At 46.3% G+C, this 576,716-nt stretch overlaps 3 protein-coding genes, 1 long non-coding RNA gene and 1 pseudogene across 4 annotated transcripts in view; 4 read left to right on the top strand and 1 right to left on the bottom strand.

Annotated features, from left to right (window-relative positions):
• Nucleotides 1-1,137, top strand: part of EDA25 (CCAAT-binding factor) — a 10,953-nt gene extending 9,816 nt beyond the window's left edge. The window contains exon 16 of the mRNA XM_048677827.2: nucleotides 95-1,137. Within this exon, the coding sequence (XP_048533784.2) occupies nucleotides 95-775 (681 nt within the window). The 3' untranslated portion in view covers nucleotides 776-1,137. The remainder of the gene's footprint in view (nucleotides 1-94) is intronic.
• An 87,772-nt stretch (nucleotides 1,138-88,909) lies between these two features.
• Nucleotides 88,910-89,242, top strand: LOC147965310 (uncharacterized). Its single transcript, XM_087530403.1, has one exon. The coding sequence runs from the start codon at nucleotides 88,910-88,912 to the stop codon at nucleotides 89,240-89,242; it is 333 nt and encodes a 110-aa protein (XP_087386529.1).
• A 235,802-nt stretch (nucleotides 89,243-325,044) lies between these two features.
• Nucleotides 325,045-334,715, bottom strand: LOC125512742 (uncharacterized). Its single transcript, XM_048677831.2, has 2 exons — nucleotides 334,443-334,715; nucleotides 325,045-325,496 (listed from the first exon to the last, which is right to left on the bottom strand). Exons 1-2 carry the CDS (start codon nucleotides 334,602-334,604, stop codon nucleotides 325,413-325,415), a joined length of 246 nt encoding a protein of 81 aa, XP_048533788.1. The 5' UTR covers nucleotides 334,605-334,715; the 3' UTR covers nucleotides 325,045-325,412.
• On the top strand, nucleotides 329,633-330,661 carry LOC147965309 (protein FAR1-RELATED SEQUENCE 5-like; annotated as a pseudogene).
• A 6,070-nt stretch (nucleotides 334,716-340,785) lies between the features above and the next one.
• On the top strand, nucleotides 340,786-344,131 carry LOC147965308 (uncharacterized). Its single transcript, XR_015608258.1, has 3 exons — nucleotides 340,786-341,721; nucleotides 342,525-342,615; nucleotides 343,845-344,131. It is a non-coding gene; the product is annotated as an uncharacterized LOC147965308 (long non-coding RNA).
• The last annotated feature ends 232,585 nt before the right edge of the window (nucleotides 344,132-576,716 follow it).

Raw genomic sequence — 576,716 nt, 5'->3', positions numbered from 1 at the left:
ACATGTGGCACTCCCTCTTCATATATACGAGTTGTCACTGCCGCAATTCTGTTGGCTGATCTATGTACGTCTGTGTGTGTGTTTGTGTCTGCAGCTTGACCTGAATCATCATCTCATTGGACAAGATCTGCTAGAATTGGCAGAAAATGAAGTTCCTCCAGAAGATGTTGTTTTCCATCGCTTCTACATGAACAAGACAGGCCCTATTAAGCCCAAGGCAAAGAAGAAAGCTTCAGTTCTGGATGAAGATACTGGAGAGCTCTTAGCTGATGACGTTGATGATGTCAGTGATGAAAGTGATGACGAGATGCAGGAGGTGGATGAAAGTGATGACGAGATGCAGGAGCTGGAAGATGAGTCTGCGGAGGATGGAGAATATGACTACGACAATCTGGACGCCAAGGCATTTGAGGAGGAAGGGGATTTGCTTAGAGATGACAGTGATGCTGATGTGTTGGATGACATTTCAGATGACGAGGATGATGATGATGAAGATGATGGTCTTAACATGTCATATGTGGACGAGAGTGCTGACGATTCAGATGATGATGTTACCGATGTAAAGGCTGCAGCTGCAGCCTGTGGGCAAAAGCGAAAGAGCCGCTCAACTCCATTTGCAAGTCTAGAAGAGTACGAACATCTCATGGAGGGGGAGGCTGAGAAGTCTACTTTGAAGAAGCAGCGGAAGCACAAGGAAGCTGGGGACAGTGTGGGCCGTAAGGAGAGAGGACAGAAACAGTCGGGATCACGAAGGAGGTCCAAGAGATCTGAATGAGAATGAGCTTATACCATGTTGGAAAATGTTTGTGGCGATGTTGCTCGCTAAAGTTTTGTAGTTTTGGAAGACGCAAGCGGCTGGCAACATGTTGGTCTTACCTTCTGGCACTCGCCGCCACCAGTTCCTCTCCGCCCGTCCTTTTGCCGGTGTGGACGCGCTAGCTCTTGCAGGAAGAAAGACCGGCGTGTGATCAGGCTCGGAGAATTAACCAATCAGTCATCATCTCGTCTAGGCGTGTAACAGCTTGGATTCTCTAATTTTGACATTTTTTGTATGTTGCATACATTTTTTTCCTACATTATGTAAACCGGGTGCATGAAGAAGCTATATCCACCTAAATTTGTTATTGTTTCATAAAATATCTGGGAAATATCTGCGCTAAACATATAATAAGAACATCCACAGCATGGATAAAATGGGTATCCTTAAATCCGAGAGCCATAATAGACATGGAGATTATTATTGTTACTAGGAAAACCCTCCGAGAAAACTGCCAAGATCTCCCACCCTTAGCATGGAAAACTGGCAAGCAATATTCAACATGTCACACTGCACATTAGAGGCCTCTATCTGACAGAGGGGCACGCCCAATGTAAATGCAAAATGTTTAGGGTCTGTCTATATTACATCTGGAGTAGATGATTATCTCACATCTAACATGATGCTACACCCTTTTTGTGGCCCTCTCATTGACAACTTCCTCTCGCTGGTTTGTTATTTTCTGTTTGTTTGATGGTTGTCCAGCTTTTTTTTTTGAGGGGATGATGGTTGTCCAGCTAAGTTTATCCTTTGATGCTAAACAAGCTAACTGCGTCAACGATTGGGCCGGTACACAGCTACGCACCGAGGTGTGCTGGTTTGTAGCACACGAGAAAAACTCGTAAGTGTGCCTGTTTCCTCTAAAATAAAACGAGAAAAAGTTATCGAAAGGATAAGGGCAGTTAAGCAGGAATCGAACTCCCAAGCTACGACTCTTAACATGTCTTATAGCCTCTAGAACAAATGGATGTTTGTGACAACTGATCAGCGCAAATATTTGACAACTCACTGCAACGATCAGATTTGAAGCCTTTTTTGAACATTTATTGAAAATTCGTGAAACATTTATAAATGACGAATATTTTTTTAAGTGTGATCAATATTTGTAATTCCAAACATTTTTTGAAAACACATTTTTTAAAACGTGATTTTTTCTTGAAATCTCGAAAAGTTCCGTGTACGACGAACCTTTTTAGTTTTCTACTCCCTTTGTTCCTAAATATTTGTCTTTTTAGAGATTTCAAATGGACTACCACATATGAATGTATATAGACATATTTTAGAGTGTAGATTTACTCATTTTGATCCGTATGTAGTCACTTGTTCAAATCTCTAGAAAGACAAATATTTTAAAACGGAGGGAGTAGTACGTATTTGTATGCACGGATCATTGTGCATGCCTTTTACCGGCCCTGCCACCTCCGCCCCCGGGGCTACCGCCGGCTGGCGCGGTCCGTGTTGGCGTTCCTTGGAGCCAGGTGGTGAGCGCCGGGTCTGTGGCTGGCGTGGCCGGTCCAGGCTTCTCGGTCCCCTTTGCACCGGTGGAGTCACTGTCGGTGTCAAAACCGACAGATCTCGGGTAGGGGGTCCCGAACTGTGCGTCTAAGGATCGAAGGTAACAGGAGGCAAGGGACACGATGTTTACCCAGGTTCGGGCCCTCTTGATGGAGGTAAAACCCTACGTCCTACTTGATTGACTTTGATGAGTATAGCGATTACAAGAGTTGATCTATCATGAGATCGTAATGGCCAAATCCTAGATGTCTAGCCTGTATGATTTATGACTACCTCTACGGACTAAACCCTCCGGTTTATATAGATACCGGAGGGGGCTAGGGTTTGTACAAAGTCGGTTTACAGAGAAAGAAATCTTCATATCCGAACGTCAAGCTTGCCTTCCACGCCAAGGAGAGTCCCATCCGGCCCATCAGTCTGGCCCACGTCACATAGTCCGGACGCCCGGGGACCCCCTAATCCAGGACTCCCTCAGTAACCCCTGAACCAGACTTCAATGACGATGTGTCCGGCGCCCAGATTGTCTTCGGCATTGGAAGGCGGGTTCCTCCTCCGAATACTCCAAAGTAGCTCGACCAAGAAAACTATATCCGGCTCTGTACAATAGTCACAACCCTGAACCACAAAGGCAAAATACTTAAGCAAAAAATAGGTCATGTCTTTTGACAACTTTTTTGGCGAGGCATTGAATCCCGGCCTCATTATTATTTTGAACCATTTTTTCAGCCTCCTGTTTCGCGTTTCGAGACGCAACTCCCAGTGACACGTCTTGTCAAAGTAAAGATCGCGTCCCCTTATTGCGGGATTTTCATCAATGAGGGTTTGGGTAATCCAACCGCGCCATCCGCTCGACCCCTTGGGAATAGGCAAATTTTAAGGCTTTTGCGGGGTCGCTTGACATTCGTTACCTTTATAAAGGGATAATGACCCATCTTTTACCCCACGCCTTCTCCTTCCTCAGCCTTCCCATCCTTGAGCTCCAGCGCCCAAGTCTCAATCCTTATCCATTGCCACCACGCTCTCTGACCATGTCCGGATCTGGTTCGCAAGGAAAGTGGGTGGCCTCTTCCGTGACAAAGAAGGATATCCAAGGACTCCGTGAGGCGAGGTACTTAACCGCGGAAATCGCACACAGACTTCCGATGAAGGGGCAAGTCATCCCTACTCCGGAGCCTGGCGAAAGGGTCGTGTTCATCCCCCACTTCCTCCGCGGGTTAGGGTTTCCCCTTCACCCCTTTGTTCGCGGCCTCATGTTCTACTATGGGCTAGATTTTCATGATCTAGCCCGTAACTCCTTCCTCCATATCTCGGCGTTCATCATCATGTGCGAGGCATTTCTCCGCATCCCCCCACACTTCGGCCTGTGGCTCAAGACCTTCAACGTGAAGCCGAAGATGGTCGACGGGGAGCACGCGGACTGCGGCGGAGCCATGGTGAGCAAGCTCCCTCACACTATCTGGTCTAAAGGGGCCTTTGTGGATACCGTCAAGACATGGCAGCATGAGTGGTTTTTGAAAGTTCTAGTTATCGACTAGAGGGGAGGGGGGGGGTGAATAGGCGTTTTTTTATGAAAGTCTTCAAAACACGGGGGCTTTGAAGACAAACGATAGAAATGAACCTATTGATATGCAGCAGAAGGTAGACTACACTAGACAAGCCATAGTCAAATAAGCAATGAAGTGAAACCACGAAGACTATCAGCAGCTAGGTAGTATGGCTCAGGATGGAAGATCGTATGAAGCCAAACAGTAAAGAGTCTTCACTTAGTGAAGTCAATCAGATCATACATGCATGCAATGACTTCACGAAGACAGTCTGTAAAGTAAAGGAAAGTGAAGGATAGAACCAGTAGCTTGATGAAAACAAGGATTTGGTAGACCAGTTCCAGTTGCTGTGACAACTGTACGTCTAGTTAGGGAGGCTGAGATTCAACTCAGAAGACCGCGTCTTCACCTTATTCCCCTTGAGCTAAGGACACACAGTCCTCGCCCAATCACTCTAGTAAGTCTTCAAGGTAGATTTCCAAACCTTCATAGACTTCGTTCACCGGCGATCCACAATGACTCTTGGACGCTCAGAATGTGACGCCTAACCGGCTGGAGGATTCACAGTCCTCAAGTGTAACAAGTCTTCAGATCACGCAGACAGAAAGACTTCAATCATGCCTAACACTCTTTGGCTCTAGGTGTTTAGGGCTTTGTCCTCGCAAGGATCTCTCTCTCTCTCAAATGCTTCGGAGGTGGGTTGCTCTCAAACGACAAAAGCCATGCACTAACTCTGAGCAACCACCAATTTATGGTGTAGGGGTGGGCTATTTATAGCCAGGAGGCAACCTGACCTGATTTGTCCGAAATGGCCCTGGATCACTAAGGAACTAACACGTGTCCAAACGGTCAGATTTCAAACACTCACGGCAGCTTGACTTGGGCTACAAGTAAAGCTGACTCATCCATCTCTGGATAAGATTTGCACTCATTGTCTTCGCTCAAAGACATAGGATTTGGTTGAGCATCACATCAGTCACTCTGACTTTGTTCACTTGGACCCCACTTAATAGTACAGTGGTTCCTATGACTCAACAAAGAAGAAAAGGAAACTACGAAACAACTATGTCTTCGTACTCCATAGTCTTCACGTGAATGTCTTCTCAAGTCATAATCTTTGTTGTGAATATCTTCACAGATCCCCATTTGTCTTCAATGTCTTCACACATTTTAGGGTCATCTTTGGTAGGTAAACCGAATCAATTAGGGACTTCTACCTGTGTTATCCTGCAATTCTCACAAACACATTAGTCCCTCAACCACGTTTGTCGTCAATACTCCAAAACCAACTAGGGGTGGCACTAGATGCACTTACAATCTCCTCCTTTTTGGTGATTGATGACAAACTGGTTGAAGTTTTCAACGGGGATAAAAGTATGTGAAAGTTTGAGAATTAAGGCATTGTATTCATAAGTAGTAAAAGGCTCCCCCTGAAGATATGCATATAAGTAGTTTGCCTTTGAATGCAAATGCACATGGCAGGTTTTACTTTGTGGAGATCCTCTTCACGTATGAAGACAATTCATCATGCATATAAAAATATAACGAAGATAATGACATGCATAATGAAAAATGGACGTCTGCAAAATGACTTCATGCGGAATTTATCATTGCATCACAGAGTATCAGAAAAAGTAGCAGACGACCATCGAGTTTAAGTGTTACAACCCCAAAGAACCAAATGTATCAAAAGACGAGAGTTGTAAACACTTGGCAAAAAAGTAGTGCAACCACCCATAAGGACCCGCTTGAAGACTATCAACTCATACGCTTCTCCCCCTTTTGTCAGTAAGGACCAAAAAGGTTTGAAGACATAGAGTATCTACTCGTTCCCATCAGGAGTAGAAGCAGGTGCAGGGTCGACGTTGGAGTTCGGTGGTGTAGAAGGGCCTGGTGCAATGTCGAGATGCATTGAAGCCATGGTTGGTGAAGTGGCATCGTCTTCTTCATCGACGACTCTCACAACAACAGTTGCAGCCGAAGATGAATACTCAGAATCTACAATGGATGGAGTGTGGCACCAGCTTGCATTGCGTGGAGGAGTGGAATCAAATTTGAAACCCTCAGCGAAGCCATCTTCGCGAAGATCTTCTCCAGGCATAGTAGTGTGAGACTCTTCCAGGACCTCCGACAGGCTTCATGGGCAACAAATGAGTTCTTGGTGGCCAAGTTTCTGATGTGATTGACGTCCACCAAGATACCCTGCATCTGACGCTTTAGCCAGTCCTGATGCTTATCCTGCTTCTGATGTAGGGCCACAAGAAGCTCTCAGTCATTGAGTGCACGAGAACGCTTGCGAGGCCTTTGAGAAATTGTACTCTCAGTGGCTTCAGTGTTTGCATGATGGGGCACACGCATATTGCCAGCCAGAGGATAAGAAGGAGTTGCAGCATTTGGAACATGAATCCCTTCCATTGGTTGCGTGAAGCTTTGATGATCAGCATTGTGAAGATATAGCGGCTCCTTGGCAGGCTCTGGGTAGATGGCTTCGATGGACAAATCAACCTCAGGCAGAAAGACAAGATGGTTGCGCGTTGAGGGCTGATAGTCAACAGTAGAGTGAAGCTTGATCAGGCGCATCATCCATGGAGCATAAAACTTCAGGACAAACAGATCAATCCCAGATGCAGCAAGTTGTCTGATGAAGAAATCCCGGGTGTTGAATCTGATGCCATTGATGATGTAAAACACCAAAGTCTTCATGGCTCCTTCAAGTTTGGCTTCAATAGTGTATCCCTTGATCGGCCATAGAGTACGCCATAGAATGTGATAGACTGTGCGGGGTAAGTACTCGAGGTCCTTGACAAAGAATTCCTTGGGATATTCAGCATCTTGAGGCAATGGCTTCATCATGCTGAGCATCTGACTCATATTTGGTTCAGGCCGCTGAAAGATACTCTGCAGTTCATTATTGTGAAGCTAACAACCAGGCTCATACAAGTCACCTGGAGTGGGCAGGGAAGTAAGCTCATAATGTCTTGAGCTTTGGCTTCATGGTGCACATTGCCTGACATCCACTCAAGGATCCATGTCTTCGGATCCCTGTTGTAGACACGAATGTGAAGAGTGGCATAGAACTGCAACAAGAGGTCTTCATTCCAGTGCTCCTTGTCAGTGACGAACTATAGAAGACCAACCTCCCTGAAGCGATCAAGGGCTTCTTCCAGACAGGGCAGCCCAACAATGGCTTCACAATCAAGATGCATGTGTTGAAAGATTCGCTCTTGATTGTATAGGATGCATGAGTACTAGCTGCGCTGCTGATAGCTCCAGAAGCGATCAGAAGAGATCTTGGGCTTCGAGTATGGATTCTTGGCACTGTCAAAGAAGGTATTGTGTGCCCTGAAGCTGTTCACGGTGAACGATCCTGGGGAGGTTTCAACTCCTGGAAGCCTTGGCAGCCTGGGCTTTGGCTTCTGAACTTGTGGCCTCTGCTCCACATGATAGTCATATTGAGGTCCGGGAGCAGTGGGAGGCACCATGACGGGCCATTTCACAGTGACCAGCTCAATCTTGTGAAGATAAACATGAAACCAAATCAGTGTTGAAGACAAACCAAATGCGAAGACTATGCAATCAGGACGCCATTGAAACACACCAAACAAGAATTTGGTGGTGGGGTTACCCACCGTATAGGAAGTATTAGACCCAGACACGGCGCACAATTATCGTGGTGCTCCAAAGTCAAATTCTGCATTAATGTATTCACACTTAGAGTGTATGTCTTCATTGATTGAAGATATACGTTACTTCGCGTGTTGCATATCTAAGTCATCAACATGCATAAGCATTAGGATGTGTGTCCAATCACACGACATTTGAGGATTCTAAGATATTTAGCTCACACCGCAACTTGCAAAACCTTTTCTCATCCAAGGGCTTTGTGAAGATATCTGCTAATTGCTCTTCAATGAATGATATCAATATCTTCCTTCATGACATGAACTCTGAGAAAGTGATGACGGATCTGAATGTGCTTTGTCTTCGAGTGCTGGACTGGGTTGTTGGCAATCTTGATGGCGCTTTCATTGTCGCAGTAAAGTGGCACTTGCTTCAGGTGGATGCCATAGTCCTTGAGAGTTTGCTTCATCCATAGAAGCTGAGCTCAGCAAGATCCAGCAGCAATGGTTCAGATTCAGCAGTGGAGAGAGATACACAGTTCTGCTTCTTTGAAGACCAACAAACAAGAGATCGTCCAAGAAAATGACATGTGCCTGATGTGGACTTGCGATCAACCTTATCACCAGCATAATCAGCATTTGAGAATCCAACTAGATCAAACTCTGAGCCCTTTGGATACCATAATCCTGGTGTTGGGGTGTAAGCCAAATATCCAAGAATTCGCTTCACTGCTAAGTGATGTGATTCCTTTGGTGCCGCTTGGAATCGGGCACACATGCAAATGCTAAGCATTATATCTGGCCTAGATGCACATAAATAGAGTAAAGAACCAATCATGGAGCGGTATACCTTTTGATCAAACTCTTTACCATTGTCGTCGGGGCCCAGATGACTTTTGGTTGGCATTGGCGTCGTGTATCCTTTGCAGTCTTGCATTCCAAACTTCTTCAGGCAATCTTTGAGGTATTTCTCTTGAGATATGAAGATGCCATTGCTCTACTAACGAATTTGAAGACCGGGGAAGAATTTCAGCTCAGCTATCATGGACATATGATATTGCTCTTGCATCATGCCCAAACTCATCACTGTATTTCTTGTCAGTGCAGTCGAAGATAATGCCATCCACATAGATCTGGCACACAAACAGTTCACCATCGTATGTCTTCGTGAAGAGAGTGGGATCCAGGGAACTGGGTTTGAAGCCTTTGCTCTTCAGGAAGTCTTTGAGTGTGTCATACCAAGCGCGAGGGGCTTGTTTGAGGCCATACAATGCCTTATTGAGCTTGTATACCATGTCAGGATGTTTTGGGTGTTCAAAGCCTGGTAGTTGTGCAACATACACTTCTTCTTCAATCTTGCCATTGAGAAAAGCACTCTTCACATCCATTTGGTACAGGAGGATGTTGTGATGGTTGGCATAGGCTAGTAGTATGCGAATGGCTTCAAGCCTAGCCACCGGAGCAAATGTTTCATCGAAGTCAATCCCTTCAACTTGAGTGTATCCTTGAGCAACGAGACGAGCGTTGTTTCTGACAACTTGACCCTGCTCATCTTGTTTGTTGCGATAGATCCACTTGGTGCCTATGATATTGTGCTTGCGAGGATCAGGACGCTTGACCAGTTCCCACACATTGTTCAGCTCAAATTGTTGAAGCTCTTCTTGCATAGCTTGAATCCATTCAGGTTCCATGAAGGCTTCAACAGCTTTCTTTGGCTTAGATATAGAGACAAATGCAAAGTGCCCACATAAATTTGCTAGCTGTGTTGCTCTTGAACGAGTGAGTGGACCAGATGCATTGATGCTATCAATTATCTTGTCAATCTGTACTTCATTTGCAACACGAGGATGTACTGGACGAAGACTTTGCTCTGGCTGATCATTGTCTTCATCATCAGTATTGACTTCGGGCTGAGCAGTGTCTTTGGGTTGATTAGGTGCAGAAATGATGAGTTCTTCTTCAGCCTGTGCCTCTGAAGGTATGATTTCTCCAGTACCCATAAGCTTGATGGATTCACTTCATGAGACTTCATCTAGCACATTTGGCAGGTGCTCTCTTTGCGAGCTGTTAGTTTCATCGAACTGCACATCCACAGTTTCAACCACTTTATAGTGAAAGAAGTTGAAGAATCTATAGGAGTGTGAATCCTTTCCATAACCAAGCATAAAACCTTCATGTGCTTTCGGTGCAAATTTTGAAGTGTGATGCGGATCCTTGATCCAACACCTAGCACCAAATACTCTGAAGTAGCTTACGTTTGGCTTCTTACCAGTTAGTAGCTCATATGATGTCTTCTTTAGAAGCTTGTGAAGATAAACACAGTTGATGACGTGGCATGCAGTATCAATGGCTTCAGGCCAGAACTTCCTTGGAGTCTTGTACTCGTCAAGCATCGTCCGAGCCATCTCAATGAGGGTTCTATTCTTGCGCTCCATGATGCCATTCTGCTGAGGTGTGTATGGAGCTGAGAACTCATGAGTGATGCCCAACGTATCAAGATAGGTCTCGAGGCCAGTGTTCTTGAACTATGTGCCATTGTCACTTCTGATGTGCTTGATCTTGATGCCATAGTTCGTCATGGCATGATTGGAAAATCGTTTGAAGACATCCGACACTTCAATCTTGTAGAGAATTATATGCACCCATGTATATCTTGAGTAATCATCAACAATAATGAAGCCATAGAGACAACCAGTGGTAGTAAGAGTAGAGTAATGAGTAGGGCCGAATAGGTCCATGTGAAGCAGCTCGAAGGGACGTGATGTCGTCATGATTGTCTTCGAGGGATGCTTGGCCCTCGTCATCTTTCCAGCTTCTCAGGCACCACACAGATGATCCTTCTTGAACTTGATGCCCTCGATGCCTACGACATGCTTCTTCTTCGCGAGAGTGTACAAGTTCCTCATGCCAGCATGCCCTAGCCTACGATGCCAGAGCCAGCATTCTGAAGCTTTTGCTAGAAGACATACGACCAACTGTGGTCCTGCTGAGAACTCTACCATATACAAACCTTCCTTTCGATACCCTTCAAATACTAGAGATTTGTCAGATTCCATAAGCACAAGGCAACGATATTTTCCAAATATCACAATCATGTTCAAGTCACAAAGCATTGAGACATACATTAAGTTGAAACCAAGGGATTCAACAAGCATCACTTTATCCATGTGCTGATCCTTTCAGATTGCAACTCTACCTAGACCCAATACCTTTCTTTTACCAGTGTCAGCAAATGTGATGTGACTCTTGTCAGATGGTCGTAGGGTTGAGTCCATGAGAAGACTCGGATCACCAGTCATGTGGTTAGTGCATCCACTGTCCATAATCCACTCAGAAGCCTTTGGTGTCGTACCCTACAGTGCAGTTTGGGGGATAGGCTTCACAAAGGGAAGTGTGAAGCATAAACATTTGTCGAACAAGAATATTATCAAAGTTCAGATCACGTTTAGGATAAGTAGGATGTATGTCAAGGAATCCTGGGACGAAATACATAATAAGACCATTTGGGCATTTTATCTTGTGCCCCACAAGATGTTTAAGGTCCCCAGCATAAGCATTAGATGCCTTTGATTTCAGGATGGAGACCTTTCCCTGCAAAAGAGAGTTAATTTTTATTAGCCACCCACATCCTCAGGGGTGGCTTCGAAGCAATAAGTCTAAGTGCAGCATTTGAGAACTTTGGCTTTGGAGCCCTAGCAAATATCCTTGCAAGAGGTGAATAATACTCATAAGAATAAGCAGAGTAGTTCTTGGTCTTATGAACATGGCGGTTTGATGAAACACGCTCATATTCATAGGCCTGAGTATGGTTTCCCTGCAAAACATTGGTGTTAGTGTGACTCTGGTGAGTCCTCTGTCTGTATGAAGCCTTTGGACCATATGAAGCCTTTGGTCTGGGGTTTGTCTTCTTCCCAGGTGGTGTCATGATGACATTCACCTGAAGATTCTCAAGACAACTTTTGGGTACCCAGATCTTCTTCAAAGGTGGTCCATTCCTGCAGTTAGTACCAATATACCTGGCAAACACTTCACCATTCTGATTCTTAAACAGTTTATAGTTTGCATCGAAGGATTCATCAATGATAATCAGGTTAGCACAAGTGAAACCAGATAAGGTAGATGGATCCACTGAAGGTCCCTTTGCAACAACCCATGTGGTTTTGGGGTACTGCTCAGGCTTCTAGTAAGAACCATCAACATTCATTTTCCTCTCGAACCCTACACCCTCTTTCCTAGGGTTTTGGTTCAGAATCTGTTTCTTGAGTACATCACATAGTGTCTGATGCCATTTGAGACTTTTGTACATTCCTGTCTCAAGCAATGTCTTCAACCTGGCATTCTCATTAGCAATAGTTGTGGTATCCTTAGTAGAGGGGTTAGTTACCACATCAGCAGTTGAAGATATTGCAATAGTAGCAGCAATAGAACATCCAGCAACAGAGACAACATTATCACAGTCAAGACATTTTAGACATGGTGGTTCAAATCCTTCCTGAGCAGAACTGATCTGTTGAGCGCGGAGTGACTCGTTCTCCTTTTGAAGATCTTCATGAGACAATCTCAAGTTCTCAAGCTCTTGCTTCCTTTGAAGATAATCATAGGAGAGCTTTTCATGAGTAGTTGAGAGCGTTTCATGACGACTTTCAAGTTCTTCGTACTTAACATGAAGATTTTTAATGTCTTCTATTAAGGACTGAGATCGGGTCATTTCCACGTCCAACAGGTCATCGTTTTTGTCTAGCAATTTTTGAATATGTCCCATAGCATTCTATTGCTTAGTTGCAATTTTAGCAAGTGTTTTGTAGCTAGGTTTAGATTCACATTCAGAGTCATCTTCACTTGATGTTTGAAAGTAAGCATCGCGTGAGTTTACCTTGGCACCACGTGCCATGAAGCAGTAGGTGGGAGCAGAGTCATCCTCATCATCAGCATCAGCGTTGGTGTCGAGGCCATTGTGTAAGTGCATCTAGTGCCACCCCTAGTTGGTTTTGGAGTATTGACGACAAACCTAGTTGAGGGACTAATGTGTTTGTGAGAATTGCAGGATAACACAGGTAGAAGTCCCTCATTGATTCGGTTTTCCTACCAGAGATGACCCCTAAAAATGTATGAAGACATTGAAGTCAAAGGTGGTATATGAAGATATTCACATTGAAGACTATGACAAGAGAAGACACCACATGAAGCCTATGGAGCTCGAAGACTTAGATCTTTCGTAGTTCTTTTTCTTTTGTGTTGAGTCATAGGAACCACTGTACTGTTAAGTGGGGTCCAAGAGAACCAGTCAGAATGACTGAAGTGATGCCTAACCAAAAACCTATGTCTTCGAGTGAAGACTATGAGAGCGAATCTTGTCCAAAGTCGGACAAGTCAGCTTTGCCTGTAGCCCAAGTAAAGTTGCCGTTTGAGTTTGAAATCTGACCGTTGGAACACGTGTCAGTTCCTTAGTGACCCAGGGTCATTTCGGACAAATCAGGTCGGGTTGCCAAGTGGCTATACATAGCCCACCCCCTACAACCATAAACGGTTGGCTGCTCAAATTGAGAGTATGACTTTTGTCGTTTGAGAGAAACCCACCTCGAAGCCTTTGAGAGAGAATTCCCTGCGAGGATAAAGCCCTAACCACACAGAGCCAAAGAGAATTAGGCATCACTTAAGTCTTCTTGTCTGTGTGATCTGAAGACTTATTACACTTGAGGACTGTGCATCCTCCAGCCGGTTAGGCGTCGCGTTCTGAGCATCCAAGAGACTTTGTGGATTGTCGGTGAACAAAGTCTGTGAAGGTTTGGGAGTCTACCTTGAAGACTTACCAGAGTGATTGGGCGAGGTCTGTGTGACCTTAGCTCAAGGGGAATATGGTGAGGACTGGGTGTCCTGAGCTGCGTGTTCAGGACTGGGTGTCCGGGACTGTGTGTCCTAAGGTTTAAATACCTAGCCGCCCTAACCAGACGTACAGTTGTCACAGCAACTGGAACTGGTCCAACAAATCATTGTCTTCAGCGTGTCACTGGTTTCATCTTCCCTTCCCTTTACTTACTGTTACTCCTTGTGAAGTCATTGTATGTTCGCACTATCTTTTGTCTTCACTGAGTGACTGTGTGTTCTGTGTGGCCTCATAATATCTTCCTACCTGATCCTTACTACATTGCTGCTATTAAGTCATTGTGCTTTCACTCTATTGAATACTTGACTATGGCTTGCCTAGTGTAGTCTACCTTCCGCTGCAGGGTAATAGTTTATTTCTATCGTTTGTCTTCATAACTTCCATGTTTTGAAGACTTTCATAAAAATCGCCTATTCACCCCCCTCTAGTCGATATAACGCACTTTCAATTGGTATCAGAGCAAGGTGCTCCCTTATTCTGTGTGATTCGGTTTAACCACCTGGAGTTTTAGCTATGTCGACTGCAGGGATAATTAAAGTCTCCGCTGCGTGCCCCGTCTTCGATGGAACTGAATATCCCTACTGGAAGAATAAGATGCGCATGCATCTTGAAGCCATTGACGTCGACCTATGGTATGTCGTCGAAAACGGTGTTCCCAAGGCTGGAGAAGGTGTCACTGCTGCTGATGTTAAGAAATTCGTTCAACTGGACTCTACTGCCAAGAATATCATCTGTGGTCATCTGACCAAAGGACAGTATGGCCGTGTGAGTGCTTTGAAGACATCTAAGCTGGTCTGGGACTGGCTCTCCAAGGTCAATGAAGGCATCTCAACCCAGAGAGATCAGAGAATCAGTGTCCTTCGCAACCTCTTCAACTGCTTCAAGCGAAATGACAATGAGAATGTCCAGCACACATTTGACCGACTCACTGACATCACAAATGAGCTTCAAGCCCTCGGCGCTACTGAGATCACCAAACATGAAGTCGTCAAGACACTACTGAGATCACTTGATAGTTCGTTTGACATCCTAGCCCTGATGATTCAAGAACGTCCTGATTTCAAGACACTCGATCCGTCTGACATACTTGAGAGGCTCAACACACATGAGTTTCAGCTTTCTGAGAAAAGAGATATCTACGGTCCAAACTATGGGCGAACTCGTGCCTTGAAGGCAAAAGCTGTCTCCTCATCTGAATAAGAATCTGACAGCATTTCTGATGATCCTGAAGACATTGGAAGGGAACTTGCTATGCTTGTTAAGAAGTTCCAAAAATTCACCAAGAAGAAAGGCTTTAGAAAGTCTTCCCGATCAAGCTCAAGGAATGATGAAGCTTGTGCTCATGACTACAAGAAGAAACCATGTCACAAGTGCAAGAAACTTGGCCACTTCATCTCTGAGTGTCCACAGTGGGACAATGAGAACAAAAAGAAGAAGAAGAGCAAGGAATATGACTCTGACGACAACAAGAAGAAGAAATACTCAAAGTCTTCTTCCAAGTCTTCCTCAAAGTCTTCATCACACAAGAAGAGCTCATCTGGCAAGGCACGTGCGTTTGTTGGCAAGGAAATGGATTCAGAGGAGGAGACTACTTTTGAGGAGGCGGAGGTGGAGTCTGAGGAGGAGTCCGATTCAGGCGTCGCAAGTCTGGCTACAGCATACGTTGCCAAGTCCATCTTCAGCACTGAAGACAATGACTTCATCACCGACACCGATGCAAATGACAAGGACTACTCCGCTTCTACCTACTGCTTCATGGCACACGGTGCCAAAGTAAACACACGCACTGCTCACTATCAAACATCTAGTGACGATGACTCTGATTGTGGTTCAAAACCCAGCTACAAAACACTTGCTAAAATTGCAACTGAACAACAGAAAGCTATGGAACATATTCAAAAACTGTTAGACAGAAGCGATGATCTGTTAGGTGCTGAAATGACTCGATCGGAATCCTTAATTGAAGACATAAAAAATCTTCACGTTAAGTATCAGGAACTTGAAAGTCGTCATGAAACTCTCTCAACAACTCATGAAAAGCTTTCCTATGATTATCTTCAAAGGAAGCAAGATCTTGAGAAATTGAGAGCGGCTCATGAAGATCTTCAAAAGGAAAGCGAGTCACTTTGCGCCAAACAGACCAGTTCCGCTCAGGAAGGATTTGAACCACCATGTCTTAAATGCATTGAGCGTGATAATGCTACTTCTGTTGCTGAATGTTCTACTGCTACTACTGTTGCAATATCTTCAACTGTTGATGTGGTAACTAACCCCTCTGCTGAGGATACCACCGCTATTGCTGATGAGAATGCTAGGTTGAAGACATTGCTTGAAACAGGGATGTACAAAAGTCTTAAAGGGCATCAGACACTATGTGATGTCCTCAAAAAGCAGATTCTGAACCGAAACCCGAGGAAAGAGGGTGTTGGGTTCGTAAGGAAAATGAATGCTGATGGCTCTTACTGGAAACCTGAGCAGTACCCCAAAACCATGTGGGTTGCTGCAAAGGAACCTTCAGCAGATCCATCCAATCTATCTGGCTTCACTTGTGCTAACCCCATTATCATTTATGAATCCTTTGATGCAAACTATATACTGTTTAAGAATCAGAATGGTGAAGTGTTTGCCAGGTACATTGGTACTAACTGCAGGAATGGACCGCCTATGAAGAAAATCTGGGTTCCGAAAAGGTGTCTGGAGAATCTTCCTATGAATGTCATCATGATACCTCACGTGAAGAAGACAAACCTCAGACCAAAGGCTTCATATGGTCCAAAGGCTTCATACGGACAGAGGACTCACCTGAGTCGCACTAACGCAAATGTTTTGCAGGGAAACCATACTCAGGCATATGAATATGAGAGCGGTTCATCAAACCGCCATGTTCATAAGACCAAGAACTATTCTGCTTATTCTTATGAGTACTATTGTCCGCCTGCAAGACTGTTTGCTAGGGCTCCAAAGCCAAAATTCTCAGATACTGCACTTAGACTTATTGCTTCTAAGCCACCCTTCAAGATGTGGGTGGCTAAGGAAGCTTAACTCTCTTTTGCAGGGAAAGGTCTCCAGCAGAAAACCAAAATCTTCTGACGCTATTGCTGGGGACCTTAAACATCTTGTAGGGCGCAAGATCAAATGCCCGAATGGTCTTACTATGTACTTCGTTCCTGAATCGCTTGCTACTCTCCCTATTAGTCCTAATCTGGATCTAAGCTTTCATAAACCATTGGTTCATCAAATGTTTTTGCTTCACAATGCTCTTGGTGAAGCCTATCCCCCTAACTGCACTGTAGGGTACGACACCAGCGTCTTCAGAATGGATTATTGATAGTGGGTGTATAAATCACATGATTGGAAAAATAAGCCTTCTTATGGACTCAACCTTACGTCCATCCGACAAGAGCCACATCACATTTGCTGACACTGGTAAAAGTAAGGTATTGGGTCTAGGTAGAGTTGCAATCTCAAGGGATCAACACATGGATAAAGTCATGCTTGTTGAATCCCTTGGCTTCAACTTAATGTCTGTCTCAATGCTTTGCGATTTGAACATGATCGTAATATTTGGAAAATATCGTTGCCTTGTACTAATGGAATCTGACAAGTCTCTAGTATTTGAAGGGTATCAAAAAGATGATTTGTACGTGGTAGATTCCTCAGCAGGACCACAGCTTGCCGTATGTCTCCTAGCAAAAGCTTCAGAATGCTGGCTCTGGCATCGGAGGCTTGGGCATGCTGGCATGAGGAACATCCACACCCTGGCAAAGAAGAAGCATGTCATAGGCATCGAGGGCGTCAAGTTCAAGAAAGATCACTTATGCGGTGCCTGTGAAGCAGGGAAGATGACGAGGGCCAAACATCCCTCGAAGACAATCATGACCACTACTTGACCCTTCGAACTGCTTCACATGGATCTTTTCGGTCCCACTCATTACTCAACTCTTACTACTACTGCTTGTCTCTATGGCTTTGTCATTGTTGATGATTATTCTAGATATACTTGGGTGCACATAATCCTTTACAAGACTGAAGTGCAGGATGTCTTCAGACGCTTCGCCAATTGAGCTATGAACAATTATGGCGCCAAGATAAAGCACATCAGAAGTGACAATGGCACTGAATTCAAGAACACTGGCCTTGATACATATCTTGATACCTTGGGCATCACACATGAATTCTCAGCCCCGTACACGCCACAGCAGAATGGCGTCGTCGAACGCAAGAATAGAACACTCATTGAGATGGCCAGAACGATGCTAGATGAATACAAGACCCCAAGAAAATTCTGGCCTGAAGCCATTGACACTGCATGCCATACAATCAATCGTGTTTATATTCACAAGCTTCTGAACAAGACATCTTATGAGCTCCTTACTGGCAAGAAGCCAAATGTCAGTTACTTCAGAGTATTTGGCGCAAGGTGCTGGATCAAGGACCCACATCACACCTCAAAGTTTGCACCAAAAGCACATGAAGGTTTTATGCTTGGATATGGAAAGGATTCGCACTCCTACAGAGTCTTCAATCTCTTTCATTACAAAGTGGTTGAAACAGTGGATGTGCGGTTCGATGAGACCAACGGTTCACAAAGAGAGCAACTGCCAAATGTGCTAGATGAAGTTCCATCCAGTGAATCAATCAAGCTAATGGGAACTGGAGAAATTATACCTTCTGAAGCCCATCCTGAAGAAGAACTTATCATCTCAGCACCTGATCAACATGAAGACAATACTCAGCCTGAAGACATTCCTTCTAACAACGACAATGATCAGCAAGAGCAAAGTCTTCGCCCTGTACATCCTCGCGTTGCAAATGAAGTGCAGATTGAAAGAATAATTGATAGCATCAATGCACCCGGTCCACTCACTCGTTCAAGGGCAACTCAGCTAGCAAATTTCTGTGGGCACTTCGCATTCGTCTCAATAACATAACCCAAGAAAGTTGAAGAAGCCTTCATGGAACCTGAATGGATTCAAGCTATGCAAGAAGAGCTTCAACAGTTTGAGCTGAATAATGTATGGGAACTGGTTAAGCGTCCTGATCCACGGAAGCACAATATAATAGGCACCAAATGGATATACCGCAACAAACAAGATGAGCATGGTCAAGTTGTTAGAAACAAAGCTCGTCTCGTTGCTCAAGGATATACTCAAGTGGAAGGCATTGACTTCGATGAAACATTTGCTCCTGTGGCTAGACTTGAAGCCATACGCATACTGCTGGCCTATGAAAATCATCATAACATACTTCTATATCAAATGGATGTGAAGAGTGCTTTTCTCAATGGCAAGATTGAAGAAGAAGTGTATGTTGCACAACCGCCTGGCTTTGAAGATCCAAAACATCCTGACATGGTATACAAGTTCAACAAGGCACTGTATGGCCTCAAACAAGCCCCTTGGGCCTGGTATGACACACTCAAATACTTCCTAAAGAGCAAAGGCTTCATACCTGGTTCCCTAGACCCCACTCTCTTCACGAAGACATATGATGGTGAACTGTTTGTGTGCCAAATATACGTGGATGACATTATCTTCGGCTGCACCAATCAGAAGTACAGTGAAGAGTTTGGATATATGATGCAAGAGCAATATCAGATGTCCATGATGGGGGAGCTGAAGTTCTTCCTCGGTCTTCAAATACGACAACAACGCAACGGCATCTTCATATCTCAAGAGAAGTATCTTAAAGATTGCCTGAAGAAGTTTGGTATGCAAGACTGCAAAGGCTTCACAACACCAATGCCAGCCAAACATCATCTAGGTCCCGACGACAATGGTAAAGAGTTCGATCAAAATGTATACCGCTCCATGATTGGTTCTTTACTTTATCTATGTGCATCTAGGCCAGATATTATGCTTAGTGTTTGCATGTGTGCTCGATTTCAAGCGGCACCAAAGGAGTCGCATCACTTAGCTGTGAAGCAAATTCTTCGATATTTGGCTCACACCCCAACTCTAGGATTATGGTATCCAAAGGGCTCAGAGTTTGATCTGGTTGGATTCTCGGATGCTGATTATGCTGGTGACAAAGTTGATCGCAAGTCTACATCAGGCACATGTCACTTTCTGGGACGATCACTTGTATGTTGGTCTTCAAAGAAGCAGAACTGTGTATCTCTCTCCACTGCTGAATCTGAATACATTGCTGCTGGTTCTTGCTGCGCTCAGCTTCTGTGGATGAAGCAAACACTCAAGGACTATGGCATTCATCTGAAGCAAGTGCCACTTTACTGCGACAACGAAAGCGCTATCAAGATTGCCAACAACCCAGTTCAGCACTCGAAGACAAAGCACATTGAAATTCGTCATCACTTTCTCAGAGATCATGTTGTGAAGGAAGATATTGATATCATACATGTCAACACTGAAGAGCAATTGGCAGATATCTTCAACAAGCCCTTAGATGAGAAGAGATTTTGCAAGTTACGGTGTGAGTTAAATATCCTGGAATCCTCAAATGTCCTGTGATCAGGCACACATCCTAACCCTTACGCATATTGATGACTTAGATGTGCAACACACGACGTGAAGTATATCTTCAATCAATGAAGACATACATTCTAAGTGTGAATACATTAATGTGGAATTTGACTTCGGAGCGCCATGATAATTGTGCGCCGTGTCTGGGTCTAATACTTCCTATACGGTGGGTAACGCCACCACCAAACGTTCTATTTTGAAGTGTTTCACTCATGGCGTTACCTTTCAATGTCTTCACATTTGGTTTGGCTTCGATCTCAACATATCTTCATGATTATCTTCACTATGTTGATTATATATATATATATATATATATATTAGTGTTCTGTCCTCTACAGCATTCACTTATAGCTATGTCTTCTTGTTGAATCTTTTGAATTAAGTGAATGTGATCGGACCCTAACCTCTCTATGCTTCCTATCTCAAATTCTATCTCTCCAAATCATATGCATTCTATTGAAACTGTCGAATGTCTTCTCCGCGTCCTTGTCAGCAGAAGATACAGAGACAACCATCAAGTCCGTTTTCAATGCTCATTCCTTCACATGAAACCCAGAGAAGTAGGAACGACCACCCGACAATCAAGGCGTGCGTGGGACGTGGAACAAACCCCAAAATTCCGCACAATGGCCACGTGTTCCTCAGATGTGAATCGCCAGGGGCACCTGTGTAATAGCGCAGTGCCGCCCCTGTACCTATAAATACACACTTCACAGCGGTCATTATCTCTTCTTCCACTCTCGCACGAACCCTAGCGCCACCGCTAGCCCTCGACGACGCCGGCGACGAAGCGCTTCGCTGCCGCAACCTCTCCGACGCCGTCTTCACGCCGACCGCGGACATCGTCCTCTCCGCCGTCGCCGTAGGCGTCCTCCGTCGCCAAGTTAGGGCACGGAAGATCGAACTGCTTGGCCTCATCTTCCACTCCGTCTAGCAGTTCTTAGTGTGGTAAATAAAACTTCCTTTTTACAGCACCGTTGATCCTATGGATTTGTCACTTTCTACCACAAGCAGTTTCTATTCACACAAGTTAGATCTCTCTCATACTGCATCTCATGACATGCCTAGTATATTCACTTGTGCTTCACAAAGTAGTTAGATTCCTCACTTGTACTGATCTGTGGATTCGTACAAATCTGGAACCAACTCCTTATCTATGAGTGAATGTCTTCGCACGATGAGGTCAATGTCTTCTAAAATGATTTATCTTCAAAATCTTCTGAGAATGCATATGACCTCTTCCCCTTCCCTCGCACCTTAATGCTGTCACAGGTACATGTCCGTGGGAGAATCCTTTGGTTCTCATAGTCTGCATTCATTTGCAGAATTCTTACAGCATCACATAAATTCTCCTGAAGCCAGTTCCTATTGGTCCAGCAAGCGAAAACCTTTGAAGCCTTTGAACGTGTTGAAGCCTTTCAGTTTAAAGTTTATGGCTTCAGAGAAAACAGCAAGGAAGGGTGGCAGAAAGCGTCGTGGAGAAACATCCAGAGATCTGCCAGATGACCTCTCAGAACTGTACAAGACAGATCCTAAAGAGGATTACAATCAGCGCAAGACCCGAATCCAATGGATTCGAAGATATTGGGCAGAACAATGGTTCAAATACCGATTTGTAACCCAGGAATATGCTGAGAAAAATGCCATCAAGAGACCATGGGGAGACATCCTATACAAGAATCTTCTATCCAGGTCCAGAGATGAAGCCATTGCACAAGGCTTCTATCCCTGCATGGTCCGTGGGCCACAGCCTGCTGATGCACACCCATCGTCACTACTATGGTGTCATGACGACAATCTATTCAAGCGCAACTTCCAGTTTGCCCAGAACTCAGCGAAGCAGAACAAGAAGACTTTGGGGTTAGACTTCAACCCCGGTCCCTCAGCTCCAAGGGCTGATGGCACACGACATGCAGAACCCAATGTCATCGGTCCTTTCTACAACCTTGAAGGCCTCATCACCCACATCTTGGTTCAAGGGACTGCAGTGAATGAGCCTGCAGCTGACGCTGAATCAGAAGAAGCGCCTGCAGTGCCGAAGCCAAAGCAGTTGAAGAAGCCTAAAGCTTCAAAACCTGCCCCTTCACCAAAAATTTCACGGGCGAAGCCACTGGCAACTACACCTCCTGAAGACAGTGTGCAGTCTGAAGACTTATCACGCATCTCCAAGCCCCAGAAGGTCAAGATGCCTCTGCCACACACCGGCCAAGAGCTAACTGTTGCTGCCATTCTGCGCAATGACGCCATTGATCTGTCAAGTGATGAAGATCTAGCAGATGACGCTCTTGAGCAACTCATCAAGAGCAAAGAAGAAGCAGAAATCTTCAATGATCTGCCTCTCTTTGATGTGACCATTATCCACAACTTCATTGACGAGTGGTTTGACACGCCAAACATCAGCTTTGAAGATCTGCAGCTACCCATTGGCCTCAGTGTCGCCTTCCAAGGCGCCATTGCTTCAGAACTAGCTGTCGCCCAGCGCATTGTTGAACTGAAGCAAAAGATTGACTATGAAAAGGCTCAGTTCAAGAAGCACATGGCCAAGCTCAGTGTGCAAGAAGTGAAGAACTTCAAGATCATGATGCACGAGCTCAAGGAAGCCTTTCTGAAGAAACGTGCAGAAGCTCAGGGTTCGCGTGAGCGCATGAAGACTCTGGCTGACAGATGTGTGCAAGCCTACAATGAGGCTGAGAAGCGCAAGGCCCTTGGGCATCCTGGCATCGACCCCAGGATGGCCGCAAAGAAGAAGAAGAAGCCTGCTACGGCTGAACCCGACACACCAAGGCAGGAAGCAGTTCCGATTGTCTTCCCAACTAGACTGACTGGCTCGAAGCCAAAAAGCCGATCAACTGCTTCAGAGCTCAAGAAGACAAGGACTGCTGAGGCTGAAGCTAGGAAGAGGAAACATTCTGAAGCCTCTCCAACTGCCCCCTCCAAGAAGAAGAGGAAGACCAAGAAAGATCGGGCTGCTCCCACAGAGCCTTTGATAGTTGAACCTATTTCGATGGTCTATCCTGAAGCTGAACGACAACTGACAATCCATGAGCCTGCTTCCACAGAGGCTCATGAAGCTGAAGATTTTCCAGCAGCTGATCCCACCGCTGCTGAAGACATTGGTCAACAGGACCATGTAGAAGATGGTGCAGTCCTTCCTCAGCTTGAGAACATCGAACTCATCAGCATTGGTCGTCCACTGACGCCAATTGCACAGGATGCTTCATGGGCGGATCGCCCACAAGAGGAAGAAGACTATGAGGCCCAGCCCACTCAAACTCCACAGGCGTCGCCCGCGTTGCGCAGGCTTCGCAAAGGTCCAAGGCCTCAAGTCTCTACTGAAGACAATCCGGCTGCATCAGCCGCGGAAGAAGAAGTCCCACAAGTTCCCACTCCCCTGTCCCAACAAGAAGCAGTTCTCAAGGAGAACGTGCTTGTGACCGACGCTCTAACTCGTCAAATGGAGGATGAAAATCTTGAGGCTGCCACAACCACCAATGAAGCTAATGTGGAGCCCTCCCCAACGGAAGAAGAAGACAGCGAAGCCACTGATCCCGTCACTTCTATTCCTGAGTCTGCTGCCGGTCCCCAGTTCGACTATCATGTTGAGCACAGGCCTCAGGTACAGAAGCCAATCCCAAGATTGCCAAGGTTCCCAGGTCCTGCATCAGCACCTGGATCCTTCAATATCAATGGCTTCAGGGCAGACAACACATTCTTTGATAGCTCCAGGAACCCCTACTCAAGGGAAAGGATATCATCTGATCGGTTCTGGAGCTATCCTTAGCGAAGCTATTACTCATGCATTCTTTACAACCAAGGTCGCATCTTCCCACACAAGCGCCTTGACATTGAAGCTATAGCTGGTCTGCCCTGTCTAGAAGAAGCTTTGGATTGCTTCAAGGAAGTTGGACTACTGCCGTTCGTTACTGACCAAGAGCATTGGAATGAAGAGCTGCTGCTCCAATTCTATGCCACACTTCACATCCGCGGGTACAGCAGAGATTCGAAGACTTGGGTCCTGGAGTGGATGACTGGAAACGTTCATCACGAAGCCAATGCATTTGACATCATTGAGCTCACTGGTTTGCCCACTCCTGGCGATCTCTACGAGCATGGCTGTCAGCTGCATAGTGAAGCTATTGAGAGCATCTTTCAGAGGCCTGAACCTGATATGAGTCAGATGCTCAGCATGATGAAGCCATTGCCCCAAGATGCTGCTTATCCCACGGAGTTCTTCGTTGAAGACCTTGAGTATCTGCCAAGAACCATCTATCACATCATCAGGCGAACTCTCTGGCCCATCAAGGGGCACTCTCCAAATGCCAAGCTTGAGGGTGCAATGAAGACTTTGGTCTTCTATATACTTCATGGAAAATGCTTCAATGCATAGGACTTCTTCATTCGCCAACTTGCTGCATCAGGCTCTGATTTGTTTGGCTTGAAGTTCTACGCCCCATGGGTAATGTGGCTAATTAAACTTCACTCCGACATCTCATATCAGCCATCTGCTCGCAATCATAGGATTTTTCTGCCTGATGTGGATATCTCTATTGAAGCCATCTATCCTGAGCCTACAAAGGAACCTCTAAGTCTTCAGAATACAGAGCATCAGAGTTTCTCACAGAACATTGAAGGAGTTGAAGCAGTCACTCGGGTGTATCCTTGGCACTACACGTGCACCACACCCTGCTTCCACTGAAGCCACTGATAGTACAACTGCTCCAAGACCCAAGAAGCGCACTCGTGTTCTCAACGACCGAGAGCTTCTTGTGGCTCTTCATCAGAAACAGGATAGGCATCATGACTGGCTGAAGCGTCAGATGAAAAGCCTCTTGGTGGATGTTAATCGCGTTTGCAATCTTGCCACCAAGAATGCTTTCGTTGCCCATGAAACCTGTCGCCGCACATGGAAAGGGCTGACGATGATGTGTTCTGAAGATGATCTTCAAGAGGATGGCTTCACTGAGCGATTCAAGTTTGACTCCACACCTCCTCGAAGGGCTGTGCTGCTAGGAACTCCATCCCTTGAAGACTCTGAGTTCTCTTCCTCTGCTGCAACAGTGACTGCCAGAGTTATCGAGGATGAAGACGATGCTACTTCACCGCCACCTCCTTCAGCATGCTTCAACTCTGCGCCAAGCTCTTCAGCACCGCCAAACACCACCAACGACCCGGCTACTTCACCTACTCCTCATGGGAACGAGTAGATGCTCTATGTCTACAAACCTTTTTGGTCCTTACTGACAAAAGGGGGAGAAGCATATAAGGTTGATAGTCTTCAAGCGGGTCCATATGGGCGGGTGCTTTATATTTTGCTTCGTGCTTACAACTCTCGTTTTGCTACATTTGGTTCTTTGAGTTGTAACACTTAAACTCGATGGTCGTCTGCTACTTATCTGCCACCTTGTTTTGCGGCGATAAATTCCGCACTTAGATCATTCTGCAGACATCCATTTTCCATTATGCATTGTCATTATCTTCATATACTTTCACATGCATAGCGGATTGTCATCATAAGTTGAAGTGCATCTCCACAAGTACAACCTGCCATGTGCATTTGCATTCCAAAAGCAAATTACTTATATGCACATCTTCAGGGGGAGCCCTTGCAACTTATGAAGACAATTCCTTATCCTTTACAATTTCACAGATTATATTCCCCGTTGAAAACTTCAACTAGTTTGTCATCAATCACCAAAAAGGGGGAGATTGTAAGTGCATCTAGTGCCACCCCTAGTTGGTTTTGGAGTATTGACGACAAACCTAGTTGAGGGACTAATGTGTTTGTGAGAATTGCAGGATAACACAGGTAGAAGTCCCTCATTGATTCGGTTTTCCTACCAGAGATGACCCCTAAAAATGTATGAAGACATTGAAGTCAAAGGTGGTATATGAACATATTCACATTGAAGACTATGACAAGAGAAGACACCACATGAAGCCTATGGAGCTCGAAGACTTAGATCTTTCGTATTTCTTTTTCTTTTGTGTTGAGTCATAGGAACCACCGTACTGTTAAGTGGGGTCCAAGAGAACCAGTCAGAATGACTGAAGTGATGCCTAACCAAAAACCTATGTCTTCGAGTGAAGACTATGAGAGCGAATCTTGTCCAGATTCGGACGAGTCAGCTTTGCTTGTAGCCCAAGTAAAGTTGCCGTGTGAGTTTGAAATCTGACCGTTGGAACACGTGTCAGTTCCTTAGTGACCTAGGGTCATTTCAGACAAATCAAGTCGGCTTGCCAAGTGGCTATAAATAGCCCACCCCCTACAACCATAAATGGTTGGCTGCTCAGATTGAGAGTACGACTTTTGTCGTTTGAGAGCAACCCACCTCGAAGCCTTTGAGAGAGAATTCCTTGCGAGGATAAAGCCCTAACCACCCAGAGCCAAAGAGAATTAGGCATCACTTAAGTCTTCTTGTCTGTGTGATCTGAAGACTTATTACACTTGAGGACTGTGCATCCTCCAGCCGGTTAGGCGTCGCGTTCTGAGCATCCAAGAGACTTTGTGGATTGCCGGTGAACGAAGTCTGTGAAGGTTTGGGAGTCTACCTTGAAGACTTACCAGAGTGATTGGGCGAGGTCTGTGTGACCTTAGCTCAAGGGGAATACGGTGAGGACTGGGTGTCCTGAGCTGCGTGTTCAGGACTGGGTGTCCGGGACTGTGTGTCCTAAGGTTTAAATACCTAGCCGCCCTAACCAGACGTACAGTTGTCATAGCAACTGGAACTGATCCAACAAATCATTGTCTTCAGCGTGTCACTGGTTTCATCTTCCCTTCCCTTTACTTACTGTTACTCCTTGTGAAGTCATTGTATGTTCGCACTATCTTTTGTCTTCACTGAGTGACTGCGTGTTCTGTGTGGCCTCATAATATCTTCCTACCTGATCCTTACTACATTGCTGCTATTAAGTCATTGTGCTTTCACTCTATTGAATACTTGACTATGGCTTGCCTAGTGTAGTCTACCTTCCGCTGCAGGGTAATAGTTTATTTCTATCGTTTGTCTTCATAACTTCCACGTTTTGAAGACTTTCATAAAAATCGCCTATTCACCCCCTCTAGTCGATATAACGCACTTTCACATTGTCTTCAGTGTTGAAAATGGACTTGGCGACATATGCTGAAGCTAGAGCCAGGCTTGCCACGCCTGAATCAGATTCCTCTTCAGACTCCACCTCTGCCTCCTCAGATGCAGACTCCTCCATTGAATCCATCTCCTTGCCAACAAACGCACGAGTCTTGCTTGATGAGCTCTTCTTGTGTGATGAAGACTTCGACGAAGACTTGGAAGAAGACTTTGAGAATTTCTTCTTCTTCTTCTTCTTCTTCTTCTTGTCATCAGAATCATATTCCTTGCTCTTCTTCTTCTTCTTGTTCTCATTGTCCCACTGTGGACATTCAGAGATGTAGTGACCAGGTTTCTTGCACTTGTGGCACGTTCTCTTCTTGTAGTCACGGGAGGAAGCTTCATCATTTCTTGAGCTGGATCTCGAAGACTGTCTGAAGCCTTTCTTCTTGGTGAACCTCTGGAACTTGTTCACCAGCATGACAAGTTCCTTTCCAATGTCTTCAGGATCCTCATAAATGCAGTCAGACTCTTATTCAGATGAGGAAACAACCTTTGCCTTCAAAGCGCGAGTTCGGCCATAGTTGGGACCATAGATATCTCTTTTCTCAGATTGCTGAAACTCATGTGTGTTGAGCCTTTCAAGTATGTCAAACGGATCGAGAGTCTTGAAGTCAGGGCATTCTTGAATCATCAGGGCCAGGGTGTCGAATGAGCTGTCAAGCAATCTCAGAAGTGTTTTGGCGATTTCGTGCTTGGTGATCTTAGTGGCATCGAGTGCACGAAGCTCATTTGTGATATAAGTGAGGCGATCGAATGTGAGCTGGACATTCTCATTGTCATTTTGTAAGTGCATCTAGTGCCCCTTAGTGATTTTGGTGTATTGAAGACTTATAGGTTAAGGGACTAATGCGTGTGTGAGTGTACACAGGTCTATAAGTCTATGAGGAGTTTGATATTTACAGGAAAAGTCGACCCCTAAAAATGAATATCTTCGACTAAAGATTTTGGTATTTCTGAGGACTTTCATGAAGACTTTGAAAGTGAAGAAATTGGTGTGTCTGTGAAGACTTGATATTCATGCGAGGAATATGAATCTTGAAGACTTTCGTTTTCATAGTTTTGTTTTTCTCTTTCTTGAGTCATAGGAAACATCGTACTATTAAAGGGGGTCGAGGAAATACTAAGGAAAAATTTCCATGTGATGCTCAACTCAAAATCCTACACCTACCAATCCCTTCGAGTGAAGCCATTGGAAATCTCATACAGTTCAGTCAATTTCTTTAGTGACAGAGACGAAGTTCTTCTGGTCTCTGAGGAATTTGTCCTGACTGAGGAGTTAGGAATTCGCCAGTGCGGATTGCCTACACAGTGAGGAACATGATAGCCCTGAGGATTTTGGTACTCAAAATTCCGACCGTTGCTGTGCTATGCGCCAGCTGTTCCAAAATATATATCCACCTAACGGTCATATCATTGAAGGGAATTTATGTCTTATCATGTCGGGCTGTTCCCTAGGCTATAAATAACCGCCCCCTACAACCACTAGCTGGTAGAGGCTGCTCTGAGAGAAACCGACACTTGTCATTTGAGAGCAACCCATCCTCCGAGGACTTTGAGCGAAAATCATCAAGTGAGGAAAAACCAAAAACCCAAACACCTACAAACCCCAAGTGATTGAGCATCACTGAAGAGATTGATCCTGAGTGGATCCGACGCTTGTTACCTTTGAAGACTGTGCTTCTTCCAGACGGTTAGGCGTCATGGTCTAGAGCATCCAAGAGGAATTGTGGATCGCCGGGTGACCAAGTTTGTGAAGGTTTGGAAGTCGCCTGAAGACTTACCATGAGTGATTGGATGAGGTCTATTTAACCTTAGTTCAAGGAGAATATGGTGAGGACTGGGTGTCTTGGACTAAGTGTCCTTGACTGGGTGTCCAGGACCGAGTGTCCTCGAGTTTAAATACTCAGCCGCTCCAACCAGACGTACAACTGAGGCTACAGTTTGAACTGGTCTACCAAATCATTGTCTTCACCGAGCTTACTGGTTCTATTTCCTCAACTCTTTCATTTCCTCATAACTGTGCTGTATGTTTGTTCATATCTGTGTTTGAAGACATTGACTGAAGACTTTCCCAATTTCCTCAGATTCAATTTCTTTAGTCTATTTGTCTTCATCCTGTGTTATCCTGTGATTACGCTTCCCGTACTCTGTGCCTGTCTTCAATTCATCATGATGACTATGCTTGTATTCTGTTATGTTTACCTTTGAGTACTTATTCCGCTGCTAGTAGTTCTTCGCTAAGAAATTTCCTCACCGGCAAATTACTCAGTGAAGAATTTCATAAAAATTGCCTATTCACCCCCCTTCTAGTCGATATAACGCACTTTAAATTGGTATCAGAGCAAGGTCTCCCTTGTTCTGTGTGATTTTGGTTTAACCGCCTGGAGTTTTAGTTATGTCGACCGCAGGTATGATCAAGGTCTCTGCTCGGTGTCCTACCTTCGATGGGACGGACTACCCCTACTGGAAGAATAAGATGTGAATGCATCTTGAAGCAATTGATAATGATCTCTGGTATGTTGTGGAAAATGGTGTTCCCTCAGTCACACCTTCTCTGAATGCTGCCGATGTGAAGAGATTCAAGCAACTCGTCTCTCAAGCGAAGAATATCATATGTGGCCATCTGAGCAAAGGACAGTATGGCAGAGTGAGTGCTTTGGAAATAGCGAAGCTTATCTGGGATAGGTTGTCCAAAGTGAATGAAGGAGTCTCAACTCAGCGTGACTCTCGAGTTGATGTTCTTCGCAATATCTTCAACCGCTTCAAAAGACTTGACAATGAAAATGTTCAACAAACCTTCGATCGCCTCACTGACATCTCAAATGAGCTTCAAGCACTTGGTGCCACTGACATCACCGACCATGAGGTGGTGAAGAAATTGCTGAGATCGCTTGATTCTTCATTTGACACTCTGGCATTGATGATACAAGAATGTGCTGAATACAAGTCACTTGATCCCGCTGATATTCTCGAGAGGCTAAATACTCATGAGTTCCAACTTGCTGAAAAGAGAGATCTCTATGGTTCAAGCTATGGCAGAACACGTGCACTGAAGGCCAAGGCAGTATCTGAGTCCGAAGATGAAGACTCTGGTAGCAGCCTTGGTGATCCTGAAGAACTGAGCCATGATCTGGCTCTGCTCGTGAAGAAGTTTCAAAAGTTCTCAAGACGTGGTCACCTTGGAAGATCCTCAAGGAGCAATGATTCCTCATCCAGTGACTACAAGAAGAGGCTCTGTCACAAGTGCAAGAAACCTGGACATTTCATTCAAGATTGTCCTCAGTGGGAAAAGGAATCAAAGAAGAAGAAATACAAGGATTACAGTTCTGATGATGCAAAGAAAAAGAAGAAATCCACAAAATCCTCATCATCAAAATCCTCAAAGCCTTCATATCACAAGAAGAGCAGCTCCAAGAAGGCCAGGGCATTCATTGGCAAGGAAATGGACTCTGAGACTGAATCTGAAGAAAATGAGGAAGAGGAGTCATCTGAGGAGTCCGAATCCAGAGTGGCGAGCCTTGCTCTCGCTACTGCATTCGTCAGCAAGTCTATCTTCAACATTGAGGAAAATGACCTCACCAACAAGGCTGATGAAGGGGATGATGACTACGCTCCCACCTATTGCTTCATGGCAAAGGGTGCCAAGGTACTCAAATATACCTCCTCTGAATCAAGTGAGAATGAATCTGATGAAAACCTTAAGCCCAGCTATTCTAAACTTGCTAAGATTGCTATAAAACAACAAAGGGCTTTAGAAAAGGTTCAAAACATGATAAATAAAAGTGATGATATGTTGGGTGAAGAAATGGATCGCACTGAAAGTTTGACTGCAAATCTTCAGAGACTTCAGTCCAAGCTTGACAAACTTCAAAGTCATCATAACACTCTCTTATCGGATCATGAGAAGCTTTCTTATGAATTTCTTCAAAGAAAGCAAGACCTTGAGAAGCTAAGAGTGAGTTATGAAGATCTTCAGAAGGAGCGCGATTCATTACTTGCTCAACAAATCAGCGCATCTCAGGAAGAATTGGTTCCTCCATGCTTGAAGTGCATTGAACGTGAATCTGCTAATTCTTTAACTAAATGTTCAAATGCTGCTAATGTTTCAAATTCTTCACATGCCTCTGCTATCACTAATTCCTCATCTGAGGACATTGCTAGTATCACTGACGATGCAGGGCTGAAGGAATTGTACACGACAGGAATGTACAAAAGCCTCAAAGGGCATCAGGCTCTTTGTGATGTGCTTAAAAAACAAATCCTCAACAGGAACCCTGGGAAAGAGGGTATCGCCTTTGAGAGGAAACTCAATGCTGATGGTACATATTGGAAGCCTGAGCAGTACCCCAAAACTACATGGGTTGCTGCGAAGGGACCTCTAGTTGATCCATCTAACTTATCTGGATTTGCATGTGAATCTCCTCATTCTGATGATGAGTCAATTGACTCCAACTATAAGCTATTCAAAAATCAGAATGGTGAAGTATTTGCTAGATATGTTGGCACTAACTGCAGGAATGGCTCCCCTGTGAAGAAAATCTGGGTTCCCAAAAGATGCCTTGAAAATCTTCAGGTGAATGTCATCATGATGCCACCTGTGAAGAATAGGAACCCTAGATCAAATTCTTCATATGGACCAAATTCTTCATATGGATCAAAGTCCTCATATGAACATCATCGTGCTAACCCGTCTGTTTCGCAGGGAAGATCTAAGGATTATGGATATGTGCATTATTCTTCAAATCATTATGTCCATAAGTCCTCAAAGAATTTCTCTGCTTACTCTTATGCTTACTCTAACCCCTCTTATGTGAAACGAAATGGACTGGCTTCTATGCCATCCTTCTCGTATGGAGCTCGCAGAGTGATGAACTCTTTGCCACCCCTTCAGATGTGGGTGGTGAAGAAAAAGAACTAATCTCTTCTGCAGGGTCAGGTCTCCAGACGCACGTAATCGTCTGAAGAATTTGCTGGAGACCTGAGCATGCCTGAAAGGACGCAGGCTAATCATGAAGAAATGAACTTTCATTTCTCACGTCCTCATATTGCTTTATCAATTCTTTTACTTGATGAAATTGATGTGATGAATTGATGTCATATTCTTCACTGATGAAGTATATGAGTTTGTAAGCTGCACTAATTCATCTGCATGATGATCAACCCAAAGCCACTGAGTGGGTCCTCGATAGTGGATGTACAAACCACATGACTGGTGACAAAAATCTATTGATGGATGCTCCATTATCACCGTCGCATCTGAAGCATATCATCTTTGCTGACAAAGGCAAAAGTCAGGTATTGGGTCTAGGTAAGGTTGCGATTACAAAGGATCGACACATGGACAAAGTCATGCTTGTTGAGTCCTTAGGATGCAACCTTATGTCTGTCTCAATGCTTTGTGATCTTGATATGGTTGTTGTCTTCGGCAAGTACCGTTGTGTTGTGGTTATGGAAGCTGACAATTCCAAAGTCTTCGAAGGCTTTAGGAGAGGAGACCTGTATATTGTTGATTTCTCTACAGGACCACAACCAGCCGTGTGCTTACTTGCAAAAGCTTCAGAAGGCTGCCTCTGGCATCGACGACTTGGTCATGCAGGCATGAGGAATTTGCACACGCTTGCGAAGAAGAAGCATGTCATTGGCATCGAGAATGTCAAATTCCTCAAGGATCACCTATGCGGAGCCTGTGAAGCTGGGAAGATGACCAAGGCCAAGCATCCAGCGAAGACTATCATGACCACCACTCGCCCATTTGAATTGCTTCACATGGATCTCTTTGGTCCTAATCATTATTCTGCTATCTCAAATGAAGCATCTCAATATGGCTTTGTTATTGTTGATGATTATTCTCGTTACACATGGGTACACCTTGTTACTTACAAACATGAAGTGCAGGAAGTCTTCAAACGATTTTCCTCGAGGGCTTCAACCAACTTTGGTGTGAAGATCAAGCACATCAGAAGTGACAATGGCACTGAGTTCAAGAATTCTGGTCTCGATGACTATCTTGATGAACTTGGTATTACTCATGAGTTATCTGCTCCTTACACTCCTCAGCAGAACGGCGTCGTGGAGCGCAAGAACAGGACTCTTGCTGAGATGGCTCGCACTATGCTTGATGAATACAAAACGCCTCGTCGTTTTTGGACTGAGGCAATTGATACTGCGTGCCACATCATCAACAGAGTATATCTTCACAAATTCTTCAAAAAGACTGCCTATGAACTCCTCACTGATAAGAAACCCAATGTAAGTTATTTCAAAGTCTTCGGTGCTAAATGTTGGATTAGAGATCCTCATCACAACTCAAAATTTGCACCAAAAGCACATGAAGGTTTTATGCTTGGTTACGGAAAGGACTCACACACCTACAGAGTCTTCAACAACGTTCTTCACAAAGTTGTTGAAACTGTAGATGTGCGGTTCGATGAAACTAATGGCTCGCAAAGAGAGCACCTACCTACTGTGATTGATGAACCAGCCCTGAGGAAACTATCAAGTTCAAGGCTACTGAGGATGTCATTCCTACTAAAGAATCTGCTGAAGAATTCATTCCAGAACATGAAGAACATCGAGCTAATGCACCTGAAGAAAATGGTGCTGAAGAAAACGCTGATCAAACTCTTCAACGACAACCAACTCATCCTCGCATTGCAAAAGAAGTGCAAGTTGAAAAGATCATCAATGACATCAAAGCGCCAGGTCCTCTCACACGCTCAAAAGCTTCACATTTGTCTAACTTTTGTGGGCAGTATGCTTTTGTCTCTATTACATAGCCCACTAAGGTAGATGAAGCATTTCTGGAGCCTGAGTGGATTCAGGCCATGCAAGAAGAATTATATTAGTTCGAGCTCAACAATGTCTGGGAACTGGTCAAACGTCCAGATCCTTGCAAGCACAATATCATCGGCACAAAGTGGATCTACCGCAACAAGCAAGATGAAAATGGCCTTGTTGTGAGGAATAAGGCACGGCTTGTAGCTCAAGGCTACACACAGGTTAAAGGAATTGATTTCAATGAAACTTTTGCACCTGTTGCTAGACTTGAGGCTATTCTCATATTACTTGCTTGTGCTAACCATCATGATATCACTCTATATCAAATGGATGTGAAAAGTGCATTCTTCAATGGTAAGCTTGAGGAAGAAGTATATGTTGCTCAACCCCCAGGTTTTGAAGATCCAAAGAATCCTGACAAAGTCTTCAGACTCAACAAGGCCCTCTATGGCCTCAAGCAGGCCCCACGGGCTTGGTATGATACTTTGAAGGAACTCTTCATGAAGAAAGACTTCAAACCTGGTTCACTCGACCCTACTCTTTTCACTAAATCTTATGATGGTGAAATGTTTGTGTGCCAAGTATATGTTGATGATATTATCTTTGGCTGTACTGACCAATGTTATAGTGATGAATTTGCCTATATGATGAGTGAAGAATATCAAATGTCTAGTATGGGAGAGTTGAAATTTTTCTTAGGTCTTCAAATTCGTCAACAACACAATGGCATATTCATATCTCAGGAGAAATACCTCAAGGATGTACTGAGGAAATTCGGCATGCAAGATTGCAAAGGCGTCAAAATTCCTATGCCCACAAATGGCCATCTGTGCACTGATGAAAATGGTATTGACTTCGATCATAAGGTATACCGCTCCATGATAGGTTCCTTATTATACTTATGTGCATCTAGGCCAAATATAATGCTTAGTGTTTGCATGTGTGCCCGATTTCAAGCTGCACCGAAGGAATCACACCATAAGGCTGTGAAGCATATTCTTCGATATCTAGCTCACACACCAACACTTGGATTATGGTACCCCAAGGGCTCGGCTTTTGATCTTGTTGGATATTCTGACTCTGACTATGCTGGTGATCGTGTGGATCGCAAGTCAACATCTGGTACATGTCATTTCCTCGGACGATCTTTGGTCCGTTGGTCCTCGAAGAAACAGAACTGCGTATCACTATCTACTACTGAAGCTGAGTACATTGCCGCTGGTTCTTGCTGTGCCCAATTGCTATGGATGAAGCAAACTCTCAAGGACTACGGCGTCAACATGAAGAATGTACCTCTCTTCTGTGATAATGAGAGTGCCATCAAGATTGCTCACAACCCAGTTCAGCACTCGAAGACAAAGCACATTCAGATTCGTCATCATTTTCTTCGTGATCATGTGTTGAAGGGCGACATTTCTATTGAGCATGTGAAGATTGAAGAACAACTAGCTGATATCTTCACAAAGCCCTTGGATGAGAAGAGATTTAGCAAGTTGCGGTGTGAGCTACATATCCTAGAATCTTCGAATGTTCTTTGAAAAGGACACTCATCCTAACACTTATGCAAAATTGATGACTTAGATGTGCAACACATGAAGAAACGTTTTACTTCAATCAATGAAGAATAACACTCTTAGTGTGAAGAAATTAATGAAGAATTTGATTCTCAGAACCCTATGATAATTGTACGCGGTGTCTGAAATCATCATTCTTATACGGTGGGTCACGCCACCACCAAAAGTTGAAATTCCTCAAATTATTCATATTCTTCAACTTTGCATAGTCTTCACTGGTTCCGTTGTTTTTCTTCATTGGCTATATATATATATATATGAGTTTATGTCCTCTACAACATTCACTTATTGCTATTTCTTCAAGTTGGTTTTCTGCTAAGTGAATGTGATCGGACCCTTCCCCTCTATGCTATACTCAACCCAATCTGTTCACAAATTCTTCATGTGCGTTCTATTTGATACTCGTTCAAAATCTTCACTGTGTCCTTGTCAGCTGAAGAAATTGAGAATGGAACTTTAAAACTAATCTTATCCAAATTTTCGGTTTTGCCGCTCAAATCGTTCCGCATCCCATGATAATTTTTTTAATTGACCCACGATCTTACACAATCTCCACTACACAGTACATGGGTGACACATGTCGTGCGAAGGAGAAGGGTCAGGGGCACGTTCGTCCCAAATCTTCGGGCGAACAGTTTTTCTCTGCTACTATAAATACCCCCTCATCCCTTCCTCACTTCCTTTACTCCGCTCGATCTCTCTCTCTCCCACTCGAGCTTCCCAAACCCTAGCGCTGCCGCTACTCCATCGTCGCCGGTGAGGAAGAGCTTCACTGCCTCGACCTCGTCGTCGTCGTACTCGCGCCGACCGCGGAAATCTTCACCTCCGCCGCCGCCGTAGACGTCTTCCTCCGCCAAGTTAGGGCGTGGAAGATCTACACCGATGAACTCCACTGTTTCACCTCACTGTTCGTCGTGTTCTTCATTCAGGGTAATTAAAAGTTACTTTTACTGCCCTCTTTGATTCGAAGTTTCTTTATAAAATCTTCAAAGGTGTTTTATTCTTCAAATCTTCACACACTAAACACCTCACATGTCATCTGTTCTTGATTCGTTTCTCTAAGCATCATTTTTCTTCAAGATTCCTCAATTGTGTGGATCTTCGATCTATACAACTCTGGAACCTAAGACAAAGAACGCTTAGTGAAAATCTTCAAGACTCATCTGGTCAAATTCCTCAAACTTGTTCTTTTTGAAAAACCTTCTGAGAACACATATGACCTCTCCAAATTCCTCGCAACTATACTCTATTCGCAGGTACACATGTCAGCTGCTGAATCACTAGGTTCTCATCAACTTAACTCATTTGTAGCGTTCCTCGAAGAAAAGTTGCATACTTCTTCAGAGAATTCAATTGTTCAAATTCCTCAACTGAAGAAAATGGCTGATGGTAAAAGGCCACAGAAGGGAGGAAAGAGGCCTGAGGTAAATACAGCGTTTGAGATCCCTGATGACATATATGCCGGGTACTGCACACCTACTGAGGAAACCAAGAATGAGCGCAAAGTGTGCAAACAGAGGATAGAGAGGAGATGGGCAAGAGAATGGAGGGAGTACAGATATGTCACTCCTAAGTACATGAAGAAATTGGCACTCAATCCTCCATGCCCAAGAGCTCCATTGGCACCTGGCCAAGTAGCAGATCCCACCAGCCTCAAGCGCGGTGAGGACTATCCTGATGAATGGGCCAAGCGCCAAGGCAAGTTGGCCAAGCAAGCCAGAGAAGCAGTGAGGAAATTCAATGAAGACTCTGCTGTGGCTGCTGCTGCCTCTGCTGAGGCCTCTGTCAAGCCGAGGAAATCGATGCCTAAGAAGCCTGCTCGTAAGCCAAGTGCTTCACCAACAGTGCCCTCACGGCCAAGTTCCTCAGCTGCGCCCTCACGACCAGACTCTTCAAGGTCCTCACGACCAATCCCTCAAGCTGCTCCTTCAAAATCCTCAACACCTCCTCCAAAGTCCTCAGCTGTTCCGACAAAGTCCTCAGCACCTGCGCATCTGGCCTCGTGCCAAAGGACTACGGGCATCTCCATTGCCTCTGATGTCTCAGCAAGCTCCTCAACTGCACCAAATTCTTCATCTGGCCCCACTCTGATGAAGACCAAGGCAACTGCTGGACGAGGTCCTCGGCCAAGTCCTCAAAAGAAGCAAGTCGTTTTCCAAGTGCCACCTGAAGAAGATGAAGCTGATGATGATGAACTTGCAGAAATCATCAGAGACAGACAAGTTAGGGCCGGTAGAGCCAAAGGCACACCTGTGCCACTGCTTTTGGATCCCAAGCTGATCCTCGACTACATTGATCTCTGGCACAAGGACCCAAATACTCCTATGCCCGACTTCAAGCTGACGCCTGGTCGAAATCACATGCTGACTCATTTCATCCAAGAGGAGAAATGGAAATATGATCAGGCCAGGCAGATCAAGAAGGCCCAGTACAGAAAGGAGAAATACCTGAAGAACAACGTTGTTACTATTACCACTGATGAACTTGTAAAAATCCAATCTGAAATCAAAACCCTCAGCAATGACTTCCAAGCCTACTATGCTGATTGGCAAGGAGCCAAAGTTAGATTTGTAAAGATAACTGAACAGTTCACTTCAAATGTTGTTGCCCAAATGCAACAGGAAATTCCTCAGGCTGAAGCATCTGCTCAGCCGACTGAAGAACATGCCAGCACCGCTGATGACAATCAGGCTGCTGAAGAAAATGTGAGTTCCAGGGCTGATGACTGCACTTCAGCCACTGAAGAAATTGCCAGGGCACCCACTAGTGGTGTGCCTGAAGAAACTGAAGAACTCAGGACAACTACATCAGTTGTGCCTGAAGAAAATCAACCAGATTCCTCAGCTGCTCCTGCACCAACTTCAACTCCAATCCTTCCATCTGCATCAGATGTGAAGAAGACCAAGGCTGCAGAGCATGCTGCAGTGAAGAAAAGGAAAGCATCAGCTACTTCAGATTCTTCAGCTTCGAAGAAAATGAAGCCTATGACAAGCTCATTTGCACATCCGATTGATGCTGTTCCCATCTCAACCAGGCCATCAAAGGACCTTGTTCCTTTTGATGAAGAATATGTGATTCCCAGCGAATCTGATGAAGAAACTCCTTATGCTGCTTCGTCTGAACCGTTGGATGAAGAAATTGAAGTGGATGCGATCCCTTCAACACCTATCATCTCCTCGCCAATGCCTTAGTTCACAGCTGAAGAGGCTGGTGTTAAAGAAATGGAAGATGAAGATGTGGACATTGGCTGCTCCAGACCCGTAATCAGTGATGAATTCTGGGAAAGTCAGCATCCAAACTCTCCAATGTTCACCCCTCTACAGCAAATTCCTCAGTCCCCCACACAAACTGTTCACATGGGCTCTGAAGTAAACTCATCCCACTGCATCTGTCCATGAGGAAATTCCAGCCACTAGCGCTGAAGAAACTGCTGCTGCTGAACAACCAACTACGCAGACTGCCACTGAGGAAGAACCAGAAATTCCTTAGCCTGAAGAACCTGCGATTGAGATTCCTGAGGTCGTGATGCAACTCATTGACACTCCTCTGCCAAAGCCAAAGGATCCATTCTCACGCAAGCAAAAGTTCAAGGCTGATGATTTCTTCGGCGAGCACGTATTCTTCGAAGATTATAACCCATATGACTCTGCTCGCATTAGGAAGAGGCGTTTCTGGACTGCTAGTCAAGCCAATTTCTATTCCTCAGTGCTGTTCAACAAGGAGAAGATTTTCTACCATGAGCATATTCCTCACGTGGATATGGAATCTCTGCCGTGCTTCGCACCAGTCCTCAGTGTTCTTCACGACGCTGGACTGCTCAATTTTTGCTCTGACATCTGTGATTGGAATGAAGAACTGATTCTTCAATTCTATGCAATGCAGCACATCACCGGAAATGCTGAAGATGTGAATTCATGGGCGCTGGACTGGATGTCTGAAAACACTCACTACACTGCACCAACCTCTGAATTGCTTCATGCTCTACCACTCGGTCCTCCCCTTGAAGAAGCTCGCTGCATCTACGGTGAACCTGAGCTCACACATCATTGCATGCAAGTGCTGATGAAGCCTTTGAAACCAGGTCAGGCACCACGAACAAAATTCCTCATGAAGGAATTGCTGTACGTGCCCAGAACTGTCTATCGTATTCTTACGAGGACAATCAGTCCTATCAAAGGCCACGACTCATCTGATGAGGAAATTGTTGGCATCATGAAGAATCTGGTATTCAACATCGTTCATGGCATTCCTGTCAACTATCACGATTTCTTCATGAGGACTATGGCCAATGTTGCACTGTCTCCGTTTGAGCTAAAGCCTTATGCACCTTGGATCATGAGATTCCTCAGGACAAGGTCTTCACTCAACTATAAAGCTGATTTCCAGAATCATCTCAGCTACTTGCCCCCAATTGAAGTCCTCAAGCAGACATATTCCTCAGTTGATGGAAAGGGCAAGGCACCAGCTGTAATTGATGAAGGCATTCGTCCATTGGATGGTCAGTTTTGCAAAGCTGCATCTTATTCCACCAATGATGACTCTACCACACATGACTCTGCCAATGCTCCCAAGTCCACTCCTCAAGCCACTGCTCCGCGCGCGATGACTGACCGTGAACTTCTGCTTAGTCTTCACCAGAAGGTGGATCGAAATCACAAATGGGTTAAGCGTCAGTTTGGTTCACTTCTTTACAATATGACTGCCACACACAATGCAGTGAAGAAAAACCACTACTACCTCCATCAAGTCTTCGGTCGCACCTGGGCAATCCTGTCACATCTGTATGGTGAAGAAGATCTGAAGAGCATGGGTCTTAATGAAGATTTTGACTGGTCTGCACCTCCACCGAAGAAATTCAAGAAGGTCAAGGTTCCTTCTCTAGTGGCCAGCTCATATTCTTCATCGCGCGACACGGATGAACATGAAGATTTAGACGACACTGCGGCAGGCCCTACATCAACCAACGACCCCAACAACGCTGGCGCTCCTTCATCAACTTGATTATCTTCAGGGGCATTAGTCCTCAGTTTCGACCCTTTTGGTCATTTGATGACAAAGGGGGAGAAATTTGAGTTAGTCTTCAAGCGGGTCTATTTTATCGCCCATATACAACGTTTTTTTTGCTAAGTTACAACTCTTTTGAAACTTTATTGGATTGAGTTGTAATCTTAAACCCGATGGTGCTCTGATACTTTTGATGTACTATGCTCTGATACTCTTTTCTGCATGCTTATTCCTCGTTAATATTATTGCACGCATGCTGAATTTCATCAGGCACCTTATTTCATCATGCATTTCAAATTCTTCATATTATATGTTAAATGCGTGTATGAATTACAAGATATAGGGGGAGATCTCCATGATTCAACTCATCAAGTGTGCATTGCTTCAAAAGCAAATTCCTCACTATGCACATCTTCAGGGGGAGTTCTTCTATATCTTGCAATCAAATTCCTCAATATTAGTATTTACACTTCATATGTTTATCCCCGTTGAAAACTTAACCTATATTGTCATCAATCACCAAAAAGGGGGAGATTGTAAGTGCATCTAGTGCCCCTTAGTGATTTTGGTGTATTGAAGACTTATAGGTTAAGGGACTAATGCGTGTGTGAGTGTACACAGGTCTATAAGTCTATGAGGAGTTTGATATTTACAGGAAAAGTCGACCCCTAAAAATGAATATCTTCGACTGAAGATTTTGGTATTTCTGAGGACTTTCATGAAGACTTTGAAAGTGAAGAAATTGGTGTGTCCGTGAAGACTTGATATTCATGCGAGGAATATGAAGCTTGAAGACTTTCGTTTTCATAGTTTTGTTTTTCTCTTTCTTGAGTCATAGGAAACATCGTACTATTAAAGGGGGTCGAGGAAATACTAAGGAAAAATTTCCATGTGATGCTCAACTCAAAATCCTACACGTACCAATCCCTTCGAGTGACGCCATTGGAAATCTCATACAGTTCAGTCAATTTCTTTAGTGACAGAGACGAAGTTCTTCTGGTCTCTGAGGAATTTGTCCTGACTGAGGAGTTAGGAATTCGCCAGTGCGGATTGCCTACACAGTGAGGAACATGATAGCCCTGAGGATTTTGGTACTCAAAATTCCGACCGTTGCTGTGCTATGCGCCAGCTGTTCCAAAATATATATCCACCTAACGGTCATATCATTGAAGGGAATTTATGTCTTATCATGTCGGGCTGTTCCCTAGGCTATAAATAACCGCCCCCTACAACCACTAGCTGGTAGAGGCTGCTCTGAGAGAAACCGACACTTGTCATTTGAGAGCAACCCATCCTCCGAGGACTTTGAGCGAAAATCATCAAGTGAGGAAAAACCGAAAACCCAAACACCTACAAACCCCAAGTGATTGAGCATCACTGAAGAGATTGATCCTGAGTGGATCCGACGCTTGTTACCTTTGAAGACTGTGCTTCTTCCAGACGGTTAGGCGTCATGGTCTAGAGCATCCAAGAGGAATTGTGGATCGCCGGGTGACCAAGTTTGTGAAGGTTTGGAAGTCGCCTGAAGACTTACCATGAGTGATTGGACGAGGTCTATTTAACCTTAGTTCAAGGAGAATATGGTGAGGAATGGGTGTCTTGGACTAAGTGTCCTTGACTGGGTGTCCAGGACCGTGTGTCCTCGAGTTTAAATACTCAGCCGCTCCAACCAGACGTACAACTAAGACTACAGTTGGAACTGGTCTACCAAATCATTGTCTTCACCGAGCTTACTGGTTCTATTTCCTCAACTCTTTCATTTCCTCATAACTGTGCTATTTGTTTGTTCATATCTGTGTTTGAAGACTTTGACTGAAGACTTTCTCAATTTCCTCAGATTCAATTTCTTCAGTCTGTTTGTCTTCATCCTGTGTTATCCTGTGATTACGCTTCCTGTACTCTGTGCCTGTCTTCAATTCATCATGATGACTATGCTTGTATTCTGTTATGTTTACCTTTGAGTACTTATTCCGCTGCTAGTAGTTCTTCGCTAAGAAATTTCCTCACCGGCAAATTCCTCAGTGAAGAATTTCATAAAAATCGCCTATTCGCCCCCCCTCTAGTCGATATAACACACTTTCACATTTCTCTTGAAGCGGTTGAAGAGGTTGCGGAGAACACTGATCCTTGAGTCTCTCTGGGTCGAGACGCCTTCGTTGACCTTGGAGAGCCAGTCCCAGACTAGCTTCATAGTTTCCAGAGCGCTCACACGACCATACTATCCTTTGGTCAGATGACCACATATGATGTTCTTGGCAGTCGAGTCCAGTTGGATGAACCTCTTGACATCAGCAGCAATGACACCTTCACCGACCTTGGGAGCGCTGTTCTTCATGACATACCATAGGTTGATGTCAATGGATTCAAGATGCATGCGCATCTTATTCTTCCAGTAGGGGTAATCAGTGCCATCGAAGACCGGGCAAGCAGCGGAGACTTTGATTATCCCTGCAGTCGACATAGCTAAAACTCCAGGTGGTTAAACCGAATCACACAGAACAAGGGAGCACCTTGCTCTCATACCAATTGAAAGTGCTAGTTATCGACTAGAGGGGAGGGGGGTGAATAGGCGATTGTTATGAAAGTCTTCAAAACACGGGGGCTTTGAAGACAAACGATAGAAATGAACCTATTGATATGCAGCGGAAGGTAGACTACACTAGACAACCCATAGTCAAGTAAGCAATGAAGTGAAACCACGAAGACTATCAGCAGCTAGGTAGTATGGCTCAGGATGGAAGATAGTATGAAGCCAAACAATAAAGAGTCTTCACTTAGTGAAGTCAATCAGATCATACATGCATGCAATGACTTCATGAAGACCGATTGTAAAGTAAAGGAAAGTGAAGGATAGAACTAGTAGCTTCATGAAGACAAGGATTTGGTAGACCAGTTCCAGTTGTTGTGACAACTGTACGTCTGGTTAGGGAGGCTGAGATTCAACTCAGAAGACCGCATCTTCACCTTATTCCCCTTGAACTAAGGACACACAATCCTCGCCCAATCACTCTGGTAAGTCTTCAAGGTAGACTTCCAAACCTTCACAGACTTCGTTCACCGGCGATCCACAATGACTCTTGGATTGGACGCTCAGAATGCGACGCCTAACCGGCTAGCTGATTCAAAGTCCTCAAGTGTAACAAGTCTTCAGATCACGCAGACAGAAAGACTTCAGTGATGCCTAACACTCTTTGGCTCTGGGTGTTTAGGGCTTTGTCCTCGCAAGGATCTCTCTCTCAAATGCTTCGGAGGTGGGTTGCTCTCAAACGACAAAAGCCGTGCACTAACTCTGAGCAGCCACCAATTTATGGTGTAGGGGGTGGGCTATTTATAGCCAGGAGGCAACCCGACCTGATTTGTCTGAAATGACCCTGGATCACTAAGGAACTAACACGTGTCCAACTGTCAGATTTCAAACACACGCGACAACTTGACTTGGGCTACAAGTAAAGCTGACTCATCCAGCTCTGGATAAGATTTGCTCTCATTGTCTTCACTCAAAGACATAGGATTTGGTTGAGCATCACATCAGTCACTCTGACTTTGTTCACTTGGACCCCACTTAACAGTACGGTGGTTCCTATGACTCAACAAATAAGAAAAGGAAACTACGAAACAACTATGTCTTTGTACTCCATAGTCTTCACGTGAATGTCTTCTCAAGTCATAATCTTCATTGTGAATATCTTCAGAGACCACCATTGTCTTCAATATCTTCACACATTTTTAGGGGTCATCTCTGGTAGGTAAACCAAATCAATGAGGGACTTCTACCTGTGTTATCCCGCAATTATCACAAACACATTAGTCCCTCAACCACGTTTGTTGTCAATACTCCAAAACCAACAAGGGGTGGCACTGGATGCACTTATAGTTTTATATCACCGAACCCCGTGGCACCAAGTGGGCGACCGCTCCTGCATTCAGATCCGGACCCCATCTGCGACTTGCTTCATGGACCAACAAGGGTCCAGATTGGGGATCGACCGATGAGGTGCTGATGCTGCAAAAGCGCATCAAAAGTATCATAGAGAAGAACACCCCCTCACTGACGTGATTCTGGTGATGCTTATTCGCCGAACCCTTCCCTGCCAGCGACGACCTCTCTGTTTATGGGAGTTTAATCCGGAAGGGACGCAAACTCTGCAACAATTCTTCAGCACGATGCACAAAGAGATCTGGAAATTTCTCTTTAAATCTCAAAAGTCGTGTCTGGAGACGTCCGAAGACGTTGGCCTTGACTGCAACCATCCGCCCCCCTGTAAGGGCTAAGCTTCTGCCTATAGCTTGGTTTGTTAATCCAGGGGATATACTCACCATTCCATCCTTTAAACAGGCTTGGACGAAGAAGGCAGAGCGTATCAGGTGTCGGGCCCCTCTTCCTGAAGGCTCAGCTGATTCCCTCCTAATGAGGATGCTGGTCCCGGCGCCATACCAGGTGCCGGCAAAGAAGGACAAGAAGAAGAACAAGGATGCCGAAAGTGGCCTCCACCACGAAGGTACCTCGGACGCTATGTTCGGAGGGACCGAGGCTCTCTTCTCTCACGAGGGAGACAAAAATGAGGACGAGGAGGAGGAAGAAGAAGATAGCCCTCCTCCCGAAGGGAAAAAGAGGGCGGCCTCCGCTGACCCGGAGGTGAGGGTGTCCAAAAGGGGAAAGTTATCCCTTTCGGATGACTCGGATTCAGACATCGAGGATATCCCCAAGCCCCGCCCCCGGACCAAGCCCCTTGCTGAATCGTAAGTTCCTGAGGACGCTTTACATATATCCGCTCCTTTATGAATTGTGAGAATAATCATTAAATCCTGTGTTTCAGTCCGGCCCGCGATCTCCCTCAACAATCCTCCTCGTCAGGGAATTTTCCGTCGGAGACGATGGAGAGCGAAACGCCTTCGCAAGTTTCCTCTCCCCGTAGGGCGGATGACATTGAGGTGTCATCGCAGAGGATTTATCCGGATCGTCGAGAGGTGCAGGAAACCATCAAGACGACACCGGAGGGTAATACGTCGACCGTTGAGGACACGGGGGACGCGACCCCCATGAAGACCGAGGATGGGGGCCCTAGATTGTTCGGCCCCCAACCGAATACTGCTCCGGAGATGGACCCAGAGTCGAGTGAGCGGCCCCCTTCAAGGGAGGGGGGAGCGCCTATTCTTGCAGCGACCTCCATGGATCCGGAGGCGCCGAACATGCTGAGGGACGAACTGCGAAGTGCGTCCGTCTCGGAGGAGCACCGTACCTTGATGGGTACGGTGGCTGAGAAGATTCAATCTGCTAAAAGCAGGCTGCATGGAGCCTTTACGAGCCTGCTAACAGGCTTCGAGGTATGCGATGTAATGTCTTTAGCCACTTTCCTATGGAAGATATGTCTGTATATGGATAGTAGCCCTTGAGGCTCTGGTCGGCCTAGGAAGAAGGGCGAACAGAGGATCTATATATATCTGCAAGAAATAACATACTTATTTGGCTGGAAAAACAGGCTTCACTATTAGCGGCAATCGCCCAGGCCGCGGAGGTTTCTGAACTAAAACGGCAACTGAAGCAGGCTGATGAGGACATCGTTCTTGTTAGCAAGCGGCTCGACGAGGCACAAGGTATGCTGCGAACCTCCCATTTGTGCCTATATGAATGTGCGAATGCCAAGTTGAAACTTGGACTTTGTTATGTGTGAAATTACAGATGGTGCTGCTGAGGTCGAAACCCTCAGGGGTGAACTTGCCCGGGCCAAGGAGCAGGTGAGAGTGAGCAATGCGACTGCTACTAAAGCGGCTGCAGATTTGAAGGCCGAACAGGCCACTCGACGCCAGGTCGAGGAGCGGGTATCTGTAGTAGAGCAAGAGCTCAAGGACGCCGCCCGCAAATGCAAGTCCCTCATGGAGGAGAATAAAGCCAAGGCGACCGAGCTCGCCAAGGCCCTTCAGGAGGCCAAAGAGGCACAGTCCGAATCTAGGGCGACTTGCGAGAAGATCTGGCATGCCGGACAGATAGCGGCTGGTAAGCCCTTTCTTTTACATACTGAGTTTGGTGATCAGAGATATGCCTTGCTTAATCGACTGTGGAGTTCTCCAGACGCTTTTACCGATCTTCCGAAGAGTGCCCCCGACGCCGCACAATTATTCGAGTCTCAGGAGGGGCATGCGACGGAGAAGCTGTTTTGGTCAGAGTTCGCGGTGCGGGAGCGCCCAACGTTACTGAACGACCAAATGGCGCAATGGGCCGAACTGCATAAGATCTCCAGAGCAGTCATGAAGAACGTCATAGTTCGGCTATGACCAGCCGAACCCATTCTGAGAAGCTATTTCGTCTTGGCGCGGCGACTCGTCGATGCAGTGCCCCGAATCGACACAATCAAGCGGTCGGTGTGCATAGAAGGTGCATGGATGGCATTTGCCTGCGTCAAGATGCACTGGGCGAAGATGAAGGCTGCCAAAGTGGTTGTCGAGGGCCCTCCCGGAGGCAAGAACCACTGCACGCCAGAGCGCTATTTAGAGGACGTCCTAGAGGGTGCCCACTTGATAGAGGGTCAATGCTCCAAGGACATTATGTTTGAATAAATGTACCCGAATTGTCCGGACTTCTTATTATATATGAAGTATTTGTAATATATTTGTGCCTTTGTCTGAAAGTTCTTCCCTCCTATGCGGCCGTTTTGTATTCTTAAGAGTTTTCCAGTTGTCGACTTCAGCCCCCACATAGATACTACGGGGGTGTTCGGAATAGCACATGATCACACTTGACCCAATGTCTTGGTCCGTGAAGGAGGTGTCAGTGCGGCGAACTAGACAATCAGACTATGTGGCTTTACCACTCTCACTTAGCCATAGGAGTTAGATGATGGTGCTAGAAGATAGCCCCTGGTATGTACGCGGCTGTCCGGATGTGGATGCGTTACGTATGTGACCGGAAAAGTGGTCCTTCGTGTAATACGGAAACAATCGCTAAAGATTTTAAAAGTTGCCGAGTGGCTGACCAGCTCTCGCCGCATCATGACAGTCAGTTTTCGGTTTTCTCTACTGAGGTGCTTGACCGGACGAACCAGAAACACAATTGCACTAGTCCCCCCTTTACTACCCTAGCCGAACAAACGGAATGTAAGGTAGCAAACACAGGAGCCGGGAAACCCAACTATTGACCAAAGACATGATTCAGAGCCGATGCATATAATGCCGAGCTCGGGACGCCGAATTGTGTTGTAAAGCTATTCGGGCTTTTGTTTGGCGACATATGTGTGGCCCTATAGAGCCCCTGGGAATTTGTGCCGAGGTGAGTGAGACAACTGAGAAGGCGGTATACAGTCTATAAATAAAGGTGATACCGAATAAAAATTATTTTCACTGAAATCTGATTGATACGTCAAAACGTGATCTTACAGAGGGCACCATAATCACCAAGGCCATTTTATATGCCAGGGGTCTAAGGAGAAGGGGAAAAGCTCTATGCACGTTCTTGAATAAAGTTTTGGTCTACAAAATTATTTGGACCTCCTGCCACACGTTTGCGCCGCTTTCGCCTTGAAGGGAGGGGTTCCTTAAGAGGAATGTTCTTCGGCCATTTGTATGAAATCGGGCTCAAAAAGAGTCCTTTAAAGTTTGTAGGATGAATAGGTTTTAATTCACCTGTGGTAAAAGAGAAAAAATAATTAAGGAAAAGGGGAAGGCCATATAGGGTCGAACCGTACTATGGGCCTATCCGTATTGTGCCTCCGCCGATGCCCAAGGTATTTTAAGTGCATAATTATGCATGCGCGGTACAAAGTTCGCGGATGTGTGCGGCGACCGGTGGATGCGAAACTGTAGTCCAGATCTGGAATTATTGAGCTGTCGGCAGGCGGAACTGATCGGTCTTGTTTAATGAAGGCCGACGGCTTGACGACTAATGAGGTGTGCGGCTTGACCAAGCCGCTCTGTACTTCGGCCGTGATGGCTGGAGTATGCTCCTCAGTATGAAGGGATCGTTCCGTGTTTCCATTGATTGTAATGACGCCACGTGGGCCGGGCATTTTGAGCTTTAAATAAGCGTAGTGCGGGACCGCGTTAAAACGGGCGAAAGCGGTTCATTCGAGAAGTGCGTGATATCCACTGCGGAAGGGGGCGATATCGAAGATCAAGTCTTCACTTTGGAAGTTGTCCGGCGAACCAAAGACGACTTCCAATGTTACTGAGCCCGTACAGCGGGCCTCTACACCGGGTATTACTCCTTTAAAGGTAGTTTTAGTGGGTTTGATTCTTGACGAATCAATGCCCATTTTGCGGACAGTTTCCTGATAAAGCAGGTTGAGACCGCTGCCGCTGTCCATGAGGACTCGCGTAAGGTGGAATCCGTCGATGATTGGATCAAGGACCAGAGCTACCGAACCTCCATGACGGATACTGGTTGGGTGGTCCTTTTGATCGAAGGTGATCGGACAAGCCGACCATGGGTTGAATTTTGGGGCGACCGGCTCGACGGCATAGATGTCCCTTAACGCGCGCTTGCGCTCCCGCTTGAGGATATGTGTGACATATATCATATTCACTGTTTTTACCTCGGGGGAAAATTTATTCTGTCCCCCCGTGTTTGGTGGGTGAGGCTCTTCATCGTCGTCCTTGCTGGGTGGCCCTTTCCCTTTATGTTAGGCGTTAAGCTTGCCGGCCTACTTAAAGACCCAACGGTTTCTGTTGGCATGATTGGCAGGCTTATCGGGGGTGCCGTGGATCTGGCAAGGCTGATCGAGTATTCTGTCCAAGCTAGATGGACCATCTCTATTTCCTTTGAATGGCTTCTTCTGTTGACCAGATTTAGAGTCGCTGAATCCAGCGTTGACCGCTGTGTCTTCGGTATTTTCGTTATTGACTCGACGCTTGTGCTTGTTGCGTCGTGGTTTGCCATTGCCTTCCCTAGCTTCAGAGGTGCCGGGGTTGCTGGTGCTATTGCTTCTACATGCAAGCCAGCTGTCTTCTCCTGCACAAAAGCAAATCATTAGTGCGGTAAGGGCTGCCATGGACTTCGGCTATTCTTGGTCGAGGTGTCGGGCGAGCCATTCGTCGCGGACGGTTTGTTTAAAGGCCGCGAGGGCTTCAGCGTCCGGGCAATCAATGATTTGGTTCTTTTTAATTAAGAACCTTGTCCAGAGTTTCTGGGCCGACTCTCCGGGTTCCTGGACTATGTGATTGAGGTCATCAACGTCCGGGGGCCGTACATAGGTACCTTGTAAGTTGTCTCTAAAGGCGTCTTCCAAGTCTTCCCAGCTGCCGATAGAATTTTCTGGGAGGCTGTTTAACCAGTGCCGTGCTGGTCCCTTAAGTTTCAAGGGGAGATATTTTATGGCATGTAGGTCGTCACCGCGAGCCATGTGTATGTGGAGAAGAAAATCTTCAATCCAGACTGCGGGGTCCGTCGTGCCGTCATATGAGTCGATGTTTACGGGTTTAAACCCTTTTGGGAACTGGTGCTCCATTACCTCGTCGGTGAAGTATAGAGGGTGTGTGTCGCCTCTATATCGGGCAATGTCGCGACGCAGTTCAGATGAAGTCCGTATGCGATTTTCGGCCCGAGTGAGGTTGTGCTTGTCGCGCCAGGCCTGACGGCCATCCTCTCACGCTAGGGCACGTCCCCTTGATCCATATATTGATCTAGTTTGACTGGCTCAATTGTCCAGGTCTTGTCGTAGATCTTATGTATATTCTGGATCCGCCGTTCCCTTGCTTTTATGGCGAGGTGGTGCGGGCTGGTGCTTGGCTTGAGTTGCCGTTCTGTCCCGACCACGCTACGGTCGGTTAGGTATGTTAGCAGCGTTACGCGTTGGTGGTATGGGCTCTAGGGCCTCATCATCAAATTGGGGTAGCAGCTTGCGCTTCAGGTAGCTCTTTGTTGGGCGTTCGAGGCCGTCTTCCTCGGCTGCTAGGACGTTAGTACATCCGTCATTGAGTAAGTCCTGATCAGCTTGAAGCTGCTGCTGCTTCTTTTTCAGGCTTCTTGCGGTGGCGATTAGCCGGCGCTTAAAGCGCTCTTGTTCGAGGGGTTCCTCTGGCACGATCAAAATCTTCGTCACCGAGGCTCACATCTTCTTCGGAGGTTGGTAGGTAGTTACTATCCTCCGAGCCCTCATTCTCGACAAGATCGTCGGGGTTTACCTGCCCATCCTCCCAATCATCTTGTTCGGATGTTGGCTCTATTGGGGCTTCAAGGTCTTCGGCATTCTCCGAAGTATTATTGTCTTCGGTGCCGGTATTGCCGTCTTTGTCGCGACGCGATTTTGAGCGGCGCCGCTGATGTCGACGCTTCGGAGGGGCTTCAGCAGGCTTGTCCTCAACCTGATTCTCCTTCCTGGTGTCACCATCCTCTTTAGGTGTGTCCACCATGTACATGTCATATGTGGATGTGGCCTTCCATCGTCCGGTAAACGGAGGGTTTTGGCCTTGTTCGTCTCTGGTATTGTCGTCCGTACCGTCGATGTCTTTGGATGCGTAATCCAACATGTCAGTTAAATCTTTGACAATGGCCATGAAGTGGGTGGTGGGTGGGATGCAAAATTCCCCACTCTCAGCCCCTAGTTTGGGCTGGGCATAGTTCGGAAGCGATCCTTCCATAATGGCGAGTGATCGCATTAAGTCCAGGGCCTCGTTTAAAGGTGAGGGTTGGACTGAGAAATGAGAGTCCTTGGGGCTGTCCGAAGTCGGAGTCTCCTGGCGTCGCCCACTTGACATGGACCTCGATAGTTCGGACCTAGAGTCCGGCGGAGTGTCCGGTGCTTCTCTAGAAGCAAGCTCCATAAGTGCAGAGAGTCCGGCGGGCTCTATACTCCCGTCTTTGGACCTGTTGGCCTGCTCCGGATCTAAGGCCAGAGCGGTAATTGGGGCCGCGAACCCCTCGAAGATCAAATCTCCTCGGATATTAGCGACATAGTTTAAGTTCCCGAAACTGATCTGATGACCAGGGGCGTAGCTGTCGATCTGCTTGAGGTGGCCAATCAAGTTGGCACGCAGTGCGAAGCCGCCGAATACGAAAATTTGGCCCGGGGGAAAAATCTCCCCCGAAACAGTATCATTTTTGATCGAAAGAGCCATCGAATCCTTTGCCGGCAGCACAGAGGAACTCTCAATGAAAGCACCAATGTTGGTGTCAAAACCAGCAGATCTCAGGTAGGGGTCCCGAACTGTGCGTCTAAGGATCGAAGGTAACAGGAGGCAGGGGACACGATGTTTACCCAGGTTTGGGCCCTCTTGATGGAGGTAAAACCCTACGTCCTGCTTGATTGACTTTGATGAGTATAGGGGTTACAAGAGTTGATCTACCATGAGATCGTAATGGCTAAACCCTAGATGTATAGCCTGTATGATTTATGACTGCCTCTATGGACTAAACCCTCCGGTTTATATAGATACCGGAGGGGGCTAGGGTTTGTACAGAGTTGGTTTACAGAGAAAGGAATCTTCATATCCGAACGCCAAGCTTGCCTTTCATGCCAAGGAGAGTCCCATCCGGACACGGGGGAAGCCTTCTATCTTGTATCTTCACGGCCCACGAGTCCGGCCCACATCACATAGCCCGGATGCCCGGGGACCCCCTAATCTAGGACTCGCTCAGTCGCCGCGGGCTTTGCCTGCGTTGGTGGATGATCAGGTGGATGTCGTTTTCTTGGAGTCAGGCCCTGGCTTGTGTGCGCTCGAGGAGGAGCTCACCAGAGCGGTGGTGGTGACCGTTGTGGGAGAGCGTGGCACAGCGGATCTGGCCTCGGTCGCCAGTGTCATTGCGCATGAGCTTGAGTTGGAGTCGTTCGACATGTCCATCAGAGAGTACATCCCGGAGGATTTCCTTGTTCTCTGTCAATTGCCGGAGATTAGGAGCAGTCTGCTCTGGCGCGGGCGCGCGGGAAACAAGCACTTCGACCTTGTTTTCGCGCCCTGGTCCCGTCACTCGCATGCTACGACCATCTCCATGCCATTCCTTGTGCCGCTGGTGCTGCGTGGGGTTCCGGGAACGCATGGACGAGGCGTACTGCGGAGGCGCTCCTGCTGGGGCTGGGGATCGTCGTCAAGATCGGGATGGCCACGGAGGCGCCCAACGACATGGCTAGATTCTTGGTGTGGCTGCGTATGGATGACCCGGCTCGCATTCCCTCGCGACAGATTCTTGTGGTGGAGGAGCCGAACAGGCAAAGCCGACACGCGGTGCAGGCTGATGGTGGAGTTGATGCTCTCTGGTACCCGATCGACATCCGGCTGGCTGCGGCGCCGGTGCAGCTCGGGCCGCAGGCGGGGTTGCCGCCGCCGCCACCGTCGCCTTCCCCGCCGTCTGGAGGCCATTCAGATGGTGACTCGCGCTTCGGAGGCAGGAATGGCCTGCCGTCGCCGCCGCACTCGTCGACGCGCTCGTGGGGTTCCTCGTCGGCGTCGGTGCCATGCCCAACCCCGGTGCGGTCCAACGGTCGGTTGAAACTGGAGCCGGTCAACATGTGCTGGCTGGTGACGCGTCTTCGGCCTCGGCTGTCAGGATTGGGCCTAATCCGGTCGGGCGGACAGGTACGGAATGTGTGGAGGGCCAGACGTCAGCTTCTTGTCGTGGTATGGTTGTGGTGGACAGCAGAGCAGCCAGGGCGCGGGGCATGCATCCTGCGGGCCATGTAGGGATCGACTCGAGACAGGTGGAGGCCCCGCAACCGTGTCTGGCGGATTCACCGCGTTCGGTGAACCAGATACCAGCCGGGTCACGTCCGCAGGAGGTTGGTGGGTTGGTCAGGGCTCCACAGTTTGTACCTGCCGCGGGGGACAACCTGCCGGTAGCTCGGGATTGGAGGATGAGAGGATCAGGTTGGATCGAGTGATCCACTCGGCTCCCCAGGCTCGGGTGATACGCTCGGCTCCCCAGGCTCGGTGCAGGATGAGATTCGTACGCAACCCGAGGCGGATGGTGCCAGTTTGGAAGGGAGTGCGCGGCCCAATCAGAGCTCGCGTGGAGATCTTCCGGGACCCACCCTGCATGGTGATGGGACGCAGCCATGCACGTCGCCCGGTCAGTGGTTTGTGGTGAGACTTTCTCAGGAGAAGGAAAGCAACACTCTGGCCCAGGGTCTCATGGAGACACCCTAGCAGTAGCTGCATGTGGGGTCACCCGTTCGGACCTCACCCCAGGACCAGGTCTCGCAGCTATGCACCGAGCTGCGCCAGGCCCTCTCACCGTTGTTGGCTCATTGTAGGGACCCGACCTCAGACGGTCAAGTGTCTGTGTTTAAGTGTCATCCCTAGATCTGTATTGCTGACACACAGTACTCGAGGATTTATAACAGAGTTAAATCACACACTTATTACATCGAATGTCTCAAAATAGAACTTTTTACAATAATATGGCTGAAGGCCATCTAAATAAGTTAACAACGGAAGCTTCGAAGGTAGTAGAGTCCATCCAACTCCATGGCAAAACTAAGTGCATGACAATGACCTAGCGCACCTTACTCTTCGTCTAAAAACTCTGCAACATAATACGTTGCAGCCTGTGTAGGTCAGCACATGGAATATGCTGGCAAGATAACACTATAGAGCAATGAATCGATAACAACTATCACTACATGCATATATGGCTGGTGGAGGCTCTATGGTTATCATTTGCATAAAGCTAATTTTTCCCTAAAACAAAGGAATAAATTTTATTTAACTACAACGTTTGTTGAAAATTATTGAGAAGGTTCCTCCAACTCAATCCCAAAATAATAATTATAACCCAACAAATTAATTAAGTAAAGTGATGAGATCGAATCAATAATTCAAGTACTAGATACTCAAGATGTCCATAACCGGGGACACGGCTAACCATGATTAGTTTGTACACTCTGTAGAGGTTTGCACACTTTTCCCCACAAGACCCGATCTCCTCCGTTGTATTTCTCGCACTGCATGGTGTTTGAGAAATGGATGACCGAGACACAGTCTTTCCGAAGAGGTCCCCTTAACCGATAGATAGGCCGATACACCTACAATCCCCTACATCTTCTAGCCCATCATGGAAAGGTTTCCCACAACATACTCAACTATGCCAGAGCCCATAATGGCATGTGGCTGCACACGAAAGTTTCTAGCATGAATAATCTTATGATCCCTTTGAGCCTGGGTGGCAAACCATAGGATGATCACACGGGTACTCCGGGATATCCTAGGACAACACTGGATTGCTCCAGGTGCCCGGACAACCAATGGGTGCTCCAGGGTGCCCCAACCAATCCACCCAGTTGTGTATTAAAGTATCCTCCTTAAGTTTAACCATTAATTAATAATAAATCTCATATCTGGCATGGATCACTCAAACCAAACCACGTCTACGAGCATAGCATGGCAATATAAGCATAACGTAGTAACACCCAAGGGTTTGAATAAAAAAGGGCAATAGGTTCTACCTCTTCAACTACTTCCCAAAACCCACATGTTAATAGATCCTACTCATGCAATGTTTTAGGGTTGAAACTAATGCATAAAAATTGGGTATTAAAGGGATATGATCAAAGTGTTACTTGCCTTGCCAACGGTCAGAAAACCCTAGAGATTCGTAGTAGCAAGCCTCGCACTCCGGAAACTCTATCGTGAACAAATAATAGCATACATAAGCACTCAAGCATAAGATGCAAGGGTAAAACCCAAAAGAAAAGATCCAAACTGAAAGTTCAAGTGAAGAGCTTCGATTTGCAAAAAGAGTCAATCAAATCGGTGTCATGAAACTCAAACTACGATCAAAAAAAGTTCGAACACAAATCTACTTGAAACCAAATTTTAAATTGTCAAAACCATGTTAAAGTTGATTATCTGGAAAGAGGGGAACAAGACGAAGATTTTGGCGTTGGTTTTACAAAAGTAACGAGGGTTTGAAGTTCAGGGACTAATCTGTGATAAAAGTATTCGTGGATAGGTCCCTGGCAGAAAAATTAAAAATAAAAGAAAAAATCTATCGGAGGAACGTTGCTAACAGAGGCTAACGAACGAATTCGTTCTTTAATAAAGAAGATTGGGTGAACGTTCGCTAATTAGGTCGAACCGAAAATAAAAACAAAAAACCAAAAATAAACCAACGAAACCCTAAAAAACCGATCTAGGTTTTTACCTAGTAAACCGACGAAAATCGGCGAGAGGCAGCGGCGGCTTCGGCGAGTCCGGCGACAGGCGGCGATGAGGTGGGGTGGTAGTGCGGGGCGGCGTCGACGGCTATTTAAGAGGGGGGAGGGTGGCGGCCGACTTGGGGAGGGGGTCGGGCGCGGCGGCGTGGCGCGAGCGGACTCCGGCGAGTCCGGATCCGGGACGGAGGCGGGTGGTGGTGGCGCGAGCGGCGGCGGCGGCTACTGCGGCGGCTTGGCGGCGGCGGCTCGAGGTGAGGAGGAGAGGGTGGCGGGGCGGCTATTTAAGAAAGAGAAGGGCGGCGGTGACTTGGAGACGGGGTCGGGCAAGGCGGCGGCGGTCGCAGAGTCCGGCTCAGACTTTGCCAGCGGCAGCGGGCGGGAGTCCGCGCGGGGAGGCGGCGGCGACGGCTGGGCCGACCCAGGATTTTTTTAAAACACAATTTCGTCCCGAAAGAAAAATCCTAAAAAAATTCTAAAAAAATTCTAAAAATCCCAGAAACAATTTTCACCGTCCCAACCTAATATTTAGGACAAGATGAACATTTTTCTGGACTAAAAGCAATTTTTCAAAAATGCAAGTTTTTCTCTAATTCAAATAAAATAACAAATAAAATAATAATTTGATTTTAAAATTTCTTATGCAATATTTCTCTCTTGTTGAAGAAGTCATTTTATCTTCTCTCCTTTATTTTTGTTATTGGAAATAATTGGAGAGAAAATATTAAAATCAAATTGATCCTTTCTTCAAATTTGAATTAAATTCAATTATGAAAAATTTGTGAAACCTCCAACTCTCTCCTTGGGTCCTTGAGTTTCTTAAGATTTCTAGGATCACAACCAAATGCAAATAAAAATATGATATGCATATGATGACCTATGTACAACATCCAAATTGAAAAATTGGGATGTTACAAACCTACCCTCCTTAAGATGACCTATGTGTAACTTGCTTGGCAAACTCGAGAATCCTGACAAGTTTTTCCTCATAGGTTAGGTCACTTTCCAATTGAATGCTTCCAGGGGCACTGTATCTCTCAGAGGAATTTCGGCCATCTCTGCATGACACTTCTTCAACTAGGAAACGTGAAATACATCGTGAACTCCTGACAGTCCTTCGGGTAACTCCAACTTGTAGGCCACTTCTCCCATACGTTCCAAAACTCGGCATGGTCCTAAAAATCTTGGGGCTAACTTTCCTTTAACTCCAAATTGTTTAACTCCTCGCAGTGGTGACACACGAAGATACACCCTGTCTCCAATTTCATAGACTACCTCCTTGCGTTTCATATCAGCATAACTTTTCTACCTGGACTGAGCTATCTTCAGTCTATCGCGAATCAACTTAACCCTCTCTTCAGACTCTTTGATTAAATCTGGTCCGAATAGCCGACGGTCTCCAACTTCATCCCACATCAATGGTGTCATGCACCTTCTTCCATACAAAGCTTCGAAAGGGGCCATCTTCAAACTAGCCTGGTAACTGTTGTTGTATGAGAACTCTGCGTATGGAAAATTATCATCCCAACTAGATCCATAATCTAGAGCATAAGCTCTCAACATGTTCTCCAGAATATGATTGACTCTTTCAGTCTGTCCATCTGTCTGCGGATGAAAGGCTGTATTGAACTCTAGCCTGGTACCCAAAGTCTGGTGCAACTGATTCCAAAACTTCAACGTAAACTGTGTTCCTCTATCTGATATGATGGTCCTCGGAACTCCATGCAGACATACGATCCTGGTCATATATATCTTGGCAAACTTCGCACTCGTATAAGTGGTTTTCACAGGGATAAAGTGAGCCGTCAAGCGATCAACTACTACCCAGATGGAGTCATATCCTGATCTTGTCCTGGGTAATCCGGTGATAAAGTCCATGCCAAGTTTGTCCCACTTCCATTCGGGTATCAGCATAGGCTGAAGTAAACCTGCTGGCTTCTAATGTTCTGCCTTAACTCTCTGACATACATCACATACTACTACATACTCGGCAATATCCTTCTTCATACCGGTCCACCAGAAATGTTCCTTCAAATCCAAATACATCTTGGTGTTTCCGGGTGAATCGAGTATGGCAAGTCACGAGCCTCCTGTAGTATTAACTTCCTGATCTCTGCATCATTGGCCACATAAATACGATCCTCAAACCATAAAGTTTCGTGTTCATCCTCACGAAAACCTTTGGCCTTTCCTTTGCTCATCTTTTCCTTTATCTCATCAATTTCCTTATCATCCTTCTGAGCTTCTCAAATCCTTCCCAATAACGTAGACTGAACCTCCATTGCTGCAACAAATCCTCTTGGAACATCTCCAAATGAAGTTCCTTGAGACCGTCGACTAACTTCTACGGTAATCCTCCACTTACGAGGGTACTGGCATAACTCTTGCGGCTCAAAGCGTCTGCTACAACATTGGCTTTTCCTGGATGGTAATGCAGCTTCATATCATAATCCTTTATGAGCTCCAACCATCTCCTTTGCCTGAGATTCAACTCCTTCTGTGTGAAAATATACATCAAACTCTTGTGATCCGTGTATACATCGCAACGGTTTCCAATAAGAAAATGTCTCCAGGTTTTGAGTGCATGCACTACGGCTGCTAACTCCAAATCATGCGTGGCATAATTCAACTCATGAGGTCGAAGCTAACGTGAGGCATATGAAACAACTCTTCCGTCTTGCATAAGTACACCTCCAAGTACCAAGCGAGAAGCATCGCAATAAACTTGGAAATCCTTGCGTATATCCGGAAGGATCAACACTGAGGCTGTAACCAAACGTTTCTTCAACTCCTGAAAACTGGCCTCACATTCCTCCATCCATTTGAACTTGGTGTCCTTCTTCAACAATTCTGTCATGGGTTCGCAATCTTGGAAAAATTCTCAATGAACCTCCTGTAGTATCCTACGGGTCCTAGAAAACTGTGGATCTCCTCAACTGAGGTGGGTGCCAACCACTCAGTGATAGACTGAACCTTGGTAGGGTCTACTGCTATACCTTCTCCTGATATAACATGTCCAAGAAATCCAACTTCCTTCAACCAAAATTCACACTTGCTGAACTTGGCATATAGCTGGTGTTCTCTGAGCTTCTCGAGAACTAAGCGCAAATGTTCTTTGTGTTCCTCTTCATTCTTCGAGTACACCAATATGTCATCAATGAACACTACAACAAACTTATCCAAGAACTCCATGAACACCTTATTCATCATACTCATAAAATAAGCCGGGGCGTTAGTCAATCCAAAAGACATGACCGTGTACTCATATAGCCCATACCTTGTGGTAAAGGCTGTCTTAGGTATATCCTGTTCTCGGATCTTCAACTGGTGGTATCTTGATCGAAGATCGATCTTGGAGAATACTTTAGCTCCCTACAGCTGGTCAAACAAATCATTGATCATCGGTAGTGGGTACTTGTTCTTGATCGCCACTTCATTCAATGCCTGATAATCAACAACCATTCTCAAAGATCCATCCTTCTTCTCAACTAAGAGCACTCGGGCTCCCCACGGTGATGAACTTGGTCGAATGTAACCTTTCTCCAATAACTCCTTAATCTGCTTCTTAATTTCCTCCAGATAATTTGCGGGCATCCGATACAGTCTCTTTGATATAGGTCCGGTGCCTGGCAACAACTCTATTAAACCTATGCGTCCAATGGCGATGTGGGCGGCCATGCTCTTTCCTAGACTCCATATTGGTGCATCAAAGGAAAACTCTATGGGCTCAGTAACTGGTGTGAATGTCCTTCCTGGAACATGTACTCGAATTGTCCAACACTGTTCTTCAGGTAGAGTGGCGGTGTAGGTCCCGGTGAAGCTTGGTATTCCGATGCTCAGGTACCTAGTGACTTCCTTTAAATGTCGTCCGAAAGGGGTGTCATCATCCGGTTGAGCAAACTTGTTCCTTGGGTCTGCCATCTATAGAGTAGAAAATGGAGAAGAGTCAAAAATGAGTAGAGAAGAGTATTGAGGGAGTCCTGGATTAGGGGGTCTCCGGACAGCTGGACTATATCCTTTGGCTGGACTGTTGGACTATGAAGATACAAGATTGAAGACTTCGTCTCGTGTCCGGATGGGACTCTACTTGGCGTGGAAGGCAAGCTAGGCAGTACGGATATGGATATCTCCGCCTTTGTAACCGACCTTGTGTAACCTAACCCTCTTCCGTGTCTATATAAACTGGAGGGTTTTAGTCCATAGGACACAATAACATACAATCATACCATAGGATAGCTTTTAGGGTTTAGCCTCTCTGATCTCGTGGTAGATCTACTCTTGTACTACCCATATCATCAATATTAATCAAGTAGGACGTAGGGTTTTACCTCCATCAAGAGGGCTCGAACCTGGGTAAAACATCGTGTTCCCTGCCTCCTGTTACCATCCGCCTTAGACGCACAGTTCAGGACCCCCTACCCGAGATCCGCCGGTTTTGACACCGACATTGGTGATTTCATTGAGAGTTCCTCTGGGTCGTCGCCGTTAGGCTTGATGGCTCCTTCTATCATCGATAGCGATGCAGTCTAGGGTGAGACTTTTCTCCCCAGACAGATCTTTGTGTTCGGCGGCTCCGCACTGCGGGCCAACTCGCTTGGCCATCTGGAGCAGATCGAAAGTTACGCCCCTGGCCACCAGGTCAGGTTTGGAAGCTTAAACTACACGGCCGATATCCGCGGAGACTTGATCTTCGACGGATTCGAGCCTTTGCCTTGTGCGTCACGCAGTCACGATGAGTACGATTTAGCTCTACCATCAGACAGTGTTCAGGAGATCGCACCGGCAGCCGCTCTGACCCTCAATTTGGAGCCAGTTGCGCCGTCCATGTGTCAGGACCCCGATCCCCAGTCACATCGATCTAGCCGGTAACACCTCATATCACTTTGCGGCCTCACGCACGGTATCCCACGGGTGTCGCCTTACCATGGCCCGGGACCGTTTGCGCCTTTTGGCTCACGTATATGATAGTGTCGCTAGCATCCATATGACAGAGAACCCGGGCCGACATGGCTAGTCGTGAACCCAAAGCGGCATAGACCTATGGAGACAGGCATACATGAATCACATCGAGCATGTCGGTCATCAGCGAGTGATTTCGGGCTGTAGCACTGGGCTAACAGGACTCCGGGGAACCCGGGCTGTAGCAGGCTAGGAAGGACTCCGGATATCACCGCGTGACATTTCCCCGAAGGGACAGACATAGGAACGAAGTGAAACACATGCCGGCCAGTCAAGTGTCCTGAACAGTAGTGCTGGGCTAGCAGGACTCCGGTGAACCGGGCTGTAGCGGACTACTATGGCTCGAGGAACACTAGACTACATTTCCCCATAAGAAAGGCTGCCAAGGATAAACAACTAGATTGTCGGATCCCACTCATACCAAGCATTTAAATCATACACACAATATGCCCGATATGAGTACATACAACATGGCATCAGAACAAAACTCTACAACTCAAGTACTTTATTTAAAGGCTCCAGGGAGCCATACATAACATGTTCATACAGATAGGGGTCACATGACCCGACACTCAAGTCATACAATCATACAAGCACATGCGGAAGCAACTAGTCTGAGTACAGACTCTAGAAAGAAAGAAGGATTCTTGAAGCCTGTCTAACTACATAGGGCCCTCCATGGCCAGGATCACCACCTGAGTGGCTAGTCACTCGTCGACGTCAAGTTCTATGTAGAACCCATCGGAGGGAGCGGTCTTGTCTTCTGAAAACAGTAATTGAGCAAACATGAGTACAAAGGTACTCAGCAAGTCTTACAACAGAACCTAATATACATGCTCATTCTCAAGAAGGTGGTGGGGTTATTGCAGCAAGCCAGCTTTGACTCTTGGCTAAGCTATCCTACGGAACTTCACTAGTAAAATAGTTTTCGCACACGAGTCCACTACTCACCAACACAATACTCCACCGTGGATCCTCCCTCGTCATCCTACGAGAGGGCCATCCTCGGTACTCACACTTATCTTGAGTCTTTTAGTAGTATCCATTAACTTGTCTATGAACTGTATAGGCAACCAAGTAGTCCTTTACCGCGGACGCGGCTATTCGAATAGTTTTATACCCTGCAGGGGTGTACTTCGTCACACATGTTTCCACCACTTAGCGTCTGCACACGACATGTGCTCGGCAGACTTCAAGCGAAAACCGACGTGGGTGTAGACCACGACCTGACTAACCTCACAAGTCTCTAGTCCAGGTTTATCACCTATTCGGGTTCCATCCGCAAGTAAATCCGGCTGGGGTGTCCTCAACGGCCCCAAACGATGTGTACAGGGTCCCGAGACACCAAACGGGCGCCCGGCATACCCGGCCACAGTGTACCTACCGCATCATAGCCCACCCCTAGGGTCAGCGCTACGCACGGCCGCCAACACATGTCCTACAAACACCAGAAACTAGTTGCAACTCCTGGACAGAGGGCGAGAGGGGTCAGTAAGTCGAGCGGGGTCATATTTCAGGGCCCAATGTGTGGTAGTAGCTGAATCTTAAATCACGCATACAGATCTCAGTTCTTATGGACGGTCTCAATGAAACAACCCACCATGTAATCCTACATGGCCTCTCATCGATACCTTTACCAAAACATGTTCAACACATTCCTCACATTACTGACATATCATATCACTCTAGCCCATCACCCAGATGAACCAGACCTGACACAACTCTAAGCATAGTAGGCATAGCAAGGTAGGAATCACATACATGGCTCAATCAACTCCTACACATGCTAGTGGGTTTCATCTAGTTACTGTGGCAATGACAGGTCATGCAGAGGATAAGGGTTCAACTACCGTAGCACACAGCAGTTTGAATCGCGTTGTCTTAATGCTGTAAACAAGAGCAGAAGCGAGAACATGGGTTTGTATCGGAATGATCAATGGGTTGCTTGCCTGATGGAGTGGTAGTGGGATACTGTCCTTCAGTTGGATACTCGTGAATATCCTCGAAGGCAGAACCTACCACGAAGAACACATCGGAACACAATCAACACATGACGATATGCAACAATATGATGCATGCTATGACATGGCAATATGAATGTGTCTTGGCCTAATGCAAGCTAAAACAGAAGGGTATGAACTCATTTGAATCAAAGATTCAAATATTAGCTCATTAAACATGGCCTTAATAGTGCATTACCTTATTCTGCTTAAACAGCAAGGTAAACTTGTTTTGTCATGCATGAAACCATTACAGATGGATAGATTGAATTTTTCTGATCATTTTTCATATATAAATCTTTGCATTTGGAGCTATGGTTGATTTTCTATGATTTTTAGAAGTTTTGACTATTTTCTGGAATTTCCTGTATAAGAATAATTCCAGTAATTAATTACTGCGTCAGCATTACGTCAGGGTGACGTCAGTGGTCAACGGGGACGTCCAGGTCAAACCTGACTGGTGGGTCCTGCATGTCAGTAGTTAATTAAACTAATTATTTTTAGTTAAAACTAATTTGATTTAGTTAGCAGAGGGGGGCCCACTTGTCATTGACTCAGGGGAGTCAAACTGGGGTCAAACCCCTGGTCAGCGGGGCTAATCCCGCTGGCGTTGAGTCGCCGGTGAGGCCGAGACGGCGGAGGGCTTCGTATTTGGTCCTCCGATGACCAAATCGACCGCGGTTTGGTCCTACGCGTAGCTGGGGCTCGCGCGCATCTAGTGGGGCAAGTGGGAGGAGCTGGGGTGGAGCGAGCTCGCCGGAATCGAGCTCGTGGCAGCGGCCGGAGTTCCGACGGGGTTGGATTCGACGCTACGGTGCACATGAGAAGGAGCTGGTGGTGGCTACGGGCTCCTGGTGCTGCGCTGAGCACAACGGTGAGCTTGGCTTCGAGCCACTGTGGCTCTGGCCACGACGGCGCCATGGCCGGCGGCGGGGAGCTTTCGGGTGCGGTGGAAATGGCGACTACAGGGGCCAAACGAGCACGGAAGCTAGGGGAAGAGGAAGAGGAGCTCACAGCGGGGTCGGAGAGGGGGTCAGCGAGCTCGGGGAGGTCCTGGCGGCGGCGAATCGACCGGAGACGGCTCGGGTGCCCAAGGTTGAAGACGAGGGCGAAGACGGCGTTCGACGGCGTTTGGAGTCGCGTGGGTCAGCGGAGAGGTCCAGGGCGACGAGGCGGAGCTATTGGGCTCGTCGGAGGGGCGAGGGGGTGGCTCTGGTGGCGTCTACGGCGAACGGCGGCGAGGAACGCGCTCGGCCATCGCGGGGGAGAGTGAGGGAGACGAGGGGGAGAGTGAGGGAGGATGAGAGGGGGACGTGGGGGTCGCGTGGCATCCCTGGACGTCTCCAGGGCGTCGGCAGAAGCAGGAGGTGGCCGGCGTGTGGCCGCGGGCGCCGGCCACGCGCTCCTCGTCCTTCTGGCGGGAGGAGGACGACGACTGGCAAGGCCAGTCGGCTGGGCCAAGCCAGGTGGGCTGGGCCAGCACAGGTAAGGCCCAGGTGGGCTTCCCTCTCTCTCTTTTTTTCTGATTGTTTTCTTTTTCTATTAAACTGCAACTGTTGGCCTTTATTAAAAATACTAAAACGTTTCCAAAAATCCTGAAAATAATTGTGGGCTCTGTTTAGAATATTTCCAACAGCAAACATTTATTTCCAGAATTATTTGAGCATTTAAATTATTTTATAGAATTTAAATGCCCAAATTCAAATACTTATGATTTAATTCAATGACCTTCTGTTGACCTAGAAAATTGTGCACCAATTTTGCCAGAGGTTCTAACCCAAGACAAAGAGGGTGAACTTTTTAGAAGGGCATTTCAGGTTCATTGAAAATAATTTTAGTAAACCCTAGTTGTTTCCAGGGGGGGTGTTGGGGGTTTCTGACTTCCCCATTTCAAATTTAAGAGGAAATTAAACATGATGCACACTCTAATGCTTGAACTAGCTAGGGTGTGACACCATGGACAGGTGGATGGACCCTGCCACGGAGGCCTTACCCTCAGCGGCGATCGAGCCGAACATAGACCTTACCCTGCACGAGAGCCGTGTTGTCAGACTGCCGGATCCTTCTCCGGCCACGGACTCCGAACCGCCTGCGCCCGTTCCCAGCGAATCCGATTGGGCGCCGATCATGGAGTTTACCTCCGCGGATATTTTTCAGCACTCGCCCTTTGGCGACATACTGAAATCATTAAGGTATCTCTCCTTGTCAGGAGGATCCTGGCCGAACTATGTCCGGCAGGATTGGGATGCGGATGACGAAGAAATTCGCTGTCCACCCACCACCCACTTAGTAGCCACTGTCGATGATTTAACCGACATGCTCGACTTCGACTCCGAAGACATCGACGGTATGGACGACGAAGCGGGAGATAAAGAGGAACCACTGCCCACAGGGCACTAGACAACCACCTCATCATACGATATATACATGGTGGACACACCCAAAGAAGGCAATGGCGACGAGACAGCGGAGGATGACCCCTCCAAGAAGCAACCCAAGCGCCGACGTTAGCGGCGCCACTCTAAGTCCCGCCAAAGCAAAAGTGGTGATACCGGCACAGGAGATAATAACACTCTAGATAGTGCCGAAGATGGCAACAATCCCCTCCAGCACGATCTAGGACAGGAGGATGGAGAGGCCAGCCCTCCAGAGAGAGCGGCAGATGGAGAGGCGGAGGATGATAATTACATGCCCCCCTCCGAAGACGAGGCAAGCCTCAACGATGACGAATTCGTCGTGCTAGGGGATCCCGTCGAACAAGAGCGCTTCAAGCGCCGGCTTATAGCCACGGCAAATAGCCTTAAGAAAAAGCAGCAGCAGCTTCAAGCTGATCAAGATCTGCTAGCTGACAGATGGACTGAAGTCCTCACGGCCGAGGAATATGAACTCGAACGCCCCTCCAAGAGTTACCCAAAATGCAGGTTGCTACCCCGACTGGAGGAAGAAGCGTATGACGCGGCTGATCGGCCACCTCGTGGCCGCGATAGAGAGGCATTCCAGCCAAAAGCTCAACCTGCACCCCGGCACCATTCAAATAAAAAGGCTTGGGGAAACACGCCAGACCTGCCAGACGTATTGGAGGACAAAGCAAAACATGCAAGATCGATCTACGGATCACGAGGGCGCGCCACTATGCGAGACGATAAACGTCACGCCAGATAAGTAAAAGTAAATCCGGCCGGGCCGGACACAGCGGGCAAGACTCATTGGAGCTGCGTCACGATATAGCCCAATACAGAGGCGCCGCACACCCCTTATGCTTCACAGACGAAGTAATGGATCATCAAATCCCAGAGGGTTTCAAACCAGTAAATATAGAATCATACGACGGCACAACAGATCCCGCGATATGGATCGAGGATTTCCTCCTGCATATCCACATGGCACGTGGTGATGATCTACACGCCATTAAATAGCTCCCACTCAAACTCAAAGGACCAGCTCGGCATTGGCTCAATAGCTTGCCAGCAGAGTGCATTGGCTGTTGGGAAGATTTGGAAACCGCATTCCTCGACAATTTTCAGGGCACTTATGTGCGACCACCAGATGCCGATGACTTGAGCCACATAATTCAGCAGCCAGAGGAATCGGCCAGGCAATTCTGGACATGGTTCCTAACAAAGAAAAATCAAATTGTCGACTATCCGGATGCAGAGGCTCTAGCAGCTTTCAAGCACAACATCCGCGACGAATGGCTAGCCCGGCACCTTGGTCAGGAAAAGCCGAAATCTATGGCAGCCCTCACGACCCTCATGACCCGCTTTTGTGCGGGAGAAGACAGCTGGCTGGTTCGCAGTAATAACATATCAAAGAACCATGGTACTTCGGATACCAAGGACGGCAACGGCAGGTCACGTCGCAACAAACATAAGCGCCGCATTAACAGCGACAATACCGAGGATACGGCAGTCAATGCCGGATTCAAAGGCTCTAAACCCGGTCAGCGGAAAAAGCCATTCAAAAGAAGCACTCCGGGCCCGTCCAGTTTGGACCGTATACTCGATCGCTCGTGTCAAATACACGACACCCCCGATAAGCCAGCCAACCACACCAATAGGGATTGTTGGGTGTTCAAGTAGGCCAGCAAGTTAATTGCCGAAAACAAAGATAAAGGGCCACATAGCGATGATGAGGAGGAGCCCCGGCAGCCGAATACCGGAGGACAGAAGAGGTTCCCCCCACAAGTACGGACGGTGAACATGATATACGCAACCCACATCCCCAAAAGGGAGCGGAAGCGTGCGCTCAGGGACATATATGCGTTTGAGCCAGTCACCCCAAAGTTCAACCCATGGTCCTCCTGTCTGATCACCTTCGATCGCAGGGACCACCCTGCTAGTATCCGTCATGGCGGATTCACCGCATTGGTCTTAGACCCAATTATTGACGGATTTCACCTCACTCGAGTCCTTATGGATGGCGGCAGCAGCCTGAACCTGCTTTACCAGGACACGGTGCGCAAAATGGGTATAGACCCCTCAAGGATCAAACCCACGAAAACGACCTTTAAAGGCGTCATACCAGGTGTAGAGGCCCATTGCACAGGCTCAGTCACACTGGAAGTGGTCTTCGGATCCCCGGATAACTTCCGAAGCGAAGAGTTAATCTTCGATATAGTCCCATTCCGCAGTGGTTATCATGCACTGCTCGGGCGAACCGCATTTGCGAGATTCAATGCGGTACCGCATTATGCATACCTCAAGCTCAAGACGCCAGGACCTCAGGGGGTCATTACAGTTAATGGAAACACAGAGCGCTCTCTCCGAACGGAGGAGCACACTACGGCCCTCGTAGCGGAAGCGCAAAGCAGCCTCTTAAGGCAATCCACTAGTTCGGTGTTTAAGGATCCGAACACCTTCAAGCGCGCCCGGAGTAATCGGCAACAGGACCGCCTGGCACGTTCCGAGCTCGCATAGCAATGCGGACCCCACCCCGGCCCAAGCCAAACGGCAAAACTCGTGCCACGTGTACATAATTACACATTAAAAATACCATGGGCACAGGTAGGGAGGGGGCACGACTACGGCACGCCCCAAGACGCGGATTAAACCGCACTAGGGGCTTCCCGCTTTGTTATTTTTCTCTCTCTTTCAGGACATTAATCTCTAGAAACCCTGTCCGGCAGCATGATTGCTGAACACATGATACAGCAACCAAGGAGGCAGAAAGCTACATCACACCACAGAACTCCCAGGTGGATTACGATAACGAGTGAAATACTTACTTTAATATTATTCCTCAGCCTGCCCTTGGAGGGGACATAGTCCTACTTTTTGCTTATCGCACTACCTGTATCATTCTGCTCTAACACACGTTTTTAATAAACAATGCATTGCATTAAGGCTTTTATTGCATTCTTCTTTATATATATATGTTCATTGTTGACACCTTGCAACCGTACACTTTGGTAAGGACAATACACCAGGGGCTTAAGTACCCCACAATATGGTGTGAGAAGTCCGAACACTTTCACAAGTGCGGCACCCCAAACTTATAGCATTATATGCATCAGCTCCGAATCATGTCTTTGGTCAATAGTTGGGTTTGCCCGGCTCCCATGTTTTGGTACCTTACGTTCCGCTATATCGGCTAAGGTAGCACCGGGAGAACTACTGCGATTGTGCCCCGGTTCAGCTGGGCTAAGCACCTCAGTAGAGAAAGCTAAAACCGACTGTCATGATAAGGCAAGAGACTGGTCACTGTTCGAGAGGTTTTCGAGTCCCTAAAGACTTATGCCGCTTAGAGCGAGGAATCGGCCCTGTCCGGCTTAAGGCGTGTATCGCGCCCCGAATTCGGCCTTCCGAATAGTAGGGGCTTCGCCGAAATTTAAAATTATAGAATTCTATGGCTAAGTGAGAGTGATAACGCATTATAGTCCGATTGCCTTGTTCATTGTGCTGAGCACCTCCCTCGAAGGACCCAACAATGGGAACAAGAGTGCTCAGGTTTATCCCGAACACCCCAGCACTCGTGGCATGGGGGCAGAAGCCGACGACTAGCCATCTCTCAGATTTGATAAACATCCAAACAGAAGGTAATATTTTAAATTCAAACAAGCATTGCATAGCACATATGAACAAGTTTTCATAGATACAGGATTACACGAGCGAGTATACTCAAATATTATATCTTTCGTACACTCATCCGCTACGAGATGAGCACCCTTCAGGACACCCTCATAGTACATCTCGGGGTGGCAATGCTCCTTGCCCTCCGGCGGCCCTTCCTTGATCATCTTCACGGCGTCTAGCTTGGCCCATTGCACCCTCACACGGGCGAAAGCCCGGCGTGCACCTTCGATGCAGACGGACCGCTTGATGACTTCCAGCCGTGGGCAGACATCCACAAGCTGCCTCACCAGGCCGAAGTAGCTGTTCGGAAGGGCGTCACCAGGCCACAGCCGGACTATAAAGCCCTTCATGGCCTGTTCGGCCGCCTTGTGTAGCTCGACCAGCTGCTTTAGCTGGTCGCTCTCCGTTGAGCTTCCCTCCTCGGCCTGGTAAAACGTTGCGGCATCCGACACGCCACGGGGCAAATCTGCGAATGCTCCTGGAGAGCTCTGGATTCGGGTAAGTAACAAGTAATTTACTTTCACATGCTTGCTTTGCATATAGAATGCCTTACCCGCCGCTATTTTCTTCATTGCCTCAATCTCCTGGAGGGCTCTTTGGGCTTCCGCCTTGGCATTTTTCGCACTTTCAAGGGCCGCGGCAAGCTCGGACTCTCGAGTCTCCGAGTCACGCTCCAACGCCTCATGCTTCGACACGAGAGCTTGGAGCTCTTGCTGCACCTCGCCCACCCATGCCTCCTGCCTTTCACGCTCGGTGCGCTCCTTGGCCGCTTTATCTTCGGCCTTGGATAGCGCTTACTTCAGGGTCGCCACCTCGGTCGTGGCCCCTGGCAAATTTACGATGATCCTATCATTTTGCAATCGCGTCTTCTTTTATATATACATATCTATAGACAGGGTATTACTTACCCTTGTTCTCCTCGAGCTGCCTCTTGGCAAGGCCGAGCTCTTTCTTGGACCCCTCGAGGTCCTGCTTCAATGCGGCAACCTCCGCAGTCTGTGCAGCCGAGGCCAGCAGTGAAGCCTACATACGCATATAGACATACTTATATTAGACTCCTGCGATATTGTTTGATCCTCTGTTCGGCTTTTCTTCGTGAACACCGAACAGAGCATCAGGGGCTACTGCCTATGCGGTAATATTTTTCCCATATTTCTAAAACTTACCTCAAAGCCTGTTAGAAGGCTGGCACAAGCTTCAGTCAGTCCGCTCTTGGCGGACTGAACCTTCTGGACCACCGCACTCATAATAGTGTGGTGCTCTTCGTCGATGGAAGCGTTGCGAAGTGCTCCCAGCAGATTGTCCGGTGCCTCTGGATGGGCAGAGGTCACCGGCACAGGCGTCTTGCCCCTCTTGGAAGAAGGCCGCCTGCTCGAGTCCGGAACCACTGGAGGTTCCGGCGCGGTGTTCGGCTTAGGGCCGAACTCGGAACCCTCGGGGGCTTTGCTCCCCTGCTCCCGGAGTCCGTAAGGTCGCTTTGAGGCGCCTCCGAGATTGTCTCCCCTCGACCCAGTGCCTCTTCAGACAACACCTCGGCGTTGTCCGTAGGGCAAGGGGAGGTGGCGGTCGGAAGCAGATCGCTATCCATATCCGACGAGCCCAGGGAGCCGTCCGACGAGGATACGTCGATACGGGTTCGGGGCGGTCTGCACAATCATAATTCGGCGTTAGGAGAAGCAGTGCGACAAAGGAATGCTATGAGTTACTCTGGTATTCAAATACTTATGACTTTGCCAGGGGCTTGGCCCTGAGCAGCCACTCGTCTTCGCCTTCGGCGGCAGTGGTGGGGTAGTCCGGAAGGAGAGTCCTTCCCTTCTTGGACCCTTCGCCCCTCGGTTGGGGCGGCCTTCCTTTTCTTGTCTCCCCCGACTGGAGGGGGAGCATCTTCATCTTCCTCCTCGTCTTCAGGGGAGGAGTGCGTCACGGAGTTATCGGACGATAAGTCCGATAACGCCTGGCGTCGGGAACTCTTTCGGGTTCCCTTGGCCTTCTTGGTCTTCTCCGGCACCTTGTAAGGAGCTGGAGTCAGCATCTCCATCAGGAGAGCGTCTGCAGTGTCTTCGGGCACAGGGGCCGGACAGTTAATCTGCCCCGACGTCTCCACCCAGTCCTGTCAAAGGCATGGAGATCAGACCCCGCACATGGTTAAGCTAGGGGAAATGGATATCCTACCAGATGTATGGAACTCACCGAATGCGCTCGGCGCTTCGCGCTTAACCCGCGGTCCTCGGTGGGAGAGGGAGGGACCTCTGCGCCCTTGAACAGCACCTTCCAGACGTCCTTGTGCGTCGTGTCGAAGAGCTCGCTCAGAGTCTGGTGCTGGGCCGGGTCAAACTCCCACAAGTTGAAGTCCCGTTGTTGGCATGGGAGGATCCGGCGGACGAGCATGACCTGGACTATGTTGACAAGCTTGAGCTTCTTGCTTGCCATGTTCAGGATACATTTCTGGAGTCCATCCAGCTCCACCGATGAACCCCACGACAAGCCCTTCTCTTTCTAGGAAGTGAGCCGCGTGGGGAATCCGGATCAAAACTTGGGGGCAGCCACCCATTTGGTGTCACGTGGCTCGGTGATGTAGAACCATGCTGATTTCCACCCCTTTATGGTCTCCATGAAGGAGCCTTCAAGCCATATAACATTGGGCATCTTGCCCACCATGGCTCCACCGCATTCTGCTTGTTGGCCACCCACCATCTTCGGCTTGATATTGAAGGTCTTTAACCACAGGCCGAAGTGGGGCCGGATGCGGAGGAAAGCCTCACACACGACGATGAACGCCGAAATGTTGAGGACGAAGTTCGGGGCCAGATCATGAAAGTCCAGCCTGTAGTAGAACATGAGACCACAGACGAATGGATGGAGGGGAAACCCCAGTCCGTGAAGGAAGTGGTGGAGGAAAACTACCCTCTCATGAGGTTCCGGGGTAGGAACGATCTGCCCCGCAGCGGGCAGCCGATGCCCGATATTCGCGGCTAAGTATCCGGTGCCGCGCAGCTTTTTGATGTGCCCCTCCGTAACGGAGGAAGCCATCCATTTGCCCCCCGCTCCAGACATGTTTGGAGAAGGTTGAGGGGAAGGATGTGGACTTGGGCGTTGGAGCTCGAGTGCGCAAGAGTGGATGAGCAAGGAGGAAGAAGGCGTGGGTAGAAAAAAGGTTAAACCTTGTCCCTTTATAAGGGCGGCCGAAACTATGTGCCCCCACTAGCCTGGTAAAACTCACTTATCCCCCAAGCGCCGTAATCATGGCGCGGTTGGGTTACCCATGCCCGTATTGATGAGAATCCCGTAATTAGGGGAACACGATATCTGGTTTGACAAGACGTGTCAAGAAACCGCCTCACGTTATGTGTGGAGCTGGTTCGAATAATCACCAGGCCATGGCTTAATGTCAAGTTGCCAAAACAAGTCAGCAGATTAGATTTGTGGAAATATTATTCTCTCTACGGTGGTATGTGGACCTTATTTTGCAGGGCCGGACACTATCCTTGTATTCAAATTCTTCCATGGTGTATTCGGAGGAGGAACCCGCCTTGCAATGCCGAAGACAATACTGCGCGCCGGACTCATCGTCATTGAAGCCTGGTTCAGGGGCTACTGAGGGAGTCCTGGATTAGGGGCTCTCCGGACAGCCGGACTATATCCTTTGGCCGGACTGTTGGACTATGAAGATACAAGATTGAATACTTCGTCTCGTGTTCGGATGGGACTCTACTTGGCGTGGAAGGCAAGCTAGGCAATACAGATATGGATATCTCCTCCTTTGTAACCGACCTTGTGTAATCCTAACCCTCTCTGGTGTCTATATAAACCGGAGGGTTTTAGTCCGTAGGACACAATAACATACAATCATACCATAGGCTAGCTTTTAGGGTTTAGCCTCTCTGATCTCGTGGTAGATCTACTCTTGTACTACCCATATCATCAATATTAATCAAGCAGGACGTAGGGTTTTACCTCCATCAAGAGGGCCCGAACCTGGTGAAAGTGCAACTATCCCTAGGTGGTTTTGGTAATTCATAACAACATATAGCTCATTGAGCTAATGCTATTCCAAGATGATTATTTCAGGAAAGCTCAATGATTGGCATGGCATGGATGTGAAAGTGGAACCCTCAAAATGCTAAGGACAAAGGATTGGCTCAAGCTCAAAAGCTCAAGACTCTTCATTTTATATTTTAGTGATCCAAGATCACATTGAGTCTTTAGGAAAAGCCAATACTATTAAGGAGGGATGAGGTGTTGCTTAATGAGCCTCTTGCTTCATGTGCTTAGTGATATGCTCCAAAACCCTCAACTACTTTCCCATATCCACATATGACCTAAACCCTAAGCCAAACTCGGTCCTACCAATTCTTCCTATCCGGCGCCACCGAGTTTCACTTGTCATAAGCCACTGCCAAACCCTAGAAATTCGGTTCTACCGATAAGGATCTCGGTCTCACCGACATGGGGTTGCAAACTCTCTATTTCCCTTTCGTAACTTTTTGGTCTCACCAAAAGAGCGAATTGGTCCCACCGAGATTGCAATGTAAACTCAGTGTTTCCCCTTTGTAACTTTTCGGTCTCACCGAGTTCCACTCGGTCTCACCGAAAGAGCAAATCGGTCCCACTGAGTTTGCCTGACCAACTCTCTGGTTAGCTAATTACCAAATTCGGTCTCACCGAGTTTGTGTAATCGGTCTCACCGAGATTACGTTATGCCCAAACCCTAACCATATCGGTCCTACCGAGTTGCATGTCAGTCCCACCGAAAATCACTAACGGTCACTAGGTTTACATTTTCGGTCCGACCGAGTTTTGATTCGGTCCCACCGAGATTGGAAAACTGTGTAACGGTTGGATTTTGTGTGGAGGCTATATATACCCCTCCACCTCCTCCTCATTCGAGAGAGAGCCATCAGAACGCACACACCATTCCAACTCATATGTTCTGAGAGAGAACCACCTACTCATGTGTTGAGACCAAGATATTCCATTCCTACCATATGAATCTTGATCTCTAGCCTTCCCAAGTTGCTTTCCACTCAAATCTTCTTTCCACCAAATCCAAATCCTATGAGAGAGAGTTGAGTGTTGGGGAGACTATCATTTGAAGCACAAGAGCAAGGAGTTCATTACCTACACACCATTTGTTACTTCTTGGAGAGTGGTGTCTCCTAGATTGGCTAGGTGTCACTTGGGAGCCTCCGACAAGATTGTGGAGTTGAACCAAGGAGTTTGTAAGGGCAAGGAGATCGCCTACCTCGTGAAGATCTACCTCTAGTGAGGCAAGTCCTGTGTGGGCGATGGCCATGGTGGGATAGACAAGGTTGCTTCTTCGTGGACCCTTTGTGGGTGGTTGCTTCTTCGTGGACCCTTCGTGGGTGGAGCCCTGTGTGGACTCGCGCAACCGTTACCCTTGGGTGGAGCCCTGTGTGGACTCGCGCAACCGTTACCCTTCGTGGGTTGAAGTCTCCATCAACGTGGATGTAGGATAGCACCACCTATCCGAACCACGGGAAAAACATCCGTGTCTCCAATAGCGTTTGAATTCTCCAAACCCTTCCCTTTACATTCTTGCAAGTTGCATGCCTTACTTTCCGCTGCCAATATACTCTTTGCATGCTTGCTTGAATTGTGTGATGATTGCTTGACTTGTCCTAAAATAGCTAAAATCTGCCAATAACTAAAATTGGGAAAAGGTTAAGTTTTTATTTGGTTAAGTAGTCTAATCACCCCCCTCTAGACATACTTTCGATCCTACAAGTGGTATCAGAGCTTTGGTCTCCATTTTCTTGATCTCCATAGATTTTGGTGGTCATAGCCTTGGTTTCACAACCTAGGAGAGTATGGCGTCTAGCGAGGGAAATTATCACCATAGAGGTCCTTACTTTGATGGTACTAATTTTGCTAGTTGGAAGCATAAAATGAAAATGCATATTCTTGGACATAACCCCGCCGTTTGGGCTATTGTGTGTGTTGGTTTGCAAGGTGACTTCTTTGATGGGAGAGAACCAAACCGTGAAGCTACCGCGGATGAGTTGAAGATGTTGCAATACAATGCTCAAGCTTGTGATATTCTCTTCAACGGATTGTGCCCCGAAGAATTCAACAAAATCAGCCGTCTTGAGAATGCAAAGGAAATTTGGGACACTTTGATTGATATGCACGAAGGTAGCGACTCCGTCAAGGAATCCAAGTTGGATGTGCTTCAAAGCCAACTTGACAAGTTCAAGATGAAGGATGGTGAAGGTGTCGCTGAAATGTACTCTAGGCTTGCTCTCATCACAAATGAGATTGCCGGCTTAGGAAGTGAAGAGATGACCAACAGATTCATCATCAAGAAGATTCTAAGAGCCTTGGATGGAAAATATGATACCGTGTGCACATTGATCCAAATGATGCCCAATTACAAAGATCTCAAGCCAACGGAGGTGATTGGAAGAATTGTTGCTCATGAGATGTCACTTAAGGATAAAGAGGAACTTCACAACAAATCAAGTGGTGCCTATAAAGCTTCATGTGAAGCCCCTACATCATCAAGTGAGAAACAAGACTTCAATGAAGAATTGAGCTTAATGGTGAAGAACTTCAACAAGTTCCACAAGAGTAGAAGCAAAGATAGAAGCTTCAAGTCAAGGTCCTACAATGACAAAAGATCTTCTAGTCGAGAGCGAAACTGCTACAATTGTGGAAGACCCGGACACTATTCCAATGAGTGTACGGCTCCCTACAAGAGAAGAGAAGATTCTCCAAGAAGAAGAAGCAAAGAATCACCACCAAGAGAGAGAAGTAGTAGAGATGATCGTTATGAACGAAGATACTCACGGAGAAGCAAGGATTCGGAAAGGAAGGAAAAATCATCAAGGAGCTACACAAGAAGAAGACATCAAGCTCATGTTGGTGAATGGGTATCCGGCTCTGACTCCGACAGCCACTCCGAGAGAAGTTATCACTCCGACTCCGAAGATACTCAAGATGAAGGTGTTGCCGGTCTAGCACTTGTGTCAACCAACTCCTACGATATATTTGACTCACCAAATGAAGGAATTGGAAGATGCTTCATGGCCAAAGGTCCTAAGGTAACACACCCCGAGTATGTTGATTTCAATAGTGATGAAGATGACTTGTTAGGTGATGATTTGCTTGTTGACAACTCTAGTGATGAATACTATGATGAAAGACCAATTAATCATGCTAATCAAGATAAAACGAATGACAATGATAAGGAGAAGATTGAGGCTCTAACTAAAGAACTAAAAACTCTTAAGTTAGCTCATGACACTATCTTCGAAGATCATCGAGAACTTTTAAGAGCTCATGAGAAATTACGCTTTGAAAAGCTCAATCTTGAGCAAGAGCATGAGTTCTTAAAGGCAATCAATGATGATCTCCGCAAGAAAAGTTCTTCTCACATTGCCAAGCGTTTACTCTTATCTACTTACATGCCTCAAGTCAAGTCTAGTAACAAGAAAGATTCTTCCTCTAGCAGTAACAATGATCATGTTAAATCCAATATTGTTGCTTCTAGTAGTTCTCTTGATTCCACTAATGATTCTCTTAGCCAAGTTACACTTGAGCAAGAAAATAGTTTATTGAAGGGAATTATAGAGAAAGGAGTGTACAAAAGCCTTGCCGGGAGTAAGCAATTCGAGGAAATTGTGCGCAAGCAAGGAATGCACCGGAAGAATCAAGGTGTTGGTTTTGAACGAAAGTTCAATGCCGATGGAGTTGAGTGGGAAGAAGATCAATACCCCAAGACAAAGTTTGTCCCTCAATAAGAGAAGTATGATGCTTCTTTCAAGGGAACACAAGCTCAAGATGATCTTCCACCACAAGACTACAAGCAAAAAGGCAAGGACAAGCTTCAAGAGGAAATTGATGCATTTGAAGAAGCTCCTAAGACCTTAGTCAAGTGGATTCCCAAGACTACTTCAAGTTCCACTTCATCAAGTACGACTACAACTCCAAGGATTCCCATCAAGATGATGTGGATCCAAAAGAAGAAGAACTAGAGAGTTCTTGAGGGTGACTCCGCCAACATACTTCACTCTTATCATTTTGGCAAGAACAAGTGCAATCAACTTCCACATCGTGCACTAGTTCAAGGAGTCACAAACCCTCTTGTTGGTAAGACAAGGGACAAGGTAACCTAAAAGTTTTCATGGACATCATCTTTTGTGTGCATCACTCTATGTCTATGGATATCCTTGTTTGTTCCTTGTGGGACTAACCCATGTAGGTATTGAAAGTGCAATTCACTCAAACGGATAGCTCCAAGTGATCTACATCAACATTGAGCATCCACATCTTCAACATCTACATGAAGTCATCATCGACAAAACCCAAGGTTAGTTCATCCCTCTTAGGGGGGGGGTATCACATCTAGGGGGAGCTTTACTCTAAGACTTGAGCTAAAGCAACTCTAAAGATGTGAACACAACAATGCTTTATGTAAAAGTGGTAATCCCACTTGAGCTTAAACGATGAGTATGACCTATGATCAAGTGCTCTCACTTGACTCCTGAGTCAATATACTCATATATAGATGACCTAGTCATCGCAAATTGCTTGATAGATTCTAGAATTGGTTGTGCATGCCTTGTCACATATTTCATTTGCCATCTTATTGTGTGAGCATGCTGGTTGCATATTTTACTCATTCGAGGACATCCACTTGTTGTTTTGATTGTTCGGCTTTATTTCTTTTTGCCAAGTGGATGGACAAGAATGCCTAAGAACCTCCTCTAGCTATCTATGCTTTTCTCGTCTCAAACTCTATTCATGCTGCATCACAAAATTTGATCAAGTCAGATTCGAACCACTCTGTGTGAGGAGCGCTCGGAGTCCCCGATTCGTCATAGACTTAAACTTCCAAAACCTCTTTATGATTCTCGGTCTGACCGATACTCCACTTTTGATCCTACCGAGATCATTAAGTTGATCTAGGTTTTCGATCTCGGTGCAACCGATTTGAACATTTCGGTCACACCGAGTTTCAGTAACTGCACGCAGTTATGAATCTCGGTGCCACCGAGTTGTTCCACTCGGTCACACCGACAGGGTCGGGCTATATATAGTCACGGGCAAAATTTTGGAAATTTCTCCGAACCCCTTCGCCCGCGCGATAGCCTGCTCTGCCAACGTGGTCTCCGGATCACCTTCTCGCCGCCAGCCGCCTCCAGTCGCTGGTCTCCGTCGCCGTCAACGGGAATTCTGCCCCGCCGTTGGCGCCGTAGCAAGTCCCCGCCGAACTAGGGTATGGACTTGATCTTTGTGCTATTCTCCAATCTGATTCCTAGCACATTGTGTTCTTCATGATTCTTGCCACGATTGAAACACTCCTATCCAGTCAAAACGCTCATAGATTAGGTTTGATTCGAAAATTCTAGGTTTAGGTTTCCGCCGAAACCATCTCGGACCCACCGAGTTGAAAAACCCGGTCCCACCGATTTGGCTTATGCCATTGCACTAGTGAGACTCGGTCTGACCGAGAATTACTTATCGGTGTGACCGATTTTGGAACTCTGTGAAACCCTAGTAATCTTGGTGCCACCGAACTGTGACTCGGTCCAACCGAGTTCACTAGTTTAGGTTCCAAAACTGCTTCGGTATCACCGAGTTTGAAAATCGGTAGATCCGAGATGATTTCAGTGGGAAACTAAAACTAAGTTTTTGGATCATTCTTTTTGCAAAAATCTCTGCATTTTGTGATGCTCATCCTTTCTACCTCATCTATAATCTGTTCACAGGGTCAGCAGTCAGAGCTTGCAGCATGTCAGACCAGAGCGATAGCCAGAATCTGTCAGAACAACAAGTGGTGATGAGTGAGGGCACTAGTCCCTCCAGCTCTTCTAATGAAGGCAGCAGGAGCACCCCTAGCAACTTGCCAAAGGCTGCCACGAGACAGAGGAAGAAGAGGACTTCAGATTCCGAAGATGAAGACTATGTGGCAGAGGAAGAGGCCACTTCGAAGAGAGTTGAGCCAGCTCAAGGCACTAAGCCAGGCCTGAAAATCAAAAGGCCAGCAGGCAGGCAGCCAATGTCAAAGGCCAGAATGTCAACTGAGAAGCCCATAGAGCCAGTTGCAGCTGAGAGCAAGAAAAGAAAGGAAAGAGTGAAGAAGACTGTGGCTAGAGTGCTTGGCAAAGCTTCCATCATGGAAGAGGAAGAAGAAGAAGAGGTAGCTGCACCAGCACCCAAGGCACCCAAGCTAATGGGAGATGCCATAAAATCAGGGGGAGCTGCTTCCAAGGCCAAGCCAGCTCCAAAGCCAAAGCCAAAGAGGAACACAAGAAGCATCCCTGCAGCTGAGAAGAACAAGGCCCCAGTGCCTGAGACTGTTGCTGAAGAAGAGGAAGAGAATGTCCTAAGGAAGCTAAAGCCCAAGATCCCAGACCACAACGATGCTCATCCTGTGGCTGAGGACATGAAGCTCAGGAGAGATTCAGGGCTGAGGAAGTGGAGAGAAGCAGACCCATATGCTTCAAGGAGAAGGACTGCCGTGGACTACAGGTTTCACACCAAGGAGCAGCAGGATTTTTATGAGACAGTGCTGCTAGATAAGAAGCCCATTGTCTGTGATATGCGATGGGTTGATTGGACATACATCAAGGACAATGAGGAGCACTATCCTGGAGTGCAAGACAGCTTCATAGCTTGTGGAGTAGCTGACTTTGTTGGGCAGAAGCTCACAAAGTGGAACGAGGAACTCATCATGCAGTTCTACTCCACAGCACATTTTTATCCAGATGGGAGGATCACATGGATGTCTGAGGGTACAAGGTACCAATCCACAGTTGCTGAGTGGGCACAGATCATTAATGCCCCAGAGGAGCAAGATGATGACTTGGATATCTATGCCAAGAAGAAAATGGACCACAACTCAATGTCAAATATGTACAAGGAGATCCCAAATGAAGCACTTGATACCTTCAAGTTTGGCTCAGTACATTACCTTCTGTCAGGGCTCCCGACGATCAATTGGATACTAAGGCACACCTTACTGCCCAAGTCTGGAGATCACAAGATGATCAGAGGCCATGCTATCAACTTTCTACATGTGTTTGATGTGCCTCAGAAGTTCAAGGTGATGAGCCTCATAGTGTAAACAATCAAGAGGACTGTAGCAGACCAGAAGAGGAGCTGCGGATATGCCCCTCAGATTCAGGAGCTCATCAACTCCAAGATGGGCACGGGCATATATTTATTGGACAAGGAACATTTGCCAATCCGTCCAGATTTTGAGAACAATGAAGTTGTGATGACTGAGAATGAGCCATCATCTGCACAAGCTTATGCAAAGAAGGAGAAGGCGAGGAAGGAGAAAGCTGCCAAGATGCCTACTCAAGAGGAGGCATCTGAATATTTCTTAAAGACCAAACAAGAGCAGCTTGGTTACTTGATTGCATCCACGCTGAGGATTGAGCAAAGTCTGGCCACCCTCACTCAAAATCAGCAGAGCCTAGAGAGAATCATGGAACAGAAGTTCTATGACTTGGATGTCAAAGTAACGGAAGTTCAGTCTGCAGTGGAGCAGCTCCAGGAGGACATGCAGGAGAGGAGAGGCAGGACTACTACTCATGCCATTGCCAGAGTGCCAAGAGGTCCGAGGGCCTCCGACAAGATTGTGGAGTTGAACCAAGGATTTTGTAAGGGCAAGGAGATCGCCTACTTCGTGAAGATCTACCGCTAGTGAGGCAAGTCCTGTGTGGGCGATGGCCATGGTGGGATAGACAAGGTTGCTTCTTCGTGGACCCTTTGTGGGTGGTTGCTTCTTCGTGGACCCTTCATGGGTGGAGCCCTGTGTGGACTCGCGCAACCGTTACCCTTCGTGGGTTGAAGTCTCCATCAACGTGGATGTAGGATAGCACCACCTATCCGAACCACGGGAAAAACATCCGTGTCTCCAATAGCGTTTGAATTCTCCAAACCCTTCCGTGCCAGTTGCTGACACAAGAGCCACCACCTCAGCACCAGCCACAGCCTCAGTTCCACCAGCTCCAGCATCTACTTCAGCTCCAACCCCAGCGTCTACTTCAGCATCTACCGAAGCCTTCGTCCTTGGAGTGACCCGGACTCCACCACCACCTGAAGATCAAGCCTGAGCGTCGATCTAGTGCTATGCATTTTCTAGGAACTTTTTGGTAACTTGTTGCCAAAGGGGGAGAAGATGTATAGATCATAGGCTTCGAGAGAGAGAGTGTTGCTTTTCTCTCTTGCTTTATTTGGTTTTTTTTTTCAAACTTGTTTGCTTTTGAGTGCTTGAGATACTATGCTTGTGAGACATTGATGATCATGTGTTTGATCATAAGCTACACTTAATGCTTGCTTAATGCTATTATCTTATCTATCTTATGTGATCATTCATTATTCTTGGTGATGAGTGCATGTATTTCATTCTTATCATTTTAAGCACTCCACCAAGATGTATGTGACATGGAAGAGTAACCCATGACTCTAACTCCTTGTGCATTTGCAATCCAAAGCAAATTTTAAATATGCACAAATTTAGGGGGAGCTCTTACTTATCACATACTTCTCAAAGCGACGATATATTTCATGCTTATTATCATTTGTCGAAGCTTTGATCTATATGTTGTCATCAGTTACCAAAAAGGGGGAGATTGAAAGTGCAACTATCCCTAGGTGGTTTTGGTAATTCATAACAACATATAGCTCATTGAGCTAATGCTATTCCAAGATGATTATTTCAGGAAAGCTCAATGATTGGCATGGCATGGATGTGAAAGTGGAACCCTCAAAATGCTAAGGACAAAGGATTGGCTCAAGCTCAAAAGCTCAAGACTCTTCATTTTATATTTTAGTGATCCAAGATCACATTGAGTCTTTAGGAAAAGCCAATACTATTAAGGAGGGATGAGGTGTTGCTTAATGAGCCTCTTGCTTCATGTGCTTAGTGATATGCTCCAAAACCCTCAACTACTTTCCCATATCCACATATGACCTAAACCCTAAGCCAAACTCGGTCCTACCAATTCTTCCTATCCGGCGCCACCGAGTTTCACTTGTCATAAGCCACTGCCAAACCCTAGCAATTCGGTTCTACCGATAAGGATCTCGGTCTCACCGAGATGGGGTTGCAAACTCTCTATTTCCCTTTCGTAACTTTTCGGTCTCACCGAAAGAGCGAATCGGTCCCACCGAGATTGCAATGTAAACTCAGTGTTTCCCCTTTGTAACTTTTCGGTCTCACCGAGTTCCACTCGGTCTCACCGAAAGAGCAAATCGGTCCCACTGAGTTTGCCTGACCAACTCTCTGGTTAGCTAATTACCAAATTCGGTCTCACCGAGTTTGTGTAATCGGTCTCACCGAGATTACGTTATGCCCAAACCCTAACCATATCGGTCCTACCGAGTTGCATGTCAGTCCCACCGAAAATCACTAACGGTCACTAGGTTTACATTTTCGGTCCGACCGAGTTTTGATTCGGTCCCACCGAGATTGGAAAACTGTGTAACGGTTGGATTTTGTGTGGAGGCTATATATACCCCTCCACCTCCTCCTCATTCGAGAGAGAGCCATCAGAACGCACACACCATTCCAACTCATATGTTCTGAGAGAGAACCACCTACTCATGTGTTGAGACCAAGATATTCCATTCCTACCATATGAATCTTGATCTCTAGCCTTCCCAAGTTGCTTTCCACTCAAATCTTCTTTCCACCAAATCCAAATCCTATGAGAGAGAGTTGAGTGTTGGGGAGACTATCATTTGAAGCACAAGAGCAAGGAGTTCATTACCTACACACCATTTGTTACTTCTTGGAGAGTGGTGTCTCCTAGATTGGCTAGGTAGCCTCCGACAAGATTGTGGAGTTGAACCAAGGAGTTTGTAAGGGCAAGGAGATCGCCTACTTCGTGAAGATCTACCGCTAGTGAGGCAAGTCCTGTGTGGGCGATGGCCATGGTGGGATAGACAAGGTTGCTTCTTCGTGGACCCTTTGTGGGTGGTTGCTTCTTCGTGGACCCTTCGTGGGTGGAGCCCTGTGTGGACTCGCGCAACCGTTACCCTTGGGTGGAGCCCTGTGTGGACTCGTGCAACCGTTACCCTTCGTGGGTTGAAGTCTCCATCAACGTGGATGTAGGATAGCACCACCTATCCGAACCACGGGAAAAACATCCGTGTCTCCAATAGCGTTTGAATTCTCCAAACCCTTCCCTTTACATTCTTGCAAGTTGCATGCCTTACTTTCCGCTGCCAATATACTCTTTGCATGCTTGCTTGAATTGTGTGATGATTGCTTGACTTGTCCTAAAATAGCTAAAATCTGCCAAGAACTAAAATTGGGAAAAGGTTAAGTTTTTATTTGGTCAAGTAGTCTAATCACCCCCCTCTAGACATACTTTCGATCCTACACCTGGGTAAAACATCATGTTCCCTGCCTCCTGTTACCATCCGCCTTAGACGCACAGTTCGGGACACCCTACCTGAGATCCGCCGGTTTTGACACCGACAAGTATCCTATGGCTTTGTCCTAGTGGTCACGTCCTGCAGTCAGTGTGTGCACTGATACCATCTTGTAGCGACCCGACCTCAGAAGGTCAAGTCTCTGTGTTTAAGTGCCATCCCTGGATCGATATTGCTGACACACACAGTACTCGAGGATTTATAACAGAGTTCATTCACACACTTATTACATCGAATTTCTCAAAAGAGAACTTATTACAATAATATGGCTGAAGGCCATCTAAATAAGATAACAGCGGAAGCTTCGAAGGTAGTAGAGTCCATCCAACTCCATGACAAAACTGAGTGCATGACAACGACCTAGTGCACCATACTCTTCGTCTGAAAACTCTGCAACATAATGCGTTGCAACCTGTGTAGGTCAGCACATGGAATATGCTGGCAAGATAACACTATAGAGCAATGAACAGATAACAACTATCACTACATGCATATATGGTTGGTGGAGGCTCTATGGTTATCATTTGCATAAAGCTAATTTTTTCCTACAACAAAGGAATAAATTTTATTTAACTACAAAGTTTGTTGAAAATTATTGAGAAGGTTCCTCCAACTCAATACCAAAATAATAATTATAACCCAACAAATTAATTAAGTAAAGTGATGAGATCGAATCAATAATTCAAGTACTAGATACTCAAGATGTCCTTAACCGGGGACACGGCTAACCATGATTAGTTTGTACACTCTGCAGAGGTTTGCGCACTTTTCCCCACAAGACTCGATCTCCTCCGTTGTATTTCTCGCACTACATGGTGTTTGAGAAACGGATGACCGAGACACAGTCTTTCCGAAGAGGCCCCCTTAACCGATAGATAGGTCGGTACACCTACAATCCCCTACATCTGCTAGCCCATCATGGAAAGGTTTCCCACAACATACTCAACTATGCCAGAGCCCATAATGGCATGTGGCTGCACACGGAAGTTTCTAGCATGAATAATCTTATGATCCTGCCTGTGTGGCAAACCATAAGATGATCACACGGGTACTCCGGGATATCCTAGGACAACACTGGATTGCTCCAGGTGCCCGGACAACCACTAGGTGCTCCAGGGTGCCCTAACCAATCAATCTAGATGTGTATTAAAGTAGCCACCTCAAGTTTAACCATTAATTAATAATAACTCTCACATATGTCATGGATCACTCAAACCAAACCACGTCTACGAGCATAGCATGGCAATATAAGCACAACGTAGTAACACCTAGGGGTTTGAATATAAAAGGGCAATAGGTTCTACCTCTTCAACTACATCCCAAACCCACATGTTGACAGATCCTACTCATGCAATGTTTGAGGGTTGAAACTAATGCATAAAAACTGTGTATTAAAGGGATATGATCAAAGTGTTACTTGCCTTGCTGATGATCAGAAAACCCTAGAGATTCGTAGTAGCAAGCCTCGCACTCCGAAAACTCTATCGTGAACAAACAATAGCATACATAAGCACTCAAGCATAAGATGCAAAGGTAACACTCAAAAGAAAAGATCCAAACTGAAAGTTCAAGTGAAGAGTTTCGATTTGCAAAAAGAGTCAATCGAATCGGTGTCATGAAACTCAAACTACGATCAAAAGAAGTCCGAACACAAATATGCTTGAAACCAAATTTTAAATTGTCAAAACCATGTTCAAGTTGATTATCTGGAAAGAGGGGAACAAGACGAAGATTTTGGCATTGGTTTCACTAGATTTGGATAAACGAGCAAAAAGTAATGAGGGTTTGAAGTTCAGGGACTAATCTGTGATAAAAGTATTCACGGATAGGTCCTTGGCCGAAAAATTAAAAATAAAAGAAAAATCTATCGGATGAACGTCCGCTAACAGAGGCTAACGAAGGGATTCATTTGTTAACAGAGAAGATTGGGTGAACGTTCGCTAATTAGGTCGAACCGAAAATAAAAACAGAAAACCAAAACTAACCGAAAATAAACCACGAAACCCTAAAAACCGATGTAGGTTTTTACGTAGTAAACCGACGAAAACTAGCAAGAGGCGGCGGCTGCTCCGGAGAGAGGCGGCGACGAGGCGGGGTGGCAGTGCGGGGCAGCGGCGGCGGGTATTTAAGAGGGGGGAGGGTGGCGGCCGACTTGGGGAGGGGGTCGGGCATGGCGGGGTGGCGTGAGCGGACTCCAGCGAGTCCGGATCCGGGACAACGGCGGGAGGCGGTGGCGCGAGTGGCGGCGGTTGCTGCTACGGCTTGGTGGCAGCGGCTCGAGGTGAGGAGGAGAGGGCGGCGGGGCGGCTATTTAAGAGAGGGAGGGGCGGCGGTGACTTGGAGAGGGGGTCGAGCGAGGCGGTGGCGGTGGCGGTCGCAGAGTCCAGCTCGGACTCTGCCGGCGGCGGCGGTCGGGGCTCCGCGGGGGAGGCGGCGGCGGCGGCTGGGCCGGCCCAGGACTTTTTCTTAAAAAAGAGACAATTTCGTCCCGGAAGAAAAATCCTAAAAATATATTTTTTTCTAAAAATCCCAGAAACAATTTTCACCGTCCCAACATAATATTTAGGACAAGATGAACATTTTTCTGGACTAAAAGACATTTTTCAAAAATGGAAGTTTTTCTCTAATTCCAATAAAATAGCAAATAAAATACGAATAAAATAATAATTTGATTTAAAATTTTTTTCGCCAATATTTCTCTCTTGTTGAAGAAGTCATTTTATCTTCTCTCCTTTATTTTTGTTATTAGAAATAATTGGAGAGAAAATATTAAAATCGAATCGATCCTTTCTTCAAATTTGAATTAAATTCAAATATGAAAAATTTGTGAAACCTCCAACTCTCTCCTTGGGTCCTTGAGTTGATTAAGGTTTCTAGGATCACAACCAAATGCAAATAAAAATATGATATGCATATGATGACCTATGTATAACATCCAAATCAAAAAATTGGGATGTTACACTCAACCCAAGGCGTGGGGTGTGCCAAAGCAGCAACGTAGGCCGAGGCAGAAGAGGCCAATGGTATCTTCTCCACGTAGGAGTGTGAGGCTGGCCAAAAGTGGGCGCGACTCCAAAGCCATGAAGCAGCAGGCGGTCCTTGTCAAGAAGCTGTGTTTGGCAAATGAGGGCAACCGGATCGATGATGAGGCACTTCAAGCTTATGTCAAGCTCTTCGACAAACCGCTCATGGACTGTCACGTGTAGGCTATCTTGGCCTTGTTTGGTTGGGACAGCTCTGTCCTTCCCTTGCAGTGTGAAGAAGAGGTGCAGGCTGATGCCAGGTAGGGCCATGGGGTCGGTGGTGGTTCATGTGGGTCTTCCAAATGACATCTCATCCACCCAAAGTCCTTGTGTGGAATGTTAGAGGGCTAAACTCGCCTGCTTGGAGAAGTGAGGTATACCAAGTAGTACTAGCAGCCAATGTGAGCATTGTATGCCTCCAGGAAACCAAGATGGAGGTGATCTCGAATGAAGTGGTTAGGCAATATCTTGGTGATAAATTTGGGAACTTTTATTATGCCCCTACGACCGACACGCGTGGTGGAATCCTAATTGCTTGGGACAACTCGGTGGTCTCGCTATCCAATTGGTACATGACGGCAAACACGCACTAGTGTCCCAAGAGGGTGTGCCGCACTGGTGGCTGACCGGAGTATATGGTCCTCAAAGTGATGCGGACAAAGTGGAATTTCTCACAGAGATCTCTGACATCCGAGACTTGCATGTAGGGCCACGGGCCTTGTTGGGAGATTTCAACCTTTTGGTAACTGCGGATGACAAGAATAGGCCTAATGCCAATAGGAGGATGATGGCGCGTTTTCGTGCTATGCTTAATAGGGCTGGAACTAAAGGAGATGTATCTAAATGGTCGATGATACACGTGGAGCAATGAGCAAAGGGACCCCACCCTTGAGAAGATAGACCATGTGTTTGTTACAAACACTTGGGAGGATATTTACCCGCGGAGCTTGCTCACGGCCATGGGCTCTGTGGTATCTGATCATTGCCCACTCCTGGTGGATCCGGACGCGGAATTGCACCTTGGCAAGCAATTCAAATTTGAGAGCTTTTGGCCCAAGGTGGAGGGCTTTTTGGAGACGGTGATGAAAGCTTGCGATTCGGTGGCCGCAGTTGGAAACCCGTTCTTAGTGCTCGACAACAAACTACACGCCACGGCAAAGGCTTTGCAATCATGGAGCGACCGGTGGATCGGCAACACACGCTTGCAAATCTCCATTGCCATGGAGATTATTGCTTGGTTGGATGTGGCCGCGGAAACACGGGCGTTGGAAAACCAGGAGCATGATCTGCGCAAGCTGCTCAAGCGGAAGCTTCTGGGTCTTTGTTCATTGGAGAGGACTATTGCGCAACATAGATCACGACTTCTAAAGTTGCGAGAACGAGATGCAAACACGAGATTCTTCCAGAGGTAGGCGGCTCATAGACATCAAAAGAACATAATCATGAGGATGCAGCACAACGGTGCAATGCACACGGGCCAGGAGGAAGTTGCAAAGGTTGTCGACGAGTACTATGGACAACTATTTGGCTCGGCCAGGGCCCGAGAGGCCACGATTGACCTGGATATGCTGAACCTGCCTTGCCTTGACTTGGCCCGGTTGGAGGTGCCATTTGATGAGGAGGAAGTACTTAGAGTAATCAAAGAAATGCCATTGGACAAGGCGCCTGGCCCGGACGAATTTACATGTAGATTTTATGCCACTTGCTGGCATGTCATCAAGGAGGATTTTATGAGGGCACTTGATCAATTCTATACAGGAGATGTGAGGGGCATGGCTGCGATAAATAAGGCAATTGTGACCTTGCTTCCGAAGAAGGAATGAGCGGTGGATGTCAGAGACTTTAGACCGGCCAACCTAGTATGTGGGCCGATCAAGATCTTTGACAAGATTTTAGCTACAAGGCTGGCAGAGGAGCTTCCGAAGTTGGTGGGGCTGCATCAGAGTGCGTTTTTGAGAGGACTATCGTTGCATGACAATTTCATGCTTGTACAATGCACAACTCGAAGGCTACATGCACCGAGGAGCCCAACGGTTATGCTAAAGCTAGACATAACTAAGGTATTTGATACGATACAATGGCCTTTCATTTTGGAGGTATTGAGGAGAATGGGACTCGGATACAGATGGATCTCTTGGATATGTGATTTTTTGGCAACATCTTCTATGCAGATTATGGTTAATGGCATGCCTGGCAAGCCAATCCTCCCTTGCCAGGGATTCCGTCAGGGTGACCTGCTGTCACCTATGCTATTTATACTCTGTATGGAGCCCTTACGAGCCCTTTTTGAGCTTGCGACGAGCAAATGTTTGCCTGTGCAGCTGGCGAGAAATGGGCTGCGGCAAAGAACTTCGATGTTTGCTGACGATGTGGTCGTCTTCTTCAAACCAACGACGTTGGAAGCTACGACATGTGTTGCACTATTGCAGGTCTTTGCGTAGGCCTCGGGCTTGGTGGTCAATATGAACAAAAGTGCTATCTGGCCGATTAGATGTTCGCAGGAAGAAGTGGATTTGGTGAAGACGATTCTGGGATGTTCGACGTCGGCCTTCCCGGGCACCTACTTGGGTCTACCCTTAGCACTCAGAAAGCAATCAGCGGCGTAGTTGCAAGGCCTAGTGGACAAGGTTCGAGATTGTTTGCCACATTGGAAAGCGGACCTCATTCTGAAGAGTGGGCGGCTGATCTTGATACAATCGGTGCTATGTGCTATACCCGTCCACTCCATGCTTGCTCCGAGTCTCCCAGCTAAAACCCTCTCAGCGTTGGCGAAGATTTGTCGGGGATTTCTGTGGTGCGGCAAGAGTGAGGCAAAAGGTGGCATTTGCTCGGTGGCTTGGGACGAGGTATGTATGCCCAAATGGGCTGGTGGCCTGGGGATTCCAGATTTGAGATGGATGAACAAAGCACTGCAAGCTCGCTGGCCATGGCTCCAGAGGGCTAACAAAGAGAGATCTTGGGAAGAGTTTTACATCCCTGTGCCCCCGGAATCGGTGGCCTTGGCTCAGACAGCAATATGTACGATGGTGGGAGATGGAAGTGCAACTAGGTTCTGGGAGGACTGCTGGGTGGACGGAGCAAGGATATGTGAGCTAGCACCGACGCTGTACAACAGTGTACCAAATCAGATCAGGACAACGAGGATGGTCTCAGATGCGCTCTGCAATGGGGCTTGGGCTGGTGATGTTGGCCCCAACCTCACGGGACCAGAGCTGGAGGAGTACTTGTGGCTATGGACGAGGCTCGCAGACTTTGAGTTGACAGAGGGTGTGGATGACAAGGTTCAGTGCTCCTGGGAAGCAAATGGCATGTACTCTGCGACGTCGGCATACGCGGCAAAATTCATGGACCGATAGCTATCCTCGACGGAGATGTTTACTTGGAAATCTAGGGCTACGTTGAGATGATGTTTCTTCTCCTGGCTTGCCCTCAGGAACCGTCATTGGACCTCGGACCAGCTGGCACGACGAGGGCTACCACACCAAGACGCTTTCCCTTTCTGCAACCAACACGACGAGACCATGCTACACCTACTCATTGGATGCGTCTTTGCACGGCAGGTATGGCATTGGTGCCCCTCGTTGGCTGGAAGGAAGTGATAACCCACAAGTATTGGGGATCGCAATAGTTTCCGAGGGTAGAGTATTCAACCTAAATTTATTGATTCAACACAAGGGGAGCCAAAGAATACTCTTAAGTATTAGCAGCCGAGTTGTCAATTCAACCACACCTGGAAACTTAATATCTGCAGCGAAGTATTTAGTAGCAAAGTAATATGATAGTAGTGGTAAAAGTAACGGTAGCAGTTTTGGTTTTATAGTGATTGTAACAGTAGCAACGAAAAAGTAAATAAGCGAAGAACAATATATGAAAAGCTCATAGGCAATGGATCAGTGATGGATAATTATGTCGGATGTGATCAATCATGCAACAATTATAACATAGGGGGACACAGAACTAGCTCCAGTTCATCAATGTAATGTAGGCATGTATTTCGAATATAGTCATACGTGCTTATGGAAAAGAACTTGCATGACATCTTTTGTCCTACGCTCCCGTGGCAGCGGGGTCCTATTGGAAACTAAGGGCTATTAAGGCCTCCTTTTAATAGAGTACCGGACCAAAGCATTAACACATAGTGAATACATGAACTCCTCAAACTACGGTCATCACTGGTAAGTATCCCGATTATTGTCACTTCAGGGTTAATGGATCATAAAACATAATAGGTGACTATAGACTTGCAAGATAGGATCAAGAACTCACATATATTCATGAAAACATAATAGGTTCAGATCTGAAATCATGGCACTCGGGCCCTAGTGGCAAGCATTAAGCATAGCAAAGTCATAGAAACATCAATCTCCGAACATAATGGATACTAGGGATCAAACCCTAACAAAACTAACTTGATTACATGATAAATATCATCCAACCCATCACCGTCCAGCAAGCCTATGATGGAATTACTCACGCACGGCGGTGAGCATCATGAAATTGGTGATGGAGGAAGGTTGATGATGACGATGGCGACAGATTCCCCTCTCCGGAGCCCCGAACGGACTCCAGATCAGCCCTCCCGAGAGAGATTAGGGCTTGGCGGCGGTTTCGTATCGTAAAACACGATGAATCCTCCTTTTTGATTTTTTCTCCCCGAACACGAATATATAGAGTTGGAGTTGAGGTCGGAGGAGCACCAGGGGGGCCCACGAGGCAGGGGGCGCGCCTAGGGGGGTAGGCGCGCCCCCACCCTCGTGGACAGGGTGTGGGCCCCCTGGCCTTGATTCTTTCGCCAGTATTTTTTATATATTCCAAAAATAATCTCCGTTGATTTTCAGGTCATTCCAAGAACTTTTATTTTTGCACAAAAATAACACCATGGCAATTCTGCTGAAAACAGCGTCAGTCCGGGTTAGTTCCATTCAAATCATGCAAGTTAGAGTCCAAAACAAGGGCAAAAGTGTTTGGAAAAGTAGATACGACGGAGACGTATCAACTCCCCCAAGCTTAAACCTTTGCTTGTCCTCAAGCAATTCAGTTGATAAATTGAAAGTGATAAAGGAAAACTTTTACAAACTCTGTTTGCTCTTGTTGTTGTAAATATGTAAAGCCAGCATTCAAGTTTTTAGCAAAGATTATGAACTAGCCATATTCACAATAACATTTAGGTCTCATGTTTACTCATATCAATGGCATAATCAACTAGTGAGCAATAATAATAAATCTCGGATGACAACACTTTCTCAAAACAATCATAATATGATACAACAAGATGGTATCTCGCTAGCCCTTTCTGAGACTGCAAAACATATATGGAGAGCACCTTTAAAGATCAAGGACTGACTAGACGTTGCAATTCATGGTAAAAGAGATCCAGTCAAGTCATACTCAATGTAAACTAACGATAATACATGCAAATGACAACGGTGCTCTCCAACTGGTGCTTTTTAATAAGAGGATGATGACTCAACATAAAAGTAAATAGATAGGCCCTTCGCAGAGGGAAGCAGGGATTTGTAGAGGTGCCAGAGCTCGGTTTTGAAATAGAGATGAATAATATTTTGAGCGGTATACTTTCATTGTCAACATAACAACCGAGAGATCTCGATATCTTCCAGGCTACACACATTATAGGTGGTTCCCAAGCAGAATGGTAAAGTTTATACTCCCCCACCACAAACAAGCATCAAACCATGGCTTGCCCGAAACAACGGGTGCCTCCAACTAACAACAATCCTGGGGGAGTTTTGTTTGCAATTATTTTGATTTGATTTGAGCATGGGACTGGGCATCCCGGTGACCAGCCATTTTCTCTTGAGAATAACCCGCCTAGCATGGAGGATACAGACAACCCTAGTTGATACATGAGCTATTCGAGCATACAAAACAAAATGTTTATTTGAAGGTTTAGAGTTTGGCCATACAAATTTACTTGGAACGGCAGGTAGGTACCGTATATAGGAAGGTATGGTGGACTCATGTGGAATAACTTTCGGGTTTATGGAATTGGATGCACAAGCAGTATTCCCGCTTAGTACAAGTGAAGGCTAGAAAGAGACTGGGAAGCGACCAGCTAGAGAGCGACAACAGTCATGAACATGCACTAAAATTAATCAACACCGAATGCAAGCATGAGTAGGATATAATTCACCATGAACATAAATATCGTAGAGGCTATGTTGATTTTGTTTCAACTACATGCGTGAACATGTGCCAAGTCAAGCCACTCGAATCGTTCAAAGGAGGATACCACCCTATCATACCACATCACAACCATTTTAATAGCATGTTGGCATGCAAGGTAAACCATTATAAACTCCTAGCAAATTAAGCATGACATAAGCAACTATAATCTCTAATTGTCATTGCAAACATGTTTCATTCATAATAGGCCGAATCAAGAACGATGACTAATCATATTTACAAAAACAAGAGAGGTTGAGTTCATACCAGCTTTTCTCATCTCAATCAGTTCATCATATATCGTCATTATTGCCTTTCACTTGCACGACCGAACGGTGTGGATAACAATAATAGTGCACGTGCATTGGACTAAGCTGGAATCTGCAAGCATTCAATACATGGGAGAAGACAAGGTAATATGGGCTCTTTGTTAGATCAACAATAATGCATATGAGAGCCACCCAACATTTTCATCATGGTATTCTCCCCTCGACCCCCAAAGAAAAGAAATAAAACTATTTACACGGGAAAGCTCCCAACAAGCAAAAGAAGAACGATAAATCTTTGGGGTTTTCTATTAATTACTACCACTACAGGCATGGAAAGTAAACTAGTTAAAAGCTACAACTAATTTTTTGGTTTTTCTTAAGGTTTTTCAAACACACAAGAAGAAAGCTTAAAAAGAAAATAAACTAGCATGGATGATACAATGAAAAAGTATGAGCTCCGACAACTGGCATGAGTGTGTGAACATGAATGTCATGTCGGTGAGAAATACGTACTCCCCCAAGCTTAGGCTTTTGGCCTAAGTTGGTCTATGCCCATGGATGGCCTGGTGGATATCCGAAGTTGAAGCTGGGGTCATACTGAGATGCATCAGCTACTTCCTGAAGGGCCGCAGCTTGGAGGTGGGCTGCCTCTGTCCTCCTCTCGCACTCGTTTGCCTCCTCCCTGGTTATAACATATATCCCTTTTGCCTGAAAGTCAAAGAAAGTAGGAGCAAGGAGAGCGACATGATAGGTACATCGTATGTCAAAGATTAGTCGGTACTGGAGGGACTGATCATTCCTCTCAACAAACTGATGACGAACCATAGCATTATAATATAAATAAGCAGGAGGAAACTCAATATCATCTCCACGTAGGGGTATCTCAAGAAAATCAGCTAAACGGGTTGCATAAATTCCACCAAAGAAATCTCCATTAATACTATTATTATGCAACCTACGTGCAACAATGTCCCCCAAGTTATATTGCCTATCTCCTAATACAACACTCTTGAGAACACTAAGATCGGGAACACACGTGTGACATGCCTCGTCCTTACCGTTAATGCATCTACCTATAAAGAGAGCAAAATAATGTATGTCAGGGAAATGAATGCTCCCTATGGTAGCTTGCGTGATCTCCCTAGATTCCCCCACAGTTATACTAGCAAGAAAGTCTTTATATTCAGATTTGCGAGGATCACTAGCACTACCCCACTGAGGGAGTTTATAAGCAGTATTAAAATCTTTTAAGTCCATGGTATAAGATTTATCATAAAGATCAAACAAGACAGTTTGAGAATTGTGTGATGATGTAAATTTAAACCTTCTCACAAATGAATCAGTTAAATAGAGGTACTGACGACACTTATCTGACTCGAAGCTCTCAAGATCAGCGTTACGCACATATGCTTCAAATTCCTCCTTAATTCCTGCCTAGACCATGAAATTTTCTGATGGCTATTCACAAGGCCACACTTGAGCTTCTCTTGGTAGTTCATGGTCCGGCTCATGTATCGCGAGCCTTGGTCCTTGCTTCCTTGAGGAACCACCTTGGTACATTTTCCTAAACATATTTCTTCCTCTGAAAAATTTCTGAAATTTTTAGTAACTCAAAAATAAAGTGAACCAAACTCAACAAAGTTGATAGCTACTACTCCCATAAGTGCCTAGAGGCAATATCATGCATTAGAACTACTTAGAACCATATAAATTTGACATGCAAGCTCAAGAACAGGGTCACCTAAGCAGCAAAAATTTGCAATAAATAAAACACTAGAACAAAAACTAATTGGACCATTAGAGGAGTCACATACCAAAGAACAATCCCCCAAAGCAGTTTTGTGAATGGAGCTTTGAGCAAGGAGATCAAAAATGGCAGCAAGATGAGCAAGCACTCGTGTTTGAGCTAGTGTATGATTTTTTCTAGAGCAATACGAAGTGTGTGGGTGCAAGGATAAGTGGAGGGGACCCACGTGGGGTCCACGAGGCAGGGGGCGCGCCCAGGGGTGTGGGCGCACCCTCCACCCTCGTGGGCACGTGGTGGGTCCCCCTGGTGTGTTCTTAGTGCCAGATATTCTCAAATATTATAGAAAAAAACATATTAAATTTTCAGGGCATTTGGAGAACTTTTATTTTCGGGGTATTTTTTATTGCATGGATAATTTAGAAAACAGACAGAAAATACTATTTTTTTCTTTATTTAATATAAATAACAGAAAGTAAAAAGAGGGTACAGAGAGTTGTGTTTTCTAAATTCATCCATCTCATGCTCATCAAAAGGAATCCACTAACAAGGTTGATCAAGTATTGTTAACAAACTCTTATCGAATAATATGAAACCGGAGAATTTTCGAATAACACTAGGTTACCTCAACGGGGATATGCATGTCCCCAACCATAATAATATCATATTTCTTCTTGATAGTAGGAAGAGGAAATTCAAAACCTCCAATAGTAATCGTTGAAAATTTTCCAATAGAATTGATATTGTGGACTTGAGGTTGTTTCCTCGGAAAGTGTACCGTATGCTCATTACCATTAACATGAAAAGTGACATTGCCTTTGTTGCAATCAATAACAGCCTCTGCAGTATTAAAAAAGGGTCTACCAATGATAATCGACATACTATCGTCCTCGGGAATATCAAGAATAACAAAGTCCGTTAAAATAGTAACGTTTGCAACCACAACAGGCACATCCTCACAAATACCGACAGGTATAGCAGTTGATTTATCGGCCATTTGCAAAATATTTCAGTGGGTGTCAACTTATTCAAATCAAGTCTATGATATAAAGAGAGAAGCATAACACTAACACCGGCTCCAAGACCACTTAAAGCAGTTTTAACATAGTTTCTTTTAATGGAGCATGGTATAGTTGGTACTCCTGGATCTCCAAGTTTCTTTGGTATTCCACCCTTAAAAGTGTAATTAGCAAGCATGGTGGAAATTTCAGCTTCCGGTATCTTTCTTTTATTAGTAACAATATCCTTCATGTATTTAGCATAAGGATTCATTTTAAGCATATCAGTCAAACGCATACGCAAAAAGATAGGTCTAATAATTTCAGCAAAGCACTCAAAATCCTCATCATCCTTTTTCTTGGATGGTTTAGGAGGGAAAGGCATGGGTTTCTGAACCCATGGTTCTCTTTCCTTACCGTGCTTCCTAGCAACAAATTCTCTCTTATCATAACGTTGACTCTTTGATTGTGGGTTATCAAGACCAACAACAGGTTCAATCTCTACATCATTGTCATTGCTAGGTTGAGCATCAACATGAACATCATCATTAACATTATCACTAGGTTCATGTTCATTACCAGATTGTGTTTCAGCATCAGAAATAGAAATATCATTGGGATTCTCAGGTGTGTCAACAACAGGTTCACTAGAAGCATGCAAAGTCCTATCATTTTTCTTTTTCTTCCTCTTATAAGGACTAGGTGTATCAACATTAGCTCTATGAGAATCTTGCTCAATTCTCTTGGGGTGGCCCTCAGGATACAAAGGTTCCTAAGTCATTTTACCTCCTCTAGTCATAACTCTAACAACATTATCATTCTTCTTATTATTTAATTCATTGAGAAAATCATTCTGAGCTTTAAGCACTTGTTCTACTTGAGTGGTAACCATAGAAGCATGTTTACTAATAAGTTTAAGTTCACCTTTAACTCTAGACATATAATCACTCAAGTGTTCAAGCATATCAACATTGCATTTCAATTGTCTACCAACATAAGCACTGAAGTTTTCTTGTTTAACAATAAAATTATCAAACTCATCTAAGCATTGGCTAGCAAACTTATAACGAGGAATATCACCTTCATCAAATCTATAGAGAGAATTTACCTTTACTACCTGTGTCGGGTTATCAAGACCATGTATTTCTTCAATAGGTGGTAAATTCTTAACATCTTCAGCTTTAATACCTTTTTCTTTCATAGATTTCTTTGCCTCTTGCATATCTTCAGGACTGAGAAATAGAATACCCCTTTTCTTCGGAGTTGGCTTAGGAATTGGTTCAGGAAGTGTCCAATTATTTTCATTAGTCAACATATTATTCAATAGCAATTCAGCTTGATCAATAGTTCTTTCCCTGAAAACACAACCAGCACAACTATCCAGGTAATCTCTGGAAGCATCGGTTAGTCCATTATAAAAGATGTCAAGTATTTCATTTTTCTTGAGAGGATCATCAGGCAAAGCATTAAGTAATTGGAGAAGCCTCCCCCAAGCTTGTGGGAGACTCTCTTCTTCAATTTGCACAAAATTATATATTTCCTTTAAAGCATCTTGTTTCTTATGAGCGGGGAAATATTTAGCAGAGAAGTAATAAATCATGTCCTGGGGACTACGCACACAACCAGGATCAAGAGAATTAAACCATGTTTTAGCATCACCCTTTAATGAGAATGGAAACAACTTAAGGATACAATAATAGCGAGTTTTCTCATCATGAGTAAACAGGGTGGCTATATCATTTAATTTAGTAAGATGTGCCACAACAGTTTCAGATTCATAGTCATAGAAAGGATCAGATTCAACCAAAGTAATTAACTCAGGATCGACAGAGAAATCATAATCCTTATCAATAATAAAGATAGGTGAAGTAGCAAAAGCAGGATAATATTTCATTCTAGCATTCAAAGACTTTTCTTTAAGCTTAGCTAATAATTTCTTAAGGTCAGATCTATCATTTGTAAGTGCATGTAGTGCCCCTTAGTGATTTTGGTGTATTGAAGACTTATAGGTTAAGGGACTAATGCGTGTGTGAGTGTACACAGGTTTATAAGTCTATGAGGAGTTTGATATTTATAGGAAAAGTCGACCCCTAAAAATGAATATCTTTGACTGAAGATTTTGGTATTTCTGAAGACTTTCCTGAAGACTTTGAAAGTGAAGAAATTGGTGTGTCCGTGAAGACTTGATATTCATGCGAGGAATATGAAGCTTGAAGACTTTCGTTTTCATAGTTTTGTTTTTATCTTTCTTGAGTCATAGGAAACACCGTACTGTTAAAGGGGGTCGAGGAAATACTAAGGAAAAAATTTCCATGTGATGCTCAACTCAAAATCCTACACCTACCAATCCCTTCGAGTGAAGCCATTGGAAATCTCATACAGTTCAGTCAATTTCTTCAGTGACAGAGACGAAGTCCTTCTGGTCTCTGAGGAATTTGTCCTGACTGAGGAGTTAGGAATTCGCCAGTGCGGATTGTCTACACAGTGAGGAACATGATAGCCCTGAGGATTTTGGTACTCAAAATTCCGATCGTTGCTGTGCTATGCGCCAACTATTCCAAAATATCTATCCACCTAACGGTCATATCATTGAAGGGCATTTATGTCTTATCATGTCGGGCTGCTCCCTAGGCTATAAATAGCCGCCCCCTACAACCACTAGTTGGTTGAGGCTGCTCCGAGAGAAACCGACACTTGTCATTTGAGAGCAACCCATCCTCCGAGGACTTTGAGCAAAAATCATCAAGTGAGGAAAAACCAAAAACCCAAAACCCAAACACCTACAAACCCCAAGTGATTGAGCATCAATGAAGAGATTGATCCTGAGTGGATCCGACGCTTGTTACCTTTGAAGACTGTGCTTCTTCCATACGGTTAGGCGTCATGGTCTAGAGCATCCAAGAGGAATTGTGGATCGCCGAGTGACCAAGTTTGTGAAGGTTTGGAAGTCGCCTGAAGACATACCACGAGTGATTGGACGAGGTCTGTGTGACCTTAGTTCAAGGATAATACAGTGAGGACTGGGTGTCTTGGACTAAGTGTCCTTGACTGGGTGTCCGGGACTGTGTGTCCTCGAGTTTAAATACTCAGCCGCTCCAACCAGACGTACAACTGAGACAACAGTTGGAACTGGTCTACCAAATCTTTGTCTTCACCAAGCTTACTGGTTCTATTTCCTCAACTCTTTCATTTCCTCATAACTGTGCTGTATGTTTGTTCATATCTGTGTTTGAAGACTTTGACTGAAGACCTTCTCAATTTCCTCAGTTCAGTTTCTTTAGTCTGTTTGTCTTCATCTTCCTGTACTCTTTTCCTGTCTTCATTTCATCATGATGACTATGCTTGCATTCTGTTATGTTTACCTTTGAGTACTTATTCCGCTACTAGTAGTTCTTCACTAAGGAATTTCCTCACCGGCAAATTCCTCAGTGAAGAATCTCATAAAAATTGCCTATTCACCCCCCTCTAGTCGATATAACGCACTTTCAGTTGGTATCAGAGCAAGGTACTCTCTTGTTCTATGTGATTTTGGTTTAACCGCCTGGAGTTTTAGTTATGTCGACCGCAGGTATGATCAAGGTCTCTGCTGGGTGTCCTACCTTCGATGGGACGGACTACCCCTACTGGAAGAATAAGATGCGAATGCATCTTGAAGCAATTGATAACGATCTCTGGTATGTTGTGGAAAATGGTGTTTCCTCAGTCACACCTTCTCTGAATGCTACCGATGTGAAGAGATTCAAGCAACTCGACTCTCAAGCGAAGAATATCATATGTGGCCATCTGAGCAAAGGGCAGTATGGCAGAGTGAGTGCTTTGGAAACAGCGAAGCTTATCTGGGATAGGTTGTCCAAAGTGAATGAAGGAGTCTCAACTCAGTGTGACTCTCGAGTTGATGTTCTTCGCAATCTCTTCAACCGCTTCAAAAGACTCGACAATGAAAATGTTTAACAAACCTTCGATCGCCTCACTGACATCTCAAATGAGCTTCAAGCACTTGGTGCCACTGACATCACCGACCATGAGGTGGTGAAGAAATTGCTGAGATCGCTTGATTCTTCATTTGACACTCTGGCATTGATGATACAAGAACGTGCTGATTACAAGTCACTTGATCCCACTGATATTCTCGAGAGGCTAAATACTCATGAGTTCCAACTTGCTGAAAAGAGAGATCTCTATGGTTCAAGCTATGGCAGAACACGTGCACTGAAGGCCAAGGCAGTATCTGAGTCCGAAGATGAAGACTCTGGTAGCAGCCTTGGTGATCCTGAAGAACTGAGCCATGATCTGGCTCTGCTCGTGAAGAAGTTCCAAAAGTTCTCAAGACGTGGTCGCCTTGGAAGATCCTCAAGGAGCAATGATTCCTCATCAAGTGACAACAAGAAGAGGCTCTGTCACAAGTGCAAGAAACCTGGACATTTCATTCAAGATTGTCCTCAGTGGGAAAAGGAATCAAAGAAGAAGAAATATAAGGATTACAATTCTGATGATGCAAAGAAAAAGAAGAAATCCACAAAATCCTCATCATCAAAATCCTCAAAGCCTTCATATCACAAGAAGAGCAGCTCCAAGAAGGCCAGGGCATTCATTGGCAAGGAAATGGACTCTAAGGCTGAATCTGAAGAAAATGAGGAAGAGGAGTCATCTGAGGAGTCCGAATCCGGAGTGGCGAGCCTTGCTCTCGCTACTGCATTCGTCAGCAAGTCTATCTTCAACATTGAGGAAAATGACCTCACCAACAAGGCTGATGAAGGGGATGATGACTACGCTCCCACCTATTGCTTCATGGCAAAGGGTGCCAAGGTACTCAAATATACCTCCTCAGAATCAAGTGAGAATGAATCTGATGAAAACCTTAAGCCCAACTATTCTAAACTTGCTAAGATTGCTATAAAACAACAAAGGGCTTTAGAAAAGGTTCAAAACATGCTAAATAAAAGTGATGATATGTTGGGTGAAGAAATGGATCGCACTGAAACTTTGACTGAAAATCTTCAGAGACTTCAGTCCAAGCTTGACAAACTTCAAAGTCATCATAACACTCTCTTATCGGATCATGAGAAGCTTTATTATGAATTTCTTCAAAGAAAGCAAGACCTTGAGAAGCTAAGAGTGAGTTATGAAGATCTTCAGAAGGAGCGCGATTCATTACTTGCTCAACAAATCAGCGCATCTCAGGAAGAATTTGTTCCTCCATGCTTGAAGTGCATTGAACGTGAATCTGCTAATTCTTCACCTGAATGTTCAAATGCTGCTAATGTTTCAAATTCTTCACATGCCTCTGCTATCACTAATTCCTCATCTGAGGACATTGCTAGTATCACTGACGATGCAGGGCTGAAGGAATTGTACACGACAGGCATGTACAAAAGCCTCAAAGGGCATCAGGCTCTTTGTGATGTGCTTAAAAAGCAAATCCTCAACAAGAACCCTAGGAAAGAGGGTATCGCCTTTGAGAGGAAACTCAATGCTGATGGTACATATTAGAAGCCCGAGTAGTACCCCAAAACTACATGGGTTGCTGCAAAGGGGCCTCCAGTTGATCCATCTAACTTATTTGGATTTGCATGTGAATCTCCTCATTCTGATGATGAGTCAATTGACTCCAACTATAAGCTATTCAAAAATCAGAATGGTGAAGTATTTGCTAGATATGTTGGCACTAACTGCAGGAACGGCTCCCCTGTGAAGAAAATCTGGGTTCCCAAAAGATGCCTTGAAAATCTTCGGGTGAATGTCATCATGACGCCACCTGTGAAGAATAGGAACCCCAGATCAAATTCTTCATATGGACGAAATTCTTCATATGGATCAAAGTCCTCATATGAACATCATCGTGCTAACCCGTCTGTTTCGCAGGGAAGATCTAAGGACTATGGATATGTGCATTATTCTTCAAATCATTATGTCCATAAGTCCTCGAAGAATTTCTCTGCTTACTCTTATGCTTACTCTAACCCCTCTTATGTGAAACGAAATGGACTGGCTTCTATGCCATCCTTCTCGTATGGAGCTCGCAGAATGATGAACTCTTTGCCACCCCTTAAGATGTGGGTGGTGAAGAAAAAGAACTAATCTCTTCTGCAGGGTTAGGTCTCCAGACGCACGTAATCATATGAAGAATTTGCTGGAGACCTGAGCATGCCTGAAAGGACGCAGACTAATCATGAAGAAATGAACTTTCATTTCTCACGTCCTCATATTGCTTTATCAGTTCTTTTACTTGATGAAATTGATCTGATGAATTGATGTCTTATTCTTCATTGATGAAGTATATGAGTTTGTAAGCTGCACTAATTCATCTACAGGATGATCAACCCAAAGCCACTGAGTGGGTCCTCGATAGTGGATGTACAAACCACATGACTGGTGACAAGAATCTATTGATGGATGCTCCATTATCACCGTCGCATCTGAAGCATATCATCTTTGCTGACAAAGGCAAAAGTCAGGTATTGGGTCTAGGTAAGGTTGCGATTACAAAGGATCGACACATGGACAAAGTCATGCTTGTTGAGTCCTTAGGATACAACCTTATGTCCGTCTCAATGCTTTGTGATCTTGATATGGTTGTTGTCTTCGGCAAGTACCGTTGTGTTGTGGTTATGGAAGCTGACAATTCCAAAGTCTTCGAAGGCTTTAGGAGAGGAGACCTGTATATTGTTGATTTCTCTACAGGACCACAACCAGCCGTGTGCTTACTTGCAAAAGCTTCAGAAGGCTGGCTCTGGCATCGATGACTTGGTCATGCAGGCATGAGGAATTTGCACACGCTTGTGAAGAAGAAGCATGTCATTGGCATCGAGAATGTCAAATTCCTCAAGGATCACCTATGCGGAGCCTGTGAAGCTAGGAAGATGACCAAGGCCAAGCATCCAGCGAAGACTATCATGACCACCACTCGCCCATTTGAATTGCTTCACATGGATCTCTTTGGTCCTAATCATTATTCTGCTATCTCAAATGAAGCATCTCAATATGGCTTTGTTATTGTTGATGATTATTCTCGTTACACATGGGTACACCTTGTTACTTACAAACATGAAGTGCAGGAAGTCTTCAAACGATTTTCCTCGAGGGCTTCAACCAACTTTGGTGTGAAGATCAAGCACATCAAAAGTGACAATGGCACTGAGTTCAAGAATTCTGGTCTCGATGACTATCTTGATGAACTTGGTAGTACTCATGAGTTATCTGCTCCTTACACTCCTCAGCAGAACGGCGTCGTGGAGTGCAAGAACAGGACTCTTGCTGAGATGGCTTGCACTATGCTTGATGAATACAAAACGCCTCGTCGTTTCTGGATTGAGGCAATTGATACTGCGTGCCACATCATCAACATAGTATATCTTCACAAATTCTTCAAAAAGACTGCCTATGAACTCCTCACTGATAAGAAACCCAATGTAAGTTATTTCAAAGTCTTCGGTGCTAAATGTTGGATTACAGATCCTCATCACAACTCAAAATTTGCACCGAAAGCACATGAAGGTTTTATGCTTGGTTACGAAAAGGACTCACACACCTACAGAGTCTTCAACAACGTTCTTCACAAAGTTGTTGAAACTGTAGATGTGCGGTTCGATGAAACTAATGGCTCGCAAAGAGAGCACCTACCTACTGTGATAGATGAACCAGCACCTGAGGAAACTATCAAGTTCAAGGCTACGGGGGATGTCATTCCTACTGAAGAATCTGCTGAAGAATTCATTCTAGAACATGAAGAACATCGAGCTAATGCACCTGAAGAAAATGGTGCTGAAGAAAACGCTGATCAAACTCTTCAACGACAACCAGCTCATCCTCGCATTGCAAAAGAAGTGCAAGTTGAAAAGATCATCAATGACATCAAAGCACCAGGTCCTCTCACACGCTCAAAAGCTTCACATTTGTCTAACTTTTGTGGGCAGTATGCTTTTGTCTCTATTACAGAGCCCACTAAGGTAGATGAAGCATTTCTGGAGCCTGAGTGGATTCAGGCCATGCAAGAAGAATTATATCAGTTCGAGCTCAACAATGTCTGGGAACTGGTCAAACGTCCAGATCCTCGCAAGCACAATATCATCGGCACAAAGTGGATCTACCGCAACAAGCAAGATGAAAATGGCCTTGTTGTGAGGAATAAGGCATGGCTTGTAGCTCAAGGCTACACACAGGTTGAAGGAATTGATTTTGATGAAACTTTTGCGCATGTTGCTAGACTTGAGGCTATTCGCATATTACTTGCTTATGCTAACCATCATGATATCACTCTATATCAAATGGATGTGAAAAGTGCATTCCTCAATGGTAAGCTTGAGGAAGAAGTATATGTTGCTCAACCCCCAGGTTTTGAAGATCCAAAGAATCCTGACAAAGTCTTCAGACTCAACAAGGCCCTCTATGGCCTCAAGCAGGCCCCACGGGCTTGGTATGATACATTGAAGGAACTCTTCATGAAGAAAGGCTTCAAACCCGGTTCACTCGACCCTACTCTTTTCACTAAATCTTATGATGGTGAATTGTTTGTGTGCCAAGTATATGTTGATGATATTATCTTTGGCTGTACTGACCAACGTTATAGTGATGAATTTGCCTATATGATGAGTGAAGAATATCAAATGTCTAGTATGGGAGAGTTGAAATTCTTCTTAGGTCTTCAAATTCGTCAACAACACAATGGCATATTCATATCTCAGGAGAAATACCTCAAGGATGTACTGAGGAAATTCGGCATGCAAGATTGCAAAGGCGTCAAAATTCCTATGCCCACAAATGTCCATCTGTGCACTGATGAAAATGGTATTGACTTTGATCATAAGGTATACCGCTCCATGATAGGTTCCTTATTATACTTATGTGCATCTAGGCCAGATATAATGCTTAGTATTTGCATGTGTGCCCAATTTCAAGCTGCACCGAAGGAATCACACCATAAGGATGTGAAGCATATTCTTCGATATCTAGCTCACACACCAACACTTGGATTATGGTACCCCAAGGGCTTGGCTTTTGATCTTGTTGGATATTCTGACTCTGACTATGCTGGTGATCGTGTGGATCGCAAGTCAACATCTGGTACATGTCATTTCCTCGGACGATCTTTGGTCCGTTGGTCCTCGAAGAAACAGAACTGCGTATCACTATCTACTACTGAAGCTGAGTACATTGCCGCTGGTTCTTGCTGTGCCCAATTGCTATGGATGAAGCAAACTCTCAAGGACTACGGCGTCAACATGAAGAATGTACCTCTCTTCTGTGATAATGAGAGTGCCATCAAGATTGCTCACAACCCAGTTCAGCACTCGAAGACAAAGCACATTCAGATTCGTCATCATTTTCTTCGTGATCATGTGTTGAAGGGCGACATTTCTATTGAGCATGTGAAGATTGAAGAACAACTAGCCGATATCTTCACAAAGCCCTTGGATGAGAAGAGATTTAGCAAGTTTTGGTGTGAGCTAAATATCCTAGAATCTTCGAATGTTCTTTGAAAAGGACACTCATCCTAACACTTATGCAAAATTGATGACTTAGATGTGCAACACATGAAGAAACGTTTTACTTCAATCAATGAAGAATAACACTCTTAGTGTGAAGAAATTAGTGAAGAATTTGATTCTCAGAACCCTATGATAATTGTACGCGGTGTCTGAAATCATCATTCTTATACGGTGGGTCACGCCACCACCAAAAGTTGAAATTCCTCAAATTATTCAAATTCTTCAACTTTGCATAGTCTTCACTGGTTCCGTTGTTTTTCTTCATTGGCTATATATATATATATGAGTTTATGTCCTCTACAACATTCACTTATTGCTATTTCTTCAAGTTGGTTTTCTGCTAAGTGAATGTGATCGGACCCTTCCCCTCTATGCTATACTCAACCCAATCTGTTCACAAATTCTTCATGTTCGTTCTATCTGAAACTCGTTCAAAATCTTCACTGTGTCCTTGTCAGCTGAAGAAATTGAGAACAGAACTTTAAAACTAATCTTATCCAATTTTTCGGTTTTGCTGCTCAAATCGTTCCGCATCCCATGATAAATTTTTTAATTCACCCACGATCTTACATGATCTCCACTACATAGTATGTGGGTGACACATGTCGTGCGAAGGAGAAGGGTCAGGGGCACGTTCGTCCCAAATCTTCGGGCGAACCGTTTTTCACTGCTACTATAAATACCCCCTCATCCCTTCCTCACTTCCTTTACTCCGCTCGATCTCTCTCTCCCACTCGAGCTTCCCAAACCCTAGCGTCGCCGCTACTCCATCGTCGCCGGTGAGGAAGAGCTTCACTGCCTCGACCTCGTCGTCGTCGTACTCGCGCCGACCGCGGAAATCTTCACCTCCGCCGCCGCCGTAGACATCTTCCTCCGCCAAGTTAGGGCGTGGAAGATCTACACCGACGAACTCCATTGTTTCACCTCACTGTTCGTCGTGTTCTTCATTTAGGGTAATTAAAAGTTACTTTTACTGCCCTCTTTGATTTGAAGTTTCTCTATAAAATCTTCAAAGGTGTTTTATTCTTCAAATCTTCACACACTAAACACCTCACATGTCATCTGTTCTTGATTCGTTTCTCTAAGCATCATTTTTCTTCAAGATTCCTCAATTGTGTGGATATTCGATCTGTACAACTCTGGAACCTAAGACAAAGAACGCTTAGTGAAAATCTTCAAGACTCATCTGGTCAAATTCCTCAAACTTGTTCTTTTTGAAAAACCTTTTGAGAATGCATATGACCTCTCCAAATTCCTCGCAACTATACTCTGTTCACAGGTACACATGTCAGCTGCTGAATCACTGGGTTCTCATCAACTTAACTCATTTGCAGCGTTCCTCGAAGAAAAATTGCATACTTCTTCAGAGAATTCGATCGTTCAAATTCCTCAACTGAAGAAAATGGCTGATGGTAAAAGGCCACAGAAGGGAGGAAAGAGGCCTGAGGTAAATACATCATTTGAGATCCCTGATGACATATATGCTGGGTACTGCACACCTACTGAGGAAACCAAGAATGAGCGCAAAGTGCGCAAACAGAGGATAGAGAGTAGATGGGCAAGAGAATGGAGGGAGTACAGATATGTCACTCCTAAGTACATGAAGAAATTCGCACTCAATCCTCCATGCCCAAGAGCTCGATTGGCACCTGGCCAAGTAGCAGATCCCACCAGCCTCAAGCACGGTGAGGACTATCCTGATGAATGGGCCAAGCACCAAGGCAAGTTGGCCAAGCAAGCAAGAGAAGCAATGAGGAAATTCAATGAAGACTCTGCTGTGGCTGCTGCTGCCTCTGCTGAGGCCTCTTTCAAGCCGAGGAAATCCATGTCTAAGAAGCCTGCTCCTAAGCCGCGTGCTTCACCAATAGTGCCCTCATGGCCAAGTTCCTCAGCTGCGCCCTCACGGCCAGACTCTTCAAGGTCCTCATGACCAATCCCTCAAGCTGCTCCTTCAAAATCCTCAGCACTTCCTCCAAAGTCCTCAGCTGTTCTGACAAAGTCCTCAACACCTGCGCATCTGGCCTCGTGCCAAAGGACTACGGGCATCTCCATTGCCTCTGGTGTCTCAGCAAGCTCCTCAACTACACCAAATTCTTCATCTGGCCCCACTCTGATGAAGACCAAGGCAACTGCTGGACAAGGTCCTCGGCCAAGTCCTCAAAAGAAGCAAGTCTCTTTCCAAGTGCCACCTGAAGAAGATGAAGCTGATGATGATGAACTTGCAAAAATCATCAGAGACAGACAAGTTAGGGCCGCTAGAGCCAAAGGCACACCTGTGCCACTGCTTTTGGATCCCAAGTTGATCCTCTACTACATTGATCTCTCGCACAAGGACCCAAATACTCCTATGCCTGACTTCAAGCTGACGCCTGGTCAAAATTACATGCTGACTCATTTCATCCAAGAGGAGAAATGGAAATATGATCAGGCCAGGCAGATCAAGAAGGCCCAGTACAGAAAGGAGAAATACCTGAAGAACAACGTTGTCACTATGACCACTGATGAACTTGTAAAAATCCAATCTGAAATCAAAACCCTCAGCAATGACTTCCAAGCCTACTATGCTGATTGGCAAGGAGCCAAAGTTAGATTTGTAAAGACAACTGAACAGTTCACTTCAAATGTTGCTGCCCCAACGCAACAGGAAATTCCTCAGGCTGAAGGATCTGCTCAGCCGACTGAAGAGCATGCCAGCACCGCTGATGACAACCAGGCTACTGAAGAAAATGTGAGTTCCAGGGCTGATGACTGCATTCCAGCCACTGAAGAAATTGCCAGGGCACCCACTAGTGGTGTGCCTAAAGAAACTGAAGAACTCAAGGCAACTGCATCAGTTGTGCCTGAAGAAAATCAACCAGATTCCTCAACTGCTCCTGCACCAACTTCAACTCCAATCCTTCCATCTACATCAGATGTGAAGAAGACCAAGGCTGCAGAGTGTGCTGCAGTGAAGAAAAGGAAAGCATCAGCTGCTTCAGATTCTTCAGCTCCGAAGAAAATGAAGCCTATGACAAGCTCATTTGCACGTCCGATTGATGCTGTTCCCATCTCAACCAGGCCATCAGAGGACCTTGTTCCTTTCGATGAAGAATATGTGATTCCCAGTGGATCTGATGAAGAAACTCCTTCTGCTGCTTCATCTAAACCGTTGGATGAAGAAATTGAAGTGGATGCGATCCCTTCAACACCTATCATCTCCTCACCTATGCCTCAGTTCACAGCTGAAGAGGCTGGCGTTGAAGAAATGGAAGATGAAGATGTGGACATTGGCTGCTCCACACCCGTAATCAGTGATGAATTCTGGGAAAGTCAGCATCCAAACTCTCCAATGTTCACCCCTCTACAGCAAATTCCTCAGTCCCCCATACAAACTGTTCACATGGGCTCTGAAGAAACTCATCCCACTGCATCTGTCCATGAGGAAATTCCAGCCACTAGCGCTGAAGAAACTGCTGCTGCTGAACAACCAACTACGCAGACTACCACTGAGGAAGAACCAAAAATTCCTCAGCCTGAAGAACCTGCGATTGAGATTCCTAAGGTCGTGATGCAACTCACTGACACTCCTCTGCCAAAGCCAAAGGATCCATTCTCACGCAAGCAAAAGTTCAAGGCTGATGATTTCTTCGGTGAGCACGTATTCTTCGAAGATTATAACCCATATGACTCTGCTCGCATTAGGAAGAGGTGTTTCTGGACTGCTAGTCAAGCCAATTTCTATTCCTTAGTGCTGTTCAACAAGGAGAAGATTTTCTACCATGAGCATATTCCTCACGTGGATATGGAATCTCTGCCGTGCTTCGCACCAGTCCTTAGTGTTCTTCACGATGCTGGACTGCTCAATTTTTGCTCTGACATCTGCGATTGGAATGAAGAACTGATTCTTCAATTCTATGCAACGCTGCACATCACCGAAAATGCTGAAGATGTGAATTCATGGGTGCTGGACTGGATGTCTGAAAACACTCACTACACTGCACCAGCCTCTGAATTGCTTCGTGCTCTACCACTCAGTCCTCCCCTTGAAGAAGCTCGCTGCATCTACAGTGAACCTAAGCTCACACATCATTACATGCAAGTGCTGATGAAGCCTTTGAAACCAAGTCAGGCACCACGAACAAAATTCCTCGTGAAGGAATTGCTGTACGTGCCCAGAACTGTCTATCGTATTCTTACGAGGACAATCAGTCCTATCAAAGGCCACGACTCATCTGATGAGGAAATTGTTGGCATCATGAAGAATCTGGTATTCAACATCGTTCATGGCATTCCTGTCAACTATCACGATTTCTTCATGAGGACTATGGCCAATGTTGCACTCTCTCCGTTTGAGCTGAAGCCTTATGCACCTTGGATCATGAGATTCCTCAGGACAAGGTCTTCACTCAACTACAAAGCTGATTTCCAGAATCATCTCAGCTACTTGCCCCCAATTGATGTCCTCAAGCAGACATATTCCTCAGTTGATGGAAAGGGCAAGGCACCAGCTGTAATTGATGAAGGCATTCGTCCATTGGATGGTTAGTTTCGCAAAGTTGCATCTTATTCCACCAATGATGACTCTGCCACACATGACTCTGCCAATGCTCCCAAGTCCACTCCTCAAGCCACTGCTCCGCACGTGATGACTGACCGTTAACTTCTGCTTAGTCTTCACCAGAAGGTGGATCGAAATCACAAATGGGTTAAGCGTCAGTTTGGTTCACTTCTTCACAACATGACTGCCACACACAATGCAGTGAAGAAAAACCACTACTACCTCCATCAAGTCTTCGGTCGCACCTGGCAATCCTGTCACATCTGTATGGTGAAGAAGATCTGAAGAACATGGGTCTTAATGAAGATTTTAACTGGTCTGCACCTCCACCGAAGAAATCCAAGAAGGTCAAGGTTCCTTCTCTGGTGGCCAGCTCATATTCTTCATCGCGCGACACTGATGAACATGAAGATTTAGACGACACTGTGGCAGGCCCTACATCAACCAACGACCCCAACAACGCTGGCGCTCCTTCATCAACTTGATTATCTTCAGGGGCGTTAGTTCTCAGTTTCGATCCTTTTGGTCATTTGATGACAAAGGGGGAGAAATTTGAGTTAGTCTTCAAGTGGGTCTATTTTATCGCCCATATACAACGTTTTTTTTGCTAAGTTACAACTCTCGTTCTTTTGAAACTTTATTGGATTGAGTTGTAATCTTAAACCCGATGGTGCTCTGATACTTTTGATGCACTATGCTCTGATACTCTTTTCTGCATGCTTATTCCTCGTTAATATTATTGCACGAATGCTGAATTTCATCAGGCACCATATTTCATCATGCATTTCAAATTCTTCATATTATATGTTAAATGCGTGTATGAATTACAAGATATAGGGGGAGATATCCATGATTCAACTCTTCAAGTGTGCATTGCTTCAAAAGCAAATTCCTCACTATGCACATCTTCAGGGGGAGTTCTTCTATATCTTGCAATCAAATTCCTCAATATCAGTATTTACACTTCATATGTTTATCCCCGTTGAAAACTTAACCTATATTGTCATCAATCACCAAAAAGGGGGAGATTGTAAGTGCATCTAGTGCCCCTTAGTGATTTTGGTGTATTGAAGACTTATAGGTTAAGGGACTAATGCGTGTGTGAGTGTACACAGGTCTATAAGTCTATGAGGAGTTTGATATTTACAGGAAAAGTCGACCCCTAAAAATGAATATCTTCGACTGAAGATTTTGGTATTTCTAAGGACTTTCATGAAGACTTTGAAAGTGAAGAAATTGGTGTGTCCGTGAAGACTAGATATTCATGCGAGGAATATGAAGCTTGAAGACTTTCGTTTTCATAGTTTTGTTTTTATCTTTCTTGAGTCATAGGAAATACCGTACTGTTAAAGGGGGTCGAGGAAATACTAAGGAAAAATTTCCATGTGATGCTCAACTCAAAATCCTTGACCTACCAATCCCTTCGAGTGAAGCCATTGGAAATCTCATACAGTTCAGTCAATTTCTTCAGTGACAGAGACGAAGTTCCTCTGGTCTCTGAGGAATTTGTCCTGACTAAGGAGTTAGGAATTCGCCAGTGTGTTTTGTCTACACAGTGAGGAACATGATAGCCCTGAGGATTTTGGTACTCAAAATTCCGACCGTTGCTGTGCTATGCGCCAGCTGTTCCAAAATATCTATCCACCTAACGGTCATATCATTGAAGGGCATTTATGTCTTATCATGTCGGGCTGCTCCCTAGGCTATAAATAGCCGCCCCCTACAACCACTAGCTGGTTGAGACTGCTCCGAGAGAAACCGACACTTGTCATTTGAGAGCAACCCATCCTCCGAGGACTTTGAGCGAAAATCATCAAGTGAGGAAAAACCAAAAACCCAAAACCCAAACACCTACAAACCCCAAGTGATTGAGCATCAATGAAGAGATTGATCCTGAGTGGATCCGACGCTTGTTACCTTTGAAGACTGTGCTTCTTCCATACGGTTAGGCGTCATGGTCTAGAGCATCCAAGAGGAATTGTGGATCGCCGAGTGACCAAGTTTGTGAAGGTTTGGAAGTCGCCTGAAGACATACCACGAGTGATTGGACGAGGTCTGTGTGACCTTAGTTCAAGGATAATACAGTGAGGACTGGGTGTCTTGGACTAAGTGTCCTTGACTGGGTGTCCGGGACTGTGTGTCCTCGAGTTTAAATACTCAGCCGCTCCAACCAGACGTACAACTGAGACAACAGTTGGAACTGGTCTACCAAATCTTTGTCTTCACCAAGCTTACTGGTTCTATTTCCTCAACTCTTTCATTTCCTCATAACTGTGCTGTATGTTTGTTCATATCTGTGTTTGAAGACTTTGACTGAAGACCTTCTCAATTTCCTCAGTTCAGTTTCTTTAGTCTGTTTGTCTTCATCCTGTGTTATCCTGTGATTACGCTTCCTGTACTTTGTGCCTGTCTTCATTTCATCATGATGACTATGCTTGTATTCTGTTATGTTTACCTTTGAGTACTTATTCCGCTGGTCGTAGTTCTTCACTAAGGAATTTCCTCACCGGCAAATTCCTCGGTGAAGAATCTCATAAAAATTGCCTATTCACCCCCCCTCTAGTCGATATAACGCACTTTCATCATTGCAAGCTGAGAAGTCTCTAGCAGTTTCTTCATCCATAACATAACCCTCAGGCACAACAAGCAATTCATCTCTAGGGGGAGAATCTTCATCATCACTTTCATCAATATTATCAGTTTCAATAATTTCATTCTCTCAAACCCTAGCAAGTTGTTCATCAAGAAATTCACCTAGTGGCACAGTATTATCAAGCATAGAAGTAGTTTCATCATAAGAATCATGCATAGCAGAAGTGGCATCATCAATAACATGCGACCTATCAGAATCAATAGCATGTGTAGGTGCCGCAAGTTTACTCAAAATAGAAGGTGAATCAAGTGCAGAGCTAGATGACAGTTCGTTACCTCCCCTCATAGTTGAGGGAAAAAATCTTGGTTCTTTTATCTTTCAGGTTCTTCATAGTGATCAACAGATATAAATCCCAAGTGACTCAAAGAATAGAGCTATGCTCCCTGGCAACGGCGCCAGAAAATAGTCTTGATAACCCACAAGTATAGGGGATCACAACAGTTTTCGAGGGTAGAGTATTTAACCCAAATTTATTGATTCGACACAAGGGGAGCCAAAGAATACTCTTAAGTATTAGCAGCTGAGTTGTCAATTCAACCACACCGGAAACTTAATATCTGCAGCAAAGTATTTAGTAGCAAAGTAATATGATAGTAGTGGTAAAAGTAACGGTAGCAGTTTTGGTTTTATAGTGATTGTAACAGTAGCAACGGAAAAGTAAATAAGCGAAGAACAATATATGAAAATCTCGTAGGCAATGGATCAGTGATGGATAATTATGTCGGATGCGATCAATCATGCAACAGTTATAACATAGGGTGACACAGAACTAGCTCCAGTTCATCAATGTAATGTAGGCATGTATTCCGAATATAGTCATACGTGCTTATGGAAAAGAACTTGCATGCCATCCTTTGTCCTACCCTCCCGTGGCAGCGGGGTCCTATTGGAAACTAAGGGATATCAAGGCCTCCTTTTAATAGAGTACCTGACCAAAGCATTAACACATAGTGAATACATGAACTCCTCAAACTACGGTCATCACCGGTAAGTATCCCGATTATTGTCACTTCGGGGTTAACGGATCATAACACATAATAGGTGACTATAGACTTGCAAGATGGGATCAAGAACTCACATATATTCATGAAAACATAATAGGTTCAGATCTGAAATCATGGCACTCGGGCCCTAGTGGCAAGCATTAAGCATAGCAAAGTCATAGCAACATCAATCTCAGAATATAGTGGATACTAGGGATCAAACCCTAACAAAACTAACTCGATTACATGATAAATCTCATCCAACCCATCACCGCCCAGCAAGCCTACGATGGAAATACTCACGCATGGCGGTGAGCATCATGAAATTGGTGATGGAGGAAGGTTGATGATGACGATGGTGACAGATTCCCCTCTCCGGAGCCCCGAACGGACTCCAGATCAGCCCTCCCGAGAGAGATTAGGGCTTGGCGGCGGTTTCGTATCGTAAAACACGATGAATCATCCTTTTTGATTTTTTCTCCCCGAACACGAATATATAGAGTTGGAGTTGAGGTCGGAGGAGCACCAGGGGGCCCATGAGGCAGGGGCACGCCTAGGGGGCTAGGCGCGCCCCCACCCTCATGGACAGGGTGTGGCCCCCTGGCCTTGATTCTTTCGCCAGTATTTTTTATATATTCCAAAAATAATCTCTGTTGATTTTCAGGTCATTCCAAGAAATTTTATTTCTGCACAAAAATAACACCATGGAAATTCTGCTGAAAACAGCATCAGTCCGGGTTAGTTCCATTCAAATCATGCAAGTTAGAGTCCAAAACAAGGGCAAAAGTGTTTGGAAAAGTAGATACGACGGAGACGTATCAGGATGGATTACCTGCCCCTGCCAGGTGAGACTTTGGGCGAGTGGTGCAAGAGGTAGGAGGAGAGCATGGAGCATCGGAAGTCCACACATGCATTTTGCTTATTGGCAATGTGGACGATATGGAAACATATGAATGATACTGTGTTCGAGGGCGAGACACCATCTCTGTCAGGTGTGTTGCAAAAGATACAAGCGGAGGGAGCTATCCGGGCAAGGGCAGGCCTGATTAACGGTGAGGTCTTAGGGCAGGAGACACCTAGGGTGGAGCGGATAGGGCACGAGTAGTTGGCCTTAGGTGAGTAGCGGGTAGGTCGGATAAAATCCACATGTAAATAGACAGGCGGTTGTATTGGTGGATTGGGGCTCCCCACCCCCTCTTCTTTAATGAATGATACACACACCCGTGCGTATTCCCGAAAAAATATGCATGTACTATTACATACCTTGAGACGCATGCACATGCAACACTATCGAAGCATGAACTAATGTACGCACCGTTGTGATGACATGTTTTCTTCCCTGTGAATTGTAGGGCTTAGTCATGCAAGTGAGAGAAAAAAGGTTGAAGCATATATTTCTTACTTTTTCTAGTACTAACAAAAGTATTTAACCTTTCTTGTTTGGCAAAAAGCGTGTGTCGAACATGTGTGTACAAAACAAGCTTGCAACTAGGTCGACACATTTGTGTGTCAAAAAGGACATGCAACTGGGTAAGAGGGTCGAGAACAAGTTGCAAACTAATGATGAACATGCAACAACGACCCCCTCCCCCCCAAAAAGATAGTTCCCAAACACACGTATAACATAACATGGTTCGATATTTATCATCACAAAACACAATCTCCCCCCCCCCCCAACCAGTTGTGTCTTGAGGGTGTACTTGTAACTAGGACAAAAAAATAGGTCATCCCCAGTTGCCTGTCGAGCGTTGACTTGCAACTGAGAGAAAAAATAGATGGGGCCGAGTTGCGCATCGAGAGTTGAGTTGCAACTATGACAAGAAGCCCCTAGTTGCGCGTCGAGGTGGACTTGCAATTGGGACAAAAATGCATCAAGCCTAGTTGTATGTCGAGGGTGGACTTGCAACTGGGACAAAAATAGATTATGCCTAGTCGTATGTTGAGGGTGGTCGTGCAACTGGTACAAAATTAGGACGGGCCCAAGTTGTGCATCGAGGATGGAGTTGCAAATAGTACAAAAAGGGGCTCCCCTCCAAGTTGTGTGTCGAGGGTGGAATTAAAGATGTCATAAAAATGGATTGGGCCATGGTTGCGTGTAGAGGGTGGACTTGCAACTACAATTACAATAGCGCTCCTAGTTGCAAATCGAGGGTTGACTTGCAACTGGGAAACCTAAAACTACAAAAAATAACTAGTTGCGAGTCGAGTGTAGACTTGCAACTGGGGCAACGACAACTAAAATACCCCTCCTCCTTAGTTGCGAATCAAGAGTTGACTAAAAAAAGTTGCACGTTGAGGGTTGACTTGCTCCTCGTCTTCCTTGACATTGGCTCATATCATGGCAATCTCTATTTCTTGATAGTAGTCTTCAATCGAATTTGTGCCTTGCTTGAGGAGTTGTAATTTCTTAAAGAGATCACAGTTGTAGTGAGTAGGCACGAAGCAAGCTCTCATGATTTCCTTCATTTGGTTACAAGTCGTGACCGGTGGCTCGCCTTTTTCCCTTCGTCGCTCAACCACTTGTTCCCACCGAATGATAACATAATATTGGAACTCAAGGGAGGCCATTGTGATCTTATTTTCCTCTTCATAATTGTGAAACAGTAATATCTTGTCAACTTCTAAGTCCCATGAGAGATAGTCTTCGGGATCGGTGCTTCCGGAGAACTTGGGCATGGTGAACTTGAGCTTGCCATAGTGTTGCTCCTCATTATAGTTGTCTCGATGGTGATATTGTTCTTGGTGTGGAGGAGGGTCTTCATTGCCTTACTCGTCATGATTGGCTTAAGGTCATGGGGAGGGACTCGGGCTTGGTTCCTCCTTTCTTGGCGCTCCTCAATGCGATTGACTTCATCTTGTTGCTCTTGTCGAAGCACTTCTTCTTGTTCGCACACTTGTGCTACTTGTGAGATGGGTTGGGATTTTTCCTGAAGAGGAGAGGAGATGCAACACAGTAGAGATAATTTTTTCCCTCAGTGAGAACCAAGGTATCAATCCAGTAGGAGAATCACGCAAAGCCTCGTGAACAACACCTACACACACAAAAGCAAATACTTGCATCCAACGCGGGGAAGAGGGTCGTCAATCCCCTTGAATTCGTTACTTGCAAGGATTAAATCTTGTAGTGATAGATATATAAATTACAAAACAAAATAAGATAAATAAAATTGCAGCAAGGATATTTTGGTTTTTTTATATATGATAAAAGTAGATCCGGGGCCATAGTTTTCACTAGAGGCTTCTCTCTCGAACACATAGCATACGGTGGGTGTGTTGGGGAACGTTGCATGGAAAACAAAAAATTTCTATGCACACACAAGATCTATCCATGGAGATTCATAGCTACGAGAGGGGGGGAGCATCTTCAAACCCTTGAAGAATGCTAAGTGGAAGTGTTTATCACGCAGTTGATGTAGTCATACTCTTCACTATCCGATCATGATCCAACCGATCTAGTGCCAAACGGACGGCACCTCCGAGTTTAGCACACGTGCGGCTCAATGAGATCTCCTCCTTGATCCAGAAAGTGGGAGAGGAGAAGTAGATGGGATCACAACCAACACGACGACGTGGTGGTGATGGTGGTGGTGGAGCACCGACAGCGCTTCGCTGAGCGTCGCCGGGACGAGGCGGTGGAACTACAGAGTAACGGGAGAGAGAGGGGCGCCAAGGGCTTGGTCTATACTCTTGGGGCGCCCCTACCCTCTATATATAGGTGGAGGGGCGTGGGAAACAGCCCCTCCAAGCCCTAGGGCTCAGCTAAGGGGAGAGGACTTGGACTCCAAGTCCAATCCTGTTCCTACTAGGGCTCCTTCCTTTTTTCGCCTTCCCTAGCCACATGTGCTTTTGAGGACTTGGTGCGCCTAGCCAAATAAGGCCAGGGGGCCTACCCGCAGCCCATGCTAGCCTTTGGGTCATGGTGAACCGACTTGTGTACTTCCGGAATCCTTCGGAACCTTCTGGAAGCTTCCCGGTACAATACCGAAAAAACTGCACCTTTTTCCGGAACCCAAAATATGACTTCCCATATATAAATCTTTACCTCCCGACCATTCCGAGACTCCTCGTGATGTCCAGGATCTCATCCGGGACTCCTAACAACATTTGGTTACCACTCATCAAATATCCCAATACTACTCTAGCATCAACGAACGTTAACGTGCGACCCTAGGGGTTCGGGAATTATGTAGTCATGACCGAGACACCTCTCCAGTCAATAACCAATAGCGGGACCTGGATGCCCATATTGATTCCTACATATTCCACAATGATATTTTATCGGTTGAACCTTTATGACAACATACGTAATTCCCTTTGTCTGTCAGTATGTTACTTGCCCGAGATTCAATCATCGGTATCTCTATAGCATGATTAAATCTTGCAAGAGGGTCGTCGGTATCTCTATAACGCGGGCCAGAGGGTCATCAATCCCCTTGATTTCGTTACTTGCAAGGATTAAATCTTGTAGTGACAGATATATAAATTGCAAAACAAAATAAGAGAAATAAAATTGCAGCAATGATATTTTGTTTATATATATATATGATAAAAGTAGACCCAGGGCCATAGTTTTCACTAGAGGCTTCTCTCTCAAACACATAGCATATGGTGGGTGTGTTGGGGAATGTTGCATGGAAAACAAAAAATTTCTACGCACACGCAAGATCTATCCATGGAGATGCATAGCTAGGAGAGGGGGAGAGCATCTTCATACCCTTGAAGATCGCTAAATGGAAGCGTTTATCACGAGTTGATGTAGTCATACTCTTTGCGATCCGATCACGATCCAACCAATCTAGTGCCGAACGGACGACACCTCCGAGTTTAGCACACGTGCAGCTCGATGAAGTCTCCTCCTTCTTGATCCAGCAAGTGGGAGAGGAGAAGTAGATGGGATCACAACCAACACGATGATGTGGTGGTGATGGTGGTGGTGGAGCACCGACAGCGCTTCGCTAAGCGTCACCGGAACAAGGCGGTGGAACTACGGAGTAACGGGAGAGAGAGGGGTGACAAGGGCTTGGTATATCCTCTTGGGGCGCCCCTCCCCTCTGTATATAGGTGGATGGGCGTGGGAAACAGCCCCTCCAAGCCCTAGGGCGCAGCTAAGGGGGAGAGCACTTGGACTCCAAGTCCAATCCTATTCCTACTAGGACTCCTTCCTTTTTTGCCTTCCCTAGCCACATGGGCTTTTGAGGACTTGGTGCGCCTAGCCCAATAAGGCCAGGGCACCTCCCCACAGCCCATAATAGCCCTTGGGTCGTGGGGAACCCAATTGTGAACTTCCGGACCCCTCTAGAATCCTCCGGAACCTTCTGGAAACTTCTCGTTACAATACCGAAAAAATTGCACCTTTTTCCGGAACCCAAAACATGACTTCCCATAGGGACTCCTCGTGATGTCCAGGATCTCATCCGGGACTCTGAACAACATTTGGTTACCACTCATCAAATATCTCAATACCACTCTAGCGTCAACGAACGTTAAGCGTGCGACCCTACGGGTTCGGGAATTATGTAGTCATGACCGAGACACCTCTCCAGTCAATAACCAATAGCGGGACCTGGATGCCCATATTGATTCCTACATATTCCACAAAGATCTTTTATTGGTTGAACCTTTATGACAACATACGTAATTCCCTTTGTCTGTCGGCATGTTACTTGCCCGAGATTCGATCATCGGTATCTCTATACCTAGTTCGATCTCGGTACCGGCAAGTCTCTTTACTCGTTCCGTAATACATCATCTTGCAACTAACTCCTTAGTCACTTTTCTTGCAAGCTTCTTGTGATATGTATTACCGAGAGGGCCCAGAGATACCTCTTCGATACACTGAGTGACAAATCTCAATCTCGATTCACACCAACTCAACAGACACCTTCAGAGATACCTGTAGAGCATCTTTATGATCACCCAGTTACGTTGTGACGTTTGATAGCACACAAGGTATTCCTTCGGTATCCGGGAGTTGCATGATCTCATGGTTGAAGGAACATGTATTTGACATTAATAAAGCAGTAGCAATAAGCTAAACGATCATATGCTATGCTAACGGTTGGGTCTTGTCCATCACATCATTCTCCTAATGATGTGATCCCGTTATCAAATGACAACTCATGTCTATGGTTAGGAAACCTTAACCATCTTTGATCAACGAGCTAGCTAGTAGAGGCTCACTAGGGACATGGTATTTGTTTATGTATCCACACATGTATTTAAGTTTCTGGTCAATACAATTCTAGCATGAATAATAAACCCTTATCATGATTAAGGAAATATAATAATAATCATTTTATTATTTCCTCCAGGGCATATTTTCATCAGTCTCCCACTTGCACTAGAGTCAATAATCTAGTTCACATCGCCATGTGATTAACACCCAAAGAGTTCACTAGAGTCAATAATCTAGTTCACATCGCCATGTGATTAACACCCAAAGAGTGTTGGGAAACATAGCATGCAATTTCAAAAAAATTCCAACGCTCACGCAAGATATATCTAGGAGATGCATATCACCGAGAGGGGGAGAGTGTGTCTATGTACCCTCGTAGACCAAAAGCGGAAGCGTTTGACAACGCGGTTGATGTAGTCGAACTTCTTCTTGTTCCGACCAATCAAGCACCGAACATACGGTACCTCCGAGTTCTGCACACGTTCAGCTCGTTGACGTCCCTCGACCTCTTGATCCAGTAAAGTGTCAAGGAAGTAGATGAGTTCCGTCAGCATGACGGCCTGGTGACGCTGATGGTGATGTGATCCACACAGGGCTTCGCCTAAGCACTATGAGAATATGACCGAGGGTCTAACCTGTGGAGGGAGGCACCGTACACGGCTAACAGAAGTTGATGTGTGTTCTAGGCGCCCCCTCATATATATAGGTGGGAGGGAGAGGGAGCAGCCAAGGGGGCGCCCCAAGTAGGAGGAACCCTACTTGGGGGCCTTGTCCAATTCGCCCCCCTTACCATAATTTCCGGAGGGGGAAGGAAGGAGGAGGGAGGAGGGAAGGAAGGGGAAGGCCAAATCCCTCCCCTTCCTTCTCTCTTCTCCTCTTTCCTTCCCCTTCTCATTGCTGGCTGCTGCGTTTCCCCTCTTAGCCCATTAGGCCCATATCTTTTCCGGGGGGGGGGGGGGGGTGCCCGGAACCCCTTCCGATGACCCGATATGTACCTGATACTCTCCAGAACACTTCCGGTGTCTGAATACTATCGTCATATATATCAATATTTACCTCTTGACCATTTTGAGGCTCCTCTTCATGTCCGTGATCTCATCCAGGACTCTGAGCAACATTCGGTCACCAAATCACATAACTCATATAATACAAAATCGTCATTGAATGTTAAGCGTGCGGACCCTACGGGTTCGAGAACTATGTAGACATGACCGAGGCACCTCTCCGGTCAATAACCAATAGAGGAACCTGGATGCTCATATTGACTCCTACATATTCTGCGAAGATCTTTATCGGTCGAACCGTAATGACAACATACGTTATTCCCTTTCTCATGGGTATGTTACTTGCTCGAGATTCGATCGTCTGTATCTTCATACCTAGTTCAATCTCGTTACCGGCAAGTCTCTATACTTGTTCCGTAATGGTCATCCCGCAAATAACTCATTAGTCACATTGCTTGCAAGGCTTCTTATGATGTGCATTACCGAGAGGGCCCAGAGATACCTCTCCGATACTCGGAGTGACAAATCCTAATCTCGATCTATGCCAACCCAACAAACACCTTCAGAGATACCCGTAGAGCATATTTATAATCACCCAGTTACGTTGTGACGTTTGATAGCACACAAGGTATTCCTCCGATATCCAGGGGTTGCATAATCTCATAGTGTCGGTGTTCTGGGAACGGGGGTCCCCAGACTTGCCCGCGTGCGGCCCGCGGCGTGGCGGAGCCAGCAGGCCGTACGGCCCATCTACACCAACAAGGCACCCAAGACCCTCGCGAGGGGCCAAGCCTCGCGAGGCGGACGACGCAAGACCCCCTCAAGAGTGGCCTGGTCAGGCAGGCTCGCGAGGAGCGGAGATATCAAGGCGAGGCAAACCTCACGAGGCTCTCGTGACGTGAGCCATGACGATCGACACTAGGCGGGCGCCAGCGCGCGCAACGTCCTTGTTTCCTCTTTGGTGCAAAGGAGACAAGCGTAATCATGGAGTACCGAGGCCTCGGGCAAAGGTTGCCATTTCGGTGCAACAATACCAAGACCAGGAGGTCTGCAAGACGGAGGTCATTGTGGAGCCCAAGACGGTGTCATCACCACAGCTTTGCGTAGGCGAAGACTACTTTTGTCAGGACGGCTCGTACTAGCTGGCCCCCTTCAAATTTGCTCGCCATTGTTGGCTCCCTTCCCGCTCGATATTTGGGAAGAGGACCAGGGCCTCTATAAATAGGACTAGCCACAATAGTAGGGGGCGGGACTCATCGAATCCTGGCACTACAAGTTCATACGCACAAGAACACCTCAACCTCAGGAGGCTATTCTTCCCTTGTACTGTTCATCTTCAGCCCAAGAGGCAATCCACCACCACACCGGAGTAGGGTATTACACCACAACGGTGGCCTGAACTAGTATAAACTCCGTGTCTTTCTGTGTTGTGAGTTCGTCGAGTTCGTCCGCAAGATCTTAGCAAGCTAGAGCATAGATTGGTAGAAGGGAAAGACTTCGTGCACACCCAGTGTTCGAACCTTAAGGGTTAGCCGGAACCCCACATCCGACGTTTGGCATGCCAGGTAGGGGTGCGCCGGGGCTTCTCTCCACCAACCAACACCCCACACCACTGCACTACGCTCCCATGGCAGGCGCCCCGCCACCAACCTCCACGGCCAGCACCAACAACAGGGAGTCTGGGTACCGAGCCTTGGCCCCCGCTCTGTGGCAAGTGCAGTGGCCAGCCAAGTTTAGGCCGGAGATGCCGCCGTGTTACAATGGCGCGACAGACTCGGCGCTGTTCCTGCTAGCATACGAGGAGTTCATCCTCGAAGCCGGAGGAGATGACAAGATCATGGCAAACTTGTTCCCCCTGGCGCTCGCCGGCGAGCCGCGCGCCTGGCTGCTCAACCTCCCGGGATCAACGGTGACGTCCTGGGGGGAACTCCGTGACCTCTTCACTGCGTGTTATGCAGCGCCGGCACACCACGCAGTCGCGGCACTACTGGGTGGCTCCCAAGCACCTCCTTCAGATCGCCACGTCAAGCCTTTCTTCCGTCAGATTGGGGCAGCCTGCAAGCGCCCGGGGGCTCCGCCGGGTTGGGCTGTGCCGGAGGCCGACCTCACCTTCGACTCAGAAGACCACCCTGGCTCCACCGCCGGCTCTGGGAGGCTCCCGATGCTCTGCACGCCCACCATCTGCAACGTGGCCATCACCAAGGCCCTCATCGACAGCGGCGCCGACCTCAACTTGCTCTCCGTGGAAGCCTCCAGCCTTCTTCATGTGCCGCTTGAACAGCTTGGCCTCAGCAAGCCCTTCACAGGAGTGGGTGGTGGAGCTGCTCACCCTCTGGGGCAGATCCGCCTCCCTGTCACCTTTGGCATGCGAGACAACTACCACACCGAGCTCATCGACTTTGACGTCGCGCACATCCTCCTACCGTACAACGCCATCCTCGGGTACTGGCTCTCGCTCAGTTCATGGCGGCGACTCACCCGGCCTACAACCTCATGAAGATGCCAGGGTGCAAGGGCGTCCTGACCATCAAGGGGGACACTAAGGAGGCCGTGACGGTGCTCAGGCTCTCCTTCAAGACCGCGGTAGCGGCACAGCCTGCCGGCGCCGGTGCGCCCGAGGCCAAGGAGACCGTGCCCACCAAGAAGAGGCAGTTGTTCACCCAAGACAAGGCGGAGACCAAGCAGGTGCCGGTCAACGAGGACGGGTCTTTAGGAGCCACCTTCACTATAGGAACCGGCCTTGGTCCGGGACAAGAAGAAGCTTTGGTGAGGCTTTTGCGCGCGAACAAGGAGATATTCATGTGGGAGCCCAATCAGCTGGTAGGGGTCCCGAGAGAGGTAATCCAGCATCATCTAAGGGTATGCCCCAACGTACGCCCCGTGAAGCAGCAAGCAAGATGGAAGTCCACTGAGAAGCAGGCCTTCATCGTCCAAGAGACACGCAAACTGGAGGCGGCAGGCACCATCCGAGAAGTTCGATACCCCGAATGGCTGGCGAATCCCGTCGTAGTACTGAAGAAAGGTGGGAAGGAACGGATGTGCGTTGACTTCACCAACCTCAACAAAGCCTGCCCCCAAGATCCGTTCCCCCTTCCGCGCATCGATCAAATCGTCGACTCCACTGTTGAGTGCGATTTTTTATGTTTCCTGGATGCGTTCTCTCGATACCATCAGATCAAGATGGCGGTGGAGGATGTGGAGAAGACAGCCTTCTTGACACCATGTGGGGTGTATTGCTACACCTGCATGCCTTTCGGCCTTCGCAACGCGGGCGCAACCTTTCAGCGGCTGATGCACATCGCCTTGGGGTGGCAGCTCGGCAGGAGCACAGAGGCCTACGTTGATGACATAGTGGTCAAATCTCGCGAGGCGAGGACGTTGATTCAAGACTTGGAGGAGACCTTTGAGAGTTTGCGCCGGGTGAACTTGAGGCTTAACCCGGAGAAGTGCATGTTTGGCGTCCCCTTTGGCAAGCTGCTAGGGTTTCTCGTATCCCACAAAGGGATCGAGGCGAACCCGGAGAAGATCAAGGCCATCGAAGACATGAGCCCACCACAGACCCTCAAGGAGATGCAAAAGCTGGCAGGACAGGTGACCACGTTAGGGCGCTTCATCTCTAAGCTAGGCGAGCGCGCCTTACCCTTCTTCAAGCTCATGAAGAAGAAAGGCCCCTTCGAGTGGACCCCGAAGGCCGACCGGGCCTTCCAAGACCTCAAGAAATACCGCACCAGCCCCTCGGTGATGGTGGCGCCGCGACCTCTTGAGCCTCTGGTACTCTACCTCGCCGCCACCCCGTACTCTGCTAGCGCGGCACTGGTGGCAGTTCGGGAGGAGCACAGAGACAAAGGTGTGCTGCGCCAAGCCAGAGCTGATGCAGCGCAGGGTCAGGAAGGCACACCAGAGCCATCAGCGGCGGAAGATCAAGCTCGGCAGGGCAGCATCGCGCAAACTCCTGAGGATGGCCAAGTCTTAGGAAACCCTCCACCTCAGAATACGCCACAATCTCCGCAAGACCCGAGCCTTAACAGTGTGCCAGCCCTCGTCGAGCACCTAGTGTACTTCGTCAGCACCGTACTGCGGGACACAAGGGCACGCTACCCCATGCCGCAAAAGCTCCTGCTCGCACTCTTGGTGGCCTCGCGCAAGCTGCGACACTACTTCCAGGGGCACCCCATCAAGGTCGTCTCATCTTACCCATTGGAGAAGGTACTCAGGAGCCCAAACTCAGCCGGAAGGGTCGCTGAATGGAACATCGAGCTGCAAGCATAACAGCTGGAGTTCAGCACCACGAGGGTCATCAAGGGAGCCGCGCTCGCCGATTTTGTGGCGGAATGGACAGATGCCCCGGCTCTTGAGGAAGGAGAAGACTGGTCCACCTCCCCAGGAAGTGAGGCACCAAACGGCTGGGTCATGTATTTTGATGGCGCCTTTGCGCACCAGGGCGCGGGGGTTGGAGCAGTGCTCAGCTCGCCCACTCAGGACAAGCTTTACTACGCCGTGCAACTCTGTTTCCAGCACGGCGAGAAGGTCTCCAACAATATCGCATAATACAAAGGCCTCATAGCCGGCCTAAAGGCTGCGGCGGCTCTGGGGGTGAGGCGCCTTACCGTCAAGGGCGACTCGCAGCTCCTCGCCAGCTTCTCCAACAAAGTGTACGAGCCAAAGGACGAGCACATGGAGGACTACCTTGCGGAGGTGCGCAAGATGGAAAAGCAGTTCTCAGGCTTGGAGCTGCAGCACGTGCCTCGGGGCACCAACAAGGAAGCCGACGACATCGCCAAGAGAGCATCCAAGCGGCAACTGCAAGAGCCCGACATCTTTGAAGAGCGGCTCTTCAAGCCGTCAGCTACGCCACCTCTCTCAAGCACGACTCGGCCTCGGGAGGATCTCCCATAGCCCCCAGCCACGGGAGCACCAGCTTGCGGCCCAACCTCAGGAGCTCGACTACTCTTGGCACTCGAATCTCAGGAGGAGTGCTGGACCAAGGAGTTTAAGGAGTACCTGATGCACGGGGCATTGCCGGAGAAGGAAGAGGACGCGGAGCGCGTGGCCCGACAGGCCACGGCATACTGCATTCAAGACGGCGAGTTGTACAGGAAACGGCCGAACGATGTCACACTGCGCTGCATCTCCAGCGATCAAGGGAGGGAGCTGCTGACTAACATACACGGCGGGGACTGTGGACATCACTCATCATCACGGACCCTCGTCGGCAAAGCCTTTCATAGCGGATTCTATTGGTCCATAGCACTCAACGATGCAGCCGAGCTAGTGAAATCCTGCGTAGCTTGCCAACTCCACGCCAAGCAAATCCATCAGCCTACTCAGGGCCTCCAAACCATCCCGCTCACATGGCCGTTCGCGGTCTGGGGGCTGGACATCCTAGGCCCGTTCCCACGAGCGCCAGGGGGCTACCATTATCTCTACGTCGCCATCGATAAGTTAACCAAGTGGGCGGAAGTGGAAGCCGTCCGAACCATTCCAGCCGGCTCTGCTGTCAAGTTCATCAAGGGCTTCATGAGCCGCTTCAGGGTCCCCAACTGCATCATCACAGATAATGGCTCACAGTTTACTAGTAACCTCTTTAAAACCTACTGTACTGACCTTGGAACGCAGATCTGCTACGCTTCAGTGGCCCACCCCAGGAGCAATGGTCAGGCTGAGCGCGCCAATGCTGAGGTCCTGAGGGGCCTCAAGACCAGGACCTTCAAGAAGAAGCTGGAGGCCTGCGGCAAGGGCTGGAATGACGAGCTCTAGTCCATGCTGTGGTCCATCCGCACCACCGCTACCAAGCCAACGGGCGATACTCCGTTCTTCCTCGTCTACGGAGTTGAAGCAGTCCTCCCTCACGAGGTCAAGCATCGCTCCACGCGGGTTCTGGCGTTCGACGAAACGCAGCAGGACGCCATGCGGGGGATGGACCTCGTGCTGGGGGAGGAACGTCGTCGCGAATCTTCATTAAGGGCGGCAAGGTACTAGCAAGCGCTGCGGCGTTACCACTGCTGCGACATTCGCTTCATGACGCTCGAGACGGGTGACCTGGTCCTGAGGTGGGTCCTCTCCAGGGAAGGGTTGCACAAGCTTTCACCCATGTGGGAGGGCCCGTTCAGGGTTGTCCACGTCTCCAGGCCTAGCTCCGTGCGCCTGGAGACGCAAGAAGGGACACCTATCCAAAACGCCTGGAACATCCAACACCTCCAGAAATTCTACCCATGAAGCAAGGCCCAGAGCCTGTGAAGCAGGGCCCAAAGCCTGTGAAGCAGGGCCCAAAGCCTGTGAAGCAGGGCCTAGATCCTATGAAGCAGGGCCCAGAGCCTATGAAGCAAGGCCCAGAGCCTGTGAAGCAAGGCCCGGTGCCTGTGAAGAATCGCCGCCCGTGACACTCTCACGTAATAATGAGTTGGGGCTGTACACGCCCCGGAGTCTCAGGAGCGCCGGCCTCAGGCCCTGGGGCTCCCTCCCATGCCTAGTGGACAACACTTAGCTCCGTGCTGGTGAGAAGACTTGAAGACTAGATTAGGTGCTGGACGCGGCTTTTCATTTGCTTTCCGCAGTTGGTTCGCTTCTCCTTAATCAAAGTTTGCCTTTGGCGTTCCTTGCTGATTTGGTTCCTTCGCCTTTTACCGCGTTTTTCAGCTTTGGTTTGCTCATGATCTCTCTCTCGCATACCTCGCGAGGGGGCTAGGCAGGTGCCCTCACGAGCATTTTTCTTCTGCCCTCGCGAGCATTTTTCTTCTCTCTGCCTTCTCGCGAGTCACCCTCGTTCGAGCCTGAAAGCTGGCACACCTTTCCTAATCCGTGCCCCTCGGGTACCGCGATACAAAGCGCCAAGTCAATGTTGGGGTGAACGGCAAACCCTCTAGCGCACCCTCTAACAAATTTTTTGCAGTTTCTGAGCAAACGCAGACATCTCGTGAAGGAAAGGGCGTCCCAAACACGCCAAGTTAAGTTATCTTCGCGCAAAATAACAACACAACATGGGAATAACACGCACGTTGCATTAACCAAGAACCACAGTTTGATACACGCCCCTATGGGCCCATATTGATTTCATTTTCTAATGCAGGAAGAAAGGAAAAATCTAAACAAAGCGGCGTTTCAGCAATCCGCGGAGGCAGGCCCTTGGCGATGCCCGGCGCCTAGCCAGACCCCTCCTCGCGCTTCATGGAGGCGCGGCGACAAGATGACCCGCTGCCTCCTTCGAAGCAGGCGCGGCGGCTGGTCGTAGCCATCGTTGCTGGAGCTGTCACCAGAGGAAGAGCTGCCGTAGCTGGAAGAGACGCGGTCGCCGTAGAGGGCAGGCTTGTCCTCATCCTCGTCACGACCGTCACCAAGGCCGAGCACCTCCTCACTGTCGTTCGTCTCGGGGCAGCACCCGGCGCGGCGACCATCTTCCCCGAACACCCTCACATAGAGGGTCGATTCACCGTCATACTTGAAGTGGAGCATGCACGGCCTGCCTAGGCCGCGCGCGCGGGCGAACGTCTGCCAACCTAGGGCCAGGGCAATGTTGCCCACGGTGGAAGTCTCGAACGCAACCCAGGAGGCCCTGCTGCAGCAACCATCCCCCTGCAACCAGAGCCCGCCAAGACCAGGGGCCGACAGTTCATCGACAAGGAAGCACGGAAGCTGGAGCCAGTTGCCGGTCGGGTTCTCCGACCAGACAACGAACTCCGGCGACACCTCCGCTGAATGAAAGCGTGGGCGGGGAGGCCGCGCCACCATCGCGCGCCTCCCCTTGTCAGCTGGGCCGCCATGGTTGGGACGTTCCCCTTCGCGTGTCGCGGCGCCGCCCTGACAGTGGGCCACGGCGGGGGTCGCAGCGTGCTTGCGCGGACGGCCGCGACCGTGGTTGGGCATCGGGGAACTGGGGCCCTCACGAGGGGCCTTCCCCTTCTCGGTGGCAGTGAACTTCCTTCGTGGCGCCATCGGAGGCACTGTAAGCAACGAAGCAAAGAAGAATCAAGCAAGCGAGGAAGAGATGGGCGACGAGGGATCCTCCCCCCTCTCCATTTATAGCGTAAGAAGGCCAACCGACACCTCCCATGATTACAGGTAATGATGGTTTCCCTTGCATGTCGCAGGGCTTGTCAAGTCGTGCAGTCGCCGAGGCAGCATGGGGAAGCAGAGGTGCCCACGTCCAATCAACCGCCACGCGTCAACCAAGGCCGTAGGCTTTGGGGGCCCGCGGTGCTCCGAACTTGACCCTTGGCTTCGCCGCGAAGCCAAGCCCGCGCGCACCTTGGGCCCAGGGGCTACTGTCAGCGTTCTGGGAACGGGGGTCCCCAGACTTGCCTGCATGCGGCCCGTGGCGTGGCGGAGCCAGCAGACCGTACGGCCCATCTACACCAACAAGGCACCCAAGACCCTCGCGAGGGGCCAAGCCTCGTGAGGCGGACGACGCAAGACCCCCTCAGGAGTGGCCTGGTCAGGCAGGCTCGCGAGGAGCGGAGATATCAAGGCGAGGCGAACCTCACGAGGCTCTCGTGATGTGAGCCATGACGATCGACACCAGGCGGGCGCCAGCGTGCGCAGCGTCCTTGTTTCCTCTTTGGTGCAAAGGAGACAAGCGCAGCCGCGGAGTACCGAGGCCTCAGGAAAAGGTTGCCATTTCGGTGCAACAAGACCAAGACCAGGAGGTCTGCAAGATGGAGGTCATTGTGGAGCCCAAGATAGCGTCATCACTAGAGCTTTGCGCAGGCGAAGACTACTTTTGTCAGGACGGCTCGTACTAGCTGCCCCCCTTCAAATTTGCCCGCCATTTTTGGCTCCCTTCCCGCTCGATATTTGGGAAGAGGACCAGGGCCTCTATAAATAGGACTAGCCACCATAGTAGGGGGCGGGACTCATCGAATCCTGGCACTACAAGTTCATACGCACAAGAACACCTCAACCTTAGGAGGTTGTTCTTCCCTTGTACTGTTCATCTTCAGCCCGAGAGTCAATCCACGACCACACTAGAGTAGGGTATTACACCACAACGGTGGCCCAAACCAGTATAAACCCCGTGTCTTTATGTGTTGTGAGTTTGTCGATTTCGTCCACAAGATCTTAGCAAGCTAGAGCGTAGATTGGTAGAAGGGAAAGACTTCGCGCGCACCCAAGTGTTCGAACCTTAAGGGTTAGCCGGAACCCCACATCCGACACATAGTCAAAGAATCTGTATTTGACATGAAGAAAGCAATATCAATAAAACTGAACGATCATTATGCTAAGCTAACGGATGGGTCTTGTCCATCACATCATTCTCCTAATGTTGTGATCCCGTTATCAAATGACAACTCATGTCAATGGTTAGGAAACCTTAACCATCTTTGATCAATGAGCTAGTCAAGTAGAGGCTCACTAGGGACACAGTGTTTGTTTATGTATTCACACATGTATTAAGGTTTCCGATCAATACAATTCTACCATGAATAATAAACCTTTATCATGAATAAGGAAATATAAAATAACAACTTTACTATTGCCACTAGGGCATATTTCCTTCAGTCTCGCACTTGCACTAGAGTCAATAATCTAGTTCACATCACGATGTGATTTAACACCCATAGTTCACATCGCTATATGACCAACACCCAAAGAGTTTACTGGAGTCAATATTCTATTTCACATCGATATGTGATTAACACCCTAAGAGTACTAAGGTGTGATCATGTTTTGCTTGTGAGAGAATTTTTGTCAATGGGTCTGCCACATTCAGATCTATATGTATTTTGCAAATTTCTATGTCTACAATGCTCTGCATGAAGCTACTCTAGCTAATTGCTCTCACTTTCAATATGTGTCCAGATTGAGACTCTGAGTCATCCGGATCAGTGTCAAAGCTTGCATCGACGTAACCTTTTACGCCGAACTCTTTGTCACCTCCATAACCGAGAAACATTTCCTTAGTCCTTTTTAAGGCACCTAAAGATAATTTTGACCGCTGTCCAATGGTCCACTCCTGGATCACTCTTGTACCATATTTGCTAGATAAGTGGCAAGAGACACATTAGGTGTGGTACACAACATGGCATATCGTATAGAACCTATGGTCGAGGCATAGGGAATGACTTTAATTCTCTCTCTATCTTTTGTCGTGGTCGGGTTTTGAGTCTTACTCAACTTCACACCTTGCAACACAGGCAAGAACCCTTTCTTTGAGTGATCAATTTTGAACTTCTTCAAAATCTTGTCAAGGTATGTTGATACGTCTGCAACGTATCCATAATTTTTGATTGTTCCATGCTGTTATATTATCATTCTTGGATGTTTTATAATCATTTTATATCATTTTTGGTACTCATAGTGCTAAGTGCCAGTTGCTGTTTTTTTGCATGTTTTTTACATCGCAGGAAATCAATATCAAACGGAGTCCAAACGCAGCGGAACTTTTTGTGGGTTTTTTTGGGACCAAAAGCCATCCAATGGGCCAGAGAAGCGCCTGGGGTGCTCCGAGGGGAGCACAACCCACCAGGGTATGCCTAGGGGCCCAGGTGCACCCTGGTGGGTTGTGCCCACCTGGGTGCCCCTCGGACCGCCTCTTTGCTCTATAAATACCCCAATATTCCAAAAACCCTAGGGGAGTTGACAAAAATCAATTCTAGCCGCCGCAGAGTCCAGAACCACCAGACCCAATCTAGACACCATGGGTTCACCACTTCCATTGGTGCCTATCCGATGATGCATGAGTAGTTCTTTGTAGACCTTCGGGGCCGTAGTTAGTAGCTAGATTGCTTCCTCTCTCTCGTCTGATTCTCAATACAATGGTCTCTTGGAGATCCATATGATGTAACTCTTTCGCGGTGTGTTTGTTGGGATCCGATGAACTTTGAGTTTATGATCCGATCTATCTCTTTTTATCCGTGAAAGTTATTTGAGTTTCTTTTATCTCTTATATGCATGATTGTTTATAGCCTCATATTTCTTCTCTGATATTTGGGTTTTGTTTGGCCAACTTGATCTATTTATCTTGCAATGGGAAGAGGCGCTTTGTAGTGGGTTCGATCTTATTGTGCTTGATCCCAGTGATAGAAGGGGAACCGACACATATGTATCGTTGCTACTAAGGATAAAATGATGGGGGTCTATTTCTACATAAATAGATCTTGTCTACATCATGTCATCGTTCTTATTGCATTACTTCGTTTCTCCATGAACTTAATACACTAGATGCATGCTGGATAGCGGTCGATGTGTGGAGTAATAGTAGTAGATGCAGGCAGGAGTCGGTCTAGAAATCTTGGACATGATGCCTATGTAATGACCATTGCCTGGATATCATCATGAGTATTTGAAGTTCTATCAATTTCCCAACAGTAATTTATTTACCCACCGTTTGCTATTTTTCTCGAGAGAAGCCACTAGTGAAATCTACGCCCCCCGGGTCTCTTTCTCATATTATTTGCCTTTGCGATCTATTTTATTTGCCTTTTATTTTCAGATCTATTAAACCAAAAATACAAAAATACCTTGCTGCAATTTATTTTATTTGGCGTTCAATCTATCAATATTTACAACTCTCTCACGTCCGTTTGCCAATTTGTGGCACCGTTACCGAAAGGGGTTGACAACCCCTTTAACACGTCGGGTTGCGAGTATTTGTTATTTGTGCGCAAGTGCTCTTTACGTAGTGTTGCTTAGTTCTCCTACTAGTTCGATAATCTTGGTTTCATCACTAAGGGAAATACCTTCCGTCGCTGTGCTGCATTATCCCTTCCTATTTGGGGAAATACCGATGTCGGGGGTTGGGTGCGACATATGCCAAAGGATGGCTTATCATGGTGGGGGCGAGTAGAATATAGCTGGTGCCTGGAAATGGGATAAGGCGAAGACATGCACGCCGGCGAATCTTACCCAGCTTCAGGGCTCTCCGGGGAGATAATACCCCTACTGCTGCTCTACGGAGTCTCCGCATGATCACTATGGTAAAGTGTTTACACAGTTGCTCCTTGAGCTGTTTCCTAGAGGTATGAGAAGGCAAGGCTAGCTCTCTCCTTCCTATATGACCTGATCTAGTGCTAATGGATTCCAACCCTTTGCATGGATGCCCTGGGGGGTTTATATAGGCCTACCCCCCAGGGGTACAATGGTAATCCGGCTGGGCGCGGGCCCAGCCGTCAGTCCCTCTGGCCACCGTCTTATCCGCCGACTCCTGGGGCCCGCCGACTGGTGGGCCCCCCGACTGGCTTGGTGTGGGGCCGACAGGCCGCGTCCGCCGCGGGCGGGTCTTTGTCGGCTGCAGATTACTGTAGCTGTGCCTCTGATGACGCAAGCTCGATCATGAGGTCGTGGCGACAGCCCCACCGTCTGGCGGGCGATCACTGTGGCCACTACTTGTCGTGTCTGATTAATGGCACGTGGGGCCCGTGGGAGGGGCCGGCCGACTTCTGGTGGCCGACTCCCATCCGGGCCGACTGGTGGTGCTTTCGCCGTCTTTCGTACGCCCGCCGACTAGTGGGACCCATCATCCCTGGGTCGTACCAGCAGGCCGTCGTGGGCACAGGGCTCCGCCCCCTGGGGCTGACGTCAAGGCCGGCATGGCAACAGTGTCGCACCGCGCGGAAATCTTCGTGGGTACGGCATACTGTAGCCACGCCTGCCCATGGAAAAAGGGGTGGGAGTGGTCCTCACTATGGCCACTCCCCGTCCCGTCCCTCTTTATGAGGGCATGGGGGTTGTTAGCGTCGCGGGCCGACTCCCCAAGGCTGGCTTCTCTGGAAGTCGCCGGTCAGGAGTCGGCTTATCCTGAAGTCGTCCCTGGGACTCGGCCGCGAGTGAGCAGCCGGCCGCCTCGCACCGACTCTCAGAAGGCGGCTCTTCGTCCTGGGGCCTCGAGGGGCGCAGTCTACCCGATGTCTTGAAAGGTTCTGGGCCTGGGTTGCCTACCCGTGGCCCATTACTCCGACAGTAGTCCTCGATTTGGTGAGGCTCCGAGGGCGACATGTCATGGAGCCTCAACATTTTCTTCTTTCCGGCGGTCGGATCTGGGCTTTGCTAGTCGTCTTATGTCAAGCCGACTAGTCGGAGTCGGACTTGCTCAAGGCTGACTCGCCCCTAAAAAGTTTGAACGCTGCGGCGTAGTTCAGGTGGCGTGCCTGATAAGCTTTCGGGCCCGCCACTACCGCGCCTCGGCATGCGAACGGATCCATTGCGGCCGTGCGGACGGTTGGGGTTCCCACGCGGTTATTGCGCGTGGTAACTTCGTGTGGTAAATCGTGGGGGTTGTGGGGTCCCGGGCGCAGTTAATCCCGCGTCCGCCCCTCGAATTCTCAGCCCACGAGCCTACAAGTAGGCGGGGGGAGGGGGGCGGCGAAGCGCGCGCGCCCATTCTCCCCACTTCCTTTCGCTCCTTCTTGCTTCTTCTTCTTCTTCTTGCCGCTGCTGCTCCGAACCATGCCGTGCTCGTAGAGATGAGCTCCTCCTCTGCTGCCACGCCTCCTGCTGTTCGCTCCGGAGTGTGGGACGGCTCCGAGGTTGACGACGACAACATCGAGATCCTCTGCCAGACATGGCGGCTGCCTGGCAGGGACTTAGTGCGGGTCCGCCTCGCGCCGGAGGGAGAGATATCGCCGGCGCCGGAGGAGGGCAAGCGGGTCATATTCCGCTCGCACCTCATGCGCGGCCTGGGACTACCGGCGAGCGGCTTCTTCCGCTCCTTCTTGGAGTTCCACGGGCTCCAGCCGCACCACCTTACTCCGAACACCGTGGTGCTGCTGGCTGCCTTTGCCACCCTGTGCGAAGGCTTCCTCGCTGTTCTCCCCACCATCAAGCTCTGGGGGGAGTTCTTCCAATCCAATCTTGGCACACACGTTGCCGGCGTGCCGGCCTAGTGCGGTGCATTCATCGCGATGCGGAGATCAGTGGCCGACAATCCGTTTCCCACCATCGCACTGATTAAGTCGGTGAAGATGTGGCAGCGGTCATATTTTTATGTGAAGAACGTCGCCCCAGAAGGCGACTGGGTCAACCTGCCGGCTTACGAAGCAGGAGCGCCGACTGGAAGGATCCCCAGCTGGTCACACCAAGCCAGGATGCTGTCTCCCGCTGGTGCCGCCGCCGTCGCGCGACTCCGAGTGCTGGCGCAGTCGGAGGGCCTGACTGGGGCCGACTTGCTGGCCGCCTTCGTGGCACGTCGAGTCCTCCCACTCCAAGGCCGACCTCACCTGATCTGCCAGATGAGCGATCATCGGGACCAGAGTCAAATGTGCTCCAAGGACATGCCTCACGCGGAGGTGGCGAACACGGTGAACTACATTGCGAACTGCGGTCTCTCGGTGGACTGGCGGTTCTGCAAGGAGCCGTATTCGCACGCCAACCCCCCGCCTCTTGTAAGTCGTCTTCCTTCTTCTTATGTTTCTTTTGCTGCCGAGTTCGACTTGTCAAGTCTGACCGTTTTTGTTTTGAATCAGAATCCTCTCGTCCCTCCCTCGGCCGGCACCGCGGGGCCGGCTCGTCAGTTTGTCCCCGATCGGGCGGAGAGCGACGTCGACGATCCCGACTTGGGGGCGGCAGCCATGGAAGCCGACGCCGAGGGAGGAGGAGGAGAGGCAGGCGGCTCCAGGCCTTCGGCCACTTTCGCCGACTGGCCTGACGACGAGGCCGAGGGATTAGTCGCCCCGCGTCACCAGCCAAAAGCTGGCCAGCCAAGCGCGAGTTCCTCCGCCGGCTTGGACACTCAAGGCGGTGCAAAGAAGCGCCGGGCCGGGCCGAGTACGCTTGGTGGCCGATCGAAGAAGTTCAAGGGAGCGGCCGCCATGACCAAGCGGGAAGAGGCGGCCGCGAAAGCCAACCGCTTCCGCAAGGAGGTGAAGAAGCCGCCGCTGGTCTCTGCGTAAGCGCCTCCGTCCCTTATCTTTATTTTCTCTTTGTTAATCTTGTCTGAGTTTTCCATATGTTTTTCTCGCCTCAGGGCTCCCCTCACTCGTGAGAGGGTTGCCGCCGCCTCCGTCATGGGGTCGGTGGAGACGTCTGCCACCACTCGGCGGATTGACCCCGCCGTCGACCTTCGGGAGGCGACAAAGCGGAACGCGCGGGAGAAGCGCGAGGAGGACGAGGCCGCCCGCCGGGAGAAAGCGGAGGCCGAGAAGGCGGAGGCCTCCGCCCTGAAGAAGCTAGAGGCAGCCGAGGCCGCCGTTGCGGCAAAGCAGCCGGCTAAGGAAGTCACGTCCCAGCGGTCGGCGGTGTTCGTCACCCCTTTGAACTCCGCGCTGCCGCCCCCAGAGTTCACGGGGTAGTCGGGGGAAGCCGACGGCAAGTTCCCGATCGTGGAGAGAGGCGGCGGCGATGCCCCCGTGCCGGACGTGGTCGCGCCGCCACAGCTGCCCCTGCGGCCGTCTAGAGGCGCGCCAGGCAAACAGCTGGCGGATCTGCCCTTGCCGCCGACTGAAGACGAGGCCGTGGCGAGGCTACTCCTCCAAGTCGGCTCGCCAACGCGCCGCCGTCTTGGGAAGGCGACTTCGGCGCCACGCCCCTTGGAGACCGGTACCGCCAGCTCGACGATTCCGGACGCCTAGGCGACGAGTGCTGCGCCCATTGGGTGGGTGCGAGGAGGCGGCACAGGCCCGCTGAACCAGGCGCTTCTGCATGTCCAGACAAAGCTGCGAGCCGAGAGCGACGCCATCCAGAATTGCACCAAGGCGCACCTGGCGTCGCGGGCAGCCATCCGGGTATGCTTTCTCCTTTGTCCATGTTTTCTTGTTTCTCTCTGTGGGGGCACGCCAGCGCACCCACTGGGTGTAGTCCCCGAGTTCTGGGCCGGCTGCAGAGCAGGCGGCCCAGAACTCCAATTGGTAAGTTCAGGGTACTAACCTTTGTTCTGAAATACTTGTTGCAGGACTATCACAACCTCTGTGTCACCGCCTTCAACCGCAACGTTGAAGAGCTGGGGAAACGGACTGCCGACTTGTCGGAGAGCCGGAGTGAGTCCTTTTTCTTCTTTGCGGTGGCGCGCTGGCGCACCCGCGGGCTGTAGTCCCCGAGATTCGGGCCGACTGCTGAGCAGTCGGGCCGGATCTCCCCGGCGACCTTCTTCGTTGATGACTTAATGCCTTCTTTCTTCTTTCTCTTCAGAGGCCAACGCCGCTCTTCAACAGCAGCTGAGCGAAGCCAACTCCGTGTTGCGCGCAAAGGGGGAGGAGTGCAGCAAGCTCGCCATCGAGCGCGATCTGCTCGGCGCACAATTGGCAGAGCAGAAGGAGCTGCTTACGAAGATGCAGAAGGAGGCGGAAGAGGCGGAAGCCACCGTCCTGGCCGAGTTCGCGAGCGAGCGCTCCTCCTGGACCAACATGGAGGCAATGCTGGTCTCCGGCTTCCACGAGATCGAGGACTGAGGGAGTCCTGGATTAGGGGGTGTTCGGATAGCTGGACTATACCTTCAGCCGGACTCCTGGACTATGAAGATACAAGATTGAAGACTCTGTCCCGTGTCCGGAAGGAACTTTCCTTGGCGTGGAAGGCAACCTTGGCGATACGAATATGAAGATCTCCTACCATTGTAACCGACTTTGTGTAACCCTAACCCTCTCTGGTGTCTATATAAACCGGAGGGTTTTAGTCTGTAGGACAATGTACACATCAACAACCATACCATAGGCTAGCTTCTAGGATTTAGCCTCCTCGATCTCGTGGCAGATCTACTCTTGTACTACCCATATCATCAATATTAATCAAGCAGGACGTAGGGTTTTACCTCAATCGAGAGGGCCCGAACCTGGGTAAAACTTCGTGTCCCTTGTCTCCTGTTACCATCCGGCCTAGACACACAGTTCGGGACCCCCTACCGGAGATCCGCCGGTTTTGACACCGACATTTGTGCTTTCATTGAGAGTTCCTCTGTGTCATCGCCATCAGGCTCGATGGCTCCTACGATCATCAATAGCGATGTAGTCCAGGGTGAGACCTTCCTCCCCGGACAGATCTTCGTCCTTGGCGGCTTCGCACTGCGGGCCAATTCGCTTGGCCGTCTGGAGCAGATCGAAAGCTATGCCCCCGGCCGTCAGGTCAGATTTGGAAGTTTAAACTACACAGCTGACATCCGCGGGGACTTGATCTTCGACGGATTTGAGCCACTGCCGAGCGCGCCGCACTGTCACGACGAGCATGATTTAGCTCGGCCACCGAACAGTGCCTTGGAGGCTGCACCCGCGTCAGCTTCGACCCTTAATTCGGAGCCAACTGCGCCGATCGAGGATGCGCGGTTGGACGGCACCTCGGGGGCTGCGACCCCAACGGCGATTGAGCCGAACACCACCCCTGTACTCTACGAGACCCGTGACTCCAAGGAGCCGGACTCCTCTCCGAACTCCGAACCCTCCGCGCCCCTGCCGATCGAATCCGATTGGCGCTGATCATGGAGTTCACTACCGCAGACATCTTTTAGCACTCGCCTCTCGGCGATATCTTAAAGTCACTGAAGTCTCTCTCTTTATCAGGAGAGCCCTGGCCGGACTACGGTCAGCAAGGTTGGGGTACGGACAATGAAGAAATTCAAAGCCCACCCACCACCCACATTGTAGCCACTGTCGACGACTTAACCGGCATGCTCGACTTCGACTCCGAAGACATCGACGGTATGGACGCCGATGAAGGAGATGATGAAGAACCAGTGCCTACTAGGCCCTGGAAAGCCACCTTGTCGTATGACATATACATGGTGGACACCCAAAAAGAGGGAGATGGCGATAGAACAGCGGAGGATGACCCCTCCAAGAAACAGCCTAAGCGCTGGTGTCAGCGGCGCCGCTCAAAATCCCGCCAAAACAAACAAGGTGATTCCAGCACGGGAGATAATAATACTCCGGAAAGCGCTGAAGAAAACCCCCTCCAGCAAGATTTAGGGCAGGAGGATGGAGAAACCAGCCCTCATGAGAGAGCGGCAGACAGAGAGGTCGAGGACGATAATTATATGCCTCCCTCCGAAGACGAGGCAAGCCTCAACGACGACGAATTCGTCGTGCCAGAGGATCCCGTCGAGCAAGAGCGTTTTCAACGCAGGCTTATGGCCATGGCAAGAAGCCTCAAGAAAAACCAACAAAAGCTTAGAGCTGATCAAGATTTGCTAGTCGATAGATGGACTGAAGTCCTTGCGGCCGAAGAGCATAAACACGAACGCCCCTCCAAGAGCTACCCAAAGCGCAGGTTGCTACCCCGATTAGAGGAGGAAGCACTTGACGCGGCCGACCGGCCACCTCGTGGTCACGACAGAGAGGCCTCTCGGCCCTCCACTCAAGCCGCACCCCATACCAAGGCATGGGAATATGCGACGGACTTACGAGACATGTTGGAGGACAAGGCAAGGCAAACAAGATCGATCTACGGATCGCGTGGGCGCCCCAGCTCGAGACGGTAACCGTCACACCGGCCACAAATTCGGCGGGGCCGAACACAGTAAACAAGGCTCATTGGAGCTACGTCATGATATAGCCCAGTACAGAGGCGCCGCACACCCACTCTGCTTTACAGATGAAATAATGGATCATCAAATCCCCGATGGTTTCAAACCCGTAAACATCGAATCATATGATGGCACAACAGATCCTGCGGTATGGATCGAGGATTATCTCCTTCATATCCACATGGCCCGCGTCGATGATTTCCACGCCATCAAATACCTCCCACTCAAGCTTAAAGGACCAGCTCGGCATTGGCTTAACAGCTTGCCAACAGGATCAATCAGTTGTTGGGAGGACCTGGAAGCCGCATTCCTCGTCAATTTCCAGGGCACTTACGTGCGACCCCCAGACGCCGATGACCTAAGTCACGTAATTCAGCAGCCAGAGGAATCGGCCAGGCAATTCTGGACACGGTTCCTAACAAAGGAAAACTAGATAGTCGACTGTCCGGACGCAGAGGCCCTAGCAGCCTTCAAGCATAACATCCGCGATGAGTGGCTTGCCCGGCACCTGGGACAGGAAAAGCCGAAATCTATGGCAGCCCTCACGACACTCATGACCCGCTTTTGCGCGGGAGAAGACAGCTGGCTAGCTCGCAGTAACAACTTATCAAAGAACCCTGGTAATTCGGATACCAAGGACAAAAGTGGCAGGACACGTCGGAATAAGCAAAAACGCCGCGTCAGCAGCGACAGCAATGAAGACACGGCAGTCAATGCCGGATTCAGAGGCTATAAATCCGGTCAGCAGAAAAAGCCATCCAAAAAGCATACTCAGGGCCCGTCCAGTTTGGACCGAATACTCGACCGCTTGTGCCAGATACATGGCACCCCCGAAAGGCTAGCCAATCACACTAACAGGGATTGTTGGATGTTCAAGCAGGAAGGCAAGTTAAGAGCCGAAAACAAAGACAAGGGGCTGCACAGCGACGACGAGGAGGAGCCCCGGCTGCCGAACAACAGTGGACAGAAGGGTTTTCCCCCACAAGTGCGGATGGTGAACATGATATACGCAACCTACGTTCCCAAGAGGGAGCGGAAGCGTGCGCTACGGGACGTATACGCGATGGAGCCAGTCGCCCCAAAGTTCAACCCATGGTCCTCCTGCCCGATCACTTTTGATCGAAGGGACCATCCCACTAGCATCCGTCATGGCGGCTTTGCCGCATTGGTTCTCGACCCAATCATCGACGGATTTCATCTCACAAGAGTCCTCATGGACGGCGGCAGTAGCCTGAACCTGCTTTACCAGGATACAGTGCGGAAAATGGGCATAGATCCCTCAAGGATTAAGCCCACAAAAACGACCTTTAAAGGCGTTATACCAGGTGTAGAAGCCAACTTTAAAGGCTCAGTAACACTTGACGTGGTCTTCGGATCCCCGGACAATTTCCAAAGTGAAGAGTTAATCTTCGATATAGTCCCGTTTCGCAGTGGCTATCACGCCCTGCTCGGACGAACCACATTCGCAGAGTTCAATGTGGTACCGTACTACGCATATCTCAAGCTCAAGATGCCAGGCCCTCGAGGAGTAATCACGGTCAACGGAAACACCGAACGCTCCCTCCGTATGGAGGAGCACACGGCGGCTCTCGCGGCGGAAGTACAAAGTAGCCTTCTTAGGCAATTCTCTAGTCCGGCCGTTAAAAAGCCAGACACTGCCAAGCGCGCCCGGAGTAACCCACAGCAGGACCGCCTGGCATGCTCTGAGCAAGCGTAGCAATGCGGCCCCAACCCCAGCTCTCGCGACATAGCGAAACCAGTGCCGCGCGTACATAACTACACCCTTGAAATACCATGGGCACAAGGGAAGGGGCACAATAATGGCACGCCCAAAATATGGCTTAAAACGTACTAGGGGCTGCCGGATTCTTTTTTTTAAATTTTTTTTCTTACTTTCAGGACTCCATACTTCGGACGACCTGTTCGGCAATTCAACGGCCGCACAAACGATGCAAGATCCAGGGAGGCAGACAAGCCATGCCGCATTATGGAACTCCCAGGTGGTCTCTGTTACGAGCAGTATACCTGTTTTGAATACAATTCCGCGGCCTGCCCCTGGTCAGGACATGTTAAATAGTCCAATATCTTTTTGCTTATCGCACTATTTGTATCGTTCGGCTTTGATAAGTAGCCCCTCTATAAACAATGCATAGCTTTTTGTCTATTTTTTGCATTATCTTATTTTCACATATATGTTTATTAAATGACATGATGGCACCCGTACACCATGGTACGGCGAACACGCCAGGGACTTCAGTACCCCTCATTATGGTGTGAGAAGTCCGTACACTTTCACAAGTGCGGCACCCCGAACTTATAGCACTATATGCATCGGCTCCGAATCATGATTTGGGTCAATAGTTGGGTTTGCCCGGCTCCTATGTTTTGGTGCCTTACGTTCCGCTATATCGGCTAAGGTAGCACTAGGAGAACCACTGCGATTGTGCCCCGGTTCAGCTGGGTTAAGCACCTCACTGGAGAAAGCTAAAACTGACTGTCATGATGAGGCGAGAGACCGGTCGCTGTTTGAGAGGTTTTTCGAGTCCCTAAAGACTTATGCCGCTTCGAGCGAGGATCTGGCTTTGTCCGGCCAAGGCATGGATAGCGCCCCGAACTCGGTCTTCCGAACTAGGGGCTTCGCCGAAATTTAAAATTATAGAGTTCTACGGCTAAGTGAGAGTGTTCAAGCATTATAGTCCGATTGCCTGGTTCGTTGTGCTAAGCGCCTCCGTCGAAGGACCCAACTATGGGAAAAAGAGCGCTCAGGTTTATCCCGAACACCCCAGCACTAGTGGCATGGGGGCAGAAGCCGACGACTGGCCATCTCTCAATTTTTTGATAAACGGCTGCACAGAAAGTAATATTTTAAATTCAATAAGCATTGCTTAGCACATATGAACAAGTTTTCAGCGCACAGGATAAACATGAGCGGGTTCATTCAAAAATCACATCCTTGGTACATTCATCCGCCACAAGGCAGGCACCTGCAAGAACATCCTTGTAGTAGTTCTCGGGCTTGTGATGCTCCTTCCCCGGCGGCGGCCCATCCTTCACAAGATTCTCACCGTCCAGCTTACCCCAGTGCACCTTTGCACGGGCAAGGGCCCGACGGGCACCTTCAATGCAGACGGAGCGCTTGATGACCTCGAGCCTTGGACAGGCCTCCACCAGCCGCGGCACCAGCCCGAAATAGCTCCCAGGCAGGGCCTCTCCGGGCCACAGCCGAACTATGAAGCCCTTCATGGCCTGTTCGGCCGCCTTGTGGAGCTCGACCAGCTGTTTCAGCTGGTCGCTCAAAGGCACAGGGTGTCCGGCCTTAGAATACTGAGACCAGAACACCTTCTCCGTCGAGCTGCCCTCTTCTGCTCGGTAGAATGCGGCGGCGTCGGATTCGCTGCGGGGAAGATCTGCGAACGCCCCTGGAGAGCTCCGGATTCGGGTAAGTAACAAGTAGTTTACTTTTATATTTCTGCTTTGCATAAAGAATGCCTTACCCGCTGCTATCTTCCTCATCTCCTCCAACTCTTGGAGGGCCTTCTGGGCTTCGGCCTTGGCAGACTTGGCAGTCTCAAGGGCCGTCGCGAGCTCGGATGCTTGCGCCTTTGACTCAAGCTCCAAACTCTCATGTTTTTTCATGAGAGCCTTAAGCTCTTGCTGCACCTCGCCGACCTGAGCCCCAAGTCTGTCTCGCTCGGTGCGCTCCGCGGCTGTTTTCTTTTCGGCCTCAGACAGCGCCTGCTTAAGGGTTGCGACCTCAGTCGTGGCCCCTACAATAAGCAGTACAATCCTGTTATTTTTTTGCAATCACGCCTTTTTATAGGCACTTTTTCTGTAAGGTATTTCTTACCTTCTTTCTCCTCGAGCCGCCGCTTGGTAAGGCCGAGCTCTTGCTCGGTCCGCTCGAGGTCCTGCTTCAGGACACCCACCTCCGCAGTCAGTGCAGCGGTGGATAGCAGCGAAGCCTGCATACGCATATTGACTCTTTTTTTGTTAGACTCCTGCGAAATTTAATAGATCCTCTATTCGGCTTTTCTTTCCGAACGCCAAACAGAGCATCAGGGGCTACTGTCTATGCGGTAATATTTTTACATATCTTTACTTACCTCGAAGCCTGTTAGAAGGCTAGCGCAAGCTTCAGTCAGTCCGCTCTTGGCGGACTGAACCTTCTGGATCACCATACTCATAATAGTACGGTGCCCCTCGTCGATGGAGGCGCCGTCAAGCACCTCCAGCAGATTGTCCGGCACCTCCGGTTGGACGGAGGCCGCCGGCTCAGAAGGCTTGCTCCTCTTGGAAGGAGTTTGCCTACCGCGGTCCGGAACTGTGGAAGATTCCGGCGCGGTGCCCGGCATAAAGCCGGACTTGGAGCCCTGGGGGGCCTTATCCCCTTCACTCCTGGAGTCCGGGAGGTTGCCTTGCGGGTCCTTCGGGACCACCTCCTCCTGCCCCGGAGCTTGTCGCAACGCCACTTCGGCGTCGTCTGTAGTGCGGGGGGAGACAGCGGGCGGAACTGAGTTCACGTCCGATGAGTCCAGGGAGCCGCCCGACGATTAGTTGAATTCGGCCCGGGGCGGGCTGCATAATTACGTTCGACATTAGGGAAAGGTGTTCAACAAAGGAACATCATGAGTTACTCTGATATCCGAACTTACGATTTCGCCGGACGCTTGGCCCTGTTTGGCCACTCCTCTTCGCCCTCTTCGGCGTCGGGGGAATAGTCCGGCGGAGGGGTCTTCCTTTTCCTAGACCACTCGGCCTCCCCCGTTGGGGCGGCCTTCCTCTTCTCTCCTCCCTCCGCTGGGGGGAGAGTTTTCTTCTTCCTCCTCCTCGTTTTCATGGGAAGAGGGCGTCTCGGACTCGTCGGATGACGAGTCCGACACCACCACATTACGGGCACTCTTTCGAGTCCCCGTGGTCTTCTTCTTCTTGGCCTTCTTCTCCGGCACCACATAAGGCGCCGGAACCAGCAGCTTCACTAGTAGAGCTGGGGCTGGGTCTTCAGGCAGCGGAGCCGGGAAGTTAATCGGTCCGGATATCGCCTGCCAAGCCTGTCAAAGGTAAGGGAGTTTAGATCCCGCATAGAGTCAAACTATGAAAAAAGCTTAACATCCTATAAAAGGTGAAGATAGCTTACCTCGCTAGCGTGATGCTGCGAGCTGTATCCGCGGTCCTCGGAAGCGGATGCGGGAGCCTCGGCACCCTTGAATAGCACCTTCCAGGCATCTTCGTACGTCGTGTCGAAGAGCCTGCTAAGGGTTTGGTGCTGCGCCGGGTCGAACTCCCACAGATTAAAATCCCGTTGTTGGCACGGGAGGATCCGGCGGACAAGCATAACCTGGATTACATTAACAAGCCGGATTGGCTTGTTCACCAGGGACTGGATGCATGTTTGCAATCCGGTCACCTCTTTTTCGTCACCCCACGACAGGCCAGTCTCTTTCCAGGACATAAGCCGCATGGGGGGTCCGGATCGGAACTCGGGGGCTGCGATCCATTTCGGATCGCGTGGCTCGGTGATGTAAAACCACCCGGATTGCCACCCCTTTAAGGTCTCCACAAAAGAGCCCTCGAACCATAGGACGTTGGCTATCTTGCCCGCCATGGCGCCTCTGCACTCCGCCTGGCTGCCGCGCACCACCTTGGGCTTGACGTTGAAGGTCTTGAGCCAGAGGCCGAAATGAGGGCGGACGCGGAGGAAAGCCTCGCACACGACGATAAACGCCGAGATGTTGAGGATGAAGTTCGGGGCCAGATCGTGGAAATCCAGGCCATAGTAGAACATGAGCCCCCGTACAAATGGGTGGAGTGGAAAACCCAGTCCGCGGAGGAAGTGGGGAAGAAATACTACCCTCTCATGGGGCCTCGGGGTGGGGAGAAGCTGCCCCTTTTCGGGAAGCCGGTGCTGATGTCCTTAGACAGGTATCCGGCCTTCCTTAGCTTCTTGACTTGGCCCTCCGTAGCGGAGGAGACCATCCACTTGCCTCCCGCTCCGGACATTGCTGGAGAAGGTTGAGGTGGGAAGTGCGGGCTTGGGCGCTGGAGCTCAAGCGCGCAGGAGATGGATAGGCAAAGGAGGAAGAAGGTGTAGGTAAAAAGGTGGATCCTTATCCCCTTATATGGGTAGATGCGGTTGTGCGTCCCCACCAGCCTGGTAAAACTTGCTTGCCTCCCAAGCGCCGTGATAAATGGCGCGGTTGGGTTACCCATGTCTGTATTGATGAGAATCCCGTAAAAGGGGTACACGATCTCTGCTTTGACAAGACGTGCCAAGGAAACCGCCTCGCAAAACGTGCTGAGGTGGAAAAGTAAAAACGATTCGAGTAAAGGACTTGGCCGTAGTGTGATGACGCACTGCGGAATACGTCGGCAGATTTGATTTGTGTTAATATTATTCTCTCTATGGCAATATGTGGAAACTTATTTTGCAGAGCCGGACACTACTCTTGGTGTTTACAATCTTCTATGAAGGACTTGGAGGAGGAACCTGCCTTGCAATGCCGAAGACAATCTGCGCGCCGGACTCATCGTCATTGAAGCCTGGTTCAGGGGCTACTGAGGGAGTCCTGGATTAGGGGGTGTTCGGGTAGCTGGACTATACCTTCAGCCGGACTCCAGGACTATGAAGATACAAGATTGAAGGCTTCGTCCCGTGTCCGGATGGGACTTTCCTTGGCGTGGAAGGCAAGCTTGGCGATGCGGATATTCAAGATCTCCTACCATTGTAACCGACTCTGTGTAACCCTAACCCTATCCGGTGTCTATATAAACCGGAGGGTGGTAGTCCGTAGGACATCAACTCCATATACAACAATCATACCATAGGCTAGCTTCTAGGGTTTAGCCTCCTTGATCTCGTGGTAGATCTACTCTTATACTACCCATATCATCAATATTAATCAAGCAGGAGTAGGGTATTACCTCCATCGAGAGGGCCCGAACCTGGGTAAAAACATCGTGTCCCTTGTCTCCTGTTACCATTCGGCCTTGACGCACAGTTCGGGACCCCGTACCCGAGATCCGCCGGTTTTGACACCGACAGGGGTGTTCGGATAGCTGGACTATACCTTCAGCCGGACTCCTAGACTATGAAGATACAAGATTGAAGACTCCGTACCGTGTCCGGAAGGGACTTTCCTTGGCGTGGAAGGCAAGCTTGGCGATACGGATATGAAGATCTCCTACCATTGTAACCGACTTTGTGTAACCCTAACCCTCTCTGGTGTCTATATAAACCGGAGGGTTTTAGTCCGTAGGACAACGTACACATCAACAACCATACCATAGGGTAGCTTCTAGGGTTTAGCCTCCTCGATCTCGTGGTAGATCTACTCTTGTACTACCCATATCATCAATATTAATCAAGCAGGACGTAGGGTTTTACCTCCATCGAGAGGGCCCGAACCTGGGTAAAACTTCGTGTCCCTTGTCTCCTGTTACCATCCGGCCTAGACGCACAGTTCGGGACCCCCTACCCGAGATCCGCCGGTATTGACACCGACAAGGACCTTATCGACGGTGAGATTCTTTGCTTTCCTTTTTCGAACCGCTGACTATAGGTCGAGCCGACTTCTGGGTTTTTTTTGACTTGCTCTTCGTTCTTTCCGTCTTGGCACACTTCTTCCCCGACCACTCGCAGGCCGCCATTCAAGCTATCGAGGCCAACCGCGAGGAGTGGAGGGCAGGTGGCACGGAGATCGCCGCTGATGCCCCTCGGACTCTTGACGAGCATATTCTGAGCATTGGGGCTCGCCTGCGGCCGGCCCACCAGATGCTGCGCCGGCTTCCCCGGGCCGACTCCCGTTGGGTCCGACTGGCGGTGCTCCCGCCGTCTCTCGAGGTCTCGCTGGCTGGTGGGCCCTGCTGCCTCCAGGCCGTACAAACAAGCCGTCGTGGGCGCAGGACCAGGTACAGCGGTGCTGATGTCAGGGCCGGCTGGGCAATAGTGCCACACCGCAGGGAGATCCTCCAAAGTACGGCGCGTTGTAGCCATGCCTGCACTTGGTAAGGGGCGGGGAGTAGGCTTCATTGTAGCCACGCCCCTGCCCCGTCCCCCTTGATGAGGTCACGGTTTGTTGGAGTCGCCGGCCGACTCCCCAAAGCCGGCTTCTCTGGAAGTCGTCCCTGGGACTCGGCCGTGAGCGGGCAGTCGGCCGCCTTGCCGTAGACTCCCTAGGAGGCGGCTCTTCGCCCTGTGGTCTTGAGGGGCGCAGCCTGCCCCGATGTCTTGAAAGGTCATGGGGCTCGGGTTGGCCTACCTGTGGCCCATTACTCCGACAGTAGTCCCCGAAGCTGGTGAGGCGCCGCGGTCGATCGGCCGAGAAGCCTCAGCAGTTTCTTTCTCCGGATGCTCGACACATGGTCTTGATTGACTTCCGCCGGGCCGACTAGACGGAGTCGGACTCGCCCGACTCGGGCTCACTCTATTCTGACTTGCTCAGTAGTTCGAACGTCGCAGTGGGATTTCAAGTGGCGTGGTAGCTAAGCTTCCAGGCCGCCGCCCGTTCTTGGCCTGCCACGCGGGGCACGTGGCTAGGCCGTCCTGCCAGCCCACGCGCGCGACGGGATAGACCCGTAGGCGGGGCCCGCCACTACTGCGCCTCGGCGCCCGAGCGGATCCGCTGTGGCCCCGGTGGATAGTTAGGATTCCTGTGGAGTTACTGCGCGCAGTAAATTTGCAGGGATCGTGGGGGGTGTGGGGTTGTGGGCGCAGTAAATCCCCACGCCCGCCCCCTCGGCTTCGCAGCCCCGAGGGCTATAAGTAGGGGGAAGAGGGGAGCATGCGCGCCCCTCCTTCCTACTGCCCCTTGCTTTCTTCCTCCTCGCAGCTCCTGCTTCCTCCTTCTCTCTCTCGCTCGCTCCGTCGCACGCCCAAGCTCCGGCGCACGCTGCGGTGACAGCTCGCGACGATGAGCTCTTCCTCTGCTGCCGCGCCTCCCCCGGTACGCTCCGGTACCTGGGACGGCTCCGAAGTCCATGAAGACCATATCGAGTTCCTCCGCCGGACCCGTCGTCTTCCCGGCGAGGATCGCGTGCAGGTGCACCTTGCGCCGGAGGGGGAGATTTCCCCCGCCCTGCAGGAGGGCGAGCGGGTCATCTTCCGCTCGCACTGCCTGCGCGGGCTGGGGCTGCCGGCGAGCAGCTTCTTCCGGTCTTTCATGGAGTTCTACGGACTCCAGCCGCACCACCTCACCCCCAACACAGTGGTGCTGCTGTCCGCCTTCGTGGCTCTGTGCGAGGGCTTCCTGGGAGTCCTCCCCACCCTCGAGCTCTGGGGGGAGTTCTTCTTCTCCAAGCTCGGCACCCAGGCGGCGGGCGTGCCGGCTCAGTGCGGCGCCTTCATCGCCGTGCGAAGGACAGGAGCCGACAACCACTTCCCCTCCATCGCGCTGCTGAAGGCGGTGAAGATGTGGCAGTGCTCCTACTTCTACGTCAGGAACGTCGCCATGTGGGGCGACTGGGTCAACCTGCCGTCTTTCAAAGCTGGCCTGCCGGCTGGCAGACTGCCCAACTGGTCGTACCGGGCCAGGTCGCTGACGCCTGCGGGAGCCGGCGCCATCACGCGACTCTGAGTGCTGACGCAGTCGGAGGGTCTGACTGGCCCGGACCTGCTGGCCGCCTTCGTCTCGCGCCGAGTTCTCCCACTCCAAGGCCGCCCTCACCTGATATGCCAGATGAGCGGGGGTCGCGACCCGAGTCAGATGTGCACCAAGGACATGCCTCACGAAGAGGTGGCCCTGAGGGTGAACTACCTCTCAGACAGCAGGCTCCCGGAGGACTAGCGATTCGGCAAGGAGCCATACTCCCGCGCCAACCCCCCGCCCGTGGTGAGTCACCTTTCTTTTCTTTAGATTGTCTTCTTCTTGCCGAGTCTTGTTCTAATCAGTCTGCTTTTTGGTTAGAATCCCCTTCTTCACACACCAGCCGGCACCTCGGGGCCGGCCCGTGAGTTCGCTGCCGACCGGGCGGAGAGCGACGTCGAGGACCCCGATCTGGGGGCGGCGGCTCTGGAAGACGAAGCCGAGGGAGGAGGAGGGATGACATGCGACTTCAGGCCCTCGGCCACCTTTGCCGACTGGCTTGAAGACGACGTCGAGGAAGGAGTCGCCCCTCGCCATCGGCCAGGAGCCAGCCAGCCGGGTGCGGGCTCTTCTGCTGCGTTGGGCACTCTAGGCGGCGGGAAGAAGCGCCGGGCTGCACCGACTTTGTTCGGCAGCCGGCCGAAGAAGCCCAAGGGCTCGACTGCGGCGACCCAGCGGGACGAGGCGGCCTCAAAGGCCATCCGCTTCCGTAAGGAAGTCAAGAAGCCGCCGGTTGTCTCTGCCTAAGTATTCTGTCTTCAAAGTTCGTTCTTTCTTCGTGCTTTGTCTGAGTCTCTGCTCGCCCCCTTTCTTCAGGGCTCCCCTCTCTCTGGAGCGGGTTGCCACCGCCTCCGTCATGGGGTCAGCGGAGACGCCCGCCACCACTCGGCGGATAGACCCTGCTGCCGACCTCCGGGAGGCGACGGAGCGGAATGCGCAGGAGAAGCGCAATGAAGAAGAAGCCCTCCGCCTGGAGAAGGCGGAGGCCTCCGCCAAGAAAAAACTAGCAGAGGCCGAAGCCGCCTCCGCGGCGAAGCAGCAGGCTGAGGAAGCCGCACGCCGCCAGGCGGCCTTGCTTGTTACCCCGCTGAACTCTGCGCCGCCGCGGCCGGAGTTCACGGGGCAGACTGGAGGAGCCGGCGGGGAAAACCTCGCCGAGGAGAGGGAAGGCGACGAGCCCTCTATTCCGGGCGCGAATGTTCCGCCGCCGCCTCCGCCGCCGTCTGAAGGTGTGCGAGGCGAGCGGCCAGCGGACCCTCCGGTGCCACCGACCGAAGACGAGGCCGTGGCGAGGCTACTCCTCCAGGTCGGCTCGCCAGCGCGCCGTCTTCGGGAGAAGGCGACTTCGGCACCCCGCCCCCTGGAAGCCGGCACCGCCAGCTCGGCGGCTCCAGACGGCGAGGCGACGAGCGCCGCACCCATTGGGTGGGTGCGGGGAGGCGGCACAGGGCCGCTGAACTGGGCGCTCCTGGACGTCCAGGCGAAGCTCCGCGCTGAGGGCGACACCCTCCAGAGCTGCACCAAGGCGTTACAGGCGTCGCGGGCGGCCGTCCGGGTATGTTTTTTTCTTTGGGCCTTTATTTTTCTTGTTCCTCTCTTCGGGGGCGCGCCAGCGCACCCACTAGGTGTAGTCTCCGAGTTTCGGGTCGGCTGCTGAGCAGGCGGCCCGAAACTCCAATTTGATGGACTTCTGGGTACTAACTTTGTCTGAAATGCTTGTTGCAGGACTACCAGAACCTCCGCGTCACCGCCTTCAACCGTAATGTTGAAGAGTTGGGCAAGCGGACCGCCGACTTGGCGGAGAGCCAGAGTAAGTCCTTCTCCTTTTTCTCTTTTCTGCGAGGGCGCGCTAGCGCACCCGCGGGCTGTAGTCCCTGAGATTCAGGCCGACTGCTGAGCAGTCGGTCCGGATCTCCCCGGTGACCTACTTTATTGACGACTGCTGTCTTTCTTTCTTTCCTTCAGGGGCCAACGCTGCTCTTCAACAGCAGCTGAGCGAAGCCAACTCCGCCCTGCTCGTCAAAGGGGAGGAGTGCAGCAAGCTCGCCGCGGAGCGCGATCTGCTGGCCACTCAGTTGGCAGAGCAGAAGGGGCTGCTCGCGAAGTCGCAGAGGGAGGCAGAGGAGACGGAGGCCGCCTTCCTGGCCGAGTTCGCGAGCGAGCGCTCTTCCTGGTCTGACAAGGAGGCGTTGCTATCCTGCGGCTTCCACGAGATCGAAGACATCGTTGATGGTGAGTCTCTTTGTTTTCTTTCTTTGAGCTGCCGACCTAGGTCGTGCCGACTCCTGGTTTTTGACTCGCTTTTTTGTTTCTTCGTGTCTTCTGCAGACTTCTTCCCTGGGCAGTCTCAGGCCGCTATCCAAGCCATCGAGGCCGATCGTGCAAGTCGGAGGGCGGAGGGCGCAGAGATCGCCGCTGATGCCCCTTGAACTCTTGATGAGCACATATTGAGTATCGAGGCTCGCTTCTGGCCGGCTCACCGGGTGCTGCGCCGGCTTCAGCGCGTCGGCGCCCAGGCGATCTCTGCCCTTTGGCCGGATATGCAGGCTCCGCGCACCCCCAGCCTGACGGCCAACTGGTTGGAGGTCGCGGCTGGTCGCCTCGAGGCTTGGAAGGGCTCTTCGGCCCGGGCTGGAGCGCGTCGGGCCTTAGAGTTCGTCAAGGCGTGGTACCCGGGTCTGGATGTAGACCGGTTGGCCATGCTTCGGTCGGAGGCCCAGCCGGAGCTGGCGGCTGCGGAAGACGCCCTTGTAAAGCGTGTTGCGGCGATCGCCGAGTACACCGATACGAGCATCTTCGTCCCCGAGCGGTCTGAAGACGGCGAGGAGGTCCCGCCGGAGTGGTTTGGGATGAACCCAGACTGCGGCGAAGACTCGGTGGAGGTGATCGGCTCCAGCCTCGAGGAGGAGGACGAGGCGGAGGATGAGGGCGAGGCGGAGGCACCATAAGACGGAGCAGACGGCCAGCCTCAGCCCGACCGCGCCTCCAGCAACGAGCCGCGTGCGACCGATCCGACTGCTGCCGGAGGCGATCAAGCCGAGACTAGCCGGCCGACTGCCCCGACGACTGATGCTGGCGCCTCCTCCGACCCCCGATTCCGTCTGCTGCCTCCTAAACCGTCGTTGTGTCTTTTGTTTTATCTGCTTCAGTAGTCTTTTGAAGAACTTGTTAATTTGCACAATTCCACCCGTGGGGTGTATTTTGAACCTCTGCTTGACAATTCGGCCAAGGGCCTATGTTATGTAAATTTATATATCTATCCTTTCTTGCTCATTGTTCTTTTGGCTGTTTTCCTTTGCCGCTTTCCCCTAGTTGCCCGCCTTGCCAATCGGACAGCCGCTCTGCAGACTGTTGCTGGATCAAGTGCTAGGCTACTTTGGGAAAGCAAGTACTTAGCCGATTTCAAGATTCTTTGAGCAAGTTGGATAGAAAACGACAATCTGACTATCCGAGAATCAGTTTGCGAGAAAGGCTGGAAGCCATCTTGAGCTATGTTTTATGCTTTGAGTCCTTAGCCATTTTTCGTGCGAGCACCCGTTCTACCTTACCTCTGCCCACCGTATAGTCGCTCTGCGAGCTGCGGCTTCTGACAGAAGACGGCTTAGATGCTACACACTACTTGTCCAGCTGCAGGAAGCATTTCATAGTGCGAGGCGGCAAGTCCCCGGGCCGACTTGTCGAGCCCGGTGCCAAACAGTATAACAAAGAGTAATCATACTTGTAGGCATAATTTTTATCATACAGACAAAAGAGGGCAGTCCCCGAGCTCGTCTCGGGGGCCCCGAAGTCTTGGTACTTTAATACAAAAGGTAGCATGGTACATACTGCATCAACTGTAAAATCTTCGGAGAAGATTTGCATTCCATGGCCGCTCTGTCTCCTTGCCGGAGTCGTCCCTCTTGCGTGCTCGGGCTTCTAAGCCTCGATCAGGTAGTAGGAGTCGTTGCCTAGTACTTTGCTGATGATGAAAGGGCCCTCCAAAGGCGGCGACAGCTTGTGCTGGCCGGCTGTTCGCTGGATCAGCCGGAGCACAAGGTCGCCTTCTTGGAAAGATCTTGGCCTGACCTTGCTGTTGTGGTATCGGCACAGGCTCTGCTGGTAGATGCTGGACCGGCTGAGTGCCAGCAGCCGACCCTCTTCCAGCAGATCAACGCCGTCTTGCCGTGCTTCTTCTACTTCCTCCTCGGTGTAGATGGTGACTCGTGGGGAGTCAAACTCTATGTCCATTGGGATGACGGCTTCGGCACCGTAGACGAGGAAGAAGGGCGTGAAGCCAGTTGACTTATTTGGAGTCGTGCGCAGACTCCAGAGGACGGCTGGTAGCTCGTCGAGCCAGCAGCCAGCCGAGCGCTCCAGAGGCTCGATCAACAGAGGCTTGATGCCGGACAGGATGAGGCCGTTTGCTCGCTCCACTTGGCCGTTTGACTGCGGGTGGGCGACGGACACTAGGTCCAGTCGGATGCCCTGTGTTGCGCAAAAACGGGCCAAGGCGCCTTTGGCAAAATTTATGCAGTTGTCGGTGATGATGCTGTGTGGTATGCCGTACCGAATTGTGCTATCGGTGATGAAGGTCACGGCAGTCGGACCGTTCAGTTTCTTAATTGGCTTTACTTCCACCCACTTGGTGAACTTGTCCACTGTGACAAGTAGGTGAGTTAAACCACCTCGTGCTGTTTTGAATGGCCCCACCATGTCTAGACCCCAAACTGCGAAAGGCCAAGCAATGGGGATGGTCTTGAGCGCGGAAGCCGGCTGGTGTGGCTTGGAGCTGAACTTCTGGCACCCTTTGCATTTTTGGACCAACTCCTTGGCCTCTTCCAAGGCAGTCGGCCAAAAGAAACCATGCCGAAAAGCTTTGGCGACGAGTGCTCTTGAAGCCGCATGGTGGCCACATTCGCCTTGATGGATGTCTTTGAGGATCGCCTGGCCTTGCTCTGGCTCTACGCAGCGCTGGTAGACACCAGTGATGCTGCGCCTGACCAGCTCTCTATTGATTATGGTATAGGCTGCTGCCCGGCGTTGTACTTGCCGAGCTGAGGTCTCATCAGTTGGTAGCTCTTTGTTCACCAGAAATTTGAGGATGGGCTGGGCCCATGAGGGTGCTGCTATTTCGTCGACTATCAGAACTGCAACTTGGACGAGGGCGGCTGGGCTGGGAGGCGGCGGGCTGGAGTCAACAGCCGCTTGTTGGGCTGATGAAGTCCCCAGGCTGACTGGCTTGTTCCTTGGGCCGAGTTCTGGAATCTTTGAGTCCGTCGCCGCAGTCCCCGGGCCGGGCTCGACTGTGGCAGCTTTGGAGTCACCTGCCAAAGTCCCCGTTCTGACTATCGGAGCTCTGGAGTTGGATCCGCCATCTTCGGGAGGAGCCGGCACAAAGATGGAGTCTGATTCTGGTGAAGGCTTGACAGACGGCTTGAGGAGGCGTTGAAGGGCGACGCCAGATAGTATTGCTTGGCGGGTAGAGCCGATTCATGCCAAGGCGTCTGCTTGGTCGTTGTCGTTTCTTGGTACATGGAGGAACTCGCACCCTTCGAAATACCCGCTGAGTTGCTGCACGAGGAAATGGTAGCTCGCCATGTTTGCATCTTTTGTGTCCCAATGTCCAAACGACTGCTGAACCACTAAGTCCGAGTCGCCATAACACAAGATCCGGCGGATGCCAAGTTCTTTGGCAAGCCGGAGCCTGTGAATGAGCGCCTCGTACTCGGCCACGTTGTTGGAGGCGGAAAAATGGATTTGCAGTGCATATTTGAGCTTGTCGCCTTTGGGAGAGGTGAGGACGACGCCGGCTCCCAAGCCGGTGCGCATCTTGGAGCCGTCGAAGTGCATCCGCCAATGGGTGGAGTCAGGCGCTGGAGGCAGGTACTGGGTCTCGGCCCAGTCGACGAGGAAGTCGGCCAGTGCTTGTGATTTGATAGCGGTGCGGGGCTGGTAGTAGATGGTGTAAGGAGCCAGCTCTATGGCCCACTTTGCCACTCGACCAGAGGCATCTCGGCTACCGATGATCTCGGCAAGTGGAGCCGTGCAAACCACCGTGATTGGATGTTCTTGAAAGTAAGGCTTCAATTTCTTGGCGGCAAAGTGCACGCCATAGCACATCTTCTGGTAGTGGGGGTAGTTCTGCTTGGAGGTCGACAGTACCTCGCTCAGGTAATATACTGGTCTTTGGACAGGTAGCGCCTTGCCTTCCTCCTTGCACTCTACTACAATGACTGTGCTGACTACTCGGCTGGTGGCGGCGATGTACAGGAGCATAGGTTCCTTGGGAGCCGGACTCGCCAGGATGGGTGGAGTAGTCAGCATCTTCTTCAACTGGTGGAAAGCTTCGTCCGCCTTATGGTTCCACTCGAAAAAAGTGGTCTTCTTCATGAGTTGGTATAAGGGGAGAGCTTTCTCGCCCAGCCGACTGATGAATCGGCTGATGGACGCCAAGCAGCCGGTGAACTTCTGCACATCCAGCAGTCGGCTAGGTACCTACATTCTCTCGATGGCCTTGATTTTTACTGGGTTGCATTCTATGCCGCGTTCAGAGACCAGGAAACCTAGCAGCTGGCCAGCTGGTACTTCGAGGACACATTTCTCGAGGTTGAGCTTGATCTGGAACCGGCGCAGGTTCTCAAAGGTCTCCTTGAGGTCTTCCAGCAATGTTCCTCGCTTTTCCGTCTTCACCACCACGTCGTCCACGTAAACATGGGCATTCCTGCCGAGCTGCTTGAGGAGGCACTTCTACATGCAACGCTGAAAGGTGGCGCCGGCATTCCTCAAGCCGAACGTCATGGTGAGGTAGCAGAATGCTCCAAACGGCGTGATGAAGGTGGTCTTCAATCTGTCGGCCGGGCTCAGCTTGATCTGATGATATCCTGAGTACGCATCCAAGAAACTCAACAGCTCGCATCCGGCTGTGGAGTCTATCACCTGATCAATTCTTGGCAGAGCAAACGGGTCCTTGGGGCAGGCCTTGTTGAGGCTCATGTAGTCAATACACATTCGCCATTGCTTGTTCTTCTTTAGCACCAGGACCGGGTTTGCCAGCCACTCCGGGAAGAAAACTTCCATAATAAAGCCGGCTGCTAGGAGTCGGGCTATCTCTTCTCCGACAACTCTTCTCTTCTCTTCTGATAAGCGGCGCAGGGGCTGCCTGACCGGCTTTGCATCAGACCGGACGTGTAACTTGTGCTCGGCGAATTCCGTCGGCACACCTGGCATGTCTTTGGGAGACCATGCGAAGATGTCCCGATTCTCATGGAGGAAATCGACGAGCTCGCCTTCCTATTTGCTGTCGAGGTTTGCACCTACGACAACGTACCTCTTTGGGTGCTCCGGATCCAAGGGTATCTTCTTTGTCTCTTTGGCCGGCTTGAACGAACCTTCGGCTTCCGACTCCTTCGGGTCGAGCGATATCTCTGGCTGCTTGCCGGCCATCGCCACAGCTCGCTCAAGGAGTCGCTTCTCGGCCGCAATCACCAGGGACTCGGCCAGCCGACTGCTCTCGGCCGCGCAGGCGGACGACTTCCGGTAGTCGCCGGCCACAGTCAGAATTCCCCTGGAACTGGGCATCTTCATCTTGAGGTAGGCGTAGTGGGGGACCGCCATGAACTTGGCCAAGGCGGGCCGGCCAAGCAACGCATGGTATGGGCTCTCAAGGTCCACCACCTCAAACCAAACAGACTCTCTTCGGAAGTGATCTTTGTCCCCAAAGAGGACGTCAATCAGGATCTTGCCGATTGGTGAACAGGAAAGCCCAGGAACAATGCCGTGGAACACGGTCCGGCTGTTCTGAAGCTGTCTCTGCTTGATTCCTAACTTCTCCATGGTGTCCTTGTACAGGATGTTGATTACGCTGCCCCCATCTATCAGGACTCGCGAGAAACGCGCGGCCCGTTTGTCCGTGGCAAAGGTGGCGTCCAGGACCAAGGCGTAGGAGCCCGGACTCGGCATCACTTCTGGGTGGTCAGCCCTACTCCAGCTGATGGGCCTCTCTGACCAGTGCATGAACTCTGGCATCTCTGACGCTACTGCGTTCACCTCCTGTCGCTGCAGCTGCCTGTTGCGTCGATCATCAACCACACTAGTGAACACCACGTAGGCTCTGTGCTCTTCAGGGTACTCGTCTTGTACTGCGCCGACTGGCCTGACTGCCGGCTGCTGGGGCGGAGGCGGCTGCCCAGCAGGCGGGGGTGGCAGGAGGCCGTCTCCCTTGGCGATCCTGGTGAGCCAGTGGCACTTCCGGGTGGTGTTATTCGATGGCTTCGCGCCACTGTGGAACTTGCAAGGTCCATCCAAGGTCTGCTCGTAGGAGAAGGCCGGCAACCAGTTCGGCTTGCCGCCTTTCTGTCGCTTGGGCGGAGGCTGCTCTTCTGGCTGCTGGGCTTCGAGGGTCGCGACCTGCCGGCTGCTGGAAGCCGGCTGTGGGGCCTTGCGCTTGTTGTCGCCCTGCTGTTGTCGCCGGCCGGCGTCTGTTGCCGGAGTTCTTGGAGCCTGAGGAGCTACTTTACCAGTCGTGCTGATTTGAATCTCCGTCTTCATGGAGGAGTCGGCCGTAGTGTACTTGTCCGCTATGATCAGCAGCTCGTCGAGGGTTTCTGGCTCGTCGCAGAGGAGCTTGTGCTTGAGGAGGGTGCCTTCTTGGCACCCGGCTGTGAAGTACTCGATGGCCTGCACCTCGTGCACGCCCTCGCAGGAGTTCCGGAGCTCGGCCCAACGCGTGAGGTAGTCGCGAGTCGACTCGTCAGGACCTTGCACGCACAAGGAGAGCTGACGAGGCTTGGGAGGACGCTTGTACGTGCTGGTGAAGTTGCGGACGAATGCTTCGGTGAAGTCGACCCAGCTGTTGATGTTGCGGGGCTTCAGGCTGTTCAACCACGTCGGGACCGTGCCCTGGAGCATGAGCGGAACGTACTTTACGGCGACACGCTTGTTGCCATTTGCTATGCTGACAGCCGTGGAGTAGTCGACTAGCCAGTCTTCCGGCTTCACGGAGCCGGTATACTTGGGCGTGTCTCTTGGGAGCGTGAACCCTCTGGGAAAGGGCTCGTCCCGAATGCGGGGCCCGAAACAAGGCGGACCCAGCTCGTCTTCTTCTTCCAGCACCAGGGATCGGTGAAGTCGGTCGATTCGGTGGCGGGCGTCATTCTCCCCAACTCCCTCTCGGCGGCCAAGGCGGTCTCCGAGAGTCGGATGGTCAACAGGCGGTAGGGAGACTCGCCTCTCCTTGCGAGGAGGGGGAGGCGGACAGTCATCCCGTCGTTCCACTGCTCTTGGGCGGCCATCTCGGTCGCGCTCTATGGTAATCCGAGTCCGACTAAGGCTGACAGCCGGCTCCTTGTCCTTTCTTCCTCGGGCACCTCCAGTCGGCGTCCGAGACGTCGCGCCTTGATCTCGATGCGGGTCGTCGTTTGGCCGCTGCGGCAGCCGGCCTCGTTCTGCGTGGCGGCCGCGTCGAGGAGCCGCTGGACTCGCTCCATCATGAGGCGGTGCTCTTCGCCCTCGAAATTGTCCAGCTCATCCGCCGCTGCCTGGGCGGCTCGGATGTTCTCCGCTGGCGTGGCATACACGGGGCGGCTAGCCCCAAACAGGCTGGCGATGGCTACGCCGCGCTGCTGAACCGCACCAAGGCGGCTGGGCCCTTCCGGAGCCGGCGAGCCGCCAACAGCGCCATCCATCTCCCGCTGGTAAGCTTCTGACAAGTGTCTCATGCTGGCTAGCTTCTTCGCTTCTTCAACAAGCTGAAGGCGGCGCGCTTCTAACGTCTCTGCGTCAGCATCTTTCGAGATGGGCGCAGCTAGGTCTTGCAGCGCTGCGCCGAGTGAGTCGGGCGCCCTTCCACCAGGGAACTCGTCATGACTGATGACCAGCACCTCAGTGATGGTGCTCCCGTCGCTCTCCGCGTGGGGGAGAGGCTCGTCTTAGACCACCACGTTGGAGGGGAACGCGTCGACCGATGCGGTGTCGGAGTCGACCAGCATTGGGTCGGTGGAGCCTACAGACTCCAAGTCTATGGCAGGCTCGCCGGGAACGTGGAGTTGATCGAGGAGGCCCGCGAGGAGGTTTTTGGGGCCTCCTACGCCTGCGTCGGACGCAGGCTCGTCGGAGAGGCGGACCTCGCCGACAAGTTTGGCCAAGGAGCTGGCTGCGCAGGCGATCTCCACGCCGCGCAGCGCGTCGACGCAAACTTCGTCTGGCGTGCCTGGCTGGCTGCGCTCGCCAGGGAGGAAAAGGGTTCCCGTCCAGAACAGATCTCCGGACGGCGGTGCACCAGGCCCCACGGTGGGCGCCAAACGTCGGGGGTTTGGTGCGACATATGCAAACGGATGGCTTATCATGGTGGGGGCGAGTAGAACGTTGCCGGTGCCTAGAAACGGGATGAGGCGAAGACATGCACGCCGGCGAACCTTACCCAGCTTCGGGGCTCTCCGGGGAGATAATACCCCTACTACTGCTCTGCGGGGTCACCGCATGATCACTATAGTCAAGGGCTTACACGGTTGCTCCTTGAGCTGTGTATGGTGGTAGGAGAGGGCAAGGCTAGCTCTCTCCCTCTATCTGGTGAGGTATAGAACTTCTGGGATCCAACCCTTTGCATGGGTGCCCTGGGGGGTTTATATAGGCCTACCCCCAGGGGTACAATGGTAATGTGACTGGGCGCGGGCCCAGCCGTTAGTGTCTCCGACCTCCGACTTCTCCGCCGGCTGCTGGGGCCTGCCGACTGGTCTGGTACGGAGCCGACAGGCCGCGTCCGCCGCGGGCGGGTCTTGCCGGCTGCTGATTACTGTAGCAGTGCTCCTGATGATGCTAGCTTGGTCATGGGGGCATGGCAACAGCCCCGCCGCCTGGCGAGCGATCACTGTGGCCACTCCCCATCTCTTCTTGACTAATGGCGCATGGGCCCCGAGGGAGGGCTCGGCTGACTCCCCAGGGCCGACTCCCGTTGGGTCCGACTGGCGGTGCTCCCGCCGTCTCCCGAGGTCTCGCTGGCTGGTGGGCCCTGCTGCCTCCAGGCCGTACAGACAAGCCGTCGTGGTCCTGAGGGGCGCAGCCTGCCCCGATGTCTTGAAAGGTCATGGGGCTCGGGTTGGCCTACCCGTGGCCCATTACTCCGACAGAATCAAACTATGAAAAACTGATACCATGTAAAAGGAAAAGAACAGCTTACCGCGAGAGCATGACGCTGCGCACTGAATCCGCGATCCTCGGTAGCAGATGCGGGAGCCTCGGCGCCCTTGAAAAGCACCTTCCAGGCATCTTCGTACGTCGTGTCGAAGAGCCTGCTCAGAGTTTGGTGCCGCGCTGGGTCGAACTCCCACAGGTTGAAAGCTCGTTGTTGACACGGGAGGATCAAGCGGATGAGCATAACCTGGACTACGTTGACAAGTTTGAGCTTCTTGTCCACGAGGGTTTGGACGCATGTTTGGAGTCCAGTCAGCTCTCCCTTCTTACCCCACGATAGGCCTGTCTCCTTCTAGGAGGTGAGCCGCGTACAGGGTCTGGATCGAAACTCAGGGGGTGCGACCCATTCTGCGTCGCGCGGCTCGGTGATGTAAAACCACCCCGATTGCCACCCCTTCAGGGTCTTCACAAAGGAGCCGTCGATCCATAGGACGTTGGCCATCTTGCCCACCATGGCGCCTCCGCACTCCGCCTGGTTGCCGCGCACCACCTTCGGCTTGACATTGAAAGTCTTGAGCCATAGGCCGAAATGGGGGCGGATGCGGAGGAAGGCCTCGCACACGACGATAAACACCAAGATGTTGAGGACGAAGTTCGGGGCCAGATCGTGGAAATCCAGGATGTAGTAGAACATGAGCCCCCGGACAAATGGGTGGAGAGGGAAGCCCAGTCCGCGGAGGAAATGGGGGAGGAACACCACCCTCTCATGGAGCCTAGGGGTGGGGATGAGCTGCCCCTTTTCGGGAAGCCGGTACGCAATGTTGTTAGACAGGTATCCGGCTTTCCTCAGCTTTTTGATGTGTCCCTCCGTGACGGAGGAGACCATCCACTTGCCTCCCGCTCCGGACATGGCTGGAGAAGGTTGAGGTGGGGAGTGCGGACTTGGGCACTGGAGCTCGAGTGCGCAAGAATGGATAGGAAAAGGAGGAAGAAGGCGTAGGTGAAAAGGTGGATCCTTATCCCCTTATATGGGTGGACGCAACTACATGTCCCCACCAGCCTGGTAAAACTCGCTTATCTCCAAGCGCCGTAATCAATGGCGCGGTTGGGTTACCCAAGCCCATATTGATGAGAATCCCGGGATAAGGGGACACGATCTCTACTTTAACAAGACGTGCCAAGGAAACCGCCTCGCATGATGCGCTGAGGTGGGATAATGAAACGACTCGGATAAAGGCTTGGTCGTGGTGTGACACGCTACGGAATACGTCAGCAGATTAGATTAGTGTAAATATTATTCTCTCTATGGCAATATGTGGAAACTTATTTTGCAAAGCCGGACACTATCTTTGTGTTCAAAATCTTCTATGAAGTACTTGGAGGAGGAACCCGCCTTGCAATGCCGAAGACAATCTGCGCGCCGGACTCGTTGTCATTGAAGCCTGGTTCAGGGGCTACTGAGGGAGTCCTGGATTAGGGGGTGTTCGGATAGCTGGACTATACCTTCAACCGGACTCCTGGACTATGAAGATACAAGATTGAAGACTCCGTCCCATGTCTGGAAGGGACTTTCCTTGGCGTGGAAGGAAAGCTTCGCGATACGGATATGAAGATCTCCTACCATTGTAACCGACTTTGTGTAACCCTAACCCTCTCCGGTGTCTATATAAACCGGAGGGTTTTAGTCCGTAGGACAACATACACATCAACAACCATACCATAGGGTAGCTTCTAGGGTTTAGCCTCCTTGATCTCATGGTAGATCTACTCTTGTACTACCCATATCATCAATATTAATCAAGCAGGACGTAGGGTTTTACCTTCATCGAGAGGGCCCGAACCTGGGTAAAACTTCGTGTCCCTTGTCTCCTGTTACCATCCGGCCTAGACGCACAGTTCGGGACCCCCTACCCGAGATCCGCCGGTTTTGACACCGACAAGGACCTTATCGACGGTGAGCTTCTTTGCTTTCCTTCTTCGAACCGCTGACTATAGGTCAAGCCGACTTCTGGTTTTTTTTTGACTTGCTCTTTGTTCTTTCCGTCTTGGCACACTTCTTCCCCGGCCACTCGCAGGCCGCCATTCAAGCTATCGAGGCCGACCACGAGGAGCGGAGGGCGGGTGGCACAGAGATCGCCGCTGATGCCCCTTGGACTCTTGATGAGCATATTCTGAGCATTGGGGCTCGCCTGTGGCCGGCCCACCAGATGCTGCGCCGGCTTCACGTGTCGGCGCCCAAGCGATCGCCGCCTTGTGGCCAGACGTGCAGGCTCCGTGCACCCCCAGTCGGACTGCCGACTGGCTGGAGGTCGCGGCTGGCCGACTTGAGGCCTGGAAGGGTTCCTCGGCCTAGGCCGAAGCACGCCGAGCCTTGGAATTCGTCAAGGCATGGTACCCGGGGCTGGACCTAGACTGGCTGGCCACACTCTGGTCAGAGGCCCAGCCGGAGCTGGCAGCCACGGAAGATGCCCTTGTCAAGCGTGCGGCAGCGATCGCCGAGTACACCGACACCAGCATCTTTGTCCCTGAGCGGGCTGAAGACAGCGAGGAGGTGCTGCCGGAGTGGTTTAGGCTGAACCCCGACTACGGCGAGGACTCGGCAGAGGTGATTGACTCCAGCATCAAGGAGGAAGACGAGGCGGAGGACGGGAGGGAGACGGAGGCATCGGAAGACGGAGCGGACGGCCAGCCTCAGCTCGACCGCGCCTCCAGCAATGAGCCGTGCCCGCCCGAGCCGACTACTGCCGGAGGTGATCAAGCCGAGACCGCCTAGCCGACCGCCCCAACATCCAACACCGCCGTCTCCTCCGATCCTCCAAACCCGTCTGCCGCCCCCTAGGCTGCCACCTTGTCTTTGTTTTATCTATTCTAATTGTTTTTGAAGAACTTGTTAATTTGCACAATTCCACCCACGGGGTGTATTTTGAAATTCTGCTCGAAGATTCGGCCAAGGGCCTTTGTTATGTAAATATTCATCCGACTTCTATCCTTCTTGCTCATTGTTCTTTTGGCTTTTTCCTTTGCCGCCTTCCCTTAGTTGTCGTCTTTGTCAGTCAGACAGCCGCTTCGCGAACTGCTGCTGGATCAAATTCTTGGTCACTTTGGGAAGGCAAGTACTTAGCCGTTTTTAGGGTTGTTTTAACAAGTCGGATAGAAGGCGGCAAGCCGACTATTCAAGAGTCGGTTTGCGAAAAAAAGGCTGGAATCCGACTTTAAGCTATGTTTGTGCTTTGAGTCCTTAGCCATTTTTCATGTGGACGCCCATTCTTCCTCACTCCTGCCCACCAGACAGTTGCTCTCCGAGCTGCGACTTCTGGCAGGAGACGGTTTAGACGCCACACACTACTTGTCCGGTTGCAGGAAGCATTTGATAGCGCAGGTCGGCAAGTCCCTGAGCCGACTAGTCGAACCCGGTGCCAAACGGCATAACAAAGAGTAATATACTTGAAGGCATATTTCTTATCATATAGATAAAAGAGGGCAGTCCCCGAGCTCTTCTCGGGGGGCCCGAAGTCTTGGTACTTTTAATACAAAAGGTAGTATGATACATACTGCGTTTAACTGTAAAATTTTCGGAGGAGATTTGCATTCCATGGCCGCTCTGTCTCTTTGCCGGAGTCATCCCTCTTGCGTGCTCGAGGCTTCTGAGCGTTGATCAGGTAGTAGGAGTCGTTGCCCAGCACTTTGCTGATGATGAAGGGGCCTTCCCATGGTGCCGACAGCTTGTGCTGGCCGGCTGTTCACTGGATTAATCGGAGCACGAGGTCGCCCTCCTGGAAAGATCTCGGCCTGACCTTCCTGTTGTAGTATCTGCGCAGGCTCTGCTGGTAGATGCTGGACTAGCTGAGTGCCAACAGCCGGCCCTCTTCCAGCAGGTCGACGCCGTCTTGCCGTGCTTCTTCTGCTTCTTCCTCGGTGTACATGGTGACTCGCGGGGAATCGAACTCTATGTCCGTTGGGATGACGGCTTCAGCACCGTAGACGAGGAAGAAAGGCGTGAAGCCAGTTGACTTGTTTGGAGTCGTGCGCAGACTCTAGAGGATGGCTGGCAACTCGTCGAGCCAGCAGCCAGCCGAGCGCTCCAGAGGCTCGATCAGTTGGGGCTTGATGCCGGACAGGATGAGGCCGTTTGCTCGCTCCACCTGGCCGTTTGACTGTGGATGGGGGATAGATGCTAGGTCTAGTCGGATGCCCTGTGTCGCACAGAAACGGGCCAAGGCGCCTTTGGCAAAATTCGTGCCATTGTCGGTGATGATGCTGTGTGGTATGCCGTACCGAATTGTGATGTCGGAGATGAAAGTCACGGCAGTCGGACCGTTCAGTTTCTTGATTGGCTTCGCTTCTATCCACTTGGTGAACTTGTCCACCGCGACAAGTAAGTGAGTTAAGCCACCTCGTGCCGTCTTGAATGTTCCCACCATGTCTAGACCCCAAACTGCGAAAGGCCAGGCAATGGGGATGGTCTTGAGTGCAGAAGCTGGCTGATGCGGCTTGGAGCGGAACTTCTGGCACCCTTTGCATTTTTGGACCAATTCCTTGGCCTCTTCTAAGGCCGTTGGCCAAAAGAAACCGTGTCGGAAAGCTTTGGCGACGAGTGCTCTTGAAGCCGCATGGTGGCCGCACTCGCCTTGATGGATGTCTTTGAGAATTGCTTGGCCTTGCTCTGGCTCTACGCAGCGCTGGTAGACACCAGTGACGTTGCGCCTGACCAGCTCTCTGTTAACTATGGTGTAGGCTGCCGCTCGGCGTTGTACTTGCCGAGCTAAGGTCTCATCAGTCGGCAGCTCTTTGCTCACCAGAAATTTGAGGATGGGCTGAGCCCATGAGGGTGCTGCTATTTCTTCTACTGCCAGAACTGTGACTTGGACGAGGGCGGCTGGGCTGGGAGGCGGCGGGTTGGAGTCAACAACCACTTGCTGGATTAATGAAGTCCCCGGGCCGACTGGCGCGGCTCTTGGGCCGAGTTCTGGAGTCTTCGGGCCGGCCGCCGCAGTCCCCGGGCCGGGTTCTGCAGTCCCTGGGCCGGCCTCGACTGTGGCGGCTTTGGAGCCATCTGCCAAAATCCCCGTACCGTCTGCCGGGGCTCTGGAGTCAGATCCGACTTCTTCGGGAGGAGCCGGCACGAAGATGGAGTCTGATTCTAGTGAAGGCTTGACAGACGGCTTGAGGAGGCGTTGAAGGGCGACGCCGGATGGTATTGCTTGGCGGGTAGAGCCGATTCTTGCCAAGGCGTCTGCTTGGTCATTGTCGTTTCTTGGCACATGGAGGAACTCGCAACCCTCGAAATACCCACTGAGTTGCTGCATGAGGAAACGGTAACTTGCCATGTTTGCATCTTTGGAGTCCCAGTCGCCAGACGACTGCTGGACTACTAAGTCCGAGTCGCCATAACACAGGATCCGGCGAATGCCAAGTTCTTTGGCAAGCCGGAGCCCATGAATGAGCGCCTCGTACTCGACGACGTTGTTGGAGGCAGCAAAATGGATTTGCAGCGCGTATCTGAGCTTGTCGCCTTTAGGAGAAGTGAGGACAACGCCGGCTCCCAAGCCGATGCGCATCTTGGAGCCGTCAAAATGCATCCGCCAATGGGTGGAGTCTGGCGCTGGAGGTAGGTACTGGGTCTCGTCCCAGTCGACGAGAAAGTCGGCCAGTGCTTGTGACTTGATGGCGGTGCAGGGCTGGTAGTGGATGGTGTAGGGAGCCAGCTCTTTGGCCCACTTGGCCACTCGGCAGAAGCATCTCGGCTTCCGATGATCTCGGCAAGTGGGGCCGTGCAGACCACGGTGATTGGATATTCTTGGAAGTAAGGCTTCAATTTCTTGGCGGCAAAGTGCACGCCATAGCACATCTTCTGGTAGTGGGGGTAGTTCTGCTTGGAGGCTGACAGTACTTCGCTCAGGTAATATACCGGTCTCTGGACAGGTAGTGCCTTGCCTTTCTCCTTGCGTTCCACTACGATGACTGTGCTGACTACCCGGCTGGTGGTGGCGATGTACAGGAGCATAGGTTCCTTAGGAGTCGGAGCCGCCAGAACGGGTGGAGTAGTCAGGATCTTCTTCAATTGGAGAAAAGCTTCGTCAGCCTTGTGGTTCCACTCGAAAAAAGTGGTCTTCTTCATGAGTTGGTATAAGGGGAGAGCTTTCTCGCCTAGCCGACTGATGAATCGGCTGATGGACGCCAAGCAGCCGGTGAACTTTTGCACGTCCAGCAGTCGGCTGGGTACCTCCATCCTCTCAATGGCCTTGATCTTTACAGGGTTGCACTCTATGCCGTGTTCGGAGACCAGGAAGCCAAGGAGTTGGCCGGCTGGTACTCCAAAGACGCACTTCTCAGGGTTGAGCTTGACCTGGAGTCGGCGCAAGTTCTCAAAGGTCTCCTTGAGGTCTTCCAGCAGTGTTCCACGCTTTTCCGTCTTCACCACCACATCGTCCACGTAGATGTGGGCGTTTCTGCCGAGTTTCTTGAGGAGGCACCTCTGCATGCAACGCTGGAAGGTGGCGCCGGCATTCCTCAAGCCGAACGTCATGGTGAGGTAGCAGAAGGCTCCAAACGGCGTGATGAAGGCGGTCTTCAGTCTGTCAGCCGGGTTCAGCTTGATCTGGTGATATCCTGAATATGCGTCCAAAAAGCTCAACAGCTCGCATCCGGCAGTGGAGTCTATCACCTGATCAATTCTTGGTAGAGCAAACGGGTCCTTGGGGCAGGCCTTGTTGAGGCTTGTGTAGTCAATACACATTCACCACTGCTTGTTCTTCTTCAGTACCAGGACCGGGTTGGCTAGCCATTCTGGAAAGAATACTTCCATAATGAAGTCGGCTGCTAGGAGTCGGGCTATCTCTTCTCCGACAACTCTTCTCTTTTCTTTTGACAGGCGGCGCAAGGGCTGCCTGACCGGCTTTGCATCAGATCGGACATGTAACTTGTGCTCGACAAATTCCGTCGGTACACCTGGCATGTCTTTGGGGGACCATGCGAAGATGTCCCGATTCTCACGGAGGAAATCGACGAGCTCGCCTTCCTATTTGCCGTCGAGGTTTGCGCCTACGATAGCGTACCTCTCTGGGTGCTCCGGATCCAAGGGTATCTTCTTTGTCTCCTTGGCCGGCTTGAACGAACCCTCAGCCTCCGACTCCTTTGGGTTAGGTGACACCTCTAGATGCTTGCCGGCCATCGCCACAACCCGGTCAAGGAGCCGCTTCTCACCCGCGATCACCAGGGACTCGGCCAGCCGACTACTCTCAGTCGCACAGGCAGACGACTTCCGGTAATCGCCGGCTACGGTCAGGATCCCCCTGGAACTGGGCATCTTCATTTTGAGGTAGGCATAGTGGGGGACAGCCATGAACTTGGCCAGGGCGGGTCGGCCAAGTAGTGCATGGTATGGGCTCTCGAGGTCCACCACCTCGAACCAAACTGACTCTCGGCGGAAGTGATCTTTGTCTCCAAAGAGGACGTCCATCAGGATCTTGCCGATTGGTGAGCAGGAAAGCCCAGGAACAATGCCGTGGAACACAGTCCGGCTGTTCTGAAGCTGTCTTTCTTGATTCCAAATTTCTCCATGGTGTCCTTGTACAGGATGTTGATGTTGCTGCCTCCGTCTATCAGAACTCGCGAGAAACGAGCAGCTCGTCTATCCGTGGCAAAGGTGGCATCCAAGACCAAGGCATAAGAGCCCGGGCATCACCTCTGGGTGATCAGCCCTGCTCCAGCTGATAGGCTTCTCGGACCAGTGCATGAACTCTGGCATCTCTGACGCTACGGCATTCACCTCTTGTCGCTACAGCCGCTTGCTACGTCGATCATCAGCCATGCTGGTAAATATTATGTAGGCTCCATGCTCTTCGGGGTACTCTTCTTGTACTGCGCCGATTGGCCTGACAGCCGGCTGCTGGGGCGGGGGCGGAGGCTGCTGCCCAGCAGGCGGGGGAGGTAGGAGGCCATCTCCTTTGGCGATCCTGGTGAGCCCGTGGCACTTCCGGGTGGTGTGATTCGACGGCTTCGCGCCGCTATGGAACTTGCAGGGACCATCCAGAGTCTGCTCGTTTGAGAAAGCCGGCAACCAGTTGGGCTTGCCACCTTTCTGTCGCTTGGGTGGAGGCTGCCCATCCGGCTGCTGGCCTTCAACTGTCGCGACCTGCCGGCTGCTGGAAGCCGGCTACGGGGCCTTGCGCTTGTGGTCGTTCTGCTGTTGCTGTCGACTGGCGTCTCTTGCCGGAGTTCTTGGAGCCTGAGGGGCCACTTTACCAGTTGCGCTAACTTGAATCTCCGCCTTCATGGAGGAGTCGGCCGTGGCATACTTGTCTGCTATGATCAGCAGCTCGTCGAGGGTTTCTGGCTCATCGCAGAGGAGCTTATGCTTGAGGAGGGTGCCTTCTCTGCACCCGGCGGTGAAATATTCGATAGCCTGCACCTCGTGCACGCCCTCGCAGGAGTTCTGAAGCTCGGCCCAATGCGTGAGGTAGTCGCGGGTCGACTCGTTGGGGCCTTGCATGCACAAGGAAAGCTGACGAGGCTTGGGAGGACGCTTGTATGTGCTTGTGAAGTTGCGGACGAATGCTTCGGTGAAGTCGACCCAGCTGTTCATGCTCCGGGGCTTCAGGCTGTTCATCCATGTCCGGGCCGTGCCCTGGAGCATGAGCGGAACGTATTATACGGCGACACGCTTGTTGCCGTTCGCTATGTTGACAGCCGTGGAGTAGTCAACCAGCCAGTCCTCCGGCTTCACGGAGCTGGTGTACTTGGGCGTGTCTCTTGGGAGCGTGAACCCTTTGGGAAAGGGCTCGTCTCGAATCCGGGGCCCGAAACAAGGCGGACCCAACTCGTCTTCTTCTTCCAGCGCCAGTGATCGGTGAAGTCGATCGATCCGGTGGCGGGCGTCGTTTTCCCCGACTCCCTCTCAGCGGCCAAGGCGGTCGCCGAGAGTCGGATGGTCAACAGGCGGCGGGGAGACTCGCCTTTCCTTGCGAGGAGGAGGAGGCGGACAGTCGTCCCGTCGTTCTACTGCTCTCGGGCGGCCGTCTTGGTCGCGCTCTATGGTAATGTGAGTCCGACTGTGGCTGACAGTCGGATCCTTGTCTTTCCTTCCTCGGGCGCCGCCAGTCGGCGTCCGAGACGTCGTGCCTTGATCTCTGCGAAGGTCATCGTTTTGCCGCTGCGGCGCCTCCGTGCAACAGCCGGCCTCGTTCTGCGCGGCAGCCGCGTCGAGGAGCCGCTGGACTCGCTCCATCATCAGGCAGCGCTCTTCGCCCTCGAAATTGTCCAGCTCGTCCGCCGCCGCCTGGGCGGCTCGAATGTTCTCCGCAGGCGTGGCGTACACAGGGAGACTTGCCCCGAACAGGTTGGCGATGGCCACGCCGTGCTGCTGGACCGTACCTAGGCGGCTGGGCCCAGCTGGGGCCGGCGAGCCACCAACAGCGCGATCTATCTCATGCTGGTAGGCTTCTGACAAGCGTCTCATGCTAGCCAGCTTCTTCGCGCCTTCAACGAGCTGAAGGCGGCGCGCCTCCAACGTCTCCGCGTTAGCGTCTTCCGGAATGGGCGCAGTCAGGTCTTGTAGTGCCGCGCCAAGTGGGTCATGCGCTCCTCCGCCGGGAGGCTCGTCATGACCGATGACGAGCACCTCGGTGACGGTGCTTCCGTCGCTCTCCGCGCGAGGAAGATGTTCGTCGTAGACCACCACGTTGGTGGGGAACGCGTCGAGCGACGCGGTGTCGGAGTCGACCAGCATTGGGTCGGTGGAACCTACAGACACCAAGTCCACGGCAGGCTCGCCGGCGACGTGGAGTTGGTCGAGGAGGCCCGCGAGGAGGCTCTCGGGGCCGCCTGTGCCTGCGTTGGATGCAGGTTCGTCGGAGAGGCGAACCTCGCCGACAAGTTCGGCGAGGCAGCTGGCTGCGCAGGCGCTCTCAACGCCGTGCAGCGCGTCAGTGCAAACTCCGTCTGGCGTGCCTGGCTGGCTGCGCTCGCCAGGGAGGAAAAGGGTTCCCGTCCAGAGCAGGTCTCCGGACAACGGTGCACCATGCCCCACGGTGGGTGCCAAATGTCGGGGGTTGGGTGCGACATATGCCAAAGGATGGCTTATCATGGTGGGGGCGAGTAGAACGTCGCCGGTGCCTGGAAACGGGATAAGGCGAAGACATGCACGCCGACGAATCTTACCCAGCTTCAGGGCTCTCCGGGGAGATAATACCCCTACTGCTGCTCTACGGGGTCTCCGCATGATCACTATGGTAAAGTGTTTACACAGTTGCTCCTTCAGTTGTTTCCTGCTAGCTCTCTCCTTCCTATATGATCTGGTCTAGTGCTAATGGATTCCAACCCTTTGCATGGATGCCCTGGGGGGTTTATATAGGCCTACCCCCAGGGGTACAATGGTAATCCGGCTAGGCACGGGCCCAGCCGTCAGTCCCTCTGGCCGCCGTCTTATCCGCCGACTCTTGGGGCCCGCCGACTGGTGGGCCCCGCCGACTGGCTTGGTGTGGGGCCGACAGGCCGCGTCCACCGCGGGCGGGTCTTTGCCGACTGCAGATTACTGTAGCCGTGCCTCTGATGACGCGGGCTCGGTCATGAGGTCGTGGCGATACGCCCGCCGTGTGGCGGGCGATCACTGTGGCCACTACTTGTCGTGTCTGATTAATGGCGTGTGGGGCCCGTGGGAGGGGCCGGCCGACTTCTGGTGGCCGACTCCCATCCGGGCCGACTGGTGGTGCTTTCACCGTCTTTCGTACGCCCGCCGACTGGTGGGACCCATCATCCCTAGGTCGTACCAGCAGGCCGTCGTGGGCACAGGGCTCCGCCCCCTGGGGCTGACGTCAGGGCCGGCATGGCAACAGTGTCGCGCCGCATGGAAATCTTCGCGGGTACGGCGTACTGTAGCCACGCCTGCCCTTGGAAAAAGGGGAGGGAGTGGTCCTCACTGTGGCCACTCCCCGTCCCGTCCCTCTTTATGAGGGCATGGGGGTTGTTGGCGTCGCGGGCCGACTCCCCAAGGCTGGCTTCTCTGGAAGTCACCGGTCAGGAGTCGGCTTATCCTGAAGTCGTCCCTGGGACTCGACCGAGAGTGAGCAGCCGACCGCCTCGCCGCCGACTCTCAGAAGGTGGCTCTTCGTCCTGGGGCCTCGAGGGGCGCAGTCTGCCCTGATGTCTTGAAAGGTTCTGGGCCTGGGTTGCCTACCCGTTGGCCATTACTTCGACAACCGACATAGTTTAAAGTCGCATTAAAAAGAATTTCTAGCACCGTTGTCGGGAGGATCATCTACATCTACCAGGTTCCTAATCACATATCTCATCTCCTCGCAATTTACATTATTTGCCATTTTCCTCTCCCCCACTTCACAATTTTTTATATTCGCCCTTTTTTCGTTCGTCGTTTTCTTGCCAGGTCTATCCGTGTTCTTGCTTTCTAGCCATAATGAATAGCGTGCCTACCCCTCCTTTGTCACCAAATTTTGAAGTTCTTTACTTCAAGCAAAGACAAGGAGAAAATTTGAAAGATGCTTGGTATAGGCTTATGGAATCTTATCGTATTTGCAATTTAAAGGGGGACGTAAGATCTTGCTTCGTAATTTTTACATAGGATTGGCTTTGCATCATAGACAACTCCAAGATTTTTCCGCTAAAGGGAATTTTATTGAGCTTGATGCCAATGTTGCCTATGAAATTTTAGAAGGAATTTTGGGTTTTCCACCTCAAAAGAAGGGGTTTTCTTTCACCCAGAGGGAGTTCAAATGTTGGAGAAACTTGGTGATTTGCATAAACACATGGTTGAATTACAAAAATATAATGAACCCCTCAAACATCTCAATGGTAGTATAAATCACATGAATACCTTGATTACTCTTTGCAACAAGCGATTGTATAGATTGCAATTGCTCACATCAGTGCTTACTTCAATGCCCATATACTTCCTCTATAGTTTGCATATTCCACCTGGTATTATCAAGTAGATGGATAGGATATTCAGGCAATGCCTATGGAGGGGAAGCTCTGATGTACCAAAACAATCTTTAGCTACCTGGGATTTAGTTTGCAGACCTAAGGATAAGGGAGGCCTAGGATTCTCAACCTGACTATTCAGAACCAAGACCTGCTTCTCAAGCATTTGCATAAATTTTATAATAAACAGTAGGTACCATGGGTCCAGTTGATATGGGACAGTTACTATGCTGGAGTTGTGCCACATGCAACAGTACTCACTGGCTCATTCTGGTGGAAGGATATCCTCAAGCTTGCTGACCATTATAGGTCAATTGATTCAGTGCAAGTCAATATGGGTGATTCTGCTCTTTTCTGGCTTGATGCCTGGCATGTGGGTGGTTCTTCTTGGCCCCTAAACCTGAGGCTGCCAAGGCTCTTCTCTTTTGTTTTGGATAACAAGGTTTCTGTCAGGGACATCATACAGAATCAGGATTTTTTCTCCATGTTTCACCTGCCAATCTCCCAGGAGGCAGCAGCTGAACTAGAAACTTTGGAAGGACGGTTGTTCCATCTACAGAGAGACCCCTCATTGCCTGATGTTTGGATTTGGCCTCGAAAGTCTGGACAATTTACAGCAAAGAGCTTTTATGACATCATGCATACACACCTGCCAACTGTTCAACCCTGTAAGTGGCTTTGCCAGAGCAGATGTACAATGAAAATTAAAGTCTTTGGCTGGCTTCTCTTCTTTGATAGGCTCAACACAAAGGACATGTTGGTCCGCAGGCATTGGAGGTCCCCTGCAGATGATAATGTATGTGTCATCTGTAATGCCTATGTTTTTGAAGATAGAGCTCATCTATTTTTTGAATGTGACTTCAGTTGCAGGGTGTGGAATTATCTACAAATTTATTGGACTCATGGCTCAAATATTCAGCAATGTATATTTTAGGCAAGGCAAAGATTTGGTCATCCATTCTTCTTTGAAGTGATACTCACAGCTGCTTGGAATATATGGATTCTGAGAAATGGGAGAACATTTAGGGGGACAAGGGCTACTTTTGTTGTTTGGAGGTGTAGCTTTGTACATGATATCCTTCTGCTGTCTCATAGGCTTAAAGATAGTATTAGGTTTAGGCTTGTTGATTGGGTTAACTCCCTCATGTAATTGTAAGTTTTCTTTCCTTCTTAGGTTAGGTTTGTAACTTTAAACTTCCTCTGTACAGTTTGTTCTTTGTTTGATGCAATAAAGGGCTGTGGGTTTTTTACACTGCAGTAAATATTAAAAAAACAAGCGATTGGATATTTTGGATCTAAAGATGGTTTCTTTTTCTGAGAATTTAGGGAAGCGTAAAGAGCCTCCCGGGTTTGAGAAAACCCGTACCAAAGTAGCCAAAACCACGGATGACAAAACTTAGATCATTGCTTTATGCCTAGCTAGGGGCGTGAAACAATAGCGCTTGTTGGAAGGCAACCCAATGAATAAAATTTATTTTTGCTTTTTTCTTTCTGTTCTTGAGTGTTAGCACAATTATGCTACTGTTATGATTGTGTTTTCTGTGTTTTAATTAGTGTTTGTGCCAAGTAAAGCCTTTAGGATCTTCTTGGTTGATAGTTGTTTGATCTTGCTGAAAAAACAGAAACTTTCATGCTCGTGATAATAATTTTTATTTTTAACCAGAGAGCGATAAAATACCAATTCCTTTTGCAGAAGATTAATATACAAATTTCCCAGGTCGTCCTAATCTTTCGGAGTATTTGGCGTTACAGAAGTATTCAAAATATCCAGATTGCTACGGACTGTTCTGTTTTTGACAGATTCTGTTTTCTTTGCGTTGTGTGCTTGTTTTGATGATTCTATGGTTTTATTTGATGAGTTTTTGCCATAGAAAAGTTGGAATACATTAGATATAATGCAAGAATAAAATAAGAATTGGTTTTCTACAATACTTATAGTAGTGATTTGTTTTCTTATACTAACGGATCTCACAAAGGCTTTGTTGAGTTTTGTGTGATTGTAGTTTTCAAGTTTTGGGTTATCTTACGGCGGATGAAGGAATAAGGAGTAAGAAGAGCCTAAGTTTGGGGATTCCCATGGCACCAAGTTATTATCCAAAGAGAAGTAAGCAAATAAGCTTGGGGATGTTGGCATCCCCTATTTCTTCTAACGACCGTCGGTATTTTACTCAAAGCTATAATTTTATCCATCACATACTATGTGTTTTGATTGGAGCGTCTTGTATGATATGAGTCTTTTCTTGTTTTGCTTTCTGTTTTTAGTCTTGTTCCCTTGCTGGACACACCTATTTGAGAGAGCCAAAATTATGTCATGACTTGTTAGAATTGCTCTCTATGCTTCACTTAAATATTTATGAGCTATGGACTTGCTCCAAGTGCTTCACTTATATCTTTTTGAGCACGGTGTGCTTTAGTATTTTTCAAGAAATTCTCTCTTGCTTCACTTAAATTAATTTGAGAGAAAGCAATATTATGCTCATGATCTTCACTTATATTTGTTTGAGCTTATCAAAAGCAACACATGAAAATTAGTTCCAAAGTGATAGATATCCAAGAAGGATATAATAAAAACTTTCATGAATATCATTGGACAAAATAAACTTGATTCTTAGTAATAGTTTTGAGATATGATGATGTGATATGTGAGTCATGTTGATGAGTAATTATGCTTTAGTAAAAATATTGGTGTTAAGGTTTGTGATTCCCTATGCAAGCACGAAAGTCAATAATTGTGCAATGAAATTACATCCTACTTGTGGTGCATTATTCATTGTTAATTATGCTTAATGCTCGCTTATGAGATTATTCGTTTCTTGGTTGGTCGTTTATCAATCTTTTGCTAGCCTTCATTTTGCACTAAGTATGATCACTACTTGTGCATCAAAAATCCTCTAAACCAATTTTGCCATATGAGTCCACTATATCTACCTATGAGGTATTCTTTTTCTGTTCTAAGCAAATTTGTATGTACCATCTCTAATATTCAAAATAAATTTCTCTTTTGTGTGCTCGTACCGCTCGCGAGGAGGTGAGGGGTGGCTAATATTTTCCGTGCTAGATGTGTTATTCTCACGATGAGTGTTTATTCACTTGTGATTGCACGGGAGTAAGGAAAATGTATTAGGGATGCCCAGTCCCGAAATGAAAAATGAATTTACTTTATGTTGTCAGATAATAAATTCCTTGGAAAGTGTTGGTATGGAAGGCGCCCGTGGATACGGTTAGCCATGGAAAGTGAAAGTATGGTGGAAAAAGGAATACACTTTAATTTCTGTTTGGGAACCGCCTATGATATATCTAGCATGGAAAGTGTTGGGAACTCTAAGTCGTTTTTGTTGGTGGGAAAAGTATGCCTCTCCAAATGTTTTTATCTCTCAATTTTTTGCTTTGAGCTCTGGCACCTCCATGAATCCCTGCTTCCCTCCGCGAAGTTCCTTTCCTTTACTTTATGAAATTTTTATTTTGAATTTGAGTCTCCATCTTCTCTTATAAAGCACCAACTAGGGGGCACTATGATCATACTTGAGCATTGGGTGTAGCTAATATGCGAGTGTGTTTCATGAATGGATCAATGATTGAGCATGATGGGCTAGGGATAACTTATTTTAGTGTTGATATTTTGAAAGACATGGTTGCTTGTTGGTATGCTTGAGTATTTAAGTTATCATGTCAAAACTAGATTATTTCTTTGAACAATATAAAAGAACAAATGTCCATGCTATAAAGAAAAGAATATGAGATGACATGTTAGGCAACATTCCACATCAAAAAAAATTGTTTTTATCATTTACCTACTCGAGGACGAGCATGAATTAAGTTTGGGGATGCTGATACGTCTCCAACGTATCTATGATTTTTTATTGTTCCATGCTGTTATATTATCATTCTTGGATGTTTTATAATCATTTTATATCATTTTTGGTACTAACCTATTGACATAGTGCCAAGTGCCAGTTGCTGTGTTTTGCATGTTTTTTACATCGCACGGAGTCCAAACGCAGCGAAACTTTTTGTGGATTTTTTGGACCAGAAGACATCCAATGGGCCGGAGAAGCGCCTGGGGGGTGCTCCGAGGGGAGCACAACCCACCAGGGCGCGCTTGGGGGCCCAGGCGCTCCCTGGTGGGTTGTGCCCACCTCGGGTGCCCCCCGGACCGCCTCTTTGCTCTATAAATATGCCAATATTCCAGAAACCCTAGGGGACTCAACGAAAATCAATTCCAGCCGCTGCAGAGTCCAAAACCACTAGATCCAATCTAGACACAATCCAAGAGGGGTTCATCACTTCCATTGGTGCCTCTCCGATGATGCGTGAGTAGTTCTTTGCAGACCTTCGGGTCCATAGTTACTAGCTAGATGGCTTCCTCTCTCTCGTTTGATTCTCAATACAATGGTCTCTTGGAGATCCATATAATGTAACTCTTTTACGGTGTGTTTGTTGGGATCCCATGAACTTTGAGTTTATGATCAGATCTATCTCTTTTTATCCATGAAAGTTATTTGAGTTTCTTTGATCTCTTATATGCATGATTTCTTATAGCCTCGTATTTCTTCTTCGATATTTGGGTTTTGTTTGGCCAACATGATCTATTTATCTTGCAATGGGAAGAGGTGCTTTGTAGTGGGTTCGATCTTACGGTGCTTGATCCCAGTGATAGAAGGGGAACCGACACGTATGTATCGTTGCTACTAAGGATAAAATGATGGGGGTATATTTCTACATAAGTAGATCTTGTCTACATCATGTCATCGTTCTTACTGCATTACTCCGTTTCTCCATGAACTTAATACACTAGATGCATGCTGGATAGCGGTCGATGCGTGGAGTAATAGTAGTAGATGCAGGCAGGAGTCGGTCTACTAATCTTGGACGTGATGCCTATGTAATGATAATTGCTTGGATATCCTCATGAGTATTTGAAGTTATATCAATTTCCCAACCGTAATTCATTTACCCACCATTTGCTATTTTTCTCGAGAGAAGACACTAGTGAAATCTACGACCCCCTGGTCTCTTTCTCATATTATCTGCCTTTGCGATCTATTTTCTTTGCCTTTTATTTTCAGATCTATTAAACCAAAAATACAAAAATACCTTCCTACAATTTATTTTATTTGGCGTTCGATCTATCAATATTTACAACTCTCTCACGTCTGTTTGCGAATTTGTGGCACTGTTACTCGAAAGGGATTGACAACCCCTTTAGCACGTCGGGTTGTGAGTATTTGTTATTTGTGCGCAGGTGTTGTTTACATAGTGTTGGTTGGTTCTCCTACTGGTTCGATAACCTTGGTTTCATCACTCGGGAAATACCTACTGTCACTGTGCTGCATCATCCCTTCCTCTTTGGGGAAATACCAACGTAGCTTCAAGCCGCATCATATGTGCTTTGTGAAAGTCCTATTAAGCGTCTCGATCTATCCCTATAGATCTTGATGCTCAATATATAAGTAGCTTCACCGAGGTCTTTCATTGAAAAATTCTTATTCAAGTATCCTTTTATGCTATCCAGAAATTCTATATCATTTCCAATCAATAATATATCATCCACATATAATATCAGAAATGCTACAGAGCTCCCACTCACTTTCTTGTAAATACAGGATTCACCATAAGTCTGTATAAACCATATGCTGTAATCACTTCATAGCGTATATTCCAACTCTGAGATGTTTTCACCAATCCATTGATGGATCGATGGAGCTTGCACACTTTGTTAGCACCTTTAGGATCGACAAAACCTTCTGGTTCCATCCTATACAACTCTTCTTTAAGATATCCATTAAGGAATGCAGTTTTGACATCCATTTGCCAGATTTCATAAAAATGTGGCAATTGCTAACATGATTCGGACAGACTTAAGCATTGCTATGAGTGAGAAGGTCTCATCGTAGTCAACTCCTTGAACTTGTTGAAAACCTTTTGCGACAAGTCGAGCTTTGTAGACAATAATATTACCATCAGCGTTAGTCTTCTTCTTGAAGATCCATTTATTCTCTATGGCTCACTGATCATCGGGAAAGTCAACAAAAGTCCACACTTTGTTCTCATACATGGATCCTATCTCAGATTTCATGGCCTCAAACCATTTACCGGAATCTAGGCTCATCATCACTTCTTCATAGTTCGTAGGTTTGTCATGGTCTAGTAACATGACTTCCAGAACAGGGTTACTAAAGGAAATATGCCCTAGAGGCAATAATAAAGTTATTTATTTCCTTATTTCATGATAAACGTTTATTATTCATGCTATAATTGTATTAACTGGAAATTTAGGACATGTGTGAATACATAGACAAAACAAAGTGTCCATAGTATGCCTCTACTTGACTAGTTCATTTATCAAAGATGGTTATGTTTCCTAACCATAGACATGTGTTGCCATTTGATGAACGGGATCACATCATTAGGAGAATGATGTGATGGACAAGACCCATTCGTTAGCTTAGCATTATGATCGTTACAGTTTCATTGCTACTGCTTTCTTCATGACTTATACATGTTCCTCAGACTATGATATTATGCAACTACCGAATACCAGAGGAACACCTTATGTGCTATCAAACGTCACAACGTAACTAGGTGATTATAAAGATGCTCTACAGGTGTCTCCAATGGTGTTGGTTGAGTTGGCATAGGTCGAGATTAGGATTTGTCACTCCGTGTATCGGAGAGGTATCTCTAGGCCCTCTCGGTAATGCACATCACTATAAGCCTTGAAAGCAATGTGACTGATGAGTTAGTTGCGGGATGATTCATTACGAAACGAGTAAAGAGACTTGCCGGTAACGAGATTGAACTTGGTATTGAGATACCGACGATCGAATCTCGGGCAAGTAACATACTGATGACAAAGGGAACAACGTATACCGTTATGCGGTTTGACCGATAAAGATCTTCGTAGAATATGTAGGAGCCAATATGAGCATCCAGGTTCCGCTATTGGTTATTGACCGGAGACATGTCTCGGTCATGTCTACATAGTTCTTGAACCCATAGGGTCCACTCGCTTAATGTTTGGTGATGATCGGTAATATGAGTTTATGTGTTTTGATGTACCGAAGGTAGTTCGGAGTCCCGGATGAGATCGGGGACATGACGAGGAATCTCGAAATGGTTGAGACGTAAAGATCAATTATTGGACAACTATATTCAGACATCGGAAAGGTTCCGAGTGATTCGGGTATTTTTCGGAGTACCGGAGAGTTACGAGAATTCGCTGGGGAGTATATGGGCCTTATTGGGCTTTAGGGGAAAGAGAGATGGGAGGCTGCGCCTCGCCAAGGCTTAGTCTGAATTGGACTAGGGGGAGGGGTGGCGCCCCCTCCTTCCCTCTCTTCTCTTTTCCCTTTCCTTCACTCCTACTCCTACTACATGGAAGGGGGGAATCCTACTCCCGGTGGGAGTAGGACTCCCCAGGGCATGCCATAGTAGAGGGCCGGCCCTCCCCCTACTCCACTCCTTTATATACGGGGGAGGGGGGCACCCCATGGACACACAAGTTGATCATTGATCTTTTAGCCGTGTGTGGTGCCCCCCTCCACCATAATCCACCTCGATCATATCGTAGTGGTGCTTAGGCGAAGCCCTGTTCCAGTAGCATCTTCATCACCATCATCACGCCGTCGTGCTGACGAAACTCTCCCTCGAAGCTCTATTGGATCATGAGTTTGCGGGACATCACTGAGCAGAACGTGTGCAGATCCCGGATGTGCCGTACGTTCGGTACTAGGGATCGGTCGATCGTGAAGACGTACGACTACATCAACCGCGTTGTCATAACGCTTTCGCTTACGGTCTATGAGGGTACGTAGACGATACTCTCCCCTCTCGTTGCTATGCATCACCATGATCTTGGGTGTGCATAGGAATTTTTTTGAAAGTACTGTGTTCCCCAACAGTTACCGTACCACTCTGGTGCGGAACGTGCTTTGTTCGACCTATGAGGTCCTATAGTAATTTGATCTGATGTTTCATGATCTTTATCATTAGCTTCCTCTCTAGTTGGTATAGGCATCACGGGAACGGTTTTCTGTGATGAGCTACTTTCCAATTTGAGAGAAGGTACAATTACCTCATCAAGTTGTACTTTCCTCCCACTTACTTCTTTCGAGAGAAACTCCTTCTCTAGAAAGGATCCATTCTTAGCAACAAAGATCTTGCCTTCAGATGTGTGGTAGAAGGTGTACCCAACAGTTTATTTTGGGTATCCTGTGAAGACGCACTTCTACGATTTGGGTTCGAGCTTATCAGGCTGTAGCTTTTTCACATAAGATTCGCAACCCCAAACTTTAAGAAATGACAGCTTAGGTTTCTTGCCAAACCACAGTTCATACTGTGTTGTCTCAACGGATTTAGACGATGCCCTATTTTAACGTGAATGCAGCTGTCTCTAATGCATAACCCCAAAACGATAGTGGTAAATCGGTAAGAGACATCATAGATCGCACCATATCTAATAAAGTACGGTTACGACGTTTGGACACACCATTACGCAGTGATGTTCCAGGTGGCGTGAGTTGTGAAACTATTCCACATTGTTTTAAATGAAGGCCAAACTCGTAACTCAAATATTCGCCTCCGCGATCAGATTGTAGAAACTTTATTTTCTTGTTACAATGATTCTCCAGTTTCACTCTGAAATTATTTGAACTTTTCAAATGTCTCAAACTTTTGTTTCATTAAGTAGATATACCCATATCTTATTAAATCATCTGTGAAGGTCAGAAAATAACGATACCCGCCTCAAACCTCAACACTCATTGGACCGCATACATCGGTATATATTATTTCCAATAAGTCATTAGCTCACTCCATTGTTCCAGAGAACGGAGTTTTAGTCATCTTGCCCATGAGGCATGATTCGCAAGTATCTAATGATTCATAATAAAGTGATTCCAAAAGCCCATCTTCATGGAGTTTCTTCATGCGCTTTACACCAATATGACCTAAACGGCAGTGCCACAAATATGTTGCACTATCATTATCAACTTTGCATCTTTTGGCATCAATATTATAAATATGTGTATCACTATGATCGAGACTCAATAAAACATTTACACTGGGTGTATGACCATAGAAGGTTTTATTCATGTAAGTAGAACAACGATTATTCTCTGACTTAAATGAATAACCGTATTGCAATAAATATGATCCAATCATATTCATGCTCAACGCAAACACCCAATAACATTTATTTAGGTTCAACACTAATCCCGAAGGTAGAGGGAGTGTGTGATGGTGATCTTATCAAACTTGGAATCACTTCCAACACACATTATCACCTCGCTCTTAACTAGTCTTTGTTCACTCTGTAACTCCTATTTCGAGTTACTAATCTTAGCAACTGAACTAGTATCAAATACCCAGGTGCTACTATGAACACTAGTAAGGTACACATCAATAATCTATATATCAAACATACTTTGTTCACTTTGTCATCCTTCCTATCCGCCAAATGTTTGGGGCAGTTCCACTTCCAGTGGCCATTTCCTTCGCATTAGAAGCACTCAGTTTCAGGCTTGGGTCCAACTTTGGGCTTCTTCACGGGAGTGGCAACTTGCTTGCCATTCTTATTGAAGTTCCCTCTCTTTCCCTTGCCCTTTTTCTTGAAACTAGTGATCTTGTTAAACATCAACACTTGATACTCTTTCTTGATTTCTACCTTCACCGATTTCAGCATCGCGAAGAGCTTGGGAATCATTTTCGTCATCCCTTCCATATTATAGGTCATCACGAAGTTGTAGTAACTTGGTGATGGTGACTAGAGAACTCTGTCAATCACTATCTTATCTGGAAGATTAACTCCCATTTGATTCAAGCGATTTTAGTACCCAGACATTCTGAGCACATGCTCACTAGCTGAGCTATTCTCCTCCATCTTGTAGGCAAAGTATTTGTCAGAGGTCTCATACCTGTCGACATGGGCATGTGTCTGAAATACCAATTTCAGCTCTTGGAACATCTCATATGTTCTGTGGCGTTCTAAACATTTTTGAAGTCCTGGTTCTAAGCCGTAAAGCATGGTGCACTAAACTATTTAGTAATCATCATATCGAGCTTGCCAAATGTTCATAGCGTCTGCATCTTCTCCTGCAATAGGTTTGTCACCTAGCGGTGCATCTAGGACATAATTCTTTTGTGCAGCAATGAGGATAATCCTCAGATCACGGACCCAGTCCGCATCGTTGCTACTATCATCTTTCAACTTATTTTTCTCTAGGAACAAATCAAAATTAGGAGAGCTATATCGCGAGCTATTAATCTACAACATAGATATGCAAATACTATCAGGACTAAGTTCATGATAAATTAAGTTCAATTAATCATATTGCTTAAGAACTCCCACTTAGATTGACATCCCTTAAGTCATCTAAATGATACATGATCCAAATCAACTAAACCATGTCTGATCATCACGTGATATGGAGTAGTCATCAATGGTGAACATCTTTATGTTGATCATATCTACTATATGATTCACATTCGACCTTTCGGTCTCCCGTGTTCCGAGGCCATGTCTGTACATGCTAGGCCCGTCAAGTTTAACCCGAGTATTCCGCATGTGCAAAACTGTCGTGCACCCGTCGTATGTGAACATAGAGCCTATCACACCCGATCATCACGTGGTGTCTCAGCACGATGAACTGTCGCAACGGTGCATACTCAGGGAGAACACTTATGCCTTGAAATTTTAGTGAGGGGTCATCTTATAATGCTACTGCCATACTAAGCAAAATAAGATGCATAAAAGATAAACAACACATGCAATCAAAATATGTGACATGATATGGCCATCATCATCTTGTGCTTCTGATCTCCATCTCCAAAGCGTCGTCATGATCTCCATCGTCACTGGCTTGACACCTTGGTCTCCATTGTAACGTCGTGGTCGTCTCACCAACTGTTGCTTCTAGAACTATCGCTAACGCATAGTGATAAAGTAAAGCAATTACATGGTGTTTGCATTTCATACAATAAAGAGACAACCATAAGGCTCCTACCGGTTGCCAGTAACTTTTACAAAACATGATCATCTCATACAATAACGTATATCTCATCATGTCTTGACCATATCACATGACAACATGCCCTGCGAAAACAAGTTAGACGTCCTCTACTTTGTTGTTGCAAGTTTTACGTGGCTGCTACGGGCTTCTAGCAAGAACCGTTCGTACCTACACATCAAAACCACAATGGTGATTTATCAAGTTCGTTGTTTTAACCTTCAACAAGGACCGGCCATAGTCAAATTTGATTCAACTAAAGTTGGAGAAACAGACACCCGCCAGCCACCTATATCCAAAACTAGTTGCATGTCTGCCGGTGGAACCGGTCTCATGAACGTGGACATGTAAGGTTGGTCTGGGCCGCTTCATCCAACAATATCGCCAAATCAAAATAAGACGTTGGTGGTAAGAAGTATGACTATCACCGCCAACAACTCTTTGTGTTCTACTCATGCATATCATCTACGCATAGACCTGGCTCGGATGCCACTGTTGGGAAACGTAGCATGCAATTTCAAAAAAAAAATCCTACGCTCACGCAAGATCTATCTAGGAGATGCATAACAACAAGAGGGGGAGAGTGTGTCTACGTACCCTCGTAGACCGAAAACAGAAGCATTTGACAATGCGGTTGATGTAGTTGAACTTCTTCTCGTTCCGACCGATCAAGCACCAAACGTACGGTACCTCCAAGTTTTGCACACGTTCAGCTCGATGACATCCCTCGAACTCTTGATCCAGCAAAGTGTTGAGGAAGTATATGAGTTCCATCAGCATGACGGCATGGTGACGGTGATGGTGATGTGATCCGTGTAGGGCTTCGCCTAAGCACTACGAGAATATGACCGAGGGTCTAATTTGTGGAGGGAGGCGCCACACATGGCTAACAGAAGTTGATGTGTGTTCTAGGCACCTCCCCCTTCATATATATTGGTGGGAGGGAGAGGGAGAAGCCAAGGGGGCACCCCAAGTAGGAGGAATCCTACTTGGGGGCCTTGTCCAATTCACCCCCTGCTTACCATAATTTCTGGAGGGGGGGGAGGAGGAGGGAAGGAAGGGGAAGGCCGAATCCCTCCCCTTCCTTCTCTCTTCTCCTCTTTCCTTCCCCTTCTGGTTCAGCCTATTTGGGGGGCGCAGAAGCCCATGTTGGCTGCTGCGTTTCCCCTCTTGGCCCATTAGGCCCATATCTTTGCCGGGGGTGTCCGGAACCCCTTCCGGTGACCCGATATGTACCCGATACTCTCCGGAACACTTTCGGTGTCCGAATACTATTGTCCTATATATCAATCTTTACCTCTCGACCATTTTGAGACTCCTCGTCATGTCCGTGATCTCATCCGGGACTCTAAACAACATTCGGTCACCAAATCATATAACTCATATAATATAAAATCATCATCAAACATTAAGCATGCGGACCCTACGAGTTCGAGAACTATGTAGACATGACCGAGACACCTCTCCGGTTAATAACCAATAGCAGAACATGGATGCTCATATTGGCTTCTACATATTCTATGAAGATCTTTATCGGTCGAACCGTAATGACAACATACGTTATTACCTTTGTCATCAGTATGTTACTTGCCCGAGATTCGATCATTAGTATCTCATACCTAGTTCAATCTCGTTACCGGCAAGTCGCTTTACTCGTTGCGTAATACATCATCCCGCAACTAACGCACCAGAGATACCTCTCCGATACTCGGAGTGACAAATCCTAATCTCGATCTATGCCAGCCCAACAAACACCTTCAGAGATACCTGTAGAGCATCTTTATAATCACCTAGTTACGTTGTGACGTTTGATAGCACACAAGGTATTCCTCCGGTATCCGGGAGTTTCATAATCTCATAGTCAAATTAATATGTATTTGACATGAAGAAAGCAATATCAATAAAACTAAATGACCATTATGCTAAGCTAACGAATGTGTCTTGTCCATCACATCATTCTCCTAATGATGTGATCCCGACTCATGTCTATGGTTAGGAAACCTTAACCATCTTTGATCAACGATCTAGTCAAGTAGAGGCTCACTAGGGAGATAATGTTTGTCTATGTATTCACACATGTATTGAGGTTTCCGATCAATATAATTCTAGCATGAATAATAAACCTTTATCATGAATAAGGAAATATAAAATAACAAATTTATTATTGCCCATAGGGCATATTTCCTTCAAAGAGTTCTAAGGTGTGATCATGTTTTGCTTGTGAGAAAGGTTTTTAGTCAACGGTTCTACAACATTCAGATTCGTGTGTACTTTGCAAATATCTATGTCTACAATGCTCTGCATAGAGCTACTCTAGCTGATTTCTCCCATGTTCAATATTTATCTAGATTGAGACTCAGAGTCATTCAGATCAGTGTCGAAGCTTGCATCGACATAACCCTTTACGATGAAATCTTTATCACCTCCATAACCAAGAAACATTTCCTTAATACTCTTTAGGTACCTAAGGATAATTTTGACTGCTGTCTAGTGATCCACTCTTGGATCACTATTGTTCCCCCTTGCTAGACTCATGGCAAGGCACACAACATGTCTGGTACACAACATGGCATGCTTTATAGAACCTATGGCCCAGGCATAGGGAATGACTTTCATTCTCTCTCTATCTTCTGGTGTGGCCGGGCTTTGAGTCTTACTCAACTTCACACCTTGAATACTGGAAAGAACCCTTTCTTTGACTAATCCATTTTGAACTCCTTCAAAACTTTGTCAAGGTATGTGCTTTGTGAAAGTCCTATTAAGCGTCTTCATCTATCTCTATAGATTTTCATGCCCAACATGTAAGTAGCTTCACCGAGGTCTTTCATCGAACAATTCTTATTCAAGAAATACTTTTATGCTATCCAGAAATTCAATATCGTTTCGAATCAACAATATGTGATCCACATATAATATCAGAAATGCTAGAGAGCTCCCACTCACTTTCTTGTAAATACAGGCTTCACCATAAGTCTATATAAAACCATATGCTTTGATCACCTCATCAAAGCGTATGTTCCAACTCCAAGTTGCTTGCACCAGTCCATAGATAGATTGCTGGAGCTTGCGCACTTTGTTATCACCTTTAGGATCGACAAAAACTTCTGGTTGCATCGTATACAATTCTTCCTCAAGAAACCCATTAAGGAGTGCAAGTTTTTGACATCCATTTGCCAGATTTCATAATCATAAAATGCGGCAATTGCTAACATGATTCGGATAGACTTAAGCATCGCTACGAGTGAGAAAGTCTCATCGTAGTTAACCCCTTTAACTTGTCAAAAACCTTTTGCAACAAGTCGAGCTTTGTAGACACTGATATTACCGTCAGCGTCCGTCTTCCTCTTAAAGATCCATTTATTCTTTATGGCTTGCCGATCATCGAGCAAATCCACCAAAGTCCACACTTTGTTCTCATACATGGATCCTATCTCAGATTTCATGGCCTCAAGACATTTTTTGGAATCTGGGTTCCTCATAGTTTCTTCATAGTTTGTAGGTTCGTTGTTGTCCAACAACATGACATCCAGGATAGGATTGTCGTACCACTCTAGTGCAGAACATGTTCTGGTTGGCCTACGAGGTTCAGTAGTAACTTGATCTGAAGTTTCATGATAATCATCATTTGCTTCCTCTCTGGTTGGTGTAGGCATCATGGGAATGGCTTTCTCTGATGTACTACTTGTTGGGAAACATTGCATGGAAAAACAAAAAAAAAATCTATGCACACGCAATGGTCTATCCATGGAGATGCATAGCAACGCAGGGAGAGTGTGTCTACGTATCCTCATAGACCGAAAGCGGAAGCATTTGACAACGCGGCTGATGTAGTCGAACTTCTTCTAGCTCCGACCGATCAAGCACCGAACATACGGCACCTCCGAGTTCTGCACATGTTCAGCTCGGTGATGTCTCTGGTCATCTTTATCCAGCAATACGTCAAGGAAGTAGATGAGTTCCTTCAGCACGACGGCATGGTGACGGTGATGGTGAAGTGATCCGCGCAGGGCTTTGCCTAAGCACCGCGAGAATATGACCGGGGGTGTAAACTGCGGAGGGGGCGCCGCACATGGCTAACAATTGATGTTGTGTGTTCTAGGTGCCCCCCTCCCCACATATATATAGGTGGGAGGGGAGGAGAGGCAACCAAGGGGCATCCCAAGTAGGATTCGAATCCTACTTGGGGTTTCCCCAAGTGGCTCCCCCCTTTCCTTTTTTCACCGGAGAAGAAAGGGAAGGGGGAAGAGAGAAATGAAGGGGGGGGGGACGAACCCCCTTTTTTCTTCTCCAATTCAGCCACATGCCATAGGGGGGGCGCCACCCCTTGTGGCCTGGTGTGCTCCCTTCTCATGGCCCATATGGCCCATATATTCCCCCCGAGGGTTCCAGTAACCCCTCCGGTACTCCGATAAATACCCGATACACTCCGGAACACTTCCGGTGTCCGAATACTATCGTCCTATATATCAATTTTTACCTCCCGAACATTTTGAGACTCCTCATCATGTCCGTGATCTCATCCGAGACTCCGAACAACATTCGGTCACCAAATCACATAACTCATATAATACAATATCGTCATCGAATGTTAAGCGAGTGGACCATACGGGTTTGAGAACTATGTAGACATGACCGAGACACCTCTCCGGTCAATAACCAATAGCGGAACCTAGATGCTCACATTGGCTCCTACATATTCTATGAAGATCTTTATCGATCGAACTGTTATGACAACATACGTTATTCCCTTTGTCTATCGGTATGCTACTTGCCCGAGATTCGATCGTCGGTATCTGCATACCTAGTTCAATCTCGTTACCGGCAAGTCTCTTTACTCGTTCTATAATACATCACCTCATGACCAAATGCTTAGTCGTTTTCTTGCAAGCTTATGATGTATTATCGAGAGGGCCCAGAGATACCTCTCTGATATTCAGAGTGAAAAATCCTGTAGAGCATCTTTGGAGATACCTGTAGAGCATCTTTATGATCACCCAGTTACGTTGTTATGTTTGATAGCGGCACAAGGTATTCCTCCGGTATCCGGGACTTGCATAATCTCATAGTCAAATGAATATGTATTTGACATGAAGAGGCTCTCTAGGGACATAGTGTTTGTCTATGTATTCACACATGTATCAAGGTTTATGATCAATACAATTCTAGCATGAATGATAAACATTTATCATGAATAAGGAATTATAAAATAACAACTTTATTACTGCCTCTAGGGCATATTTCCTTCAGTCTCCCACTTGCACTAGAGTTAATAATCTAGATTGTTATGATTCTAACACCCATGGAGTCTTGGTGTTGATCATGTTTTGCTCGTGGAAGAGGCTTAGTCAACGGGTCTACTATATTCAGATCCATATGTATTTTACAAATCTCTATGTTCCCCTCCTTGACTTGATCACAGATGGAGTTGAAACGTCTCTTGATGTGTTTGGTTCTTTTGTGAAATCTAGATTCCTTCACAAAGGCAATTTCTCTAGTATTGTCACAAGAGATTTTCATTGGACCCGATGGATTAGGTATTACACCTAGATCGGATATGAACTCCTTCATCCAGACTCCTTCATTTGTTGCTTCCGAAGCAGCTATGTACTCTGCTTCACACGCAGATCCCGCCACAACGCTCTACTTGGAACTGCATGAACTGTCAACTCCACCATTCAAAATAAATATGTATCCGGTTTGTGACTTAGAGTCATTCAGATCAATGTCAAAGCTAGCATCGACGTAACCATTTATGACGAGCTCTTTGTCACCTCCATAAACGAGAAACATATCCTTGGTCCTTTTCAGGTACTTCAGGATGTTCTTGACCGCTGTCCAGTGACCCACTCCTGGATTACTTTGGTACCTCGTTGCTAGATTATGGCAAGGCACACATCAGGTCTGGTACACAACATAGCATACATGATAGAACCTATGGCTGAGGGAATGACTTTCATTTTCTCTCTATATTCTACAGTGGTCGGGCATTGAGTCTGACTCAATTTCACACCTTGGAACACAGGAAAGAACCCTTTCTTTGTCTGATCCATTTTGAACTTCTTCAAAACTTTGTTAAGGTATGTGCTTTGTGAAAGTCCTATTAAGCGTCTTGATTTATCTTTATAGATCTTGATGCCTAATATATAAGCAGCTTCACCGAGGTCTTTCGTTGAAAAACTCTTATTCAAGTATCCTTTTATGCTATCCAGAAATTCTACATCATTTCCAATCAACAATATGTCATCCACTATTAGAAATTCTACAGAGCTCCCACTCACTTTCTTGTAAATACAGGCTTCTCCGAAAGTCTGTATAAAACCATATGCTTTGATCACCTCATCAAAGCTTATATTCCAACTCCGAGATGCTTGCAACAGTCCATAGATGGATCGCTGGAGCTTGCACACTTTGTTAGCAACTTTAGGATCGACAAAACCTTCTGGTTGCATCATATACAGATCTTCTTTAAGAAATCCATTAAGGAATGCAGTTTTGACATCCATTTGCCAGATTTCATAATCATAAAATGCGGCAATTACTAACATGATTTGGACAGACTTAAGCATCGCTACGGGTGAGAAAGTCTCATCGTAGCCAACACCTTGAACTTGACGAAAATCATTCGCGACAAGTCAAGCTTTGTAGATAGTAACATTACCATCAATGTCAGTCTTCTTCTTGAAGATCCATTTATTCTCTATGGCTCGCCGATCATCGGGCAAGTCCACCAAAGTCCACACTTTGTTCTCATACATGGATCCTATCTCAGATTTCATGGCCTCAAGCCATTTATCGGAATCTGGGCTCATCATAGCTTCTTCATAGTTCGTAGGTTCATCATGGTCTAGTAACATGACTTCCATAATAGGATTACTGTACCACTCTGGTGCGGATCATGCTCTGGTTGACCTATGAGGTTCAATAGTAACTTGATCTGAAGTTTCACGATCATCATCATTAGCTTCCTCTCTAGTTGGTGTAGGCATCACGGGAACAGATTTCTCGGATGAGCTACTTTCCAAATTGAGAGAAGGTACAACTAACTCATCAACTTCTACTTTCCTCCCACTCACTTCTTTCGAGAGAAACTCCTTCTCTAGAAAGGTTCCATTCTTGGCAACAAAAATCTTGCCTTCGGATCTGTGGTAGAAGGTGTACCCAATTGTTTCCTTAGGGTATCCTATGAAGATGCACTTCTCCGATTTGGGTTCGAGCTTATCAGGCTGAAGCCTTTTGACATAAGTGTTGCAACCCCAAACTTTAAGAAATGACAACTTAGGTTTCTTGCCAAACCATAGTTCATATAGTGTCGTCTCAATGGATTTAGACGATTCCCTATTTAACGGGAATGCAACTGTCTCTAATGCATAACCCCAAAACTATAGTGGTAAATTGGTAAGAGACATCATAGATCGCATCATATCTAATAAAGTACGGTTACAACGTTCAGACACACCATTTCGTTGTGGTGTTCCAGGTGGCGTGAGTTGTGAAACTATTCCACATTGTTTTAAATGAAGGTCAAACTTGTAACTCAAATATTCTCCTCCACGATCAGATCGTAGAAACTTTATTTTCTTGTACAATGATTCTCCACTTCACTTTGAAATTCTTTGAACTTTTCAAATGTTCCAGACTTGTGTATCATTATGTAGATATACCCATATCTTATCAAATCATCTGTGAAGGTCAGAAAATAACGATACCCGCCGCGTGCTTCAACACTCATCGGACCGCATACATCGGTATGTATTATTTCCAATAAGTCATTGGCTCACTCCATTGTTCCGGTGAATGGAGTTTTAGTCATCTTGGCCATGAGGCATGGTTCTCAAGTATCAAATGATTCATAATCAAGTGATTCCAAAAGCCCATCTGCATGGAGTTTCTTCATGCGCTTTACACCAATATGACCTAAACGACAGTGCCACAAATATGTTGCACTATAATTATCAACTTTGCATCTTTTAGCATCAATATTATGAATGTGTGTATCACCACAATCGAGATTCGACAAAAATAGAACACTCTTCACAGGTGCATGACCATAAAAGATATTACTCATATAAATAGAACAACCATTATTCTCTGATTTAAATGAATAACCGTCTCGCACTAAACAAGATCCATACATAATGTTCATGCTCAACGTTGGCACCAAATAACAATTATTTAGGTCTAAAACTAATCCCGAAGGTAGATGTAGAGGTAGCTTGCCGACGGTGATCACATCGACCTTGGAACCATTCCCGACGTGCATCGTCACCTCGTCTTTAGCCAATCTTCGTTTAATCCGTAGCTCCTTTTTGAGTTACAAATATGAGCAACCGAACCAGTATCAAATACCCAGACGCTACTATGAGCATTAGTAAGGTACACATCAATAACATGTATATCAAATATACCTTTGTTCACTTTGCCATCCTTCTTATTCGCCAAATACTTGGGGCGGTTCTGCTTCCAATGTCCAGTCCCTTTGTAGTAGAAGCACTCAGTTTCAGGCTTAGGTCTAGCTTTGGGTTTCTTCCCGGGAGTGGCAACTTGCTTGCCATTCTCATTGAAGTTCCCCTTCTTTCCCTTGCCCTTTTTCTTGAAACTAGGGGTCTTTTTAACCATCAACACTTGATGCTCCTTCTTGATTTCTACCTCCGCGGCTTTGAGCATTGTGAAGAGCTCGGGAATTGTCTTCTCCATCCCTTGCATATTATAGTTCATCACGATGCTTTTGTAGCTTGGTGGCAGTGATTGGAGAGAACTCTGTCAATAACACTATCATCTGGAAGATTAACTCCCAGCTGAGTCAAGTGATTATGATATCCAGACATTCTGAGTATGTGTTCACTGACAGAACTATTCTCCTCCATCCAGACATTTTGTAGCTTGGTGGCAGTGATTGGAGACTTCATATCTCTCAACTCGGGCATTTGCTTGAAATATTAACTTCAACTCCTGGAACATCTCTTATGCTCCATGACATTCAAAATGTCTTTGAAGTCCTGATTCTAAGCCGTAAAGCATGGCACACAGAACTATCGAGTAGTCATCAGATCAAGCTTGCCAGATGTTCAAAACATCAGCATCTGCTCCTGCAGCAGGCCTTTCACCTAGCAGTGCATCAAGTACATAATTCTTCTGTGCAGCAATGAGGATAATCCTCAAGTTACGGACCCAGTCCATGTAGTTGCTACCATCATCTTTCAACTTAGCTTTCTCTAGGAACGCATTAAAATTTAGGGGAACGGTAGCACGGGCCATTAATCTACAACATAGATATGCAAATACTATCAGGACTAAGTTCATGATAAATTAAGTTCAATTAATCAAATTACTTAATAACTCCCACTTAGATAGACATCCCTCAAGTCATCTAAATGATACGTGATCCAAATCAACTAAACCATGTCCGATCATCACGTGAGATGGACTAGTCATCAATGGTGAACATATCTATGTTGATCATATCTACTATATGATTCACGTCTGAACTTTCGGTCTCCAGTGTTCCGAGGCCATGTCTGTACATGCTAGGCTCGTCAAGTTTATCCCGAGTATTCTGCATGTGCAAAACTGTCTTGCACCCGTTGTATGTGAACGTAGAGTCTATCACACCCGATCATCATGTGGTGTCTCAACACGATGAACTGTCGCAACAGTGCATACTCAGGGAGAACACTTATACCTTGAAATTTAGTTAAGGGATCATCTTATAATGCTACTGTCGTACTAAGCAAAATAAGATGCGTAAAAGATAAATATCACATGCAATCAAAATATGTGACAGGATATGGCCATCATCATCATCTTATGCTTTTGATCTCCATCTCCAAAGCATCGTCATGATCCCCATCGTCACCGGCTTGACACCTTGATCTCCATCGTAGCATCATGGTTGTCTCGCCAACTATTGCTTCTACAACTATCGCTAACGTATAGTGATAAAGTAAAGCAATTACATGACGTTTGCATTTCATACAATAAAGAGACAACCATAAGGCTCCTGTTGGTTGTCAGATATCTTACAAAACATGATCATCTCATACAATAATGTTTATCACATCATGTCTTGACCATATCACATCACAACATACCCTGCAAAAACAAGTGAGACGTCCTCTATTTTGTTGTTGCAAGTTTTACGTGGCTGCTACGGGCTTCTAGCAAGAACCGTTCTTACCTACGCATAAAACCACAATGGTGTTTCATCAAGTTTGTTCATTCTTCAAGGACCGGCCGCAGTCAAATTTGATTCAACTAAAGTAGGATAAACAGACACTCGTTAGCCACCTTTATGCAAAACTAGTTGCATGTCTGTCGGTGGAACTGATCTCATGTGCATGGACATGTAAGGTTGGTCCGGGCCGCTTCATCCCACAATACCGCCGAATCAAAATAATACGTTTGTGGTAAGCAGTATGACTATCACCGCCCACAACTCTTTGTGTTCTACTCGTGCATATCGTCTACGCATAGACCTGGCTCATGATGCCATTGTTGGGAATCATTGCATGGAAAACAAAGAAATTCTATGCACACGCAATGATCTATCACTACTGCAGGATGCTGCTAACGCGACACTACGATCAGAGACCCTTCGACGAAACTGTGTGCGATGCAATAATCTCAATGGTGGTGTAAAAAACCATCAAAAAAGGTGCAAAACGTTTGCGATGGAGGATGCATCTAACACAGTTCAGATTTTAGTTGCATGTGCGATGCAGGGCATATGGTTCAGTTCAATTAGCTGTTTGCGATGAGGAGGAACAAAAGAAACGGGCGGCCAGATGGAGGTGTGTGCGATATACAACATACGGTTCACTCTGATGAACTGTTTGTGATTAGGCAACACAAAAGAAATGGCCAGCCAGATCAAGGTGTGTGCGATATACGGCATGCGGTTCACTCGGATGAACTGTTTGTGTTGAGACAAGAGAACAGAAATGGCTCAATATAACAAGATGTGTGTGATACGCGGCAAACAGGTTTATAATCAGAAATGTGTCCATCTCGTCGTCCTCCTCCTCCTCTGCCTCTTACTGAGTGTGCTCAGCAGAGGAGAGGCTGCCAGAAGTAGCACAAAGCTCCTCTGTAGTATTAGTATTTAGGGGCTATTTTGTTCAGTTCATCTGACTATAGATGTGTGGTGGAACTGTACAACGTACTTAAAATTAGCTAGTATATATAGTTGAACTAGCTATTTCAATACGTGGTTGGCAACAATTTGGAAAAAGTTTGGTCGGTTTAGCTGTCGAGTTGAACTGTTTGTACAAATTAAGAATGACTACTTAATCTATGAATGAAATCTATGCTTAATTACTTAATTTTAGTTGCAAAAATAAGATAGTGCTAGTGATTTCTAGCTGCATATTTTGACAAATCGCAGTGTTACAAGGATTGACAAATGGCAATGTTACTAGATCAACAAATGTCAATCTTTTCAGTTTGACAAATGGCAACATACCCAATATGACAGATGCAAATCTTACCGAATTGTTTGTACGTGGTTGCACATGGGTCATCCAAAACAACCGTTTGCGTTGAAGGGATGACCATAGCTCTCACTTTGCATACGGGTGTTCTATCTAAAATGTTTGCGATCAAGAGCTACAGAAATCCTGCTCGGCACATTTTCTCTTGGCTTCCTAGGGAAGCTGTTGGTTTGCATACGGGTGTTCTAACTAAAACATTTGTGATCAAGAGCTACACAAATCCTGCTAGGCACATTTTCCCTTGGCTTCCTAGGGAAGTTGTCGATTTTGCATACGGGTGTTCTAACTAAAACATTTGCGATGAGTGTTTTATATTTAAAACCCATATTAAAATGCGGCTTGGGCGCCATTAATGTAGAGGATGCGAGCAAGGCGGGTAGCCATGGAAGTCAAAGGGCTCGGTTCCCGGTGAGCCTGCGCGGTGTACAGCTCACACGCTTCCCGGTGAGCCTCCGCATTGGAGTAGAGCTCGCACGCCTCCCGTTTAGTCAAGCACTCAAGCACCTATCCGCACGGCACCTCCTAGCCATTAAAAGAGCGAGGCGTGGCGTCACGTGAATGGTTAACAGAACGGACACAATTTAAATTATACAAAATGTTTGAGATGTTATAGTGGCAGCTATTTGTTTCAAAATGCCTTTGTTGGCTGTTATTCGAGTGCGCCTTCTCTCAAAATGGAAACGAAAAATACCACAACATATCAGATGCCATTCCATTATAGCATTCCAAGTTTCATGAATTTCAGATGAGTTTTGGATTTACTAGAATTTAAAAACAAAGTATCTCAACGTTTTGCCGGCAATCAACAGTGCCCTGGTGTTTGAAATTCATTCCCATTTCTTGCATGGGACCTAAGCATGCACCGAAGGACACATACTTGATTTTTCAACCAATTTATATGCACTTGAGCATGTGCATGTAGTTCAAATGTGAATTATGCACATAAAATGCCTACAAAACCCAGTTAATGTATAAAAATGTCCAAACAAACCCCGAAAAATTCCAAAATTAAACACAACACTCCTGTTATTCTATGTTGACACTAGAATTTTTTTGAAAGTAATAAGAGGCAATGGATATCGTTTCGTCACCAAAGGTGGCATGTTCCCTACCGAAACCATCACGCTTATTGTGAGAAGCTCTGGTTTGTGAGAAGCTTATACGCAAACCTGCCCCAAATGGGACAAAAATTTTACCACGGCATGGTGATGCCGCTCCATGATAGCATGACAGGTTTCATGAATTTCGGATGAGTTTTGGATTTACTAGAATTTAAAACCAGGTATCTCAATGTTTGCGGCCGAGTGACGGTGGTAGGATTTTTGAAATTCATTCCCATTTCTTGCATGGAACCAAAGCATACAACCAAAGACACAGATTTGATTTTTCAACTAGTTTATATGCACTGGAGCATGTGCATGTAGTTCAAATTTGAATTATGTAGATAAAATGCCTGGAAGACCCAGTTAATGTATAAAAATGTCCAAACGAACCCCGAAAAATTCCAAAATTAAAGACAACACTCCTTTTGTTCTATCAAGACACTCAATTTTTTTGAAAGCTATAAGAGGCAACAGATATCGTTTCGTACCCAAAGGTGGCACGTTCCCTACCGAAACCATCACGCTTATTGTGAGAAGCTCTGGTTTGTGAGAAGCTTATACCCAAACCTGCCCCAAATGGGACAAAAAATTTACCACGACATGTTGATGCCGCTCCATGATAGCATGCCAGGTTTCATGAATTTCAGATGAGTTTTGGATTTACTAGAATTTAAAAACCAGGGATCTCAATGTTTGCGGCCGAGTGACGGTGGTAGGGTTTTTGAAATTCATTCCCATTTCTTGCATGGGACCTAAGCATACAACCAAAGACACAGATTTGATTTTTCAACTAGTTTATATGCACTGGAGCATGTGCATGTAGTTCAAATTTGAATTATGCAGATAAAATGCCTGGAAAACCCAGTTAATGTATAAAAATGTCCAATGGAACCCCGAAAAATTCCAAAATTAAAGACAACACTCCTTTTGTTCTATGAAGACACTCAATTTTTTTGAATGCTATAAGAGGCAACAGATATCGTTTCGTACCCAAAGGTGGCACGTTCCCTACCGAAACCATCACGCTTGTTGTGAGAAGCTTATACCCAAACCTGCCCCCAAATGGGACAAAAATTTTACCACGACATGTTGATGCCGCTCCATGATAGCATGCCAAGTTTCATGGATTTCAAATGAGTTTTGGATTTACTAGAATTTAAAAACCAGGTATCTCAATGTTTGCGGCCAAGTGACGGTGGCAGGTGTTTGAAATTTATTCCCATTTCTTGCATGGGACCTAAGCATGCAACCAAGGACACAGATTTGATTTTTCAACCAATTTATATGCACTTGAGAATGTGCATGTAGTTCAAATTTAATTATGCACATAAAATGCCTGGAAAACCTAGTTTATGTATAAAAATTTCCAAACGAACCATGAAAAATTCCAAAATTAAACACAACACTCGTGTTGTTCTATGTTGACACTTGATTTTTTTCGAAAGCAATAAAACGCAACGGATATCGATTCGTCCCCAAAGGTGGCACGTTCCCTACTGAAACCATCACGCTTGTTGTGAGAAGCTTATACCCAAACCTGTCCCAAATGAGACAATTTTTTTACCACGGCATGTTGATGCCGCTCCATGATAGCATGCCAAGTTTCATGAATTTCAGACGAGTTTTGGATTTACTAGAATTTAAAAACCAGGTATCTCAATGTTTGCGGCCGAGTGACGGTGGCAGGGTGTTTGAAATTCATTCCCATTTCTTGCATGGGACCTAAGCATGCAACCAAGGACACATATTTGTTTTTTCAACCTGTTTATATGCACTGGAGGATGTGCATGTAGTTCAAATTTGAATTATGCACCTAAAATGCCTACAAAACTAAGTTAATGTATAAAAACGTCCAAACGAACCCTGAATAATTCCAATATTTTTGACAACACACCTATAGTTGCATGTTCACTGTAGATAAAAGTTCTAGCAATTCAAACACCATCCTTTGCAGCTGTGACCCCATTACGTAATTCAAATCAAGACAATAAATCAAGTAGATCACACACAGTTTATTATCACCAACCGTGTGAGATGCAACACAAAATATCTTGGAGCACCGTCTGTGTATAGTATGCCTATGGCTTACGCGAGAAGGTGCGTCGGCTACAGTCCATAGCCGGCATGTCAAGCACACTAGCTCACTCGCCAAATATCATTTCATTGTTCATTCGTCACCGGTGAAAGATGGGGACGTAGACTCGCATCGTGAGGGCAACTTCGGCGGCCCACTCCGACGAGAGCACGGCCGCAACCGCTAGGCATGTGTTAACAAGCTTCGTGAGGGTGACCACAGTCTGTGTCCGGGCGGCCAAGGCAGCCCAAACGGCCATTGTTGCTTCTCAAGCGGCGGCGGCAGCATCTGCCTCGGGGATAGCAACTGGCGAGAGCGGCACAGCAGCTGTCCGTTCCGCAGTGGTGGCTGAGGGAGTCCTGGATTAAGGGGTCCTCAGGCGTCTGGCCTGTGTGACGTGGGCAGGATGGGACTCTCCTTTGCATAGAAGGTAAGCTAGGCGGCCGGATGTATTATTTCCTTTCTATGTAACCGACTTTCTACGACCCTAGGCCCCTCCGGTGTCTATAAAAACCAGAGGGTTTAGTCCGTAGAGGCAATCATAATCTGACAGGCTAGACTTCTAAGGTTTTAGCCATTACGATCTCGTGGTAGATCAACTCTTGTAAGCCCCATACTCATCAATATCAATCAAGCAGGATGTAGGGTATTACCTCCATCAAGAGGGCCCGAACCTGGGTAAAACTTTGTGTCCCCTGTCTCCTGTTACCATCAACCTTAGACGCACAGTTCGGGACCCTCTACCCAAGATCCGCCGGTTTTGACACCGACATTAGTGCTTTCATTGAGAGTTCCTCTGTGATGTCGAAGATAGGATTGATGGCTCGCCTTGTTATCAAGGACAGTATCACCTCCAGAGGAGCCCTGGCCTCAGGCCAAACCCTCCGGGTGGGCAGCTTTACCATGACCACCCGTCCGGCCGTTAAGCCGACGATGACTTCTCGGGTCATCGAAAATCGCCTTCGTGTTGACCCGAATACTCCAAACGGATGGATCCGACAGAGTTGTCGTCTTTAAACGAGCTCATGGATCGCATCGCTGCCTTGGGGGTCACTACAAACTATGATCGGATTGGGCTTAAACTCGATCAAAGAGAAATCAAATCTCCGCTGATCACCCATCAGATAGCGGTAGTAGAGGAGCAAATGAACAACTCTTCATCTATATTGAGGACGAACTATGTTCGGATTTCCGAGCTCAAAGAGCCGGATACCTGTCCGTGGAACAACACACCCCGTCCTACGAACCTAGAATCGGACGGCGGACCTGAAAAATCGGTTGATATCCCGGAGCCCAAACTGTTAAGCTCGGAAGTTCCTCAAACTCCGGATCCCAAATTGGGTCTGGGTTCGGATCTAAAGCCACCCACCCACCCAGATATGCGCGGTCTCACATGCATATGACAACAGTCTCCGGAAACAGTCCATCACTTTTGGGCCAGATTCCTCCTTGTCAAAGACAAGATTAAAGATTGCCGCGATGAAGACGCGATCTCATTATTCTGCAATAATTGCACAGACGAAGGAATCCTCAATGCCATTAACCGCCGTCACGTATTACACTTCCCTGACTTGGCAACCATAGTACAGAAGTACTGCGCAATGGAAAGCGCCTGGAAAGCTCAGGCAACTCGCTGGGAACCACCAGTTTCCACTCAACCCCTCGTCCGGGCAAAATGGATGCACCCTCGCGGGACGCCCGACCCAATAGTAAAGAAATCTAAGACCATCACGGGGCGCAGAACCGTTCTGGAGGGATGGCTCAATAGGCCATGCAAAATACACACAACACCAGATACCATACCAACCCACAACCTTAGAGCATGTTGGATACTCCGGCAAGTGGCCAAGAGCGGCGAGGATATCCTCACCAAAAACACCGCGAAGCAACTCCCCCCGGAACACGATGACCACAGAGTATTGACAGTCTTCGAGACTTTCACTTCAAACAATCGGCGCAAGAGGGCACTCCGCGACCTCGCCGAAGTCTGCCAAGTCGCAACAATAAATCCTTGGAATAGCACGACCATAACTTTCAACGCCAGTGACGAACCAAAAATCCTGTCAGTCCGGGAACCAGCCGCCTTGGTCCTGAACCCAATTGTGGATGGCTTTCGGCTCACTAAAGTGCTCATGGACGGTGGCAGCGGACTAAACCTCATCTACGAGGACACACTGAATAAAATGGAAATAGACAGGAGCCACATCGAGTATAGTAATACAACCTTCCGAGGGATCATTCCCAGCCGGGAGGCATGATGTGCAGGGAAAATTACACTCGATGTGGTATTCGACATGCCGTAGAACTATCGGTCCGAAGAGATAACCTTCCAAGTGGCCCCTTTCAACAGTGGATATCATGCCCTGTTGGGGTGAGATGCATTCACATGCTTTCAAGCTATACCTCCTTACGGGTATATGAAGCTCAAGATGCCCGGGCCCAACGGTATTATCACTCTTGCTAGTGATCCGGACATAGCCCTCCATGCCGAAAACAAAACAACATCCATAGCCCTCGAGGCACTATCTGAAGCCCTCGTGGCCAAAGAGTTAGCCGCACTACACTCCAGGGTGGATAGGGACGACGTAATCCTTGACAAACGTCCCAAATCCACCTCCTTCAAACCAACAGATGAAATAGTCAAATTTCAAGTCCACCCGAGGGACCCCAAGAAGATAGCTTCCATCAGGACACAACTGGACCCAACGGTTGACACCTCACTATGAACGTTCCTGCACGGGAACTGGGATATATTCGCCTGGCACCCTTCTGATATGCCAGGAATCCCACATAGGCTGGCCGAACACAGCCTTAATGTATTGAAGGGATATAAGCCGGTCAAGCAAATGCTGCGACGCTTTTCCGAACCCAAACGACAAGCCATGGGGGAGGAGCTAGCCAAGTTAATCGAGGCCGGATTCATCAGAGAAATAAAACACCCGGACTGGTTAGCAAACCTGGTGATGGTAACAAAGAAGGACAAATCCTGGCGCCTGTGCGTCGACTTCAAAGACCTCAATAAGGCTTGCCCTAAGGATCCCTTCCCCCTCCCCCGAATCGATCAGATCATTGATGCCACTGCAGGAAATGACTCACTGTGTTTCCTCGACGCATACTCTGGATACCATCAAATTAAAATGAAGGAATCCGATCAAGCCGCAATGGAATTCATCACCCCATACGGGCCTTTCTGCTTCAACACTATGCCCTTTGGGCTTAAAAACGCCGGCGCCACCTACCAACGCATGATTCAAACATGCCTGGAAAAGCAAATCGGCAAGACAGTGGAAGCATATGTGGATGACGTCGTCATGAAGACTAAACATGTCGAGACATTAATAGACGACTTGCGTCTCACATTCGACAACCTCCGGACATATGACATTAAGCTCAATCCGGAAAAGTGTGTCTTCGGCGTGCCCGCCTGAAAGCTACTGGGCTTCATCGTTTCCAATAGAGGAATTGAAGCAAATCCAGCCAAAATCCGAGCTTTGTCACAATTGGCTACACCAACCGACCTTAAAGAGGTCCAAAAACTAGCTGGATGCGTGGCAGCTTTAAGCCGCTTTATCTCCAGACTAGGAGAAAAAGCATTACCACTTTATCGACTTCTCCGACGTACCGACCACTTCGAGTGGACGGAAGCGGCAACGACCAGACTGGAGGAAATAAAGGCTCTTTTAGCAAGCAGCCCAATCCTGGCCACGCCAAACGTCGGTGAACCGGTGTTATTATACATCTCTGCAACGCACCAGGTGGTGAGGGCAGTGCTCGTCGTTGAGCGAGAGGAGGACGGACACAAGTTCCCACTCCAGAAACCGGTATACTACGTATCCACTGTCCTTACACCATGCAAATCCCGGTACCCTCATTACCAAAAGATAGCATATGCGGTATTCATGGCATCCCAAAAGCTACGACACTACTTCCAAGAGTGCTCGATTATAGTGGATTCTGAAGTACCACTTAATGACATAATAAATAACCACGACGCTACAGGCCGGATTTTCATGTGGGCTATTGAGCTCCTACCATTTAACATAACATACAAACCACACCGAGCCATTAAATCCCAAGTATTGGCCGACTTCGTCGCCGAATGGACAGAGGCCGAACTCCCTAAAGAGTACGGTACATATTGCAACTGGGCCATGTACTTCGATGGCTCTAAAATGCTGGATGGTTTAGGAGTAGGCGTCGTGTTAACGTCCCCCACTGGAGACACAGTCCAGTATGTACTCCAAATATTATACATAGACTCCAACAATGCAGCCAAATACGAGGCCTTATTGCACGGTCTTTGGATGGCCACCTCCATGGGCATACAATGCCTGGAGGTGCGCGGGGATTCAAACCTCGCAATACCCCAAATAAATGGAGACTTCGATGCCAAGGATCCGAAGATGGAGGCCTATCGTAACGTCGTACTCAAAATATCAGTGCGGTTCGAGGGAGTTGAGTTCCATCATGTGGCTCGAAAAAGTAATCAAGCGGCGGACGTCCTCGCTCGCATGGGCGCCAAGCACGACCCTGTCCCTCCTAACATTTTTTTGGAAAGGCTCTTCAAGCCATCCGTGGTATGGCAGGATGAGACCGGTAATACTAGTACGGATCTGACTATACCCCCAGATTCCGAACACAATACCGATATCATCGGGGGCTCGGCCACCGAAATAATACCATCGACCCATCTAACAATGGTAGTAACTGCCCCATGGACCGAACCATTCTTGGCCTACCTTAATAGGCAAGAGCTCCCTGTGGACCAGAATGAGGCTCGCCGCATTGTTCAACGCTCGAAGGCCTACAAGGTCCATGAAGGAGAGCTCTACAAGAAAAGTGCTACCGAAGTCCTTCAAAGATGTATCTCTGAAGAAGAAGGACGACAACTGCTGGCTGAAATTCATGCTGGACTAGGCGGTCACCACGCCGCGGCTCGGGCCCTTGTAAGTAAGGCCTTCCGTACAGGTTTCTTCTGGCCGACGGCCCGAGCAGACGCACATGACTTGGTCGAACATTGTGTCGAATGCCAGCTCTTCGCCAATCAAAGCCATAAGCCACCTACTGCACTGCAAACAATCCCCATTACTTGGCCTTTTGCGGTATGGGGGCTTGACATGGTGGGACCCCTTAAAGGAGGGAGCCATAAGAAAAAATATATGCTAGTCATGGTAGATAAATTCACCAAGTGGATAGAGGCCAAACCAGTGAAAACGGCCGAAGCTGGACCGGTGATAGACTTTATATCCGGTGTCGTGCACCGTTATGGTGTCCCACACAGCATCATCACCGATAACGGCTCCAATTTCACAGCCGATGAAGTGAAATCCTGGTGTGCTAAATTGGGCATTAAACTCGATTACGCCTCGGTTTATCATCCACAAACAAACGGTCAAGTCAAACGAGCTAATGGTCTTATTATGAGTAGCATTAAGCCTAGACTAGTGCGGTCTTTGAAAGAATCAGACAAGCACTAGGTTGAGGAGCTCGACTCCGTACTTTGGGGGTTGCGGACCACACTCAATTGCACTACCGGATATACACCCTTCTTCATGGTGTACGGCGCAGAAGGTATGTTGCCCTGCGACATTATTCATGACTCACCTCGAGTGCGCATGTATGAAGAGAGAGAGGCCGAGCTTGATCGGCAAGATGGCTTAGATGCCCTGGAGGAGCGCGACATCGCAAAAGCCCGTTCCACATTTTATCAACAGCAGGCTCGCAGATATCAAAGCAGAGAAGTGCGGGCCAAGAGTTATAACATTGGTGAACTCGTTCTACACTTACCAGAGAAGAAAAGGACAAACTCAAGACCGAGTGGGAGGGTCCCTTCATCATCGATGAAGTTCTCATTGGAGGAGCATACCGCCTGCGTGACGCACCGGACAACCGCTTAGAGCCGAACCCGTGGAATGCCGCCAGACTCCGAAGATTCTACACCTAGAGACGGACTCTTTGTTTGTCTTCTTCTCCCTTTGTTTCCATTATTTTCTTTTTCCTCTCTTTAACTTTTAGTTTAGCTCTTTAGCTCTTGTGCAGCTAAATCGCACACCTGTGATGTACACATCCTTAAAATGTATACACTCATAATACCTGGGGGCTTCTTTTACAGAAGCTATTATTATTTTCCAAGCATCAAGCTCAACACATATGTGTCCTCTTCCGCATATGTACCTTTTCTTCGCCATTATATGCATCATTATGACTTAAGTTTTGGCCAAACTGGGTTGCCTGGCTCCAGTGTTTATGCCCTACGTTCCCGTTTGTTCGGCTATGGCATAAAGGGAGCACCTCTGCGATTGTTACTGCCGGGTCATCCAGATGTGTACCTCAGACTGGGTGAAGCCGAAAGCTAGCATTCTTAAGGGAATATTCGGTCAGCGAACTGAAGACGTTTTACCTTCGTCACACCATGAACCCCCAGATGTTACGTACACTGTGACTCTTCAATCACAGTTCGGACATGCATACTAACGCATATCCACCCAGGGAAAGGAACCCTTAACGGAAGTATTCTCCCTGGAGGATGTTTCTTACAATCAACATGTAATATAACATAGCTAGCCGGATACAACTTGTATGTTCAAGCAACTATGACCCCTACACCTGGTTTCCACGCATGCTCCGGTTTCTGTTACTGAGTCGGTATTCGGAAACACTCTGAGCCTTCGGGTCCAGAGGTCAAAGCGAAAAGGTATGCCATGACGATCGTTTTACAATCCGGCTACGGACAAATTTGTCAATTGAAGTACATAGTCATTTGGACTCAAAAACTTCTTCCTCTATGCCGTCTAACAGGTTGTCTAGCTTACAATCCTGCAGGGAATATTTGGCGGCTACCTTTACTTGGTCGTATACCAAACTAACTGGAATTTCTTTTCCATCTGACCCCTTAGGCCCGACCCGGGCCATATGATTCAGATCGATCTTGGTGTACCGTGTTTTTATCATGGCCCAGGCCTCTCGCGCACCTTCTCGGCAGGCTGATATCTTCCATAATCGGAAGTGCCGCCGAGCTCCCTGGAATAGCTTCATAAGCTCCTCCATACTCCCTGGAGGAGAGGCGGACGACCATGAAGCTTTGGCAATGCTCTGCATTGCTTGCCGAGCTCCCCCGTGCAATTGGGACAACTCTTGCAGAAGGTCGCCTTGAGAGTCGGACATTTCCTCTTCAGGACGGTCAGTCAACATACCTGCGGACATAAATCTGTTAGATCATTTCTTTGCCAAATTACATAAAGGTAAAGTCAAATGCATACTGAATATGCCGCCATGTAGCCTCCTATTCTCTTTGACGGCATCAGCTAGCTGGGCTCGCGCATCTTTTAGTTCTTCGCCCAACAGGGTATTGGAATCCTGCAGCTTGTTCTTTTCATCCCTGACCCGCGTCAGCACACGCTCGCCTGCTGCATGTTGCCTTTTGGCCTCCTGTTCACCAGTCTGGGCGATTTTTAGTTTTTCCCTCAGTTGATCTACTGATCCTGTCAGCATAAACACAATAATATTAATATTACTGGCATATGATTATACTTTTTCTGATGCGGGGAAACATTACCCGGCAATGCCCCCTTGGATTTCTCCAATTCGGCGGTAGCCGCAGCCAGCTGGGTCTGACACTTTTCCAGCTCTTGAGACAGCAGGTTGTTCTTCTCCGTGAGTACATGATTATACAATGATCCTTAAATTAGTTGTATCAACTGCTTCAAGTCTCGGGGGTACTGGTGTATGATTGTCAAATCTACACTTACCTACATATCTTTTAAATGCTGGTTCGTGGCTCTGGCAAGTCCATCCCGAGCAGCTCAGATGTATGCATCGGCCGAGCTGAAGGCATTGAATGCCTCTTTTGAAAAGCTGGGGTCGCGGAGAGCAGCCCTCCGGCGCCGATGATTCATGCCGCTCTCCACTTCAGAGTTTGTGATGGACATATCATCTGAATCCTCTGCGGAAGGGCAGTCCGGCGCCACTCCCGTGTCTGCCCCTGTCCTTAGGGAAGGGTCTGGAATCTAACTAGTGGAGGCATGGCCAGCAGGGTCCCCGAACATAGTCCGGTGAACGCTTTTCCTGATAAGACACAACAGATAATGTCATAATTTGATGTGAGTGCCAGGAGGCATGATTAAAAAATCATACCTCTTTGATGAAGGTTCCGCCGTATGGTCGTTCGCCTTTCTCTTCGAAGATTTGCTCGGCGCGGGCACCGCTCTCCTAGGAGATACCTCTGGTGCATGTTGTGGTGTCGAGCGCCTCCCCTTTGGAGCACGAAATAGTGTGGTGGGTGAGGCGTAATGAGGAAGCTCTTTCGAAGAAGGTGTCTCTTGATTACTTACATGTGAGGCAGGAAGGAGGCCGGGATAGTCAGCCACGATTGGCATTACTGTGCCATTGTAGCTCGCCTGGTAGAATACTCCATCCTCAAGCTCCGCAAATATGTCCGGATCCTCTTCGAATCCGGGGTCTAGGTCCCGGTTGGGATCCTCTGGCTGTGGGGCGGGGCTATAAATCCCCTCGATGACCTTTCGCCATTCTTGTTACGAATAGATGGGTTAATGTCCACTAAAAGTGATTCAGGGAGAGGATTGAGTAAAGTGGTGGGATTAGAGCTCACCCAGCTCGGAGGATTGTACATGGAAAATCCATCTTGACGTTTAAGACGAGTGAACTCCTCTTTCTCCCCTTTGTATAGTTCGGCCAATATTTTGACCAAAGCGGCGGGGGTTTCCGGACCCTTCCGACCGCAGTGTGAGGCGTCATCCTCCCCATTATAGTGCCACATGGGAAGCCCTCTATATTGAAGTGGCTGGACCCCCCACACTATGGAAGTCTCCATCACCTCGATTATTGATAATCTGGACTGGGCAAGTGTCCTTATCTTGCCCATCAACTAACGGACTTCCGCGCTATCTTCCTCCTCGAGGCTCCGGGGGCGCCAGCTTTGGCGTTTCTTCAACGGAGCACTTGAAAATTAGGGAAGACCCCTTCGAACTGGGTCGGGGAGAGCAGCATCCTCAATATAGAACCATTCTAAGGGCCATTCCTCAGGCACCTTCTTCGGCGTGCCAGACAGGTATCCGGTCCTGGCTCGAATATCGACCCCTCTCGGTTGCGAGGGACGAGGTAGAATAGCTTCCTCCTCAAATCAAAGTGGGCTTCACAGCCCAGGAAAAGCTCACACAAGGCAAGAAAACCCGTGATGTGCAGGATAGAGGCCGGCATGAGGTTGTGCAGTTGGAGGCCGTAATACTCCAGGAGTCCATGGAGGAAAGGGTGGATTGGAAACCCGACGCCTCTCAACAAGTAAGATACAAAGCACGCCCGTTCCCCCCAGGTTGGATTGGGGAAATTCTCCGCCAGAAATTCACATGTGAAGGATGTCAATCCTGCTCGAACAGGGACTAGATCAGCGGGGGGGGGGGGGGAATCCCTGTGTTTGGAGCATAACTAACTGCTCATGGGATACAGAACATCTCTCCCAGTCGCCTTTTTCGGAGCCGTGAGGGCGGGAGGATGAACTAGAGACGCTAGCCATGTTGAATGGTTTCCCCTGGCAAGACTCTAAGTATTTCCCGCTGGGTGTGGAAGGGATCTGAGATCCAATCCCTTTAAATAGAGGCCCTTCTTATATGGCCGGGGGGGGGGGGGTAATGTGCAAAAAATACCCCGACCTCTCGTATTCGCTCGACACGTGGAAGCAGGAGATGTGGAGGCATAGAAGCCGATGGGTGCGACATTAAATGAAAGGCCGAATACAACTCTTTAAGTTAGGTACTTTGAAATGATCGGAGGAGGAACCCGCCTTGCAATGCCGAAGACAATCTGCGCTCTGGACACCTCGTCATTGAAGCCTGGTTCGGGGGCTACTGAGGGAGTCCTGGATTAAGGGGTCCTCGGGCGTCTGTCCTATGTGACGTGGGCCGGACTATTGGGCCATGAAGATACAAGATAGGAGACTTCCTCCCGTGTCTGGATGGGACTCTCCTTTGCATAGAAGGCAAGCTAGGCGGCCGGATGTATTATTTTCTTTCTATGTAACTGACTTTTTACAACCGTAGGCCCCTCTGGTGTCTATATAAACCCGAGGGTTTAGTCCGTAGAGGCAATCATAATCTGACAAGCTAGACTTCTAGGGTTTTGGCCATTACGATCTCGTGGTAGATCAACTCTTGTAACCCCCATACTCATCAATATCAATCAAGCAGGACATAGGGTATTACCTCTGTAACATCCCAAAATTCTAAATTTTGGAATGTTATTATAAATAGATAGGTTTGATTGATTGTTTGATTGACTGTCTGAAAATGAGTGAATTCGAAACTTTTGAAAGTTAAATGAGTGGGAATAAAAGGACTTTCCCAAACTTTCATCTTTGATATCTGATCTCCGTAAATTCAACTTCTTTTCACCACAAAACCCTGGAGAGAAGATGACATGACTTCTTCCATTTAAATAAATGAAAAGGGTTTTGAAAAGATTTGAATTTCATTTGGAAATATTCTTTTTTTATTCAGAAACTTCACGCAACTCAATGATTTTCACGAGAGAAGATAAAATGACTTCTTCAAATTATATGAAATATGAGTTGGGAGTTTCAAAGAAACTCAAATTTAAAATCCAGTTGAAATTATTTTTTTAATTTGGAGTTATTTGAGTTTTATTCAAATTATTTTTCTCCAAAAACAAAATACATGGAAAATAGGGTAACATGATTCCCTACAATAGAAAATTGGAGAAAAATTAATTTGAAATCATTTTGGTATTTTTTTAAAAATGATTTTTATTGGATTTTACTAGACCAGTAGCACTATTTGAATTATCTAAATTTGTGTGGATTTTATTTGGCATTATAAAAATGTCCATGTTGTAGAAAATCTTTTTCTGCACATTTTGGTATATTATATGCCTATGTAAAATTTTTATTTATTTTGTTTTATTTATTTTATGTTTTCTGGAAAATCTTTTAAAAAAATCCGCCGACTGGGCCGGCCCAGCTCCCAGGCGAGACCACGGCCGAGCCCAAGCCGCCAACCGCCATCACCCCAACTCCAGGAGGGAGTCCGCCGCCCGTACGACGCCGTCCGCCGCCGCCGTACTCCGCCCTGCCTCTCCTCGCCTTTGCCCCCTACTCCACGCAACCCCTCGCCCCCCCCTCCATATAAGCTCACGCCGCCGCCCGCCTTCTCTCTGCCGCGCCGCGCCGCCTCTCCCGCGTCTCGGCGAGCCGCCAGAGCCTGCTGCATCTCGCTGCACCAGCCGTTGCCGCCGACGAGCTGCACCCGCCCCACCGCCTCTCGCCTCGCGCCGCCACCGCACCTCCGCCCGTTGCCGCACCGCTGACGCCACCGCCGCTGCTGCCGCTTCTCGTCGCCGGAACCCGCCGCCATCGCCGTTGCCGTTGACCCACTGTTGACCGGTAAAAAAACCGCCCAGTCCGATCCGGTTTATTTTTTTCAGTTTCGTTTTTTTTGTTAAACCCAGTTTTGTTTTTATTAACCTAGTTATTTAGTGGATGTTCGCTAGGTTAGAATTGTTAGTTAACGCTTTTGTTCGTTAGGTCTCTATAGCGAGCGTTCGCTCGATAGTTTTTTTTCTTTTCTGTTTATTTTTCTGCCAGGGACTCATTTGTGAGTTTTTATTTACAGATCAGCCCCTGGTTTTCAAACGACTATAACTTTTTACTCGTTAGTCCAAATTCAACGAAACCAACGCCCACTTCTTCGTTATGATCCCCTCTATCCATTAACCCAACTTAAACATGTTTTTGAAAGTTTTAAAATTTGAATTAGATCAGATTTGTACTCAAACTTCGTTTGTTCATAACTTGAGTTTTGTAGCTCCGTTTGAGTTGATTCTTTTTGCAAATCGAAGCTCTTGACCTAAACTTTCTGATAAGGCCAAATTCACCTAATTTTGGTACCATTAGAAATTGTTTTATGTTGCAGGAGTTATTTGCTTGGTTTTGGCGTTTTCCGAATTGTTTTCTTTGTTCTCTCCGATCTTTGAGTGATTGCTTATGTGTGGTTACTATTGCTTGCTTATGATAGATTGACCGGAGTGTGACGAGTAGATCTATCAAGAGTTTTGAGTGCGAATCATCTTCATCAACATTGCAGGCAAGTTCACACTTTGATCATATCCCTTTCCTACCCAGTTTTTATGCATTAGTTTCACCCTCAAACATTGCATGAGTAGGATTGATAACATGTGGGTATTAGGAAGTAGTTGATGAGGTAGGAACCTATTGCCCTGCATTCAAACCTTGGGAGTTACTATTACGTTATGCTTATATTGCCATGCTATGCTTGTAGATGTGGATTGGGTTGAGAGTAATTCATGACAGATGTGAGATTGTTAATTAATGGTTTACTTCAGGCGGCAACTTTAACACGCATCTGGGTGGATTGAGGCACCTGGGTATTCCAGCGATTGCCTGTCTAGGCACCTGGGTATTCCAGGATTGCCTATTTTTTTGGACCGCCATCCAGGCTCAAAGGGATCATGAGATTATTCATACTAGAAACTTCCGTGTGCAGCCACAAGCTATTATGGGCTCTAGCATAGTTAATTAAGTCGTGTGAACTCTTACAGTGGTAGACTAGCAGATGTAGGGGTTGTAGGTGGTACGGTCTACTCATCGTAAGGTGCAAACGCTTTTGAAAGACTATGTCTCGGTCATCCCTTTCTCAAACACCATGTAGTGCGAAAAATCCAACGGAGGAGATCGAGTCTTGTGGGGAAAAGTGCGCAAACCTCTGCAGAGTGTATAAACTAATCATGATTAGCCATGTCCCCGGTTATGGACATCTTGAGTATCTAGTACTTGGATTATCATGTGAATCTCATCATGTTACTTTAAATTAATTTTGTTGGGTTTAATGATGTTACTTAATTGGGATTGAGAATGTTGTCAACCATTCTCAATGGTTAACAACCACCATGATAGTTAAATAAAATTTATTCCTTTGCAGTAGGGAAAAATTGGCTTTTCGCAAAAACTATAACCATAAAGCTTTTTCCACCAGCCAAATATGCATGTAGTGATAGCCTTTATTCATCATCCTCTATGGTGTGAATTTGCCAGTACATTCAATGTACTGACCCTTTGTGGCTGCAACGTCTCATGTTGCAGGATTATCTTACGACGAGTAAGTGATACGTTAGGGTTACGATTTCTACACTCAACTTTGCCGTTGGTGTTGATGGGAATCCACAACCTTGTTACTTCCGCTATTTGGATTGAGGTAATAGTATTTGTGTTACTTTTTACATGTGATTTACCTATGTTATAAATCCTCGAGTACTGTGTGTGTCAGCATACCGATCCAGGGATGACACTTAAGCACAGAGACTTGATCCATTCATGTCGGGTCGCTACAAGATGGTATCAGAGCACATGTTGACTGTAGGACGTGACCCTAGAAATTTGCAAGCCCATAGAAATGATTTTCTCTAAAACTTTCTTTTTCAAAAGGATCTTTACCTCTCTTCTCTTCTAAGCTTATTCAAATATTCCTTTTAGTGAGACCATACCCCTTTTACCCTTTTGACCACTCGAAGAATTCGACTGATGAGACCACTCCAAGAAGTACAAGATATTGGACAACTAAGACCACTTTGGAATGAAGAGGATTTTATCGTGCATTATAATAATGGAAACTACAACGGGTGAAGACTCCGAAGACTAGGAGAATTTGAAGGCTCTGAAGAATCCCTAGATTTGTATGACCTAGGAAGGCTACCCTTATGGAACTTGATAGATTATGGAAGTTGTCAATGCCCGAGATCAGGGTGTATCGGAGAAAGACTGGAGCATGGAGAGTTAAAAACCTCAAAGTTTTGTCAAGAAAACCCTAAGGCAGGAGATATCAACTATGGGAGATAGCTCATGGAAATGACAAGAGCAGAAACACAGCTATCCATGATGTCATCGCCACTGATACTATGGTCACCGAGCTGAGTTAAGCATGCATATGCATGGGAGGATTGGATGGTAGAAGGCTGATGGAGCATCTATCAGCAAAGGATGCAGTTTTAACCTTAGCTGGTGTATCACCAGGATCTGGAGTGTTATATCAAGAAGTTAAGATGGACCTACAAGATGCAGTATTTTGACAAGGAGGCCATTCGTGAAGAACTTAGGACCCAAAAACTAAAAGTAGCCAAGATAGAGGAGCAAAACCTTGAGATACCGGAGATTCGTCAGGAACTAAAGGACAGTAGGACATGGTTCATGCCAAGGATGTTGAAACCTAGAAGTTGGAATGAAACTACAGAATATTAAAGGATTTCATGAGAGACTTCGCATCAATAGAGATGATCTGGCAGAAGGATTTGAGAAAGACAAGCATGATCGAAAGAAGCCATCAAAGACAGGAACAAGACTTGAAGAGTTTGGCGACGTTGACGTTTAGAAGACCAAACCCCTGTTATATACCTACGTTAGATGCGACGATTGTGAGCTGTCATTTGTTTGATGTTTTCCGACAGCCACAATAAAATCTACCTTTACAAAACTTTTGTTTGCATTGTGTGTATCCCTCTCTATCTCTCTTATCTCACCCCAAACCCTTGGACCCAATAGAGGATGAATGGAGATGAGCTTTCTGGACCGATGAGTCAGTTGGAGACAAACCGATGGATTCAGAACATGGAGGATCACATGGAGAATAACCCTATAGTTGGACATGATATGACCCAGCATGCTCTTCGGTGCTTTGAAAGAGGTGCTGCTACTTGGTGGAGGATGTACCAAACCATCAATGGATGGCAAGGAGTAACCACTTGGAAAGAATTTAAGTTGACTTTGCTAAAGTCTCGGCTTGTGTCCCAGGAGATGAAGCCTTATGGAAGTCATATGAAGAAACTCTGTGCATGCAAGATTTGTGGAGAAATAGGACACACCCATAAAGAATACAAGGATGAATGCCCTAATTGTGAAGGAAGTCACCCAGTTAAAGAATGCCCAACTAGGCAGATTACTTGTTTCTTGTGTGAAGGGACTACCCACTATCCTGCTCAGTGTCACATTTACCCCATGGTACGAAGAACCGTACAACAGAAGAAAGAAGTAAAGAAAGGAGCCCTTATGGAAATTTTAGAAGAACCCGTGATGAAGGAAGATGTCGGGGACACACCTAAAGAACACCCGAGAAAACCCTACACTAAGTCTTGCTATTCATGTGGAGAAGAAGGACACATCTCCCAAAATTTTTTTGAATGGGGATCTAGTAGAATTCCCGACAGAGGAAGTAGAATATGACCCACAGGAAATAGAAACCTTGATTGGAATGGAAAAGTCCAGGAAGAGAAACCGATTGGAGCCCAGGAGGGACCTGAGTCATATCACCTATTGCAGGTTCAAGGAGTCAGGGCACTACCTCAATAGTTGTCCAAAAAGGAAACCTCGATACTTGTCAGAAGTAATATGTTTTAGTTGTAATGAAGCAGGGCACTTTGCCAGAGAATGCCCCAAGGAGAAGGAAACTTGTGCTAGATAGTTGAGTTTGCAACAAAATAAATGGAGTAGTAGAAGTGAGAACATTTTCTTTTATATTGAGGTGTTGAGTTGAGACATGTAATGGAAAAGCGAGAGATTGTAATAAATTGAGAGTGAATAAAGTTAGCATCGTTGGTACTGATATGGATTTTATGAGTTGTTACTCTATGAAGAAGGATTTTGACCATTTCTGAAGATATGAGAAATATGGTCTATGGAATATTTGTGCATTTTAAGGGTGGTAGTACCCTGTAAGAACCCTTGACCCCTGGAAAAGATAAGGATACTCCACTAAGTGGATTTCGGACAAAATGAATACGAGTTTTGTCTCGATATGTGTGATACCCCAAGAGTATGTGGGATGAAGTTGGAGACCGTCAGTTGTTTGGACCAACTGTGATCAAGGAGTCAGAAGAGAATGTTATGTTGATTCGAGATAGACTGAAGGTAGCTCAGTCTAGACAGAAGAGTTATACAGACTCAAAAACGCAAGGAGGTAGTCTATGAAATTGGAGACAGAGCATGTCTTCGTGTGCCCCCTCTGCGAGGAGTTAAACGATTTGGAGTTAAGGGAAAGTTAGCCCCGATATTTGTAGGACCATACCGAGTTTTGGAGCATATGGGAGAAGTGGCCAACAAGTTGGAGTCATCCAAAGGACCGTCAGGAGTTCATGATGTGTTTCGCGTTTCCCAGTTGAAGAAGTGCCATGCAGAGATGGCCAATATTCCCTTGTAAGGATGCTTGACCCTGGAAAGGATAATGATATTCCACGATGTAGAATATGGACTTCATAAGTATAAGTTTTAACTCGGTATGTGGGATATCCCACGAGGATGAAGAGATGAATTACTATTGGATATAAAGGATGTATGATGTCGGAAATATGGATCAATGGAAACTCCATGATGAGTCTGAGTAATCGTGTCCTAGTCTGGTGCCAATAGAAGGAAGGAAGACAGTACAATTGGATGGATTTAAGAATACTAGGAAGTCGGAAGTTGGAATAATGATCAGTTTCCCGATGATAAGTTCAAGGACTACAAGTGATGAGATGGGCCATATCCCACAGGCCCCAGGACCTACCAAGAAGCAAGCACATTCTTGATGAAGGAAAAACCCGAAGGAAGATACGACGTTTATCGGCAGACGATTTTATAAGAGTAACGCAAAACCTGCGAGTTGTGAAGAAACGATAGATAATTGTCTGGCTTGCAGAATCTATGGATATATCCGAACTTCGTTCGTCGACAAGAGAAATTCTGCAATGCTTGTGAGGATGACTGAGTGTTAGTATGCAAGATTCGCTAAACTGTATACATGGTAATGATTTGGGTGTGGGATGGATTGATCACCATACCGACTTACTCTTATTATTAGCCTTGCTATATGGGATGGTAAATCTGAGTGACTTACCTATAGTAGAGAGACGGTGATATTAAACCTTGTTTAAGCCTTAGAATGGTATAGGTATTTTTCCCTTGTACAAGGCAGCTTTGCCAACCGTAGGTTATACGGTGAGGATCAACAAACCCATTTCCTGCAAAAGGAACCATGAATTGTTAATCACCATGAGATAATGATAGTTAGTTAGTATTGGCACCAGACCCATCAGCTAAGAAGACCAGTCATGGAAGAACCTTACCAAGATGAAAGGACAGAAGACTTGTGGTAAAGGTTATGCCACCACCGGAAGAGCTCAGAGAAGGAATTTTCATGAGGATCTGAGAAGACCGACACTGTCAAGAAGAAGGATGGAGTATATGAGTTTTGACGGAACAGTGACCATGCTTCTAAGGGTGGTAGCACCCCAGACCCCTGTGATGATCGATGGATTTTGATAAGACCCAAAACCCTAACCTTTTCTTGCTAGCCTCTCCGAATCTCGAGGACGAGATTCATTTTAAGGGTGGTAGGTTTGTAACATCCCAAAATTCTAAATTTTGGAATGTTATTATAAATAGATAGGTTTGATTGATTGTTTGATTGACTGTCTAAAAATGAGTGAATTCGAAACTTTTGAAAGTTAAATGAGAGGGAATAAAAGGACTTTCCCAAACTTTCATCTTTGCTATCTGATCTCTGTAAATTCAACTTCTTTTCACCACAAAACCCTGGAGAGAAGATGGCATGACTTCTTCCATTTAAATAAATGAAAAGGGTTTTGAAAAGATTTGAATTTCATTTGGAAATTTTATTTTTTTATTCAGAAACTTCATGCAACTCAATGATTTTCACGAGAGAAGATAAAATGACTTCTTCAAATTATATGAAATATGAGTTGGGAGTTTCAAAGAAACTGAAATTTAAAATCCAGTTGAAATTATTTTTTTAATTTGGAGTTATTTGAGTTTTATTCAAATTATTTTTCTCCAAAAACAAAATACATGGAAAATAGGGTAACATGATTCCCTACAATAGAAAATTGGAGAAAAATTAATTTGAAATCATTTTGGTATTTTTTTAAATGATTTTTATTGGATTTTACTAGACCAGTAGCACTCTTTGAATTATCTAAATTTGTGTGGGTTTTATTTGGCATTATAAAAATGTCCATGTTGTAGAAAATCTTTTTCTGCAAATTTTGGTATATTATATGCCTATATAAAATTTTTATTTATTTTTCTGTTGTTTGGAAAATCTTTTTAAAAAAATCCGCCGACTGGGCCGGCCCAGCCCAAGGCGCCAACCGCCATCGCCCCAACTCCAGGCGGGAGTCCGCCGCCCGTACGACGCCGTCCGCCGCCGCCGTGCTCCGCCCTGCCTCTCCTCGCCACCTTTGCCCCCTACTCCACGCAACCCCTCGCCCCCCCTCCATATAAGCTCGCCCGCCGCCCGCCTTCTCTCTGCCGCGCCGGGCCGCCTCTCCGGCGTCTCGGCGAGCCGCCGGAGCCCGCTGCATCTCGCCGCACCTGCCGCTGCCACCGACGAGCTGCACCGCCCCGCCGCCTCTCGCCTCGCGCCGCCACCGCACCTCCGCCCGTTGCCGCACCGCTGACGCTGCCGCCGCCGCTGCTGCTTCTCGTCGCCGGAACCCGCCGCCGTCGCCGTTGCCGTTGACCCGCTGTGGACCACTAAAAAACCGCCCAGTCCGATCCGGTTTATTTTTTTCAGTTTTGTTTTTTTTGTTAAACCCAGTTTTGTTTTTATTAACCTAGTTATTTAGTGGATGTTCACTAGGTTAGAACTGTTAGTAAATGCTTTTGTTCGTTAGGTCTCTATAGCGAGCGTTCGCTCGATAGTTTTTTTTCTTTTCTGTTTAGTTTTCTGCCAGGGTCTCATTTGTGAGTTTTTATTTACAAATCAGCCCCTGGTTTTCAAACGACTATAACTTTTTACTCGTTAGTCCAAATTCAACGGAACCAACGCCCACATCTTCGTTATGATCCGCTCTATCCATTAATCCAACTTAAACGTGTTTTCGAAAGTTTTAAAATATGAATTAGATCAGATTTGTATTCAAACTTCGTTTGTTCATAACTTGAGTTTCGTAGCTCCGTTTGAGTTGATTCTTTTTGCAAATCGAAGCTCTTGACCTAAACTTTCTGATAAGGCCAAATTCACCTAATTTTGGTACTGTTAGAAATTGTTTTATGTTGCAAGAGTTATTTGCTTGGTTTTGGCGTTTTCCGAATTGTTTTCTTTGTTCTCTCCGATCTTTGAGTGATTGCTTATGTGTGGTTACTATTGCTTGCTTACGATAGATTGACCGGAGTGTGACGAGTAGATCTATCAAGAGTTTTGAGTGCGAATCATCTTCATCAACATTGCAGGCAAGTTCACACTTTGATCATATCCCTTTCATACCCAGTTTTTATGCATTAGTTTCACCCTCAAACATTGCATGAGTAGGATTGATAACATGTGGGTATTGGGAAGTAGTTGATGAGGTAGGAATCTATTGCCCTGCATTCAAACCTTGGGAGTTACTATTACGTTATGCTTATATTGCCATGCTATGCTCGTAGACGTGGATTGGGTTTGAGAGTATTTCATGACAGATGTGAGATTGTTAATTAATGGTTTACTTAAGGCGGCAACTTTAACACACATCTGGGTGGATTGAGGAACCTGGGTATTCCAGGATTGCCTGTTTTTTTGGACCGCCACCCAGGCTCAAAGGGATCATGAGATTATTCATACTAGAAACTTCCGTGTGCAGCCACAAGCTATTATGGGATCTAGCATAGTTGATTAAGTCATGTGAACTCTTATAGTGGTAGACTAGCAGATGTAGGGGTTGTAGGTGGTACGGTCTACTCATCATAAGGTGCAAACGCTTCTGAAAGACTATGTCTCGGTCATCCATTTCTCAAACACCATGTAGTGCGAGAAATCCAACGGAGGAGATCGAGTCTTGTGGGGAAAAGTGCGCAAACCTCTGCAGAGTGTATAAACTAATCATGATTAGCTGTGTCCCCAGTTATGGACATCTTGAGTATCTAGTACTTGGATTATCATGTGAATCTCATCATGTTACTTTAAATTAATTTTGTTGGGTTTAATGATGTTACTTAATTGGGATTGAGAATGCTATCAACCATTCTCAATGGTTAACAACCACCATGATAGTTAAATAAAATTTATTCCTTTGCAGTAGGGAAAAATTGGCTTTTCGCAAAAACTATAACCATAGAGCCTTTTCCACCATCCAAATATGCATGTAGTGATAGCCTTTATTCATCATCCTCTATGGTGTGAATTTGCCAGTACATTCAATGTACTGACCCTTTGTGGCTGCAACGTCTCATGTTGTAGGATTATCTTACGACGAGTAAGTGATACGTTAGGGTTATGATTTCTACACTCAACTTTGCCGATGGTGTTGATGGGAATCCACAACCTTGTTACTTCCGTTGTTTGGATTGAGGTAATAGTATTTGTGTTACTTTTTACATGTGATTTACCTCTGGTATAAATCCTCGAGTACTGTGTGTGTCAGCATACCGATCCAGGGATGACACTTAAGCACAGAGACTTGATCCATTCGGGTCGGGTCGCTACAACCTCCATCAAGAGGGCCTGGACCTGGGTAAAACTTCGTGTCCCCTATCTCCTGTTACCATCAACCTTAGACGCACAGTTTGAGGCCCCCTACCCGAGATCCGCCGGTTTTGACACCGGCAGTGACCTTAGCCCTGATGGAGGCCGCCCACTACCATGTCGAGGCCGTCCATGCCCAGCTCGTGGCGGTCACCGCACAAATCGAATGAAGCTTCTCCGATAACGGTCAGCAACCCACAGCCGAAGAGTTGGCAATCGCCGAGAGAGTTCGAGCAGCCGTCCATTCCTACACGGCATACCTTGCCACGACAGAGCCTGCCAAAGCCCAGATCGCGGCCGTCCACGCCCAGCTTGTGGCGGCCTATTCCAAAGATATGGCGAATGCGAATGGCGAGATGCTTGCCAAGTATGGTGCAATTGATGTCATGGAGCCCCTTCCCCAGGAGACCGTCGGGCACGAGCTAGACATGGAGGCGGCGGCGGAGATTGACGAGCACCATCCATAGTAGTACTCTTTGTTTTGTTTAATGAAGAGCGCCAGTCTTTAATTTGTTAGAGTAATGTTTAGGTTAGCTAGCTCTGTTTAATTGCTAAACTTGCTCGATTAAGAAGTGTGGGTGTGCTGTAGTCTCCTTTGTGTACCCAAATTATGAAATGACGTGGATGACCACTGTAACCAGGGAAATTCAAACCAAATTTTTTGATGTTCAAACTCATCACACACGGGTTAAGCTATCTGAATCATTTGTGATGTTCACATATCGTACACAATTCTAAATAAAGGACCGTGTCTGATGACAGTTTGCGCGCTAGTTTTTTCGCTGAAGCGATTCCAAATTTTTGGCTTTCGCGGAAATATCTACCTCCCCTCCCCCTCCCCCTTACCAAAAGCTACATTTCTCCTGTTTCCACCTTCCTTTCCAAGTTGAAACCTTCACCCCTTACTTGCAGCGCCGCCTCCTCGCCTGTGACCCTCCTCCACGCTGCTCGGTCTCGCCTATCCAGGTAGGTAATCCACACCCGACCCCCATCCTCCTCCTCCTTACACATCCCACATGCCCCGACCGTCGGTGCGACACCTTCCACCCAAATCACTGACCCCTCCACCAAATAAGCGTCGCCCTAAGCCATGGTGCGGGCGGTATAGCCAGGATCTCAAGGACCATTTGGCAGTGGAGAAGAAAATCGCGGCCGCATGCGTGGATGAGGTTGCGATGGCTGCCATTCGTGTTGACCCCCAGATCTTGGAGGAGCACCTCGCCGTCGAGGCCACCGTCAACGCCTCGCGCGCCAACGACGCGACGTGGTTGACTATTTGGTTCAATTCTGAAATGCAATGTTCAATTGTTGTGGGTGCATTATGTTATTGTATACCATGTGAGAAATAAATCGAATTTGGCTGGACTAAATGCATGAGAAACAAATACAATTGCTATATTTCCAAGTTGTTAAGCATGCTTGGTTTAGTTAACTGTCTGATCTTCTATTAGGAGTATGTTATATTGTGCAATGTGGTGCTCAGTTAACGTTTGGTTCATTTGTTGTGGTGTTTAGTTAACTATTTTGTTTGGTTCAATTCTGCAATGCAATGTTCAATTGTTGTGGGTGCATTCTGTTATTGTATACCATGTGAGGAATAAACTGAATTTGGTTGTACTAAATACATGAGAAACAAATACAATTGCTATATTTTCAAGTTGTTAAGCATGCTTGGTTTGGTTAACTGTCTGATCTTCTATTAGGAGTATGTTATATTGTGCAATGTGGTGCTCAGTTAACGTTTGGTTCATTTGTTGTGGTTTTAGTTAACTGTTTTTTGGTTCAATTCTACAATGTGATGTTCAATTGTTGTGGGTGCATTCTGTTATTGTATACCATGTGAGGAATAAATTGAATTTGGCTATACTAAATACATGAGAAACAAATACAATTGCTATATTTCCAAGTTGTTAAGCATGCTTGGTTTGGTTAACCGTCTGATCTTCTATTAGGAGTATGTTATATTGTGCAATGTGGTGCTCAGTTAATGTTTGGTTCATTTGTTTTGGTGTTTAGTTAACTGCTTGGTTCAATTCTGCAATGTGATGTCCAATTATTGTGGTTGCATTCTGTTATTGTATACCATGTGAGGAATAAATCGAATTTGTCTACACTTAATACATGATAACATTTCTAATATTAGAATGGATAAATGAATGGTTCCTGCAATCTGTCTATGTACCGTCTATGATGCTAATTTCGAAAGGTTATAGATGTTGCATGTGAAACTTGGTGCTGGTGTAGTTGTGTAAAGGGGTAGCTGAGTGGTGAAGCTATATGATGTTGTACTCTGATGTATTTCAATTACAAAAATGAAATATATTGTGTGCTTAATATGAAATGTCAATTGGATTAATAAATGGATTATTAATAATCAGATAATTAGCCTGCTAATTGGGATATTCGATTGCAAACGGTAATTGAGAAAACACCATGTGTGATGCATTCAATAACACACACCGTTTCTAGGAATAAACCGTGTTAGAATAATGAACAATCACACACGACCTTCTCTTGAAAACTGTTTGCGTTAGGCCACCTTGCGAAACGTTTACCACATAAAAACTGTGTGTGATGGACAGCCTTTGCCACACAGTTTCTTCTACGCACCGTGTGTGATGCATTCAATAATGCAAACGATAAAATTGTTAATATCATGCGCAATGGCAACACTATCACAAACGATTTAACGGGAAAATTGTGTGTGATGTACCTGTGAACGGAAACGTTTTCCTTGGAGCGACTGTGTGGGATGTACATACGAACGGAAACGTTTAGCAAGGACGGACTGTGTGGGATGTACTTGCGACCGGAAACAATTTCGCATGTATAATTGTATTTTTTTAGCTCTACTGTACGTATTTCCTTATTTGAGCGCTCGCCAATCGGACAAGAACCTATTTTGCCGAGCGTGTGTGCCAGGAGGGCATATCCCTGATGGTTTCTGAGTCATGTGGGAAGGACCCCCCCTATCGCCGTCACTCACTAGGCGACGGTTCCAAATGTCGTCGCGGAAAGGGGTTAAAAACCGTTTGTATAGCACCTCGTTGTACTAGTGTATCCATGGAGATGCATAGCAACGAGTGGGAGAGTGTGTCTACGTAACCTCATAGACCATAAGCGGAAGCGTTTCCTAACGTGGTTGATGTAGTCGAACTTCTTCGCGCTTCAGCCGATCAAGTACCGAACGCACGGCACCTCCGCGTTCTACACACGTTCAGCTCGGTGACGTCCCTCGCCTTCTTGATCCAGCAAGATGCCGAGGTAGTAGATGAGTTCCGTCAGCACAAACGTGTGGTGATGGCGATGGTGAAGCGATCCTTGCAAGGCTTTGCCTAAGCACTACGAAAATATGAACGGGGGAGTAAACGGTGGAGACGGGCGCCGCACACGGGTAAACAATTGTCTGGGGTGTGCTAGGGCACCCCCCCCCCCCCACACACACACACATATATGTGGGAGGGAGAGGGGAGGCAGCCAGGAGGCACCCAAGTAGGACGAATCCTACTTGGTGTCCTCCCAAGTGGTGCGCCCCGCTGCCTTATTTGTCGGAGGGGGAAGGAAAGAGGCGGAGGGGGAAAGGAAGGGGAATATTATTCCCTTTCTTTCCTTTCCTCCTTCCACTTTCCTTCTCCACCTTGGCCGGCCCATATGGGGGCGCACTAGCCCCTTGTGGCTGGTGTGTTTCCCCTCTTGGCCCATAAGGGCCATATCTTTTGCCGGGGGTGCTCGGAACCCCTTCCGGTGACCCGATAAGTACCCGGTACCCCCCGAAACACTTCTGGTGTCCAAATACTATCGTCCTATATATCAGTATTTACCTATCGGCCATTTCAAGACTCCTTGTCATGTCCGTGATCTCATCCGGGACTCTGAACAACATTCGGTCACCAAATCACCACTACAAAAAATACACTTCCGTGATGATACGTGTTTGTCATAGTAGGTCATGTCATGCATGTACATCCATGACGATTTTATGACAGAATCAAGATAGTCATACCTATGTTGTCATAGAAGTGTTCCATGACATTACCAAAATTATCATCACAAAAGTGTTCACTTCCATGACGATAAATGTCGCGTCATGGAAGTGCTTTTGTCAAGGGTGACCGACACATGGCATCCACCATAACGGGTCGCCGTTAACCTATCGGGTCCGGTTTTGGATCCGATAACCCGCTAACAGCCACGACCAATGCTGATTTTCCATATGTAAAATTCTCATTGGCTGACGGAACCACGTGTCAGCTCCGCGTTGGCACAGGTGTCACTCATCCAATGGGCGAGATGCGCCTATGATATGTCGACATGTGGACCGGCCCAATAGTGGCCCATTCAGGTTAAAAGGCCGGGCCTATCAAAATAAGCGAGCCGACCCATTAGCGGCCTACTTGTCAGGCCCATTTACAAGCATGGCCCATACAAGTTACACAGAATCGGGCCATCAAAGGCCCATTCTACATTTGACAATTTCCAGCCCATCATCAGTTTTAGCCCGTTAACGACCCGCTAGATCTTTCGGCCCAATTGAGGCCCGAGCTTATTTTGACCTATTAGCGGCCCATCGTCAGTTCCAGCCCGTTAAAGGCCCGGAACGTCTTTCGGCCTTTTCTCGGTCCATTCTGCAGTTGGGCCAATTCTAGCTCGCTGTGACTTTAGGCATGTTCTTGGCCCATTCAGTAAATGGGCCAACTCCTAGCCCATTTTGTCCCTCGGCGTGTTAACGGCTCGCACAACAGTTGGGCCTTTGACTTTAGGTCCATTAGGGGCCCACCTTCCGCAGGGCATCATTTCAGCCCAGCGCAACTTTCATCCTATTAAAAGCCTAGTGTAACATACCAATTTTTCAATTTGGAATGTTATACATAGATTATTCATGCATATCATATTTTATTGCATTTCATTTTGCGATCCTCGAATTGCTAAGCAACTCAAGGACCCTCGGAGAGAGTTGGGGATTTCCCAGTTTTCATATTTGAGTTTTATCAAATATTGAAACGAGGATTTTGGTTTTAATTATTTTTCTCCGAAAATATTTCATATTAAAATACATGAGAGGAGATAATATGACTTCTCCAAAATAAATTAAATATTGGAGGAAAAAAGATTAAAATCAAATATTTGATTTTATCCAGAGTTTATTGCTATTTTATTTGAATTAGAAAAATTGCACATTTTTCAAAGTTGCATTTTAGGGCCAAGAAAATGTTCATCTTGTTCTAAATATTTTATTTAGACAGTGAAATTTTGTTTTGGCATTTTTAGAATTTTCTTTTTACTTTCTAGGATTTTATAGTTTCGGCGGAATTATTTAAAAAAAGTGCACACTGGCTAACTAGGTCGAAGCCCAGCCAACGGCCCGCTTCCCCCGCGCCGCCGTCTCCCTCCAGGAGACCGCCGCCGCCGCCTCAAACCGGGAGTCCGGCCGGGACTCCTCCCCACCGCCCTTGCCCCTCCTCCAAGCCACCACCCCCTCTCCTTAAATACCCCAACCCCGCCGCCGCCACCACCCAACCCAGCCGCCGCAGCCCGCCCACCGCAGCGCCGCCGCCGCACTTGCCACGCCTCGCTGCCGCGCAGCGCCGCCGCCCGCCGCCGCATCCCCGCCGCCGCAGCCCCGCCTCGCAGGGGCCTCGCCGAGGGTAACGCGCCGTTGCCGCCGCCGGTTTAAAAAAAACCGATCCATTTTTTAGAAACCCTAGTTCGGTTTTTTAATGGGTTCACCGGTTTTTCTCAATTTAGTTACTTTGCGGACGTTCGTCCGTACGTTCGTTTTAACGAATGGAGTTCACTCATTAGTAATAGACAACAAACGCTCGTTCGTTAGCTTGTTCGTCAGTTTTCTTTTCTCAGATTTTTCCGCGATTATTTTCAACAGCGATTTCTGGTCTGATTTTCGTTCTAGTTTATCTTTTTGCTCGTTTGTCGGAATCAGGCGATTCAAGCACCTAGATCTTCGTCTCGAAACCCTCTTTCAGTTTAACCAACTTGAACAAGCTTTTGCTACTGTAAAATTTGACCTTAGTCCAGATTAGTAAACGGATCTTGTTTCTTTCACAGTTTGAGTTTCGTTGCTCCGTTTGATTCGATTCTTTTCACAAACCGGAGTTCTTAAGTTGAACTTTCTGGTTAGATCTTCTTGTTTGAGATTTACCCGTTGCTACCTCTTGAGCACTGCGTTGGATTTCCCGAAGAGGAAGGGATGATGCAGCAAAGTAGCGTAAGTATTTCCCTTAGTTTTTTAGAACCAAGGTATCAATCCAGTAGGAGGCTACGCTCGAGTCCCTCATACCTACACAAAAACAATAGCTCAACGCAACCAACGCGCTTAGGGGTTTTCAATCCCTTCACGGTCACTTACAAAAGTGAGATCTGATAGAGATGATAAATAATATTTTTGGCATAGAGATGCAAAGTAAAAAGTAAAAGCAAAGCAATAATAAAGTGATGGAGATTAATATGATGATAAAGAGACCCGGGGGCCATAGGTTTCACTAGTGGCTTCTCTCAAGAGCATAAGTATTCTATGGTGGGTGAACAAATTACTGTTGAGAAATTGATAGAATTGAGCATAGTTATGAGAATATCTAGGAATGATCATGTATATAGGCATCACGTCCGAGACAAGTAGACCGAAACGATTCTGCATCTACTACTATTACTCCACTCATCGACCGCTATCCAGCATGCATCTAGAGTATTATGTTAAAAACAGAGTAATGCCTTAAGCAAGATGACATGATGTAGAAGGATAGTTTCATGCAATATGATAAAAAAACCCATCTTGTTATCCTTGATGGCAACGATACAATACGTGCCTTGCTGCCGCTTCTGTCACTGGGAAAGGACACCGCAAGATCGAACCCAAAGCTAAGCACTTCTCCCATGGCAAGAACAACCAATCTAGTAGGCCAAACCAAACTGATAATTCAAAGAGACTTGCAAAGATAACCAATCATACATAAAAGAATTCAGATAAGATTCAAATGTTATTCATAGATAGACTGGATCATAAACCCACAATTCATCGGTCTCAACAAACACACCGCAAAAAGAAGATTACATCGAATAGATCTCCATGAGAGAGGGGGAAAACATTGTATTGAGATCCAAAAAGAGAGAAGAAGCCATCTAGCTACTAGCTATGGACCCGTAGGTCTGAAGTAAACTACTCACACTTCATCGGAGGGGCTTGGATGATGATGTAGAAGCCCTCCGTGATCGATGCCCCCTCCGGCGGAGCTCTGGAATAGGCCCCAAGATGGGATCTCGTGGATACAAAAAGTTGCGGCGGTGGAATTAGGTTTTTGGCTCCGGTTCTGATTGTTTGGGGGTATGTGGATATATAGGAGGAAGAAGTACGTCGGTGTAGCTTCGAGGGGCCCACGAGGCAGGGGGCGTGCCTAGGGGGGCGTGCCCTCCACCCTCATGACCGCCCCGTGGCTTTCTTGACGGAGGGTCCAAGTCTCCTGGGTCTTATCTGATGAGAAAATCATGTTCCCGAAGGTTTCATTCCGTTTGGACTCCGTTTGATATTCCTTTTCTTCGAAACCCTAAAACAAGCAAAAAACACCAATTCTGGGCTGGGCCTCCGGTTAATAGGTTAGTCCCAAAAATAATGTAAAAGTGGAAAATAAAGCCCAATAATGTCCAAAATAGTAGATAATAAAGCATGGAGCAATCAAAAAATTTAGATACGTTGGAGACGTATCAAGCATCCCCAAGCTTAATTCCTGCTCGTCCTCGAGTAGGTAAATGATAAAAACAGAATTTTTGATGCGGAGTGCTACTTGGCATAATTTTACTGTAATACTTCTTAATTGTGGTATGAATATTCAGATCCGAAAGATTCAAGACAAAATTTCATGTTGACATAAAAATGAGAATACTTCAAGTATACTAACTAAGCAATTATGTCTTCTCAAAATAACATGGCCAAAGAAAGTTCATCCCTACAAAATCATATAGTTTAGTCATATTTCATTCCGTTTGGACTCCGTTTGATATTCCGTTTCTTCGAAACACTGAAATAGGCAAAAAACAGCAATTCTGGCCCGGGCCTCCGGTTAATAGGTTAGTCCCAAAAATGTTATAAAAGTGGAAAATAAAGCCCAATATAGTCCAAAACAGTAGATAATATAGCATGGAGCAATCAAAAATTATAGATACGTTGGAGACGTATCACTACTTGGCATAATTTCAATGTAATTCTTCTTAATTGTGGCATGAATATTCAGATCCGAAAGATTCAAGATAAACATTCATATTGACATAAAAATAATAATACTTCAAGCATACTAACTAAGCAATTATGTCCTCTCGAAATAACATGGCCAAAGAAAGTTCATCCCTACAAAATCATATAGTTTAGTCATGCTCCATTTTCGTCACACAAGAATGCTCTCATCATGCACAACCCCGATGATAAGCCAAGCAATTGTTTCATACTTTAGTAATCTCAAACCTATAAACTTTCACGCAATATATGAGCGCGAGCCATGGACATAGCACTATGGGTGGAATAGAATATAATGAGGGGGGTTATGTGGAGAAGACAAAAAAGGAGAAAGTCTCACATCAACGAGGCTAATCAATGGGCTATTTAGATGCCCACCGGTTGATGTTAATGCAAGGAGTAGGGATTGCCATGCAACGGATGCACTAGAGCTATAAATGTATGAAAGCTCAACAAAAGAAACTAAGTGGGTGTGCATCCAACTTGTTTGCTCACGAAGACCTAGGGCACTTGAGGAGGCCCATTGTTGGAATATACAAGCCAAGTTCTATAATGAAAATTTCCCACTAGTATATGAAAGTGATAACATGAGAGACTCTCTACTATGAAGATCATGGTGCTACTTTGAAGCACAAGTGTGGTAAAAGGATAGTAACATTGTCCCTTCTCTCTTTTTCTCTCATTTTTTTGGGCCTTTTCTTTTTTATGGACTTTTTTGGGCCTTCCCTTTTTTTGGCCTTTTTTTATATTCCTCACTTGGGACAATGCTCTAATACTGATGATCATCACACTTCTATTTATTTACAACTCAATGATTACAACTCGATACTAGAACAAAGATTACTCTATATGAATGCCTCCGGCGGTGTACCGGGATATGCAATGAACCAAGAGTGACATGTATGAAAGAATTATGAACGGTGGCTTTGCCACAAATACTATGTCAACTACATGATCATGCTAAGCAATATGACAATGATGAATGTGTCATGATGAACGGAATGATGGAAAGTTGCATGGAAATATATCTCGGAATGGCTATGGAAATGCCATAATAGGTAGGTATGCTGGCTGTTTTGAGGAAGATATAAGGAGGTTTATGTGTGAAAGAGCGTATCATATCACGGGGTTTGGATGCACCGGCGAAGTTTGCGCCAACTCTCAATGTGAGAAAGGGCAATGCATGGTACTTAAGAGGCTAGCAAGGACGGAAGGGTGAGAGTGCATATAATCCATGGACTCAACATTAGTCATAAAGAACTCACATACTTATTGCAAAAATCTACAAGTCATCAAAAACCTCGGCACTACGCGCATGCTCCTAGGGGGATAGATTGGTAGGAAAAGACCATCGCTCGTCCCCGACCGCCACTCATAAGGAAGACAATCAAATAACACATCATGTTTCAAATTTGTTGCATAACGTTTACCATACGTGCATGCTACGGGACTTGCAAACTTCAACACAAGTATTTCTCAATTTCACAACTACTCAACTAGCATGACTTTGATATTATTACCTCCATATCTCAAAACAATCATCAAGCATCAAACTTTTCTTAGTATTCAACACACTCATATGAAAGTTTTATTATTAATCTTGCATACCAAGCATATTAGGATTTTAAGAAAATTACCATGCCAATAAGACTCTCAAAATAATCTAAGTGAAGCATGAGAGATCATATAGTTTCTATAAAACAAATCCACCACAGTGCTCTAAAAGATATAAGTGAAGCACTAGAGCAAAATTATAAAGCTCAAAAGATATAAGTGAAGCACATAGAGTATTGTATCAAATTACAAATCATGTATGGCTCTCTCAAAAGGTGTGTACAGCAAGTATGATTGTGGTAAACTAACAAGCAAAGACTCAAATCATAAAAGAAGCTCCAAGCAAAACACATATCATGTGGTGAATAAAAATATAGCTCCAAGTAAAGTTACCGATAGAAGTAGACGAAAAAGAGGGGATGCCTTCCGGGGCATCCCCAAGCTTTGGCTTTAGGTGTCCTTAGATTATCTTGGGGGTGCCTTGGGCATCCCCAAGCTTAGGCTCTTGCCACTCCTTGTTCCATAATCCATCAAATCTTTACCCAAAACTTGAAAATTTCACAACACAAAACTTAAAGTAGAAAACTCGTGAGCTCCGTTAGCGAAAGAAAACAAAAGACCACTTCAAGGTACTGTAATGAACTCATTCTTTATTTATATTTGTGTTATACCTACTTTATTCCAACTTCTCTATGGATTATAAACTATTTTACTAGCCATAGATTCATCAAAATAAGCAAACAACACACGAAAAACAGAATCTGTCAAAAACAGAACAGTCTGTAGTAATCTGTAGCTAGCGCAAGATCTGGAACCCCAAAAATTCTAAAATAAATTGATGGACGTGAGGAATTTATATATTAATCTTCAAAAATAATTAACTAAATAGCACTTTCCAAATACAAATGTTAGAAGTTCTCATGAGCGCTAAAGATTCTGTTTTTTACAGCAAGTTCAACAAGACTTCCCCCAAGTCTTCCCAACGGTTCTACTTGGCACAAACACTAATTAAACACAAAAAACACAACCAAAACAGAGGCTAAATAATTTATTTATTACTAAAAAGGAGCAAAAATCAAGGAATAAAAATAAAATTGGGTTGCCTCCCAACAAGCGCTATCGTTTAACGCCCCTAGCTAGGCATAACAAGCAAGAATAGATCTAGGTATTGCCATCTTTGGTAGGCAATCCATAAATGGCTCTCATGATAGATTCATATGGTAATTTTATTTTATTTCTAGGGAAGTGTTCCATGCCATTTTTTAATGGAAATTGAAATCTAATATTCCCTTCCTTCATATCAATAATTGCACCAACTGTTCTAAGGAAAGGTCTACCGAGAATAATAGGGCAAGAAGGATTGCAATCTATATCAAGAACGATAAAATCTATGAGCACATAATTCCTATTTGCAACAGTAAGAACATAATTAATTCTTCCCATAGGTTTCTTAATAGTGGAATCCGCAAGATGCAAGTTTAGAGAGCAATCATCAAAATCACGGAAATCTAGTAAATCACACAAAGTTTTGGGAATAGTAGAGACACTAGAACCCAAATCACACAAAGCATAAAACTCATAATTTTTAATTTTAATTTTAATAGTAGGTTCCCACTCATCATAAAGTTTTCTAGGGATAGAAACTTCCAATTCAAGTTTTTCTTCATAAGATTGCATCAAGGCATCAACGATATGTTTAGTAAACGCTTTATTTTGACTATAAGCGTGAGGAGATTTTAGCACGGATTGCAACAAGGAAATACAATCAATTAAAGAGCAATTTTCATAATTAAATTCCTTCAAATCCAATATAGTGGGTTTAGCAACATCTAGGGTTTTAATTTCTTCAATACCACTTTTATCAAATTTAACATCAAGATCAACAAATTCCGAATTCTTAGAACGCCTTCTAAGTAAAGGTGGATCATATTCAGTCCCATCATTATCAAGATTCATATTGCAAAACAAAGATTTAATAGGGGACACATCAATAACTTTTATATCTTCATCATTATTTTCATAGGAACTAGAAGAACACGCTTTTATAAAGGCATCTTTCTTAGCACGCATCCTAGCGGTTCTTTCTTTGCACTCGTCAATGGAAATTCTCATGGCTTTGAGAGACTCATTGATATCATGCTTAGGTGGAATAGATCTAAGTTTCAAAGAATCAACATCAAGAGCAATTCTATCAACGTTCCTAGCCAAATCATCAATCTTAAGCAATTTTTCTTCAATCATAGCATTAAAATTCTTTTGCGAAGAAATAAATTCTTTAATATTAGATTCAAAATCAGAGGGCATCTTATTATAATTTCCATAAGAATTGTTGTAGGAATTACCATAATTATTAGAGGGATTACTAGTATAAGGCCTAGGATTGAAATTTCCTCTATACACGTTGTTACCAAAATTGTTCCTACCAACAAAATTCACATCCATAGATTCATTATTATTCTCAATCAAAGTAGACAAGGGCATATCATTAGGATCAGAAGAAACACTCTTATTAGCAAATAATTTCATAAGTTCATCCATCTTTCCACTCAAAACATTAATTTCTTCTATCGCATGCACCTTTTTAGTAGATCTTTCAGTATGCCATTGAGAATAATTAACCATAATATTATCTAGGAGTTTAGTAGCTTCTCCTAAAGTGATTTCCATAAAAGTGCCTCCCATGGCCGAATCTAAAAGATTTCTAGAAGCAAAATTCAATTCGGCATAAATTTTTTTATAATTATCCACAAATTCAAACCATGAGTAGGGCAATTACGTATCATTAATTTCATTCTCTCCCAAGCTTGTGCAACATGTTCATGATCAAGTTGCTTAAAATTCATAATATCGTTTCTAAGAGAGTTGATCTTAGCGGGAGGAAAATACTTAAAGATAAAAGCATCTTTGCACTAGTTCCATGAATCAATACTATTTTTAGGCAAAGATGAAAACCAAGCTTTAGCACGATCCCAGAGTGAAAAAGGAAATAGCTTCAATTTAACAATATCATTATCGACATCTTTCTTCTTTTGCATGTCACACAAATCAACGAAGCTATTAAGATGGGTAGCGGCATCTTCACTAGGAAGGCCGGAGAATGGATCTTTCATGACAAGATTCAGCAAAGCAGTATTAATTTCACAAGATTCATCATCGGTAAGAGGAGCAATCGAATTGCTAAGGAAATCATTATTGTTGGTATTGGTGAAGTCACACAATTTAGTATTATCTTGAGCCATCGCGACAAACAAGCAATCCAACACACGAGCAAACAAAAAGTAAACAGGCAAAAGAGGCAAATAGAGAGAGAGAGGGAGGATAGAGAGAGAGAGGGCGAATAAAACGGCAAGGGTGAAGTGGGGGAGAGGAAAACGAGAGGCAAATGGCAAATAATGTAATGCGGGAGATAGGGATTGTGATGCGTACTTGGTATGTTGACTTTTGCGCAGACTCCCCAGCAACGGCGCCAGAAATTCTTCTTCCTACCTCTTGAGCACTGCGTTGGATTTCCCCGAAGAGGAAGGGATGATGCAGCAAAGTAGCGTAAGTATTTCCCTCAGTTTTTTAGAACCAAGGTATCAATCCAGTAGGAGGCTACGCTCGAGTCCCTCGTACCTACACAAAAACAATAGGTCAACGCAACCAACGCGCTTAGGGGTTTTCAATCCCTTCACGGTCACTTAAGAAAGTGAGATCTGATAGAGATGATAAATAATATTTTTGGTATAGAGATGCAAAGTAAAAAGTAAAAGCAAAGTAAAAGCAAAGCAATAATAAAGTGATGGAGATTAATATGATGATAAAGAGACCCGGGGGCCATAGGTTTCACTAGTGGCTTCTCTCAAGAGCATAAGTATTCTACGGTGGGTGAACAAATTACTATTGAGCAATTGATAGAATTGAGCATAGTTATGAGAATATATAGGTATGATCATGTATTTAGGCATCATGTCCGAGACAAGTAGACCGAAACGATTCTGCATCTACTACTATTACTCTACTCATCGACCGCTATCCAGCATGCATCTAGAGTATTAAGTTAAAAACAGAGTGACGCCTTAAGCAAGATGACATGATGTAGAGGGATAGTTTCATGCAATATTATAAAAACCCCATCTTGTTATCCTCGATGGCAACGATACAATACGTTCCTTGCCGCCCCTTCTGTCACTGGGAAGGACACCACAAGATCGAACCCAAAGCTAAGCACTTCTCCCATGGAAAGAACAACCAATCTAGTAGGCCAAACCAAACTGATAATTCGAAGAGACTTGCAAAGATAACCAATCATACATAAAAGAATTCAGAGAATATTCAAATATTATTCATAGATAGACTGGATCATAAACCCACAATTCATCGGTCTCAACAAACACACCACAAAAAGAAGATTACATCGAATAGATCTCCACGAGAGAGGGGGAGAACATTGTATTGAGATCCAAAAAGAGAGAAGAAGCCATCTAGCTACTAGCTATGGACCCGTAGGTCTGAAGTAAACTACTCACACTTCATCGGATGGGCTTGGATGATGATGTAGAAGCCCTCCATGATCGATGCCCCCTCCGGCGGAGCTCCGGAACATGCCCCAAGATGGGATCTCGTGGATACAGAAAGTTGCGGCGGTGGAATTAGGTTTTTGGCTCCTGCTCTGATAGTTTGGGGGTACGTGGATATATATAGGAGGAAGAAGTACGTCAGTGGAGCTTCAAGGGGCCCACGAGGCAGCGGGGCGCGCCCTCCACCCTTGTGACCGCCTCGTGGCTTTCTTGACGGAGGGTCCAAGTCTCTTGGGTCTTATCTGATGAGAAAATCACGTTCCCAAAGGTTTCATTCGTTTGGACTCCGTTTGATATTCCTTTTCTTCGAAACTCTAAAACAGGCAAAAAACAACAATTCTGGGCTGGGCCTCCGGTTAATAGGTTAGTCCCAAAAATAATATAAAAGTGGAAAATAAAGCCCAATAATGTCCAAAATAGTAGATAATAAAGCATGGAGCAATCAAAAATTATAGATACATTGGAGATGTATCACCCGTGTTTCTTTGCTTGATTGCTTATGTATGCTTTTGTTTGTTTGTGATAGAACACCCGGAGTGCGAAGCGTGCTACTACGAATCCCTAGGTTTTGCGGATCATCAGCAAGGCCAGTAACACTTTGATCATACCCTTTATCACCCAGTTTTTATGCATTAGTCCCAATCCTCAAACATTGCATGGTTAGGATGTGATTAATATGTGGGTTGGGAAGTAGTTGATGAGGTAGAACCTATTGCCCTGTTATATTCAAACCCTTGGGAGTTACTTCTACGTATTGCTTATATTGCTATGCTATGCTCGTAGATGTGGTTTGGGTGAGTGAAATCCATGACAGATGTGAGATTGTTAATTAATGGTTTAACTTAAGGTGGCAACTTGAATACACATCTGGGTGGATTGTTTGTTGGGCACCTGGAGAATCCAGTGTTGTCCTAGGATATCCCGGAGTACCCGTGTGATAATCCTATGGTCCGCCACCCAGGTTTAAAGGGAACTGAGATATTTTCATGCTAGAAACTTCCGTGTGCAGCCACAAGCTATTATGGGCTCTAGCATAGTTGAGTAAGTTGCGTGAAGCTTCCGAAGAGGTGGATCAGCAGGTAGTGGGATGTAGGTTTGGTATGGTCTGCCCGGAGTAAGGAGTTAATGCTTCTGAAAGACTGTGCCTCGGTCATCCGTTTCTCAAACACCCTGTAGTGTGAGAAATCCAACGGAGGAGATCGGGTCTTGTGGGGAAAAGTGCGCAAAGCTCTGCAGAGTGTATAAACTAATCATGGTTAGCCGTGTCCCCGGTTATGGACATCTTGAGTATCTAGTACTTGGAGTATCCTAAGTATCTCATCACTCTAAACTAATATTGTTGGGTTGTTAATTACTTTAATTGGGATTGAGTTGGAGGAACCTTCTCAATGATGTTTCAACTACCATGATAGTTAAATAAAATATATTCCTTTGTTGTAGGGAAAAATTGGCTTTTTGCAAAAACTGTAACCATATAGCTTTCCACCAGCCAAATATGCATGTAGTGATAGCATTATCCTGTTCTTGCTCTACTATGTTATCTTGCCAGCATATTCCATGTGCTGGCCCGTTTTCGGGCTGCAACGTATTATGTTGCACACTTTTCAAACGAGGAGTAAGGTTCGTTAGGTCGTTGCCGTGCAGCTCAGCTATACCGTTGGAGTTGATGGACTCACTTTATCTTCCAAGCTTTCCGCTGTTATCGTATTAGATGGCCTTAAGCCATATTTATTGTAATAAGTTCTCTTTTGAGACATTCAATGTAATAAGTGTGTGATTGCTACTCTGTTATAAATCCTCAAGTACTGTGTGTGTCAGCATTACCGATCCAAGGATGACACTGAAGCACAGAGACTTGACCGATTGAGGTCGGGTCGCTACACCTAGTTTGCAAATTGGGCCTCCTCTACCCCATAACACTTTTCGGCCTCTTACTAGCTCGTAAAGTAAAAGGGCCGGGACAAAATTGACATCTATTTCCGCCTGCTAGAGGCCCATGGGCCATTTCCATTTATACGACCCTATTGAGCTTTTGGCCTGTTAACGGCCTGCTAAGAGTCGTTGTTCCGGTGGGCCACATCAATTGGGATCCACTTAATATTATTTTGACCAGCCCAATTAAAGCCCGCTTTGACTACACATGTTTGTTCGTTTGTATGGCGTCCAAGAAATGTTTGGGCATGTTGGCCCCCGTTTCAACGATATAGCATATTCAAGAATTATCCTACTCTATACTATTGCCTCTAAAAAACATACACTATACAATAAAAGACTAAGGCATAGAAATGTAGAATAATCCTACACTATACAATAAAGAAATTACAGCCGAATATACCCACTAGGAATTATAGTTCGGCACTAGTGATAATAAAGCATACACAAACAGCAAATTACATACACTAGACAAATAAAGCTCATACATCATGGACACGCATCAACAGAACTTACCATTTGAACTATAATCTCTTCAGAAAATAGGATTGGCCGGATTCAGATAGCACAAATTTCAGTCTGCTGAATCTCCAATTCCTTTGTGGTTACCTCAGTGTCTTGTTTCATTTTTTTGACTCCTACATCTAATACCTGCATGTCCAGTCTCAACTTGTTGATTGTACGTTGAGAATCATGTACACGTTGTCTTGCCACCTCTAGTTGATGCTCGAGAACATCAGCACATTCCAATTCCAATCCATAATCATTCGGTAACGGCCATGCCGCACTGATCGTAGATCTTTGTGTTGATGTCACTTCATCTTGAAATGTTTCTGTAAGTACACATGCCTAGGGCAAAAATATAGTTACAACAGTGAAGCGAGCAAGACAGACTATTTTGTACATGGCAAAATAGGACTAACAATAATGTTACACATCATGAAGCATAAGCAGGTGATATTTTAAAATTTATAAAAATGGTAGTCTGTGCAGCCTGCATACAGAAATCTCTCTTAGCTCACCAGAGGAGCATGATGTTGGGGCCAAATCCAAAACACATACATGTTACAAATTTAGACAGCATGTTGTGTATAAGTAAGCAAGCAGTTGGCCATTCTGTAGCTCAATTAAAGTCTTAGGGAGCATAATGAACAACAGAGGGATTCATACAAACCTACTACAGCAAGCAAAGCTATGCAATCATTAGCCTAGTATAAACTAGATTGTGAGCCTCATGCAGTAATAGTTGGTTAATATACTTCAAAGCTTCAGGCACACTTCGCCAGAGTAATTAAATGGTAAGGCCTTTAATTATGTCAACTAATAGTTATACAAGTACCCAACATCAGGCATCATTATTTGGGCATCTCATTAAGTGAGGACAAATAAAGCAATTGAAAAGAGAAAAATTAACTATGCCTAAAACAAACAAGGAATTGAACCGTTGAGTTGGATACAATGACTTACCTTAACTAGTTGAACAGGCTCAGCGCTGCTCCTACTTCTCTAGCAAGGCTCCTTCCTAACATCTTGTACTTGGAAATTCTCAATCTTATCTTCATTGCACCCCCTCAGCAAGGTGACACAAACTAGTTACTCGTCTCCTTGGAAGATAAATATGCATACTTTCCAGTCTGTGAACAACACAAAAGGATGAGATTATAACAAAACAACACCACATAATGAAACATGCCACATTTCTTGCACTTGCACACAATGAAATGAGCATTTATTATGTGTGCACTATGTAAAAACTAGGCATACCTTTGAACTCGATCTCGAGGTACTCTTGGAGAGCCTACTTTAGTGCACATCCAAACCTTTATGTCACCTATGAGTTAGACAAGCCCCCACTACAGCAGCCCTTGGTGTTTAAATCGTTGGCAAGCTCTGTTAGAGTGTTAGGTCAAGAACAACGTTCTTCATGAAAATGTGGGTCATGCGTTCTTCGTTTAAATTAGGCAATGGGATCTCTATGGAAGACATTGACCAAAGTAGATTGTGCCAAGTAGATGGTATCTTTGTATTTGCATTTTGATCAAATAGTGATGGTCTATTTTCCTATCATATTAATTACTGCAGTGGGTTCAATTTGTGATGTTTGCAAGTCAAATTAATTTTCATATGGGCAGAAAATTGACAAAATATAATGCAATCTAGACTTTCCACTGATCATACCAAAGATAAGCTGAAAAGGAAGGCAATGAAAAGAACGGGTTGGCTTATTACCCTGAGCTTATATTCACATGTGCTTATTTTCTTAGGATAACTCAAAATAATTGTCCTAAGAAACTTGGCCAATAGAACTGACAAACAAATAACATGTCATGATGATTGCAATGGAGGAGTGACCTACCATAGCACACTGTATAGGCTCACCGATGCCTCTCCTTTTTTGCGATGTTCTATGAAATTGCCACATACATCTTGTACTTTTTCATTGGGTAACCCTATCTGCAAGTTGACACGGCTAATTTCAGACATCTCTACATGATAATACATTGCATATCCCTTGCGCATATTTAAACCACCAATTAACGATTGTGTGCGTAGCATAAACTAGCCATGACTCTATGTGATGGACTAGCAGGCACGCTAAGGGAGCCTAATGTAGTGCACTGGAATTCCTACATGCCACCTACGATTTTGTGTAATGTACTACCTATGTTCCTAAATATATGTCTTTGTAGAGATTCCAGTATGGACCACATACAGATGTATATAGATGCATTTTCGAGTGTAGATTCACTCATTCTTCTCCGTGTGTAGCCTATAGTGGAATCTCTAGAAAGACTTATATTTAGGAACGGAGGTACGAGGTAGTATCATGTATGACATCTACATATCTAATTTAGCCAGTAGTAGAAATCATTGTCTGCACAAAGGGATTACTAGTCGAAAATCCTAGCAAAGCACGCTGGCAGGCACACAACAATACGAGAGAGAGAGACGCACTTACAAGATCATAGCAATGCCTCAGTCCAGGATCTTGGTTGGCCAAGCTATTAGATCCAGAAGAAACATCGTCCTTGTAGTTTTTGCCAGCTGCATAATAGGTAACATCGACATGTTAGTATATTTGAAGTACATCGGGCAGGTGATGTTGGACGGGTTTAAAGGTGAAGTACCTAGGCCGTGGCGGGTGCTTGGCATCTTGCCAGACGGTGGGAATCAGGTTAGAAATGTCAAGGGTGATGACGTTGCATTGGCTGTCAGGGTCCGGTAAGGAGATATAGAACCGTCGAGTAGGGTGTTTGTGGAGCGGCTCCGTTAGGGTGGGCTATGGTGTGGGCGAAGCGGATCTGTGGCCGTGGACGAGGGCGTTGGTGAAGCTGCTTTGGTGGCTGGGTTAAGTATGGTGTCGACGATGTGGATCTGCGCCCGTGGCAGGGGCGTCAGAAGCTGCTCCAGTAGGTTGGATGATGGTGCGACTAAGCGGATCTGTGGTCGTGGACTTGTGAGTTGGCAAAGTGGCCCGGTAGGGTTGAGAATGGTATGGGCGAAGCTACTCCGGTAGGGTTGACGATGGTGTTGGTGAAGCAGCTCCGGTAGGGTTGAGGAAGGTGTCAGCGAAAAGGAGCAGAGGCCGTCGACGGGGGTGTCGGTGGGGCGGCTCCGGGGGTGTGTGGACGAAGCGTCTCCGGTGGGGAGTACAAATGAGCCGCTGCAGATGTGCTGCGGTTAACGAGAGTACCGGCGAAACAGATCCGGCGCCATGGACAAGACCGGCACTGAATGGGCTATGGTAAAGTGGTGTATGAGCAGTCTACTTGTTTCTAGCGGAGGTGGGAGGGGTAGATGCGGCCGAAGAAGCAGATCCGGTGAGGTGGACGCCGCTGGCAGTGAATGGGCTCTGGTACGCCGGTGGATGAGCAATCTAGGGTTTCAAGAGGGGAGGGGTAGAAAGGCCGATGAAGTACAGACGGCGTGATGTAAGATGCTCTGGTGCTGTGGAGTTAGTTGTTTTTGCGGGAGGGGGGGGAGAGGAAATGGGGGTGTCATGTGGTGGGGGGAACTGGAAGTTACCAAAGCAGCCCCGACCTATTATGTAGATGAGGGCGGTATTGTAAGTGTTGTTCTCCGTGCACCAAGGACAAAAGGGGAATTTTGCATGCTAAAGACTAGGTGTCGGAAATTTTAGAAGGAGGCGGGAGATTTTGCCACTCGCGGATCGTTTGTATCCAGTTACAACTAATTTTGGACCGTGCTAGCGGGAAGGTCATGCGAGACTGTGTACACGGGGCATGCGTCAGCAGTTAATAACTGGTGTGAAGTCCACCCCAGAAAAATGACAATAACTCGGGATGATGCGCCGATAACTTGGACGTTCACACGGGCGTGGCCAATCGTACGGGTGTAGAGGCGCATTCACAAAAAAAAGGGGATCAAATTCTCAGCCTATGTATTTCTCGTGTAAATAGATAATTTAGTGTCATTGGTTATTTACTTTAAACATATTGCATTGACGTGTTAATGTAGAGGCGCACAAAAAGAAATGGATATTGTAGTTCCACAAAAGAAATGAATATTGTAGTTTGCTACTTAAAAGTGTTCCCTTATATGATTACATAGCCTCCATTTCATAAATTGCATACCCGTTGAATTCATATGTGAATATTACATATACTATTTCATAATAGAACCTTAAATCATCCAAGACTAATGAATTTGAATGTAAGAGTAACAATGGTGCATGTACATGATAGCTACATTGGTTGTTGAAGAAACATCACTGTAACTTTGACATGCACAATTGAAAAGGTGTATTTAGATAGAAAAAAATGTGATATGTGAGTGTCCAATCTTTATAGCATTGAATCGATATTGTACCTTTGGCCACGATATCAAGTAGATATTGATTTATGTTCAAGCAATGCGCGCCCACGATCGCTAGATAGTGATACGTGAATGAATTGTACAATCTCTCCCACACGCATACATATCTCATTTCCTCGTGGGCATCGGAATCACACACACGCACTTCGTGTATTTATCTCCCTCCGTCAAGGTTAGAATTCATCTTTCTACCCTGTCCTACAAGTTTCTCACACACAAACACACACGCTCTCTCTGTCAAACACGCCCACCCCTTTAATTCCGCCCACCCACAGCCACTAATGTCTCAAAGTATAATTATGTCTCTCACACATATGCCTAAGGTTAACTCAAGTTCTGGAACCATATGAATACATAGAATGGGATTCCAGCAGGGCACCTTTTGTTTTGAGATTTCACTCTCACTCTCTCTCCCTCCCTCTCTCTCACACACACACACGCGTGCGCGTAGACATTGTTTATCAATTCATTTTTTCCAACACTTGCATGCACACCGTTTGTTTATCTCCGTGATGCTTCAAGTATGCCTCGCACACATGCTATCTGCCTATCCCTTAATATAGATACTAGTTGACCCGTTGCGCCAAATGGCGCAGAGACCTGCTGAAGACATGTTGTCGATGAAAATAGTTTCATGCCGCAAGAACCTTCAACTAAATCATGCTATTTTTTAAACATGTTTATTACGTTGTTAAATAATAGTCTGGGAAAAGGGGAACTTTGCATAATATGAATATGTTTAGTTTGAAAATATGGGCACTATGATGAGAGAGTAAAGTTGGCATGGTTGTATTTTTTAGCAAGTTTTAAAACATGGTTATCATGATGAGAAACCTGGCCATGTATATTTTTCCTGCAAAAAAGAGGGAAAAGGATAAGAAACCTAAGGAAAAAAACATGGTTTAGTTGATTTTGTTATGCCAAATGGCGCAGAGACCTGTTGATTCCATGTTAGCGATGAAAAGAAATACATGGTTTAGTTGATTTTGTTACGGGCAAGCACATATGACAACAAATTTAATCTCTCTTAGTTGCAAACTTCACAAAAATCATAGAGTGCTCACTAAATTAGCAGAGGCACGCTAAAGCCATGTCCACGACGAAAACCAATTGCATGGTTTAATCCCCTTTAATAGGAAACACGATGGATTGTTATGTAAGAGATGAATGTACACATTTTAACTTGATAGTATAGAGTCTCATTTAAAAAAATATGTTTGGGCAAGCACGTGTGATAATAAATAAAATATTCTTTAGCCCCATAAATGGTGTGTTGCTATGTACAATGAGATATATATATATATGCACATTCTTATTTGGTTGTATAAAGTCTTAGATGGCGCAGACACCCATTGAATCCATGTGGACATTGAAAAGAAAATCCATAGTTTGTTGGTTTAGTTGTGGGCAAGCACATATGGCAACAATTTTAATCTCCTTCAAGAAAAAAACGGTGGCTTCTATCTACAATGAGACGTATATGCACATTTTAATTTGGTAGCACAAAGTTGCATCCGAAACAAAATCCATGATTTAGTTGGCTTATTAGTTGTGGGTAGGCATATATTGAGCAAATTTAATTTCCTTTAATAGAATAAAAAATGGTGGCTTGTCGTCTACCTGAGTTGTATCTACACCTTTTAATTTGGTAGCACAGAGCCCCATTCAAAATTATGCCACCTTGAAAATAGGTGTATTTTTTTAGTAATCTTGTGTTTGAGCTAATACCGACACTAAGAATTTAGATCCTTATGCGTGAAAAAACATATACTTTGGTGTGTGTTCACAAAAGTGTTTAAAAACACATATTCTAGTCCTAAAAATATACATATACCTAACAGCATGTGTAGACCAGTTAAGAGGCCTTTAATTTTTTTTAAAGTAGTGTTTCTATAAACCTTTTATTGTGCCTACATGCAAAAAGAACATAGGAAGTTGCTGAAATGTTTGGAGGATTGCCGTCTTGGTTCCTAATGAATGCTAATTGTAGAACGTAATAAACCTTAGAACTCTTCTATTATCAATTAGTCATTTATAATATATCAATAATTTTAAGGACTCTTCAGATTATAAGATAAAAGCCATATAGGTCATAAAAGCATAGGCATTCCAAAAAAGGCCCAAAATTGAGCTAGAAGGTATGTATAAATTCATGTGAAACTGAGACATAGGCAAGCATACATAGGAATTTTGCAGGATCATTCCTACAATCTGGAGGGCCATTATAGCCAGATTTACCTAACGTCTCTAAGAAAATCTTTTGAAACTCGGACCATCCAGATATATCAACATGGAAAAGCCTTCTGAAAGAAACTTTTGCAGCTGAAGATGCCTGATTATACTTCCTATGGGCTTGTTTTGAAAAGAATTTTTCCTATCATGCCAAGAAAAGATCATGCAAGCTACTGTACATGAGTCCAAGAAATTATCCAATGCAGACATACAGTTACAGTTAAAACTTCAAGCAGATTTTGTACATATAATTTTTTATCAAAGAAAATAAGCATGACATTAGCACCATTGGTGCCTTCCATGCTGGAAAAAATAACATGCAAATCAAAATCTGTATAAATTTACTCCTGATCATGGCCAGCACTAATTAGCATGGTCCTATGGGCCACAATTGCAAAATCTAAGTATGATCCATGAGAAGATGCGCACAAATTTAACTACCTGTCATAAAATAGCATAAGTTCATCATCTAACAACAGTAGACTAAAGAGGTAAACAATCATAGAATAGATTATGTGTGTAGATATGATGATATATAAGCCTATTTGATTATTCCATTCGATGTGACGATATGAAGCGCACATTGAACCGTCTCTTTCTTTTCTGAAAGCAAATGACACTGGGATAATCTTCAGTAAGAAGTGCACACAACAATCATGCCAGAGAATATATAAAAAACTCGACTCAGAGAGCATTGTATTGGATTCTTTAACCTGCCCTACAAAACATGCACTATAATTCTTAGAGAGATGGGTTGAAAGAAGAAGGCAAGTAACCTGAGAACAAATAAGAAGGTGACATAATTGCTACTGAGGCCTGAGGGTTATATAATTGCTAGTCAGGATTCAACAGCAACAAATGTGAAAAGCTCTTTTTTCTATCTCAAGGTTTCAAGATCAATATTAATTTTCTACCCCAAGACACTACTCTTTTGCACATCTAAAATACTTTGCTGGACCAGAACATTGTGAAAACTATATGTATGATGCTACCACCAAGCTAGTCACAAAAATCATGCACGCAGCAGCAAGCCAGCAAAAAATACAATGGGTGCCTGGACACACACATCACTAAGCCAGCAAGCACACACACAACAAGAACTCGTGGCAATCAAGCACGAGGCTAGGAGAACAGCTGGGACCGGAACGGAACTACCTTGCTAGAGACGGGATGCCCAGGAGTAAGCGACTGGAGGCAGCAGCGGTGAATCCAGGCAGCAGCTGCGCAAACACGAGACATGCATTTCATCAGTTGGCAATGGAAGCATCCATCATATTCATACATACCTGAGCACTCCACTTCTCCGCCTCACACCGTTGACCTCCACCTCAATAACCTGGTTAATCAACAACACATGATCCATGGGGTGATGATAAACCTTGTATATATATATATATGAAAATTGATGGGAGGCAGTGTGGAGTATTAGATCTCTGACCTCTGATGGGCCGATGAGCCAATGGAAGAAGGGGATGGTGAGGGCGGCGTTGAACACCTAGGCCCAATGCCGGAAGGGAGCATCCAGAGGAGCACCTCACGGACGGCCTCCTGCTGCTGCGCGTGCAAGCACCTCGCATCCCGCCTTCTCATCCTCGCCGGCCAGCTCTTCTTCCTTCTGGCGAACTTCAGCATCTTGCGCGCGAACATCCCATGAACACGTGCTCCAGCGGCTCGTCCCTGTAGTCTGTCTTCTCCACCATTGGCCGAGGCCTGATTTGTGCTAGCAAAAGAAATCACATCATGAGCAAAAGAATGAACTCGCAACTAACATTTCAAATAGAGATTTATCCATTAGCAATCCCAAAATATATAAATAAAGGGTCTTCTAATTGACCACCTGAGTATTTCGAGTTGTGCCAGAATCCATGGGTAGAGCACCAGCTGCAAGTGTCGTCGACCACCCGCTGAGGCCGCCGTCGGCCGCACGACCGCAAGAGCCGCCGTCCGCAGCACCACGAGGAAGAGGTGGAGTGCAGCCTCCGGTGCAACGCGCCCGAACCCCAGCTTCGTCGCAGCTCCTGATCCAAGAGCGGATCGAGCAGCGGCCAACCTCCAGGTCGCGCCCGTCCTCGCCGGCGCAGGCCGACACCGGTCATTCTCTCTCCCTCCCTCTCATCTTCCTCTCTCTCTCGTAGGGTTCGCGCAGGAGGAGGGGACTGGGTGGCACCTGCCCTGGCGTCATAGACAGAGAAGCCGTCCACGCCTTGGAACCGAACCCCCAGACCTGTTCCTAGGGTTCGCAACTCGATGCCGCCACTGGAGCGTCTCCGCCACCGCCGCTCCTCTCGCATTCCGGCTGCTGCAGAGATCAGGAAGGAGGAGGAAGCTAGAAGAGAGAGAGAGAGAGAGAGAGAGAGAGAGGAGACGAGTGGGTGGCTAGAGGAACAAGCTCGGCGGGGAAGGGTGGGGTGCGGGGGGAGTGGAGGAGGGAGGTGTGCCGGGCGCGGCGGCTGTGGGGATTGGGAGAAAGAGGGCCGGTGTTTGACTAACGCGGCGTGAGAAGTGCATGGGACGCATGTCGTGCCGTGCAGCACGGGACAATTTTTATCTCCCGCTGGATGACCCGGTCAATAGGCACGCGGAAGAAAACAAGCCCAGCGACCATTGTGTGGGACCATCAGCCAACAAGGCCCACCCGTCATAGTTCGCGGGGCGGGTTCGTACGCGGCAGTCCATCCTCTATCTCCCTCTAGCCAATTGCAAATGAGCTCGCCCACTCCGCACGACACGGAGGGCGCGGCGCGTGTGGAGAGGCGCGCGTACACCCAGAAAATTTTGACCCAACCAATCGGATCTAGCCCGAGCCCACACGCCATACAATGTCTAGATTTCACCACGCGGTCAAAACAACAGGAGTCAATTCCCAGCGAGATCCAATGGACGGCAGGCAAAAAAAGACTCGGTCAACCATGATCTAACGGCCAGCGAAGGAAGCGATCGAGGGAGCCTTCTCCATGCGAGTTGCCCAGCCTCATTATTGTTTTAAATGTGTCACACAAACTCCTTCTCCCTACTAGCAAGATGCACATGCATTGCACGGCATCAAGATGCATTTGTATGAGTAGTTTATCTTGTGGGAGAAAAGGATGAACGAGGGAATGCCTTATTTGCAAATGTGGAGAGGGGTGTGGGTATCTTTTTGCAAAATTGCCATAGTTTCCTTCCTATCTGTCAGATATAAATCGGATAGCCTATATTGCAGGATGGCAGGAACACCATCATCGCCAACTCTATTTTTTATAAGAGTAGAGATATGTAAGTGTCACTGCCCCCCCCATCCACCCACACACACACTTCCCCACACCGAAGGAGTAGGGTGACACCTCGATCTTGATACTAATCTATCGACTGGCTTCTCTCTCTCTCTCTCACACACACACTACCCGACACCGAAGGAGTAGGGTGGCACCTCGATCTTAATAGTAGTCTATCTACTCCTCTTTCAAACACACACATACACACACACACTCGCTAGTTGTGCCTCTGTGCCTACTGCGCACACTCTCGATACGTCTTTCTCTCCCTTCCCCTCCCCACCCTCCCCCCAACCCCAACAATGATAGCAGAAGGGTGATAACTCGATCTGATGTTAATCTGTCAATTGGTTTCTCTCTCAAACATTGTGTCTCTGTGCCTTGCTCAAACACACTCGATATGTCTTTTTCTCTGTAGCCCCCTCGATATGTGGACTTCTCGCGCGCGCACAACTGTAGTGACGATGATGCTGAACCCAGTGTGCCTTGTTTTTACCGGCCTCATGTGATAGTTTTCACCATGTTTTCTCTTAATTAATAAGACAACCTTTTCTTTGTTACTACTAGTGAATCTAAAATCATTCAGGGCAGACATAAAACATATCACTTCAACCCAATTATCGGGGTAACTATTTTAAAAGAAACTAGCTAGATGCCTGTGCGTTGCACGGAACATCAAGATGCATTTGTATGAGTAGTTTATCTTGTGAGAGACTAGCAAGATGCCCATGCGTTGCACGAAACACCAAGATGCATTTATATGAGTAGTTTATCTTGTGAGAGAAAAGGATGAACGAGGGAAGGCCTTATTTGCAAATGTGGAGAGGGGTGTGGGTATCTTTTTGCAAAATTGCCATAGTTTCCTTCTTATCCATCAGATATAAATCGAACGGCCTATACTGCGGGATGGCAGGCACACCATCATCGCCAACTCTATTTTTTATCTCTAACTCTTATAGAAGACTCAGTTGGTGATGATGGTGTGTCTGCCATCCGTCATTTCTGACCATCAGATCTGCATCTAACGACTATGATGTAAGTCGTCGCATTTTTGCAACAAGACCCCACTTTTCTGATCCAATTTGCAGAAACCCCTTAGTATCTTGAAACCAACCACATCCCACCCCCACCTCATCAAAACAGCCACAAGGAATATATTTTGAGTGAAACCTAATACGAGTATATTTTTAGTGATATATACACCAAACTAGAGTGTTTTTCTTTCAAGTTTGTGAACATGTATTATTCTATTTTGGATCCGTTGCAACGCACGGGCACATTGCTAGTAAGAGTAGAGAAAAGGATGAACAAGGGAAGGCCTTATTTGCAAATATGGAGAGGGGTGTGGCTATCTTTTTGCAAAATTGCCATAGTTTCCTTCCTATCCGTTAGATATAAATCCGACGGCCTATATTGCAGGATGGCACGCACACCATCATCACCAACTCTGTTTTCTACTCCCTCCGTTCCTAAATATTTGTCTTTTTAGAGATTTCAACAAGTGACTACATACAGACCAAAATGAGTGAATCTACACTCTAAAATATGTCTACATACACATTCGTATGTGGTAGTTCATTTGAAATCTGAAAAAGACAAATATTTAGCAATGGATGGAGTATAAGAGTAGACATGGAGATATATCTTCAGCATGGTATACAACAAAATGTGCTAGACTGGTTAGCGACGGATGCTCGCAATGCGATGACTTGAGTTTGAATTCTGTCTTTAACTTTAGATTTTTATATTATATAGTACTTATTTAATATATACTTCTTTCTCTACTATACTAACAGTGGAACCCACAGAGTACTTAGAATACAAGATTAAGGATGGACTTGTTTCTTTTTAACTTTCTGTACGAAGTTGTAGCCACCCTGCAAGTCACGTGTACATTGTACATGCAATTAAATTTTTATAGAGGGAGAATCATACACGCAATTAACTCAAATGGATTGGATGTGACTCTATTATTTCCAGCATAAGATCATCTCCAACGGCAGCGGGCAAATTTCCTCCCGCTTCGTTCCGCGGAGGACGACATCAAACGCCAGTGGCATACATTTTCACAACTATAACCAACCAGATGAAATTCGTGCAAACACAGACTATTTTCATATAAGCATGAAGGTTTTCGTATAAAAAAGGCGGATCTTCATATAAACATGATGGATTTCACTACATTTACATGAACTAAGCGGTGCTAATCCAGCTTTCTTGGTATAATTAATACTCCTTCCGTCCGGAAATACTTGTCCTAGAAATGGATGTATCTAGACTTATTTTAGTTATAGATACATCCAATTTATCCATTATTAGAACAAATATTTCCCGCCAGCCGAAGAGGGAGTACCTAATCTAAATGGCCACCCGCGGATCCCTTTGTCTTCCTCATGTCCGCCAGACACTTGCGGGGTCGACGAAGGTCCTCGGAAGAGACGAAGCAGCAAAGAAACCACCTGAATGCGTAGTCGTCGCCTCGACGGTGGCCTTCATGGGACCCAAGTGGCGGCGGCCTCCCATGTTCTACTTCTCCTCAATGATGGCGGCGGACACGGAGAAGTTGGCCACCGACTTGTCTCTCTCCACGCACCCGGCTTCCGTCTCTGCCTGCATGGCGTTGCTGCAGGCACGGGAGGCGCGGCCGCAGGCACGGGAGGTACGCCCACAGACATGGGAGGCGCGGCCACCGCAGACAGTGGTGGCACGGTACGGTGCAGCAGCGATGACCCCCGTACCGGCGTGCTCGCCGCCGTGCCGGCGTGGAGCAACTCGCCACTCCTCATCGAGCTGAACTAGAGCGGCGAGTTGCTGAACCATCGCTGGATTGGGGCGGCAACTAGCTCTATCGGGCCAAGCGAGGTTGGTGAAGCACCGAGCGGCCTCGCCCGATCCGGAGGGCTTGGCGGGCCACCCAACCGGGTAGTATGCGGGAGAACGACTCCTAGGAAGCCATCGGAAGGGTGGAGAAAATGGTGAAGGAAGAGATAGGGGAGCAGCGGAGCGGTGCGGTTCTTGCCCGCTGTCTGTCTAGCCTCGTTTAAATAGAGGCGGAGGGTAGGAGCTTGGCTGGCATTTGGCCTCGTTTAAACTGAGGATGGATGAGAGGAGCTCGGCCGGTGTTGCGTTTAATTCTGGCCCGCTCATGAACGGACGTGTGGCCGAAGTAGGTTTCTCGGTTTGCATGCGGGTTTAACGGAGGGGTTTGATGGAGGCGAGGAGGCGTGTTCAGCCGGGCGTGCAGCAGGCGGCGCAGTACTGTTCGATTTGACAGCGGGCGGTGCAGTTCCCGATACGGCTTTAATGCAGACGAGGGAGGGGTAGCGGTTCCCGAAATGTTGAACGGCCAATGATGCATCCTCCTTCAATTAGCATCGTGCATGCATGAGGGAAGTAATGGGAGGAGGACCGGGAAAAGAGGCTGCACGATGTGAATGCAACGCAGTTTGCACTCATATAAAGGCGCCCGTCCATTCCAATGCATCTACCACATCGTACGCACCTAAGCATTTGCCTAAGCACCTACACTAAGCACAAAAGTGCTCACTCCAGACCCATGGCGGCGATGCGCGCGAGCGGCCAGTGGCTATGCCAGATGGTCCACGACGTCGGCCTGCGGCATGGTGCCGAGGATCGTCTCTAGACGGTGTTCGCGACCGGCTGGTGGATGGCCGCCATCGACGCCAACTACGACTCTCAGATGGACCAGATGATCGTTGCCACCACCAACAAGTTCACCGTCCTCGAGAAGCCCGGGGACGACATCACCATACTCCTCCAGCCCGCGCACCCGGGCTCCTCATTGCCTGCCACCCTAATCGGCCTCCATGGCCGGAACCTATTTCAAGCATGGGTGGCCCTGCGACTGCCCGCCGACGCCACAACGAATTTCCACATGGAGGTCGCGCTCGCCGTGAGGCACCTCGCCTTGCAAGAATTCGGCGACCTACACATCCACATGTACGAGCAAATCGTGTACATAGGTATCTACAAGACCATTGAGGATGCTACGACGTTGGGCTTCCTCAACCGGCTGGAAGCCTTGGATGCCTTTGCTGAGAAGCACCTTGACCTCGACACAAAATTCGCCGCTCCTTAGCCGCCGGTCAGTGGCCCAGTGCACTAAGTTGAGGAGGACGAGGTCGTACGTTGATGGATGCATCTTTCTTCTTGCCTCCTGTAACCACCACTGCGATCGCATCATCGTGGGCTTAATTCTTATTGTGCTATTGCATTCTCGTTCTAGTTAATACGGACATGTGTGATCCCTTTGCTTAATTATATGCATCACTATAACTAGTACTCCATCCGTCAATTTATAAGTTGTGCTTACCTTTTCCATCAACTTCATGCAACGCACGGGCATCTTGCTAGAAACACTAGAACATGTCGGACCGCATGTGACCAAACCGACGATGCGCCAACCTAGCTACTACGTACCCTGCTTATCTGGCGGAAATAGCCCCGCCCTAGCATTTCCAATCGTTATTTCTATCTATTGATCGTGCCAAGGAGCAGAACCAAATGTTACAATTTATACATTTTTCTCTACTCCTACACCTATAAAAGACTCAATTGGTGATGGTGGTGTGTCTGCCATCCGCCGTTTCTGACCATTAGATCTGCATCTAACGGCTGTGAGGTAAGTTGTGGCATTTTTGCAACAATAGCCCACTTCTCTGCTCCAATTTGCAGAAAACCCCTTATTATATTGAAAGCAACCACATCCCTCCCTCACCTCATCAAAACAGCCTGAGAAATATATTTTGAGTGAAAAGTAATATATTAGGAGTATATCAAAACAAGAGTGATTTATTTCAAGTTTGTGAACAAGTACTACTATTCTACTACTTTGGATCTATCGCAACGCACGGGCACATTGACAATAAAAGGAAAAGGCCTGCTGCATTCGCGTCGCACCCCCACACGCCCGGGAATCCGGCACGCCACATAGCTAGGGAAGGCGTGTTGCCTAGCATTTTCACTTTCATGTGGGACCGTCGTTGAGCAAACCGACTATTGGCAAACCGCACCCCGCCCGCCGCTGGGTTGGAAAATAGAAACAAGGGGAAGATCTAGCTGTAGCACGGAAGCCAAGAAATTTGGTGTCTGATGGGACTCGTGATAGAGTGTTATTTATTCATAACTAGCAAGATGCCCATGCATTGCACAGAAAATCAAGATGCATTTATATGAGTAGTTTATGATGTGGGAGAAAAGGATGAACAAGAGAAGGCCTTATTTACAAATGTGGAGAGGGGTGTGGGTATATTTTTGCAAAATTGCCATAGTTTCTTATAAATCGGACGACCTATATTGGAGGATGGCAGGCACACCATCATCACCAACTCTGTATTTTATATACTAGTTTATCTTGTGTGAGAAAAGGATGAACGAGGGAAGGCCTTATTTGCAAATGTGGAGAGGTGTGTGGGTACCTTTTTGCAAAATTGCCATAGTTTCCTTCCTATACGTCGGATAAGAGTAGAGATTTGGTTACCAAATCTCATGCGTGCAATGCACGTGTACCTTACTACTTGGTAGTAGTAAGAAACAAATTCCGGGTTTGGCACGAGCTCGTACTATGGGAGCACCACAAGGCCTGCCGCAAGAGTTACATTTCCCTCTCGGGGCCCACGGGACTGAGCTTCAGTGCTTTAGTGCACCGACCTATGAGTCAATGACATGCGGACCTTAAATGCGGTTGGCCCACATGTCATTCTCATGGTGGTGGCGTGGTTCGCGACTCACTCGTTTGAGATGAATAGGCTGGTGGTGGCATGGCCGTGGTGAGGGTGCCACAGCTGGGTGTCGAGGCGTTACGAGGCGTAGATGGCCACACCGACGGGTACTACCTGTAGTAAAGAAGTACTCCTGAGGATTGATGCCCGGGACAAAATGTGTCACAGCCGTTGGATGAAAATTCGATGCTGCGGGAGTACGGATCAGAGCACAGGAGCGGAGCACTCAAACCGCGTCCAATCGGGTGTGGCTGTGGTAGAAAGTTGATGGTCGCCGCAGTTCAGCTGGCCCGCATGTCATGCACACAAAGGTAGAGGAGCGGTGGGGCCGAGAGGGATGAGGCGCACATCAGGGGACGTCATGCCGTGGGTTGGAGCGGCGTCGTGGGAATCGCGTGTGGGTGTGGCAGTGGTAGAAACAAGAAACGGGATGGTCGCCGTGGTTCAACTTCCATGGACAAGCTGTAATGTCTGCTGGCACATGCATTGCATACCGCTCACTGCAAGGAGCAGTAGTAGAGAAAACTTGTTCCAAAGATACCATTTTTCTGATAAAATTCTTGAGATAGCACTAGTTTTTACACATGGGATTACTCCTGCAAGGGTCAATCACAACAGGTGTTTTGTAAAAAAATGCATCTTGATGTTCCCTGCAATGCACAGGCATCTTGCTAGTTATAGAAGAAGCCCACATGGGCATCTTGCCGCAGGGTGTGCCACCGACCCAAACTCATTTTTTCAGACGCTTAGGTGCACCAGATGCCGTGCCACGCTACAAAATGTAAAAAAAATAACTCCAATTTTTTTAAAACATGTTATCTTCAAACCATCAAAACAGACTGAGGAATATATTTTGAGTGAAGCATGATTTACTTTCACTGATATATGTATATCAAAACTAGGTGTTTATATTTCAAGCCCGTGAACAAGTATTATTCTACTACTTTGGAACCATTGCAACGCACTGGCCAGCACATTGGTAGTAGTAGTCTCTATCTCTATCTCTACTCTACTCTTATAAAAATGGAGTTGTTGATGATGGTGTGCCTGCCATCCTGCAGTATAGGCCGTCCGATTTATATTTGACAGATAGGAAGGAAACTATGGCAATTTTGCAAAAAAAATACCCACACCCCTCTCCACATTTGCAAACAAGGCCTTCCCTCGTTCATCCTTTTCTCCCACAAGATAAACTACTCATACAAATGCATCTTGATGTTCCATGCAACACACGGGCATCTTGCTAGATCTTATAAAAAGCAGAGTTGGTGATGATGGTGTGCCTGCCATCCTACAATATAGGTCGTCCGATCTATATCTAACGGATAGGAAGGAAAATATGACAATTTACCTGCACTCATCTCCACATTTGCAGATAAGGCCTTCCCTCGTTCATCCTTTTCTCCCGCAAGATCTTGATGTTCCGTGCAATGCACGGGCATCTTGCTAGTCTCTACTCGTATAAAAAAATAGAGTTGGTGATGATGGTATGCCTACCATCCTGCAATATAGGCCGTCTGATTTATATTTGACGTATAGGAAGAAAACTGTGGCTATTTTGCAAAAAGAAACCTACACCCCTCTCCACATTTGCAAATAAGGCCTTCCCTCGTTCATCCTTTTATCTCACAAGATAAACTACTCATACAAATGCATCTTGATGTTCCGTGCAACGCACGAGGATGTTTCCTTGGGGGTCTCTCCAGCGCGGCGTGGCCGTAGTTGCAAGTTGACGCCCCTTGAGATGCCGACATTGAGGGGCACTCGGGTTTTGTCCGATGAGCAGGTAAGATGAGTTTGATCATGTAGTAAATGCATTCTAAAGACTACTTCCGTGTCCATTTCCTAATTCTCCCCCTGGCCACTGTTTCACAGGTTAGGCTCGGTGCGAGTGGAGATTGGCTTGCATATGTATGGGAGGGTACCAACATCAATTTGCACAACATCTACAACGGTGACACCGTTCCCGTAGAACCATTGTCCAACATTGGGATCAGCCATGCAATGGGCCACCGCCTGAATTGGTAGGATGGAACCACGGTGAGATTGAAGAAGATAGCACGAACCTTCCACATGGCGGTTAAAGGTGGCCGATGTTGTCTACGGCTGATTTGTTGTCGTACGAGTACGAAGATGCTGTGCTCCTTTCTAACCACATCTTCACGGTGACAAACCAGGGGACTTGTTTCGTATGGGACACATCCTACGGTATACTCCCTCTCTCCCAGTTTATGTGTTTTGAATTTTTCCGTTTTATAAGTTTCAAATTCAAAATTAGAGCTCCCCATCACATGTTGAGATTACAATGTCCATTAAATCGTTGGTGCATGTATAGTAAAGAAACAAATCTCGACTTTGGCACGAGTTCGTGGAGTGGTAGCACCACAAGACCTTGCACGGGAGTTACATTTACCTTTCGGGGCCCTCGGGACTGAGCTTCAGTGTCTTACTACACCTTCCTTTGAGTCAATAACATGTGGACCCGATAGGTGGCTGGTCCACATGTAATGCTCCCAAAGGAAGAGGGGCAGTGGGGCCGAGAGGGGTGAGACACAGGTCGGGGGCCGTGTGGTGTCATGGGTTCGAGCGGCGTCATGGGAATCGCGTGTGGCTGTGGTAGAAACTTAATGCTCGCTGCATTTCTGTTGGCCCACATGTCATGCACACAAAGGAAGAGGGGCGTTGGGTGAGGTGCACGTCGGGGGACGTGGTGCCGTTGGTTGGAGCGGCGTCGTGGGAATCGTGAGTGGCAGTGGATGAAACATGATGGTCGATGTAGTTGAACTTCCATGGACAAGCTGTCATGTCTATGGACACATGCATTGCATACCGATCACTGGAAGGAGTAGTACAGAAAGCTAGGCGGATAAATAGTTCCGTATAGTCAAGCGGACCCACGCTACTACTTGTTCCAAAGACATGCACACCATCGAAATAGTCCATCTATATCAATATACACTGAGAGGGAATAATTTTTTTACAAGAGAGGAAATAGTTCATCCATCCATAATGCACTGCTGCTGGTGCAGCATCTTCTTCTTGTTGTTTTTGTTCTCATTTTCTATGGGAGACGGCTTCGCAACAAGCTCTCTGGACCTTGAAGCTATCTCAAAACTCACACGGGCATCGAGGGCAGCATATTTTATCCGCTCGTACATAAAGGGATAATTCTCCCATCCAGATGACCTTAATGCCAGTGTCTTGTCACCCTTGTGAAGATTTGTTTCGAGCACAAATTTTGCTACGTCGAATAGGGATGGTGTCGGTTTATCACAATCTTCTACATGAATTTTTATTTTGGTTTGTACGTCAGCGATGCTTTTCAAATCAAGGTTGTACGGCTCCAACTTGTGTTTGCCCCCTGCGATGGCTGCCCCACAGAAGTATATGTCCTCCTGAGACAAGAAATCGTGAAGCTCACCTGGTATGGAGGGCGCTTGTATGATGTGGTACACCTAAACATCATCTTCGAGGCACAGCTGAAGGACGGCGATGCATTGGATCTTCCCAGTGGCACGCTCCGTGTACTCTGCATCGAGACCGATGACCTTCATCTCCACCTTTTGGAGGGAGTTGGATACATTGTTGATCCACTTCTGAACAACCCTTGGGTGGTCGGTGACTGTGGCAACTATGCTCAACGAGCCTTCGACGAGGACATGTTCATCTCGATCTCTTTCGCCATTTGGAACCGCTGGACCGGAGGGCTATGGTTTGGAGAATTAGGATTAGATGGCTAGTCTAACTGAAGAAGATGATTATTTATAGGGGCTTCGGAATTACTCCAGGAGGATGTGAAGAGGTTAAAACAATGTGAATGCAGTGTGGTTTGGATGCAAATGAAGATGAAGGAGCAGTGAAGAAGCCGAGGAAAATCGGTTCCCGATGGAGAAGTAAATGGGAGAAGTGGCATGCAGGCAGTTGATTAGACAGCTAGGTAGACTAAACAAAAAGGCTACGCAGGTAGACTGAGGAGTGGGGCCAGTCCCTGTACGTGCCCATCCTTCAAGCGCTACATGTGCCGCTGGCTAGTTGAGGTCACTCTTTCGAATCACCATGGCGAGACATTTTATGATTCCTTTTTATTTCTACACCCCTCCTGACATGTGGGACCTACGCAAACGGATTAAAAAATGTGTCGTAGCTGGTTCGGATGGATATTGGCGCATGCGTGGGAAACACAACATTCTCTAGTTAAGGAATATGTGGTTATCCTCAAAAAAGGAAAGTCCTTCTTCGCGCTTCTGCATGCACGAGAATTTGGTTTTGCTCACAATATGGATGATACCTGGAGGATGAAGTGAACCGAGAGGCATGCTAGCACGGGAGTAGTACTCATGTTCCTACTACTACTACTACTACTACTACTACTACTACTACTACTACTACTACTACTACTACTACTATTACTACTAGTAGTAGTAGTAGTAGTAGTAGTAGTAGTAGTAGTAGTAGTAGTAGTACAACTATGGTACACTTGATGGTCAAAATACTATTATTCATCCGGTCCTCGTAGTGAAGTGACAAGACCCTGCGCCTGAGGTGACACAAGTCCAGGCGGCGTGTTCGGTTTACCAAAGTCAGCCTCACCTTGTGCATTGTGCAGTCACTGTCACCGCCGCTGTATAGCAAGCCTCGCCTCGTCTCCCTCTCCCCTAGAACCACTCGATCTCCATCTTCGTCTCCATCTCGCTGGAGATCCTGAGGTCACTCTTCATCATCTCACTTTACCCCCGCGTACCCTCGCCTCGCTCGCCTCCCCCGGTACCACTATTCCCTCGCTAGCCGCTCCAGCACCGAGAGCCTTCTCCCCCGTAAATCAAGCCCCCCAAAACCCCACCTTCCAAACTCCACCATGGCCGAACGCGAACCACGCAGCATCCATATGAGTCGCGATTGGAGCAATCTCCCCAGTGACGTCCTCGACCTCTGTTGTTCATATATGGATATATTGAGTGCCCTACGGCTGGCTACATGCTCGAGGGGCATGCACACGGCCATCATCGAAGCGAGGCCTAAGCTTTTCAAGACACCCTGCTTGCTGCTATCTGGTCTTGCGAGATTTTCTCACCATGATACGGAGGCGTACATGATGCCCCTCGACTTCAATCCGACCTCCATTAGCCAAAACTTCTTTGTAGGTATGTAGTGGGTCGCCGTACATCATTTCCCTCGACTTCGATCAGATCACCATCGCCCAAAACTTCTTGCAGGTGTGTACTGGGTCGGCATGAACTCCCAATGGATGGCTGCCATCAGAGAAGACAGGAAAAGTTGGTGCTCGTGAACTTCCAGACGTCCCATGAGATTATCCTTCCTTCGCTGGATGATATAGAGTTTTACCGCCCCGGTCCAAGTCATCGAGATTACGCCGTCAGTTGGACGCACCATGTTTTGCAGAAGATTGTAATCTGCCAAGTGCCCACACGACATGCGGATTACGCAGACTTCAAGCTAATTTCCTTGTTCGACAAGGGACTCGCCTATCTTTCCGTCGGTGCCTTCGTTAGCTGGAGACAGCTCAACTCGCAGTGGATCGCCGTCAAAGCTGATACACACTTCTGTGATGCTATTGAACACAATGGCATCATCTATGCAATCGACAAAGCAGATGGCACCATGTATTGTTGGGATGGCGCGTGTAAGTTGTTTCCATCTGATGTTAATGATGACGCCATGACACTATTTGAACTTTTTGTGATGATTGACATATCCCTGTTTGAGCAGAATTTGAGTAGAACTATGGCAATGTATTAGAGACGTCATAAATCAGCTATATTTGGAATGAGTTAATTCATGCGATTGTGACCATGTCGTTACAGCCAATTTGTACCCCTGAATAATCAAACGGTTAGGAAGATATTGATATTCTCCTTATTTTATAGTAATCTATATACTACTAAATATGAGTGTGTATCAATGGCCATGTTAGTTTCCTCATTTTCATGATGTAGAAACATGCATCACACTGTTGGTTTCATCTAACCATACATTAGGGAAGTAAATGTGCATATGGAGAACTCTATATTTGGAAATAGTGAAATCTTGTAATGCTTACCATGTGTACATACCTATGTTCGCCCTTCAGCAATCAATGGCTAGAATAATATGCTCACAAATTTTTTTCCCACGGAACATGACTATATAACAATGCATGGTCTGTTAGTTTCCTTGAAGAATTTGTTTGTGAGGACGGAACATGATTAATGCATGACATGGTAGTTTCCTGTGAAGAATCGATTGTGAGATAACATGAGTATAACCATGCATGGCACTTCTATATTTTCGAACCCAGTATACATTTCCCTGTATTTTCCTCCCAGTTCCAACAGGGACATATCAATGTTGTTTCTTGCATTATCCTACTCATACTCTGAATAATGCTGATCTTACATTAACAATGCATGTCCTTTTTGATATGATGTAGTGTCCCTACAGCTACTGCCCTTTGTAATCGCACCACCTTTGCCAACAGGGAAGCACAACCGGTTCCTCGCTCGGTCAGACAACGGCAAAAGACTGGTGATCATTCGGACACATGAGCCGCAAAAAACCCACTGTATGCAAGCACCATGAAATACGTGAGTATCTGGACAGTGGCTGTTACGTCTATGAGCAGGATACCAGCTTGTTGGGGCCTTCAGGATTTTTGAGTTGGAGGTGGGTAAACAGCGTTGGTTCACACTCTCTGTTTCTCGGACTCAGTTATCCGATTAACTAGGAGATAACCATTGGCAAGGACCTTGATGGCAGAGAGGCTATGTTTGCTATGGAAAACTGTATCTACATGGAGAGCCCTAGGAGTTCGGGAGCAAACTCCCCTGATTGTGAACGATACAGCATGTGGCCAAAATAAGGTGAGAATGACAAAGGCATCTGGATTAACTTTGATCCATGGATGTGTCGAGTCCGACAAGCAGTGATGTGGTTCAAGCCTTCACGTTGATATGTAATTGGCCTGTTCTGTCGAAAGGGTGGAGTACTGGTGTCTCCGGATCACTGGTGGCTGAACTGGGGCTGCAAATTATGATGGTGTTGGATCATCCCTCTTTGAATGACTTGTTGTCTTTGCTGCTTGTTCTGGATGGGTAGTTCTCTCTTTTGTTATGCATATTCCTTGTCATTTGGTCATCCTCATCTATGTCACTCTTACTATGTAATAGTTGCCTCTATTTAGAATGTAATTCTCGTCTGGATCACGGGAGTCTGAGCGCTGCAGATGGGTGCGTTTTGGTTGTGTAGCAAGACTTCTTATGAACTATCATGTCTTGCTGTTTATGTTAGTAGTAGTCACTAGTCAGTGTTTGAATGTTGTATATACCATTGTTTTGAACTGTTTATTGTCTCGAACTGCTGGTGGGCTAAATGAGGGCATCACCATTCTCCGGTGTTCAGAGTATATCTCCTTTTTTTCATGTTATAATTTGATCTCAGTGTCTTTTCGATGATGTACACTTGTTTGGGCCAGTGAGGTGTCGTTGAATATGGGCCGAGTAGTAACACAATGCCAAATAGGTCAATTATGACTCTCAGGCCGGGCTCTCAAAAGATCCTAAAAAGGCCGGGCTCTCAAAAAAAGAAAGAATAGCGACTCTTAGGCCGACATGTGGGCGCCACCAGTGTTTTCGTGCGCTTGCGCGCCGAGAGCATATTGGCGCGTGTTCAAAATTCATGCTACCTTTTCATCCCCAATCTCCCACCCCTCCCCCACCTCTGGAATCTCGATTCCTACTCCGGTTCCCCCAAATCCCCCTCCTATAATCAAGCGCACTATCATGTCGCCGGTCAACGCGGATCTCCGAGTCGGAGATCTTGAGGTCCGTCCTGCCTTCGGGCGCTGCGTGCTATCGTTCAATAGTGGCATGGCGGCGCTTGACGACCAGTTTGCCGGCAAAGTGCTGATGGTGACCATCAATGGCGACCGGCCTCCTATCTCACCGGACGACCTTGTCAAAGCTCTTGGCAGTGCGCACGACATCCAAATAAGTGACTTGCTTGTCGAAGTCTATCCACCACCGACTGATTTCTTCGTCAGGTTCCAGACAACTTTCGACAGCAGTCGTGTGTTCGAATCTTCCTGGCATTTGTTCTACGATGGCGCACTGGTGAGCTTTGATCGGTGGCACCCAGGATGGGGCTCGGTGCCCTCTGAGCTTGAGTTTTTAACAAAGCTTACCTTCCACAGCATGCCTCGACGTGCTTCGAATAGCGAGTCCATGAATGAGCTTATCAACAACCTTGGAGGTGAGCTCGTAAGTATGTTTGTTCCTTCAGACAGCTGGGCTCTGACGGTTATGGCATGGATGAAGAAGCCATCCACCATATCGAAGGTGATTGGTGTTGAGATACCGGTGCAGGAACCGGGGTTGTACTATTCATCGCCACCAAGGCCGCCGCGGACCATGTTAGGGATGTACCTGTATCCAGTGTTCGTGCATGTCGAAGAAGTGGTCAATCCATCAATCGAAGTCCTGTCGCCACCGCTGGTGCCCGGGTCCATCGACGACGTCCGTTACAGGAGTCAACGTCGGACTTTCCCCGTGTTGCTCGGAATGATGGATGGCATAGGGCCTACTCCATCGCGCGACAGAGGCCACTGCTTCTTTGGGAGAAGAGGTAGGGCTGGCTGCCTGGATGTGCTCTAATTTGAGGTAACAACTGAATCTTATCAGATACTGTACTAGTTAAATCCGAGCTATGGGTGTGAAGCACTGATGTGCCGGTACATTTGATTGTGACATGTTCTATTTTTTACCTGAACTTTTTTTAGAAAGGGTTGTACATCAACTTAATGTTCTAGCAGAACTTATATATTGAGTTGTTTGTCTGTTTTCTTTGCACAACATTCAAGATATTTCCCCGTCATTGATAAAGCCGATGAACCATTATGTACGAGTTCGTTGGTTTCAACATAGCCCTACCCGTAGCGATACACTGCTTCCACCATGATTGTGCCGCCTGCGTGAAATTTTTGTATGCAAGTTCAGTGTGCTATGATGTTCTATATGATTGTGTCAACTATATAAGTTTTTACTGAGCATCATCAATGCATATGGCTAAAAGATGTATTTACAAGCATCGACCAATGGGTTTCTCTCTCTCTCTCCCACACACACACGCGCACAGACACACACACAAACACACACACACAAGTGGGCCCCGTTGAATTATTTCTTCGCTCGTGACAGCTTTTAATTAGGTTCCACTGTACTCTAACTTTTTTCTTAAGTTATTAATTGAGCTCAGTGATTTCAAAAAGTTGTACAGAAGCCTGTTTGGGCCTTTCCGGCGTCGCTGAATGTGGGCTGAGTAGTCATGTAAGGTTGTACTGTACTACATAGGCCTTTTTTTAACATCAGCAATGCAACTGGGCCGATAGTTGTACACAATCCGGGTCAACTTGTTATTCTCTTCCCCGCTGGGCTGCAAATCTTTCCTAGGAGGGATGCATTAGGCTTAACAAGAAATGGGCTTTAATAAATAATAAATTGGATGTAATTATAAAAACTAGGCAGTAACTATAAAAAATGCACCAAACACGTAATTAGTTTATAAAATATTACTTTTGGATTTTGAAAATTTTAATTTCATTAATTGTTGCGCGCGCAATGTTTCATTGGATTCTTACGTAATACAAATTTATATTGAAATTGTATTTAATCTGACTAGAAATTTCGGGATAAAAATATTTCGGATCCCATCAAAATGTGGGAAATTTTATTGAATTCTGTTTTGAACGGTTGGTTGAAACTATTAATCGTTGTCCTAGCTAGAAAATGGGTTATACTTTTAACAAACTGTAAATGGGTTGTAGTGAATTCCATTAGAATTCAAAAATGGGATGTACATTCTTACAAATCGCAAATGGGCTATAAGTTCTTTGCCACACACTTGTGGGCCTACTAAGTTGACACGTCCCCTCAAAAAAAAGTAAGCTGGCGTGTATGCAAGGCTTTGTCAACTTATAGTCAACACAGGGTTCTAGCAGCTGTGGCCGTTGGATGTCCATCCAATGGATGTCGTGCTTCTTCTTCAATCTCGTATATTCTAGCTGCAGCCGCCCAAAAAATGATTCCTCCCCCTGACATCTAGGGCGCACCATTTCGGAGGCTGACCTATGGGCCTACTAAGTTGATGTGTACCAAGGGCCTTGTCAACTTAGTCAATATAAACGATTCTAGCTGCAGAGACCATACAATGTCCAACCAATGGACGTAGTGCTTCTTCAACCTCTGGTCTTCTTGCTCCAGCCCCCCAAACCAGCGCCGGTGGGACTGCCTACTCCCGCCTCCCGTGGCCGGCTGTGCTGCCGCACAGACCGCACCACCCCACCCTACTCCATTGCTGGCCAGGCCATTCCTCTACTCACTCACACCTCCTGTTATTTTCCGGTGACGGCAGCCGGACCAGTAAACCCTCGTACTCCCCACCGCGTGGGCTTCCACTGTCGTGTCTTCCCCGGCTCCGTGTCATTCCCTTCCTAGGCCTCGCCGTCGTCCACCTCCCTGGTGCTCTCGGTGCGGCGTGGTCAAAATGGTCAAGGAACGACATCCATCGGACGTGGACTGTACGTGGAGAGGCTGACAGTTGGGTCCACGACCGCACACAAGGAAATGCCTCCTTATTATGCGCAAAGCAATGATTCCTCCACCTGACAGCAGGGACCCACTGGATGGACCACCGTATTTCGTGAAAAAAAACGTATCCCCCTGACTGCTGGGACCCACCAGCTACATCTTGGCACGCAAGGAAGTGCGTCCATATTACGGGCAAAAAAATGATTCGCCCCCCTGACTGCTGGGACCCACCATCTACATCTTCGCATGCAAGGAAGTGTCTGGCGGTCGGGACCCACCTGGTTGAAGCATCCGTAGCATTGCCATTCTGGTCGCGAACGTGTACGTACATACGATCGGTCTGTCTGCAGGCTGCAGCAATAAACCGTGGCCGTGTAAGGAAGGGCACGTGTCGTAGTAGAGGCGCGCACGTAGCATGTACATGTACGTACAGTGGCCAAGGTGCAAGAAAGTAAATACGGCCAAGTACGTACATACGGGCCGGGTCTCGAACGCCTACTCGTGCATACGTATGGCCATGGCTCGTGTACATGGCTGGGTTGGAACGGAGAAACTGTGTCGTCATTGTGTTCATGGGGAGGCAACGGAATGCGTCGTGTTCATCAGGAGGCAACGGAACGCATGCTGTTCATCGGGAGCCAACCGGCTTGGATGAAATAGCCGATGGAAACGAGGCATGGCGTACCGCAGAACGGAGGAAACGGCCTTGTGTTCGACTGGCCACGGTCGAAACGGGATCCTGTTCATCAGGAGGGATCTGGCGTACCACAAAACAGAGGAAACGGACTTCTCTTGGACCTCCTACGGTGGAAACGGGGTCCTGTTGATCGGGATGGGTGTTGCATACCGCAAAACGGAGGAAACGGACTTGTGTTGGAGCGCTACGGTCGAAACGGGGGTCCTGTTCATCGGGAGGGGTGTGGCATACCGCAAAACGGGAATCCACGGGATAATGTTCATCTCCACCATCGACTGCCTCCACGGGCTACTGTTCATCCATCGTCGACCTCCTCCAGCCTCCACATGCGACTGTTCATCCACGGGCTCCTATTCATCCAGCCTCCACCGCGCGCTCCTCCATCGGCTACTATTCAACCAGCCCTCTCCACGGGGTCCTGTTCAACCACCCCTCCACGAGCTACTGTTCATCCAGCCCTCCACCGGCTACTGTTCAACCAGCCCTCCACGGGGTCCTATTCATCCAGCCTTCCACAGGGTCCTTTTCATCCACCCCCCAACCGGCTCGATCGATCGGGGTCCTGTTCATCCAGCAGCAACGGCCTCTACTACCACGGGGTCCTGTTCATCCAACCCCCCACCGGGAACTGTTCATCCAACCCCCCCCCCCCCACAACACTCACTGTTCATCCAGGGAAGGAGGCAGCAGGGTTTGATCGGCTCCAGTTAGCAACAGTAGCAAACGAATCACTCGGGTTCAATTAACAGCAAGGGATCGATCGATCACTCGGGTTCAATAACGCGTAGCCTTTAGTGCAATCGCTCGGGTTCAGTTAGAGCCCAACACCTCGCTCGGGTTAAATTAGAGCCCAACGACTCGCACACACGCGCGTATGTACGAGAGAAACGCGCATCACTCGGCCCCCAACCACCCACCGTAACCGGGAACTCCACCGATATTTTCCTCGCCCTCGCTTCTACCACGGTTTTTCCTGTCATGGACGGCCCAAAGAATGTCATGTAGCTGTGACTCCGGCCCGCCCAGGACGAAAAGCCCATTTTCTGTCATGATTTTTTGTCATAGAAGTAGGACCCCACCACATCTATGATGATACCGGGTTTTTTCACAATTATCGTCATAGAAGTGTCATAAGCATGACAGAAAAAAATTTGTTTGGCCCAAAATGTCACGGATGTGTCTTTTTCTGTAGTGCACATAACTCATATAATATTATATCATCATCGAACGTTAAGCGTGCGGACCCTATGGGTTCGAGAACTATGTAGGCATGACTGACACACCTCTCCGATCAATAACCAATAGTGGAACCTGGATGACCACATTGGCTCCTAAATATTCTACGAAGATCTTTATCGGTCGAACCGTTATGAAAACATATGTAATTCCTTTTGTCCATCGGTATGTTACTTGTCCGAGATTCGATCATCGGTATCTTCATACTTAGTTCAATCTCGTTACCAGCAAGTCTCTTTACTTGTCCTGTAATACATCACCTTGTGACTAACTCCTTAGTTGTTTGCTTGCAAGCTTATGATGTGTATTACCGAGAGTGCCCAGAGATACCTCTTCGATACACGGAGTGACAAATCCCAATCTCGATTTATGCCAACTCAAAAAACACCTTCGGAGATACCTGTAGAGTATCTTTATAATCACCCAGTTATGTTGTGACGTTTGATAAAACACAAGGCATTCCTCCGGTATCCGGGAGTTGCATAATCTCATAGTTGAAGGAGTATATATTTGACATGAAGAAAGCAATAGCAATAAAACTGAACAATCATTATGCTAAGCTAATGGACGGTCTTGTCCATCACATCATTCTCCTAATGATGTGATCCTGTTATCAAATGACAACTCATGTCCATGGTTAGGAAACCTTAACCATATTTGATCAACGAGCTACTCTAGTATAGGCTCACTAGGGAAACGGTGTTTATTTATGTATTCACACATCTATTAAGGTTTTTGATCAATACAATTCTAGCATGAATAATAAACCTTTATCGTGAATAAGGAAATATAAAATAACAACTTTATTATCGCCTCTAGAGCATATTTCCTTCAGCGACAAGTACAAGGTGAGCGGTATCTTCAACGTCAAGGATCTCTCTCCCTACCATGGTGATGAGGTTTTCGATCCGAGGTCGGATCTTTCCCAAGGGGGGATGATGTGGAGCATCCTACGGTCATCCCCATGGACCTACCTACGTCTACCCAAGTTCCTACTGGACCAATGACAAGAGCACATGCAAGAGCTCTCGAAATCGAGGTGACATCTCTCTTTTGTGATATTCCATATGACCCATATGAGACATGGCTACTACCTAAGTTTGCAATGTTGTGTGTGACCAAGCATCAAGAAGACCCTCTCGGAGATCCTCGTGAAGACGAACAAGTCCCCAAGTGCACGGATGAAGAAGACCAACGGAAGGAACCGGAGAAGTCTTCAGGACCCGGACATCCGGCCCAAGACACGAACATCCGGCCCCTAGATAGTGCAGCCCAGCCACAGGCCAGGGGCCAAGGCTACGGGGCCTGGACATCCAGCCCGACTTGCCAGGACATCCGGCGCCAGCCCAGAAATTCGGCCTGTCCATCACAGAACACATCCGAGCCGGCAGAAGACCGGCCCCGGACACCCGGCCCCCCTCGAAGGCTCAGACATTCGGCCTGACGCCCGGACATACGGCTCCCCTGTCTATGCATAGTAATGGGTCGCATCCCATGTATCACTTCACCCCCTAGACTATATATACTCATCCACCTACGTTTTAGGGTCACCCTTGTGATAGCTCATTTTGGAGATAGAGCTTTCCTCATCCACTTGTACCCCTACTCCATTGGAGGCCAAGACCTCCATCTAGGAGAAGATCCCCCAAGTGGATTCAAGACCCCTCTTGAGGGAAGATCCCCTGGTGGATTCAATACCTCAACTCCTTCAAGGATTGGGATGAACTAGCTAGCGTGTATCCTCCTTTGTTGTCCTTAGATCTTTGTGACCTCTTTATGTATGTGGATCTAGCACATGTGTGATTGGATCAAGTCAATTTGAGTGTTTCCTCTCATTTTCTCCCTTGTGTTCGTCGTGTGTTCCTCGTGTTCTTCACGGGATCTGCTCCAATCGTGAAACATCGGCCCCACTCCATATCAACATAGATCACTAGGCTAGAACACGAGGCCTTCAAATCTCTGAATCAGGGTGCAACATATATGTTGTAGGGTGAAACCCTAGAGGGGATCATTTCACACTTGGAGGGGGGAAATTGCTGAACACACAAGAACACAAGGTGGAAATCACTCAAACAAACCCAAATAACGCATCCACTAGAGTAGCATACATGAGATCCACAAGCATACAAGAACAATTCATGGAAAATAGCACCAGGGTAAAGTTCTTCCCACTCCAAAGGAGGTGAGCTCTTGATGATGATCTTCTCCAAGAGGAGGCCTTGAATCCATAAGAGGATCTTCTCCAAGAGGAGGCCTTGATCTCCCAGAGGAGCTTCTCCAAGAGGAGGCCTAGATCTCCAAGAGGAGGAAGATGAGCAAAGCTCTCTCTTTGTCTATCTAATACTTTGCTAACCTCCCCAACAAGCTAGGTGAGGAGTATATATAAGCTAGGGATGAATTAGGGGTAAAACAAGGGTACATAGGTAAATTATCCCAAAATACGCGTAGCCATGGTGGAGGGTCCGGGCACACGGGGTCAAGGGGTCTGGGAACCCGGGGTCACCTGGAGACGGAGGTCCGGGCACCCGGGGGTGAAGTCTGGGCACCTGGGGTGCGGCTGGGGAGGTGAAAGTGCAACTATCCCCGGGTGGTTTTGGTAATTCCTAACAACATATGGATCATTGAGCTAACATTATTCCAAGATTAATATTTCAGGAAAAGCTCAATGAATGGCATGGCATGGATGAGGAAAGTGGATCCCTCAAAATTCTAAGGACAAAAAGCTTGTCTCAAGCTTCAAGATCAAGACTCTACATTTTATATTTTAAAGTGATCCAAGATCACATTGAGTCTATAGGAAAAACCAATACTATAAAGGAGGGATGAGGTGTTGCTTAATGGCTTGCTTGCTCAAAGTGCTTAGTGATATGCTCCAAAACCCTTAACTACCTTCCCACATCCACATATGACCTAAACCAAAACTCAAACTCGGCCCCACCCATTCTTTCTATCCAGCGCCACCGAGTTTCAAATGCCATAGCCACTGCCACAAACCCTAGGCAAATCGGTTTCACCGATAGGGATCTCGGTCTCACCGAGATGGGATTGTAATCTCTCTATTTCCCTTCGTAACATTTCGGTCTTACCGAGATGAGCGATTGGTCCCACCGACATTGCAATGTAAACTCTCTGTTTCCCTTTTGTAACATTTCGGTCTCACCGAGATGAGCGAATCGGTCCCACGAGTTTACCTGACCAACTCTCTGATTAGCTTATTACCAAAATCGGTCCCACCGAGTTTGTGTAATCGGTCACACCGAGATTACGTTATGCCCTAACCCTAACCATATCGGTCCTACCGAGTTGCATCTCAGTCCCACCGAAAATCCGAACGGTCACTAGGTTTGCTGAATCGGTCCGACCGAGTTTAACCATTCGGTCCCACCGAGTTTGGCAAATTGTGTGTAACGGTTAGATTCTGTGTGGAGGCTATATATACCCCTCCACCCACTCTTCATTTTTGGAGAGAGCCATCAGAACATACCTACACTTCCAATACACATTTTCTGAGAGAGAACCACCTACACTTGTGTTGAGGTCAAGATATTCCATTCCAACCATATGATTCTTGATCTCTAGCCTTCCCCAAGTTGCTTTCCACTCAAATCTTATTTCCACCAAATCCAAATCATGTGAGAGAGAGTTGAGTGCTGGGGAGACTATCATTTGAAGCACAAGAGCAAGGAGTTCATCATCAACACACCATTTGTTACTTCTTGGAGAGTGGTGTCTCCTGGATTGGCTAGGTGTCACTTGGGAGCCTCCGACAAGATTGTGGAGTTGAACCAAGGAGTTTGTAAGGGCAAGGAGATCGCCTACTTCGTGAAGATCTACCGCTAGTGAGGCAAGTCCTTCGTGGGCGACGGCCATGATGGAATAGACAAGGTTGCTTCTTCGTGGACCCTTCGTGGGTGGAGCCCTCCGTGGACTCGCGTGACCGTTACCCTCCGTGGGTTGAAGTCTCCATCAACATGGATGTACGATAGCACCACCTATCGGAACCACGACAAAAACATCCGTGTCTCCAATTGCGTTTGAATCCTCCAAACTCTTCCCTTTACATTCTTGCAAGTTGCATGCTTTACTTTCCGCTGCTCATATACTCTTTTGCATGCTTGCTTGAATTGTGTGGAGATTGCTTGACTTGTGCTAAGATAGCTAAAATCTGCCAAGAACTAAAATTGGAAAAAGGCTAGATTTTTATTTGGTCAAGTAGTCTAATCACCCCCCCCCTCTAGACATACTTTCGATCCTACAAGTGGTATCAGAGCTTTGGTCTCCATTTGCTTTGATTTCCATAGCTTTTGGTGGTCATAGCCTTGGTTTCACAACCTAGGAGAGTATGGCGTCTAGCGAGGGAAATTATCACCATAGAGGTCCTTACTTTGATGGTACTAATTTTGCTAGTTGGAAGCATAAGATGAAAATGCATATTCTTGGACATAACCCCGCCATTTGGGCTATTGTGTGTGTTGGCTTGCAAGGTGAATTCTTTGATGGGAAAGAACCGAATCGTGAAGCTACCACGGATGAGTTGAAGATGCTACAATACAACGCTCAAGCTTGTGATATCCTCTTCAACGGATTATGCCCCTAAGAATTCAACAAAATCAGCCGTCTTGAGAATACAAAGGAAATTTGGGATACTTTGATTGATATGCACGAAGGTACCGACTCCGTCAAGGAATCCAAATTGGATGTGCTTCAAAGTCAAGTTGACAAGTTCAAAATGAAGGATGGTGAAGGTGTCGCTGAAATGTACTCTAGGCTTGCTCTTATCACAAATGAGATTGCCGGCTTAGGGAGTGAAGAGATGACCGATAGATTCATCATCAAGAAGATCCTAAGAGCCTTGGATGGAAAATATGATACCGTGTGCACATTGATCCAAATGATGCCCAATTACAAAGGTCTCAAGCCAACGGAAGTCATCGGAAGAATTGTTGCTCATGAGATGTCACTCAAGGATAAAGAGGAACTTCACAACAAATCAAGTGGTGCTTACAAAGCCTCATGTGAAGCCCCCACATCATCGAGTGAGAAACAAACCTTCAATGAAGAATTGAGCTTAATGGTGAAGAAATTCAACAAGTTCTACAAGAGTAGAAGCAAAGAGAGAAGCTCCAAGTCAAGGTCCTACAATGACAAAAGATCTTCTAGTCGAGAGCGAAACTGCTAAAATTGTGGAAGGCCCGGACACTATTCCAATGAGTGTACGGCCCCCTACAAGAGAAGAGAAGATTCTCCCAAGAGAAGAAGTAGAAGAGGAGAATCACCATCTAGAGAAAGAAGGAGTAGAGATGATCGTTATGAACGAAGACCCTCACGAAGAAGCAAGGATTCATAAAGAAAGGACAAGTCATCAAGGAGCTACACAAAATGAAGACATCAAGCTCATGTTGGTGAATGGGTATCCGGCTCCGACTCCGACAACCACTCCGAGAGAAGCTATCACTCTGACTCCGAATATACTCAAGATGAAGGTGTTGCCGGTCTAGCACTTGTGACAACCAACTCCTACGACATATTTGACTCACCAAATGAAGGAGTTGGAACATGCTTCATGGCTAAAGGCCCAAAGGTATCACACCCCGAGTATGTTGATTTCAATAGTGATGAAGATGACTTGTTAGGTGATGATGATTTACTTGTTGACAACTCTAGTGATGAATACTATGATGAAACGTTAATTAATCATGCTAATCAAGATAAAACGAATGACAATGATAAGGAGAAGATTGAGTCTCTAACTAAAGAACTAAATACTCTTAAGTTAGCTCATGAAACTATCTTAGGAGATCATCAAGAACTTTTAAGGACTCATGAGAAATTACGCTTTGAAAAGCTCAACCTTGAGCAATAGCATGAGTTCTTAAAAGCAATCAATGATGATCTTCGTAAGAAAAGTTCTTCTTACATTGCCAAGCATTTACTCTTATCCACTTACATGCCTCAATTCAAGTCTAGTAACAAGAACAAGAAAGATTTTTCCTCTAGTAGTAACAATAATCATGCTAAATCCAATATTGTTGCTTCTAGTAGTTCTCTTGATTCCACTAATGATTCTCTTAGCCAAGTTACACTTGAGCAAGAAAATAGCTTATTGAAGGGAATTATAGAGAAAGGTGTTTACAAGAGCCTTGCCGGAAGTAAGCAATTCGAGGAAATTGTACGCAAGCAAGGAAGGCACCGGAAGAATCAAGGTGTTGGTTTTGAATGAAAGTTCAATGCCAATGGAGTTGAGTGGGAAGAAGATCAATACCCCAAGACGAAGTTTGTTCCTCAACAAGAGAAGTATGATCCTACTTCTCTCAAAGGGACACAAGCTCAAGATGATCTTCCACCACAAGACCACAAGCAAAAAGGCAAGGACAAGCTTCAAGAGGAAATTGATGCATTTGAAGAAGCTCCTAAGGCCTTGGTCAAGTGGTTTCCCAAGACTACTTCAAGTTCCACTTCATCAAGTACAACTACAACACCGAGGATTCCCATCAAGATGGTGTGGATCTCGAAGAAGAAGAAGAACTAGAGAGTTCTTGAGGGTGACTCCGCCAACATACTTCACTCTTATCATCTTGGCAAGAACAAGTGCAATCAACTTCCACATCTTGCACTAGTTCAAGGAGTCACAAACCCTCTTGTTGGTAAGACAAGGGACAAGGTAACCTAAAAGCTTTCATAGACATCATCTTGTGTGTGCATCACTCTATGTCTATGGATATCCTTGTTTGTTCCTTGTGGGACTAACCCATGTAGGTATTGAAAGTGCAACTCACTCCAATGGATAGCTCCAAATGATCTACATCAACATTGAGCATCCACATCTTCAACATCTACATGAAGTCATCATCGAAAAAACCCAAGGTTAGTTCATCCCTCTTAGGGGGGATCTCACATCTAGGGGGAGCTTTACTCTAAGAATTGAGCTAAAGCAACTCTAATGGTGTGAACACAACAATGCTTTATGTAAAAGTGGTAACCCCACTTGTGCTTAAACGATGAGTATGACCTATGATCAAATGTTCTCATTTGACTCCTAAGTCAATATACTAATATATAGATGACCTAGTCATCGCCAATTGTTTGATAGATGCTAGAATTGGTTGTGCATGCTTTGCCACATATTTCAATTGCCATTTTATTGTGTGAGCATGTTGATTGCATATTTTACTCATTCGAGGACATCCACTTGTTGTTTTGATTGATTGGTTTTCTTTTCTTTTGCCAAGTGGATGGACAAGAATGCCTAAGAACCCTCTCTAGCTATCTATGCTTTTCTCGTCTCAAACTCTGTTCATGCTACATCACAAAATTTGATCAAGTCAGATTCAAACCACTCTGTGTGAGGAGCACTCGGAGTCCCCGATTCGTCATAGACTTAAACTTCCAAAACTTCTTTGTGTGTTTCAGTCTGACCGATTCATCCATTTCGGTCATACCGAGATCACTAAGTCGATCTAGGTTTTCAATCTCGGTGCAACCGATTTGAACTTTTCGGTCACACCGAGTTGCTGTAACTGTCAACAGTTATGCATCTCGGTGCCACCGAGTTGTTCCACTCGGTCACACCGACAGGGTCGGGCTATATATACTCACGGGCAAAATTTTGGAAATTTCTCCGAAACCCCTTCGCCCGCGCATAGCTCGCTTTGCCTCCTGGGTCTCCGGATCGTCCTCCTCGTCGCCAGCCGCCTCTTGTCGCTGGTCTCCACCGCCGTCAACGGAATTCTTCCCCGCCGTTGCCGCCGTAGCGAGTTCATCGCCAAACTAGGGTATGGACTCGATCATCGTGCTATCCCCGTCTGATTCCTAGCACATTGTGTTCATTATGATTCTTACCACGATTGAAATGCTTCTATCCAGTCAAAACACTCCGTAGATTAGAGTTGAATCAAAAATTTAGGGTTAGGTTTCCGTCGAAACCATCTCGGACCCACCGGGTTGCAGAACTCGGTTCCACCGATTCGGCCAAGGCCATTGCACATGTGGTTCTCGGTCTGACCGAGAATTGCAAATCGATGTGACCGAGTTCAGGACTTTGTGAAACCCTAGCAGTCTCGGTGCCACCAAACTATGACTCGGTCTGACCGAGTTCACTAGTTTAGGTTCCAACAGCTGCTTCGGTATCATCGAGTTTGCAAATCGGTTGATCCAAAATGCTTTCTGTGGAAAACTAAAACTAAGTTTTTGACTCATTCTTTTGCAAAAACCTCTGCATTTTGTGATGCTCATCCACTCTATCTCATCTGTATCTATTCACAGGGTCTATTGTCAGTGTTTGCAACATGTCTGACCAGAGTGACAGCTAGAACAAGTCAGAGGAGCAGGTTCACATGAGTGAGGGCACTAGTCCATCTAGCAGTTCAGATGATGGTAGCAGGAGCACCCCAAGCAATTTGCCAAAGGCTGCCACTAGAGCAAGCAAGAAGAAAACTTCAGAGTCTGAGGATGAAGACTATGTGGCCACTGAGGATGAGGCCACATCAAAGAATAAAGTGGTTAAGAAGGAGTATAGCTCAGCTGCAGTTAAGCCAGGGATGAAGATCAAAAGGCCAGCGGGAAGACAACCAATGTCTAAGGCCAGAGCATCCTCTCAAGCATCTTTGGAATCTCAACCCAAAGAGCCTTCTGCAAAAGGAAAGAAAAGGAAGGAAAGGGTCAAGAAGACCATGGCCAGAGTGATTGGAAAGGCTTCCATGATGGAAGAAGAAGAGGAAGAAGAGGTTGATGCACCAGCACCCAAGGCACAGAAGCTTATGGGTGATGCTATCAGGAAAGGGGTTGCATCATCAAAGCCCAAAGAAGCACCCAAAGCTGCCTCCAAGCCCAAGACTGCACCAAAGAGAAATACCAGAAACATACCAGCTGCTGAGAAGAACAAGGCCCCAGTGTCTGGGACTGTTGCTGAAGAAGAAGATGAAGAGCATGTTCTGAGAAAATTGAAGCCAAAAATTCTAGACCACAATGATGCTCATCCTGTGGCTGAGAACATGAAGATCAGGAGAGACTCTGGACTGAGGAAATGGAGAGAGACAGATCCATATGCTACCAGGAGAAGGACTGTTGTTGATTACAGGTTCCACACAAAGGAACAGCAGGATTTCTATGAGACAGTGTTGTTGGACAAGAAGCCTATAGTGTGTGATATGAGGTGGGTCAACTGGACCTACATGAAGGAAAATGAGGAACACTATCCTGGTGTGTTTGACAGCTTCAGTGCTTGTGGAGTTGCAGACTTTGTTGGGCAGAAGCTCACAAAGTGGAATGAGGAGCTCATAATGCAATTCTACTCCACAACACACTTCTATCCAGATGGCAGGATAGTATGGATGTCTGAAGGTACAAGGTACCACTCAACTATTGAGGAATGGGCAAATCTGATCAATGCTCCTAAGGAAGAAGAACATGACTTGGATGTCTATGCCAAGAAGAAGATGGATCACAACTCTATGGCAAACATGTACAAGGAGATTCCTGAAGAAGATCTTGAGACTCACCAGTTTGGGTCAGTAAAACACTTGTTGTCAGGGCTACCTACAATCAATTGGATCCTTAGGCACACTCTCTTGTGCAAGTCTGGTGATCACAGAATGATCAGAGCCACGCAATTAACTTGCTACATATATTTGATGTGCCATAGAAGTTCAAGGTCATGAGCCTTATAGTTGAGACTATCAAGAGGACTGCAGCTGACCAGAAAAGAAGTTGTGGATATGCCCCACAGATCCAGGAGTTGATAAACTCAAAGATGGGCACAGGCACATACTTGTTGGATAAGGAACACTTGCCTATATATCCTGACTTCGAGGACAACCAAGTTGTGATGAATGAAGATGAACCCTCCTCAGTGCAAGCACAAGCAAAGAAGGAGAAGGCAAAGATGGAGAAGGCTGCCAAGATGCCAACTCAAGAGGAGGCATCTGAGTACTTTTTGAAACGCAAGCAGGACCATCTTGGTTACTTGATAGCATCATCTCTGAGGATTGAGAAGGGGTTGGCCACCCTAACTCAAAACCAGGAGAGCCTGGAAAGAATCGTGGAACAAAAATTCTATGATTTAGATGTCAAAGTAACTGAGATTCAGTCTGTTGTGGAGCAGCTACAGGATGACATGCAGGATAGGAAGGGTAAGACAACCACTGATGCATTTGCCAGAGTGCCTCAAGCTCAGAGATCTGCTGCAGTGCCTGTACCAGACACTAGAGCCACTTCATCTGCACCAGCTATAGCTTCAGTGCCACCAGCTCCAGCACCTACCCCATCAGCTCCGTCTACTTCGACTGAAGCCTTCATCCTTGGAGTTCTCCAGACACCACCACCTGAAGACCAAGCCTGAGAGACATTCTAGTGCTATGCATTTTCTATGAACTTTTTGCTAACTTGTTGCCAAAGGGGGAGAAAAATGTATAGATCATAGGCTTCGAGAGAGAGAGTTTGCTTTTGTTCTCTCTTGTCTTCTTGGTTGAACTTTGTTTGTCTTTTGATTGATTGAGATACTATGCTATTATCTGTGAGACATTGATGATCATGTGGTTGATCATAAGCTACACTTATGCTTATTAGATGATATTATCTTACTTATCCTTATATGATCATTCACTTTGCTTGGTGATGAGTGCATGTATTTAATTCTTATCATTTTGAGCGCTCCACCAAGATGTATGTGACATGGAAGAGTAACCCATGATCCTAACTCATTGTGCATTTGCAGTCCAAAGCAAAACTTAAGATATGCACAAATTTAGGGGGAGCTCTTGCTTTTCACATACTTCTCAAAGCGACAATAGCTTTCACTCTTATTATCATTTGTCGAAGCTTTGATCCATATGTTGTCATCAATTACCAAAAAGGGGGAGATTGAAAGTGCAACTATCCCCGGGTGGTTTTGGTAATTCCTAACAATATATAGCTCATTGAGCTAACATTATTCCAAGATTAATATTTCAGGAAAAGCTCAATGAATGGCATGGCATGGATGAGGAAAGTGGATCCCTCAAAATTCTAAGGACAAAAAGCTTGGCTCAAGCTTCAAGATCAAGACTCTACATTTTATATTTTAAAGTGATCCAAGATCACATTGAGTCTATAGGAAAAGCCAATACTATCGATGAGGGATGAGGTGTTGCTTAATGGCTTGCTTGCTCAAAGTGCTTAGTGATATGCTCCAAAACCCTCAACTACCTTCCCACATCCACATATGACCTAAACCAAAACTCAAACTCGGCCCCACCGATTCTTTCTATCCAGCGCCACCGAGTTTCAAATGTCATAGCCACTGCCACAAACCCTAGGCAAATCGGTTTCACTGATAGGGATCTCGGTCTCACCGAGATGGGACTGTAATCTCTCTGTTTCCCTTCGTAACGTTTCGGTCTTACCGAGATAAGCGATCGGTCCCACCGAGATTGCAATGTAAACTCTCTGTTTCCCTTTTGTAACATCTCGGTCTCACCGAGATGAGCGAATCGGTCCCACCGAGTTTACCTGACCAACTCTCTGATTAGCTTATTACCAAAATCGGTCCCACTGAGTTTGTGTAATCGGTCACACCGAGATTACGTTATGCCCTAACCCTAACCATATCGGTCCTACCGAGTTGCATCTCAGTCCCACCGAAAATCCTAACGGTCACTAGGTTTGCTGAATCGGTCCGACCGAGTTTAACCATTCGGTCCCACCGAGTTTGGAAAATTGTGTGTAACGGTTAGATTCTATGTGGAGGCTATATATACCCCTCCACCCACTCTTCATTTGTGGAGAGAGCCATTAGAACATACCTACACTTCCAATACACATTTTCTGAGAGAGAACCACCTACACTTGTGTTGAGGTCAAGATATTCCATTCCAACCATATGATTCTTGATCTCTAGCCTTCCCCAAGTTGCTTTCCACTCAAATCTTCTTTCCACCAAATCCAAATCCTGTGAGAGAGAGTTGAGTGTTGGGGAGACTATCATTTGAAGCACAAGAGCAAGGAGTTCATCATCAACACACCATTTGTTACTTCTTGGAGACTGGTGTCTCCTAGATTGGCTAGGTGTCACTTGGGAGCCTCCGACAAGATTGTGGAGTTGAACCAAGGAGTTTGTAAGGGCAAGAAGATCGCCTACTTCGTGAAGATCTACCGTTAGTGAGGCAAGTCCTTCATGGGCGACGGCCATGATGGAATAGACAAGGTTGCTTCTTCGTGGACCCTTCGTGGGTGGAGCCCTCCGTGGACTCGCACGACCATTACCCTCCGTGGGTTGAAGTCTCCATCAACGTGGATGTACGATAGCACCACCTATCGGAACCACGACAAAAACATCCGTGTCTCCAATTGCGTTTGAATCCTCCAAACCCTTCCCTTTACATTCTTGCAAGTTGCATGCTTTACTTTCTGCTGCTCATATACTCTTTTGCATGCTTGCTTGAATTGTGTGGAGATTGCTTGACTTGTGCTAAGATAGCTAAAATCTGCCAAGAACTAAAATTGGGAAAAGGCTAGATTTTTATTTGGTCAAGTAGTCTAATCACCCCCCCTCTAGACATACTTTCGATCCTACAGGAGGGCAAAGGAAATATGCCCTATAGGCAATAATAAAGTTGTTATTTATATTTCCTTATATCATGATAAATGTTTATTATTCATGCTAGAACTGTATTAACCGGAAACTTAGTACATGTGTGAATACATAGACAAATAGAGTATCCCTAGTATGCATCTACTTGTCTAGCTCGTTAATCAAAGATGGTTAAGTTTCCTAGCCATAGACATGTGTTGTCATTTGATGAATGGGATCACATCATTAGAGAATGATGTGATGGACAAGACCCATCCGTTAGCTTAGCATAATGATCGTTTAGTTTTTCTGCTATAGCTTTCTTCATAACTTATACATGTTCCTCAAACTATGAGATTATGCAACTCCCGAATACCGGAGTGATGTCTACTACGCAACTCTATTCTTGTAGACACGTGTTGGGCCTCCAAGCGCAGAGTTTTGTAGGATAGTAGCAATTTTCCCTCAAGTGGATGACCAAGTACAAGAAATCTCTTGTGTCCCCAACACACCCAATACAATGGCAAATTGTATAGGTGCACTAGTTCGGCGAAGAGATAGTGATAAAAGTGTAATATGGATGGTAGAAATATATTTTTATAATCTGAATAAATAAAAACAGCAAGGTAGCAAATAGTAAACGGGCACAAAAACGGTGTTGCAATGCTTAAAAACAAGGCATAGGGTTCGTACTTTCGCTAGTGCAATCTCCCAACAGTGCTAACATAGTTGGATCATATGATTATCCCTCAAAGTATAGCAAAGAATCACTCCCGAGTTCCTATTAGAGGAGAACAAAAGGTAGAAATTGTTTGTAGGGTGTGAAGCCACCTCAAAGCTATTCTTTCCGATCGATCTATTCAAGAGTTCATACTAAAATAACACAAAGCTATTGTTTCCGTTCGATCTATCCTAGAGTTCGTACTAAAATAACACCAAAGCATATTCATATTCATACTACCCAATCCACACAAAGAACTATAACGAAACCCCGAAGTTTCCATCGGAGAAAAACGTGCATCAACCCCTATGCATAGATTACCCCAATATCACCGCGGGAATCCGCAAGTTGAATGCCATAACATATATCAAGTGACTGAATAAGATACCCCAATTGTCACCTCAAGTATTCATACCGCAAGACAATATATCATGTGTTCTCATCTCTGAATATTCAATCTCACAAGATAAAACTTCAAAGGGTAAAGATTCAATTCATCACAACGAGAGTATAGAGGGGAGAAACATCATATGATCTGACTATATTAACAAAGCCCATGATATAGATCACGAGAGAGAGAGAGAGATAAAACACATAGCTACTAGTACAAACCCTCAGCCCCGAGGGTGGACTACTACCTCCTCATTGTGGTGGTCGTCGGGATGATGGAGATGGCCACCGGAGATGATCCCCCCTCCGGTAGGGTGCCGAAATGGGTCTAGATTGGTTTTTGATGGCTACGGAGCCCTGCGGCGGCGGAACTTCTGATCTAGGTTAACCCCGAGGGGTTTCGGAATATTCGGGAATTTATAGTGCAAAGAAGGGGTGCGGGAGGCCACCAAGGTGGGCACGACCCGCCTGGGCGCGCCAGGGGGCCTGGCGCGCCCTGGTGGGTTGTGCCCCCCTCGGGGCACCCCCCAGGTGAAGTTGTGGCCCATTGGGTTCCTTCTGGTCCAAAAAAATCTCCGTAAAGTCTCGCGGTGTTTGGACTCTTTTTTATAATGATTTCCTGCGATGTAAAAAACAAGCAAAAAAACATCAACTGGCACTGGGCACTGGGTCAATAGGTTAGTCCCAAAAATGATATTAAGTTGCTATAAAATGATTGTAAAACACCCAAGAACGATAAAATAACAGCATGAATACTTCATAAATTATAGATACGTTGGAGACGTATCAGCATCCTCAAGCTTAATTCCTACTCGCCCTCGAATAGGTAAATGTTAAAATAAATAATTTATGAAGTGTGAATGCTAGCAAAGTGCACAAGTTTGATCAATGATAATTTCAATCACTTTTCCTAGCATCGTAACAACAACTCTTTCTTATAAAACTTCTCATGTTATAGTAGCAACCAATTCACATGTTAAGGTTCAAACAATGAATTCTCTTGAAACTCAACGACCTATGTTCTTAGTCACCAAGCAATTGCAATTCAACTTATTCAACAGAGTTTAACTAAGAGCTCCACATACTCAACCATCATATAGTATTCTATGATTGCTAACACTCACCTTGTACACATGAGAAAAACGTTTCAACTGGACACATAGAAAGATAGGGGCTTATTGTTTTGCCTCCCAACGTATTCACCTCAAGGGTGATGTCAACAATAATAACTCATGCCACCCATTTTCAACTGGACATATGTGCCTAGATCTTTCCTCACCACATGATGCTTGCCAAAAGAGGAAATAAAAAGGAATGGAGAGAAATACTTTGACGCTTTGCATAAAAGTAAATACTAAAAAGTAAAGGATAGGCCCTTTGTAGAGGGAAGCAGAGGTTGCCATGCGCTTATTTCTTTGTATGCTCAATCCCTTAGTGCAAAAGAACATCATGTTATATTGCCCGTTGTGATAGCAACCTTTATTATGCAGTCGGTCGCTTTTATTATTTTACTATCACAAGTTCGTACAACACTAAATTTTCTCTTACACTAAATGATCTTAAACTTTTAGAAGCAATTTTTATTGCCTTATTGCACCGATGACAACTTACTTGAAGAATCTTGCTCAATCCTTAGGTAGGTATGGTGGACTCTTGAAAATAAGATTTGGGTTTAAGGTTTTTTGGATGCACAAGTAGTATCTCTACTTGGTGCGGAATTTTTGGCTAGCAAAGATGGGGGGCAAGCACCACATGTTGAAGGATCTATGAGAATATAACTTCTATGTGAATATGAACAAACATAAACCATTACGTTGTCTTCCTTGTCCAACGTCAACAATTTTGGCATATAATATTTTGATGGGGGCACACAATCACAAAAGATTTCCATGATAGTGTATTTGCATGTGAAAGTTCTCTTCCTTATACTAATTCTTCGTGAATTACTTGTATGACCAATATTGTGATTGTCAAGCCTCAAAAGATTTCACTTTATAAACCCAATGTGAAGCTACCACTAGGGATGATAGGATTTAAACTTCATGACATTCAATTTATTCAACAATTTACTCATAGGATATAAGTGAAGCACAAGAGTAAATGACAAGCTACTCCAAAAAGATATTAGTGAAGATCAAGCGAGCAATTATGTAAATGGGTAGCTATTTGAGGACTCTCTCTTATTTAAAAGTTTAAGATCTAAGTATTTTATTAAAACAACAAGCAAAACAAAACAAAATGGCATTCCAAGCATAGCACAACTCATGTGAAGAAGCAAAACCTTAGGCTCAACCGATACTAACCGATAATTGTTGAAGAAGAAAGGTGGGATGCCTACCAGGGCATCCCAAAGCTTAGATGCTTGAGACGTATTGAAATATTATTTTGGGGTGCCTTGGGCATCCCCAAGCTCGAGCTTTTGTGTCTCCTTAATTCCTCTCATATCATGGTTTTCCTAAATCTCAAAAGCTTCATCCACACAAAACTCAACAAGAACTTGTGAGATAACTTAGTATAAATCAATGCAAAACCTTATCATTCACTACTGTAGAAAATCACTAAAATTATTATTCAACATTGTATACTAAATGCCTCTGCATATTTAATACTCCTATCCTTAAATAGAATCATTAAACAAACAAACATATGCAAACAGTGCAAACATAACAGCAATCTGCCAAAACAGTACAGTATGTAAAGAATGCAAGAGTATCAATACTTATTCAACTCCAAACATTATGAAAATTTAGCACACTGTATAAAATTTATCAGATCTAATATGCAAAAAGTTTCAACATTTTATCACATACTGATTTTTCCAGGGAATTTTTGCAACAGCGGTAAATTTCTGTTTTCAAACAGCAACATGTATACTTACAAAATAAGCATGGCAAAGGCTATCATTTCCACTTTTGTTGAAATAAAGGATGCAAAACATTATTATAAATAACATCAAGCAAATCCTAACAAAATAAAATGATGCTCCAAGTAAAACTCATATCATGTGACGAATGAAAACATAGCTCCAAGTGAGGTTACCGATAATGTTGGAGACGAAGGAGGGGATGCCTTCCGGGGCATCCCCAAGCTTAGTTGCTTGGATCTTCCTTGAATATTTCCTTGGGGGTGCCTTGGGAATCCCCAATATTAGTTTCTTGTCACTCCTTATTCTCCTCATATCGACATCTCACCCAAAACTTGAAAACTTCAATCGCACAAAACATAACGGAACTTTGTGAGATAGGTTAGTATGATAAAGAGCAAACCATTCCACTTTTGGTACTGCCAAATACAAGATTCATAATTGTTATCACACAATGCCTACTGTATCATATCATTTCTACAATTTATATTGAGCAATATAAGCCATAGAAACTAGAAAACAAGCAAACTATGCATTGAAAACAGAATCTGTCAAAAACAGAACAGTCTGTAGTAATCTGTACTCAAACCATACTTATACTAATCCAAAAATTATGAAACAATTAGGACCACGTTATAAATTTGTATATTAATCTTCTGCAAAAAGAATCAACTCAATATCACTCTTCTGTTAAAAACTAGAATTATTTTCATGATCCCAAAAGTTTCTGTTTTTCAGCAAGATGAAAGCAACTAACACCCAACAAGATCCTAAAGGCTTTACTTGGCACTTTATTGAAACAAAATCTATAAAAAATGATTAATACAGTAGCATAATCATGTTAACAGACAAAAACAGTAGGTAAAAGTGCTGGGTTGTTTTCCAACAAGCGCTTTTCTTCAATGCCTTTATGCTAGGCATGATGATTTCAATGATGCTCGCATAAAAGATAAGAATTGAAACATGAAGAGAGCATCATGAAACATCTGACAAGCACATTTAATTCTAACCCACTTCCTATGCATAGGTATTTTTTTAGCAAACAATTTATGGGAACAAGAATCAACTAGCATAGGAAGGCAAAACAAGCATAACTTCAAGATTTTCAACATAAAGAGAGGGAACTTGATATTAGTGCAATTCCTACAAGCATATGTTCCTCCCTCACAATAATTTTCAGTAGCATCATGAATGAATTCAACAATATATCTATAACATAAATCATTATTTTCATGATGCATAAGCATAGAAATTTTCTCACTCTCCACACAGGCAAATTTATTCTCATGAATAGTAGTGGGAGCAAACTCAACAAAATAACTATCATGAGAGTGAAAATTAAAATCATGCTGACAAGTTTCATGGTTATAATTATTCTTTATAGCATACATGTCATCACCATAATCATCATAGATAGCAACTTTTTTATCATAGTCAATTGAAGCCTCATCCAAAATGGTGGATTCATCACTAAACAAAGTCATGACCTCTCCAAATGCACTTTCATCATTATAATCATCATAAATAGGAGGCATGCAATCATTATAACAAATTTGCACATCAAATCTTGGGGGACTAAAAATATCATATTCATCAAACATAGCATCCCCAAGCTTATGGCTTTGCATATCATTAGCATCATGGATATGCAAAGAATTCACACTAATAACATTGCAATAATTCTCAACATTTATGCCAAACATTTTATAGAATTCTTTTTCTATCAATTGAGCACAATTTTCCTTTCCATCATTTTCACGAAAGACATTATAAAGATGAACAATATGATGCAACCTCAATTCCATCTTTTTGTAGTTTTCTTTTTATAAACCAAACTAGTGATAAAACAAGAAACTAAAAGATTCAATTGCAAGATCTAAAGATATACCTTCAAGCACTCACCTCCCCGGCAATGGCGCCAGAAAAGATCTTGATGTCTACTACGCAACTTTATTCTTGTAGACACGTGTTGGGCCTCCAAGCGCAGAGTTTTGTAGGACAGTGGCAATTTTCCCTCAAGTGGATGACCTAAGGTTTATCAATCCATGAGAGGTGTAGGATGAAGATGGTCTCTCTCAAACTACCCTGCAACCAAATACAAGAAATCTCTTGTGTCCCCAACACACCCAATACAATGGCAAATTGTATAGGTGCACTAGTTCGGCGAAGAGATGGTGATAAAAGTGTAATATGGATGATAGAAATATATTTTTATAATTTGAATAAATAAAAACAGCAAGGTAGAAAATAGTAAACGGGCACAAAAACGGTGTTGCAATGCTTAAAAACAAGGCCTAGGGTCCGTACTTTCACTAGTGCAATCTTCCAACAGTGCTAACATAGTTGGATCATATGATTATCCCTCAAAGTACAACAAATAATCACTCTCGAGTTCCTATTAGCGGAGAACAAAAGGTAGGAATTGTTTCTAGGGTGCGAAGCCACCTCAAAGCTATTCCTTCCGATCGATCTATTCAAGAGTTCGTACTAAAATAACACAAAGCTATTGTTTCCGTTCGATCTATCCTAGAGTTCATACTAGAATAACACCAAAGCATATTCATATACATAATACTCAATCCACACAAAGAACTATAAAGAGACCCCGAAGTTTCCGTCGGAGAAAAACATGCATCAACCCCTATGCATAGATTAACCCAATATCACTGCGGGAATCCACGAGTTGAATGCCATAACATATATCAAGTGAATCAATAAGATAGCCCAATCGTCACCTCAAGTATTCATACCGCAAGACATATATCATGTGTTCTCATCTCTGAATATTCAATCGGACAAGATAAAACTTCAAAGGGTACAGATTCAATTCATCACAGCGAGAGTATAGAGGGGAGAAACATCATATGATCCGACTATATTAACAAAGCCCATAATATAGATCATGAGAGAGATAAAACACATAGCTACTGGTACAAACCCTTAGCCCCGAGGGTATACTACTCCCTCCTCATTGTGGTGGTCGCCCGGATGATGGAGATGGCCACCGGAGATGATTCCCCCTCCGGCAGGGTGTCGGAATGGGTCTAGATTCGTTTTCGGTGGCTACGGATCCCTGCGGCGGCGGAACTTCTGATCTAGGTTAACCCCGAGGGTTTTCAGAATATTTGGGAATTTATAGTGCAAAGAAGGGGTGTGGGAGGCCACCGAGGTGGGCACAACCCACCTAGGCACGCCAGGGGGCCCTGGCGTGCCCTGGTGGGTTGTGCCCCCCTCGGGGCACCCCCAGGTGCAGCTCTGGCCCATTGGGTTCCTTCTGGTCCAAAAAAATCTCCGTAAAGTTTCGCAGTGTTTGAACTCCATTTGATAATGATTTCCCGCGATGTAAAAAACAAGCAAAAAATAGCAACTGGCACTAGGCACTGGATCAATAGGTTAGTCCCAAAAAATGATATAAAGTTGCTATAAAATGATTGTAAAACACCCAAGAATGATAGAATAACAGCATGAATACTTCATAAATTATAGATACATTGGAGACGTATCACGGAGGAACACCTTGAGTGCTATCAAACATCACAACGTAACTGGGTGATTATAAAGATACTCTACAGGTGTCTCCGATGGTGTTTGTTGAGTTGGCATAGATCGAGATTAGGATTTGTCACTCGTGTATCGGAGAGGTATCTCCGGGCCCTCTTGGTAATGCACATCACCATGAGCCTTGCAAGCAATGTGTCTAATGAGTTAGCCACGGGATGATGCATTACGGATAGAGTAAACAGACTTGCCCATGATGAGATTGAACTAGGTATGATGATACCGACGATCGAATCTTGGGCAAGTAACATACCGATGACAAAGGGAACACTGTATGTTGTTATGCGGTTTGACCGATAAAGATCTTCGTAGAATATAGGAGCCAATATGAGCATCCAGCTTCCGGTATTGGTTATTGACCGGAGATATGTCTCGGTCATGTCTACATAGTTCTCGAACCCGTAGGGTCCGCACGCTTAACGTTCGATGATGATTTGTATTATGAGTTATGTGATTTGATGTACCGAAGTTTGTTCGGAGTCCCGGATGAGATGACGGACATGACGAGGAGTCTCGAAATGGTCGATACATAAAGATTGATATATTGGACCGTGTTATTCAAACACCGGAAGTGTTCCGAATAGTTTCGGGTAAAAACGGAGTGCCGGAGGGGTTATCGGAACCCCCCGGGGGAACTAATGGGCCACCATGGGCCTTATTGGAGAGAGAGGAGGGCCGCTAGGGCAGGCCACCCCCCCTAGTAGTCCGAATTGGACAAGGGAAGGGGGCGGCGCCCCCTTTTCTACTCCCTCTCCCTCTCCTTCCTTCCCCCTCTCTCCCTTTTGGTGGAATCCTACTAGGACTAGGAGTCCTAGTAGGAATCCCCTCTTGGGTGCGCCCTAGGGGCCGGTCGGCCCTCCCCTCCTCCTTCCTTTATATACGTGGGGAAGGGGGCACCCTAGAACACACAAGTTGATCTTTTAGCCATGTGCGGTGCCCCCTCCACAGTTACACACCTCGGTCATATCGTTGTAGTGCTTAGGCGAAGCCCTACGTCGGTAACTACATCTTCACCGTTGCCACGCCGTCGTACTGACGGAACTCTCCCTCGGCCTCAACTAGATCAAGAGATCGAGGGACGTCATCAAGCTGAACATGTGCTGATCGTAGAGGTGTCGTGCGTTCGGTACTAGGATCCGTTGGATCGCGAAGACGTTCGACTACATCAACCGCGTTACTAAACGCTTCCGCTTTCGGTCTACGAGGGTACGTAGACACACTCTCCCCTCTCGTTTCTATGCATCTCCTAGATAGATCTTGCGTGATCATAGGTAAAAAAATTGAAATACTACGTTCCCCAACAGTGGCATCCGAGCTAGGTCTATGCGTAGATGTTATATGCACAAGTAGAACACAAAGAGTTGTGGGCGATAATAGTCATACTGCTTACCAGCAATGTCTTGCTTGGATTCAGCGGTACTGTTGGATGAAGCGGCCCAGACCGACACTACATGACCGCGTTCATGAGACTGGTTCTATCGACGTGATTCGCACATAGGTGGCTAGTGGGTGTTTGTTTCTCTAGCTTTAGTTTAATCGAGTTTGACTATGCTCGGTCCTTGTTGAAGGTTAAAACAGCACACTTGACGAAAAATCGTTGTGGTTTTGATGCGTAGGTAAGAACGGTTCTTGCTAGAAGCCCATACCAGCCATGTAAAACTTGCAACAACAAAGTAGAGGACATCTAACTTGTTTTTGCAGGGCATGTTGTGATGTGATATGGTCAAGACGTGACGATATATAAATTGTTGTATGATATGATCATCTTTTGTTAAAGTTATCGGCAACTGGTAGGAGCCATATGGTTGTCGCTTTATTGTATGAAATGCAATCACCATGTAATTGCTTTACTTTATCACTAAGCGGTAGCGATAGTCGTAGAAGCAATAGTTGGCGAGACGACAACGATGCTACGATGGGGATCAAGGTGTCAAGCCAGTGACAATGGTGATCATGACGGTGCTTTGGAGATGGAGATCAAAGGCACAAGATGATGATGGCCATATCACATCACTTATTTTGATTGCATGTGATGTTTATCCTTTATGCATCTTATTTTTCTTAGTACGACGGTAGCATTATAAGGTGATCTCTCACTAAATTTCAAGGTATAAGTGTTCTCCCTGAGTATGCATTGTTGCTACAATTCGTCGTGCCGAGACACCACGTGATGATCAGGTGTGATAAGCTCTACGTTCACATACAACTGGTGCAAGGTAGTTTTGCACAAGCAGAATACTCAGGTTAAACTTGACAAGCCTAGCATATGCAGATATGGCCTCGGAACACTGAGACCAAAAGGTCAAGCCTGAATCATATAGTAGATATGATCAACATAGTGATGTTCACCATTGAAAATTTCTCCATCTCATGTGATCATCGTACATGGTTTAGTTGATATGGATCACGTGATCATTTAGATGACCAGAGAGATGTCTATCTAGGTGGGCGTTCTTAAGTAATATGATTAATTGAACTTTAATTTATCATGAACTTAGTACCTGATAGTATTTTGCATGTCTATGTTGTTGTAGATAAATGGCCCGTGCTACTATACCTTTGAATTTTAATGCGTTCCTAGAGAAAGCTAAGTTAAAAGATGATGGTAGCAACTACACGGACTGGGTCCGTAACTAGAGGATTATCCTCATTGCTGCACAGAAGAATTACGTCCTAGAAGCACCGCTAGGTGCAAATCCTGAAGGAAATATGCCCTAGAGGCAATAATAATGTTATTATTTTATTTCCTTATATCATGATAAATGTTTATTATTCATGCTAGAATTGTATTATCCGGAAACATAATACTTGTGTGAATACATAGACAAACTAAAACGTCACTAGTATGCCTCTACTTGACTAGCTTGTTAATCAAAGATGGTTATGTTTCCTAACCATAGACATGTGTTGTCATTTGATTAACGGGATCACATTATTAGGAGAATGATGTGATTGACATGACCCATTCCATTAGCTTAGCACCTGATCGTTTAGTATGTTGCTATTGCTTTCTTCATGACTTATACATGTTCCTATGACTATGAGATTATGCAACTCCCGTTTGCCGGAGGAACACTTTGTGTGCTACCAAACGTCACAACATAACTGGGTGATTATAAAGGAGCTCTACAGGTGTCTCCAAAGGTAAACGTTGGGTTGGCGTATTTCGAGATTAGGATTTGTCACTCCGATTGTCGGAGAGGTATCTCTGGTCCCTCTCGGTAATGCACATCACATAAGCCTTGCAAGCATTGCAACTAATGAGTTAGTTGCGAGATGATGTATTACGAAACGAGTAAAGAGACTTGCCGGTAATGAGATTGAACTAGGTATTGAGATACCGATGATCGAATCTCGGGCAAGTAACATACCGATGACAAAGGGAACAACGTATGTTGTTATGCGGTCTGGCCGATAAAGATCTTCATAGAATATGTGGGAGCCAATATGAGCATCCAGGTTCCGCTATTGGTTATTGACCGGAGACATGTCTCGGTCATGTCTACATTGTTCTCGAACCCGTAGGGTCCGCACGCTTAAGGTTTCGATGACAGTTATATTATGAGTTTATGAGTTTTGATGTACCGAAGTTAGTTCAGAGTCCCGGATGTGATCACGGACATGACGAGGAGTCTCGAAATGGTCGAGACATAAAGATTGATATATTGGACGGCTATATTCGGACACCGGAAGTGTTCCGCGTGATTTCGGAGAAAACTAGAGTGCCGGAGGGTTACCGGAACCCCCCCGGGAGAAGTAATGGGCCGTATGGGCCTTAGTGGAGAGAGAGAGGAGCAGCCAGGGTGGGCCGCGCGCCTCCTCCCCCCTGGTCCGAATTGGACTAGAAGAGGGGGGTGGCGCCCCCCTTTCCTTCTCCCCCCCCCCTTCCTTTCCCCCTCCTAGTAGGAGTAGGAAAGAGGGGAGTCCTACTCCTACTAGGAGGAGGACTCATCCTCCTTGGCGCGCCATAGGGCCGGCCGGCCTCCTCCCCTTGCTCCTTTATATACGGGGGCAGGGGCACCCCTAGACACACAAGTTGATCCACATGATCGTTTTCTTAGCCGTGTGCGATGCCCCCTTCCACCATAATCCTCGATAATATTGTAGCGGTGCTTAGGTGAAGCCCTGCGACGGTAGAACATCAAGATCGTCACCACGCCGTCGTGCTGACGGAACTCTTCCCCGACACTTTGCTGGATCAGAGTCCGGGGATCGTCATCGAGCTGAACGTGTGCTAAAACTCGGAGGTGCCGTAGTTTCGGTGCTTGATCGGTAGGGCCGTGAAGACGTACGACTACAACAACCGCGTTGTCATAACGCTTCCGCTGTTGGTCTACAAGGGTACGTAGATCACACTCTCCCCTCTCGTTGCTATGCATCACCATGATCTTGCGTGTGCGTAGGATTTTTTTTGAAATTACTACGTTCCCCAACAGTGGTATCAGAGCCAGGTTTTATGTGTTGATGTTATATGCACAAGTAGAACACAAGTGAGTTGTGGGCGATATAAGTCATACTGCTTACCAGCATGTCATACTTTGGTTCGGCGGTATTGTTGGACGAAGCGGCCCGGACCGACATTACGCGTACGCTTACGCGAGACCGGTTCTCCTGACATGCTTTGCACAAAGGTGGCTAGCGGGTGTCAGTTTCTCCAACTTTAGTTGAACCGAGTGTGGCTACACCCGGTCCTTGCGAAGGTTAAAACAGCACCAACTTGACAAACTATCGTTGTGGTTTTGATGCGTAGGTAAGATTGGTTCTTACTTAAGCCCGTAGCAGCCACGTAAAACTTGCAACAACAAAGTAGAGAACGTCTAACTTGTTTTTGCAGGGCATGTTGTGATGTGATATGGTCAAGACATGATGCTAAATTTCATTGTATGAGATGATCATGTTTTGTAACCGAGTTATCGGCAACTGGCAGGAGCCATATGGTTGTCGCTTTATTGTATGCAATGCAACTGCGATGTAATGCTTTACTTTATCACTAAGCGGTAGCGATAGTCGTGGAAGCATAAGATTGGCGAGACAACAACGATGCTACGATGGTGATCAAGGTGTCGCGCCGGTGACGATGGTGATCATGACGGTGTTTCGAAGATGGAGATCACAAGCACAAGATGATGATGGCCATCTCATATCACTTATATTGATTGCATGTGATGTTTATCTTTTATGCATCTTATCTTGCTTTGATTGACGGTGGCATTTTAAGATGATCTCTCACTAATTATCAAGAAGTGTTCTCCCTGAGTATGCACCGTTGCGAAAGTTCTTCGTCCTGAGACACCACGTGATGATCGGGTGTGATAGGCTCTACGTTCAAATACAACGGGTGCAAAACAGTTGCACACGCGGAATACTCAGGTTATACTTGACGAGCAAAGCATATACAGATATGGCCTCGGAACACGGAGACCGAAAGGTCGAGCGTGAATCATATAGTAGATATGATCAACATAGTGATGTTCACCAATGAAACTACTCCATCTCACGTGATGATCGGACATGGTTTAGTTGATTTGGATCATGTAATCACTTAGAGGATTAGAGGGATGTCTATCTAAGTGGGAGTTCTTTAGTAATATGATTAAATGAACCTAAATTTATCATGAACTTAGTACCTGATAGTATCTTGCTCGTTTATGTTTGGTTGTAGATAGATGGCCCGTGCTGTTGTTCCGTTGAATTTTAATGCGTTCCTTGAGAAAGCAAAGTTGAAAGATGATGGTAGCAATTACACGGACTAGGTCCGTAACTTGAGGATTATCCTCATTGCTGCATAGAAGAATTATGTCCTGGAAGCACCGCTAGGTGCCAGGCCTGCTGCTGGAGCAACACCAGATGTTATGAACGTCTGGCAGAGCAAAGCTGATGACTACTCGATAGTTCAGTGTGCCATGCTTTATGGCTTAGAATCGGGACATCAACGATGTTTTGAACGTCATGGAGCATATGAGATGTTCCAGGAGTTGAAGTTAATATTTCAAGAAAATGCCCGGATTGAGAGATATGAAGTCTCCAATAAGTTCTATAGCTGCAAGATGGAGGAGAACAGTTCTGTCAGTGAGCATATACTCAAAATGTCTGGGTATAATAATCACTTGATTCAATTGGGAGTTAATCTTCTAGATGATTGCGTCATTGACAGAATTCTCCAATCACTGCCACCTAGCTACAAGAGCTTCGTGATGAACTATAATATGCAAGGGATGAATAAGACTATTCCCGAGCTCTTCGCAATGCTGAAAGCTGCGGAGGTAGAAATCAAGAAGGAGCATCAAGTGTTGATGGTCAACAAGACCATTAGTTTCAAGAAAAAAGGGCAAAGGGAAGAAGAAGGGGAACTTCAAAAAGAACAGCAAGCAAGTTGCTGCTCAAGAGAAGAAACCCAAACCTGGACCTAAGCCTGAAACTGAGTGCTTCTACTGCAAGCAGACTGGTCACTGGAAGCGGAACTGCCCCAAATATTTGGCGGATAAGAAGGATGGCAAGGTGAACAAAGGTATATGTGATATACATGTTATTGATGTGTACCTTACTAATGCTCACAGTATCACCTGGGTATTTGATACTGGTTCTATTGCTAACATTTGCAACTCGAAACAGGGACTACGGATTAAGCGAAGATTGGCTAAGGATGAGGTGACGATGCGCATGGGAAATGGTTCCAAAGTCGATATGATCACGGTCGGCACGCTACCTCTACATCTACCTTCGAGATTAGTATTAGACCTAAATAATTGTTATTTGGTGCCAGCGTTGAGCATGAACATTATATCTGGATCTTGTTTGATGTGAGACGGTTATTCATTTAAATCAGAGAATAATGGTTGTTCTATTTATATGAGTAATATCTTTTATGGTCATGCACCCTTAAAGAGTGGTCTATTCATATTAAATCTCGATAGTAGTGACACACATATTCATAATGTTGAAGCCAAAAGATGCAGAGTTGATAATGATAGTGCAACTTATTTGTGGCACTGCCGTTTGGGTCATATCGGTGTAAAGCGCATGAAGAAACTCCATACTGATGGACTTTTGGAACCACTTGATTATGAATCACTTGGTACTTGTGAACCGTGCCTTATGGGTAAGATGACAAAAACACCGTTCTCCGGTACTATGGAGAGAGCAACAGATTTGTTGGAAATCATACATACAGATGTATGTGGTCCGATGAATGTTGAGGCTCGTGGTGGATATCGTTATTTTCTCACCTTCACAGATGACTTAAGCAGATATGGGTATATCTACTTAATGAAACATAAGTCTGAAACATTTGAAAAGTTCAAAGAATTTCAGAGTGAAGTTGAAAATCATCGTAACAAGAAAATAAAATTCCTACGATCTGATCGTGGAGGAGAATATTTGAGTTACGAGTTTGGTGTACATTTGAAACAATGCGGAATATTTTCGCAACTCACGCCACCCGGAACACCACAGCGTAATGGTCTATCCGAACGTCGTAATCGTACTTTACTTGATATGGTGCGATCTATGATGTCTCTTACTGATTTACCGCTATCTTTTTGGGGTTATGCTCTAGAGACGGCCGCATTCACGTTAAATAGGGCACCATCAAAATCCGTTGAGACGACGCCTTATGAACTATGGTTTGGCAAGAAACCAAAGTTGTCGTTTCTAAAAGTTTGGGGCTGCGATGCTTATGTGAAAAAGCTTCAACCCAATAAGCTCGAACCCAAATCGGAGAAATGTGTCTTCATAGGATATCTAAAGGAAACTATTGGATACACCTTCTATCATAGATCCGAAGGCAAGACTTTTGTTGCTAAATTTGGAAATTTTCTAGAGAAGGATTTTCTCTCGAAAGAAGTGAGTGGGAGGAAAGTAGAACTTGACGAGGTAACTATACCTGCTCCCTTATTGGAAAGTAGCACATCACAGAAACCAGTTTCTGTGACACCTACACCAATTAGTGAGGAAGCTAATGATGATGATCATGAAACTTCAGAACAAGATACTACTGAACCTCGTAGATCAACCAGAGTAAGATCCGCACCAGAGTGGTACGGTAATCCTGTTCTGGAAATCATGCTACTAGATCATGATGAACCTACGAACTATGGAGAAGCGATGGTGAGCCCAGATTCCGCAAAATGGCTTGAAGCCATGAAATCTGAGATGGGATCCATGTATGAGAACAAAGTATGGACTTTGGTTGACTTGCCCAAAGATCGGCAAGCAATTGAGAATAAATGGATCTTCAAGAAGAAGACTGACGCTGACGGTAATGTTACTGTCTACAAAGCTTGACTTGTCGCAAAATGTTTTCGACAAGTTCAAGGGATTGACTACGATGAGACCTTCTCACCCGTAGCGATTCTTAAGTGTGTCCGAATCATGTTAGCAATTGCCGCATTTTATAATTATGAAATTTGGCAGATGGATGTCAAAACTGCATTCCTGAATGGATTTCTGGAAGAAGAGTTGTATATGATGCAACCGGAAGGTTTTGTCGATCCAAAGGGAGCTAACAAAGTGTGCAAGCTCCAGCGATCCATTTATGGACTGGTGCAAGCTTCTCGGAGTTGGAATAAACGCTTTGATAGTGTGATCAAAGCATTTGGTTTTTTACAGACTTTTGGAGAAGCCTGTATTTACAATAAAGTGAGTGGGAGCTCTGTAGCATTTCTGATATTATATGTAGATGACATATTACTAATCGGAATGATATAGAATTTCTGGATAGCATAAAGGGATACTTGAATAAGAGTTTTTCAATGAAAGACCTCGGTGAAGCTGCTTACATATTGGGCATTAAGATCTATAGAGATAGATCAAGAGGCTTAATTGGACTTTCACAAAGCACATACCTAGACAAAATTTTGAAGAAGTTCAAAATGGATCAAGCAAAGAAAGGATTCTTGCCTGTGTTACAAGGTGTGAAATTGAGTAAGACTCAATGCCCGACCAATGCAGAAGATAGAGAGAAAATGAAAGATGTTCCCTATGCTTCAGCCATAGGATCTATCATGTATGCAATGTTGTGTACCAAACCTGATGTGTGTCTTGCTATAAGTCTAGCAAGGAGGTACCAAAGTAATCCAGGAGTGGATCACTGGACAGCGGTCAAGAACATCCTGAAATACCTGAAAAGGACTAAGGATATGTTTCTCATATATGGAGGTGACAAAGAGCTCATCGTAAATGGTTACGTTGATGCAAGCTTTGACATTGATCCGGACGATTCTAAATCGTAAACCAGATACGTGTTTACATTAAACGGTGGAGCTGTCAGTTGGTGCAGTTCTAAACAAAGCGTTGTGGCGGGATCTACATGTGAAGCGGAGTACATAGCTGCTTCGGAAGTAGCAAACGAAGGAGTCTGGATGAAGGAGTTCATATCCGATCTAGGTGTCATACCTAGTGCATCGGGTCCAATGAAAATCTTTTGTGACAATACTGGTGCAATTGCCTTGGCAAAGGAATCCAGATTTCACAAGAGAACCAAGCACATCAAGAGACGCTTCAATTCCATTCGGGATCTAGTCCAGGTGGGAGACATAGAGATTTGCAAGATACATACAGATCTGAATGTTGCAGACCCGTTGACTAAGCCTCTTCCATGAGCAAAACATGATCATCACCAAAGCTCCATGGGTGTTAGAATCATTACTGTGTAATCTAGATTATTGACTCTAGTGCAAGTGGGAGACTGAAGGAAATATGCCCTAGAGGCAATAATAATGTTATTATTTTATTTCCTTATATCATGATAAATGTTTATTATTCATGCTAGAATTGTATTATCCGGAAACATAATACTTGTGTGAATACATAGACAAACTAAAACGTCACTAGTATGCATCTACTTGACTAGCTTGTTAATCAAAGATGGTTATGTTTCCTAACCATAGACATGTGTTGTCATTTGATTAACGGGATCACATTATTAGGAGAATGATGTGATTGACATGACCCATTCCATTAGCTTGGCACCCGATCGTTTAGTATGTTGCTATTGCTTTCTTCATGACTTATACATGTTCCTATGACTATGAGATTATGCAACTCCCATTTGCCGGAGGAACACTTTGTGTGCTACCAAACGTCACAACATAACTGGGTGATTATAAAGGAGCTCTACAGGTGTCTCCAAAGGTAAATGTTGGGTTGGCGTATTTCGAGATTAGGATTTGTCACTCCAATTGTCGGAGAGGTATCTCTGGGCCCTCTCGATAATGCACATCACATAAGCCTTGCAAGCATTGCAACTAATGAGTTAGTTGCGAGATGATGTATTACGAAACGAGTAAAGAGACTTGCCGGTAACGAGATTGAACTAGGTATTGAGATACCGACGATCGAATCTCGGGCAAGTAACATACCGATGACAAAGGGAACAACGTATGTTGTTATGCGGTCTGACCGATAAAGATCTTCATAGAATATGTGGGAGCCAATATGAGCATCCAGGTTCCGCTATTGGTTATTGACCGGAGACATGTCTCGGTCATGTCTACATTGTTCTCGAACCCGTAGGGTCCGCGCGCTTAAGGTTTCGATGACAGTTATATTATGAGTTTATGAGTTTTGATGAACCGAAGTTAGTTCGGAGTCCCGGATGTGATCACGGACATGACGAGGAGTCTCGAAATGGTCGAGACATAAAGATTGATATATTGGACGGCTATATTCGGACACCGGAAGTGTTCCGGGTGATTTCAGAGAAAACCGGAGTGCCGGAGGGTTACCAGAACCCCCCCTCCCCACCCCGGGAGAAGTAATGGGCCGTATGGGCCTTAGTGGACAGAGAGAGGAGCAGCCAGGGTGGGCCGCGCGCCTCCTCCCCCTGGTCCGAATTGGACTAGGAGAGGGGGGGCGGCGCCCCCCTTTCCTTCTCCCTCCCCCCTTCCTTTCCCCCTCCTAGTAGGAGTAGGAAAGAGGGGAGTCCTACTCCTACTACTAGGAGGACTCCTCCTCCTTGGCGCGCCATAGGGCCGGCCGGCCTCCTCCCCTTGCTCCTTTATATACGGGGGCAGGGGGCACCCCTAGACACACAAGTTGATCCACGTGATCGTTTTCTTAGCCGTGTGCGGTGCCCCCTTCCACCATAATCCTCGATAATATTGTAGCGGTGCTTAGGCGAATCCCTGCAACGGTAGAACATCAGGATCGTCACCACGCCGTCGTGCTGACGGAACTCTTCCCCGACACTTTGCTGGATCGGAGTCCGGGGATCGTCATCGAGCTGAACGTGTGCTAAAACTCGGAGGTGCCGTAGTTTCGGTGCTTGATCGGTCGGGCCGTGAAGACGTACGACTACATCAACCGCGTTGTCATAACGCTTCCGCTGTCGGTCTACAAGGGTACGTAGATCACACTCTCCCCTCTCGTTGCTATGCATCACCATGATCTTGCGTGTGCGTAGGAATTTTTTTGAAATTACTATGTTCCCCAACAAAGCCCGCTACAGGAGCAACACCAGATGTTATGAACGTCTGGCAGAGCAAAGTTGATGACTACTCGATAGTTCAGTATGTCATGCTTTACGGCTTAGAATCGGGACTTCGACAACGTTTTGAACGTCATGGAGCATATGATGTTCTAGGAGTTGAAGTTAATATTTCAAGCAAATGCCTGAATTGAGAGATATGAAGTCTCCGATAAGTTCTGTAGCTGCAAGATGGAGGAGAATAGTTCTGTCAGTGAACATATACTCAGAATGTCTGGGTACCACAACCACTTGACTCAACTGGGAGTTAATCTTCCTGATGATAGTGTCATTGGCAGAGTTCTTCAATCACTGCCACCAAGCTACAAAAGCTTCATGATGAACTATAATATGCAAGGGATGGATAAGACAATTCCCGAGCTATTCGCAATGCTAAAGGCAACGGAGGTAGAAATCAAGAAGGAGCATCAGGTGTTGATGGTCAACAAGACCAGTAGTTTCAAGAAGAAGGGGAAAGGGAAGAACGGGAACTTCAAGAAGAACGGCAAGCAAGTTGCTCCTCAAGTGAAGAAACCCAAGTGTGGACCAGGGGCGGAGCTAGGATTTTGATATAGGAGGGGGCCAAGCCTAGTATAGATAAAAAATCTAGTGTAGAAAATAATCGTATATAACAAAGTTTGCTTCGGCAATAGTATTAATTTAAATTTACCTCTAAGATTAAGTTTCCCTTCAATGGTTAAACGGTAATCTCGAATTAACTATATTGTATAAGTTTAAAGTAGGTAAAAATTGCATCACAAATAGGAACTTGTACAAGGACTCACATCATGATCACGATAATTTATACGGCAATCACAAGATATAAACTCTTCATAAAATCACAGCGTCACAAATCACACAACCAAACACAACAGAAAACAGATGTATAAGTACAATAAAGAAATAAAGATGATAATTTAGAGTTAGAAAGATTAGTAGATAGTGTGATGTGTTAAACCTCGACTAGTTCGTTGAGTCGAGTCAGAAAAATTGACAAGTGGAGCTGGATGTGTCACACCGCCCCGCCATATGAACCATATCGAGGTAGGGAGAGCAGATGCGATTGGGTGGCAAAGGGGAACGGCGGCGACTAATTCTATGCGCACTAATCCCACGTACAGCTAATTACCGGAGAACACAGTGGCCAGGCCGTGAGATTAGAGCCAACTGCCCAATCTGGCCACTAGTGGGCTCCATATGGGCCTTTTTTCCTTCTTCCAAAGTTCACGTTGAGGAGATAGGGGGGGCCTAGTATGTGTGACATGAGATTGTTACGCTAATTCTATATTACCGGCTGCATGTTCGCTCAATGGTTGGGGGACCAGGCCCCTGCTCGTCCCCCTGGCTCCGCCACTGGTCTGGACCTAACCCTGAGACTGGGTGCTTCTATTGCAAAGGGACTGGTCACTGGAAGCGGAACTGCCCCAAGTATTTGGTAGATAAGAAGGATGGCAAAGTGAAAAGTATATTTGATATACATGTTATTGATGTGTACCTTACTAATGCTCATAGTAGCGCCTGGGTATTTGATACTGGTTCTATTGCTCATATTTGCAACTCGAAACAGGGGCTACGGATTAAACGAAGATTGGCTAAGGACGAGGTGACGATGCGCCCGGGAAATGGTTCCAAAGTCGATGTGATTGCCGTCGGCACGCTACCTCTACATCTACCTTCGGGATTAGTATTAGACCTGAATAATTGTTATTTGGTGCCAACGTTAAGCATGAACATTATATCTGGATCTTGTTTGATGTGAGACAGTTATTCATTTAAATCAGAGAATAATGTTTGTTCTATTTATATGAGTAATATCTTTTATGGTCATGCACCCTTGATGAGTGGTGTGTTTTTATTGAATCTCAATAGTAGTGATACACATATTCATAGTATTGAAGCCAAAAGATATAAGTTTAATAATGATAGTGCAACTTATTTGTGGCACTGCCATTTAGGTCATATTGGTGTAAAGCGCATGAAGAAACTCCATGCTGATGGGCTTCTGGTATCACTTGATTATGAATCACTTGATGCTTGCGAACCATGCCTCATGGGCAAGATGACTAAGATTCCGTTCTCCGAAACAATGGAGCGAGCAACAGACTTATTGAAAATAATACATACTGATGTATGTGGTCCGACGAGTGTTGATGCTCGCGGCGGGTATCGTTATTTTCTGACCTTCACACATGATTTGAGCATATATGGGTATATCTACTTAATGAAACATAAGTCTGAAACATTTGAAAAGTTCAAAGAATTTCAGAGTGAAGTGGAAAATCATCGTAACAAGAAAATAAAAATTTCTACGATCTGATCGTGGAGGTGAATATTTGAGTTATGAGTTTGGTCTTCATTTGAAACAATGCGGAATAGTTTCGCAACTCACGCCACCTGGAACACCACAGCGTAATGGTGTGTCCGAACATCGTAACCGCACTTTATTATATGTGGTGCGATCTATGATGTCTCTTACTGATTTACCGCTATCGTTTTGGGGTTATGCTTTAGAGATGGCTGCATTCACATTAAATAGGGCACCATCGAAATCCGTTGAGATGACACCATATGAACTGTGGTTTGGCAAGAAACCCAAGTTGTCGTTTCTTAAAGTTTGGGGCTGCGATGCTTATGTGAAAAAGCTTCAACCTGATAAGCTCGAACCCAAATCGGAGAAATGTGTCTTCATAGGATACCCAAAGGAGACTGTTGGGTACACCTTCTATCACAGATCCTAAGGCAAGATATTCGTTGCTAAGAATGGATCCATTCTAGAGAAGGAGTTTCTCTCGAAAGAAGTGAGTGGGAGGAAAGTAGAATTTGATGAGGTAACTGTACCTTCTCCCTTATTGGAAAGTAGTTCATCACAGAAATTAGTTCCAGTGATTCCTACACTAATTAGTGAGGAAGCTAATGATGATGATCATGAAACTTCAGATCAAGTTACTACCGAACCTCGTAGGTCAACCAAAGTAAGATACGCACCAGAGTGGTACGATAATCCTGTTCTGGAGGTCATGTTACTTGACCATGACGAACCTACGAACTATGAGGAAGCAATGATGAGCCCAGATTCCGTGAAATGGCTTGAAGCCATGAAATCTGAGATGGGATCCATGTATGAGAACAAAGTGTGGACTTTGGTTGACTTGCCCGATGATCGGCAAGCAATAGAGAATAAATGGATCTTCAAGAATAAGACTGACGCTGACGGTAATGTTATTGTCTACAAAGCTCGACTTGTTGCGAAAGGTTTTTGGCAAGTTTAAGGAGTTGACTATGATGAGACCTTCTCACCCGTAGCGATGCTTAAGTCTGTCTGAATCATGTTAGCAATTGTAGCATTTTATGATTATGAAATTTGGCAAATGGATGTCAAAACTGCATTCCTTAATGGATATCTTAAAGAAGAGTTGTATATGATGCAACCAGAAGGTTTTGTCGATCCAAAAGGTGCTGACAAAGTGTGCAAGCTCCAGCGATCCATTTATGGACTGGTGCAAGCCTCTCAGAGTTGGAATATACGCTTTGATAGTGTGATCAAAGCATATGGTTTTATACAGACTTTTGGAGAAGCCTGTATTTACAAGAAAGTGAGTGGGATCTCTGTAGCATTTCTGATATTATATGTGGATGACATATTGTTGATCGGAAATGATACTGAATTTCTGAATAGCATAAAAGGATACTTGAATAAGAATTTTTCAATGAAAGACCTCGGTGAAGCTGCTTATATATTGGGCATCAATATCTATAGAGATAGATCAAGACGCTTAATTGGACTTTCACAAAGCACATACCTTGATAAAGTTTTGAAGAAGTTCAAAATGGATCAGTCAAAGAAAGGGTTCTTACCTGTGTTGCAAGGTGTGAAGTTGAGTTAGACTCAATGCCCGACCACTGCAGAAGATAGAGAGAAAATGAGAGTCATTCCCTATGCCTCAGCCATAGGTTCTATCATGTATGAAATGATGTGTACCATACTTGATGTGTGCCTTGCTATTAGTTTACCAGGGAGGTACCAAAGTAATCTAGGAGTGGATCACTGGACAGCGGTCAAGAACATCCTGAAATACCTAAAAAGGACTAAGGATATGTTTCTCGTTTATGGAGGTGACAAATATCTCGTCGTAAACGGTTACGTCGATGCAAGCTTTGACACTAATCGGGATGACTCTAAGTCACAAACCGGATACGTGCATTTTGTTGAATGGTGGAGCTGTTAGTTGGTACAGTTCTAAGCAGAGTGTCATGGCGGGATCTACGTGTGAAGTGGAGTACATAGCTGCTTTGGAAGCAGCAAATGAAGGAGTTTGGATGAAGGAGTTCATATACGATCTAGGTGTAATACCTAGTGCATCGGTTCCAATGAAAATCATTTGTGACAATACTGGTGCAATTGCCTTGGTAAAGGAATCCAGATTTCACAAGAGAACCAAGCACATCAAGAGAGGCTTCAATTCCATCTGCGATCAAGTCAAGGAGGGAGACATAGAGATTTGCAAGATACATGCGGATCTGAATGTTGCAGACCCGTTGACTAAGCCTCTCTTGCAAGCAAAACATGATCAGCACCAAGACTCCATGGGTGTTAGAATCATTACTATGTAATCTAGATTATTGACTCTAGTGCAAGTGGGAGACTGAAGGAAGTATGCCCTAGAGGCAATAATAAAGTTGTTATTTATATTTCCTTATATCATGATAAATGTTTATTATTCATGCTAGAATTGTATTAACCAGAAACTTAGTACATGTGTGAATACATGGACAAACATAGTATCCCTAGTATGCCTCTACTTGACTAGCTCGTTAATCAAAGATGGTTAAGTTTCCTAGCCATAGACATGTGTTGTCATTTGATGAACGGGATCACATCATTAGAGAATGATGTGATGGACAAGACCCATCCGTTAGCTTAGCATAATGATCGTTTAGTTTTTCAACTATTGCTTTCTTCATAACTTATACATGTTCCTCAGGCTATGAGATTATGCAACTCCCGAATACCGGAGGAACACCTTGTGTGCTATCAAACGTCACAATGTAACTGGGTGATTATAAAGATGCTCTACAGGTGTCTCCGATGGTGTTTGTTGAGTTGGCATAGATTGAGATTAGGATTTTTCACTCTGTGTATCGGAGAGGTATCTCTGGGCCCTCTTGGTAATGCACATCACTATGAGCCTTGCAAGTAATGTGTCTAATGAGTTAGCCACAGGATGATGCATTACGGAACGAGTAAAGAGACTTGCCGGTGATGAGATTGAACTAGGTATGATGATACCGACGATCGAATCTCGGGCAAGTAACATACCGATGACAAAGGGAACAACATTTGTTGTTATGCGGTTTGACCGATAAAGATCTTCATAGAATATGTAGGAGCCAATATGAGCATCCAGGTTCTGCTATTGGTTATTGACCGGAGATATGTCTCGGTCATGTCTACATAGTTTTTGAACCTGTAGGGTCCACACGCTTAACGTTCGATGACGATTTGTATTATGAGTTATGTGATTTGATGTACTTAAGTTTGTTCAGAGTCCCGGATGAGATCACGGACATGACGAGGAGTCTCGAAATGGTCGAGACATAAATATTGATATATTGGACCATGTTATTCGGACACCGGAAGTGTTCCGGATAGTTTCGGGTAAAAAGGAGTGCCGGAGGGGTTACCGGAACCCCCCGGGGGAACTAATGGGCCACCATGGGCCTTATTGGAGAGAGAGGAGGGACGCCAGGGCAGGCCGCCCCCCCTTAGCAGTCCAAATTGGACAAGGGAAGGGGGGCACCCCCTTTCCTACTCCCTCTCCCTCTCCTTCCTCCCCCCTCTCTCCCTTTTGGTGGAATCCTACTAGGACTAGGAGTCCTAGTAGGACTCCCCTCTTGGGCGCACCCTAGGGGCCGGCCGGTCCTCCCCTCCTCCCTCCTTTATATAAATGGGGAAGGGGGCACCCTAGAACACATAAGTTGATCTTTTAGCCGTGTGCGGTGCCCCCCTCCAAAGTTACACACCTCGGTCATATCGTTCTAGTGCTTAGGCGAAGCCCTGCGTCGGTAACTACATCATCACCGTCGCCACGCCGTCATGCTGACGTAACTCTCCCTCTGCCTCAACTGGATCAAGAGATCGAGGGACGTCATTGATCTGAACGTGTGCTGATCACGAAGGTGTCGTGCATTCGATACTTGGATCGGTTGGATCGCGAAGACGTTCGACTACATCAACCGCGTTACTAAACGCTTCCGCTTTCGGTCTACGAGGGTACGTAGACACACTCTCCCCTCTCGTTGCTATGCATGTCCTAGATAGATCTTGCATGATCGTAGGTAAATTTTTTGAAATACTGTGTTCCCCAACAGAGGGGGGCGGGCACCCGGGGGTCACCTAGAGACGCAGGGACGGGCACCCGGGGGTGAAGTCTAGGCACCCGGGGCGCGCCTAGGGAGGGGGCGGGCACCCGGGGCATCCAGGGGGCCGCGCCCTTGGCGGCTAGTGGGGCCGGGCACCCGGCGGTGGCGGTGCGGGCACCCAGGGGTGGATGGTGCGGGCACCCGGGGTGTCTAGAGAGCTTCCGGTGCTTTGTGCTTTTCGTGACTTCCATCCTCTTCCTTCCTCCATGGTTGCTTGTATCCTTGTCCTAGCTTCTTCACGGTCTTCTTCTTGGTAACTAAGAGTGCATAGATTTCCATTTGAGGTAGAATCTGACTCTCATGTGAATCCGAATGAAATTCACAGAGGAAAGAGCTAACCTCGGTTTCGATGACACATGTGTGTGCTCTTGTTATTGGTTCCCTTCGTGCTTGCGGTGGTGACGGAACGCCCATGGGGATGGTCGAAGGATGCTCCACATCATCTTCCCCCTTGGGAGAGATCCGTCTGCGGATCGTGAACTTCATCATAATGGTAAAGAGAGGGCGTCGTCGTGTAGAAGTGGACGGCCACCAAGAACTTGTCATGTTGAAGCTCAAAATGGGAACTCTCCAATGTCGCACCATCTTGTGATTCCTTCAAAAGGAGCAAGTACAACAAACACGTGGAAAAACAAATTTGGTTAGCGTTAGTGCAAAACCAAGCTTTCAAGAGGTAATTCACCAACAAGTGTCGTCATCAAGCATAGCATATGGTGTGACAAGGGATTGTGACATGTCATGTAAGCACATAACTTGATCAAAATCAAGGACATCATGGAAATAAGAATGTAAATGTGAGGTAGCGATGCAAATATGTGTGACAAGAGAATAAGCATCTACTTCAAGCTCATAGCAAGCATGCATAAGGCGCTCAACAAATGGTCTATGGTATGAATATGAAGTATTCACAACACCAAAATAAAAGAAGTGTCTAAAGTGCAAGACAATACAAGCGTAACGTGCATGGGGTGTAGTGAATATGGTGTGGCACTCAACACAATAGAAAGAGCAATTGTTCATCATGTGTGAGGCAATCAAGGCAAGCATGTAGCAATCAATGGGACATGGCATATGTGAAGAAATGACATTGTTGCAACCAATCACATGATAGGAGTAAGAACTCAACAAGTTGGATGCAACACACAAGGTATATATGTCATGAGGCATGGCAATGTGGCAATGACAAGTCGAAGCAAGATCTCTAACATGTGTGCAATATGTCAAGGTGCAAGCACCACATGAAGTAGGATCCACAATATTCATGCTCATGGTTTTGGTGTCCTCAAAAGAGAAGGATATCACCTTTAAAGCATGTCCTTGTGCGTCCTTCACAATGCCGAAACACAAGCAAGTGCGATGTAGGATCATCGTGGTAGAAGGTGGTTCGCTCTCAAGAGCTCAGATTGTCAACTCACGTGACGTGGAAGTTGACACGAAGTCCAAGTTTCTTACACATGCGCAAAAGAAAACAAACAATGTATGTGCATGGTAGATAAACACATCATACATCATGATGGTTCTCTTCTCTTGCGCATAACCACTAAAGCACAAGTGCATGAATAATATGATGAAACAATGGCAATATTCATGGCACTAGGCATATGGTGCAAAGAGGTAAGACAAGCATGCTTCACAAGGAATCTACTATATCTAAATAGGAGCACCCCACTATGTGATTTCTCTCTACATGCAGGCTATCCACGTCAGCCTGCCACCTGTCATCAGTTCTCCACCCATCTAGCCGTACGTGAGAAATGCAGCCTATCCATCTTCTATGGCGAGCGTGATCTTCGGTAGACTCCAATCAATATAGAATCGCATGCACCCTTTCCACGGAGAGCCATTAATGTAAAATCACACGTGCATGCAGCCGTTCCACGGATAGCCATTAACACGAGATGCAAAAAAGCAAACTGCTTTGATTAATACTTGGACGATTTGGTTCCTTCATCTCATCAGGAATAAATCTCCAGCGATTTCCCTAAAAGAAATCATCACCGAGTCTTCTCATCTTCCCTATGCTGTCTCTACCCCCCCCCCCTCTCTATCTTGCGCCGCTGTCGCCATGGGTCCATCGCCATTAGAGTCCCGAGCACTACTCCCATAATACTTAATTTCTTAGGACATGGCAAGCGGCGTCGCTGCCTGACCAACGTCCTTCTGGCCGGTCAGTTCTCCGATGAGCACTACTCTATCGACAAGTCGTTGACCCTTGCCCGAGATATATTCCAGCTCGTGGCTGCTGCCCTCCACAAGAAAGGCTCCATCGTGGTGGTGGTCACGGACCATTACTTGGTCGTCAAGTGCTTCTGCAGCGCGCTTCAGCCTCCACGACGCAGATGCCGGCACCGGGAACGCCTACGCATGGGTGCGCGACGCAGAGGCGCGAGGGTACGGCCCGATAGTATATGTACTGATTTTATGCTTCACTGAAAGAGGGTTAGGTTTTCTCACCTTTTTCTCATCTGCTCATGTATTTGTATGCAATGGAAAGCATAGAGATTTCTTATTCAGTATTCCGGGTGCATGCCATAATTCAATTTCGGTTCGTTAAATACTAACATGATATTTTAGAGATTTATCTTATCTTCCTAATTGGCTTGCAGCTAGCAATGCTAGATTGGCACACCTTATTTGTAATGGGGTAACTTTACGCTTACCCTTTTTATATGATCGTTTGCTATACACTCATTCTAGATTGATTGTTTTCTGCCATATGATGTTGTTTGTTTGCTAGACATTTCTACGGTGGAGCACCTTCAGTCATTTGTGTACCTACAGGTGTGTAATCCGGATTACATATGTTTTACATTTTTCTTCAAAATTGTAATCTTCATTTTGAGTGACACCATTAATTCAATGCCAAAATCTGTCTCAGCACTTTTATATGCCTTTAGAGTTTAGACATTGTGATAGGATTAATTTAAATACTTTTTCTTTTCTTGAATCTTGATAGGGCTCTTAAATCACCACATTAGTTCTAATGATGACCAGTGACATATCATTGCAGAAGTTGCTCATATTACAGAACAATCTTGCATTAGTACACCGGTGAAGCATCACTCTGATAGTACCTTGCATCCTCATAGTTGGTCAACTGAAACGCAGTTGCTATGAAAGAACGGTAGCATCGGATTTGTGTATTCCATGAGTTATATTGTTATGCTTAGGTATTTGGTAGTTTATACTCGCTAAAACTCCGCCCGTTGTGAGTAGAAAATAATAATTCATGCATTGAGGTCTTGATGTTTGTGAACCTGAACCTACATATTTTTTTCTATAATTATATTTATTTTTTAGCAATTGCTTCCGCTTAAGATTTTTTTTGTGCATTATATTCACTTTCTACAAATTCCCGCAACAACGCGTGGGGTATCTTCTAGTATGTCAAAATCTCCAAATATATGTGAGAATGCTATGGGGGCGAACTCATTATCAAGACTAAAGGCATTGTTGCACTCAATACATGGCAAATCTAGCATGAGAGAGGCAACATATGGAGATATGTGACAAGAAGCAATAGCAATCATGTGCAAAGCATGGCAATAGTGGCTATCAACCGCATGGAATGAACAAGTATGAATCATCGGTGATGCGACAAGGCAAGCAATCCTAGTAATCAAGTTGTGTAAGCTAGTAGTGCGAAGATGCAACATACTAGAGGAAATCATGGCAATCATGTCATGTGAGCAAATAATAGGCCTAGGCAATGCACATGACATATCACAAGCATGAAAATAAGATATGAGCAAAGTAGAATTATTGTATTGGCAAGAAGTCCTAGGTAAATAGCAATGGCACACCATGACTCTCCCAACACAAGAGTCAACAATAGCATGTGTAACATGGTCAACATGGCAATAACAACTAGTATCTCCACCAAGCATGCAAATACACATAGAGGTAGTATAATGGTAAATCATGGGTAAATGCAAGAAACGGTCACAATTGCATGGCAAAGGCATAGAAAGAGGTATAACATGCAAAGTGAACATGATACAGTGGGCATAAAGTAACAAGTGGTATATAGCCCATAGCCATGTGAGAGCCAAGTAAAAGAGATGTGTGTAGTCCTTGCGCGAAGGGAACGGTAGTAAGGATACTCCACGGGATCCCAAATGATCGTTGCTCTCAAGATCTCGTTTCGTAAACATCATGGGATTGTGAGGTTGACGAGTATTCGTGGGTACCTACACAAAACAAAGCCAAAGGGAAAATTGTGTGTGCGTGGTATATGTACACATCATCCATTATGATGCACATGTGTATGTGTTGGTTAGCACAAAATATACAATGCTCAAATAAATGAGTAGCATGATATAGAAACATGTCATCCATCATGCAATGATAATTGTTGTGTTCAACGTGATTGGGACACAAATTATAGCAAGTGTGTGGCACAACACAACAATAGCATTTTGATTCATGGGATGCATATGGTGCACACAATCATGAGGATCATGCAATTCATAGGATGTAGCAAAATATTCTAATTGGTATGAGGGAACTATGGGGGTCTCCTCATGAGCAATAGCGGAAGCATAATATGGAGAAAAGTGATAACATGGCAAACAATGCATGTCCGAAGCTAGGTGGTCATGGCATGGCATACGAGATAAATGATGCAAAGGAAGCATATCAATATCATCACAAGAAAAACAAGTGACAATAACCATGGGCATGTCATCTATGCCATATGTGCAAATTGGGTTTATTTTAATGGCATGCGCATAGTCACTATGATGAGATTGCAAATAAGACATATAATTGATCTCATGCATAGTATATGACAAGTCAAGCGGATTGTCAAACATGATGTGACCAAGAGAATTATCACAAGGAATCCTATGTAACATGGCATCACAACTAATAGGCTCCACATGGAAATCATCAAACTCATCATAAATGGGTAAATCATCGCATGGGGAAAACATACTAGCATGAAGCATGGTAATAGGTGGATCAATATCATGCAAGCAATCAATGTCAAGAATGTCCACTGGTGGGATTATAGCATCACCAACACCTATGTTACCTTTATCATTCCACTCATGAGTTGTAGGTGAGGTTTCAATGACCAAATCATGGTCAACGTCATCAACGTGATGGAACCATGTGGGGGTGCATCATAGTCCACCATGGCCATCGTCTTGTCCAAAGGAAGAACGAAGTCGTCAAGGATCGGCGCGTCATTATATATGGGACCTAGCACCAAATGAGAAGACACAATAGAGGTAGAGGTTAAGTTGTTAGAAATCGAAATGGACTCACATGCCCTATCAACTACCTCACTCACTCTATGTGGTGGTGGCTCACTCACTCCCTCGAGGTAGGTGCACTCAATGTCACATATGGTGGAGTCACTCAAATAACTCAAGTGGTGGTGGTGGTGGTGGTGGCTCTCCTGATCACATGGGAATTGGGGCAACTTTTCATATATGGGGCTAGTGGTGAAGTCACTCTCACTCTCAATATGGTGGCATATGTCACTCAACTCATCACCATGCGCCTCCTCGGTCGAAGGGAATGGCCCTTGGTCGACCGTCTTGTCGTCGTCTTGTATGAGGCCCATATGATGTGGCACCTCGTAGCTCTTCTCCATGATCGAAGGGAATTTCCCATGCTCGGTCCTCCTTCTTGAGAGGCTTCCGAAGATGGAAGTGTTGCCCTCACTTGTAGGTGGTCGCCTTGGACTTGATGATGTCGATGTAGGCGTACTAGTGGGAAGTAGGCGAAGATGCCGTACGTCCAAAGGCAAAGATGCCTTGATAACACTTGGCGAAGATGCCGAAGTGGTGATCGTAGTCGTTGCTTCCACTTGGTGGTGACGTTGTCGTGCTTGAACTTGTAGTCGATGGCGCTCTTCGTCGCCATGCACATGTGGCTTGTCGGTTTCTTGGCGGTCATCTCAAAGATGATGACGGTGCCACTTGGTACTTTCATCGGATGGTCGCGTTGAAGATTTGCCACTTGAGCGTCTCCGGCTTGAAGATGATGAAGGGGAAGAAGACTTGTAGTTGGTCCACACATGTCAGATGTCATCCATGTGAAGGAAATATGCCCTAGAGGCAATAATAAAGTTATTATTTATTTCCTTATTTCATGACAAATGTTTATTATTCATGCTAGAATTGTATTAACCGGAAACATAATACATGTGTGAATACATAGACAAACAGAGTGTCACTAGTATGCCTCTACTTGACTAGCTCGTTGATCAAAGATGGTTATGTTTCCTAACCATAGATATGAGTTTTCATTTGATTAACGGGATCACATCATTAGGAGAATGATGTGATTGACTTGACCCATTCCGTTAGCTTAGCACACGATCATTTAGTTTGTTGCTATTGCTTTCTTCATGACTTATACATGTTCCTATGACTATGAGATTATGCAACTCCCGTTTACTGGAGGAACACTTTGTGTGCCACCAAACGTCACAACATAATTGGGTGATTATAAAGGTGCTCTACAGGTGTCTCCGAAGGTACTTGTTGGGTTGGCGTATTTCGAGATTAGGACTTTTCACTCCGATTGTCGGAGGGGTATCTCTGTGCCCACTCGGTAATGCACATCTCTATAAGCCTTGCAAGCATTGCAACTAATGAGTTAGTTGCAGGATGATGTATTACGGAACGAGTAAAGAGACTTGCCGGTAACGAGATTGAACTAGGTATTGAGATATCGACGATCGAATCTCGGGCAAGTAACATACTGATGACAAAGGGAACAACGTATGTTGTTATGCGGTTTGATCGATAAAGATCTTCATAGAATATGTGGGAGCCAATATGAGCATCCAGGTTCCGCTATTTGTTATTGGCCGGAGACGTGTCTCGGTCATGTCTACATAGTTCTCAAACCCGTAGGGTCCGCACGCTTAAAGTTTCGGTGATGATTATATTATGAGTTTGTAACGCCCCGAGACCGATGTGCCAGGTGTCGTCCAGTTATTCGCTGTTGTTGCGTTGTCATTGCTTGCGTGTCATGCATTGCATATCATGTCATCATGTGCATTTCTTTTGCATACGTGTTCGTCTCATGCATCCGAGCATTTTCCCCGTTGTCCGTTTTGCATTCCGGCGCTTCGTTCTCCTCCGGTGGTCATTTCTACTTTTCTTTCGTGTGTGGGGATTAAACATTTCCGGATTGGACCGAGACTTTCCAAGCGGCCTTGGTTTACTACCCGTAGACCGCCTGTCAAGTTTCGTACCATTTGGACTTCGTTTGATACTCCAACGGTTAACCGAGGGACCGAGAAGGCCTCGTGTGTGTTGCAGCCCAACACCCCTCCAATTTGTCCCAAAACCCACCAAAACCTGCTCCATCATCTAGAGCGTTCGATCACGATCGCGTGGCCGAAAACCGCACCTCATTTGGACTCTCCTAGCTCCCTCTACCTATATATATGTGATCCCCTCCGAAATTTTCGCGGATGAACCCTAAAAACTCCTCCTCTCGTCGCCGCCGGACGCGTCCACGCCGCGCCGGACGTGTCCATCTCGCCGGCCACCTCACTCCCTCCAATAGGAGCCCGCCACCTCAGCTCCACCGCTCCGCTCGACCACTCCCCTCGCGCCACCTCAGCCCCGCCTCCCTCTCTCTCCTCAGCGCGCCGCCGCGGCCCGCGGGGCCCGAGGCAGGCCCGCCCGGGCCCGGAGCCGCCCGCCGCCGCACTCGCGCGCCCGCCGGATCCCGTGCATCGCCGGAGTTCCACGCGCTCACCGGACCTTCGCCGCCGCCGCCGCGCATCTCCGTCGCCGCCTGGCCTGCGCCTCACCGGCTTCCGCCTCCGCGCCGCCCTGGCTCCGGTCGCCAGACCGCGCCACGCCCGAGGCGTTCGCCCCAGATCCCGCGCCGCCGCCGCCCGGACGTCGCCACCTCCGCCGGCGCCGCCTCGCCACTGCCGTCCATCGTCGGAGTTCGCGCCATCTCGCCGGAATCCGCTCCGATCAGATCCGGGCGGGTGGATGAGATCCACCGGTCCCCGATCCAAACGCCCTCGCCCGTCCCCGCACCGCTCCATCCTGGATATCCCCGTCCGCCGTTGACTTTTTCCGCGGGGTAAATTCCTCTAAGTCCCGAAAATCCCAGATCCAAGTGCTCCTGTTCATAGCCTCGTAACTTTGCATCAGTAGCTCCGATTCATGCATATAGCGTATCAAAATGTTCATCTCAGAGAGTACATCATTTCATTCCATTGCATCATTTTCATTTGAGCTCATCTTGATGCCCGAAATGCTGTTAGAAGAGGGCTACTTGAGATAATTGTCAGATCTGCTACTCCATTTAGGTTTTTGTCATTTTTGCCATGATTAATGTGTGCATGATATGCCCTGATGCTATACATATGTTTTGTTAAGGGTTTTTTCATCTTTCCAGAGGTGCAACCCATGTATTTTTGTGATGTGTGAGGTGAATAGTGCAAGCTTGCAAAGTGGTGCACTTAGTAATTCTGTTTTCAGGGACTTAGCAATTCCACTAAGTCCTTGAGCTGTTTATCTCATGTTGCCATATGTTCATGTTGTTTCCTAGCGATCCGTGCCTCTTTTGAGGATGATCAGTAAGGATGTTTTGTTAATATTGTAGTGCTCTATCCATCCATGTCTTTGTTTTCAATTATGGAGCACCCTAGCTTGAGTCAATCGAGCTCTACTTTTGCTACTTTGTGAATCTGGGCAGATTGTCAACTTGTTTGCAATTTTGCCGGTGATGTTGTAGTTGATCCGTGCATGCTATGCTATTGTTCTTGCCATGTTTAGCTTGCATTTTGTGCCTTATTGATGGTTGTATGCTTGTCTTGCCATGACTTGCACCGTAGTGAGTGCATCGAGCTCGTAAACATGCCTGCTTGAGTTATATTTCCGCATGTGTCAGTTTTCACCAAGTCTGAAAACTGATTATGTTTTTGCTATGTTCACATGCTTGCAATTGTATTTTCTGATCCCTTTTGGCTCAAGGTCAGTAAGGGACTTTTGTTAAGCTCTTTGAGTAGCTCCATGCCATGCTTTACTTTGCCATGTTCAGGTCCTTTAGCATGTAGTTTTGTTGCTCCGAAGAGGGCTACCTGATCTGAAATTCCAGACAAGTGTTAATTTCATAAGTCTGAGATCTGTTTGCCATATGCATTTTGCCATGCTTGTTTGAACCTGTTAATGGATGATTTGGCCGTAGCTCAGTGCTAGACTTTTGTTAAGCATATTGAATTCATCCCTGTCATGTATTTTGTTGTCATGTTTGGGTGATGTAGCATGTTCATCTCATTGCATTTAGATGGCTACTTGCTGTAAATCGCAGACCGGTGTCATTTTTGAAACGCTTGCCATTTCCAAACCGTAACTCTGATTCCGCTGTTCTTTATATCATTTTCAAGCGATTTCATCTCATCTTTCCAGTGGCACACTTGGATTCCAAGTTGAGTCCAGGTTCATGCATTCCTTGTCAATTCATGCATATGCATCGCATACCGCATCCCGCATATCATATCATGTTCATGTGTTGGTTGTTTACTATGTTGTGTGCTTTCTTTTCCGGTGTTTGCTTCTTCGGGTTGGTTCCGGTAACGTCGCGTTTGTGAGGAACCGTTCATCTACGTTCGTTTGTCTTCTTCATGGACTCGTTCTTCTTCCTTGCGGGATTTCAGGCAAGATGATCAAACCCTCGAAATCACTACTATCTTTGCTATGCTAGTTTGCTCGCTCTTTTGCTATGCCTATGCTGCGATACCTACCACTTGCTTATCATGCCTCCCATGTTGTTGAACCAAGCCTCTAACCCACCTTGTCCTAGCAAACCGTTGATTGGCTATGTTACCGCTTCGCTCAGCCCCTCTTATAGCGTTGTTAGTTGCAGGTGAAGATTGAAGTTTGTTCCTTGTTGGAACATGGAGATGTTGTTCCTTGTTGGAACATGTTTATTTGTTGGGATATCACTATATATCTTATTTAATTAATGCATCTATATACTTGGTAAAGGGTGGAAGGCTCGGCCTTATGCCTGGTGTTTTGTTCAACTCTTGCCGCCCTAGTTTCCGTCATATCGGTGTTATGTTCCCGGATTTTGCGTCCCTTACGCGGTTGGGCTATAATGGGAAACCCTTGACAGTTCGCCTTAAGTAAAGCTCTTCCAGCAATGACCAACATTGGTTTTACCATTCGCCACCTAGCCTTTTCTTTCCCTTGGGTCGGCCAGCCCGAGGGTCATCTTTATTTTACCCCCCCCCCCCGGGCCAGTGCTCCTCTGAGTGTTGGTCCGAACTGAGCTGCCTGTGGGGCCACCTCGAGGAAACTTGAGGGTTGGTTTTACTCGTAGCTAGTCTCATCTGAGTGTGCCCTGAGAAAGAGATATGTGCAGCTCCTATCGGGATTTGTCGGCACATTCAGGCGGTGTTGCTGGTTTAGTTTTACCCTGTCGAAATGTCTTGTTGTACCGGGATACCGAGTCTGATCGGAATGTCTCGGGAGGAGGTCTATTCCTTCGTTGACCGTGAGAGCTTGTGATGGGCTAAGTTGGGACACCCCTGCAGGGATTTGAACTTTCGAAAGCCGTGCCCGCGGTTATGGGCAGATGGGAATTTGTTAACGTCCGGTTGTAGAAAACCTAAAGTCGACCTTAATTAAAATGAATCAACTGCGTGTGTAACCATGATGGTCTCTTTTCGACGGGGTCCGGGAAGTGAACACGGTTGTTGGAGCTATGCTTGACGTAGGTTGTTATAGGATCACGTCTTGATCATACTTTTATCGACCGAGCTTTGCCTTCTCTTCTCGCTCTCATTTGCGTATGTTAGCCACCATATATGCTAGTCGCTTGCTGCAGCTCCACCTCATACCTTTTTCCTTACCCATAAACTTAAATAGTCTTGATCGCGAGGGTGCGAGATTGCTGAGTCCCCGTGGCTCACAGATACTTCCAAACCAGCTTGCAGGTGTCGATGAGTCCGTGCAGATGACGCAACCAAGCTCAGGAGGAGCTCGATGAAGATCTTGTCCTTTATGTTGTTTCGTTCTAGTTGATCAGTAGTGGAGCCCTGTTGGGGTCGATCGGGGACCTTTGTCGCATTTGGGGTTCTTCTTTTATTTTGGTTCCGTCGTCGGACCCTGATTGTATGTGGATGTTGTAATGCTTTATTCATGTATTTGTGTGAAGTGGCGATTGTAAGCCAACTATGTATCTTTTTCCCCTATTGTATTACTTGGGTTGTGTGAAGATTACCTCACTTGCGACATTGCTTTCAATGCGTTTATGCCTCTAAGTCGTGCTTCGACACGTAGGAGATATAGCCACATCGAGGGCGTTACAGAGTTTATGTGATTTGATGTACCGAAGGTAGTTCGGAGTCCCAGATGAGATCGGGGACATGACGAGGAGTCTCGAAATGGTCGAGACGTAAAGATCGATATATTGGACGACTATATTCGGACATCGGAAAGGTTCCGAGTGATTCGGGTATTTTCGGGAGTACCGTGGAGTTACGGGAATTCGTATTGGGCCTTAATGGGCCATACGGGAAAGGAGAGAAAGGCCTCAAAGGGTGGCCGCACCCCTCCCCATGGACTGGTCCGAATTGGACTAGGGAGGGGGGGCGCCCCCTTCCTTCCTTCTCCTTTTCCCTTCCCTTTCCTTCTCTCCTACTCCTACTACTTGGAAGGGCTCCTAGTTCTACTAGGAAAGGGGGAATCCTACTCCCGGTGGGAGTAGGACTCCCCTAGGGCGTGCCATAGAGTGGGCCAGCCCTCCCCCTCCTCCACTCCTTTATATACGTGGCCATGGGGCACCCCATAGACACACAAGTTGATCTGTTGATCTCTCCCAGCCGTGTGTGGTGCCCCCTCCACCATATTCCACCTCGGTCATATCGTAGCAGTGCTTAGGAGAAGCCCTGCATCGGTAGCAACATCATCACCGTCATCATGCCGTTGTGCTGACGGAACTCTCCCGTGAAGCTCTGCTGGATCGGAGTTCGCGGGACGTCATCGAGCTGAACGTGTGCTGAACTCGGAGGTGCCATGCGTTCGGTACTTGGATTGGTCGGATCGGGAAGACGTACGACTACTTCCTCTACATTGTGTCAACGCTTCCGTTGCCGGTCTATGAGGGTACGTAGACAACACTCTCCCCTCTCGTTGCTATGCATCACCATGATCTTGCGTGTGCGTAGGAAATTTTTTGAAATTACTACGTTCCCCAACTGTGGCATCCGAGCCTGGTTTTATGCATTGATGTTATATGCACGAGTAGAACACAAGTGAGTTGTGGGCGATATAAGTCATACTGCTTACCAGCATGTCATACTTTGGTTCGGCGGTATTGTTGGATGAAGCAGCCCGGACCGACATTACGCGTACGCTTACGCGAGACTGGGTTTACCGCCGTGCTATGCACACAGGTGACTAGCGGGTGTCAGTTTCTCCAACTTTAGTTAAACCGAGTGTGGCTACGCCCGGTCCTTGAGAAGGTTAAAACAGCACCAACTTGACAAACTATCATTGTGGTTTTGATGCGTAGGTAAGAACGGTTCTTGCTCAACCCGTAGCAGCCACGTAAAACTTGCAGCAACAAAGTAGAGGACGTCTAACTTGTTTTTGCAGGGCATGTTGTGATGTGATGGTCAAGACGTGATGAGATATAAGTTGTTGTATGAGATGATCATGTTTTGTTGAAGTTATCGGCAATTGGCAGAAGCCTTATGGTTGTCTCTTTATTGCATAAGATGCAAGTGCCAAATAATTGCTTTACTTTATCGCTATGCGATAGCAATAGTTGTAAGAGCAATAGTTGGCGAGACGACCATGTGACGACACATTGATATAGATCAGGATGATGGAGATCATGGTGTCATGCCAGTGACAATGGAGATCATGACGATGCTTTGGAGATAGAGATCAAAGGCACAAGATGATGATGGCGATATCATGTCACATATTTTGATTGCATGTGATGTTTATCTTTTATACATCTTACTTTGCTTAGTTATAACGGTAGCATTATAAGATGATCTCTCACTAAATTTCAAGATAAAAGTGTTCTCCCTGAGTATGCACCGTTGCCAAAGTCCGTCATGCCCAGACACCACGTGATGATCGGGTGTGATAAGCTCTATGTCCATCTACAACGGGTGCAAGCCAGTTTTGCACACGCAGAAATACTCAGGTTAAACTTGACGAGCCTAGCATATGCAGATATGGCCTCGGAACACTGGAGACCGAAAGGTCGAGCGTGAATCATATAGTAGATATGATCAACATAATGATGTTCACCATTGAAAACTACTCCATTTCACGTGATGATCGGTTACGGTTTAGTTGATTTGGATCACGTGATCACTTAGAAGATTAGAGGGATGTCTTTCTAAGTGGGAGTTCTTAAGTAATATGATTAAATGAACTTAAATTTATCATGAACTTAGTCCTGGTAGTATTAGCATATCTATGTTGTAGATCAATAGATCGCGTTTAGCTCCCCTGTTTTATTTTTGATATGTTCCTAGAGAAAACTAAGTTGAAAAATGTTAGTAGCAATGATGCAGATTGGATCCGTGATCTGAGGTTTATCCTCATTGCTGCACAGAAGAATTATGTCCTTGATGCACCGCTAGGTGAAAAACCTATTGCAGGAGCAGATGCGGATGTTATGAACGTTTGGCTAGCTCAATATGATGAATACTTGATAGTTTAGTGCACCATGCTTAAACGGCTTAGAATCGGGACTTCAAAGACGTTTTGAATGTCATGGGCCATATGAGATGTTCCAGGAGTTGAAGTTAATATTTCAAGCAAATACCCGAGTTGAGAGATATGAAATCTCCAACAAGTTCTATAGCTAAAAGATGGAGGAGAATAGCTCAAGCAGTGAGCATGTGCTCAGATTGTCTGGGTACTACAATCGCTTGAATCAAGTGGGAGTTAATCTTCCAGATAAAATAGTGATTGACAGAATTCTCTAGTCACAATCACCAAGTTAGTAGAACTTCGTGATGAACTATAGTATGCAAGGGATGACGAAAACGATTCCCGAACTTTTCATTATGATGAAATCAATGAAGGTAGAAGTCAAGAAAGAGCATCAAGTGTTGATGGTAGACAAGACCACTAGTTTCAAGAAAAAGGCAAAGGAAAGAAAGGGAACTTCAAGAAGAATGGCAAGCAAGTTGCTGCTCAAGTGAAGAAGCCCAAGTCTGGTCCTAAGCCTGAGACTAAGTGCTTCTACTGCAAAGGGACTGGTCAGTGGAAGAGGAACTGCCCCAAGTTTTGGCGGATAAGAAGGATGTCAAAGTGAACAAAGGTATAATTGATATACAGATTATTGATGTGTATTTTACTAGTGTTCGTAGCAGCCCCTCGGTATTTGATACTGGTTCAGTTTCTAAGAGTAGTAACTCGAAACGGGAGTTGCAGAATGAACAGAGACTAGTTAAGGGTGAAGTGACGATGTGTGTTGGAAGTGGTTCCAAGATTGATATGATCATCATCGCACACTCCCTATACTTTCGGGATTAGTGTTGAACCTAAATAAGTGTTATTTGGTGTTTGCGTTGAGCATGAATATGATTTGATCATGTTTATTGCAATACGGTTATTCATTTAAGTAAGAGAATAAATTGTTGTTCTGTTTACATGAATAAAACCTTATACGGTTACACACCCAATGAAAATGGTTCATTGGATCTCGATCGTAGTGATACACATATTCATAATATTGAAACCAAAAGATGCAAAGTTAATAATGATAGTGCAACTTATTTGTGGCACTGCCGTTTAGGTCATATTGGTGTAAAGCGCATGAAGAAACTCCATGCTGATGGACTTTTGGAATCACTTGATGCTTGCGAACCATGCCTCATGGGCAAGATGACTAAGACTCCGTTCTCCGGAACAATGGAGCAAGCAACAGATTTGTTGGAAATCATACATACTGATGTATGTGGTCCGATGAATATTGAGGCTCGCGGCAGGTATCATTATTTTCTGATCTTCACAGATGATTTGAGCAGATATGAGTATATCTACTTGATGAAACACAAGTATGAAACATTTGAAAAGTTCGAAGAATTTCAGAGTGAAGTGGAGAATCATCGTAACAAAAATAAAAGTTTCTACGGTATGATCGCAGAAGGAAAATATTTGAGTTACGAGTTTGGCCTTCAGTTAAAACAATGTGAAATAGTTTCACTACTCACGCCACCTGGAACACCACAGTGTAATGGTGTGTCCAAACGTCGTAACCGTACTTTATTAGATATGGTGCGATCTATGATGTCTCTTACTGATTTACCACTATCGTTTTGGGGTTATGCATTAGAGACAGCTACATTCACATTAAATAGGGCACCATCTAAATCCATTGAGACGACACCGTATGAACTATGGTTTGGCAAGAAACCTAAGTTGTCGTTTCTTAAAGTTTGAGGTTGCAATGCTTATGTGAAAAAGTTTCAACCAGATAAGCTCAAACCCAAATCGGAGAAGTGCGTCTTCATAGGATACCCAAAAGAAAATGTTGGGTACACCTTCTATCACAGATCCGAAGGCAAGATATTCATTGCTGAGAATGGATCCTTTCTAGAGAAGGAGTTTCTCTCGAAAGAAGTGAGTGGGAGAAAAGTAGAACTTGATGAGGTAACTATACCTGCTCCCTTATTGGAAAGTAGTTCATCACAGAAATCTGTTCCTGTGACTACTACACCAAATAGTGAGGAAGCTAATGATGATGATCATGTAACTTCAGATCAAGTTACTACCGAACCTCGTAGGTAAACCAGAGTGAGATCCGCACCAGAGTGGTACGGTAATCCTGTTCTGGAGGTCATGTTACTTGACCATGACGAACCTACAAACTATGAGGAAGCGATGATGAGCCCAGATTCCGCGAAATGGCTTAAGGCCATGAAATCTGAGATGAGATCCATGCATGAGAGAAAAGTATGGACTTTGATTGACTTGCCCAATGATCGGTGAGCCATTAAGATTAAATGGATCTTCAAGAGGAAGACGAACGCTGATAGTAGTGTTATCATCTACAAATCTAGGATTGTCGCAAAAAGGTTTTCGACAAGTTCAAGGTGTTGACTACGATGAGAGTTTCTCACTCGTATCTATGCTTAAGTCTGTCTGAATCATGTTAGCAATTGTCGCTTTTTATGATTATGAAATTTGGCAGATGGATGTCAAAACTGCATTCCTGAATGGATTTCTGGAAGAAGAGTTGTATATGATGCAACCCGAAGGTTTTGTCGATCCAAAGGGAGCTAACAAAGTGTGCAAGCTCCAGCGATCCATTTATGGACTGGTGCAAGCCTCTCGGAGTTGGAATAAACGCTTTGATAAGTTGATCAAAGCATATAGTTTTATACAGACTTGCGGTGAAGCCTGTATTTACAAGAAAGTGAGTGGGAGCACTACATCATTTCTGATAAGTATATGTGTATGACATATTGTTGATCGGAAATAATGTAGAATTATTCTGCAAAGCATAAAGGAGTGTTTGAAAGGAGTTTTTCAAAGAAAGACCTCGGTGAAGCTGCTTACATATTGAGCATCAAGATCTATAGAGATAGATCAAGACGCTTGATAAGTTTTTCAATGAGTACATACCTTGACAAGATTTTGAAGTAGTTCAAAATGGAACAGTCAAAGAAGGAGTTCTTGCATGTGTTACAAAGGTGTGAAGTTGAGTAAGACTCAAAACCCGACCACGGCAGAAGATAGAGAGAGAATGAAAGTCATTCCTTATGCCTCAGCCATAGGTTCTATAAAGTATGCCATGCTGTGTACCAGACCTATTGTATACCCTGCCCTGAGTTTGGAAAGGGAGTACAATAGTGATCTAGGAGTAGATCACTGGACATTGGTCAAAATTATCCTTAGTGGAATAAGGATATGTTTCTCGATTATGGAGGTGACAAAAGGTTCGTCGTAAAAGGTTACATCGATGCAAGTTTTGACACTGATCCAGATGACTCAAAGTCTCAATCTGGATACATATTGAAAGTGGGAGCAATTAGCTAGAGTAGCTTAGTGCAGAGCATTGTTGACATAGAAATTTGCAAAATACTTACGTATCTGAATGTGGCAGACCCGTTGACTAAACTTCTCTCACAAGCAAAACATGATCACACCCTAGTACTCTTTGGGCGTTAATCACATAGCGATGTGAACTAGCTAGATTATTGCATCTAGTAAACCCTTTGGGTGTTGGTCACATGACGATGTGAACTATGGGTGTTAATCACATGGTGATGTGAACTATTGATGTTAAATCATATGGCGATGTGAACTAGATTATTGACTCTAGTGCAAGTGGGAGACTGAAGGAAATATGCCCTAGAGGCAATAATAAAGTTATTATTTATTTCCTTATTTCATGATAAATGTTTACTATTCATGCTAGAATTGTATTAACCGGAAACATAATACATGTGTGAATACATAGACAAACAGAGTGTCACTAGTATGCCTCTACTTGACTAGCTCGTTGATCAAAGATGGTTATGTTTCCTAACCATAGATATGAGTTGTCATTTGATTAATGGGATCACATCATTAGGAGAATGATGTGATTGACTTGACCCATTCCGTTAGCTTAGCACACGATCGTTTAGTTTGTTGCTATTGCTTTCTTCATGACTTATACATGTTCCTATGACTATGAGATTATGCAACTCCCGTTTACCATAGGAACACTTTGTGTGCCACCAAATGTCACAACGTAACTAGGTGATTATAAAGGTGCTCTACAGGTGTCTCCGAAGGTACTTGTTGGGTTGGCGTATTTCGAGATTAGGACTTGTCACTCCGATTGTCGGAGAGGTATCTCTAGGCCCACTCGGTAATGCACATCTCTATAAGCCTTGCAAGCATTGCAACTAATGAGTTAGTTGCGGGATGATGTATTACGGAACGAGTAAAGAGACTTGTCGGTAACGAGATTGAACTAGGTATTGAGATACCGACGATCGAATCTCGGGCAAGTAACATACCGATGACAAAGGGAACAACGTATGTTGTTATGCGGTTTGATCGATAAAGATCTTCGTAGAATATGTGGGAGCCAATATGAGCATCCAGGTTTCGCTATTGGTTATTGGCCGGAGACGTGTCTCGGTCATGTCTACATAGTTCTCGAACCCGTAGGGTCCGCACGCTTAAAGTTTCGATGACGATTGTATTATGAGTTTATGTGATTTGATGTACCGAAGGTAGTTCGGAGTCCCGGATGAGATCGGGGACATGACGAGGAGTCTCGAAATGGTCGAGACGTAAAGATCGATATATTGGACGACTATATTCGGACATCGGAAAGGTTCCGAGTGATTCGGGTATTTTCGGGAGTACCGGGGAGTTACGGGAATTCGTATTGGGCCTTAATGGGCCATACGGGAAAGGAGAGAAAGGCCTCAAAGGGTGGCCGCACCCCTCCCCATGGGCTGGTCCGAATTGGACTAGGGAGGGGGGCGCCCCTTCCTTCCTTCTCCTTTTCCCTTCCCTTTCCTTCCCTCCTACTCCTACTACTTGGAAGGGCTCCTAGTTCTACTAGGAAAGGGGGAATCCTACTCCCGGTGGGAGTAGGACTCCCCTAGGGCACGCCATAGAGAGGGCCAGCCCTCCCCCTCCTCCACTCCTTTATATACGTGGCCATGGGGCACCCCATAGACACACAAGTTGATCTGTTGATCTCTCCCAGCCGTGTGCGGTGCCCCCCTCCACCATATTCCACCTCGGTCATATCGTAGCAGTGCTTAGGTGAAGCCCTGCATCGGTAGCAACATCATCACCGTCATCACGCCATTGTGCTGACGGAACTCTCCCGTGAAGCTCTGCTGGATCGGGGTTCGCGGGACGTCATCGAGCTGAACGTGTGCTGAACTCGGAGGTGTCGTGCGTTCAGTACTTGGATCGGTCGGATCGAGAAGATGTACGACTACTTCCTCTACGTTGTGTCAACGCTCCGGTTGCCGGTCTACGAGGGTACGTAGACAACACTCTCCCCTCTCGTTGCTATGCATCACCATGATCTTGCGTGTGCATAGGAATTTTTTTGAAATTACTACGTTCCCCAACACCATGTGTGCGTCCAACTTGTTGTTGATGTAGTCCCTTTTCCTTGCTTCGGAGTGTCGTATGTCGATGGAGAGTCGCTCGATGCGGTTGAAGACCGAAGATGACGTGCATTTCCTATCCATCACAAGTCTTGAGCAAAGGTGAGTAGGAAATGAGAGAACAAAACCAAAGTTACATTTTCCGAAGATTGAGAATGTATCGAATATCACTCAATGTAATGCTACAATAGTAGAATTGGTACCGGGTTTGTTTCTCACACCTACACAAGTAAAGCTTATGGAGGAGCTTGGTTAGGATGGGTGGCACAAAATTTCAAGCAAATGTTAGTCAAGTTATCGATAAGGTTGAGAAGGTTCACAAAATTGCAAGTAAAGCAAGTAGACCAATAGCAAAGAATGGCACACGGAAACACACACACGGATAGATAAACGGGGTCGTGCAACCAAGGAATGAGCTCAAAAATGTGGAATCCACAAAAAGCGCTCGTGTTGCACAACTCTAGAGAGACGTTAGCACGATTGCTCAATAGGTGGATATGACACTTGTGCACAACCTATGAGATGCAAAATATGTCAACTTTCTATCCCAAGTATGCTATATATGTATGATATTCCGGTGTTTCGCACACGATGATCCAAGATGGTCAATATGGTAGTATGATATGCAATGTGGCGATGCTATGGCTATTGCTTACAAGCTCTTTGTTTTTCTCTTTGTGCTTAAAAGCTTTTTTTTTCTTTGGCCACTTTTGCAAAATGTTCGAACCAAGATAGCAATTGTGTATGCGGGAACAATCTAATGACACAATAGATGATATGATGATACCAAGATGAGGTATGTATGCAATGGTAGGTTCGTATCGATGATCACTAAAGTGCACAAGTACCATGGCCCGGCAATACTCAAATGGTTAATCTCGATAGGAAAGTGACGCAAAATGGGCAAGGGGTTAACAAAGCAATGGCAAGAAAGAATTTACAATGATGGGATACCACGATACCAAGATGATATAGAGGTTACCGTTCTTGCTTACGGTTAGGTTGTCAAAAAGGTGAAGGTGGACGATGTCGAATCCGTGGCGAAGATGAGCAGCAGTATTGACGATGTCGAACCATTCCTAGTTAGCAGAAACACCCTAGGAAACGGAAAAACCGCGAACTCAAAATCTCAAACGGAAAATGTCAAATGGTGATAGCGGAATGCGCTGGTGGTTCCGGAGTTGGCAATGCAGAAGTGGTGGTGGTGGTTGATGAAGAAGCAACCGTCCCTAAGTAGCCAAAACACCTTAGGAGACTCAAGTCACCCCTCAAGCAACCACAAATGCTATATGAAACTAAAATGGGTTAGGTTGCGGAAAGCTATGGTGGTTTTGCGGATGATATGGTGGATGGCCTAGGCAAAGATGCCAAAATGCCAAACATTTGATGGAGTCAAATCGTGGTGGTAGTATTTTTTTTGGATGCAGGATGTTAATAGCTACAAAACGAGCTAAAGAACACAAAAATCAGACTCCGAATGAATTAGTTATGGCCGAAACGGTTTTTGTTGGTGGGCTGATTCTGGGGGTGCGGGCACCTGGGGGTACGGGGTGCGGGTGCCTGGGGTGGTCAGGGGTGTTGGGCGAAAAAGTGGCCCGAGGCGTCCGGGTGCCCGGGGGTAACGGGTGCGAGCGTCCGGGGTGGTCACGGGGGTTGGGCAAAACTTGCCCGGGGGTTGAAGTCCGGGTGCCCGAGGGTGACCAATTTGTGTGGAAATTTTTGAGAAATGGCCAAATTCGGTGGATTTCGTGGTGGGAAGGGTGTGGATTATACCTGGCCAAACCTCAGGCCGGGCCGGGCCAGGCCTAGCCAAGCCTGAGGCAAAAAACCTAGGCCCGGGCCCAGCCATTGGGCCTGGTTTTTCGGCCCAAGCCCAACCCGAACACGTAAAAGTCCGCCGGGCCTCGGGCCGGGCCACTTCAGAAAAGCGCAAAAACGATGGGCCCGACCCGGTCATCGGGCTCAAAATCTAGGCCCAAGCCCGGCCCGGGAGCAGCGTCGGACCGGGTCGGGTTGGGTCGGGCTTTTTCGGGCCGGGCCGGGCTTCCCATGGCCAGGACTAGTGTGGATGGATGGGTAAGGGCTAGATCCACTTGCCAAACAACATATCCATGGACCAAAACAACCAAATCTCACAAGATCAAACAAATTGGTGCTATTTTTGTGGGGATTTTTGAATCAGGACGAAAAACAATAAAATCAAGCTAGCAAATGGGGGGTAGGGACTCCAAGATGTGAATCAACCTTGCTCATGATACCAAGATATTGTAGGGTGAAACCCTAGAGGGGATCTTTTCACACTTGGAGGGGGGGAAGTGATGAACACAAAAGAACACAAGGGGGAAATCACTCAAACAAACCCAAATCACACATCCACTAGAGTAGCATACATGAGATCCATAAGCATACAAGAACAATTCAAGGAACATAGCACTAGGGTAAAGTTCTTCCCACTCCAAAGGAGGTGAGGTCTTGATGATGATCTTCTCCAAGAGGGATTGAATCCACACGAAGATCTTCTCCAAGAGGAGGTCTTGATCTCCAAGAGGAGGCCTAGATCTCCAAGAGGAGGAAGATGAGCAAAGCTCTCTCTTTGTCTATCTAATACTTTGCTAACCTCCCCAACAAGCTAGGTGAGGAGTATATATAAGCTAGGGATGAATTGGGGATAAAACAAGGGTACATAGGTAAATTATGCCGAAATACGCGTAGCCACGGTGGAGGGTCCGGGCACCCAGGGGTCGCCTGGAGATGGAGGGCCCAACACCCGGGGGTGCAGTCCTGGCACCCGGGGTGCGCCTAGGGAGGGGGGGCGGGCACCCGGGGGTGTGAGGCCCGGGCACCCGGGGCGTCCAGGGGGCCGTGCCCTTGGCGGCTGGCGGGGCCGGGCACCCGGTGGTGGCGGTGCGGGCACCCAGGGGTCCGAGCACCCGGGGGTGGATGGTGCGGGCACCCGGGGTGTCCAGGGAGCTTCTGGTGCTTTGTGCTTTTCGTGACTTCCATCCTCTTCCTTCCTCCATGGTCGCTTGTATCCTCGTCCTGGCTTCTTCATGGTCTTCTTCTTGGTACCTAAGAGTGCATAGAGTTTCCATTTGAGGTAGAATCCGACTCTCGTGTGAATCCAAATGAAACTCGAAGAGGAAAGAGTTAACCTCAGTTTCGACGGCACGTGTGTGTGCTCTTGTCATTGGTTCCCTTCGTGCTTGTGGTGGTGACGGAACGCCCATGGGGATGGTCAAAGGATGATTTGCATCAATATAGAGTGCAAAATTTTGACTAATGTTGAGCATATAAATAGCAAGCACAAAATAAAGAACATGCCCATGTTGTCTTACACAAACATGAAAGCTTAGGCCAACAAAAATGCGCCGACCCAAATAGATGCAGATTTGGTCCTTTTTGTCCGCTTGCGTCGGCTGGAGGCACTCCGTCTGGCCGCGTCCACCCAAATCTGGCCAGTGCGCCCAACCGGCCGACCCATTTCATCCACCCTGGTGAAATTTTTGCAACGAACATATATTTTTTGTGACTAATTCAGGCCTGCGGCCATAGTTCATGCTGGAATACATGCCATCCTACAAAAAAAATCACCATAGTTCATGTCGGCACACTTGCCAGCGGCCATCATACATGCCAGCACATAAAAAAGGCAATAGTTCATGCATCTCGGCCGCAGTTCATGTCGGCACACATGCTGGCATACAAAATGATCGTGCTATCGGTCATAGTTCATCCATCTAGCTCGAGCATCTCCCTTTGACTCTTCTCAAACCAAACCCTTTTCTTTGGGTACACTGTGGTCAAGTCGACCGTCATGATATGCATGTCCTTCGCCATTAGGGCGAGCTTCACCTCATTTGCTTGTCTTTGCAATGCTCGCCTCAATCTGAAGCTTCTTCTTTTGGACATTCTCCTCGATCTCGAGCTTGATCTTTTGTATCTCGATGTAGGCCGTCATTTGCTACTCCTTCTCTTGGTGTTCCTCTCCTTCCTCATTTCCTTTTGGTTCATGAACACCTTTAAAGTTTCTTGCAAGGCGAGTGGCGCCGCGCCACGCTTGTCATTCACCTTAGAGTTGGTCTTCCCCCCTCGACCGCTTCTCACCTTCACCATTCTCAACGACCACGGGCGGCCCTCCATTCTTCTTTAGGGTGGAATATTGCTCCTTGAACTTAGGGCAATCACAAACTATCGTTCAACAACTGGTGAGGGTGAATGGCTTGTCCCCATGTTGGGCCTTGAAGGCTTCCAAAGCTTGGAATGCATGCAAATGAAAATGAAGGCAACAATATGCATTTATATGCAATGGAGATGAAAGCATCAATCAACAAGATACACACATATGAACAAGGGGAAGAAGTGGAGTACCATGTCTTTGATGTCCAGGCCACTCACGGGATAGCCATCGATGCTCTAAATGGTGGCACAAAACGTGTTGCACTCTTCTTGGATGAATCCTAACCTCTTTGTGATTGTCATGTCACCACGGTTGCTCTCAAATTTGTAGGGAGGGAACTTCCTACGTTCATGGAAGTATGTATGGACCCTCGCCCAAAACGTTGATCCTTTTTGCCCGGTACTGGTCTTGGGGTCTTGTCCAATTTCCTTCCAACTTTCCCAAATCAACTTGTCCTCATCCTTGGCGTATGCTCCCGTCAAAATGCTTTTCCTCCTCGTTTGTGCATTGGCTTGTTGAGAGAGCTCATCGTGACACAATGGCTCCCCCTCGATGTCCAGATCTTCTTCTTCCTCTTGGTCGTAGGTGTCTTCTTGCCATTGGTCGCCTTGCCTGTCGGTGTCTTCTTGGTTGTCGTGGCCGTAGGTGTCTTCTTGGTTGTCATGGCCGTCCATGTCTTCTTGGCCTTGCGTGAAGTGGTCGCGAACGCCTTGGCTTTGCATCTTGCCGGCATCATAGTCTTGGCCACCCTCGGAAATGATGTTCTCCATGAAATATTGTAGTAGGCCAGGTCATCATGCGTCGGCGTCGAGGTCGCGTATCGTTGAACAGGTTGCGGGCGTTGGGAAGGTTGCCCGTAGGGATCTGCCGCAGCCACTTCCTTTGTGTCCAGGTGGACTGCCTGGCCACATGTGTGGCGTTAAGGTCGAGGCCATGGGCTTGGGGGTGGCCGACGCCATCACACTCACTTCCAGCGAGCAGTCCCGAGGTGAGGTGGACAAGCGGGACACACCGGGTCGTGTTAGAGAGGGAACCCATGCATCTGTGGTGTTGCAGAGGTTCGCAACGACTCCAGATATGGCGGTCGAGCAGCCGAGGAGCATGTGCTCGTCGTGGCCATGGCGGCAGCTGCAAGAATGGCTGGCTCACCATGATAGAACCCTAGCATGAGGAGGGCATGATGCGTGGCTTTGGCAACGAGGGCCTCGTTCTCCGCAACGGCGGCTGTTGTTGTGCGATGGCGGACGACTTTTTTCTCCGCCTCTTTGGCCCTCCGACCAGCCCTCTTCACCATCTCCCTGGTCGTCTCCTCCGGCATGCACACCTTCTTGAGCTTCTTCTTTGGGGGATCAAAGCAGGTGGCACACCATCAACCGTGGTGGCCGAAAAGGCGGTGGTAGCGAGATTTAGCTCGTCGGCCATGGCGAGCTGGCAAGAAGGCAACAGGATTTTGGGTAAAGGGGGAAATGCGGTGAATGCACCTCCGACAAACAGGCAGAGGAGGACAAGGACAGGCACCACATGTGTCCACGCCGTGTCACAAACCCAGCCCAAATTTTGGCCAGAAATGGGTTGCTGGCGGAGAGAAAACATCTGTTTGCATCAACAGACTAGGCCGTGTTTTCTCTTCGTTTCGATCCAAACTGTGTTTTCTGTTCATTTCGACCCAAACTGACATGTACGGACAAAATTGGTCAGTGAGTTGAAGTTGGCCTGGCCTTAGAAGAAAAAAACAATGACTAGCTGACGTAGACAACAGAATGGATACACTGCATCAGCAGAAAAGTAGATCCGGCGGCCTAGGCATGATGCAGAACAGAGCAAAACAAACAAATCATGTTCACGGATATCTTCAAAATTTTAAGAAAAAATCTCATCACAAATGGCGCCTAATTAGTTTCAGATAAGCAATGTACTAATGTCATAAACAAAAAAAAAGAGAAATAGTGAACTTTCATGAAGTGGGAAGAGATGCTACAAGCTTATGTAAGCAGGTGGGGCAGAGATGCCCATGGCGGCAGGGAATATCCTCTTGATGAAGAAAGTCTATGTGTACATGCATGCACTTGTTCAAACTTCTGACACCACAAACTTAAAAATATACGGAAGGATGTGTTTTAGGCTTCAGCATGTTATGCAAGTTCAACGCCCATCTTGAAACTGCATATCAGTTTCTTCACCACAAACCATGAGTTGACTAGCAAGCTACTGCTGTTTCTCAGATGCGGCAGCCGTGCTTGAAGTTGACGATGATTCTGCTTGAGCAGAAGCCCTTATAACTGCTTCGTTCTGAAAGCAAAAACATTGCAGCGTTAGTAGTTTGGTATTCATTACAGAATATGACCTAGAAAGATACAAACTCTACAAATCCAACAAGTGAGAATTACACATGCAACCGTGAGACACTTCCGGCAGTTATTGACTTACACCCCGGTCAACTAGTAAAGATTTTAGACTGTACACTCACAAGATTTTTCAACAAAAGAACATGTGGATGATCACCATCGTGTTAGTCAAAACCAATGGAATAAATTGTACAGCTTGGCGGGGAGCAAGTCATGTCGATCAGCAACATGGAACATAAGTCATAACATCACAGTAAGGATAATTTTGGATTACTGTAATAGATGTCTAAATGTCCAGAATCAAAAGAATCATAGCTTCATTGGAATTTACAGGGCCAGGTTTCACAGAGAAGGGGACAAGCATACAGTAAGTCATGTCGATCAGCAACATGGAACATAAGTCATCTTGATTGATTCTGGTGGGGAATACGTCAGTAAGGATAGTAGTTTTGGATTACTGTAATAGATGTCTAAATATCCAGAATTAAAAGAATCACAGCTTGAATGGAATTTACAGGGCCAGGTTTCACAGAGAAGGGGACAAGCATAGAGCGAACAACGGATAATAATATGTTTTTTGAGTAACTATTAAAAAGATGTTAAACCATACAGATGGCTACTTGAGGTTCTAAACTCAATAGTCAGCAACTTTCGTCTCAAACTTCATAGTCGATGCATGATGATAGACTCAGCCTACTATTATGTGTTGCAAGCCGCCTGGATTCAGTTTATCACTTCCTTTTGCACTTGGCTCAAGTACAGGAAACCGCATTTGGAGTGATAAACCTTAGGTTCCGATAAGGGCAATGATCCATGGTAATACACATGAGAGGTTTTCAGAGACACCTTCACCCAATGGTAATACCCTGAAAATTTTGAATAAAAAGAAGAGAAGGCACGCGCTTGACTTCTTAGCTCGTCTCGATGATCAGAAACTGGTTGCACTCGTCAAACTGAACAGCCAAAATGTAGTGTGAGTTTGTTCAAATTCGAATATAATCTGGGGTGATCAGGATTAAATACAGTAAAAACTAATATTGTGTGTGTGTGCGGGCGGGGAGGGGGGGCACCAAGTCCAAAGGAAAAATGTATTTGCATCACATCACATCACATCACTAAGGCAGTCCCAATCAATTTGCAAGGAGGAGAGGGGGGAATATAATCATGTTTTGCCTGCGCAACCAGCATAGAGGAGAGGAAGAGAAAAGTAATTAAAGGATTCCGCCAAAACATTGTCAAGCTCATGCCAAATTTGCTACACACTACGAGGGTAAATTCCTCATGCTCCCTAGCGCACTGGATGAGCTATTGACAGACCAATTTTATGCAATTTTGGTTGATTCGATCGTAGATCAGAAATATAAATTCAAAATACGGGATTAACTGGCACGTAATTCAAGTTGGTCTAAAATAAGGAAGTTGTGAAGTTAGTCGATACAGTTTAAACAGTACAATTTTGGTCCATTCCAACAAGCCATACAATCCAACAAGCCATACGAAAAATGATGTTGCTGATTTAGTATTTCTCATTGCCACAATTCTCTATTTAGCATGAGTCCATAACGATGGGGACAACAAAATTATACCCATAACAAGTAAATTGTAGAACTTCCTTACATAGCTGTTGAGACATCAATTGCTATGTTTAGGTAAGAGAAATTCCAATGTAAATATAAACTTGCAAATGAGAGGTTATACAAGCTGAATATTTGAGAAATATAAGTTGCAACTTGACATATTTATCATGAGGCATAGGGGAGCAGTTAGTTCTCATATTGTGTCTTTTGGTGTTTCTGAAGCATGATTTGCCCTACAAGTTCAGCGGTCCTGGTAAAGGTATATCTTTTGTTAATTGTCAACATTAAGGCGAGTGGATGTTGAATCAATGTATATACGTAAGCACCAAAACAGAACAGCAACATGCTTAAGAAACAATATGAAAGTAACCTTCGATTCGCCTCAGGACAAACTAAATTTCCAACAGATCTCTCAAATATTCAACTCCAGTAACCACTATTTCATATCTTTTATTTTATGTATCCAAACATGACAAATGATACATGCACAAATATTTAAAGAAATTTCTGCTTCACACTGTTGAAAGCTATTGACAAATATTTAGAGAAATTACTGCTTCATACTGTTGAAAAGAATCCAACTTTGCAGGTAGCTAATGATTCCTACTCTGAGTTGACTGAAAGTCCATGATCACTTTTTTCCTCTAATTGTTGTCTACGATTAATTTTCTTCCTGCTTTCAACTCCTAGCTTCTAAACGCTTCACGACTCTATTGTTTTGGCAAGGAGAATGCCTAATCTTTTACCTTCTTCTACACGGCCTCATGTTGCATGTTGTGTAGGTGTGTGCAGGTGATAGAGATGTGGACAGTTCATTGATGCAAGCCCACATTAGGGCGTCGGAGATCTGCCTCCACCCCACCCCTCTCCCCCTCCTTTATATATACATTTAAAAAATCCCACATTGAGTAGGAGACAAACCCTAACTTAAACCAATTGTTCACATTCACCGTAGCCAAGACTCATGGGAGTTCCAAACGGAACAAACATTACTCCCCTTCGGTTGATTTGACAACATGAACACAACCAGTCTCCTATCATCCATACAAGCTTCCACGTAGAAGTATAACTTTAGGGGCTGTTCCACAAAAAAAAAGAATTTTGTAGGAATTTCATATGATTGGATTCCTATTAGAACAGAACTTTACCTGTGAAGCCCTTATCGAGGGATTTCATCGGGTCCTAACAACGGTGCAGGAGCTCGTACATGGATTTGTAGTCATAGGAACATCACGTCAGGTCACCAGAGGATCTACAACACAAGTCGAGAGGGGGACACTATATACCCAACTTTGCGCCCCCCCCCCCCCCCCCCCCCGCGGTCACGCGTAAGAGCCCTACTCCTGCATTCCTCATTGTCATTATATATTCATGGGAAGTACACAATCTATTACAGAGTTGGGAGAACTTGATGAGATCCAAGTACCGATTTGGGTACTAAGTGTGCAATCACTAGGGTTTGATGGCTCCAGATTATGTAGTACTTCCTGTGGGGTCCACACGTCAACTTTGCAAAATTCCTGTGTTTTCCGTTTCTTCAAATCCACAAGATAGAAAACTCAATCCCTATGTTTTTCCTACTCCTATATTTTGGGATTCCTTCGTTCCGAACGGCACCTAGGTTTCTCCTTACTATTTTGTATAGTTCATTGCTCTAAATTTCAAGGTAATATAAAAATCATGTAGATATAGTGCTTTACCTATTTGGATAAAATTAATCCTGGTGGCAAACACAAGGAATGGGCAATCCACACTTGCATGTGCTTTGCCCAACAAGTTCCACCGTGCCAAGCCCTAACCCACAGCCAAGTCTAGAATCCCCAAACATAAAATTAATAGTCTGTACCCAGAATCATCCTCTTGCTGAAGTGATATTTGTGCTCCCCCATTCTGTTTCATAGCTTATTCTTCACACAGATCATTGAAGAAAAGAACTCGCAAGTGACAACAACACTTGCAGTTAGGACGCGCCTCGTCTGCCGTGAAGAAGGCACGGCAGAACTGCCATGGAGCATAATCTGAGCCGTTCTTATCTCACCAAACTGATCCGACGAACAACAAAACAGCCCGTCCACGTATGCACGCAGGGAGCGCGCCAAATCTCTCCTTCCTTTCTTTCGTTGGCGCCAAAAAGCAGCCGTCTGCTCGTATTCTGGCGCCAAAAATCAGGTTCTCGGCTACGCGCAGAGAGACGAAGACGATCATCCACTGGCACGCCGCTGTGGCCGCCGGCAATCATTGCTGAAGACGGCGGGTCGTTGCTACAGACGGCGATCAACTCGGAAGACGGCGGGCTGCCGTGGCCGACGGCATCCGAACGCCGCTGCCTCCCTCCATAAACCCTCACGCTCTCTATATTCTTGAAGGTAAAACACAATCCACGATCTTGTTTGTCATCAACCAAAGTCCACCTTCACCCTCATCTTCTTATCTTCTATATCACTCTGAAGTCTGTTTAATCGCTGCTGATTTTGTGCAATCCACCCAAGTGAGCTTCTGTAGCATGGAGAACCAACAAATCAACAAGGAAAACCAGACCTCTGCTTCAATTGGGTAAGTGAGAAGCATTACAACAACAGCAACATAATCCTCTTTATGTTTTAGAAGAAACAATTGTGTGCAATCTCCTAACTATTGTCTAGTGTTGTCTATTTTACAGAAATAATGTACCAAGCTGGATAAAACAAATTGGCATGAAGTTTAGCAGTTTGGATGAGGCTTGGATTTTTGGGAGCATTATGGTGGCAGAGTTGGGTTTGGTGTTAGGACAAGGTACTCAAATCCAAGCAAATTTGATGGAACAATTACTTCATGCAGATTTGTGTGTCGTAAAGAGGGTCGTCGAGGAAAAGACAAAAGAGATAAGTATATTAAGCAACCTCGAGCAGAAATTAGGACTGGTTGCCAAGCTCGTATGGGTCTTACAATAGATCGGGAAAGTGGTAATTACGAAGCTTTTGATCTTGTTCTTGAACACAATCACATGTTGCAGTTGCAAGAAACATGCCACCTCATGCCCTCACAGCTAAAGATAACTGAAATTCAAGCATTTGAGATTGAAATTGCCGACGATTCGGGTATTGGACCAAAAGCTGCACATGAATCAGCTTGCCGACGAGTTGGCGGATCATCCATCCTTGGCTACATTCAACGGGATCACAAAAATTACTTGCGTACTAAGCGCCAAAGGGAACTAAAATATGGTGAAGCAGGAAGTATCTTGAAATATTTCCAGGATAACATCAGAGAAAACCCATCATTTCAATATGACATACAACATGATTGTGAAGAACAGATCACAAATATATTCTGGGCTGATGCAAGAATGATAATTGATTACGCTCATTTCGGTGACGTTGTAACTTTTGACACCACATTTGGAACAAACAAGGAGCATCGGCCGTTTGGCGTATTTGTTTGGTTCAACCATTTCAGAGAAACTGTTATTTTTTGGTGCTTGTCTTCTGTATGATGAAACATTTGAATCTTTTAGATGGCTTTTTGAAACTTTTCTGTCAATACACAATCAGAAGCAGCCCAAGACCATATATACCAATCAAGACATTGCAATGGGAAATGCAGTGGAGTGTATTTTCAGCAGCACGACATGGGCTATGCACTTTTCACATAATGCAAAATGCCGTTAAACATTTATCTTGTCGCAAGGACAAGGACAAAGAAAATGAAGAGGACAAGAAAAAGGAAGAATCAAATATTCTTGCAGACTTTAGTGCTTGCATGTTCGAGTACGAAGAGCTGGACAAATTTGAGGAAGCTTTTCACACCATGAGAACTAAAGTAGAGAAACAAACTTGGTTTGATAGCATTTATAAGGTAAAAGAGAAGTGGGCTGCATGTTATATGAAGGATGCATTCACCTTGAGAATGCGAAGTACACAACTAAGTGAAAGTTTGAACAATGACCTCAAGCACCATTTGAAATCAGATCTTGACGTCATCCGTTTTTTCAAGCATTTTGAAAGGGTTGTTCAAGGGAAATGAGACATTGAGTTGAGTTCCGAGTATGAGTCAAGGGAGCTAGTACCTAGGGTCAAAATGAGAACACCCATGCTGGTCCAAGCAAGCCAAGTTTACACTCCTATCATATTCGAATGTTTCCAAAAAGAATATGAGAGATCCATTGCAGCCTGCACTAAACAGTTGAATGTGGAGTATGAATTTGCAGCAACTATTAGTACTCCTTTTGAAGCGCCAACCTTTGAAGAGGAAAGCAAAGTCATTGCTAATCCATTGGAGCAAACAGCTTTTTGTAGTTGTGGACAATTTAAGAGAATAGGGATATTTTGTGCACATGCTCTCCAAATTCTTGATTTGATGAACATTAAGCTACTACCAGCGCATTATATTTTGAAGTGATGGACTCGAGAAGCACGGTCTGGAACTGTTCAAGATAGAAGTGGACGAAATGTTGTTGAGAATCCAATGTTGGCTGTTGTTCTTCGCTACAAATATCTCTCGCATGAGTTCGTAAATTTGGCCACTCCAGCGTCTAGATCTGAAGAATGTTGTGTTTTACTTGATGAAGTGCTCGATAGTGTTGGTAAGGCTATTGCTGCCAAGCTGCAACTTGGAAATGAAAGTAACCCTGATAAGGGATGTGATACACAAGTAATAGCAGAAAAATCAAATGAACATTTAGCCGCTGCACGCCTAAAGAAAAAATCTCCTCGGAAGAAAACAAAAAAGAGAAAACTAAGTTGGCTTGACAAATTCCACAAGGGGAAGAAGAAGAAAGAACAAGCTGAAGTTGTGAAAGCACAAGAGTTACCTAAGGTATGTTCTTTATTATATGCAACAAGAGACTTAAATGTTGAAGTTTTCTGAAACAAGAGACTTACTTAAATGTTGGGTTCCCAGCAACAAGAAAGTGGGAACACAAATACAAAAAATCAGAATAATAATTCCCGGGGTTCTGGGTTCCGAAGCTTCACCGATCTATTGACGGTATGTTCCATGTGCAAGTCTGTTGAGATGTCAAGTTTTGCTAAAGTCAATAATGCATTGGTGTTAAGATATCAAATGCTCTTTAAAATGCAGGTTTTTAGTATTGAAGACATTGATGCCGAATATATCTTTTGATCATGCAAAGATTTCAAGACGAAGTTTTAAGAAGTGTTTGGTGTGGCTCCAGGATTGGTGTGTTCAGAAATTTAGAAATCCTCTAAAACAAGCATTTGCATTTTGGCCTTTCGGGAAATGGCATAGTAATCCGTCTGTGACTCTGTGAGTTGCATGCTCCGGTGCTAAATTTGCATTAACACTTTGACATTTCTTGATTAAAAGTTGTATCTCTGACTGTGTGTTGATTAAAGAATGAGATGAGCGTTTAGTAGCAGCCAAGGTGGCTTTGTTTTGTACCTCCTGGTTCTCTTTGTGTGTGTTTCAGGCTTGCTCATAGTCTGAACTGTAGGCCGGCGATTTGCTTGTGGTCGTCAGTTTTGCTCCCTTCCGTTAAGAGTGACAAGACGGTGACAAGTCATCGTGCAGTGCTTAGTGCCGACGGCCGCGGCAGTGCGTCGTCGGACGGCCGCCGCGTCGCCGGACGTTCAACTGTGCTCTGTTTTTCCTTTCTGCGTCAGGTCTGTTGCTCGGAAATACTCACGGAGTAGAAGGGAAGAGAGACTTGGCGCGCTTCCTGTATGCGTACGTGGACGGGCTGTTTTGCTGTTCGTCCGATCAGTTTGGTGAGATAAGAACGGCTGAGATTATGCTCCACAGCAATTCTGCCGTGCCTTCTTCACGGCAGACGAGCCACGTCCTTGCAGTTCACGGGTCCTCTATGAGCATAACTAGCAAAAAGGCCCGTGCGTTGCAGCGGGAGGAAAAAATCCTCTCATATCTCTAACTGGGTCAGTTGGACAAATTGTGTGTGGACGGTTGGTAGGTTATGAGATCGAACCCTCCCATCGGCAATTTTATTTTTTTACCACCTCTCCAGACCTGGGCCACAGTGCGCCGCCAGGTGGGCTTCCTCCGTTGGGCCAAAACAGGTGGCAAGTAATGAAACCAAATAGCATACGTGAAATTAATTGAAGCGGAACCAAAGGAAGCGGGACGAAACCAAGAATATCACCTCCCTTTAATAGTAGGTATAGATATAGATATAGATATGAAGCTCCGCAAAACTTTATTACTCACCTTAACCTTTCACCCCTCTACACATATGAGCAATGAAGTTTGCAAGTTCAAAGAGCGGAAACGTCAACTTTGTCTAAGAAATCCTTAGGCTGCAACAAAAAATTTAGGCGAGCATAGTTGCCGAAAACGGGGAACTGTGCCACGTCCCCTGTACCGGGAACATCGACCCGGATCGAGGGTCGGGGTCGACAGAGGGAACGACGCGATTCGGTGACGGGAACGCGACCCCGGAAACGTAGGTTCGCAGCTTCGATTCAGCAATCCCAAATATTGGTTCTTGACCCAACTTGCCAAGGAACGGAAGGCCAACTGGATAGTCAAGACTTACCTGGAGCCCATTGCATGAGCCTTCTGCCGTCGACCAAAACGATGAGTGTCGGAGGCTGGCGTGGAGTGTGGACGTGTGGATGCGGTGCCCGGTGGTGCCGGCGGCTGGTGTTGACGTGCAGACTGTGGACGTGGTGCTCGATGGCCGTATGGCGCCGGCAACTGATGTAGACCTGCGGATGCGGTGCCTGTGGACGTGCGGACGGGGTGCCCGGCGGCGCCGGGCGGCTGGCGTCAACGTGCGGACTGCGGAGACGGTGCTTGACGGCCGAACGACGCCGGCGGCTGGTGTGGACCTGCGGATGCGATGCCGGGCTTTCCGCTGCCCATCCTCTTGATTAGAGTTTGGGATTTGGGAATCATACGTAGGGGCAGATTTTGTGGAGTAGATTACTTGCCGCTGTCAAAACATTCAGCGGAATATTTTCACACTTTCCCTCCCTCCGTGTCATCTCCCTAAAATGAAATGTGCTTTAATATATATTCTCTGCAAAATGGATAATTTGACGAGGGCCCCGTTCCTCGACCCACCGTATCGTTCCGGGGTCATCGTTCCCAAACTAATTGGGTCGCGTTCCACCTATCGATCGGTTCCACCAGGCGATTCTCGACCCTTGTTCCCGTCCCTCGTTCCCGTCGTCCCGGGAACTTGGCAACTATGTAGGTGAGTAAGACCGACCACATCACACGAAACACAAATGAATCGGGGAGGCAAAGAGACCATCCCAGATTGTTGCAGTAAACAAACTCGCGCCGGGTACAAAAGATAACATCCGATGGAAAGGAGAGGAAAGATAAGGAGGGGGGTGGATGGGTCCTGATGTTACCTGCCAGAGGCGCTTTAGGCGTTTCTTGGCGTTGTTCTTGCGGGTGGTGGTGAGCTTGATCCGCTTCCACAACAGCCCCGGGGAGTCGTTCCGCTTCACCACCTCCAGCGCTCTTGTCGCCCAGAACGCGGCCGCGCCGCCGGACAGCCCACCGCCCGCCATTGGTGATTCTGCCCCTCGCTCGCTTCTTCTTTTCTTTTTTGATTTGTTTGATGAGGGTTTCTTCTTCTTGGTCGACCCTTCGGCGGCGGAGGAGGTTTAGGGCAGGGTTTATTTCGGGCCTCTAGCTTTAGATGGGCGTCATGGGTCACATGTGCTTTTTTTTTTTGCGGGAATGGGCCACATGTGCTAGCTGGTAGTAACTAATCAGTTATTTCTTTATAGGAGGAAATGGGACTGATGCAAGAGTGTGTTTGTTTAGACCTGTATACTTACAAGAAGGTTGATTTCAGAATTCTTATGTTTATTGTAAGAAGCACATTCTCATATATAGATATAGGAGGATATGTGTCAATTTCGGAATTTCTTATGTTTATTGTAAGAAGCACATTTTTAGATTTATGGTTCTAGATTATCAGTTATAAAGAAATTTACATCTTATAGTAAATGATATTTGTTTAGTACTTCAGTTGATAACCAGATTCAAGGAAAATTAGTACAAGTTTTCTTTTTCTTTTTTTTGAGAGAAAAACTTTCAATCTATTCATTTTCAATCATGGTACTCCCTCTGTTCATTTTTATAAGTCGTTTCAGACAAGTGAAATTGTGTTGTTTTGCACACTGCCTGAAACATCTATAAAGTCTTATAAAAGTCTTTTATAAGTCGTTTCAGAGAAGTGAAATTATATTGTTTTGCACATTGTCTGAAACATCTATAAAGTCTTATAAAAGTGAACAGAGAGAGTAGTACAATGAACACTAGAAATAATAAAAATTACATCAAAATCCGTAGACCACCTAGCGACGACTACAAACACTGAAGCAAGCAGAAGGCGTGCCGCTGTCATCGCCCCTCCCTCGCTGTCGGAGTTATTGGCCATGGGTAGCCTCATCTGCCCCCCATGGCCTTTCAAAACAACGGGGCCGACTGCGCCCCTCAAGCCTCAAAGATTGATCGTCGCCTTCTTGTGGCGGGCTGGTCCAAGTGGCAGGCTGCGGGAGGGGCCGGCTCCTAGCAGGCGGCCCTTAGAGGGATCGGCTCCTAGCAGGCGGCCCCCAACGCCTTCAAAGTCTGAGCCACCGTGAATGCGATGAGACGAGGTGTGGTTACAGAAAAGCCTGCCACCCTCGAATCTAGGGCGGGTCGTGGCTACAGTGCGCCGTACCGGCTGGTGATCTCCCGCACGACGCGGCACTGTAGCCCTTTCCGCCCATGACATCACCCAAGACATAAGGGGCCCAACTCCCACGACGGGCTGTCGGTACGGCTCGCAGGCGGCGGGTCCTACCAACCTGTGAAAAGCCAGAAGGCGGCAAGCTCAGCCAACCGGCTTGGGGGAGGTCGGCTTCCGGCAGGCGGCCCTCCCCCTCTTAAGAGTTTGTGCACCATCAGTCGGGAGAAATAGGGAATGGCTACAGTAAACGACCGCCAGGCAGCGGGACTGTAGCCACGCCTCCCCCGACGAAGCAAGCGTCATTAGAAGCACGGCTACAATGATGAGCCGCCGGTAAGGCCCGCAAGCGGCGAGCGCGGCCTGTCGGCCGAGTACAAGACAGCCGGCGGGGCCCACCAGTAGGCGGACCCCAGCTGCCAGCGGAGAAACCGACCACAAGAGACACTGACGGCCTGAACCTACACCCAGCCAGTTTACCATTGTACCCCTGGAGGCTAGGCCTATATAAACCCCTAAGGGCACCCATGCAAAGGGTTCAGACCCTTAGAGAAACACAGACACATAGAGAGGGAGTTAGGGCTAGCCTTGTTCTTCTTCCTCCTCTAGAGAAACAGCTCAAGGAGCAATCTTGTAGCCACTCTTGTTGAATTAGTGATCATGCGGAGATCCCGCAGAGCAGGACTAGGGGTGTTATCTCCTAGGAGAGCCCCGAACCTGGGTAAGATCCGCCGGTGTGCATGTCTTCGCCTCATCCTGTTTCCTGGCACCGGCGACGTCTTATTAGCCCCTCCATGATAAGTCATCCTTTGGCATATGTCGCACGACACCCCCGACATTTGGCGCCCGCCGTGGGGCTAGGTGCACCGTCGTCCGGAGATCTGTTCTGGACGGGAACCCTCTTCCTCCCCAGCGAGCGTAGCCAGCCTGGCACGCCAGACGGTGTTTGCACCGACGCGCTGCACGGCGCGGAGGTCACATGCGCAGCGAGCTGCCTCGCCGACCTTGTTGGCGAGGTCCGCCTTTCCGACGAGCCTGTGTCCGACGCAGGCACCGATGGCCCCGAGAGCCGCCTCGTCAATCTCCTCGACCAGCTCCACATCACCAACGAGTCGGCCTTCGACTTGGAGTCAATTGGCTCCACCGACCCGATGCTTGTCGACTCCAACACGGCTTCCCTCGACGCTTTCCCCACCAACATGGTGGTCATCGATGATCCGCTCCCACGCGCGGAGAGCGGCGGCAGCACCGTCACGGAGGTGCTTGTTATCAACCACAATGGGGGCTCCGGAGGAGCCGGCCAGGACCCATTGCAGGCGGCAATGCGGGATCTGTCCACGCCCATTTGCTGCGGATGCGGACGCCGAGACGCTGGAAGCCTGCCACGTTTTGCTTGTGGAGAACGCCAAGAAATTGGCTACCATGAGGACGCCTCTCCGAAGCCTTCCAGCGCAAAGTTGATCGCGCTGTCGGCGGCACGCCGACTGCTGCTGGGCCCAGCCGAGCTGGCACGGCAGGCAGCGAGGCGGAGCCGTCGCCAACATGTTTGGAGTAGATCGCCCGGTCTACGCCATGCCCATGGAGAACATATGCGCCGCCCAGGCGGCAGCAGATGAGCTGGACCACCTGGAGGGCGATGAGCGTCGCTATATGACGGAGCGCGTTTAACAGCTTATTGATGCGGCTGCTGCCCAGCAAGAAGCCGGCTGTCGCACTAAAGAGCTTCACCAGCGGGTTGAGAACCCACCCCCTCGCCAAGAGCATGGTGCAACCTCCCGGACAAAGAGTTGGCTGCCAGTCACAGCCGGACTCGCGTCACCATCGAGCGCAACCAAGACGGCCGCCCTCGAGCAGTCGAACAATGGGACGATGATCCATTACCACCGCCTCCTCGAAGGGAGAGGCGCACCCCCCCCCCCCCCCCGCCTGTTGATCATCCGACTCTTGGCGAACGGCTAGGTCGCCGAGAAGGAGTCGGCGAGAACGATGCACGCCACCAGATCGACCGGCTGGCTCGATCCCTGGCACTAGAAGAAGAAGACGCGATGGGTCCGCCTTGTTTTGGCCCCCGCATCCGTGACGAGCCTTTTCCCAAGGGGTTCTCACTCCCAAGGGACACGCCCAAGTACAACGGCTCCGTGAAGCCGGAGGATTGGCTGGTGGATTATTCCACAGCAGTCAGCATAGCAAACGGCAACAAGCTCGTTGTCGTGAAGTACGTCCCGCTCATGCTCCAGGGCACAGCCCGGACATGCCTGAACAGCCTCAAGCCCTATAGCGTCAACAGCTGGGTAGACTTCACTTAGGTGTTTATCCGAAACTTCACCAGCACCTACAAGCGGCCTCCCAAGCCTTGCCAGCTCTCGTTGTGCGTCCAAGGCCCCAATGAGTCCACCCGCGATTACCTGACGTGGTGGATGGAATTGCGCAACTCCTGCGAAGGAGTGCATGAGGTCCAAGTTATCGAGTACTTCACCGCCGGGTGCCGAGAGGGCACCTTACTCAAGCACCGGCTTCTCTGCGACGAGCCGGCGACCCTCGACGAGCTGCTGACATAACAGTTAAATACGCCACAGCCGACTCCTCCATGAAGTCGGAGCTCCGGGTGGACACTTCTGGGAAGGTGCTCCCCCCGGCTCCTCGAACACCGGCCGGAGACAACAGTCGGCGCCAACAGCCGAACGACAACAAGCGCAAAGCCCCCCAACCGGCAGGTGGCAACCGTTGAAGACCAAAAACCCGAAGGGCAGCCACCTCCCAAGCGTCAGAAAAGTGGCAAGTCGACTTGGTTGCCCACCTTCTCCTTCGAGCAGACTCTCGATGCCCCCTGCAAGTTCCGCGGCGGTGCGACGCCATCCAACCACACGACCCGGAAGTGTCACTGGCTTGTCTGTATCGCCAAGGGAGAAGGATTGCCCCCTCCGCCTGCTGGCCCGCCGGCTCCGCCTCCTCAGCAGTCGGCCGCCCGTCCAACAGTCGGCCAAGTCCAAGATGATTACCCTAAAGAGCATGGTGCTTATGTCGTCTTCACCAGTATGGCCAACGATAAACACAGCCGGCGCCAGCAACACTGCGAAGTAAATGCGGTTGCTTCTACTACTCCAGAGTTCATGCATTGGTCTGAGAAGCCCATCAGCTGGAGCCGGGCCGACCACCCAGAAGTGATGCCCTCTCCGGGTTCCTATGCCCTGGTTTTGGACGCCACCCTTGCAACAGAGAGGCGAGCTGCTCGTTTCTCCCGAATCCTGATAGATGGCGGCAGTAGCATCAACATCCTTTACCGGGATACCATGAAGAAGTTGAAGATCAAAGAGAAGCAGTTGATGCCCAATCGGACTGTGTTTCATGGCATTGTGCCCGGCTTGTCCTGATCACCAATCGGCAAGATCAAGATAGATGTCCTCTTCGGAGACAAGGATCATTTCCGCCGCGAAGCCATTTGGTTCGAGGTGGTTGACCTAGAGAGCCCTTACCATGTGCTCCTAGGCCGACCGGCTCTAGCCAAATTTATGGGGGTGTCGCATTATGCCTACCTCAAGATGAAGATGCCAGGAACTAAGGGCATTATCACAATCAGTGGCGACTATGAAAAGTCGGCCGCCTGCGCTGTGGCCAGCAGCCGGCTGGCCGAGTCCCTCATGATTGCGGCAGAGAAAAAGCTCCTGGACCGGGTGGTGGCATGGCCGGCAAGCAGCCGGACATGTCCCCAGAAGCCCAAGAGTCGGAGACCCTGGGCTCCTTCAAGCCGGCCAAAGAAACAAAGATCCCATTGGACCCTAAGCACCCAGAGAGGTACGCAGTCATAGGTGCAAACCTTGACAGCAAATAGGAAAGCGAGCTCGTCAATTTTCCTCCGTGAGAATCGGGACATCTTTGCATGGTCCCCTAAAGACATGCCGGGTGTTCTGACGGATTTTGCAGAGCACAAGCTACATGTAAGAGCAGATGCCAAACCAGTCAGACAGCCCCTTCGCCGACTGCCAGAGGAGAAGAGGAGAATTGTTGGAGAAGAGATCGCCCGCCTGTTGGCAGCCTGCTTTATCATGGAAGTTTTCTTCCCAGAATGGCTTGCCAACCCAGTCCTTGTGTTGAAGAAGAACAACAAGTGGTGTGTGTGTATTGATTACACCAGTCTCAATAAAGCCTGCCCCAAGGATCCGTTTGCCTTACCACGGATTGATCAAGTGATAGACTCCACAGTCGGATGCGAGCTGTTGAGCTTCTTGGATGCCTACTCAGGTTATCATCAAATCAAGTTGAACCCGGCAAACCGCCTGAAGACCTGTGACACCCCGAGACCATTGCGCCAGGTGTCTCCCAGTTGTTCGCCGTCGTTGCCATGTCATTTGCTCGCGTGTTGCATCTTGTCATGTCATCATGTGCATTGCATCACCATGTTTTCAGAACTTGCATCCGTCCAGGTTTCCCTAGTTCCGTCTGTTGTCCGTTGTGAGCCCAGACACACTCGCACGCGCCCGCAGCACGTCTGAAATATTATTTTATAAGTGGCCGGAAAATGTTCTCGGAATGGGTTGAAAGTTGGCATGCGGTGTTCTTATGTTGTCAGTAGGTCGCCTGCCAAGTTTCATCGCATTCGGAGTCCTTTTGACGCCCCAACAGATAACAATAGCGGCATTATAGTTGGTCTATCATCGGACGTTTTCGGTCTCCGGAAACAGTCGTCGGGCCTCTCTCTCTTCTCTTCTCTCAGCTCGAGACCGTCTACACAGTCCGCTATCAACCGCCAGGCCCCGAAACCCGTCTTTGCACAGTGCATCGACCCCTCGCGTGTGTTTGAAACTTACCCGGACCCGACCCGGGTTGTCGGTACCGATGGATCCGGATCATTCCCAAACATCCCCTAATTATCTTCGGTTTCTCTTTTGGGCTCCCTAATCCATTTATTCCGGACCACCCGATCGCAATCGGAGGATCCAAATCATCCCCCTTTCGTATATATAGACCCCTAGTCCATTTTTAGACCCAAGCCCTAATTTCTAGGAGTTTTGTCCACATCGTCGCCGCCACCCGGTCTCGATCCACCTCGGGTCCCCTTCTCCTCGTTTTCCTCCACCCACCAACAAGAGCCCGAGATCCTTCTCCCCGACCCCGAGCACCCAATCCACTCCCTCGCTGAACATCCGTGCAGCAGCCGCCTCCCCGTGCGCGTCTCCTGCATCTTCATCATCCAGCAGGCTGCTCCGCGTCTCCTCCCCTACTCCTATGCCTCGATCCAGGGTGGATCGAGAGCAGCGCCGCCCGGCCCAGACCATCGTGCCGCTAGCTCGCTGTCAGCTCCTCCAGGCGCAGCCCCAAGCTCCTCCAGGCCGGCCCCTTCGCGCACTGTCTTTCTCCTTTTCCTTCCTTCCCTTTGTTTCTTCACTCTCTCTGACCTCCCCGCTCTCCCTCTCTTGTCCTGGACAGGAACGACGACGCCATGGCGCCCGAAACTCGAGCTCATCTGACCCCACCGCCCAGATTCATCTCCTGCACCATGCAGCTCCGCGTCCCCATGCTCCTTGTCGCCGGAACCCCCGTCAAGTCCCAGACCGCGCCATGGGCGCCTCTCCTGCTTCGGCCTCTAAGTCCCGCCGCGCCAAGTTCCGCTGCCGACGCCTCTTGCATCGTGCCTGTAGCCGTCGTCTCCCTGTGCCTCGCCCTGCGTCCCTGCTGCCGGAGCCTTGCCAAGTCCCCGCGCCGCTGACCCTGCCGCTACGCCGCCGTCAGACATCAAGACCTGCCTATGCTTCACTCGAACAGGGAGGAGGAGCCCCTGCCTCCACTCGCTTGGTTCGCCTGCGTGTTGACCACGCCATCGCCTCGTCAGGCCGCCCCATCTAAGCCCTGTGCGTGGCCCAGATCCGCGCTGCTTCCCCCCATCGGCCCAGCACGCCTCCTCACCCAGCCGCGGCTTGCCAGCTCCCCCACCGACCGGGCCTTGGCCCGTGGTGAGGCCCCAGCGCCTCATTTGTTTTTTTTCTCTTTTCTTTTGGCCCAACATGCACCAGATTCAGCCCACCATGCATTTTTTTCTGTTCTGCGAATTTGCATATTAATCCTGAGGAGAGCAGTTTGTAGAAACCCCCCTACTATTCATGCATATAATAACTCTCAAACCGTGCATCGGATTAAAATAAGTTATATATGAAAAATGCTTAGAATTTTGTCTAGTTTCATAATATCCAACTTTCATCCATGTTTAAAATTTTTAAACTTGATGTTTGCATTAATTTGCCTATTGCCATGTTAAAATGCTTTATTCCATAACTAAATAACCGTAGCTCGGTTTTAAATAAACTTTATGTGTAAATGGGGTAGAAAAATGCCTAGTTTAACTTGGTGCACTCATCTTGCATGTTTAACAACTCTAAAATATGGTTTAGGGCAGAACAGTACCAAACCTAAAATATGCACATGAGGAGTTTCTGGACTTGTTGTTTGTTGTTCCGGCCTCATTTAAACTTGCCTAGATAGGTAGTTTTCATTTGCTTCACCTCTTTCCATGCTTAACAATATTTAATATTGTTGGGTGCCTAAACGGGAGAGAACTAAATAATTGATGTGGTGTTTCGTCAATATGCAACTCGTTGCATATTGAGCTCCACTTAATTTGTAGTGTTGGTTGTGCATTTTGCCATGTCATGCCTCATTAAACCGGACATGCATCATACTTGGTTGTGCATCATGCCATGTTTATGTGATGGTTGTTTACTATGTTGCTTGCTTCTTTCCGGGTTGCTTCTCTCGTTAGCTTCGGTTTCGTTCCGGAGTTGTGAGGATGTGTTCGACTACATCCGTTTGTCTTCTTCATGGACTCGTTCTTCTTCCTTGCGGGATTTCAGGCAAGATGACCATACCCTCGAAATCACTTCTATCTTTGCTTGCTAGTTGCTCGCTCTATTGCTATGATGCGATACCTACCACTTGCTATATCATGCCTCCCATATTGCCATGTCAAGCCTCTAACCCACCTTTCCTAGCGAACCGTTGTTTGGCTATGTTACCGCTTTGCTCAGCCACTCTTATAGCGTTGCTAGTTGCAGGTGAAGATTAAGTTTGTTCCATGTTGGAACATGGATATGTTGGGATATCACAATATCTCTTATTTAATTAATGAATCTATATACTTGGTAAAGGGTGGAAGGCTCGGCCTTATGCCTGGTGTTTTGTTCCACTCTTGTCGCCCTAGTTTCCGTCATACCGGTGTTATGTTCCTTGATTTTGCGTTCCTTACACGGTTGGGTGTTATGGGGATCCCTTGACAGTTCGCTTTGAATAAAACTCCTCCAGCAAGGCCCAACCTTGGTTTTACCATTTGCCTCACCACCACCTACTTTTCCCTTGGGAGTCGCTCTCCTGAGGGTCATCTTTATTTTAACCCCCCGTCAGTGCTTGTCTAAATGTTGGTACGAACCGAGCTGCCTGCGGGGCCACCTCGGGGAAACTTGAGGTTTGGTTTTACTCGTATCTAGTCTCATCCGGTGTTGCCCTGAGAACGAGATACGTGCGACTCCTATCGGGATTGTCGGCACATCGGGTGGCTTTGCTGGTCTTGTTTTACCATTGTCGAAATGTCTTGTAACCGGGATTCCGAGTTTGATCGGGTCTTCCTGGGAGAAGAAATATCCTTCGTTGACCGTGAGAGCTTGTGATGGGCTAAGTTGGGAAAACCTTGCAGGGTTTGAACTTTCGAAAGCCATGCCCACGGTTATGGGCAGATGGGAATTTGTTAATGCCCGGTTGTAGAGAACTTGACACTTTACTTAATTAAAATGCATCAACCGCGTGTGTAGCCGTGATGTTCTGTTTTCGGCGGAGTCCGGGAAGTGAACACGGTTCTTGTGTTATGCTTGAACGTAAGTAGTTTCAGGATCACTTCTTGATCACTTCTAGTTCATGACCGCTGCGTTGCTTCTCTTCTCGCTCTTATTTGTGTATGTTAGCCACCATATTTGCTAGTGCTTGCTGCAGCTCCACCTCACTACCCTTTCCTACCCATAAGCTTAAATAGTCTTGATCTCACGGTTGTGAGTTTGCTGAGTCCTCGTGGCTCACAAATACTTCCAAACAGTTGCAGGTGCCGATGATACCAATGCACATGACGCAACTGAGCTCAAGTGGGAGCTCGATGAAGATCTTGATCTTTGTATTATTTCGTTTCCTGTTGATCAGTAGTGGAGCCCAGTTGGGACGATCGGGGATCTAGCATTTGGGGTTGTCTTCTTTTGTTTTGGTTCCGTAGTCGGACCTTGTTTGTAATTTGGATGATGTATGTTTAACTTGTATTTGTGTGAAGTGGCGATTGTAAGCCAACTCTTTATCCCTTTCTTATTCAGTACATGGGATGTGTGAAGATTACCCCTCTTGCGACAAGCCTACCATGCGGCCATGCCTCTAAGTCATGCCCCGACACATGGGAGATATAGCCTCATTGTGGGTGTTACAAGTTGGTAATCAGAGCCTTCCCCGACTTAGGACCCCCCTGCTTGATCGAATCGCCGGCGTTGTTGAGTCTAGAACAAAATGTTTTGAGTCTTAGGATTATATATATCGGAGAGTAGGATTCTTTTTACTCCTCAGTCCCTTCGTCGCTCTGGTGAGGCCTCCTGATGTAGAGTTTTGACTCTTCTCTCCTCAAATTTCATGAATTTTTTTACGATCACGCGGGTATCTTGGAATCGTTCCGATTGTTTTGTGACGAGAACATTTTTCTCGGTGCCTCCTGACATTTAGGGGTTGTGGCAGTGTCCCGGGGAGTTGAGCTCCGAGGTGTTGTCGTCACAATTTTATCGTTGCAGTTCTAGAATACCTGAGTTCGTCGACATCGAAAATCTCTTTTATGCAGTTGTTGGTGAGATAACCTCGACGCTACCCAGTACTGGGGAGGGAGTTCGGGAGTATTGCCATAACTCGTATAACGGATGCTTTTCGAAGATTGAGGTAAATGATTTCCGAAGGTTTCTTGGTTATGTGTTAAAGGATGGATACAGCTGGATGTAGGAATTGTTAGTTTGGGTGAGATATTATGCTTCCCCTGTATCCCCAACACCTGATTGCATAACCAGAAAGTTTCGGGAGTTTATAAGTGGGAATTCAAGTATATCGTAGGATATCCTCCCAACAGACACATGATACGACATGGGGTCTATCTTATGTTTGTTTCCGGCTTATTTTGCAAGCCAATCCTTTGTTTTGTTTTTCAGTTGTGGTATTCGAGTTTCTTCGAAGTCAAATGTGGATTCCATACCTTCTCTAAGCGGTGTTCTCATATTCCTATGTGAATACAGATCCTTCTTGATCTTCGAGTTTGCCATCTCAATTTCTTCTGAACCGGTGTGTCTCTCTTCAATTGGATCCGATCTTTTTTCAACATCCGCAAGATCAACTCAAGTCTTCTGAACGTTGTTTGTTTGATCCGTCGCAAGTTGCCTTTGTTTTCCCGTCCTCACACCCTTTTCCTTCAAGGACTAAGATTTCTTAATCAACTATCCATTTTATTCACACAAAGTCTCTTCATTCTTTTCCGTCAATGTTCTTACCCGGTGATTCTCACGAAGATACTAACGGAGCTTCAAGTTTATCATTCTTCATTCTTTTCTTCTTTGGTGGATTCAAGTCAAGCTTTCTTGATCATTTACCTTCCTCATTTCAAATGTTTTCTCATGTTGGTGCATCTCTTAATCATCCACCTCTTGCTATTCATGTTATCTGGAGTGCTGAAGACATCTCAGGAGACTCGTCTTTTCATTCAAGATCCGTTCAACCTATTTCGGGGTTGTTATCTCATTCAAGACATTTAATTCAACCAGCGCAATCTCTCTTTTAAATCATTCAACGGTGTTTCTCTTGAGTGGGCCCTAACCCACAGGTCTTTTCCCAGGATCTTACCTGACTCTTCTATTTTCTCAGAGCTATTCTCAAATCTTCTAAAGTTTTACGTAAGAATGACTTATCGTCAGTCATATGTATTTCTCTAAGATCTGTCAAATTCTTTTCATCGTTGGCTCAACCTCTTTGCTTTTGATTCTTCCGGAGTGTCTAAATAATTCATGGTGGTGTTTTTTTTGACTATAAACAGTAGGGTAAAACCCCACTACAACTTTTATTAAAAAAATAAAGGGAAAGAGCACAATGTCTTAAGGGCTTGAGGTAAGCCCAGAAAAGAGAAAGAAAGAAAGAAGGAAAGAAGAGAAAGAAGAGAGAAAAAGAAGAACTAAAAAAAAGAAGAAAAAAAAGAGAGAAACTATAAAAAAATCTATACTACCCCTATAATTACAAGATGGACTCTAACCAAGCTGAAAATTGTGGCAGTAACTTATTCTTCATCCTGAATTTCAATAACTTGAGCTCTTCCAAATAGATGTGTTTCCGACCCTGAAAAGAGGGATTAATATGTTCAAAGATCTTGTTGTTTCTAGATATCCAAATAGCCCAAGAACCTAGTATAATGATCTCCATGAAGAAAGGAAGCTGCAGTTTGTCTTTAAGGTCTTGAAATGCTTCCAACACTGACAGGTTGCTTGTTCTGGTTGGGCAAATGTAATCCCAACATTGTGCAGCAAAAGGGCAACTCCAAAAAAGATGATGTAAAGTCTCCTCCTGATGACAATTTCGAACAACACAGTTATAATCATCCAGCTCAAAGTTCTTTCTTCTTAGTAGATTCCTAGTATTAACTCTGTCATGCAATAGTTGCCAGAAGAAAATTTTGTGTTTAGGTTGACATGAGCTTTTCCATATCCAACTGAAATGAGGTGGGGTTATCTTATATCCAATTAACACCTTATATGCTTTGATTGAGGAGTAAAATTCATTGCCCCATATGTAGCTCCATGTGTCCCTCAAATGCAAGTGCTCTGAGTTTCTCAAAGAGATGCAAATAGTTTCCATTTCAAGGAATTCCTCATATGCTTGGGTGGTCAGTGGTAGGTGAAATAACTCCTGGAGATACTCAGTATGGATGACTTGATTGACAGTAATAGAGGTATTTCTAGCAAAAGTAATGAGGTGGTGAAATTTGTGTTTCATGACAAAGTCATGCCAACAATCAACCCAAAATAGAGAACTTTGACCATCTCCTACATTACATCCAGCAATTGCTTTGTATTGATCAATAAGAGCTAAATTTGACTTCCACCAGAAGGACCCCTCCCTGCTGTTGCCTGGCAAATTCCCAGTACTGTAGTATGTCTCCCAAACAAGATTTACCCAGGGAATATCATGTCTGTTGAAAAACTTATGAAGATTTTTCATGAGCAATGTCTTGTTGAGAGTGAAAATATCCATGACTCCTAAACTTCCTTGACTCTTGGGTCTACAAACAGTTTTCCATGCCACAAGTGCTGGTCTACGATCCCACAAATCCGGGCTCCTCCATAGGCAATGTCTCAAATATTTAATGATCTGCTGCTTGATAGTAACAGGAACATCTAGGCAGCACATGAAGAAAATGGTTAATGAAGCAAGCACTGATTTTACCAATAGTAGTTTTCCTGCTTGTGTCATGAATGTAGATAATCCAACAAGTATTTTGGCAATTCTTTGAACTAGTGGCAAACATTGCTCCACAGTTGGTTTGTAAATTCCCAGAGGTAATCCCAAGTATGTGAAAGGGAAGTGACCTCTGGAGCACTGCAATGTGTTTGTGAATATATCCACTCTGTCCTCTGCAACATTTATGGGCACCATGACTGACTTACCATAATTTACCTTTAAACCAGTGGCTGCAGCAAAAGTGTTGAGGAGTGCCTTAATACAAATGAGCTCTCTGGCATTAGCTTTCATAAAGACCAGGGTATCATCAGCATATTGCACTATTGGAAAATCAGGGCAAGAATTAACTTGAAGAGGGGGAGTCATAATCCCCAATCTCATAGCCTTATTAAAGATGGAATGAAGGAGGTCAGCAGCCAGAACAAAAATCAAAGGTGAGTAAGGATCACCTTGTCTGACCCCTCTTTTGCAATAAAATTTCTTCCCAGGAACTCCATTGAGCATAACATCAGAAGAAGCAGATGTGAATATAAGATTCATCCAAGAAATCCATTTTTCCCCAAAACCTTTTGCTCTGAATATGTCAATGATGTCCTGATGTTCAATAGTATCAAAAGCTTTTTCAAAATCTAACTTGATCACCAACATCTCCTCTCTAGATTTGATGGTGGTGTTTCTCACCATCATTCTCGGATTTTGAAGACCGAAGAAGGATTTCTCCTAAATCTTATCCGTTCTCTCAAAGAGTCATGATTCTAGCTTGATGCCATCCTCTCATAATTGTTTTCGATTGTGAGAATTCTTTTCACCCATCCGAAGCATTTCATGAGTTGTTTCCAGTTCTTTCCTTCGAAGGCCATCTTTTCAAATGTTATTCATTCCAGCTTTCAGCTCTAGTTCTCCAAATCTTATCGGTGCATCGTTCAATTATTCTCTAATCAATTCAGGATCTCTTCGTTCACTTGCATCTAAATTCTCTCAAGTATCTTCACTCATTTTCCAATTCCTCCTACTGATGTGTTCGTTTTCTTCGTTCATTTTCAATTCTTACGGTGGTTCGTTCAAGAGTTCTCTTCCTTCCTTATCATATAAATTCATTCGTTCTTTCCAAATCCTACCAGTGGTTCGTTGAAGACCTTCCCAAGGTTGCGCTATATCTCTCTTAATATTTTCTACGAGAATAAGTAGTATGCCAAATCTGTTGCTTGTCATCAATTTAAATTGATGAAGGATACGCATAACATAATTCTTATTCTTGCTTCATCCAAATGATGGATTCTTTCTTCCGGAGTTTGTTCACGATGAGTAAAATTCTCAGTTCAAGTGCTTCATACTTTTCCCGGAGTTCCAAGATCTCTCAACTATATCACCACGAAGATCCATCTAAATCATTGCAAGGTTTCACCTTGTGTTTTCAACTTCTCTTTCTTTCTATCATCCTTGTTTACCGGAGTTCTTCATGGAGGCTCTACATGGTGGTTCATCAAGGATTCTTTTCAGTCTCCAATTGTTCTTCAAGATTTCTCTTGGAGCTAAGATCCGCCAAGCTTTACTCTAAAATAAACATGATGTTCATCACATGTCTTGTTTTGAGGAGTTCAAGTATTCTTCATCTTGCATTCCGAAGTGCAATTCGTTATACCTTATCATTTGAGGTGGTGTTATGTCACTCTTGACAATTTCCCTTCGCGTATCATGATTCAACAGTTGTCAAGAATGAGATAGTTAAACCCATCAATTTCTTCGAGCATGAGCTCTTCTCAATCCATCAATCTCTTCGTTGGAGTATTTTGGTTTAGATTTCACCAAAAGCCTTCCATTGGGAATGTTGCTATTGTGATGCTTATCAGTGATCCAATCTTCTCCTTCCTATCCCGGTGAAATAAGCTTCTTGTCTCCTTGTTGATATCAATCCAATCTTTTGTTTCCGTAGTGGCAGAATTTTGCCTCAATCTTGAGAAGTTCTCCATAAGCCCACTACAAGTTTATTCGTTTCGTTATTGATTTTTTTCCAACAACTCCGTTATAACCTTCTTTGCAGGGATGCCTTCCAAGCTCAATTGTGGCAGAAGTTGTCATTTTCTTCTCCATTCTATTATCCCAATGATCTATCTTCTATTATTTTCTTCCGGAGGCTTTGTGATGTTCCTCTTTTCAATCATCATCTCGAATTGCGAGGGTCGTGTTCTTTTCGTGCTTATCGTTTCAACCGGAGTGTCGTGTCCTCTTTTCAAGTATCCTCTCATCTTGCCTAGTTCATGTTCAATTCCTTCCATTTACAGTCGGAGTGTTGTCCAAATTATATTAATTTTATTCCTTCGCTATCTTGTTTTAACCGGAGTGGTTTCAATATCTATCTTGTCACTTAACCTCAAGGTTCTCGTGATGTTCCTTGTTCCACTTTCCTAACGGAGTGTTTTCAACTTCGTTCATCTTCATTTTATTCTTTCTTTCAATTTGTTCAACCTCACAAGGTTCTTTGGTTTCACTCATTGGTCAAAGAAGCAACTTAATTTCACCTCTTCCTTTTTCCGTTTCTCTCCAGTGCCATCCCTAGGATCTCGGGTCGAGATCCTCTTTTAGTGGTGGAGTGTTGTTGTAACGCCCTCGATGCGGCTATATCTCCCACGTGTCGAAGCATGACTTAGAGGCATAACCGCATTGAAAGCAATGTCGCAAGTGAGGTAATCTTCACACAACCCATGTAATACATAAGGGAAAGAGATACATAGTTGGCTTACAATCGCCACTTCACACAATTACATGAATAAAGCATTACAACATCCAAATAAATCAAGGTCCGTCTACGGAACCAAAATAAAAGAAGAACCCCAAATGCGACAAAGGTCCCCGATCGACCCCAACCGGGCTCCACTACTGATCAACTAGAACGAAACAACACAAAGGACAAGATCTTCATCGAGCTCCTCCTGAGCTTGGTTGCGTCATCTGCACGGACTCATCGGCACCTGCAAGCTGGTTTTGGAAGTATCTGTGAGCCACAGGGACTCAGCAATCTCGCACCCTCGCGATCAAGACTATTTAAGCTTATGGGTAAGGTAAAGGTATGAGGTGGAGCTGCAGCAAGCGACTAGCATATATGGTGGCTAAACATACGCAAAAGAGAGCGAGAAGAGAAGACAAAGCACGATCGAGAAATCTATGATCAAGAAGTGATCCTATATCAACCTACACCAAGCATAACTCCAACACCGTGTTCACTTCCCGGACTCCGCCGGAAAGAGACCATCACGGTTACACACGCGGTTGACTCATTTTAATTAAGTTAAGGTTCAAGTTATCTACAACCGGACATTAACAAATTCCCATCTTCCCATAACCGCGGGCACGACTTTCGAAAGTTCAAATCCCTGCAGGGGTGTCCCAACTTAGCCCATGACAAGCTCTCACGTTCAACGAAGGAATAGACCTCCTCCCGAGACGTTCCGATCAGACTCGGTATCCCGGTACAACAAGACATTTCGACAGGGTAAAACTAAACCAGCAACACCGCCCGAATGTGCCGACAAATCCCGATAGGAGCTGCACATATCTCTTTCTCAGGGCACACTCAGATTGTCCTAGGTACGGGTAGGCCAGCCCAGAGTTGCCCCTGGTGGTCACCGGCAGCTAACAGGTTGGACCAACACTCAGAGGAGCACTGGCCCGGGGGGGTAAAATAATGATGACCCTTGAGTCCGCGAAACCCAAGGGAAAAAGAGGCTAGGTGGCGAATGGTAAAACCAATGTTGGGCATTGCTGGAAGAGCTTTACTTAAGGCGAACTGTCAAGGGGTTCCCATTATAGCCCAACCGCGTAAGGAACGCAAAATCCGGGAACATAACACCGATATGACGGAAACTAGGGCGGCAAGAGTGGAACAAAACACCAGGCATAAGGCCGAGCCTTCCACCCTTTACCAAGTATATAGATGCATTAATTAAATAAGATATATAGTGATATCCCAACAAGTAAACATGTTCCAACCAGGAACAACATCTCCATGTTCCAACAAGGAACAAACTTCAATCTTCACCTGCAACTAACAACGCTATAAGAGGGGCTGAGCAAAGCGGTAACATAGCCAAACAATGGTTTGCTAGGACAAGGTGGGTTAGAGGCTTGGTTCAACAATATGGGAGGCATGATAAGCAAGTGGTAGGTATCGCGGCATAGGCATAGCAAAAGAGCGAGCATCTAGCAAGCAAAGATAGAAGTGATTTCGAGGGTATGATCATCTTGCCTGAAATCCCGCAAGGAAGAAGAATGAGTCCATGAAGAAGACAAACGAACGTAGTCGAACGAATCCTCACAAACACTATGTTATCGGAACCAACCCGAAGAAGCAACACCGGAAAAGAAGCACACAACATAGTAAACAACCAACACATGAACATGATATGATATGCGGGATGCGGTATGCGATGCATATGCAAGATGTGACAAGGAATGCATGAACCTGGCCTCAACTTGGGAATCCAAGTGTGCCACTGGAAAGATGAGATGAAATCGCTTGAAAATGATATAAAGAACGCCGGAATCGGAGTTACGGTTTGGAAATGGCAAGCGATTCAAATATGACACCGGTCTGCGATTTACAGCAAGTAGCCATCTAAATGCAATGAGATGAACATGCTACAGCACCCAAACATGACAACAAAATACATGGCAGGGATGCATTCAAGATGCTTAACAAAAGTCTAGCACTGAGCTACGGCCAATTCATCCATTAACAGGTTCAAACAAGCATGAAAAAAATGCATATGGCAAACAGATCTCAGACTTAGTGAAATTAACACTTGTCTGGAATTTCAGATCAGATAGCACTCTTCGGAGCAACAAAACTATATGCTACAGGACCTGAACATGGCAAAGTAAAGCATGGCATGGAGCTACTCAAAGAGCTTAACAAAAGTCCCTTAGTGACCTTGAGCCAAAAGGGATCAGAAAATACAATTGCCAGCATGTGAACATAGCAAAAACATAATCAGTTTTCAGACTTGGTGAAAATTGCAAAATTGCAAACAAGTTGACAATCTGCCCAGATTCACAAAGTAGCAAAAGTAGAGCTCAATTGACCCAAGCTAGGGTGCTCCATAATTGCAAACAAAGACATGGATGGATAGAGCACTACAATATTAACAAAACTCCCTTACTGATCATCCTCAAAAGAGGCACGGATCACTAGGAAACAACATGAACATATGGCAACATGAGATAAACAGCTCCAGGACTTAGTGAAATTTACTAAGTCCCTGAAAACAGAATTAGCAAGTGCACCACTTTGCAAGCTTGCACAAGTCACCACACACATCCTAAAAATACATGGGTTGCACCTCTGGAAAGATGACAAAACCCTTAACAAAACACATGTAGAACTCACGGGCATATCATGCACACAATAATCATGGCAAAAATGACAAAAGTGCTAAACGGAGTAGCAGATCTGACAATTAACTCAAGTAGCCCTCTTCGAACAGCATTTCGGGCATCAAGATGAACTCAAATGAAAATGATGCAATGGAATGAAATGATGTACTCTCTGAGATGAACATTTTGATATGCTATATGCATGAATCGGAGCTACGGGTGCAAAGTTACGATGCGATGAAGATGGGCACATGAATCTGAAATCTCAAGACTTAGAAGAAATTTACCCCGCGGAAAAAGTCAACGCGGGACGAGGTGGTGCGGGACGGCGCGGATCCGGGACGGAGGACACCGTTTGGATGGGGGAGTGGGTGGATCTGATCCCACTCCCGGATCGGATCTGGCCCGGGGCTGAGGAGGTCGGCGACGGATGACGACGGAGGGCGGCGCAGATGGCGGTGGCAGTGCGGGGCGGCGCCGGCGACCCGGCCGGCGAAGTCCGGCGAGCGGGCGCGGGCGGCGGCGGCCGGAGCAGCGGTTTCCCGCGAGCAGGCGAGGAGGCGCGGTGGCGGGGACCTCCGAGGCGGGGTGAGGCGGGCGCGCCGGCGAGGGAGCTCGCCGTGGCGGCAGGAAGAGCGGCGAAGGCGGTGGGGCACTCGGGCGGCGTAGGCGCTGCGGGGTTCCCAGGCGCGGGGCGGCAGCGATGGATCTGGGCCCGCGCGGGCCTGACGCGGGCCCCGCGGGCCGCCGGCGGCGGGAGGCGGCGTTGCCACCTGGCGGCTCCGGATTTGGCGCAGGGGAGGCCGGACATGTCCAGGCGCAGGCAGTTTTGTCCGGCGGCGCGAGGTAGAGGACGACTAGGGTTAGTACCGCGAAATTTTCGGGGGAGGCCACATACATATAGGTAGAGGGAGCTAGGAGAGTCCAAATGAGGTGCGGTTTTCCGCCACGCGATCATGATCGAACGTTGTAGAAGAAGGAGAGGGTTTAGGTGGGTTTTGGGCCAAAATGGAAGGGTGTTGGGCTGCAACACACACGAGGCCTTTTCGGTCCCTCGGTTAACCGTTGGAGTATCAAACGAAGTCCAAATGATACGAAACTTGACAGGCGGTCTACCGGTAGTAAACCAAGGCCGCTTGGCAAGTCTCGGTCCAATCCGGAAATGTTTACACCCCACACATGAAAGAAAGGTAGAAATGACCACCGGAGGAGAACGAAGCGCCGAAATGCAAAACGGACAACGGAGAAAATGCTCGGATGCATGAGACGAACAAGTATGCAAATGAAATGCACATGATGACATGATATGCAAAGCATGACACGCAAGCAATGACAACGCAACAACATCGAATAACTGCACGACGCCTGGCACATCGGTCTCGGGGCGTTACAGTTGTGACGCCCCGAGACCATTGCGCCAGGTGTCTCCCGGTTGTTCGCCGTCGTTGCCATGTCATTTGCTCGCGTGTTGCATCTTGTCATGTCATCATGTGCATTGCATCATCATGTTTTCAAAACTTGCATCCGCCCGGGTTTCCCCAGTTCCGTCCGTTGTCCGTTCTGAGCCCAGACACACTCGCACGCGCCCGCAGCACGCCCAAAATATTATTTTATAAGTGGCCGGAAAATGTTCTCGGGAGGGGTTGAAAGTTGGCATGCGGTGTTGTTATGTTGTCAGTAGGCCGCCTGCCAAGTTTCATCGCATTCGGAGTCCGTTTGACGCCCCAACGGATAACTATAGCGGCATTATAGTCGGTCTATCGTCGGACGTTTTCGGTCTCCGGAAATAGTTGTCGGGCCTCTCTCTCTTCTCTTCTCTCAGCTCAAGACCGTCTACACAGTCCACTATCAATTGCCAGGCCCTGAAACCCGTCTTTGCACAGTGCATCGACCCCTCGCGTGTGTCCGAAACTTACCCGAACCCAACCCGGGTTGTCGGTACCGATGGATCCGGATCATCCCCAAACATCCCCTAATTATATTCGGTTTCTCTTTTGGACTCCCTAATCCATTTATTCCGGACCGCCCGATCACAATCGGAGGATCCAAATCATCCCCCTTTCGTATATATATAGACCCCTACTCCATTTTTAGACCCAAACCCTAATTTCTAGGAGTTTTGTCCACATCGCCGCCGCCACCCGGTCTCGATCCACCTCAGGATCCCCTTCTCCTCGTTTTCCCCCACCCACCAACAAGAGCCCGAGCTCCTTCTCCCCGACCCCGAGCACCCAATCCACCCCCTCGCCGAACCTCCATGCAGCAGCCGCCTCCCCGTGCGCGTCTCCTGCATCTTCATCATCCAGCAGGCTGCTCCGCGTCTCCTACCCTCCTCTTGTGCCTCGATCCAAGGTGGATCGAGAGCAACGCCGCCCGGCCCAGACCACCGTGCCGTCAGCTTGCTGTCAGCTCCTCCAGGCGCAGCCCCAAGCTCCTCCAGGCCGGCCCCTTCCCGCACTATCTTTATCCTTTTCCTTCCTTCCCTTTGTTTCTTCACTCTCTCTGACCTCCCCGCTCTCCCTCTCTTGTCCTGGATAGGAACGACGACGCCATGGCGCCCGGAGCTCGAGCTCCTCCGGCCCCACCTCCCAGATCCATCTCCTGCACCATGCAGCTCGGCGTCCCCATGCTCCTTGTCGCAGGAACCCCCATCAAGTCCCAAACCGCGCCATGGGCGCCTCTCCTGCTTCGGCCTCCAAGTCCTGTCGCGCCAAGTTCCGCTGCCGACACCTCTTGCATCGCGCCTGTAGCCACAGTCTCCCTGCGCCTCGCCCTGCGTCCCTGCTGCCGGAGCCTTGCCAAGTCCCCGCGTCGCTGACCCTACCGCTGCGCCGCCGTCAGACAGCAAGACCCGCCTATGCTTCGCTCGAACAGGGAGGAGGACTCCCCTGCCTCCGCTCGCTTGGTTCGCCCGCGTGTTGACCATGCCATCGCCTCATCATGCCGCCCCATCTAAGCCTTGCGCGTGGCCCAGATCTGCGCTGCTTCCCCCCGTCGGCCCAACACGCCTCCTCACCCAGTCGCGACCTGCCAGCTCCCCCACCGACCGGGCCTTGGCCATGGTGAGGCCCCAACGCCTCCTTTGTTTGTTTTTTCTCTTTTCTGTTGACCCAACATGCACCAGATTCAGCACACCATGCGTTTTTTCTGTTCTGCGAATTTGCCTATTAATCCTGAGGAGAGCAGTTTTGCAGAAAACCCCCTGCTATTCATGCATATAATAACTCTCAGACCGTGCATCGGATTAAAATAAGTTATATATGAAAAATGCTTAGAATTTTGTCTAGTTTCATAATATCCAACTTACATCCATGTTTAAAATGTTTAAACTTGCTGTTTGCATTAATTTGCCTATTGCCATGTTAAAATGCTTTATTCCATAACTAAATAACCGTAGCTCGGTTTTAAATAAACTTTATATGTAAATGGGGTAGAAAAATGCCTAGTTTAACTTGGTGCATTCATCTTGCATGTTTAACAACTCTAAAATATGGTTTAGGGAAGAACAGTACCAAACCTAAAATATGCACATGAGGGGTTTCCACACTTGTTGTTTGTTGTTCCGGCCTCATTTAAACTTGCCTAGATAGGTAGTTTTCATTTGCTTCACCTCTTGCCATGCTTAACAACATTTAATATTGTTGGGGTACCTAAATGGGAGAGAACTAAATAATTGATGTGGTGCTTCGTCAATATGCAACTCGTTGCATATTGAGATTGAGCTCCACTTAATTTGTAGTGTTGGTTGTGCATTTTGCCATGTCATGCCTCATTAAACCGGACATGCATCCTACTTGGTTGTGCATCATGCCATGTTTATGTGATGGTTGTTTACTATGTTGCTTGCTTCTTTCCGAGTTGCTTCTCTCGTTAGCTTCGGTTCCATTCCGGAGTTGTGAGGATGCGTTCGACTACGTCCGTTTGTCTTCTTCATTGACTCGTTCTTCTTCCTTGCGGGATTTCAGGCAAGATGACCATACCCTCGAAATCACTTCTATCTTTGCTTGCTAGTTGCTCGCTCTATTGCTATGACGCGATACCTACCACTTGCTATATCATGCCTCCCATATTGCCATGTCAAGCCTCTCCCACCTTTCCTAGCAAATCGTTGTTTGGTTATGTTACCGCTTTGCTCAGCCACTCTTATAGCGTTGCTAGTTGCAGGTGAAGATTAAGTTTGTTCCATGTTGGAACATGGATATGTTGGGATATCACAATATCTCTTATTTAATTAATGCACCTATATACTTGGTAAAGGGTGGAAGGCTTGGCCTTATGCCTAGTGTTTTGTTCCACTCTTGCCGCCCTAGTTTCCGTCATACCGGTGTTATGTTCCTTGATTTTGTGTTCCTTACATGGTTGGGTGTTATGGGGACCCCTTGACAGTTCACTTTGAATAAAACTCCTCCAGCAAGGCCCAACCTTGGTTTTACCATTTGCCTCACCACCACCTACTTTTCCCTTGGGAGTCGCTCTCCCGAGGGTCATCTTTATTTTAACCCCCCGGGCAGTGCTTGTCTAAGTGTTGGTCCGAACCGAGCTGCATGCGGGGCCACCTCGGGGAAACTTGAGGTTTGGTTTTACTCGTAGCTAGTCTCATCTGGTGTTGCCCTGAGAACGAGATACGTGCGACTCCTATCAGGATTGTTGGCACATCGGGTGGCTTTGATGGTCTTGTTTTACCATTGTCGAAATGTCTTGTAACCGGGATTCCGAGTCTGATCGGGTCTTCCTAGGAGAAGGAATATCCTTCGTTGACCGTGAGAGCTTGTGATGGGCTAAGTTGGGACACCCCTGTAGGGTTTGAACTTTCAAAAGCTGTGCCCGCGGTTATGGGCAGATGTGAATTTGTTAATGTCCGGTGGTAGAGAACTTGACTCTTGACTAAATTAAAATGCATCAACCGCATGTTTAGCCGTGACGGTCTCTTTCCGGCGGAGTCCGGGAAGTGAACACGGTTCTTGTGTTATGCTTGAACGTAAGTAGTTTCAGGATCACTTCTAGTTCACGACCGCTGCGTTGCTTCTCTTCTCGCTCTTATTTGCATATGTTAGCCACCATATATGCTAGTGCTTGCTGCAGCTCCACCTCACTACCCTTTCCTACCCATAAGCTTAAATAGTCTTGATCTCGCGGGTGTGAGATTGCTGAGTCCTCGTGGCTCACAGATACTTCCAAACAGTTGCAAGTGCCGATGATACTAGTGCACATGACGCAACTGAGCTCAAGTGGGAGCTCGATGAAGATCTTGATCGTTGTATTATTTCGTTTCCTATTGATCAGTAGTGCAGCCCAGTTGGGACGATCGGGGATCTAGCATTGGGGGTTGTCTTCTTTTGTTTTGGTTCCATAGTCGGACCTTGTTTGTAATTTGGATGATGTATGTTTAACTTGTATTTGTGTGAAGTAGCGATTGTAAGCCAACTCTTTATCCCTTCCTTATTCAGTACATGGGATGTGTGAAGATTACCCCTCTTGCGACAAGCCTACCATGCGGCTATGCCTCTAAGTCGTGCCCCGACACGTGGGAGATATAGCCGCATTGTGGGTGTTACAAGACCGCACTCATCACACCATTCAGAGCCTTCTGTTACCTGACGATGACGTTCGACTTGAGGAATGCTGGCGGCACCTTTCAGCTTTGCATGCAGAAGTGCCTCCTCAAGCAACTCGGCAGGAACGCCCACGTCTATGTGGACGATATTGTGGTGAAGACGGAGAAGCGTGGTACCCTATTGGAAGATCTCAAGGAGACCTTTGAAAATCTGAGCCGGTTTCAGATCAAGCTCAACCCAGAGAAATGTGTGTTCGGAGTACCAGCTGGACAGCTCCTTGGCTTCTTGGTCTCATAACGCGACATTGAGTGCAACCCTGCTAAGATCAAAGCCATCGAGAGGATGGAAGTACCCACCCGACTATGAGATGTCCAAAAATTCACCGGCTACCTGGCATCCATCAGCCGCTTCATCAGTCGGTTGGGCGAGAAAGGCCTTCCCCTGTAGCAGCTCCTGAAGAAAACCACTCATTTCGAGTGGAATGACAAGGCGGATGAGGCCTTTCTCCAGCTCAAGAAGAAGCTGACCACGCCGCCTGTCCTGGCCGCGCCGGCTGCTAAGGAGCCCATGCTCCTCTACACCGCCGCCACCAGCCGGGTAGTCAGCACGGTCATGGTAGTCGAACGCAAGGAAGACGGCAAGGTTCTGCCGGTCCAGAGACCGGTATATTATTTGAGTGAAGTAATGTCGGCTTCCAAGCAGAACTACCCCCACTACGAGAAGATGTGCTACGACGTACACTTTACCGCCAAAAAATTAAAGCCATATTTTTCAAGAGCACCCTATAATGGTTGTCTGCACTACTCCGCTTGCCGAGATCATGGGCAACCGAGATGCTTCAGGCCGAGTGGAAAAATGGGCCATAGAGTTGGCCCCCCACACCATCTTCTACCAGCCTCGCACCACCATCAAGTCCCAAGCACTGGCCGACTTCCTTGTCAACTGTGCCGAGACCCAGTACCTACTGCCAGCGCCGGACTCCACCCATTGGCGGATGCACTTTGACAGTTCGAAGATGCACACCGGTTTGGGAGCTGACATCGTCCTCACCTCTCCCAAAGGCGACAAGCTCAGATACACATTGCAAATCCAGTTTGCCGCCTCCAACAATGTGGACGAGTATGAGGCACTAATACACGGACTCCGGCTTGCCAAAGAACTCGACATTCGCCGGATTCTGTGTTACGGTGACTCCGACTTGGTGGTCCAGCAGTCGTCTGGTGACTGGGACGCCAAGGATGCAAATATGGCAAGCTACCGCTTCCTCGTCCATCAACTCAGTGGATATTTTGAAGGATGCGAATTCCTCCATGTGCCACAAAGCGATAACGAGCAAGCAGATGCTCTGGCGTGGATCGGCTCCACCCGACAAGCCATACCAGCCGGCGTATCCCTCCAGCGACTCCTCAAGCCGTCAATCAAGCCCTCGCCAGAATCAGATTATATCTTCGTGTCGGCTTCTCCTGAAATAGTCGGATCCGGCTCCAAAATTTCAGCAGTCGGCCCAGGGACTTTGGCAGGCGGCCTGGGGACTGCAGCAGTCGCAACTGGCCCGAGGACTTTGGCAGTCAGCCCGGGGACTTCAACACCGCAGCAAGCGGCGGCCAATTCCAGCCCGCCACCTCCCAACCCAGCCGCCCCAGTGCAAGTGGCAGTATTCACAATGAAGGAAGTCTCAGCACCATCATGGGCTCAGCCCATCCTCAACTTTTTGGTGAACAAGGAGCTGCCAACCGATGAGATCTCGGCCCGATAGGTGCAACGTCGGGCAGCAGCGTACATCATCATCAACAGGGAATTCGTAAGGCGCAGCATCACTGGTGTATACCAGCACTGCGTAGAGCCGGAAGAGGGCCAAGCAATCCTCAAAGATATCCACCAACGCGAGTGCGGCCACCACGCGGCCTCAAGATCACTTGTGGCCAAAGCCTTTCGCCATGGTTTCTTCTGGCCGACTGCTTTAGAAGATGCCAAAGACTTGGTCAAGAAATGTAAGGGATGCCAGAAATTTAGTTCCAAGCAACACTTGCCGGCTTCTGCACTCAAGACTATTCCCCTTGCTTGGCCCTTTGCCGTCTAGGGATTGGACATGGTGGGACCATTCAGGACAGCACGCGGTGGCATGACTCATCTGCTTGTTGTCGTGGATAAATTTACCAAGTGGATAGAGGCAAAGCCAATCAAGAAGTTGAATGGTCCGACTGCTGTGACTTTCATTGCAGACATCACCACTCGGTACGGCATACCTCACAGCATCATCACCGACAATGGCACAAATTTGCCAAGGGCGCCTTGGCTCATCTCTGTGCGACACAGGGCATCCGAATGGACTTAGCGTCCGTTGCCCACCCACAGTCAAACGGCCAAGTCGAACGAGCAAACATCCTCATCTTGACCAGAATCAAGCCCCGACTGGTCGAGCCTTTGGAGCGTTCGGCCGACTGCTGGATCGACGAGCTTCCGGTCGTCCTCTAGAGTCTGTGCACCACTCCGAACAGGTCAACCGGCTTCACCCCCTTCTTCCTCGTGTATGGTGCCGAGGTGGTCATCCCAACCGACATCGAGTTCGACTCACCTCATGTCACCATGTACACCGAGGCGGAGGCCAAAGAAGCACGAGAAGACGGCGTCGACCTGCTGGAAGAGGGTCGGCTATTGGCACTCAGCCGGTCCGCCATCTACCAGCAGGGTCTATGCCGCTACCACCATCGGAAGGTCAAGACGAGATCCTTCCAAGAGGGAGACCTTGTGCTCCGGCTGATCCAGTGAACAGCCGGCCAGCACAAGCTTTCGGCTCCTTGGGAGGGCCCTTTCATCATCAGTAAAGCCTTGGGCAATAACTCCTACTACCTGATCGATGCCCAGAAGCCCAGGGCGCGCAAGAGGGACGATTCCAGCAAGGAAATAGAGCGCCCATGGAATGCAAACCTCCTTTGAAGATTTGACAGTTGAATGCAGTATGTGCCACGCTATCTTTTGTATTAAGTATGAAGATTTCGGGTCCCTCAAGGAGCACTCGGGGACTACCCTCTCCTTTATATATATGATAAGTATTATGCCTACAAAATGTGTTATTCCATTTTTTCGCTGAGGGAGTCCTGGACTAAGGGGTCCTCGGGCGTCCAGCCTGTTAGCCATGGGCCGGACTGATGGGCTGTGAAGATACAAAGACCGAAGACTGCACCCGTGTCCGGATGGGACTCTCCTTGGCGTGGAAGGCAAGCTTGGCTACCGGATATGTAGATTCCTTTCTTTGGAACCGACCTTATGTAACCCTAGATCCTCCCGGTGCCTATATAAACCGAAGGACTTAGTCCGAAGGAGGAGACTCATTATCATAGCCATACAAGCTAGACCTCTAGGGTTTAGCCATTACGATCTTGAGGTAGATCAACTCTTGTAATACTCGTATTCATCAATATCAATCAAGCAGGACGTAGGGTATTACCTCCATAGAGAGGGCCCGAACCTGGGTAAACATTGTGTCCCTTGTCTCCTGTTACCATCGACCTTAGACGCACAGTTTGGGACCCCCTACCCGAGATCCGCCGGTTTTGACACCGACATTGGTGCTTTCATTGAGAGTTCCACCGTGCCGTCGACAACAAGATCGATGTCTCGTCTTGTTCTCAAGGATAATATCGCCACCGGAGGAACGCTGGCTCCAGGCCAAACCCTCCGGCTGGGCGGCTTTACCATGACCGCACGTTCGGTCATTAAGCCGACGATGACCTCTCGGGTCATCGAAAACCCCCTTCGTATCGACTTCGAACACTCCAAGCAGATGGATCCGGCGGAGCTTTCGTCCTTATATGAGCTCCTAGATCGCATCACCGCCCTAGGGGTCGCTACAGACTACGATCAGATTGGGCTTAAACCCGACCAGAGAGAAATCAAATCTCCACCGATCACCCACCAGATAGTGGTAGTCGAGGAGCAAGTCGACAACTCTTCCTCCATTTTAAGGACAGACTATGTCCGGATCTCCAGTCGCGAAGAGCCGGACACATACCCGCGAGGTGAAGCGTCATGCCCTCCGAACATATAATCGGACGACGGGCCTAAGAAATTAGTGGACATCCCGGAGCCCGATTTGCTAAGTTTAGAAGACTTCAGACTTCGGATCCAAAATTGGGGCAGGGTTCAGATTTAAATCCACCCACCCACCCGAATACAAGCACTCTCATGAGCATAAAATAGCAGTCTCAGGAAACGGTCCACCACTTCTGGGCCAGATTCCTTATCAAAAACAAGATTAAAGATTGCCACGACAAGGAAGCGATCTCAGTGTTCCGCAACAATTGCAGAGACGAAGGAATCCTCAACGCCATCAACCGCCGTCGTATCCTACACTTCGCTGACTTGGCAACTATCGTACAGTAGTACAATGCAATGGGAAGCGCCTGGAAAACTCAAGCGGCTCGTTGGGAATCATCGGTCCCCACTCAACCCCTTATTCAGGCGAAAAGGGCGCACCCTTGCAACACGGCCGGTTCAATAGTAAAGAAATACAAGTCCAGTATGGGGCGCGGAACCGTTCTAGAAGGATGGCTCAATGGGCCATGCAAAAAACACGCAACACCGGATAACATACCAACACATAGCCTTAGAGCATGTTGGATACTCCGGCAAGTGGCCAAGAGCGGCAAGGATATCTTCACCAAGAATAACCCAGAACAACACCCCCAGAGGACAATGACCCCAAAGTACTGACGGTCTTCGAGACATTCGCCTCAAACAATAGGCGCAAAAGAGCGCTACGCGGGCTCGCCAAAGTATGTCACATAGCAGCGATAAACCCTTGGAACGACAAGGCTATAACTTTTAATGCCTGCAATGAACCAAAATACAGGACAGTCTGAGCACCAGCCGCCTTGGTCCTCAGTCCAATCGTGGACGGCTTTCGGCTCATGAAGGTCCTCATGGACGGCGGCAGCGGACTAAACCTCATCTACGAAGATACACTCCACAAAATGGAAATAGACATGAGCCGCATTGAGCAAAGCAGCAAGACCTTCCGAGGAATTATTCCCAGTCGGGAGGCACAGTGTGTGGGAAAAATAACACTTGACATGGTATTCGGCATGCCGGAGAATTATCGGTCTGAAGAAATAACCTTCCAAGTGGCCCCTTTCAACAGCGGATATCACGCCCTCTTAGGGCGAGATGCATTTACGCCCTTCCAAGCGGTACCCCATCGAGAATAAAATGGCATAATCACTCTAGTTAGTGATCCGGACATAGCACTCTGCGTCGAGAATAAAACCGCATCCTTGGCCCTCGAGGCATTATCTGAAGCCCTCGCGGCCGAAGAATTAACCGCGCTGCGCTCCACGGTGGACAGGGATGATGTGGTCCTAGACAAATGACCCAAATCCACATCCTTCAAACCAGCAGAAGAAATAGTCAAATTCCAAGTCCATCCAGTGAACCCCAAGAAGACAGCGTCCATCGGAGCACAATTAGACCCAATGGTTGACGCCGCTCTACGAGAGTTCCTGCGCGAGAATTGGGATATATTCGCCTGGCACCCTTCTGATATGCCAGGAATCCCACGCGAGTTGGCCGAACACAGCCTCAATATATTAAAGGGATATAAACCGGTCAAGCAAACACTGGTGCTTTTCCAAACCCAAACGTCAAGCTATGGGGGAGGAGCTAGCCAAGCTAATTGAGGCCAGATTCATCAGAGAAATAAAGCATCTGGACTGACTGGCAAACCTGGTGATGGTACCAAAGAAGGACAAATCCTGGCGGTTGTGCGTCGATTTTAAAGACCTCAATAAAGCTTGCCCTAAGGATCCCTTCCCCCTCCCCCGCATTGATCAAATCATTGATGCTACCGCAGGACACGACTCATTGTGTTCCCTTGATGCATATTCCGGATACCATCAAATCAAAATGAAGGAGTCCGATCAAGCTGCAACAAGCATTCAATACCCCATATGGGCCATTCTGCTTCAACACCATGCCCTTCGGGCTCAAGAATGTCGGCGCCACGTACCAACGCATGATTCAAACATGCATGGAGAAACAAATCGGCAAGACAGTTGAAGCTTATGTGGACGACGTCGTCATAAAAACTAGGCGCGTCGAAACATTAATAGACGATTTACGTCTCACATTTGATAACCTCCGTGCATATGACATTAAGCTCAATCCTGAAAAGTGGGTTTTCGGCGTCCCCACCAGAAAACTGCTGGGCTTCATCGTTTCCAACAGAGGAATTAAAGCAAATCCAGCCAAAATCCGAGCTCTGTCACAATTGGCTAAGCCAACAGACCTTAAACAAGTCCAAAAGCTCGCGGGTTGCGTGGCAGCTCTAAGCCGCTTTATCTTCAGATTGGGAGAAGAGGCACTGCCACTCTATCGCCTTCTACGGCGAACCAATCACTTCGAGTGGACGGATGCGGCAACAGCCGTACTGGAGAAAAAAAACCTTTCTTGCGAGCAACCCAATCCTGGCCGCGCCAAACGTTGGTGAACCGATGTTGTTATACATATTGGCAACACATCAGGTGGTGAGCATCATGCTCGTCGTTGAACGAGAACAGGACAGACACAAATTCCCGCTTCAGAAGCCAGTATACTACGTATCCACTGTCCTTACACCATGCAAATCCTGGTACCCCCATTATCAAAAGATAGCATACGCGGTCTTCATGGCATCCCAAAAGCTCCATCACTACTTCCAGGAGTGTTCGATCACGGTGGCTCCCGAAGTACCACTCAACGACATCATAAACAACCGCGATGCCACGGGCCAGATTGCCAAATGGGCCATTGAGCTCCTTCCATTTGATATTACATACAAACCACGTCGAGCTATTAAATCCCAAGTACTGGCTGACTTTGTCGCTGAATGGACGGAGGCCGAACTCCCTAAAGAGTACGGCGCATATTCCAATTGGGTTATGTATTTCGATGGCTCCAAAATGCTGGTAGGGCTAGGGGCGGGCGTCGTCTTAACGTCACCAACTGGAGACGTCATTCAGTACGTACTCCAAATACTATACACAGACTCGAACAATGTAGCCGAATACGAGGCCTTATTGCATGGTCTCCTGATGGCTGTCTCCATGGGCATACAATGCCTAGAAGTGCGTGGGGACTCAAACCTTGCAATATCTCAAATAAATGGAGACTTCGACGCCAAAGAACCAAAGGTGGTAGCTTACCGTAATGCCGTCATAAAAATGCCGGCCCGGTTCGAGGGGCTCGAGTTCCACCATGTGGCTCGAGAAAGTAATCAGGAGGCGGATGTCCTTGCTTGTATCGGCGCTAAGCGCGACCCCGTTCCACCTAATATCTTTCTGGAAAGGCTTTTTAAGCCATTTGTGGTGTGGCAGGGGGAAAACGGCAACACTAGTCCGGATCCGAACATAACCCCAGATTCCGAAAACACCGACATCATCGGAGGCTCAGCCACCGAAATAACACCGTCGGCACATCTCATCATGGCAGTCATTGCCCCATGGACTGAACCCTTCCTGGCCTACCTTAATAGGAAGGAGCTTCCTGAGGACCAGAATGAGGCCCGCTGCATTGTCCGGCGTTCGAAGGCCTACAAGGTTCATGACGGAGAGCTCTAAGAAAAGCGCTACCGGAGTTCTTCAAAGATGTATCTCCGAGGAAGAGGGGCGACAGCTCTTGGCCGAGATTCACGCCGGACTCGGCGGTCACCACGCTGCAGCTCGGGCCCTTGTTAGCAAGGCCTTCCGTATAGGGTTTTATTGGCCAACGGCCCGAGCAGATGCACAGGACCTTGTCCAACGTTGCGTCGGATGCCAACTCTTCGCCAACCAAAGCCATATGCCCCCACTGCCTTACAAACAATCCCCATCACTTGGCCTTTTGCGGTCTGGGGGCTCGATATGGTCGGACCCCTTAAAGGAGGAAGCCATAAGAGAAAGTATTTCCTGGTCATGGTGGATAAATTCACTAAGTGGATAGAGGCCAAACCAGTTAAAACGGCCGAAGCGGGTCCGGTAATAGATTTCATATCCAGTGTGGTACACCGTTATGGTGTCCCACACAGCATAATCACCGATAATGGCTCTAATTTCATAGCCGATGAAGTGAAAACCTAGTGCGCTAATCTAGGCATTAAGCTCGATTACGTCTTTGTCTATCACCCGCAGACAAAACGGTCAAGTCGAACGGGCTAATGGTCTTATTATGAGCAGCATCAAACCTAGATAGTGCGTTCTTTAAAAGAATCAGACAAGCACTGGGTGGAGGAACTTGACTCCGTACTATGGGGGCTGCGGACCACACCCAACCGCACTACTGGATATACACCTTTCTTCATGGTGTACGGTGCATAAGTAGTGTTACCCTGCGATATTATTCATGACTCACCTCAAGTGCGCATGTACGAAAAGAGAGAAGCCGAGCTTGATCGGCAGGACAACTTAGATGCCCTGGAGGAGGAGCGCGACATCGGAAAGCCCGTTCCGCATTTTATCAACAGCAGGCTTGCAGGTATCAAAGCAGAGAAGTACGGGCCAAGACTTATAACATCGGTGAACTCGTTCTACGCCTGCCGGAGAAGAAAAAGGACAAACTCAAGCCCAAGTGGGAGGGTCCCTTCATCATTGATGAAGTCCTCACCGGAGGAGTGTACCGCCTGCGTGATGCGTCAGACAATCACCTGGAGCCGAACCCCTGGAAAACGGCTGGACTCCGACGATTTTATGCCTAGCGCCGAACTCTGTGTTCGTCTCCTTCCTCCTGTTATTAACGTTATTTTTTTTCTCTCTCTTTTCATTTTTTATCTTTTTTCGTTTTGCTCTTTAGCCCTACGACTTTAGTACGGCTAGACCGTCCTCCCCTGATGCGTACATCTCCACATATGTACGTTCATTATACCTGGGGGCTTCTTGTGCAGAAGCTTGCTATTATCCTTTAAGCATCAAGCTCACCACATATGCGTTTTCCCATATGTACCTTTTCTTCGCCATTATATGCATCGATATGACTTAAGTTTTGGCCAAGCTGGGTTGCCTGGCTCTTGTGCTTATGCCCTACGTTCCCGTTAGTTCGGCTAGGGCATAAAGGGAGCACCTCTGCGATTGTTACTGTTGGGTCATCCGGATGTGTACCTCAAACTGGGTGAAGCCGAAAGCTAGCATTCTTAAGGGAATATTCGGTCGGCGAATTAAAGATGTTTCCACATTCACTCCATTGTGAAACCCCAGAAGTTACTTACTCTGCGATTTTTTCAATCACAGTTCGGACATGCACATTAAACGCATGCACACCCAGGGAAAGGAACCCTTAACGAAACTATTCTCTCTAGAAGATGTTTCTTACATAATGTAATATAACATAACTAGCCGGATACACATTGTTTGTTCAAGCAACTATGACCCCTACGCCTGGTTCCCATGCATATCTCGGTATATTCTACCATTAGGGTATTCGGAAACACTCCGCACCTTCGGGTCCAGAGGTCGAAGCGAAAAGGTCAGCCATGACAATTGTTTTTATTATCCAGCTAGAAGGAAAGTACATAGTCACTCATGACTCAAAAACTTCCTCCTCTATACCGTCCAACAGGCGGTCTCATTTACAATCCTGTTGGGAGTATCTAGCAGCCACCTCTACTTGGCCATATACTAAACTAACGGGAATTTCTTCCCCATTTGACCCTAGCGGCCCGACCCGGGCCATGTGATTCAGATCCAGCTTGGTATATCGTGTTTTTACCATGGCCCAGGCTTCTCGTGCACCCTCTCGGTAGGTTGATATCTTCCACAGTCGGATACGCCACTGCGCTCCCTTGAACAGCTCTAGAAGCTTATCCATACTCCCTGGAGGGGAGTCGGATGGCCATAAGGCCTTGGCTACACTCCGCATTGCCTGCCGAGCTTGCTCGTGCAATTGCGACAACCCTTGTAGAAGATCACTTGATGATCCGGACACCTCCTCTTCGGGACGGCCCGTTAATATACCTGCAATCACAGCTATATTAGCTACTTTTACTTCCAAACTGTTCTACGGTAAATACGACCACATACTGAATATGTCGCCTCACAGTTTTTTGTTCTCCTTCACGGGGTATGCCAGCTGGGCCCGCACATCCTTAAGCTCTTCGCCCAGCTGGGTGTTTGCATCTTGGAGTTTGTTTTTATCCTGTCTGACATGGGTCAAAACCCGCTCGCCTACGGCCTGCAGTCTTTTCGACTCTTTTTCCTCCAATTAATCCAATGATCTTGTTATGAGATAAAACCACAGTGTTAACACGGTTGCTATGCAATAAATGTTTCTCGATGGAGGGAAATATCACCGGAGGACGCCGCTTTGGATTTTTCCAGTTCGACGGTCATTGCGTTCAACTGCGTCTGACACTTTTCTAGCTCTTGGGCTAGCACGTCATTCTTCTTTGTCAGAACCTGGTCATGCAGCGATCCTCAAATCAGTTGTCCCAACTACTTTAAGTCTCGGGGCTACTGGCATATGGTCATCATAGTCAGACGAAGTAAACTTACTTGCACATCTTTTAAATGTTGCTTTGTGGCTCTGTTAAGCCCATCTCGAGCAGCTTGGATATATGCATCAGCCGAGCTGAAGGCGTTAAATGCCTCTTCTAAAAAGCCAGGGTCTTGTAAAACGGCCCTGCGACACAGATGATTCATGGCGCTCCCCACTTCCGAGTTGGTGACGGATACGTCATCCGAATCCTCGATCGAAGGACAGTCCGACGTCACCCCCGCATCAGACCCCATCTTCACGGTAGGATCTGGATCCTGGCTGCGGGAAGTATGGCCGGTCGGACCCCCGGATATAGTCCGGCACACCTTTTTCCTGATACATGATAAACGGAAAGGTCACAGTTGGATGTGACTGCCAAGGTGCATATTTGCAAATTCATACCTCTTTGATGAAGGCTCGGCCGTATCTTCGTTTGCCTTCCTCTTTGAAGGCTTGCCTGGTGTGGGGGATGTTCTCTTCGGAGATGCCCCCGAGGCTGCATGGCGCGCCGAGCGCCTCCCCTTTTGAGCACATGACAGTGCGGTGGGTAAGGAGGAATGAGAAAACTATCTTGGAAAAGGTATCTCCGGATTACTTACATGTGAAGCAGGAAGGAGGCCGGGGTAATCGGTGATGATGGGTACATATGTACCGTCATAGCTCATCTGATAGAATATTCCATCCTCGAGCTCCACAAATATGTCCGGATCTTCCTCATATCCGGGGTCAAGATCTCGGTTGCGATTCTCCGGCTGAGGGGCAGGGTCATGGATCCCCTCGACAGCCTTTCGCCATTCCTGTTATAAGCAGATAATATACTGCCTGTCAAGAATGATTCAGGGACAGGAGTAAAATAGTGGAGCTGAAGCTTACCTAGCTGGGAGGATTATACATGGAAAATCCGTCTCGATGTTGGAGATGGGTGAACTCCTCTTTCTCCCCTTTATACAGCTCGGCTAGTATTTTGGCCAGGGCGGCAGGGGTCTTCGGGCCCTTCCGACCATAGCGTGAGGCGCCGTCTTCCCCGTTATAATGCCACATGGGCATCCCTCTGTATTGGAGTGGCTGGACCCCCCGCGCTATAGAGGTTGCCATTACCTAGAATATTGACAATCCGGACTGGGCAAGCGTCTTAATCTTGCCCACCAGTAGGCTGATCTCTGCACTATCCTCTTCCTCGAGGCTTCGAGGATGCTAGCTATGGCGTTTCTTCAGCAGGGCACTTGAAAACTCGGGGAGGCCCATACGGACGGGGTCGGGTAGAGCGACGTCGTCGATATAGAACCATTCGGAAGGCCACTCTTCGGAAGATTTCTTCAGGGTGCCGGACATGTATCCGGTCCCGGCGATGCGCCACACTTCGGCGCCTCCCACTTCAAAAATTGACCCTCCTTGATTACAAGGGACGAGCCAGAATAGTCTTCTCCATAAATCGAAGTGGGCCTCACAGCTCAGGAATAGCTCGCGTAGAGCGACGTAACCCGCAATATGAAGGATAGAGGCGGGAGTGAGACTATGCAGTTGGAGGCCATAATACTCTAGCAGTCCTCGGAGGAAGGGATGGATTGGAAATCCAACACCTCTTAATAAGAAGGGGACGAAGCACACTCGTTCTCCCGCGGACGGATTGGGGAAATCCTCCGCCTGAGTTTTGCCGTTGAAGGAGGCAAATCCTGCTCGAACAGGGACCAAGTCCGCGGGGGGAAGAAAGCCCTGTGTTTGCAGCTTTTCCAGTTGACTATGGGGTACGGAACATCTCTCCCAATCACCCTTTTTGGAGCCGTGGGGACGAGAGGAAGAGTTGGGAGCGCTAGCCATGTTGGGATGGTTCTTCTTAGCAAGCTCTAAGGATTTTTCATGGGGTCTGGAATGGATCTGAGATCTCTTCTCTTTAAATAGGCGCCTTTGTGGTACGGTCGGGATGGTATATGAAAAAATACCCTGACCTCTCGCATTCGCTCGACACGTGGAAACTGAAGTTGTTGATGCACAGAAGCCGAGGGGTACAACATTAAATGGAAAGCCAAACACACTACTCGGAAGTCGTCAGTGGAGGAACCCGCCTTGCAATGCCAAATATAATCTATATGCCAAACACCTCGTCATTGAAGACTCCTCAAGCGACTCCTCAAGCCTTCCATCAAGCCCTCACCAGAATCAGATTCTATCTTCGTGCCGGCTGCCCCTGAAAAAGTCGAATTTGGCTCCAAAATTTCAGCAGGCGGCCCGGGGACTTCGGCAGGCGGCCCGGGGACTGCAGCAGTCGCACCTGGCCCGGGGACTTCAGATCTCGGCCCAGGAACTTTGGCAGTCGGCCCGGGGACTTCGATGATAACCCACAAGTATAGGGGATCACAACAGCTTTCGAGGGTAGAGTATTCAACCCAAATTTATTGATTCGACACAAGGGGAGCCAAAGAATATTCTCAAGTATTAGCAGCTGAGTTGTCAATTCAACCACACCTGGAAACTTAGTATCTGCAGCAAAGTGTTTAGTAGCAAAGTAATATGATAGTGGTGGTAGCGGCAACAAAAGTAAAGACAGCAAAAGTAATATTTTTGGTATTTTGTAGTGATTGTAACAGTACCAGCGGAAAAGTAAATAAGCATCTTGATCAAATAAATAACCCTCAGGAATAACAGGCATATTTTCATCATCATTATCATCATCGTATTCAGATTCAATAATTTCTCTTTCTCTAGCCCTAGCAATTTGTTCATCAAGAAATTCACTAAGGGGCACAGTAGTATCAGGCATAGAAGCAGTTTCATCATAAGTATCATGCATAGCAGAAGTGGCATCATCAATAACATGCGACATATCAGAACGAATAGCAGAAGCAGGTGTAGGTGTCGCAAACTTACTCATAACAGAAGGTGAATCAAGTGCAGAACTAGATGGCAGTTCCTTACCTCCCCTCGTAGTTGAGGGATAGATCTTGGTTTTTGGATCTCTCAAGTTCTTCATAGTGTCCAACAAATATAAATCCCAAGTGACTCAAAGAATAGAGCTACGCTCCCCGGCAACGGCGCCAGAAAAAGGTCTTGATAACCCACAAGTATAGGGGATAGCAACAGCTTTCGAGGGTAGAGTATTCAACCCAAATTTATTGATTCGACACAAGGGGAGCCAAAGAATATTCTCAAGTATTAGCAGCCGAGTTGTCAATTCAACCGCACCTGGAAACTTAGTATCTGTAGCAAAGTGTTTAGTAGCAAAGTAATATGATAGTGGTGGTAGCGGCAACAAAAGTAAAGACAACAAAAGTAATATTTTTGGTATTTTGTAGTGATTGTAACAGTAGCAACGGAAAAGTAAATAAGCGTAAACCAGTATATGGAAAACTCGTAGGCACCGGATCAGTGATGGATAATTATGCCGGATGCGGTTCATCATGTAACAGTCATAACATAGGATGACACAGAACTAGCTCCAATTCATCAATGTAATGTAGGCATGTATTCTGTATATAGTCATACGTGCTTATGGAAAAGAACTTGCATGCCATCTTTTGTCCTACCCTCCCGTGGCAGCGGGGTCCTATTGGAAACTAAGGGATATTAAGGCCTCCTTTTAATAGAGAACCGAGACAAAGCATTAGCACATAGTGAATACATGAACTCCTCAAACTATGGTCATCACCGGGAGTGGTCCCGATTGTTGTCACTTCGGGGTTGCCGGATCATAACACATAGTAGGTGACTATAGACTTGCAAGATAGGATCAAGAACTCACATATATTCATGAAAACATAATAGGTTCAGATCTGAAATCATGGCACTCGGGCCCTAGTGACAAGCATTAAGCATAGCAAAGTCATAGAAATATCAATCTCAGAACATAATGGATACTAGGGATCAAACCCTAACAATACTAACTCGATTACATGATAAATCTCATCCAACCCATCACTGTCCAGCAAGCCTACGATGGAATTACTCACGCACGGCGGTGAGCATCATGAAATTGGTGATGGAGGATGGTTGATGATGACGACGGCGACGAATCCCCCTCTCCGGAGCCCCGAACGGACTCCAGATCAGCCCTCCCGAGAGGTTTTAGGGCTTGGCGGCGGCTCCGTATCGTAAAACGCGATGATTTCTTCTCTCTGATTTTTTTCTCATCGAAAGCAAATATATAGAGTTGGAGTTGGCGTCGGAGGGTCAACAGGGGGCCCACGAGGTAGGGGGCGCGCCCTTGGGGGGGGGGCGCCCCCCACCCTCGTGAGAAGGGTGTGGGCCCCCTGGTCTTCATATTTGGCGAGGATTTTTTATTATTTTTTCTAAGACCTCGTGTGGAGTTTCATGTCATTCCGAGAATATTTGTTTTCTCACATAAAACAACATCATGGTAATTCTGCTAAAAACAGCGTCAGTCCGGGTTAGTTCCATTCAAATCATACAAGTTAGAGTCCAAAACAAGGGCAAAAGTGTTTGGAAAAGTAGATACGACGGAGATGTATCAACTCCCCCAAGCTTAAACCCTTGCTTGTCCTCAAGCAATTCAGTTGACAAACTGAAAGAAAGAAAAACTTTTACAAACTCCGTTTGCTCTTGTTGTTGTAACTATGTCAAGCCAGCATTCAAGTTTTCAGCATAGATCATAACTAACCACATTTGCAATAATTCTCAGGTCTCATCATTACTCATATCAATATCATAATCAACTAGCAAGTCATAATAATAAATCTCGGATGACAACACTTTCTCAAAACAATCATAATATGATATAACAAGATGGTATCTCGCTAGCCCTTTCTGAGACCGCAAAACATAAATGCAGAGGACCTTTAAAGATCAAGGACTGACTAGACATTGTAATTCATGGTAAAAGAGATCCAATCATAGTCATACCCAATATAGATTAATAGTGATGAATGAAAATGATGGCTGTGCTCTCCAGCTAGTGCTTTTTAATAAGAGGGTGATGACTCAGCATAAAAGTAAATGGATAGGCCCTTCGCAGAGGGAAACAGGGATTTGTAGAGGTACCAGAGCTCGATTTTGAAATAGAGATAAATTGTATTTTGAGCGGTATACTTTCATTGTCAACGTAACAACTAAGAGATGGCGATATCTTCCATGCTAAACACATTATAGGCAGTTCCCAAACAGAATGGTAAAGTTTATACTCCCCCTCCACCAACAAGCATCAATCCATGGCTTGCTCGAAACAACAAGTGCCTCCAACATATATCAGGTCCCAGGGGGAGTTTTGTTTGCATTTAATTTTGATTTAGTTTGCATAAAGCATGGGACTGGGCATCCTGGTGACCAGCCATTTTCTCATGAGTGAGGAGCGGAGTCCACTCCTCTTGAGAATAACCCGCCTAACACGGAAGATAAGGACAGCCTTTGTTGATACATGAGCTACTCGAGCATACAAAATAGAATGATTATTTGAAGGTTTAGAGTTTGGCACATACAAATTTACTTGGAACGGCAGGTAGATACCGCATATAGGAAGGTATGGTGGACTCATCTGGAATAACTTTGGGGTTTAAGGGATTGGATGCATAAGCAGTATTCCCGCTTAGTACAAGTGAAGGCTAGCAAAAGACTAGGAAGCGACCAACTAGAGAGCGACAACAGCCATGTACATGCATTAAAATTAATAAACATTGGATGCAAGCATGAGTAGGATATAATCCACCATGAACATAAATATTGTGAAGGCTATGTTGATTTGTTTCAACTACATGCGTGAACATGTGCCAAGTCAAGTCACTTAAATCATTCAAAGGAGGATACCACCCCATCATACCACATCATAATCACCTCAATAGCATGTTGGCACACAAGGTAAACCATTATAACTCATAGCTAATCAAGCATGGCACAAGCAACTATGATCTCTAATTGTCATTGCAAACATGTTTATTCGTAATAAGCTGAATCAAGAACGACGGGCTCATCATATTTAAAAAAACAAAAGAGGTCGAGTTCATACCAGCTTTTCTCATCTCAGTCAGTCCATCATATATCATCATAATTGCCTTTCACTTGCACGACCGAACGGTGTGAATAATAATAAGAGTGCACGTGCATTGGACTAAGCTAGAATCTATGAGAATTCAATAAACATGATAAGACAAGGCAATATGGGCTCTTTGGTTAATTCAACAATAATGCATATAAGAGCCACATCAACAATTTAATTATGGTCTTCTCCTACTGACCCCCAAAGAAAAGAAATAAAACTATTTACACGGGAAAGCTCTCAACAAGCAAAAGAAGAACGGGAAATATTTTTGGGTTTTCTTTTTAATTATTACTACTACAGCAGAAAAATAAACTACTACTAATTTTTTGGTTTTTCTTAAGGTTTACTAAACACACAAGAAGAAAGCAGGAAAAAGAAAATAAACTAGCATGGATATTACAATGAAACAGTATGACCACCGACATCTTGCAATGAGTGTGTGTTAACATAAATGTAATGTCGGTGAGAAATACGTACTCCCCCAAGCTTAGGATTTTGGCCTAAGTTGGTCTATGGCCACGGCTGGCCTGGCGGATATCCATAATAATAGTTGTTGGGGTCGTACTGTGATGAAGAGGAATAGTTGGGATCATACTGTGATGAAGAAGAAGACTCTGACTGCCACTTGCTGACAGTCATCTCTGGATCCCAAGAATAAACAGATTGTCGTGGAGGCTCATCTTGTGGTTCCTGTTCTGGCTCCTCGACTGGTGCAGGGTTCCGGTAGGCGTGAATAGCCGTCAACGGAACAAGGTACGTGCCTACAGTCAAATCAAACAAAGAAGGAGCAGGCAAGGTAATAGTCTCAGGATGATGTTTATTAAAGAACAATTGATATCTAAGCTCCCCTGCCCTATTTTTAACAATAAAATCATGTGCCACCATACTTTTATGATCTAGATAAACACGGGGTAGCAATTTTTCTTCCTTCTCGGCATGCCTAATAGGTATGTTAAAATGTGCTGCTAGGCGTGTGGCATAAATGCCTCCAAAGATGGGGCCCTTAGTACGGTTCATATTTAACCGTCTAGCAATAATACGACCCAAACTAAAAGTGTTATCACTATATAAACCTTGGAGCAGAATAATTAAATCAGGGATACTAAGGTTTCCAAAATTTCCGCGTCCAATTAAACAACGACTAGCAAATAATGCAAAGTAACGCAAAACAGGAAAATGTGTGCTAGTGATTCGTGCATCGGAAACCTTCCTGGTTTCTCCTACAGTGATATTATCAATAAACCCAGCCACATCATCATGATGTGGTTCTTCTGTCTTGCCCTCAAAAGGGACTAAACAAATCCGACAGAAATCATAAAGTGACATCTCCTTAGGCTCATCATATAAATGAAATTCCACCGTAGGTGGTGAGTCCCTAGAATGAAAATGAAAGTTTTGCACAAAGGTATTTGTGAGTAAGAGATACTGATCGCATTGGTCGTGGAGGAAAGCGGTGAGGCCTGCATTGTGAGCCAATTCATGAAAATCTTCATAGATACCAGCTGCTCTCAAGAAATCTTCAGAAGGCCATTCACACGCCCGAATCTCCGCGGTGCGTGGCAAATTATACTTAGGCTTAGGTGCCTTTTCCTTTGAGCTTTGGCTTGATGAGCCCCTCAATAATCTCCTCATCATTTTTCTGAAAGAATCTGAAATTTTTAGTAACTTGAAACAAAAATGAACCAACTTCAATAAAACTGATAGTAACTACTCCTACAAGTGCCTAGAGCCTATATCAAGCATTAGAACTACTTGGAACCATATAAATTTGACATGCAAGCTCAAGAAAATGGTCACCTATGCAGCACAAATTTGCAATGAATAAAGCACTAGAACAAAAACTAATTGGACCAATGGAGGAGTCACATACCAAGGAACAATCTCCCCAAGCAATTTTGCGAGAGGTGCTTCGAGCAAGGAGATCGAAAATCACAACAAAAGTGGCTGGAACTCGTGCTTGAGTTGGTTTTTCGGGTTTGTGTGAGACAAAGGAAGAAGATGGGTGCTGGGATAAGTGGAGGAGGGCCACCATGGGCCCACGAGGTAGGGGGGCGCGCCCTATAGGGGGGCGCCCACCACCCTCGTGGCCAGGTGGCAGCTCCTCCCACGGTAATTTTTGCACAGTAAATCCTCAAATATTCCATCATATTAAATTGGCATGGCATTCTGAGGACTTTTATTTTCGGGATATTTTTATATTGCATATATAGGTCAGGAAACAGACAGAAAAAATACTATTTTTACTTTATTTAATATAAATAACAGAAAATATAGAGAGGGTACAGAAGTTTGTGCTTCTAGTTTCATCCAACTCATGCTCATCCAAAATAATCCACTAACAAGGTTGATCAAGTCTTGTTAACAAACTCATTCCGATAATCATGGAACCGGAGAAATTTTGAAAAACACTAAGTTACCTCAACAGGGATATGCACATCCCCAATAATAAGAATATCATATTTCTTCTTCACAGTAGGAAGAGGAAATTCAAAACCTCCAAATATAATTGATGGAATTTTCCCAATAGAATTGATACTATGAACTTGAGGTTGTTTCCTCGGAAAGTGTACCGTATGCTCATTACCATTAACATGAAAAGTGACATTGCCTTTGTTGCAATCAATAACAGCCCCTGCAGTATTAAGAAAAGGTCTTACAAGAATAATAGACATACTATCATCTTCGGGAATATCAAGTATAACAAAGTCCGTTAAAATAGTAACATTTGCAACCACAACAGGCACATCCTCACAAATACCGGCAGATATAGCAGTTGATTTATCAGCCATTTGCAAAGATATTTCGGTAGGTGTCAACTTATTCAAGTCAAGTCTACGATATAAAGAGAGAGGCATAACACTAACACCGGCTCCAAGATCACATAAAGCAGTTTTAATATAATTTCTTTTAATGGAGCAAGGTATAGTGGGTACTCCGGAGTCTCCAAGTTTCTTTGGTATTCCACCCTTAAAAGTATAATTAGCAAGCATGGTGGAAATCTCATCTTCCGGTATATTTCTTTTATTAGTAATGATATCTTTCATATATTTAGCATAAGGATTTGTTTTGAGCACATCAGTTAATCTCATACGCAAAAAGATAGGCCTAATCATTTCTACAAAGCGCTCAAAATCCTCATCATCCTTTTTCTTGGATGGTTTCGGAGGAAAAGGCATGGGTCTCTGAACCCAAGGTTCCCTTTCTTTACCATGTTTCCTAGCAACAAAGTCTCTTTTATCATAACGTTGATTCTTTGATTGTGGGTTATCAAGATCAACATCGGGTTCAATTTCTACATCATTGTCATTACTAGGTTGAGCATCATCATGAACATTATCATTAATATTTTTACTAGGTTCATGTTCATTACCAGATTGTGTTTCAGCATCAGACATAGATATATCATTTGGATTATCAGGTGGTTCAGCAATAGGCTCACTAGAAGTTTGCACAGTTCTATCATTTTTCTTTTTCTTCTTTTTAGAAGAACTAGGAACATCAATATTATTTCTCTGAGAATCTTGCTCGATTCTCTTAGGATGGCCTTCAGGATACAAAGGTTCCCGAGTCATTCTACCAGTTCTAGTAGCCACTCTAACAGCATAATCATTTTTCTTACTATTCATTTCGTCAAGCACTTCTTTTTGAGCTTTAAGTACTTGTTCTACTTGAGTGGTAACCATAGAAGCATGTTTGCTAATAAGTTTAAGTTCACCTTTAATATCAACCATATAATCACCCAAGCGTCTAATCATATAAGCATTTTCTTTTAATTGTCTACCAAAATAAGCATTGAAGTTGTCTTTCTTAAACATAAAGTTATCAAACTCATCCAAGCACTGACTAGCAATTTTAGTAAGAGGGACTTCGACTTTATCATATCTATAGAGAGAATTTACCTTTACTATCTGTGCCGGGATATCGGGATCAGGAGGTTCTTCAGTAAATAAATAATTGAGATCATATGTTTCTTCAACAGGCGGTATATTAAGACCATGTATTTCTTCAATAGGAGGTAAATTCTTAACGTCTTCAGCTTTAATACCTTTCTCTTTCATAGATTTCTTTGCCTCTTGCATATCTTTGAGACTGAGAAATAAAACACCTCTCTTCTTCGGAGTTGGTTCAGTAATTGGAGCAGGAGCTGGCTCAGGAGGTGCCCAATTATTTTCATTTGTGAACATATTATTCAATAGAATTTCAGCTTCATCCGGTGTTCTTTCCCTGAAAAGAGAACCAGCACAACTATCCAGGTAATCTCTGGAAGCATCGGTTAGTCCATTATAAAAGATATCAAGTATTTCAGGTTTCTTAAGAGTATGATTAGGCAAAGCATTAAGTAACTTGAGAAGCCTCCCCCAAGCTTGTGGGAGACTCTCTTCTTTAATTTGCACAAAGTTATATATTTCCCTCAAAGCAACTTGTTTCTTATGAGCAGGGAAATATTTAGCAGAGAAGTAATATATCATATCCTGAGGACTACGCACACAACCAGGATCAAGAGAATTAAACCATATCTTAGCATCGCCCTTTAATGAGAACGGAAATATTTTGAGTAAATAGAGGTAACGTGATCTCTCATTATTAGTGAACAGGGCAGCTATATCATTTAACTTAGTAAGATGTGCCACAACAGTTTCAGATTCATAGCCATAAAACGGATCAGATTCAACCAAAGTAATTATATCAGGATCAACAGAGAATTCATAATCTTTATCAGGAACACATATAGGTGAAGTAGCAAAAGTAGGATCGGGTTTCATTTTATGTCTAAGTGACTCTTTGTTCCATTTAATTAATAACCTCTTAAGCTCATATCTATCTCTGCAAGCTAAAATAGCTAAAGAAGCATCTTGATCAAATAAATAACCCTCAGGAATAACAGGCATATTTTCATCATCACTATCATCATCATATTCAGATTCAATAATTTCTCTTTCTCTAGCCCTAGCAATTTGTTCATCAAGAAATTCACTAAGGGGCACAGTAGTATCAGGCATAGAAGCAGTTTCATCATAAGTATCATGCATAGCAGAAGTGGCATCATCAATAACATGCGACATATCAGAACGAATAGCAGAAGCAGGTGTAGGTGTCGCAAACTTACTCATAACAGAAGGTGAATCATGTGCAGAACTAGATGGCAGTTCCTTACCTCCCCTCGTAGTTGAGAGATAGATCTTGGTTTTTGGATCTCTCAAGTTCTTCATAGTGTCCAACAGATATAAATCCCAAGTGACTCAAAGAATAGAGCTATGCTCCCCGGCAACGGCGCCAGAAAAAGGTCTTGATAACCCACAAGTATAGGGGATCGCAACAGCTTTCGAGGGTAGAGTATTCAACCCAAATTTATTGATTCGACACAAGGGGAGCCAAAGAATATTCTCAAGTATTAGCAGCCGAGTTGTCAATTCAACCACACCTGGAAACTTAGTATCTGTAGCAAAGTGTTTAGTAGCAAAGTAATATGATAGTGGTGGTAGCGGCAACAAAAGTAAAGACAACAAAAGTAATATTTTTGGTATTTTCTAGTGATTGTAACAGTAGCAACGGAAAAGTAAATAAGCGTAAACCAGTATATGGAAAACTCGTAGGCACCAGATCAGTGATGGATAATTATGCCGGATGCGGTTCATCATGTAACAGTCATAACATAGGATGACACAGAACTAGCTCCAATTCATCAATGTAATGTAGGCATGTATTCCGTATATAGTCATACATGCTTATGGAAAAGAACTTGCATGACATCTTTTGTCCTACCCTCCCGTGGCAGCGGGGTCCTATTGGAAACTAAGGGATATTAAGGCCTCCTTTTAATAGAGAACCGGAACAAAGCATTAGCACATAGTGAATACATGAACTCCTCAAACTATGGTCATCACCGGGAGTGGTCCCGATTATTGTCACTTCGGGGTTGCCGGATCATAACACATAGTAGGTGACTATAGACTTGCAAGATAGGATCAAGAACTCACATATATTCATGAAAATATAATAGGTTCAGATCTGAAATCATGGCACTCGGGCCCTAGTGACAAGCATTAAGCATAGCAAAGTCATAGCAACATCAATCTCAGAACATAATGGATACTAGGGATCAAACCCTAACAAAACTAACTCGATTACATGATAAATCTCATCCAACCCATCACCGTCCAGCAAGCCTACGATGGAATTACTCACACATGGCGGTGAGCATCATGAAATTGGTGATGGAGGATGGTTGATGATGACGACGGCGACGAATCCCCCTCTCCGGAAGCCCGAACGGGCTCCAGATCAGCCTTCCCGAGAGGTTTTAGGGCTTGGCGGCGGCTCTGTATCGTAAAATGCGATGATTTCTTCTCTCTAATTTTTTTCTCATCGAAAGCAAATATATAGAGTTGGAGTTGGCGTCGGAGGGTCAACAGGGGGCCCACGAGGTAGGGGGCGCGCCCGCGGGGGGGGGGGGGGGGCGCTCCCCACCCTCGTGAGAAGGGTGTGGGCCCCCTGGTCTTCATATTTGGCGAGGATTTTTTTTATTTTTTCTAAGACCTCCCGTGGAGTTTGAGGTCATTCCGAGAATATTTGTTTTCTACACATAAAACAACACCATGGTAATTCTGCTGAAAACAACGTCAGTCTGGGTTAGTTCCATTCAAATCATACAAGTTAGAGTCCAAAACAAGGGCAAAAGTGTTTGGAAAAGTAGATACGATGGAGACGTATCAACTCCCCCAAGCTTAAACCCTTGATTGTCCTCAAGCAATTCAGTTGACAAACTGAAAGAAAGAAAGAAAAACTTTTACAAACTATGTTTGCTCTTGTTGTTGTAACTATGTCAAGCCAGCGTTCAAGTTTTTAGCATAGACATAACTAACCACATTTGCAATAATTCTCAGGTCTCATCATTACTCATATCAATATCATAATCAACCAGCAAGTCATAATAATAAATCTCGGATGACAACACTTTCTCAAAACAATCATAATATGATATAACAAGATGGTATCTCGCTAGCCCTTTCTGAGACCACAAAACATAAATGCAGAGCACCTTTAAAGATCAAGGACTGACTAGACATTGTAATTCATGGTAAAAGAGATCCAATCATAGTCATACCCAACATAGATTAATAGTGATGAATGCAAATGACGGCTGTGCTCTCCAGCTAGTGCTCTTTCATAAGAGGGTGATGACTCAGCATAGAAGTAAATGGATAGGCCCTTCGCAGAGGGAAGCAGGGATTTGTAGAGGTGCCAGAGCTCGATTTTGAAATAGAGATAAATTGTATTTTGAGCGGTATACTTTCATTGTCAACGTAACAACTAAGAGATGGCGATATCTTCCATGCTAAACACACTATAGGCGGTTCCCAAACAGAATTGTAAAGTTTATACTCCCCCAGTGCAAGTGGCAGTATTCACAATGAAGGAAGTCTCAGCACCATCATGGGCTCAGCCCATCCTCAACTTTCTGGTGAACAAGGAGCTTCCAACCGATGAGATCTCGGCCCAACAGGTGCAACGTCGGGCAGCAGCATACACCATCATCAGTAAGGAACTCGTAAGGAGCAGCGTCACTGGTGTATACCAGCGCTGCATAGAGCTGGAAGAGGGCCAAGCAATCCTCAAAGATATCCACCAACGCGAGTGCGGCCACCACGCGGCCTCAAGATCACTTGTGGCCAAATCCTTTTGCCATGGTTTCTTCTGGCCGACTGCTTTAGAAGGTGCCAAAGACTTTGTCAAGAAATGTAAGGGATGCCAGAAGTTCAGTTCCAAGCAACATTTTGCCGGCTTCTGCACTCAAGACTATTCCCCTTGCTTGGCCCTTTGCCGTCTGGGGACTGGACATGGTGGGACCATTCAGGATAGCATGCGGCAGCATGACTCATCTGCTTGTTGCCGTGGATAAATTCATCAAGTGGATAGAGGCAAAGCTAATCAAGAAGTTGAATGGTCCGACTACTGTGACTTTCATTGCAGACATCACCACTCGGTATGGCATACCTCACAGCATCATCACCGATAATGGCACAAATTTTGCCAAGGGCGCCTTGGCTCGTTTCTGTGCGACACAGGGCATCCGACTGGACTTAGCGTCCGTTGCCCACCCATAGTCAAACGGCCAAGTCGAAAAACAAGCAAACAGCCTCATCTTGACCGAAATCAAGCCCCGACTGGTCGAGCCTTTGGAGCGTTCGGCCTTCTGCTGGATCGATGAGCTGTCGGCCATCCTCTGGAGTCTGCTCACCACTCCAAACAAGTCAACCGGCTTCACCCCCTTCTTCCTTGTGTATGGTGCCGAGGTGGTCATCCCAACCAACATCCAGTTTGGCTCACCTCGCGTCACCATGTACACCGAGGCGGAGGCCAAAGAAGCACGAGAAGATGGCGTCGACCTGCTGGAAGAGGGCCGGCTGTTGGCACTCAGCCGGTCCGCCATCTACCAGCAGGGTCTACGCCGCTACCACCGTCGGAAGGTCAAGCCGAGATCCTTCCAAGAGGGAGACCTTGTGCTCCGGCTGATCCAGCGAATAGCCGGCCAGCACAAGCTTTCGGCTCCTTGGGAGGGCCCTTTCATCATCAGCAAAGCCTTGGGCAATAACTCCTACTACCTGATCGATGCCCAGAAGCCCAGGGCGCGCAAGAGGGACGATTCCGGCAAGGAAACAAAGCGCCCATGGAATTCAAACCTCCTTCGAAGATTTTACAGTTGAATGCAGTATGTGCCACACTATCTTTTGTATTAAGTATGAAGACTTCGGGTCCCTCGAGGAGCACTCGGGGACTACCCTCTCCTTTATCTATATGATAAGTATTATGCCTAAAAAATGTGTTATTCCATTTTTCCGCCGAGGGAGTCCTGGACTAAGGGGTCCTCGGGCGTCCGGCCTGTTAGCCATGTGCCGGACTGATGGGCTGTGAAGATACGAAGACCGAAGACTACACCTATGTCCGGAGGGGACTCTCCTTGGCATGGAAGGCAAGCTTGGCTACCGGATATGTAGATTCCTTTCTTTGGAACCGACCTTATGTAACCCTAGATCCTCCCGGTGCCTATATAAACCAGAGGACTTAGTCCAGAGGAGGAGACTCATTATCATAGCCATACAAGCTAGACCTCTAGGGTTTAGTGATATGTCTCCAACGTATCTATAATTTTTGATTGTTCCATGCTATATTATATTCTGTTTTGCACATTATTGGGCTTTATTATACACTTTTATATTATTTTGGGAATAACCTATTAACCGGAGGCCCAGCCCAGAATTGCTGTTTTTTTTCCTATTTTAGGGTTTCGCAGAAAAAGAATATCAAACGGAGTCCAAACGGAATGAAACCTTCGGGAACGTGATTTTCGGAACGAACATGATCTAGAGGACTTGGACCCTACGCCAAGACATCAACCAGGAGGCCACGAGGTAGGGGGCGCGCCTACCCCCTTGGGCGCGCCCTCCACCCTCGTGGGCCCCTTGTTGCTCCACCGACGTACTCCTTCCTCCTATATATACCTACGTACCCCCAAACTACCAGATACGGAGCCAAAACCCTAATTCCACCGCCGTTACTTTCTGTATCCATGGGATCCCATCTTGGGGCCTGTTCCGGAGCTCCACCGGAGGGGGCATCGATCACGGAGGGCTTCTACATCAACACCATAGCCCTTTCGATGAAGTGTGAGTAGTTTACCTCAGACCTACGGGTCCATAGTTATTAGCTAGATGGCTTCTTCTCTCTTTTTGGATCTCAATACAAAGTTCCCCCCCTCTCTTGTGGATATCTATTCGATGTAATCTTCTTTTGCGGTGTGTTTGTTGAGACCGATGAATTGTGGATTTATGATCAAGTTTATCTATGAACAATATTTGAATCTTCTGTGAATTCTTTTATGTATGATTGGTAATCTTTGCAAGTCGCTTCGAATTATCAGTTTGGTTTGTCCTACTAGATTGATCTTTCTTGCAATGGGAGAAGTGCTTAGCTTTGGGTTCAATCTTGCGGTGTCCTTTCCTAGTGACAGTAGGGGCAGCAAGGCATGTATTGTATTGTTGCCATCGAGGATAACAAGATGGCGTTTATTTCATATTGCATGAGTTTATCCCTCTACATCATGTCATCTTGCTTAAAGTGTTACTCTGTTCTCCTGAACTTAATACTCTAGATGCATGCTGGATAGCGGTCGATGTGTGGAGTAATAGTAGTAGATGCAGGCAGGAGTCGGTCTACTTGTCTCGGACGTGATGCCTATTTACATGATCATACCTAGATATTCTCATAACTATGCTCAATTTTGTCAATTGCTCAACAGTAATTTGTTTACCCACCATGAATACTTATGCTCTCAAGAGAAGCCACTAGTGAAACCTATGTCCCCCGGGTTTATCTTCCATCATATTAATCTTCCAATACTTAGTTATTTTTATTGCCTTTTATCATAAAAATACAAAAAATATTATCTTATCATATCTATCAGATCTCACTCTCATAAGTGACCGTGTAGGGATTGACAACCCCTTATCGCGTTGGTTGCGAGGATTTATTTGTTTGTGTAGGTGTGAGGGACTCGTGCGTGGCCTCCTACTGTATTGATACCTTGGTTCTCAAAAACTGAGGGAAATACTTACGCTACTTTGCTGCACCATCCTTTCCTCTTCAAGGGAAAACCAACGCAAGTGCTCAAGAGGTAGCAAGAAGGATTTCTGGCGCCGTTGCCGGGGAGGTCTACGCAAAAGTCAACACACCAAGTACCCATCACAAACCCTTATCTCCCGCATTACATTATTTGCCATTTGCCTCTCATTTTCCTCTCCCCCACTTCACCCTTGCCGTTTTATTTGCCTCTTCTTTTGTTTGCCTTCTTCTCGTATGTATCCTTGTTTGTGTTTCCATGTGCCTTCTATTTGCTTGCATCCTTGCTTGCTAAAAATCTATTGATATGGATCCACTTAAAGTGTTCTACTTAGATCATCTTCGATCCTTATGTGCTCGTGCTGAAACCCCAACTAGCCTAGTTGATGGGAAATCTTTAGATGAGCATGCTCATTTTGTGCGTCACCGTTTGTCTGAAAAAGGGAGACTATTATGGAATCAAATAAACAGATTGTTGTGTTATGCTTGGAATCTTTGTGAAATTTGTGATTTTACTTGTTTCTCTAAGAACCCTAAAAAACACCTCCCCCACCTATGTGAGTTTAATGATATTGAAATCTTATCTTCTTATGCAAAGGGTGTTTATAGTTACCACGAAATCGAACGAATTGAAGAATTTGTTGCTTTTAAGGGTGCTTATGAATTTGCTTCTTTGATTGAAAAGTATGATATTACTCTCTACGAATCTGAAAATTTTGACATACTTAAGTATTGCTATGAAAACTATGCTCATAATGTCTATGTCAAAGAATTTATTGAAAGAATGACCGTTGCTTTGGAAGAAAATAATGATATGCATGAATCTATAGATAATTATGATTCCGATGATTTGATTGAAATATCCCTTGATGAACATGATGCTTGCTATTCTTGTGACCATGGTGCCAATATTTATGAAGATGAATTTGCTATGGTTGCTTATGTTAAACATGAGATCGTTGCTATTGCACCCATACGTGATAGTTCCTTCGATGAAAAGCATGATTGCAATGATGTTATTATAAATTCTCTTAACGTCAATTGTGTTAATGATTTGCAAAACCCTAAGCTTGGGGATGCTAGTTTTGCTATGACTACTATTTGTTGCAATGATCATGATTGGGGTGATTCTTCTTTTGATCTTGAAAATTTATTTAAGCCCCATGATGAATATGAGATTGATAATAGTGTTTCCAATATTATTGAAAGTGGGTTTGGAAGAGTGTTAACTTTAGATCCCACATATTTGGAGAATGTTCAATCTTATGAAGTTTTTGATAAAAGTGGGTTTGGAGAGGTCATGACTTTAGTTAATGTTAATCCCACTATTTTGGAAGAGTGTCAACTTTGCATACATATGGATCATGTTAAGAATATGTTTTGTGATAGCCATATTGTTGAATTTGCTTATGATCCTACATGTAATTATTATGAGAGAGGAAAATATGTTTGTAGAAATTTTCATGTTACTAGATTATCTCTCGTTATGTTGAGATTGCTATTGTTTCTTTCCGCTTTCTTGCATATGCTAGTTTTTGCTTTCCTTGATAATTTGTTTTCCTATAAGATGCCTATGCACAGGAAGTATGTTAGACTTAGATGTGTTTGTCACGTGTTTTATGATGCTCTCTTTGTGCTTCAATTCTTGTCTTTCATGTGAGCATCATTGAAATATTATGCCTAGCTAGAGGCGTTAAACGATAACGCTTATTGGGAGGCAAACCAATTTTATTTTTATTCCTTGCTTTTTGCTCCTGTTTATTAATAAATAATTTATCTAGACTCTTTTTTGGTTGTGTTTTTTGTGTTTAATTAGTGTTTGTGCCAAGTAGAACCGTTGGGAAGACTTGGGAAAAGTCTTGTTAATCTTGCTGTAAAAAACAGAAACTTTAGCGCTCATGAGAACTGCTGCCATTTTTATTTGGAAAGTTCTATTTAGTTAATTCTTTTTGAAGATGATTAATAGATAAATTCCTCACGTCCAGATATTTATTTTAGAATTTTTGGGGTTCCAGATCTTGCGTTAGCTACAGATTACTACAGACTGTTCTGTTTTTGACAGATTCTGTTTTTCGTGTGTTGTTTGCTTATTTTGATGAATCTATGGCTAGTAAAATAGTTTATAAACCATAGAGAAGTTGGAATACAGTAGGTTTAACACCAATATAAATAAAGAATGAGTTCATTACATTACCTTGAAATGGTGTTTTGTTTTCTTTCGCTAACGGAGCTCACGAGATTTTCTACTTTAAGTTTTGTGTTGTGAAGTTTTCAAGTTTTGGGTAAAGATTTGATGGATTATGGAACAAGGAGTGGCAAGAGCCTAAGCTTGGGGATGCCCGTGGCACCCCCAAGATAATCTAAGGACAACCAAAAGCCAAAGCTTGGGGATGCCCCGGAAGTCATCCCCTCTTTCGTCTACTTCTATCGATAACTTTACTTGGAGCTATATTTTTATTTACCACATGATATGTGTTTTGCTTGGAGTGTCTTGTATTATTTGAGTCTTTATTTGTTAGATTTACACAATCATCCTTGCTGCACACACCTTTTTGAGAGATACACACATGCTTCGGAAATTATTAGAATACTCTATGTGCTTCACTTATATCTTTTGAGTTATATAGTTTTTGCTCAAGTGCTTCACTTATATCTTTTAGAGCACGGTGGTACATTTGTTTTATATAAACCATTGTTATCTCATGCTCCACTTAGATTATTTTGAGAATCCTACAAAACAGCATGGTAATTTGCTTTAATTATTTCAGGCATTCAAGATTAATAAATAAAATTTTCTTATGAGTGTGTTGAATACTGTGAGAAGTTTGAAACTTGATAATTGTTTTGAGATATGGAGATGGTGATATTAGAGTCATGCTAGTTGAGTAGTTGTGAATTTGAGAAATGCTTGTGTTGAAGTTTGTGATTCCCGTATCATGCACGTATGGTGAACCGTTATGTTAAGAAGTCGGAGCATGATGTATTTATTGATTGTCCTCCTTATGAGTGGCGGTTGGGGACGAGCGATGGTCTTTTCCTACCAATCTATCCCCCTAGGAGCATGCGCGTAGTACTTTGCTTCGATAACTAATAGATTTTTGCAATTAGTATGTGAGTTCTTTATGACTTATGTTGAGTCCATGGATTATACACACTCTCACTCTTCCACCATTGCTAGCCTCTCTAATACCGCGCACCTTTCGCCGATATCATACACCCACCATATACCTTCCTCAAAACAGCCACCATACCTACCTATCATGGCATTTACATAGCCATTCCGAGATATATTTCCATGCAACTTTCCACCGTTCCGTTTACTATGACACGCTCCATCATTATCATATTGCTTTGCATGATCATGTAGTTGACATTTTAGTTGTGGCAAAGCCACCGTTCATAATTCTTTCATATAAGTCACTCATGCATCATTGCTATCCCGGTACACCGCCGTAGGCATTCATATAGAGTCATACTTTGTTCCAGTATCGAGTTGTAACCATTGAGTTGTAAATAAATAGAAGTGTGATGATCATCATTCATAGAGTATTGTCCCAAATAAAAAAGAAAGGCCAAAGAAAAAAAAAGAAGGCCAAAAAAATTAAAAATAAAAAGGGGCAATACTACTATCCTTTTTCCACACTTGTGCTTCAAAGTAGCACCATGATCTTCATGATAGAGAGTCTCCTATGTTATCACTTTCATATACTAGTGGGAATTTTTCATTATAGAACTTGGCTTGTATATTCCAATGATGGGCTTCCTCAAAATGCCCTAGGTCTTCGTGAGCAAGCAAGTTGGATGCACACCCACTTAGTTTCTTTTTGTTGAGCTTTCATATACTTATAGCTCTAGTGCATTCGTTGCATGGCAATGCCTACTCACTCACATTGATATCTATTGATGGGCATCTCCATGGCCCGTTGATACGCCTAGTTGATGTGAGACTATCTTCCCCCTTTTTTGTCTTCTCCACAACCACCATTCTATTCCACCTATAGTGCTATGTCCATGGCTCACACTCATGTATTGCGTGAAGATTGAAAAAGTTTGAGAACATTAAAAGTATGAAACAATTGCTTGGCTTGTCATCGGGGTTGTACATGATTTGAATACTTTGTGTGGTGAAGATGGAGCATAGCCAGACTATATGATTTTGTAGGGATAACTTTCTTTGGCCATGTTATTTTGAAGTGACATAATTGCTTAGTTAGTATGCTTGAAGTATTATTATTTCTATGTCAATATTAAACTTTTGTCTTGAATCTTTCGGATCTGAATATTCATACCACAATTAAGAGAATTACATTGAAATTATGCCAAGTAGCATTCCACATCAAAAATTCTATTTTTATCATTTACCTACTCGAGGACGAGTAGGAATTAAGCTTGGGGATGCTTGATACGTCTCCAACGTATCTATAATTTTTGATTGTTCCATGCTATATTATATTCTGTTTTGGACATTATTGGGCTTTATTATACACTTTTATATTATTTTTGGGACTAACCTATTAACCGGAGGCCCAACCCAAAATTGCTGGGTTTTTTTTTCCTATTTTAGGGTTTCACAGAAAAAGAATATCAAACGGAGTCCAAACGGAATGAAACCTTCGGGAACGTGATTTTCGGAACGAATATGATCCAGAGGACTTGGACCCTACGTCAAGACATCAACCAGGAGGCCACGAGGTAGGGGGCGCGCCTACCCCCCTGGGGGCGCCCTCCACCCTCGTGGGCCCCCTGTTGCTCCACCGACGTACTCCTTCCTCATATATATACCTACGTACCCCCAAACTACCAGATACAGAGCCAAAACCCTAATTCCACCACTGTAACTTTCTGTATCCACGAGATCCCATCTTGGGGCCTGTTCCGGAGCTCCGCCGGAAGGGGCATCGATCACGGAGGGCTTCTACATCAACACCATAGCTCTTCCGATGAAGTGTGAGTAGTTTACCTCAGACCTACGGGTCCATAGCTATTAGCCAGATGGCTTCTTCTCTCTTTTTGGATCTCAATACAAAGTTCTCCCCCTCTCTTGTGGAGATCTATTCGATGTAATCTTCTTTTGCGGTGTGTTTGTTGAGACCGATGAATTGTGGGTTTATGATCAAGTTTATCTATGAACAATATTTGAATCTTCTCTGAATTATTTTATGTATGATTGGTTATCTTTGCAAGTCTCTTCGAATTATCAGTTTGGTTTGGCCTACTAGATTGATCTTTCTTGCAATGGGAGAAGTGCTTAGCTTTGGGTTCAATCTTGCGGTGTGCTTTCCCAGTGACAGTAGGGGCAGCAAGGCATGTATTGTATTGTTGCCATCGAGGATAACAAGATGGGGTTTATTTCATATTGCATGAGTTTATCCCTCTACATCATGTCATCTTGCTTAAAGCGTTACTCTGTTCTCTTGAACTTAATACTCTAGATGCATGCTGGATAGCGGTCGATGTGTGGATTAATAGTAATAGATGCAGGCAGGAGTCGGTCTACTTGTCTCGGACGTGATGCCTATATACATGATCATACCTAGATATTCTCATAACTATGCTCAATTCTGTCAATTGCTCAACAGTAATTTGTTTACCCACCGTGAATACTTATGCTCTCAAGAGAAGCCACTAGTGAAACCTATGGCCCCCGGGTCTATCTTCCATCATATTAATCTTCCAATAGTTAGTTATTTTTATTGCCTTTTATTTTACTTTGCATCTTTATCATAAAAATACCAAAAATATTATCTTATCATATCTATCAGATCTCACTCTCGTAAGTGACCGTGTAGGGATTGACAACCCCTTATCGCATTGGTTGCGAGGATTTATTTGTTTGTGTAGGTGCGAGGGACTCGTGCGTGGCCTCCTACTGGATTGATACCTTGGTTCTCAAAAACTGAGGGAAATACTTACTCTACTTTGCTGCACCACCCTTTCCTCTTCAAGGGAAAACCAATGCAAGTGCTCAAGAGGTAGCATCTAGCCATTATGATCTCGAGGTAGATCAACTCTTGTAATACTCGTATTCATCAATATCAATCAAGCAGGACATAGGGTATTACCTCCATAGAGAGGGCCCGAACCTGGGTAAACATCGTGTCCCTTGTCTCCTGTTACCATCGACCTTAGACGCACAGTTCGGGACCCCCTACCCGAGATCCGCCGGTTTTGACACCGACATCCGCCTGAAACCGGGTTCGACTAGTCGGCCCGTGGGGCTTGCCGCCTTGTATATGTCGGTGCTTCCTGCAGCCGTACAAGTAGTGTGTCGGCACCTACGCCCCCTCTTGCCATAAGGCACAGCTCGCAGAGCGGCTATTTGCTTAGCAAGAGGTAAAGGCAAGAAATGGTGCCCACATGAAAAATGGCTAAGGACCAAAACATTGACATAGGACAAGCCGGCCCTTCGCATCACTAACCGGCTAAACAGCCGGCGGCCGGCTTCTTACTTAGCTTGAGACGTTCCAATCGGTCAAAGTACTTGTCCTCCCACAATGGTGAAATACTTAACTAGGCTGCAATCCGCAGAGCGGCTAACCGGCTGGCAAGTAGGTACCAAGAGAGGGCGGCAAGGAAAAAAATCAAGGAATGGAGAAGCAAGAAAAGTTGGAACTCGGCCAAAGCACAGCTTGTGTGGAAAATAATTTACATATCAAAAGGCCCTCGGACAACATTCAACATAGTTTGAATACACCCCGCGGGTGGAATTGTGCAAATTTACCAAAATTTTGTGGAAGAGACTACTAAGCAGGAAAAGCTACGATAAATTGGCGGCCTAGACCAAGGGAGCAGCAGGCGAGTCCGGCAGGTTGGTGGAGTCGGGGGCGCCGGCTGGTGGGTCTCGGCTTCGCCGCTTTCAGCAACAGTCGGCGTTCTGGCACGCGGCTCTGTGCTAGAGGCGCGGCCGACTTGAGGCTGGCCGTCCGCTCCGACCTCTGGCGCGTCGTCTTCATCATCCTTGCCTTCCCCGTCTCCCCCTCGTCGATGGAGGCAATTTCCTCCTCCGATTCTTCGCCATCATCCAGGTTCAGACCGAACCATTCTGGTGGCGCTTCAGCACCGTTCTCGTTCAGCTCAGGGATGAAGTCACCGGTGTTAGTGTACTCGGCGATCGCCAACGCACGAATGGTGAGGTCGCGCTCCACCGCCACCATCTCGGCTGCGGCTTCCAGCCGAAACGTGGCCAACTGGGCTAGATCTAGCCCAGGATACCACGCCTTGGCGAACTCCAAGGCCCGCCGCGCTCCTGCTCAGGCCGCGGAGCCCTTCCATGCCTCAAGACGACCGGGGGCCACTTCTAGCCAGTCGGTAGTCCGACTAGGGGTGCATGGGGCTTGGCTATCTGGCCAGAGGGAGGCGATTGCCTGATCCCCAGCGCGTTGCAGCCGGCAGAGCATCCGGTGGGCCGGCTGGAGGTGAGCCTGAATGCTGAGGAGCTACTCGACAAGGGTCCGAGGGGCATCGGCGGCAATCTCCGTGCCACCCGCCCGTCGCTCCTCGCGGCAGGCCTCAATGGCCTCGTTGGCAGCAACGAAATGGCCAGGGAAGAAGTCCGCACAAGCAAAAAAAATAAGTCAGGAGTCAGAAGCAAGAGGCCGGCTCGCCTGACCGCCAACAGTCGAAAGAAGAGAAGAAAGCTCACCGTTGACTATGTCTTCAATCTGGCCATAATCAGCAGTCAGCGCCACCTCCATCTTGGCCCAACCCGAGCGCTCGGTCTCGAACTCGGCCAGGAGACGGGCCTCGTTGTCCTTCGCCTGCTTCAGGGTCGCCTTGTCAAGTTTCGCCTGGTCCGCCAACTGCTTGATCAGGCGGTCGTGCTCCTGGGCCACCCTGTTGCATTCGTCCTCCCTGGTGCACAGTGCGGTGTTGGCTTCGCCTAGTTTCTGCTGCAAGGCGGCGTTGGTTTCTGAAAAAACAAGAGAGGAAAAATATCAACAATCAAGAAAAAAAGAGACATAAATAGTTGCCGGGAAGATCCGGCCCGACTGCACAGCAGTCGGCCCACACCTCAGGGACTACAGCCCGCGGGTGCGCTAACGCGCCCCCGCGGAGAAAATAAGATGGAGTTCTTACTCCGGCTCTCCGCCAAGTCAGCGGTCCGTCGGTCCAGCTCTCGGACATGAGCATTGAAGCTGGCCGCATAGATGTTATGATAGTCCTGCAATAAGGCAACAAAAAGGGAAGTCAGTCAGAAGCTCAGAACCCACTATGAAGTTCTAGGCCGCCTGCTCAGCAGCCGGCCCAGAACTCGGGGACTACACCCAGTGGTGTGCTGGCGCGCCCCCACCGAAGACTACAGAAAACCAAAAAGGAAGCAAGTCGCGTACCCGAACGGCAGCCCGCGTCTTCACAAATGCCTTCATGCATTGCGAGAGGGCGGCGGCTTCGGCTCTGAAGTCGGCCTGGACGTCCTGCGCCACCTTGATCAAGGCGCTCGTCCCGCCTCCGTGCACCCACTCTGTCGGCGAGACGCTGGTGGCTTCGGCCTCGGGAGCCGATGAGCTGGCGCTCCCAATGTCCATCGGCCTCGGTGTCGATGTCGCTTTCTCCACACGGTGGCGCATTGGAGTGCGCACCGTGGGAGCCAACCCCACCACCTACTCGCCTCCGGCTGGTGGTTCCAATGGGGCAGCCGGCTAGGCGCCCTGTGCGTCTGCAGTCGGCGGTTGCGGAGGCGCCTCTATCTCCGGCAAGACGGCGTCGCTGCCATCCCTCTCCATGGCCGGCTGTTCGTCACCGGCTCCTCCATCCGGCGCCAGGATATCTGATGCTGGCAGCGCGGAGCGTAGGGGGATGATAAGTTGGGGGTCCTGATGACGCGCGGCGTCCGCTGCCCGCTTCTTCGCCGCAGCGTCGGCTTGGGCCTTAGCCGCTGCATCTGCATCCGCCTGCGCCGCCCTGGCAGTGGCCGCCTTGTCAGCCTCCGCCTTCTTGGCAGCGGCTTCCTTCCCGCACCTCCCGTGCATTCCGTTCTCGCGCCTCCCGGAGGTCGGCGGCCGGGTCTATACGGGGGTATTTGTGGAGACCTCCGCCGTCCTAATGACGGAGGCTGAGGTCGACCGCTCAAGAGAGAGTGGGGCCCTGCTCAAAAGAAAAAATAAAAAAGGAGATTTAGAAGGAATCGGCAAAGATAAAGAATAAAAGAAGACACAAGAAAGGTTAAGGACTTACGCCGACACCATTGGAGACTGCTTGGGGGCCTTCTGGAACTTGGCTGCTTTTGCGGCGGCCTCGCGCCACTTGGTCGCAGCGGCCGTGTTCTTGGCTGCGGCGGCCATATGCTTGGGCTTCTTGGGGTGGCTGCCGAAAAGAAGCCCGCCTCGGCGTTTAGGCCCGCCGCCCGGTGCCGTTGGTGCGGCTAAGGAACTTGGCCCCGCCTTGTGGGAAGGCGACGGACGGCGAGGCACCTCCTCCTCCTCCTCCTCCTCATCATCGTCCGGCCAATCCTCCACGCCGCCTCTTCCTACGGAGCCGCCTGCCCCTCCACCGCCTGTGGCGTCGTCTTCCAGGGCGGCCGCCCCCAAGTCGGGGTCCGCCACATCGCTCACGTCCCGGGGCTGGTAGACGATGTCGGCATCCGGCTGGGAAGGGAGGACCTGCATCACAGTCGGTCCGGTCAGTCGGCAAACCAGAGCCCGATAGAAGGGAAAAAGGAGAGTCAAGAGCTTACCATAGGCGGTGGGTTGGCGCGGGAGTATGGTCGCTTGACGAATCGCCACCTCTCCTCGTCGAGCTTGAGGTCCACTGAGGAAGTCCTGGATTAGGGGGTCTCCGGACAGCTGGACTATATCCTTTGGCCGGACTCTTGGACTATGAAGATACAAGATTGAAGACTTCGTCTCGTGTCCGGATGGGAATCTACTTGGCGTGGAAGGCAAGCTAGGCAGTACGGATATGGATATCTCCTCCTTTGTAACCGACCTTGTGTAACCCTAACCCTCTCCGGTGTCTATATAAACCGGAGGGTTTTAGTCCGTAGGACAACAACAATCATACCATAGGCTAGCTTTTAGGGTTTAGCCTCTCCGATCTCGTGGTAGATCAACTCTTGTAATACCCATATCATCAAGAATAAATCAAGCAGGACGTAGGGTTTTACCTCCATCAAGAGGGCCCAAACCTGGGTAAAACATCGTGTCCCCTGCCTCCTGTTACCATCCGCCTTAGACACACAGTTCGGGACCCCCTACCCGAGATCCACCAGTTTTGACACCGACATTGGTGCTTTCATTGAGAGTTCCTCTATGTCATCGCCGTTAGGCTTGATGGCTCCTACGATCATCGATAGTGATGCAGTCTAGGGTGAGACTTTTCTCCCCGGACAGATCTTTGTGTTCGGCGGCTTCGCACTGCGGGCCAACTCGCTTGGCCATCTGGAGCAGATCGAAAGTTACGCCCCTGGCCACCAGGTCAGGTTTGGAAGCTTAAACTACACGACCAATATCCGCGGAGACTTGATCTTCGACGGATTCGAGCCCCTGCCTTGTGCGCCGCGCGGTCACGATGAGTATGATTTAGCTCTGCCATCAGACCGTATTCAGGAGATCGCACCGGCAGCCACCCCGAGCCTTAATTCGGAGCCAGTTGCGCCATCCGTGGACGGGTGGATGGACCCCGTCACGGAGGCCGTATCCTCAGTGGCGATCGAGCCGAATATCGACCTTACCCTTCATGAGAGCCGTGTTGTCAAACTACCGGATCCTTCTCCGGCCACGGACTCCGAGCCGCCTGCGCCCGTTCCTAGCGAATCCGATTGGGCGCCAATCATGGAGTTCACCTCCGCGGATATTTTTCAGCACTCGCCCTTTGGCGACATCTGAACTCATTAAGATCTCTCTCCTTGTCAGGAGGATCCTGGCCGAACTATGTCCGGCAGGATTCGGATGCGGATGACGAAGAAATTCGCTGCCCACCCACCACCCACTTAGTAGCCACTGCCGATGACTTAACCGACATGCTAGACTTCGACTCCGAAGACATCGACGGTATGGACGACGATGCGGCAAACAAAGAGGAACCACTGCCCACAGGGCACTGGACAGCCACCTCATCATACGATATATACATGGTGGACACACCCAAAGAAGGCAATGGCAACGAAACAGCTGAGGATGACCCCTCCAAGAAGCAACCCAAGCGCCGACGTCAGCGGCGCCGCTCCAAGTCCTGCCAAAGCAAAAGTGGTGATACCGGCACAGGAGATAATAACACTCCAGATAGTGCCGAAGATGGCAACAACCCCCTCCAGCACAATTTAGGACAGGAGGATGGAGAGGCCAGCCCTCCAGAGAGAGCGGCAGATAGAGAGGCAGAGGATGATAATTACATGCCCCCCTCCGAAGATGAGGCAAGCCTCGACGATGACGAATTCATCGTGCCAGAGGATCCCGTCGAACAAGAGCGCTTCAAGTGCCGGCTTATAGCCACGGCAAATAGCCTTAACAAAAAGTAGCAATAGCTTCAAGCTGATCAAGATCTGCTAGCTGACAGATGGACTGAAGTCCTCGCGGCCGAGGAATATAAACTCGAACGCCCCTCCAAGAGTTACCCAAAATGCAGGTTGCTACCCCGACTGGAGGAAGAAGCGTATGACGCGGCTGATCGGCCACCTCATGGCCGCGATACAGAGGCATTCCAGCCAAAATCTCAGCCTGCACCCCGACGCCATTCAAATAAAAAGGCATGGGGAAATACGCTAGACCTGCGAGGCGTATTGGAGGACAAAGCAAAACATGCAAGATCGATCTACGGATCATGAGGGCGCGCCACTATGCGAGATGATAAACGTCACGCCAGATACAGTAAAAGTAAATCCGGTAGGGCCGAACATAGCGGGCAAGACTCATTGGAGCTGCGTCGCGATATAGCCCAGTACAGAGGTGCCGCACACCCCTTATGCTTCACAGATGAAGTAATAGATCATCAAATGGGTTTCAAACCCGTAAATATAGAATCATACGACGGCACAACAGATCCTGCGGTATGGATCGAGGATTTCCTCCTGTATATCCACATGGCACGTGGTGATGATCTACACGCCATTAAATACATCCCACTCAAACTCAAAGGACCAGCTCGACATTGGCTCAATAGCTTGCCAGCAGAGTCCATTGGCTCTTGGGAGGATCTGGAAGCTGCATTCCTCGACAACTTTCAGGGCACTTATGTGCGACCACCAGACGCCGATGACTTGAGCCACATAATTCAGCAGCCAGAGGAATCGGCCAGGCAATTCTGGACACGGTTCCTAACAAAGAAAAATCAAATCATCGACTGTCCGGATGCAGAGGCTCTAGGAGCTTTCAAGCACAACATCCGCGACGAGTGGCTAGCCCGGCACCTTGGTCAGGAAAAGCCGAAATCTATGGCAGCCCTCACGACGCTCATGACCCGCTTTTGTGCGGGAGAAGACAGTTGGCTAGCTCGCAGTAACAACATATCAAAGAACCATGGTACTTCGGATACCAAGGACGGCAGTAGCAGGTCACGTCGCAACAAACATAAGTGCCGCATTAACAGCGACAATACCGAGGATACGACAGTCAATGCCGGATTCAAAGGCTCTAAACCTGGTCAGCGGAAAAAGCCATTCACAAGAAGCACTCCGGGCCCGTCCAGTTTGGACCGTATACTCGATCGCTCGTGTCAAATACATGGCACCCCCGACAAGCCAGCCAACCACACCAATAGGGATTGTTGGGTGTTCAAGCAGGCCAGCAAGTTAATTGCCGAAAACAACGATAAAGGGCCACATAGCGATGACAAGGAGGAGCCCCGGCAGCCAAATACCGGAGGACAGAAGAGGTTCCCCCCACAAGTGCGGACGGTGAACATGATATACGCAACCCACATCCCCAAGAGGGAGCGGAAGCGTGCGCTCAGGGACGTATATGCGTTGGAGCCAGTCGCCCCAAAGTTCAACCCATGGTCCTCCTGTCCGATCACCTTCGATCACAGGGACCACCCCACTAGTATCTGTCATGGCGGATTCGCCGCACTGGTCTTAGACCCAATTATTAACGGATTTCACCTCACTCGAGTCCTTATGGATGGCGGCAGCAGGCTGAACCTGCTTTACCAGGACACGGTGCGCAAAATGGGTATAGACTCCTCAAGGATCAAAACCACAAAAACGACCTTTAAAGGCGTCATACCAGGTGTAGAGGCCCATTGCACAGGCTCAGTCAAACTGGAAGTGGTCTTCGGATCCCCGGATAACTTCCGAAGCGAAGAGTTAATCTTCGATATAGTCCCGTTCCACAGTGGTTATCATGCACTGCTCGGGCGAACCGCATTTGCAAGATTCAATGCGGTACCGCATTATGCATACCTCAAGCTCAAGATGCCAGGACCTCAGAGGGTCATTACAGTTAATGAAAACACAGAGCGCTCTCTCCGAACGGAGGAGCACACTGCGGCCCTCGCAGCCGAATTGCAAAGCAGCCTCTTAAGGCAATCCACTAGTTCGGTGTTTAAGGACCCGAACACTTTCAAGCGCGCTCGGAGTAATCGGCAACAGGACCGCCTGGCACGTTCCGAGCTCGCATAGCAATGCGACCCCACCCCGTCCCAAGCCAAACAACGGAACTCGTGCCACACGTACATAATTACGCATTAAAAATACCATGGGCACATGACATTAATCTCTGGAAACCCTGTCCGGCAGCATGATTGCCGAACACATGATGCAACAACTAAGGAGGCAGAAAGCTACATCACACCACGGAACTCCCAGGTGGATTACGATAACGAGTGAAATACTTGCTTTAATATTATTCCTCAGCTTGCCCTTGGAGGGGACATTGTCCTACTTTTTTCTTATCGCACTACCTGTATCATTCTGCTCTAATGCACGTTTTTTAATAAACAATGCATTGCATTAAGGCTTTTATTGCATTCTTCTTTTATATATATATATATGTTCATTATTAACACATTGCAACCGTACACTTTGGTACGACCAATACACCAGGGGCTTAAGTACCCCACAATATGGTGTGAGAAGTCCGAACACTTTCACATGTGCGGCACCCCGAACTTATAGCATTATATGCATCAGCTCCGAACCATGTCTTTGGTCAATAGTTGGGTTTGCCCGGCTCCCATGTTTTGGTACCTTACGTTCCGCTATATCGGCTAAGGTAGCACTGGGAGAACTACTGCGATTGTGCCCCGGTTCAGCAGGGCTAAGCACCTCAGTAGAGAAAGCTAAAACTGACTGTCATGATAAGGCGAGAGACCGGTCGCTGTTCGAGAGGTTTTCGAGTCCCTAAAGACTTATATCGCTTAGAGCGAGGAGTCGGCCCCGTCCGGCTTAAGGCGTGTATCGCGCCCCGAGTTCGGCCTTCCGAACACTAGGGGCTTCGCCGAAATATAAAATTGTAGAATTCTATGGCTAAGTGAGAGTGATAACGCATTATAGTCCGATTGCCTTGTTCGTTGTGCTGAGCACCTCCCTCGAAGGACCCAAAAATGGGAACAAGAGTGCTCAGGTTTATCCCGAACACCCCAGCACTCGTGGCATGGGGGCAGAAGCCGACAACTAGCCATCTCTCAGATTTGATAAACAACCGAACAAAAGGTAATATTTTAAATTCAAACAAGCGTTGCATAGCGCATATGAACAAGTTTTCATGAATATAGGATTACACGAGCGGGTTTATCAAATATTGTATCTTTGGTACACTCGTCCGCTACGAGACGGGCACCCTTCAGGACACCCTCATAGTACATCTCAGGGTGGCGATGCTCCTTGCCCACCGGCGGCCCTTCCTTAATCAGCTTCACGGCATCCAGCTTGGCCCATTGCACCTTCACACGGGCGAAAGCCCGGCGTGCACCATCGATGCAGACGGACCGCTTGATGACTTCCAGCCGTGGGCAGGCATCCACAAGACGCCTCACCAGGCCGAACTAGCTGTTGGGAAGGACGTCGCCAGGCCACATCCGGACTATAAAGCCCTTCATGGCCTGTTCGGCCACCTTGTGTAGCTCGACCAGCTGCTTTAGCTGGTCGCTCCTAGGCACCGGGTGTTCGGCCCCAGTATACTGAGACCAGAACAACTTCTCCGTTGAGCTTCCCTCCTCGGCCTGGTAAAACTGTGCGGCATCCGACACGCTGCGGGGCAAATCTGCGAACGCTCCTGGAGAGCTCCGGATTCGGGTAAGTAACAAGTAATTTACTTTCACATGCTTGCTCTGCATAAAGAATGCCTTACCCGCCGCTATTTTCTTCATCGCCTCAATCTCCTGGAGGGCTTTTCAGGCTTCAGCCTTGGCATTTTTCACGCTTTCGAGGGCCGCGGCAAGCTCGGACTCTCGCGTCTTCGAGTCACGCTCCAATGCCTCATGCTTCGACACGAGAGCTTGGAGCTCTTGCTGCACCTCGCCCACCCGTGCCTCCTGCCTTTCCCGCTCGGTGCGCTCCTTGGCCGCTTTGTCTTCAGCCTCGGATAGCGCTTGCTTCAGGGTCGGTCGTGGCCCCTGGCAAATGGACGATGATCCTGTCATTTTGCAATCACGTCTTCTTTTATATATACATATCTATAGACAGGGTATTACTTACCCTTGTTTTCCTCGAGCTGCCTCTTGGCAAGGCCGAGCTCTTTCTTGGACCCCTCGAGGTCCTGCTTCAATGCGGCAACCTCCGCAGTCTGTGCGGCAGAGGCCAGCAGCGATGCCTGCATACGTATATAGACATACTTATGTTAGACTCCTGCGATATTGTTTGATCCTCTATTCGGCTTTTCTTTGTGAACACCGAACAGAGCATCAGGGGCTACTGTCTATGCGGTAACATTTTTCCTATATTTTAAGTACTTACCTCAAAGCCTGTTAGAAGGCTGACACAGGCTTCAGTCAGTCCGCTCTTAGCGGACTGAACCTTCTTGATCACCGCACTCATAATAGTGCGGTGCTCTTCGTCAATGGAAGCGCTGCGAAGCGCTCCCAGCAGATTGTCCGGTGCCTCTGGATGGGCAGAGGTCACCGGCCCAGGCGTCTTGCCCCTCTTGGAAGGAGGCCGCCTACCCGAGTCCGGAACCACTGGAGGTTCCGGCGCGGTGTTCGGCTGAGGGCCGAACTCGGAGCCCTCGGGGGCTTTGCTCCCCCATGCTCCTGGAGCCCGGAAGGTCGCTTTGAGGCGCCCCCGGGACTGTCTCCCCTCGACCCAGTGCCTCTTGAGACAACACCTCGGCGTTGTCTGTAGGGCAAGGGGAGGTGGCGATCGGAAGTGGATCGCTATCCATATCCGACGAGCCCAGGGAGCCGTCCGACGAGGATACGTCGATACAGGTTCGGGGCGGTCTGCACAATCATAATTCGGCGTTAGGACAAGCAGTGCGACAAAGGAATGCTATGAGTTACTCTGGTATCTGAATACTTACGACTTCACCAGGGGCTTGGCCCTGAGCAGCCACTCGTCTTCGCCTTCGGCGGCGATGGTGGAGTAGTCCAGAAGGAGAGTCCTTCCCTTCTTGGACCCTTCGCCCCCCTGGTAGGGGCGGCCTTCCTTTTCTTGTCTCCCTTGACTGGAGGGGGAACAACTTCATCTTCCTCCTCGTCTTCGGGGGAGGAGTGCATCACGGAGTTATCGGATGATAAGTCCGATAAACCCTGGCGTCGGGAACTCTTTCGGGTTCCCTTGGCCTTCTTGGTCTTCTCCGGCACCTTGTAAGGAGCCGGAGTCAGCATCTTCGTCAGGAGAGCGTCCGCAGTGTCTTCGGGCAGAGGGGCCGGACAGTTAATCTGCCCCGATGTCTCCACCCAGTCCTGTCAAAGGCATGGAGCTCAGACCCCGCACATGGTTAAGCTGGGGGAAATAAATATCCTACCGGATGTGTAGAACTCACCGAATGCGCTTGGTGCTTCACGCTTAGCCCGCGGTCCTCGGTGAGGGAGCGAGGGACCTCGGCGCCCTTGAACAGCACCTTCCAGACGTCCTTGTGCATCGTGTCGAAGAGCTCACTCAGAGTCTGGTGCTGGGCCGGGTCGAACTCCCACAAGTTGAAGTCCCGTTGTTGGCACGGGAGGATCCGGCGGATGAGCATGACCTGGACTATGTTGACAAGCTTGAGCTTCTTGCTTGTCATGTTCAGGATACATTTCTAGAGTCCGTCCAGCTCCATCGATGAACCCCACGACAAGCCCTTCTCTTTCCAGGAAGTGAGCCGTGTAGGGAATCCGGATCGAAACTCGGGGGCAGCCACCCATTTGGTGTCGCGTGGCTCGGTGATGTAGAACCACTCCGATTGCCACCCCTTTATGGTCTCCACGAAGGAGCCTTCAAGCCATATAACGTTGGGCATCTTGCCCACCATGGCTCCGCCGCATTCTGCTTGTTGGCCGCCCACCACCTTCGGCTTGATATTGAAGGTCTTTAGCCATAGGCCGAAGTGGGGGCGGATGCGGAGGAAAGCCTCACATACGACGATGAACGCCGAAATGTTGAGGATGAAGTTCGGAGCCAGATCATGGAAGTCTGGCCCATAGTAGAACATGAGACTACAGACAAATGAATGAAGGGGAAACCCCAGTCCGCGGAGGAAGTGGTGGAGGAAAACTACCCTCTCATGAGGTTCTGGGGTAGGGACGATCTGCCCCGCAGCGGGCAGCCGATGCGCGATATTCGCGGCTAAGTATCCGGCTCCACGCAGCTTTTTGATGTGTCCCTCCATAACGGAGGAAGCCATCCACTTGCCTCCGCTCCGGACATGTTTGGAGAAGGTTGAGGAGAAAGATGTGGACTTGGGCGTTGGAGCTCGAGTGCGTGAGAATGGATGAGCAAGGAGGAAGAAGGCGTGGGTAGAAAAAGGTTAAACCTTATCCCTTTATAAGGGTGGACGAAGCTATGCGCCCCCACTAGCCTGGTAAAACTCGCTTATCCCCCAAGCGCCGTGATTGATGGCGCGGTTGGGTTACCCACGCCCGTATTTTGATGAGAATCCCGCAATAAGGGGGACACGATCTCTGCTTCGACAAGACGTGTCAAGAAACAGCCTCGCGTTATGTGCGGGCCTGGTTAAAGAAAAACGGTTCGAATAATCGCCGAGCCAGGGCATAATGTCATGTTGCCAAAATGTGTCAGCAGATTAGTTTGTGGAAATATTATTCTCTCTACGGTGGTATGTGGAACTTATTTTGCAGGGTCGGACACTATCCTTGTATTCAAATTCTTCCGTGATGTATTCGGAGGAGGAACCCGCCTTGCAATGCCGAAGACAACACTGCGCGCCGGACTCATCATCATTGAAGCCTGGTTCAGGGGCTACTGAGGGAGTCCTGGATTAGGGGGTCTCCGGACAGCCGGGCTATATCCTTTGGCCGGACTGTTGGACTATGAAGATACAAGATTGAAGACTTCGTCTCGTGTCCGGATGAGACTCTACTTGGCGTGGAAGGCAAGCTAGGCAGTACGGATATGGATATCTCCTCCTTTGTAACCGACCTTGTGTAACCTTAACCCTCTCCGGTGTCTATATAAACCGGAGGGTTTTAGTCCGTAGGACAACAACAATCATACCATAGGCTAGCTTTTAGGGTTTAGCCTCTCCGATCTCATGGTAGATCAACTCTTGTAATACCCATATCATCAAGAATAAATCAAGCAGGACGTAGGGTTTTACCTCCATCAAGAGGGCCCGAACCTGGGTAAAACATCGTGTCCCCTGCCTCCTGTTACCATCCGCCTTAGACGCACAGTTCGGGACCCCCTACCCGAGATCCGCCGGTTTTGACACCGACATCCACGATCTCATTCACCACAAGGGCCACCTCTTCAGTCAGCATCTCCTTGGTGCACGTCCGGCACGGGTCGCGGTGCCCGCTCATGTGGCTCATCATGTGCGGCCGGATTTGAAGCGGCAGGATCTGGCGCACCACAAAGGTGACCAGCAAGTCGGACGCCTTGAGGCCCTCCGACTCCGTCATCACCTTAAGGTGGGCGATGGCGGCGGAGGCGTCTTCCTACAGCGGCTTCGGCTTGAAACCCTAGTTGACATGGGGCACGACAGGCAAACCTGCCACATAAGGCGGCAAGTTGATGAAGTCGCGTGCCGGGTCGACATTCTTCACATAGAAGTACGACTTCTTCCATAGCTTCACCGACTGGATCAGCTTGATGGCTGGGAAGACATTTCCAGGACCCGGACGCTGCACCGTGATGAAAGCTCCGCACTAGGCCGCCTCCTCCTTGGCGGCGGTGCCGAGCTTGGTGTAGAAGAAAGCTCCCCAGAGCTCGATGGTGGGAAGGACGCCAAGATACCCCTCGCATAGGGTAACGAAGGCCGACAACAGCACCACTGTGTTTGGTGTGAGGTGGTGCGGCTGGAGTCGGTAGAAGGCCAAGAAGGCGCGGAGGAAGTCGCTCGTCGACAGGCCGAAGCCGCGGAGGAAGTGCGAGCAAAAGATGACGCGCTCGCCCTCCTCCGGCGCCGATGAGATCTCCTTGGCGGGTGGCACGTGCACCTTAACGCGGTCCACGCTGGGCAGCCGCCGCGTGTCGCGAAGGAACGTGAGGTGGTCATCGTGGACGTTGGAGCCGTCCCAGTCGCCAGAGCGCTCCATGACGACTCGAGCTCGACGGAGGCAAAGGGGCGACGACGAGCGCGCGGACCCACGGTGGAGCAGAGAAAGGGCTAGAGAAGGAGAAGCTCGACGACGACAGTGAATTGCGGCAGCACTTCGGCGAGCGTGGAGTGCGGCAGCGGTGAGGAAGAAGAAAGAGTGAGGGAAGGGTGCGCGTGCCTCTGCCCCTCCCCTCCCCCTACTTATAGCCCTCTGGCTGCGAAGCCGAGGGGGCGGGGCGTGGGATCGTGGGATTTACTGTGCCCACGACCCCACGGCCCCGCACTTACCGCGTCGTAATGGCGCATGGTAAAAGCGCGCGGGATCCCAACCGCCCGCCTCGGCCGCAGCAGATCCGCGCGCGTGCCGAGGCCCGGTAGTGGCGGACCCGGCCTGCTCATGCGTCCCATCGAGCGTGGGGTGGCAGGCCGGCCCAGCCAACTAATACCGCGTGGCGCGCATGCGGCTTGCGACTAGTCTAAGCGCCTAGCTAGCGCGCCGCGTGCCTCCCGCCGTGACTATTCAAATTCCATCAGTCGGCCTGCCAGGCCCAGGGCGGCTCCTGGCAACCGGCGCTCCAGAAGACGGACCGTGCAAGCGACCAAGACTTTATGGAGTGGGAAGCTGCCGGGGCACCCCTCTTTGTCAGCCGCGGCGACCCGCCAGCTTCGGGGACTACTGTCGGAATTATTGGCCATGGGTGGCCTCATGTACCCCCCATGGCCTTCAAGACAACGGGGCCGACTACGCCCCTCAAGTCTCAAAGATTGATCGCCGCCTTCTTGTGGCCGGCTGGTCCAAGCGGCCGGCTGCATGACGGGCCGACTCCTAGCAGGCGGCCCCCAACGCCCTCAAAGTCCGAGCCACCGTGAATGCAATGAGATGAGGCGTGGCTACTGAGAAGCCTGCCACCCTCGAATCTAGGGCGGGTCGTGGCTACAGTGCGCCGTACCGGCTGGTGATCTCCCGCACGGCGCGACACTGTAGTCCTTCCGCCCATGACATCACCCAAGACAGAAGGGGCCCAGCTCCCACGACGGGCTGTCGGTACGGCTCGCAGGCGGCGGGTCCTACCAACCTGTGGAAATCCAGAAGGCGGAAAGCTCAGCCAGCCGGCTTGGGGGGAGGCCAGCTTCCGGCAGGCGGCCCTCCCCCTCTTAAGAGTTTGTGCACTATCAGCCGGGAGAAATAGGGAATGGCTACAGTGAACGACCGCCAGGCGGCGGGACTGTAGCCACGTCTCCCGCGACGAAGCAAACATCATTAGAAGTACGCCTACAGTGATGAGCCGCCGGCAAGGCTCGCAAGCGGCGGGCGCGGCCTGTCGGCCGAGTACAAGACAGCCGGCGGGGCCCACCAGTCGACGGGCCCCAGCTGCAAGCGGAGAAGCCGGCCACAAGAGACACTGACGGCCTGGACCTACACCCGGCCAGTTTACCATTGTACCCCTAGGGGTAGGCCTATATAAACCCCCCAGGGCACCCATGCAAAGGGTTCAGACCCTAGAGAAACACATACACGTAGAGAGGGAGTTGGGGCTAGCTTTGTTCTTCTTCCTCCTCTAGAGAAACAGCTCAAGAAGCAATCTTGTAGCCACTCTTATTGAATTAGTGATCATGTGGAGACCCCGCAGAGCAGGACTAGGGGTGTTAGCTCCTAGGAGAGCCCCGAACCTGGGTAAGATCCGCCGACATGCATGTCTTCGCCTCATCCCGTTTCCCGGCACCGGCGACGTTTTATTAGCCCCCTCCATGATAAGCCATCCTTTGGCATATGTCGCACGACACCCCCGACACTGGCCGGAGCCGGGCAAACATTGTTGTAGTAAATAGTTGGGAAGTCGTCATGCTAAGGCCACATAGAACCAACACACCAGAACAGCAACCACCGCAAATGAAGAGTGTAGATCAAAATGATCCAACCTGAAGACACACAAACGAAGACGAACGATGAACAGACCCGAGCATATCCACCAAAGATAGATCCGTCGGAGACACACCTTCACACACCCACCGATGATGTTAGACGCATCACCGGAACAGGGGCTAGGCAAGGAGACCTTTATTCCATCTTCACGGAGTCGCCGCCGTCTCGCCTTCCTGGTAGTCTGCACCCACTTCCTCAATATACTACTCCACCCACCTCAAAATAAGTGTCTTAACTTTGTACTAACTATAATACAAAATTGTATTAAGATTGAGACAGTTATTTTGGGACGGAGGGAGTATTAGTACAGATTGATTGGTTTTCTTTTTGGGTGAGATTGATTGGTTTTCTTTTTGGGTGAGATTGATTGGTTAATTTATACAAGGCATGAATGTCATTACACTGATGTTATTCGATTGATTTGCTACATGTGGGAGTCATGCCGTATTTTTCATCGCAAAAATGTATTTAGTAGTTCCAGAAATTGGGACAAAAGTGAAAATTGCTGCCTGCTAGGAGAACTATGCAGCTATTTACTTCAAGTTTTTAATCTCGATGTCTTGCAAAAATGCTGAGTGGCTGGCGAAGCGAAGGGAGTTCACCGTTCCCAGTCCGTGGCACTGCCAACGGCCAACGTCAATATTGGAACTGTTCTACATGAGATTTATTTGTATATATCTTCTACTCACAATTATGGGCCACTGATCACTACCAGTTTGAGGTAACTCCACTAATTAACTTCGATGTCAATATTAGCCTGCAACTTAGCCACAAATGGCACAACTGTGAGGACGCTATGTTATCCTTCCTGCTTACTATTTTGGTGATCACAGAGCATATAGAGCGCACTCCTTTGTATACTTCTTTCACTGGGAAGTGAAGATTTATGTCTTTTAGTGTCATGAGCTGTATTTTGTTTGTTAAGAGAATATTAGAACGGGACTATTTGTTTGGACAAAAACAAATACAAACTATTGTAGTAAAAAAAATACAAAAAAGCGACCCGCAAGATCTAAGTACTAACATGAAGTGTGTTCATGCATCAGTTTAACTTGGTGCAGAGAATATGTGTAAAATGTAAAGAGTTGTTTTCTCCGAACTTTTGCCACATTATGTTTGTTTAGACTGTTGCATCTGCACGTTTACTAGTAACTAATGAGACCGCCATACCTGCGCAAGGATCTTTTTTTAGATCCAACAATGCATGTCTTTATTCGCAAAAAAAAACAATGCAATATCTTTGCCCACTAAAAAAAAGATGCAATGATCTTTTTTCAACTATTCACCAGAAAACCAACCCAGCGATCACGTGCACCCTTTCGTGGACCGGCCCAATATTCGTATCCTAGGTAGAAAATCGATTCTTTCGTTCGATCGCTAGGTCGACTGGCCCATGATTGACTGTTGACCATTGACCAAGGCCTGTTGACTGTTGACTTTTCAGAAAAACTTCGCAGGGAAAAACTTCAAAATTTTCAAACAAATCGTGGATTTAAAAAAATCACTAAAAAAAGTAAGCAAAAATGAAAGTTCACGCATTTGAAAAAAGTTCATAAAAACTGAAAAAAGTTCCCTGAAATTCAGAAAAGCTCATGAATTCAAAAAAAAATCACTTAAAAGAGTTATCAAAACTTAAAAAGGTTCATGGGTTTAAAAAAAGATCATGAAAATTTGAAAAAAGTTCATTAAAAAATGAGCAAAGCTGAAAAAAGTTCATGAAATTTGAAAAAAAATCACAAAGTTTGAAAATTTGACATATTTGTGAAAAGTTCATGAATTTGAAAAGGTTAATGCATTTGAAAAAAATCCAAAGAAGAGAAATGAAAAAAGGAAAGGAAAAAAACATAGTCGTCCTTTCAGTGCTACAGTTTGACGCATAACGAAGAAGAAGAAGAAAAGAGTAAGTAAGCACGGAAGGTGAGTTGTCCGAGTTGGTTATAGTGGTTACTACTAAAGCGTGAGGTTTGGAGATCGAATCTCATGGTACGTCCATATTTTAAGTTTGAAGAAATGAAAGAAAACATAAATGGATCGAGCCATAAAGGGGGTGTACGCCGATTTGCGAATAACGGAGTAACGGGTACTCTCGTCATCAAGCGTGTTGGGCACCTAAGGGTATGTTTGATAGATTACATGAATTTTGGGCACTTTGCATATGTGCCCCGACTCAGCCAGGCCGGTGAAAACAGGCAAAAAAACATATTCTGCAAATAGCTTGTTTGCGTGCATCCCTTCCGGCCCGACGGAGCAAAAGCACACACATGATATTTGGTTGCAAACCTATTCTAAGAGATATAAAGTGTTTTTGTTTGGTTATATGTAAGACATGTGGTTTGACAACCTTTTGTTGAAGTGGTGAGGTTGCCGGCCCAACATAGGCAACTAATAACACTCATATACTACCAAAGGTTGAAACACTACTGACCCCTCGTCACTGAACGACTAGATGAATGTCGTCGGGCTATTCTAGCAACTCAACACAGACCATTGGCCAATCAGAGATGATTGGTCAATTTTTGCTTTAGAAAAGAGATAACTTGTCAATTGGTTATACCTAACCCCAACTCATCACTGAATGGTTATTATGTATTAGCTCATCTCTGATATTTTTTAGCACTGGTTGGTTCTTAGCGGTTGCGGCCGGTCAATGTTGTATGTTGTTTTTTGCATACCTCTTCGGACATAGAGGTGTTCCAAATTCATTTTACCACCACTCTGTCTCCTCTTGCATGAAAAAGTGGCTTGTCGGCATGCGCAACAACAATTCACATCCCCGCATTATAAATTCCACCGACACCCTCCACAAATCCGAGCTCTTTCCCGTCGCCACTCATTTTTCCTAAACCGCGCCACAAACCATGGTGAGGCTACTCCTGACCCATCGTTTCATCTACTCATTCTAGCACTTCCTGGTCGTCGTCATGTCAGATGATTCCTCAAATCGTACGAGGAAGACGGTGAGGAGACTTCTGGTTAGAGACATAGGAGGAGGAGGTAGATGGAGAGCATCCCCATGGCGGCGCGACGGTGCATGGCGGCGATGGCGTGGTGCCCCTCCAATCATGGGAGGAGGAACAGAACTTCGCAGCCGAGGCGCAGCTCGCCGCTAAGAATGTTGATGCTATGGGCATCGCCACCCTTATCGCCGACCACGCATGTGGAGGCGGAGCACCTCGTTGCCCAGGTGCAGCTCTCCGCTGACCGTCAGGCATCACATGTAACACCGAAGGGAGTGACTCCATTTTTCAAGAACCTCGATGAAACCGATCGGCGACGAAGAGCTGGTGCCCAACACTAGTAGAGAAATGGCTAGCCACAACTTTAGTTGGTGGCGCATTGATGTCTACTACACAACTTATTCTTGTAGACTGGTGTTGGGCCTCCAAGCGCAGAGTCTTGTAGGATAGTAGCAATTTCCCTCATGCGGATGACCTAAGGTTTATCAATCCGTGGGAGACGTAGGATGAATATGGTCTCTCTCAAACAAACCTGCAACCAAATACAAGAAATCTCTTGTGTCCTCAACACACCCAATACAATGGCAAATTGTATTGGTGCACTAGTTCGGCGAAGAGATGGTGATACAAGTGTAGTATGGGTAATAGATATAGGTTTTTGTAATCTGAAAAAAAACAGCAAGGTGGCAAGTGATAAAGCGGAGCACAAACGGTATTGCAATACTTGAAAAGAAGGCCTAGGGTTCATACTTTCACTAGTGCATTCTCTCAACAATGCTAACATAATTGAATTATATAACAATCCCTCAATGTGCGACAAAGAATCACTCCAAAGTTCTTATCAAGCAGAGAACATAAGATGAAATTGTTTGCAGGGTACGAAACCAACTCAAAGTTATCCTTTTCGATCAATCTATTGAGGTATTCCTATAAGTGTCACAAACAACCCTACAGTTCGTACTAAAATAACACCATATGATATGCATTAGCCAACTCTAATGTCACCTAGATACTCCAATGTCACCACAAGTATCTATGAGTTGATTACTCGATACGCACCAAACAACTTAGATTCATAATATTCAATCCAACACAAAGAACTTCAAAGAGTGCCCCAAGGTTTCTACCGGAGAAAGAAGGACGAAAACTTGCATCAACCCCTATGCATAGATTACCCCAATGTCACCGCGGGAATCCGCAAGTTGTTCACCAAAACTTATATCAAGTGAATCAATGGAACACCCCATTGTCACCACGGGTATCCACATGCAAGACATACATAGTGTGTTCTCAACTCCAAAATATTCAATCCATAATAGTGAAACCTCAAAAGTAAAAACTCAGTTCATCACAACAAGATAGAGAGGGAGAAACACCATAAGATCCAACTATATTAACAAAGCTCGTGGTACATCAAGATCGTGCCAAATAAAGAACACAGGAGAGAGAGAGAGGGATCAAACACATGGCTACTAGTACATACCCTCGGCCTCGGGGGTGAAGTACTCACACATCACCATGAGAACGAAGGAGAAGTTGCTGGTGATGGTGATGGAGGAGATGTCCCCAGCGGCGTTTCGGCGCCACTGAAGGAGAGGGGCAGGGGGCCCTCCTTCTTCTTCTTCCTTGGCCCTTCGGGGGGAGAGGGGGATCTCCCCTAGATTGGATCCCTATATTGCCTTTTGTTTCCACGACTGTGTTTCTGGCCGAAAACCGTTTGTTAAATTCCTGGAGATCCGTAACTTTGATTGGGCTGAAATTTTAACACGAATTTTGGGATATTATCTTTCTTGCGGCGGAAGAAGGGCATCAACCAACCTTCGAGGGGCCCACAAGCCACCAGGGCGTGCCTAGGGGGCTGGGCACGCCCTGGTGCCTCGTGGGGACCTCGAGCACCATCTTGCGTCGATTCTTCCTCCCAAAAATCACATATATATATATATTCCAAAATAAATCTTTGTAAATTTTTACCACGTTTGGACTTCGTTTGGTACGGTATTTATACGAAGCAAAAAACATGCAAAAAATAGAACCGACACTGGGCACTGAATCAATAAGTTAGTCCATAAAAATAATATAAAAGTGCACTAAAACCATATAAAACTCATGTAAATATAGCATGAATACTTGATAAATTATAGATACATTGGAGATGTATCCAATGTATCACGCATGATGTCCTGCAAGTGCACATTGCTATGTAGCAATTTCATGATAAGTAAGGTTTGTCAATCCCACAGGGAGTGAATAGGTTGGCACCACAACCCCCGCAGTTGTGTTGTCACTAACACAACCATACTCACACCCAAACTGTAGTTCGGAAATAGCTCACTTAAGTAAGTTGCAAGGGAAAGATAAAAACAAAGAATTAAAGTAAACTAGAGAGAACGGGAAATAAATACTAAACTATGCGGGAGAAATAAACTAAGAGAAGTATGTGATGTTTTAGATGAGAATGATGGCATCTAAGTACGGTCTCGTTCGGTACCGGCGCGGAATAGAGTTAGAGTTTGACGACTATGTCACGTTGTGACTAAGTCAGTACCTGCACTATAATACGTATCCAATATATCTATAATTTATGAAGTATTCATGATATATTTACATGAGTTTTATGTGGTTTTGGTGCACTTTAATATTATTTTTATGGACTAACTCATTGATATAGTGCCCAGTGTCAGTTCCTTTTTTTGCATGTTTTTTCATAGAAATACCTTACCAAACGAAGTCCAAACGCGATAAAAAGTTATGGAGATTTATTTTGGAATATAAGTGATTTTTGGGAGGAAGAATCAATGCAAGACGGTGCTCGAGGGCCCCATGAGGCACCAGGATGCGCCCTGGTGGCTTGTGGGCCCCTCGAAGATCGGTTGGTGCACTTATTTCGCCGCAAGAAAGATAATATCTGGGAAAAACTCGTGTTAAATTTTAAGCCCAATCGGGGTTACGGATCTCCGGGAATTTAAGAAACGGTTATTGGCCAGAAACAAGGTCATAGAAACAGAAGGTAACAGAGAGATCCAATCTAGGGAGAGCTCCGTCTCCCCCCGGAGGGCTAAGGAAGAAAGGGGAGGGGCCTGTTGGGGATATAACCCATGGTATGACCTGGCCAGATCATGGCTGGGTTATCCAGTGGCGACTTGAAGAACAGATCATATGGGTCGCGATGACCAAGAGCTCTAGGCCCAGGAGAAAATTTGTAAAGTACGCCGGCTCATGGCCCAGTGCTCGGGACACCGGCTCGATGAGGAGACAAAGGAAACTCCCTTAGTTGGGAAGTAAGATAAGTAGGAAACAAATTAGGGCACGGGTTGAACTAGACCCGGACTCTGTTGTAAGCCCAGGGCCTCGACCTGTTCATTGTATCCCTAAGAAGGGAGGTATTGCTGTTGTTCCTAATGATAAAACAAACTTATTCCACAAAGAATTATCACTGGCTATAGAATGGTAATTGATTTTAGAAAATTAAATAAAGCAACTAGAAAAGATCATTACCCTCTGCCTTTTATTGATCAAATGTTGGAAAGATTATGTAAGCACACACACTTTTGTTTTCTTGATGGAAATTCTGGTTTTTCTCAAATACCTGTTTCACAACCTGATCAAGAGAAAACCACATTTACTTGCCCTTTTGGGACCTATGCGTATAGACGTGTGCCTTTTGGTTTATGCAATGCACCTACTACCTTTCAAAGATGTATGACTGCTATATTCTCTAATTTTTGTGAAAAGATTATTAAGGTTTTCATGGATGATTTTTTCGTTTACGGAACTTCTTTTGATGATTGCTTAAGCAACCTTGATCGAGTTTTGCAAAGATGTGAGAAAACTAATCTAGTCTTGAATTGGGAGAAGTGGCACTGTGGGAGTCCTGGATTAGGGGGTCTCCGGACAGCCGGACTATATCCTTTGGCTGGACTGTTGGACTGTGAAGATACAAGATTGAAGACTTCGTCCCGTGTCCGGATGGGACTTTCCTTGGCGTGGAAGGCAAGCTTGGCAATACAGATATGTAGATCTCCTCCCTTGTAACCGACCTTGTGTAACCCTAGCCCCCTCTGGTGTCTATATATACTGGAGGGTTTAGTCCGTAGGACAACATACAATCATACCATAGGCTAGCTTCTAGGGTTTAGCCTCTACGATCTCGTGGTAGATCAAATCTTGTAATACTCATATCATCAAGAACAATCAAGCAGGACGTAGGGTATTACCTCCATCAAGAGGGCCCGAACCTGGGTAAACATCGTGTCCCCTGCCTCCTGTTACCATCCGCCTTGGACGCACAGTTCGGGACCCCCTACCCGAGATCCGCCGGTTTTGACACCGACATTGGTGCTTTCATTGAGAGTTCCACCGTGTCGTCATCATAAGGAGGGATGGCTCGTCTCGTTGTCAAGGACAACATCACCTCTGGGGGAGCCCTGGCTGTAGGCCAAACTCTCCGACTAGGCGGCTTCGTCATGACTGCCCGCTCGGCTGCTGCGCCGACGATGACTTTTCGGGTCATCAAAAATAGCCTCCACATTGGCTCGAAATTCACCGAGTAGATGGATCCAATGGAGCTCTCCTCTTTGAACGAGCTCTTGGATCGCATCGCCGCTCTGGGAGTCGCTAAGGACTATGATCGGATTGGGCTTAAACCCGACCAAAGGGAGATTAACTCTCCATCGATCACCCATCAGATAGCGCTGGTGGAGGAGCAATGCGGCGATCCTCCCTCTATCATGAGGACAAACTATGTCCGGATTCCCGAGCTCTCCGAGCTGGATACCCGCCCATGGGAGGACATCGCCCTAGCCCTAAACCTAGAATCAGGCTGCATGCCGAACCTGCGGGGCAACATCCCGGAGCCCGAACTTCCAAGATCAGAAACTCCCCCGCCCCGGGGTCTCAGATTGGGTCAAGGTCTAGACTTAAATAAACCCACCCACCCAGATACAAACGATCTTTACCACATTAGGCAAGAGCCCCAAGAGACAGTACATCACTATTGGGCCAGATTCCTCCTTGTAATGAACAAGGTCAAGGACTGTTGCGAGGAACACACAATTTCGTTCTTTTGCAACAATTGCACGGACAAGGGAATCCTCATCGCCATAAGTCACCGGGACATAGCACACTTCGCTGACTTGGCGGTCATAGTACGGAAGTACCGTGCGATGGAAAGCGCGTGGAAAACCCAAACAAAATTTTGGGATAATCCGGCTTTGAAAAAACCCCAGTCCGAACTAAAAGGGTGCACTCTCATAAGTCGCCCAACTCAATTACAAAGAAGCAAAAGCCCACTACAGGGCGTGGAACCGTATTGGAGGGATGGCTAAACGGGCCTTGCAAAATTCATAGTACATCGGATACCATACCAACACACAACCTTAGAGCATGCTGGGTACTCCGGCAGGTGGCCAAGAGCGGTGAGGATCTCCTCATCCAAAACACCTCAGAGCACCATCCCATGGATAACAATACAATATTGATAGTCTTCAAGACCTTTGCCTCAAATAACAGGCGTAAGCGAGCACTCCGCAGCTTTGCCGAAGTCTGCCACGTGGCAGCAATAAATCCATGGAGCGACATGACCATCACCTTCAATGCCAGCGACGAACCTAAATTTCGAACGGCCCGAGCACCAGCTGCCTTGGTCCTCAGTCCAATTGTGGACGGCTTTCGGCTCACTAAAGTGCTCATGGACGGCGGCAGCGGATTAAACCTCATTTATGAGGAGACTCTTCAAAAAATGGAAATAGACAGAAACCGCATTGAGCAAAGCAGCACGACCTTCCGAGGAATCATCCCTAGTTGGGAGGCACGTTGCGCTGGGAAAATCACACTAGATGTGGTATTCGGCACTCCGGAGAATTACAGGTCCGAAGACATTACATTCCAAGTGGCCTCGTTCAGTAACGGATACCACGCCCTTCTAGGGCAGGAGGCTTCCAAGCCATACCCCATTACGGGTACATGAAGCTCAAAATGCCCGGGCCCAATGGAATCATCACTCTAGCTAGTGATCCGGACATAGCACTCCGCGCCGAGAACAAAACAGCCGCACTGGCCCTCGACGCATTATCCGAAGCCCTTGTGGCGGAGGAATTAACCGTGCTGCGCTCCATAGTGGACAGGGACGACATGAAATAGTCAAATTCCAAGTCCATCCAACGGACCCCACAAAAATAGCATCCATCGGGGCACAGTTAAACCCCGCTGTACACGTCGCACTACGGGAGTTCCTGCGCGAGAATTGGGACATATTCGCCTGGCACCCTTCAGACATACTAGGAATCCCACGCAGGCTGGCCGAGCATAGCCTTAACACTCTTAAAGGGATTCAAGCCGGTCAAGCAGACTCTTCGGCGTTTCTCCGAACCTAAGTGACAAGCCATGGGAGAGGAGCTAGCCAAGTTACTGGAGGCCGGATTCATTAGAGAAATAAAGCATCCGGACTGGCTAGCAAACCTGGTGATGGTACCAAAGAAGGACGAATCCTGGCGCCTATGCGTCGACTTCAAGGACCTTAATAAGGCTTGCCCAAAGGATCCCTTCCCCCTCCCTCGCATCGATCAAATCATCGACGCTACCGCAGGACATGACTCATTGTGCTTCCTTGACGCATACTCCGGTTACCACCAAATTAAGATGGCGGAGTCCGATCAAGCCGCAATGACATTCATCACTCCATATGGCCCCTTATGTTTTAACACAATGCCCTTCGGGCTCAAAAACGCCGGCGCAACATATCAGCGCATGATTCAGACATGTCTGGAAAAGCAGATTGGCAAAACAGTGGAGGCATACGTAGACGATGTGGTCGTTAAAACCAGACACGTCGACTCCTTAACGGACGACTTGAGGCTCATGTTCGACAATCTCCGAACATACGACATTAAGCTCAATCCGGAAAAATGCGTTTTTGGCGTACCCACCGGAAAGCTCCTGGGCTTTATCATCTCCAGCAGAGGAATTGAAGCAAATCCGGCTAAAATCCGAGCTCTGTCGCAGTTGGCTATCCCAACTGACCTCAAGCAAATCCAGAAGTTAACTGGATGCGTGGCGGACTTAAGCCGCTTTATCTCCCGATTAGGAGAAAAGTCACTCCCCCTTTATCGCCTTCTTCGACGCACCGAATACTTCGAGTGGACGGACGCAGCCATGGCCGGATTGGAAGAAATAAAAGCCATCCTGGCCACCAACCCAATCTTGGTCGCGCCAAATGTCGGCGAACCAATGCTGTTATATATAGCGGCAACTCACCAAGTTGTAAGCGCAGTGCTCGTCGTCGAACAAGAGACGGACGGACATAAATTCCCACTTCAAAAGTCAGTCTATTATGTGTCCACTGTCCTCACTCCATGCAAATCACGATACCCACATTATCAAAAGATAGCATACACAGTATTTATGGCATCCCGGAAATTACAACACTACTTTCAAGAGTGTTCAATCACGGTAGCCTCAGAAGTACCACTCAACGACATAATAAACAACTGCGATGCCACGGGCCAGATTGCCAAATGGGCTATCGAGCTCCTCCCGTTCGACATAACATATAGACCACGGTGAGCCATTAAGTCGCAAGTACTGGCCGATTTCGTCGCCGAATGGATAGAAGCCGAACTCCCTAAAGAGTACGACGCATACTCCAATTGGATCATGCACTTTGATGGCTCTAAAATGCTGGCTGGTCTGGGGGCTGGCGACGTCCTGACGTCCCCCACCGGAGATACAGTCCAATACATACTCCAAATACTATATACAGACTCCAACAACGTAGCCGAATACGAGGCCCTATTACATGGTCTCCGGATGGCAGTTTCCATGGGCATTCAACGCCTGGAGGTGCGTGGGGACTCGAACCTCGCAATATCTCAAATAAATGGAGACTTTGATGCCAAGGATCCAAAAATGGCGGCATATCGCAACGCCGTCCTCAAAATGTCAGCTCGGTTCGAGGGGCTTGAATTCCACCACGTGGCTCAGGAAAACAATCGAGCGGCGGATATCCTCGCCCGTATCGGCGCTAAGCACGATCCTGTCCCACCTAACATCTTCTTGGAAAAAACTGTTTAAGCCATCCGTGGTATGGGAAGGGGACACCGGTAGCAATAGTTCGGACCCGGCCACATCGTCAGATACCGAACACTCTGACACAATCAGAGGCTCTACCATCGAAATAACACCTTCAGCCCACGTGATAATGGCCGTCATCGCCCCGTGGACAGAACCATTCATAGCCTACCTAACCAGGCAGGAACTACCCGAGGACCAAAATGAGGCACGCTGCATAGTGCGGTGATCTAAAGCCTACAAGGTCCACGAGGGAGAGCTTTATAAGAAAAGCACTACCGGAGTCCTTCAAAGGTGCATCTCCGAAGAGGAAGGGCGGAAGCTTTTGGCAGAAATCCATGCTGGACTCGGAGGCCATCACGCCGCAGCCCGGGCCCTTGTAAGCAAGGCCTTCCGTACAGTTTTCAATTGGCCGATGGCCCGAGCAGATGCATAACATCTGGTCCAACATTGCTTTGGTTGCCAGCTTTTTGCAAACCAAAGCCATATGCCGCCTACCGCTCTCCAAACAATCCCCATTACTTGGTCCTTTGCGATCTGGGGGCTTGATATGGTTGGACCCCTTAAAGGAGGAACCCATAAGAAAAAAAATACTTACTAGTCATGGTGGATATATTCACCAAATGGATAGAAGCCAAACCTGTCAAAACGGCTGAATCCGGACCGGTGATAGACTTCATATCTGGGGTTGTACACCGTTACGGCATCCCCCACAGCATCATCACTGACAACGACACGAACTTTACAGCCGACGAGGTAAAACTTTGGTGCAGCAACATGGGCATCAAGCTCGATTATGCTTCTATCTATCACCCGCAAACTAACGGTCAAGTCGAGCGAGCAAATGGTCTCATCATGAGCGGCATCAAACCCAGATTAGTGCGATCCTTAAAGGAATCAAACACACACTGGGTAGAGGAGCTCGACTCCGTACTATGGGGTCTGCGGACCACGCCGAATTGCACTACCGGATACACACCGTTTTTTATGGTGTACGGTGCAGAGGCGGTTCTGCCTTGCGACATAATTCATGACTCACCTCGAGTGCGCATGTACGAAGAAAAAGAGGCCGAGCTCAATCGGCAGGACAGTGTGGACGCCCTGGAGGAGGAGCGCGATGTGGAAAAAGCCCGTTCCGCATTCTATCAGCAACAGGCTCGAAGGTATCAAAGTAGAGAAGTACGGGCCAAAACCTATAACGTTGGCGAACTAGTTATATGCCTGCCGGAGAAGAAAAAGAACAAGCTCAAGCCCAAATGGGAAGGTCCCTTCATTATTGACCAGGTTCTGACCGGTGGAGCGTACCGTCTGCGGGATGCATTGGACACTCGACTCGAGCCAAACCCATGGAATGCAGCCAGACTCTGAAGATTCTACGCCTAGTGCCGGACTCTATGTTCATCTCCTTACCTCCGTCAATTTTTTGCATATCAATTATCTGTCTTTTCTCTCTTTCTCTATTTTTATTCTCCTCAAGGCCTTAAAAGGCTAAACTTGTGTCTTGGTTACACAATCTTGACGCGCTAACCGCGCTCATTATACCTGGGGGCTTCTTATACAGAAGCTTAATATAACTATTTTTCTGGGCTTTATGCCCCACACATGTGTTATTCTTCCGCATGTACCTTTTTTCGCCATTATATGCATCGATATGACTTAAGTTTTGGCCAAGCTAGGTTGCCTGGCTCTTGTATTTATGCCCTATGTTCCCGTTAATTCGGCAAGGGCATAAGGGGAGCACCTCTGCGATTTTTACTATCGGGTCAGCCGGATGTGTACCTCAGACTGGGTGAAGCCGAAAGCTAGCGTTCTTAAGGAAATATTCGGTCGGTGAACAAAAGATGACTTTTATTTAATTTGACATATGCCCCCATATGTTTATAGCCTGCGTCTCTTTTCGCAGTTCGGACATGCACATTAGGGCATGTGTACCCAGGGAAAGGAACCCTTAACAGAACTATTCTCCCTGGAAGATGTTTCTTACTATCCATGTAATATAACATAGCTAGTTGGGTACTTGTTTGTTCAAGCACTTATGACCCCTACGCCTGGTTTCCATGCATACCCCGGTTTTTACATAACCGAGTGGGTATTCGGATACACTCCGGACTACCGGGTCCAGAGGTCGAAGCGAAAAGGTCCGCCATGACAAATGATTTACAATCCGGCTAGGGACATTATATATGTCACTTGAAGTATACAATCACTAAGACTAATTAAATTCTTCTTCTATACCATCCAACAGGCTGTCTAGCCTACAATCCTGTTGGGAATACTTTGCGACTAATTCTATTTGGTCATACACCAAACTGATGGGGATCTCTTTCCCATTGGGCCCCACAGGTCTGACCTCGGCCATATGGTTTGGGTCAGCTTTAGTATATCGCGTCTTCACCATAGCCCAGGCTTCCCTTGCACCTTGTTAGCAGGCTGATATCTTCCATAATCGGAAGCACTGCAGCGCTCCCTTGAGCTTCTCTATAAGCTCCCCCATGCCTCCTGGCGGGGACGCGGATGGCCACAAGGCTTGGGCAATACCGTGCATCACCTGCCGAACTTGTTCGTGCAGTTATGAGAGCTCTGGTAGAAGATCACCCGCAGACCCGGGCATTGATACGTCTCCAACGTATCTATAATTTTTGATTGCTCCATGCTATATTATCTACTGTTTTGGGCAATATTGGGCTTTATTTTCCACTTTTATATTATTTTTGGGACTAACCTATTAACCGGAGGCCCAGCCGAGATTTGCTGTTTTATGCCTATTTCAGTGTTTCGAAGAAAAGGAATATCAAAGGGAGTCGAAATGGAATGAAATCAACTGGAGAAGTTATTTTTGGAACGAAAGCCACCAGATAGACTTGGACTCCACGTCAGGAGATACGGGAGGTGCTCACGAGGGTGGGGGCGCGCCACCCCCCCTAGGGCGCGCCCCCTGCCTCGTGGGGCCCCCGTGGCTCCTCCGACGTACTTCCTGCACGCATATATATCGTCGTACCCTAAAACTTCCAGAACGGAGATAGATCGGGAGTTCTGCCGCCAGAAGCCTCCATAGCCACCGAAAGCCAATCTAGACCCATTCCGGCATCCTGCCGGAGGGGGCAATCCCTCTCCGGTGGCCATCTTCATCATCCCGGTGCTCTCCATGAGGAGGGAGTAGTTCTCCCTTGGGGCTGAGGGTATGTACCAGTAGCTATGTGTTTGACCTCTCTCTCTCGTGTTCTTGATTTGGCACGATCTTGATGTATCGCGAGCTTTGCTATTATAGTTGGATCTTATGTTTCTCCTCCCTCTCTTCTCTCTTGTAATGAATTGAGTTTCCCCTTTGAAGTTATCTTATCGGATTGAGTCTTTAAAGATTTGAGAACACTTGATGTATGTCTTGCCGTGCGTATCTATGGTGACAATGGGATACCATGTGATTCACTTGATGTATGTTTTGGTGACCAACTTGCGGGTTCCGCCCATGAACCTATGCATAGGGGTTGGCACACGTTTTCGTCGTGATTCTCCGGTAGAACTTTGGGGCACTCTTTGAGGTCCTTTGTGTTGGTTGAATAGATGAATCTGAGATTGTGTGATGCATATCGTATAATCATGCCCACGGATACTTGAGGTGACATTGGAGTATCTAGGTGACATTAGGGTTTTGGTTGATTTGTATCTTAAGGTGTTATTTTAGTACGAACTCTAGGGCTGTTTGTGACACTTATAGGAATAGCCCAACGGATTGATTGGAAAGAATAACTTTGAGGTGGTTTCGTACCCTACCATAATCTCTTCATTTGTTCTTCGCTATTAGTGACTTTGGAGTGACTCTTTGTTGCATGTTGAGGGATAGTTATATGATCCAATTATGTTATTATTGTTGAGGGAACTTACACTAGCGAAAGTATGAACCCTAGGCCTTGTTTCCTATCATTGCAATACTGTTTACGCTCACTTTTATCATTTGCTACCTTGCTGTTTTTATTATTTCAAATTACAAATACCTTTATCTACTATCCATATACCACTTGTTTCACCATCTCTTCGCCGAACTAGTGCACCTATACAATTTACCATTGTATTGGGTGTGTTGGGGACACAAGAGACTCTTTGTTATTTGGTTGCAGGGTTTCTTGAGAGAGACCATCTTCATCCTACGCCTCCTACGGATTGATAAACCTTACGTCATCGACTTGAGGGAAATTTGCTACTATCCTACAAACCTCTGCACTTGGAGGCCCAACAACGTCTACAAGAAGAAGGTTGTGTAGTAGACATCAAGCTCTTTTCTGGCACCGTTGCCGGGGAGGTTAGCACTTGAAGGTATATCTTTAGATCTTGCAATCGATTCTTTTAGTTTCTTGTTTTATCACTAGTTTAGTCTATAAAAGAAAATTACAAAAAAATGTAATTAAGTTTGTCTCATACGCTTCACCTTTTTAATATCTTTCGTGAGTATGATGGAAAGGATAATAGTGCTCAAGTGTTAGAAGAAGAAATATATAAAATGTTTGGCACTAAATATTTGAATGATGAGCATGATTGCAATGTTGTTAGTATGAATTCGTTGAATATCCATGATGCTAATGATGTGCAAAGCCACAAGCTTGGGGAAGCTATGTTTGATGAAGATGATATTTTTTGTCCCCCAAGTTTTGATGAGCAAATTTATTATGATGAAAGCATGCTTCCTATCAATGATGATTATTGTGATGACACGTATGCTTTAAAGAATAATAATAACCATGAAACTTGTCATCTTGATCTTAATTTTCAATCACATAATAGTTATTTTGTTGAGTTAGCTCCCACCATTATTCATGAGAAGAATTTTGCTTATGTGGAGAGTAGTAAATTTTCTATGCTTGTAGATCATGAAAAGAATGCCTTAGATGCTTGTTATATTGTTGAATTCATTCATGATGATACTGAAAATTATCATGAGGGAGGAATATATGCTTATAGGACTTGCAATAATATCAAGTTTCCTCTCTATGTGCTTAAAGTTTTGAAGTTATGCTTGTTTTGCCCTCCTATGCTAATTGATTATTGTTTCCATAAATTGTTTGCTTACAACATCCCTATGCATAGGAAGTGGGTTAGGCTTAAATGTGCTAGTCATATTCTTCATGATGCTCTCTTTATGTTTCAATTCATATCCTTTATGTGAGCATCATTGAAACCATCATGCCTAGCTAGGGGCGTTAAACGATAGCGCTTGTTGGGAGGCAACCCAATCCTATTCTTGTTCCTTACTTTTTGTTCCTGTTTAGTAATAAATAATTCATCTATCCTCTGTTTAGATGTGGTTTTATGCTTTTAGTTAGTGTTTGTGCCAAGTAGAACCTTTGGGAAGACTTGGGGAAAGTCTTGTTGATCATGCTGTAAAAAACAGAAACTTTAGCGCTCACGAGAACTGCTGCCATTTTTATTTGGAGAGTGATATTTAGTTAATTCTTTTTGCAGATGATTAATAGATAAATTACTCAGGTCCAGCAATTTATTTGAGAATTGTATGAGTTCCAGAAGTATACGTTTTATCCAGATTACTACAGACTGTTCTGTTTTTGACAGATTCTGTTTTTCATGTGTTGTTTACTTATTTTGATGAATCTATGGCTAGTAAAATAGTTTATAAACCATAGAGAAGTTGGAATACAGTAAGTTTAACACCAATATAAATAAAGAATTATTTCATTCCAGTACCTTGAAGTGGTGATTTACTTTCTTATACTAACGGAGCTTACGAGTTTTCTGTTAAGTTTTGTGTTGTGAAGTTTTCAAGTTTTGGGTAAAGATTCGATGGACTATGGAATAAGGAGTGGAAAGAGCCTAAGCTTGGGGATGCCCAAGGCACCCCAAGATAATATTTCAAGATGTCTCAAGTGTCTAAGCTTGGGGATGTCCCGGTTGGCATCCCACCTTTCTTCTTCAACAACTATCGGTTAGTTTCGGTTGATCCTAAGTTTTTGCTTCTTCACATGATGTTTGCTATTCTTAGATGTAATTTTATTTAGTTTTTCTTGCTGTTTGAATAAAGTATCAAGGTCTGAAATTATTGAATGGGATAGTCTTCACATAGTTGCACAATTATTCGACTACTCATTGATCTTCACTTATATCTTTCGGAGTAGTTTGTCGTTTGCTCTAGTGCTTCACTTATATCTTTTTAGAGCATGGTGGTAGTTTTATTTTGAAGAAATAGATGAACTCTCATGCTTCACTTAGATTATTTTGAGAGTCTTAATTGCATGGTAATTTTCTTAAAATCCTAATATGCTAGGTATTCAAGAATAATAAAATTCTCTTATGAGTGTGTTGAATACTAAGAGAAGTTTGATACTTGATGATTGTTTTGAGATATGGAGATAATAATATCAAAGTCGTGCTAGTTGAGTAGTTGTGAATTTGAGAAATACTTGTGTTGAAGTTTGTGATTCCTGTAGCATGCACGTATGGTGAACCGTTATGTGATGAAGTCGGAGCATGATTTATTTATTGATTGTCTTCCTTATGAGTGGCGGTCGGGGACGAGCGATGGTCTTTTCCTACCAATCTATCCCCCTAGGAGCATGCGCGTAATACTTTGCTTTGATAACTTGTAGATTTTTGCAATAAGTATGTGAGTTCTTTATGACTAATGTTGAGTCCATGGATTATACGCACTCTCACCCTTCCACCATTGCTAGCCTCTATAGTACCGCGCAACTTTCGCCGGTACCATAAACCCACTATATACCTTCCTCAAAACAGCCACCATACCTACCTATTATGGCATTTCCATAGCCATTCCGAGATATATTGCCATGCAACTTTCCACCATTCCGTTTATTATGACACGCTTCATCATTGTCATATTGCTTTGCATGATCATGTAGTTGACATCGTATTTGTGGCAAAGCCACCGTTCATAATTCTTTCATACATGTCACTCATGCATCATTGCACATCCCGGTACACCACCGGAGGCATTCATATAGAGTCATATCTTGTCCTAAGTATAGAATTGTAATTCTTGAGTTGTAAGAAATAAAAGTGTGATGATCATCATTATTAGAGCATTGTCCCAGTGAGGAAAGGATGATGGAGACTATGATTCCCCCACAAGTCGGGATGAGACTCCGGACGAAAAATAAATAAAAGAGGCCAAAGAAGCCCAAATAAAAAAAGAAAGAAAAGAGGCCATAAAAAAGGAGAAAAGGCCAAAATAAAAAAATAAAAAAATAAAAATGAGAGAAGGGGCAAAGTTACTATCCTTTTACCACACTTGTGCTTCAAAATAGCACCATGATCTTCATGATAGAGAGTCTCCTATGTTGTCACTTTCATATACTAGTGGGAATCTTTCATTATAGAACTTGGCTTGTATATTCCAACAATGGGCCTCCTCAAGTGCCCTAGGTCTTCGTGAGCAAGCAAGTTGGATGCACACCCACTAGTTTCTTTTGTTGAGCTTTCATACATTTATAGCTCTAGTGCATCCGTTTCATGGCAATCCCTACTCACTCACATTGATATCTATTGATGGGCATCTCCATAGCCCGTTGATACGCCTAGTTGATGTGAGACTATCTTCTCCCTTTTGTCTTCTCCACAACCACCATTCTATTCCACCTATAGTGCTATGTCCATGGCTCACGCTCATGTATTGAGTGAAGATTGAAAAAGTTTGAGAACATCAAAAGTATGAAACAATTGCTTGGCTTGTCATCGGGGTTGTGCATGATTTAAATACTTTGTGTGGTGAAGATGGAGCATAGCCAGACTATATGATTTTGTAGGGATAGCTTTCTTTAGCCATGTTATTTTGAGAAGACATGATTGCTTAGTTAGTATGCTTGAAGTATTATTATTTTTATGTCAATATGAACTTTTGTCTTGAATCTTTTGAATCTGAATATTCATATCACAAGTAAGAAGAATTACATTGAAATTATGCCAACTAGCATTCCACATCAAAAATTAACTTTTTATCATTTACCTACTCGAGGACGAGCAGGAATTAAGCTTGGGGATGCTTGATACGTCTCCAACGTATCTATAATTTTTGATTGCTCCATGCTATATTATCTACTGTTTTGGGCAATATTGGGCTTTATTTTCCACTTTTATATTATTTTTGGGACTAACCTATTAACCGGAGGCCCAGCCCAGATTTGCCGTTTTATGCCTATTTCAGTGTTTCGAAGAAAAGGAATATCAAACGGAGTCGAAACGGAACGAAATCAACTGGAGAAGTTATTTTTGGAACGAAAGCCACCAGATAGACTTGGACTCCACGTCAGGAGATACGGGAGGTGCTCACGAGGGTGGGGGGCGCGCCCCCCTAGGGCGCGCCCCCTGCCTCGTGGGGCCCCCGTGGCTCCTCCGACGTACTTCCTGCACCCATATATATCGTCGTACCCTAAAACTTCTAGAATGGAGATAGATCGGGAGTTACGCCGCCAGAAGCCTCTGTAGCCACCGAAAGCCAATCTAGACCCGTTCCGGCACCCTGCCGGAGGGGGCAATCCCTCTCCGGTGGCCATCTTCATCATCCCGGTGCTCTCCATGAGGAGGGAGTAGTTCTCCCTTGGGGCTGAGGGTATGTACCAGTAGCTATGTGTTTGATCTCTCTCTCTCTCTCTCTCTCATGTTCTTGATTTGGCACGATCTTGATGTATCGCGAGCTTTGCTATTATAGTTGGATCTTATGTTTCTCCTCCCCCTCTTCTCTCTTGTAATGAATTGAGTTTCCCCTTTGAAGTTATCTTATCGGATTGAGTCTTTAAATATTCGAGAACACTTGATGTATGTCTTGTCGTGCGTATCTGTGGTGACGATCGGATACCACGTGATTCACTTGATGTATGTTTTGGTGACTGAGGGAGTCCTGGATTAGGGGGTGTTCGGGTAGCCGGACTATACCTTCAGCCGGACTCCAGGACTATGAAGATACAAGATTGAAAACTTCGTCCCGTGTCCGGATGGGACTTTACTTGGCGTGGAAGGCAAGCTTGGCGATGCGAATATTTGTAACTGACTCTGTGTAACCCTAACCCTATCCGGTGTCTATATAAACCGAAGGGTTGTAGTCTGTAGGACTTCAACTCCATATACAACAATCATACCATAGGCTAGCTTCTAGGGTTTAGCCTCCTTGATCTCATGGTAGATCTACTCTTGTACTACCCATATCATCAATATTAATCAAGCAGGAGTAGGGTATTACCTCCATCGAGAGGGCCCAAACCTGGGTGAAAACATCATGTCCCTTGTCTCCTGTTACCATCCGGCCTTGATGCACAGTTCGGGACCCCCTACCCGAGATCCGCCGATTTTGACACCGACATTGGTGCTTTCATTGAGAGTTCCTCTGTGTCATCGCCTTTAGGCCCGATGGCTCCTTTGATCATCAACAACGATGCGGTCCAGGGTGAGACTTTTCTCCCCGGACAGATCTTCGTCTTCGGCGGCTTCGCACTGCGGGCCAATTCGCTTGGCCACCTGGAGCAGATCGAAAGCTACGCCCCTGGCCATCAAGTCAGGTTTGGAAGCCTAAATTACATGGCAGACATCCGTGGAGATTTGATCTTCGACGGATTCGAGCCACAACCAAGCGCGCCGCACTGTCTCGTGGGGCATGATCTAGCTCTGTCACCGAACAGTATCCCGGAGGCCGCAAACGCACCAGCTCTGACCCTTAATTCGGAGCCAATTGTGTTAATCGAGGATGAGCGGTTGCACGTCACCTCGGGGGCTGCGATCTCAAAGGCGATCGAGCCGAACGCCGGCCCCACACTCCGCGTGACTCACGACTCCGAGGATCCGGACTCCTCTCCGGACTCCGAACCCCCCGCGCCCCTGCCGATCGAATCCGATTGGGCGCCAATAATGGAGTTCACCGTCACGGACATCTTTCAGCACTCGCCTTTTGGCGATATCCTGAATTCTCTCAAGTCTCTCTCTTTATCAGGAGAGCCCTGGCCGAACTGCGGTCAGCGAGGATGGGATACGGACGATGAAGAAATTCAAAGCCCACCCACCACCCACTTGGTAGCCACTGTCGACAATTTAAACGACGTGCTCAACTTCGACTCTGGAGACATCGACAGCATGGATGACGATGCAGGAGATACCGATGAACCAACGCCCATAGGGCATTGGACAGCCACCTCATCTCACGATGTGTACATGGTGGATACCCCTAAAGGAAGCGACAACGAGGAAAAAGGGGATGGAACGAGAGATCGACCCCCCGAAAAGCAATCAAAGAGTCGGCGTAAACGCTGACCCAAGCCCCACCTCATTAAAAACCCAGCCATAGAGCAGGACGAGCCGGTAGACGACGAGCAGGCCTTAGAGCAACCGTCCGAACAGGGCAACACAGATAGATAAACCGAACATCCCTCCTCCGGCGAAAACGGCATTCCGGACGACCTCACGCCGGATAAACCCATGGAGCAGAAGAATCTCCACGAGAGGCTTGTTGCAACTGCACGCAGCCTGAAAAAGCAGAAGTGGAAGCTAAAAATAGCGGAAGATGCACTCCGGATTATATGGAGCAAAGTAATCAATACCGCAGATAAATACGGCGACGGTAGCCGCACTAAAGGCTATCCGAAAAGAAAGCTACTGCCTGAATTCCATGAAGAGGCCCTAGAGCCCTCGCATTCAAAAAATAAGAAAGCCACACGGTTGGATAGACGACCCCATAAAGCGGCAAGCGGTGCCGCACTTAAATCGGCATGCGACCCACCTAAGGATTCGCATAATGGCCCAGTTAGGTCCATTTATGGGCCAAGAAAGCAAGCTCTCGTAAGCAATGCAATAAAGCCATCATCAGAATCCGGCACACCCAAATACAGGGGCGCCGCACACCCCCTATGTTTCACCGATGAGGTCCTGGACATGAATTTCCAGAGGGATTCAAACCCGTAAACATAGAGGCATATGATGGAACAACAAACCCTGGAGTCTGGATCGAGGATTATATCCTCCACATACACATGGCTAGAGGAGACGATCTCCACGCCATAAAATATTTACCCCTTAAGCTTAAAGGGCCAGCCCGGCATTGGCTTAAAAGCCTTCCTAAAAACACAATTGGAAGTTGGGAAGAGCTCGAGGATGCTTTCCGAGCAAATTTTCAAGGGACCTATGTCCGCCCTCCGGATGCAGACGATCTTAGTCACATAACTCAACAGTCCGGAGAATCAGATCAGCAGTTCTGGAATAGATTCCTCACTAAAAAGAATCAGATAGTCGACTGTCCGGACGCCGAAGCCTTAGCAGCTTTCAGGCATAACGTCCGAGACGAATGGCTCGCCAAACACCTCGGCCAAGAAAAGCCAAGAACAATGGCCGCACTAACAAGCCTCATGACCCGCTTTTGTGCAGGAGAGGACAGCTGGTTGGCAAGGTGCAGCCCCAGCGACCCAAGTACATCCGAAACTAGGGATGGAAACGGAAAATGCGACGCAACAAGGACCGTCGCCGGACTAAGGAAAAAAGTCCGAAGAGCACGACAGTCAATGCTGGATTCAAAGGTTCACGACAAAATCAGACAAAACCACCCCTCCAGGATAACAGGGACGATCCATCCAACTTAAATAAAATCCTGGACAGGATATGTCAGATACACAGTACTCCCGGGAAGCTTGCTAACCATACCCACAGAGATTGTTGGGTTTTCAAACAATCCGGCAAACTCAATGTCAAACACAAGGGGCTCGACACACCAAGTGAAGCCGATGACGAACCCTAAAAGCAGAGCACCAGGAAACAAAAGAACTTCCCACAAGAAGTAAAAACAGTGAACTTACTTCACATAACAAAACGTGCGGCGCCCATAAAGGTACGCACCACACGACCTATCCCCAAAGGGTCCCGCCACTGGTTGTCAAAACCAATCATCTTCGATCAGCTAGATTATTCTAGAAATACCAAGAATGCGGGCTGGACTGCCTTGATACTCGATCCAATAATTGGCGGACTCTGGTTTTCAAACGTCCTTATGGACGGCGGCAGTGGACTAAACCTGATATATCAGGATACAATCCATCACATGGGGATAAACCCAGCAAGAATCCGCCGCAGCAAAACCTCCTTTCAAGGGGTAACACCCGGTCCAGACACCCATTGTATGGGTTTTCTCCGGCTCGAAGTTATATTCGGCTCTGCCGATAACTTCCGCCGCGAAAAGCTGACCTTCCATATTGTCCCGTTCTCAAGTCGCTATCAAGCACTACTGGGACGCGAAGCTTTCGCCCGCTTTAACGCAATACCGCATTATGCATCTCTCACGCTTAAGATGCCCGGTCCACGAGGCATCATCTCTTTGAAGGGGAAGCACTAAAGTGCACCTCCCCAAGCGGAGGACTGTGCGGCCGCTTTGACAGCCCCACAGTAAAATGGCCTCACCGGCCAAAAAACTTCGAAATAGGTCATTAAATACCACGAACATGGATAGACGAGTTCGGGACAAAATCATCATTGATGCAGGCTTAGTGGCCATATACCCCCACTAGAGGCTCCATGCATATACAATAAGAGACAATAAAGCTCAATTTTATATATTTTACTTTATACTTTGTTTATTTTAAACTTTTGTTCGGCACGACCCGTTTTCAACTCAATTCCTCTCTTTTACAGATGAACGTCGTGTGGCGCCCGTCCAGGATACGGCACAACGGAGACATAGGCGCAGACGTGCAGTAGGGACCCGTCCTAAAGGATTCTTTTTAGATTAAGACCCTGCGTAAACCTTTTTTACTGTCTCTTGTTGCTACACATCCCCTGGTTCTTTCTGACATAACCAAGGAGGAGGCTGGCGTCTTGGCATGTGGCCACGTCAGAATTTTTGCACGTACCTGGACACTAGGGGCTTTTTTAATAAAGAGTGTTGTTTCGCCCGCACTCATAAAGACCGAACACCTTAGGGAGTGTTCGGCGTCGCGAGTTTTGGCATTATATGCATCAACTCTGAATCATGTCTTTGGTCAAATGTTGGGTTGCCCGGCTCCTGAGTTCGGCTACCTTACGTTTCGCTCTATCGGCTAAGGTAGCACCAGGAGAACTACTGCGATTGTGCCCCGGTTCGGCCGGGCGAGCACCTCAGTAGAGAAAGCCAAAAACTGACTGTCATGATGTAGCGTGAGACTGGTCAGCCACTCGATGACCTATCGGAATCTATCGGATTCCTCCGCATTAACGAAGGGCCGCTTCCCGGTCAGGCACATACGCGCCCCGAACTCGGGCGAGCGCAGTCGCCACCAAGGGGCTACCCAAATAGTCTCACTGTCAAGCTCCTATGGCTAAGTGAAAGTGTTAAAGCATTATAGTTCGGTTGCCTGGCCCGCTGCGCTATCACCTCCTTTGTAGGACCAAGACATTGGGTTAAGTGTGAAAATTTGTCTTCTACGAGCACCCCCGCACTATGTGCGTGGGGGCTGAAGCCAACGACTGCCATCTTTCAGATTTTGTATATATATATATATCTTAAAACGGCCGCATAGGAGGTGTTCCCAATACTTGAAGGCACAAGTATAAAAAGGCCACTACTGTTTATCAAAATATTACTTTATAATTACATATGCTATCATAACATAGCATCTTTCGAGCACTGCGTCTCTATTACACGGGCGCCTTCAAGGACTTCCTGAAAATAGTGCTCGGAGGATACTCGGCTTTTGTCTAAATCTCGAGATGCAACAATGGTGGTCTCCATCTCTGCCCACTATGTCTTGACACGGGCAAGAGCCATCCTTGCGCCCTCTATGCATGCTGACCTCTTCATTGCATTAATACGCGGCACCACGTCAAGGAATTGCTGCACCAAGCTGAAATAACTCTTCGGGTCCGATCTCCCCGGCCACAGATGACCCACGACGTACTTCATGGCGAGTCCGGACAACCTATTCAGTTCGGCCCATTGAGCCAAACGATCGTCCACTGCCAGTGGACGCTCTGGATTGTGAAACTGTGACCAGAAAAGCTTTTCCACTTCACGATCTTTCTGATCCCAAAAGTGTTCGGTCGCATCAGCAGCACTCGCTGCCAAATCCAGATAGGTATCCTTCACACTCCACATCCGGTCCAATGGAGCAAACTTCGGATCGCAAAATTTCCTTCGCAACATAAAGGGCTTTCCAGCCGCAATCTGTTCGGCCTGACGCAGCTCCTCCTTCGCAGCTCTCATCGTAGAGCGCGCGTCCTTGGCATTGGCAACGACCTTCTCTAAGTCTGTCTGTTTCGCCTGGTCTTCTTTCTCAAGAAATCTGCAACGGTCTGCAGCACTCTTTAACTTTTCGGCCATATCGGCCATCTCTTCCTTGCTTCGGCAATGAGCAGCCTGTTCGGTCTCAGCTCTTCAAGGGCTTTCTTGGCAGCCGCATCACTTTCTCTGGCCTGTTCTTTAGCTCGGGCAAGTTCTGCCCTAAGACTCTCCACGGCGGCCGCACCATCTGCGTCAAGCACACACATCGTAAGACACTGGCATAAAACTCTTCTTACCCAATGCCGCCCGAGGAATTACATACCTTGAGCCTCATCAAGCCGCTTGTTGACAAGCGCGATGTCGGCATCTGCCACGTCCAGTTGCCGCTTTAGTTCGGCAAAATCATCAGTTCGGCTCGATCGGACACCCTGCCGCCTACATTCAAAGGCGACATCTTAGACCTGGGATTATGATCCTACGCGTGCCGTCATTTCTTGACGAAGCGCAGAGTCTCAGGGGCTACTATCTACACAGGGCGCATCTTATTTATGCGCAACTGACAAAAGTGTACATTATCTAATGTACCTCAAAACCCGTCAGTAAACTTTTGATGGCCTCATGCAATCCGCTCTCTGCGGATGAGACCCTTTCAATCACCGTGCCCATCAATGCACGGTGCTCCTCCGAGATAGAAGCTCGCCCCAGCAGAATCTTTAGCTCCTTCGGCCGAGCACCAGACGGTGCCGGACTTGTCCCACGACCTCTTTCGAAGGCTGGATGCGGAGAACCTCGGGGGGCCACATAGCTATCTTCCGCCCCTGCCGGATTCGGAGAAACCCTCCGCGACGACACCTCATGGTCGCCCGCCTCGCTAGGCGGCACAGCAGGGGGAGGCGTCCCGCTCTCCATCATCTCCGGAAGGAGATCCCCCGAAGACGAGCTCTGCTGAGAAGGGCTGAGGTCCGAGCTACAAGGTAAAAATTCGGTTAATCTTCTCAGATACAAATCAAGGATTTCCCTCATCCCTCAAAAGGAAAATCTTTCTCTACTTACGGCTCGCTGGAGGGCTGATCCCCTTGAGGGCGTAGTCCGACCGAGGAACTCCCCGGCGTCGGACCCTCTGACGAGGATTTTTTCCCCCGCTTCGAGGCCATGGTTTCCGGGTAGTCAGAGGCGGCTCTCTTCTTCCCCTTAGGAAAGGAATTGTCGGTTCCTCCCTTCGGAGCAGCCTCCTTCGAGGAGGCCATAGTTTCCTTGTCCTCCCCCTTGCTTCCCTCCAAAGGCATTATCTCCAGCATCCTGACCAGCACGGGATCCGTCCTGGTTTCGGGTAGGGGAGCCGGACACCTGATCAGCTTTGCCTTCGCCATCCACTCCTGTTTAAAAGGACGGCTCTTTTAGGGGCAAGTTTATGACAATTATATGGATAGAAGGTCCGGGCACAAGGTTGCTTACTTGAGTATCCGGGCGATTGCAGCTTAGGCCTGCGTCCTTGGTTAAATCCGGACACATCTCTTGTGATCCGAAGAACAGTTTATACATCTCCGCGGGCGTTGCGCCCATGAAATTTTGGAGAGCTCACGGTCCCTCTGGATTAAACTCCCACAGGCGAAGGGAGCGACGTTTGTCGGGCAATATTCGGCGAATCAGCATGACCTGCATCACCTTGACCAGGCTGAGGTCTCCTTCCAAGAGATCCTTAATGCGGCCCTGTAACAAGGGCACGTCTTTGGGCAAACCCCAATCTAACCCTCTGTTGACCCATGACGCTAGCCGTGGTGGGGGACCCAAGCGAAAGGCAGGAGGCGCCACCCACTTGGTGCTCCGGGGAGCGGTGATATAAAACCACTCTCGTTGCCACAAGCCTAGCTCCTCTTGAAAAGAGCCCTCGGGCCATGGAGCATCAGCATTTTTGCTTATAACAGCGCCTCCGCACTCTGCGTGCCATCCCTTGATCATCTTTGGCTCCACTTTGAAGGTCTTGAGCCATAATCCGAAGTGAGGGGTAACACGGAGGAACGCTTCACACACGACAATAAACAAGGAGATATGGAGGATGGACACCGGAGCTAAGTCATGGAATTCCAGCCCGTAATAAAACAGCAGTCCCCTCACAAAGGGATCCATTGGGAAGCCCAACCCCCGAAGGAAGTGAGACATGAACACCACGCTCTCACCGGGCTGGGGACTGGGAATGACCTGCCCTTTAGCAGGCAACCTATGCGAAATTTCACCGGTCAGAAACTTAGCCTCCCTCAACTTTAGTACGTCCTCCTCCGTGACGGAAGAGGGCGTCCATCAGCCTTGAAGGTCAGAACCGGACATCGTCGAAGGTCCGAAGCGCCTGGAATCTGGAGCCTAGGGTGTTGGAACTCGAGGCGACGGGCGAACTCGCTTGAGATCGAAAAAAGGAGTAAGGCCTTGGTCTCTTTATAAGAGGTTGAATACCAAGAGCCCTCCCCGTAACCGTTCGGGACTCGTCTTTAATTGAGGAAACGTGCTAACGGGCATGGTTGGGTTACCCACGTCCGTATTGATGAGAATCTCGTAAAAGGGGTACACGATCTCTGCTTTGACAAGACGTGCCAAGGAAACCGCCTCGCAAAACGTGCTGAGGTGGAAAAGTAAAAACTATTTGAGTAAAGGACATGGCCGTAGTGTGATGACGCACTGCGGAATACGTCAGCAGATTTGATTTGTGTTAATATTATTCTCTCTATGGCAATATGTGGAAAACTTATTTTGCAGAGCCGGACACTACTCTTGGTGTTTACAATCTTCTATGAAGGACTTGGAGGAGGAACCCGCCTTGTAATGCCGAAGACAATCTGCGCGCCGGACTCGTCGTCATTGAAGCCTGGTTCAGGGGCTACTGAGGGAGTCCTGGATTAGGGGGTGTTCGGGTAGCTGGACTATACCTTCAGCCGGACTCCAGGATTATGAAGATACAAGATTGAAAACTTCGTCCCGTGTCCGAATGGGACTTTCCTTGGCGTGGAAGGCAAGCTTGGCGATGCGGATATTCAAGATCTCCTACCATTGTAACCGACTCTGTGTAACCCTAACCCTATCCGGTGTCTATATAAACCGAGGGGTTGTAGTCTGTAGGACATCAACTCCATATACAACAATCATACCATAGGCTAGCTTCTAGGGTTTAGCCTCCTTGATCTCGTGGTAGATCTACTCTTGTACTACCCATATCATCAATATTAATCAAGCAGGAGTAGGGTATTACCTCCGTCGAGAGGGCCCGAACCTGGGTAAAAACATCGTGTCCCTTGTCTCCTGTTACCATCCGGCCTTGACGCATAGTTCGGGACCCCCTACCCGAGATCCGCCGGTTTTGACATTGACAGTGACCAACTTGCGGGTTCCGCCCATGAACCTATGCATAGGGGTTGGCACACGTTTTCGTCGTGATTCTCCGGTAGAACTTTGGGGCACTCTTTGAGGTCCTTTGTGTTGGTTAAATAGATGAATCTGAGATTGTGTGATGCATATCGTATAATCATGCAAACGGATACTTGAGGTGACATTGGAGTATCTAGGTGACATTAGGGTTTTGGTTGATTTGTATCTTAAGGTGTTATTCTAGTACGAACTCTAGGGCTGTTTGTGACACTTATAGGAATAGCCCAACGGATTGATTGGAAAAAATAACTTTGAGGTGGTTTCATACCCTACCATAATCTCTTCATTTGTTCTCCGCTATTAGTGACTTTGGAGTGACTATTTGTTGCATGTTGAGGGATAGTTATATGATCCAATTATGTTATTATTGTTGAGGGAACTTACACTAGCGAAAGTATGAACCCTAGGCCTTGTTTCCTACCATTGCAATACCGTTTACGCTCACTTTTATCATTTGCTACCTTGCTGTTTTATTATTTCAGACTACAAATACCTTTATCTACTATCCATATACCACTTGTTTCACCATCTCTTCGCCGAACTAGTGCACCTATACAATTTACCATTGTATTGGGTGTGTTGGGGACACAAGAGACTCTTTGTTATTTGGTTGCAGGGTTGCTTGAGAGAGACCATCTTCATCCTACGCCTCCTATGGATTGATAAACCTTAGGTCATGCACTTGAGGGAAATTTGCTACTATCGTACAAACCTCTGCACTTGGAGGCCCAACAACGTCTACAAGAAGAAGGTTGTGTAGTAGACATCAGGCATCTCCTCTGCGGGACGACCCGTCAGCATACCTGCAGACATAACTCTGTTAGCCGGCTTCTTCGCCGAACTCCTTCAAAAGTTCATTCAAGCACTTACTGAAAATGTCGCGTCGAAGCCGCTTATTCTCCTTCACGGAGTCCACAAGCTGGGCTCAGATGTCTTTCAGTTCCACGTCCAGCCGGATATTGGCGTCCTAGAGATTATTTTTCTCCTTCCTGACCTGCGTAAGCACGCGCTCGCCAGCATTTAGCTGTCGATTAGCACATTGCGCATCCCCTGGCACGGCCTCCGGATCCACTCCGGGGTCATCTGCAACATCTAATGTTAGATTTGCATGCATGCCGCATACTATCTGGTACCTGTAACTCTTTGCAACGGAAGCAACTGTTACCAGAGGGGGCCTTCTCGGACTCCTTCAACGCGGCCACCGCGGCCTGTAGCTGGGCTTTGCACTCTTCCAGCTCTTGAGACAATTAGGTATTCTTCTCTGTAATAACTTGCACAATTAATGATCCTTAAATCAATTGTGTCAACTGTTTCAAGTCTTAGGGGCTACTGATATATATAATCGTCAGATTTTCCTGCCTGTATATCCTTTACATACTGGTCCATGGCTCTGGCAAGACCATTTTGAGCAGCACGGATGTACGCGTCTCCCGAGTTGAAGGCATCGAATGCCTCTTGGGAGAAACAAGCGTCACGGAGTACGGCCCGGCGACGCCTGTGATTAATGGCGCTCTCCACTTCGGAATTTGTAGCGGATAGTCTGTCCGCATCCTTTATAGGAGGAGCATCCGGCGTCTGCCCTGTGTTAGCTTCCGCCTCTATGTCCGGACCTGGAGCCCGACTGGTGGAGGCGTGATCGGCAGCCTCTCCGGATATAGTCCGGCGAGTGTTTTTCCTATTAGGAAACATGGACGTCATTATATTTTAAAGAAAGACGACAACCACGGAGCGAGGTTTTGTATCATACCTCTGCGCCGGCGTCTCAGTCCTGACCGCCTTCCTTGTTGGCCTACCCGGCTTCGGTGCCCCTTGTTGGCGAGTCACTGCGGGTTCGGCATGGCGTCCCGAAGGCCCTCCCGTGTAAAACACCATATGTGTACGGTAGGTGAAGTGCATAAAAGGGGATCCTTCTCGAAAGTTGGGACTCCGGTTTTCCCTTACCTGCGATGCAGGGAGTAGCCCGGGATAGTCGGCTATGATGGCCACCATGGCGTCATCGCAGCTCAATTGATAGAATGTCCTGTCTATCAGCTCCACAAATATGTCCGGGTCCTCTTCAAGTCCGGGATCGAGGGCCCGGTCAAGGTCCTTCTGTTGTGGAGGCAGGCTGTTGACCTCCCTTACAGCTTTCCTCAGTTCCTACCGTGAAATGGCAAGGTGAGTATTTTCGATGAAGAATGCCGGAAGGTTGGGAGTAAAGAGTGACAGCTCACCCAGCTTGGAGGGTTGTACATGGAGAATCCATCCCATGGCTTAATACGGATGAACTCTTCTTCCTCTCCCTTGAACAACTCAGACAGAATTTTTGCTAGAGCAGCAGATGAGTCCGTTCCCTTACGCCCGCAACGGGTGGCATCATCTTCCCCGTTAAAGCACCACAGGGGGTGCCCTCGATATTGAAGTGGTTGCACCCCCCGCATTATGCATATTGACATAACCTTAATTATTGTCAATCCTGATTGAGCCAGCACTTTAATCCGGTCCATCAGGTAAAGGACTTCTTCGTTATCTTCCTCCTGGGGGCTCTATGGGCTCCAGCTTCGGCGTTTCTTCAGAGGAGCATTGTGGAACTCGGGAAGACCCGTCCGAACAGGATCTGGAAGGGGGACATCCTCCATGTAAAACCACTTTGAAGGCCAGTCTTCGGACGTCTTCTTCGAGGTATCGGACAGGTATCCGGTCCCGGCGATGCGCCATATTTCGGTTCCGCCCACTTGATATAGTGACCCCTCCTGTGTACGGGGCACAAGGCAGAATAGCCTCTTCCACAGCTCGAAATGAGCCTCGGCCCAAAAACAGCTCGCAAAGGGCAACATAACCAGCGATGTGTAATATGGAAGCAGGGGTGAAATTATGCAACTGGAGGCCGTAAAACTCCAGGAGCCCGTGGAGGAACGGATGGATTGGAAATCCAAGTCCCCTTAGTAAATATGGGACAAGGCATACCCGCTCCCCCTTGGAGGGATTGGGGAAGCTCTCCGCTTGCTCCCCGCCATTATAGGTAGTGAGCCCGGCTCGAACGGGGACCATATATGCTGGAGGGAGAAATCCATGGGTCTGCAACTCTACTAATTGGCTGTGCAGGACGGAACACTTCTCCTAGTCACCGGGCTTAGGGCGACGGGAGCGGGAGGAGGAGCTGCGGTGGCCGGCCATGTTGGAATGGATTTTTCCGAGCGCGCACCGATGGATACTCGCCGTGGGAGGATGGTGTGGTTTGGATCTAAGAATCCCCGTCCCTTTAATAGACAGTTTATTTACATGGCTAGGGTAGCGAATGTAAAAATGCCCTGGCTCCTCGCATTCGCTCGACACGTGGAAGATAGCCCTTATTGGGCGTAGAAGCCAAGAAGTGCACCATTTATGGGGAGCCGGACACAACTCAGTGGATATTCAGAATTTGGAGAAGAACCTGCCTTGCAATCCCGAAGACAATCTGCGTGCTGGACTCATCGTCATTGAAGCCTGGTTCAGGGGCTACTGAGGGAGTCCTGGATTAGGGGGTCTCCGGACAGCCGGACTATATCCTTTGGCCGGACTGTTGGACTGTGAAGATACAAGATTGAAGACTTCGTCTCGTGTCCAGATGGGACTTTCCTTGGCGTGGAAGGCAAGCTTGGCAATATGGATATGTAGATCTCCTCCCTTGTAACCAACCTTGTGTAACCCTAGCCCCCTCCGGTGTCTATATAAACCGGAGGGTTTAGTCCATAGGACAACATACAATCATACCATATGCCAGCTTCTAGGGTTTAGCCTCTACGATCTCGTGGTAGATCAACTCTTGTAATACTCATATCATCAAGAACAATCAAGCAGGACGTAGGGTATTACCTCCATCAAGAGGGCCCAAACCTGGGTAAACATCGTGTCCCCTGCCTCCTGTTACCATCCGCCTTAGACGCACAGTTGGGGACCCCGTACCCGAGATCCGCCGGTTTTGACACCGATAGTCACTTTATGGTTAATGAAGGTATTTGTTGGGGAACATAGCATAAATTCAAAAAATTTCCTACGTGTCACCAAGATCTATCTATGGAGTCATCTAGCAACGAGGGAGGAGTGGATCTACATACCCTTGTAGATCGCGCGCGGAAGCGTTCAAGAGAACGGGGTTGATGGAGTCGTACTCGTCGTGATCCAAATCACCGATGATCCTAGTGCCGAACGGATGGCACCTCCGCGTTCAACACACGTACGGAGCAACGATGTCTCCTCCTTCTTGATCCAGCAAGGGGGAAGGAGAGGTTGATGGAGATCCAGCAGCACGACGGCGTGGTGGTGGAAGTAGCGGGATTCCAACAGGGCTTCGCCAAGCACTGCGGGAGGAGGGAGATGTGTCATGGGAGGGAGAGGGAGGCGCCAGGGCTTAGGTGGTGCTGCCCTCCCTTCCCCCACTATATATAGGGCCAAGGGAGAGGGGGGGCGCAGCCTTGGCCCTTCCTCCAAGGAAGGGTGCGGCCAAGGGAGGAGTCCCTCCTCCCCAAGGCACCTCGGAGATGCCTTCCCCCTTTAGGACTCTTCCTTTTCCCTCTTCTCTTGGCGCATGGGCCTCTTGGGGCTGGTGCCCTTGGCCCATATAGGCCAAGGCGCACCCCCTACAGCCCATGTGGCCCCCCGAGTCAGGTGGCCCCACCCGGTGGACCCCCGGGACCCTTCCGGTGGTCCCGGTACAATACCGGTGACCCCGAAACTTGTCCCGATGGCCGAAATAGCACTTCCTATATATAATTCTTTACCTCTGGACCATTCCAGAACTCCTCGTGACGTCCGGGATCTCATCCGGGACTCTGAACAACTTTCGGGTTACCGCATACTAATATCTCTATAACCCTAGCGTCACCGAACCTTAAGTGTGTAGACCCTACGGGTTCGGGAGACATGTAGACATGACCGAGATGACTCTCCGGTCAATAACCAACAGCGGGATCTGGATACCCATGTTGGCTCCCACATGTTCCACGATGATCTCATCGGATGAACCATGATGTCAAGGACTTAATCAATCCCGTATACAATTCCCTTTGTCTAGCGGTACGATACTTGCCCGAGATTCGATCGTCGGTATCCCGATACCTTGTTCAATCTCGTTACCGGCAAGTCTCTTTACTCGTTTTGTAACACATCATCCCGTGATCAACTCCTTGATCACATTGTGCACATTATGATGATGTCCTACCGAGTGGGCCCAGAGATACCTCTCCGTTTACACGGAGTGACAAATCCCAGTCTCGATTCATGCCAACCCAACAGACACTTTCGGAGATACCCGTAGTGTACCTTTATAGCCACCCAGTTACGTTGTGACGTTTGGCACACCCAAAGCACTCCTATGGTATCCGGGAGTTGCACAATCTCATGGTCTAAGGAAATGATACTTGACATTAGAAAAGCTTTAGCATACGAACTACATGATCTTGTGCTAGGCTTAGGATTGGGTCTTGTCCATCACATCATTCTCCTAATGATGTAATCCCGTTATCAATGACATCCAATGTCCATGGTCAGGAAACCGTAACCATCTATTGATCAACGAGCTAGTCAACTAGAGGCTTACTAGGGACATGATGTTGTCTATGTATCCACACATGTATCTGAGTTTCCTATCAATACAATTCTAGCATGGATAATAAACGATTATCATGAACAAGGAAATATAATAATAACTAATTTATTATTGCCTCTAGGGCATATTTCCAACAGTCTCCCACTTGCACTAGAGTCAATAATCTAGTTCACATCGCCATGTGATTAACACTCACAGGCCACATCGCCATGTGACCAACATCCAAAGAGTTTACTAGAGTCAATAATCTAGTTCACATCACTATGTGATTAACGCTCAATGAGTTCTGGGTTTGATCATGTTGCTTGTGAGAGAGGTTTTAGTCAACGGGTCTGCAACATTCAGATCCGTATGTACTTCACAAATTTCTATGTCATCTTGTAGATGCAACTACTACGCTACATTTGGAGCCATTTCAAATAACTGTTCTACTTGGAGCTATTCTAAATTGTTGCTCCATTATACGTATCCGGTATCTCTACTCAGAGCTATCCGGATAGGTGTTAAGCTTGCATCGACGTAACCCTTTACGACGAACTCTTTTACCACCTCCATAATCGAGAAAATTCCTTAGTCCACTAGTTACTAAGGATAACTTTGACCGCTGTCCTGTGATCCATTCTTAGATCACTCTTGTACCCCTTGACTGACTCATGGCAAGGCACATTTCAGGTGCGGTACACAGCATAGCATACTGTAGAGCCTATGTCTTAAGCATAGGGGACGACCTTCGTCCTTTCTCTCTATTCTGCCGTGGTCGAGCTTTAAGTCTTAACTTCATACCTTACAACTCAGGCAAGGACTCCTTCTTTGACTGATCCATCTTGAACACCTTCAAGATCATGTCAAGGTATGTGCTCATTTGAAAGTACCATTAAGAATTTTGATCTATCCTTATAGATCTTGATGATCAATGTTCAAGTAGCTTAATCCAGGCTTTCCATTGAAAACACTTTCCAAATAACCCTATATGCTTTCCAGAAATTCTACGTCATTTCTAATCCACAATATGTCAACAACATATACTCATCAGAAATTCTATAGTGCTCCCACTCACTTCTTTGGAAATACTAGTTTCTCATAAACTTTGTATACACCCAAAATCTTTGATCATCTCATCAAAGCATACATTCCAACTCCGAGATGCTTACTCCAGTCCTTAGAAGGATTGCTGGAGCTTTGCATACTTATTAGCATCTTTCAGGATTGACAAAACCTTCCGGTTGTATCACATACAACCTTTCCTCAAGAAAATCGTCGAGGAAACAATGTTTTGACATCCTATCTGCAAGATTTCATAAATAATGCAGTAATCGCTAATATAATTCCAACAGACTCTTAGCATTGCTACGAGTGAGAAAGTCTCACCGTAGTCAACTCCTTGAACTTGTCGGAAACTTCTTAACGGCAAGTCGAGCTTTCTTAATGGTGACATTTACCATCATTGTCCGTCTTCCTTTTAAAATCCATCTGTACTCAATAGCCTCACGACCATTGAGCCGTTCTGCCAAAGTCTACACTTTGTTTTCATACATGGATCCTCTCTCGGATTTTATGGCCTCGAGCCATTTATCGGAATCCGGGCCCACCATCGCTTCTCCATGGCTCGTAGGTTCATTGTTGTCTAGCAACATGACTTCCAAGACAGGATCACGTACCACTCTGAAGTAGTACGCATTCTTGTCATCCCACGAGGTTTGGTAGTGACTTGATCTGAAGTTTCATGATCAGTATCATAAGCTTCCACTTCAATTGGTGTAGGTGCCACAGGAACAACTTCCTGTGCCCTGCCACACACTAGTTGAAGAGACGGTTCAATAACCTCATCAAGTCTCCACCATCCTCCCACTCAATTCTTTCGCGAGAAACTTTTCCTCGAGAAAGGACCCGATTCTAGAAACAATCCCTTATTGCTTTCGGTTCTGAGACAGGAGGTATACCCAACTGTTTTGGGTGTCCTATGAAGATGCATTTATCCGCTTTGGGTTCGAGCTTATCAGCCTGAAACTTTTTCACATAAGCGTCGCAGCCCCAAACTTTTAAGAAATGACAGCTTAGGTTTCTCTAAACCATAGTTCATACGGTGTCATCTCATCGGAATTATGTGGTGCCCCTTTTAAAGTGAATGTGGTTGTCTCTAATGCCTAACCCATAAACTATTGTGGTAATTCGATAAGAGACATCATGGTATGCATCATATCCAATAGGGTGCAGTTATGATGTTCGGACACACCATCACACTATGGTGTTCCGGGCTGTATTAGTTGTGAAACAATTTCCAAAATGTCTTAATTCTGTGCCAAACTCGTAATTCAGATATTCATCTCTATGATCATATCATAGATCTTTTATCCTCTTGTCACGACGATCTTTCAACTTCACCCTGAAATTACTTGAACCTTTCAATAATTCAGACTCGTGATTCATCAAGTAAATATAGTCAACATCTACTCAAATCATTTGTGAAGTGAGAACATAACGATATCCACTACATGCCTCAGCACTCATTGGATTGCACACATCAAAATGTATTACTTCCAACAAGTTGCTTTCTAGTTCCATTTTACTGAAAACGAGGCTTTCAGTCATCTTGCCCATTTGGTATGACTTGCATGTCTCAAGTGATTCAAAATCAAGTGAGTCCAAACGGTCCATTTGCATGGAGTTTCTTCATGCATATACACCAATAGACATGGTTCGCATGTCTCAAACTTTTCAAAAAAAATGAGTGAGCCCAAAGATCCATCAACATGGAGCTTCTTCATGCATTTTATACCGATATGACTTACGTGGCAGTGCCACGAGTAGGTGGTACTATCATTACTATCTTTTGGCATGAACATGTGTATCACTACGATCGAGATTCAACAAACCATTCATTTCAGGTGCAAGACCATTGAAGGTATTATTCAAATAAACAGAGTAACCATTATTCTCTTTAAATGAATAACCGTATTGCGATAGACATAATCCAATCATGTCTATGCTCAACGCAAACACCAAATAACAATTATTTAGGTTTTAATACCAATCTCGATGGTAGAGGGAGCGTGCGATGCTTGATCATATCAACCCTGGAAACACTTCCAACACATATCGTCAGCTCACCTTTAGCTAGTCTCCGTTTATTCCGTAGCCTTTTGTTTCGAGTTACTAACACTTAGCAACCGAACCGGTATCTAATACCCTGGTGCTACTAGGAGTACTAGTAAAGTACACATTAACACAATGTATATCCAATATACTTCTATCGACCTTGCCAGCCTTCTCATCTACCAAGTATCTAGGGTAATTCTGCTCCAGTGGTTGTTCCTCTTTATTACAGAAGCACTTAGTCTCGGGTTTGGGTTCAACCTTGGGTTTCTTCACTAGAGCAGCAGCTGAATTGCCGTTTCATGAAGTATCCCTTCTTGCCCTTGCCCTTCTTGAAACTAGTGGTTTCACCAACCATCAACAATTGATGCTCCTTCTTGATTTCTACTTTCGCGGTGTCAAACATCGCGAATATCTCAAAGATCATCATATATGTCCCTGATATATTATAGTTCATCACGAAGCTCAAGCAGCTTGGTGGTAATGACTTTCGGAGAACCGTCACTATTTCATCTGGAAGATCAACTCCCACTCGATTCAAGCGATTGTTGTACTCAGACAATCTGAGCACAAGCTCAACAATTGAGCTTTTCTCCCTTAGTTTGCAGGCTAAGAAAAATCGTCGGAGGTCTTATACCTCTTGACGTGGGCACGAGCCTGAAAATCCCAATTTCAGCCCTCGAAACATCTCATATGTTCCGCGACGTTTTAACACGTCTTCGGTGCCTCAACTCTAAACCGTTTAACTGAACTATCACGTAGTTATCAAAATGTGTATGTCAGATGTTTGCAACATCCACAGACAACGTTCGAGGTCCAGCACACTGAGCGGTGCATTAAGGACATAAGCCTTCTATGAAGCAATGAGGACAATCCTCAGTTTACGGACCTAGTCCGCATAATTGCTACTATCAACTTTCAACTAAAATTTCTCTAGGAACATATCTAAACAGTAGAACTGAAGCGCGAGCTACGACATAATTTGCGAAGACCTTTTGACTATGTTCAGGATAATTAAGTTCATCTTATGAACTCCCACTCAGATAGACATCCCTCTAGTCATCTAAGTGATTACATGATCCGAGTCAACTAGGCCGTGTCCGATCATCACGTGAGACGGACTAGTCAACATCGGTGAACATCTTCATGTTGATCGTATCTACCATACGACTCATGCTCGACCTTTCGGTCTCTTGTGTTCCGAGGCCATGTCTGTACACATGCTAGGCTCATCAAGTCAACCTAAGTGTTTCGCGTGTGTAAATCTGGCTTACACCCGTTGTATGTGAACGTAAGAATCTATCACACCCGATCATCACATGGTGCTTCGAAACGACGAACTTTCGCAACGGTGCATAGTTAGGGGGAACACTTTCTTGAAATTTTAATGAGGGATCATCTTATTTACTACCGTCGTTCTAAGTAAACAAGATGCAAAAACATGATAAACATCACATGCAATCAAATAATAGTGACATGATATGGCCAATATCATATAGCTCCTTTGATCTCCATCTTGGGGCTCCATGATCATCTTGTCACCGGCATGACACCATGATCTCCATCATCATGATCTCCATCATCGTGTCTTCTTGAAGTTGTCTCGTCATCTATTACTTCTACTACTATGGCTAACGCTTTAGCAATAAAGTAAAGTAATTACATGATGTTTAAGTTGACACGCATGTCATAAATAAATTAAGACAATTCCTATGGCTCCTGCCGGTTGTCATACTCATCGACATGCAAGTCGTGATTCCTATTACAAGAACATGATCAATCTCATACATCACATATATCATTCATCACATCCTTTGGCCATATCACATCACATAGCATACCCTGCAAAAACAAGTTAGACGTCCTCTAATTGTTGTTTGCATGTTTTATGTGGCTGCTATGGGTTTCTAGCAAGAACGTTTCTTACCTACGCAAAGACCACAACGTGATATGCCAATTGCTATTTACCCTTCATAAGGACCCTTTTCATCGAATCCGATCCGACTAAAGTGGGAGAGACAGACACCCGCTAGCCACCTTATGCAACTAGTGCATGTCAGTCGGTGGAACCAGTCTCACGTAAGAGTACGTGTAAGGTCGGTCCGGGCCGCTTCATCCCACAATGCCACCGAATCAAGATTGGACTAGTAACGGTAAGCATATTGAACAAAATCAACGCCCACAACTACTTTGTGTTCTACTCGTGCATAGAAACTACGCATAGACCTAGCTCATGATGCCACTGTTGGGGAACGTAGCATAAATTCAAAAAAATTCCTACATGTCACCAAGATCTATCTATGGAGTCATCTAGAAACGAGGGAGGAGTGGATCTACATACCCTTGTAGATCGCGCGCGGAAGCGTTCAAGAGAACGGGGTTGATGGAGTCGTACTCGTCGTGATCCAAATCACCGATGATCCTAGCGCCGAACGGACGGCACCTCCGCGTTCAACACACGTACGGAGCAGCGACGTCTCCTCCTTCTTGATCCAGCAAGGGGGAAGGAGAGGTTGATGGAGATCCAGCAGCACGACGGCGTGGTGGTGGAAGTAGCGGGATTCCAACAGGGCTTCGCCAAGCACTGCGGGAGGAGGGAGATGTGTCATGGGAGGGAGAGGGAGGTGCCAGGGCTTAGGTGGTGCTGCCCTCCCTTCCCCCCACTATATATAGGGCCAAGGGAGAGGGGGGGCGCAGCCTTGGCCCTTCCTCCAAGGAAGGGTGCGGCCAAGGGAGGAGTCCCTCCTCCCCAAGGCACCTCGGAGGTGCCTTCCCCCTTTAGGACTCTTCATTTTCCCTCTTCTCTTGGCGCATGGGCCTCTTGGGGCTGGTGCCCTTGGCCCATATAGGCCAAGGCGCACCCCCTACAGCCCATGTGGCCCCCCGGGGCAGGTGGCCCCACCTGGTGGACCCCCGGGACCCTTCCGGTGGTCCCGGTACAATACCGGTGACCCCGAAACTTGTCCCGATGGCCGAAATAGCACTTCCTATATATAATTCTTTACCTCTTGACCATTCCAGAACTCCTCGTGACGTCCGGGATCTCATCCGGGACTCCGAACAACTTTCGGGTTACCGCATACTAATATCTCTATAACCCTAGCGTCACCGAACCTTAAGTGTGTAGACCCTACGGGTTCGGGAGACATGTAGACATGACCGAGATGACTCTCCGGTCAATAACCAACAGCGGGATCTGGATACCCATGTTGGCTCCCACATGTTCCACGATGATCTCATCGGATGAACCACGATGTCAAGGACTTAATCAATCCCGTATACAATTCCCTTTGTCTAGCGGTACGATACTTGCCCGAGATTCGATCGTCGGTATCCCGATACCTTGTTCAATCTCGTTACCGACAAGTCTCTTTACTCGTTTCGTAACACATCATCCCGTGATAAACTCCTTGATCACATTCTGCACATTATGATGATGTCCTACCGAGTGGGCCCAGAGATACCTCTTCGTTTACACGGAGTGACAAATCCCAGTCTCGATTCGTGCCAACCCAACAGACACTTTCGGAGATACCCGTAGTGTACCTTTATAGCCACCCAGTTACGTTGTGACGTTTGGCACACCCAAAGCACTCCTACGGTATCCGGGAGTTGCACAATCTCATGGTCTAAGGAAATGATACTTGACATTAGAAAAGCTTTAGCATACGAACTACATGATCTTGTGCTAGGCTTAGGATTGGGTCTTGTCCATCACATCATTCTCCTAATGATGTGATCCCGTTATCAATGACATCCAATGTCCATGGTCAGGAAACCGTAACCATCTATTGATCAACGAGCTAGTCAACTAGAGGCTTACTAGGGACATGGTGTTGTCTATGTATCCACACATGTATCTGAGTTTCCTATCAATACAATTCTAGCATGGATAATAAACGATTATCATGAACAAGGAAATATAATAATAACTAATTTATTATTGCCTCTAGGGCATATTTCCAACAGTATTGTCTTGGGGCATAAAATTTCTGAACGAGGTATTGAGGTGGACAAAGCCAAAGTTGATGCAATTGAGAAAATTCCATGTCCTAAAGATATTAAAGGTATTCGTAGTTTCCTTGGTCATGCTGGTTTCTATAGGAGATTTATTAAAGACTTCTCTAAATTTTCCAAGCCCCTTTACAAAAGGATGTTCCCTTTGTTTTTGATGATGATTGTGTAGAATCCTTTGAAACACTTAAGAAAGCCTTAACTTCCGCACATATTGTTCAACCACCTGATTGGAACTTGCCTTTTAAAATTATGTGTGATTCTAGTGATTATGATGTTGGTGTTGCTCTAGTACAAAGAGTCGATAAGAAATTAAATGTTATCCATTATGCTAGCAAAACTCTAGACAGTGCCCAAAGAAATTATGCCACTACCGAAAAAGAATTTTTAGCAGTTGTGTTTGCTTGTGATAAATTCATATCGTACATTGTTGATTCCAAAGTAATTGTTCACGCTGATCATGCTACTATAAAATATCTTATGGAAAAGAAAGATGCTAAACCTAGACTCATTAGGTGGGTTCTCTTGCTACAAGAATTTGATCTACATATCACTAATAGGGAAGGAGTTGAGAACCCCATAGTAAATAACTTGTCTAGGTTAGAAAATATTCTTGATGACCCACTACCTATTGATGATAGTTTTCCTGATGAACAACTAGCTGCAATAAATGTTTCTCATAATACTCCTTGGTATGCTGACTATGCTAATTATATTGTTGCTAAATATATACCACCTAGTTTTGAAGGAAATATGCCCTAGAGGCAATAATAAAGTTGTTATTTTATATTTCCTTATACCATGATAAATGTTTATTATTCATGCTAGAATTGTATTAACCGGAAACTTGATACATGTGTGGATACATAGACAAAACACGGTGTCCCTAGTAAGCCTCTACTAGACTAGCTCGTTAATCAAAGATGGTTAAGTTTCCTAACCATAGACATGTGTTGTCATTTGATGAATGGGATCACGTCATTATGAGAATGATGTGATGGACAAGACCCATCCGTTAGCATAGCATATTGATCGTTTAGTTTTATTGCTATTACTTTCTTCATGTCAAATACATATTCCTTCGACTATGAGATTATGCGACTCCCAGATACCGGAGGAATACCTTGTGTGCTATCAAACGTCACAACATAACTGGGTGATTATAAAGATGCTCTGCGGGTATCTCCGAAGGTGTTTGTTGGGTTTGCATAGATCGAGATTAGGATTTGTCACTCCGAGTACCGGAGAGGTATCTCTAGGCCCTCTCGGTAATGCACATCATAATAAGCCTTGCAAGCAATGTGACTAATAAGTTAGTTGATGGATGATGCATTATGGAACGAGTAAAGAGACTTGCCGGTAACGAGATTGAACTAGGTATGAAGATATCGACTATCGAATCTCGGGCAAGTAACATGATAACGGGAATAACGTATGTTGTCATTACGGTGCGACTGATAAGATCTTCGTAGAATATGTGGGAATCAATATGAGCATTCAGGTTCCGCTGTTGGTTATTGACCGGAGAGGTGTCTCGGTCTTGTCTACATAGTTCTCGAACCCATAGGGTCTACACACTTAACGTTCGATGACGATTTTGTATCATATGAGTTATGTGATTTGGTAACCGAATGTTGTACGGAGTCCCGGATGAGATCACGGACACGACGAGGAGTCTCGAAATGGTCGAGAGGTAAAGATTCATATATAGGACGATAGTATTCGGACACCAGAAGTGTTATGGGGGTACCAGGTACGTATCGGGTCACCGGAAGGGGTTCCACGCACCCCCCCGGCAAGCTATATGGGCCTAATGGGAAAAGAGTTGGATAGAGGGGCTGGTGCGCCCCCTATAGGACGAATAGGAGGAGAAGGAAAGGAAGGGAAGGGAGAAGGAAAGGGGAGGATTCGGCCTCCCCATTTCCTTCCCCTCCTCCCTCTCTTTCCTTCCCCCTCCGATGGATATGGAAGGGGGAGGACGACTTGGAGGAGGCGCCCAAGTAGGATTACTCATACTTGGGGCACCCCTTGCAGCCCCTCTCCCTCTCCCACCTATATATATATATATGTGGGGGGGCACCGCTTGAACACACAAGATTGATTCCTAGCCATGTGCGGCGCCCCCTCCACAGTTTACGCCTCTAGTCATATTGCTGTAGTGCTTAGGCGAAGCCTTCGCGGATCACTTCACCATAACCGTCACCACGCCATTGTGCTGACGAAAATCTCCCTCAACACTTTGCTGGATCAAGAGCTCGAGGGACGTCATCGAGGTGAACGTGTGCAGAACTCGGAGGTGTCGTATGTTCGATGCTTGATCGGTCAAAACGAGAAGAAGTTCGACTACATCAACTGCGCTGTCAAACGCTTCTGCTTTCGGTCTACGAGGGTACATAGACACACTCTCCCCCTCTCATTGATATGCATCACCAAGATAGATCTTGCGTGACCGTAGGAAATTTTTTGAAATTGCATGCTACGTTCCCCAACAGTGGCATCCGAGCTAGGTCTATGCGTAGATGATATGCACGGGTAGAACACAAAGAGTTGTGGGTGGTGATCGTCATACTGCTTACCACCAATGTCTTATTTTGATTTGGCGGTATTGTTGGATGAAGCGTCCTGGACCAACCTTACATGACCACGTTCATGAGACCGGTTCCACCGACAGACATGCAACTAGTTTTGCATAAGGGTGACTGGCGGGTGTCTGTTTCTCCAACTTTAGTTGAATCGAATTTGACTGCGGCCGGTCCTTGTTGAAGGTTAAAACAACAAACTTGATAAATGTTGTGGTTTTGATGCGTAGGTAAGAACGGTTCTTGCTAGAAGCCCATAGCAGCCACGTAAAACTTGCAACAACAAAGTAGAGGACGTCTAACTTGTTTTTTGCAGGGCATGTTGTGATGTGATATGGTCAAGACATGATGTGATATATGTTATTGTATGAGATGATCATGTTTTGTAAAAGTTATTGGCAACTGGCAGGAGCCTTATGGTTGTCGCTTTATTGTATGAAATGCAAACGCCATGTAATTGCTTTACTTTATCACTATGCGTTAGCAATAGTTGTAGAAGCAATAGTTGGTGAGACGACCACGACGCTATGATGGAGATCAAGGTGTCAAGCCGGTGACGATGGAGATCATGATGGTGCTTTGGATATGGAGATCAAAGGTACAAGATGATGATAGCCATATCATGTCACATATTTTGATTGCATGTGATGTTTATCTTTTATGCATCTTATTTTTCTTAGTACGGCGGTAGCATTATAAGATGGTCCCTCACTAAAATTTCAAGGTATAAGTGTTCTCCCTGAGTATGCACCGTTGCAACAGTTCGTCGTGCTGAGACACCACATGATGATCGGGTGTGATAAGCTCTACGTTCACATACAACGGGTGCAAGATAGTTTTGCACATGCGGGATACTTGGGTTAAACTTGACGAGCCTAGCATGTACAGACATGGCCTGGAACACTGGAGACCGAAAGGTCGAACGTGAATCATACAGTAGATATGATCAACATAGAGATGTTCACCATTGATGACTACTCCATCTCACGTGATGATCAAACATGGTTTAGTTGATTTGGATCACGTATCATTTAGATGACTCGAGGGATGTCTATCTAAGTGGGAGTTGTTATGTAATTTGATTAATTGAACTTAATTTATCATGAACTTAGTCCTGATAGTATTTGCATATCTATGTTGTAATCAATAGCTCGTGTATAGTTCCCCCTATTTTATTTTTGATATGTTCCTAGAGAAAAACTATGTTGAAAGATGATAGTAGCAATGATGCCGACTGGGTCCGTGATCTGAGGATTATCCTCATTGCTGCATAGAAGAATTATGTCCTTGATGCACCGCTAGGTGACAGACCTATTATAGGAGCAAATGCAGACGTTATGAACATTTGACAAGCTTAGTATGACGACTACTTGATAGTTTAGTGCATCATGCTCTATGGCTTAGAACCGGGACTTCAAAAATGTTTTGAACGCCATGGAGCATATGAGATGTTTCAAGATCTGAAAGTGATATTTCAGACTCATGCCCATGTTAAGAGGTATAAGACCTCTGACAAGTACTTTGCCTACAAGATGGAGGAGAATAGCTCAGCCAGTGAGCATGTGCTCAGAATGTCTGGGTACTACAATCGCTTGAATCAAGTGGGAGTTAATCTTCCAGATAAGATAGTGATTGACAGAGTTCTCTAGTCACTATCACCAAGTTACTAGAACTTCATGATGAACTATAATATGCAAGGGATGACGAAAACGATTCCCAAGCTCTTCATGATGCTGAAATTAGCAAAGTAGAAATCAAGAAATAACATCAAGTGTTGATGGTTAACAAGACCACTAGTTTCAAGAAAAAGGGCAAGGGAAAGAAGGGGAACTTAAAAAAGGAATGGCAAGCAAGTTGCCACTCCCGTGAAGAAGCCCAAAGCTAGACCTAAGCCTGAAACTGAGTGCATCTACTTCAAAGGGAATGGTCACTGGAAGCGGAACTACCCCAAATACTTGGCGGATAAGAAGGATGGCAAAGTGAACAAAGGTATATTTGATATACAAGTTATTGATGTGTACTTTACTAGTGTTCATAGTAGCCCCTGGGTATTTGATACCAGTTTAGTTGCTAAGATTAGTAACTCAAAATAGGAGTTGCAGAATGAACAGAGACTAGTTAAGAGCGAAGTGACGATGTGTGTTGGAAATGATTTCAAGGTTGATACGATCACCATCGCACACTCCCTCTACCTTCGGGATTAGTATTAAACCTGAAATAAATGTTATTTGGTGTTTGTGTTGAGAATGAATATGATAAGATCATGTTTATTGCAATACGGTTATTCATTAAGTTAGAGAATAATTGTTGTCCTGTTTGCATGAATAAAACCTTCTATGGTCATACACCCGAGGTGAACGGTTTATTGAATCTCGATCGTAGTGATACACATATTCATACTATTGATGCCAAAAGATGCAAAGTTGATAATGATAGTGCAACATATTTGTGGCACTGCCGTTTAGGTCATATTGGTGTAAAGCGCATGAAGAAACTCCATGCGGATGGATTTTTGGAATCACTTGATTATGAATCGTTTGATACTTGCGAACCATGCCTCATGGGCAAGATGACTAAGACTCCGTTCTCCGGAACAATGGAGCGAACATGTATGCAGTCTGATGAGTGTTGAGGCTCGCGACGGGTATCATTATTTTCTAACCTTCACAGATGATTTGAGCAGATATGGGTATATCTACTTAATGAAACACAAGTCCGAAACATTTGAAAAGTTCAAAGAATTTCAGAGTGAAGTGGAGAATCATCATAATAAGAAAATAAAGTTTCTACAATCTTATCGCGGAGGCGAATATTTAGGTTACAAGTTTGGCCTTCATTTAAAACAATGTGGAATAGTTTCACAACTCACGCCACGTGGAACACCACAGCGTAATGGTGTGTCCGAATGTCGTAACTGTACTTTATTGGATATTGTGCGATCTATGATGTCTCTTGCCGATTTACCACTATCGTTTTGGGGTTATGCATTAGAGACAGTTGCATTCACGTTAAATAGGGCACCATCTAAATCCATTGAGACGACACTGTATGAACTGTGGTTTGGCAAGAAACCTAAGCCGTCATTTCTTAAAGTTTGGGGTTGCGATTCTTATGTGAAAAAGTTTCATCCTGATAAAGCTCAAACCCAAATTCGAGAAGGGTGTCTTCATAGGATACCCAAAAAGAAACTATTGGGTACACCTTCTACCACAGATCCGAAGGCAAGATCTTTGTTGCTAAGAATGGATCCTTTCTATAGAAGGAGTTTCTCTCAAAAGAAGTGAGTGGAAGGAAAGTAGAACTTGATGAGGTAGTTGTACCTTCTCTTGAATTGGAAAGTAGCACATCAGTGAAATCCGTTCCCGTGATGCCTACACCATCCAGAGAGGAAGCTAATGATAATGATCATGAAACTTCGGATCAAGTTACTACTGGACCTCGTAGGTCGAACAGAGCACATTCTGTTGGAAATATGCCCTAGAGGCAATAATAAAATGGTTATTATTATATTTCCTTGTTCATGATAATTGTCCATTGTTCATGCTATAATTGTATTAACCGAAAACCGTAATACATGTGTGAATAAATAGATCACAACATGTCCCTAGTGAGCCTCTAGTTGACTAGCTCGTTGATCAATAGATGGTTGTGGTTTCCTAACCATGGACATTGGATGTCGTTGATAACGGGATCACATCATTAGGAGAATGATTGATGGACAAGACCCAATCCTAAGCATAGCACAAGATCGTGTAGTTCTTTGCTAGAGCTTTTCCATTTTCAAGTATCGTTTTCCTTAGACCATGAGATTGTGCAACTCCCGGATACCGTAGGAGTGCTTTGGGTGTATCAAACATCACAACGTAACTGGGTGACTATAAAGGTGCACTACAGGTATCTCCGAAAGTGTCTGTTGGGTTGGCACGAATCGAGACTGGGATTTGTCACTCCGTATGACGAAGAGGCATCTCTGGGCCCACTCGGTAATGCATCATCATAACGAGCTCAATATGACTAAGGAGTTAGCCATGGGATCATGCGTTACGGAATGAGTAAAGAGACTTTCCGGTGACGAGATTGAACGAGGTATGGGGATACCGACGATCGAATCTCGGGCAAGTAACATACTGATGGGCAAAGGTAATTGTATATGGGATTGATTGAATCAATGGCATTGTGGTTCATCTGATGAGATCATCGTGGAACATGTGGGAGCCAACATGGGTATCCAGATCCCGCTGTTGGTTATTGGCCGGAGAGATGTCTTGGTCATGTCTGCATGGTTCCCGAACCCATAGGGTCTACACACTTAAGGTTTGGTGACGCTAGAGTTGTTATGGGAAATAGTATGTGGTTACCAAAGGTTGTTCGGAGTCCTGGATGAGATCCCAGACGTCACGAGGAGTTTCCGAATGGTCCAGAGGTGAAGATTTATATATGGGAAGTCCAGTTTCAGTCGCTGGAATAGTTTTGGGGGTTATCGGTATTGTACCGGGACCATCGAAAGGTGTCCGGGGGTCCACCGGGTGGGGCCACCTGCCTCGGGGGACTTAATGGGCTGAATATGGGAGGGAACCAGCCCCCTAGTGGGCTGGTGAACCTCCCCCGAAGGGCCCAAGGCACCTAGGGTTGGAAACCCTAGGGGAGGGGGCACCTCCTACCTTGCTTGGGGGGCAAGTCTTCCCCCTGGCCGCCGCCCCCCTTTAGATGCAACTGGGGGGGGGGGGCTCTTCCCTCCCCTATAAATAGTGGGGGGTGGTAGGGCAGTTGCACCCCTTCCCTAGCGCAGCCCCTCCCTCCTCCTCCGCAGTGCTTAGCGAAGCTCTGCCGGAGAACCACGAACTCCACCGCCACCACGCTGTCGTGCTGCCGGAGTTCTCCCTCAACTTATCCTCTCCCCTTGCTAGATCAAGAAGGAGGAGACGTCCCCAGGATGTACGTGTGTTGAACACGGAGGCGCTGTCCTTTCAACGCTTGGATCGGATCTTCCGCGATTTGAATCGCCGCGAGTACGACTCCATCAACCGCGTTCTTGTAACGCTTCCGCTTAGCGATCTTAAGGGGTATGAAGATGCACTCCTTCTCTCTCGTTGCTGTCATCTCCTAGATTGATCTTGGTGACACGTAGGAAAATTTTGAATTATTACTATGTTCCCCAACAATGGCATCATGAGCTAGGTCTATGCGTAGACTCCATGCACGAGTAGAACACAAAGTAGTTGTGGGCGATGATTTGTTCAATTTGCTTAACGTTACTAGTCTTATCTTGATTCGGAGGCATTGTGGGATGAAGTGGCCCGGACCGACCTTACACGTACGCTTATGTGAGACTGATTCCACCGACTAACATGCACTTGATACATAAGGTGGCTAGCGGGTGTCTGTCTCTCCCACTTTAGTCGGATCAGATTTGATGAAGAGGGTCCTTATGAAGGGTAAATAGCAATTGGCATATCACCGTTGTGGCTTTTGCGTAGGTAAGAAACGTTCTTACTAGAAACCCATAGCAGCCACATAAAACATACAACAACAATTAGAGGACGTCTAACTTGTTTTTGCAGGGTATGCTATGTGATGTTATATGGCCAAAAGGATGTGATGAATGATATATGTGATGTATGAGATTGATCATGTTCTTGTAATAGGAATCACGACCTGCATGTCGATGAGTATGACAACCGGCAGGAGCCATAGGAGTTGTCTTAATTTATTGTATGACCTGCGAGTCAATGTAAACACCATGTAATTACTTTACTTCATTGCTAACCGTTAGCCATAATAGTAGAAGTAATAGTTGGCGAGACAACTTCATGAAGACACGATGATGGAGATCATGGTGTCATGCCAGTGACGAAGGTGATCATGCCGCGCCTCAAAGATGGAGATCAAAGGCGCAAGATGATATTGGCCATATCATGTCACTTTATGATTTGCATGTGATGTTTGTCATGTTTACATCTTCTTTGCTTAGAACGACGGTAGCATAAATAAGATGACCCCTCACTAAAATTTCAAGAGATGTGTTCCCCCTAACTATGCACCGTTGCGAAGGTTCGTTGTTTCGAAGCACCACGTGATGATCGGGTGTGATAGATTCTAACGTTCGCATACAACGGGTGTAAGCCAGATTTACACATGCGAAACACTTAGGTTGACTTGACGAGCCTAGCATGCACAGACATGGCCTCGGAACACAAGATATTGAAAGGTCGAACATGAGTTGTATAGTAGATGCGATCAACATGGAGATGTTCATCGTTGATGACTAGTCCGTCTCACGTGATGATCGGACACGGCCTAGTCGATTCGGATCATGTATCACTTAGATGACTGGAGGTATTTCTATCTGAGTGGGAGTTCATTAAATAATTTGATTAGATGAACTTAATTATCATGAACTTAGTCTAAAATATCTTTATAATATGTCTTGTAGATCAAATGGCACACGCTAATGTTGTCCTCAACTTCAACGTGTTCCTATAAAAAACCAAGCTGAAAGACGATGGTAGAAACTATACGGAGTGGGTCCGTAACTTGAGGATCATCCTCATAGCTACCAAGAAAGCCTATATCCTTGAAGCACTGCTAGGTGACGCACCCATTTTCCCAGCAACTCAAGACATTATGAATGCCTGCCAGTCGCGTAGTGATGATTACTCCCTGGTTCAGTGCGGCATGCTTTACAGCTTAGAACCGGGGCTCCAAAAGTGTTTTGAGCAACACAGAGCATATGAGATGTTCCAAGAGCTGAAAATGGTTTTCCAAGCTCATGCCCGGGTCGAGAGATATGAATTCTCCGACAAGTTCTACAGTTGTAAGATGGAGGAAAACAGTTCTGTCAGTGAGCATATACTCAAAATGTCTGGGTTGCACAACTGCTTGTCTCAGATGGGAGTTAATCTTCCAGATGACTCGGTCATTGACAGGATCCTCCAGTCGCTTCCACCTAGCTACAAGACCTTTGTGATGAACTACAACATGCAAGGGATGGAGAAGACGATTCCTGAGTTATATTCAATGCTGAAATCAGCGGAGATGGAGATCAAAAAGGAACATCAAGTGTTGATGGTGAATAAGACCACTAGTTTCAAGAAAGGCAAGGGTAAGAAAAACTTCAAGAAGGAAAGCAAGGGAGTTGCCGGGAAGAAGCCAAAGAATGGACCCAAGCCTGAGAGTCAGTGCTTTTATTGCAAGGGAAATGGTCACTGGAAAAATAGAACTGCCCCAAGTACTTAGCAGATAAGAAGGCCGTCAACACCAAAGGTATATGTGTTATACATGTTATTGATGTGTACCTTACTAGCGCTCGTAGTAGCTCCTAGGTATTTGATACCGGTGTGGTTGCTCATATTTGTAACTCAAAATAGGAGCTGCGAAATAAGCGGAGACTGGCAAAGGACGAGGTGACGATGTGCGTCAGGAATGGTTCCAAGGTCGATGTGATCACCGTCGGCATGCTACCTCTACATTTACCTACGAGGTTAGTTTTAAACCTCAATAATTGTTATTTAGTGCCAGCTTTGAGCATGAACATTGTATCTGGATCTCGTTTAATGTGAGATGGCTACTCATTTAAATCCGAGAATAATGGTTGTTCCATTTATATGAGAGATATGTTTTATGGTCATGCCTCGCTGGTCAATGGTTTATTTTTATTGAATCTCGAACGTGATGTTACACATATTCATTGTGTGAATGCCAAAAGATGTAAGGTTGATAATGATAGTCTCACATACTTGTGGCACTGCCGCCTTGGTCACATTGGTATCAAACGCATGAAGAAACTTCATGCAGATGGACTTTTGGAGTCTCTTGATTATGAATCATTTGACACGTACGAACCATGCCTCATGGACAAAATGACCAAGACACCATTCTCCGGAACAATGGAGCGAGCAACCAACTTGTTGGAAATCATACATACTGATGTGTGCGGTCCAATGAGCGTTGAGGCTCGCGATGGCTATCGTTATGTTCTCACCCTCACTGATTTAACTAGATATGGGTATGTCTACTTAATGAAACACAAGTCTGAGACCTTTAAAAAGTTCAAGGAATTTCAAAGCGAGGTAGAGAATCAATGTGACAGGAAAATAAAAGTTCCTATGATCATATCGTGGAGGAGAATATTTGAGTCACGAATTTAGCACACTCCTAAGGAAATGTGTGGAATTGTTTCACAACTCACGCTGTCGGGGATATACCCCGCGGTATGACCCGGCCGGAAGTATGACCTGGCCAGACTTGGCGATTCACTGGTGACCCGCCCTGACTTGGCGACTCACTAAGTGACCCGCCCGGATCTCTCCACTCACTGATGACCCGGCCGAGGCAGGTGACTCATTGATGACCTGGCCGAGGCAGGTGACTCATTGATGACCCGGCCGGCGGGTCAGAGAAGCGACAAGACCAGGTGGCTCAACAAGCGGTTCATGAAAGGCCGGCTCGTATTACGGTGAGCCGGCTTAAGATGAAAGGCATAAGGAATATTCTTCTACAAAGGAAGCAAGATTAGGACTCCACTTGTAATAGAGTAATCCTAATCCTAATAGGACTATATAAGCCGCCTCTTCAAAATATATAAGGAGGGGCAGGGCACCCCAAGAGGAACAAGTTTCACAAGTTTGATAAGTTAGGGTTAGACAAACAAGTCTATAGCTCTCGAGTTAGAGCACCCATGTAATCGTGATCATCGTCATCAATATCAATGGAGCAGGATGTAGGCTTTTACCTCCACCGTGAGGGGCCGAACCTGGGTAAAAAACCTCGCGTCTCTTGTCCCTCTCAACCCCTCTCAAGCTACTACATAGATGTGTTCGCCTCACGACTAAGTACTCACATTAAGGACATCCGCCATGACAAATCCACAACAGTTGGCGCTCACCGTGGGGCAAGCGCACGATGGTGATAAGTTCTTAAAGGGATCTTTTCTTAGAGATTGAGAAGTTCATAATTTTCTGGATGAAGAAAAGTTTTCGAAGGATCTGAGTCGTCGACAAGCAATCGGAATAGCGAGTACGAAATTAAGATTCTGAGGTTTTTAGGGTTGCGTGCTAAGCAGCCACTGCATGCGCCATGGAGACCCGCCAAGACAGAGACCGAAATTTCGATGGCCGCTTTGTGCGAGTTATCAAGGTCATCGTTCATCTGCTACAACTCATGGGCGAGAAGAAAGTTTTTTATTAACGAAATTTGAGATTGAGAAGATTGGGATTACACGTGCATCACCGCACGCATCGCTAAGCGGTCCATCGAGTCCGACTCTTTGTTGTGGTGTTTCCGCGTGTGACCAGGCAGTCTGTCCGGGTCGCCGAATCCTACTGTTTTTCCCATAGCACGGAAGTTCGAGACCTATCCAGTTACGCTTCCATACAACTTTCACTGGTTAAAGTTTTAAAGGCGACATCAATTGACCAGGGGATTTGATAGATCACTGTTGCTTCTACTTGTTTGAAGGAATCCAAAAGACGATCTGCTACATGGTTGTAAGTAATATTACAGTGCTAGCTATTGTGTCACATGAAGCCATCTGTTTGTTAATCAAAGCAAAAGAAAAAAGGGACCTGTACGCGCTGCCGCGGAGCATCTGCGTGTGTACAATAGCAGCCACGGACTTGTCTCTGCCTCGTCCTCACCTCCATCAGCAGTGCGAGCCGCCTACCGCTACTAGGTCAACATCCGCGCCTTGAGTCCCTTTTAGCATTCTTGAGCCGCTCGGACTGCCCTCGCGGTGCGCGCCACTCAGACCGCTGCGAAGCTGGCCTCGGCCGCCCGCCGCCGCCTGCCTGCCTTCAAGACCTCCGTCTCCGCCTGCTTCAGACGTAGCCGGGCCAAACCGCCGCCCGCCGTGAGCCGCCTGTACTGCCGCCTCCGCTAAAGGCCCGTGGCCTCGCCTCGCTCTCCGCCCGCAGTGGCCCTGCTTGCGCCCCGCCGTGGCCAGTTCCGCGTCGCCATTGCTCCGGACCAGGCTTTGCCCCGCGCGCCCTGCGCTGCGTCACGCCTCCGAAGCACTTGTGGCCAGCCGCCTCTCTTGTCGCGGCCGCCTTCGCTGTGACCCGCCACCGGCTGCTGCACTTCTGCTGAGCCACCTCCGACAAGTCGCTACAGTTCCAGGGTCAAGCCACTTGAACCGCGGGCCCTGTTGAGTCGCCAGCCTCCACAAGTCACCCTGCGGCCTTGCTCCTCCGTCGCCGTCTTGCGCCGAGTCACGGGCAACTTCGCCACCACGGCCACATGTTTTCGCCGTCTCTACCGTTCTGCTCCAACAACCACGCGTCTGAGCCACCGTGTTTGCCTCCTCGACCGCAGAGTTCAAGAACTTGATGAAGGGACATGTTTGAAGAATTATGATTACATACGCTGCTGTCGAGGATGTTTGCCATTGCCTCGCCAGGTTCTTCATCCGTGTTGTCGGTCCGCCTTTCGCTTGAAACTGATGAGATAGTAACCCGCCGGCGCCCCTGTTGAGCCGCCGCTACTCCGTCTCTGTCATGATCCGTAGCCTTCAAGCCGGCATGTGCTACTGCTGAATCGCCGGTCCGAGTTACATCCGTCGGCTTACAATGGCTACGAGTCGCTGCCTAACCATCTCGGTTGTGAGCCACCATGGTTTTCCTCAAGCTACTAAGCCGCCCGATTCCTACTGAACAGGATAAGAGGGACTACATTGAGAAGTTACCTACGGAGACTATTTACGGATCATCGGTCGTCAAAACATATCAGGTGATATTTATCTAAGTATATTTTTTTACACATATTACTTTTTATCAAAGAACAGTTTATCCTTGTCTTGGTCTGCAATAATGTTTATGCAGAACAATTATTCACTGCCAGAGTGATGGTTGAATCATAGGTATATAACTCGCGCCATCATTATCATGCGCTAGCATCTGGCCGTGTCATGATGTTCGACCAATATATGTGCAAACCGCCATTTTTACGGCTCACTTTACATCAACATGACGTGGTTAACTCATCCGTCCGCACCGGTTACAATGCCATGGCCGACTCATCTGTCTGCTCCCGCAGCCGACTCGGCCGTGATTGATTTAAGCTTCACCGTTGTGATCATCAACTCCATGGTGGATAATTACTGGCCTGACATATCAGGTCAAATCTATTCAGTATATTTTTATATTACATATTGCTTTCTTTAAAAGAGCAATTACTATGGCTTGCAAGTTCTCCAATGCAGGACAAGTTGTTTACAGCAAAAGGGACTATTATATCACTGAGTTGTTGAATGACTCATGCCGGTTTGTATTATGGTCAAATATGAAGAATCTCAAGACAACTCCTCGAGTCGTCTTAAGACTCGGGGGCTACAATGACATGACTCAGCAAATCTTGCCAGTTCCAGCGGATTCAAGAACTCCAGGTCATTGGAGGGAAGATAACCCGGTCCCAGCGGTTACTGTTATATTGATGAAAATTTAAAGGCCGTCAGAAAATTTCCGGCTTAAAATGAAGGATTCCGGTTTAAAATCCGGTTCAAGGGAAATCCGTCTCTCACAAAGCTTTGAAGCTCTTAATATCCGGCTTAACATGATGCGCGGTTCAAACATGGGTATCCTGCCTTACGGCTTATCTTATTATGATCATTTGGGGGCTTCCTGCTCATCGAGCATAGCTATCGGTACCCTCTTGATTGGCGCAATGCCAAAATTTATATGATCACTTGGGGGCTTCCTGCTCATCGAGCATAGCTGTCGGTACCCTCTTGATCGGCGCAATGCCAAAGTTCATGGGATCACTTGGGGGCTTCCTGCTCGTCGAGCATAGCTGTCGGTACCCACGTGATCGGCGCAAGGCCAAAAGGTTATATGGTCACTTGGGGGCTTCTTGTTCAAACATAGGTGTATTCACCAAAGAGAACATAGCCGTCGGTACCCTCTTGATCGGCTCAACGCCCCATTTGTAAGTATGTCACTTGGGGGCTTCCTGTTCAAACATAGGGGTATTCGACCAAAGAGAACATAGCGTTACTACCCTCTTGACCAGGTTTGTTCAAACATAGGCGTATTCGACCAAAGAGAACAAACTCTGACCGAGTCGTCCTACCTGTAACACCAGTTGCTTCAACTCCATCAGGTCATCCTGATTGACCCGTCGAACTCTTAACGATCAGTCTTTACGGCGTATTCGACCAAGATCTGAGCTCGATTAAGGTTCAAACGGCGGCTTTTCATGCGAGAGTACGGTTTACAGAGTCAGATGGATCCAGGCATCATAAGCCGCCTTCCTTGAAACTTGGACAAATCGGCCCATGATACTGTTGCTCCGGCCCCGCGTACTCCTCATAAGTCTTTGAGCTAGACCAGACTTATCAAGGGTTCAAATGTCGATTGGACACACTGTGACTCAGGATCACGGCAGCACGAACAATCCAGTGGCTCTGGCTAGTTTCATTGAAGATGACACTTTACTTTGACAGTCTACAAAAGCCCTGAATTTCTTTTGATTTCTTATTCATATTTGAGTTTTTCGCCGCTTTCTGGTTTTTTATAAGTCGGGCCCAGCTGCCCTGTTAACGGCTCATATTTGAAGCATACTTTGGGTCTTTGCAACCCGCCAGGATGGCAGACTCTAAGTCGCCAGTATATGATAATAGCCCAACTTGGCTGGATTTTCATGATGATATTGAATGATTGAGGTTTTCAAACCAGGTTATATTATTCAAATCTTTAATAGCCAACACGGCTGGATTTTTATTATGGTTATCAATAACCAATATTATGATTGAGGTTTTCAAAGTCGCTTCAAGCGCAATGGCTATTATTTATCAATGGATATGTTTTATTCTACAATGGAGGGAATAGTCCCGAGTCGCTGCAGGCTTATGACTCGGCACTTGGGGGCTACATTATTCAAATTGAGATTACATCAAATATACAAGTTCCATGTCACTGCCAGCATGCACCATGGAACTTGGGGGCTAATGCAAAGTCATTTTTTGCTCACTGTATTGAAGACCCGACTCATCACATTGTAATGAGCCGGCCCTTGGGGGCTACACGTTGCTGCTCAACATGATCATATCTACAAAGTCCCTGCTCATTATTGCATAATGACCCGGCCCTTGGGGGCTACACTGGTTGAAGTTTTCATGAGTATAAGGCAATTACAAGTCCCAGGCCGCTGCAAGCATGGCAACCCGACACTTGGGGGCTACATATATGGAATATTCAGGTTTTTTTACTAGCGACTGGGATGAACAACACAGATTTCTTCAAAGTGGTTATTTATATTGAAGTAAGTCTTAAGTCATCACTTTGCTCTACTCAAGACTTGGGGGCTACAGGTGACACGGATATAAGGGGGAAATATTTTCAAATTCTTTGTTTTGAGCAAACCAGATTGACCCGACGTCACCGATCATTATGACCCGGTGTCACCGATCTTTGTGTTGATGTCACTTCATCCTGAAATGTTTCTATAAGTACACATGACTAGGGCAAAATTATAGTTACAACAATGAAGCAATCAAGACAGACTATTTTGTACATGGCAAAACAAAATTAACAATAATGTTACACGTCATGAAGCATAAGTAGGTGATATTTTTAAAAATTATAAAAATGATAGTCTATGCAGCCTGCATACAGAAATCTCTCTTAGCTTACCAGAGGAGCATGATGTTGGGGCCAAATCCAAAACGCAAACAAGTTACAAATTTAGACAGCATGTTGCGTATAAGTAAGCAAGTAGTTGGGCATTCTGTAGCTCAAGTAAAGTCTTAGGGAGCATAATGAACAGCGAAGGGATTCATACAAACCTACTACAATAAGCAAAACTATGCAATCATTAGCCTAGTTGTAGGATCGAAAGTATGTCTAGAGGGGGGGTGATTAGACTACTTGACCAAATAAAAACTTAACCTTTTCCCAATTTTAGTTCTTGGCAGATTTTAGCTAATTTAGGACAAGTCAAGCAATCATCACATAATTCAAGCAAGCATGCAAAGAGTATATAGGCAGCGGAAAGTAAAGCATGCAACTTGCAAGAATGTAAAGGGAAGGGTTTGGAGAATTCAAACGCTATTGGAGACACGGATGTTTTTCCCGTGGTTCGGATATGTGGTGCTATCCTACATCCACGTTGATGGAGACTTCAACCCACGAAGGGTAACGGTTGCGCGAGTCCACACAGGGCTCCACCCAAGGGTAATGGTTGCGCGAGTCCACACAGGGCTCCACCCATGAAGGGTCCACGAAGAAGCAACCACCCACAAAGGGTCCACGAAGAAGCAACCTTGTCTATCCCACCATGGCCATCGCCCACACAGGACTTGCCTCACTAGCGGTAGATTTTCACGAAGTAGGCGATCTCCTTGCCCTTACAAACTCCTTGGTTCAACTCCACAATCTTGTCGGAGGCTCCCAAGTGACACCTAGCCAATCTAGGAGACACCACTCTCCAAGAAGTAACAAATGGTGTGTAGGTAATGAACTCCTTGCTCTTGTGCTTCAAATGATAGTCTCCCCAACACTCAACTCTCTCTCATAGGATTTGGATTTGGTGGAAAGAAGATTTGAGTGGAAAGCAACTTGGGAAGGCTAGAGATCAAGATTCATATGGTAGGAATGGAATGTCTTGGTCTCAACACATGAGTAGGTGGTTCTCTCTCAGAACATATGAGTTGGAATGTTGTGTGTGTTCTGATGGCTCTCTCCTCGAATGAGAAGAAGGTGGAGGGGTATATATAGCCTCCACACAAAATCCAACCGTTACATAGTTTTCCAATCTCGGTGGGACCGAATCAATAAACTCGGTCGGACCGAAAATGTAAACCTAGTGACCGTTAGTGATTTTCGGTGGGACTGACATGCAACTCGGTAGGACCGATATGGTTAGGGTTTGGGCATAACGTAATCTCGGTGAGACCGATTACACAAACTCGGTGAGACCGAGTTTGGTAATTAGCTAACCAGAGAGTTGGTCAGGCAAACTCGGTGGGACCGATTTGCTCTTTCGGTGAGACCGAGTGGAACTCGGTGAGACCGAAAAGTTACAAAGGGGAAACACTGAGTTTACATTGCAATCTCGGTGGGACCGATTCGCTCTTTCGGTGGGACCGAAAAGTTACGAAAGGGAAACAGAGAGTTTGCAACCCCATCTCGGTGAGACCGAGATCCCTATTGGTAGGACCGAATTGCTAGGGTTTGGCAGTGGCTAATGACAAGTGAAACTCGGTGGCGCCGGATAGGAAGAATCGGTAGGACCGAGTTTGGCTTAGGGTTTAGGTCATATGTGGATATGGGAAAGTAGTTGAGGGTTTTGGAGCATATCACTAAGCACATGAAGGAAGAGGCTCATTAAGCAACACCTCATCCCTCCTTAATAGTATTGGCTTTTCCTAAAGACTCAATGTGATCTTGGATCACTAAAATATAAAATGAAGAGTCTTGAGCTTTTGAGCTTGAGCCAATCCTTTGTCCTTAGCATTTCGAGGGTTCCACTTTCACATCCATGCCATGCCAATCATTGAGCTTTCCTGAAATAATCATCTTGGAATAGCATTAGCTCAATGAGCTATATGTTGTTATGAATTACCAAAACCACCTAGGGATAGTTGCACTTTCAATCTCCCCCTTTTTAGTAATTGATGACAACATATAGATCAAAGCTTCGACAAATGATAATAAGCAAGAAATATATCGTCGCTTTGAGAAGTATGTGATAAGTAAGAGCTCCCCCTAAATTTGTGCATATTTAAAATTTGCTTTGGACTGCAAATGCACAAAGAGTTAGAGTCATGGGTTACTCTTCCATGTCACATACATCTTGGTGGAGCGCTCAAAATGATAAGAATGAAATACATGCACTCATCACCAAGAAAAGTGAATGATCACATAAGATAGATAATGAATAGCATTAAGCAAGCATTAAGTGTAGGTTATGATCAAACACATGAGCATCAATGTCTCACAAATAATGACGTAGTATCTCAAGCACTCAAAAGCAAACAAGTTCGAAAAAAACCCACCAAATAAAGCAAGAGAGAAAAGCAACACACTCTCTCTCGAAGCCTATGATCTATACATCTTCTCCCCCTTTGGCAACAAGTTACCAAAAAGTTCCTAGAAGATGCATAGTGCTAAATCGACGCTCAGGCTTGATCTTTAGGTGGTGGTGGAGTCCGGATCACTCCAAGGACGAAGGCTTCGGTAGATGCTGAAGTAGTCGCTGGAGTTGGAGCTGAAGTAGATGCTGGAGCTGGTGGAACTGAGGCTGTAGCTGGTGCTGAAGTGGTGGCTCTGGTGTCAGAAACTGGCACGGCAGATGACCTCAGACCTCTTGGCACTCTGGCAAAGGCATGAGTAGTAGTCCTGCCTCTCCTCTCCTGCATGTCCTCCTGGAGCTGCTCCACGGCAGACTGAACTTCTGTTACCTTGACATCCAAGTCATAGAACTTCTGTTCCATGATTCTCTCTAGGCTCTGCTGATTCTGAGTGAGGGTGGCCAGACTTTGCTCAATCCTCAGCGTGGATGCAATCAAGTAACAAGCTGCTATTGTTTAGTCTTCAAGAAGTATTCAGATGCCTCCTCTTGAGTAGGCATCTTGGCAGCTTTCTCCTTCCTCGCCTTCTCCTTCTTTGCATATGCTTGTGCAGACGATGGCTCGTTCTCTATCATCACAACTTCATTGTTCTCAAAATCTGGACGGATGGGCAGGTGTTCCTTGTCCAATAGATATATGCCCGTGCCCATCTTGGAGTTGATGAGCTCCTGAATTTGAGGGGCATATCCGCAACTCCTCTTCTGATCTGCTGCAGTCCTCTTGATTGTTTCCACTATGAGGCTCATCACCTTGAACTTCTGAGGCACATCAAACACATGTAGCAAGTTGATAGCATGGCCTCTGATCATCTTGTGATCTCCAGACTTGGGAAGTAAGGTGTGCCTTAGTATCCAATTGATCGTAGGCAGTTCTGACAGAAGGTAATGCACAGACCCAAATTTGAAGGTGTCAACAGCTTCATTGGGAATTTCCTTGTACATATTGGACATGGAGTTATGGTCCATCTTCTTCTTGGCATAGATATCCAAGTCATCATCTTGCTCCTCTGGGGCATTTATGATCTGTTCCCACTCAGCAACTGTGGATTGGTCCCTTGTACCCTCAGACATCCATGTGATCCTCCCATCTGGATAAAAGTGTGCCGTGGAGTAGAACTGCATGATGAGCTCCTCGTTCCACTTTGTGAGCTTCTGCCCAACAAAGTCAGCTACTCCACAAGCATTAAAGCTGTCATATACTCCTGGGTAGTGCTCCTCATTGTCCTTGATGTATGTCCAATCAACCCAACGCATATCACAGACAATGGGCTTCTTATCTTAGCAGCACTGTCTCATAAAAATCCTGCCGCTCCTTGGTGTGAAACCTGTAGTCCACGGCAGTCCTTCTCCTTGAAGCATACGGGTCTGCTTCTCTCCATTTCCTTAGCCCTGAATCTCTCCTGAGCTTCATGTCCTCAGCCACAGGATGAGCATCGTTGTGGTCTGGGATCTTGGGCTTTAGCTTTCTCAGGACATTCTCTTCCTCATCCTCAGCAACAGTCTCAGGCACTGGGGCCTTGTTCTTCTCAGCTGCAGGAATGCTCCTTGTATTTCTCTTAGGCTTTGGCTTTGGAGCTGACTTGGCCTTGAAAGCAGCTCCCCCTGATTTTATGGCATCTCCCATTAGTTTGGGTGCCTTGGGCGCTGGTGCAGCTGCCTCTTCTTCTTCTTCTTCTTCCATGATGGAAGCTTTTCCAAGCACTCTAGCCACAGTCTTCTTCACCCTCTCCTTCCTTTTCTTGCCCTCAGCTGCAACTGGCTCTTGGGGAGTGGGCTTCTCAGTTGAGGCTCTTGCCTTTGACATGGGCTGCCTGCCTGCTGGCCTTTTGATTTTCAGACCTGGCTTAGTGCCTTGAGCTGGCTCAATTTTCTTGGAAGTGGCCTCTTCCTCTGCCACATAGTCCTCATCTTCGGAATCTGAAGTCCTCTTCTTCCTTTGTCTCGTGGCAGCCTTTGGCAAGTTGCTAGGAGTGCTCCTGCTGCCTTCATCAGAAGAACTTGAGGGACTAGTGCCCTCACTCATCACCACTTGCTGCTCTGACATGTTTTGGCTATCACTTTGATCAGACATGCTGCAAACTGACTGCTGACCCTGTGAATAGATTATAGATGAGATAAAAAAGATGAGCATCACAAAATGCAGAGATTTTTGCAAAAGAATGATCCAAAAACTTAGTTTTAGTTTCCCACTGAGATCATCTCGGATCTACCGATTTTCAAACTCGGTGATACCGAAGCAGTTTTGGAACCTAAACTAGTGAACTCGGTAGGACCGAGTCACAGTTCGGTGGCACCGAGACTGCTAGGGTTTCACTGAGTTCAAAAATCGGTCACACCGATAAGTAATTCTCGGTCAGACCGAGTCTCACTTGTGCAATGGCAAGAGCCAAATCGGTGGGACCGAGTTTTTCAACTCGGTGGGTCCGAGATGGTTTCGGCGGAAACCTAAACATAGAATTTTCGAATCAAACCTAATCTACGGGCGTTTTGACTGGATAGAAGTTTCTCAAACGTGGCAAGAATCAATATGATCACAATGTGCTAGGAATCAGATTGAGAAATAGCACAAAGATCAAGTCCATACCCTAGTTCGGCAGGGACTTGCTACGGCGACAACGGCGGGGCAGAATTCCCGTTGACGGCGACGGAGACCAGCAACTGGAGGTTGCTGGCGGCGAGAAGACGATCCGGAGACCATGAGGGCAGAGCAGGCTATCGCGCGGGCGAAGGGGTTCGGAGAAATTTCCAAATTTTGCCCGTGACTATATATAGCTCGACCCTGTCGGTGTGACCGAGTGGAACGACTCGGTGGCACCGAGATTCATAACTGCGTGCAGTTACTGAAACTCGGTGTGACCGAAAGGTTCAAATCGGTTGCACCGAGATCGAAAACCTAGATCAACTTAATGATCTCGGTAGGACCGAAGGTGGAGTATCGGTCAGACCGAGAATCATAAAGAGGTTTTGGAAGTTTAAGTCTATGACGAATCGGGGACTCCGAGCACTCCTCACATAGAGTGGTTCGAATCTGACTTGATCAAATTTTGTGATGCAACATGAATAGAGTTTGAGACGAGAAAAGCATAGATAGCTAGAGGAGGTTCTTAGGCATTCTTGTCCATCCACTTGGCAAAAGAAGATAAAACCAAACAATCAAAACAACAAGTGGATGTCCTCGAATGAGTAAAATATGCAATCCAGCATGGTCACACAATAAGATGGCAAATGAAATATGTGGCAAGGCATGCACAACCAATTCTAGCATCTATCAAGCAATTTGCGATGACTAGGTCATCTATATATGAGTATATTGACTTAGGAGTCAAGAGAGAACACTTGATCATAGGTCATACTCATCGTTTAAGCTCAAGTGGGGTTACCACTTTTACATAAAGCATTGTTTTGTTCACATCTTTAGAGTTGCTTTAGCTCAAGTCTTAGAGTAAAGCTCCCCCTAGATGTGATATCCCCCCTTAGAGGGATGAACTAACCTTGGGTTTTGTCGATGATGACTTCATGTAGATGTTGAAGATGTGGATGCTCAATGTTGATGTAGATCACTTGGAGCTATCCATTTGAGTGAATTGCACTTTCAATATCTACATGGGTTAGTCCCACAAGGAACAAACAGGGATATCCATGGACATAGAGTGATGCACACAAAAGATGATGTCCATGAAAACTTTTAGGTACCTTGTCCCTTGTCTTACCAACAAGAGGGTTTGTGACTCCTTGAACTAGTGCAAGATGTGAAAGTTGATTGCACTTGTTCTTGCCAAAATGATAAGAGTGAAGTATGTTGGCGGAGTCACCCTCAAGAACTCTCTAGTTCTTCTTCTTCTGGATCCACATCATCTTGATGGGAATCCTTGGAGTTGTAGTCATACTTGATGAAGTGGAGCTTGAAGTAGTCTTGGGAATCCACTTGACTAAGGTCTTTGGAGCTTCTTCAAATGCATCAATTTCCTCTTGAAGCTTGTCCTTGCCTTTTTGCTTGTAGTCTTGTGGTGGAAGATCATCTTGAGCTTGTGTCCCCTTGAAAGAAGTATACTTCTCTTGTTGAGGAACAAACTTTGTCTTGGGGTATTGATCTTCTTCCCACTCAACTCCATTGGCATTGAACTTTCGTTCAAAACCAACACCTTGATTCTTCCGGTGCATTCCTTGCTTGCGCACAATTTCCTCGAATTGCTTACTCCCGGCAAGGCTTTTGTACACTCCTTTCTCTATAATTCCCTTCAATAATCTATTTTCTTGCTCAAGTGTAACTTGGCCAAGAGAATCATTAGTGGAATCAAGAGAACTACTAGAAGCAACAATATTGGATTTAGCATGATCATTGTTACTACTAGAGGAAGAATCTTTCTTGTTAGACTTGACTTGAGGCATGTAAGTGGATAAGAGTAAACGCTTGGCAATGTAAGAAGAACTTTTCTTGCGGAGATCATCATTGATTGCTTTTAAGAACTCATGCTCTTGCTCAAGATTGAGCTTTTCAAAGCGTAATTTCTCATGAGCTCTTAAAAGTTCTCGATGATCTTCGAATATAGTGTCATGAGCTAACTTAAGAGTTTTTAGTTCTTTAGTTAGAGCCTCAATCTTCTCCTTATCATTGTCAATCGTTTTATCTTGATTAGCATGATTAATTTGTCTTTCATCATAGTATTCATCACTAGAGTTGTCAACAAGCAAATCATCACCTAACAAGTCATCTTCATCACTATTGAAATCAACATACTCGGGGTGTGTTACCTTAGGACCTTTGGCCATGAAGCATCTTCCAATTCCTTCATTTGGTGAGTCAAAAATGTCGTAGGAGTTGGTTGACACAAGTGCTAGACCGGCAACACCTTCATCTTGAGTATCTTCGGAGTCGGAGTGATAACTTCTCTCGGAGTGGCTGTCAGAGTCGGAGCCGGATACCCATTCACCAACATGAGCTTGATGTCTTCTTCTTGTGTAGCTCCTTGATGATTTTTCCTTCCTTTCCGAATCCTTGCTTCTCCGTGAGTATCTTCGTTCATAACGATCATCTCTACTCCTTCTCTCTCTTGGTGGTGATCCTTTGCTTCTTATTTTTGGAGAATCTTCTCTTCTCTTGTAGGGAGCCGAACACTCATTGGAATAGTGTCCGGGTCTTCCACAATTGTAGCAGTTTCGCTCTCGACTAGAAGATCTTTTGTCATTGTAGGACCTTGACTTGAAGCTTCTATCTTTGCTTCTACTCTTGTAGAACTTGTTGAAATTCTTCACCATTAAGCTCAATTCTTCTTTGAAGTCTTGTTTCTCACTTGATGATGTAGGGGCTTCACATGAGGCTTTATAGGAACCACTTGATTTGTTGTGAAGTTCCTCTTTATCCTTAAGTGACATCTCATGAGCAACAATTCTTCCAATCACCTCCGTTGGCTTGAGATCTTTGTAATTGGGCATCATTTGGATCAATGTGCACACGGTATCATATTTTCCATCCAAGGCTCTTAGAATCTTCTTGATGATGAATTTATCGGTCATCTCATCACTTCCTAAGCCGGCAATCTCATTTGTGATGAGAGCAAGCCTAGAGTACATTTCAGCGACACCTTCACCATCCTTCATCTTGAACTTGTCAAGTTGGCTTTGAAGCACATCCAACTTGGATTCCTTGACGGAGTCGGTACCTTCGTGCATATCAATCAAGGTGTCCCAAATTTCCTCCGCATTCTCAAGGCGGCTGATTTTGTTGAATTCTTCAGGGCACAATCCGTTGAAGAGAATATCACAAGCTTGAGCATTGTATTGCAACATCTTCAACTCATCCGCGGTAGCTTCACGGTTCGGTTCTCTCCCATCAAAGAAGTCACCTTGCAAACCAACACACACAATAGCCCAAACGGCGGGGTTATGTCCAAGAATATGCATTTTCATTTATGCTTCCAGCTAGCAAAATTAGTACCATCAAAGTAAGGACCTCTACGGTGATAATTTCCCTCGCTAGACGCCATACTCTCCTAGGTTGTGAAACCAAGGCTATGACCACCAAAAGCTATGGAGATCAAGCAAATGGAGACCAAAGCTCTGATACCACTTGTAGGATCGAAAGTATGTCTAGAGGGGGGGTGATTAGACTACTTGACCAAATAAAAACTTAACCTTTTCCCAATTTTAGTTCTTGGCAGATTTTAGCTAATTTAGGACAAGTCAAGCAATCATCACATAATTCAAGCAAGCATGCAAAGAGTATATAGGCAGCGGAAAGTAAAGCATGCAACTTGCAAGAATGTAAAGGGAAGGGTTTGGAGAATTCAAACGCTATTGGAGACACGGATGTTTTTCCCGTGGTTCGGATAGGTGGTGCTATCCTACATCCACGTTGATGGAGACTTCAACCCACGAAGGGTAACGGTTGCGCGAGTCCACACAGGGCTCCACCCAAGGGTAATGGTTGCGCGAGTCCACACAGGGCTCCACCCATGAAGGGTCCATGAAGAAGCAACCACCCACAAAGGGTCCACGAAGAAGCAACCTTGTCTATCCCACCATGGCCATCGCCCACACAGGACTTGCCTCACTAGCGGTAGATCTTCACGAAGTAGGCGATCTCCTTGCCCTTACAAACTCCTTGGTTCAACTCCACAATCCTGTCGGAGGCTCCCAAGTGACACCTAGCCAATCTAGGAGACACCACTCTCCAAGAAGTAACAAATGGTGTGTAGGTAATGAACTCCTTGCTCTTGTGCTTCAAATGATAGTCTCCCCAACACTCAACTCTCTCTCATAGGATTTGGATTTGGTGGAAAGAAGATTTGAGTGGAAAGCAACTTGGGAAGGCTAGAGATCAAGATTCATATGGTAGGAATGGAATGTCTTGGTCTCAACACATGAGTAGGTGGTTCTCTCTCAGAACATATGAGTTGGAATGGTGTGTGTGTTCTGATGGCTCTCTCCTCGAATGAGAAGAAGGTGTAGGGGTATATATAGCCTCCACACAAAATCCAACCGTTATATAGTTTTCCAATCTCGGTGGGACCGAATCAATAAACTCGGTCGGACCGAAAATGTAAACCTAGTGACCGTTAGTGATTTTTGGTGGGACTGACATGCAACTCGGTAGGACCGATATGGTTAGGGTTTGGGCATAACGTAATCTCGGTGAGACCGATTACACAAACTCGGTGAGACCAAATTTGGTAATTATCTAACCAGAGAGTTGGTCAGGCAAACTCGGTGGGACCGATTTGCTCTTTCGGTGAGACCGAGTGGAACTCGGTGAGACCAAAAAGTTACAAAGGGGAAACACTGAGTTTACATTGCAATCTCAGTGGGACCGATTCGCTCTTTCGGTGGGACCGAAAAGTTACGAAAGGGAAACAGAGAGTTTGCAACCCCATCTCGGTGAGACCGAGATCCCTATCGGTAGGACCGAATTGCTAGGGTTTTGCAGTGGCTAATGACAAGTGAAACTCGGTGGCGCCGGATAGGAAGAATCGGTAGGACCGAGTTTGGCTTAGGGTTTAGGTCATATGTGGATATGGGAAAGTAGTTGAGGGTTTTGGAGCATATCACTAAGCACATGAAGGAAGAGGCTCATTAAGCAACACCTCATCCCTCCTTAATAGTATTGGCTTTTCCTAAAGACTCAATGTGATCTTGGATCACTAAAATATAAAATGAAGAGTCTTGAGCTTTTGAGCTTGAGCCAATCCTTTGTCCTTAGCATTTCGAGGGTTCCACTTTCACATCCATGCCATGCCAATCATTGAGCTTTCCTGAAATAATCATCTTGGAATAGCATTAGCTCAATGAGCTATATGTTGTTATGAATTACCAAAACCACCTAGGGATAGTTGCACTTTCACTAGTATAAACTAGATTGTGAGCCTCGTGCAGTAATAGGCTGTTAATAGACTTCAAAGCTTCAAGCACACTTCGCCAGAGTAATTAAATGGTAAGGCCTTTAATTATTTCAACTAATAGTTATACAAGTACCCAACATCAGGCATCATTGTTTGGGCATCTCATTAACTAAGGACAAATAAAGCAATTGAAAAAAGCAAATTAACTATGCCTAAAACAAACAAGGAATTGAACTGTTGAGTTGGATACAGTGACTTACCTTAACTGATTGAATAGGCTCGGGGCTGCTACTACTTCTCTTGCAAGGCTCCTTCCTAACATCTTGTACTTGGAAATCCTCAATCTTATCTTCATTGCACCCCCTCTGCAAGGTGACACAAACTAGTTACTCGTCTCCTTGGAAGATAAATATGCATACTTTCCAGTCTGTGAACAACACAAAAGGATGAGATTATAACAAAACAACACCACATTATGAAACATGCCACATCTCTTGCGCTTGCACACAATGAAATGAGCATCTGCTATGTGTGCACTGTGTAAAAACTAGGCATACCTTCGAACTGGATCTCTAGGTACTCTTGGAGAGCCTACTTTAGTGTACAGCCAAACCTTTATGTCACCTATGAGTTAGACAAGGCCCCACTACAACAGCCCTTAGTGTTAAATCGTTGACAAGCTCTATTAGAGTGTTAGGTCAAGAACAACAAGTAATCAAAGCAAACAGTCCTGATATGGCTGGCTGATGCAAACAAGCAATTAAACAAATGTGTGAGCAAATATTACATACTCATGGTCTCCAGCAGCTGCTCCACTGTGGTCCGTCCAATGCTCTACTCCGGCGGGCGCCGCACAACTATGGTTGATGCCACACTGCGGCAGAAGGCACCTTATTCCCCTCCCCTCCTCCCAGGCCGTGGCCTTGAGGTGCTATTGAAGGATGAGCTCATCCAACAAGGTGAGGATCTCCTCTAATTTTTTGCCAAATTTTCATTCTCATCCACTATACGATGAATTGCTATGAGTTGCTTCTGCTGCTGCTATATGATGCATTGCTATGAGCTGCTCCTACTGCTGCTATATGATGAATTGCTATGAGCTGCTGCTATATGATGAGTTGCTATAAGCTTCTCCTGCTGCTGCTATATGATGAATTGCTATGAGCTGCTCCTGCTGCTGCTATATGATGAATTGCTATGAGCTGCTCCTGCTGCTGCTATATGATGAATTGCTATGAGCGGCTCCTGCCGCTGCTATATGATGAATTGCTATGAGCTGTTGCTGGTATATGATGAATTGCACACTGCTGCTGCTGTATGATGAGTTGCTATGAGTTGCTTCTGCTGCTATATGATGCTTTCAGGTGGTGCTGCTATATGATAATAACCGGCCACTTGGACCATCGAATTTCAATAAATAATTGTTCTTCATTTAAGTGTGGGTCATGCGTTCTTCATTTAAATTAGGAAATGGGATCTCTATGGAAGACATTGACCAAAGTAGATTGTGCCAAGTAGACGGTATCTTTGTATTTACATTGTGAACAAATAGTGATGGTCTGTTTTCCTATCATATTAATTACTGCACTGGGGTCAATTTGTGATGTTTGCAAGTCAAATTAATTTTCATATGGGCAGCAAAATGACAAAATATAATGCAATCTAGACTTTTCACTGATCATACCAAAGATAAGCTGAAAAGGAAGGCAATGAAAAGAACTGGTTGGCTTATTACCCGGAGCTTATATTCACATGTGCACAAAGGGATTATTGGTCGAAAATCCTAGCAAAGCACGCTGGCAGGCACAAAACAATACAAGAGAGAGAGACACACACTTACAGGATCATAGCAATGCCTCAGTCCAGGATCTTGGTTGGCCAAGCTGTTAGATCCAGAAGAAACATCGTCCTTGTAGTTTTTGCCAGCTGCATAACAGGTAACAGCGACTTGTTAGTATATTTGAATTACATCGGGCAGGTGATGCTGGACGGGTTGAAAGGTGACAAGTACCTAGGCCGTGGCGGGTGCTTGGCATCTTGCCATACGGTGGGAATCGGGTTAGAAACGTCAAGGGTGATGAAGTTGCGCTGGCTGTCGGGGTCCGATAAGGAGATCTAGAACCGTCGAGTAGGGTGTTTGTGGAGCGGCTCTGGTAGGGTGGACTACGGTGTGGGTGAAGCAGATCTGTGGCCATGGACGAGGGCGTTGGTGAAGCTGCTCCGGTGGTTGGGTTAAGGATGGTGTCAACGATGCGGATATGCGGTTGTGGACGGGGCGTCAGAAGCTACTCCGATAGGTTGGATGAGGGTGCGACGAAGCGGATCTGAGGCCGTGGACTTGTGAGTTGGCAAAGCGGCCCCGGTAGGGTTGAGAATGGTATAGGCGAAGCTACTCCGGTAGGGTTGATGATGGTGTCGGCGAAGCGGCTCCGGTAGGGTTGAGGAAGGTGTCGGCACAGAGGATCAGAGGCCATCGACGGGGCCGTTGGTGGGGCGGCTCCGGGGGGTGTGGACGAAGCGTCTCCGATGGGGAGTACGAATGAGCCGCTACAGATGCGCTGCGGTTGACGAGAGTACCGGCGAAGCAGATCCGGCGCCGTGGACAAGGCTGACGCTGAATGGGCTGTGGTACAGTGGTGGATGAGCAGTCTACTTGTTTCTAGTGGAGGTGGGAGGGGTAGATGGGGCCGCGGAAGTAGATCCGGCGAGGTGGACGCCGCTGGCACTGAATGGGCTCTGGTACGCCAGTGGATGAGCAGTCCAGGGTTTCGAGAGGGGAGGGGTAGAAAGGTCGACGAAGTATGGACGGCGTCATGTAAGATGCTCTGGTGCTATGGAGTTAGTCATTTTTGCGGGAGGGGGAGAGGAAATGGGGGTGCCATGTGGTGGGAGGAACCGGAAGTTACCAAAGCAGCCATGACCTATTATGTAGATGAGGGTGGTATTGTAACTGTTGTTCTCCGTGAACCAAGGACAAAAGGGGAATTTCACATGCTAAAGACTAGGTGGTGGAAATTTTAGAAGGAGGCGGGAGATTTTGCCGCCCGCGGGATCGTTCGTATCCAGTTTCAACTAATTTTGGACCGTGCTAGCGGGAAGGTCATGCGAGACTATGTACACGGGGCACACGTCAGCAGTTAATAACCTGTGTGAAGTCCACCGCAGAAAAAAAGATAATAACTCGGGATGATGCGCCGATAACTTGGACGTTGACACGGGCGCGACCAATCGTACGGGTGTAGAGGCGCGTTCAAAAAAAGGATCAAACGCTCAGCCTATGTATTTCTCGTGTAAATAGATAATTTAGTGCCATTGGTTATTTACTTTAAACATAATGCATTGACATGTTAGTGTCGAGGCGCACAAAAAGAAATGTGTAGGATCGAAAGTATGTCTAGAGGGGGGTGATTAGACTACTTGACCAAATAAAAATCTAGCCGTTTCCCAATTTTAAGTCTTGACAGATTTTAGCAACTTAGCACTAGTCAAGTAAACAACCTACACATGCAAGTCTAAGAGTATAGCAGCGGAATGTAAAACATTGCACATGAAGGTAAATGGAGGAGTTTGGAGGGAGCAAATGCAATGTAGGCACAGAGATTTTTGGGTGGTACCGATAGGTGGTGCTATCGTACATCCACGTTGATGGAGACTTCAACCCACAAAGGGTAACGGTTGCGCGAGTCCACGGAGGGGTCCACCCACGAAGGGTCCATGAAGAAGCAACCTTTTCTATCCCACCATGGCCATCGCCCAAGAAGGACTTGCCTCACTAGGGTAGATCTTCACGAAGTAGGAGATCTCCTTGCCTGTACATACTCCTTGGTTCAACTTCACAATCTTGATGGAGGCTCCCAAGTGACACCTAACCAATCTAGGAGACACCACTCTCCAAAAGGTAATAGATGGTGTGTTGATGATGAACTCCTTGCTCTTGTGCTTCAAATGATAGTCTCCCCAACACTCAACTCTCTCTCACAGATTTGGATTTGGTGGAAAGATGATTTGAGTGGAAAGCAACTTGGAGATGGCTAGAAATCAAGATTTATGTGGTTGGAATGGAAGATCTTGATCTCAACACAAGTGTAGGTGGTTCTCTCTCAGAAAATGTAAGTTGGAAGTGTAGGCATGTTCTGATGGCTCTCTCATGAATGAAGAGTGGGTGGAGGGGTATATATAGCCTCCACACAAAATCTAACCGTTACACACAATTTACCAAACTCGGTGAGACCGAATCGTGAAACTTGGTCGGACCGATAAAGTTCAAAATGTGAACGTTACGTTTTTCGGTGGGACCGACATGTCAACTCGATGGGACCGATTTCATTAGGGTTAGGGCATAACGTAATCTCGGTGAGACCGATTACACAAACTCGGTGGGACCGATTTTGGTAATAAGCTAACCAGAGAGTTGGTCAGGCAAACTCGGTGGGACCGATTCGCTCATCTCGGTTGGACCGAAATGTTACGAAGGGGAAACAGAGAGTTTGCATTGCGAACTCGATGGGACCAATCGCTCATCTCGATTAGACCAAAACGTTACGAAGGGAAACAGAGAGTTTGCAATCCCATCTCGGTGAGACCGAGATCCCTATCGATGAGACCGAAGTGACTAGGGTTTTGTGGCAGTGGCTATGTCAACTAAACTCGGTGGTGCCGGATGGAAAGTTTCGGTGGGGCCGAGTTTGACTTTTGGTTTGGGACATATGTGGATATGAGAAAGTGGTTGAGGGTTTTGGAGCATATCACTAAGCATTTTGAGCAAGTAACCCATTAAGCAACACTTCAACTCCTTTTAATAGCATTGGCTTTTCCTATGGACTCAATGTGATCTTGGATCACTAAAAGGTAAAATGTAGAGTCTTGAGCTTTAGAGCTTGATCCAATCTTTTGTCCTTAGCATTTTGAGGGGTCCACATTTCTAATCCATGCCATGCCAATCATTGATCTTTCTTGAAATATTTATCTTGAAATAGTATTAGCTCAATGAGCTATATGTTGTTAGGAATTACCAAAACCACCCAGGGATAGTTGCACGTTCAATCTCCCCCTCTTTGGTAATTGATGACAACATATAGATCAAAGCTTCAACAAATGATTATAAGATTGAAATACATCGCCGCTTTGAGAAGTATGTGATAAGCAAGAGCTCCCCCTATATTTGTGCATTATTTAAAATTTTCTTTTGAATGCAAATGCACAACCGATTAGGATCATGGGTTACTCTTACATGTCACATACATCTTGGTGGAGCGCTCAAAATGATATAACTTAAAAGCATGCACTCATCACTAAGCAAAGTGAATGATCATATAAGAAAATAGAGGATAATATATCCAAGCAAGCATTAATGTAGCATATGATCAATCACATGACCACACAAGTATCTCACACAAGGACATAAAGTATCTCACACAGGCACACAATAAAAAGTTCAACCAAAAGCAAAGAAGCAAAACACTCTCTCAAAGCCTATGATCTATACATATTTCTCCCCCTTTGGAAACAAGTTACCAAAAAGTTCAAATATGCATAGTGCTATGCGTCTCTCAGGCTTGGTCTTCGGGAGGTGGTCTAGAGAGAACTCCAAGGACAAAGGCATCCTTTGATGTAGTTGGAGCTGGTGGAGTGGCTGCTGGAGGTGGTACTGAGGTTGTAGCTGCTAGTGCTGATGTTGTTGCTCTTGTATTAGGTACATGCACTGCAGCAGACCTCTGTCCTCTAGGCACTCGTTGAAATGCATCAGTAGTTGCCTTCCCTCTCTTCTCTTCTGCTGCCTCCTGGAGCTGCTCAACTGCTGTTTGAATCTTAGTTACCTTTACATCAAGATCATAAAATTTGGTTTCTATGATCCTCTCCAAGCTCTCCTGGTTTTGCGTCAAGGTGGCCAAACCCTTCTCAATCCTCAATGTATACTGGATCAGATATGCAAGTTGATCTTGCTTGCTCTCCAGGAAAACTTGAGATGCCTCTTCAACACTTGGCATCTTGGCAGCTTTCTCAGCCTTTGCTTTGGCTCTCTTCTCCTATGCTTGAGCTGATGATGGTTCCTCCTCATTCATCACTACAATGTTGTCTTCAAAATCAGGATATAAGGGTAGATGCTCCTTATCCAACAGATATGTTCCTGTGCCCATCTTGGAGTTGATGAGCTCCTGAATGTATGGAGCATACCCACAGCTTCTCTTCTGGTCTGCAGTAGTCCTCTTGATTGTCTCTACAATCAGACTCATGACCTTGAACTTCTGAGGGACATCAAAAGCTGTAGCAGGTTGATACAATGCCTTTTGATCATCTTGTGATCTCCTGACTTGGGTATCAATGTGTGCCTTAGGATCCAGTTGATGGTAGGCAGACTAGACAACAAGTAACGTACTGATCCAAGCTTGTGAGTCTCCAAAGCTTTATCTGGGATCTCATTGTACATGTTTGCCATAGTGTTGTGGTCTTTCTTCTTCTTGGCATACACATCCAAGTCATCCTCATGTTCCTTGGGGCATTTATCAGCTTGGCCCATTCTTCAACAGTGCACTGGTACCTAGTACCTTCAGACATTCATATGATCTTCCCATATGGGTAAAAGTGAGCAGTGGAGTAAAACTGCATGATCAGCTCATCATTCCATTTTTTGAGCTTCTGTCCAACAAAGTCATCTACTCCACATGCTTTGAAGTTGTCATATACTCCTGGGAAGTGATCTTCATTATCCTTGATGAATTCCCAATCAACCCATCTCATGTCACAAACAATGGGCTTCTTGTCAATCAAAATAGTTTTATAGAAGTCTTGATGTTCTTTTGTGTGGAACCTGTAGTCAACTGCATTCCTTCTCCTCACAGCATAGGGATCAGACTGTCTCCACAATCTCAGTCCAACATCTTTTCTGATGTGCATGTCTTCAGCCACTGGATGAGTATCATTGTGGTCTGGGATCTTGGGTTTCAACTTTCTCAACACATGGGATTCATCATCCTCTTCTTCAGCTTCAGGCACTGGGGTCTTGTTCTTCTCTTCAGCGGGAATACTTTTGGTGTTCCTCTTGGGCTTAGTGGGCTTCTGAGCTTGAGATTTGGGAGCAGCTTTGGGCTTTGATGTTGCAGCCCCTGACTTAATCGCATCTCCCATAAGCTTCTGAGCTTTGGGTGCTGGAGCATTCTCTTCTTCTTCCTCTTCTTCTGCGGTATCCTTGAACATGGATGATCTCCCTAGAACTTTGGCAGTGGTCTTCTTGACCCTCTCCTTTCTCTTCTTGCCTTCTCCAGCCTCTTTGGGTTCAAGAGTGAACTCCATTGTCTCTTGAGTAGAAGCTCTGGCCTTTGACATATGAATCCTTCTTGCTGGAGCCTTCTTATTCATCCCTGGCTTAACTGTAGCAGTTGTGCCATACTCCTTTTTCAGCACCTTCTTCTTGGAGCTTACTTCCTCCTCAGTAGCCACATAGTCCTCATCCTCTGAATCTGAGGTTCTCTTCTTCCTTGTTCTGGTGGCTTCCTTTGGCAAGTTACTTGGAGTGCTCCTGTTGCCATCATCAAAAGTGCTTGAGGGATTTGAACCCTCACTCAGCTACACATGTTCCTCAGACCTGTTCTGACTGTCACTCTGATTAGACATCTTTGCAAACTTACTGACAACAGACCCTGTGAATAGATGTAGATGAGGTAGAGTGGGTCAGCATCACAAAGTGCAGAGTTTTTGCAAAACAGATGACTTAAAAACTTAGTTTTAGTTCTCCACAGAGAGCATCTCGGAGCTACCGATCTGATAAACTCGGTGATACCGAAGCAGCTTTTGGAACCTAAACTAGTGAACTCGGTCAGACCGAGTCACAGTTCGGTGGCACCGAGACTGCTAGGGTTTCACAGAGAATCGAACTCGGTCACACCGATTTGCAATTTTCGGTCAGACCGAAAATGCATGTGCGATGGCCTAAGCCAAATCGGTGAGACCGATATCTACAATTCGGTCGGTCCGAGATGAGTCTGGCGGAGACCTAACCCTAAATTTTCAAATCAATTCTAATCTAAGGATGTTTTCTTCTGGACAGATTGTTTGCATACGTGGTAAGGATCATGGCAAAGTAATGTGCTACGAATCGGAGTTGGGAAATGGCACAAAGAGTCGAACTCATACCCTAGCTCGGCGGGAGTTCTCTACGGCGACAACGGCGGAGCAGAATTCCGTTGACAGCGACGGAGACCAGCAGCGGGAGGTCGCTGGCGGCGAGGAGACAATATGGAGACCCGAGGAGGCAGAGCAGGACACGCGCGGGGTGAAGAGTTTTGGAGAAATTTCCAAAATTCAACCCGTGAGTATATATATCCTGACCCTGTCGGTGTGACCGAGTGGAACAACTCGGTGGCACCGAGATGCAGAATTGCGAGCGGTTACTGCAACTCGGTGTGACCGAAAAGTTCAAATCGGTTGCACTGAGATTGAAAACCTAGATCAACTTAGTGAACTCGGTGTGACCGAAGTGGATGACTCGGTCATACCGAAATGCACAAAGAGGTTTTGGAAGTTTAAGTCTATGACGAATCGGGGACTCCGAGTGCTCCTCACACAGAGTGGTTCGAATCTAACTTGATCAAACTTTGTGATGTAGCATGAATAGAGTTTGAGATGAGAAGAGCATAGATAGCTAGAGGAGGTTCTTAGGCATTCTTGTTCATCCACTTGGCAAAAGAGAAAAATGCCAAACAATCAAAACTACAAGTGAATGTCCTCAAATGAGTAAAATATGCAACCAACATGCTCACACAATAAAATGGCAAATGAAATATGTGGCAGAGCATGCATAAACACTCTAGCATCTATCAAGCAATTGGCGATGACTAGGTCATCTATATATGAGTATATTGACTGAGGAGTCAAATGAGAACATTTGATCGTAGATCATACTCATCGTTTAAGCATAAGTGGGGTTGCCACTTTTACATAAAGCATTGTTGTGTTCACACCATTAGAGTTGCTTTAGCTCATTTGATTAGAGTAAAGCTCCCCCTAGATGTGATATCCCCCATAAGAGGGATGAACTAACCTTGGGTTTTGTCGATGATGACTTCATGTAGGTGTTGAGGATGTAGATGCTCAATGTTGATGTAGATCATTTGGAGCAATCCATTGGACGAGTTGCACTTTCAATACCTACACGGGTTAGTCCCACAAGGAACAAACAAGGATATCCATAGACATAGAGTGATGTTCACATAGGATGATGTCCATGAAAGCATTAGGTTACCTTGTCCCTTGTCTTACAAATAAGAGGGTTTGTGACTCCTTGAACTAGTGCAAGATATGGAAGTTGTTTGCACTTGTCCTTGGCAAAATGATATGAGTGAAGTATGTTGGCGGAGTCACCCTCAAGAACTCTCTAGTTCTTTTTCTTCGGGATCCACACCATCTTGATGGGAATCCTTGGAGTTGTAGTCGTACTTGATGAAGTAGAACTTGATGTAGTCTTGGGAACCCACTTGAGCAAGGCTTTGGGAGCTTCCTCAAATGCATCAATCTCCTCTTGAAGCTTGTCCTTGCCTTTTTGCTTGTGGTCTTATGGTGGAAGATCATCTTGAGCTTGTGTTCCTTGGAAAGAAGTAGGATCATACTTCTCTTGTTGAGGAACAAACTTCGTCTTGGGGTATTGATCTTCTTCCCACTCAACTCCATTGGCATTGAACTTTCGTTCAAAACCAACACCTTGATTCTTCCGGTTTCTTCCTTGCTTGCGTACAATTTCCTCAAATTGCTTACTTCCGGCAAGGCTCTTGTAAACACCTTTCTCTATAATTCCCTTAAATAAGCTATTTTCTTGCTCAAGTGTAACTTGGCTAAGAGAATCATCAGTGATATCAAGAGAACTACTAGAAGCAACATCATTGGTTTTGGCATGATTATTGTTACTACTAGAAGAAGAATTTTTCTTACTCTTGTTGCTAGATTTAACTTGTGGCATATAAGTAGACAAGAGTAAATGCTTGGCAATGTAAGAAGAACTTTTCTTGCGAAGATCATCATTGATCGCTTTTAAGAACCCATGCTCTTGCTCAAGGTTGAGCTTTTCGAAGTGTAACTTCTCATGAGTCTTTAAAAGCTCTCGATGATTTTCTGAGGTAGTTTCATGAGCTAACTTAAGAGTGCTTAGTTCTTTAGTTCGACGCTAAATCTCCTTCTTATCATGGTCATTCGTTTTATCTTGATTAGAATGATTAATAGCAAGTTCATCATAGTTTTCATCACTAGAATTGTCAACAAGTAAATCATCATCACCTAGCAAGTCATCTTCATCACTATTGAAATCATCATACTCGGGGTGTGATACCTTTGGGCCTTTAGCCATGAAGCATCTTCCAATTACTTCATTTGGTAACTCAAATATGTCGTAGGAGTTGGTTGACACAAGTACTAGACCGACAACACCTTCATCTTGAGTATATTCGGAGTCGGAGTGATAACTTCTCTTGGAGTGATTGTCGGAGTCAGAGCCGGATACCCATTCACCAACGTGAGATTGATGTCTTCATTTTGTGTAGCTCCTTGATGATTTGTCCTTCCTTTCCGAATCCTTACTTCTCCATGATGTTCTTCGTTCATAACGGTCATCTCTACTCTTTCTCTCTCTTGGTGGTGATTCTTCTCTTCTACTTCTTCTTTTGGGAGAATCTTCTCTTCTTTTGTAGGGATCCATACACTCAATGGAGTAGTGTCCGGGTCTTCCACAATTGTATCAATTACGTTCACGACTTGAAGATGTTTTGTCATTGTAGGACCTTGACTTGGAACTTCTTTCCTTGCTTCTACTTTTGTAGAACTTGTTGAAATTCTTCATTGAAGGCTTGTTTCTCACTTGATGATGTGGGAGCATCACATGAGGCTTTGTAAGCACCACTTGACTTGTTGTGAAGCTCTTCCTTATCCTTGAGTGACATCTCATGAGCAACAATTCTTCCAGTGACTTCTATTGGCTTGAGATCTTTGTAATTGGGCATCATTTGGATCAATGTGCACAATGTATCATATTTTCCATCCAAGGCTCTTAGGATCTTCTTGATGATGAATATATCGGTCATCTTTTCACTTCCTAAGCCGGCAATCTCATTTGTGATGAGAGCAAGCCTAGAGTACATTTCAGCGACACCTTCACCATCCTTCATTTTAAATTTGTCAAGTTGACTTTGAAGCACATCCAATTTGGATTCCTTGACGGAGTCGGTACCTTTGTGCATATCAATCAAAGTATCCCAAATTTCCTTTGCGTTCTCAAGATGGCTGATTTTGTTGAATTCTTTGGGGCACAATCCGTTGAACAGAATATCACAAGCTTGAGCATTGTATTGCAGCATCTTCAACTCTTCCATGCTAGCTTCACGGTTCAGTTCTCTCCCATCAAAGAATTCACCTTGTAAGCCAATACACACAATATCCCAAACGGTGGGGTTATGTCCAAGAATATGCATTTTCATCTTATGCTTCCAACTAGCAAAATTTGTGCCATCAAAGTAAGGACCTCTACAGTGATAATTTCCCTTGCTAGACGCCATACTCTCCTAGGTTGTGAAACCAAGGCTATGATCACCAAACGCTATGGAAATCAAGGCAAATGGAGCTCTGATACCACTTGTAGGATCGAAAGTATGTCTAGAGGGGGGGTTGATTAGACTACTTGACCAAATAAAAATCTAGCCTTTTCTCAATTTTAAGTCTTGGCAGATTTTAGCAACTTAGCACTAGTCAAGTAAATAACCTACACGTGCAAGTCTAAGAGTATAGCAGCGGAATGTAAAACATTGCACATGAAGGTAAAGGGAGGAGTTTGGAGGGAGCAAACGCAATGTAGACACGGAGATTTTTGGCGTGGTTCCGATAGGTGGTGCTATCATACATCCACGTTGATGGAGACTTCAACCCATGGAGGGTAATGGTTGAGCGAGTCCACGGAGGGCTCCACCCACGAACGGTCCACGAAGAAGCAACCTTGTCTATCCCACCATGTCCATTGCCCACGAAGGACTTGCCTCACTAGGATAGATCTTCACGAAGTAGGCGATCTCCTTGCCCATACAAACTCCTTGGTTCAACTCCACAATCTTGACTAAGGCTCCCAAGTGACACCTAACCAATCTAGGAGGAACCACTCTCCAAAAGGTAATATATGGTGTGTTGATGATGAAATCCTTGCTCTTGTGCTTCAAATGATAGTCTTCCCAACACTCAACTCTCTCACACAGATTTGGATTTGGTGAAAAGATGATTTGAGTGGAAAGCAACTTGGGGATGGCTAGAAATCAAGATTTATGTGGTTGGAATGGAAGATCTTGATCTCAACATAAGTGTAGGTGGTTCTCTCTCAGAAAATGTAAGTTGGAAGTGTAGTCATGTTCTGATGGCTCTCTCATGAATGAAGAGTGGGTGGAGGGGTATATATAGCCTCCACACAAAATCTAACTGTTACACAAAATTTACCAAACTCGGTGAGACCGAATCATGAAACTCGGTCGGACCGATTCAGTTGAAAATGTGAACATTAGGTTTTTCGGTGGGACCGACATGTCAACTCGGTGGGACCGATTTCATTAGGGTTAGGGCATAACGTAATCTCGGTGAGACCAATTACACAAACTTGGTGGGACTAATTTTGGTAATAAGCTAAATAGGGAGTTGGTCAGGCATACTCGGTGGGACTGATTCGCTCATCTCGGTTGGACCGAAACGTTACGAAGGGGAAACAGAGAGTTTTCTTTGTGAAATCGGTGGGACCAATCGCTCATCACGGTTAGACCGAAACGTTACGAAGGGAAACAAAGAGTTTGCAATCCCATCACGGTGAGACTGAGATCCCTATCGGTGAGACCGAAGTGACTAGGGTTTTGTGCCAGTGGCTATGTCAACTAAACTCGGTGGCGCCGGATGGAAAGTTTCGGTGAGGCCGAGTTTGACTTTTGGTTTGGGACATATGTGGATATGAGAAAGTGGTTGAGGATTTTGGAGCATATCACTAAGCATTTTGAGCAAGTAACCCATTAAGCAACACCTCATCCCCTTTTAATAGTATTGGCTTTTCTTATGGACTCAATGTGATCTTGGATCACTAAAAGGTAAAATGTAGAGTCTTGAGCTTTAGAGCTTGAGCCAATCTTTTGTCCTTAGCATTTTGAGGGGTCCAAATTTCTAATTCATGCCATGCCAATCATTGAGCTTTCCTGAAATATTTATCTTGAAATAGTATTAGCTCAATGAGCTATATGTTGTTAGGAATTACCAAAACCACCCAGGGATAGTTTCACTTTCAAAATGGATATTATAGTCCCACAAAAGAAATGGATATTGTAGTCCACTACTTAAAAGTGTTACCTCATATAATTACATAGCCTCCGTTTCATAAATTGCGTACCCATTGAATTCATATATGAATATTACATATATTATTTCATAATAGAACCTTAAATCATCCAAGACTATTGAATTTGAATGCAAGAGTAACAATGGTGCATGTACATGATAGCTACATTGGTTGTTTGAAGAAACATCACTGTAACTTTGGCATGCACAATTTAAAAGGTTTGTTTAGATAGAAAAGAATGTGATATGTGAGTGTCCAATCTTTATAGCATTGAATCGATATTGTACCTTTGGCCATGTTACGAAGTAGATATTGATTTATGTTCAAGCGATGCACGTCCATGATCGCTAGACAGTGATACGTGAATGAATTGTGCAATCTATCTCACACACATACATATCTCATTTCCCCGTGGGCATCGGAATCACACACGCGCACTTCGTGTATTTCTCTCCCTCCGTCAAGGTTAGAATTCGTCTTTCTACCCCGTCCTACAAGTCTCTCGCACAGAAACACACACTCTCTCTCTGTCGGACATGCCCACCCCTTTAATTCCGCCCACCAACAGCCACTAATGTCTCAAAGTATAATTATGTCTCTCACACATATGCCTAAGGTTAACTCGAGTTTCGGAACCATATGAATACATACAATGGGATTCCAGCAGAGCACCTTTTATTTTGAGATTTCTCTCTCTCTCTCTCTCTCACACACACACACACAGACATGCGCGCGCTTAGACATTGTTTCTCGCTTCATTTTTTCCGGCACTTGCATGCACACCGTTTGTTTATCTCCATGATGCTTTAAGTATGCCTCGCACACATGCTATCTACATATCCCTTAATATAGATATGTGTCACACAAACTCCTTCTCCCTACTAGCAAGATGCCCATGCGTTGCACGGAACATCAAGATGCATTTGTATGAGTAGTTTATCTTGTGGGAGAAAAGGATGAACGAGGGAATGCCTTATTTGCAAATGTGGAGAGGGGTGTGGGTATCTTTTTGAAAAATTGCCATAGTTTCCTTCCTATCTGTCAGATATAAATCGGATGGCCTATATTGCAGGATGGCAGGAACACCATCATCACCAACTCTATTTTTTTATAAGAGTAGAGATATGTAAGTGTCACTGCCCCCTTCCCCACACCCCCCACACACACACTTCCTGACACCGAAGGAGTAGGGTGACACCTCGATCTTGATACTAATCTACCGACTGGCTTCTCTCTCAAACACACACACACACACTACCCGACACCGAAGGAGTAGGGTGGCACCTCGATCTTGATAGTAATCTATCTAATCGTCTTTCAAACACACACACACACACACACACTCGCTAGTTGTGCCTCTGTGCCTACCGCGCACACTCTCGATACGTCTTTCTCTCCCTCCCCCTCCCCCAACCCCAACAATGACAGCAGAAGGGTGACAACTCGATCTGATCTTAATCTGTCAATTGGTTTGTCTCTCAGACATTGTGTCTATGTGCCTTGCTCATATACACTTGATACATCTTTTCCTCCGTAGCCCCCTCGATATGTAGAATTCTTGCATGCGCACAGCTGTAGTGACGATGACGTTGAACCCAGTGTCCCTTGTTTTTACCGGCCTCATGTGATAGTTTTCACCCTGTTTTCTGTTAATTAAGAAGGCAACCTTTTCTTTGTTACTACTAGTGAATCTGAAATCATTCAGGGCAGACATAAAATATATCACTTCAACCCAATTATCGCAATAACTATTTTAAAAGAAACTAGCTAGATGCCCGTGCATTGCACGGAACATCAAGATGCATTTGTATGAGTAGTTTATCATGTGAGAGACTAGCAAGATGCCCATGCGTTGCACGGAACATCAAGATGCATTTGTATGAGTAGTTTATCATGTGAGAGACTAGCAAGATGCCCATGCGTTGCACGGAACATCAAGATGCATTTCTATGGGTAGTTTATCTTGTGAGAGAAAAGGATGAACGAGAGAAGGCCTTATTTGCAAATGTGGAGAGGGGTGTGGGTACTTTTTGCAAAATTGCCATAGTTTCCTTCCTATCCTTCAGATATAAATCGGATGGCCTATATTGCAGGATGGCAGGCACACCATCAACACCAACTCTGTTTTTATAAGACTAGAGAAAAGGATGAACGAGGAAAGGCCTTATTTGCAAACGTGGAGAGGGGTGTGGGTATCTTTTTGCAAAATTGCCATAGTTTCCTTCCTATCCGTTAGATATAAATCCGACGGCCTATATTGCAGGATGGCACGCACACCATCGTCACCAACTCTGTTTTCTACTCCCTCTGTTCCTAAATATTTGTCTTTTTAGATATTTCAACAAGTGACTACGTACGGAGCAAAATGAGTGAATCTACACTCTAAAATATGTCTATATACACATCTGTATGTGGTAGTCCATTTGAAATCTAAAAAAGACAAATATTTAGAAACAAATGGAGTATAATATAAGAGTAGACATGGAGATATATCTCCAGCATGGTCTACAACAAAAATGTGCTGGAGTGGTTAGCGCCGGATGCTCGCAACGCGATGACCTGAGTTCGAATTCTGTCTTTAACTTTAGATTTTTTATATTATATATTATATATTACTTATTTAATATATACTTCTTTCGATACTGTACTGGCAGTGGAACCCACAGAGTACTTAGAATACAAGATTAAGGATGGACTTGTTTCTTTTTAATTTTCTATATGAAGCTGTAGCCACCCTACAAGCCACATGCACACTGTACATACAATTAACTTTTTATAGAGGGAGAATCATATACGCAATTAATTCAAATGGATTGGATGACTCTAATATTTCTAGCATAAGAGCATCTCCAATGGCAGCCGACAAATTTCCTCCCGCTTCCTTCCGCGAAGGACGACATCAAACGCCAACGACATACATTTTCACAACTCTAACCAACTAGATGAAATTCGTGCAAACATGGACTATTTTCATATAAGCATGAAGGATTTCATATAAAAAAGCCAGATCTTCATATAAACATGATGGATTTCATTACATTTACATGAGCTAAGCGGTGCTAATCCGGCTCTCTTAGTATAATTAATACTCCCTCTACTTGTCCTAGAAATGGATGTATCTAGACTTATTTTAGTTATAGATACATCCAATTTATCCATTCTTAGAACAAAAATTTCTCGCCATCCGGAGAGGGAGTACCTAATCTAAATGGCCGCCCGCGGATCCCTTTGTCTTCCTCATGTCCAGCAAGAGACTTGCGGGGTCGATGAAGGTCCTCAGAAGAGACGAAGCAGCAAAGAAACCACCTGAATGCGCATTCATCGCCTCGACGATGGCCTTCATGGGACCCAAGTGGTGGCGGCCTCCCATGTTCTACTTCTCCTCGACGATGGCGGTGGACACGGAGAAGCTGGCCACCAACTCGTCGCTCTCCATGCACACGGCTTCTGTCTCTGCCTGCATGGCACTGCCGCAGGCACGGGAGGCGCGCCGACAGACACGGGAGGCGTGATCACCGCAAACACTGGTGGCACGGTACGACGCGGCAGCGACGACGCCCGTACCAGCATGCTCGCCGCCGTGTCGGCATGGAGCAACTCACCACTCCTCATCGAGCTGAACTGGAGCGGCGAGTTGCTGAACCACGCGCCGGCTTGGGGCGGCAACTGGCTCCGTCGGTCCAAGCGAGGCTGGTGAAGCACCGAGCGGCCTCGCCCGTATCCGGAGGGCTCGGCGGGCCACCCAGCCGGGTAGTGTGCCGGAGAACGGCTCCTCGGAAGCCATCAGAAGAGTGGAGAAAATGGTGAAGGAGGAGATGGGGAGGGGCAGAGGGGTGTGATTCTTGCCCGTTGTCTGTCTGGCCTCGTTTAAATAGAGGGTGGAAGGTAGGAGCTTGGGCGGCGTCTGGCCTCGTTAAACTAAGGGCGGACGGGAGGAGCTCGGCCGGTGATTGCGTTTAATTCCGGCCCGCTCATGAACGAACGTGTGGCTGCAGTAGGTTTCTCGGTTTGCATGAGGGTTTAAGGGAGGGGTTTGATGGAGACGAGGAGGCTGTTCAGCCGGGCATGCAGCGGGCGGCGCAGTACTATTTGATTTGATAGCGGGCGGCACAGTTCCCGATACGGCTTTAATGCAGACGAGGGAGGGGGTAGCGGTTCCCGAAATGTTGAACGGCCAATGACGCATCCTCCTTCAATTAGCATCGTGAATTCATGAGGGAAGTAATGGGAGGAGGACCAGGAAAAGAGGCTGCACGATGTGAATGCAACGTAGTTTGCACTCATATAAAGGCGCCCCTCCATTCCAATGCATCTACCACATCGTACGCACATAAGCATTTGCCTAAGCACCTACACTAAGCGCAAAAGTCCTCGCTCCAGACCTGAAAGCACAAGTGCTCCCCGGGTGATTTTGATAATTAATGACAACATGTCTCTTGTTGGACTAATACTTTTACCTAGTATGTTTCAGACAAATTCAACAAATTAAGTGGCATGGACTAAAGGATGTGGAACCCCTTTAAGATGCTAAGGACAAAGGATTAGCTCAAGCTTCAAGATCAAGACTCTACATTTTCTATTTTAGTGATCCAAGATCACATTGAGTCTATAGGAAAAGCCAATACTATCAAGAGGGGATGAGGTGTTGCGTAATGGCTTGCTTGCTCAAAGTGCTTAGTGATATGCTCCAAAACCCTCAACTAACTTACCCACATCCACATATGACCTAAACCAAAAGTCAAACTCGGCCCCACCGATTCTTCTATCTAGCGCCACCGAGTTCAGATGTCATATCCACTGCCACAAACCCTAGGCAAATCAGTTTCACCGATAGGGATCTCGGTCTCACCGAGATGGGATTGTAATCTCTCTGTGTATGTCCATTACCAAAATCGGTCGCACCGAGATTGAGCAATCGGTACTACCGAGATTACAATGCAAACTTTCTGGTTAGCTTATTACCAAAATCGGTCCCACCGAGTTTGTGTAATCAGTCTCACCAAGTTTGCCTGACCAACTCTCTGGTTAGCTTATTACCAAAATTGGTCCAACCGAGTTTGTGTAATCGGTCTCACCGAGATTACGTTATGCCCTAACCCTAACCGTATCGGTCCTACCGAGTTGCATCTCAGTCCCACCGAAAATCCTAACGGTCACTAGGTTTGCTAAATCGGTCTGACCGAGTTTCTCAATTCGGTCTCACCGAGATTGGTAAATTGCGTGTAACGGTTAGTTTTTGTGTGGAGGCTATATATACCCCTCCACCCACTCTTCATTCGTGGAGAGAGCCATCAGAACATACCTACACTTCCAATACACATTTTTTGAGAGAGAACCACCTACTCATGTGTTGAGGCCAAGATATTCCATTCCCACCATATGAATCTTGATCTCTAGCCTTCCCCAAGTTGCTTTCCACTCAAATATTCTTTTCACCAAATCCAAATCCCGTGAGAGAGAGAGAGTTGAGTGTTGGGGAGACTATCATTTGAAGCACAAGAGCAAGGAGTTCATCATCAACACACCATTTGTTACTTCTTGGAGAGTAGTGTCTCCTAGATTGGCTAGGTGTCACTTGGGAGCCTCCGACAAGATTGTGGAGTTGAACCAAGGAGTTTGTAAGGGCAACGAGATCGCCTACTTCGTGAAGATCTACCGCTAGTGAGGCAAGTCCTTCGTGGGCGATGGCCATGATGGGATAGACAAGGTTGCTTCTTCGTGGACCCTTTGTGGGTGGAGCCCTCCGTGGACTCGCGCAACCGTTACCCTTCGTGGGTTGAAGTCTCCATCAACGTGGATGTACGATAGCACCACCTATCGGAACCACGACAAAAACATCTGTGTCTCCAATTGCGTTTGAATTCTCCAAACCCTTCCCCTTACATTCTTACAAGTTGCATGCTTTACTTTCCGCTGCTCATATACTCTTTGCATGCTTGCTTGATATGTATTGTGTTTGTTAAACTTGTGCCAAAACTCCACTTCAACTTAAAGAAATTAAAAACTACAACTTTTGGTACTTAATGTCTAATCAACCCCCCCCCCTCTAGACACCTCTTCTCGATCCTTTCAATTGGTATCAGAGCCAGGTTTCCATTGCCTTGGTTTAAACACCTTTGGAGGAAGATGGATGTGTCTACTTTGGGGAGTCTTAGACATAGAGTGCCTATTCTTGATGGAGAATATTTTCATGAGTGGAAAAATGAAATGCTTGAGATTTTCAATGAATATCACTTGAACAAGTACATTGCTAGCCCTTGTGCACCTCATATTGATCCCTTGCATCCCACACCCAAAGAGGATCTTGACATGATTCGCAATCTTAGAACCATCAATCTTATCATAAGAGGATTGCCCAAAAATTTGATTGCTAGTTTGCCTACTCTTGATTGTGCCTATACTATATGGAAATTTCTTGAGGAATGATTTCCAGATTATTCCTTGAAAAATTTAGACGAAATTCACACTACTAGGAAAAGGCCTACTAATGGCGCACCGGTTTTGCCTACTAATGGCGCATCACTGGTGCGCCATTAGTATCACGCCACTAGTATTTATTACTAATGGCGCACCACTGGTGCGCCATTAGTATCTGGTATACTAATGGCTCACCACCCAGTGCGCCATTAGTATAGAACACCATGCGCCATTAGTATGCCTCCCAGGGGCCATATTTAACCATGTGCTTTGGCACACTAATGGCGCACTGTTTGGTGATGCACCATTAGTATACTTTGGCGTACTAATGGCGCACTCTGTAGTGATGCGCCATTAGTATGAATATTAGGTTTTTTTTACTTTTCTGATTTTTGCACAGGTTACAAAATATATTATTTGACAGAATATAGAAAGTAGCACACAACAACAGCAGATTCATCGAATACAATAGAAGATTAGTCTCCGAGTACAATTCATCATATTAGTCTCCGAATTCAAAAGACCGAACAAAGATAAAACATTACAAGTCTCGAGACCGCGAGTATCGAGTTTGTCTTCACATTACAAGTCGATATCGATCATCTAAACTACCATCACATAGAAGAGAGCTGCGGTCATCACGATGAGCATCATCGCGATGAAACTGGTCTTCATCCGGTTCCTCCAACGCTCCCTCCTCTCTCCCGCTAGATAGCGGGCGTATCTAGATTCCGCCTCTGCCCTAGTGGTGTACCCTTTGTAACTGTTACCGCTAAAACGGTGAACCTGTCTCCGACACTCCTCCCAGTCGTCGTAGACTCCGGGAACCTTACCCTTGTACACGACATACGACGGCATCTCTATGCACAAGCCAAACAACAGACAATACATACATAAGCAATATATAAGTATGCAACAAAAGGATCAGAAGAGAAAAGGAAGACATTAATAGCACGATTCATGGTCCTACTAATAAATAGCATCGATTACATCTAAGTTGAACGACTGTCCAAACCAAAGAGACATACAAGTTCATTAAAGTTTAATTACAACATGAGCCAATCAATGTTTCAGAACTACACATAGCATCACTACTGTCGACTCGACTCATGGGACCGGAGCGTGGATGAAGCTGCCATCTGTCGTGATGGTCATGAAATCGCGGGCGTTGTCAGCCTGCATTTGTAGCGTTCCGTCTATCTCCCTGTTGGAAGGTTGATATCTGAGGTAGAACTGCCCCGAGGTATGAAGGACATCTTGATGGATGATGTCTGCAAACTCCGACTGGATGCGAAAGAATTCTTGTCTGATGTCCGCGTCCTGGATTGACGACAAGCTCACGGCCCAATCTTTGAGATTATTTGGTAGCAGAAGGTGATGATGGTCCCTTACGATCGCCCGCATGTGATGGAGGGCGTAGTAGGCATCCTTCTGACCGCCAGGCGGCTGCTTGACGCAGCAGAACGTCGTATTGTGGGTGAACACGTGCTTGCCGTACTTACGAACTGCCCTGGTGAAGGTGCCTCCAGATTTGGCGTAGCCGGGGAGAACATCATCAAGAACTTTCTTGATATTTGTGTAGTCTATCTTGGAGTTACGGTTCGGGTCAAAATACATGGCCATGGAATATTTCGGGCTTAAGAGGATGAGTGTGCAATGTGTGTCACTGCACAGAACACGGAATGTTAGAAAAAAAAGAACGATCGAAATCTAAGAAATCATATGTTACGGGGAGGTTAAGGGATGACTTACTCGGGAAAGTAAGCCACAAGGAAGTTATCCTTATCTGGGTTTGCCAGAATGACGCCTTCAAGGTGTGAACTCGTGACTTGGCGGTCCCCAGCGCTGCTCAAGAGCTTGGCACGCATGTAGAAGGGGTCGACGATCACGATGTCCGGGGTCTTGTCTCTAATGATCCGCATCTCCATACTCAGCGAAAACAGCCGAACGAAGGTGTAGTGCAGCGGATGAAGGTTAAACATAGCAAAGATGTCATCAAACCGCAGGACGATCGTACCCCCAATGTCGCCATCCACAAAGCCCTTGCCCTCTGGCACCTTGGCCACGAAAACCGGGTATGCCACATCATTCTCTCTTAGACGCTGCTTCTCCAAAGAAAGAACACTGTCGTGCAGACTCCGCATAGCACCGGTTGCAGCATTGAGCATATTTGTCGGCAGCATCGCCCTACCCGCCACATTGTAACACCCCGGATATGATTTACCCAATATGTACTCCAACTCTTGCCATTTCCGGCCTTAAGTTACTTTATTTTCTCGGGTTTGGGTTTTTGTCTCCGTGCGTTGTTATCGTTGTCATGCATCTCATATCATGTCATCATGTGCATTGCATTTGCATATGTGTTCATCTCATGCATTCGAGCATTTTCCCCGTTGTCCGTTTTGCATTCCGGCGCTCCGTTCTCCTCCGGTGGTCTTACCTTTCTTTCGTGTGTGGGGATTAAAAATTTCCGGATTGGACCGAGACTTGTCAAGCGGCCTTGGTTTACTACCGGTAGACCGCCTGTCAAGTTCCGTACCATTTGGACTTAGTTTGATGCTCCAACGGTTAACCGAGGGACCGAGAAGGCCTCGTGTGTGTTGCAGACCAACACCCCTCCATTTTGGCCCAAAACCCACCAAAACCTTCTCCATCATCTAGAGCGTTCGATCATGATCGCGTGGCCGAAAACCGCACCTCATTTGGACTCTCCTAGCTCCCTCTATGCCTATATATACACCACCCTCCCGAAATTCGCGGTACCCCTCGTCCCTAACCCCCAGATCCGCCACCTCGCGCCGCGCCGGACACGTCCGTGCCGGCCGGACATCGTCCACCGCCCGCCCGGACCTATCGCAGGGCGCCACGTGGCTCGTGCGCCCACATCGCCGCCTCCACCCGCTGCCGGCCCGCTCGGCCCGGGGAGGGCCCCCGCGGCCCAGTCGCCGACCCCACCGCCCGGTCTTCGTCCGCCGCCACCCGGCGCCTCTTCCCCGACCCCGGCCACCGCCGGCCACCTCCGCCACCGCGCCGCCATTGCCGGGGCGCACCATCGCCGGCCGCTGCCACCGAACCTCGCCGCCTCCACGGGAGCCTCGCCGGAGCCGCCTCCCCGCGCCTCCCTGCCTCCCCTCCGACCGGATCCGGGCAGGGACCGGCCCGATCCGGCCATCCCTCTACGACCCCGGCCACCACCTACCTCGCCGGAGTGCGTGCGCCGCCGCCTCGGTTCACGCGCCGAGGAACCCTCGATCTGGGAGGTTGTTTTTTTACAAGTCTCAGATATTTTTTGCTATGTTCATCGCATCGTAACTCCTTATCCGTAACTCCGTTTTGGGCATATAGCATATCAAAATGTTCGACTCAGAGAGCACATCATTTCATCTCATTGCATCATTTTCATTTGAGTTCATCTTGATGCCCGAAATGCTGTTAGAAGGATGCTATTTGAGTTAATTGTCAGATCTGCTGCTCCAATTAGATATTTGTCATTTTTGCCATGATTATTGTGTGCATGATATGCCCCTGAGCTCTTCATGAGTTTTGTTATATGTTTTGCCTTCTATCCAAATGTGCAACCCATGTATTTTTGTGATGTGTGTGGTGACTAGCACAAGCTTGCAAAGTGGAGCATTCGTTAATTCTGATTTCAGGGACTTAGCATTTCCACTAAGTCCTTGGACTGTTTATCTCATATTGCCATATGTTCATGTTGTTTCCTAGTGATCCGTGCCTCTTTTGAGGATGATCAGTAAGGATGTTTTGTTAATCTTGTAGTGATCTATCCATCCATTTCTTTGTTTGCAATTATGGAGCACCCTAGCTTGAGTCAATCGAGCTCTACTTTTGTCATTTCGTGAATCTGGGCAGATTGTCTACTTGTTAGCAATTTTGCCGATGATGTTGTAGTTGATCCGTGCATGCTATGCTATTGTTCTTGCCATGTCTAGCTTGTATTTTGTGTATTCTTGATGGGTGTATGATTAGTTGGTCTTGACTTGCTCTGTAGTGAGTGCATCGAGCACGTAAACACGCCTACTTGATATCTGTTTCAGCATGCTCCAGTTTTTCACTAAGTCTGTGATCTGATTATGTTTTTGCCATGTTCACATGCTTGCAATTGTATTTTCTGATCCCTTTTGGCTCAATGTCACTAAGGGACTTTTGTTAAGCTCTTTGAGTAGCTCCATGCCATTCTTTACTTTGCCATGTTCAGGTCCTGTAACATATAGTTTTCATGCTCCAAAAAGTGCTATCTGATCTGAAATTCTAGACAAGTGTTAATTTCACTAAGTCTGAGATCTGTTTGCCAAATGCATTTTTGCCATGCTTGTTTGAACCTGTTAATGGATGAATTGGCCGTAGCTCAGTGCTAGTCTTTTGTTAAGAATCATGAGTGGATCCCTGCCATGTATTTTGTTGCCATGTTTGGGTGTTGTAGCTTGTTCATCTCATTGCATCTAGATGGCTACTTGCTGTAAATCGCAGAACGTGGCCATATTTGAATTGCTTGCCATTTCCAAACCGTAACTCCGATTCCGGTGATCTTTATATCGTTTTCAAGCGATTTCATCTCACCTTTCCAGTGGCACACTTGGATTTCCAAGTTGAGGCCAGGTTCGTTCATTCCTTGTCAAATCTTGCATACGCATCACATATCGCATCCCGCATAGCATACCATCCTTGCATCATAATGTTTGAACTTTGCACGTGGTTGATTGTGTCCTTGTTGCTTGTTTGTCTTGTTTGGGTAGAGTCGGGAGATGAGTTCACTAATGAAGAGCCCGTTGAGTTTTCTTTCGAGGATCCAGTCAACTCTGACAACTTTGCAGGCAAGATGATCATACCCTCGAAATCACTACTATCTTTGCTATGCTAGATGCTCACTCTTTTGCTATGCCTATGCTACGATGCCTACCACTTGCTTATCATGCCTCCCAAATTGCCATGTTAAACCTCTTACCCACCATGTCCTAGCAAACTGTTGATTGGCTATGTTACCGCTTTGCTCAGCTCCTCTTATAGCGTTACTAGTTGCAGGTGAAGATTGGAGACCGTTCCTTGTTGGAACACTATTTACTTGTTGGGATATAATTATATTGCCATGTTATCTTAATGCATCTATATACTTGGTAAAGGGTGGAAGGCTCGGCCTCTCGCCTAGTGTTTTGTTCCACTCTTGCCGCCCTAGTTTCCGTCATATCGGTGTTATGTTCCCGGATTTTGCGTTCCTTACGCGGTTGGGTTATGATGGGAACCCCTTGATAGTTCACCTTGATTAAAGATTTTCCAGCAATGCCCAACCTTGGTTTTACCATTTTCCACCTAGCCTTTTTTCCCTTGGGTTTCCGGAGCCCGAGGGTCATCTTATTTAAACCCCCCCGGGCCAGTGCTCCTCTGAGTGTTGGTCCGAACCAGGCAGCCTGTGGGGCCACCTCGGGGAAACTCGAGTATTGGATTTACTCGTAGCTTGACCTATCTGAGTGTGCCCTGAGAACGAGATATGTGCAGCTCCTATCGGGATTTGTCGGCACATTCGGGCGGTGTTGCTGGATTTGTTTTAACTTGTCGAAGTGTCTTGAAGAACCGAGATACCGAGTCTGATCGGAACGTCTCGGGAGGAGGTCTATTCCTTCGTTGACCGTGAGAGCTTGTCATGGGCTAAGTTGGGACTCCCCTGCAGGGATTTGAACTTTCGAAAGCCATGCCCACGGTTATGGGCAGATGGTAATTTGTTAATGTCCGGTTGTAGATAACTTGAACTTTAACTTAATTAAAATGAATCAACAGTGTGAGTTACCGTGATGTTCTCTTCTTGGCGGAGTCTGGGAAGTGAACACGGTGTTGGAGTAATGCTTGCCGCAGGATGCCCTCTAGTTTCTCTCTCGCGCTTTGCCTCCTCTTCTCGCTCTCTTTTGCGAACAGGATAGCCACCATATATGCTAGTCGCTTGCTGCAGCTCCTCATATTTTCCTTGCCTTACCTATTAAGCTTAAATAGTCTTGATCGCGAGGGTGCGAGATTGCTGAGTCCCTGTGGCTCATAGATTACTTCCAAACCAGATGCAGGGCCTGATGATTCCGTTCCAGATGACGCGCTTGAGCTCAAGTGGGAGTTCGACGAGGACTCACGCCGATACTACGTGTCTTTCCCTGATGATCAGTAGTGGTGCCAGTTGGGGTGATCGGGACCGTGTCGCATGTTGGGTTGTTCTTTTATTTTGGCGCCGTAGTCGGGCCATGAGTGTTTGAATGTTGTAATGCTATTTATGTACTTTGATTGACGTGGCGAGTGTAAGCCAACTATGTATCTCCCCTTTTATTATCTATATTACATGGGAGGTTGTGATGATTGCCTAACTTGCGACATTGCTTTCAATGCGATTATGCCTCTAAGTCGTGCCTCGACACGTGGGAGCTATAGTCACATCGAGGGCGTTATAAGTTGGTATCAGAGCCTTCCCCGACCTTAGGAGCCCCCATTGCTTGATCGTTTTTAGCAGCCGTTGTTAAGTCTAGAAAAATGTTTTGAGTCATTTAGGAATTATATATCGGAGAGTTTAGGAATTCTTTTTACTCCCCAGTCTCCTCATCGCTCTGGTAAGGCATCCTGGCGTAGAGTTTTGACTCTTCTCTTCTCAAATTTCACTAAAAAAATTTTAGGATCACGCGGGTATCTTGGAATCGTTCCGATGGTTTTGTGACGAGAACATTGTTCTTGGTGCCTCCTGTCTTTAGGGGTTGTGGCAGTGTCCCGGGGAGTTGAGCTCCGAGGTGTTGTCGTCACAATTTTATCGTTGCAATTCTGGAATACTTGAGTTTAGTACGCCGACATCAAAAATCTCTTTTATGTAGTTCGTTGGTGACATAACCTCGACGCCACCCAGTATTGGGGCAGGAGTTCGGGAGTATTGCCATAACTTGTATAACTGATGCTTTTCGAAGGTTGAGGTAGATGGTTTCCGAAGTTTTTCTTGGTTATGTGTTGAAGGATGGATACAGCTGGATGTAGGAATTGCTAGTTTTGGGTGAGATATTATGCTTCCCCTGTATCCCCAACACCTGATTGCATAACCGGAAACGTTCGGGAGTTTCATAGGTGGGAATTCTTTTAGCTCTAGTTCTTCTTCCACGGATATTTGGTTTGAGATTGGGATTTCTTACGGAGTATTTGTTCTTGATCTGTACCTTGTTGATTTATTTCTCTACCTAAATTCTAAGTGGCTTCTCAATTATGGATATGTGACCATTTCAATTGGAATGCATTCGAGCATTTTGTTCGGATGTGAAGACTATATGTTGCAATTTTCATTCCGTTGGATTCAGCTTCAATATTTGTCTATCAAGGTGCTAATGGATGTCAACCTCTTCAGGATGGCTCCTCCAACGCGCACGACTCCGAATCCTGATCCGCCACCACCTCCACCTCCTTCGGAGGCATGGCAAGCTGTGATGGCCGCAACCAATGCAAACACACAGTTGATCATGCAAATTCTTCAAGAGCGCAATCAAGCGAACCAAGGCAACCAAGGCAACAATCAGAATCACTTTGCTACACTCAACCAGTTCCTTGCTAATGGGCCAAAGACTTTCAGCAATTGTGTTGAGGCAACCGATGCTGACGATTGGCTTGTGGACTTGTGCAAGCATTTCGAGTGCAGTAACGTCAGGCCTGAGGACTTTGTCAAGTTCGCTTCCTTCCAACTCAAAGACCAAGCTGCAGAATGGTTCCAGCAGTACAAGGATTCCAGAGGAGGCCGTGTGATTACCTGGGATGAATTCCGTCAAGATTTCAAAGCTCATCTTATCCCTCGGAGCGTGGTTGAAAGCGAGCGTGAGGAATTCCGCAACCTGAAGCAAGGCTCTTTGTCTGTCTATGACTACAACAAGTTGTTTCAGAAGCTCGCCCGCTTTGCTAAGCAGGACGTCCCTGATGAAAAGAGCATGATTTACCAGTTCAGGGGTGGTCTCAGAGAAGAAATCCAGCTAGCTCTTGTTCTCTTTGAGCCCTTGAGGTACGATGAGTTCTACAACATGGCATTGAAGCAAGAGGCCGCTCAACTGAGGTGTGATGCTTCCAAGAAGCGAGTCAGAGACACTACTCCTTCTTCCTCTACTCAAGTGGACAAGCAGCAGAAGTATTGGGTTCCTCCTCCTCCGTTTCGTCAACCGTATCAGAAGAGCAAAGGTGGCAGTGGATCTTCCCACCCACCCAACCCTGGCTTTCAGAACAAGACTTCGTCTCAAGCTCCAAGATCAAGTGCTCCGTATCACCGTCCGCTTTCAGAGGTCACGTGCAACAAGTGCCAACAGAAGGTCACTATGCCAACAAATGCTTCAATCAGAGGCGTCTCCCTCCTCCTCCTCCTCCCGTGAGATCGACAAGTACAGCTGTGGTCAAGCATAACCCCAAGCATGCCAAGGTCAACTTGATGAACGCAGCTTAGGCAGAGGACTCGTCAGATGTCATCATGGGTAACCTTCCTGTTAACAATATTCCTGCAAGAGTTCTTTTTGACACTGGTGCATCGCATTATTTCATGTCAAAGCCATTTTTTACCAAGCATGAGTTTGTTTCTTCTCATTTGGGTAAACAAATGGATATCGTTTCTCCTGGCAAATGTTTGAGTGCAAGTCTGGAGGTGCCAGATGTTACTATCACCCTGGGCGACTACAAGTTTCTTTCTTCCCCAATGGTTCTTGGTAACTCGGATATTGATCTTATTCTCAGGATGGATTGGCTTTCTAAGCACAAGGCTCAGCTTGATTGTGCAGCCAGGCAGATTCAATTGACTCATTCGTCTGAGGATGTAATTGTCTTTGCCGCTCGTGATGATACCATCTGTCTGTTTTCTCTCAACGAGAAGGGTGAACTGGATGCTATCTCGCAAATTCCAGTCGTTTGCAAATATCAAGACGTCTTTCCAGAAGAGCTTCCAGGAATGCCTCCGCACCGGCCAGTTGAATTCGTCATCGATCTTGAGCCTGGCACGGAACCAGTGTGCAAGCGTCCTTACAAGCTCGGACCTGAAGAGTTGAAGGAGCTGAAGAAGCAACTCGGTATTCAAGAGAGAATGGGCCTCATCCGGCCTAGTTCTTCTCCGTGGGGTTGTGGTGTTCTTTTTTGTGAAGAAGAAGGATGGAACGGACCGACTTTTTGTTGATTACCGTCCATTGAACAAGAAGACCATCAAGAACAAATACCCACTTCCCAACATCAACGAGCTGTTGAAACAACTCAAAGGTGCCCAAGTATTCTCCAAGCTTGATCTCTGTATGGGTTATCATCAGATTCGAATCCGTGAGCAAGATATTCCCAAGACGGCTTTCAGGACAAGCTATGGGTCATATGAATACACTGTCATGTCTTTTGGCCTCGTCAACGCTCCTCCGACTTTCTCTCGCGTGATGAACTTCATATTCAACGCCTACACCAATGACTTCGTTTTGGTCTATCTCGACGACATTCTGGTTTTCTCGAAGAACAAGGAAGATCATGCCAAGCACTTGCGTTTGGTACTCGATAAGCTCAGAGAACACAAGTTCTATGCCAAGTTCTCCAAGTGCAAATTTTGGCTCGATGAGGTTCTTTATCTTGGTCATATCATCTCTGCCAAGGGCATTGCGGTGAATCCTGAGAAGGTGTCTGCAATTGTGAATTGGGAACCTCCTCAGAACGTGAAGCAACTCCGTAGCTTCCTCGGTCTCGCAAGCTACTGTCGAAGATTCGTTGAAAACTTTTCTAAGATCGCGAAGCCTCTCTCAAATCTTCTCCAGAAGCACGTCAAGTACGTTTGGTCTCCGGAGTGTGACATTGCTTTCAACACTTTGAAAGAGAAATTGGTCACTGCTCCAGTTCTGACTCCGCCTGATGAATCCAAGCCGTACGAGGTCTTTTGTGATGCCTCTCTCCAAGGTCTTGGCGCAGTGTTGATGCAAGAGAAGAAAGTTGTGGCTTATACCTCTCGCCAGTTGAAGCCCAATGAGAAGAACTACCCCACTCATGATCTCGAGTTGGCGGCAGTTGTGCATGCTCTTTTGACTTGGAGACATCTCTTATTGGGAATAAAAGTGGACATTTTCACTTACCACAAGAGTCTCAAGTACATCTTCACTCATCCTAATCTCAACCTCAGACAAACTCGATGGGTCGAAATGATTCAAGAGTATAATCCGAGTATCGAGTATACTCCAGGCAAGGCCAATGTGATTGCTGACGCATTGAGCAGGAAGGCTTACTGCAACAGTCTTATTCTCAAGCCTTATCAACCTGAGCTTTGTGAAGCTTTCCGCAAACTTAATCGGTAGCATCGCCCTACCCGCCACATGCACCCTCCTCGAGATATCCTTAGGTGAAGGTGGCCCGTCCTGAGCACGGATCGTACTCGGTGCCGGCTGGCTTGCACCGGCGCCCTTTTTAGTCTGCCATTTATGGCTCTTCTTCTTGATCTATTGTAATGGGACCGAGTTCTGCTCAAAGACCGCCTTCTTGAGCGTGTTGGGGCTGATAATATTTCGCACCTCAGCTATCTGAGGCTCGGTGAAGGCGGCAGCTAGAGGCGTCTCCTGAGAACTGAACGCCAGACGACGCCTGTTGCAACTGGGTTTCTCCGACGTACCAGCTAGATCGCGGTCGTCTTGGTTGGGTTCTTGAGAAGGAGGCCCGCAGAACTCGTCATCGTACCCATGTTCGGCAAAGTACTTATCGACGTTGGTAAATGTACCATTGTCGTCGTCATCCGGATCTTGTGCCATATGCATGTCCGGATCCTATGCCATAGGGATGTCCGGCATGTCCGGTAACGTTGCGGCATTCTTGCCATGGCTTGGCGCCGGCACGACTGGCGGTCTTGTCTGTGGGGTGGTGTCCCCCGCCCCCAAACGAATCTGGCTCTTCGGCCAAAGCAGGGGCCAACTTATGCAGGTGCTGAGGGTCATCTCATCTTCTTCGTCGGCCCCAGCGGGTCGAATCGGAGGTAACAGCTCGTCGCAGCCTGGCAGCACCCGAACCACTTCAACCCTATACATTGTGGGTGGCATCGGATTACCGTGGAACGCGAGGTTGCCCGGTTGAACGATGCTGCCCTTGGCAACATCGACCAACTTGCCGCCCATGAAGTGCAGGAGAGTGCAAGGAACGTCGGTGGCGCCCTGCGAAAACATGTAGGGCGTCAGGGATGCCCAGTCAAAGGCAAGGAGATGAAGTCATCAGCCGAGAGGCTTAGTTACCGTGATGCCGTCGAGCTCGGCTAATGTCGAGGCACCGCCAACAGCGGGCGTGCAACTGACGAAGGGGCCGCTTGCTGGCGAGGTGCCGGCCGGCGTACACCTGGGTGCATTAAGCTCCAATGCCCGTGCCGGCGCCGGAGACACGAATACCGCCTCCGCCGGAGACACCAATGGTGCCGCCGGAGACACCAATGGCACCGCCTGCGCGCTGTGCGAGTTGCTGGCCATGAAGCTGGGAACCGGGGGAGGCCCCTGTTGGCCGCCCGCAATCCACGTCATCAGCCCATGAATCAACGTAGGCACCATGGCGTTGAGCTTCGTTCCCAGTTGTTGTTCCACTTGCTCTTGGACAAGCTCCGGAATCCGCGCCACTTGTGCCTTGAGTGCTTCAACCTCGCGCGACTGGCTTTCCGAGCTGGTCTTTTTCTCCTTTCGCCCACCAGCAGTATAGTATGGCGACCATTTTGTGGACAAGCCTTTGCCGGCCACACGACCAGCTAACGTCGGCTTATTGAGCTTATCCCTGTTTTTCATTACGTTCAACGCCATATTCAAAGGGGTGTCGAAAGGGGAGCTCTGAGACGACCCCGCGCTACTGCTTTCTTTGTCCTGCGGAAGGCACGTGAACCATTTAGAAATATTGGGGATTAATTAGAATGCAACCATATGGAGCTAATTACGCGGGGGTGTATTCCTTACTAGAACAAGCTCAAGCTCCTTGGTCTTCGGATCCGTGGTAAGCTCCTTTGTTACCGGGTCCTCCTTGTACCGGGCCCTGAGAAAGTTCCTGGTCTGCTTGTCACTGCTGTATTTGTCGAAGCGGGGAGGTAGGCCTTGCTCGGCACGCTCCGCGTCCTCCTTGTCCCATACAGGCTCCGCCACTCTGTAACCGCCGGGACCGAGTTGGTGGACCCCTAAGTTCAACTGCCGCATTTCTTTCCCCCACTGACTTGATTCGGAGGTTGCGGGGCTCTCGCACTTGATCTTGAACTCCTTGTAGTCATCTTTGCTCATCAAAGGATATTTCGCCTTGATCTTGTCATAACTATCACCTTTATCAATCATTGCCTTCACCGTGCTTCTCCAAGTAGACAGGGCCGTGCTCATCTTCGTGAGGGCGGCATTGTTCACTTTATTCCCTGAGAGGCGTGTGTTTGCAAACTCACCGGGGAACTTGTATCATTCGTGCAGCTTCGTGAAGAGTAGGCTGCGCAAATTCCCTCGGTCCTTATGCCTTAGGTTCTCGGTGTTGATCGAGACGGTGCTCCGGAGAATGCACCCGAGCTGAACCGAGTACCCCTTGACTACTTGTTTGGGTGCCGTCGGTTGCCCGTCGGAGTTCACTTCAGTAAATTTCTCCCTGACGGTGCCGAGCACGCTCGGGCGCCGGTCCTTCCGTTGCCTCTTCGGTTGGCTGCCATCTGTGCGTGCGCCGCCATCATCAGTGGTGGCATCCTCGGCGGCGGCATCAGTGGTGTCATCCCCGACGCCAGTAGTGGTTGTGTAGTCAGGATCGGTGTCTTCTGCAGCGTCCTCATAGCGGTGAGGTTCTTCCTCCAACTCCTGGGACAGCTCCCAGAATGGCTTGCCGCCCGAACCGCCGGCCTCATTGTTGTGGGCCATGTTTCCCTCTAAATAGGAAAAAAGTTTGGGCAAGAAGTTGGTTATTATCAAGGAACAAGATCATGGTCTCATCATTTAGGGTTTGTCAAGGAACAAGATCAAGATCATGGCTTGCCGCCCGAACCGCCGGCCTCATCGTTCTTCCTCCACTTGGCACTAATCACTTGGCTCTATTGCCACCTATGTTGGGTTTATCATCTAGGGTTTATCGATGCTAAGGAGAATTCTAAGTTGGGCCTAATCACCCCGGCCCATGCATTAGTCGCAAGTACCCCATATGTCCTATTTTTAGCAAAGTCATGATAAAATTCACGGAAAATTTCAGCATGACCTTTGCTGAAAATAGGACATATGGAGTACCCGAATATGCCGGAACGGAAGTTAATCGACATTCCGGCAAACTCAAGGGCCTCTCGGGGTACCTGCAAATTCATCACGACACAATGGTCGGAGACAAAACTCAGCAAACTAGCAAGATGATCATCATCTTTGCAAGTCATTACTTGTCAAATTCAGAAGAAGGAACAATTTATTTGTGACATAGTTGGCCCATACAGAAGAAGCAACACCCTGCACTAGCCTAAAAACAAGTGAAGTTTCACCCATATAAGAACAACTTTATAAAATCAGAGAAGTTGCTAAATTTTTTGTATCCTTCATATACACTGGAGTACAATGCTTTATAATGTTCCATCATCATTACAGAAAATTGACAATTGTCCATAATAGTTAACTACTAGGAGATTATTTCAGTTTTACATGCAGATTTTGACGAAAAAACACATGGTCTTTTTAACAGTTTTCAGTTTGGACAGAATACTGAAAACTACATTTATGTATCACAACATCATGTTTGCCCCCTTCAAGGGGCAGTTAGTTGGATAACCTTAGCAGCAAGTACAACAGCAGCAAGAAGAAACCAACAGCAGCAGATAACAACACAACAACAGCAGAATAACAACAGCAGCAGTAGCAAGAATAAGAAGCAGGACTATAAGAGTCAGTACCATGTAGTATTTGCAATTCCATGCCTATTTAAGTTAATTTAATTATGGCCTAACCAAGATGTTGAATATCTGCTTCTGCATCCCATTTTCAAAAACTGCCTTAAGTGAAAGGAGTAACTCATGCCTTGAGTACATGGGTCAAATACATGATTCCAGCTGCATGCAATACTTAAGTAATTAAGCACCAAAAAATGGAAAAGGGCATACTGACACATTGCACATCATTGTGCAAAGAATATTGAGCCAGACATAATGTCTGCCAAAATAACACCAGTCTAGCATCAGTAACCTCCCTGTAAAATATTTGGTTGGTGAAACCTATGAAGAGCACCTTTTCACTTTATGTTACTAGATGCGAAATGTACAACCCAATACAGAATAAACATACCTCCAAGAGCACAAAAACTATAGAGAATAAACCATACGTCCAAGAACACAAAAAAGTAAAGTTTGGTTCAAAATGAATAGAGATGAAATTAATTAGAGGAAGAGGTGGAGTAGTACTGTTTATATTAGAAAGAAACACATTCAACTGTGAAACTACACCTCTTCCAATCCACTAATAAGATCATCAAAACTTTACGAATAACCTGGAGAAGGTTCATGAATCATGTATATCTAAGTTGGACAGTTACATACTTAGTGAGTACTAAATGGATGGCTCCAGCACTAGCCATTGTCATGGAAATAAATTCATTTTGAAGTATGCCCAGACATTTTTCTAGCATGTACCACTTTCTAGCCTGTACTACCACGGTACCTCGGCTTCTAAGTAGAAACTAAACAACTGACCCCAGAAAATGAGTTGCCATTTACTCATTTTCCTCTAGAACGCAAGGCTTCACCAAGCACCAGCATACAATTCCACATAATAATTTTAGCACGAAACAAGTGAGGAGGAAACTGAAGCAGTACCAAGTAGCGCGTACTGAACTGTTATTATATATGTATATTGCCACTGTCTGCCAAAGAGAGAACACAGTAACGAAAAGCAAACCTGAAGAGTCAGGAAGATCGTTGTCAAGCGCCGGCCTTTGGGGCTTCTCACGTCGCCTCTTCTAACCTGAAACCACACGACAGCGACATGAGCGGAGAGGAAACTGAACAAGGCACAAATTCAGAGCTTCGGGAAAGAGGCGGCGCCACACTTAAAAAATGGAAGACTTTAACCCCTCATTTGGGTGAGTATCTATCACTAGGTGAGCACGAGCTCGGGCGAGGCGGCGCACAATGTCTACGGCGATGGAATCAAAGGGGAAATAGGGTGAATCGACGTGGTGCTCACCGGGGAGCACAAGGGTGGCTCGGCAATGGCTTAGGAGCAGCAGAGGCGGCGGATCGACGGCGGAGGCGGTGGTGCCCGAGGAAGAAGAAGGCGTCGATCCCGTCGATGCAGTCCAGCAGTGCGTCCTCCGTGGCCTCCTGCTCCGCGTCGGCCGCCTCCGTCTCCTCCTCCTACTCGTCCTCCTCCTCCGGCCCGGGGCGCGGGGGCGGCGGCGCGGGGGAGCTGCAGTGGTGGGGGTGCGGGGGCGACGGCGCGGGGGAGCAGCAGTAGTGGGGGCGCGGGGGCGGCGACGCGGGGGAGCTGCAGTGGTGGGGGCGCGGGGGCGGCGGCACGGGGGAGCTGCAGTACTGGGGGCGCAGGGGAGCTGCAGTGGTGGGGGCGGCGGAGGCGCGGGGGCGGCGGCGGCGTGGGTCGGGGCAGCGGGGGGAAGTGAATCTGGCGAGGGAGAGGGACGAAGGGGATCTAGCGAGAGGGAGGGAATTAGCTAGGGGGGAATCTTACTAATGGCGCACCAGTGGTCGATGCGCCATTAGTAATCTTTTTTTTACATAGCAATGGCGCACCCGGCAGAGGTGCGCCATTAGTAATCTTTTTTTATATAAATAGCAATGGCGCACCAGCCAGAGGTGCGCCATAAGTAATTTATTTTTATTTTTTGTTGCATGTAATAATTTTTTAGAAAATGAATATGAATATGAAACAACAATATTTTTTTTATAAAAACAGTAATAATTGTTGTTTAACAACAATTGTAGTCTACATTTATTTATTATTATTTTTTAAAAAATGAATATGAATATGAAACAGGGGGTGCTCGTCGGCGGCGGTGGAGCGGGGGAGGGTGCGGGGGGTGCTCGTCGGCGGTGGTGGAGCGGGGGAGGGTGCGGGGGGTGCTTGTCGGCGGCGGTGGAGCGGGGAAGGGTGAGGTGGGTCATCGGCGGCGGTGGAGCTAGCGGGGGAGGGTGCGGGTGGGATCGAGATCGAGATGGAGGGGGATAGCGATCGAGATGAAGGGGCATCGAGATCGAGATGGAGGGGGAATCGAGATCGAGATGGAGGGAGATCGAGAAATGAAGACTACTATTTAAATACAGTCGATGATATCAAAAAGTGCCCATGAAATTTAAAAATATTCATGATATCAAAAAGTGCACATGAAATACAACCGAGAAATGAAGACTATGATTTAAATACAGTCGATCTTAGCTAGCTATCTGTTCTTAATCTTCTTGCCCTTCTTTTTCGCAAATGGAGTTCTTCTGTGGAACGGACGTCCTTTAGGTAGGGTGGTCCTGCTTCTTCTTGTGGTGTATGCTCCTACTTCATCGTCGTCGTCATGTTCGATCTTCGGGTCGCCGTACTTGTCGAAGTCTTGCTCATTGGCTACTCCATCCATTCCGATGATCTTCCTTTTACCTCTCCTCACGACAACACGACTGGGCTTTGACGGGTCGGTAATGAAGAAGCATTGGTCCACTTGGGAAGCCAGTACCCATGGCTCATTTTTCGCGGTGACATTTGCGCCCTCGGTCTTGGATTTGGCTTCGGGTATAACCATGGTGGTGAAATACCGGTCTTCTTTTAGGACGCTCTTGGCCCATCTGACACGGAACATCGGGACCTTCTCTCCAGTGTAGTTCAGCTCCCAGATCTCCTCGATCCTTCCGTAGTATCTGTCCTTGTCGTTACCGGTGTAGGATTCCATCGTTACCCCGGAGTTCTGATAACCATCGCTCTTCATGTCCTTGTCCTCGGTGTAGAATGTGTAGCCGTTGATATCGTACGCCTCATAGGTCATCAGGTTGTGCTCGGCGCCCTGTGACAAGGCGAATATGAGTTGTTCTTCCGCAGAAGAATCCTCATGTAAAGGGTACGACAGAAGCTTCTGCTTGAACCAACGCGTGAAACATGAGTTGTGCTCTTTGATTATATCTCCGTCCGTCCTCTGTTGGCCTCGGTCATTGTACGTCCTCTCAATAAAGGTTTTGTGCTCTACCACCCAAGGATCGACCACGTCTATGTGTTGTAGCGTGACTAGGTTTGCTCTTCCAAAGTCGGCGAGTCAACCCTCGGAGTCGACATGCATTTCGCGGCGACCCTCACGGTGACCCCATCCAGCGAGCCTGCCGAGGTGCCTGTTGACGGGCAGACCAACGGGGTTCTCGATGCCTAGATAATTCGTGCAGTAGGAGATGCACTCTTCGGTCAGAAGGCCCCTGGCTATGCTTCCCTCTGGACGTGACATGTTGCGAACGTATCCTTTGATGACACCATTCATCCTTTCGAACGGCATCATGCTATGCAGGAACGTCGGCCCGAGTTGGATGATATCCTCCACGATATGGACCAGCAGATGCACCATAACGTCGAAGAATGCGGGCGGGAAGTACATCTCAAGCTCGCATAGTATCACCACGATCTCTTCCTGTAGCCTTCTGAGTTGCCTCACGCCAACCGACTTCCGAGAGATGACGTCGAAAAAGTTGCATAGGCCAAATAGCGTTTCATGGACGTGCGCGTCCATGATCCCACGGATTGCAACTGGAAGTATCTGCATCATCAGCACGTGATAGTCGTGAGACTTCATCCCGCTGAACTTCTGCTTCGCTGGGTCTAGGTATCTGCTTATCTTCCCCACGTAACCTTAAGGAAGTTTTACTCCTACGAGGCAGGTGAAAAATTGCTCGATCTCCTCCTGACTTAGAGTGAAGCACGCGGGAGGGTAGTCATTTCCCGTCTTCTTGGCCTTTTTGCCTTTGTGACGACTTTCTGTGTCCTGCTTCGCCTCATCATCATCATCATCATCATCATCATCATCATCATTAGCGTGAAGCTCCTACCTGATGCCCATTGATTTCAAGTCTGCCCTTGCTTTCGGCCCATCTTTGGTCCTCTCTGGCATGTTGAGCAAGGTACCAAGCAGACTCTCGCACACGTTCTTCGTGATATGCATGGCATCAAGGCTGTGAGGCACACGGTGGATCTTCCAGTACGGCAAGTCCCAGAAAACAGACCTCGTTTTCCATACCTTCAGCAGCGGCTCTGGCGCCTTTCGCTTCTTTCCCGGCTCTGGCGCCTTTTGCTTCTTTCCCGGCAGTGGGCAATCTTTCCAATTTTTCAACAACCCGTCTATTTCCTCGCCGCTCCTCATACGCGGGCATCTTCGGGGTTCGATTTCACCATCGAACAGATCCTTGCGTTTCCTCCACGGGTCATCGTCGCGAAGCCACCTTCGATGTCCCATGAATATGGTTTTCGAAGACCCGGGATCTCTATCTAGCTGGCGATACGTTGTATCATCCATGCACCTGACGCATCCAGAAAATCCGTGGACCACCTGCCCCACGACATATCCGTAACCGAGATAGTCGTGCACCGTCGTGAGCAGTGCGGCTCTCATAGGGAAATATTCTTTCTCTGCGGCGTCTCACGTATTGGCTGGCGTTTTCCACAGCGTGTCTAGCTCCTCTTTCAGCAGCCCCAGATACAGATTGATGTCGTCCCCTAGTTGTTTCGGCCCTTCAATTAGCATACTCATGTGAATGTACTTCCTATTCATGCACAACCAAGGGGGAAGGTTGTACATCCACACAAACATGGGCCAGGTGCTATGTGTGCTTCTCTGGCTGCCAAATGGATTGACTCCATCGGTGCTCGCGCCCAGTACGATGTTCCTTGGATCCTTCCCAAATTCTGGGTGTTCGAAGTTCAACGCTTGCCACTGGCTCCCATCCTTAGGGTGACTCAGCATCTTGCCTTTTTTATTTATCTCCGGGTCATTTGCGTCATCTTCTCGCTTCTTCTCCTCCCTATCCGCGTGCCAACGCATGAGCTTTGCTACCTTAGGGTCCGCGAAATATCGCTGCAGACGAGGAGTGATTGGAAAGTACCACACCACTTTTCGAGGAGCTTTCTTCCTATTCTTGTATCGAGTGACGCCGCACACCGGACATATGGTAGACTCCGCGTGCTCGTCCCGATAAATGGTGCAATTGTTCATGCACACATGGTATTTCACGTGCGGTAAATCCAGAGGACACACGCCTTTCTTCGCCTCCTCGAAACTGGATGGGCACTTGTTCCCCTTGGGAAGACATTCGTGCCAGAATGACATGTTCTCGTCGAAGCATGTGTCGGTCATTTTGTGTTTTACCTTCATCTCCAGAGCCATGAGCGTTACTTTCAGGCGGGTATCCTCGGGTCTGCATCCTTCATACAATGGAGTAACTGCGTCTATCTCTAGTTGATCCAGCTTGGCTTTCTCTCGGGCGGCAGCTCTTGCGTTATCCGTCTGCTTGAGAAGCAGCTCTTGAATATGAGGGTCCTGCACCCAGCCCATCGATGGTCCATCGTCGTCTGCTCTGCCGGCATCTTCATCTTCATGATCATGCCCTTCGTCTTCTCCGGCATCTTCCTCATCATCATGTCCGGCATCTTCTACATGATGACTGTGTACAGCATCACCGTCGTGATCATGTCCTGGAGATTCTTCGTCTTCTCGCCCGCCCGAGTCGCGGTGGTTGTCTTGCTGCCCTTCCTTATTTCTTGCCCGGCCCCCATGGACGACTTCATAGTCATCTGCATCACCTTGCCACCGATAGCCATCCATGAAACCACGCAAGAGCAGGTGGTCCCGCACCTGCCCGGAATCCGGGTCCGCAATAAGGCTCTTCAGCTTGCATCTTCGACACGGACATCTTATCTCCGTCTCGTTCTTTTGAAGCATCTCGGCCTTCACGGAGCTCAAAAACCTATTCACGATGCCTTCGGTCATCGTGCGGACCATGGTCGCCTGCGGGGTAGAGCAAAACGATATTTTAGAACCAAGAAAAAATTTGGCATGACTTCCCCTAAAAATAGGACCAAAAAGAATGCATAGTGCCAAAATTCTCGCCGAAACGGAAATGAATCAACATTCCGGCAAAATATTGGCAACTATCGCATTTCAAATACCGATACCTTCAAACACAAACATATATGCAACACCACAAACATATGCAACACCACAAACATACATAGATCTAGCTAGGCCACAAAAAGTGCATGTGCACGTTGTTGGAGCGAGCTAGGGAGAAAAAAAGTAGATCTACAACATGAAGATAGCTTTGCCCTTACTTACCTATCAAAAAAGGTAATTTCAACACTTAATTTTGATGAATCTATGGTGCAAATGAGGTGAGGAGGAGGAGGCAGTCGACAAGCTTAGAGAAGGAGGTGGGGGAATGAAGTGGGGAAAGTGAGTGTGTAGGTGTGGCTGTCCAAAAATATCTAGCTGGTCCCAGGTTACTAATGGCGCACCACACAGCCATGCGCCATTAGTAACCCAACATACTAATGGCGCACCACACAGACATGCGCCATTAGTAGTTTTGCAAAAAAGTAAAAAAAAATTATACTAATGGCGCACCGTGGCACAGTGCGCCATTACTAGTTTAAACTAGTAATGGCGCACTATGCAACGGTGCGCCATTAATAGTTTTGCAAAAAAGTAAAAAATAAAATAAAATACAGTAGTGGCGCACTCTATGGCTGGTGCGCCATTAGTAGTTCTAACTACTAATGGCGCCATTAGTATGTTTGAAAAAATGAAAAAAAACATTTTGTTACTAGTGGTGCACCGTGTGTCTGGTGCGCCATTAGTGTCTTCCACACTAATGGCGCATCTCCACATGGTGCGCCATTAGTATATAGTAGTGGCGCACCACTTCTCTGGTGCGCCATTAGTGTCAATTTCATATTTAGCCCTTTTCCTAGTAGTAAGTCTATTGCTCTGAGTAAGATGAATTCTAGTGATCTTAGCTTTGGTGATTGTCTATTTGAGCTTACCAATCTCATGCGTGCCATAGGAAATGTTGGGATCATTAGCGATATCATATCCGAAGCTATTAGAATTCATAAAGGTGACCATTGTGATGATCATTTGTCTAATGAATTACCCTCTCTAGGAATTGATCAATCACAAAATGATGTTGAACATGGATACTATGATGAGGATGAGGATAGTGACTATGATCTCTATGATGCGATGAGACACTTTGGTCTTATGGCAAATCTTCGCACCTACATGGCTGGAGGAAAGGAATGGGTCCTTGATAGTGGATGCACTAATCATATGACCAGAGATAAACACATGTTCCGTGAGCTTGCTGGAAACGACGACCCTCAAAAGTATGTCACTTTTGGTGATAATTCAAAGGGTAAGGTGGTTGGCCTTGGTAAGGTGGCCATCTCACATGATAGCTCCATACAAAATGTCATGCTCGTTGAATCTCTTGGCTACAACTTACTTTCAATATCTAGACTTGCTGATTTCGGTTTCAATGTCCTATTTACTGAAGTAGACTGCCAAGTGTTTCGTAGAGATAATCATAAAATGGTCTTTACCGGTATACGTAGAGGATATCTTTACATTGTTGATTTCACTAAAAAGGCTCAACCTAGAACTTGCTTAATTGCTAAATCTTCGAAAGGCTGGTTGTGGCATAGAAGGCTAGGCCATGTGGGCATGCGAAACCTTGACAAACTCATTAAAGGAAATCATATCCTTGGCGTTAACGATGTCATATTTGACAAGGATAGACTTTGTAGTGCTTGTCAAGCAGGGAAACAAGTTGGAGGAAGTCATCGCGCTAAGAACATCATGACCACAATAAGACCACTCGAGCTACCTCACATGGATCTCTTTGGTCCAAATGCCTACAAGAGTCTCGGTGGTAACTCATTTGGTCTAGTCATAGTTGATGATATTTCAAGATTTACGTGGGTGTTCTTTCTTGATGACAAATCGCAGGTCCAAAAGATCTTCAAAAACTTTGCTAGGAAGGCCCAAAATCAATTTGACGTGAAGATCACGAAGGTTCGGAGCGACAACAGAACGCAGTTCAAGAACGCAAATGTAGACACCTTCCTTGACGAAGAAGGGATTGCACATGAGTTCTCGGCTACGTACACACCTCAACAAAATGGAGTCGTTGAGAGGAAGAACAGGACTCTTATCGAGATGGCAAGAACGATGCTTGATGAGTACAAGACGCCAAAACACTTTTGGGCGGAAGCGGTTGAGACAGCTTGTCATGCAACAAATCGCTTGTATCTTCAGAAGCTACTCGGCAAGACGGCATACGAGCTCCTCACCGGTAACACGCCCAAAGTTGGATACTTTCGAGTATTCGGCTCAAAGTGCTACATTCTTGATAAGCATCGTCGTTCTAAATTTGCTCCTAAGTCTCATGAAGGTTTCCTACTTGGTTATGGCTCAAACTCTCACACATACCGTGTCTACAACAATTTCACCCGAAAGGTTGAAGAAACGGTAGATGTGAAGTTTGATGAATCTAACGGCTCGCAAGTAGAGCAATTGCCAATTGATGTAGGAGACAAAGATCCCTCGGGAGCAATCCAAGACTTGTCTATTGGCAAGATTCGTCCAACGGAGATGAAGGAGAGTACCTCGCCCGTCCAAGTGGAAGCTTCTACCTCACGACAAGGTGAACCAAGAGTTGATACGGAAGCATCCACGAGCGGGACACACCAAGATGAAGAAAACGAGGAAGTGCACCAAGACGAACGTTAACAACCTCCTTCTCCACCACGATAAGAGAACGACAACGCTAACAATGAAGAAGGCCAAGAAGAAGAACAAGATGAAGAAGATGTTCAACCAAGACCCAAGCAAAAGCTTTCACGAGTTCGAGCAAGAATTGCTAAAGATCATCCCGTGGAGCAAATCTACAATGATATCCAAACCGGGAGAATCACTCGCTCTAAAACTCGTTTGGCTAACTTTTGTGAACATTACTCATTCATCTCTAGCATTGAACCTATGAAGGTTGAAGAAGCATTGGAGGATCTGGACTGGATAAACGCTATGCATGAAGAGCTACACAACTTTGAGAGAAATCAAGTGTGGACATTGGTCGAGAAGCCCAATAACAACCACAACATCATCGGTACCAAATGGGTGTTTCACAACAAGCAAGATGAATATGGACAAGTGGTTCGCAACAAAGCACGTCTCATCGCCCAAGGCTACACACAAGTCGAAGGTTTGTACTATGGTGAGACATATGCTCCCGTTGCTAGACTTGAGTCCATTCGCATCTTACTTGCTTATGCTAATCACCATGATATCACTTTGTACCAAATGGACATTAAAAGTGCTTTTATAAATGGTGAAATTGAGGAGGAAGTTTATGTTAAGAAACCTCCCGGATTTGTCAATCCTAAGAAACCTAATCATGTCTACAAACTTCACAAAGCCCTTTATGGTCTTAAACAAGCTCCTAGAGCATGGTATAAATGCTTGACCAAGTTCCTTATTGAAAAAGGCTTTGAAATTGGAAAAATAGATTCTACTCTTTTTACTAAAAGGGTTAATGGAGAACTATTTGTATGCCAAATTTATGTCGATGATATTATATTTGGATCAACTAACCCTCATTTTAGTGAAAAGTTTGGGAAGCTAATGTCGGAGAAGTTTGAGATGTCTATGATGAGTGAACTCAAATTCTTTCTTGGTTTGCAAATCAAGCAAACTAAGGAAGGCACCTTTGTCTCTCAAACGAAGTACACCAAGGACTTATTCAAAAATTTCAATATGCAAGAATGCAAAGGTATGACTACACCCATGCCTACTAGTGGACATCTTGATTTGACCAAAGATGGTGAACCGGTTGATCAAAAAGTTTACTGCTCTATGATTGGTTCATTGTTATATCTATGTGCTTCATGTCCCGATATCATGATAAGTGTGTGCATGTGTGCACGATATGAAGCTGCTCCTAAGGAATGTCATCTTAAGGCCGTGAAGAGGATAGTGAGATACTTAACACATACACCAAATTTTGGCATTTGGTATCCAAAGAGGGCTTCCTTTGATCTTGTTGGCTACTCCGACTCGGACTATACCGGTGACAAGGTTGATAGAAAGTCCACTTCCGGTACTTTTCAATTCCTTGGTAGATCTCTTGTGTCTTGGTATTCCAAGAAACAAAACTTGGTATCCTTATCCACCACCGAAGCGGAATACATTGCCGCTGGTTCATGTTGTGCTCAATTACTTTGGATGACCCAAACTCTTAAAGATTATGGGATATATGTGAAACATGTTCCATTACTTTGTGACAATGAAAGTTCTATCAAGATTGCTCACAATCCCGTGCAACACTCTCAAACTAAGCATATCGAAGTTCGTCATCATTTCATTCGAGATCACGTTGCTAAGGGTGACATAAACCTTAAGCATGTTCGCACCAATAATCAATTAGCGGATATATTCACTAAACCACTTGATGAGAAAGTGTTTTGTAGGTTAAGAGGTGAATTGAACATCATTGATGCTTCAAACTTGGAGTAGGAACTCCATTGGATACATGAAAGACTTGAGCTTACGACTAATCACTTGATATTTCTCCTATGATGATTATCTTATGTCTTGAAAATTTGCATCTTGCATGTTATCTAACCCTTGTAGATACTTGGATGAATCTAATTCTATGAGATTGCAACTCACTCATATCTTGATCAATCTCTACATCACCAAGTCTCTACACAATGGTGGTTGATGACAAGGAAGCACGAAACCTTTCAAACATATCCTTTGACAAATTCTATGTTGAGTTTCATGATTGTCATGTTGGATACACAAGTGCTCTTCCTTGCGAAAACTAACCCATGTAGGTAGATGAACTCAAAATCCAAAGGGTGCTCCCAACTCTTGATGGGCTACATCAACCTTGAGAAACCCACACAAGTTCAACTACATGATCAAGATCAACACCGCCACCCAAGGTATGTTATTCCATCTTAGAGTAGCTTTACTCCAAGTCATGAGTCAAAGCAACTCGATAAGATGTGAATACATCAAGATACTTAAACGAAAAATGGTAACCCCATTTTGAGCTTAAACGATGAGTACAACCTATGATCAAGTGATCTCACTTGACTCCTAAGTCAATATACGCTAACAAAGGTGATTTTGTCACCGCCCAACTCTAGATGAAGTTCTATTGTGTTCTTTTATGTGTTCTTGCATTTGTCTCATGCATATTTGTTTCCCCTTTCAAAAAAACTTCATCTAGATCTTTTAGTTTCTTTTCTTTGCTTTTTGTTCTGCATTTTCTGCATCCAATTCATTGCAAATCTTTGTGAGATCTTATTTGTCCAGTGAGCTGAGGTGACAAGTGTTTTTCTCTGTGATGAACTCGGTTCCACCGGTTTCATGTCTCCGGTCTAGCCGAAGATTTTCGGAGCAACTGAAGCATACAACTCGGTGACACCGGTTTCACTACAGGAAAAACATTTTGCCATTTATTCCTGCTTTATTCCTGATCTGGCTCCACTCAATGAATCTTGTCCTCTGCAAGCATCACATTTACCTTAATGCTTTGTACTGTGATTCAAGGACCGAAACCATTCACAACAAATTCCAGAAGACCCTTCTTGGAAATTGATGTCAAAGGGGGAGAGAGAGAGATCACATGAAAGCTTAATCATATCTCTAGGGGGAGATATCTCTAGGGGGAGGGAATACTCCAGGAAAGAGTAATCTTCAAGGATCCTAGATGCTTGATGTTCAAGAGGAGAGATGCCACATGTCTTCTTGGGGGAAAGACATGTTCATATGTGCTTATTTGCATTAGCTCTGTTCATTTGTTTCTTTGAGCTCTGTTTTTCTGTTCCCTATCTTCTCCCAGTATCCCATGCTAGATTCAGGGGGAGCAAGACATCCATGGGAAAGAAATTTATTAAATTCGTTGCATATCTTTCTCTTTGGGGACATGTCAATATCTATCGTGGTACTCTGTACTCACTCTACATGTCATCCTAGTCTTGGTATTCTTGTGGTTTCTTTTGTTTGCTCTAGCTAGTGGGTGCATCTGTGTTATCTAACCTTGTCTACGTAGGCTCATCCCATCCTAGCCAACTCAAGACCACAAGGTAAGTATATGCATCATAGTCATGTGTATGAGAAATTCTTACTGATGTACATACTGTTTGCAAGAAGGACTCATGGGCATGAAGGTACATTTCCCATATTCATATCTTTTGCCCTGATGCATATAGCCAAGATACATGTAACACATTGCTACTCTGTCATGGTTATGCTCTCACATGCTTCTATATTCCATATTCACATGATTGCATACATGTAGTGGGAGCCTATGCTTGTTACATGTCTTTCCAAAGCTTTACTTGCTATTCTCTATATCTTTATCTAAAGCTTTGATGTATGTTGCCATAAATTACCAAAAAGGGGGAGATTGAAAGCACAAGTGCTCACTGGGTGATTTTGATAATTAATGACAACATATCTCTTGTTGGACTAATACTTTTACCTAGTATGTTTCAGACAAGTTCAACAAATTAAGTGGCATGGACTAAAGGATGTGGAACCCCTTCAAGATGCTAATGACAAAGGATTAGCTCAAGCTTCAAGATCAAGACTCTACATTTTCTATTTTAGTGATCCAAGATCACATTGAGTCTATAGGAAAAGTCAATACTATCTAGAGGGGATGAGGTTTTGCGTAATGGCTTGCTTGCTCAAAGTGCTTAGTGATATGCTCCAAAACCCTCAACTACCTTACCCACATCCACATATGACCTAAACCAAAAGTCAAACTCAGCCCCACCGATTCTTCTATCCGGCGCCACCGAGTTCAGATGTCATAGCCACTGCCACAAACCCTAGGCAAATCAGTTTCACCGATAGGGATCTCGGTCTCACCGAGATGGGATTGTAATCTCTCTGTGTATGTCCATTACCAAAACCGGTCCCACCGAGATTGAGCAATCGGTACTACCGAGATTACAATGCAAACTTTCTGGTTAGCTTATTACCAAAATCGGTCGCACCGAGTTTGTGTAATCGGTCTCACCAAGTTTGCCTGACCAACTCTCTGGTTAGCTTATTACCAAAATCGGTCCCACCGAGTTTGTGTAATCGGTCTCACCGAGATTACGTTATGCCCTAACCCTAACCATATCTGTCCTACCGAGTTGCATCTCAGTCCCACTGAAAATCCTAACAGTCACTAGGTTTGCTAAATCGGTCCGACCGAGTTTCTCAATTCGGTCTCACCGAGATTGGTAAATTGTGTGTAATGGTTAGTTTTTGTGTGGAGGCTATATATACCCCTCCACCCACTCTTCATTTGTGGAGAGAGCCATCAGAACATACCTACACTTCCAATACACATTTTTTGAGAGAGAACCACCTACTCATGTGTTGAGGCCAAGATATTCCATTCCCACCATATGAATCTTGATCTCTAGCCTTCCCCAAGTTGCTTTCCACTCAAATATTCTTTCCACCAAATCCAAATCCCGTGAGAGAGAGTTGAGTGTTGGGGAGACTATCATTTGAAGCACAAGAGCAAGGAGTTCATCATCAACACACCATTTGTTACTTCTTGGAGAGTGGTGTCTCCTAGATTGGCTAGGTGTCACTTGGGAGCCTCCGACAAGATTGTGGAGTTGAACCAAGGAGTTTGTAAGGGCAAGGAGATCGCCTACTTTGTGAAGATCTACCGCTAGTGAGGCAAGTCCTTCGTGGGCGATGGCCATGATGGGATAGACAAGGTTGCTTCTTCATGGACCCTTTGTGGGTGGAGCCCTCCGTGGACTCGCGCAACCGTTACCCTTCGTGGGTTGAAGTCTCCATCAACGTGGATGTACGATAGCACCACCTACCGGAACCACGAGAAAAACATCAGTGTCTCCAATTGCATTTGAATTCTCCAAACCCTTCCCCTTACATTATTGCAAGTTGCATGCTTTACTTTCCGCTGCTCATATACTCTTTGCATGCTTGCTTGATATGTATTGTGTTTGTTAAACTTGTGCCAAAACTCCACTTCAACTTAAAGAAATTAAAAACTCCAACTTTTGGTACTTAGTGTCTAATCACCCCCCCTCTAGACACCTCTTCTCGATCCTTTCAAGACCCATGGCAGCGAAGCGCGCGAGCGGCCAGCGGCTGTGTCACATGGTCCACGACGCTGCTACCTCTTGAGCACTGCGTTGGTTTTCCCTTGAAGAGGATAGGGTGATGCAACAAAGTAGCGTAAGTATTTCCCTTAGTTTTTGAGAACCAAGGTATCAATCCAGTAGGAGGCCACACGCAAGTCCCTCGTACCTACACAAACAAATAAGAACCTCGCAACCAACGCGATAAAGGGGTTGTCAATCCCTTCACGGTCACTTACGAGAGTGAGATCTGATAGAGATGATAAGATAATATTTTTGGTATTTTTATGATAAAGATTAAAAGTAAAGATTGCAAAATAAACGGTAATTGAAATAGCTTGTTGACAGAAGATTAATATAATGGAGAATAGTCCCGGGGGCCATAGGTTTCACTAGTGGCTTCTCTCAAGATAGCATAACTATTACGGTGGGTGAACAAATTACTGCCAAGCAATTGATAGAAAGGCGAATAATTATGAGAATATCTAGGCATGATCATGTATATAGGCATCATGTCCGTGACAAGTAGACCAACTCCTGCCTGCATCTACTACTATTACTCCACACATCGACCGCTATCCAGCATGCATCTAGAGTATTAAGTTCATAAGAACAGAGTAACGCATTAGGTAAGATGACATGATGTAGAGGGATAAACTCAAGCAATATGATATAAACCCCATCCTTTTATCCTCGATGGCAACAATACAATACGTGTCGTTTCCCTTTCTGTCACTGGGATCGAGCACCGCAAGATTGAACCCAAAGCTAAGCACTTCTCCCATTGCAAGAAAGATCAATCTAGTAGGCCAAACCAAACTGATAATTCAAAGAGACTTGCAAAGATAACCAATCATAAATAAAGATTTTAGAGAAGAATCAAATATTGTTCATAGATAGACTTGATCATAAACCCATAATTCATCGGATCTCGACAAACACACCGCAGAAAGAGTTACATCAAATAGATCTCCAAGAAGATCGAGGAGAACTTTGTATTGAGATTCAAAGAGAGAGAGAGAGAGAGAGAGAAGAAGCCATCTAGCTAATAACTATGGACCCAAAGGTCTGAAGTAAACTACTCACACATCATCGGAGGGGCCAAGGAGTTGATGTAGAGGCCCTCCGTGATCGATGCCCCCTCTGGCAGAGCTCCGGAAAAGGCCCCAAGATGGGATCTCTTGGGTACAGAAGGTTGCGGCAGTGGAAATAGGGTTTCGTGGTGCTCCTGGACGTTTTCAGGGAATATGAGTATATATAGGAGGAAGAAGTAGGTCGGTTGAGCCACGAGGGGGAGGGCGCCCCCCCTGCCTCATGGACTCCTCATTGATTGCTTGACGTCCACTCCAAGTCCCCTGGATCACGTTTGTTCCAAAAATAACTCTCCCGAAGGTTTTATTCTGTTTGATATTCCTTCTCTGCGAAACACTAAAATAGGCAAAAAAAACAACAATTTGCACTGAGCCTTGGGTTACTAGCTTAGTCCCAAAAATAATATAGAAGTGTAAAATAAAGCCCATTACCATCCAAGACTAATAATATAATAGCATGGAACAATCAAAAATTATAGATACATTGGAGACGTATCAGACGCCCGGCAGGGCACCGAGGATCGTCTCCAAACGGTGTTGGCGACCGGCTGGTGGATGGCCGCTGTTGACGCCAACTAAGACTCTCGGTTGGACCAGATGATCATTGCCACCACCAACAAGTTCACCGTCCTCAAGAAGCTCGTGGACGACTGATACGTCTCCAACGTATCTATAATTTTTGATTGCTCCATGCTATATTATCTACTGTTTTGGACTATATTGGGCTTTATTTTCCACTTTTATATTATTTTTGGGACTACCTATTAACCGGAGGCCCAGCCCAGAATTGTTGTTTTTGCCTATTTCAGTGTTTCGAAGAAACGGAATATCAAACGGAGTCCAAACGAAATGAAACCTTCGGGAATGTGATTTTCTCACCGAGCGTGATCCAGGAGACTTGGACCCTACGCCAAGGCATCAGAGAGGCGCTCACGAGGGTGGGCCCCCCCTAGGGCGTGCCCCCTGCCTCGTGGGCCCCTCGGAGCTCCACCGACGTACTCCTTCCTCCTATATATACATACATACCCCCAAACGACCAGATACGGATCCAAAAACCTAATTCCACCACCGCAACTTTCTGTATCCACGAGATCCCATCTTGGGGTCTGTTCCGGAGCTCCGCCGGAAGAGGGCCATCATCACGGAGGGCTTCTACATCATCATAGCCTCTCTGATGAAGTGTGAGTAGTTTACCTCAGACCGTCGGGTCCATAGTTAGTAGCTAGATGGCTTCTTCTCTCCTTTTGGATCTCAATACAAAGTTCTCCCCCTCTCTTGTGGAGATCTATTCGATGTAATCTTCTTTTTGTGGTGTGTTTGTTGAGACCGATGAATTGTGGGTTTATGATCAAGTCTATCTATGAATAATATTTGAATCTTCTTTGAATTCTTTTATGTATGATTGGTTATCTTTGCAAGTCTCCTCGAATTATCCATTTGGTTTGGCCAACTAGATTGGTAGTTCTTGCCATGGGAGAAGTGCTTAGCTTTGGGTTCGATCTTGCGGTGTCCTTTCCCAGTGACAGAAGGGGCAGCAAGGCACGTATTTCATCGTTGCCATTGAGGATAACAAGATGGGGTTTATTTCATATTGCATGAATTTATCTCTCTACATCATGTCAGCTTGCTTAAGGCGTTACTCTGTTTTTAACGTAATACTCTAGATGCATGCTGGATAGCGGTCGATGAGTGGAGTAATAGTAGTAGATGCAGAATCGTTTCGGTCTACTTGTCACGGACGTGATGCCTATATACATGATCATGCCTAGATATTCTCATAACTATGCTCAATTCTGTCAATTGCTCAACAGTAATTTGTTCACCCACTGTAGAATACTTATGCTCTTGAGAGAAGCCACTAGTGAAACCTATGGCCCCCGGGTCTATTCTCATCATATCAATCTCCATCACTTTAATCTTGCTTTGCTTTTAACTTTGCCTTTACTTTTTACTTTGCATCTTTATACCAAAAATACCAAAAATATTATATCTATCAGATCTCACTCTCGTAAGTGACCGTGAAGGGATTGACAACCCCTAATCGAGTTGGTTGTGAGTAGCTATCGTTTTGTGCAGGTACGAGGGACTTGAGTGTGGCCTCCTACTGGATTGATACCTTGGTTCTCAAAAACTGAGGGAAATACTTACGCTACTCTGCTGCATCACCCCTTCCTCTTCGGGGAAAACCAACGCAAGCTCAAGTAGCAACGACATCGCCGTACTCCTCCAGCCCACGCGCCCGGGCTCCTCATTGCCTGCCACCCTAATCGGCCTCCATGGCCGGAACCTCTTTCAAGCAATGGTGGCCCTGCGACTGCCCGCCGATGCCACAAAGAATGTCCACCTGGAGGTCGCGCTCGCTGCTACCTCTTGAGCACTGCGTTGGTTTTCCCTAGAAGAGGAAAGGGTGACGCAGCAAAGTAGCGTAAGTATTTCCCTCAGTTTTTGAGAACCAAGGTATCAATACAGTAGGAGACTACACGCAAGTCCCTCATACCTACACAAACAAATAAGAACCTCACAACCAATGCGATAAAGGGGTTGTCAATCCATTCACGGTCACTTACGAGAGTGAGATCGGCTAGAGATAATAATAATAAGATAAATATTTTTGGTATTTTTATGATATAGATAGGAAAATAAAGATTGTAAAATAAAATAGATTGGAAACTTATATGATAAAAGATAGACCCGGGGGCCATAGGTTTCACTAGTGGCTTCTCTCAAAATAGAATAAGTATTACGGTGGGTGAACAAATTACTGTCGAGCAATTGATAGAAAAGTGCATAATTATGAGAATATCTAGGCATGATCATGTATATAGGCATCACGTCCGCGACAAGTAGACCAAAACGATTCTGCATCTACTACTATTACTCCACACATCGACCGCTATCCAGCATGCATCTAGAGTATTAAGTTCATAAGAACAGAGTAATGCATCAGGCAAGATGACATGATGTAGAGGAATAAACTCAAGCAATATGATATAAACACCATCTTTTTATCCTCGATGGCAACAATACAATACGTGCCTTGTTGCCCCTGCTGTCACTAGGAAAGGACACCGCAAGATTGAACCAAAAGCTAAGCACTTCTCCCATTGCAAGAAAGATCAATCTAGTAGGCCAAACCAAACTGATAATTCGAAGAGACTTGCAAAGATAACCAATTATACATAAAATATTTCAGAGAAGAATCAAATATTGTTCATAGATAAACTTGATCATATACCCACAATTCATCGGATCTCGACAAACACACCGCAAAAAGAGTTACATCAAATAGATCTCCAAGAAGATCGAGGAGAACATTGTATTGAGATCCAAAGAGAGAGAAGAAGCCATCTAGCTAATAACTATGGACTCGAAGGTCTGTGGTAAAATACTCACACATCATCGGAGAGGCTATGGTGTTGATGTAGAAGCCCTCCGTGATTGATTACCCCTCCGACGAAGCTCCGGAAAAGGCCCCAAGATGGGATCTCTTGGGTACAGAAGGTTGCGGTGGTGGAAATAGGGTTTCGTGGTGCTCCTGGATGTTTTCAGGGTATATGGATATATATAGGAGGAAGAAGTAGGTCGGTGGAGCTGCGAGGGGCCCACGAGGGTTGGGGGCGCGCCCAGGGGGGCAGGCGCGCCTCCCTGCCTCGTGGCCACCTCGTTTCTTTCTTGACATCCACTCCAAGTTCCCTGGATCACGTTTGTTCCAAAAATAACTCTCCCGAAGGTTTCAGTCCGTTTGGATTCCGTTTGATATTCCTTTTCTGCGAAACACTGAAATATGCAAAAAAATAGCAATTTGCACTGGGCCTTGGGTTAGTAGGTTAGTCCCAAAATAATATAAAAGTGTATAAATAAGCCCATTAACATCCAAAATAGATAATTAATAGCATGGAGCAATCAAAAACTATAGATACACCGGAGACGTATCAAGCATCCCCAAGCTTAATTCCTGCTCGTCCTCAAGTAGGTAAATGATAAAAACAGAATTTTTCATGGGGAATGCTACCTAGCATAATTCTCAATGTAATTTTCTTTATTGTGGCATGAATGTTCAGATCTGAAAGATTCAAGACAAAAGTTTAATATTGACATAAAAATAATAATACTTCAAGCATACTAACTAAGTAATCATGTCTTCTCAAAATAACATGGCAAAAGAAAGTTCATCCATACAAAATCATATAGTTTGTTCATGCTCCATTTCTGTCACACAAGAATGCTGTGATCATGCACAACCCCGATGACAAGCCAAGCAATTGTTTCATACTTTAGTAATGCCAAAAAAAATTCAACTTTCACACAATACATGAGCGTGAGCCATGGATATAGCACTATGGGTGGAATAGAATATGATGATGGGGGTTATGTGGAGAAGACAAAAAGGGAGAAAGTCTCACATCGACGCGGCTAATCAACGGGCAAGGGAGATGCCCATCAATTGATGTCAATGCAAAGGGGTAGGGATTTCCATGCAACGGATGCACTAGAGCTATAAATGTATGAAAGCTCAACAAAAGAAACTAAGTGGGTGTGCATCCAACTTGCTTGCTCACGAAGACCTAGGGCATTTGAGGAAGCCCATTGTTGGAATATACAAGCCAAGTTCTATAATGAAAAATTCCCACTAGTATATGAAAGTGACAAAACAAGAGACTCTCTATCATAAAGATCATGGTGCTAATTTGAAGCACAAGTGTGGAAAAATAGGATAGTAGCATTGTCCCTTTTTTGGGGGCCTTTTTTTGGCCTTTCTCATTTTTTTATTTGGGACAATTCTCTATTAATGATGATCATCACACTTCTATTTATTTACAACTCAATGATTACAACTCGATACTAGAACAAAATATGACTCTATATGAATGCCTCCGGCGGTGTACCGGGAGGGGCAATGAATCAAGAGTGACATGTATGATAAATTATGCATGGTGGCTTTGCCACAAATACGATGTCCACTACATGATCATGCAAAGCAATATGGCAATGATGAAGCGTGTCATGAATGAAACGGTGGAAAGTTGCATGACAATATATCTCGGAATGGCTATGGAAATGCCATAATAGGTAGGTATGGTGGATGTTTTGAGGAAGATATAAGGAGGTCTATGTGTGATAGAGCGTATCATTTCACGGGGTTTGGATGCACCGGCGAAGTTTGCACCAACTCTCAAGGTGAGAAAGGGCAATGCACGGTACCGAAGAGGCTAGCAATGATGGAAAGGTGAGAGTGCGTATAATCCATGGACTCAACATTAGTCATAAAGAACTCACATACTTATTGAAAAAATCTACAAGTCATAAAAAACCAAGCATTACGTGCATGCTCCTAGGGGGATAGATTGGTAGGAAAAGACCATCGCTCATCCCTGACCGCCACTCATAAGGAAGACAATCAAATAACACCTCATGTTTCAAATTTGTTACACAACGGTTACCATACGTGCATGCTACGGGACTTGCAATCTTCAACACAAATATTTCTCAAATTCACAACTAATCAACTAGCACACTCTAATATCACCATCTTTATATCTCGAAACAATTATCAAGTATCAAACTTCTCATAGTATTCAATGCACTTTCTATGATAGTTTTTATTATACCCATCTTGGATGCCTATCATATTAGGACTAATTTCATAACCAAAGCAAATTACCATGCTGTTCTAAAGGACTCTCAAAATAATATAAGTGAATCATGATAGATCAATAATTTCTATAAAATAAAACCACCACCGTGCTCTAAAAGATATAAGTGAAGCACTAGAGCAAAATTATCTAGCTCAAAAGATATAAGTGAAGCATATAGAGTATTCTAATAAATTCCAATTCATGTATGTCTCTCCCAAAAGGTGTGTACAGAAAGGATTATTGTGGTAAACTAAAAGGCAAAGACTCAAATCATACAAGACTCTTCAAGCAAAACACATATCATGTGGTGAATAAAAATATAGCCTCAAGTAAAGTTACCGATGGAAGAAGACGAAAGAGGGGATGCCTTCCGGGGCATCCCCAAGCTTAGGCTTTTGGTTGTACTTTAATTTTACCTTGGGGTGCCTTGGGCATCCCCAAGCTGAGGCTCTTGCCACTCCTTATTTCATAATCCATCAAATCTTTACCCAAAATTTGAAAACTTCATAACACAAAACTCAACAGAAAATCTCACGAGCTCCATTAGTATAAGAAAACAAACCACCACTTAAGGTACTGTAATGAACTCATTATTTATTTATATTAGTGTTAAACCTACTATATTCCAACTTCTCTATGGTTCATACCCTCCGATACTAGCCATAGATGCATCAAAATAAGCAAACAACACACGAAAAATAGAATCTGTCAAAAACAAAACAGTCTGTAGTAATCTGTAGGTTTTGAATACTTTTGTAACCCCAAAAAATTCTGAAATAAATTGGTGGACGTGAGTAATTAGTCTATTAATCATATGTAAAAAGAATCAACCTAATTGCACACTCTAGTAAAAAATGGCAACAAATCTCATGAGCGCTAAAGTTTCTGTTTTTTACAGCAAGATCGCTAAAACTTCCCCAAGTCTTCCCAAAGGTTCTATTTGGCACAAACACTAATTAAAAGCATAAAACCACATCTAAACAGAGACTAGATGAATTATTTATTACTAAACAGAACCGAAAAGCAAGAAACAAAAATAAAATTGGGTTGCCTCCCAACAAGCGCTATCGTTTAACGCCCCTAGCTAGGCATAGAAGCAAGAATAGATCTAGGTATTATCATCTTTGGTATGGAATCCATAAGTGGCTCTCATAATAGATTCATAAGGTATTTTAATTTTCTTTCTAGGAAAGTGTTCCATGCCCTTCCTTAATGGAAATTGGAATCTAATATTCCCTTCTTTCATATCAATAATTGCACCAATCGTTCTAAGGAAAGGTCTAGCAAGAATAATAGGACATGAAGGATTGCAATCAATATCAAGACCACAATGAAATCTACGGGCACATAATTCCTATTTGAAACAATAAGAACATCATTAATCCTTCCCATAGGTTTCTTAATGGTGGAATCCGCGAGATGCAAATTTAAAGAACAATCATTAAATTCACGGGAACCTAACACATCACACAAAGTTTTTGGAATCATGGAAACGCTAGCACCCAAATCACATAAAGAATAGCATTCATGATCTTTAATTTTAATTTTAATAGTAGGTTCCCACTCATCATGAAGTTTTCTAGGAATAGAAACTTCTAATTCAAGCTTTTCTTCATAAGATTGCATTAAAGCATCAACGATATGTTTGGTAAAAGCTTTATTTTGACTATAAGCATGCAGAGAATTTAGCACGGATTGAAACAAGGAAATACAATCTATCATAGAGAAATTATCATAATTAAATTCCTTGAAATCCAAAATAGTGGGTTCATTGCTACGTAAAGTTTTGACCTCTCCAATCCCACTTTTACCAATTTTTGCATCAAGATCTAAAAACTCTGAATCATTGGGACGCCTTTTAACTAAAGTTGACTCATCTCTAGTCCCATCATTATCAAGATTCATATTGCAAAAGAAAGATTTAATAGGAGACACATCAATCACTTTTAGATCTTCATCCTTATTATCATCAAAACAAGAAGAACACACTTTTATAAAGCAACCTTTTTTAGCACGCATCCTAGCGGTTCTTTCTTTGCACTCATCAATGGAAATTCTCATGGCTTTGAGAGACTCATTGATATCATGCTTAGGTGGAATATATCTAAGTTTCAAAGAATCAACATCAAGAGAAATTCTATCCACATTCCTAGCCAACTCATCAATCTTAGACAATTTTTCTTCAATCAAAGCATTGAAACTCTTTTGCGAACTAATAAATTCTTTAATATTAGATTCAAAATCAGAGGGCATCTTATTATTATTACCATAAGAATTGTTGTAGGAATTACCATAATTGTTAGAGGAATTACTAGGATATGGCCTAGGATTAAAGTTTCCTCTATAAGCGTTTTTACCAAAATTGTTCCTACCAACAAAATTCACATCCATAGATTCATTACTATTCTCTATCAAAGTAGACAAAGTCATATCATTAGGATCAGAAGAAACACTCTTATTAGCAAATAATTTCATAAGTTCATCCATCTTTCCACTCAAAACATTAATTTCTTCTATAGCATGAACCTTTTTACTAGTAGATCTTTCGGTGTGCCATTGAGAATAATTAACCATAATATTATCTAGGAGTTTGGTAGCTTCTCCTAAAGTGATTTCCATAAAAGTGCCTCCCGCGACCGAATCTAAAAGATTTCTAGAAGCAAAATTCAATCCAGCATAAAAAATTTGTATGATCATCCATAAATTCAAACCATGAGTAAGGCAATTGCGAATCATTAATTTCATCCTCTCCCAAGATTGTGCAACATTCTCATGATCTAGTTGCTTAAAGATCATAATATCGTTTCTAAGAGAGATGATCTTAGCGGGAGGAAAATACTTAGAGATAAAAGCATCTTTGCACTTGTTCCAAGAATCAATACTATTTTTAGGCAAAGACAAAAACCAAGTTTTAGCATGATCTCTAAGCGAAAACGGGAATAGCTTCAATTTAACAATATCATTATCCACATCTTTCTTCTTTTGCATATCACACCAATCAACAAAGTTGTTTAGATGGGTAGCGGCATCTTCACTAGGAAGGCCAGAAAACAGATCTTTCATGACAAAATTCAGCAAAACAGTATTAATCTCACAAGATTCAGCATCGGTAAGAGGAGCAATCAGAGTGCTAATAAAATCATTATTGTTGGTATTGGAAAAATCATACAATTTAGTATTACCTTGAGCCATCGTGACAATCAATCCAACACACAAGCACACAAGAAGCGAGCGAAAAAGAGGCGAACGGAAAAAGAGGGCGAATAAAACGGCAAGGGTGAAGTGGGGGAGAGGAAAATGAGAGGCAAATGGCAAATAATGTAATGCGAGGGATAAGAGTTTGTGATGGGTCCTTGGTATGTCTTGACTTGTGCATAGATCTCCCCGGCAACGGCGCCAGAAATCCTTCTTGCTACCTCTTGAGCACTGTGTTGGTTTTTCCTTGAAGAGGAAAGGGTGATGCAGCAAAGTAGCGTAAGTATTTCCCTTAGTTTTTGAAAACCAAGGTATCAATCCAGTAGGAGACTACACGCAAGTCCCTCATACCTACACAAACAAATAAGAACCTTGCAACCAACACGATAAAGGGGTTGTCAATCCCTTCACGGTCACTTACGAGAGTGAGATCTGATAGAGATAATAATAATAAGATAAATATTTTTGGTATTTTTATGATATAGATAGGAAAATAAAGATTGCAAAATAAAATAGATTGGAAAATTATATGATAAAAGATAGACCCGAGGGCCATAGGTTTCACTAGTGGCTTCTCTCAAAATAGCATAAGTATTACGGTGGGTGAACAAATTAGTGTCGAGCAATTGATAGAAAAGTGCATAATTATGAGAATATCTAGGCATGATCATGTATATAGGCATCACGTCCGCGATAAGTAGACCGAAACGATTCTGCATCTACTACTATTACTCCACACATCGACCGCTATCCAGAATGCATCTAGAGTATTAAGTTCATAAGAACAGAGTAACGCATCAGGCAAGATGACATGATGTAGAGGGATAAACTCAAGAAATATGATATAAACCCCATATTTTTATCCTCGATGGCAACAATACAATGTGTGCCTTGCTGCCCCTGCTGTCACTGGGAAAGGACACCACAAGATTGAACCCAAAGCTAAGCACTGCTCCCATTGCAAGACAGATCAATCTAGTAGGCCAAACCAAATTGATAATTTGAAGAGACTTGCAAAGATAACCAATCATACATAAAAGATTTCAGAGAAGAATCAAATATTGTTCATAGATAAACTTGATCATAAACCCACAATTCATCAAATCTCGAGAAACACACCGCAAAAAGAGTTACATCAAATAGATCTTCAAGAAGATCGAGGAGAACATTGTATTGAGATCCAAAGAGAGAGAAGAAGCCATCTAGCTAATAACTATGAACCCGAAGGTCTGTGGTAAACTACTCACACATCATCGGAGAGGCTATGGTGTTGATGTAGAAGCCTTCCGTGATCGATTTCCCCTCCGGCGGAGCTCCGAAAAAGGGCCCAAGATGGGATCTCTTGGGTACAGAAGGTTGCGGTGGTGGAAATAGGGTTTCGTGGTGCTCCTGGATGTTTTTAGTGTATATGGATATATATAGGAGGAAGAAGTAGGTTGGTGGAGCTGCGAGGGGCCCACGATGGTGGGGGCGCGCCTCCCTGCCTCGTGGCCACCTCGTTTCTTTCTTGACGTCTACTCCAAGTCCCCTGGATCACGTTTGTTCCAAAAATAACTCTCCCGAAGGTTTCATTCCGTTTGGATTCCGTTTGATATTCCTTTTATGTGAAACACTGAAATAGGCAAAAAAAAACAGCAACTTGCATTAGGAATTGGGTTAATAGGTTAGTCCCAAAAATAATATAAAAGTGTATAAATAAGCCCATTAACATCCAAAACAGATAATATAATAGCATGGAACAATCAAAAATTATAGATACATTGGAGACGTATCACTCGCCGCGAGGCGCCTCACCCTGCAAGAATTCATCGACCTACACATCCACGTGTACGAGAAAATCATGTACATAGGTATGTACAAGGCCAGCGAGGACGCTACAATGTTGGCCTTCCTCAACTGGATGGAAGCCTTGGATGCCTTTGCTGAGAAGTACCTTGACCTTGCCACAAAAGCCGTCGCTCCTTAGCCGCCGGTCAGTGGCCCGGCGCACTAAGTTGAGGAGGAGGAGGTCGTACGTTGATGGATGCATCTTTCTTCTTACCTCCTGTAACCACCACTGCGATCACATCATCATGGCCTTAATTCTTATTATGCTATTGCATTCTCGTTCCAGTCAATACCGACATGTGTGATCCCTTTGCTTAATTATATGCATCATTGTAACTAGTACTCCATCCATCAATTTATAAGTTGTGCTTACCTTTTCCATCAGCTTCGTGCAACGCGTGGGCATCTTGCTAGAAACACTAGAACATGTCGGACCGCATGTGACCAAACTGACGATGCACCAACCTATAGTTACTACGTACCCTGCTTATCTAGTGGAAATAGCCCCGCCCTATCGTTTCCAATAGTTATTTCTATCTATTGATCGTGCCAAGGAGCAGAACCAAATGCTACATTTTATACATGTTTCTCTACTCCAACTCCTATAGAAGACTCAGTTGGTGATGGTGGTGTGTCTGCCATCCATCGTTTCTGACCATTAGATCTGCATCTAACAGTTGTGAGGTAAATTGTGGCATTTTTGCAACAATAGCCCACTTCTCTGCTCCAATTTGCAGAAACCCCATTATTATTTTGAAAGCAACCACATCCCTCCCTCGCCTCATCAAAACAGCCTGAGAAATATATTTTGAGTGAAAAGTAATATATTAGGAGTATATCAAAACAAGAGTGATTTCTTTCAAGTTTGTGAACAAGTACTACTATTCTACACTTTGGATCCATCGCAACGCACATGCACATTGCTAGTAAAAGGAAAAGGCCTACCGTGTTCGCGTCGCACCCCCACACGTCCCGGGAATCAGGAGTACTCGACGACCCGTCCGGCACGCCACATAGCTAGGGAAGGCGTGTTTCCTAGCATTTTCACTTTCATGTGGGACCGCCGTTGAGCAAACCGACTATTGGCAAACCGCACCCCGCCCGCCGCCGGGTTGGAAAACAGAAGCGAGGGGAAGATCTAGCTGTAGCACGGAAGCCAAGAAATTTGGTGTCTGATGGGGCTCATTGATTGAGTAGGTGCATTCTATACTACTACTCCTACTAGTATGAAGTTTGTACTACAACTAGTACTACCACTATACAACTAGGTACGTGCACGACACAACATTGTAGGAACAAAAAATGGGAAGATCTTGTTTTATGTGATTTATCTTTTTTTCAGTCAACGTAGTATGAATAGTATGATGTGAGGGGCACCCATGAAGCTTATGTGGCTCGGTTGCATGGGTACGAAAGGTTAGAGAAAAATAAATAGGTAATGTGTTTAGAGTGCACTCCACTAAATAGATATACTTTGGATCCATTGCAACGCACGGGCCGGCACATCTATACCCCTACTAGTAAGATGCCCATGCGTTGCACGGAACATCAAGATGCATTTCTATGAGTAGTTTATCTTGTGAGAGAAAAGGATGAATGAGGGAAGGCCTTATTTGCAAATGTGGAGATGGGTGTGGGTATCCTTTTGCAAAATTACCATAGTTTCCTTCCTATCCGTCAGATATAAATCATACGGCCTATATTGCAGGATGGCAGGCAGACCTTTATCACCAACTCCGCTTTTATATATAATAATAACTAGCAAGATGCCCGTGCGTTGGACGAATCAAGATGCATTTGTATGAGTAGTTTATCTTCTGGGAGAAAAGGATGAACGAGGGAAGGCCTTATCTGCAAATGTGGAGAGGAGTGCAGGTCAATTGTGTAGGATCGAAAGTATGTCTAGAGGGGGGGTGATTAGACTACTTGACCAAATAAAAACTTAACCTTTTCCCAATTTTAGTTCTTGGCAGATTTTAGCTATTTTGGGACAAGTCAAGCAATCATCACATAATTCAAGCAAGCATGTAAAGAGTATATAGGCAGCGGAAAGTAAAGCATGCAACTTGCGAGAATGTAAAGGGAAGGGTTTGGAGAATTCAAACGCTATTGGAGACACGGATGTTTTTCCCGTGGTTCGGATAGGTGGTGCTATCCTACATCCACGTTGATGGAGACTTCAACCCACGAAGGGTAACGGTTGCGCGAGTCCACACAGGGCTCCACCCAAGGGTAACGGTTGCGCGAGTCCACACAGGGCTCCACCCACGAAGGGTCCACGAAGAAGCAACCACCACAAAGGGTCCACGAAGAAGCAACCTTGTCTATCCCACCATGGCCATCGCCCACACAGGACTTGCCTCACTAGCGGTAGATCTTCACGAAGTAGGCGATCTCCTTGCCCTTACAAACTCCTTGGTTCAACTCCACAATCTTGTCGGAGGCTCCCAAGTGACACCTAGCCAATCTAGGAGACACCACTCTCCAAGAAGTAACAAATGGTGTGTAGGTAATGAACTCCTTGCTCTTGTGCTTCAAATGATAGTCTCCCCAACACTCAACTCTCTCTCATAGGATTTGGATTTGGTGGAAAGAAGATTTGAGTGGAAAGCAACTTGGGAAGGCTAGAGATCAAGATTCATATGGTAGGAATGGAATGTCTTGGTCTCAACACATGAGTAGGTGGTTCTCTCTCAGAACATATGAGTTGGAATGGTGTGTGTGTTCTGATGGCTCTCTCCTCGAATGAGAAGAAGGTGTAGGGGTATATATAGCCTCCACACAAAATCCAACCGTTATATAGTTTTCCAATCTCGGTGGGACCGAATCAATAAACTCGGTCGGACCGAAAATGTAAACCTAGTGACCGTTAGTGATTTTCGGTGGGACTGACATGCAACTCGGTAGGACCGATATGGTTAGGGTTTGGGCATAACGTAATCTCGGTGAGACCGATTACACAAACTCGGTGAGACCAAATTTGGTAATTATCTAACCAGAGAGTTGGTCAGGCAAACTCGGTGGGACCGATTTGCTCTTTCGGTGAGACCGAGTGGAACTCGGTGAGACCGAAAAGTTACAAAGGGGAAACACTGAGTTTACATTGCAATCTCGGTGGGACCGATTCTCTCTTTCGGTGGGACCGAAAAGTTACGAAAGGGAAACAGAGAGTTTGCAACCCCATCTCGGTGAGACCGAGATCCCTATCGGTAGGACCGAATTGCTAGGGTTTTGGCAGTGGCTAATGACAAGTGAAACTCGGTGGCGCCGGATAGGAAGAATCGGTAGGACCGAGTTTGGCTTAGGGTTTAGGTCAAATGTGGATATGGGAAAGTAGTTGAGGGTTTTGGAGCATATCACTAAGCACACGAAGCAAGAGGCTCATTAAGCAACACCTCATCCCTCCTTGATAGTATTGGCTTTTCCTAAAGACTCAATGTGATCTTGGATCACTAAAATATAAAATGAAGAGTCTTGAGCTTTTGATCTTGAGCCAATCCTTTGTCCTTAGCATTTTGAGGGTTCCACTTTCACATCCATGACATGCCAATCATTGAGCTTTCCTGAAATAATCATCTTGGAATAGTATTAGCTCATGAGCTATATGTTGTTATGAATTACCAAAACCACCTAGGGATAGTTGCACTTTCAATCTCCCCCTTTTTGGTAATTGATGACAACATATAGATCAAAGCTTCGACAAATGATAATAAGCAAGAAATATATCGTCGCTTTGAGAAGTATGTGATAAGTAAGAGCTCCCCCTAAATTTGTGCATATTTAAAATTTGCTTTGGACCGCAAATGCACAAAGAGTTAGAGTCATGGGTTATTCTTCCATGTCACATACATCTTGGTGGAGCGCTCAAAATGATAAGAATGAAATACATGCACTCATCACCAAGAAAAGTGAATGATCACACAAGATAGATAAGATGATAATATTAAGCAAACATTAAGTGTAGCTTATGATCAAACACATGATCATCAATGTCTCACAAATAATGACGTAGTATCTCACACAAAAGCAAACAAAGTTCGAAAAACCACCAAATAAAGCAAGAGAGAAAAGCAACACTCTCTCTCTCTCTCGAAGCCTATGATCTATACATCTTCTCCCCCTTTGGCAACAAGTTACCAAAAAGTTCCTAGAAGATGCATAGTGCTAAATCGACGCTCAGGCTTGATCTTCAGGTGGTGGTGGAGTTCGGATCACTCCAAGGACGAAGGCTTCGGTAGATGCTGAAGTAGTCGCTGGAGTTGGAGCTGAAGTAGATGCTGGAGCTGGTGGAACTGAGGCTATAGCTGGTGCTGAAGTGGTGGCTCTGGTGTCAGCAACTGGCACGGCAGATGACCTCGGGCCTCGTGGCACTCTGGCAAAGGCATGAGTGGTAGTCCTGCCTCTCCTCTCCTGCATGTCCTCCTGGAGCTGCTCCACTGCAGACTGAACTTCCGTTACCTTGACATCCAGGTCATAGAACTTCTGTTCCATGATTCTCTCTAGGCTCTGCTGATTCTGAGTGAGGGTGGCTAGACTTTGCTCAATCCTCAGCGTGGATGCAATCAAGTAACCAAGCTGCTCTTGTTTGGTCTTCAAGAAGTATTCAGATGCCTCCTCTTGGGTAGGCATCTTGGCAGCTTTCTCCTTCCTCGCCTTCTCCTTCTTTGCAAATGCTTGGGCAGATGATGGCTCGTTCTCAGTCATGACCACTTGGTTATCCTCAAAATCTGGACGGATGGGCAGGTGTTCCTTGTCCAATAGATATATGCCCATGCCCATCTTGGAGTTGATGAGCTCCTGAATTTGAGGGGCATATCCGCAGCTCCTCTTCTGAACTGCTGCGGTCCTCTTGATAGTTTCCACTATGAGGCTCATCACCTTGAACTTCTGAGGCACATCAAACACATGTAGCAAGTTGATAGCATGGCCTCTGATCATCTTGTGATCTCCAGACTTAGGCAATAAGGTGTGCCTTAGTATCCAATTGATCGTCGGGAGCCCTGACAGAAGGTAATGTACTGAGCCAAACTTGAAGGTGTCAAGAGCTTCATTGGGAATTTCCTTGTACATATTGGACATGGAGTTATGGTCCATCTTCTTCTTGGCATAGATATCCAAGTCATCATCTTGCTCCTCTGGGGAATTTATGATCTGTGCCCACTCAGCAACTGTGGATTGGTACCTTGTACCCTCAGACATCCATGTGATCCTCCCATCTGGATAAAAGTGTGCCGTGGAGTAGAACTGCATGATAAGCTCCTCGTTCCACTTTGTGAGCTTCTGCCCAACAAAGTCAGCTGCTCCACAAGCATGAAAGCTGTCATATACTCCTGGGTAGTGTTCCTCCTTCTCCCTCATGTAGGTCCAGTCAACCCATCTCATGTCACAGACAATTGGCTTCTTATCTAGCAAAACAGTCTCATAGAAATCCTGCTGCTCCTTGGTGTGAAACCTGTAGTCCACGGCAGTCCTTCTTCTTGAAGCATATGGGTCCGCTTCTCTCCATTTCCTTAGCCTTGAATCTCTCCTGAGCTTCATGTCCTCAGCCACAGGATGCGCATCATTGTGGTCTGGGATCTTGGGCTTTAGCTTCCTTAGGACATTTTCTTCCTCTTCTTCAGCAACACTCTCAGGCATTGGGGCCTTGTTCTTTTCAGCTGCAGGAATGCTCCTTGTATTCCTCTTTGGTTTTGGCTTGGAGGCAGCTTTGGGCTTAGATGCAGTAGCCCCTGACCTTATGGCATCACCCATTAGCTTGGGTGCCTTGGGCGCTGGTGCAGCTGCCTCTTCTTCCTCTTCCTCTTCCATGATGGAAGCTTTGCCAAGCACTCTAGCCACAGTCTTCTTCACCCTTTCCTTTCTTTTCTTGCCTTCTGCAGCAACTGGCTCTTGAGGAGTGGGCTTCTCAGTTGAGGCTCTTGCTTTTGACATGGGCTGCCTGCCTACTGTCCTTTTGATTTTCAGACATGGCTTAGTGCCTTGAGCTGGCTCAATTCTCTTGGAAGTGGCCTCTTCCTCTGCCACATAGTCCTCATCTTCGGAATCTGAAGTCCTCTTCTTCCTTTGTCTCGTGGCAGCCTTTGGCAAGTTGCTAGGAGTGCTCCTGCTGCCTTCATCAGAAGAACTTGAGGGACTAGTGCCCTCACTCATCACCACTTGCTACTCTGACATGTTTTGGCTATCACTTTGATTAGACATGCTGCAAACTGACTGCTGACCCTGTGAATAGATTATAGAAGAGATAGGGTGGATGAGCATCACAAAATGCAGAGATTTTTGCAAAAAAATGATCCAAAAACTTAGTTTTAGTTTCCCACTGAAATCATCTCGGATCTACCGATTTTCAAACTCGGTGATACTGAAGCAGTTTTGGAACCTAAACTAGTGAACTCGGTAGGACCGAGTCACAGTTCGGTGGCACCGAGACTGCTAGGGTTTCACTGACTTCAAAAATCGGTCACACCGATAAGTAATTCTCGGTCAGACCGAGTCTCACTTGTGCAATGGCAAGAGCCAAATCGGTGGGACCGAGTTTTTCAACTCGGTGGTCCGAGATGGTTTCGGCGGAAACCTAAACCTAGAATTTTCGAATCAAACCTAATCTACGGGCGTTTTGACTAGATAGAAGTTTATCAAACGTGGCTAGAATCAATATGATCCCAATGTGCTAGGAATCAGATTGAGGAATAGCACAAAGATCAAGTCCATACCCTAGTTCGGCGGGTACTTGCTACGGCGGCAACGGCGGGGCAGAATTCCCGTTGACGGCGACGGAGACCAGCGACTGGAGGCTGCTGGCGGCGAGAAGACGATCCGGAGACCACGAGGGCAGAGCAGGCTATCGCGCGGGCGAAGGGGTTCGGAGAAATTTCCAAAATTTTGCCCGTGACTATATATAGCCCGACCCTGTCGGTGTGACCGAGTGGAATGACTCGGTGGCACCGATATTCATAACTGCGTGCAGTTACTGAAACTCGGTGTGACCGAAAGGTTCAAATCGGTTGCACCGAGATCGAAAACCTAGATCAACTTAATGATCTCGGTAGGACCGAAAGTGGAGTATCGGTCAGACCGAGAATCATAAAGAGGTTTTGGAAGTTTAAGTCTATGACGAATCGGGGACTCCGAGCGCTCCTCACACAGAGTGGTTCGAATCTGACTTGATCAAATTTTGTGATGCAGCATGAATAGAGTTTGAGACGAGAAAAGCATAGATAGCTAGAGGGGGGTTCTTAGGCATTCTTGTCCATCCACTTGGCAAAAGAAGATAAATCCAAACAATCAAAACAACAAGTGGATGTCCTCGAATGAGTAAAATATGCAACCAGCATGCTCACACAATAAGATGGCAAATGAAATATGTGACAAGACATGCACAACCAATTCTAGCATCTATCAAGCAATTTGCGATGACTAGGACATCTATATATGAGTATATTGACTTAGGAGTCAAGTGAGAACACTTGATCATAGGTCATACTCATCGTTTAAGCCCAAGTGGGGTTACCACTTTTACATAAAGCATTGTTGTGTTCACATCTTTAGAGTTGCTTTAGCTCAAGTCTTAGAGTAAAGCTCCCCCTAGATGTGATATCCCCCCTAAGAGGAATGAACTAACCTTGGGTTTTATCGATGATGACTTCATGTAGATATTGAAGATGTGGATGCTCAATGTTGATGTACATCTCTTGGAGCTATCCATTTGAGTGAATTGCACTTTCAATACCTACATGGGTTAGTCCCACAAGGAACAAACAAGGATATTCATATACATAGAGTGATGCACACAAAAAATGATGTCCATGAAAACTTTTAGGTTACCTTGTCCCTTGTCTTACCAACAAGAGGGTTTGTGACTCCTTGAACTAGTGCAAGATGTGGAAGTTGATTGCACTTGTTCTTGTCAAAATGATAAGAGTGAAGTATGTTGGCGGAGTCACCCTCAAGAACTCTCTAGTTCTTCTTCTTTTGGATCCACATCATCTTGATGGGAATCCTTGGAGTTGTAGTCGTACTTGATGAAGTGGAACTTGTAGTAGTCTTGGGAATCCACTTGACTAAGGTCTTTGGAGCTTCTTCAAATGCATCAATTTCCTCTTGAAGCTTGTCCTTGCCTTTTTGCTCGTAGTCTTGTGGTGGAAGATCATCTTGAGCTTGTGTCCCCTTGAAAGAAGCATACTTCTCTTGTTGAGGGACAAACTTTGTCTTGGGGTATTGATCTTCTTCCCACTCAACTCCATTGGCATTGAACTTTCGTTCAAAACCAACACCTTGATTCTTCCGGTGCATTCCTTGCTTGCGCACAATTTCCTCGAATTGCTTACTCCCGGCAAGGCTTTTGTACACTCCTTTCTCTATAATTCCCTTCAATAAGCTATTTTCTTGCTCAAGTGTAACTTGGCTAAGAGAATCATTAGTGGAATCAAGAGAACTACTAGAAGCAACAATATTGGATTTAACATGATCATTGTTACTGCTAGAGGAAGAATCTTTCTTGTTACTAGACTTGACTTGAGGCATGTAAGTAGATAAGAGTAAACGCTTGGCAATGTAAGAAGAACTTTTCTTGCGGAGATCATCATTGATTGCTTTTAAGAACTCATGCTCTTGCTCAAGATTGAGCTTCTCAAAGCGTAATTTCTCATGAGCTCTTAAAAGTTCTCGATGATCTTCGAAGATAGTGTCATGAGCTAACTTAAGAGTTTTTAGTTCTTTAGTTAGAGCCTCAATCTTCTCCTTATCATTGTCATTCGTTTTATCTTGATTATCATGATTAATTTGTCTTTCATCATAGTATTCATCACTAGAGTTGTCAACAAGCAAATCATCACCTAACAAGTCATCTTCATCACTATTGAAATCAACATACTCGGGGTGTGTTACCTTAGGACCTTTGGCCATGAAGCATCTTCCAATTCCCTCATTTGGTGAGTCAAATATGTCTTAGGAGTTGGTTGACACAAGTGCTAGACCGGGAACACCTTCATCTTGAGTATCTTCGGAGTCGGAGTGATAACTTCTCTCGGAGTGGCTGTCGGAGTCGGAGCCGGATACCCATTCACCAACATGAGCTTGATGTCTTCTTCTTGTGTAGCTCCTTGATGATTTTTCCTTCCTTTCCGAATCCTTGCTTCTCCATGAGTATCTTCGTTCATAACGATCATCTCTACTCCTTCTCTCTCTTGGTGGTGATTCTTTGCTTCTTCTTCTTGGAGAATCTTCTCTTCTCTTGTAGGGAGCCGTACACTCATTGGAATAGTGTCCGGGTCTTCCACAATTGTAGCAGTTTCGCTCTCGACTAGGAGATCTTTTGTCATTGTAGGACCTTGACTTGGAGCTTCTATCTTTGCTTCTACTCTTGTAGAACTTGTTGAAGTTCTTCACCATTAAGCTCAATTCTTCATTGAAGTCTTGTTTCTCACTTGATGATGTAGGGGCTTCACATGAGGCTTTATAGGCACCACTTGATTTGTTGTGAAGTTTCTCTTTATCCTTAAGTGACATCTCATGAGCAACAATTCTTCCAATCACCTCCGTTGGCTTGAGATCTTTGTAATTGGGCATCATTTGGATGAATGTGCACACGGTATCATATTTTCCATCCAAGGCTCTTAGAATCTTCTTGATGATGAATTTGTCGGTCATCTCTTCCCTTCCTAAGCCGGCAATCTCATTTGTGATGAGAGCAAGCCTAGAGTACATTTCAGCGACACCTTCACCATCCTTCATCTTGAACTTGTCAAGTTGGCTTTGAAGCACATCCAACTTGGATTCCTTGACGGAGTCGGTACCTTCGTGCATATCAATCAAAGTGTCCCAAATTTCCTTCGCATTCTCAAGGCGGCTGATTTTGTTGAATTCTTCGGGGCACAATCCGTTGAAGAGAATATCACAAGCTTGAGCATTGTATTGCAACATCTTCAACTCATCCGCGTTAGCTTCATGGTTCGGTTCTCTCCCATCAAAGAAGTCACCTTGCAAACCAACACACACAATAGCCCAAACGGTGGGGTTATGTCCAAGAATATGCATTTTCATTTTATGCTTCCAACTAGCAAAATTAGTACCATCAAAGTAAGGACCTCTACGGTGATAATTTCCCTCGCTAGACGCCATACTCTCCTAGGTTGTGAAACCAAGGCTATGACCACCAAAAGCTATGGAGATCAAGAAAATGGAGACCAAAGCTCTGATACCACTTGTAGGATCGAAAGTATGTCTAGAGGGGGGGTGATTAGACTACTTGACCAAATAAAAACTTAACCTTTTCCCAATTTTAGTTCTTGGCAGATTTTAGCTATTTTGGGACAAGTCAAGCAATCATCACATAATTCAAGCAAGCATGCAAAGAGTATATAGGCAGCGGAAAGTAAAGCATGCAACTTGCGAGAATGTAAAGGGAAGGGTTTGGAGAATTCAAACGCTATTGGAGACACGGATGTTTTTCCCATGGTTCGGATAGGTGGTGCTATCCTACGTCCACGTTGATGGAGACTTCAACCCACGAAGGGTAACGGTTGCGCGAGTCCACACAGGGCTCCACCCAAGGGTAACGGTTGCGCGAGTCCACACAGGGCTCCACCCACGAAGGGTCCACGAAGAAGCAACCACCCACAAAGGGTCCACGAAGAAGCAACCTTGTCTATCCCACCATGGCCATCGCCCACACAGGACTTGCCTCACTAGCGGTAGATCTTCACGAAGTAGGCGATCTCCTTGCTCTTACAAACTCCTTGGTTCAACTCCACAATCTTGTCGGAGGCTCCCAAGTGACACCTAGCCAATCTAGGAGACACCACTCTCCAAGAAGTAACAAATGGTGTGTAGGTAATGAACTCCTTGCTCTTGTGCTTCAAATGATAGTCTCCCCAACACTCAACTCTCTCTCATAGGATTTCGATTTGGTGGAAAGAGGGTTTGAGTGGAAAGCAACTTGGGAAGGCTAGAGATCAAGATTCATATGGTAGGAATGGAATGTCTTGGTATCAACACATGAGTAGGTGGTTCTCTCTCAGAACATATGAGTTGGAATGATGTGTGTGTTCTGATGGCTCTCTCATCGAATGAGAAGGAGGTGGAGGGGTATATATAGCCTCCACACAAAATCCAACCGTTACACAGTTTTCCAAACTCGGTGGGACCGAATCAATAAGCTCGGTCGGACCAAAAAAGTAAACCTAGTGACCGTTAGTGATTTTCGGTGGGACTGACATGCAACTCGGTAGGACCGATATGGTTAGGGTTTGGGCATAACGTAATCTCGGTGAGACCGATTACACAAACTCGGTGAGACCGAATTTGGTAATTAGCTAACCAGAGAGTTGGTCAGGCAAACTCGGTGGGACCGATTTGCTCTTTCGGTGAGACCGAGTGGAACTCGGTGAGACCGAAAAGTTACAAAGGGGAAACACTGAGTTTACATTGCAATCTCGGTGGGACCGATTCTCTCTTTCGGTGGGACCGAAAAGTTACGAAAGGGAAACAGAGAGTTTGCAACCCCATCTCGGTGAGACCGAGATCCCTATCGGTAGGACCGAATTGCTAGGGTTTTGGCAGTGGCTAATGACAAGTGAAACCCGGTGGCGGCGGATAGGAAGAATCGGTAGGACCGAGTTTGGCTTAGGGTTTAGGTCAAATGTGGATATGGGAAAGTAGTTGAGGGTTTTGGAGCATATCACTAAGCACACGAAGCAAGAGGCTCATTAAGCAACACCTCATCCCTCCTTGATAGTATTGGCTTTTCCTAAAGACTCAATGTGATCTTGGATCACTAAAATATAAAATGAAGAGTCTTGAGCTTTTGATCTTGAGCCAATCCTTTGTCCTTAGCATTTTGAGGGTTCCACTTTCACATCCATGCCATGCCAATCATTGAGCTTTCCTGAAATAATCATCTTGGAATAGTATTAGCTCAATGAGCTATATGTTGTTATGAATTACCAAAACCACCTAGGGATAGTTGCACTTTCAAATTGTCATAATTTCCTTCCTATCCGTCAGATATAGATCAGACGGTCTATATTGCAGGATGACAGGCACACCATCATCACTAACTCTTCTTTTTATAAGAGTAGAGATAATAATAACTAGCAAGAGGCCCATGCGTTGCATGGAACATCAAGATGCATTTATACGAGCTGTTTATCTCGTGGGAGACGAAGATGAATGAGGGAAGTCCTTATCTACAAATGTGGAGAGGGGTGCGGGTATCTTTTTGCAAAATTGTCATAGTTTGCTTTCTATCCGTCAGATATAGATCGGACAATCCATATTGCAGGATGGAAGGCACACCATCATCACCAACTCAGTTTTTTTCTAAGAGTAGAGACTAGCAAGATGCCCGTGCATTGCACGGAACATCAAGATGCATTTTTTTACGAAACACCTGTTGTGATTGACCCATACAGGAGTAATCCCATGTGTAAAAACTAATCTATATCTATCTATCTATCTTCTATACCTATATTAATTACAAACTCCATAAAAATTACCACGTTAATTAGTAATTAAGAACCATACATCTGGTAGGACCGAGTTATTACGGTGGTATAGATTAATCCGAGTACAACACAAAGCCCAAAAAGGGCATGTGAAATTTGGCCTCAGAGTTTGACACAAATTGCGCACTATGTCACGGTATGTTTGGTTCAGGACAAATAAGATAGGAAATGGAAGTTGAGGGGTGACAAGATTAAAAGTGCATTGTTTAATTAGGGGAAATGAGAGTTTTGGGAAAGGGAAGGGGAGTTGAGGAAGTCAATTCCCATCTATTTCTTCCCAGGGGTATCCTGTTAATTCGTGAACAGAGTTTATTCCACATTAATTCCCATCATATGCCAAACAAAAAAATGGGAGTAAATATCTACTTTCTATGACTAATCCCTCTATAAAAACCTTTGTGCAAACTCCCATTCTCCTGCCCAACTATTTACCAAACAGGCTGTCAGGCCCATTCTTTATCCCATCTGCTTGCAGCGACCCTAAAAATGTCCCATAGCAGCAGACATCGTACGCCTCTGCCGCCAGCTCACAATGGAGTCCTGGCCGCCGGCTCCCCGACGCTCTTAGCCTCCCCGAAAGGCCGTATCTCACCACCGTCACGTACTCGCCGGCTCTTCGCACCTCCGAGGTCTCAGCTCTCCCAAAGATCCTCTCCAACTCGGAGTTCCTCGCGTAGGGAACCGGCTCACACTGGCGTGCGGAGGCGAGGCATGCCACCGCTCCTCCGACCAGCCAACCATAGCGGCGTGGCTCCTCTGACAAGCGGAGGGGCTCTCCTCTCCCACTGGCCGACCTCGACTTCGACTCCTACAGCTGCACTTCGACTTCAGGTCACACTGGCCAGCATTCTCCGTCGCCAAATCTTAACCACACCGAGTTCCACCGACATCATCGTGAATCTCCAATCAGATAAGTCAGCCTTCATGTGTATCGCCCTTTATATCTCCACTTTGTTCCTCTTTGTTTTGATATATATCTCCACTCTGTTCTGATTGTCAGGAAGAAGGTGGATTGGTGGCCGTTTCCAGTATGTACATGGGACGACAACGGCTGTTCCTTGGTTGAAGGATGCAATGCATCTCGCTGAATTCCAAGTTGTACTATTTTGGATCTGCCTAGATACCCAAGCAGGGGAGATAAAAGCTGCAAGTTGGGAAGAAAAGCCAGGGATGATTCTCAGTGGTACTCTTTACTTGGTATTTGATGATTACTCTTTACTTGGTATAAGGTTCTTGATGGTTTTAATAGTCTGACCCTACTGTAGAAAGCACTTCACATACATGCCTCGATGTGTTCGAGATGCATTGCAGTGTGTATTCATAGGTGGCCACGAAGGGCGACTAAAAGTAATTTTGGGGATCGAAATCAGATCGAGATGCATCTGTCTGAATATAAAATATAAGGCAAAATTCAATGTATGCCCCATCATTGGCCCTGATCTCTCTATCTTCTTAGCCCTCCCAGTGCCCAGCCACTTTTAGTGGTTCTCAACTAATTTCTCCTCTTTACCAATCGAATACGTTCATCTAATTCATGTTTTAGAACAAAAAGAGGGGCCATGCAGATTACTTCTTTACATCGGCTCAAGTCTTATTACTGGAAATTGATCTTTCTTCTCAATTGATTTATCTAATGCGGTTGTAGGACTTGCAGCCAATATAAAGAGAAGGAGATTTTTCTTCCAAATGCTATAGTTACACTTCACATCATTGGGATCGTGGATGTTGATACCAATTGGATGTGCTCCCGTGTTGTCCCAAGTGAAGCAATTTCTCGCTGATACGTCAGGCAAATAATTTTTCCCCAAAAGGCAAAGATACATAGCTAGCAGTTTATCAACGGATGACTCTTGCTTTGTTGATTGTTGTGCTTAATCAATATCCATACAGGTAACTCGCATGCCACCATGATCCAGTATGATATTTGTTCAAATGTATAACATACATATCTATGTTTTCTTTCTATGCTTGCACATCTCCGAAGTCTAGACCAGAATGCTGCTGTTAATTATGTTGGCTATGCATGCATGTAATGTGTGTTGTACAACTATTTAGTAAAGCGTTCACTATATTCTTTGCACATGCCATTTCCAACCTCTTCGAAAGCATATATGCCAACCTGCTACTAATCCATACGTTTTATATACTTTTTTGAGGAATCACCGGGGGGGAGAGGATCCCCACCTGTATGTATATTACTCAAAGGCCAGCAAGGGCCAAAACAAGATTACAGGGTCATGGCGAGCCATGAGGTAAGGAATAGCAGCCAGGAGTTGGCCGCTGCCTTGTCAGTCGGGTCGCGGAATCTGTTCAGGCAGACCTCAAAATCGTTACAGATGTTCCTACCAGTGACTAGGGGAGAGTGAACTTCATTTCGGAAGACAACAACGTTTCTAGAGTCCCAATTTTCCACAAGATCATAAGAAGAACTTCAGGCCACACACGACCATCCAGGGCGTCAGGAGTTTGGAGCAGCCAAAGGTCTTGAAACCTCGTGGTGGGGTTTAATCCCAACCTTTCCCAAGTCCGAGTTGCATGCGGACAGCCGAGGAACAGGTGGTAGGTATCCTCGGAGGGGCCGCCACATCGTGGACATACGGCGTCGGGGGAGATCTTTTTGTGGAACAGGTTGCACCTGGTGTTGAGACGCCCTCTGAACAGCAGCCAGGCGAAGATTTTGAGCTTGTGGGGGACCCTAGATCTCCAAATCAGAGGGGCATGATCATCGTCGACCTCTCCATGGAGCAGAAGTCCATAGGCTTTCTTGGAGGAGAAGCCCGTGCCATGGATCAGAAACCATTCATCCAGAGCATCGGCCAGCTGGAAGTCCTGCAACAACAAAGAGAGAGCAGCAAGCTCGCGCGTGGCGGCCGTGGTTAGCCTGTTCACCAGGTTTGCCTGCACCCCATACTGCATGATGTGCACCACAGGGATGTGGGTATTTGTGGAGTGAGAGTAGAGGCTTGGGAAGGTAGTTGCGAGTGGGGTGGCCTGAAGCCAGGAGTGAAGCCAGAAAAAAGTCTTTTGACCGTTGTTTGTGAGCACAAATGTGATGGATAGCAGTTTGGGAAGCTGTGATTGTATGATTTTTGTTAGAAAGGAGGGGTCTGAACATGTGGCTACATGAGGTAGGCTACAAAGGTGCTGTTTTTCTAGCCAGGAGATCCAAGGTATCGGGGTGGAACTGTTGTTGTGGTGAAGGTATTTAAAAGAAAACTTCATAAGCAGACAATCATTCTGGAAAGCAAGATTTTTGATGCCTAGACCACTGAATACTTTAGGTTTGCAAATGTTTTTCCAAGCAATTAAACATCTGGAGCCGGTGCACATTTCCTCTGCAGCCCAGAAGAAGGCTCTATGAATGGAGTCTAACAATTTAATAACTTTTTTTGGCAGCTTCAAGACGGACATAAAGTACGTAGCCAGGGAGTCAAGGACCGAGGAAATGAGAACGAGGCGACCTGCACGGTTAAGCAGTTTTGCACACCAGCCAGGTGGAACACTTCTGCAGGAAGAGATGATTGGCTGAAAGGCCAAGGGTGGTAGTTTGTGCGGTGAGAGAGGAAGACCTAGGTATGTTTGAGGAAAGCTGGCGGTCGCACATCCCAGAGATTGGGCGATTAGATCAGAGACGGTGGGGTCGACATTCATAGGTACAAGCGTTGTCTTGGAAAAATTGATGCATAGGCCCGTTGCCGAAGCAAAGTCATCGAGGATTTTCTTAAGAGCTTGTGCGGCCGCAACTGAGGCGTGGGCAATGATTAGCGTGTCATCTGCGTACTGAAGCACGGTCGGGGGAAGGTCCGGGTAGACAGGATGATGAAGGACACTTTCGTCAGTAGCGGCTGATTTTAGGATCATCTGCTGGAGAACGTCAGCTACTATGATGAAAAGGTAGGGTGAGATGGGGTCACCTTGCCGCAGGCCATTCCTGCATTGTATCCAGCTACCAGGGACACCGTTTAGAGAGATAGCGGTTTTTCCGGAGGTTAGTAGGTCGTCAACCCAATTACAGAAGCGGGTTGGGAAGCCACGGTGTCGAAGAATTTTAATTAAGGAGGTCCAGGAGATTGAGTCAAAAGCCTTTCTGAAGTCAAGTTTAAGGACCATGGTGGCAGCTTTGCATTTGTGGCAGCAATTCAACGAGTCGGCTGCGTAGATGAAGTTTTCGGCGATACATCGACCAGTAATGAAGCATGTTTGGTCACCGTGAACAAGCATGGGGATGTAAGTTTTTAGCCGGTTGGTGAGAAGCTTGGCAATCCCTTTGATAGGGCAGTTTTGCAGGGCAATGGGTCTAAAGGCGCGGCACCCTCTTTTTTAGGGAGTAAGATGACAACGGAGCGATTAAAACACTCGATTTGGGAGGAGTTTGCGAACTCGTGGAAGAAGGGGATGATGAGGTGTTTAATATTTGGCCAGAAAGAGCGGTAGAAACTGGGACCGAAGCCGTCCGGTCCAAGGCTTGCATTACGGTTCATGTGCAAGAAAGCTAGCTTGATCTCGTCATCAAAAAAGGGGCCTTGAGATGCCTCAGTTGTGGGATTTGGGTGGGATAGATATCTTGTAAGTTGAAATTCCAGTGAGTAGCGGCCGGAGTGCCAAGTAGCTCTTGGTAGTAATCTTTTAGGATTTTGGCTTTCTGGTCATGGGAGAAGAAGTCGCATCCAAGGTGCCGCAGGACAGGGATTTAGTTTTTCCGAAAGCGTTGAGAGGTTGAGACATGGAAGAATTTTGTGTTTTCATCACCGTAGATGGCGCGTTTGATTTTGGATCGTTGTCGAAGAGCAAGCATACAATCGCGGGTGGCTCTTTGCAGCGTGGCTTTAACAACTACATGTAATTGAAGTTCGGAGGGGGTGAGAGGCCTCGATTCTTCTTTCAAGTCGAGCAGAGTAATAATGCATTTGCAGCGCAGTTCTCTGGTATGGGCAGGCAACAAGGTTTTGGTCCACTGCTTGAGGCGGGACCGGCAGGTTTGAAGGGTGCTGGCCAAACGGACTGAGGGGGAGAGGTGGGTCGGGGCAGGGTGTTGGCAGATTTGGGCGATCAGGCGTTTGCAGGCCGGATTATAGGCCCAGCATTGTTCGAACCGAAAAAGGCGGGAACAAGGTACCGACGTAGAGATTGAGATGATTAGTGGCACATGATCGGAGATGGCGCGAGTGAGCGAAGTTAAGGAGGTGTTGGGGAAGGCATGATTCCAAGCTAAATTAAAGAAGGCGCGGTCGAGTCGTTCGAGGACAGGGGCTTCTCTGTTGTTGGACCAAGTAAACTGCCGATCCAGTAGAGGCAGCTCGAGGAGAGCTAGTTCATCAAGTAGTGTCATTGAAAATGCGGGATTCTCATTGGTGAAAGTTGTCATTGTTTTTCTCGTGGGCGAAGCGGATCAGATTGAAATCGCCTACAACTAGCCACGGGGTGTTCTCAGGGGGAGCTATGGCTTTTAACTCAGTGAGGAAGATAGGTTTTTCCGATCTATTTGTCGGGCCATAAACGTTAGTAACGCAAAAGGGGGAAGGGAGTGTGAGAGATGTGAAGGTGAGAGTGGAGCAGAAACCATGGTTCGAGTGGTTTGTGATGTGAAGGGAGCTAGTGTTGGCAGCAGAGAGCAAGCCCCCAGCGGTGCCCGTAGCAGGTGAAGTGGCATAGAAATCGAGGAAGATTGGCAGGAAGGACCTGACTTTTGGGACAGAGGGCGTGGCAAGCTTAGTTTCCTGGAGTAACAACAGATTAGGTTTGATAGAGAGAAGTTCACATAGAACATCATTGCATTTGTCTGCATCACCCAGGCCCCTAACATTCCAGGAGCAGAGATACGTAGTCGTTGCAGGCATATTAAAAACTAACACAGACACCAGGAGTCACTAAACCGACGGACACGCTTACAGACACGGAGATAACAGACGCAGATAGGTAGTAGCCTTGACGACCTGATAAACTAGGACCAAACGGAACATGGCAGCCACCAGCGGCACCAGAAAGATGCTAAACATGGGATCACTTGGCAGCACCACCAACAGACTTGGCGACGAGGTCGATCTCGTCAGCAGAGGAGCCACACTCCTTGGCCACAGCAGCATGCGCCAGTGGCGAGCCAGGCTCAGAGTCGTCATCAGCGAGACGAGCGGAGCGAACTGCATCGTCAGGCGTTTGGCCTTGGCCCGGGAAGCCTTGTCAGCCATGGACTCCTTAGCGTGCGGCTCGGCCAAAGGCGAGACGGGCACTGCGCCGGACATGCAGCATGTCCTTGGCGCGCTTGGCTTTGCCGCGCCTCTTCTTAGCCACCGCCTCATGAACCGCAGGAGCGGGTTCGGGGAGGAGAGACACGGTGACGTTCTCCGGCGCCGACGCGATGCCGGAGCGGGGGCGGCGCGAGTAGGTGCGCAGCGTAGGAGAGGTAGAAGGCGCTCCTGGAGGAGGAGAGGCAACCAGGGGAGAGGCCAATTGCGGAGCATGCTGTTCGGCAAGGGCCTCAAAAGCGGCGGCGATGGAGGTGAACGACACAGAAGACACCGGACAGGATGGGGAGGAAGCAATGAGCATCTCAGCATTTTGGACAGGCTCCAGAGGCGTTGGCACAGGTACTGGAGGGGAGGTGGTGTGTAGGTGGTGCAGGATGGAGTTGAGGACCACAGGTGGGGCTATGCCAACACGGGCCAGTGGGATATCATCATCAGAGGAGGAGATCGCGAGGTCAAGGAACTGGTCGGCAGCTAGGGCAGCATTTCTGGAAGGGGAGGATGGAGGTCCCTGCGGGAACTCAGGTGACACGACCACCGGCCCAAAGGCGGCCATGGCAGCCTCAGCGCGCTCCAAGCCAAGCTGCTGGGTATATCAGGATTACTATAGTAAGTTTGGAACAGTTTCTGGGTATATCAGGACGTACCAAGTCAGTTTGATAGAACTGATTTGTGAACCTAGATTAGTTGCAGAGCCATACCTAATTTTCAAAAGACTTTAGGGCTTTAATAGACAGTGGGGCCTTTTCCCTCTAATCAATGTAGAAGTATTTGGTCTTGCCTCAAAAAAGGTTACATTGCCGTAGATTATATGTGAAAATTTAGTTAGCTTATTTGTGTATAAATTATCAAGAATAAAACTATGTTATAATCTGAAAAGGAAATGTATGGAGACAAGTAGAAAGTAATGTGGATTCGAACTACCTCGGTTATATATTAAGACTATTACATCATTGACCTTGCCGCGAACTCTGCATATTCTCGACTCTAGGTCCACAAAGTTCATGTATGCCATACCTCTAAAAGTAATGTTAGTGTTATGATTCATTATTAAAGCTTCTCTTCTATTCAGATTGAATCTGAGAAGCCTAACAGCGAGAAAATTCCTCTCTGTTGCTTCAGTTATATGGCTCGAGCTGGCCAAACCTGAAAACTTCAGTGAAGAGTGAAAGTACATCTAAAGTACTTTCTGTTACCTACAATCCTATTACTTGATTTTTATGCTACTGTGCGTATGGGTGAATCTGCAAGATGATGCAAAAATTTGCTTGCAGATAACATGTGTGTACTGTATGTGTACAGATATGCATGTTGTATGTTTATATCAATTTTGCAACATTGATATTTGTTCAGATGGTTCTAAATAGTGCTTTAGTGAAGATTAAGAGTACATCTACATTACTTTTTGTTGCCTACCCTATTACATGATTTTTTTGCTAACTGTGTGTATGGGTAAATCTGCAAGATGATGCAAAAAAATTGCTTGCAGATAGTCTGTATGTGTACAGGAATGCATGTTGTATGTTTGTATTAGTTTCGCAATATTAATATTTCTTCAGATGCTTCTAAGCAGTGCTCTAGCAGAACATTGCTCCCCTTTCCTTACTGTTGTTGCTAAATATTTGTTTTTTGTGGCATATGAGGACTGAAGAGTATCAGGCCATCGACCTCACCCTGGGAGTCCACTTCTTCACAGTCACGACATCCACCTTGACAAATTATCTGGAGGTAATCGATTTGGTTCCCTCCATTGGATGAAGATGCCCTATTTTGTGTTGTTTAGTTGCATGTGGTTCATGCAAACTTCCTGAAGCATTTTATTGAAATTGGATAGAACTGAGAAAATCTATGTATACGTACAATTTTGTTTCCTTTTTCTAGAAGTTGAGTTCCAGAGACGAATGGGGATTGGGGAGGTGAACTTTGAGCTGGAGCTCTCTATGTGTTCTTGCAATCACAACGCCGGGGGATTATAAGACAACATACAGTTTGTTCATTTTCTTTTAGAGGTATGTGAACATTGATTCATATGATTAGTCAGTACTTAAGAAGAGGGATACCCACACTTTACATGATAATCCAAAAGGTTCAGATTTTTAACTAAAGATGTTAAGCTATGAGGAGAACCTTATTGGCTCAGCCATCATATTTTGTTTTAGGTAGGTAATCATTAGTTCATATTGCTGAGCAGGCAAAGCCATGGTGTACGAATGGCTCAAGCTATTATGATATTTGATATAGATTTAAATGACCAGGAGAGCCTAAAAATAGTACTGTGGGGAAATGCAGGGAAGACCTAATATGTTCTCATTTGAGAAAAATAAAACCCCCTACTTTCCAACTGTTGATTTCATTTGTACATGTAAAAGAAACTATATTAGACAAATATATGATTGATCAGGTTCAATGAAGGTTAGCTTAAATACCATGTATATTTCTGCACAAAAAATACTTCCTATTGTATGCCATCCTCTTTACATTTCTTAGTCTATAGTCAAGTACAAAAATAAAATTAGTTCAGTAATGCCTTTGCTCCATATGAGCAAACAGTTGTTGTTAATAAAAGGAAAACAGACTATTGATTTCATTAGTTTGCCGGAAAATCACTGTATTTTAACACTTATGCAAAACGAACTTTAAATCATGAGAAATGTTGATTTTTTAATAAAAGATCTTGAGGGTGAGAGAATTTTCAGCAAATTCAGAGGAATAGCTAAAGTACCATATATAGAGGGTGACACATGTGGTAATTAACATAACATGGATCTTGCCTTAATTTTCTTATTCAAGGAGTACAATTTGTGCAGGAAAGTCATTCATTGTAAACAAATGAGTGCTATCATTTGTCATACCATGGAAGTTCCTTTTGAATTTTTCTTACTGTAAAGATTTTTCTTCAACATTTATGAGCTAGCTAGCAAAATTATGTAACTGCAATTCACATCAGGTATAAGGCGACACATAGGGCCGTCATCTAGGTGCATACATCTTTGTCTTCTAGGCGTTTTTTTCCTGTTACTATAGATATGTTCCGAGCAATGTAAGGTTTCTTTTTGTAAAGTTCATCGTGCTTAGGGTACAATATTTGCAGTACAATTTCTACTAGAAACCATCATTCTATATGCCTTTTCTTTCCCTATTTTTCGTACAGCTAACTGATGGATCGACTAACCACAAACTTAGCATGTTGTGTGCAACATGCTTAGTACAGCGCCTTCTAACCATGCAATAGCAGTTCCCACTCCATGCTACTGTTATGTACACAGACGGGAAGTTTGCTTGAGAAAGAGGAGTATGTTTCTATTTCCTATGTGGAACTAACAATTCACGCCTCTAGCTTACTACTTTATCATTTTGAACAAAAGCTTTTATAACCATGATGCTGATAAATATGTGATAGGTACTTCATGTGCTACCACATTAGTAGGGTGATTTCAATAAGAGTACCAGAATTTATACTCTTCTGCATTAAGCTAATATTCAGTAACGGAGTTCTATTTTTTTTACAAACCAGTTCATTCGTCGCGAGGAAAAAATCTACTTGCTGCCTGAGAACCAAAGCCACAACAGATCAAGTTACTTGGTCGGAAGAAATTGTCAAGGGCTGCAGCTTACACATGATTGGGAGTGGCGATCTTAGTCTATCTCACCTGAGTTACATGTCATAAAAAAAGTAGTATAGATGTAGAACAACCTACAGTATAATTGTACGTCTCAACTATCTGTCATATGTCTTACTAACATACCTTTTTTGAACCGGTCTTATTATTATACTTTTTTTGAAGCGGTCTTACTATTATACTTTGTAGTGCTTATAATTAACGAGTGATAGATTCTGAGGTGTACTACTGTTGATGTGACCAAGGATGTCCAGTTTTACTTGATATTGAGTACTGCAACCACAAAGCTTCTTCAACATCCATTCGCTTATTTCATTTTTGTGGAATTAAATTATAATAAAAAACTATTCTTTGATATAAAATATTATTGAAGACACAAGTCATGGAAAAATTTCATACTAATGTATATTGTGTTAGATGTGTCTATTCGCGTACATATCATTAGAAAAAATTTAGATCAACCTTATACCGGTTAGCTGCAACCAACTAAAGTGTGTATTTAACCTTTAGTTATCTCTGACTAATAATTAGCAAATGTTGTGTTGATTTGCTAGGTCAAAATAGAACTTCAAACAACATTTAGTTTATAAAGTATTACTACCTCCGTAAACTAATATAGGAGCATTTAGAATACTAAAGTAGTAATCTAAACACTCTTATATTAGTTTATAGAGGGAGTACTAATATATACATAAAAATAGTGGCCCAAGTTGTACCTTCAGCACTAAATCCATATCCAAACTAAAACAAAATGTGTTTTAGAACGAAGAACCTAAACCTATTTCGTCCTATCGTTGACCATGAACAATGTTTGAAATTTTCAATATAATTTTTGAAAACAAATGTTCAACATAGGATATAGTTGCAATACTTACATATTTAGTGTGTTATAAAACTAGCCCGTGCGGACGCACGGGTTGATGACTAGTGATATCTTAATTTCCCAAACTTCTTTTTTCAAAATGAATTGTCACTATTTATTTTTACTTTATACTTTACAATGCACAATTTCATGAATCTTAAAATAGTTTTTTTACAAAACTAATTGATTTTGAACTACATGAACTATAAGAATTAAACGAACATCTACATCATGCATATATGACTCAAAGCTTACATGCTATAGTGTGTTACTTATTCATAATTTGGTTATCAAATCTCATGCGTGCAATGCACGTGTACCTTACTACTCGCTTCGTTCCTAAATATTTGTCTTTCTAGATATTTTAACAAGTGACTATATACGGAACAAAATGAGTGAATCTACACTCTAAAATGTGTCTACATATATTTGTATGTGGTAGCCATTTAAAATGTCTAGAAAGACTTATATTTAGGAACGGAGGGAGTAGTTGGTAGAAGTAAGAAACAAATTCCGGGTTTGGCATGAGCTTGTACTGCGGGAGCACCACAAGGCCTGCCGCAGGAGTTACATTTCCCTCTCGGGGCCCACGGGACCGAGCTTCAGTGGCTTAGTGCACCGGCCTATGAGTCAATGACATGCGGACCTTAAATACGGCTGTCCCACATGTCATTCTCATGGTGGTGGCGTGGTTCGCAACTCACTCGTTCGAGATGAACCGGCCGGTGGTGGCATGGCCATGGCGAGGGTGCCACAGCTGGGAGTCGAGGCGTTATGAGGCGTAGATGGCCACACCGGCGGGTACTACCTGTAGTACAGAAGTAATCCAGCTGAGGATTGATGCCCGGGACAAAATGTGTCACAGCCGCTGGATGAAAATTCGATGGTGCAGGAGTACGGATCGGAGCAGGCAAACCGCATCCAATCGGGTGTGGCTGTGGTAGAAAGTTGATGGTCGCCGCAGTTCAGCTAGCCCGCATGTCATGCACACAAAGACAGAGGAGCGGTGGGGTCGAGAGGGATGAGATGCACGTCGGGGGATGTCGTGCCGTGGGTTGGAGCGGCGTCGTGGGAATCATGTGTGGGTGTGGCAGTGGTAGAAACAATAAACATGATGGTCACCGTGGTTCAACTTCCATGGACAAGCTGTCATGTCTGCTGACACATGCATTGCATACCGCTCACTGCAAGGAGCAGTAGTAGAAAAAACTTGTTCCAAAGGTACCATTTTCCTGATAAAATTCTCGAGATATCATTAGTTTTTACACATGGGATTACTCCTGCAAGGGTTAATCACAACAGGTGTTTTGTAAAAAAATGCATCTTGATGTTCCCTGCAATGCACGGGCATCTTGCTAGTTATAGAAGAAGCCCACACGGGCATCTTGCCACAGGGTGTGCCACCGACCCAAACTCAATTATTTTTTTCAGTGCGGCGTGGCCGTAGTTTGGCACACCCCTCTCCACATTTGCAAATAAGGCCTTCCCTTGTTCATCCTTCTCTCTCACAAGATAAACTACTCATACAAATGCATCTTGATGTTCCATGCAACGCACGAGGATGTTTCCTTGGGGGTCTCTCCAGCGTGGCGTGGCCGTAGTTGCAAGTTGACACCCCCTTGAGATGCCGACGTTGAGGGGCACCTGGATTTTGTCCGATGAGCAGGTAAGATGAGTTTGATCACGTAGTAAATGCATTCTAAAGACTACTTCCGTGTCCATTTCCTAATTCTCCCCCCGGCCACTGTTTCACAGGTTAGGCTCGGTGCGAGTGGAGATTGGCTTGCATATGTATGGGAGGGTACCAACATCAATTCGCACAACATTTACAACAGTGACACCGTTCCCGTAGAAACTTTGTCCAACATTGGGATCAGCCATGCAACGGGCCACTGCCTGAATTGGTACGATGGAACCACGGTGAGATTGAAGAAGATAGCACAAATCTTGCACATGGCGGTCAAAGGTGGACCATGCTGTCTGTTAGATAATAACGAGAAATAAACAAGACAAAGAGACACATATTTTTACGTGGAAACCCTTGTGGGAGAAAACCACGGACGCACGAAGGCAATCACTATGAGGAGGAGTATTACAAGCACGAGACGACAAGCCGTCTGAGGTGCGACTACATGGGGTATATATGAGGGGCAACACATAGGAGTCCTTATAGGACAAGTAAACGAGTTGTACTCGTATGCGTCGGTACCAACGCAAAAGGCCCACACCGTATGTACTACGTCTAGTCCAATACGGTACTAGAATTTGGATCACAATTTAACAATCTTCACCTTGAGCCAAATTCCCTCCAGTAGTCAAAGAAAGTGAATAACTCCATCCAAATCAGCTTAAACACCTTGTGCGTCAAAGTCCATAGGACTAGTGAGAAATACCAACTAAGCCTGAGCAAAGCTCAAACTTATTGGTTGGAACTGGCTTTGTCATCATATCAGCTGGATTATCATGAGTACTTATCTTGCATACCTTCAAATCACCTTGAGCAACAACATCTCGAATATAATGAAATCTGACATCAATGTGCTTTGTCCTCTCATGATACATTGGATTCTTTGTAAGATATATAGCACTTTGACTGTCACTAAATACGGTAGGGCAAGATGAGTCTCCACAAAGCTCAGTGTACAAACCTCTCAACCAGATAGCTTCTTTGCATGCCTCAGAAATAGCCATATACTCGGCATCAATAGTGGAACAAGCCACAATAGGCTGCAAAGTTGCTCTCCAACTCACAGCACAACCACCAATGGTGAAAACATAACCTGTGAGTGATCTTCTCTTATCCAAATCACCAGCAAAATCAGAATCAACAAAACCAACAAGTCCATCTATAGTTTTCCCAAACTGTAAATAAGCATTAAAAGTACCTCGCAAGTATCTGAAAATCCACTGAACTGCTTTCCAATGTTCCTTTCCAGGATTAGCCATGTATCTACTGACAACACTCAATGCATATGATAAATCCGGACGAGAACAAACCATGGCATACATAAGTGAACCAACTGCACTTGAATAGGGAACTCTAGACATGTACTCAATATCGGCATCTAACTTAGGACATAAAGCTGATGATAATTTGAAGTGTGCAGCTAACGGAGTACTTACTGGCTTGGCATTATGCATATTAAAACGACGAAGAACTTTATCAATATATCCCTTCTGACTTAGATATACTTTTCCAGACGGTCTATCTCTGGATATTTCCATGCCAAGTATTTTCTTTGCTGCACCCAAATCCTTCATCTCAAATTCATTACTCAATTGCTTCTTTAGTTCATTAATCTGTGACATACTCTTTGCAGCAATAAGCATATCATCAACATAAAGGAGCAAATAAATAGTTGAACCTTTGACAGTTTTCAAATAAACACAACTATCATAATTAAACCTTTTGAAACCTTGAGAGAGCATAAAGGTGTCAAATCTCTTATACCACTATCTAGGGGATTGCTTCAATCCATAAAGAGATTTCTTTAACTTACAGACAAGCTTTTCTTTTCCAGGAATAACAAAACCTTCAGGTTGTTCCATATAAATATCCTCTTCTAATTCTCCATGTAAAAATGCAGTTTTAACATCCAATTGTTCAAGCTCAAGATCATGCATGGCAACAATACTGAGTAAAGTGCGAATAGAGCTATGCTTCACAACAGGAGAAAAGACTTCGTTATAGTCAATACCTGGAATCTGACTGTAACCTTTAGCAACTAACCTTGCTTTATATCTTGTCTCATCATTAGGAGAAACACCTTCTTTCCTTTTGAAAACCCACTTGCAACGAATAGGTTTCTTCTCTCTAGGTAATCTTACTAAATCCCAAGTGCCATTCTTTTCAAGTGATTCCATCTCATCATGCATAGCGGTCATCCACTTATTACTATCACTAGAAATAATAGCCTCGGAATATGAAGAAGGCTCATCATTACCTTCAATTTCTTCTGCAACAGATAAAGCAAAAGAAACAATATTGCACTCTTCAATTAACCTGTCAGGTTTATTACTACCCCGTCTAACTCTGTCACGTGCAAGATTCCAACTGGGTGGAACAATAGGCTGATTTGGAGTGGGAGTGACATGATCATCATTAACGACGGGTTCATCATGTGCATCAACAATTTCATTACGAGATGTATCACCTGAATCAATAACATGCTCCACCTGAACAGTAGGCTGTTGAATAGGAGGCTGTTGTTCACTCTCAACAGGAAAATTAGTAGATGAAACATCATGTAACATAGAAGATTCATTAAAGATAACATTTCTACTAATAACAACCTTCTGGGTTTCAGGATTCCATAATTTAAAACCTTTAACACTAGACTTATAACCAAGAAAGATGCACTTAATAGCCCTAGGCTCTAATTTTCCATTATCAACATGACCATAAGCAATGCAACCAAAAACTCTCAACTGTGAATAATCAGCAGGTGAACCAGACTATACCTCAATTGGAGTTTTCTTATTAAGAGCAATAGATGGTGAGCAGTTAATGAGATAACAAGCAGTGGAAGCGGCCTCAGCCCAAAAACGCCTATGCAAACCTGCATTGGACAACATGCAACGGGCTCTGGAAATAATGGTCCTGTTCATGCGCTCAGCAACACCGTTTTGTTGAGGAGTATAAGGAATGGTGTAATGTCTGACAATGCCTTCAGACTTGCAATAATTCTTAAATTGCTTAGAACAGAATTCCATACCATTATCAGTGCGAAGTATTTTTACCTTCTTTTCAGTTTGTCTCTCAATCATAATCTTCCACTCCTTAAAAGCTGAGAATGCTTCATATTTATGCTTCAAGAAATAAGGCCATACTTTTCTCGAATAATCATCAATTATAGTCAGCATGTAACTAGCACCACCTAGTGACTTTCTGCGAGATGGTCCCCATAAATCAGAATGAACATAATCAAGAATACCTTCAGTTGTATGAACCGAAGTGTTGAACTTCACCCTCTTGTGTTTGCCGAAGATACAATGCTTACAAAATTTCAATTTACCAGGTTCATATCCATCAAGAAGACCTCTCTTATTTAACTCTGCTAAACCAAGTTCACTCATATGTCCAAGACGCATATGCCAAAGGTTAGCATCATCACAATCAGAATCCTTTGAAACAACTAGAGTAGCGTTACCTAAAACTGTAGAACCTCGAAGGTAATAAAGACCATTGGTCGAACTTAAGTCACCTTTCATCACAACAAGGGAACCTTTGGTGACTTTCAAAACACTATCTCCACCTGAATACTTGTATCCCTTTGCATCAAGGGCACTCATAGAAATAAGATTTCTCTTCATCTTCGGAATATACCGAACATCAGTCAAAGTTCTGATTATGCCATCAAATATCTTGATTCGAATAGAACCTATGCCTTCAATCTTGCATGGTGAATTATCAAAACCCAAAACGGAACCAGCAGAAGTAGTGGAATCAAAAGTATTAAACCAATCTCTATGCGGGCACATATGAAAAGTACATGCAGTATCAAGTACCCACTCATCATTGGTCTCAGCACATCCAGCAATAACGACAAGAGCATCATCGGAACTATCATCACGAGCAACATTAGCAGAATTTTCACCTGGTTTGTTACCTTTCCTCTTTTCTTTATTCTGCAACTTGAAACACTCTAAGATGTCATGCCCGTCTCTCTTGCAATACCTGCAATATTTCTTGTCTTTGGATTGCGACCGGCCCCTGTAGCCGTTTTTACTTTTGCCTCTGTTTCCATTATTGGAGTTCTTCTCCTTTGTCCTGCCACAAACAGATAATCCCTCGGCTTGGGATGAACTCGAACCATCATGAGGCACCATTAATTTCATCTTCTCCTTAGAGTTCAAAGCTTCATAAACTTCATTAAGTGTGAGAGTATCACGACTATATAATATGGTGTCTCTAAAATTGGTATAAGAACTTGGCAGTGAAAAAAGTAACATTAAAGCAGTATCTTCCTCTTCATACTTAACCTCCATTGCAGCTAGATCGGATATAATCTCCTTAAATTCTGAAATATGATTCAAAACATTACCTCCCTCGGGTAACCTGTGCAGGAATAATTTTTGCTTCAGATGCATCTTGCTGGTGATATCTTTAGTCATGCAAATCCCTTCTAGCTTTAATCATAGAGCGGCGGCAGTTTTCTCGCTCAAAACATCCTGCAAAATATTATTATGCAAATGGAGTTGAATTTGTGACAAAGCCTTACAATCAATTCTTTTCTCCTCATCAGTCCAATCTTGAATTTGGTTCTTCCCAAAACTATCCAGTGCTTCATCATAATCGGCCTGTGCCAACAACGTTCGCATCTTGACTTGCCATAGGGTAAACCTTGTGTCATGATCCAGCAGCGGAATATCGTACTTCATGGATGCCATGAGTTGATAAACTGTGCACAAAGTAGTACAAGCCGGTAGAAAAAATTCTTGACAGAATTAATTTGCGGAGCAGACGAAAACGTAGGATAAATAGCACCTGATAGTACGGCCAGTGGACATAGCAGTTGATGAAGAAAAAAAAGTATCCCTGTAGCCTTCACGTGACAGGAACAGGAGTACTAGTAGAAACCAGTTGACAAATCACCATGTATTAGAAGTAGTACTCGGGGCTGTAGCTACCAGCAGCAACGATGCCTCGATGGATTTGACGTGTGGTGCTGCGGCTTCACTTCTGTTGCCTCGAGACTCGGGAGCAGCGGCGGCCAGAATAAATCCCACCAATACGTCAACTCGGTGCAGCGGGATTCGTCTCGATCTCGGTGTAGAGGACAATCAAGTCTCCGAACTTGATCTGGACACGGACGATGAGCCGTCGAATCCTGTCGAACTCGACAGATCGCACGATGCGGTGGCGGCGCGCCAGATAACCCTAAACCTCTCTCGGACTCTAATCTTGTATCTGTAACTTGGCTCTGTATACCACTTGTTAGATAATAACGAGAAATAAACGAGACAAAGAGACACAGATTTTTACGTCGAAACCCTTGCGGGAGAAAACCACGGACGCACGAAGGCGCAATCACTATGAGGAGGAGTATTACAAGCACGAGACGACAGGCCGTCTGAGGTGCGACTACATGGGGTATATATGAGGGGCAACACATAGGAGTCCTTATAGGACAAGTAAACGAGTTTTACTCATACGTGTCGGTACCAACGCAAAAGGCCAACACCGTATGTACTACGTCTAGTCCAATACGGTACTAGAATTTGGATCACAATTTAACACTGTCTGCGGCCGATTTGTTGCCTTACGAGCACAAAGACGTTGTGCTCCTTTCTAACCGCATCTTCGTGGTGACAAACCAGGGGACTAGTTTCATATGGGACACATCCTACGGTATACTCGCTCTCTCCTAGTTTATTTGTTTTGATTTTTTTAGAATAATAGGAGGGTCAACGCCCCCCCCCCCCGGTCCCATTATTAATAACAAAACCAGAGTTTGTTTTGAATTTTTTTGTTTTATAAGTTTCAAATTCAAATTTAGAGCTCCCCATGGCATGTTGAGATTACAATGTCCATTAAATCATTGCGTGCATGTATAGTAAAGAAACAAATCTCGAGTTCGGCACGAGTTCGTGCAGCGGTAGCACCACAAGGCCTGGCGCAGGAGTTACATTTCCCTCTCGGGGCCCTCGGGACTGAGCTTCTGCGCCTTACTACACCTGCCTTTGAGTCAATAACATGTGGACCCGATAGGTGGCTGGTCCACATGTAATGCTCCCGAAGGTAGAGGGGCAGTGGGGCCTAGACGGGTGAGCCGCAGGTCGGGGGGCGTGTGGTGTCATGGGTTCGAGCGGCATCATGGGAATCGCGTGTGGCTGTGGTAGAAACTTGATGCTCGCCGCATTTTAGGTGGCCCACATGTCAAGCACACAAAGGTAGAGGGGCGGTGCGGCCGAGAGGGGTGAGGCGCACGTCGGGGGACGTGGTGCCGTGGGTTGGAGCGGCATCGTGTGAATCGCGAGTGGCAGTGGATGAAACGTGATGGTCACCGTAGTTGAACTTCCATGGACAAGCTGTCATGTCTACGGACACATGCATTGCATACCGATCACTGGAAGGAGTAGTAGTATAAAGAGCTAGGGGGATAAATAGTTCCGTATAGTCAAGCGGACCCATGCTTCGGAATTACTCCAGGAGGATGTGAAGAGGTTGAATCAATGTGAATGCAGTGTGGTTTGGATGCAAATGAAGATGAAGGAGTAGTGAAGAAGCCGATGAAAATCAGTTGCTGATGGAGAAGTAAATGGGAGAAGTGGCCTGCAGGCAGTTGATTAGACGGCTAGGTAGACTAAACGAAAAGGCTACGCGGGTAGACCGAGGAGTAGGGCATGTCCCTGTATGTGCCCATCCTTCTAATGCTACATGTGTCCCTTTTTTTGAGCATCGCTACATGTGTCCCTGTACGGGAGTACTACTCATGTTCCTACTACTACTCCTACTAGTAGTAGTAGTACAACTATGGTACACTTGATGGTCAAAATACTACTCCTTCCTTTCCGGTTTATAGGGCTTATCTCAAAATTTTAGTTTTTTCATTTTATAAGACTCAATTTGGTTGTTCCTCATCACATGTTCAGATTCCAAGGTGCATTAAATCATTGCATGCAAGTATTAAGAGAAAATTGACCAATGCATGTACTTTATGCATGCATGTATTGCAATTAATATATTGGTAAACATAAATTTTTTGAGGAAAACAAGAGCATTAATTGGGTGCTTTTGCAAACTACAAAAAATATTCCACCACTCATCATCTACCGTGGTTGGTGAGATTTTTGAATTAAGCTCTATAAACCGGAAATGAGGGAGTATTATTCATCCGGTCCTCATAGTGAAATGACAAGACCCTGCGCCCGAGGTGACACCAGTCCAGGCGGCGTGTCCAGGTTACCAAAGTCAGCCTCACCTTGTGCATTGTGTAGTCACTGTCACCGCCGTTGTATAGCATGCCTTGCCTCGTCTCCCTCTCCCTCCATCTCCATCTCCGTCTCACCGAAGATCCTGAGGTCACTCTTCATCATCTCACTGTGCCCCCACGTACCCTCGCCTCGCTCGCCTCCCCTAGTACCACTATTCCCTCGCTAGCCGCTCCAGCACCGAGAGCCTTCTCCCCCGTAAATCAAGCCCCCCAAAACCCCACCTTCCAAACTCCACCATGGCCGAACGCGAACAACGCAGCATCCATATGAGCCGAGATTGGAGCAATCTCCCCAATGACGTCCTCGACCTCTGTTGTTTGTGTATGGATATGTTGAGCGCCCTGCGGCTAGCTGCATGCTCGAGGGGCATGCACACGACCATCATTGAAGCGAGGCCTAAGCTTTTCAAGACACCCTGCTTGCTGCTATCTAGTCTTGCGAGATTTGCTGACCATGATACGGAGGCGTACATGATGTCCCACAACTTTAATCCGACCTCCATTAGCCGAAACTTCTTTGCAGGTATGTAGTGGGTCACCGTACATCATTTCCCTCGACTTCGATCTGATCACCATCGCCCGAAACTTCTTGCAGGTATGTACTGGGTCGGCATGAACTCCCACTAGATGGCTGCCGTCAGAGAAGACGGGAAAAAGTTGGTGCTCGTGAACTTACACACCTCCCATGAGATTATCCTTCCTCCATTGCATGATGTAGAGTTTTACCGTCGCGGTCCAAGTCATCTAGATTACATCGTCAATTGGACGCACCTTGTTTTGTAGAAGATTGTAATCTGCCAAGTGCCCACACGACATGCGGATTACGCAGACTTCAAGCTAATTGCCTTGTTCGACAAGGGACTCGCCTATCTTTCCGCCGGTGCCTTCTTTAGCTGGAGACAGCTCAACTCGCAGTGGATCATCGTCAAAGCTGATACACACTTCTGTGATGCTATTGAACACGATGGCATCATCTACACGATCGACAAAGCAGATGGCACCACGTATTGCTGGGACGACGTGTGTAAGTTGTTTCCGTCTGATGTTAAGGATGACGCCATGACACTGTTTGAACTTTTTGTGATGATTGACATATCTCAGTTTTAGCAGAATTTGAGTAGAACTATGGAAATGTATTAGAGACGCCTTAAATCAGCTATATTTGGAATGAGTTAATTCATGCGATTGTGACCATGTCATTACAGCCAATTTGTATCCCTGGATAATCAAACGGTTAGGAAGATATTGATATTCTCCTTATTTTATAGTAATCTATATACTGCTAAATATGAGTGTGTATCAATGGCCATGTTAGTTTCCTCATTTTCATGATGTAGAAACATGCATCACACTGTTGGTTTCATCTAACCATACATTAGGGAAGTAAATGTGCATATGGAGAACTCTATATTTGGAAGTAGTGAAATCCTGTAATGCTTACCATGTGTACATACCTATGTTCGCCCTTCAACAATCAATGGCTAGAATAATATGCTCACAAAAAATTTGCCCACAAAACATGAGTATATAACAATGCATGGTCTATTAGCTTCCTTGAAGAATTTTTTTGTGAGGACAGAACATGATTACATAACATGCATGACATGGTAGTTTCCTATGAAGAATCGATTGTGAGATAACATGAGTATAACCATGCATGGCACTTCTATATTTTCGAACCCAGTATACATTTCCCTGTATTTTCCTCCCAGTTCCAACAGGGACATATCAATGTTGTTTCTTGCATTATCATACTCATACTCTAAACAATGCTGATCTTACATTAACAATGCATGTCCTTTTTGATATGATGCAGTGTCCCTACAGTTACTGCCCTTTGTAATGGGAAAACTTTGTTTTTCCCACTCTAGTTTTTTCCCACTTTGCTTATGCCACTCTAGAATTTGATATCTCACTTTTTCCACTCTTAGCTTTTGACAATACATCACAAATGCCATTCAGTGGCAAAAATGATAATTTTTCATTTCACTTTTGCCACTCTTAGGTTTTGCAATGTATCACAATTGCCACTCTGGAAATTTTGCTTTTGCCACTGATTGGCAAAATTGATATATTTTCAAAATCTAAGAGTGGCAAAAGTGAAATGTTAAATTCTAGAGTGGCATAAGCAAAGTGGGCAAAAGCTAGAGTGGCAAAAACAAAATTTTCCCTTTTCTAATCACACCACCTTTGCCAAAAACAGGGAAGCACAACTAGTTCCTCGCTCAATCAGACGACGGCAAAAGACTGATGATCATTCAGACAAATGAGCCGGGAAAGTTATATTGCAAAAACCCCACTGTACACAAGCTCCGTGAAATACGTGAGTTTTCGTACAGTGACTGTTACGTCTATGAGCAAGATACCAACTTGTTGGGGCCTTCAGGATTTTTGAGTTGGAGGCGAGTAAACAGCCTTGGTTCACACTCTCTGTTTCTCATACTCAATTATCCGATTAACCAGGAGATCACCGATGTCAAGGACCTTGATGCCAGAGAGGCTTTGTTTGCTATAAAACTATGTCTACACGGCGAGCCCTAGGAGTTTGGGAGCAAACTCCCCTGTCAAAGATACAGCCTGCAGCCAAAAGAAGGTGAGAATGACAAAGGCATCTGGATTAACCTTGATCCTTAGATGTGTCGGGTCTGACACGCAGTGATGTGGTTCAAGCCTTCAGGTTGATAGGTAATTGGGCTGTTGCATCGAAAGGGTGGAGTAGTGGTGTCTCCGGATCACTGGTGGCTGAACCGGGGCTGCAAATTAGGATGGTGCTGGATCATCCCTCTTCGAATGACTTGTTGTCTTTGCTGCTTGTTCTGGATGGGTAGTTATCTCTTTTGTTATGCATATTCCTTGTCATTTGGTCATCCTCGTCTATGTCACTCTTACTATGTAATAGTTGCCTCTATTTAGAATATCATTCTTGTCTGGGTCAAGAGAGTCTGAGCGCTGCAGATGGATGCATTTTGGTGGTGTAGCAAGACTTCTTATGAACTATCATGTCTTGTTCTTTATGTCAGTAGTATTCACTAGTCACTGTTTGAATGATGTATATATCGTTGTTTCGAACAATTTATTGTCTCGAACGGCTGGTGGGCTAAATGAGGGCATCACCATTCTCCAGTGTTTAGAGTATATCTCCTTTTTTTCAAGTTATAATTTGAGCTCAGTGTCTTTTCGATGGTGTACACTTGTTTGGGCCACTGAGGTGTCGTTAAATATGGGCCGAGTAGTAACACAATGCCAAATAGGTAAATTATGACTCTCAGGCCGGGCTCTCAAAAGATCCTAAAAAAGGCCGGGCTCTCAAAAAAAAGAATAGGGACTCTTAGGCCGACATGTCGGCGCCACCGATGTTTTCGTGCGCTTGCGCACCAAGAGCATATTGGCGCGTGTTTGAAATTCATGCTACCTTTTCATCCCCAATATCCCACCCCTCCCCCACCTCTGGAATCCCGATTCCTACTCCAGTTCCCCCAAATCCCCCTCTTGTACTCCTTGTACTCAATCGCACTATCATGTCACTGGTCAATGCGGATCTCCAAGCCGGAGATCCTAAGGTCCATCCTGCCTTCGGGCGCTGTGTGCTGTCACTCAACAGTGGCATGGCGGCGCTTGACGACCAGTTTGCCGGCAAAGTACTGATGGTAACCATCAACGGCGACCGGCCTCCCGTCTTGCCGGACGACCTTGTCAAAGCTCTTGGCATTGCGCACGACATCCAAATAAGTGACTTGCTCGTCGAAGTCTGTCCGCCACCGGATGATTTCTTCATCAGATTCCGGACAACTTTCGACTGCAGTAATGTGTTCAAATCTTCCCAGTGTTTGTTCTGCGATGGCGCGCTGGTGAGCTTTGATCGGTGGCACCCAGGATGGGGCTCGGTGCCCTCTGAGCTTGAGTTTTTAACAAAGCTTACCTTCCACGGCATGCCTCGACGTGCTTGGAACAACGAATCCATGAATGATCTTATCAACGACCTTGGAGGTGAGCTCGTAAGTATGTTTGTTCCTCTAGACAGTTGGGCTCTGATGGTTATGGCATGGATGAAGAAGCCGTCCACCATACCGAAGGTGATTGGTGTTGAGATACCGGTGCAGGAACCGGGGTTGTACTATTTGTCGCCACCAAGGCTGCCGTGGACCATGTTAGGGATGTACCTGTATCGAGTGTTCATGCATGTCGAAGAAGTGGTCAATCCATCAATCGAAGTCCTGCCGCCGCCGCTGGTGCCCGGGTTCGTCGACGACATCCATTATAGGAGTCAACGTCAAACTTTCCCCGTGTTTCTCGGAACGATGGATGGCATAGGGCCTACTCCATCGCACGTCGGAGGCCACTGCTTCTTTGAGAGAAGAGGCAGGGCTGGCTGCCTGTATGTGCTCTAATTTGAGGTAACAACTGAATCTAGTTAAATCCGAGCTATGGGTATGAAGCACTGATGTGCTAGTACATTTGATTGTGACATGTTCTATTTTTTTACCCGAACTTTTTTAGAAATGGCTGTACGTCAACTTAATGTTCTAGAACTTATATATTGTGTTGTCTGTCTGTTTTCTTTGCACAACATTCAAGATATTTCCGTGTCATTGATAAATACGATGAACCGTTAGGTACGAGTTCATTGGTTCCAACATAGCCCTACCCGTAGCGATCCACTGCTTCCACCCTGATTGTGCCACCTGCGTGAAATTTTTGCATGCAAGTTCAGTGTACTATGATGTTCTATATCATTGTGTCAACTATATAAGTTTTTATTGAGCATCATCAATGCATATGGCTGAAAGCTGTATTTCCGAGCATCGACCGATGGGTCTCTCTATCTCTCTCACACACACACACACTCACACACACAGACACACACACACACGCACAAGTGGGACCCGTTGAATTATTTTTTCACTCGTGACAACTTTTAATTAGGTTCCACTGTACTCTAACTTTTTTCTTAAATTATTAATTGAGCTCAGTGACTTCAAAAAGTTTTACAAAAGCCTTGTTTGGGCCTTTCCGGCGTCGCTGAATGTGGACTGAGTAGCCAACATGAGCAATGCAACTGTGCCGACAGTTGTAATACAATCCGGGTCAACTTGTTATTCTCCGCCCCGCTGGGCTACAAATCTTTCCTAGGAGGGATGCATTAGGCTTAACAAGAAAATGGGATTTAAGAAATAATAAATGAGATGTGATTATAAAAATTAGGCAGTAACTATAAAAACATGCAGCAAACACGTAATTAGTTTATAAAATATTACTTTTGGATTTTGAAAATTTTAATTTCATTAATTGTTGCGCGTGCAAGTTTCGTTGGATTTTTACGTAATACAAATTTATATTGAAATTGTATTTAATCTGACTAGAAATTTCAGGATCAAAATATTTTGGATCCCATCAAAATGCGGGAAATTTTATTGAATTCTGTTTTGAATGGTCGGTTGAAATTATTAATCGTTGTCCTAGCTAGAAAATGGGCTATACTTTTAACAAACTCTAAATGGGGTGTAGTAAATTCCATTAGAATTCAAAAATCGGCTGTACATTCTTACAAATCGCAAATGGGCTATAAGTTTTCTGCCACACACTTGTGGGCCTACTAAGTTGACGCATCCCTGAAAAAAATTAGTTGACGCGTATGCAAGGCTTTGTCAACTTATAGTCAACACACGGTTCCAGCAGCAGTGGCCATTGGATGTCCATCCAACGGATGTCGTGCTTCTTCAATCTCGAATATTCTAGTTTTAGCCGCCTAAAAAATGATTCCTCCCCCTGACATCTAGGGCGCACCGTTTCATAGGCTGACCTATGGGCCTACTAAGTTGACGCGTACCAAGGGCTTTGTCCACTTAGTCAATATAAACGATTCTAGCTGTAGTGACCGTACGATGTCCATCCAACGGCCGTCGTGATTCTTCAACCTCTGATCTTCTTGCTCCAGCCGTCCAAAGCAGCGTCGGTCGTGTCGCCTGCTCCTGCCTCCCGTGGCCGGTTGTGCTGCCGCGGAGGCCTCACCGCCCCTACCACTCCCACTGCTGGCCAGGCCCTGCGGCGATGGCAGCCTCACACCGCAGCCAAATCAGTGAACCCTCGTACTCCTCTCTGTGTGGGCATCCACTGCCACGTCTCCCCCAGCTCCGCGTCGTCCCCTTGCTACAGGCCATGCCGTCGTCCACCGCCCTGGTGCTCTCGGCGCGGCGTGGTCAACATGGTCAAGGAACGACTTCCATCGGAAGAGTACTGTACGTTGAGAGGCTGACAGCTGGGTCCACGGCCGCAACAAGGAAGTGCCTCCTTATGATGCGCAAAATAATGATTCTTCCACCTGACAGCGAGGACCCACCAGACGGGCCATCATATTTTGCGAAAAAAACGTTTCCCCCTGACTACTGGGACCCACCTGCTACATCTTCGCACGCAAGGAAGTGCGTACATATTACAGGCAGAAAAATGATTCGCCCCCTGACTGCTGGGACCCACCAGCTACATCTTCGCACGCAAGGAAATGCCTGACAGTCGGGACCCACCCGGTCCAAGCGTACGTAGCGTTGTCATTCTGGTCAGGAACATGTACATACATACTGGTCGATCGGTCTATCTGCAGGCTGTAGTGATGAACCATGGCCATGTAAGGAAGGGCACGTGTGGTAGTAGAGGCGCGCACATGTCGTAGTAGAGGCGCGCACGTAGCATGTACACGTACGTACAATGGCCAGGGTGTAAGAAAGAAAATACGGCCACGTACGTACATACGGGCGGGGTCTTGAACGCCTACTCGCGCATACGTACAGCCAGGGGTCATGTACATGGCTGTGGCTGGGTCGGAACGGAGAAACCGCATCGTCGTCGTGTTCATGGGGAGGCAACAGAATGCGTCGTGTTCACCAGGAGGCAACAGAATGCGTGCTATTCATCGGGAGCCAACCGGCTTGGACTGAACAACCAGTGCAAACGAGGCCTGGCGTACCGCAGAACGGAGGAAATGGCCTTGTGTTTGACCGGCCACGATGGAAATGGGATCCTGTTCATCGGGAGGGGTCTGGCGTACCACAAAACGGAGGAAACGGACCTCCTACGGTGGAAACGGGGTCCTGTTGATCGGGAGGGGTGTGGCGTACTGCAAAACGGAGGAAACGGACTTGTGTTGGAGCGCTACGGTCGAAATGGGGGTCCTGTTCATCGGGAGGGGTGTGGCGTACCGCAAAACGGGACTCCACGGGATACTGTTCATCTCCACCGTCGATCTCCTCCAGCCTCCACGGGCTACTGTTCATCCACCGTCGACCTTCTCCAGCCTCCACCTACGACTATTCATCCAGCCTCCACCGGCTACTGTTCAACCAGGCCTCTCCACGGGGTCCTGTTCAACCACCCCTCCACGGGCTATTATTCATCCAACCCTCCACCGGCTACTATTCAACCAGCCCTCCACCGGCTACTGTTCATGCAGCCCTCCACGGGGTCCTGTTCATCCAGCCCTCTATGGGGTCATGTTCATCCACCGGCTCGATCGATCGGGGTCTTGTTCATCCGGTGGCAATGGCCTCTACTATCACGGGGTCCTGTTCATCCAACCCCCCACCGGGAACTGTTCATCCAAACCCCCCAACAACGCTCACTGTTCATCCAGAGGCAGCATCGATCGGCTTCAGTTAGCAGCAGTAGCGAAGGAATCACCCGGGTTCAGTCAAGTCGATCGATCGCTCGGGTTCAGTAATGTGTAGCCTGCAGTGCAATCTCTCGGGTTCAGTTAGATCCCAACGTCTCACTTTGGTTTAGTTAGAGCGCAACGCCTCGCACACACGCACGTACGTACGAGAGAAACACACATCACTCGGCCCCCGACCACCCACCGTAACCGGGAACTCCCCTGACATTTTCCTCACCCTCACTTCTACCATGGTTTTCTCCGTCATGGACGGCCCAAAGAATGTCATGCAGCTGCGTATCTGGCCCGCCCAGGATGAAAAGCCCGTTTTCTGTCATGATTTTTTGTCATAGAAGTAGGAGCCACCACATCTATGATGATACCGGGTTTTGTCACAATTATCGTCATGGAAGTGTCATAAGCATGACAAATTTTTTTTCGTTCGGCCCAAAATGTCATGGATGTGTCTTTTTTTGTAGTGCATCATTTCCTCACATGGGACAATGCTCTAATAACGAAAATCATCACACTTTTATTTACTTACAACTCAAGCATTACAACTCGATACTTAGAACAAAATATGACTCTATGTGAATGCCTCCAGCGGTGTACCGAGATGTGCAATGAATCGAGAGCGACATGTATAAAAAATGATGAACATTAGCTTTGCCACAAATACGATGTCAACTACAAGATCATGCAAAGCAATATGACAATGATGAAGGGTGTCATAATAAACGGAACGGTGGAAAGTTGCATGGCAATATATCTCAGAATGTCTATGGAAATGCCATAATAGGTAGGTATGGTGGCTGTTTTGAGGAAGGTATATGGTGGGTTTATGGTACCGGCGAAAGTTACGCGGTACTAGAGAGGCTAATATTGGTGGAAGGGTGAGAGTGCGTAATATCCATGGACTCAACATTAGTCATAAAGAACTCACATACTTATTGCAAAAATGTATTAGTCATCGAAACAAAGTACTACACGCATGCTCCTAGGGGGGTAGATTGGTAGGAAAAGACCATCGCTCATCCACGACTGCCACTCATAAGGAAGACAATCAAGAAATAAATCATGCTCCGACTTCATCACATAACGGCTCACCATACGTGCATGCTACGGGACTCACAAACTTTAACACAAGCATTTCTCAAATTCACAACTACTTACAAGCATGAGTCTAATATCACCATGTGAGAATCCAGAATTAACTTCCCGGCCCTCCTTCGTATATTTGTCAACCCCAGGATCATTGTTGACAACAGAGTGAAATGATATCATTGCATGATACATAAAAGGTATTACAATTTTAAATATATCTTGCCACAAGGCATACCTAGATAAATGTCTCATGACACTTATTACATTTATAAAAACAGTGGAAAGTACAACGCGTAGCGACTCCATCTCAGCCACAGGCAGTCGATGTAGTCCACGTGACCTCACTCCTACGGATCGCCATAGTAGTCGTAGTCATCAACTTCATCTCCATGCAACTCTGTTGTCAACAAAATTATTGCCATGAGTACATTACGTACTCAACACGCCTCCCTCGGGGAAGGACCTAATAGCTACATGTGGCTTCAAAGGAAGGCTGTATGGCTCATTTGTGTAAAGCTAATTTTGTTTAACAAATAAAGTAGTTGGATGAAAGCAGTTTTAGATGAAAACATATTTTATCTCCAGAACAAGATTTCATCAAGTGAGGATCCTCGATCAACTCACACTCTCCATAGGTTCCAAGAATAGGGGCAAAGACGGAATAAGCAAGACAGGTCCTGTATGTCAAGAAATATTCATGTGTTGTCCATGACCGTGGACACGGCTATTTGAATAGTTTTACACTCTACTACACTTTACCCACACGACACAATCCCGACTTGTTGCCACCAGTGGCCGCTGGCGTAGTACACCATTTGGTATACCGGCAGGGAGATTGTGACGAGGTCTTTCATTAGACCAAACTTATTGTGCCAAGCCCACTAGGTTTCAACATGGAAGTAACCGCAATTCACAGTCCGGACCCCCCTTTTGTGCAAAGGACACTCCTCGCAAGGCAGCTATCCCATCTGCGGTACGGCGATGACGACAATAAGAGTGAACTAACTAATCAACCAAGCTAGTGCCCATATAGCATGTGGCTGTACTGTGAACACAATCTTCAAATCCAAGACTTATAAGGCCTCATGTGGCACGGACGACTGATTGCCCCCTTCAACTCGTGAAGGGCGGCCAATCGCTCCTTCAATCCTTGATTCAGTTGTCGCCCGCGCCAGTATTCAGATGGTAAATTTAACCCAGAGTAGAAGAGGATAGGGAAGATCAACAAGGCCAACTGGCCTAGCTCAGTGTCAAGTTTCAATGTCAATGACTCAAAATTCATTCAACAAAGTACCTATATGTTGATAAGCATGGCTAAGCATTTCTACTCTACCGGAATTATATACTTCTACTCAGGTGTCAAGTAAATAGGCGACAAGCGGATCAAGGTAAATGTGCCAATCGAGACGCTAGGTACGAGAATTAAAATAGCATGCACATAGCAACGATAAAACTCAATGCAATTATGTAAACATAGGATAAGTATGATCAAAGAAGGAGGCATGCCTTCGTTGTTGAGTCCATCTTCGGTAACTTGTTTCTGTCCATGTCCAACATCGTTGTCACTCCCTACTCGTCGTAACGATAGAAAAAGACAAACAATAAATACAAAAGCAATAGAAAAACCAAATAACATCCAAAACAAATCAAGAGTGGATGGATAGCAAGACATTG

This window comes from Triticum urartu, chromosome 6A, assembly GCF_056163025.1.
Source record: "Triticum urartu cultivar PI428250 chromosome 6A, HENAU_Tu73, whole genome shotgun sequence".
Taxonomy (NCBI): Eukaryota; Viridiplantae; Streptophyta; class Magnoliopsida; order Poales; family Poaceae; genus Triticum; species Triticum urartu.
This window is presented reverse-complemented; position numbering and strand designations above follow the sequence as displayed.

What these genes read in the sequence shown, in the direction of transcription:
- LOC147965310 (XM_087530403.1), top strand. Translation starts at nt 88,910, where the DNA reads ATGGTGGGAGATGGAAGTGCAACTAGGTTCTGGGAGGACTGCTGGGTG.
- LOC125512742 (XM_048677831.2), bottom strand. Translation starts at nt 334,604, where the DNA reads ATGGCGGGCGGTGGGCTGTCCGGCGGCGCGGCCGCGTTCTGGGCGACA. An exon ending in GCCTAAAGCGCCTCTGGCAG is followed by an intron (nt 325,497 to 334,442) that starts GTAACATCAGGA and finishes TTTTGCTTTCAG; the next exon opens with AACGAAGCAGTTATAAGGGC.